At 47.3% G+C, this 483,798-nt stretch overlaps 17 protein-coding genes, 1 long non-coding RNA gene and 4 other non-coding genes across 79 annotated transcripts; 11 read left to right on the forward strand and 11 right to left on the reverse strand.

Annotated features, from left to right (window-relative positions):
• The first annotated feature begins 1,485 nt into the window (after positions 1–1,485).
• SFMBT1 (Scm like with four mbt domains 1) lies at positions 1,486–32,832 on the forward strand. Its single transcript, XM_064275184.1, has 21 exons — positions 1,486–1,759; positions 1,902–2,015; positions 2,190–2,303; positions 2,480–2,593; positions 2,770–2,883; positions 3,170–3,319; positions 3,447–3,538; positions 4,057–4,158; positions 5,553–5,703; positions 7,940–8,022; positions 11,345–11,471; positions 12,506–12,619; positions 14,244–14,286; positions 15,669–15,733; positions 18,025–18,164; positions 18,957–19,066; positions 19,929–20,104; positions 23,387–23,565; positions 23,734–23,985; positions 24,778–24,906; positions 25,769–32,832. Exons 1-21 carry the CDS (start codon positions 1,486–1,488, stop codon positions 25,907–25,909), a joined length of 2,784 nt encoding a protein of 927 aa, XP_064131254.1. The 3' UTR covers positions 25,910–32,832.
• A 1,564-nt stretch (positions 32,833–34,396) lies between these two features.
• STIMATE (STIM activating enhancer) lies at positions 34,397–104,155 on the forward strand. Of its 2 annotated transcripts, XM_064274392.1 has the most exons (8): positions 34,397–34,571; positions 82,890–82,938; positions 85,749–85,844; positions 89,547–89,668; positions 96,082–96,194; positions 97,285–97,362; positions 98,275–98,424; positions 100,416–104,155. In XM_064274392.1, the coding sequence occupies exons 1-8, from the start codon at positions 34,412–34,414 to the stop codon at positions 100,530–100,532; spliced, it is 885 nt and encodes a 294-aa protein (XP_064130462.1). In that variant the 5' UTR covers positions 34,397–34,411; the 3' UTR covers positions 100,533–104,155. The 2 variants fall into 2 exon arrangements, with proteins under 2 accessions (XP_064130462.1, XP_064130463.1); XM_064274393.1 differs by lacking the exons at positions 34,397–34,571; positions 82,890–82,938 and adding an exon at positions 86,796–87,351 and having other exon boundaries at positions 100,416–104,154.
• A 920-nt stretch (positions 104,156–105,075) lies between these two features.
• Positions 105,076–108,929, forward strand: MUSTN1 (musculoskeletal, embryonic nuclear protein 1). Its single transcript, XM_064274394.1, has 3 exons — positions 105,076–106,183; positions 107,302–107,434; positions 107,591–108,929. The coding sequence occupies exons 1-3, from the start codon at positions 106,175–106,177 to the stop codon at positions 107,695–107,697; spliced, it is 249 nt and encodes an 82-aa protein (XP_064130464.1). The 5' UTR covers positions 105,076–106,174; the 3' UTR covers positions 107,698–108,929.
• A 1,668-nt stretch (positions 108,930–110,597) lies between these two features.
• On the forward strand, positions 110,598–120,105 carry ITIH4 (inter-alpha-trypsin inhibitor heavy chain 4). The gene is made up of 14 exons (XM_064275185.1): positions 110,598–110,687; positions 112,045–112,205; positions 113,795–113,899; positions 114,058–114,220; positions 114,337–114,447; positions 114,957–115,085; positions 115,896–116,012; positions 116,268–116,436; positions 116,510–116,635; positions 116,774–116,955; positions 117,041–117,226; positions 119,457–119,596; positions 119,833–119,987; positions 120,098–120,105. The coding sequence occupies exons 1-14, from the start codon at positions 110,598–110,600 to the stop codon at positions 120,103–120,105; spliced, it is 1,842 nt and encodes a 613-aa protein (XP_064131255.1).
• Positions 120,106–120,649: 544 nt separating this feature from the next.
• On the forward strand, positions 120,650–121,621 carry LOC135228468 (uncharacterized). The gene is made up of 3 exons (XR_010318971.1): positions 120,650–120,667; positions 120,795–120,848; positions 121,058–121,621. It is a non-coding gene; the product is annotated as an uncharacterized LOC135228468 (long non-coding RNA).
• A 16,735-nt stretch (positions 121,622–138,356) lies between these two features.
• Positions 138,357–151,794, reverse strand: ITIH3 (inter-alpha-trypsin inhibitor heavy chain 3). 10 transcript variants are annotated; one of them, XM_064274225.1, is made up of 22 exons: positions 151,702–151,794; positions 150,531–150,551; positions 149,392–149,558; positions 149,204–149,308; positions 148,804–148,966; positions 148,180–148,293; positions 146,988–147,113; positions 146,591–146,707; positions 146,154–146,322; positions 145,683–145,808; positions 145,281–145,462; positions 144,330–144,515; positions 144,030–144,169; positions 143,132–143,286; positions 142,372–142,380; positions 141,205–141,237; positions 140,930–140,965; positions 140,658–140,771; positions 140,021–140,225; positions 139,136–139,308; positions 138,897–139,008; positions 138,357–138,569 (listed from the first exon to the last, which is right to left on the reverse strand). In XM_064274225.1, the coding sequence occupies exons 1-22, from the start codon at positions 151,792–151,794 to the stop codon at positions 138,440–138,442; spliced, it is 2,676 nt and encodes an 891-aa protein (XP_064130295.1). In that variant the 3' UTR covers positions 138,357–138,439. The 10 variants fall into 10 exon arrangements, with proteins under 10 accessions (XP_064130295.1, XP_064130293.1, XP_064130297.1 ...); XM_064274223.1 differs by having other exon boundaries at positions 139,136–139,353; XM_064274227.1 differs by lacking the exon at positions 150,531–150,551.
• Positions 151,413–151,517, reverse strand: LOC111750635 (U6 spliceosomal RNA). The gene has a single exon (XR_002785738.1). It is a non-coding gene; the product is annotated as a U6 spliceosomal RNA (small nuclear RNA).
• Positions 151,795–155,204: 3,410 nt separating the features above from the next.
• On the reverse strand, positions 155,205–169,195 carry ITIH1 (inter-alpha-trypsin inhibitor heavy chain 1). The gene is made up of 18 exons (XM_023547630.2): positions 169,091–169,195; positions 168,589–168,751; positions 167,920–168,030; positions 165,983–166,108; positions 165,780–165,896; positions 164,929–165,097; positions 164,717–164,842; positions 163,617–163,798; positions 162,897–163,082; positions 161,297–161,436; positions 160,532–160,701; positions 159,999–160,019; positions 159,474–159,554; positions 159,241–159,354; positions 157,830–158,019; positions 156,757–156,929; positions 155,572–155,683; positions 155,205–155,444 (listed from the first exon to the last, which is right to left on the reverse strand). The coding sequence occupies exons 2-18, from the start codon at positions 168,733–168,735 to the stop codon at positions 155,315–155,317; spliced, it is 2,295 nt and encodes a 764-aa protein (XP_023403398.1). The 5' UTR covers positions 168,736–168,751; positions 169,091–169,195; the 3' UTR covers positions 155,205–155,314.
• A 7,382-nt stretch (positions 169,196–176,577) lies between these two features.
• Positions 176,578–221,390, forward strand: NEK4 (NIMA related kinase 4). 4 transcript variants are annotated; one of them, XM_064274396.1, is made up of 16 exons: positions 176,580–176,745; positions 178,379–178,645; positions 179,741–179,938; positions 180,074–180,181; positions 181,403–181,557; positions 183,377–183,518; positions 186,950–187,357; positions 192,957–193,106; positions 193,657–193,806; positions 194,250–194,316; positions 195,430–195,536; positions 196,601–196,689; positions 205,632–205,825; positions 206,298–206,431; positions 212,452–212,492; positions 217,950–221,390. In XM_064274396.1, exons 1-15 carry the CDS (start codon positions 176,629–176,631, stop codon positions 212,482–212,484), a joined length of 2,319 nt encoding a protein of 772 aa, XP_064130466.1. In that variant the 5' UTR covers positions 176,580–176,628; the 3' UTR covers positions 212,485–212,492; positions 217,950–221,390. The 4 variants fall into 4 exon arrangements, with proteins under 4 accessions (XP_003409893.2, XP_064130467.1, XP_064130466.1 ...); XM_003409845.4 differs by lacking the exon at positions 212,452–212,492 and having other exon boundaries at positions 176,578–176,749; XM_064274395.1 differs by lacking the exon at positions 212,452–212,492 and having other exon boundaries at positions 176,581–176,745.
• SPCS1 (signal peptidase complex subunit 1) lies at positions 221,160–222,605 on the reverse strand. Its single transcript, XM_010590111.2, has 4 exons — positions 222,459–222,605; positions 222,064–222,123; positions 221,899–221,985; positions 221,160–221,389 (listed from the first exon to the last, which is right to left on the reverse strand). The coding sequence occupies exons 1-4, from the start codon at positions 222,492–222,494 to the stop codon at positions 221,264–221,266; spliced, it is 309 nt and encodes a 102-aa protein (XP_010588413.2). The 5' UTR covers positions 222,495–222,605; the 3' UTR covers positions 221,160–221,263.
• A 529-nt stretch (positions 222,606–223,134) lies between these two features.
• On the forward strand, positions 223,135–236,493 carry GLT8D1 (glycosyltransferase 8 domain containing 1). Of its 3 annotated transcripts, none has more exons than XM_010589749.2 (10): positions 223,135–223,197; positions 230,294–230,347; positions 230,468–230,566; positions 232,421–232,634; positions 234,405–234,522; positions 234,760–234,844; positions 234,996–235,108; positions 235,468–235,634; positions 235,726–235,838; positions 235,978–236,493. In XM_010589749.2, exons 2-10 carry the CDS (start codon positions 230,332–230,334, stop codon positions 236,166–236,168), a joined length of 1,116 nt encoding a protein of 371 aa, XP_010588051.1. In that variant the 5' UTR covers positions 223,135–223,197; positions 230,294–230,331; the 3' UTR covers positions 236,169–236,493. The 3 variants fall into 3 exon arrangements, with proteins under 3 accessions (XP_010588051.1, XP_003409895.1, XP_023403400.1); XM_003409847.4 differs by lacking the exon at positions 223,135–223,197 and adding an exon at positions 223,204–223,312; XM_023547632.2 differs by lacking the exon at positions 223,135–223,197 and having other exon boundaries at positions 229,464–230,347.
• A 62-nt stretch (positions 236,494–236,555) lies between these two features.
• GNL3 (G protein nucleolar 3) lies at positions 236,556–246,680 on the reverse strand. Its single transcript, XM_064274398.1, has 15 exons — positions 246,559–246,680; positions 245,898–245,956; positions 245,143–245,280; positions 244,913–245,026; positions 244,596–244,679; positions 243,708–243,840; positions 242,827–242,939; positions 242,484–242,601; positions 241,985–242,072; positions 240,559–240,733; positions 237,746–237,888; positions 237,527–237,663; positions 237,271–237,440; positions 236,935–237,001; positions 236,556–236,843 (listed from the first exon to the last, which is right to left on the reverse strand). The coding sequence occupies exons 1-15, from the start codon at positions 246,569–246,571 to the stop codon at positions 236,746–236,748; spliced, it is 1,650 nt and encodes a 549-aa protein (XP_064130468.1). The 5' UTR covers positions 246,572–246,680; the 3' UTR covers positions 236,556–236,745.
• On the reverse strand, positions 240,794–240,870 carry LOC111750644 (small nucleolar RNA SNORD69). Its single transcript, XR_002785746.1, has one exon. It is a non-coding gene; the product is annotated as a small nucleolar RNA SNORD69 (small nucleolar RNA).
• LOC111750645 (small nucleolar RNA SNORD19B) lies at positions 242,700–242,780 on the reverse strand. The gene has a single exon (XR_002785747.1). It is a non-coding gene; the product is annotated as a small nucleolar RNA SNORD19B (small nucleolar RNA).
• On the reverse strand, positions 243,593–243,666 carry LOC111750643 (small nucleolar RNA SNORD19). Its single transcript, XR_002785745.1, has one exon. It is a non-coding gene; the product is annotated as a small nucleolar RNA SNORD19 (small nucleolar RNA).
• A 155-nt stretch (positions 246,681–246,835) lies between the features above and the next one.
• PBRM1 (polybromo 1) lies at positions 246,836–372,572 on the forward strand. Of its 31 annotated transcripts, XM_064274410.1 has the most exons (33): positions 247,138–248,981; positions 249,737–249,862; positions 252,156–252,308; positions 253,306–253,403; positions 264,094–264,241; positions 269,144–269,287; positions 269,888–270,004; positions 272,199–272,267; positions 277,545–277,643; positions 279,901–279,986; positions 281,077–281,172; positions 281,801–281,892; positions 290,168–290,381; positions 293,940–294,081; positions 297,683–297,780; positions 299,851–299,895; positions 307,382–307,658; positions 312,732–312,837; positions 317,687–318,329; positions 325,416–325,627; positions 337,181–337,366; positions 338,749–338,906; positions 339,729–339,992; positions 343,534–343,679; positions 346,240–346,397; positions 356,857–357,040; positions 357,480–357,690; positions 358,333–358,534; positions 361,849–362,013; positions 365,353–365,508; positions 368,394–368,464; positions 368,576–368,792; positions 369,738–372,572. In XM_064274410.1, exons 2-33 carry the CDS (start codon positions 249,815–249,817, stop codon positions 369,908–369,910), a joined length of 5,178 nt encoding a protein of 1,725 aa, XP_064130480.1. In that variant the 5' UTR covers positions 247,138–248,981; positions 249,737–249,814; the 3' UTR covers positions 369,911–372,572. The 31 variants fall into 31 exon arrangements, 28 of the variants coding, with proteins under 28 accessions (XP_064130484.1, XP_064130486.1, XP_064130480.1 ...); XM_064274414.1 differs by lacking the exons at positions 247,138–248,981; positions 249,737–249,862 and adding an exon at positions 246,836–246,915; XM_064274416.1 differs by lacking the exons at positions 247,138–248,981; positions 249,737–249,862 and adding an exon at positions 246,881–246,915 and having other exon boundaries at positions 252,159–252,308.
• A 924-nt stretch (positions 372,573–373,496) lies between these two features.
• LOC100663127 (ubiquinol-cytochrome c reductase complex assembly factor 5) lies at positions 373,497–378,990 on the reverse strand. Its single transcript, XM_003409849.4, has 2 exons — positions 378,720–378,990; positions 373,497–375,782 (listed from the first exon to the last, which is right to left on the reverse strand). Exons 1-2 carry the CDS (start codon positions 378,868–378,870, stop codon positions 375,688–375,690), a joined length of 246 nt encoding a protein of 81 aa, XP_003409897.1. The 5' UTR covers positions 378,871–378,990; the 3' UTR covers positions 373,497–375,687.
• Positions 378,991–382,203: 3,213 nt separating this feature from the next.
• NT5DC2 (5'-nucleotidase domain containing 2) lies at positions 382,204–391,740 on the forward strand. Of its 2 annotated transcripts, none has more exons than XM_064274428.1 (14): positions 382,204–382,450; positions 386,637–386,821; positions 387,065–387,139; positions 387,408–387,463; positions 387,599–387,692; positions 387,845–387,973; positions 388,080–388,140; positions 388,227–388,329; positions 388,431–388,532; positions 388,775–388,856; positions 390,828–390,914; positions 391,005–391,145; positions 391,227–391,291; positions 391,378–391,740. In XM_064274428.1, exons 1-14 carry the CDS (start codon positions 382,219–382,221, stop codon positions 391,637–391,639), a joined length of 1,674 nt encoding a protein of 557 aa, XP_064130498.1. In that variant the 5' UTR covers positions 382,204–382,218; the 3' UTR covers positions 391,640–391,740. The 2 variants fall into 2 exon arrangements, with proteins under 2 accessions (XP_064130498.1, XP_064130499.1); XM_064274429.1 differs by having other exon boundaries at positions 391,409–391,740.
• Positions 391,708–420,671, reverse strand: STAB1 (stabilin 1). Of its 9 annotated transcripts, XM_023547642.2 has the most exons (70): positions 420,502–420,671; positions 417,241–417,351; positions 416,024–416,160; positions 415,358–415,473; positions 415,050–415,135; positions 414,905–414,974; positions 414,442–414,537; positions 414,051–414,161; positions 413,610–413,809; positions 413,175–413,305; positions 412,943–413,070; positions 412,619–412,704; positions 412,283–412,417; positions 412,020–412,163; positions 411,763–411,825; positions 411,373–411,486; positions 411,214–411,267; positions 410,905–410,985; positions 410,293–410,451; positions 409,700–409,762; positions 409,356–409,451; positions 409,124–409,210; positions 407,004–407,115; positions 406,358–406,544; positions 406,151–406,244; positions 405,842–406,000; positions 404,665–404,760; positions 403,843–403,938; positions 403,638–403,685; positions 403,319–403,449; positions 403,026–403,137; positions 402,807–402,884; positions 402,626–402,724; positions 402,398–402,496; positions 402,116–402,247; positions 401,752–401,880; positions 401,511–401,567; positions 401,058–401,141; positions 400,308–400,503; positions 400,127–400,222; positions 399,993–400,038; positions 399,824–399,900; positions 399,481–399,606; positions 399,199–399,272; positions 398,970–399,044; positions 398,589–398,711; positions 398,287–398,334; positions 397,779–397,856; positions 397,522–397,668; positions 396,886–397,026; positions 396,722–396,781; positions 396,069–396,245; positions 395,899–395,985; positions 395,637–395,786; positions 395,490–395,543; positions 395,183–395,402; positions 394,624–394,773; positions 394,433–394,537; positions 394,168–394,275; positions 393,888–394,081; positions 393,639–393,783; positions 393,424–393,557; positions 393,170–393,335; positions 392,980–393,089; positions 392,764–392,883; positions 392,532–392,681; positions 392,349–392,453; positions 392,115–392,261; positions 391,906–392,022; positions 391,708–391,821 (listed from the first exon to the last, which is right to left on the reverse strand). In XM_023547642.2, exons 1-70 carry the CDS (start codon positions 420,580–420,582, stop codon positions 391,765–391,767), a joined length of 7,845 nt encoding a protein of 2,614 aa, XP_023403410.2. In that variant the 5' UTR covers positions 420,583–420,671; the 3' UTR covers positions 391,708–391,764. The 9 variants fall into 9 exon arrangements, with proteins under 9 accessions (XP_023403410.2, XP_064130476.1, XP_064130469.1 ...); XM_064274406.1 differs by lacking the exon at positions 417,241–417,351; XM_064274399.1 differs by having other exon boundaries at positions 393,424–393,783.
• Positions 420,672–422,337: 1,666 nt separating this feature from the next.
• On the reverse strand, positions 422,338–455,868 carry NISCH (nischarin). 4 transcript variants are annotated; one of them, XM_010589755.3, is made up of 21 exons: positions 455,727–455,866; positions 453,099–453,182; positions 452,231–452,413; positions 444,949–444,997; positions 443,848–444,011; positions 443,406–443,501; positions 441,932–442,027; positions 440,120–440,272; positions 439,405–439,473; positions 438,700–438,885; positions 438,397–438,525; positions 437,064–437,177; positions 436,603–436,714; positions 432,219–432,343; positions 431,009–431,058; positions 428,819–430,219; positions 425,861–426,413; positions 425,252–425,408; positions 424,647–424,775; positions 423,961–424,122; positions 422,338–423,555 (listed from the first exon to the last, which is right to left on the reverse strand). In XM_010589755.3, the coding sequence occupies exons 1-21, from the start codon at positions 455,820–455,822 to the stop codon at positions 422,945–422,947; spliced, it is 4,719 nt and encodes a 1,572-aa protein (XP_010588057.2). In that variant the 5' UTR covers positions 455,823–455,866; the 3' UTR covers positions 422,338–422,944. The 4 variants fall into 4 exon arrangements, with proteins under 4 accessions (XP_010588057.2, XP_023403411.2, XP_010588059.2 ...); XM_023547643.2 differs by lacking the exons at positions 443,406–443,501; positions 443,848–444,011; positions 444,949–444,997 and having other exon boundaries at positions 455,727–455,868; XM_010589757.3 differs by lacking the exons at positions 422,338–423,555; positions 423,961–424,122; positions 424,647–424,775; ... (3 more) ...; positions 431,009–431,058; positions 432,219–432,343 and adding an exon at positions 434,882–436,027 and having other exon boundaries at positions 455,727–455,857.
• A 1,481-nt stretch (positions 455,869–457,349) lies between these two features.
• TNNC1 (troponin C1, slow skeletal and cardiac type) lies at positions 457,350–460,238 on the forward strand. Its single transcript, XM_023548085.2, has 6 exons — positions 457,350–457,409; positions 458,834–458,864; positions 459,094–459,240; positions 459,518–459,632; positions 459,820–459,956; positions 460,041–460,238. Exons 1-6 carry the CDS (start codon positions 457,386–457,388, stop codon positions 460,070–460,072), a joined length of 486 nt encoding a protein of 161 aa, XP_023403853.2. The 5' UTR covers positions 457,350–457,385; the 3' UTR covers positions 460,073–460,238.
• Positions 460,239–467,113: 6,875 nt separating this feature from the next.
• SEMA3G (semaphorin 3G) lies at positions 467,114–479,850 on the forward strand. Its single transcript, XM_003410063.4, has 16 exons — positions 467,114–467,261; positions 469,107–469,267; positions 469,427–469,489; positions 469,745–469,864; positions 470,155–470,245; positions 470,333–470,449; positions 470,595–470,740; positions 470,938–471,052; positions 471,140–471,209; positions 471,477–471,621; positions 471,862–472,093; positions 472,184–472,275; positions 472,884–472,925; positions 473,719–473,947; positions 474,287–474,426; positions 475,765–479,850. Exons 1-16 carry the CDS (start codon positions 467,159–467,161, stop codon positions 476,227–476,229), a joined length of 2,331 nt encoding a protein of 776 aa, XP_003410111.1. The 5' UTR covers positions 467,114–467,158; the 3' UTR covers positions 476,230–479,850.
• Positions 479,851–483,798: the final 3,948 nt, after the last annotated feature.

Genomic DNA, 483,798 nt, shown 5'->3' on the forward strand with positions numbered 1-483,798 from the left:
AATGAAACTAACATAGCCCTAGAGTTAGAGATCTAGTAGCATAGTTTTATTGCATTATAGGTAAATTTTCTTTAAGATAAACATTTTCATATCACCTAGAAGTGATATAGTAAGAGTCCTGTATGATATTTGGCATTTCAAAATCACGGGTTTTTGTTTTTTTTTTTAAAACAGATCTGACATAGAGTCTGCTTTTTGATCATTTAAAATTTGACATTTTAAAAATACTATGTTGTTACATGCCATTGAGTCGATTTTTCACTCATAGTGACCCAGTGTGACAGAGTAGTAGAGCTGCCTCATAGGGTTTTTGAGGCCATAAACTTCACGGAAACAGATTGCCAGGTATTTCTCCCCCAGAGCGAGCAGGTGGGTGGGTTTGAACTGCCAAGTTTAACCATTGTACTACCAGGGCTCCTTTATATTATGTCGACTTCTCTTTTTTAAGCATTTCCCTTTCTTACCTACAGCTTCGTAATGGGAGGAATCCTTTAGATCTCATTGCTCCTGGTTCGAGGCTAGAATGTCAAGCTTTCCAGGACTCTTTAAGCACTTGGATTGTTACTGTAGTTGAAAACATCGGGGGAAGGCTGAAGCTGCGGTACGAAGGACTTGAAAGCTCTGACGATTTTGAACACTGGTTGTATTACTTGGATCCATTTCTGCATCACGTCGGTTGGGCCACTCAACAGGGATATGAACTTCAGCCCCCATTAGGTGAAGAATAATATACCATTTTTTGTTTTCATTATTAACATTTTGTTATATTATTATTAATATCAGACTGGAAAATGCATCATTCTGCATATCCTGAAAGCCTTTGTTAGTTCACATAATAGATTATAAAAAAAAAAAATTATGTGGAGTTGTTAAATACCTGTTTCTCCTTTGGTGTTTTATTACTTTTATAATTTGCCACACATACCACAGACTTCTGCCCCTACCCATGTTGACCACTTGATAAAATTAAAGAAAAACTCTCTTCTAGCATTCAGATAGGCATAGTAGTAGAACAGATTTTGGGTTCACAGCAAATTATTGATTAAAAGAAGTTCCAAAAATATTATAACTCTAGTTTTTTAAAAATCATTTTGCATTTATCATCGTGTGCCCCAGTTGGGATTGTGTGTTCTGTTATTTTTACTGACTGCAGCAATCCTTATGATCTTGCGGTCAGGCGTTTTCACAAAACTTACTCTCCAGGCCCTGACCAGAGCAGACAGTACTGAGGTTACATGCAGGTCCTGAGCGAAGACCGGTATAAATGGACTTGAGCCTTTCCTTTTCCCAGTGGAGAGTGACTGTGTGTACGTGGGTGCTTTCAGAGTGGAGAGTGAGTGTGTGTATGTGGGTTTTCTTAGAGTGGAGAGTGACTGTACGTGGGTGCTTTCAGAGTAGAGAGTGACTGTGTGTATGTGGGCGCCCTCAAGGTGGAGAGTGACTGTGCGTACGTGGGCGCCCTCGGGGTGGAGAGTAACTGTGCGTATGTGGGTGCTCTCAGTGGAGAGTGACTGTGCGTACGTGGGCGCTCTCAGAGTGGAGAGTGAGTGCGCGTATGTGGGTGCTCACAGGGTGGAGAGTGACTGCGCGTACGTGGGTCCTCTCAGGGTGGAGAGCGAGTGCGCGTACGTGGGTGCTCTCAGGGTGGAGAGCGAGTGCGCGTACGTGGGTGCTCTCAGGGTGGAGAGCGAGTGCGCGTACGTGGGTGCTCTCAGAGGGGAGAGTGACTGTGCGTACGTGGGTGCTCTCAGAGTGGAGAGTGAGTGACTGCGTACGTGGGTGCTCTCAGAGTGGAGAGTGAGTGACTGCGTACGTGGGTGCTCTCAGAGTGGAGAGTGAGTGACTGCGTACGTGGGTGCTCTCAGAGTGGAGAGTGACTGTGTGTACGTGGGTCCTCTCAGGGTGGAGAGGGAGTGCGCGTATGTGGGTGCTCTCGGTGGAGAGTGACTGTGCGTACGTGGGTGCTCTCAGGGTGGAGAGTGACTGCGCGTACGTGGGTGCTCTCAGGGTGGAGAGTGAGTGACTGCGTACGTGGGTGCTCTCAGAGTGGAGAGTGAGTGACTGCGTACGTGGGTGCTCTCAGAGTGGAGAGTGAGTGTGCGTACGTGGGTGCTCTCAGAGTGGAGAGTGAGTGCGTACGTGGGTGCTGTCAGAGTGGAGAGTGACTGTGTGTACGTGGGTCCTCTCAGGGTGGAGAGGGAGTGCGCGTATGTGGGTGCTCTCGGTGGAGAGTGACTGCACGTACGTGGGTGCTCTCAGGGTGGAGAGTGAGTGCGCGTACGTGGGTGCTCTCAGGGTGGAGAGTGAGTGACTGCGTACGTGGGTGCTCTCAGAGTGGAGAGCGAGTGACTGCGTACGTGGGTGCTCTCAGAGTGGAGAGTGAGTGACTGCGTACGTGGGTGCTCTCAGAGTGGAGAGTGAGTGCGTACGTGGGTGCTCTCAGAGTGGAGAGTGACTGTGTGTACGTGGGTCCTCTCAGGGTGGAGAGGGAGTGCGCGTATGTGGGTGCTCTCGGTGGAGAGTGACTGCACGTACGTGGGTGCTCTCAGGGTGGAGAGTGAGTGCGCGTACGTGGGTGCTCTCAGGGTGGAGAGTGAGTGACTGCGTATGTGGGTGCTCTCAGAGTGGAGAGCGAGTGACTGCGTACGTGGGTGCTCTCAGAGTGGAGAGTGAGTGACTGCGTACGTGGGTGCTCTCAGAGTGGAGAGTGAGTGCGTACGTGGGTGCTCTCAGAGTGGAGAGTGACTGTGTGTACGTGGGTCCTCTCAGGGTGGAGAGGGAGTGCGCGTATGTGGGTGCTCTCGGTGGAGAGTGACTGCACGTACGTGGGTGCTCTCAGGGTGGAGAGTGAGTGCGCGTACGTGGGTGCTCTCAGGGTGGAGAGTGAGTGACTGCGTACGTGGGTGCTCTCAGAGTGGAGAGCGAGTGACTGCGTACGTGGGTGCTCTCAGAGTGGAGAGTGAGTGCGTACGTGGGTGCTCTCAGAGTGGAGAGTGAGTGCGTACGTGGGTGCTCTCAGGGTGGAGAGTGAGTGCGCGTACGTGGGTGCTCTCAGGGTGGAGAGTGAGTGACTGCGTACGTGGGTGCTCTCAGAGTGGAGAGCGAGTGACTGCGTACGTGGGTGCTCTCAGAGTGGAGAGTGAGTGACTGCGTACGTGGGTGCTCTCAGAGTGGAGAGTGAGTGCGTACGTGGGTGCTGTCAGAGTGGAGAGTGACTGTGCGTACGTGGGTCCTCTCAGGGTGGAGAGTGAGTGCGCGTACGTGGGTGCTCTCAGGGTGGAGAGTGACTGCGCGTACATGGGTGCTCTCAGAGTGGAGAGTGAGTGACTGCGTACGTGGGTGCTCTCAGAGTGAAGAGTGAGTGTGCGTACGTGGGTGCTTTAGAATGGCTAAGAAGTGTGTAGGTTTTCCCATCATCTAAAGCACTATGCCTTGTTTTGCTAAAGCCATCAGACATCTGAAAAATGAAGCTGAGTGGCAGGAGATCTTGGCCAAAGTGAGAGAGGAGGAGGAGCCACTACCATCTTACTTATTTAAGGTAAGAACAAAAGCATGGGACAGGTGGGTGTTTAGCTCCTCAGAGAAGAGTGGAGCAATGAGGGGAGAGGAGGGGTATAAGGGAACCCCTGCAGTCAGTCAGAGTGCTGTCGCCCTTGGAGCGGGGAGGAGGCTTTAAGGCTGAAGTGACGGTCATCTTTCTGTTCCTCTAACAGTAGTTGAGGTTTCCTCCAAGGTTCCCTTAAAGCATTTTTTGAAACTTTTCTTTCCTACTCTTAATGACGTAGCCCTAACTTGCTATAAAATAGATTTATTTTTTCCTCCTCATCTCCCTTGTGTTCAAAATGTGGGAGTACTTTCACAGACTTTTTCTATGGTTCTTCCCCCCTCCCACCCCCCCCCCCCGCCCAGGGAAGAAAATTACAGGATTAGATTTATTTACCAGAAGTGGCACAGTTCAGCCGTTCTCATTAATTAGAGCAGTATTCAGCTACAACTGAGTATAAAATTACTGTGAACATACTATGTTTTTATTCCATGTTGGTGTTTGCATTTCAGGACAAACAAGTGATTGGCACTCATGCTTTCTCTGTAAACATGAAATTAGAAGCTGTGGACCCCTGGTCTCCTTTTGGGATCTCTCCTGCTACTGTTATTAAGGTAAAATGGGGTCGAGGACCTGGGGACCAGGGGAGCGGGGGTGCATTCTTTAGAGCAGGCCTAGAAGTACCTAACCCAAGGAGGTTTAACCAGCAGGTAGACCACAGTATCTGAAAAATAGGGAGGCAGGCAGTGTCAGCAATGTCCAGCCAGGCACAGGGCTGAGCTGAGGCAGGAGCTGTGTGGGAGCCTGGAGGAGCAAGCTGCAGGTGTCAGAAGATCTGGTAGCAGGACAGCTCCAGCCATATAGTCCGGATTCAGACTTCAGTCTTTTAGAAGACTGACAAAAGTAAGGCAGTGCGTCCAGTCAGTAGTAACCGTAAGAATGGGGCAGGCTGTCAAGGTCCAGATACTCAGCTGCTAGAACTGAGGCATAAAGAGGAGTTCAGTTTAGGGTGGAAGCCCCTTTACTGACAGTAGACCTGAAAGTCAAGTGCACTTAGAGGAATCGTCTGAGTGCTGTATTGTCTGGTCTGGTGAGTTTTAAATTTTCTTTACATTGGAAGAAGATTGTTCTCAAGAGCAAGGAGGGGTGCCGAACTTGCAGGTGAGGTCAGAAGGCCCTGTGTGGAGTCTGAAGGGACGTGGGGTGGTACGGAGCCTAGGGAGGTTCAGTATCACCCTTTCTGTGGCGTTTGAAGCTGGGCTTGGATCTGAAACTCTAACAGACTGGCATAGCCAACCACTTACCAAGCTTAAATCAACTTTTGGGTTTGCGTCCAGGTTCTGTTTCTTCCTGACTGTGTAACCTTGGGCAAGTTATTTAACGTCTCTTTAAACTCAACTTCCTTACCTGCAAAATGGGATTGATAATCGTACCTACATCATTAGATTGTTAAAAAGATTAAAATTAAATTAATAACATAAAAAGCATTTAATTAAAACAGTACCTGACACAGAGCTAACATTTATTGAGTGCTTAGTAGCATTAATACCCAGTGTAGCTATGAACTTTGGTAACCTGCCTGGCTATGCCAAGGAAGAGACATGTATTTACATATACATACATAAAACCCTTTGTCTGTTCTATCTGTTAAAATTCTGTGCACGGGTTTTTTTTTTTTTTATTAACTTTTATTAAGCTTCAAGTGAACGTTTACAAATCCAATCAGTCTGTCACATATAAGTTTACATACATCTCACTCCCTACTCCCACTTGCTTTCCCCCTCTTGAGTCAGCCCTTTCAGTCTCTCCTTTCGTGACAATTTTGCCAGCTTCCCTCTCTCTCTATCCTCCCATCCCCCCTTCCAGACAAGAGTTGCCAACACAATTTCAAGTGTCCACCTGATATAATTAGCTCACTCTTCATCAGCGTCTCTCTCCCACCCGCTGACCAGTCCCTTTCATGTCTGATGAGTTGTCTTCGGGGATGGTTCCCGTCCTGTGTGCACAGGTTTTTGATGAGAAGTACTTTCTGGTGGAAATGGATGATTTGCGACCAGAGAGTCACGCCCGGCGATCTTTTGTGTGCCACGTCGACAGCCCTGGTATTTTCCCTGTGCAGTGGAGTCTGAAGAATGGTTTACACATCAGTCCCCCTCCAGGTGTGTTTCTGCTTTTTGTCTGAACTGTCCATTGGGAGCTCTTCCTTGAAGTGAGATTTACCAGATGGGATTACCCGGATCTGTAGTCCTCTCTCTTCTCATGCCCCAGCCTACCACTAACATTTTTGGAGCCTGAGAAGTGTAAATGAAGACTCGGGTTCCATATACTTACATATTTCAGACTTACATATCAAGCTAAAACACTTACATAAAGCGTGTTCAATTCTCATATCTTGTTAAACACATCTTCATAAAACCTGGAAGGCCAGGTTCAAGCCTGGAGTTCTCTGCTGGTTCTTTAGTTCATTCCATCTGGTGCCTCTTGGGAGGTCACAGGTGGGTGGGATAGGACACAGTATGTGTTGGGAGCTGGTTCATGAGAAGAGGCATTAGGGCCAGAGTTAGAGGCAGATTTTTAATACTTTTTAGGTTTTTGGACCTCATCATAGAAGGAGACCCTTCAGACTTCAGACCCTTCAGACAAGAGTAGGGCTCAGAGAGGCTGTAAGTAGGGAAGTAATGGTTCCTTTTCCTGGTGTTAGCAATTTTGCAAAATGTAATATTGGACCCTGTAATCAAGGCTGTTCAATATAACTTAGTTGAGCTTCACTGAAATTTTTTTTTATCTTTTTTAACTTTAAAGTATGTGGCAAATTTAAAGTGTCAGATGTTTATCTGATTTTTGTATCAGCAAATCAGATTATTTGATTGATGAGCTATGTATACTGTATTATGGGGCTTTCTAAATGGTGCCTGCTGGACCACTGGGCTGGAAGGTGCTCTTTTGTGTTAACGGGGCTCATAAACCACTGGACCTTCTGCCTTCTATTTAGCCTTTCCTTCATTCGACAAACATTTATTGAGTGTTTACTGTGAGCCAGGCATTGGGCTTGTCACTGGGGAAACAGAAATGAGTAGGACCCAGTCTGTTCCTTCAAGGAGAAAGGAGGGGGAAACAGAACTTCCCAGCCTCCTCCATCAGTGAACACACAGTGAGGGCGGGTGGGGATGGGGTGGGGCAACACCTACAGGAGGAAACTCGAGCTCTGGGGGAAGGCTCTAGACATCCATCCCAAGGTCTCCATCCTGCCTGCCGCCTTTATATGAAAAGGAAAAACAATTATTAAAGATATTGAAGGTTTTAGCATTGTTATAGACAACTCTACTGTCTTTGTAGATGGAGGGAAGGTGGTGGATTATGGAACTGAAAAATCAGATAGCTTACCGTCAGGAATTGAGGTGGGGGCAGAGGGAGAACATGGTACCAGTTTGAGTTGGGCAAGGAAGGTGATTGCAGGGACCCTTTGGTTGCAGGATGCCATCTGACCCACTCTGTGTCTGTGAGCTAGTAAGCTCTGCAGGGCCAGAGAGCAGCTCAGACAGTAGATTTGGCCCAGCTCCTCACACACAGTAGTACTGAGTGAGGGCATCAGATTAGAGATCTATCAGGAACCTTGTAGACTTAATGACTTCATGATTCAGGTTTTAAGAACATTGAGCTTCTACAGAACATGAATCTGAAAACAAAATGAACAGTCTTTCAGCAAAGAGAATTGTATCAGCCAGGACCTTGAAGGAAATAGCTTGATCGGAGAAAAATAGTTTTTGTTGATTAAACAGTACTGTAGAATATTTACTGCCTCTTTTCCTTCAAAGCCTAAGACATAATAGAATTGATTATAAGACTGAATTTATATATCTGAGTCAAATCCAGTTGTACTATCTAAAATTGTTTTGGTAAATTGTCAGAAATTAACCATATAAAATATTGCTCATAATAGGTGCTTTGTTTGAAACTTGAAAGTTTAAAAATTTATCCAGAGAATTTTATTGCATTATTATAATTTGACCAGAATTGCTCTATTTTATAAAATTAACAAAGCTTTGGCTTTATAGGGTGCCTTTCTTTTTTTTTCCCCCCTTCTAAGGAGCCCTGTAGTGTGGTGGTTAAGCGCTGAGCTGCTAAACCAAAGATTGGCAATTTGAACCTACCCAGCGGCTTAGAGGGAGAAAAGACCTGGCAATCTGCTTCCATAAAGATTACAGCCTTAGAAACCCCATAGGGCAGTTCTGCTCTGTCGTATAGGGTCGCTGAGTAGGTATCAGTTTGATAGCAGTGGGTTTTACTCCATGTAGAATGATCAAAGTCTCCAAATGAGGAAAACTGGAAGTTGTAGGTGTGTGTCTAGCAGGTAGGCATGTGTGGTGTGAATTGCTGTTCTTTTGTCCCATCTAGGCTACCCCAGCCAGGACTTTGATTGGGCTGACTACCTCAAACAGTGTGGTGCTGAAGCTGCTCCCCAGAGGTGCTTCCCTTCGGTGAGAGCCCCTGTCCCCTCACAGGCACTGCCTGGGGCTGCCGGTGACTCTGTGCTTCTCTGCTTTTTATGATCACTGCAATGAAGTCAGTCACTACACTCAACCCAGATTAGCACCTTATCGGGTGTAATAAAATGGTTCAAAGAAAAATGCATGTACTGTAAAAGTTAATCCGTTAGTTTTAAAAGTTTCGTATTAGCTGAAATCACATGAATTTGAAATTTTAGTTCAAAATTATTCTTGACGGTTCAGTAATATGGAAAAATGTTGAAATAATAAGTGGAGATAAATTTTTAAACCTATTTAAAAATACATATATCAAAATAATACATGCATGTGGTTTAAAAAGCCAACTAGCACTGAAAGGCTTAGAACACAAAAAAACAGTCCTGTCCCTCTCGACTGTTCCGTGCCCCACCCCTTTTCCTTCCCATAGGTAACTACTTTCTCTCCTTCTCGCTGTAATTCTGGTATTTATACTTCTTCACTTTCTAAATAATATGCTGCTGTGTTTTGAGTCATTAATTTTAGACGTATCTGCTGGTTCTGTACTATGGTGAGAATTTAGCTATTTTACATTATCTTTCCCCTTTGGCTTACCTGCCTCTCCTTCCTGTTAGAGTTAAGTTACAATTTTTGGTTAAACCTAGATTTTTGACTGTTTACATTATTATATGTATTCAAATATTATTCATAGCTGAGCACTATTTTATGGTTATGTCTCCTTTTTATTTGTCCTCAAGCTGATAGTTGCCTTGCTTTCCATTTGCATAATTTTCTTTGTATTGATTGTTAGTTCTTTCCACACTTCCCAGTAGCCTCTCGTTACTATTTTCTACAAAGGCAAACACGTCAGGAATTTATCATTTCTAATATTTTTCTTGGAGACATCCTTTCCAGCAACCTCCATTCTCTCTCTCTCTCTGGTCCGGTTGTTCTCTAGGCTTGCTGTGTAGGTGTAATTCTGTGACTGCCCTTCACTATCACCCAGCAAATTACTCCTCCTCTTTCTTATGACTTGGGGCCCCTGTTTCATATATCATGGCTTCCTGTTTGTTGGTTTCTCCTTTGTTTTGGTGGATCCCATCTTTCGGTAGCTTCCTGTGACAGGATGCAAGGGAGGTAAAGGGCTTTATTCTAGTAACTTGACTGATAGTTTGGTTCAGTATGGAATTTTAGGCTATTTTATTTCAGAATTTTGAAAGCATTGATTTGTTGTCTGCTTTTGCCAGTGTTGCTGTCAAGAAATTCAAAGCCATTTTTACCCTTTATCTTTTGTAGATCTGCTTATTCCCCTTCCCTGGAAGGTTACAGAACTTCTTTGTCACCACGTTTGTAGTGATGGGTTTTGATGTGGGCCTGTTTTTGTCCAGTGTGCTGGCTTCTCAGTGGGCACTTAGTGTCCCAGGCCTTCAGTGCTGGGACATTTTCATGAATCACTTCTTTGATTTCCTTCCTTCCATTTTCTCTCCACTCTTTCTGGTATTCTTACTGGATGTTGGTCCCCTGGATCAAGCCTTCTTTTGTCTTTTTCCTCCTGTTTTCTCTTTCTTAGTCCTTTTGCTTTGCTTTCTGAAAGATTTCCTAAAGTATCTTTCAATCCTTCTTTTGAGTTTTTGGTATCAGGTTTTTTATTTTCCAGAACTATTTTTTTCTGAATATTTATTTTTAATAGCGTACTAGTCTTAAGAATTCAGTTGCTTTTCTTATCTCTCTGAGGATATTAATTAAACATCTCCTCCCCTTTTAGGGGAGCCCTGGTGACGCAGTGGTTAAGAATTTGGCTGCTAACCAAGAGGCTGGCTGTTTGAATCCACCAGCCGCTTCTTGGAAACTCTATGGGGCAGTCCTGCTCTGTCCTATAGGGTCCTGAAGAATCGGCATTGACTCGACAGCAATGGGTTTGGGGTTTTTTGTTTGTTTGTTTGTTTCCCCTTTTAAGAAGCTTTTCTTCTTGTGTAATCTTTGCTTTCTCCAAGTTGCTTGTTTTGATTTTTAGCTTCCATATTTTTTTTATCCTTAGATGCCTGGTAATCCTTTGTTGTTTCTTACATTTAAGAATGGAGCACTTAAAAACAACAACACAAAGCTGACTGGAAACTCTGAGCATGTGGGCAGGGCTTGTCAACTTTGAACTTCCCTATAGGGTAGGATTTGGCTGCCATTTGTTGGGGAAATATAAATCCATACCTTTATGCGTTTCTCTTGGGCTGATCAGATTATCACAAGTAATCTCTTCTAGTCCCCTGCCTGGATGGTAGAGGCCTGGCTGCTGGAGTTCTAGTGGATAAGCAGGAGCCAAGGGCTGGGCAGCCCAGCATTCCTCTGTTTTTGGTACTTCATGTATGCCCTTAACAGTTCCTTGTGTCTCCTTGCCTGGGGGTCTTGTATTTTACTGTCACTAGCAGATAGATTTTACCTACTGTGGGGGTGGGGGGGGCGGGAGGGAGGCACAGTTGCCCTGGGGTGTGGAGTGGAGAAGTGATGGCATGATCTAAATGCTTCTCAAATGTTTCAGTAGATCCTTATTTTGTCTATTTCTCCTCCACCTCCAGTTGCCTAGTACCTGGTGGTCTTAGCTCTTAGCTTTCCTCACTGCCAGCTTAGATTCACCTTTCTTTGATCTGCTACGTTACCAGTAGACTCTGTGATAAATGTTAGCTTATAAAATATTGTTGTTATCTGCTGTTATATCCACCTGGTGGGTTTGTGTCTTTAAAAAGGAAGAAAGAAAAAAGGTCATCAGAAGAAAGAGAATAATCAGATGTGGATGTTTAGTTCTCCATCTTGACCCAGAAGCTGCAAAATTTTTAAACATGTTTTAAAGGCGCTTTTCCCCCTGTTTATAAGGATTATTTATCCTGACTGCCTTTCACGATTCACATGCAGGTAGACACCAGCCAGTTTATGGTACGATAGGGCCCTTTTTAGGGAAGGAGAAGTGACCTGACAGTGATTGAAGGCCACTTAGTTCAGGGCACAGAGCCTTAGGTACCTTATTCCATTTAAATCTCATAACAGCCCAGTGAGGTGGTGTTTTCCACTTTGTGTGATAGACAACTGAGGCGAAAAGAGGTTACACAGTTTGTCCAGGGTCACACAGCTAACAATAATGCAGGAATATCTGACCTCAAAGATTGTACTGCCTCTAACACTGAGGGAGACAGACATTTTTCCTTTGTTTCAGTAAGAAACAAAACAAAATAAAATTACAGCTTTTAAATGTGAATATAGGGATTAAATACTGCTTGAAAAAGGTCTCCCAGCTGAGCACATGAGTTAATACTTAGTGTGTATATGATCTGATTCATTTATTTTCTAGTCAATTTCTGAGCACGAATTTAAAGAGAACATGAAGCTTGAGGCAGTGAACCCTCTTCTCCCCGAAGAAGTGTGCATTGCCACCATTACTACAGTGAGAGGCGCCTACCTGTGGCTCCAGCTGGAAGGTAAGCATCCACACCTCAAGAAGGCTTCCTGTGGCCCCTCTCCTGGGCTTTTCCTGTTCGCTCCTATTATGTGGCATGTTAAACTTACTCAGTTAGCTAAACAGGGGTCTTGTGCAGGGTCTTCTAATTTGTAATGCAAGATTCTAAGCTAAAAATTTATTTCCCTGTCCTTGATTTTCAAATTCTAGGAAATGAATGTGAATAAAAAGCCTTCACTACAGATTGCCCTGTTTTCTTGAAGGGGAAAGTACAAGTCAGATAGCATACATTTTGATGTGACCAGAATATATGCACATGAGCAGTAATACCTAGTTTATTCAAAAGATAATATTTCTATTACCCCAAACCAGTAGAACCAAAAACATGTAAAGTAGAAACAGTATATTATACTAAAAGTGGCAGTCAGCGATTGGACAGGTTTGTGGACGGAAGCCCCGGTGTGAGCACTCCATGCTGCAGTGACTGTGGGTGGCCTGGCTCCCTTTTTGATCCTGCTGCCAGGAAAGGGCATCTACTGTTTCTGATTTGGAGAAGTGGCATTTAGTGCAGAAGTCAAGGACAATATTGAATGTATACTTCTATGCAACCCCTATTGAGCAGCTTTTATGCATCACGTTCCGATTAGAATTCACTGGTCTACTTTCTGGCTTCTTCCCGGAGTACCAGAACTAATGCTGTCATCGAGAACAGTCACTCGTGACTTTTGGTTTCCAGTTATTTCAAGGAATTGACTGTGACATTGTTGACTGACTGAATGATACCAGTTCGAGTAGTTTATTTGTTATTCCCTGGCTAAGGGTTACCCCATGCATTTACTACCCATTTAGGTCCTTGTATCAATACCCTCAGGGGACAGTTGACTATTGTTTTCATGTTTATCACACAGGAAAAAGTGAGACTTCTGTGCAAAAGGAAAATGCTCAAGAGACTGTATTATTGCAACAGTAGAATGTTGTCTGTGAAGCAGGTTATAAAGAAGTTTATTTGATGCCTTAAAAAATATATATATGTTTCTTTCTTAAAAATCGAAACAGGTTCTAAGAAGCCCATACCTGAATGTATTGTGAGTGTGGAGTCCATGAATATATTTCCTTTGGGTTGGTGTGAAACCAACGGCCACCCCCTCAGCGCTCCTCGCCGAGCACGAGGTATCCACCTATTTTTTGGTCAGATGATTGGTTGTTAAATAATTCGTTGTGTTGCTGCCACCAGTGAGGATGAATCCAGACAGTTCAGAGAAGAACAAAGTGACGTTCTGGTTTTCTTTTCCTGCGTAGGAAGTCATTCATTGCATCAAGCATTTATTATCTTATCGTTCCTGTGAGTCAGAAATCTGGGTTCAGCTTAGCTGGGTCCTTTGGATCTGGGATGCTCACAAAGTGCAGTCAAGGAGTCAGGCAAGGCTGTAGTTATCCCCAGGTCCCGCCGGGGGAGGCTGTGCTCCCAGACTTACTCAGATGGCTGTTGGCAAGAGTCATTTCATCCTGACTGTAGGACTGAGGGCCTCAGTTCCTTGCTAACTGTTGGCAGGGGCGTCCTACAGTTGCTTGCCATGTGGGCCTCTCCGTAGGGCCCCTGACAGCATGGCAGCTGGCTTCCCTTAGGGAGAGCAAGTGAGAGAGCAGGAAATGTTGAACAAGATACAAGCCCAAGTCTATTTAGAATCTAATCATGGAAGTGACATGCCATCACATAACTCCATCCCCCTCTCTTAAAACAACTTTATCGAGATATAACTTACTATAAAATCTGCTCTTTTAAAGTATATAATTCAGAAGTTTTTTAGTGTAGCCAAAGAGTTTGCAACCATCACCAATATCTAATTTTAAAACATTTTTACAACCCCCAAAAGAAACGGTGCATCCATTAGTAATCACCACCCTTCTCCCCCACTACCTCCTCCTAAACCCCTAGGCAACCACTAATCTGCATTCTGTCTCTTTAGACTTGGCTATTCTGGACATTCCCATAAATGGAATCGTACAGTGTATAGTCTTTTGTGACTGGCTTCTTTCACTTAGCATAATGTTTCAGGGTTCATCCATGTTGTAGCATGTATCAGCACTTCCTTCCAACTGTGTTGATTAGGAATTTGGATAGGGCTCAGTCTGGCAGTTCACAGTTGGTATTTCTCAGGCAGTTGCATTCAGATGCCAGCTGGGACTGCTGTAAGCATCATCTACCACTGGGCACCAAGTTCAGCGTGCGGCCATCCTCTGCTTCCTTTAAAGAATAACAGAAGGAGACCTTCCAGGCCCTATGAACGTTGTATTGGCTTCCCTTTTGAATATTTATTCCTGCTTAAAAGTATTCATAGCAGTTGACTGACTCACAGAGCCTTGGAAGTGTTAGTCTTGCTCTTTGTATAAACTTCTACCCAGAAAATGTGCTTAGTCTAGATACTCAGACACATACCACTAATTTATAGAACTTGCTAGTTAAATATGGAATCCTGGGTGGCGCAGATAGTTAAGCCCTAGACTATTAGCTGAAAGTTTAGCGGTGTGAACCTACCCAGAGGTACCTTGGAAGACAGGCGTGGCGATCTGCTTCCCAAAGGTCACAGCCTTGAAAACCCTGTGGAGTGGTTCTGCTTTGCACACATGGAGTCACCATGAGTTGGAATCAGCTTGGTGGCAGCTAACAACAACAATAGTTAACAATACACAGAACTAGGTTTTAAATATGCTAACGTAAGCTTAATACATATATAACTTCTCCTTTGTTATTTTTATTTTTATTGGCATTTATATTTTTGTTTTCTTCTTACAGTATATAAACAGAGGAAAATTGCAGTGGTTCAGCCAGAAAAACAGTAAGTAATGTGATAGTGTGTCTGACATTTGAAAGTTTAGGGTATCGAGAAAGAGAAAGAACTATTTCAGAGAGTGTATTTCCGTGCCCATTGTTTTCTCAGATGGAAGCCTAGTTCTTTAATTCTGCACTTTCTAAAATGGCCTTATATACAAAAGGGTAAAATGCGTTCTTAAGATGTTCCCCCGATTGAGCTTCCCTTTTTCTTTTAGCGCCTGAAGGCAGAGAATAAGAGCCCCCTGCTGGTGTTTCTTAAGGGAGAGCCAAAGTTGTAAATCACGATGTGATTTGTCACAGTGAAAAAAAACTTGAGTAGAAGACAACAACCTAAAAGAAAAGACACACTCACAGGAGTGGCTTTGTGTCTCAGCAAGAAGCCTGTGCAGCATACCTTCACACACAGCTTTGAGAAGCAGTTAATAAGTGGTGTCTTCAGACCTTAAAAATACAAAGGTTTCTGTATATACGTGTGTATGTTTAAACATTTGGGGTTTGATTTCAATGTACTTTATAGCTGCCTTTGTAGACTTGTGAGTAATGAAACTGAAAACAGCGATGGAGAGAAAGGTCATGGAGTTCTGTCAGCCTAAAGATGATAGAGAAGTTAGACGTGCTGCTGTGGAATCGGTTACGACTCATGGCGACCCTATTGGACAGAGTAGAACTGCCCTGTAGGGCTTCCAAGGTGTAATCTTTACAGAAGTAGACTGCGACATCTTTTTACTGTGGGGTGGCTGGTGGGTTTGGACTGCCAACCTTTTGGTTAGCAACTGAGCGCTTTAACCACTGTGCTACCAGGGCTCCAAGAAGTTAGACAGCAATGACAATAAAACTGAGCTTGGATTTTTTCTTGACTTATTTGTCAAGACTGATTAAAAGTATAGCCAGGAGGCATTCTGAAAAAAAAAAAAGGCTTTTTTAATGCTTGCTGTGTACAGAGTAATTTTCTGGTTTTCATAATATAATTTGTCTGTAATTTTAAAACTGATGGAAGAAGAAAACAAACCCTTTATAAGAAATGTTTCTGTTTTATTGAAAAAATGAATAGTTGACTTTTGGTTTAAGAATCCCACAAGAAAGTGTATAAACTTATTGCTCACATGAATGAAAAGAAAGTTCATTTGAACATGCAGTATCACAATACTGTCTACAGACTGCCTCTTGGCTCATCAGACCCTACACGGAGTTTTAAAAACAATTGCTGGTAAAAACAAACAAGCAGGCAAATAAACTAAAACCAAATATGATCAAGGGAGTACCTTCCATTACAGATTTTTCAATCTGCCATATTTGTTTTCTTCTTAGATTTGGAAAAAACTAACCATCACGCTTTATTGACTTTAAGTATCATCTCACTACTTTGCTGTGTTTTCTTTGGCCCAGAATACCATCCTCGAGGGCTGTCCGTGAGGGCCTGAAGAATCAGGAGCTGGACTCCACAGACTCAGGTAGAAGCACGTATAATCTTACGGTAGAGAGCACCGTGTTGTTGCTAGGTGCTGTAGAGTTGATTTTCAACTCACAGTGACCCAGCGTGACCCACTGTGACAGAGGAGAATGCCCCATAGGGTTTTCCAGGCAGTAATCGTTACGGGAGCAGATTGCCAGGTCTTTCTCCTGCAAAGCAGGTTGGGTGGGTTTGGACCGTCCTTTCAGTTAGCAGCCAAGTGCTTAACTGTTGTGCCACCAGGGCTCCTTAAAAAGGTACAACTGTCTAAGGTGTGTTTAGTTTAACAGTCATCTTTAGGCTGATGTTTCTGTCCATTTGTAATAATCATAGCTGTTCTTTACCAATCACCTATTTATTGTGTGCCAAAGCTCCGGAAGTCGATGTTATCATTCCCTGAGTTTAGATAAAGAACTTGAGGCTTTTTAGGCAGTCCTCTTTCTTAAGCTGATGGCTGAGAGGAGGGTGTTTATTTTCTTTAAACCCTTTTCATGATATATACACTTTATATGTATGTTTCACAATTAAAAAAAAAAAAAAAAGATGTTGGAAAAACAGGTTGTCCCAGGCAGTGCCTGGTAAAATGAAACAGGAAGCTTTGCTGGAGGCCCAAGGCCTGGCCCAGTGGTCTCTCCCTGGGCCGTCTCTTGACTTCCCCTTTGCTGGCTGTGTGATGCCTAGCATCTAGGCCCAGGCAGTGAAATGACCACAGCAATAAGAATGAACTAACTACAGCATTATATGTCCACATGGGTGAATCTCACAAATATCATATTGAGCGAGAGAAGCCAGACATCACAGAGTACATACTATATTGAGGCAAAGCTAATCTATGCTTTTACCTTTTAGGGGAAAGGGCGCTCCTGATAATGTTCGATTTCTTGACATGGGTGATACTGACATCGCTGTATTCAGTTTGAGGATTTACCTAGCTGTGTACTGATGATTTGTAAACTTTCATAGATACATCTGTATATGTATATGATATATTGTGCTTCAATAAAAATTCCCCCAAGTTGTAATGAATCTTTTTACAAAAATTTCTGCAAAATGATGGTCCACATCTGCCACGCATTTGAGACGGTTGAGCACAGTCTAGAACTTCATTGCAGATTTTGTTACTTTAAAATGTCCCCTAGAGCACTGCCTGCAATGGAACTCTGTGTAGTGACAGGAATGTTCTAATCTGTGCCATCCAGTACGGCAGTCACCAGCTACATGTAGTTCTGGAGCACTTGAAATCTGACTAGTGCAACTAAGAAGCTAAATTTTTAACTTAATTTAAATTTAAATAGGCTTATGTGACTAGTAGGTCCCTGAGTGGTACAAGCAGTTTGCACTCAACTGCTAACCTAAAGATTGGTGATTCAAACCCACCCAGCAGTGCTGTGGAAGTCGGGCCTGGCAATCTGCATCTGTAAAGATTACAGCCAAGACCCTCTAGAGATGTTCTACTCTCTGGTACCTGATATCACCGTGAGCTGAAATTAACTCGGTGGCAGCGGGTTTTTGTATGTGACGGGTAGCTACCTCGTTGGACACTGTAGCTCTAGAGAAGGGAAAGGAGGTAGTACTTGAAGTAAGTGTAGCAAGGAGTTCTCTGATGAGCTGAATGTTCAAAAGTACATCAGTATAAGGTCTGCATAGCCAAATGACAGAAGCATGTAAGAAAGACAAAAGTCTGGCCTAAGCAGAAGTTTATGAAAAATGCTACAGATAGTAAAGGCAAGGACATTTTAAAGCTATGTTTGGAGGGGAAAAAAAGGTATTGGGTAAAAATTGTAATGTTCCAAAGTGGTAGGTGGGAAGCAGTCTTTCTCAATTATTATTTGCAAGCCTCTTCTCTAACAAGTAGAGTGATCTAACTGGAAACAAGTTGAACAAGCAGAATTAATTACCTTGGTGGTTTGAAGGAGACAAACTGTAGTTCTGAATAATATTTGCTATCAGTCCCTAGAAATTTTCCACAGTTATTGAGTAGTTGGTTTTTAAAGACTTAGAAATCATTGATTGTCAGGAGCCATCATCGGTTCTTGAAGTAAATCCTCCAATTCCTTTATTGATAGAGGAACAATATAACATTAACCCTGGAGTTAATTGGGATGAAATTCAGGACATTGCTTGATTTCAGCATAGTGATAAAGTCTATAATGGAGTTATTGTAAGTATGAGGTCTTTCAAGGGCACTCTTGAAAGGGTGGATATGATTGGTTTTTTCCCAGTAATCAACCTTTGGAAACATGGAGTAGAAAATGACTCTGTTCTGAATATTTGTTTCTCTTCATTACCCAGTTATGATTAATGGGAAATATTGCTGTCCAAAGATATACTTCAACCACCGTTGCTTCTCAGGGCCGTATCTTAACAAAGGAAGAATCGCTGAGCTGCCTCAATGTGTGGGACCTGGGAACTGTGTTCTGGTCCTCAGAGAGGTAAGGTTCTGGCCTAGAACAAAACAGCTTGAGAATTTCACAGCAGTCTTGTTGATACAGGGACCCGCATGTTGTGTGACAACTCTAGGTTTTATCAGAAGTTACTGACTTTTCTCATGTTTTGGACAGTGCACGTGATTATCTTTACTGCCTAGGGGACATTCACCTAAGCAGTTCTTCACGTAGCAGGGTCACGTCTGTCGGTGTAGAAAGGTCTTCCGTCAGAGATCACATGAGAACTATTCAAGAGTGAATGTGAGAAGTCTAAGACTGAGAGGCAGTTTGGCATGAACCTAGGGCCATGGTGAAGCTACACAGCTACTGGACTCACAAAGCTTCTCAGCCAGTGTGCTGTGCTGAGGGGAACAGACATGAGGAAGACATCAGGGAAATGAGGCAGGGTCTGGGGCAGCCAGAGCTTCTGGGCCAGACTCCAGCCACAAGAAGGCTCGGCTGTCTACACAGTGTCCCAAGCAAATATAATTTACTGTGTGTACCATGACTGGAAAAGGACTTGGAAGCATGTGCTAGAGTAACTTGAAATTCACGATGCCTGTTTCTTCCTGCAGTAATGTTTTCAATGCTTATTTAAGAGGGGCTTAAGTTATCTTATTTGCATCTTTAGGCAGCTGTTGTATCTTTGTTATTATTATTTTGTTAATATTCGTTAATTAAAATGACTAGAATGACTCTCCTAACTGGCCCTAACATTCTAATAGTTGGCAAGAGTGCTGTGGTTCTAATGGTCTTTTTCTCTCCTTCCTGTATATCTGCTTTAAAAACGGAGCTCAGGTCCTCACTTTACTTATCAATGCAGCCTATAAACCCAGTCGTGTCCTTCGGGAGCTCCAGCTGGACAAAGACTCTGTGTGGCATGGATGTGGGGAAGTCCTAAAAGCCAAGTAAGTGAGCTACTCTGTTCTTTATTCTTACTCGTCTTTAACAGGTTACAGAATCCGTTCTCCTGCAGCTCATACTAGAATTCTTACATTCCCTTGGGCAGGGCTTCATTTATTTGTGATGAAGGACCAGGTTTCTTTTCTTTTTTAAATTTTCATCCTGTCATGGACCAATACTTTTATAAAATATGCTAAAAATGAATTACTAAACATATGAAATGTGAAAAACATAGTGACCCTATAGGACAGAGTAGAACTGTCCCATACAGTTTCCAAGGAGCTCCTGGTGGATTCAAACTGCCGACCTTTGGGTTAGCAGCCATAGCTCTTAACCACTATGCCACCAAAGACGTATAAAATACAAGTACAGTTTTTTTAATATTAGATTCAAGAGCCATAAAACTACTTTTCTGTATCACCTTGAAAGTTTGTAACCATTTCCTCTTGCTTTCTGACCTCATCGTTTCATGGACAGCTGCTGGTTGGTAGGTTACAGGGGTCTGTGAGCCGCTCTGAGGCAGGCTGCCCTAGGGTAAGGAAAAACGCAATGAAGAGTCACATTTCAGTACTAGTTAGTGTAGATGTTACTATTTGAAAACCTTAAGCTTAGGAACAGAAAGCAGGAATCCTATTTTGCTGATTTCTGTTCTTGAAATAATTTAGCCTTTAGTTCTCACAGTTTACCAGATTATAAATTTGACTTAAGTACAACATGCATAGATTCTTTATTGTTTTCCAGGTCCTCAGACTGTAAAGGACACAGAATATTCTGAGAAACAAAGAGCTTTTCAGGTCTATTAATATGCATGATTTTTCTTTAATCACTAGCCCAATAAACTTGGCATTCGATTTCTTCTAATGACAGATATAAAGGAAAGAGTTACCGGGCTACGGTTGAGATAGTGAAAACAGCTGATCGGGTGACTGAATTCTGCCGGCAAACCTGTATCAAACTGGAATGCTGTCCTAACCTCTTTGGTCCACGGATGGTTCTAGATAAGTGTTCTGAGAACTGCTCTGTACTTACAAAGACCAAATACAGTAAGTCATGTTTTTTAAATTTGTTAACTGTAGCAGCTGACCATAACTTACATCCTGGAAAATTTTTTATTTTGCAGACATTCATATATGGAAGAGGTTGCAGGCACTTTTTCCTAAACGGCTAGAGAGTAAATATTTTAGGCTGTGTGCCATATGGTGTCTGTTATAGATTCCTCTTTGTTTTATTTTTTTTTTTAACAACTCTTTACAATTAAAAAAAAAATTTTTTTTTAGCTTGAGAGCCATACAAAAACAGGCCATAGACCCTAGTTTGTCAGCTTTTCTATATAACGTGTATATATTATCTGTAACATCTAACAGGATATTCGTAGATGTTCATAGAGCTGGCAGGTATTTATTAAATGCCCACCCTGTGGCACCATTGTCCTAGCACTGGGACATACATTCTAATGTAGGAGACAGATAATAAACCAGTGAACAAATACAGAGAGAGAAGTACTGTGGAGAAAAATGAAGCAAGGAGAGCGAGGGAGGGGGGCCAGGAGGTGGGGTGCTGCTTATATGGGTAGCCAGAGAAGTCTTCCTGCCAGGTAAGAACCTGAAGGAAGTAACAGGGCCACCATGCAGCCATCTGGGTATGAGTGTTGTAGGTAGGGGCAGCAAGGGCACAGCCTGAGGCAGGAGTGTGCTTGGTGACTGTGGAGAGCAGCAAAGAAGCCAGCATGGTTGGGGAAGCTTAAATAGCAGGAGACGAGGGTACCTGCTTAACCCCTCTGGGAACTGTCGTAACAACACCTGTTTCATCTTACTGTTAATCTCTCCTTTGTGAAACTTCAAAAGAAAAACAAATTTAGGCATATAGAATAACATTTCTGATATGGAGCCTTGTCAAGGCCTTGTCACCCAGAGACTAAATTCTGATCCTGTCTTTCCTTGAATCCTACAAATCCTACAAATCCTGATGTCACCTGGGAGAATTAATCAAGATGAGGATTTTACCGTGTTAAATTTGAAATATTTCATTTAGAGCTCTCTGATTCTGTGCCTCCTAAACTTTATCGTGCATGCAGTCACCTGAAGGTCTTGTTGAAATGGAGGTTCTGATTCATCAGGTTTGTAGGTGCCTGGGGCCTGAGGGTCTACATTTCCAGTAAGCTCCCAGGTGCTGCTGATGCTGCTGGTCCAAGATCCAAACTTTGAGTAGCAAGGTTCTCTTTCACATGATGAGATTTCTAATCCGTATTTGAATTAGAAAATCATGTAAGAGTTAACCTTCAAGTTTCTATTTCTGTTTATTGGATTGTAAACTCCTAAGGACAGTGATTGTCTTAGCAAATTATTTTATCACATTCAGCACTTAGTTTAGCAAATTGCAGCTATGAAGAGCTAAAGTACAAATTTACTATTCATATAAGTACATAAATAAGTACACCGCTTTGAGCCTCTGAAAGATGTATGGGTTTTATTCTGCTTTTTGTCTGAATTTATTTTTCACAATGATATAGTTCAGATTAGCCTAGATTTTAGGAGAGAAAGTCTTGATAATTTTTCTCAACTATTTGAGTTATTTGAGTGATGTCAAACAGATTTACATCCTTAGAATTTTTCTTTTGCAAAAAATTGCATTGTATTTTGATATTTTAATACATAACTCAGAGCTAGACTATATGGGTTTCATTTTTGCAATTCTCTCCATGCCCTAAAATTTATATGAAAATGCAAATGATCTAGACTAGCCAGAACAATCTTGAAAAAGAATAAAGTTGGAGGACTTACTGTGTCTGATTTCTAGATTTGCCGTGAATCTACAGTAATCAAAATAGGGTGGTATTTATGAGAGGATAGTTAAAGCAATTGAACAGAACAGAGGGTCCAGAAATAGAGCCACACTTACATGGTGAAGTAATTTTCAACAAGGGGTCAAAGAAATTCAGTGGGAAAAGGGAATCTTCTCAACAGGTGGCACTGGTACAGCTGGATATCCAAATCAAAAAAACAAAACCAAAAAACCTTGGCTTTGCCTTACGCTGAATAAAAAAATTAATTCTAGATGGATCATAGGCCTAATGTAAAAGTGAAAACTGTAAGGCTTCTAGAAGAAAACAAAGAGAATAGCCTCAAGATTTTGGGATAGCAAATATTCCTTAAATGTTGTTGTTGCAGATACTGTTTAAAAAAGAGAGAAAGACCAGCCGCACAGACTTGGAGAAAATATTCTCAACACACATATCTGACAAAGAACTCTCACAACTCAATCATAAAAGGAAAAACAAAATGTTGAGGAATTAGATAGTGGTGATAATTACACAGCATAGTGAGTGTACTCAAAACCAGTCATTGTACATGAAATGTAGCCATAAAATGGTTAATTTACGTCTACATAAAATTTTATATGAATTACATCTAAATTAAAAAAAATAACAAAAAGAAATGAAACCATTTTGAAAAATTAAGACTTGAATAAAATATACAGATATACAAATGGCCAGCGAACACATGAAAAAGTAGTATCATTAGTGATCAAGGAGATGCAAATTAAAATCATAATGAAAAATACTATACCCAGTGGAATGACTAAAATTAAAAAGACAGTCCCATGTGTTGGCAAAGATATAGAGCAACTAGATCTCTCATATTGCTGGAGTGTAAAGTTATATAACCATTTTGGAAGAGTGGTAGTTTCTTTAAAAGTTAACCATACATCTATGATCTAGTAATTCCATTTCTAGGTATTTATCCAAGGCAAATGAAAACATGTCGACAAAAAAGCCTTGTACCAGAATGTTTATTATCCCTTAATTAATAGTCAACACCTGGAAGCAGCCCAGGTGCTCATCAGCAGGAAAATGGGTAAACTGGCACATTCATACGATGAAATACTACTCCTTAATAAAAGGGAATGAACTCCCGATAAGCACAGCAGCGTAGACGAAGCTCAGAAACATCATGCCGAGTGAAAGAAGCCATACCCAAGAGTGAGTACCTCCTGTATGGTTCCACAGACAAGGCAAGACAGACCTATGGTGATAGAAACGAGAATAGCAGTTGCTTCCGGTGAGGGCGATTGACTGGGAGAGAATGGGCATTTTAGGGAGCTTTCTAAGTTGATGGAAATATTCTGTATCTCCACAGGGGAGGATTACTTGGATTTATGCATTTGTCGGCACTAATCAGACTCTCCACTTAAGATCTGTTCATTCCCCTGTAGAGAGTTCAGGCCTCAATAAAACACAGTACGCCTGTTTGCTGCTACGGCGCTTGTGGTTTGAGATGCACAAAAATAACGAAGCGACTTCATTTTTCTTTGTCATCCATGTTTAGCACACTATTATGGAAAGAAGAAAAATAAAAGAATTGGGAGGCCACCTGGTGGGCATAGTAACTTAGCATGTGTCCTGAAAAAAGCCAGTAAGAGGAGAAAGAGACGGAAAAATGTTTTTGTTCACAAGAAGAAACACTCGTCAACATCTGTCGATAATACCCCAGCGGGCTCTCCCCAGGTATGATCTGTGTAGACGTGTAATGTCTAGAAACCAGGTGACCACTGTTTTACAATGTGGACACAGAATACCTGCAGGTCTTTCTAATTGAGATCTCTAGCCTGTGGGAAACGAAGCTTTATGGCTCAGGAACAGCATGTCAATGAGACTTCTCTCCTTTTCCTCCAGGGAAGTGGGGGTGAAGGTGAAGATGAAGATGACCCGGAGGAAGGGGATGAGGATTCCCTCAGTGAGGGCAGTATATCTGAGCAGCAGGATGAGCTACAGGAAGAGTCAGAAATGTCGGAGAAGAAGTCATGCTCCTCCTCGCCCACTCAGAGTGAGATATCCACGTCGCTGCCTCCAGACAGGGACAGGAGGAAAAGGGAGCTGCGCACTTTCTCCTTCTCTGATGAGGAGAATAAACCTCCATCGCCAAAGGTACCCATTCTAAAGATAGGCTCTTGTTTTCCCCTCTAGAATCTACTTAATGATGCTGGCATTCCACTGCTTTCAGTACAGGCTGATGCTGAATTTCCTGGGTCTGTTTTGCAATTATTCCCAATGCAGTGACTTACTTGTGTTTGAAGGGTTGCGTGAATGCAGATCATGGTCCTGAGGAAGGACTCTCAGGGTGGCCTGTCGAGTTTAGGGAAAATTGCTTTTTTTAAAAAATATTTTTCATAATACGTGTAGTTTTTTAGAAATACACTACTTATTCTTGTAATTCTAGTTAAGCCATTTTTTAGTACATTTCATATGTACATGTATGTATATACACAGACTAGAATAATGGCAATTAATTTAGGGTTTTATAAATGGTTTACTTTTTAAAGAGAGTCCGTGAACACAAGCAACAAATGACTTCTCCCGACAACCTATAGTTAGGCCATCTCTCCTGGAAGTGCCAGCCTGTTCACTTCAGCACCCTACCAGAGAGTTGAAATAGACCAAGGAACAAATGGGAGATTTAGAAACTACTTTTCTCTTTTAAATTGTCTAAATTATTTGTGCTGAAACTTTGAGATAAATTCTTTCCCGTTGGTATTTTTCATTATAAAAGACCAACACTTCCTGAGTACTTAATGTGTGTAGGCCTCTTCCATCCTTGCTGGGAGAAATCATGGTCTAAAACCACTTTTACACCAACTTGAAGGATTACAAATTTATATAGAGAGATGTTTTTAGAATAAAATAGCTTTTATGCCGTTTGATTTTGTTGTGGGAACGAAGGAAATAAGAATTGAAGTTGCTGAAAGGCTTCACCTGGACAGTAACCCCCTGAAGTGGAGTGTGGCGGATGTGGTACGGTTCATCAGATCCACCGACTGTGCTCCGCTAGCGAGGATATTCCTAGACCAGGTAATGGCGGACACCTTTAATCCTTAATAATGTGTCTCTTCACCAAAGGACTGTGGGTATAGTAGTGGGCTATTACTTCTTTACAAGTCTTAGGAAAAACATTTCAAGCCAAAAGAAAAAAATGGGTTCCCATTTCAGGAGTGGAAAGATGAGAAGCAGTTATCTGACTTATTCCATAGTTGAAGCAGATTATCATTGCATCCCATTTTTATAAAAATTTGACTCCATCCCCCAAATATTTAAATGGCTTAAAATCAAACACACAATGCTTATTGTCTGCATTCTATTCCAAAATAATGATTTGCTTTTTTTTTTTTTTTAATTAACATCTCCAATGGGTTAGGCTCTGGTGATCAATTTTAAGGCAAGTTTTCTGAAACAAATGGCCTTGTGCGCTTAAATATTGAAACAAATTTTGTTTTGATAATTTGATAATCAGGTTCGAAACTGAACATCTTTGAAGAACTTATCGTTATAAGTTATAGAATAGGAAAACGTTGAGGCTTATAGTTAGTATTTTCTCTTGGACTTAGAAAGAATCCTCTAAAAAGATGTTTCTTTTGGCACAGTTAATTGCCAGTTACAGGGCTAATTAGTTTACTAAATTTCTGCAGAGAAAAAACTGTAGATGAATTTGTATCCTTGGTAAAACTTTATTATTAATTCTAAAGATTCTCTAGTATGGAGGACTAGGAGAAGCCTTTAAACGGAAATGTGTAGTACTTGTTTAAAAAGGAAAAAAGTGATGAAAGCAAAGCATAGGGACTCAGATTTTGACAAAGCCAAAGTGAATGGGGATTGTCAGGATTGAGCTGCCGTTCACGTGCACATCATAGATAATTTGTATTTTATGCCTTCGCAGGAAATTGATGGTCAGGCCCTGTTGCTCCTTACCCTTCCCACTGTTCAAGAGTGCATGGACTTAAAATTGGGCCCCGCCATCAAACTTTGCCATCACATAGAGAGGATCAAGTTTGCTTTTTATGAGCAGTTTGCCAACTGAGAAGGACAACCAAAGTGAACTGGATCTTTGAAGCACAAATGCAGCGAATCCTTCACCCCACTCTAGAAGTGGAGCTGAAATAGTCCTGGGCTCTGGGCCCTGCAGGTGTCGCTTGCTCTCTTTGCACTTTCAGGGAAGGAGGACCCACACTGAGGAAGCAAAAACTGTGCATGGAAGTGGCTCTCCTGCCAGTGGAGACGTGGGCGTCTCTCATTCAGCAGATCGCAGCTTTGGAAAAATAAAGGCTATAAGGAAAAGACTCATACAAGAAGAATAATCATTTCCAGTGGTGTGGGCTGAAAACGAAGAAGACGCTAGGCTGCTGGAAAGCACCCATTTGGTTGTTTTCTTTTCACCCTGTTCCTTCCCGTTGTAGATTGAACTTTGTTCTCTGCTTTCTCTTTCTTGGAAAGAGAGGACATAGCTTTAAGACAGCACTGATTTGGGACTGTGCCTGAGGCGCATCAGTGCTTCGTTGTCATTGTGTTTTTAAGCTTTTTAAATTAAAACAGTTCATTTTGGGGATGATTATGTGGCTCGAGGGTTTTGAATGTACAGTCACACCTTGATCCATCTTAAAATCGATTCCTGGGAGCTCCTTCGTTGACTACCTCTGTTGACATTTGAGCTTACAGCCATGTATGAGGCTTGCTGTATGATGCCATTTTTAAGCTCCATGAACGCTAAAATTATGACAGAAGTTGGAGGAAAAAAACAGTTTGCTTGCTTTATGTGGGCACTTAGACCAGTTCCTGAACTGACTTAATCTAAGAACTCTACTGTTGTTTTTCTTCCATCTTCACTCAGCTTGGCCTGCTCGTTCGAAGTAGCATCTCAAAGATTGTTGCTGTTTCAGTGGAATTGCTCTCTCCCCGTTCGTTCTCAGAGGGGCTTCAGTGGGTTTGATTTTGTCTTCACTGTCCTCTATAGTTGTTTGTCTAACTTTCTGTCATTTCTAGAGTCCTTACTTTGAGTGACACTTGGTAGGTGTTTCCTGGACCCGCAGTCAAGCCTGTGGCCTCTTTCTCTCTCGGAGTCTCCAGGTAGATGGCCTGGGGACACGGTGGAGGGTCTGTGCTTTGGCAGGTGATGGAGAGCTTGGGGTTTCCGTACCAGTGTCCTCAGTGGCTGGTCAAGGTGGAGAAGTGGTTAAGCATTCCAGGAACTTCTTTGCCGATCCATGTTCATGCTTTCTTTCAGTTAAGCCTTTACATTGACTGTAAACTACAGTCTGAGGATTCCCACTCAACAACTCAGTATTCTTGTAGGTGTTTTTCATGACCAACTCAAGTTGACATGAAACTCCAGGCAAATGGTCACTAGCGATTTGCACTGCCAGCTGTTACAGAATAAGCGTTTGCTGTACTGTGCCAGCCACAAGGACTGAGGAAAGACACATACATAGACTGCCTTCTTTAAAAGGTTTGCTTTGCTGAGTGCTTTTTCAGATTATCCTCCCACTCTGTCAAGTTGATTCCGACTCACAGCGACCCCATAGGGTTTCCAAGGCGGTAAATTTTTACAGAAGCAGACTGCCACATCTTTCATGGAGCCACTGGTGGTTTTGAACCTCCGACCTTTCAGTTAGCAGTTGATCACTTTAACCACTGCACCACTAGTCACCAGCATATTATAATCAAATTATTCCTCTTCAAGATTTGAAAATGCTTAAAGCTGTAAACTGGGTAAATTCTAAACAGCTATACACATGTAAGGTAATACAGTGAAACATGCAAAAGCCAGAACCAGGCAGTCCTAATGGAGTTCTAGCTCACACAGGTTTTACTGTGTTATTACATATTTATACTGATTGTGGTTTTTCCCTTTTCCCTTTCACCTCTCTCTCTCCACCTGCCTCTTTTCACATAAAGTCTGTAATCTGGATTCTCTTTTTACTGGATAATTAATGAACCACCTTAACTCAAGCCCCCCAACCAAATCATTATTATTAAAGTATTAACTCTTTGCTTAGGTTACTACCAGATATATCTGGAAAGAATCTTCATTTAAGTAAAAGTTAATATGTTTGAATTTACTCAGAGAACTGATTTTTAAAAATTTGATGAATTCCGTGCCCATGGAAGGGAAGTATATAAGACACCTGGGAACAATTAGCACTAAGCCAGTAGACATTTTGGGGGTGGAGTGGTGATTATCTTAGTAAAATTTCCTGAGAGCTCAGCAGTCAAGACATTATGACAAAGAGGGTCCTTGGAAAATCAGTGGAACAAAAAATTCTGGAATTAATGTTTAGGGCTTTACATTGTTGTCTTATTTAGGAAGATAAGAGAGAATTCCTAGTAGAGAGAATTTACCCAACTCAATGACAGTGAATGTGTTATTTTGCTCCTCTTTTGACTTCTATAGAAACCACAGAATGTAGGACTACCTCCCCTCACAGGTTTGAGGACTAAGCCCCTGAAAGTGGAAACATACAGCCCTAAGTAGTCTCTGGTCAGGGTAGAGCCCAGGACCAACGCTTTCAATATTCATTCACACCCTTATTTATACCGTGATTACTCAAGTTCAGCTTTCTCCTAGAGAGGCTGATTCTAGATTGGATGGGTAAGTGGGGTGGATTTCTCTTAATATTTCTTGAATTCTCCTAATGATAGTTCAGTAGGCAATTGCATTAAAGAAAACTTACATACCCCCAAACCCCTATCCCCAAATAATACATAAAAACCAAAAAAAAAAAAAATGTTGCCACCGAGTCAATTCTGACTCATAGTGACCCTATAGGGCAAGGTAGAACTGCTCCATAGGGTTTCCAAGGAGTGGCTGGTGGATTTGAACTGCCAACTTTTTGGTTAGCAGCTGTAGCTCACTGTAGTTCTTAACCACTACACCACCAGGGCTCCCGCATATTACCTAAGGGAGAATAACTGCTTGGAAATTTGGCAGAGGGCATTTTTTAAGTGTAAAATTTAGACTCCATTTGCCTCAGAGTTGCCGGGGCTGGGCTGGACAGCAATGACAATCCGATTCTTAGGATTGTGGAACAGATTTTCTTAGCCCACCACACTGGGGTAAAACATCTGCCTGTCACACATCGGAGCGTCCACTTTGTTTTTTTCAGAGGCCAATATCTTAAATTTATGAGAGGTCCATTGTAAGGGGCCTGCATTTACCTAGATTTCCCCTGCAGTTGCCCCCCTTCCTCAGTTTGTGTGAGGTCAGAAAGGAAAGTTTCCCATGATCCATTTTTGATCCTGAATTGACGAATTGGAAACAGGCTAACAGACTATTATCCTCTTGGCCCTTGAAAAGCTGGCTGTTATGTCAGTGTGTTAGGCAAACCTTTCACTGCACATGCAGATTTTCTGTGACTTTTTGACTGTATTATGTGGGCTTCTGGGGATTATGGTATTTTTCATTGTAAACCACTTCCATCCCTCTCAGTGGAGGCAGAGTTGAAGTGGCTGATGCAGGAATGCACTGGTGGGGGCCTGTAGCTTTCACCTTATCTGCCTTTCCGTTGCAATGTAGGTGGCTCCCAGCATCTACCTTGTAGATACACGAGGTCATGGAAAGGTACTTACAAATCTCTGGAAGAGATGAGCTTCTTGGCAAATGCTTATTGAGTTATGGTAGAGGCAGACTTAGAAAACCAGTTCAGAACTTGGCTTTTATATGCCTCTTTTTTCTCCCGGAAGTCAGATAAATCTCACTGTGAGAGAGAGAGCATTGCACCACAGCTTTCTGAGGACTTGCTTACATCTTACTTCCTCTCCAGCACCAATTCAGTAGCAAACATGATACCTGAATAGAGTTTAAAAGCTATAGGAAGGCCTTAGGTGGGAGAGGACTTAGAAGCATACCTCTCTCTCAAGCCAAAAAATATTTCCAGAGGACACACAGAACATCAGGAGTTGTTAACAGTGGGTAAGATTTATCTAGGTGGGGACGTTCACTAGCAAAACTCACAAGCACTTAACCCTTACTTAGCACCTGTCGCCAAAGACTGTTGAATTTAGGATGCCATTTACTGTTGCAGTTGATTTCCATAGAAACTCAGAGAGTGTTGTTCAGAACTAAGCCTTGGCAGTGGAAACACACCTTAGGTTTGAACCGTGTGTATCGGGATGTTGCTTGTGAGTGAGCGTATGTGTGTTTGTGCAAGTGCAAGTTCAGAAGTGTTCTCTGCTACGGTAGGAAGTTTGTTGGCCTTATGAAGCTGATGGAGAAGACATCACTAACTGAAATGAACCCTAAATCTTTGTGGGGACCAGGCACCCCCTTTTTAAGTTTGAATTTCTCTGGTCCTGGGTTCACTGTAAGTAACCATGTATCATGGTCATGGTGCTGGCTCAGAAATTCTGTAGGATGGGGCCTCCAGCAAAACCAAAAAGAAATCAGCCACTTCCATGCAGTTACATCCACTCCTCACTTAGCGACTATCTCGTTGTCCGACATTTCGCATTTACAACAATAGTAAAAAGTCCACTATCCAATTATTTTGTGCATTAATGATGGATGTCTGGCAATAATGACTGCCGAGGTGAGAGTAATGCTGGCTGTGATGGTGAAGGTAATGTGCCTACTTGGCTGGGCCATGATTCTCAGTGGTTTGGCAGTCATGTAATGATACAATTCGGCAGTTATGTAAAGTTGTAGTCATCCTCCATTTTCTGATCTGATATCCTCCATTTTTACATAATGCCAGTTTTTGCATAATGACCTGGTCTTTGGTACCTAACCATGTCGATAAATGAGGAGTGGGTATATAATACTTCCTTTATTCACCTTAAAATGTTTTATTAATGACTTTTGATGACTCCCACCCCTTATGTGAGAATGTATGTATTTCCGAAATTTGAATTTATTGAAATAAACCAAGTATGGACTTGTAGTTTTGGCAGAAGAGTTCTAAACTAGAAGCCAGTCCAAACGGAGCTGGTTCTGAGTCCACTCACTTGGGCTTTTCCCGTCAGTACTTGTCCCACACCACACAGATAGCCTTGTTTTTGAGGGCAGCCTTGGGGGTAAATGCACTGGAGATTGATTTTCTTGATTGCACTGTCTCAAAAGTCTTATATTTTCACAAGAACCAGCAAAACCTGGAATGAGGGTTGAAGGGGGTGGAGAAATGGGCCTAAAACTCCCACTCCCTTTATGCATTTTCTAACTTAACACACAGGTTGGGCCTGTACTGGTGCTATGGCCTATCACAAATGATTGTTTTAAAAGGGAAATAAGCTACAGCCTTATTGCTGACCCTGGGAGGTAAAGTGCTGACCCTGGGAGGTAAGGATCTCCAGTTAATTCTGGAGGCAAAGGATAATGGTGCCACCATTGCTGACACGGTACCAGTTCTCAGGATGTGTGGAAACCTCAGGCTTCTACAGAGTTTATTCAATCTAACTGCAGGCCTAGCTTAGGGAATCGAATCAAACCAAACCAAACCAAACCAAACCAAACCCACTGCCGCTGAGTCGACTCTGACTCAGAGCAACCCTTTAGGACGGAGTAGAACTACCCCATAGAGTTTCCAAGGAGCGCCTGGTGGATTTGAACTGCTGACCTCTTGGTTAGCAGCCATAGCTCTTAACCACTATGCCACCAGAGTTTCCAGCTTAGTGAATAGAGGTGGATAAACAGTGTTGAAAGGATGAGGGTAGGCTTTTGGGGACAAATGGAGTCAAGAAGTAGATGATTGAGAGAGGTTTTGAAGCTGAGGCAAAGTTAAAACTAGGCAGTTCCTTAGCTCCTTTGTAAGAAGTTTCCAGGGAAGGTAGTTTGAATGTTTTGCTTGAGCTTTTAAGTGTTCATTTTCCCTTCTCTCTCTCTTTTTTTTTTTCTTTTTTTTTGGTTGAATATTCTCTAAAGACAATCAGAGAGGCCTGCCAAAGAAGGATGACTCCTGGCTAGTTCCAGCACCATCCTCAGGCCTCTTCCTAATACTGAGTCATTGGGACTGACACACTGTTTAATGTATTTTGCCTTCATCTTTTTTTTTTTTTTTTTAAGTGCTTGTTTGGAATACAACGAAATGCATATTGCATTGTATCCTTCCTGCTTGCTGTTTTTTCCTGATTTCAGAAGTTATGCATTGGCGATAAAATACACTTAAGGTGAAATACACCTAAGAATATCTAGTAAAATGACTCCCATCAGGTTTGATGGTATAACTTCAAAGGATTAAGAAAAGAAACTCTTTTGGATGAATATTTTGCGTGATTTTTTGTTTTGTTTTTGGTAAGAGTGTATATAACCTTGTGGTATATTATGACCGTTCGTAAGTGGTGGCGAGCAAATTAAAACACATCTTAAGCTATGTTTAACTTCATTTGTGCAAATTTGACAGCAAGGAAGGTATCTTGGTCAGAATACATTCTTCAAAAATCTTCCCACTGGGGCTAGTAAATCATCTCTGCATAAAGGAAAAAGTTCCTTTTTATTTTTAATAAAATGAACCTTTCTAGAATTCTCCCCCCTTCTGCAGTCTGATACTTTCCCTGCTGGGTTTAGGTACTTTTTTATTTTAATTTAGGAAAGGTAGGAAGAAGCGAATTTCCCAGCAGTGACCTTGCTCCTAGCATTGGGGATTCTGCCCCTGATCTCTGAAGACTGCTGCTGGTTCCTCTACATTTGCGATGGTACAGCAGCAATGGCCTTAAGGATCCCTCCACATCTGGCTGTGCAGAGCAGTGCTTTGTTAAAAATCTCATTTTTTCAGCTCTATGTGCAATTTCTCCTGAGTTTTCTGTGTCATTGAGCGATTTATGGTCTCCTTTTTTTATATCCCGACACAATCTCTTCTGCTTTAACTACACATCCTCTTGTTTGGTTCCCTCTGAACATGGAGCTGAGCATCCTCCTAAGAGTCCTTCTTAGACTTAAAGACCGTAATGCAATTTTTCCTTATGTTCTTAATTTGATTATTGTATTTGCCCATGGTCATTCCTTGTGGAGAGTTTTAAAATTTATAAATTAAAATTCATTTAAAAAGCATTTTGTTGCATATTCTCAGTGCTAGGCACTATGTTGGATTCAGAGGTGCGTAAAAACCAGTGTCTGCCCTCAGGAGGCTCACGCTCGGTGGGCGAGAGCCATGGGTACAGTCGCCTCATTTAGCAGTCGGAGAATTCTAGCCGGGCAGCCATACAAGGTAATGTGGGAGCAGAGAGGGGGAGAGGGAGATCAGGCAGGCCTGGGAGCAGGAGGAACACTTCGTGGAGCAGAGAAAACGGAAGACCATTGCATGCAGCCAGAATGCAACGTCAAGGCACAGAGAGGGAAAGTGCATTCTAAGAGAGTGGCCGGAAAACCGGCTACTTTAGGGAGCCGACAGCATTTCTGTGTTGTGTGCAATCAGGTTAATATTCCTGTTAAACCAAGAACGTTTGTGGTTAGTGTTTAACCCTCTTTCATGTAATTGGAATTTCTTAGGGAAAATTTTCCCTAGAGATGGTATTTATCTTATAGCAAATGCAGCCCAGTCTGTCTAGTGGAATAATAATACCATGTGTACACCGACGCTAGGTGGACCCAACAGGAAGGTCAAGGGCTCTGGAGCGCCAACAAGGTGTCTGCAGAGAAGATGGAGAGTAGGAACTAGGGGCTCTAGTAGAAGCCAGTTCCGAGGAGTTGGAGAAGGGGTTAGATGGGAATAAACGTGTATGCAGAGAATGTTGGAGACGCTGGTAAATATCGACCATTTGTCTTTTCTTTTACGGATCACATTCAAAATGCCTGCAATTGTACTCCCTCAGTGAACACGGTGGGGATATGTGAATATCATGTTTTCAGTATAAAACGTGTATTTCTTTTTCTTTTTTTAAAAAAACGTGTATATTTTTAGTGAGTTATTGGAGTGACCGTTTAAGTTTATAGGGGAAAATTCTACTTCGGGCCTTGATTAACGAATCTTGGCTCAAGATGTTGGGACTAAGAGGGAACAAAATGTTAGGACGTTAAAGGTCCGCGTTAGGAGGAAGACCCCTGTGTGCAGTCTTGGATTATTTTCCTCAACTGCCTGCTTCAGACTGACCCAGGCTGCTTATTAAAAACGCAGATCATCAGGGCTCACGCCACAATTACCGAGTAGGACTCTCTGAGGGTAGGGTCCACGAGTGTTTTTAAAAAACTCTCCAAAGAATGAGGAATTTACCTGGGATGGAAGAATTTAGCCACACGCCGTCCCTGCTCCTGCTCTCCCGACCGGCAGATCTGCGTTGTCCAGCCCGCACGGCCTGCCACCTGCGCAGTCCCGCTCACCTAGTCTGTTCTACCTGTGGGCCGGCACCCACGACCCCGCCCCCTCGTGCGGACCGGAGCCCCACCCCTTGGGGCGCAGAGGCCCGCCCCGCGCTGGGCTGAGCCAATCAGGCACCGCGATCTCAGACGTCGGGTTACGCGCGGCGCCGAGTCGGCGGCCGGGCGGAGGTACCGGCTCGGGCTCCGGGCTCCGGGCTCCGCGGCGCGGCCCGGGCAAGCGGCGAGGGCGGGCGGCCGGGCGGCCGGGCTGCGGCGCCCCGCGCCCCTCCGGCCGGGCCCGCCATGCAGGGCCTCGCCGGGAACGCGAGCCGCGGGCTGCCGGGCGGGCCGCCTTCCACGGTCGCGTCCGGGGCGGGCCGCTGCGAGAGCGGCGCGCTCATGCACAGTTTCGGCATCTTCCTGCAGGGGCTGCTCGGCGTCGTGGCCTTCAGCACGTTGATGCGTGAGTCCGGGACCCCCGCCCCTCCTGAGGGCCCAGCGCGACCAGCCACGGGCCCAGCCCGGCCTCGGGCACCCTCCAGCCTGGAGACTTCAGGCCTGGGGACCCGGGTCTTTCGGCGGAGGTGCCTTCTTGCCCCGTAACCCCAGGCTGGGCATTCCCAGACTAGCCCCGGAGCCCTGAGCTCCTGGCCTTATGGCAGCGGCCGCTAGCCACGGGTGACCCCGGCCCCCACACACCCTCACACACCTCTCTTCTGAGGTGCCCGCCTAAAACTCGCCCTCCTCCCACCTTGTCACCGTGAATTCCCAGCCTGGGGCCACTGTCCCCGTGGGTAGCGTCCCCCTCTCTGCGCCCTCTCGGGCGTCTTCTTAGCTTGCTCCTCCTTCGTTGAGCCCGCGTCCCTAAATCCCCAGTCCGATGCTGAGCTCTTTTCAGCTCTTTGACTCCTGAAGAATTTACCGCTTCCCGTTACCATTTAAATCCGGCCACCTTGCATCCATCCCTCCGGTACCAGGATTGGTAGGTCCGTGCGTTGCCTTTCCCAGCTCCGCTTTGTCGGGGTGGACCTTCTCCCTTAGCCTTATTTTCTCTTTTGGTCGGGACCGGAGCCGCCCAAACTGCATTCTTCTCCATACCGCCTCCCCCTCCCCGCACAGGCCCACCTGTCCCATCTCTGTCCCACGATTTCCTAATTCGGTTTCCTGAGAGCCTCCCCAGGCTGTTTGCTTTCCCAGCCCAGTTTTTTAAAATTTATATTTCAAGTTTATTTTCCACGAGACTCAGGCGAACTGGTGGCTCAATGGAAAGGGAGGCTCAGAAGGCCTGGGGAAGTCTCAGGCACCAGGGCCCTTCCTTGGGAGTTTGGTGGTGGAGAAGGAAGCCCTAGGTAGCCCTTCTGAAAAACTAGAAGTTCCACCTTGTCATGTGTGCCATCGGGTAGAGGGCTGTGTTTTCTTAGTGCAGATCCTTCCCATTATTAGTAACAAGAAGCTTTGGTTTCTTGTAGGCCCGCAAGTACCCTTGTGATTGTATTTTGGGGGAAGGAAGGGTTAGAACTATCTGTCCAAAGGTATCAGTTGTGCTCACTTGGGCAAAGTGGAGAGACCCTGCAGAGAGTATACTGCTCGGTACCGGGGAGGGATCCTGCAGCTCCTGCAGCTGTGTGCATACGTCTTGTAGGGTCCGGTTGCTGGAGTTGGCAGCTTTGCATGCTTATAACATGGGGTTTCTGTAGACTGATTCTCCAAGGTGTTAGATAGTCTTGAAGAGCCTCTGATCTTGGACAATACTTTCTTGTAGTTGCCTGGCCTTGATAAGTCTTACAACAAGTGCCCCGACTATGCATATTTGTCACTTTTTTTTTTCCTTTTTAGTCCCTACTTTGCTGTTTTTTCCTGCTGAACAAACACTCGTTTGTTCCCACAGTAAAAATTTGTGATGACTTAGCCAAAATCAGCTGCAGGCTTGGGTGCATGGACTGTGTGTGTGTACGTCCAAGACATCGTGAGTGGGTCATTGCTGCCCTCCCACCTCTCTCGCCTCCAGCTGGCCTTCCTTTCTCTCTAAAGGGACTGCAGGTTTCATTTTTATTTTGTTCCCTATCCTGACATTTCTTAGCCCGGCTCTGGCTGTTTTCATGGATTTGCCTGATGCCGATTGCCTGACTTATTCCCTAGAGTTTGACACTTGGGATACAGAAAGGGAAACGTGATTACAACAGGGCAGAGCTGCTTGCAGCTGAGAAGTGTGCCGGGTTGAATGTGTTCGTGGTTCTGCAAGTCTTCGGGGATGTACTTATCTCTTTATTTAATGCCGTCGTGTGTGCACTTACATAGTCATTTCACTTATGGTTAGAACTTTCTGTAGGCTAAGACTGGACTGGAAGGTGAACTCTCGCTCATTGTAAGAGTTGGCCTCACATGGGAGGAGCTTGTGGAAATGGGCAGTAGGTCCTGGAAATGATGTGGGGTAGGAGTTATGGGAAGACTAGAGCTGGTCTGCCCTGGACACAGAAATGGAGATGAGAATAGAGCCTCATTCCCCCACTTAGAAGCTGACAGCAGGCCAGAGGACAGGACTCAGGGGAGGTGGGCAAGAAGACTCATTCTGACTGGAACCTGATTTCGGTGAGGGAAGTACCTTTCTTACCTTTTAAAACTGCTTGTGTTTGTTGAAAGAGAACTGCAGGGCTTCTCTCTTTTGAACTGCTGGGAGAAAGAGAAAGTCTTTAGGGAGCTGCTTTACATTTTGGGATCGACTTTGCTTGGGAAAGGGTCTCTGGGTGGTGTGAACAGTTTGCACTCATCTGCTAACCTAAAGGTTGGCAATTCAAACTCACCTGGCAGCTTGTGGAAGAAAGGCCTGGGGATCAGTTTCCATAAAGACTTAAGGCAACAAAACCCTATGGAACAGTTCTATGCTGTAACACATGAGTCGTTCCCCTCCCTCCCCCCGAGGATAAGAAAAAGAGGTGGAGGTGAAGGTGGTCTCAAGGAAGTACATCTGTGAACTGTTTGGCTTTGTCCCAGATGTTAGCCATCACAGCCATAGACTCTGCTCCCTCGCTCTGAGAAGCTGCCGGGAGGGGAATCTTACAGTTGAGCATACCAGGGTACCTTGACAAGAGTGTCCACCTTGCAGCCCTGGAGGGAGGTTTTGGTTTGTTAAGAAGGGACCACTCTGATCTTCAACAATTCCATCATTTTCTTCAAGCGTATTTTAAATGTCAGCCAGTCTCTCCTGAGCAGTTTACGCCAACAGTCCCTATCCTCTCTGAGGTCACCATCTTTCCCTGTCAGTGCTTCTGTCCCCCTGGGTGGTAGGCTCAGTGCCTTTCTCCTCTGACACTTCCCCAGTTCTGATGTCAGGTACCGTTCGTTTTTCCTTTTGGACCAGTTCTGTTCTATAGGATGGACCCATTTCTGGGCCAGACAGACTAAGGTCATTCTCCTCACCTTATATCCCTAATATGGGTGAATTCTCCCAGAAAATCACCTTTTCTCCACTTACCGAGTTGCTGTGTTTTTTACCTGGGGTTTGTGCCCAGGAGGACGACTTCTCATATAGGTTCATTACCTGGGCAGGAGTTTGATTCTCAAAATCATTTCTCAATTTCTCATCCTAGCGCTGTGATAGACTTCTTGCCTCAGCGTGTGGGGTTTACAGGCCGGCTTTTTGTGGGCGTGTCCCAACGTCAGTCCGCTTTGTTGAGTCCACAGGTTTCCAAGGGCCCTAGCTAAGGACCCTCTGTATATGGGGAAAGCTGAACAAACTCAGAAGCACGTCTCTAAAGGTGCTTCCCATGCTGGGTTTTCTGGAATGTCACTAGAAGCCATTGGGTGTCTGAGTAGAAAGAAACTCTTTAGATAGGTGGGCTTTGTCATGATCTGTCTGCCAAGTGGTTTCGCCTGTTTTGGTGGCTTTTTCCATAGCCTGTGACTCCGTGGAGTCAGTCAGACTAGAATTGCGGCAGGATGGAGCCGAGCAGCCCTGGAGCTCAGCAGGCTGTTCCAGTGCAGGGCAGTCCCCCAGCTGTGAGCCGGTGCCCAGCTGTCAGCTAGAGGCCACTTACGGCCAGTGTGTATGTTGGCATTTGCAGGTGTTTACTCTCTGGATGTGTGCACGCAAAGGAAACTCAAGCCTCCTTCACTGTGCGCAGTCAGGGTTCTGAGCTGAAATGCTGGGACAATTAGTCCTTAACACACAAGCATTTTGAGAGCTTGGACAAGCCTGCCTGCCAGTTTTCATGTTACGGATATGAGGACCAGCCAGCTGGGAGAAGGTGTCTGTGTTTTAGGAAAACACTGCTGGCATTGAGAAGTGATAGCTTTTTTCCTGAGGCCCAAAGTAAAACCACAGACCAGTCCACTCAGCTTTGAAATCTTGATTTCAAATAAGAGTTGCTGGTGTTCTGTCCCCTAGTAAACTGGCTCCCTGTGTGTGTGCACAGATGCTTATGTTGGGTCACCCTTTCTTAGGATCCGCTCTCCCTGTCTTATCCCAGGTTTTGTCTTGAAAAATGTCAAAGTATAAAAAAGATTAAAAATAATATAATGAACACCTGTCTACCCTCCATCTAGATTCAGTAATTATTCATATTTTGTGACATTTCCTTTATCGAGTTACACTTTTAAAATTTTTGCCGAGCCATTTAAAGGAAAGTTGCAGCCATCATCCCACTTTACCCCCAAACACTTCAGGTGCTTCTGAGAATAAAGACAGTCTCCTGCCTAACCACAGCTCCGTTATCACACCTAAGAAAAGTAATAGTAATTCCATATGATTCCATCTCCTTTCCAATCCATATTCCCATTTCCCCAAATGTCACAAGTCTTTTACAGCTGGATATTTAAAAAACTGAGATCCTTTCAAAGTGCACAGATTGCATTTAAAAAAAAAAAAAAATTTTTTTTTTTTTTTTTTGATCTTCAAGAATCTCCCCCTAACTGGAATATGGGATGGAAAATGATACTGGTGAAGAACGAGACTCTTGGATCAAGTAGACACGAGACTATGTTGGCATCTCCTGTCTGGAGGGGGGGGTGAGAGGACAGAGGCGGCCAGAAGATGCCCGAATAGACACAAGGAAAGAGAGTAGAGGGGAGGACTGTGCTATCTCATTAGAGGGAGAGCAATTAGGAGTGTATTGCAAGGTGTATGTAAATTTTTGTATGAGAGACTGACCTGATTTGTAAACTTTCATTTAAAGCATAGTAAAAATTAATTTAAATAAATAAATAAAATAAGGAAACTCTTCACAACAACAACAAAAAGAATCTTTCCCTACACATACAGACATACTTTTTTTTTTTAATGACATTGAGGTTTTTGTTTGTCTGTTTAATAATATATTATTGTGTTTTCAGTGAAGGTTTACACAGCGGTTTAGGTTGGCATTCAACAATTCCTACACAAATTGTTCAGTGACGTTGGGTACATTTTTCATAATTTGTGAACGTTCTCAGTATTTCCATTCTGGCCGTTCTGTTTCCATTCATCCAGTTTCCCTGCCCTCTTACATTCTTATCTTTGTTTGGAAGTAATCGTTGACCGTTTGGCCTCATATCGGTGATTTTTTAAAGGAGCACAGGGCTCACGGTGATATGCTTTATTTTGTGAGCCAATCTGTTATTTAGCCAAAAGGTGGCGTTGGGCTCGTTTCTGTTCAAGGTTTAAAGAGTAGACATTGAGGATTTTTTTTGTTTTGTTTTATGGTGAAAACATACAGCTTTTTGTTTTTATTACGTCTAAGGTAACAAGGTTGAACTTTTTTTATTGCTTTATTGTGGCAAATATATATCTATATTTCACCAATTGAGCATTTTTTACTTGTACAATTCAGTGAGATTGAATCTGTTCGTCCTGTTTTGCAGCTCTCCCCGTTACCCATTTCCACATTATTCCACCACCGTTAACAGACGCTCAGAGCCCCCTGAGCACAGACTGCCTGTTACCCCCTCTCTCCCACCCCTGGTAACCACTAATAAAATTTGGTCCCTATACATTTGCCTACTTCATATAAGTCAGGTCACACGGTATTTGCCTTTTAGTGACTGACTGATTTCACTCGGTATAAACAACATTGAGTTTTGAATCATTTTGGCCAGTTGTTTTGTAGAATGTCACACACTCTAGAGTCGCCTGGAACTTCCCTTGCTGTGGTGTTTAAGTTGTTTCTCTGAACCTGTTTCCTGTAAGATGGCATTTTGGATGAGAAATTAGATTCAGATTAACCTTTTGTGGCTGGAGCACTCCGTAGGCGCTGCTTGGTGCTTCATACTACATTGCACCCAGAGGCACGTGACCCCAGGCTGTCCCACTGGTGATGATAATAAGGTCAATTACTTGTTGGGGGGCCTCTAGATCTCACCCTTGTAGAGGTCCATTTTCCCCTTTGTGATTAATAAATGGTCTCTGTGGCAGTGATACCTCGAGATGGTGTGACTGTCCTGTTCCCCAGTAACCTTTTGCCCAGTGATCGCTTCCTCCTGTTAGCTAACAAAACATAGTGAGGGCTGATGGGAGCTGGAGCTCATGAGTGACAGCCCCCGTCTCTGGGCCTGGCACCCAGCACATGCTCAGTAAATGTCAGCTTCCCTTCCTCCCTCTGGTGTGCCAGCCAGGGCGAAGGAAGAAGTTACCCTTCTCTGTCCCAGGCTGGTGTCGTGCCCAAGGGGGAAACAGTGTGGTCAGTGTCAGCATGCTGGCTGTTCGGGGTCTTTATTTTTAGAAAGTTTTCAGGTGTCCTAAATGCTGATTTGTCCAGTAGCATTTATCTAGAATGGTGATCTACTGCCTTATTTACTATAAAATTTCATTAATTTGGAATAAAATCAGGGCAAGAGTTTGTGGTCTGAGCTAGGGGTCCATCTGAGTTCCAGAATAATTTAATGAAATGCAGTTTTTAGACTTGTAAATGTCTCGTTTGCCGGATGTTGCCCTATAGGGCCTGTCAAGCCTCTGTTGCTTTAATGAACTGTTTAAAATCCTTTGCAGTTAGTATACTATTTGCATGAAGATGAAGTCGTGTTGGAGGAGTTTTGCAAGTGGTTAAAAATAGCAGGATCCCTGGCCCTGGACCTGGCTTCCATTTCTGCTTCTGCCACATGGTGGCCTTGAACAGCCTGCACATTTCTTGAAGCCTTCTCAGTTTCCTCCCCAGTAAAATGGGAATAGTAATTTCTCTTTTTGGAGGCTGTGGAGATTAGATAGAATATCTGTAAGGAAGCTGGACAGTGCCAGGCACATACTATTTTTGTTAGCTGCAATCAGGTCACCCCCAACTCATGGCAGCCCCAAGCACAGTGAAACGAAAGGCTGCCTGGTCCTGAGCCGTCCCCATGGCTGGTTGAGGATTAGACCATTGTGATCTGTAGAGTTTCATTGGCTGATTTTCGGAAAAAAGATTGCCAGGCATTTCTTCCTAGCCTGTCAGTCCGGAAGCTCTGCTGAAACCTGTTCAGCATCATAGCAACACTCAAGCCGGCTGCATGTGAGGTGCGTTGGCCGTGAGTCAAACCTGGCTTTCCCGCGTGGAAAGCGAGAGTTCTCCCACAAAACCGCCGCTGCACTTGTAGGCACGTGGTAAACCATCTGCCATCAGGTTGACCCTGACTCACTGCAGCCTCGTGTGTGTCCGAGCAGACTGTGCTTCATAGGGTTTTCTCTGTCTGATCTTTTGGTAGGAGATCACCAGGACTTTCTTCCGATATGCCTCTGGGTGGACTCAAACCTCCAACCTTTCAGTTAGCTGGTACGCGCCTTAACTGTCTGCACCACCGTGGGACTCCAGGCACACGTTAACCAAAAACCAAACCAAACTCAGTGCCGTCAAGTCGATTCCGACTCATAGTGACCCTATAAGACAGAGTAGAACTGCCCCATAGATTTTCCAAGGAGCACCTGGTGGATTTGAACTACTCACCCTTTGGTTAGCAGCCGTAGCGTTTAACCACTATGCCACCAGGGTTTCCAGGCACACGTTAGGCCCCCTTAAATATGTGTGTGTGTGTGTGTGTGTGTGTGTGTGTGTGTAGTAGGGTGATGTTGTCATTGTCATTATAGTATTTGCATTCATGAGTTTCTTTGCAGAATATCTCACAAGTGCTTCAGTCATTTGCTTACTGAATTAGGTTAAACATCTCCCTTTCTGTCTTGTTTACTCAACCTCTACCTTTAACCCTCTTCATAGACTGCACAATAGTTTAAAAAAAAAAAAACTTTAACCCAAGCGGCATGTTGTTGTTAGGTGCTGTCGAGTCGGTTCTGACTCACAGCAACTCTATATGACAGAGTGTAGTTGTTACATAGGGTTTCCAAGGGGCAGCTGATGGATTTGAACTGCCGACCTTTTTGATTAACAGCCGAGCCCTTGGATTAGGAATTCCAAATTAGCACATACCAAAACCCTGGCTGTGGTAGGTATATATAATCATCCCCATCCTTTACATAACGCTTCTGGAGTCTTCACCTGCAGAACCTCAGGTGGGCCTTGAGAGGGCAGTGGGTGGATTGGTGCTGCCCACCTACAGCTGAAGACCCCGCATCCCAGTCCTTGGGGGTTACCTTACCCCAGGCCCAGCCATGGTGGTAGGTGGTGGCGCTGGCCACTCGAGCCTGCTTCTTCCCTGTGGCTGACTCCTCACTGAGTCCCTGGTGTGCCAGCTCTGCCAAGCACGGGTGTGTTTCACAGGCAACCCGTGAGGAAGGGGTTGTTTTTGTTTTATAAAAAAGGATAGCGAGCAGTTGAAGTGTCTAGAACAGGTCTCCTGGTTAGTAGGTGGCAGAGCTGAAATGCAAGCCAGATCCCTCGAACTCCAGAGACCACCAAGCTCTTATCCACTGCCTCTATCCACCGCCCCCCCCCGCCCCCACTGTACACAGGTGCACCTTCTGATTACTTCCGTATCCATGGCTATTCTACCCCATTTTTTTCTACCTGAATAAGTCTGATTTTTTTTTTCTTGATACTTGTTTTTATGTCCGGAGTATTATCTGACACTTCAGATTGTTTTGTGGATATTGTTAGCATTAAAAACATAAATTTGGAACCATCCCCGAAGACAAATCATCAGGCATGAAAAGGACTGGTCAGTGCGGGGGAGAGAGATGCTGATGAAGAATGAGCTAATTAAATCAGGTGGACACTGGAGAGTGTGTTGGCAACTCTTGACTAGAGGGGGCATGGGAAGATAGAGAGAGAGGGAAGATGGCAAAATTGGCATGAAACGAGAGACTGAAAGGGCTGACTCAATAGGGGGAGAGCAAGTGGGAGAAGGGAGTAAGATGTATGTAAACCTACATGTGACAGACTGATTGGAATGGTAAATGTTCACTTGAAGCTTAATAAAAATTAATTAAAAAAATATATATATATATAAATTTGTAGTGACTTGCTAATAAAACATAGCATATGTCTGCTAATAAAAAAAAAGCATAGTGACTCATGCATGTATGAGTTACATCTCAGGTTTGCTTTTCTGGCCTGGGCCTTTGGAAGCTTTTCCCCAGCTGTGCCAAGGATGGCAATCCTACCTTAGGGCCTGAGGCCTGGGACAAGAGGGAGACCCTCCCTGAGCAACAGGGGAAGGGAGTTCAAGAGTCCTTTGACTAATTGGTGAGGAAGGGATTTCCAGGGCCCTGGGTGGTTTCAGGAGCTCTGGTGTGCAGTAGTTAAGAGCTTGGCTGCTAACTGAAAGGCCAGCAGCTCGAATCCACCAGCTGCTCCTTGGAAACCTTATAGGGCAGTTCTACTCTGTACTATAGGGTCGCTATAAGTCAGAAACGACTCAACAGCAACGGATTTGGTGGGTTGGTTGGTTTGGTTTTTAGGTGGTTTCAGGTTGCTTGATGATTTTTGCAGAATTTCTTTCCTTGGTGTTACATCATTGTAAGGGGACCAGTCACTAACTCTTAGGAGTGATCCTTTTCCTCATGAATGCGTAGAAGTAATTGGTGAGTCTCTTTCAAATCACTCCACTGCTAGAAAATTTTCCGTCTAACCCAAGGTTTCTTCACCTTGGCACTATTTTGGACCAGGTAAATCTTTGTCGTGGGAACTGCCCTGGGTATTGTAGGATGTTTAGCAGGCTCTCTGGCCTTGGCTCACTAGATGCCAGTAGCATCTCCTCCCCAGTTGTGATAACCAGAAATGTCTCCAGACATTGCCACATGTCCCTTGGAGGGGGAAGTGAAATTACACCTGTTTGAGAACCACTTCATCTGTTCAGTTTGTGGATTACTCAGCACATTCTCATATTAACACTAACAGAACGGATGAAAAGGTCAGTATGTTGGCCCCAGAGTATGACAACAGTGAACTATGTGAATTTGCCACCTGTGGCACTAGGCGCTGCCTTCACAAAGCACTGAGGCTCTGTCCCTGTCCTTGAGGAGCCCTCACAGGAGCTGTACAGTGAAGAGGGCTGTGAAGAGACTTGTGAAGAGCCATGAGAGGAGGGAGGGAGCAGTTCTGCCCGGAGGCTAGGGGAAGCCTCCTGGAGGGAATTCCGTGTGAGCCCATGCTGAAGGTGAAGGAGGTGTGAGGGGCTCTCAGATGGGGGGGGGGGTTGCTGAGGGCACAAGTCCCCTGTAGTCAGTCACGGGTGGGGTGGTCAGTTCTGGGAGGCTGGGTCATGAGACACATGGGAGAGTTTGGGGCCAGGAGATTCCAGAAAAAGAGGCAGTGTGCTTGGAGGTGTTCCAGAGAGCCTCGCATGCCCACTCTTGGCCTCCTTTCTACAGCTTGCATGTACAGAGGATGGTGAATTACTGGGTGGCAGGTTACGGCCTGTATTTACCCCATGCTCTGTTTGCATTATCTCTTCGGGACTCTTTCTTTTAAAGGAGCTTTATCATGTTGTCCCTTTTAGATCTCATGGGCCTACCCCTGAGGGGGAGATAGTGTCTCTCTTTTGGCTGCAGGAGGAGAAAGGGGGACCCAGTGACCTTCTCTTAGTGCCTTTTGAGAGAGATGGTGGTGGTGATAATGTGGCAGACAGACGGAGGCATGGGGTTAGGGGGGCTTGGAGGGAGGGGATGGTAGAGGAAGTGAGAAAAGACTGGGGCCAGTGTTACACTGGCTTTCACATTTCTCTTAAAGACTTGGTATTGAGGATTTGTGGCTCTTCCCTTAACCAGCGCTCTCATGCTTGTTCTTTATTTTCTCGTTCACAGTTGTATGCACAGTAGGCCAGAACACGTTCAGGGCCAACCCTGTAACTTCCATACATTCACCTTTCTCCAAAATGCTTATAATTTCCAGCTTTTGTCGTAGCCTGTGGGCTCTTCTAGGCTTCTTAAGCTCATCTACTTTCTTCAGGCTTTCCCATTTTCTTAGACAACATTTTCACTTAATGATATGAAATGATGTAGAGAGATGAGGTAGTAATGCAACACATTTAAGTGACGCAAGCACAGGACAGCCTCCTACTAGGACAGTTGACATACAGCTACAGTGCACACTGCCTCCTTCTGCCAGGCTCCTGTGCAACGTGACCATCCTGGCGGTTCACCCTGACAAATGCATCAGCCTTAGAGCGGGTTTTCTATTTGGGTAGTGAGTTGTAAATGAGTTGTGGGTTAAAATAATTGCAGGTCGCCACAGCGAGCAATAGAGTGAGAGTGTAGAGAGGGAGGCTCCCTGCACCACCCAGTATGTGTCAAACCCACGCATGGAGAGCTGATTGGAGTGTGGAGGAGACACTTGGACAACTTTCTGAGGTGCATATGTTACAAATGGTGCTGTTCCTCCCTTGCTGGAGTTTTGACGTTGGGGTTTCAGAGGCAGCAGACTTGAGATTGCAAGTCTGAGATTTGCACTGCTGCCTCCGCCCTCAGTCTGCACTCTTCAGTGAACTGGGACCCGGCAGCCCGGGAGAGGCTCACGATGAGAGTGTGTGTTGGGGTCCCGCAGACACAGTGTGAGCAGACTTAAATGAGGGTGTTTTTTTCTGTCAGAAGCCCTGGTTTTATAATTTATCCCCGGATTCCTCTGTGAAAGTGTCATCAGTTACTGGGGAGAAAAAAATTTGCTTCTGTTACTTGAAAGCAGAGTAAACAGGAATGTGAAGCAGCCTGTCAGTCCCCTGGGCAGGTTACGTACTGGTTTTCTTCAGTGTGTACTTAAGTAAATGATTTACTAGCATCCTAAATAGGAAAAATCTTCTGGGAAACAGCCAACGAGCACACTGCAGTCTTGCTGTGGAGCTGGGTTTGAGGGTCACTGCTGGGGATGGGACAGGATTCTGGGTGCATCCGCACTTTGTGGTGAGATCTTGTTCTCCCAGTAGTGGAGTCCTCAGGCAGGCCAATGTCGCCATTGCTCAGGCTGAATTTTGGTCTGTGGTGATGTGAGGCATGAGGGCATGGGGAGGGAGGTACGAGGAGGGGGATATAAAAGCCTCTTACGCTGTCTGAGGTCGTTCACTGGCTCAGGCTCCATTGCATTTGAGCCACTGAACCACCCCAGGGGCTCTTTGGTCCTCACTCCCACTGGCTGTAGCTGCCTGTAGTGTTATGGGTGGGCCCTTCTTAGCCTAGGGCTGAGGCACTTGTAGGACACCCAGGCTCCTGGGCCTGCTGCACCCATCCACCTGTACCAAGTTCTTTCTGTTCTGCAGACATTGCAACCACCAAGATCCCCTTGCAGCCTAGGCCAAGGAGAGCAGCCAGGCTATCAGATGCTGGGATGCAGGGAAATGCCACAGGCTGTTGTCTCCCAGCCCCCCACACCTGCCAAACCTGCTCCTGTCTCTTCCCTCACCCCAAAATGCTTTCCTCCTTCCTCCCCACCTAGCTACTCCCTACCCGTCTTCCAAGAAACTTCCCCTCATGACCTTAGCCCTATTGTTCTTTTCCTTTGAAGTCGATGGAACATAGAGCCTGTACTGTATAGGTTAGGTCTTTTTTTGTCCTGCCTCTTACCGTGCTTGGATCTGGCCTGGCTGTCACATGGTGGTATGAGTGGTGGTACCTGGCCAAGTGCTCAAATTCACAGACAGCAATCCGTTCCCTAATGGGAGCTGGCCATAAAGAGAACACTGAGGTCTTGGGAGGTTGGGGAAAGACTGGGATCTTTTTCCTTTTCTTTAACTACTGAATACTTCACCGTGCGTTTCTGTTTTATATAACCACAGTGCAGTTATCAAAACTCAGAAAATATAACAATATGATATTATTAATCCACAGTCCATATTCAAATTTCGTCAGTTACCCAAATACATAGCTATTTTTTCCTTGTCCAGGGCTACACGTTGCATCTAGTTGCCATATCTTTTTTTTTTTTTTTTGCCATATCTTTTTATTCTTTAGTCTGAAACAGTTCCTCAGCCTTTTTTTTTCTTTCTTAGCCTTGACATTTTTGAAGTATACTGGCCATTGATTTTGTGGAATGTCCACATTGGGTTTGCCTGGTGGTGAATATAATCTTGTGATTATATTCAGGTTACATGTTTTTGGCAGAAATGCTGCTTAAGTAGTGTGGTGGCCTCCTTGATGTGTCACATCCTGAGGCATCTGGTGTTGGTTTGCCTCAGTGTTGGTGAAGTTCTCTTTAATGACTTGCGTCCCTCCACTGTGAAGTAACAATTTTCCCTTTTTAATTAATAAGTAGCTTGTGGGGAGATATTTTGAGACTGTGTAAATATAGGACCTATTTTCAGTCTTCCTTAAAAAGCCTTCTCTGGTTGGAAGATGGGAGCCATAAATAGAGACAGATGGTTCTTTGGCCGGATTTTGATCTGGTAACAATCTGGCGACGATACTGAGTCACATTTGTAGAGCGCTTATTGTGTGCCAAGCCCTGTGAGTGCTTTACGTGTGTGAACTGATTTACACCTCGCATTAGCCCACTGAAGTCGCTACTAATATCCTGTTTTATACCTGGGGAAACTGAGGCACAGAGAGGTTAAGTGACTTCTGAGGTTGTGGCCGCCACTAAGTGACAAAACTGGAATTTAAACCGGCGGGTGTCATTCCAGTGCTGGGGCTTCCCTCCACCGCACCCCACTGCCTGTCTGCCGTGTTCTGTTCATGTGCAGCATGTGACAGGGTGACACTGCTTCTCTAACGTCTGTGGTCCTCCTCTGTCCTCTGTGTATGGAGCTCTTCAACACCACTGGGTCCCCGCTGTCCCTGATCTGCTTGGTTTTGCACTGAGAACATCTCAGCAATCTTCTTTCTCAGCATGATAGGAGGAGCAGGAAAAAGCCAAAGGCTTTTCATTTTGAGATTGGAATCTAGTAGGGCTCGTCATTGAAGCCAGAGTGCTCTTTCCTGCATGGATAGATTTAACATTTGAGCCTGTGCCAAAGTGGATGAAGAGGCTTTTGCCCATCAAGGAGTAACTGGCGTGGAACTTTCTCTTTTGTTATAAACAACCAGAAAACAAGCCAAAATATATAAACAGCTGTTTTCACACATTGGATAGCAGGCAACTCAGGACAGTGACCCCTGAGAGAGAGGAGGTGTACCCACTCCTCACTTATTGACATGGTTGGTTCCAAAGACCAGATTGTTTTGGGAAAATTGATATTATGCAAAACGTCAGCCCCCAAATGCTCCTCAGGCTCCCGAAGTCATTTTGGAGGTGGCCCCCTTGGGGCTGCTCCCTCCCTGCAGCTGTCCTCAGCAGCCTCTTAGCTTCTTGGCTTTTCGGTGGGCAGGTTGGCTTGTGCCATTTCAAACCACAGGCGGTGCTGATTGGGTCAGGATTTGCAGCCAGGAGGGGACCTGTCCTACCTCGACTCACAGGGAGTTCTTGCTCTCCACGGATATGCCCATCCACCCGGGGCTGCCACCTGCTGCCCCCAGGCATGCAAGTGGTGGATTTTGGGGTCTGTGGTGAAGTGACCAGAGTGCAAACTGTCTGCACCCCTCTGCCGCCTTCTGGAAGACTCGCAACCCAAAGCCACAGCTCCGCCACCAGCCCGTGGCCTGCGCAAATTTAGCGAGGCATGGAGCACTCGTGCAGGTTAATGGCTCGAGGCACTAACATCCTGACTTTTTCTCTTTTAACTTTATTTGAATCCAGGACTAAGGAGAGGGGTGGGATGAGAGGCGTGATGGTTAAAGTTGTGTGTCAACTTTGCTGGACCGTGATTCTCAGTGGTTTGGCAGTTATGATGTAGTGTGGCAGTCGTATAAGGATGCAGTCACCTCCACGATGAGATCTGGTATAATGTGATGACCCCCAATGCTGTGAGTAGCCAACCAGTTGAAAAGGAGTTTCCTTGGGAGTATGGCCTGCATCCAGTATAGGTGGACTTTGTGGCAAGGCTCACTATCTTTTGGGCTCATTCTGGTTCCTGCAGCTGGCTTCTGTTTGTCTAACCTCCAGGTCCTGGGACTTGAGCTAGCAGTTTACCTGCAGATCTTGGGATTCTTCAGCCTCTGTGGTCTAGATCTTGGGTTTGCCAGCCCCTGCAGCTATGTGAGTGAGGAGGAGCCCCCAGCCTGACCCACAGGTTTGGGACTTTCCAGCCTCCACAGCTGCACAAGCCATTTCCTTGATATGTATCTTTCTCTTTCTCTCTCTATCTCTATATTGTTGTTGTTGTTGTTGTTAGGTGCCATCGAATCTGTTCTGACTCATAGCGATCTCATAGGACAGAATGGAACTGCCCCATAGGGTTTCCAAGAAGTGGCTGGTGGATTCAAACTGCTGACTTTTTGATTAGCAGCCCAGGTCTTAACCATTGCGCCACCAGGGCTATCTCTCTCTCTATATGTATATGTAGATGCTTCACTGGTTTTGCTTCTCTAGAGAACCCAGCCTAAAATAGGAGGGATCGAGGACTTGGGGCTTAGGAGGGAGGCATTTTCTAACTCAAAACACATGGGTCCTTACCTGGCTTTAAGGTGATTTAAGTAGATTTTTTTACTATTTACTGTAAATGCGAAATAGTCGATAAGTGAGGAGTAGGTGTAATGAGCTGAGCCCTATGATCTTCCCTACATTTCTGCCTGGGGGCAAAGTCCAGATCCCAGAATAGTGAGGAAGAATCCAAACAGAGCCCAGTGCTCTTGCTGGATTGTGAAGACAAAAAGCAAAGTTAGGAGGAGGCAAAAGCAGTTGGAATTTGCACAGCACGATATGGAGAAGAGAGACCTATGCAGACGAAAAGCTCTAGACTTCTGCTTAGGGGTCTTCCCCAGCCTTTGGCTGGACACTAACCTGTGCATGCTTAGGGTGAAACTCGTGAGACAAAATGAAGATCAGCTGATGGGAAGCTATAAGATAAACTGTTTCCAGGTCTGGAATATGTTTGTGTTCTTTCCAGTCCAAGTGGAGAGATCTTGTTGAACACCTGGGGTGTTCAGTAGACATGTCAAAAGAGTCATGCCTTAACAGTTGGGCTTATCTAGCCCAAGAGGAAAGGTACATAGCTTAAAAAGAAGACTTGATATCAAACACACAAAACTAGAAATGGATTACAGATCTAAACATGGAAAGAAGTGAAAACTGTACTTCTGGAAGAAAACATAGAAGAAAAATCTTTGTAACCTTGAAATAGACAAAGATTTCTTAGAATACAAAAAGCTTGAGCCATAAAAGAAAAAAAAATTTTTTTTGATAAATTGGACTTCATCTAAATAAGAATTCTGTTCTTTAAAACATAGTGTTAAGAAAATGAAAAGGGCAAGGCACAGACTGAGAGAAAATATTTACAATATAAATCTTTGACAAACTGGCTGTATCCAGAATATGTAAAGAACTCTTACAACTCAGTAAAAACACTTAGCAACCCAGTTTAAAAATTGATGAAGGATCTGAATAGACATTACTCCAAAGAAGATACACAGATGGTCAATAAGCTCATGAAAAGGTGTTCGGTCAGTGAAATGCAAGTTAAAGGATGATGAAATACTACTGTATAACCACAAGAATGACTAAAGTTAAAAAAACTGACAATACCAAGAGTCAACAATGATACGGAGCACCTGGAACTCTGATTCATTATGGGTGGGAATGTAAAATGATACACCCACTTTGGAAAACTGTTAGAAAGTTTCTCATAAAATAACACGCGTACCCCATAGGTGTTTACCCAAGAGAAAGGAAAACATAGGGTCGCAAAAGACTTCTGTATGAATATTCATAGCAACTTTATAATTGCCACAAACAGGAAACAACCCAAATGTCCATCAACACGTAAATAGGTAAACCAATTGTGTTATACCCATACCATTGAATATATGTCAGGAAAAAAAAGAAATTAACAACTGATACATGCAACAACATGGTTGAATCTCAAAAACCATTCTGAGGAAAAGAAGCCATATATGAAAGAGTACGTACTGTGTGACTCCATTAAATGAAATTCTAGAAAAGGGATATCTAATCTGTAGTGACAGAGAGCAGATTAATGGTTGCCTTGGGCTGAGACTGGAGTGGTGTGGTGGGAAGAAGTGTAAAGGGGCACAAGAGAACTTTTCAGGGTAATGGAAATTTCTATATATTGATTGTAGTGAGGTTACATCGGTGTACACATTTCCCAGAACTCATTAACTGTATGCTTAATATGTTAGCATTTTTGGTATGTAAGTTATACTTTAAAATTGGCTTAAAAGAAAAAGGGCAGCAGTGGGAGGAAGTCTTGAATTGATCGAGCTACTCTATAAAGGTAACTGTCCAAACGGACTTCAATACTCTTTAAAGGAAGACAACAAAATCTGATCACTTAACAGTGTAACAGTCATAATGTTTAGCATCCAAGAAAAAATCAGATATGTGAAAAAGCAATAAATTGTGACCCATAATCAGGAGAAAGTTCAGTCAATATAAATAGACCCAGAAATTACAGAGACACTAGAATCCACAGAAAATGGCTTTAAAACAGGGATGGGAAAATACACTGAAGGTTTTAAAGAAAACCATGATCATAATGACCAATAAAACGCATAATATAAAAATGAACCAGATGGAACTTCAAGAGCTGAAAATGCAATTTTTTTTTTTAATTCACTAGATATACTTAACAGAATTGACTCTATAGAATGGACCAGAAAGTGACAAAAGCTATGCAAAGTGAAGCAGAGAGAAAAAAAACTGAAAAAAATAACAGAGCCTCAATAACTTATAGAATAGTATCAAGAGGTTAACATGTAATTGGATTTCCAAGAGGAAAGTAGGGAGATGAAAGGACAGAAGATATTTGAAGAAATAATGGCGGAATATTTTCCAAATTTAATGAAAAGTATAAAAACCTACAGATCCAAGAAGCTTAAAGATCCCCAAACAGGGTACACACAAAGGAAATCACGCTAAGCTACATCAGAATCAAATTGTTGAAAGACAATAATAAAAAGAAAATTGTAAATGCAACCAGAGATAAAAAGACGTTATGTAAGTGTAAGAAATAAGCATAAGAACTAACACTTTTCATCAGAAAGTATTCAAGCCAGAAGACAATGGAATATCTTCAAAGTGCTGAAAGGAAAAAACCTGTCAACCTAGGATTCTATAACCAGTGAAAAATAGGTTTCATAAATGAAGGCACACACACAAAAATGAGCAGATGAAGGCACTTCACAAAGGTGAGTTGTTCTAGTCTTTATACACTGTCATTCAGACTCCACTCCTGGACCCCTGTATAAGTTCTGACACCTTTAGTTACATTCTCAAGGGTTAAGTTTGATGAAAGTTAAACTACTTAAGTTGGGGAGAAATTGAGTTACATTTCTAACTTTAAAAACTACTGTCATCACGCCAACAAAAGTGTAGTGACTATGGTTTTGGGCTCCAAGAGGCCATACGGAGAAATCATGATCTACAAACCAAACCTATTGCCATCAAGCCAGTTCCACCTGGGTGGCACAAACGGTTTGCACTTGACTTCTAACTTAAAGGTTGGCAGTTTGAACCCATCCAGAGACACCGTGGGAGAAAGATGTGGCAATCTGCTTCTGTAAAGATTACAGCCAAGAAAGCCCTACGGAACAGTTCTACTCTGTCTCACAGAAGCCCAAACCAAACCCACTGCTGCCCAGTTGATCGCGACTCATAGGGACCCTGTAGGACAGAGTAGAACTGCCCATAGGGTTTCCAAGGCTGTAAATCTTACAGAAGCAGACTGCCACATCTTTCTTCTGAGGAGCAGCTGGTGGGTTTGAACTGCTAACCTTTTGGTTAGCAGCTGAGTGCTTAACCACTAGGCTACCAGGGCTCCGCTGTAGCAGATGGGGCCTCTTCTTTGTTAGCATTTTCTCCATTCTTCCCTACTCTGCTGTGGCACGGTATTTAAGTGCCAGGTTCTAAGCCCTTCTCCTTGATACCCCTCTGTCTTAGGCTGGGTTTTCTAGAGAAGCAAAACCACTGAAGCTTGTAAATATACATAGAGATTTAGATCAAGGAAATGGTTTACACAGTTGTAGAGGCTGGAACATTCCAAGTCCCTGGGTCAGGATAGAGGCTTCCCCTGGTTCGTGTAGGTGAACCCAAGATCGGAAGATCAGAGAGCAGGGCTCTTGCTCACAGGCTTTGAAGATCAACAAATCCCAAGATTGGCAGGTGAGACCACACGTAAACAGCTAGCTCAGATCTCAGGAACCGGAGGTCAGATGAACAGGAGCCAGCTGCAGGATCCAGAGTCAGCAAAAGCCGGCAAGCCTTGCCAGAATGTCTGTTTTTATTCAAGGCAGGCCACACACCCAAGGAAACTCCCTTTGAACTGATTGGCTACTCACAGCAGATCCCATCATGGAGATGATCACATTATAATAAGTCTCATCATGGAAGTGATCACAACATCATACAACTGCCCAATTATAACTGCAAACCACTGAGAACCATGGCCCAGCTTTATAAGTTGTCACACAGTCTCCACCTTCACACCCTCTATGGCATCATCTGGGCCCAAGCCTCCCCTGTTAGCAGCCTTGTCATTGCGTTGATAGTATGCCTCCTCGTCTGGGTGAGTGAGAAACAGAACTTAGCTTAAAACACCTTTTTGGTTTTTGCAGTAGCATAGGGGAAGGGAACGCTCCTTTAGAGACGGCTGGCAACACTGTCATGTCTACTCCTAGTGCTTTGTTCTTTTTTTTCTGCCTTGGAGGGCTGTTAACCCAGTAGGTCAGCAAAAAGCATGAGAATGTCCACGAAGAATGAATTGAAAGCAAACCAACAGCTTCATTTTCCCCCTTGAAAGATCTATCCATTTCCTGTTTGGTAAAGATTTTCTGAGAACTTAGAATGGCAAATGTAGCAGCCAGTCTCCACAATAGACCCCAATGCTCGCCACTCCTGATACAACTTTGTGGGGTCCCCTCCCACATTGTACTAGGGTTAGTCGATGTCACCAACAGAATGTGGCAGAAGTGATGGTGTATCACTTCCAAGATTAGGTAATAAAAAAAAAACACATCTTCCATCTTAGGTGCACTGTCTCACTTGCTCCCTCTTGGATCACTGGCTCTGAGGGAAGCCAGCTACCCCCAGTGTCTTGAGGACACTCAGAAGGCCCTCTGCAGAGGCTCACTTGGGGAGGAACTGAGGACTCCAGCCAGCATCCACGTGAATGAGTCTTCTGAGAAGTGAGTCTTTCAGCCCCAGTCAGTGCTTGAGATGATGGAGCCCTGGCCTCACTGCAACCTCACAAGAGACCCTGAGCTAGAGCCACCCAGCTACACAGATAATAAATGTTTCTTGTTTTAAGCTATGAAGTTTTGGAGTTACAAAGCAATAGATAACTAACATAGCAAAGCTGAGTACAGGATAAGTAGAAGCCTTGGCCCCCGTTTTCCAAGAATCTACAGTCCGCTTAGGAAGACAAATCACTTGAACCAGTAACTATTCCAGGCTTGTATGCCAAATGGCCAAAGAACATTGATTCAGGTATATCTAATCTGCCTGTTAGGTAGAGAAGTGAGAGCTTGTCCACTGGATTTTGTCTTGGTAAGCAGAGTTTCCAGGATCCCACAGATCGTGCATCACCATTCTTCCTGAGCTCTTGGAAGTGGTTGAAACAGGTTCTGAGACACCAGAGAACATCTCGTCCAAGACAGGAGTCAGCTACTTCTGCCTCAAGGGCGTTGGAGGGGCAGTTTGGCATATTCTCATATTTGCCTTGCCCTTAGTAAGCCAACCTGATTGCTTCACTGCTTGTATTTCTAACCAGTAGGAAACCTGAGCTTCTGCAATCTACACTGGATTATTGAGCAAAGATGAATTTTAGATTATTTTGTTGTATAATGAGCCTTTGAGTTACATGTGGGAGTCAAACTGGGGCTTATAATTGAAATGGAGCCTGCACATTCTGCGCATGATCACTCTTTACACATTTACCAGGCTCCTCAGCTGCGTGGCTTTGTTTCAGTGCCTTCTTTGTACGGAGGCAGTTGATGGATCTTCCCTTTTACCTCTCTTTCAGGGAAAGAAACTCTAATCTCAAATGGTAGGAGAGAGGAAGTGTTAAAGTTCTGGCTGTGTACAGTGTAGAGCTTCACTGAGTCTGTCTTCTCTGCCCTGAGCACTCCAATAGGTCTTTCCCAGCCACCTGCTTCTTCCCCTCCCCTAGAATGATCTTAGGAAGTCACTGCTATCCTGCTTATTTTATCAGATTGGTCATTTCTTGGCAGAGTACTTTAATTCTGCTTTCTTTGGGTTCTGTGCTCGCCCACCCACATTGGTGGTACAACCAGACTGTAAGCCACCCCGGCTCCTCGTGCATAGCATGAGGCGTGGTAAGAGGCTTAGCTAAGTCTCCTGCAGATAACTTGGTTGAAGAGCAAGTCCCAAGATTGCATGTTGATTGGACTTCTCAGGTGAGCTGTTGCCTGGCTGATATACCCTCACTGGGACTGTTGCCTGGTTGGGGGTCTGAGGACAGGTAGGAGCTAGCTGGGCCCTGAGCCTCCTTTTCTTCCAGAATCTGATGGCCTGGGCCTAGCCTTTCTTAGCAGAGCTGGCATAGGCAGGCCTGTTTTAAATGAGAAGTAGCAGGGCCAGGGTATGCGTTTATGTTCATACTAAACTTCTAGGGAGGCTGGAACCAAGGATGACACAGCTGTGAGATCACCCCGGAAACATCAAGTCGCACATCCCTTTTCAGAAACCAGATGATCATGTGGTGTCCCCTCATAACATGTAGCTGTGGTTCGTAGCCCAAAAGGAAAGAGGCTGAGGCAGATCTTTTTGACTTGCTCCTCAACCAAGCAACTTGCCCAGCCTTAGTGCCTTGGGGCCACTCACTATAAAAAGGAAAAAAAAAATTCTGCTTAATAGGACAAAACCCAAACCAAGTCAAACCCATTGCCCTCACGTCAATTCTGACTCATAGTGATTCTATAGTACAGGGTAGAATTTCCCCACAGGGTTTCCAAGGCTGTGGTCTTTATGGAAGTAGACTGCCACATCTTTCTGCCATGGAGCCGCTGGTGGGTTCGAACTGCCGACTTTTTGGTTAGCAGCTGAGTGCTTGCTTGATAGGACAAGGGTTGCAGAAAAACTCAATTTGATAGTGCCTCACATGACTGTGTGCCACATCATGGTGGTTTTCCCAGCGCCTCGTGAGGGAACGTTTGAGGGATCCAAGCCAGTAGACTAACAAGTGAGCAAGAGTTCCTGGGACGTCAGGAATCCTGATTTGTGACTTGTCTCAGACCCTCACCATTCCTAGGGCCGCCAGGTGCTCCCGGTTCAAAGAGTCTTGGTTTATTTACGTTGTATTTCCCCATATACTGGTGTACGTGCTCCTTTAGCACTTACCTCCTCCCACCCAGTCCTCCTGGTCTTCCTAAGCACAGAAGATGTGGAAGTTGCTGTGATAGGAGCCCCAGTGTGCCAGAAGCTGTCAGTGAGACCAGTCTGGGTGGGATTCCCACTGCCAGCCAAGGAGGGCTACAGATATCTTAACCCGTGGTGGCCGATGACTTCTTCAATTAAGCCTCCTTTGGAATTATCATCATAAGGTTAAGGCTTCCTTGGCTGTTCTCTGCTGCCCTGCCTCTTGCCACCCTAATTCTTGCCAGGCCTTGGGACTAGGGAAGTGAATTCTGTCACTTCTGCTCAGATGCTGGTTGGTTACACAGCTTATATTTCTTGAAAAGAGAAGATGCTGGGTGCCTACATCACTGGGCTCAGGAGCTGGGGAAAAGACCTTAAAAGTAGTTTTATAATGGGCAAAAGATATGAATAGACACTTCACTAAAGAAAACATTCGGGTAGCTAACAGATACATGAGGAAATGCTCACGATCATTAGCCATTCGAGAAATGCAGATCAAAACTACAATGAGATTTCATCTCACTCCAACAAGGCTGGCATAAATAAAAAAAACACAAAATAATAAATGTTGGAGAGGCTGTGGAGAGATTGGAACACTTCTACACTGCTGGTGGGAATGTCAAATGGTACAACCACTTTGGAAATCGATTTGGTGCTTCCTTAAAAAGCTAGAAATAGAACTACCATACGATCCAGCAATCCCATTCCTCGGAATATATCCTAGAGAAATAAGAGCCTTTACACGAACAGATATATGCACACCCATGTTTATTGCAGCACTATTTACAATAGCAAAAAAAATGGAAGCAACCATCAACGGATGAATGGATAAATAAATTATGGTATATTCACACAATGGAATACTATGCATTGATAAAGACCAGTGAGGAATCCGTGAAACATTTCATAGTATGGAGGAACCTGGAAGGCATTATGCTGAGTGAAATTAGTCAGTTGCAAAAGAACAAATATTGTATGAGACCACTGTTATAAGAACTTGAGAAATAGTTTAAACTGAGAAGAAAACATTATTTTGTGGTTATGAGGGGGAGGGGGGAGGGAGGGAGGGTGGGAGAGGGGTATTCACTAATTAGATAGTAGATAAGAACTACTTTAGGTGAAGGGAAAGACAACACACAATACAGGGGAGGTGAGCACAACTGGACTAAACCGAAAGCAAAGAAGTTTCCTGAATAAACTGAATGCTTCGAAGGCCGGTGTAGCAGGGACAGGGGTTTGGGGACCATGGTTTCAGGGGATATCTAAGTCAATTGGCATAATAAAATCTATTAAGAAAACATTCTGCATCCCACTTTGAAGAGAGGTGTCTGGGGTCTTAAATGCTAGCAAGCAGCCATCTAAGATGCACCAATTGGTCTCAACGCACCTGGAGCAAAGGAGAATGAAGAACACCAAAGACACAAGCTAATTACGAGCCCAAGAGACAGAAAGGGCCACGTGAACCAGAGACTACATCATCCTGAGACCAGAAGAACTAGATGGTGCCCGGCCACAACCGATGACTGCCCTGACAGGGAGCACAACAGAGAACCCCAGAGGGAGCAGGAGAGTAGTGAGATGCAGACCCCAAATTCTCATAAAAAGACCAGACTTAATGGTCTGACTGAGACTGGAAAGACCCCAGTGGTCATGGCCCCCAGACCTTCTGTTGGCCCAGGACAGGAACCATTCCCGAAGCCAACTCTTCAGACATGGATTGGACTGGACAATGGGTTGGAGAGGGATGCTGGTGAGGAGTACGCTTCTTGGATGAGGCGGACACTTGAGACTATGTTGGCTTCTCCTGCCTGGAAGGGAGATGAGAGTGTAGAGGAGGTTGGAAGCTGGCGAAATGGACACAAAAAGAGAGAGTGGAGGGAGAGAGCGGGCTGTCTCATTAGGTGGAGAGTAATTGGGAGTATGTAGCAAGTGTATATAAATTTTTGTGTGAGAGACTTGATTAGTAAACTTTCACTTAAAGCACAATAAAAATTATTAAAAAAGAAAGTAGTTTTATAATTGTGGTGCCAAGAAAAGAACTAGCCTTCCATGAATTGTTAGGCTAAGGATGCTTATTAATTGGCTTTCACAGTAACATGAAACTGAAGCCTGATGCACCCCAGAGGAGGGTTCCAAGCTTGGGTAAATATGTAGCACCCTCACAAAGCCAGAGGGTGCTACCGTGACATCCTCTCACTTGCACAGCAGCAGAGTCCCTCTGAAGGCTGGTGTCAGCTGTGCAGTGGGCTGTCCCACCACCTCTTCCAAAGGCACAGAGGCACGTTGACTCTTGTCTGCTGAGAATGGTAGAACACGTTGGCCTTCTGAAACACTAGGAGCTGGCCCTCTGAACTCAGACTTTTACATGCCCTCTTTGTGTAGGTTTGTAACAAGCCGGTTTCTCTTGGTTTTAGATGAACGCCCTTGGGGAAACGGTGGAGGTGTTTCTCTCCCGTGCCATCAGTACACAAGTGCGTTTAGGAAGGCTCTTAGGAGAACTAGGCAGACTAGGCTTCTGGGTCAGGGAACAGAAGTGGTACAGCTGGTTGTCAAGTGCATGGGCACCAGCATCAAACGGCCTGAATTTGAGCCCTGGATATACTATTGATTAGCTGCGTGACCTCGTTCCATAGGGCTTTTTCCCTCTGAGATAATTTCTTGTCCTCAAAATGAGGTAGATGATGTTACCTGTATTGTTGGGTTGTTGTGAGAAGTAAACGAGGTAATGTGCTTAGCCAGTCCCTGGGTGGTATAAACAGTTGACTCACTTGGCTGTTAACTGAAAGGTTAGAGGTTCAAGTCTACCCAGAGGCAACTTGGAAGAAAGGCCTGGAGACCTACTTCTGAAAAATCAGCCATTGAAAATCCTGTGGAGGACAGTTCTACTCTTGACATATATGAGGTCACTGTGAGTCGGAATTGACTCAGTAGCAGCTGGTTTAAGGTGCTTAGCACAGGGCCTGGCACTGCGTGCTGGCTGCTGAGTAAACGTTAGTTTGCTAGGCCCACCTTGGCTGACCAGCCTCTGCAGCAGACGATCCTGGGGAGGTAGAACTGCTCACATCGTATCACTGGTTATTAGAAACAGAAAAAATACAAATCACTTAATTCAAGACTCCATGTTCATGTGGAGGAACTGGAGTGACTGAATGGCTTGCCTGAGACTTCCCAGCAGGTTGAAGGCTGCAAACCCATGATGAGAACCCCTGTTCCTTCCTGCCTCTCAGGCCTCTGCTCTCTCCCCTTTTCCCGCTGGACTTGCTGCTTCAGTCACCTGTGCTCATGTGTTTGTCCAGGGAGTTTGTTTTCAACTATGGCATGAGAAAGGGCAGTTTTCCCACCTAACTTTGTGCCTACTTGGCTTTGGTGGCCCAAGGACGGCCTAGAACAGGAGCTAGTAAGGCGGAGCTGGAGCATGTGGAGATGGGGGGCAGGGGGATGTTGCACGCACTTAGCAAGAGCAAACCCAGGGCTTGCTTCCTTCCTGCTCCTGTCTGTGGTGTTGGGTTTGGCAGAGGCAGGCACAGGGTCGCCAGAACCGGGGCTGTACTGGGAGGCCGAGTGGTGGCAGGAGCAGCCACAGCCAGTGTGGCCTCTTCCCTGCACCGTGGACCTCTGTGGCCAACTTTAGGGCTTGTATGTGTTACAGATGTAGACACCAGCCACCTTCGGCATAGAATAGCATTCTTCGTTTTTCTATCTATACTTAAATTTTCTAAGCAAATTCTCTTTTAGAGGCTTCTTTTGACTTTTGATAATGCCGTTCAGATTGCATATAGATGTTTGAGTTTCACGGTTTTACATTTTGTGCCAAGAGGCCAGGCTCAGTCAGCCGTGAGGCAGTACCAAGCCACTGGGAGTCTGCAGTCCTGGGTTCTGGTCCTGGCTCCACCTCTGGCCACCTGCGGGACTTTGGCAAGTTCCTTCACTACTCTGAGCATCAATTTCTGCATCTGAAAATTGGGATGATATTATCCACCTCTTAGTTTTGCTGTGAGGAGTGATTGAGTTAATTTATCTTGCGTTCACGGAGCTGTCAGTATTACTGATGTTGGTGATGACACCTTATCCGATTAGGCTTTCAAAATCCACAGAGGAACTCGGTTGACTGGGCAATGCGCATTGAGTTTAGGTGGAAGGGACATGGCGGTTTGTCTTTGAAGGTGAAGCAGAGTGCTGTTGGTGGCCGTGTCACATGAGAACTTAGCCTGGCCAGTCATGCTCACACTGCTGACCAGAGTGCGTCAGCTGCTCAGGGACGTGGCCGTGTTCCCAAGGCTGCTGGATGAGGGAGGTGGGAGCTGGGGGCACCTTCACCACTGTATGGGATGGTACATAACCTACAGATTTACCATCTGTGGAGTGATCTTTGTGATTGAAACACAGCACACTTGGGTTTTTCCCCTAGTGAAGTTCTTGGAGTTGAATGACCCAGTTAGGTAAGTTGGAAACTTTGTGCCCAGTCCTTTGGCTTCTGTGTTTAACTCTTGGGTAGAAATACAGCCAGATCTCCACCCTTTCCTTCCAGATTCAAAGAGTGAAAACGTCACAAGGACCCCTCCCTGTATCCATCATACATTCTGTTCTCCGAGTTCAAAGGACCCTAAGCAGCTAGAATCCTGTTGGGAGCCTGGGGTGCAGGGATGAAAACCCCACCTCTGATTTGCAGTTCATCACTGTGTGACAGGGTTAGGGCTGTCTTTTCTGGCCACAGGAGGTGGGGAGCCAAGGTTCCACGCTGTATGAGTTGAGGAGCAGCTTCTGTGGTGGAGTTGGCCGGGGGCTGCTAATGTTACCTCTGAGGAATGCAGACTGTCTGGCAGGCCTTTTTCTGTCCAACTAGCCATGAGGTTGCAGTGAAGTTCAGTCCTTTCGATAAAGAAGCTTTTTTTTTTTTTCTATTTTAAGTGAAAGTTTACAAATCATGTCAGTCTCTCATACAAAAATTTATATACACCTTGCTATATACTCCTAGTTGCTCTCCTCCTAATGAGACATCACACTTCTTCTCTCCACCCTTTATTTTTGTGACCATTCAGCCAGTTTCTGTCCTCCTCTGCCTTCTCATCTCCCCTTCAGACAGGAACTGCCCACGTAGTATCATGTGTCTACTTGATCCAAGAAGCTCACTCCTCACCAGTATCATATTCTGTCCTATGACCCAGTCCAATCCCTGTCTGAAGAGTTGGCTTTGGGAATGCTTCCTGTCTTGGGCTAACAGAAGGTCTGGGGACCATGATCACAGGGGTCCTTCTAGTCTCAGTAAGACCATTAAGCCTGGTCTTTTTACGAGAATTTGGGGTCTGCATCCCACTGCTCTCCAGCTCCCTCAGGGGTTCTCTGTTGTGCTCCCTGTCAGGGCAGTCATCGGTTGTGGCCGGGCACCATCTAGTTCTTCTGGTCTCAGGATGATGTAGTCTCTGGTTTATGTGGCCCTTTCTGTCTCTTGGGCTCGTAATTACCTTGTGTCCTTGGTGTTCTTCATTCTCCTTTGCTCCAGGTGGGTTGAGACCAATTGATGCATCTTAGATGGCTGCTTGCTAGCACTTAAGACCCCAGACACCACTCTCCAAAGTGGGGTGCAGAATGAATAAAGAAGCCTTTTTTAGTCGAAGCCTTCTTATCTAACACAATCGGGATTGATTGATGGTTGATTAATTTTTTTTTAATTTTTATTGCTGTAAATATTTACTATGAAAGATTTGCCACTTCACTCATTTTTAAGTGTGTAATTAAAAAAAAAAATTTTTTTTTTAATTCAGTGGCATTAATTGCATTCACTATGTTGTACAACCATCCCCACTGTTTCCAAAAGCCTTTCATTGCCCCAAAGAGAAACTCAGGACCCTTCAGCAATGACTTCCCGTCCCCAGCCCCTTGCCAGCCCCTGGTAACCACCACACACTTTTGTCTTTATGCATTTGTCTGTTCTAGGTGTTAAATGTAAGTGGGATCATACAATATTTGTCCTTCTGTGTCTGACTTACTTCACTCAGCGTAAGATTTTCAAGGTTCGCCCATGTCATAGCATGTGACAGAATGTTGCTTCTCTGTATGGCTATCCTGCATTTTGTTGACCCATTCATCTGTGGATGGACCCTGGGTTGTTTCTGCCTTTTGGCTGTTGTGAACATTGGTGTACAAGTAAAGTTGGTTGAATTTTAAAGCATCGAAACTAGGGCATCCCAAAAAATTAAATATATATACAATAAAGATCTCATTGTAACTTATGTGTGCTGGCTTCAGGTGTGAGGGGAGCCCCTGGCCTGGCTAACAGGATCCCAGTGGGACATTTGTCCACCAGGTATGGTAGCGCAATAGTGGCTCTGTCCTCCTTCATTCGGACTAAGAACGGAGTAGTGTGATGGGTTCCCACCTCTAGTGAGTTCTGCCTTCTGGAACCTTTTCTCCTGGAAGGAAATTTTCTAAATGAGTTGGGTTTAATTACCTAATGTCCAAAATTGTAATTTGTTGTTGTTGTTAGGTGCCATCGAGTGGTTTCCGACTCATAGCAACACTACGTATAACCAAACAAAATGCTGCCCGGTACTGTGCCATCCTCACAGTCGTTGCTGTGTTTGAGCCCATTGTTGCAGCCACTGTGTCAGCCTATCTCGTTGAGCGTCTTCCTCTTTTTCACTGACCCTGTAGTTTAGTTATTTTTTAATGTTTTTAGTAGCAGAACTTTTTTTCCCAGATAAGCTCTTTTAGACCTTTATTTTTTTTTTTACTACAAAAGTAATACGTGCTCATTGTAAACGACTAAAACATTATAGAAATACGTAATATATAAAGTAAAAGTTCCCCATAATCCCATACTCTAGAGAGCTAGCCAAAAGGAGCCCTGGTGGTGCCGTGGTTAAGCACTCAGCTGCTAACCACAAGGTCAGCAGTTTGAACCCACCAGCTGCTCCACAGGAGAAAAGACCTACAACCTAGGAAACCCTATGGGGCACTTCTACTCTGTCCTATATTGTTGCTATGAGTCGGAATCAGCTCGACAGCAAACAACAACAGAGAGCTAACCATAGTTGACACACATGCTCAAAAGTCTGTGAAAAAGCCAGGTGCCTCTGGATGTCTGCAGTATATATCATTTAAAAATAAAAATTGGTTCATACTACACATTACTGTTTTGGTGACTTGCTGCCCCTCCCCACCCCAGTTTAACGTGGGCATTTTTCCATTTCAGTATAGATCTCCCATGTGTTTTGTAGACAGCTTTACTGAGGTGTGTCTACATGCCATGAAATTCCCCCGCTGCAGGGTGCAGTTCCACCTCGCTTTTTAACATCTGCTGATGGACATTTGGCCGATTTCTACAGTCTCCACTATTACAGACACTGCTACAGTGAATACTCTCTTTTACAGACTTCCGAGCATTCATGTGAATATAACAGAAAATAAAATCCTAGAAGCGGAGTTTCTGGGTCACAGTGTATAAACATTGGACATAGTAATAGATATTGCCAGAATACCTGCTGCACCTTTTCAGGTGCTGTGTGAATTGATGGGAAGCAATGGAACACATTGCTGCCCGCCGTGTGCTTAGGGGTATAGATTAGCAGTGCAGTGGCAGCGGGGCAGGAGCAGCGTATCTCTGAGTTCCCAGAACCTAGAGGGTCCCCAGCTGCCCAGGGACACTGGCTCACAGGATAGGGTCCTTCCAGGACAGCCTGTTTGTACTCAGAGCTCCCATCAGTATTCAGGGAGAACTTACACAAGCAACCAAGACCACACAGGAAGTGTTTACAGACCTCTAGCTCCTCTTGGTTCTTAAACTCTGCCTTCTGGACCTCCCCGCCCCCACCCCACCCCCTCAAGCCCTTTTCCTTGTCCTCTTCCCCTTGAAAGCAGAGTTGGTGTCTAGGCCTCTTGGAGCAGCATCTAACCTCTCTGCTTCCAGCATCCCTGGGTCCCAAAAGGCTCTGTTCACCACAGCCACTGTGACACCAATTTAATGTTCTTTTACCTTGATGGTTCTAGAAACCAGGGTTACGAATCCACATCCACACATTTACCAAGCACTTGTACAGTGTATATTTCTACCAGCAGTTTACAAGTGTTGTTGTGTACCATTGAGTCGATTCCAACTCGTAGCAACCCTATAGGACAGAGTAGAACTGCCCCATAGGGTTTCCGAGGTTGAAATCTTTACAGGAGTAAATTACCAGGTTTTTTTTTCCCCACAAAGCAGCTGGTGGGTTTGAACTGCTGACCTTTTAACCAACTTTTAGCCAAGCGTTTAACCATTGTGCCATAGGGCTCCATAGTTTCAGAGTACCTGCTTCCTAATACCGTCTCCAGATGTTTTCATCATTGCTAATCTAGACAAAAAAATTATCAATTTGCATTGTTTAAATCAGTGTTGTGGAGATTCAGCGTCTTCTCATGTATTTATCAGCCATTCACATTTCTTACCATTACCAGAATCCTCCGTGGAACACGTGCAGTGTAATGCCTTCCTCATTCCCTTGAGGTCATCGTTAGCAGATGGCACCACAGCCCTGCTCCCAGGAGGAGCTGGTTCTAAGGAGGCCCTGTGTTTAGAGTTAAGCATATTTGTCTGCTAAACAGTTCAGCGTTTTTTGACTTTGCTTCTGTCTTAGCCTTTGGCTGAACCTCCATATAGGAGGCTTAAAAGCTGGCTAACTTAGAACCCAGGCTTGCATCTGGTCCAGAAAAAGCCAAGTCCTTCCCAACAAACTTTCATGTGCATTTCAGTTGGTCACAAACCCAGATTATTTGGTTTTTGCTTCTAAGGCCATATACGGTGAGGAAGACCTTGATGTGCCTGCTCATCCTGCCTCATGGTTAGTTAGGAGGAAGAAAAGTTTTGGGTAGTTGTCCTCTGGCAGTCTTGCTGGTAACTTAACTTCATCCAAAACCAAGAGAGCTAAGCCATTGTAGTCCTGTTGTGGGAAGCAAAGTGCCTTGTCCCCTGAACTAGGCCCTGATGAGTGGCTTCCAAACTAAACTTATGGGAGAACCCATTGGGAAAATTCATGGAACTTAATATATACATACTACTCATCTTCTTACAGTGACACTGAGTTCTTTCCTGCCCTTCTCTGGGTGTCAGTCTCCCATCTATGAGACTGGGAGGCTTGACCTGGGTCCCTTCCCTGTCTCACATTCTTTGTATGTTTTCAGCTTCTCGGCTTTGAACACATGGCCCAGTCATGTCACAAATAAACGAGACCAAGTCAGCTTGGAGCCATGCACGGTAGTGGAATCCCATCTTGCTGCACACACTCCCCTCAGGTATTCACAAACCCCAATCCTGGACAGGACCCAATACACAAATACATCTTGAATGACAGACTGAATGGATTCCTTTGTCCAACAAATATTGTTTAGCTACCTGTTACAAGCTAGGTACCCTCTAGGTGCTAGGAGGCCAGGGGTAAGCAAAACAGAAGACGGTCCTGATCCTACAGAGCTTACTTTCTAGTGGGAAGGAGACTATAATCAGGAAAACGCATATGACTTTCTAAGAAGGGTTAGTGAAGAAAATAAAACAGGGAACCGAGATAGAGGGATGGGGCAAGGTGGGGTGTGCACACCTATAGGTGAGGGGCCAGGAGAGGCCTCCGAGGAGGAGACCTGGGTGCTGAGACAGTTGAGAAAAGGAGAAGCCAGCACTTGATAACTGGGAGAAGTGTTCTAGTCAGGAGGTGCAGCCCACACAGAAAGTGCTGAGGCAGGACGGGGCTTGGTATTTGTGAAGCTGGAGCAAAGGTCACTGTGGCTACAGAGAATGAGGGGTGGCCGGGGGAGGTCAGAGAAGTGGGCGGGGCCCTCAGCCCCACAGACTTCAGCCATGAGAAGAAACCTTATTTTACTACTGTGGGAAGACATGCCAGGGTTTTCTTTTATTGCTTTTTTTTTATTTTACGGAGGTATCACTTACATATAATAAAATATACAGATCTTAAGTGTAAAGTTGGAGTTTGGACAAATTTATGGGCCATGGAAACTTTAGCTAGAGAGGGGGTGAAGGGTGACACAATATATATGTATTTTAAAATTTTTTTATTGTGGTAAAAGTATATATAACAAAAAGTTTGCCAATTTAACCATTTTTAAGGGTACAGTTCAGTGACAATGTACAACCATCATCACTGTCTATTTCCAATAGTCTTAGCTCTCCCCAAACAGTAACTCAGCACCCCTCAAGCAATAACTCCTTGTTCCCCTCCACCCCCAGCCCCTGGTAACCACTAGTGAACTTCAGCCTATATGCAGTTGCCTATTGTAGATATTTCATGTAAGTAGGATTACACAACATTTGTCATTTTGTGTCTTACTCATTTCACTCAACATGATGTTTGTAAGGTCCTTCCATATTGTAGCATGTATTGATTTATATTTTGAGAAGACCCACTGACAGCTGTGTGGAGGACTGACGTACATATGGACAAACAAACAATAGTCCCGTTACATGAACACAGTGTAACTGTGAGTTGGATGTTGAAAGCGGCCTTTGGAGCTGCTCCTCCGCTGTCTTTGCCCTAGGAGAAGGCTAGGCGGTAGGCAGGAGAGTGAGCTTGAAATCTAGAGTCCTTGGTGGTTTCCTTTGGCTTAAGCCTGCAGGTTCTCCAGTGCCCCTCTGGGTGTTTGTTGATAGCATTTGCCATCATTCCTGATCAGAACCAGATGTTTCTGGATTGTAGTGAGCGCAGGCTGCCTGGGGTCTGTGCTCTGCCTGGACTCTGCTGACTCGGTGTTCTCTTCACAGAGGATAAGTGAGTCATCTGATCAGAGGGTCACGGCCTCACAACTGGGCCAGCATGTGGATATTCACCTACCTGGTATAGTTTTTCAGGGTTGTTAAGAAGGTCCCTCTTCAAAGATAGCTTCTCTGTTAACCATTTTTGGTGCCTGAAATCTCACCATTAAAATGCCTTGTTTTTGAATATGTGAAACTGTTATGAGTCACTATCGCATTGGACAAGAGGCTGCAGTAGTTGTTGATTGAGCTGCTTCCCAACATAACCACGGAGGGAGCAGGATGTAGAGTGGGTGGGTTTGGAAGTTTGCCCGGCATTGGAAAAGGTCCAGAGCCTGGGCACTCAGCCTTTAGTGAATGGGTCCAAGAAAGGGGCTGGCACAAAGGCCCAGGGTGGGAGGAGGGGAGTGGCACCCTTGGGAGTGTTGAAAGATGCTGAAGTCTCCATATTTACCTCCCCAGTCTCCTACCAGTTGTCCTGGGCAAGAGGAGACACAGTCGATCAGAGCTCATCAGTGCCCCATTGGAGAGCACCCCTGAGTCCTGACTGCAGTGCTCTGCTGTGGACGTCCAGCCAGCCAGCTCTCAGGGCAGCAGTGCCACCCTGCTTTTCCTGTTGAGTTGGAGTATGATGACCAAACCAGGTGCCATCAAGTTGACTCTGACTCATGGCAACCCCGTGTGTGTCAGAGTAGAACTGTGCCACATGGAGTTTTCAACAGCTGAGTTTCCAGAAGTAGATCGCCAGGCCTTTCTTCCAAGGCACCTCTGGGTGGACTCTGTCCTCCAGCCTTTCATTTAGCAGCCGACAGGTTAACTTTCACAGTGTTTTTTGAATAGGATGATGTGTCGTTTCTGGATTAGCTAATATAATAACAAAAGCACAGATAGCAAAAGACTAAATAAATGGAACCTCATAAAACTTAAAAACTTTTTTTCATCAGAGGAATTTACCATAAAGGGAAATGATAAGCTACTGACTGGGAGAATATCTTCAGTAACCAAAATATATGTAAAACGTAGACAGTTTAACAACAGAAAGACAAATAACCCAATCGTAAAATGAGCAAAGGACTTGAATAGACATTCATCAAAGAGGACATTCAAATGGCCACCAAACACATGAAGAGACACTAAATGTCATTAGTCGTCAAAGAGCTGCAAATCAAAACCACAATGAGATACCATTTCACTCCCACTAGGATGGTACAGTACAGTGAATTACTTAATATGGTGCTTCCAGCCATAGTAGGACTATGCAAAGAAGGCACTCGTGGCCCACCAAGAGGATTGGATAGCTTTCTGCTAGTGCAAATAAGATATATAGAACCTGTGATGGTTAAGGTTATGTGTCAACTTGGCTGGTCTGTTTTCAGTGGTTTGGCAGTTATATAATGATGTAGTCATCCTCCATTTATGTGGTCTGATGTAATTGTCCTTTGTTTTTTTATCTGATACAATTATCCTTCATTTTATGATGTGTTGTAAATCCTAGCTTCTGTGCCTGTGGACATGGCCTCATTTGGGAGTGAGTTGTCTGTTATGTTAATAAGGCAGGATTAGGATGGGATGCATCTTGAGTTGCTGCCTTACTAGAGGGTGTGACTGAAGTCACCATCCTTACCCTAGTCACCACCCTTACCCCCTTTATTCAGGTCACACCCTTGTACCGCCCTGCTCAAGTAAGGGAAGTTTCTTGGAGGGTGTGGTCTGCATCTAGCATATATGAGTGCTCTGGCAGGGTTCCCTCTCTTGCTCTGGATCGTCTGTTTGGCTCGTCATCATCTGACTTCCGGTTCTTGGAACTTGAGACAGCAGCCTGTTGTCTGACCTGATTCGCCAGCTTCCGCAGCCTTGTGAGCCAGCAGCCTGTTGTCTGACTTGCCAACTTGGGTTTGTCAGCCCCCACAACCACGTGAGTCAGGAGAAGCCTCTGCCTGATGCCTGACCCATGGATTTGGGACTTGCCAGCCTCCAGAACCACGTGAGCCATTTCCTTGATGGTTCGTGAGTCCTGTGAGGAGTTGCAGTGAATTACAGAACCCAAAGACAGAGTACTGAGGAGAAGAGCGGTAGTTGATGTTAGAGATACTGCAGTGGGACAGCAGTTTGGAATAGTTGGCCATTTGGGACATGTTTAACCTTCGCCTCATAGAAACCAGCTTTGTGCTGACCCTTATAAAAGAAATTATTCATTCAGATGGCTAAGATGGTTAAAAAAAGAAAATAACAAATGTTGGCGAGGATGTAGGGAAATTGGAACCCTTATCCGTTGCTGGTGGGCATGCAAAATGGTACAGCCATTGTGGACAACAGTGTGGCATTTCCCAAAAAACTAAAAATAGAACTACCATATGACCCAGCAATGCCACTCCTAGGCATACAGTCGGCCCTCCGTATCTGTAGGTTCCACATCTGCAGATACGACCAACCAGATCAAAAATATTCTTAACAATAACAAAAAATTTACATTTTTTTCTGGTGTGTACTAGGCAGTTAGACCTACGATAGTTGATACATGGTTGCATCTGTACTGAACATGTATAGACTTTTTTTCTTGTCACTACTCCCTAAACAATTCAGTATAACTATTTCCATAGCATTTACACTGTAGTAGGTGTTATAAGTAGTCCAGAGATGACTTAAAATATAAGGGAGGATATGCATAGGTCATACGCAAATACTGTGCTGTTTTATATAAGGTACTTGGGCATCTGTGGATTTTGGTATCCGCGGGGGATCCTGGAACCAATCCCCCATGGATATCAAGGGACAAATATGTACCCAGAAGACTTGAAAGCAGAAACTGAAATAATACTTGTACACCAGTGCTCATTGCAGCACTACTCATAATAGCCAAAAGGTGAAAACAACCTAAATGCACATCAGCAGGTAAATGGATAAACAAAATGTGGTGCATACATACAATGGAATACTACTCAGCTAGTAAGAGAAATGAAGTCTTGATACAAGCTACAGTATGGATGGAGCTTGAAGATAATAAGCCAATCATTTATATCAAAAGACAAGAACAGGCAAACATATAGAGACCAAAGTTTATTGGTGGTTACCAGGGGCGGAAGAGAGAGTACTTAGCTTTGGTTTATGGTGATGGAAAAATTGCCTTGATGAAGGGTGGGGTTGCCCATTTGATTAATGTAATTGCTATCAGTAAGTTGTACACCTATGAAAAGATGAATGGGCAAAAGTTGTATGATAGATATATTTACAACAACAGCAACAAAAAGAAGAGCTGCCAAGGCTGCTCATGTATAGCTCATGGGATTTGGTTTCTTGGCTTGGAGGTTCAGGGTCATGGTTTCATGGGACATCCCAGTTCATTGGCCTAATAAGGTGTTTAGTGCTTCTGTTTTACCTCCTGGCTCGTAGTGCCTGGGGTCTTAAGAGCTTGTAAGCAGCCATTCTAGGTAACAGTTGGTCTCTATTCACCTAGAGCAACAGAGAAAGAAGAGGAATCAGGAATAGAAGGAGGAAATGGAATGTGTGGCTAATTGTCTCCATGAACAACTGCCTTCTCTGCCATGAGACCAGAAGAACTGGATAGTACCTGGCTATCATTACCGAACATTTTAATCAAAGAGGCTATAGAAGAATCCTGATCAAAAAAGGGGAAAATTAAGAACAGAATGAACCCCTGAAACTATTACCCTGAGATCATCTTTAAACCTTAAACCAAAAATATCCCCTGGAGTCTTCTTAAAACCAAACAATGGTTTAGCTTAACTAGTAATGAATGTCAGCCTTATGCATTTTGTTCTTTTAAGCTCTATCTGTGTGGTATCAAATTGAGAGAGCAACTCGAAAGATTAAATAGGAACCTTGGGTAGTGAGTTTATGTTTATGGGGGAAGAACAACTCAGAAAAGGAGGGTGAGAATGGTTGCACACTTCGAAGAATGTCATCAGTGTCATTGAATTGTATACATAGAAATGGTTGATGTATGTTTTCCTGCATATATTCTCAAGAACAACAAAAGTAACAAATTTTTTAATTAAAAAAAAAAGTAACCAGCCCTCTGCACCTGGTGATCTTTGGAGCCCTTCAGCAGTTCATCTTGAGCCCTCTTTCCTGGCAGTCCTTCGGTGTCTCCTGAGCTCCTCCATCACCCGGCCCTGCTGTGGGCGAGGCAGGAGGAGATCTGCCTACCCCTGCGCTGCTGCTGCCCTGCGCTACCTCTCTGGCTTCCCGCAGGGCCACCACCACGTGCTGAGCGGCTGCTGTATCTGCATCACACAGGAGCTAGAGCCCTTATTTGGGGGCAGGGAGTTGGGGGCCTAGAACTTGAGGCTTCTTAATGACTTTCCATATAGCTGTGGCCAGGTCATTCCTGTCACCACTCTAATGGGCACACCTTTCAGGGCTCCATTCTTTGAGGAGCTCCTGCAGGGGCCAGTGGAGGAGGCTGATAGACCAGGGAACAGAGACCATGGCTTGATATAACTTTGGTCTGTTCTCAGATGCAAAGTGCAGGCCAGAAGGTGTCTAACCAGGACTACAGTGATACAAAACCAAGTAAGCATTTGGGAAAAGTGTCAAAGGAAGTCAGCCAAATGATCTTGATTATATTAAGATGGTGACATTTTAAGTAACTTTTTTCCTCTTGTTTCCAAACTTATTACAATGATTTACAATTTGAAAGAATAAAGAAAGATGTTAAGGGAGGCTCTGTCTGGATGCACAGATTATAATCTAAGGTGTACTTTTTTGCTCTCTGCAGCCAGCCTTTGTGCTCAAAGTTTTACTTTTCCTCTTTAGTGGTAATAGTACTGCTACTTCTTGCTGAAGTGTTTGCGGTCTTGGCTAAGTGTAAAGCATAGTTTTAAGTACTCTGTGTATTGTTTTATTAATACTCCTATGAGGAATATTGTTACTTCTTCTATTTTGTAGAGGGGCAGATCAAGGCCCAGAGAGGTTAAGCAACTTTCCCTGGTCCCACAGTAAGTGCTGAAGCAGGTTTTGAACCCAGAGCTTGTACTCTTAAGCACTGAACTACCTGTCTCTTTTGACTTGTGATAGAATCTGTGTGTTCTGCTGTACTTGGCTCAGTTTAGTAGTTCAGTGCCTGCGTCATCCAGGTGGTAAGCTGTGTGCCGAGGACGTTAACATGAGTAAGATAAGGCTCCCCTGCCTTCAGAACTAATCGTCTAGCGGGAGAGACAAATAATGGTATTGCTTACTAATTGTCTAGTGGGAGAGATAAATAATGGTATTGCTTATGAAGTATTAATTCAGAGGTATGCATAGGATGCTTTGGGAGCCTTTCTTTGGAAGGACACCTAGCTCAGTTGCAAGGGGGGCAAGGAAGTCTGAACTAAATCTGGAAGGATACCTAAGAGTTATCCAAAAGAAGCAATGTGGGGGGCCCTCCCAAGGCAAGGGGAGAATGTGAGCGACAGTGCTGGAAGATGGGTGAGCTGGGAGCTGAGATCCGGCAGGGAGGGAGGGGCGGGCTGCAAGGCCTTGTTTGCCAATGTAAGTCTGAATTGTGTTCCTTGGGAAATGGGGGACATGGAGTGGTTTTAAGCCAACAGTGGCATGCTCAGTTCACTTGCTCCGCTGGGGGGTGGGTTTAAGGGAGGAAGACTAGAGTCAGGAAGACCATTGAGACGAAGGAAGGAGATGGGCCTGATCTCAGGGAGTCCCCCAAGCCCCAGACCAGTGTTCTTTCTGCTTCCTTGTGGTAGGTCTTACACCAGAACCATTGTTGGCTTCCCAGTTTCTTCTCACTGTATGACCGAATGCAGTTTTGTATTGCAGCCCCCAAGCCAAAGGAAAAATGTAGGCTTTGGAGTCAGAAAGACTTCGATGCAGATCTTGGCTGTGCCATTTATGGTCTTAGACAAATGCTGTGACCTTACTGTAAAAGGAAGGTGATACCTACTTTTCAGTTTTGTCATGAAGATTAAAGGTAGCTACTCTTCTCCTCAAATTGACCCTATTAAGTAGACAACTGAGAAAACTTAGACCCAGAAAAGTTAAGTGACTTGCACAAAACAATAAATGTATGCGAAACCGGGACTAGATCTCAAGTTTTCCCCCCCTTGACTGCCCTAAGAATCACTCGGGTCTTCAGTTCTCCAAGAAGCGTGGCCTGACCTCAGTGTAAAACTCTGATAGGCTAGAGCTTAGCCACGTGGCCATGGCCAGCTCCAAGGGAGGCTGGGTAATGGAGTCTCTTAAGCTGAATGCCTTGCTGGCACCAGTATATAAGGGGCCGGCTAAGGGAACTTCCTTATAAGGAAGAAGGGGAGAATGGATATTGCAGAGGCAACCAGCCGGCTACCACACGGACTTCCTGGGGCTTTTGCCCTGCCCTAAAGAACTGAGGAGTCCCTGGGTGGTGCGAATGGTTAACATGCTTGGCTGCTAACCAAAGGTTGGTGATTTGAGTCCCACCCAGAGGTGCCTCAGAAGAAAGGTCTGTTGATCTACTTCTAAAAAATCAGCCATTGAAAACCCTTTGGAGCACAATTCTATTCCCACACATACGGGATCACCGTGAGTCGGAACTGACTCGGCTGCAACTGCTAAAAGATACAGTACCTCTGTTTTTTTTTAGCACCACCAGAGGGCGTTAAGGAGGCTTGGAATGGGGCTTGGCTGTTGGGATGATCATTTATTTATACTTTTGGGAAAGTGCAGGAGCACGTCTGGATTCTTCCTTGATGGCTGGCTCCCTCAGTGAGGGTGGATTCCCACCACCCCCACCTGCACAGTCTTTGCCATTTAGGAGCATTGCAGACCTGGTCAGGAAGTGGGAGAAGGCTCCCTGGACTTATAGCAGCAGCCAGTGTGGGTTACAGAAAGAGGCCTGACTCAGGTGCCTTGGGTTCAGTCCCACCTCCACTGCTAACTCCCTGGGTGTTCTTGGACAGATCACCTTCCCCGCAAGTGTCCCCATCCTTACACCGAGGGAGCTGCTGGGGCTGTCCAGGGCCCTTCTGGCTCTTAGTTCACGAAGCTCCCCAGCCGGCCCTGATGGCAGCTTCGTTGCTGCTGGGGTGGAGCTGTTCCCCATTTGTCCTGGTGAGTAGTCTGTACCCTTGATGTGGTGCATGAGGTACGGCTTGAGAAATGAGACTATCAGTGGGTAGTCCAGGTCAGCAGCGCGTCATTGGGCAGAGGGCTTTAAAGCTATGGGGTTTTATTTTTTACTCTTCTGGCACCAGGTAATGGGAAGGGAATATTTTTCCCCAGAAATGAACAAAAAAGCATACAGACTCCCGGCTGAGATCGTGGCCGCTGAAGCTGCCTGATCCTGAGATTGGAAAGCCTGCTTGGAGTCCGAGGTCTGCAATCTCACAAGGAGATTGCTGATTTCATGGTCCCAGAAAAGAGCGTGTGAGATGGGCAACCCAGAGTGTCTTCTGTTGTGTCTCTTTTTGAACTGTCAGGAGCTAAAGTGACCGCTCTGTGGTCTGTGATAGCCTTCCTGCGTCAAGCTTGTGCTTTCAGTGTGAGAATGCAAACATTCCACATGTTTTGTATCACAGCTGATTTCCTCTGTGGATTTTGATGGTAAAGAGATGCTCTCTACCAAGAGTCCCACTGGCAAGTGACAACTTCCCGATCCCATCTTGTTGATTTGGGTGATGCCATCAGGCAAGGGACCACAAGGGACTGCCACCCCCCAGTAACCACAGCTGTGCCCAGCTCACCCTGTCCCAGCCGTGAGCCTTTCCCTTCACCTGTGGTCAGGAGTCCACATTCTTTGTTCCTATTCCTCTCAGGCATTGCCTGGTGTTGACTGGACGGCTCTCTTAGGTTGTATGGATTAATCTCAGAACACTTGTGCATTATCAAAAGCAAAAAAAGCCTGGAAAGAGAAAGTGTTCGCTTTCTAAACAGGACTGCAGCTGTAATGGAAGTTATTTCCCTTCCAACTTCTGTGTTTTTTGACTTAATGTCACCTCTTACATTCCCTCTTTGTGACATAAAATGAAACACCCATATGTAAAATCCCAGCTTCCTTCTGTCACTCAGCAAGTCCATGTGGAGCACCCTTCTGGGCTAGGCTCTGAAGAGGTCGCTGCCCCCTAAATGCTGACTCAAACAGCATAGTCAGCATCGTGGAGTATTGTGTGTAGAAAACTGAATGACAGCGTTATATGAGCAATCGGTGACGCACCTGCTGGAGTGATACAGTTAGAATTGGATAATCCATAGTTGCCCTCCTGTTGTGTGACATAAACAGCACAAAACTTCTAGAAGAGTGAGCACGGTGCCCTGGAGTCCTCGGGAGGGTGTGAGCCAAGGCCCAGAGGCAGGTGGAAGCTTGGGGAGTGGGAGGAGCTGCGGGCTTGTGTCAGTGAGGAGGGGCCGGTAGGGTTGGGCAGGGCTGGGAGCCTGCAAGCCCCACTTGAGGTGCTGGGTGCTGGCAAGCCCAAGCGCCCAGTGACCAGATTCACGCACGCTACAGCCGTGCCAAGACAGTCAAGTTGCGACTTTCAGCTCTCAAAGTGGCAAGACAAGGTTTACTAATAGACCGTGCTGGCGAGGATGTGGGAAGGTGAGCACTCATTCAGTATTGGTGGAGTGTGAATTGGAATGACAGCAGTGTGACAGATAAGCCACATAGAACCTTTAGCACAGCAGGTCTATCTCTAGGAGCCTGTCCTACAGATACAGGCACACACAGGCAGGGACAGCACATGGTAAGGACGGGCACTGAGCACTGCTTGTGGAGTGAGTCAGAGATGGCACGGCCATCTAACGGGAGAGAGCCATGCAAACAACCGGTGAGATGTACTCCAGGGAAGTTTTCAACGAGAGCAGCAAGGATGGAGCAGTGTGGCAAGTATGTGACCATTACTCCCTCTCTCTCTCTCTCTGCCTCCTCTCTTAAAAAGACACCTGTGCATGTTTGTACTTTCCTAGAATGTGTCTTAGAAAGATACATAAGATCCAGGTTACAGTGGGTGGCGCTGAGAAGGGAACTGGAGGGACAGGAGGTTTCAGGTGAGAGGGAGCTTTTTCACTGAGTATATTTTGTACTCTTTGAGTTTTATACACTCCCTTCCAAAAGATGTGTTTTAATTCAAATACGACTAAGATGGGGGAGGGTGGGAGCTGTGTTTTAGGCAAGTTAGAGGTGTGCAGTGTAATTAGACTGAAAGCTCTCGAGGGTAGGGACTGTGTCTGCATTGTTCACTGTTGTATCCCCAGCACAGAGTAAGTGCTCAATGTAGGTGTGGGGGAGGGAGGGAGGGAGGGACTGATGGAGGGACGGACAGACGGACCTGCGGGCGGGTGGATGGATGGATGGGAAAGCCAAGTGGAGAGACAAGGGGCAGGAGTCTTGTTCAGAGGCAGTTTAATTAGCCGAGGAAAGCATTCACAAGGGCCTGGACTAGTTTGGTGATAGAAAGAGGGAGTTGGCAAGGAAATTGATGGCTGAGTGGGAGGGAGGAGGAGAAGTCACCCCAGAGGCAAGGACACCGCCATTCTGTGAACAGAAATGGCAAAGCAAGGCAGGACTGGCAGGCTAGGCAGGGAGACAGTGTGACTGAGGGGCTAGCAGACAGGGCCACAGTGCAGTGGAGCACCACTGGGAGGCCAGGGTGGGGGTGGACACTGGTGAGCCCTTGGCATAGAAGCCTTTGGAAGAAGACTTCTCCCCAAGGGTCAGAAGGAAGGACGGAGGCCTGTGGAGGGAGGGCATAGCCATGGGGAGGTAGAGGAAGCCCACGAGGAGCATTCCAGAGCCCTGGGAGGATGACCAGGGGAGGAGAGCAGGATTGAGGAGTCCTAGGAAGAGGGAGTGATTTTTTTGAGAAGCTACACAAGGCCCTGGAGCCACCTAGAGGAGTGGGGAGAGAGGGTGGCTGCTGTAGGGGGTCACAGACCAGGACAGGGGCTGGCTCAGCCCCAGGCCTGGGGACAGTAGATGCAGAAAGGAGGTCAGGGAGGAGGACAGGGCCTACGGCGGGGATGGCAGAACAAGGTTCACTTTCCTGAGCCCCTGTTTTGTGCTGGCCCCTTTCATCTGCCTTCTCTCATTTAATCCTGATGACAACCTGCTCTACCTCTCCACCTCCCCCCCTTTTTTTTTACACTTAAGGAAATGAGCTTAGAGAGGTGAAGTACCTTATTCAAAATCACAGCTAGAAAGCAAGAGACGGATTCAAAGCCACATCTGTCCGGCTCTGAAGCCCAGGCTCTTGACCACTACTCCCCCGCAGGGTGGTAGGAACCCACACATGACCTCAGGACACGTGAACATAAAGGCTGCTCAGGAGGTGGTTGGCTCCCATCGTCATCAAAAGAATGGAATGGACTGCATCCCACTTTGAAGAGTGGCGTCTGGGGTCTTAAACGCTAGCAAGCAGCCATTTAAGATGCACCAATTGGTCTCAACCCACCTGGAGCAAAGGAGAATGAAGAACACCAAGGACACAAGGCAATTATGAGCCCAAGAGACAGAAAGGGCCACATGAACCAGAGACTACATTATCCTGAGACCAGAAGAACTAGATGGTGCCCGGCTAAAACTGATGACTGCCCTGACAGGGAACACAACAGAGAACCCCTGAGGGAGCAGGAGAGCAGTGGGATGCAGACCCCAAATTCTCATAAGACCAGACTTAATGGTCTGACCAAGACTGGAAGGACCCTGGTGGTCATGGCCCCCAGACCTTCTGTTGGCCCAGGACAGGAACCATTCCCGAAGCCAGCTCTTCAGACATGGATTGGACTGGACAATGGGTTGGAGAGGGATGCTGGTGAGGAGTGAGCTTCTTGGATCAGGTGGACACTTGAGACTATGTTGGCATCTCCTGCCTAGAGGGGAGATGAGAGGGTGGAGGGGGTTAGAAGCTGGCGAAATGGACATGAAAAGAGAGAGTGGAGGGAGAGAGTGGGCTCTCTCATTAGGGGGAGAGTAATTGGGAGTGTATAGTAAGGTGTATATTGGTTTTTGTGTGAGAGACTTACTTGATTTGTAAACTTTCTCTTAAAGCACAATAAAAATCATTAAAAAAAAAAAGAATGAAATGGAATCTAAGTGCAGCACATCTCTGACAGGCCCCCATTTTTTGTCTGTCAGTCTCCATCTTCCACTTTTCTCCTTCCTTTGCCCACTAGGGGCTGTTTCAGGCACTAGTTGACGCAGCTCTAGTGTGGCTTGTCTAGAGGAGCCTGACCTACACCCAGGGTGTGTGCCTACTTCCCTCCTGGCCGTTCCTCCACCTCAAGGGATGTTTGGTGAATGTATTTGAAAGGATGCATTGCTTCGCTTTGGCGTCTTGCCCTGTCTGAGTTCTCTCCATCTTGAAGAAACACCATCAACTCAGAAAGATTAGCTCTGCCTGGTGCACTGTGTGTGGCTTCTGAGGGATTCACTGTCACGCCCCTACAGGTACCTGGCTCTCTGTCCATGAGGGACTCAAAGGCAACTCTATTTCTTACCCTCAAAAAAGTCTTATGTGTTCCTAATTTACCACACAACCACCACTAAAACAAAAACAGGTGGCATAGTATAATTTCCCACCTCTGGCGTCATCTTCAACCATTTCTCTCGCACCTTTCATCCACTCTGTCAGCAAATCCTGTCAGCTTAACTTTGAAAGTACAACCAGAGCCCGACCCCTGCTGCCACTCGCCAGTCAAGCTACCAGGTTTTCTCCCCTGGGTTATCATGGTGCTGATTGGTCTCCTCCCACTGCTGCCCCTTCAGGCTAGTCTCAGCACAGCAGCCGGAGTGAGCCTGTTAAATTTTTAGGATTGCCTGTGTCCTGCTTCCACTTGAAGCCCTGCAGCTACCCCCAGTTTCCACAGGAAAAGAAAAGCGGAGTGCTCACCCTGATTAGAAAGCCTGAGAGGTCCGACCACCTCCCACACTCTACGCCTCTCACTGTCCACAGCCCTCATCTCAGACAGTTCTTCCCCAGAGATCCCCCACCTTCTTCACGTCCCCTTTTGTTGAAGGCGTTACAGCTGCAAACCCCACTTCCCTGCACTCCTCTCTCCTCTGCTGCTTTAGTGTCACCACAGGGGGCATTTGTCACCATCTGATACACTGCATCATCACCTCTCCCCCCACTAGAATCTAAGGAAGACAGAGGCTTTGTCTACTAAGTCCGCTGCCAAGTCTCCAGCACCTAAAGTGGTGCTTGTCACACAGTAGGCCCGCAGTGACACATGACTAGATGGTTGGGCACATTTTTCTAGTGTTTTTTTTTTCTCCCTACCAGATTAAATCTGCAGCAGCTCTCAATATTTCTAATTTAATTAAAAAAAAAAAAAATTTTTTTTTTTTTTTTTTTTGACTCAAATATTTTAGGGAAGGGGAACGGGAGGCAGAGGAAGAAGGCAGAATCCACACTGAGCTTCATCCTAAATTCTGTCTATGGTGCTTCTGGTGTGATTGCTCCCGGCACGCCACCCCACACCTCCGCTTCCTGTCCCGAGCCCAGTGCGCCTCACACGGTGCTTCTGGTGTGATTGCTCCCATGGCACAGACCGGCAGGCACACCGCACACATCCACTTCCTGTCCCGAGCCCAGCACGGCTCACATGGTACTGCCATGTCCCACTTGGCTTCAGTAGCTCAAGTCTCTGAGATGGGTTTGCTTTTTTTTTTTTAAATGAAAGCTGTATGGAAGAATGTTCAAACCATTCAGAATGATGCTAAAAGTCTATCCCCCAATCCCTGATCCATAATTCCTTTCATCAGAGGTAACCTCTGTTAATAGTTACTTATGTGTCCTTCTGGGAAAAAATATCTGTGTATACCAGCATAAATATATGTCCTTTGAAAATGGATGTGAACAGAATCGTGGTAGGCATTTTATTCTGCAACTTATTAACAGTGTTATTTGGAGATCTTTCCATATCAATCAATATAAATCTACCTTATTCTTTTTAGCAACTACTTAGCATTGGATTGTATGTATGTACTGTCACGTAGATACACCCAAGCTCACATTGATGGGCATTGATTTCTTTCTGGGCTTTTGTTATAATGATGTTGCAGTTACATCTTGGCACATGCCTGCGATAATACCTGCAGCATACATACCTGGCAGTGGCGTTACAGGTTAAAGGGGCACAAGTATTTAACATTTTGATAGATATTGCCAGATTGGTCTCTGAATGGTTTACACTAGTTCATTTCTTTTGGAGTATATTTTTCCACCAACTTTTTATTTTGACAGTTTTTAAGCCTACAAAAAAGTGTAAATAATAGTTTAATGATTGCCCAAATATCCTTCACCTAGGTTCACCAGTTTTGTGTTATCACATTGGCTTCTCTTCCTCTTAATTTATATATTCTATAACATATTAGGAAACCCAGGTGGTGTAGTGGTTAAGTGCTATGGCTGCTAACCAAAAGGTCAGCAGTTTGAATCCACCAGGCGCTCCTTGGAAACTCTACGGGGCAGTTCTACTCTGTCCTGTAGGGTCGCTATGAGTCAGAATTGACTCGACGGCAGTGGGTTTGGTTTTATAACACATTAATATATTATGATTATATTCATTTTAGAATTGTTACATATATGATTATATAATTTATGGTATATTTATCATTATCATGTATTATGATTATTACATATAATTATATAACACATAATATTTAATGTTTTTTTCCCTGTAAACCATTTGAAAGTAAATTGCAGCCATTCTGACACTCCAGCATGTATGTCCTAAGAACAAGGACATTCTCCTTGGCTATGCTCTGATGTCTTTATTTTATGCTGATGGGGACAGAAGAACAAATGAGCATGAAGGTGGCTCTGGCCCTGAGTGGAAGCATTACCGGAATCCAGATGATTTTGTCCTGGTCCAGTGTCCTCCCCATTTCCTTCCTGAGCCCCTAGTCCCTCACTGAGACTCGGCTTGCTTGTGGGAAGGCGTGCTCCTACTTTTGAGGGCCATTCGGACGAGCAGAACCTCTTGGCCTCAACTTCAGGTTCTTGGCCATTGTTGATGTTTTAGGTCTGTGATGTGCTTTGGAGAAGCAGGGTTTATTGATTTGGGTGCCATTTTCTCCATCCTCCTCTCCCTCCCACACCTTCACTGGCAGCTTGGGACTCTGCTGGAAGTTGGATCTTGACGAGGCGTCTTCCGCGAGCTTGCGTCGGTGTGTTTTTTCCTCAGCACTTTTGTGTGGGAGAACCTCACACATGCGGTATTTTCAGTGTTTGTTTCAGTAAATAGAATCCTTGTGGAAATACTCTGCCTGGGGTTTCAAGGAAGCTTTGAAACGTTTTGTTTCCTTTTGTCCAAACGGCTGTGCCTGCAGACCTGAGTTGAAAGTGTGAACCTGACGCGTCTTTTGCCATCTGAAGTTGATCAGGTTGCTGAATGAGCACCCTACTCCTGCTGACTGTCCCTTGGCTGGAAGTACCCCTCTCTTGTGCTGTGACCACAGCCAGTGTCCTTCCTCAGACCTCTCAACTCCAGGAATCCCTCATCTACACAAGTAGCTGAGCCACTTTCTTAACACACAAGTCCAGCCATGTCTCTGACTCTGTGTAGAACTCGTCCCTGGCTTTTCCTTTCCTACATGATGCATTCCAGACCTCTTAGCCCACGACACTTCCTCATTTGTCCTCTGCTCAATTTGCCTTCCTTGTCACCTGCTGTCCCTCCATCTCAAATCCTGCTTTAAAGCCCATCAAACTATGCCGGACACACTCTGCTGTGTGATGTCCCTGCCCTGTGCGCATCATGTTTGCTCTGCCCAGAATGTATCTCCTCTCCCCTCTATGGTCTACTTGCCAAACTCTCACTCAGACTTCAGGACCTGGCTTGGCCATCTCCCATCAGTGCAGCCTCTCCTGACCGTTGCCTTTCGGCCAGGCAGGCAGAGTTGGTCATCCTGCCCCGGAGCCTTTGTTCCACCTCAGGCTCACCACTTCTCTGGTACTCATCACACCATCGTTATGTGTCTGCCCCTGCTAGACAGCTGGCATTATCACATAGCCTCAGTGCCTGGCTTGGACTAGGCACTCAGTAGATGCTTTAGTGGGTGGGGTAGACAGATGGGTAACATTACACTTGGATAGAGCATACCTTGAAGTTAGAAGTAGCTACATTCCCCTTTGTTTCCAGTACTTGTGTGAGAGAGCCTTGTAATGAGGAAGAAAATACAATTTTCCACACACTATGAGGAGTCATCCTTCACAGATATCCACTTCTAGAAGCATCTGTACTGGTTGTCAGTAATACCGGGTCTCTGTGGCCTTTCCTGGGCTTGTTGTACAATGTCTTATGTTAAAAGAGAAGAGACCATAACTTCTTAGTATAAACACTCTGAGTGAACAGATAAACCGGCTTGTGTGTGCATTTGGCTTCATGTTATTGCTTTGGAAAGCTGTTGAACGTCTTTCTTCTCTTTCAGTCAAACGCTTCAGAGAACCAAAGCATGAAAGACGTCCGTGGAGGATATGGTATGTATTTAAGTGTTAACTCATTCCCAGTATGCTTTTGACTGTTTGGGGTTTTGAGAGGGGTGAGTATAATGTACTCAGTTACATAAAACATGAAGTGTCTGGAATCCCTTAGTTGAGCTGATCATCAGGACCTATGTGTGATATGAAAGCACTTCTGTTTCTCCAGAGCCCTACCTTCACCTTATCATCACTCTGCTGTCCTGTTCTGGAAGACGGAAGATAATACAAACATATTAGGCTCCTTCGACTGTGTCTTCCTATTGTGAGATTATGTTTAAACTCCTGTATTCTCTGGTCTGTATGCTTAAGCAGAAAATAATCCAAATTTGGAGATAGATATACCATATAAATGCTTCTCTCCCTAAAACTAGCCTTTCCTAGTCCTAGGATTAGCCTGTGGCACAGCTCTTCCTTTCAGAAAAAATGGTGGTAAAGCTTCAGGATCAGCTTCCAAAGACAAAATAAAAAAAAAAAAAATTTTTTTTGCTGGTAAGGAGACAGCCACCTCTTGAGGACAGCAGTGTGTCTGCAGGAAGCCTCCTTTTGGGGGACTGTCTTACACTTGCACCTGCCCTGATAGCCGTTCTCCCCTCCAAGGAAAACGTTCAGTAATCACTGTGTTAAAGGCCCCTTGTAAAATGTCAGGCATATACTTGATTGATCCTAAGTGCACTACCACTAAAAAAAAAAAAATTTATTTTTATTTTTTTGTTTTTTAGATGTTCATAATTCTTTTTATTTTCCCCCTAGTTGGTTTCTTTCTTAGATCTGGGTATTTAGCTTTAGAATGTGTGACTCCTACCTCAGGGTCATGGAGGGACCTGGTGAAAACTGAGATTTGGGGCACTCTGTTTTATATACATCGTCCTTTTATGGGGAGCCCCTGGGTGGTACAAATGATTCACACTCTAGGCTGCTAACCAAAAGGTTGGAGGTATGAGTCCACACAGACATGCCTTGGAAGAAAGGCCTGGCAATCTACTTCCAGAAAATCAGCCGTTGAAAACCCTATGGAGCACAGTTCTACTCTGACACATGTGGGGTTGCTATGCGTATTGGAGTCGACTCCACAGCAACCAGTCATTGATCCTTTAGTGACTTCTATTTTCCAGTGATTTTAGGAAATGCTTTTCAAACCTTGGTCTCAGGGTTGATCTGGATAATCTTTCCGATCTGAGACTTCATGCTTGACATCCCGTGTGCTCCCCTTAAGTGGCCTGCCCCCACTCTGATGCCCAGCCTGGGAGGCAGAGAGAGGCAGCCAAAGCTGGAGTTAACGGCAGAGGAGAAACTGAAGGCATGTGTCCTTATTCCCACCACACCCTCACCGCATGAACACAGGGTGACAGGGTGTCTTAAAGATTAGCAAGCTTGTTGGTTTCTTCTTTGAAATGCCTGTTATCCAAACCAGGGATTGGCAAAATACAGCCTGTAGGCCGAGTCTGATCTGCCATCTGTTTTTATAAATAAAGTGTTGTTGGAATTGTACCGTCTACAGCTGCTATTGCATTACAGGCTGCAGTGGCCAAGCTGAGTAGTTGCGACAGAGACCACGTGAATCACTGTAAAAACTGCACGGGGGCAGTGTCTGACCTCTAATTTCACAAAAAGGAAGGAGAATCAAGATCAACAGCCCGAGGCTGATTCCCATCAGGCGGACATCAGACATGCCTCCTCTCTCAGCCATCTTTACCAATTCTGACACCATCCATCCTTCCCACGGCACTCTACTTCTCTGCTGGGTTCGATAATTCATTGTAATGGCCACACAGAACTCAGACCATACTCACAGTAAGGGGGGTTGCTAGGAAGTAACTGGTTACAGTTCAGGTTCAGGGACACTCAGAATACAGTTCTTCCATCAAGACAGCCACTTCCCAGCCATGCTCACAGACACGCTTTTCCTTGGCCATCAGCCTCTGCCCAAAGGCACTTAGCTTTCTCCCTGGGCTAGGAAGCCCAACACACTGTCTCCTGCTACAGGGTCTCTGCTGCCACTTCTTCCTGCCTAGTGTTGCAGCTCTCTCTCTCTCTCTGTCTCTTTCTCTCCGTCTCCTAGTTCCAGAAGCTTCTCAGCTCAGGGGTCCAAAGGACATGCTAGCTCCTGGCTGTTCTTCCTTGGTGGTAGTGGGATCTTCCCTCTGCTCTGGAATTGGCTCTCTTTTAAAAGCAGAACTGACCAGTCCCCTTGATGGGCCACAGTTATCTTATTTGCACAGCCCCAGCTAATCACTTGGGTGGGAGTTACAAGACCATGGTGAGAAAGGCCACACAAAAGTGATCCTTCGCACTACACCCACAAAACCTAAAATATTTACTCCCTGACCCTTTACAGAAAAAGTTTGCCTACCCCTAATCTAGCCCGGTGTTTAGATGGCAGCAGCAGTTTAGATTTCAAACGCAGTACTGGGTTTGTGCAAGTCTTGTTACCTTTGTACATGATCTGCCCATTGTGAGTGAAGCTGAGTGGGAGCTCGTTAAAATAGAGGCATCTGGGACTTGATCATGAAGCAGTGACCGAGTGCTTTGAAGTAAAGAAACAAAAATTAAATACACATTTTAAATATCATTAATCAGGGCCTTTTAGGGATTTCAGATGCAGTGTTATTGACAGGTTTTGAGATGTCGCTGAAATGCCAAGCCTCAGTCCTGACTGCCCCAGGGAGAGGGGACTGGTAATTGATAGGTTGGGGTCTCCCTAGTGGCTTTTTTCCTGCTTCAGACTTGTCATGCCACCTCCCCCCCGGCCCCGACTGAGTATTGCCGCCCATCAGAGTGATAACAAGTAATCGGTCTATTTTTTCCAGGTTTTTAGATACTTCCAAACAAGCCATAGGAATGCTCTTCATCCACTTCGCAAATGTGTACTTAGCGGATCTAACCGAAGAGGACCCTTGTTCACTGTAAGTACCCCTTTACAAGTGCAGGCAAGGCACCACCACTCGCCTCCTCCCCACTGAGACTGGGGGTTGGCCCTGCTTTCTGCTGGTGGTCCTGCTCCCTCTAGCTCCCCTGTGCTTCTCTGAGAGGTCACCCTGTGTGTGCTGCCCATGAGCGCCCCTACATGGCTGTTGGTTGGCTCTTAGAGCTTTGCACAGTGACAGTTGCCCTGTGCATTGGCTTCCTGCTAGCCAACCTGAGTACTTTCCTTTGGCTCTCTAGTACCAGTGTCCATGCAGCCCCTGGCATGACAGGGTAACGCCCTGAAGGAATGTGGCTGTGCTGCAACAGGACATGTGGCGGCTCCTCTGTGGTGTCAGCCGCTGAGGGTCAGAACTGCTGTTGACCTCTGTCATCTGAAGTCCATGGGTGGTTCTGCCTTGTCCATGCAGTCTGCCTCCCTCACAGCCCCCAGAACAATCTGTCTGAAACCCAAACGGGGCCGTGATATGCTGTCCGCCTTGCTGATAGCACGCGAATGGTCCCTCTCATGCAGATTGAGTGGCAAAGGGGGCTCGCCTACCTTGTTCTGGCTCTGTCTCCTCGCCTTCCTGCCTCACACGTGCTGCTCCAGCCACACTGGACAGTTCCTGGGTGCCCCCAGCCCCCAGCTGTCTCCTGTCTCTGTGCTTTGCTCACTCTGCCCTCTGCCTGGAATGTCCCCAGCCCTGCCCTGCCCTGCCTCTGAAGGAGAGCAAGGTGAGGGCTGTGAATCCCTTGTCAGGAGCCTAGTGTGTTTGCAAGATCACTTGCACTGGAAGATACCTTCAAGCTTCTATTTTTGAGTGACAGTTTGCTGTTTTGAGGTTTAGTCCAGCCCCAGATCTCAGGGGGAGTTGTGAAGTCTTCCTCCCCAATCGTGATTCTAACAACACATTTGTATAGTGCTTACTAAGTGCCAGTCTTTCTTTCAGATCTGGACGGGTCATGATGTGGTTAGCTGGTTCGGGGACATCACCAAGCCAGAGGACTGGAAGGGTGATCTCCCATAGGGGAGTTGGCTAGGAAAGGGTCCCGTCCCTTGGACCCCTGAGCCCTGCGACAGGCTTGTGTCATCTTCTGGTGAATCATCTCGATGCCAATGGCTGAGGCAGGCTAGGAGCCAGCTCTCACCCAGCATGCTCTGGGGCAAAGAGACCTAACTCCTGGTGCAGCCAGGGCCACGTCGCTTCCCATCACAGCACCTCCATCACCCAGCTGCAAAAAGAGGACAACAAAGCTTTATGAAGGCATTGGCAACCTGGATTTAAAAGGCATCGGCAAGGATGGAGAACAGGATGGAAAATGCATCACTAGGGCTGTTGACAGCTGTTGGGAGAAAAGGCCCGAGATGGAGCATGGCGCAGTGAAAGAACACTCGACTGAGAGGCCAGACTGTGGGAGCATAGCTTTACTCCCCTGGGCCTCAGTTTCCCCATCTGTCCTGAGTGCCCTGCCAGCATCACGCGATTACCCAGAAAGTTTCATGAGGTGATGAGTGTAAATGCTTGTTGGGAACCCTAGGGGAACTGGTCAGTGAAGACATTAAAAGTCAGTGCAGGCACGAGAGCTCCAGCAGTTGCCTGAGGAGCTGCCAGGTGGGAGACTGGGAGGGAGGTAGGCACTGCTGCGGAGTATGGAGTGTGGAGTCCGGAGAAGCTGTCAGGGCTGGGCTGGGCTGGGCTTGCCCTGGGCCTTTTCCCGTATAGGGTGAAGGGGTTGGGCAGACCTAGGGGGGAAAGCAGGCTTCAGCTCAAGGAGAAGGGACACTTGCAAACAGAGGGGAGTGAGCCGCTTCCTTTGGCTGGAGGGACTCTGTGCTAGGGATGCTGCTCTGGGTTGTAATCAACCTTTTGTGACATTCAGGGTTCTGTGACTTTGAGGAGTGTGACAACACATCTGTATAGTGTTTACTAAGTACCAGGCACAGTTCTAAAAAGTTGGCATATATTGATTCATTAACCCTCACAATAGCCCTGTGATATGGATACTTTCATTACCCCCATTTTTCAATTGGGGTAACTGAGGCACAGAGAAGCTATGTAAATAGCTAGAGTTCACACAGTCAGGGAGCAGTGGAGCTGGAATTTGAACCAGACAGTCTGGCTCCAGGGCCCACATGATGCTCCACTGCCTGCCCAGCTCACTGCTATGTTGAGACACTGGACACAGCATTGGAACTTTCTGTCTTTATTCCTAGGGCCTGGTGCAGAGCAGGCTCAGTAAATACCTGGTGAGTAAAGGAGTGGACCAGCGCATGTATGTCCATCAAGTGTCCTCGTTATTTTCAGGCTGGGTCTCAGAGGTGAGAACTGTGGCAAACCAATGAATGTGTTTGAGAGCAGCATAGCCCAGGACCAAAGCTCAGCTGTAAACTTGAAGAGAAATTGCCTTAGAGGCCGGTGTTCTTCCTTCCATCTCTGGTCTGTGGAGGAGAAAGTGCCTTGGAGGCCTGTGTTCTTCCTTCAGTCTCTGGTCTGAGAGTGACCCCTTGTGATTTCAGAGAGGAAAGGCAGGCAGGAGAAAACTGCCTTTCTCCCTCCCTCTCTGACCGCCAGCCACCAGGGCCCTGAGCAGAGCCAAGTTCGTTCCCTTGGGACCAGAGCGTGCTGTGCACATCACCAAAGCCCAGGGGCTGGGGGAGGCTGTGAGTCTGCATAAAATGCCTCAAACTTCAGCCCCTCAAAATCTCACCACTGGTCTTGTGGTGACCCTGGAGCTCATCCAGAGGGATTTCCGGGCTGTGTGGTATCATAGAGGGCTTGTGGTCGGCAGTTCTCCATAGATCTGGTGCCCTCACACACATGGGCCCCCGAGTCATCCCTCAGTAGCAGGGCCAGGCAGGGTGTCGGGATGCTGGTCTGGGGTCAAAAATGCTCCCCCTTCTCACACTTCCCAGATAAGCTTGCAGCAACTTCTGCTGTCTGGCAGGTTTCTGGGTTCAGGCTTATCGAGGGAGGGTGGGTAAAATGCTGCTCCTTGGTAAGGAAAAGAAGATTTTGTCAGACAAATGGAAAATAAAAACACGTGGTCCTTGTGGGCATCCTATCCTGACCCTTCTCCTTTTTTTCCACCAGTTTTCTCGCCTTTTCCAGTGGAGAGCAAAGCTCTCTCTTTAAACTGTGAAAGTATTTGTGTGCGCTTGACCCTGTGGCAGGCTCTGAGCTCCTGGGTGCATGAGGCCCCCGTGGCCCTGCCCTCTTTGGTCTGAGAAACCCCAGCAGCAGTGCTGTTGGGGCCGTACACGGTACACCGCCAAGGAGCGAGCAGAATGATCGATCAGATTTTTTTGTAATCAATGGCTGTTCTGTTTCTGTTGATTTCCTCGGCTGTTCGAGGTACTGTGTCTTCTTTCGAATCTTCACTTGGCAGGAAGAGTTCTTTAAGTTTTGTCCCTCCTCCGCCCCTCCAAGTTGTTAACCCCCTGATGAGCACTAGCACCTTGTCATGAGGAGGCTTTAGAGAGAGCTGCAGCCTCTCACAGAGGCATGCTGAAGGCTGCCTGCCCCCCAGAACAAGCAAGGCACACAAACCGCTCGCTGTGCCGGTCAGCTTCTCCTCAGCCCTGCAGCCCGGACCTACAGCCGCCTAGATCTCTGGCCTGGCAAGCCCAACCCTGAGGGCTTAGCGGCTCTTGCTCCCTGGGTGGCCCTTCCTGACCACACTGACGTGCCCTGTCTTCCCAGGTACCTCATCAACTTTCTCCTGGATGCCACGGTCGGCATGCTGCTTATCTACGTGGGCGTGCGAGCCGTCAGCGTCCTGGTGGAGTGGCAGCAGTGGGAGTCCCTGCGTTTTGGCGAATATGGTAATAACCACACCGTGGACCCTGGGTGGTGGGGGCTGCCTGGAGGGAGCCCTACTCCTGCTCTAGCAGCGACGCTCCGGGGAAGGTTTAGCTCTCTCTCCTCCATGTGGCAGAGGGGGTTGGTTTCTGGGCCTGATCACCATCCTCTCAATGGTGTCAGGAGGCCACTTGTCTGAGGTATGTGGGTGCCCACCTCACTGCCGGGGCCATCTCTTTAGTGACAGGGAAGGTGGCAGGAGTCACCCTAGATGCAGGGAGAAGCCAGATGTCAGCATCACTCCAGAGGGCAGTGGTGGTCCCACCCACAGGGGCACAAGGCAACCTCACTCTGCCACGCTTCCCACAGAGCTCTCCCCGCCTGCCCAGCATGTTTGAGAGACCAAGAGTCTCCTCACCTGCCCAGCGTGTTTGGAGGACTCGGCTGCTCTTTCCTGGGAGGTGCTTAGGAGGGAGGTACCAAATCCGGCCCTCTTTGTGCTGATGTCTGCACCTGTCCTGTCGCTGGGCCATTCCACCAGCAGCACAGAGCTAGCAAGGCCAGCACTGGAAGGCTCATCCTCCCCAGCCCCAGACAGGTAGCCTAGCTCTGTCTCCCGGCTGCAGGCCAGTTCCCGTCCACCAAGTGCGTGTACCTGCCACCAGGGACACCAGCTCCATGTGCACTCAGGGACACACTCTAAAGCAGGGGATCCCTCCCATTGGGCACAGGCCTGGGTGGGAAGCTTCTTCATGGCTGGCTCCGAGCGTGGTTGCGGTGCCTTTTACTTTATAGTCCCAACAGACTGCTGGATGTGGCCTTGACAGGGACCACCTGGCAAGGTGCCTTCTTGGGGCCCTCTGGGGCCCATCTCACCCAGGACACAAGGTTAGGGGGTAATGTCAGCTCTTTCCCCACCTTCAGACCTTCAGAGCAGGCCGCGGCCGTCTGCTGATGTGAGGTACGAGCTCCTCCTCTCGGTTGGTGCCACATCACTCGAGCATTTGCCATGAAAGGGGCACAAGGGACAAGGGTGGAATGTGGGTGGGATCCTGGACGCCCACTCTCCTTTCCTGGTCATGCCTCCCAGAGTGCTCCTGCCTCTGCACCCCAAGGGCCACTCACTGGAAGGGTGAGTGAAGACTCTCAAGGGGCTGACATTTTACAAGAGGAACCCATTTGTGGAGCTAGCTGTGAGAGGTCTGGGTATTTCTAGAAGTCATCAGTAATCATCTCCAGTGAGGGGAGATGAGCTCAGGGAAGGGCTTTTCTTAGCCCAGTTACCTGATGCCTGATGAGTCACTAACTTAAGATAGCACCACCTGTGGCTCCAGAGAAGGCTTCTGAGAAGCTCTAGTTCATTGATTCCTGACCTTGGAGAACTGGAATGGACACAGCTCAAGTGGCCCAGTGGACACTCTAAATGTCCACATTTATAAAAGAGGCACCCAGAGGCATTAAGTGGCACAGGAAGCTCACCTAGCCAGTGTGTGGTGGGACCCTCATGCCTTCTACACTGGGACACTTCCCACCACCCTCAAGAACAGTGCTTATAGCTGGTGCTTTGCTGTTAAGAACCTTCTGAAACTAGATGGTGCCCAGCCACCACTGCCAAATGCTCTGATCAGGGCAGGATAGATAGATCCTGACAGAAAAGAAGAAAAACATGCAACAGAACTGCAAATTCTTAAAGAATCCAGACTTTACTGGACCTATTGAGGCTGAACGGAAACCCTGGTGGTATAGTGGTTAAGTGCTACAGCTGCTAACCTAAAGGTCGGCAGTTCAAATCCGTCAGGCGCTTCTTGGAAATTCTATGGGGCAGTTCTACTTTGTCCTATAGGGTCGCTATGAGTCGGACTTGACTCGACGGCAACAGGTTTTTGTTTTTCTTTTTTTTTTTATTGAGGCTGAGGAGCCCCCGAGACTATAGCTCTGAGTTACTCTTTAAACCTTGAATTGAAGCGATCCCCTGAAGTCGCCTTTAAGCTAAGTAACAGTCCAGCTCAGAAAGTAAAGATTGTCACTCTTGAGTATTGTATCCTTTTTTGGCAAGTGATCTCTGTAAGACCAAGTGGTCAGCAGCTATTTTAAAGCACAGATGAGAAGGTCGGAGGTCAGGGAGTTTAAGTTAATGGGAGTGAAACAACTAGAACAGAAATAGCAAGAATGTTGACACATGTGACGAATACAACCAGTGTCACTGGCCATTATGTATAGAAACTGGAAGGGGAGCAGGTTTTGCTGTGTATATTTTCACCAAAAATAAAATATTTTTAAAAAAGAATCTTCTAAAAGGCAGGACTCTGGACTGGACTGTAGCTGAATGGTGCTAAGGTGGATCCATCTCCAGCCAGTTAGGTGCCGCTCAGTGACTGGGAATGGAGAACAGGTGTGATCCTGACATACCAGGCATTATGACACCACCTGTTCCCAGTATGTTTGTCTGCAACCCCAGGATTAGATTGGAAGGAAGAAGGCAGTGGTCATTTGAGCTTCCTGCATCCGTTCCGCCCTCCTTTCCCCACGTGGCCTGCCTCAGCCCCTGCCCTTGAGTCATCTTACCACTGCCTTTGGGAGTCAGCATCTTCAAGCCAGGGTGTCTTCAGATAAAGCTGCCCTCACCAGCAATGGAAGGATGGCCTGTGTCCCCAGTCACCTGATAGTTCTCTATTGGTGCTGTAACAAATTACCACAAACTTAGAGGTTGAAAGCAACACAGACGTCTTACCTTGCAGCTCTCGAGCTCAGAATTCCGACATGGGTCTTACTGAGCCAAAATCCAGGTGTTGACAGGGCTGGTTCATTTCTGGAGGCTCTAGGAAAGAATAATTTCCTTGCCCTTTCCAGCTGCTAAAGGCCATGGCTGCCTTCCATAGCTCCTGGCTCTCTTCCTCCATCTTCAAAGCCAGAAACGGGTAGAGCTCGTATCACTCTGACCTCCTGCCTCCCTCTTCCACTTTTAATTGCTCCTGTGATAGTATTGGATCCACCTGGATATTCTAGGACTGTCACCTTTTCTTAAGGCCAGGTGATTAGCAACCTTAATTCCATCTGCAACCGTAAGGTAATTCCCTTTGCCGTGTAACCTAGCATATTCACAGGTTCCAGGGATTAGGATGTGACCATCTCTGGGGACTGTTGTTCTGTCTGCCACACCTGTTATCCAGCCCATCCAGTTGGGGGAGGTGATTGCATATAGGCCCGTGTCTTAGTTATCTAGAGCCGCTATAATGGAAATACCACAAGTGGGTGGCTTTAACGAACAAATTTATTTTCTCACAGTTTAGGGGGCTAGAAGTCCAAATTCAGGGCACCAACTCAAGGGGAAGGTCCTTGTTTCTTCAGCGCTTGTTTCCTGGTTCCTTGGAGATCTCCATGTGGCTTGGCATCAGTCTTCCCCATCTCTGCTTCTCTTGCTTGCTCATTTAATCTCGTTCATGTCTCAAAAGACGTTGACTCAAGACACACCCTACACTAATCTTGCCTCAGTCACCTAAGACAGCCCATTCCCAAATGGGATTATAACCATAGGCATAGACTAGGCTAGGATTTACAACACATAGATTTAGGGGAACACAGTTCAACCCCTAGCAGCTCCTCAGGTCAATGAAAAAGGAGACCTTGTTTTCTAGGTAGCTTCCTTTGTTCATAGAGGTGAACATCATGAGCTTGCTAATAAGGGCATGGGACTGGGGGAAATGAGCCACACAGCCTTGCGGGGAGACAGGATCTAGGTTATATGTGGGGTCTGCAGTCTCTTGACCAGGCCGCTTTTTCCCTATGCAGAAGCCCTGAAACCAAGGTCTATGTCACACCCAAGGAGCCCTGGTGAAGCAATGGTTAAGTGCTCAGCTGCTAACCAAAAGGTTGGCAGATCGAACCCACCCAGTGGCTCCATGGGAGAAAGACCTGGAGATCTGCTTCTGTGATGATCACAGCCTTGGAAACCCTATGGAGCAGTTCTGCTCTGTCCTGTAGAGTCACTATGAGTCAGAAATTGACTCGACAGCACCCAACAAAAACATGCCCCACAGGGTGGTTTTTGGGATTAGCTACTCATGTCCATCCAAACGCTCCTTCCAGAAGCCTCTCTAGACACAAACGTGTCTTTTTGGCTTCCTTTTGGCCCCTGGAAACCCTGGTAACGTAGTGGTTAAGACCTACGGCTGTTAACCAAAAGGTCAGCAGTTCGAATTCACCAGGTGCTACTTGGAAACTATGGGGCAGTTCCATTCTGTCCTATAGGGTCGTTATGAGTCAGAATCAACAGCAATGGGTTTGATTTTGGGGGGGGGGCGGGGGGAGGCCCCTATTCCTTCAATTTACCCTGAGAGAGAAATTCAACAACAACCGAACACCCCCATACCTGAGCCTATCCATCCAGTACAGTAAAAAGCAGGACGTGAGAACACCCAGGATGTCTCCTTAAGAGCTGAGGCGACAGGAACGTTTTAAAGACTCAAATGAGGCAGGACTCAGGAAACAAGCCGCACATGTGCACTCATTCCAGCCGTGGCCTTGAGCGCCTGGCTGCAGAAAAGGAAGTGGTATGCCAGTGTAGGATCACAGATGAGTCGTCTTTTTTTGCCATGTTTTTGAACTTTCTTATAGCATCTAAATAAAAAAAAAAAAAGGCAACTGCAGCTAAGTCGTGAAGCAGGAACACAAAACAGTGTGAGGAGGCCACATAAGGCAGACAGGAGGGAAAACGTTTTCCTCATTATCAGTCACTTAAAACAAGAAATGGAGTGAGTACACTCTGAGCAAATACATTTTATTTTGATATTAAATAAATATTGCCACTTGTTCTGTTGACTTTGAAATGTGCCAGTCCTGCTTCAGGGATATTTCCTACTAGTAATATCTGTCTGCCTGTCCCCAGTCTCACTTACCGGTTTTTAACAAATATTTTGCTTGTTGTTGAGAACGTTCCTCAGTAAGGTCACGTGGTTTACTGAAAGGCTTGTGAAACGCCAATAAAATCCAGCTGAGAGGACTTGTACTTCTGAAATGTGTGCGTGTGTGTGTTTTCTGCTCAGACGTCCCTTAAAGTAAAATTAGACAAGAAGACCTCAGAAGAGGCAAGTGATGCCTTTCCACGTGCTTTCTGCCATACGTCGCCTGTGGTTTTCCAGAAAAGGGAATGGCCCGGGCTTCTGTTCATTACTGCTGCATAAAGGCATTTACTTGCTCTTCCACTGGGTGCAGCTGGCAGGCTGGGGCAGGGCCGGGGCCTCCGGCTCAGATGCCTGCCGAAGGGTTGTTACATAAACGGTAGGATCAAATGAGAAACAGGAGATTTCTGTTGGGGCCACATTCTCTTCTCACAGCCTTGATTGGGGCTTTCACCTGCCCTGAAATGTTGCCCCCATCACCTCTTCTGGCCGTGGTCAGACAGCTCCAGGACAAGTCCCTGGGGGCCTCCCCCATCTCCACTGTCCACTCCAGCTGTGCAGGGTCTCCCACTTTGGAGAGGCGTGTGTGGCTCCCTGAGGGCCCGTTCCTTGGTTCTGCGTCACTGAGAATGAAGATCCTTCCTTGGAAGGGCTCGTCCTCCTCCTTCACCCAGTCCCTTCAGGAGGGACGTTTTGGAAGCGCTCTGGGGCCTGAGTGTTCCCCAGCTTGGACTGTTGGATCCCTTCTTTTCTCAAACATGATGGCTGGTAGAATCAGACTGGCCTTTGTCACACCCTTGGGCATGGCCCGTCACTCCCGCCCCCTGTTCTGAAGTCTTGTCTCCTGCCAGGGCATTTTGGGTGACCTCTACTAGGCACTTGGGATCTGAATTCCTCCAGAGTCAGGTTTCTGCTAGGGAGTGGGGGCAGGGAGCATGTCTTTGTCATCTAGTGCTGCTATAACAAATATCACAAGTGGATGGCTTTAACAAGGACAGGGTAGAACTGCCCTGTGGGGTTTCCAAGGCTGTAATTTTTACAGAAGCAGACTGCCATATCTTTCTCCCTTGGAGCAGCTGGTGGGTTCGAACTGCCAGCCTTTTGGTTAATAGCCGAGTGCTTTAACCACGGCATCACCAGGGCTCCTTGATAGTACCACAGTCCTGGGTAAATCAACAACAGATAACAATAGCAGTCTTGCCTAACAGCTTCTGCTGCCAGGGAAGCAGGAGAGCCAGCTTTTCTGAGCTCCAGCAGTGAACACTTTGTCCTTTAAAATTAGATCTTCGCATCTCTTCAGCGAAAATGAAGAAAGGAGGGCCACTTTGGTACTCTCCAGTTTAGGAATTCTCTTACCAGTGTTATTTAAAACACCCTCATTTCTCTGTTAAGGATTAAGTGAATCTTAGCACTTTGGGGGGCTCGTTAAGTACTTTTAGAGCCAGGGTTCTGGGGTACGGACGCGGTGTGTGGGAGTAGGGAGGGGCCTTCCCAAGCCCAGAGCCCCCATGTGACCAAGCGCCTGCCTGTCTCTGCAGGAGACCCCGTGCAGTGTGGAGCCTGGGTCGGGCAGTGTGCCCTCTACATCGTCATCATGGTTTTTGAAAAATCTGTGGTCTTCATCGTCCTCCTGATACTTCAATGGAAAAAGGTTTGCCTCTCTTCCCTGACCCTAGCAGCTCCTTGAGCAGCTAAGAAGGACACTTCCTCCCTGCCCTCCACCCCTACCCCCACCCTATCAAAAAACCAAATGTGTTTTCTTCTTTGCTTTTAATTCTTGAATGCACCCTGGGTTTGGTCTGGTATGGCAGCTACTGGCTGGCTCTCAGGAGTGTTAGCTTGTCATTCTTTTACTTAGCGTCCATCTGCTTCATTTATACAAACGTCTGCTCTAGATTGTTCTTGTTAGCTGCCTTTGAAAGCCTTAGGATATAGAAAGTTAATAAAAATGCAGGCCCTGCTGTCAGGTTGCTTCCTGTCTGATATTAGTCTCCAGGCCTCGCAGCTGCATCAGGAGGGTATCCTCTACACGTTCACAAACACTCCTCTCCCGCCCTCTCTTGGCCAGTGGTTTAATGGAACTGTGGTGCCCAGGCACCATCCTTGGTCTGACCACAACCGTGTTGATGCCCTGAGAGCCCACAGGTTCCCCTGCCTCTGCCTTCTGCCCCCAGCGCTATGCAGATACGCCTTCACTGCTCATTTCCAGGGGACGCCACGTGAAACCAGCCTGAGAGCCTTCGGGAGCAAGCAGCTCAGACTTTGGCCTCCCATTGGTTTTATTTGTGGCTGAGTTTTGTTTCATTGTTTTAAGAAAATAAGTGAGGACTTTTCAGAGCCGTTGTGCTTCAGGAGGTGGTTGGGGTACAGATTTCTGTTGGGAATGGTCTGGCCTCACTGCTAGTGTGTGTAGCGAGTGCCTCCTGACCTCACTCCCTCCAGCTCCCTGAAGCGAGCACTCCTAACTGTGAGCTGCAGGCCACACCCACCCTCCAGGAGCCAGGTGTAAGTCCACACTGAGGGAAAAGCTGCTAAGACCAGTCAAAGTGGTCTCCAAGGTGGGGGTGGGAGAGCTCCTCATTAACCTTCGTATCTATATAGCTGTTCCCATCAGGGTTCTGGGGGGAGGCTGTCTTAAGCTGAACCCCTCTCTCAGGACCTCGTAAGCTATTGCACCGCAGTGCCTCAGGCATTCTCTCCAGGGTCTCCTTCCACCTCACTGAGTCTGCTTCTCTTTACAGGTGGCCCTACTGAATCCCATTGAAAACCCAGACCTGAAACTGGCCATCGTCATGCTGATCGTCCCCTTCTTTGTCAATGTCAGTGTCATGTTGCATTTTGTACCCCGGTTTGCTCCCTGCTTTCCAGGACTCCTGTTCAGAGTTCTGAGTCTGACAGAGAAAACTCACCTTGTAGCCCTCAGGTCCTTCTTACAGCTGTCTATGTGAGCATTTGCCACCCCTTCCCCTCCTTACCTCCCCCCAGCCAGGAAAGACAGTATTGCCTCCTTGGAAGGTAGACCCCGCTCCAGGAACCCAGTGCAAGGTGAAGGGTCCTGGGCATGTCGTCTTGTCCCCCAGCCGTTTATTCCTAACCTCAGATCGCAAAGGAGCAAGGGCTAGAGTTAGGAAATGGTGGAAGAGCCTGGGGCAAACATGATGACAGAGTGTGGCAGTCACCTTGAGGAGCCCATGAGGCACCCTGACCAGGTGTCCTGAGAGCTTGGTCCCAGGCCTGCTCTGCTACCTGCTGGGGCAAGACCAAGATAGGCTGCCCTTGTCATTGACCCTCAACAGAAACCCCTTGGGTGTATTGTTGTTGGGTGCCGTCACGTTGATTCCAACTCCTAGTGACTCTACAAAACAGAGTAGAGCTGCTCCATAGGGTTTCCTAGGCTGTAAGCTTCATGGAAGCAGATCGGCTATTGGGTCGAGTCGCCGACATTTTGGTCAGCAGCCAAGCATTTAACCGTTGAGCAACCAGGACTTTTTTTCTTGGCTGAATAGGGCAGGGATTGTCTTGCTTGTTCTGTGATAAGGCTGAAGGAGAGGAAATAGAGATAGGGAGTCACTTTCTGAGCTTCAGAGAGTTTGAAGAGGACTGGATGAAGTTTTTCTTTCCACAGTTCTGGATTTTACAGTCTGGAGTGGGAGCAGCAAAAGGGGGGCTGGGGCTGCTCTGCTTTGCTGAATGGCTTCTCCCAGAGTCACCTATGCTGCTTCTTTCCACAGGCTTTGATGTTTTGGGTAGTAGACAATTTCCTCATGAGAAAGGGGAAGACGAAAGCTAAACTAGAAGAAAGGGGAGCCAACCAGGACTCGAGGAATGGGAGCAAGGTCCGCTATCGAAGGGCTGCGTCCCACGAGGAGTCCGAGTCTGAGGTAGGGGCCTTTGACTCTGTCCAAGGGCTGAGCCATCAGACTGGCTGGCCTAGGGGGGTCTCTTCTCTTATGTTTACATATAATCTTTTCTGTTGAGTACTGAGGCATAGTGCCAGCCAGGGGAGGGAGAAGAGGCTGAGCCCGAGAGTGGCCCAGGTCACAGACAGCTCCTGGTTGGGCCAGGGCCCTCAGGAACTCATTCCCACTGTCCACAGGCCTCCCAAGGCTGGAAGGTGGAGAACCTGGTAGGGGTTGCTTCCCTTTGGTAGTCCTTCGGCCAGTGGAGAAAGACAGGAAAGGGAGGCGCTGCCTTGATCCAGGGAACCTGGCAGGGATCCTAATTAATAGTTAACCTTAAAGCAGTAAGGTGTTTGAATCCTTGCCCACCACAGAAGAGCAAGGGAAGTGATGGCGAAGCCAGCTGGAAACTGCTAAAATGTAAGCGTAGCAGGACCTCAAAGGAGGAACCTCACCTCCACTTGTCTTCTAGTCTTCTAAGTTCAAAGGTTTGGACTTCAGGGAGACTGGGGCCCCGAGTAGGAGCACAGAGGCAAGGAGCTGGGCTGTGGCAGGCCCACAGCATGCTCCTGCCACCTCAGTGTGCTGGGGCGAAGCCGGGCTGCCTCCTGCAGAAACCTGGAGAGTGCTGAGCACTGTCTGTGCTGGGCGCAGGAACCCAGAAATGGCTGAGACTGACTTCCTACCCCTAGAGGCCATCAGGCTGGCCCGTGAGGTGAATGCGTAAACAGTTCATTGTGACACCTGGCAGTAAGTGCTGAGGGTGAGACAAACAAAACAGCGCAAGGACCCTGGACAAGTTGTTTAACTCCTGGGCCTTCCTGGAGGAAGCTTTGAAAGACGAGTAGATGATTGGAGAGGGTGGGTGGCTCAGGGCCTGTCACCAAGTTTGGTGAACATTAGGTGAATGACCAACAGTGTCCCAGGCAGACCCCATGGCTGTAAGCAGTCATGATCGTATGGATTGGTGTCTAGTTGGTAGCGTGACGCCCACTGTGGCCAGAGCAGCATGTGTTCCAGAGTGTAGGACGGAAGAACAAGAAATGAACTGGATGGGCAAGGTACTTTGTGACCCAGGCTGAGGACTGGGGCCTGTTGTACAGGCCGTCAGGGAGGCAGGAGTAGACTGAGGGCCACAAGCGAGTGGTCCAGGGGAGAGGTAGCTTGGCCTGTCCTGGGGTAGAAGGAGTTGGTGTCCTCCTGCACAGCTGGGCCTTGGTCTCTCGAACCTGACCTAGGCTGTCCCCGTCTTTCCCGCGTGCCGGGGGCCTTTGGAACCTGACCTAGGCTGTCCCCGTCTTTCCCGCGTGCCGGGGGCCTTTGGAACCTGACCTAGGCTGTCCCCGTCTTTCCCTGGTACCTGGAGCCTCTGGAACCTGACCTAGGCTGTCCCCATCTTTCCCTGGTGCCGAGAGCTCTGAGGACAGGCAGGAGGCGTGTTGGCCGGCAGTGAGGGAGAGGTTGCTCTGGGTATTCTGACTGGCTGCACAGCTTAGTTGTTCTGGGGGCTCAGAAGGGTGAGAGGTTCCTATTTGTCTTCAGAAGTTTCCAAGCTGGTTCACAGCAGCCACTCGGGGTCCGCTGCCTGCCTGTCCCTCACGATATTGTCTTTTCCCTTTGGAAGGGCCTTTCTGGTTTGCTTTTGGTGTGAGGACCCGGGACCCCACGCATCCAGACTGGGCCTTTTTGCCAGCACACCCTCAGGCTGCAGGTCCCCACTGAGTTCGCTCTGATGGGGTTTCGGTTCCAGCTGGAGGTTGGGCAGAGAATTGGGGAGCACTAGCAGAGGAGGGAGGTGTCTGTTGACTCAGTGCTGGTTTTCAGTCGACAGCGAATGCACTGGGAGTCATTGAGTCTGGGGTTGGGTGGCGTGCCTTGTTCTAGAAGGGGAGCCTCCTCAGGGGCTGGGACACAGGGAACCGAGGAAGGCTCTGCTGGCAGTGACCCAGGGCCATGCCTCTCCGCTGCTTCAGATCCTGATCTCGGCTGATGATGAGATGGAGGAGTCTGACGTGGACGAGGACCTCCGCAGACTGACACCCCTAAAACCTGTGAAGAAAAAGAAGCACCGCTTCGGGCTGCCTGTATGACACATTCCCTGCCAGGGGTGACAGGGTTGGGGCCCAGCCGGCCGCCGGGCCAGCAGATGATCATTCCGCAGCGCCCTCCTCCTTCCTCTCTCTGCCCCCTCCTCTTCTACCTCCACCCCTCTTGCTGTCCCTGCCCACTCCCCGCTCCCAGACTACTGTGACTTAACCAGAGGGACAACGAACCAGCGCCCAACGGGCCGTGGGCAGGCAGAGGTCCCCCATTCAGTTGCACTACAAACATTGACCAAATATGCAAGCAAGGAGTTTGTTTGTTGTCCCGAAGTGTGTTGTGAGGGACCCAAAGCCCTGTCTGCATCTAACCGGGTGGCGTTGTGGAAGAACACGCATGTGCACACACAGGCGGTGGGCGCGTCCTTCACCAGGGCCGCGGGGGTATGAGCACGGACACGTTTTGGGATAAGAGTCACTCATTGACCAAGTTGGAGCTGGTGTGCTTTCCTACTCGAAATGGCTTTTGTAACTATTGATTTCTAAAGTGGTTTTATGGGCTGTCACAGTGTTAATGTTTTCTGAGTATGTGTTTTTTTCCTACAAAGTACCTATGGGACTAACAGGCAAAACATAGATTTTTAAGTCTTCCGTATGCTCTTTGACTTTTATATTTTTAAGTTATATTTTCATACTATTGTATTTAAAAAGCTCTTTTTAATCCCCAGAGAAATGGGTTTGTCTGCCTTCCGTTGGGTGTGAACTGGTGGGAGGAAAAAGTTAGGAGTGTTTTTACTTGGAATATTGTTGGGTGAGGTGAGGCGAATGGTCCCGGTAGGAAGGGAGAAGGGCTCTGACCTGAGATCTGCAAGCCCCGTAGTTCTGTGAGGGTCCAGACGTGAGCAGGGTCTGCTGGTCTGAAGGGAGGTCTGGGGGCCCAGTGCATGGGAAACCGAAAGGCTCTTCCTGGGCCCACGAGCTCATTGGCATTTCTGCTGTCAAGTTAGAGGTGTTGGTCCCTGTAAGTTAAATGTGACCAAGAAAGGAGCCGAAGAGGTCTTTTTGTCCAGAAAAATGGAGACTGCCAGGCCACTGCCATGTGTCCCCGCCTCTCTTCAGAGCCTCCCAGCCCAATGTTTAAGATGCAGACTCAGCCGCCCACCTCCCGCTTCTGCAGCCTCTGGACTCAGCTCCAGGACCCTCATCTCATGCTGCCCTGGGGTCTGTCACCTCAGTGTCATGGACTCGCTGTGCTCAACAGTCTGGAGAACTCCTACCTGACCAAGTGACCCTGCTTCTCACATCTTCCACAGCTGTGGGTGCTGGGACAGGCGGAGGTGAGAGCTCTCTCAGTCCACGGGCAGGACAAGATGCATCTAAGCCCATGTCCCCTCCTGGTGATTGGCCCCCCTCCTCAGCGTGGGCACAGGCCCCTGTGCCATTGGGAATTTGCTGCATGGCGGTGGGATGTGCAGAGGCTGACCGAAGCACCTTCTGCCACTGTGGAGCCTCGTGCAAGGTAAAGCAGCCCAGGTTTGTCACAGCCAAGCAGCAGCCACCGAAGTTGAGGAAGAAAACCACCGTGCCAGCTGGGAGTGAGGCAAGCACAGGGGAAGACACGCGAGCCTTCTCAGACGTACACAGAAACATGCTTTAGTGCAGAAGGGTCTAGACTGTGGTGTGTGGCAAGCCGTTAAACTGGGCACCCAGGGACTGTCTGCTGATGGTTTCACCAGTTCCTCTGGACACGGGTCAGGCCTTGGCCAGGGCTTCTCAGCACGTCTTCTCCCAGAGTCCAGGAGCCAGAGGGCCGAGAGGAGCCATGACCTCCAACTGTGCAGTGAGAGGTGGCTCTGCTCGTGTGAACATCTGTGCAGCTGGAAAGGGGAGGCCAGATGCCAGTGGTGCATGGAATTGGAATCCATCTTGGGCCTTGCATTGGGTCCTCTTTCCATTCACTCTTATCACCCCCTTTCCTGCCTCCCCCGCAGATCTCACGGCTATGTAGTGGGCCTTTCCCTGCCAGTTCTCTAGTGAGGAAGCATGGCTGGAGCTGGGCCATGCTGAGTTGCATTTGGGAAGACCAGGGCTGCCTTGGGTCCTGGTGAGACAGTCAGTCGCTGGTAGCATCACTGCCCTTCCCATCTTCTCCCTCCTGTTTGGTTTTATTTGAACCACATGCGTCCACAACTCTTTCTTCTTCTACCTTCCTGGAGCTCAGAATTGGAGCTTCATTTTCAGTCTTGTTTCCAGACCAGAGAGTGAGGGCTGGAGGGAAAGACCCATAATCTGTGAAAGACGGACACTCAAGGCTCATCCTAGCCCCACCAAGCAGTGGGCTTTGGGGGCAGAGAGGTAGCAAGTGAGAAGTCCACCACCCTGCATCCTGATGTTCAGTACGGGTTCTGCGCTGCAGGTGTGGAGCTGGCTGCCGAGGGGATAGAGCCCTCACAGGTGATTGTGGAGGGCCTCAGCGTGTGAGATTGCACGGCGTGGCCTTGCATTTTGGCCTTATCCTCCTCCCAAGTAGACACGTACACACACATGCACACTACATGCGTGGAGTAGCGAGGGGCTTTTCTGTGGTGCACTGCCCGAGAGAGGACAGTGCCGGGCCGTGGCCAGGACTTCCTCCCAGCTGCCCTCCCTCACCGCAGTGAGTTCTCTCACCGCTTGCTCCGAGGTGCCTTATAAGGTGCAGCTCTTCACCCGGCCAAATGGCCTGGCTAGGTAGCCAGAGGCTGGGATCTCCATGTTTGAGGAACGGTGGGACACCAGCTGGATATAGTGGGCTGTCAAGCTGATTTGTCCAAGTTAGGGCCTTGGCCAAGCCCCCGTGATGAAAACTGCAAGCCAAGGTCATGAACAAGTTGCTCGTACCTAATGGAACGAGCACATAGAACTGTTACATCGAACGGAGGACATCATCGTTGCTGCTGTCAGTGGGACATGGACAATAGCAAGGAGGGACATCAGTGAAAGCCATGGTGACAGTGGCTTCTTGGTCCCTCGGCCTGAAGATGTACAAGCTGAAGGCCTGTGGCTAGTCAGCCTTCTGGGCACGCTGGTGGCCGCCTGCCTCAAGTTTTAACTTGTGCTGCTGCCTGACGTTCTGCCACAGGGAGTCATGGTTAATGTCCACCTGTCATATATTCAAAGAGAATATATATATAAAGGGTCAGATCCAAGCTATAACTTCCCTTAGGCGGGGGAATCATGCTGGCTCAGCCCAGAGTGCCCTTCTGCCCCGGCCTTGGCCCCCTGGCTTCAGTGTGCTGGCCTTTGGCAGCCAGGCCGACACGGGTGGCCAGAGCAGCCCACCTGGAGGGTGCCAGCAGGCTTCTAGAAGTCCCACATGCTTCCAGCTAGGAATGGGGAGCGCTCTGTTTTACCCTGTAAAACAACGGCCACTATAATTAAAGGGTTTGCTTTCGGTGAGGGACTTCTGGACTTTCTTGCAGTCAGCACCTTGAGTCTGTGTTGGTTGGTTTGGTTGGTTGGTTTTAACTTGATTTTTCTTTTCATGAGGTTCATTACAAGTCAGACCTATGTGAGCAAAACCATGGCCCACTTCTGGCTGCCCTCCCAGTGCTGGTATGTCATCAGTGGTGGAAAGATTCTTGAAAACAAATTTTTGAAATGAAAGGGAAGATGGTGTACTTACATTGTAAAATGGTTTACAATAAAGTTTGACATCTTTTTTTAAAAAAAAGAAACCATCATTTTTGTGGTCGTGTGTTCTGTGGAGCTGAGACCGCTGAATGGGGCCAAAAAAGCCCCACAGTGAGCTAGAAGGTTCTTCCCAGGACATAGTGAGGCTGGGCCTTAATTAGCCTCATGGCTGAAGTGGGACCCAGACCCTGCTGAGGGGAAAAAAGTGAACATGTTGTTGCCGTTTCTGCTTCTTGCTCGCGAGAGTAGAGGCTCCTCTGCCACCTGAGGCGTGGTTGTGTTGGGGAGTTAGGGTGTAAGGAATAAGCACCCCCGTCCCTGTCCATGGAGCTGCAGGGCAGGAAGGCAGATGTCTCCCAGTGCACACCTGCTGTGGCGACAGCGCTGAACCCTCAGGTACCCCCCATGATGGCACCCCTGACTCAGTGGTCACTAGGCACTGCCCTTTCCTGTCCTTGGCCCGGAGCGGCATAAGGGCTTCTCCAAGCCTGCGTGCCCTCAGCCTCACTCTCGGCCCCTGGTTGAAGTCCCAGGGTTTGTGCCAGGCTGTCCATGGGCATTCCTCATGTCAGCACTTGTCTCGGGTTGAGCCTGGCAGTCCTCCCATTAGCCTCCTGGAGGCTGGACCCAGAAGGGGCACTGGGTGGGATTTGCAGTATGACAGCACTAGAGTGGCATTTAGGATAAACAGATGTCAGTGCCTGCTTGGGTTCCATCTGCCTGGAGCCTTCAAGGATTAAAATAATCTCCTTCACAAGTGGAAAAGGAACCTGGGCGTGTCTGAGCTGTCAGGGAGGGCCTTGACCTACCCACATCCACTCCCCACACCCTTTCTGGTCTTGGGGTCCTGCTGTGTGTGCCCTGGTTGCGGGGGGGTTTCCCTTTGTGATGGTGGGGGCATTGTGGGCCTCTGTCCAAGGAGAGCTGAGTGACCTCCCAGAGCAGCCCTGGGCCTGCCCTTCCTCCACACCTCAGTACCTGGGGTGGGCTCTCAGCTTCCGCTGCCTTCACTCTCCTCATCCTCTCTCGGCAACTTCACCTGTCCTGCAGGCCAGCCCCTTGCCCTGACCTCGGTTCAGCCAGGCCCAGCACTGCTTCCGCCTTCAGTCTAGTACCTTCCACAATAAAGCAGTTTTCTCCCCACCTTCCTTGGCCCTCTCCCCCTGTCCTTCCTGAGCCCTCTCCCCCACTTCCTCAGCCCTCTTTCCCCTCCCCAGGGCCCTCTCCCCACCTTCCTGAACCCTCTTTGTCCTCCTTCCTGGGCCCTCTCCCTTGCCCTTCTTGGGCCCCCCTCCCCCTGCCTTGCTTCCTCCCTTTGCTAAGCTTGCTCAAGGAGATGGACAGAAGCCAAGGGCATGAGCAGACACACAGGTGGAGCAGCTCCCAAGTGTCCCTTGGCCTCAGTTTCTCCACCTAAAGACCTGCAGTGGCCCAGGGAGCTCTCCATGAACAGAGTCTTCAGCACCAGACACAGGAAGCTTCTGCCCGGCTGCTGTGCAGGGATGGAAAGTCTGTTTCCCCTGGTTTTGAGGGGAAGGGGCAGAGGAGAAAGGAAAGGCAGCTCAAAGTTGTCCACCCTGGCCCAGGGCCCTTCCTTTCCCTGATACCCACACACTGCCGATGGACGACGGGTCAGCCTGTTGTAGGCGTTCCAGGGCTCACTTCATAAACACGCACCGCAGCGCTGCCAACCCCAGCCTCCCCCACCTACAAATAGAGCAGCTGTTCCCAAGGGCACAGGGTCTCCCCAGCTGTCTGCTGTCATCAGCCACAGCCCCCCGGGCAGCAGTGCTCAGCAAGCCCCCATCATCTCCAAGAATAAACTCTGAAGCTGTGGCTGTTGTGGACCTGAATCATCGGGAGCGCAGCAGCAGAGGCCTGTCGGAGGAGGGGGGTGACTTCCTGGGACAGGCAAGCCAGCTATATAAGCCCAGAAGGCTGGGCTCTGCTTAGATCGCTCCCACCGGCCACCGCCTGCCCAAGAGGCGCCTTCGGAGACCAGCTCTTGCACAGCACCCACCATGTCCCAGGTAGGAGGGCCCAACACAGGCCATGTCAGGGCCAAGGTGGGTCAGGGTGGGCAGCTGGCCACTGTCACCTCTGGCAGCTGTGTCTTGAGTTGAGCTCCAGACATAAACATAGGAGCCTCTCTGGCCCCGTTTACCCTGAGGAATTCTCGTGGTGTTTGGTGGTGTTCCATGGTTTGCCGGGAGGGTGGGGGAAATGTGTCTAGTCCTTACAGATCTCTGTGCATGTCTCTGTGTGATGGAGCTGTGTGTATGATGATGTCTGGCATTGTACACATTTGTAGCCGTGGCCTCTGAGCCATGCACCGCGTGTGTACACATGAGGCTATGTTTGTAAATGTGTGCGCCATGCCTGGGTCACTCCCCAGAAGTATGTGTCTCTGCATGTGGTATCTGGTACAGCCCCAGCTGAGGGACTGGGGAATCCCTGCACCTGCCCCATGGCTTAGGAAGGAGTAAAGCCTCAGACTCACAGGCGCCTGGAGTTGGGGCACAGGGTAAGCACTGAGTCAGGATGGGTAGACAGCACTAGATAGACACACAGACCAGCCCACAAGGGAAGGATTGTCCTTGCTGTCTGCTTTACGGGTGGATGCTGACTTTGGACTGCGACTTTGTGGATCTCTGGTTCTCCTACCCCATTCCCATCCAAAAACACACAAGGTAAATGCTGGCACTTTTTGGGGGGAGTAGGGGGGTGAAGGACACAAATCCCTAAAGGATCCCTTGCAATCTCGTGAGCAGTTCTTAGAACACACCAAATTCCTGGCCTCAGAAAGCGCCAGGGCTGCTCAGCCTCAAAGCCAGTCCTTCCCCTTCCCCCACTGTGCCTAACCCTGAGCTTGCCAGGTAGCTGGACCAGTGTGAGGGCAGTGGCCACTGCCTGCAGGGGCTCCCATCTGTAGGGTGAGGGCAGGTGTACAAGTCAGACAAGAGGGCTGGGAGACTTGACAAGGAGGAGAAGGGTAGTAGAGAAGGCTTCCTGGAAGAGGAGTAGGGCCTTGAGCTGCCTCGAGTTCAGTGAGGAGGGAAGAGATTTCCCAGGGCTGAGGCCCCGAGGCGGGAAAGGGGTCTCAGCCTGGAGGCCTCAGGTTGTAAGATGAGGCTCCGGGCTCTCCAAGGCTGGTGCTCCAGAAGCCCCCATCAAGAAGAAGCGCCCCCCCGTGAAGGAGGAGGACCTGAAGGGGGCCCGAAGGAACCTGACCAAGAACCAGGAGATCAAGTCCAAGACCTACCAGGTCATGCGGGATTGTGGTGAGTATCTTTCATATGGGAGCAGGAGTACAGGGGTGTGTCGATGGTGGGGGGCAGGGGTCCTGTCTGCGAGTCCAGAGCTCCTGGGCTCAAGAGAGAGGCTTTCCCTCCATGGGAAGTCAGGCCCGTCCCCTGACTGTCTCTCACCTCCAACAGAGCAAGCTGGCTCTGCTGCTCCGTCGGTGTTCAGCCGTACCCGGACAGGCACTGAGACCGTCTTTGAGAAGCCCAAAGCCGGACCCGCCAAGAGCGTCTTTGGCTGAGAAGTGCATGCCATTCCCCTTTGCCACCCTGAACCCCTAGACACAGAAGCCCAGTCCAAGAGCTTTTTTAATGCCAGAACACGCCCTTCTTGCCTGCTGTCTCTGGAACTGCCACCCACCCCCACCGCCTGACCCTTCAACTGTGGGACTCTGCACAGCACCATAGAAACACCAGTAAAGAGGATGGATGCCCAAACCTTCTATATGGGATCAGACAACAGCAACTCAAAAGGTTAGGTAGGAAGCTTAGGGGGCAGTGAGCGTACGTTAATGGGGATGACTCAGAAAAGGAGGGCGAGAATCATTGCCCAACTTGAAGAAGGTAATCAGTGTCACTGAATTGTATTGTGTAGAAATTGGTATATATTCTCAATGACAACAATAAATAAAATAAATTAAAAAAAAAAAGATGATGCCCTAGTGGAGGGCATTGGTTGTCCATCTGTTGCCACTGCACTGGGGAGTGGGGGGAGAACGGAGTGGATACGTGGGAACACGTCTGTACCCTTCCCACGCTTTGGGGAGGGTCCAGAGGATAACGAAAGTGCCATTATGGCCACACGCTAAAAAGAGCCCTGGCCGTGAGACCTGGCATGACCTGTGTGACCTCAGACCAGTCTTTCTCCCTTTCTGAGCCTCATTTCCCTTCTTTGTACCAGAGGAGATGAGCCAGAGCCCATTTCATAAAACAGGCATGGTAACACTGCTCAGAGTGAAGCAGATGGGGCCCGGGTCTCACCCTGTCCCCTACCATCCACAGAAGCCATTGAGATGCTTCCAGGAACCCCAGGACTCTGTGAGAGGTCCCCCGCGCCCTGGCCCTTGCTCAGTCTTGCGACCTGCTAAGATCCAGAGCAGGTCAAGGCCCCTGTCGGGCCAGTAGTGGGCAGTTCCCTGAGCTCTTCTCTCCTCTCCCAAAAGGCTCCCCCTTTCCACTCCCACAAAGCCACCAGGGGCCCGGCAACGCCAAGGTCTTGCCTCGTGTGTGACTCTTCCCCTCTGTAGGCCTCAGTGTCCCCCTGTGTACACAGAACTCTACAGTGACACTGCTGAGAGTGAAGCAGGTAGGGCCCCATCTCACTTCGCCCCTGCCATCCACAGAAGCCACGACAGCAAGGCCATGGGCAGGTCGACAGCTCACTTCGCCCCTGCCATCCACAGAAGCCACGACAGCAAGGCCATGGGCAGGTCGACAGCTCACTTCGCCCCTGCCATCCACAGAAGCCACGACAGCAAGGCCATGGGCAGGTCGACAGCTCCTTTCAGGGCTGATCCTGCAGGGATGCCCCTCCTGACCCCCAAGATGGAGTTGGAGTGGGGAGGCTGAGTGCTCAGAGCCTTTCCCACAGTCCCGGCCAGCCAGGTCTCCTTATATAGCCCTGGTTCCAGGCTGGGCCCATGCTCCTTGCCCCAAGGGAGCAGAGCTGTTGTGGAGGCGGGGCCTGTCCTGCTAACTGGGCCCCTTGGGGCAGCCCTTCCCCCAGGTTACTGAAAGGGGTGTCTCCTCACCCCAGTCGTGTCCAGAGCCTAATGGGTGAGCAGTGTTAGATGTGCACGGAAGTGAGGTTTCTGGCCAAACTCATGCCAGGAAAGGGGAACCTTTTAGCCATAGAAATCACTCCCAAAGTCCACAGTGCCCTTCCCCAGGGCTCGATGCTGCTTGTTGAGGCGAAGGCAGGACTGATAGAAGAGATGCTTTCACTGCCCTGGGGCCCTGCCTAAGTGATGGCTGCCCCCCTCAGTGGGCTAATGCCACCAAGCTGTCCTCCTCCCCAGACCAGAACTTGGCACCTAGCCGCACCTCTGTGAAGTGCCTGTACCCCATTGTAGCCACAGACGCAGGCTTTCCCAGAGCCACCGGGGAACGCTAGCACTAGCTGTGTCCAGACCTTCTGATATTTACTCATTTTATTGCTATTTGTTATGAAAGTGGCATTTCAACTTTATTAAAGGAAAATAGAAAAGGTCACCTGTAACCCTACCCCATGGCACCTGGGCAAAACTCCCCTTGGTCTGGCTGCGGCTCCCTCACACCTGCCCAGGACAGCAGCACTGCCTTGTGCCCTGACTTACTCAGAGCCCTGCTTCCTAGCTCCCCATGTGGGCATCTGAGCACACACACACCACCACCCTGATCCCCTTGCAGGAGTGCCCTCTTCCATTTCTTTGTTGGAGGCCTTCCCCTCTGTAAATCCTCAGAAGCAAGACCCCTGGGCCGCAGGCTGTGGGTGTTTTTATGACTCTTGGTTTGGGCTGCCAAATTGCTGGTCTTAGTTTTGGGGTCCTTGCCGGAGCTGAACTGAGAGCACTGGCTAGCCTAATGGGGCCCAAACAGCAGTCTGGGACCCCAGGAGAGAGAAAGCTGCTGGGCCCAGCAGCTCTCACCCCAGAAAGAAGGCAGATCCATCCTGCACCAGTAGATCTTTCTCCAGTCAGACACCTCCCAGGACTTCTGGGTGCCTTCAGGACCCGACACTGCCCAGCCACACTGACCTGGCTTCCAAGGCCCCCTCCTCCGGGAAGTCTGCCCTCTAGCCCAAGTCTTCTTAGCCACCCCTTCTGTTTTGTCCCATACTGGACTGATAAAGAGCAGACTGTGCCTTTTGTTCACTGGTGTGAGGAGTCATGGGCACCTGGGAAGGTTCCGGGCCTTTCAGAATGGTGCCAATACCCAACTCCAGTCTGAGCCTGCCTTGCCTCAGGACATGTCCCTGTCCCCAGCCAAGGTCCAAGGGGGCACCCACCATTTGCCCGCTTATCTGTGGCCACTGTGTTTTTGGCTTGTGGATCCCAGTTTCCCAGAACCTGCCCCCGCAAGGGGCGGGGCAGCGAGCAAGTTACTAATTCATTCCCCACTTCCTCTCAAGTTCAGAAACTGCCTGGCAGGCACTGGGGCCAAGATGAAGACCCCAGCCCCTACCTACACTTGCAGCACCGTGCTCATCCTGCTCATGCTACTGGCTGCCCTCCAGGCCACCACTGCCCGAGAGGTAACAGGCGTTGTGTGTCTGTGTGTGCCCGAGTATAGTGGTGTGAGCTGGTGAGCAAGCAAATGTATTTGAGAAGTGGGGTGGGGGGAGCCTCTGTGTATGCAAGCGTTTAAGTAGGAGTGAGCAAGAATCTGTGTGCATGCAAAGAAGTGCTGCTGACCACACGCCAGGCGCTACCCAGCGGCTTTATGTGTATCCTATCATTTCATACAAGGGGAGATCCTATCATTTCCATTTTACAGACAAGGAACTTAGCAAGTTGGCTTCTGAGGCTGGCAGTGGGGCAGGAGGTGGAAATGTGGCTCATGAGACCACTGCTGGGGCCCCTCACCCAGCCTCCCTCCAGCTGAGTGACCTTGGGAGAGTCACTTACGTTTTTATGTCCCAGTATCCCCATCTGGGCAAGACTAAAACCTATTCAGAGGATTGTTGTGAAGATGACACCTATGGTATCTATAAAGTGCTTAGAACAGCACCCAACACCCTCAGATGTTTGCACATATGTGAACAAGTTACATGGCTAGTCCCACACCCCTGGGTTGTGCATGTAAGCAGCCATGTGCACCTGAACTGAGTTGCTATGTACACATGGGGAAACAAACATATGCACAGGTCTGCATGTGTGTGCGTGTGTGTGTGTGTGCGTGCTCACCATTCCTGGGGGTCCAGACCTCAGGGAAGGTGTGTGCTTTCAGGCAGAGAGCATAGACCTAGGTGAGTACCCTGCAGACCTGGGGAGGCACAGCTGGGGAGGCGTCACAGGGTTCCAAGACCCCGAACCCCTGGCTGCAGGGAAGAGAAAGGCAAAGGGAAAGAGCCCTGTTTGTCATCCTAGGGACTGGACCCTCATCTACCCTGAAATTCTCCCAGCTCCCGTGGCCCCCTGGTAGGAGACTGGCTGGAGCTGGCCTCCCCAGTCTATGGAGGCCAACGTCTCCAGAGATCAAAGACTTGTCCACTGTCCTGTCACTGTGTAGGAAGCTTCCTGACCCCACTGGTGCCCTCTGTGGCTCACCTCTGCCCAAACAATGGGTGACCTCCCAGACACCCTAGACCCAAGGTCCACCACACCCAGCATGCTTCTTGTTCTCCAGGGCACTGTGGCACCCACAGAACAAGACAGATGTGGCCCCTGCCCTGTGGCACTATAGGGCAGAGAATGAAGTACAGAGCTGCCTCTTACTTGAGATGAATGTTCACTTAGGAAGTGCCCCACTGGGTTTATCCTGAGGCCTGATCAGAGGCTTGGTTGGGGTTGGGGGCCAGGACTTAGTCTGGGACCAGGGTTAGGGCCCACTTATTGCTCCAAGCTGGGTGGCATTGAAACAACTTGACACCTCTTCCTTTCCTGGTCCAGAATGACATTGACATCTACAGCCTCACTGTGGACTCCAAGGTCTCATCCCGTTTTGCCCACACGGTTGTCACCAGCCGGGTGGTCAATAGGGCCGATACAGTCAAGGAGGCCATCTTCCAGATGGAGCTGCCCAAGAAAGCCTTCATCACCAACTTTTCCATGTAGGTGCCTTCCTACCCTGTTCCTCTCCCCTGCAACCCAGCACCATTGACACCATCTCCCACCATGGCCCCACCAGACCCTCTTCTTAATGGGAGGTGTGTCAGGGTGTCTGCTTTTGGGAGTCTTTTTTCCACCTGTGGGTGACACGGGACTGGAGCCTCTACCAAGGGAGTTGATACAGTCCCAAGGTATTTTCATCCCTCTTTCCCTCCCTCCCTCCATTTATCCATCCCTCCATCCATTCACCCACCCACCTACCCATCCCTCCACTCATCCATCGTCCATGCCTCCACCCATTCTTCTCCCTTCACCCATTTCCTTCCTCCATCTGCCCATCCCTCCATCCATCCATCTGTCCACACACCTACCCATCCACCCACCCATCCTTCCATCCATCTATTCATCCATCCCTCCATCCACCCATCCATCCACCCATCCATCCATCATCCCTGAGTGCTGCCAGGTGACAGGCATGAGGACCTCAGTATCTTTGTGTCTTTGACTTTGAGGAATACAGACTTGGGGACCTTGAGGCCAGGCCCAGGCAGGAGGAAGTTACTAAAAGGCAGATTCCAGCTCAAAATATAAAAAAATCTTGCCTCGAGGAGGGGGACCTCCTTGTTACTGGAAGTTCTAAGCCAGGCTAGCCCCTGCCCCCAACTGGGATACTGTAGAGGACATTTTTGCTCTGGGTCAGAGGCCACATCGGGAGGCCCCTGGGGACTCTGAACTGCTGTTGATCCTCACCTTGTCCTCTGCCTTCCTCCCCCCTGCTTCCTGACTCAGTTTTGCAATGTTTGCTAAAAGCAAGAGAGCTCCCTATCTGTCCCTGGCCCCATGGACAGAGAATGATTGAGGGCAGGCCAGAGACAGGCTCATGCTAGAAACTCGGGGAGGGCGGTGGGTGAGACAGAGAGTGAGCACTCTCAGGTGGGGTCCCCAGATGAACCCTGGCACCTCTGGAAAACTCTACAGTGAGGGCAAGGATCTTTGTAGTTTGCTTCCCTGCTTCCCCTCTCTCCCATCTATCCCCCCAACCCACACACCTTCAACAGCCCCGACCTGGCTGAATCCTGAGATGCCAGCTGCCCTGCAGAGTGCCTGCCCTGTGTGTGTGTGTTGGCTGCAGGTGGTCACAGCCTTCTCCTCCGCCTCAGACTCTGCCCTGCAGAGCTGGACCCAGGGCTGGGCACACGCAGGCCTCAGAAGGCTCTTGCTGGGGTTTAGCCATTTCTTTTGGGAACAGTCTGTGAGGGAAGGGGGCAGGTTGGAATGTGAAGCCAGATTGGAAGGGCAAAGAGAGGCCAGGATTTGCCCAACCCTGCCTCCTCGGCAACCTCCCCTCCTGAACACACGCTTGCCACTATTGTGCACAGCCTCAGTGCTGGGTGAGTGTGGAGTCTCCCCAAAGTACCCGGCACGGAGTCTTGAACGAAGTAGGTGCGTAATAAATATGGTGGGCTCATGTAAAGATCCAAGTTACTTGTCAAGAGGCCCACCAAGTCCCAGAGAGGCTCCTGGTGGGAGTGGGATTGGGGTGGACCCCTCCCACCAGGCTCTCAGCAGCTCCTGCTGGCCCCCACCCTAGGATCATCGATGACGTGACCTACCCAGGGAACATCAAGGAGAAGGCTGCAGCCCAGGAGCAGTACAGCAGGGCCGTGGCCAGGGGCCAGAGCGCGGGCCTGGTCAAGTGAGCCCAAGGGGGCTGTGTGGTGGGAGCCCTGAGGAGGGGGTGGCGAGGAGAGGGCAGAAGCTGCCCCTGCCTGCCAGCTCTTCTACCCTGCCCCACCTCCCGCGGCCTTGCCCCACCTGGCTTGGAGGAGCGTGCTTCATGTCCTACTCCCTCAGGGCCACTGGCAGAAAGATGGAGCAGTTCCACGTGTCGGTCAGCGTGGCCCCGGCTGCCAAGATCACCTTCGAGCTGGTGTATGAGGAGCTGCTCAAGCGGCAACTGGGGGTGTACGAGCTGCTGCTCAAAGTCCAGCCCCAGCAGCTGGTCAAGCACCTGCAGGTACCTTGCACTGCCCCTTCCAGGAGCCCCCACTGATGGCCCTCTCCCCTGCCCCTCCTTCCCTCTCTGCTTCCCCTAGGCTCCTGGCTGATCCAGTGGCCCGTGCCTTCCTCCAGATGGACATTCACATCTTTGAGCCGCAGGGCATCAGCCTCCTGGAGACGGAGAGTACCTTCATGACCAAAGAGCTGGCAAATGCCCTCACCATCTCACAGAACAAGACCAAGGTGGGCCTGCCGTGGTCAGCAGGGTGGGGCTCCCAGGAGTCAGTTTGTAGTCCAGGTGGTGAGCCTGAATTTCCAGGGAGCAGGTAGTTGGGCCACTTCTTTAAGCTGGAGGGACCTCTGAAGTCTCCAGCCATGCTGCTACTTGGCAGATAAATGGGCAGGACAAGGAGGAGGAGGCTGGTGGGTGCTCGTGTAAGGTCTGTGAGGGGAGACCTTGGAGAGTAGGCTAGTGAGAGGGTCCTGGGCCAGGTGGAGAGGGCGAGGTTGGTGGATCATACATGTCCTGAGTCCAGCCTCTGCTTGCACAGCCCCAGCAATGGGGGTTCACTCTCACACCCCTTCCCCACACAGAGGCCATCTATGTGACAGCTTGGCCTGAGAGGAAGTTCCTTGGCATGATGGCTAAAGGCCACATCCTGGAATTCTCACTTCCTGACATACTGATGGCCTGGGTATCACTGCAATGGCCTCAGCGCTTCCCCCAACCTCAGCCTTGGTTTTCCCTCCAGGCTCACATCCGATTCAAGCCATCACTCACCCAGCAGCAAAAGTCTCCAGAGCAGCAGGACACGGTCCTGGATGGCAACTTCATCGTCCGCTATGATGTGAACCGGCCTGTCTCGGGGGGCTCCATTCAGGTGGGTGGGCTCCAGGTGAGAGCAGGCCAACCTGGAAATCCATCCACCCTCAAGAGTCTGAGCCTGGGTGTTTTAAAAGAGGCACACTGCCCCTACTTGGCAGCGTGCACAAGGGGCCAAAAAAAAAAACCAAACCCAGTGCCGTCAAGTCGATTCTGACTCGTAGTGACCCTATAGGACAGAGTAGAACTGCCCCATAGAGTTTCCAAAGAGCACTTGGCGGATTTGAACTGCCCACCCTTTGGTTAGCAGCTGTAGCACTTAACCACTATGCCACCAGGGTTTCCCACAAGGAGCCAGCACAGACCAAAAACAAGCTGCTTGGTTGAGTTGCTCATGAAAGGTTTTGTCTCTGTTGAAGAGCTACTCTGCAGGGTTTCACTCTTTGCCTTTGCTGCCAAGAGGCTCACAGCTCAGTTTTATGTTCAGCTGCAGTAGCTTTTCTTACCCAAGTTTCTGCCATCATTATGCTCTCCTTTACTCCTTGTTTTTGGAGTCTTTCCTCCGTTTTGGTGGATTTTAGTATAAGCCCTCTCAAATACTACAAATAGGAGATAACACAGAGAATTCCAGTGGGCCATGCATGACCAGGCAGGGCTTCCTACCAGAGGGGCTGGGCTGAGCGTGGAAAGAGGGCTTAGGATTTGAGGAGTTAGCCATGGGATGGGGGATGGCTGGGGCTGGGAGGAGAGCACAGAACGAGCCCAAGGACTTGGTGTCCCCAAGATGGACGAAGGTGAGGAGGCTGGAGGTGCAGGGCAGGCAAGGCCACGGCTCTGACCGCCTGCTGCCACCTCAATCTGGCCACAGATCGAGAATGGCTACTTTGTGCACTACTTTGCCCCTGAGGGTCTGCCCACCATGCCCAAGAATGTGGTCTTCGTCATTGACAAGAGCGGCTCCATGAGTGGCAGAAAAATCCAGCAGGTGGGTCCCCCCGGGCCAGGCCGGGGCCCTGAAAAGTCCTGGGCCCCTCACACCATCAGCCCCAGTGCAACAGGCAGAACCTCTGTCCTCCATCTCCCTGGGTGGGAGCTTCAGGGGCTGAGGCAGGCCAAAGTATGGAGCATCCCTGTCCCAGGGCATACACCCTTGTCTCCATGCCAGCCCAAGGGCACATGAGCCCTCAGGGAGGCCCCACTGAGCCACCCACCCCATCTCATCTCCCCTCTCGATGACCAGACCCGGGAGGCCCTGATCAAGATCCTGGACGACCTCCGCCCCAATGACCAGTTCAACCTCGTCGTCTTCAGCAAGGAGGCAACTCAGTGGAAGCCATCACTGGTGCCAGCCTCGGCCCAGAATGTGAAAGAGGCCAAGAGCTATGCTGCCAGCATCCAGGCCTTGGGAGGTGAGTGCCTCTGCGGCCCTGCAGGTGGGGGTTTCTGGGGCTGGGGGCTGCCTTGAGAGTGTGTGCCCCTCAGGGACCAACATCAATGATGCGATGATGATGGCCGTGAAGCTGCTGGACAGCAGCAACAAGGAGGAGCTGCTGCCTGCTGGGAGCGTCTCCCTTATCATCCTGCTCACTGACGGCGACCCCACCGAGGGTGAGTGCCCAGCCCAGGGGGAGCTACCTTGATGTGTTGTGGGTAGGCACTCTGAGGTGCCTCTGGCTCTGAAATTCCTGAAATACCCATTGAGTAGCTCACTGTTTCCACATCCCCTTTACAAACCCGTGGGTCCAGGGGAGACCAACCCTGCGAAGATCCAGAAGAACGTGCGGGAAGCCATATATGGCCAGTACAGCCTCTTTTGCCTGGGCTTCGGCTTTGATGTCAGCTACGCCTTCCTGGAGAAGATGGCACTGGACAACGGTGGCCTGGCTCGGCGCATCTATGAGGACTCGGACTCCGCCCTGCAGCTCCAGGTGCTGGACTGCCCCCTGAATAGGGGAGGGCACAGAGAGCCTGGGCAGACCCCAGCCCAGCCTTCATGACACCCCCACCCTGCAGGACTTCTACCAGGAGGTGGCCAACCCATTGCTGACTGGGGTGGCCTTCGAGTACCCTAGCAACGCTGTGGAGAAGGTCACACAGGAAAACTTCCGGCTCTTCTTCAAAGGCTCAGAGATGGTGGTGGCCGGGAAGCTCCGGGACCAGAGCTCCGATGTACTTTCGGCAAAAGTCAGCGGGCGGGTGGTGAGTGCGACCAGTCAGTCTCGAGTGGAAGGGCAACTGGGGCCAGGGACAGGCTCCACCTTTGCAGCCAGAGGAACTGGGTTCAGATCCCAGCCCCACTGAGCTCCAGCCGATCGACCTTGGGCAAGTTGCAGAACACCCTGAGCCTCGGGTTTCCCCTTCACAGCCCTCCCCACCTTGTTCATAGTCGAGGTTCAGTGAGATAATACAGTGAGGCTCATGAAAATACCTGCACTGTGCCCAGCACGTGGTAGGCACTCAGCAGGTGATGCATGTGTTGCTGCCATAGTTACTGTGAGCACAGGTGACAGCAAGGACTCCTCTCGTCCTTCCTGTTCTCACACCAGCCCTCTGAGGTTTTATTCAGGCAGGACAGCCGCTCCCATTTCACAGATAAGCAGACCAAGCTCCAGACAGGGCAGCCAACTGGCCCCAGGCCCCACTACATTTGAGTTGAGAGCCCAGCTCCCCTACGTGGTGCCCTCTCCTTGCCCATGCTATTCTGTCTGTACGCCACAGGGGCCCTGCCTGCGTCACCTCCTTCCAGGGAGTCCCTCTCATTCCACAAAGAGAAGCTGAGCACCTATGTGCAGTCCTTCTCTGAGCCCTGGGGCTACAGCAGTGAACAAGGCAGGCCCTGTCTCTGCAGACGCCCCATCACAGAAACGAGGAGCTGCAGGCCAGAGGGCACCTGACAGAGGATTAACCCAGAGTCTTGAGAAGGCAGCAACCAGGGGCCCCAGCCTGGTCTAGGGGTCAGGAAGGGATTCCTGGAGGAGGCCTAGCTGGGGCAGAGGGATGAGCTGGAGGTGGGCAGAGCCGGTGGTGGCATGAGGTAGGGATGTTTTGGGCCAGTGTGGCAGGAGGCAGCATGTGCGGGAACAATGGCAGTGGGCCTGGGAGGCCGAGGACCTGGTCCTGGGAGAAGTAGCCACATTTTACAATTGTCAGTCTAGGCCTTGTGGCCACCTCACCTGCTTCAAACACAGCTCTGCCACTTCCCAGAGGTAAGACCTCGGGCAAGTCACTTAACCTCCCCGTGCCTCAATTTCCTCTTTTGTAAAAATGGGACTGAGTCACCTCGTAAGGCTGCTGTGGGGATTACTGCCAGCCCAGTGTAAGCACTCCATAAATGTTAGCTGTTGGCACTGTCCTGGAGGCCAGGGGTCCCCCAAAGTGTGGAACCCAAGGTGATTCGGGGTAGTCCACAAACAAACATGTCTTTGTTTTAGTAGCTATATATTCATTTTAATGTGTCTTCTGAAAAACGTTACTCAAACTTCAGACGTAAGATTTCACAGCTATTATTGCTTGGGACAAGACCAAGTAAAAAGTCTTAGTCTATTTGAAGTTCATTTAAGAAAAATAATCAACTAAATAGCTGTTGGGGGCGGGGGGTAGGACAGAATTCATGCAGGCAGCCTGAGTGTGACAGAGCTTTGGGAAACCCGGCTCTGGGTGAGAGTCAGAGCAGGGCCATTCAGGCAGGGGATTTGGTCCACATTGTAAAAGGTCTTTTGGCTGCTATGGGGAGCTCTGGTGGGAGAGAGCTGAGTTCTTTCGCTCATGCTGGACTCCATTTCCCAGGCTGTGAGCCACGTCAGCCTGAGACCACAGCCCATCGCCAGAGAAGGCAGTCCACACAGAGCGTGGGCACCTTCCTCCCTGTCACTGTCCCACAGTACAGAGCCCAGCAGAGGGGCTGGCTTGCTGGGGGTGGACAGGTCCCTGAACCTGGAGCCAGGATGCCTGAGTTCTGTTCTCAGCTCTGCCACTGACCCTTCCCTTCTCTGTCCCCAGTTTCTCCATCTTTGGGGTGAGGGTGGGCTGTATCTGGAGACCCTTTCTGCTCCACACTGTGCTTACCAGTCCTTCCTGCTGTTTCTACACTGGCCTGGGGGTTCAGATCCTTTCCTCACTTCCTTGTCTCCCTAAGGATCTGCCTGGCCTGGGCTCCTGGTTCCACACCTGCCTTGCTGCACCCGGGATAGTGTGCTACCTCTTATCTGCTCCTCCTCATCCTTGGAGGCCCCGTGACTGAGCCCCTTGCACCCCCAAACTACCTCCCAACCCCCACTCTACTCAGAGGAAAGGTGGTCCTCGCAGCCAACACCTAGGACCTGCCCCAGCTCCAGCCACGTTTCTCATGGAGGTGCTTGGAAGTGCCAGGCAGGTGCAGGTAGATGCCAGGCCCTCACTGCTCCTGCCCTGCCTGGGTCTCTCTCTCCAGCACAAGCAGAACTTCACCTTCCAAACGGAGTCCAATGTGGCTGAGCAGGAGGAGGAGTTCCGGAGCCCCAAGTACATCTTCCACAACTTCATGGAGAGACTCTGGGCGTACCTGACCATCCAGCAACTGCTGGAACAAATGTGAGTGCCCTGGATGCTCAGCTGGCCATACTCGACATTAGCACCTCCCCAGCTTTTTGCTAGTAGGGTGGGCACTGGTGGCCTGGGGCATTTTCCAGACATGGAGAGGAAGGTCTCGTTGTCATGTCTGACCCCCATATTCTCCCGGTAGCACCCTCCCAGAAGGGGCCAGGAAGGGTGGGGGACCTGTTCAGGCATCCGGGGACCTGCTAAGCTCTAGTATCCTCAACCCGCAGTATTTCTGCATCAGACGCTGAGCGGCCAGCCCTCGAGAACAAAGCTCTGAGCCTGTCACTCAACTACAGCTTTGTCACACCTCTCACATCTATGGTGGTCACCAAACCTGAAGGCCAAGAACAGTCTCAAGTTGCTGAGAAGCCCAAGGAAGACGGTAGGTCTGGGACTGGGGCCGCCACCCTCCTAGGCAGCAGAGTGCCTCCCAACACCTTCCCCAGCCATTCCCCTGCATCCCGACAGAGACCCCAATCCTGCCACCCACAGACTCCTAGGAGTCCTATTTCATTGATGAGGAAACTGAAGCCAGGTCTCCTGGCTCCCCTAATTCACTGCACCTATGTTGTTCTGGGGTTGGGAATTAAGATTAAACATACGCACTTCAAATTGATCAAAACCACCCCAAGTGTTTCTCTCTCTCTCTCGCTCATTTTACCCAGAAAGCAGACGCACGAAGGTCCACTCAGGATATGGTAAGGGCCTGACATCCTCAATGGCTGGCCTGGGTGATGGTCCACTTGCACAAGGCCTAGTGCTCCAGCCCCATGAGGCTGCTGGCGAGAGCCTGGATTCTTAAAGGGCCTACCTCTGTGGTTCCCTCTGCCAGGAGGGGCATCAACTGCCCAGGCACACTGGTGTCTTCAATCACTTCTTTGTTCAAATTTTGGCTGGCACTCCTCTGTCACAGGCCCAGCCCCAGGCACTAGGGATACAATCCACACCCAGCTGAGGGTCCCAGAAAGGTAGATCCAAGAAGCAAACCCAGGTCTCTCTGATTTCCAGCTCATACTACCTTCAGAGGTCAGGCCAGAGGAAACGGATGGTTCCGATCAGCAGGTAGCTACCAAGGAGAGGGGAGGGGAGGGAACATGGCCCCTGGCCACAGGCTGAGGAAGGGGTGTGACTTGCCTGGCTCACCTGGCTGGTGCAGGGCCGGGACTCAAGTCCTGGTGTGTCTGATTAGGAGGCAGTCTTGCAGATGCTCACCTTGCTGGAAGAAGAGGAATGGCAGGACCAGGTAGTTTGAGGGGCACTGCCAGTAGGGAGGCATGGTATCCCAGGGAGGAGGAGTTCAGGAGGGGCCCACTGTTGCAGCCTTCATGTTCTCCCAGCTACCAGGGGGCCCACCAGGGTGCCAGGGTGTGGGGAGGGGAGCCAGAGGCCTGGCTGTGGGGACTCATGGCATTGCCTGAGAGAAGACTCTGCTGGTGTCAATTTTTCCAAAAGTTGGAGCTCCCAGGAGACCCATGAAAATCAAGACGGCCCAATTCCACGATCTTCCTCCTATTTCTTCTCCTATATTCCACCTTCAGACCTTCGACAATCCAACCTGGACTTCACCACCAGACTTGTCATTGCGTAAGCCGTTTTGTGACCTTCTAGGGATCTCAGTTTCCTCATGATGATAATGGAGCCTGCTCCATAGAGTTGGATTTGATAAAGCACCAAGTCCTTCAAGCTTGGTGCTTTATCAAGGGCTTGGCACAGACCAGGGGAACTACTGGGAGGGGGGGGTGATATTAGGTAATTGAGGCTTAGTTTAGTACAAAATCTTCTCCTGAAGGAGGGTCAGGTGGAGAGAGGAGAGCAGGAGGCAGGGCTTGGTGGGAAGAGTAGCATTTCCTGAGGAGGCTGCTCTCACATTCATGGCTTTCCACTTGTCACTGTTTGCCTTGACCTCAGCACTTTATTTCCTTAGGTGTGAGCTCTTCCAGCTACTTCAGTTGTCCCTGGAGCCCTAGGCTGTCAGACAACAAGCCCTGACAGAGTAGCTGCTCCCCGATCTCGTCATTCAGAGGGGGCGGAAACCAGCCAAGATTGCTCACCATGGAGCTCTTTGGACCATTGTTAGCTCCCTCCCTCCCTTCTCTCCTATAGCACCTCTGTCTCACTGGGATTAAGAACACTGGCTCAGAGAGGTCCTGTCTTCCTCAGCCCCATCAGGCATCTGGTCCCCAAGGCAGGACTTTTAATTTTCACTGAATTGGGTTCATTACATTCATGATGAAAGGGAAGACTTCCTCCCTTCACAAAGCCAAAACCGGTCCCTTGAGCTGTTTCTGATCCCCTAATTTGGACTCAGACACAGCTGGCAGAGCCAGACTGGACCCTGTCTCCTCAGCGTTTTCCCTAGTAGCATGTTCTCCTTTTGAAAATCTCCATCTGCAAGAGTGCTTTGAAGTTGGGTGTTGTGGGGCGGGGGCTTGGTGGATGGCAGTGATTGCTCCGGGAGTGCTGATGGCTCCGATCGACCTTCTCTCCTTCTGTTTCTGGTTATTCCTACACTAACGCCTGTTTACCCTGGTGGCTAGTGGTTAAGTGCTGCGGCTGTGAACCAGAAGGTCAGCAGTTCGAATCTACCAGGTGCTCCTTGAAAACTCTATGGGGCAGTTCTGCCCTGTCCTGTAGGGTCAGTATGGGTCGAAATTGACTCAATGGCAAAGGGTTGGTTTTTTAATGCCTGTTTTGTTGCTATTAACCTCTTCAGTTTCCAATCGACAAGCGTTTCATGATGTGGCCATACGAATCAAACCAGACATAAGCCCCTGGAGTAGCTTCTTGCCCTATAACAGGGAGACCCTGGGAGAGGAGAGCCCTGGGGATCTATATGAATCTATCACACAGCTTTCTGGATGTTGAAGTGAAGCGGGAGCCCCGGCAACACCCACCCTGTACTCCGTTTTCCTCCCTCACACCCCAGGAAAGGGCTTCCTAACCCAGACTTTTTTTTTTTCCAGAAACAGTCACAACAGCCCCAATCCCAGGTAAGTTGCCAGCCCCCCTCAGCACCCCACCCTGTCCTTGCCCCCAGCCCACTCTGCCTGCCCCAGGACCTTTGCACCTGCTTTCCCAGCCCTCATCCAGGCTCCTCATGTCATCCTGCCACTGCCTGGGCAGAGCATGGACCGGCTCTGTGTGGACATCAGGCACTCTCAGGGGCTAATGAATCTGCTCTTGGACCCTCACCAAGGTGAGAGATGCATACACAGCCATCCACCCACACCATGCCTACCACCTTGACTGCCTAAAGAGACACAGCAGCAGACCTTGCCCACAAGCCGGTCATGAACCACAGAGCATCTTCTCCTGTTCACACCCTGGCACTCTAACACATCCACCCCACACACCTTTCCCCGGGTGCCACATGTGCAGGTCTGGGCGGCCTGGGCACTCTGGGATCACCGGTCACCCAGGTGTGGGCTTGCCCCTAGCTGCTCTGCACTCTGGAGGGGGCAGACCTGGGTGCAGATAAGCACAGTGACCAGTGGTCAGTGCCCAGAGCGAGCACAGAGGAGCTGCCTGAGGGTCAGGGGAGTGGGACGAGGTCACACAGGAATGGCTGGGCCTTGTCAGGCAAGCCGGAGTCCACTAGGCAGAGGAAAGGTCAGGATATTACAGGTGGTGGAATTAGCACCCGCAAAAGCACAGAGTCCCAAAAGATGCTAGTGGGACTGTAGAAGGTGGAGGAGGGGTATGGTGGTAGGAGGTAGGCATGTTATCTGGGAAGAGCCTCACTGGTCTAGCTGGGGTGGCTGAAACAGTCTGGGGGATGCAAACACACTCAGGAATGCTCCCACACACACCTGCAAAGGCACTCAGAGCCATCGAAACTTAGGCCCCCTCGTGCCTCTCAGACACGTGGTCTCCCACCTAATGATGCCAGGCCCCAGAGTCTGTTCACTCCTTGAGGGCAGAGACCACCCATTTTCCATATCATTCTTGGCCATTGAGAGAAGACCTCCCTTCTCAGAGGTCTTGTTCTGAGGCGGAGACCCAAGAGTATCCCCCACAGAGGATGTGGGGGCCCTTCCAAAGCCATATGAAACCAAGAAATAAGTGAGATGATCGTGGGAACCAGACCTCTGTGTGAGGGAATGCCGAGGGGTCAGTGCTCCAGCTGGTGGGATTCCCTTCCTGAGGAAGTAGGTTGGTGAAGAATGGTTCTGGGGAACAAAATCAGGGAGAGCTTCCTGTTCGGGCCAGCGCCCAGCCCTGGTGGGGACTACAGCTTTGCCTCTCTGATCCTGGGCCTTTCAGGGGTTGAAGTGACCGGCCAGTTTGAGAAGACTCAGTTTTCATGGATTGAGGTGACCTTCAAGAACCCCCAGGTGCAGGTCCGTGTGTCCCCTGAACATGTGGTGGTGACTCGGAACCAAAGAAGCTCTGCTTACAAGTGGAAGGAAACGCTGTTCTCAGTGATGCCTGGGTAAGCCCCAGGCTGGGGTACTGGGTGGGTGATCTCTCAGCCTGCACTGACTGACCACACTGCTGACAGGTGGTCTGAGGCCGCAGACCTAGGGGTGGTGTGGCTAAACGTGAATTCTCTGCAATGGGATGCACCGCAGGAGGTGTAGAGAAGCAGGGAGCCCTGCTTGTACCGCTCCAGGCCTGGACGGCACCAAGAAAGACCTGGCTCCCCTCACACCTAACCCAGATCACAGTCCCATGCAGGTGACAGTATGGCTTGGATCTAGCTCTGCTGCTAATCCTGGGTGAGCCTGCACAGGCCACTTAGCCTCTCTGAGCTTCAGTTTCCTCACTAAGAACTAGGGATGACCGTCCAGCCCTGACTCAGGGGCAAAGAGGAAGACTCAGTGAGAGAATGGCCTGGGGGGTGCTTTGTCCACTAGATGGTGCAGTGCCTGCCGGGCACACCTTTGGGGACGCTCTATACACAGTGAGGTAATAGGGACAATAATGAGAAGCTGGAAAGCACTGCTCATAGGCAAGTTTATTATTATTTTCCTTAGCCTGTTTTTGAACCTTAAAGCAGAGAATACCAGAAGGATGTTTACCTGTGTTTTATTGACTGTGCAAAGGCATTCAACTGTGTGGATCGTAACAAATTATGGATAACATTGCGAAGAATGGGAATTCCAGAACACTTAATTGTGCTCATGAGGAACCTTTACATAGATCAGGAGGCAGTTGTTCGGACAGAACAAGGGGATACTGATTGGTTTAAAGTCAGGAAAGGTGTGCGTCAGGGTTGTATTCCTTTCACCATACCTATTTGATCTGTATGCTGGACTATATGAAGAGGAACGGGGCATCAGGATTGGAGGAAGACTCATTAACAACCTGCGTTATGCGGATGACACAACCTTGCTTGCTGAAAGTGAAGAGAACTTGAAGCACTTACTGATGAAGATCAAAGACCACAGCTTTCAGTATGGATTGCACCTCAACATAAAGAAAACAAAAATCCTCACACCTGGACCAACGAGCAACATCATGATAAACGGAGAAAAGATTGAAGTTGTCAAGGATTTCATTTTACTTGGATCCACAATCAACAGCCATGGAAGCAGTAGTCAAGAAATCAAATGACGCATTGTGTTGGGTAAATCTGGTGCAAAGGACCTCTTTAAAGTGTTGAAAAGCAAAGATGTCACCTTGAAGACTAAGGTGCGCCTGACCCAAGCCATGGTATTTTCATTCGCATCATATGCATGTAAAAGCTGGATAATGAATAAGGAAGACCGAAGAATTGACGCCTCTGAATTGTGGTGTTGGCGAAGAATATTGAATATACCATGGACTGCCAAAAGAATGAGCAAATCTGTCTTGGAATAAGTACAACCAGAATGCTCCTTAGAAGCAAGGATGGCGAGACTGCATCTTACATACTCTGGGCATGTTGTCAGGAGGGATCAGTCCTTGTGTGGATTGACACAGAGGCTGCAACAATGAGCTCAAGCATACCAATGATTGTAAGAATGGCGCAGGACTGGGCAGTGTTTCGTTCTGTTGTGCATAGGGTCGCTATGAGTCAGAGCAGACTCAACGGCACCTAACAACATTTTTGAAGCTCAGATGACAAGTCCATCTGGGTCAAATACTGGACAGTTGGAGAGTAATAGAAGTGGATGGCGGCCTTTTCTGAGTGTGTGGCTGCCCCACTGTAGAGCCTTCCAGAGGCAGCTCTCTAGCTGTAGAAGTCACGAGGGTTTCTGGGAGAGGGACTGAGGATCTGGACCCTCTGTGGGCAGTGCCCTCTTAGCCCCTAGACTGTGCCACAGCCCATCTTTTCCAAGGATGGAGGGCCTAGTCCAAAGCTGTCTCACCAAGCCTTTTGACAGGGACTCATTTCCACTTGACCAAGGAGCACCCACCCAGCAAATCCAAGGGACCTGCCTGAAACACTTCCCGATTTCATAAAAAGTCTTCCTAAAGTCTCCTGTTATCTGAGGAATATATAAAGATCAATAGCATTTCTACATACTGGACATACAAACTGAAAAATGAAATAAAGAATTTCTATTAATTGTCCACATACTTTTTTGGCCTATCATGAGCTACAGAAGATATATATAAAGAAAATAAACCACATCTTTCAGATTGAATCAAAGCAACAGGACAGTGTACATTTAGGACAATTCCATTTAAAATAACCTCATAGTAACAGCAAGGTATTTTATTTGGCATGCTTAAAGGAGTCTAAAATTCATAAGAAAATGAAAAAGGCAAGAAATTCAAAGATTATTTTAAGAAAAAAGGAGAACATAGGCTAAAGAAGGATTTGCCCTTCTAGACGTTAAAGGACATTATAAAATGCTAATCATCAAGAACATGGCACCAGCCATCAAAACAAAAGGGACAGAGTAGATGTATCAGAGAAATTTCAAAAATCATATAAAACTAATAATATAATATGTTTTTATATTTCATATATTTTATATAATAATATATGTGATGGTTAAGGTTGTGTGTCAACTTGGCTGGATCATGATTCCCAGCAGTTTGGTAGTTATGTAATGATGTAGCTTGGCAGTTATGCTATGATGTAATTTGGCAGTTATGTAATGATGTAGTCATCCTCCATGATGTAACCTGGTGTGAGTAGCCAATCAGTTGTAAGGAGAGTTTCCTCAGAGGTGTGGCCTGCATCCAATATATATGAGATGTTCTGGCAAAGCTCACTGGCTTGCTGCGAATCCTGCATCTGACTTGTCATCATCTGACCTCTGGTTCCTGGGACTTGAGCACGAGGCCTGCTATATTGCCTGCTGATCTTGGGATTTGTCAGCCTGTGCAGCCTGTGAGCCAGCAGCCTGCTGTCTTACCTGCCAGTCTTGGATTCTTCAGCCTCCGCAGCCCATGAGCCAGCAGCCTGCCATCTGACCTGTCAATCTTGGGTTTGTTAGCCCCTGCAGCTACATGAATCAGGAGAAGCCTCCAGCCTGACACCTGACCACAGACTTGGGACTTGCCAGCCTCTGCAACCACGTGAGCCATTTCCTTGAGATAAATCTCTCTGTATCTATATATACACTTCACTGGTTTTGCTTCTCTACAGAACCCAGCCTAGGACATTTGGTACTGAGAGTGGTTCCAGAGAAACAAAATTGTAAGGGTGAGTTTTCTGAATTGGTTCTCAAGTCTGACTACTCTTAAAAGCACTGATGGCTCTGCCTCCAGTAGTAAAGAGGGTGCTGCTAATCCGTGACATGGGTAGCAATATTAATATGCAAAATATCACCATTAATTGATCAGGTAGTGGTGAGAAGCAAGACTCTGGGTGATTGCATGTTCGATACTTTTCTACAATTTTGTCAGAATAAGAAGTATAAGGAAGCTGGTTGGTTGGTCCTTCTTTCACTAGACAAAGTGGTGAAAGAAAGAGATGAGCTCAGGGCTTCAGAGTCAGAGCTCAAGCACCACATAAAAGACCTCAAATTTGTCATTTTGCCCTGAAAGAAAGCCTTATTTCTTGTAGGAACAGAGTTGATACTGTTGAAAACCAAACCCAGAGTCTTATCGTAAGAGTGGCTGAATTACAGCACCAATTGAATTCCCAACCTTGAATGGTATCTGAAGTAAAGTAAGGGCGTTGATTGGGAAGAAAAGGAATCCTGAAACTTGGGATGGGGACATATGAGTAGATAATAAGGAAACTGGGGAAACTGAGCTCCTAAATTCTGTGGAATCACTCCTGCCAACAGAGCCAGCCCTCTTACTCCCATCTGAAGATATCACTCCATTTTTGTCTGCTAAGCCACCCTCCCCAATAAAGCCGTTATCCCATCTGCCCCATCTGATGAGTTTAACCCAGCTATGCCTGAAGAGGCTTTGTCTGAGATATCGCTTGAGGAGGTGCTTGGGGTGTTGCCTCGGGCATTGTCTGAGGTAGATGCCTTACAAGACATTGCTGAACGTTCCCAGGACCCACTCTTACCATACATTCTTGCTTCTAGACCTACAGCTAAAGTCCCAAAAGCTGAAGTACAAAGTGTGACCCAGGAGGAGGTATGCTACACTCCAAAAGAACTGCTTGACTTTTCTAATATGTACAAACAGAAACCTGGGGAATATGTGTGGGAATGGCTATTAAGGGATAATGGTGCAAGGAACATAAAGTTGGATCAATCTGAGCCTATTGATATGGGCCCACTAAGCACAGATTCTTCACTCAGTGTTTCATCTCGAGAGGTTAGGAAAGGATCTAATAGTTTATTTGGTTGGTTCACTGATGCATGGGTTACACAGTGGCATACACTAAATCAAGCTGAAGTACCAGACCTGCCTTGGTATACTGCAGAAGAAAGTATCCAAAGCCTTAGGGAACTTGGCATGTTAGAGTGGATTTATCAAGTTAGACCCACGGACCTATACATGGAGTGCCCAAAGGACACACCTTTTACCACAACACTGAGGAACAAATTTGTGAAGGGAGCTCCAGCATCCCTGAAAACTGCTGTGATTGCTATTTTATGTAAGTCAAATTTGACAGTGGAACTGTCCTAACTGAATTAAGACACCTAGCTACAGTGGGGTTTATTGAACCCCATGGTGGTAGGGGCCAGGTGGTGGCATTGAGTTGACAAACCCAAGGTGGGCATGGTTACTGTAATGGATAGCGGAGTGAAAGCAGTAATCAGAATAGTCTGAGTTGTATGGACTTAGGGCATTGGCTTCGTAGTCATGGTGTCCCTAGGAGTGAAAGAGATCAGAAATCTACTAAATATTTACTTGACCTGTACAGCGGAAGAATTCGAGGTCAAGTGAAAGACAATCTAATTTGAATTGCTAGAATAGAGAGTCAGGGCCCCTCAATCCCAGACTGGAGACAGTTTACAGACCCACAACTGCTTGAAGGAAGGGGAGACCGGATCCCTTGAGGAAGGGCCCCAGTACACTGCCAAAATTTGTACTGTTAATCTTTCTCCCAGTCTTCCCCAAAGGGATCTATAGCCTTTTACAAGAGTGAAGGTTCATTGGGGAAAAGGAAATAATCAGACTTTTAGGGGGATTACTGGGTATTGGCTCTGAACTGACACTAATTCCAGGAGACCCAAAACGTCACTGTGGCCCACCATTCAGAGTGAGGGCATATGGAGGTCAGGTTATTAATGGAGTCTTAGATAGATTTGTCTCACAGTGAGTCCAGTGGTTCTCCTAACCCATCCTGTAGTGATTTCTCCAGTTCCAGAATGCATCACTGGAATAGATATACTCAGCAACTGACAAGACCACCACATTGGATCCTGACAAGTGGAGTAAGGGCTATTATGGTAAGAAAAGCCAAGTGGAAGCCATTAGAACTGCCCCTACCTAGGAAAATAGTAAACCAAAAGCAATACTACATCCCTGGAGGAATCGCAGAGATTACTGCCACCATCAAGGAATTGAAGAATGCAAGGGTGGTGGTTTGCACCACATCCCCATTCAACTCCCCTATTTGGCCTGGGCAAAAAACAGATGGATTTTGGAGGACAGTGGATTATCATAAACTTAACCAGGTGGTGACTCCTATTGCAGCTGCTGCTTCAGAATTGGTTTCATTGCTTGAGCGAATTAATACATCTCTTGGTACCTGGTATCCCAGCTATTGATCTGGCTAATGCCTTTTTCTCCATACCTATTTAGAAAGATCACCAGAGGCAGTTTGCCTTCACCTGGCAAGGCCAGCAATATACCTTCACTGTCCAACCGCAAGGGTATATCAACCCTCCAGTCCTGTGTCATAATTTAGTCTGCAGGGACCTTGATTGCCTTTCCCTTCCACAAGACATCACACTGGTCTATTACATTGATGACATTATGCAGATTGGATGTAGTAAGGAAGAACTGTCAGTGACTCTGAGCTTATTGGTAAAACATTTGCATGCTAGAGGGTGGAAAATTAATCTGACAAAAATTCAGGCACCTTCCAACTCAGCGAAATTTCTAGGAGTCCAGTGGTGTGTGGCACGTCAAGGTATTACTAAAGTGAAGGGTAAGTTATTGCACCTGGCCCCTCGCACAGCTAAATGGAGGCACAGTGCCTGGTGGGCATCTTTGGTTTTTGGAGGAAACATATCCCTCAAGTAATATGTAAATGGGACTAGTGTGTTTTCAGTTGTATGCATGTTAGTTGTATCACGTAAGCTGCAAGTATGACTTTGTAATTGTGTCTGGGGACTGCGTATGGTTTAAGGAGCTGTGTACAGGTACGGCATTGACAAGGTGTGGACTGTGATGATTAAGGTTGTGTATCAACTTGGCTGAGCCATGATGATCAGTGGTTTTGTAATTATGTAATGATGTAGTTTGGCAGTTATGTCATGATGTAGTCATCCTCTATGATGTGATCCAATGTGATCAGCCAATCAGTTGTAAGGGGAGTTCCCTCAGAGGTGTGGCCTGCATACAATATATATATGGATGTTCTGGCAAAACTCGCTGGCTTGCTCTGGATCCTGCATCTGGCTCATCATCATCTGACCTCCAGCTCTTGGACTTGAGCCAGGGGTCTGCCATATTGCCTGCTGGTCTTGGGATTTGTCAGCCTCCACAGCCTATGAGCCAGTGGCCTGCCGTGTGACCTGCCAATCTTGAATTCATCAGCCCCTGCAGCTACATAAGTCAGGAGAAGCCTCCCATCTATTCCCTGACCCATGTCTTGGGACTTGCGAGCCTCTCCAACTGCCTAAATTTCACTGAGATAAATCTATCTGTATATACACTTCACTGGTTTTGCTTCTCTATAGAACCTAAAAAGACAATATATAATGTTATTGTGTAATATAAAACCAATCATATATAAGCATATAAACCCACTGCCATCAAGTCGATTCCAACCCATAGTGATGCTATAGGACAGAGTAGAATTGCCCCATAGAGTTTCCAAGGAGGGCCTGGTGGATTCAAACAGCTGACCTTTTAGTTAGCAGCCATAGCTCTTAACCACTACACCACCAGGATTTCTATATAACCATATAACATGATATAATATAACCACATAAAACTAGTTAATGAGAAATCAAATTTAAGAAAACAGTAGGGATAGGAACTCTTATTTTATAAATAATACTGGGATAAACAGATGTCATTAACTTAACTTTGGCCCTATTTTACCAGTGAGGAAAGGGAAGTCCAGAGATTTAGGGGACTTCTCACGCAAGGCCACACTATGAATTCCTGAAAACAAGAGGATCCCCAGGCCTCTGCCCACCCCAATGCCGAAGTTCTTGCCCGGATTCCATGCAGGCCTCTGATGCCCCACCTTCCTGCTCAGGACACTGGTTTTTTTCCACAGCCTAGAGATGACCATGGACAAGACTGGTCTTCTGCTGCTCAGTGGTCCAGAGAAAGTGACCATCGGCCTGTTGTCCTGGGAAGGCTCTGGAGTGGGCCTCAGGCTCCTTCTGCGGGACACTGACCGCTTTTCTAGCCACGTCAGCGGAACTCTTGGTATGCTATCCATGGCTGGGTCTCAGGACCTCCACCAGAACCACCTCTGCCTGGGAACAGGCAGTGCCCATTCATCTCTGTGTGCCTCCCAGTCTCTTTCTGGTTTTTGCCCTTGCTGACCACTTTGTTTCTCAGGCCAGTTCTACCAGGACGTGCTCTGGAAGCCCCCAGAAGCAGAAGACAACAAGCGAACGCTGAGAGTTCAGGGGACTGACCACCCTGCCACCAGGTGATCCAGCAAAATCCAGCCCACTGAGCCTGGCCAGGGATAAGGGCTGGGAGGGCAGAGCTGGGCTCAGCAGGCCCTCACCCCCCACCATCCGTACGCAGGAACTAGAAACAGGTGAAAGGGTGACTCCTCAGACATGTCTATCCCAGCTCTTAGTGACCCCACAAAGGATGGTCAAGTCAGACCCACAGAAAACACACCTACTCAGAGATCACAGGATAGGTTGAAGGCCGTAGGAATCTCCCTGAACTCTCAGAGCCCTGAACCCTGCTGACCGTACACAATGAGTTTCCCCTTAGTAGTCCCCTGGGTGACAGGGTCTCGTCAGCATGTCTCAAGGGAATTCTAGAGGGGCCCCAGTGCTCCCTACCCACCATGTCCCCATCCCCAGCCATCCCCCTTTCTTCCCACCATACCTGAGATCTATTAACCACCTGCCTGTCTGCCTCCCTGTCTGCCTGCCTGTCTATCCCAGGGAGCTCAAGCTGGATTACCAAGAGGGGCCTCCGGGAACAGAAATTTCCTGCTGGTCTGTGGAGCTGTAGTTCAGAGGGGAGAAGCTGTGGCCCCCCCACCCCACCCCATTCTGCTCCACTGTGTGCAGATGGCCACCACCCTGCCACCTGCCAGGAAGCAACATAGATATGCTGCTGTGACCACAGAGCCGCCCTTGGGGCCTGGGCTGCAATGGGGAAGGGGATTCCCATTTGTTATAAATAAAAAAAGGTGGCGTGAGCCCAGAGAGTGGAGCATCTCTGGTTCCATCCATCTGGATCCCACGGCCTCAGAATCCCATCCTGACACTTCGCATGGTGGATTCCCCTCAAGGACCTCTGGCGAGCTTTCAGCTCAGTCTCTTCACTTTACAAACGGGGAAATTAAGATTTAGAGAGACTAAACCACCCATTTTAAATATCCTATCAGTCCCCAGCTAGGGAACTAGGGCATTATACAGGAGCAAAGTGTCAGTGTGCTGTATGATCACTCAGTCTGTAAAAACCAGCTTGACTCAAAAAAAAGAGGGAATTGGGTTAAGCTTCTTTATAGTTCAACTCCCAGACTTTCTCAACAAGCTTTTGGACCCCTTTGAAATGTGATTTGCGTCGCATGATCTGATTTTTCACACCTGTGCTCAGATGGAGGCCTGTCTGCTCACAAAGAGGTTACCCACTCCCTGGGTCTGCTTATAAAGAAGCTACCACTGAGAAGGCAAAGGAGAGACAGAAAAAAGTTCCCTCAGTCTCCAGAGGGAAGCAAAGGCCTTTCCCAGGAGCCTCTAGTTTGATGGCAGTGATCCAGGTCCCACACCTCTAAATCTTGTGCTGTTAGGTCTCCTACCCATGCCCCAGGGTTAGGCACTGGGCAGATTCTACCCAATTCCTACACAAAGCATACTTAAAAAAAAATTATTAACCCACCTACTTCTAAAAATAGGAAATGAATCTATGGCTTACAAATGAAAAGCACAGAGAGAATAAAACCAAAAACCAGGAATATGAGAATAAAAGAATGGAGCCGACAAGGAGGACAATTAAATCAGAGACATCAGGGTGGGGGAATCTGCAGCAGTGATTGAGCACAAAGCTTCGCTCTGAGCTTCCTGGCAGCCAGGGCAAAGCAGAAAATGAGTGTATTTGCCTGCTAAGCAAACCAGACTATTGGGGATGTCTTAGGTTGAGTTCTCTAGAGAAGCAAAACCAATAAAGCATATAAACATATATATAGAGAGAGAGAGATTTATATCAAGGAAATGGCTCATGCGGTTATAGAGGCTGGAAAACCCCCAGTCCATGCAGCAGACTGGAGACTTGCCCGGCTCACCGGTTGAGGAGACCAATGAATCCCAAGATAAGCAGGCAAGATGGCAGGTAAGCTGCTAGCTCAAGTCCCAAGAACTGGAGGTCAGACAAACAGGAACCACCTGCCAGATCCAGAGCAAGCAAAAGCCCACAAGCTTTGCCAGAAAGTCCACCTATATTGGATGCAGGCCACACCCCTAAGGAAACTCCCTTTCAACTGATTGGGTACTCACAGCAGATCTCATCATGGAGGTGAGCACATTATATCAGATTTCATCATGGAGGTGACGACATCATTATACCACTGCCAAACTACATCATAACTGCCAAACCACTGAGAATCATGGCCCAGCCGAGTTGACACACAGCTTTAATGATCCAAATGAAAAATGTTCTTTTCCCAGCTTTTGAACTGGGGAAGGTGTTTACTGAGTGAGTCTTCCTAGAAAGGTCAAAAGACAGGCTGGTGGGAGGGATCTCCAGCAGCAGGTTTGCCAAACACACAGAAACACCCTTCCCTGCACTGCTGCCTTTCCGTCAAGCCTCGCTGGCAGGAGGGGACCTCAGGCTGAGTCATTTTGTGAAGGACATTCAGAGGGCCTCAGGCCAGAGCTCTCTAAGACACAGGAGCAGCCGGGAGGCTCTGTTAGGCTTACTGTGGGGCTAGCCCTGACACACCAGATGGAGGGAGGAGTGCCCATCCTAAACTCACCCCTCTGGGACACGGGCCACCAGAACGGGGCTGTGGAATTTGTGCAATGGCAGAGGAGTCCAGCCAGCACCTTCAGGGGAGGCGTCATCTGTGAACCAATGAAAGGAGAGCCATGCCCTTCACTGTTTCCTTCATCAAGCTCTTTCCAGCACCTCCTTGGGTCTAAGCCAGGTGCTGTGAGTACACTGGGCACCATGACAGACACTGCCACAGAGAAAAGCACCAGGTGCTGCAGGATCCCGGGGGAGACATCTCCCCCATCCCAGGGGATATCAGGGAAGGCTTTCTGGAACTGGTGTTTCTGGGGCTGAGTTTTTTTTTTTTTTTTAATTGTTAATGAACATTTTTATAGCAAGTTTTTTTTTTTTTTTTAATATTTTATTATGCTTTTAGGTGAAAGTATACACAGCAAATTAGTTTCTCATCCGTCATGGTCTCGGGGACATCTAGGTCAATTGGCATAACATAGTTCATTAAAAAAACTGTCCTACATCCTACTTTGGTGAGTAACATCTGGGGTCTGAAAAGCTTGCAAGTGGCCCTCTCAGATACATCTATTGGTCCCATCCCATCCAGAGCAAAGAAGAATGAAGAAAACCAAAGACACAAGGAAAATATTAGTCCAAAGGACTAATTGTCCACATGAACCACGGCCTCCAAGAGCCTGAGTCCAGAAGAACTAGATGGTGTCTGGCTGCCACTACCGATGGCTCTGACAGGGATCACAATAGAGGGTTCCAGATAGAGCAGGAGAAAAATGAACAAAATTCAAATTCGCAAAAAAAAAAAAAAAAAAAGACCAGACTTCTGGTCTAACAGAGACTGGAGGAACCGCCGAGACTGTGGCCCTCGAATACCCTGCTAACTCAGAACTGAAGCCACTCCTGAAGTCCATCTTTCAGCCAAAGATTAGACAGGCCTATAAAACAAACAAAAAACACGTGAGGAACATGCTTCTTAGGTCAATCAAGTATACGAGACCAAATGGGCAACACCTGCCCAAAAGCAAAGACAAGAAGGCAGGAAGGGACAGGAAAACTGGAGGAATAGACACAGGGAACCCAAGTGTAAAGGTAAAAGGTTGGGCGGGGAGTGCTGACACATTGTGGGGGTTGCAACCAATGGCACAAAACAATTTGTATATAAATTTTTGAGTGAGAAACTAGTTTGCGCTGTAAACTTTCAACTAAAGTGCAATAAAATTAAAAAGAAAAAACCTCCTGGTCTACTCTGATACACCTGGCATTGCCATGAATTGGAACCTACTCGAGGGCAACTGGTTCTTATATAAAGTGTTTTCAGAATTGCTAATTATACTACTGTAAAAAATCAAACCTACTTAATTAGGGTTCTACTTAACTAGAGTTCTTTTTGCTTTTAACCCGAATTTATATAAAGTACTGTGTTCAAAAGTTATTGGGTTAGCACAAGAAAAAAATAAGAAGATGAAAATCAGTTTTCCATTCAACAATGCATACACCAATAGTTCCGTGACATGGGTTGCTCTCCCTGCAATGTGTCAGTACTCTCCCCATTTCCACCCTGCCTTCCTCATCTCAGAAACCATGGTGGTGTAGTGGTTAAGAGCTACCGCTACTAACCGAAAGGTTGGCAGTTTGAATCCACCAGGGGCTCCTTGGAAACTCTGTGGGGCAGTTCTACTCTGTCCTATATGGTCGTTATGAGTCAGAATCGACTCGCTTGGCAATGGGTTTGGTTTTTGGTTTTTTTCCCTGTTTCCATCCCTACCATTTCCCTGCCCCTCCTTGCCTTTACATTTTTGCTTTTGGGAAAATGTTGCCCACTTGGTCTCATAATAGTTGATTGTTCTAAGGAGCACATTCCTCACAGATGTTATTGTTTATTTTATAGGCCACTCTATTATTTGGGTGAAAGGTGACTGCCAAGAGTGGCTTCAGTTGCACTGGGTTTGAGTTTTGAAGAACAAAGAGAAGTTAGCCCAATGGAAAAGAAGAACAAGGACACCAGGCAGAGGGAACAGCATATGTCCAGGCCTAGAACCAGGACATGCTTTGCTGAGTTCAGGGAGGTGAAGGAAAGCGGTCCTGTGGGATGAGGTGAAGGGGATGATGGAGGGAGCAGTGGGGAGGGCGAGCCAGGCCAACATGAACTGTGTCTACCTTGCCATGAAGCATAGTCTCTACCCTGAAAGCCCAGGAACCACCAAAGGCTATAGGCAGGAAGAGGTGCAGCCAGGATGGCATGGGTCAGGGAAAGGACAGTTCTGCCTAGTTTTTGCCTGTGCGAAGGGCCTCCCCATCTGCGTGTTGTCTGTGTAAAGGGCCTCCCCATCTGTGTGTTGGGGAGAGGAGGCAGAATTTTGGCTGGAGCCCCTCTTCCTCTTTTTCTCCCTGACTTACCAGGCTTGGTTTCTCTCTGGAGCACCAGGGCAGAGATAGGTACCCTCAGGAGGACCAGAAACTAACAACGCTGCCTTCGCACACTCTCCAGTTGGCAGGACCTTCCTTCCCATTTTGCAGATGTGAAAATTGACACTCAAGATGTCATGTGGCTCCTCAGCAGACCCAGTGCTCCTGAATGGGATGGCAGGCCCACCCCCTCTAGTAGTTCCCTTTCCTGCCCCGTTCACAGGCCAGTCCAGTCAGGGCTTCTGCTGCATTCACCCTGGGGCCATGGGGAGGCCATCAGGGTGGGAGCAGTGTCTCATATGCCTCCTCCCTAGGGCAATAACAGCTGCCAGTTCCTCAGTAGCCCCACTAGCCACCTGGGATCTCTCTGAGGGTAATCATTCCTCCTGGACTGCCCTCCCACCCTCTAGCAGCCTCTCCAGCTCCCAGGCCAGTGTGGGCCCTGGAAAGCCCTATTCTGGCTCTGGGGGTCGGGGGGGCTGTCAGTGGGCCCCCAGAGTGGGAGGTAGGACAACTTCCTAGTGAATCATGGCCCGAGCCCACCCCCACTGGCATCCATAGCCCTTCCCAGTCTGATTTCAAACTCCTTCAGCCTTATTGTGTTCCTCTGCCACCAACCACTAACTGCTTCTTTCAGTGGGCACCCTCTGCCCCATATGGCCTTAGAACCTCAGGCAGAGGCAACAGCAGAGGCAAAGAAGCTAGGGCAGGAGGGGGTGTGTTTGCAGAACTGGAAGCAACCTGTGTGTCTAGAACCTAGAAAGTGATGCAGCAGGGGAGGGACAGGGAGACCCAGGAAGGGGCGGTTGCAGTTGTCCAGACAGGAGAGGGTTGTCCAGGCTGGAGAGCTCTCAGAGCCCCTCCTCCAAAAACCTCTCTCTGTCCCCACCCTGAACTCCTTGATGGTGGAGCAGGTGGTTACCAAGATATACGATTAGAGGATCCCAGCATTGCCCAATCCAGCTGAAGGCAAACTTGGGACACCTGTGGGTTACTAAGCTGTGTGCCCCAGATCCTGGCCCAGAGCGGATGTTGTGATTATCTGCTGGATCAATGGGTGGGTGGATGGATAGATGGATGGATGGATGGATGGATGGATGGATGGATGGATGGATGGATGGATGGATGGATGGATGGATGGATGGGTGGGTGTTTGGATGGGTGTTTGGATGGGTGTTTGGATGGGTGTTTGGATGGGCGTTTGGATGGATAGGTTGGTGGATGGATGTATTGTTGGATAGGTAGGTGGATGGATAGATAGATAATTGGAAGGAGGAAGGGATGAATGACATCCCCATCCAGCTGTGAGCTGTATCTTCCCTGGAACACTCCTTGCTTCTGAGTCATAGAAGGACTTTTAGGCCTGAAGGTCCTGATAAGAGCCCCTGAATCATGACTGCTGACTTGTCTTATGACCCTCCTGGACTCTGATATGCATTCAACCCTTCCCGACTACTGGGAGCTCCTTTTCTCTAGAGCCAATTCTTGATTTTTCCTTCCCAAACCATCATACATTTGACACCCTGATGTGCCGCCTCAACCAACCCCGTCTTTCAGTTGCATAGATGGAGAGGACCAGGAAGTTGTCTTTCTACCAGCCATCCCCTCATCTGAGCTGCCTCAGGTCCTAGGTATCCATTCCCTGGAGCAGGGGCCCATATATGGATGCAGAGGCTGGCAGCTGTCTGGTTTTCACCTCAAGCTTTATTGTTCCAGCTCCTCCTGCCACCCCTGCTCTGTGCCCCTATTCTTGACGCTAGTCAACCTGGACTAGCTGTTCTCAGCAGGAGCTGGCATTTTTATTTAGAACAGGCTGGGGATGATGTAGTCGGTGTGGACACCATCAATCAACCCTTCCCCGTTGTTGTGGACAAACCAGCAGACGACCTTTGTGCCGATGCTGGCATCCTTCCTGTAGTCTTTCTGGGAGCCTCTGGGAGAAAGGAGACAGATACTGTTACACAGGGTGGGCAAGATGGCTGCTAATATCATGGATCTAAGGTTAAAAAGAACGTGAAGTTGGCAATTCTGAGAACCCAGAAGTCTTTGGTCAAGAATGAGAGTCACATGATTATTCTTTCTAGGTGGCCAAGTTTGGCCTTTTCCTTAAATAGGAGGGGCTTAAAGGGGACCGAGACCCCAGAGAAAAACAAGGGCACCCTACAGAAGATAAGAGCCCACCAGACAAATATGCCTGCTCAGAGAGGGCTCTTTCCTTTTTCTGTCTTGTTACTGGGCAGGGTCAGAGGAGCCCCCTCACCTGGTGACTGTCAGCTGATGGTTCTTTACCGCCATTGTGGCAATTGGCTTTGTGGGGTCAGGGCCTGGGTGGACGTCAGACACTTTAAAGTCAAAGGGGTGGAAGAATTGTCCTGGGAATAAAAACATTCACGCTGTCAGCCTCTAGCTGGCCTTTCAGGGTTGGTGCAAAGACTGGGTTGTGTATTGGGTACAAGGTACCACATAGCCTGAACAGCCTGCAGCCTGAACAGTCCATACCAAGCAGCCCATGTGTCTGCACTGACATCCGGTGACTGTCCACCACGTAGAAGCCCAGAAAGTCATGGTGGTCAGGATGTTTCTTCCACACCTGGTGCAGGATGACCACAAAGGTAACCCCATCTCCAAAGGATACTGCCATGTTCTTCTTCCTGTTGATTGTCACAGACAGCCTGGGAGAGAAGAGGAGATCAGCAGGTGGCCATGGGGCCCAAGGCCTACAACACTGAACATGTAATTGAAGCATGTCTCACCAGAACCTTCCCTGTACATGGCTCTTAGGAGTGCACAGACTCCAGAAACAACTTTAGGGGTGTGAGAGAGAATATGCCTACACATGTTGTCCAAGCCTTCCACTGAGTGGATCCTTATTCCTCTCTGTAAGCAGAGGAGGAGGCTGTCCTGGGAGTCCAGAGGCCTAGGGTTCAGCCCTAGCTCAGCCAGTAACTTCCTATGTGACCTTGGGCAAGTTCCACTCCCTTTCTGAGCCTCACTGAAGGTAACATTCCTGTGTTGCCCATCAGATTCTGGGGATCTGGAGACAGGGTAGGCTGAGGAGCTTGAGAACTAACTAGTTCAGCCAGAGAAGATGGGAATGGGAATTATCCTTATTATCCAATTGCCAGGTTATTACCTTTCATCTAAGCACCCTTCCCTCAAGGTCAGTCCTACAATCTGTCAAGTTCCAGTTCTGGCTCTGACAGGCCCTGCATTGGAGGCCACCAAGGTCACCCTTCCCAGGTCAGGGGACTGAACTCCAAGACCACCAGTCTCTTCCTGTGATCTCTGTAGGTCTTCTGTCCTGGAATTTATCCAAGTCCCTCAAGAGCCTTTTTAGCCCCTTCTGCTGTAGCACCCCTCAGAGACCTAGTCAAGGGACCTTACCCATCCTGTGTGATTGTGACTGTGTCCAACCAGCTGAAAGTGCTCTGCACAGCCCCATTCCACAGGGTGATCTTCTCTGTTGTCACCTCAATCCGGAGATCCATCAGAGCATTGGCAATCCCCAGTTTTCCAAAGTAAGTCTTCCTGGTCTGGGAGTCAGGGCTGGCTATCTTGTCCCCAGTGATCTGCCCATTAACTGTGAGGCCTGCCAGGGGGACAGGGCAGGGGCAAACCAAGGAGATCATCTGAGTCCAAGCTGCCATTTAGGAACATGGCTTTCCCTTCAGACAGGCCTGCTGAGGGGTAGCAGAGTGAGGGCCCAAGGAGAGAGCAGGACTTTATAGGCCAGCACTGTCTGTCCCTGGACACGCCTGGGCCATGCTGGCTGCTGAGGGCCCACATTGTGGACCTGACCCTTGGCTGGGTCAGGGAGAAAAACTTTTAGAGAAAAGACCCCAGGCCCAGGCTGCCCTTAACTCTAACCATCTCTCCAACACCACTGGCACCTGGGGGACTTCAGGAGACTGTGGCTCTGGGCAGCCCTCCCCCCGCCACCCTCCGCCAGGGAAGGGGTGCGCTGTGCTCATGAAGATGGGTGCATCACTGAGCAGACTGAGGACTAGTCCATGTGGCCCACCTGTGACTGGGTCCTGGATGAGACGCAGCACCGTGCCTGGGTCTTCATCGATGTTGAAGCAAATAGCATCATCTTTCTCTGAAACTTGGATGATGAAGTGGGGGTCCCCGTCCACTGAGGGCACATCAGAGAAGGGGCTGGCTCCAGGTGCCTCTCACTGTACCTGAGGCCTCCCCTTGCCTCTGGGGCCCTGCGGGGTAGACTCCCAGACAAGCAGGAGGTGCTGTGCTCAGGATCCTGTGCTTAGCCCCAGGGTCAGCCAGGGCACTCACCATAGTAGTAGGGTGTTTGCGGAGGCTGGTAGTTGGCTGTGGACACAAATGAGGAGAGGGGCTGAGTTGAACAAGCAGCCCTGAGAAGCACCAGAACCCCCACCCAGTTCCCCCTTCCTGCTCCCAAATGCTCCTGCCCTCCGACCTCTCCTCGAGATACCCAGTTGTCTGTCTGTCCCGGAGAGCTGATTCAGGCAAGACCCTAAAGGTGAACGGGGCAGGGCCAAGCTGCAGGCAGGGGGCAGTGGGAGCTGCGGCAGGCAGCAGATACTCACTCAGATAGGCCAGGGAGGGGGCCACAGACCTGGCTGAAAAGAAGCCAAAGGGCAACCTGAGTGGGGTCCAGGGTTTCCTTCTCCCCAACTCCATGCCTCCTGCCTGTCTGGGAGCCACCAGTCTCCAGGGGGCCCAATGCTGGCAGATTAAGATTTTAGAAATGGGGGGCATGCCCAGGGAACACCTTTACAGGAACGGTGACAATAAGAGTGTACTTTTAATGTTAGGGACAGGGCCTTTTGATGTGGCTAAAATGCAAGCCATGAAAAAAAGCCATCAGCTTTTTCTCATGATTGATGCTCATTGCAGATATCTTCCTCACCCGAAATCCCTGCCTCCCTCCACTAGAGTGTGGTGTGGGTCATTGCTATCTATTGCTCCTTGGAAGTAAAACACCCACCCACCCACACACATGTATACACACACGCATGCACACACGCATACACATGTGCGCACATGCACACACATGCAGCCACACACACACACACCACTGGCTGTACATTTGACAGGACTGCTGTGAGGGGAAAACAGTGACCCAGTCCAAGTGTGCTGCTTGGACGGGACACTCCCTTAGAGACAGAGGCGGAGAAGACACGTAGGGCTGGGAAGGCTCTGCCTGGTGGTGGTTGACTTCGGAGGGTTAAAAAAAAAAAAAAAATTTTATGATGAGAAGGTACAGAGCGCTGTGATTACCACCATGGGCACTGGAGCCAGGCTGCCTAGTCCCTAGTCCCAGCTCTGCCATCTACTGACTGCAGCCTTGAGCAAACTGACTTTACTCCATGCCTCAGTTTCTTCCCTATAAAATGGGGCTCGTAAGAGGACCCCCTTGGAGGGTTCCTGTGGGATTAATTGGGTATAAGTGTCTAGCATCTAGTAAGTTGCTAATTTTTACAAGTCACAGAGCGTTCTTATACTGTCTCCCCTCAGGTAGAGGGAGCCACACTTATTCAACTGATGGGGCCCCCTGACGTGCACAGAGAGGTGGCACCTGCCCCAAGGTCGCTGGTGAGTTGGCAGTAGAACTGGGGCTAGAGCCCAAGTGTCCTGGATGCCTCTCCCTGCATGGGGCATTCCCAGCTTACTTGGAAAGCGCCCCCCCCCCCCCCGCCCTTCTCTCTTGTCTACCTCCCATGATGCCCAGCCAGCCCCAGGCTGAAGCTTACCTTCTGCATCTTTAGGCACAATAGGGAAGGAAAAAGAGAAAAGTGTTAGAAGTTGAAATCCACTAGTGTCCGAGTCAATGAAAGTGATGGGAGCAGCCTGAACAGCGGCTGGAGCTCACTGCAACCCAGCCCCAGGCCACAGACCTCCCCAGCAGCCAGCTGGGCCCCCACCATGTCTACCCTGGAATCGGGAGCTCCTGGCGGCCAGAGGCCTGGCCTGGCCCAGCTCTTGTGCCTCCCATGCCTCCTAACACCACTCCTATGGCCCACCCGTGTCAAGTCATAGTAGGCACTCAGGACTCCCCTGTCAAGTAGGAAGGTCTGGTTGAGCAGGCCTGGTCCCAGGCTCCAGCTCCCAGGGCCTCTTTCTCTCACAATCCCCAGGTACCTGGTAGCCTGCTCTAGGACTGACTTTCAGGCTAGAAATGCTTCTTCTAGTCTAACTAAGCCCTTCCATACTGCAGTCTAACTACCTTTCCTTGAAATGGCTCCTGGGCAGCATGCCCCCCTACAGTCCTGTAGAGACCCAGAGGTTCTTACTCCACACTCCACTGTCCATGCTGACCACCTCACTCTCTCTGCACCACCCTCCCAAGCCCTTGGCCAGTTTTCCTTTGGATGCCACCTGGACCTGGCCCTCTTCAGCATGTCTGGGTCTCTCCAGCCTGGCCCACACCTGGCCACACTTCTCTTCTGGCACCCAGGGTCCGGTGTCCTAGAGGGAGGCCTCCCTGCTCTGGCCTCTACTCTTCCTGCCTACCTTCCCCAGGCTTGTCGGCGATGGCCGTCTGGTCCTCACTGTCCTCGGGCTTGGTCACTACCATGGAGGTCAATGGAGTCACGAAATGGTACTTGAGAGACAGGTCCAGGGCCTGGGCCGTGAGGTTCTCCTTCTCCTCGCCATAGGCATTCTTGCTGTAAGGAGGGGCCAGTGGGGAGGGTCAGCCTGGAGAACAGCTCCCTGCCTGCCTTCCCCTGTCCTGGCTTCCAGACCAGGCTAGGAACCCCATCTCCACCTCCCTACAGTGGCGTCCCCCAGGGCAGAGCCCACAGAAAACACTGGTTCACCAGCTCAGTGGAGCCACGCCCCAGTCCCTCTCCGGGTCTCATTTTTGCCCCCTATCAAACATAAGGGCCTTTTAATGACCACTAACAGCAATCCCTCATGATGGCATCCATGTGCCAGGGGTTTAAAGTCTTATCCCACCTAAACTAAAGGTGTCTTCTCCCCTCTTGAATGGGCTGCAAGCTCTGCCCTCTTGGGGAGCTGGGTCTGAATGCCAGCCTTCAGTTCTGTTTAGGCTCCTGTCACTGCAGGCCCATGCTGATGTGGGAACAGAGTGCTGAGGCCCGCCCTGCTCTTGAGGGGCTCCCAGCTGCTGGCCTTGGCAGCGTTTGCCCACTTGAGCCCTGGGATGACGGACCAGTAGTGGAGCCTTACAGACTGCTCTGCTTCTAAAATATACTTGCTGGGGCTGGGCCAGGAAGAGGGCACAACGGGTGGGACTGGGGGTGGGGTACATTTCCCAGAGTGCAGGGAGTCCTGGTGCTCTTGGCTCCCCCAGAGCATAGGCAGCAGAGGGGCAGGCACAGGCAGGCGCTGGGGCACTACTGGGGCCCCAGGCATGGGCCTGGCAGTGTGAGAGGGAAATGGTCACCGTTTATCCAGCAGCTGCTCAATGGTGAGGTAGGCCCAGAGCCGCTCGATGTAGTTCCCAAAAATGTACTCCTGCTCCTTCAGGGCCTTCTCCATCTCCTTCACATCCACTTCTTCTGTGAAGGTCAGGTCATTGGTGGCCTAGAGCCAGAGGGAGGGAGCAGGGCAGCGGGGAGGGGGTCATGGGCTTGAGTCCTGAAGCCAAGTGGCTCAGGTTCCAGGACTGTCAGCCAGGGGGCAGGAGCCCAGCCATGCACAGCCTTCCCACCCCCAGTACACATCTGGGCCTGGCCCAGCTCACCCCATGGCCCTTCACATCTGCCTTAAAGCTATTCAGGTCCTCATCCAGCAGGCGTCCAGCCACCACGATCTCAGAGCCGTCATAGAAGTGCTGGTAGCTGTTCTGGGTGAGGTCCAGGATGGCGTTCTCAGGGTAGTCCACCTCCACGTTGGTAAGCAGTGGGTTGGCCACTTCCTCGTAAAAGCCCTGGGGTCCAGAAATGGGACTTGGTCACCTCAGGCCACCAGGGCAGGTATGGAGAAGACAGGGACAGGCAGGCTCCCACTGATGCTGCTGTGGGCCGGGGAGTCTGCCAATCTCTACCTGGGGTGGGGGCTCCCACAAACCAAAAGACCACGTAGAAGTGAAAATCAGGAGCCCTGGAGGACTCATTGCTCATCAGAGATTCAAATGTAGTTAGATGGCCTGTATTCGATCCGGCAGTTCTATGGAGGAAACGGTTCTGTTCTGTGTAGTCTGAGAACAAAATCAGGTCATGATAGATGAAGAAGAGGTCGCCAGAGTCACTTTTCGTCCGAATAATGGATTGACTTACAAAACAGCATCACCCTCGAGTACTGTGCGCCCTTAAATAATTGACTATATGAGACCAAATGGTCAACATTTACCCTAAAACAAAGATGAGAAGCTAAGGAGGGGCAGGGAAACTGAATTAATGGAAACAGAGCAAACAGAATGAAAACAATGAGTGTTGACACTTTATGAAAAATGTTACCAATTTCATGGAACAATTTGTATAAAAATTGTTAAATGGAAACCTAGTTTGCTGTGTAAACTTTCACCTAAAACATAGTAAAATATTTAAAAAAAAAAAAAAAAGAAGAGGTAGCCAGAGGCAGATTTCAACCCAAGAGGAAGCTCTTTCTAATAACTGAAATTGTCACACCAGAAACAGCTGCCGGGGGTGGTGGTGAGCTCTTCGTTCCTGGAGGTGTGCAAGACAAGTTGTACCTGCAACTGCAAGTCGGCATCGGAATCCTCATAAATGCGCCGGGCAAGCCCATGGTTCTCCAGGGCCATACTCTCCAGGAAGTTGTAATTCAGATTATTGCCAAAGCCCAAGTTATACAAGGGGAACTTGCCGCTGATGGCATTCCGCACGTTTTCTTGGATCTTTTCAGGTCTGCTTTCACCTGCGGGAGAAGGCGTGTTCGCGCTCCAGCCACAGCCCTGATAGGCGCAGAGTTGCTGGAGCCCTAACCAGGAGCCCTTGTCAGGGCAGACGATGGGGAGCCCCAGCAGGGGCTGGGAGGCCATGGGAGACCCAGGAAGGGCCACCCAAGGTCTCGCAGTGAGCAGGCCACAGAGCCAGGAGTAGCATACACTCTCACCTGCCACACCTGCCACTCTCACCTACATTGGCGTCCCCATCGGTCAGCATTATGACGATGGAAGTGCTTCTCTCTGGGATCTTATGCTCTTCCCGGGCCTTGTTCAGCATACTGATGGCCCTCAGCAGCCCGTCATTTATGTTGGTCACTAGGACACAGACAGACAGACGGCACCATGGGAGAGTCCTCAGGGTGCCAGGGTGCAAGGATGCTGGAGTGGGGGCAGTCGGGAAATCAGTCCTTTGGGGGCCTTATCTTTGTGGGACTAGTGGAGCACCAGGACGATGGGTTAGGAACAGAGGGAATATTTCCCTAGACCCACAGGAGACACCCGGAAGTCCTCCTTCAAGCCTGAGGACCCTCACCCCTGCCTCTACCCCCAGCCAGTGTCTGCAGACCAAGAGTCTCTGCCCCCAGGCAAGAGGGAGACAGGCTGCTCAGGGCAGAGAGAGAAGCCAGCAGGACACTTGTCTGCTCCCCTTCCTGCTCTTACTTCCACCACTGTGAATGTTTCTCACAAACGCTCTGGCCTCCTGGAGGTTCTCGGGAGTGGCTTGGACTAAGCTGTCTTTCCAGGTGGTCACATCACTACTGAACAGGATGAAATTCAGGTAGTCATTCTCCTTCACATCCCCCAGGATTCTGAGGAGGGCCTCCCTTGTCTGGGAAAGAGAGAGATAGCAGACAAGAAGCTGGGAGAGCTCAACTGAGTGACATCTCCTCCCAGCCCGAGGTGGGGAGCCCGGCGGTGCCATCTGTACCACTGACCCAGGCCTCAGCCTCTCACAAAAGAGGGCAGATGCTTTGTGAGTTAAAGATCTTGTCTCCCTTCCTACTCTTTCAGCAGAAATATCAGCTTTTTTCCACTTTAAAGAAAAAAAAAACAACTTTTCCTCTGTTCCCTTCTGCCACTTGCACCCAGAAGAGCACCTGCTGTATTTTCCGGCCGGTCATGGAGCCGCTGATATCAATCACAAAGACCACATTCTTAGGCACGGCTGGAAGGCCTTGAGGTGCAAAGAAGTGCACAAAATAGCCATTGACTATCTGGAAAGATGAGAGGGAGATTGGAGGCCATGGCGACATCACCTTGACTACTCTTGCAAATAGAAGCCAGACATTTACCAGCCCAAGAAAAAGATGTTCCTTGTCCACCCTCCATGGGGTGCCACACAGAGGCTCTGGACTGTCTGCTGTCCCACGTCTTACAGGATAGCTCAGCTAGAGCTGAGGGTCAAGGGCGATGGGACTAGGTGAAGCTGCACCCCTCCCCACACCAGCCCTCACCTCGCCATGATGGTAAATTTACCAGCCCTACACCAGGTACCTGTACATTGGCTGGAGACTCTCGGTTCACGTCGTAGGTGATGGTGAAATCCCCGTTGAGAAGGGAATCTGTACAGGTTGGGCATGAACGCTGTTGCTCTAAGCTGGGCTTGAAGGACACACGGCCCTGAGGGAGGGAGCGAGGCAGATGGCTTTGTTTAGCTTGGCCAGAGCCCTGTCCACTGGCAGACCCATCCCGGGGCATATGAGGACTATGCCTCATAGAGGGGCGCTCTCAGGTGGGCAGCAACTGGCAAGAGCTGGAGGCATGGGTAGTCCTGCCCAACATTTGGCTTGGTCTCTGGCTCCCTGGACCCAGTGGACACTGCTGTTCACCACTCTCCAGCCTTCCTGAACACCTCTCTTGGAAATCAGGGGCTCCTTGAAGGGCAGGAGCCTCGTCTGGTTCACCCTTTTATCTCCTCCTTTTCACTGGCCCCACAAGTCCTGTAGTTCATCCTATGTCAGAGCTCAGCACTGAGAAGCCACCTAGGGAAGGGAGCTTTGCATCCTAACAAAGGAACCCCATGTTGGGTGGTATTGCATGTTTGATGTTGGAGTGCCGGTACCAAGAGGAGGGGGAGGGGGTGGCGGAGGATGGCAGAGGCAGAGAGGAGTGCCTGGGGCAAGGGCACTGCCCTGCAGAAACCAAGCAACTCTCTGAGTGTGTGCTCCTTGGGCCTTGCTCTGCAAGCCCAGAATGACCAAGGTTTGTTGTTTGTGTAATGCTTCTATAAACATTTATTCATCTGGCACTCACTGCCAGCAAAGATCCTGGAATAGCTGGGGGCTTTGGGGATTGGAGTCAAAACTGCCCAGCATCAAGAATGAAGTCCTCTTCAACCCTTCACCTCTCAGTGTCAATCAGAAGAGCTAAGCGACTGTTTCTGGCCTCAGTTCCCACCTCCCTAGATGAAATGAGACCAAGCTTTAGAGATGGTTCCCCCTGTCCCCACCAGTGCAGGTGAGACCCCAATTCCTCAGGCAGGTCATTGTCAGCAGCCCCCTGCCTTTAGCGTCTCCTCTTCAATCCAGGAGAGAGGTGATGGTTGCAGGTTTATTTCTATCACTCCCCACCCCACAAACACACACATACACACTTGCAACAGTTAAGCTCTGGGGTGCAGGCTTGTCTTACTGGGGTCAACGTTTCTGTCCCCTGGCCCCCTAGACCCGAAAGGGATCTATGTCACCTTTTTCCCTGAGAAGGACTTGGTGAGGGCACTGCCCAGAAGGTCATTGGTGATGAAGGAGGCCTCAGCGTCCAGCATGCTGATGCCCTGGGGCTCAAAGATGTCTGCCTCAATCTGAAACAGCCAAAAGGAGTTGGGTTCAGTGACAGTGCAGGGTCCAGCCTCTAGGACAAAGCTGTGAGGACCAAGCCTGGTGTCTCCTACCAGAGAAATGACCATAGGGGCTTGTGGAAGGTATTCTGACCCCAAAATGTGTTCATCACCTGCCATCTAGTGCGCAAAATTCCACCACTAAAGTGTTTCCTTTGGCTTTCAGCTTTTATGTAAGTAAAACGCCCACATACTCAGGAGTATTACAGAGACACTTCGTGATGTTGTGACGTTGCCCCAAGGGCCCAGCACCAAACCTGGGTCTACCAGATCCAGCCCAGCCTCTCTCCTTGGCTCCCAGCTGCTGTGGCTGGAACCACTGTGAGTCCCCCAAGCTGCCTCAGCCAAGTGGTGGGGCCCTGACTTTTGCATTCTTGACCCTGTTCTGAGTTTATCCCAATGGACTCTTCTCCATACCTCCCTGCCGTTTCAGCCCCCCTGAGTCCTACAGGGAATGCAGAAGTGATTGATTACCTCAAAGTGCTTGACCAGTTGCTTGGGCTGGACCTTGAGGTACATCTCGTACTTGCCCTTGTGTCTCTTCAGCAGCTCCTCGTAGGTTAACTCAAAGGTAACCTTACTGCCCGCAGCCAGGTTGACTGAAACTGTGAATTTCTCCAGCTTCCTGCCAGAGGCCCTGAATCGGGGTGTAAGACAGTGACTGCCCTACAGCCTGCAGAAGCCCACCCTTCCTGGACCCTAGATTCAGGTCCCGCCTAACCTCTCTGAGCCTCAGTTGCCTCAACTTCAAAATGGGATAATGTAAGAAATACTGGCACATTTTGCTACAATGATAATGGTAATAATAGCTGTTGTTGCTTACATCTTTGAGGACCTGTGCAACCCAGCTGTTCTCTCCAAGGCCTAGACTTACTTGACCAAACCAGCTGTCTTGCCCTGGGACACGGCCTTTTCATACTGCTTCTTGGCGACTTCCTTCTCTTTGACATTCCCAGGGTAGGTAACACCATCAATGGTCCTGTAAGGAAAGAGCATTGTGGGATCACACAGGGCCAGACCTCCCTCCCCAAGCCCAGAACCAGCAGCCATGGTGACCCTCACAAGGTGAAGTTGGTGATGAAGGCTGTCTTGGGCAGCTCCACGTCAAAGGAAACCTCCTTGGCCTTTTCTGCGCGGTTAACGGCCCTTGTGGTGACGACATTGTGAGCAAAGCGAGACGTCACCGTGCAGCTGATCTTGGTGCTGTAGACTTCGATGCCATCGACCACCTTCGGGAGAGGTGGATGGTGGTCACCACGGAACTAGGTCTTTAGCCTGGCCACACCCCTCACACACTGCCCTGTGCAGGTTCTAAAGCCCCTCCATTCTCCCAGTCGCCCAAGTCAGAAGCCTGGGTGGTTTCCTCAGCCTTACAGACAACGGATGATTTTTCTGCTCCTTTACTTTGTAACTTGCTTTCACGCAGCTTTAGCCAGTGAGAGGGCGCCTAAAAACCCCAACTGGACCCTGTCCCCCTCCTGCTTACAGCCCTCCTGGGGCTCCCCATCACCCTCAGGACAGAGTTCCCACTCTTTGCCACGCTCCAAGATTCTTGGGTGAGTCCTGTCTCCCTAGCTCATCCCCCGCTCCAGCCCCACCCACCCCTTGTAAACTGCTTTCAGCCTTTTACACCTGGAGCACCTCCTGGCTCCTCTGCTCATCTTTCATGCCTCAGCTTCAAATCACATTCCTAGAGTCTACCCTCCCTCTGCCCCCTGTATCCTGTGTCACTTGATAATTGCCAGATCCTGTCACCCAAACAGGCCCTTATCTCCTGTAGGAAATGAGTGCTTTGGGGAGGGCCTTAGTGGCCCCAGAGACCCTCCTTCCAATAGGGCAGTGGATCAAGGGAGGCTCTGGGGAGACATCTGGGTTAAACATGGATATAAAGAGGGTGTGATGGGACCACTTCACTGTATGTCCCCAGCCCCAAGTACAGGCCTAGGTGCCAGCAAGTGCCCGGTAAATGGAAGGAAGAGATGACGGTGGAAGGGCTGCCCCGCGAGGTCCCAGCAGGCATAGTTCTATGGCTCTTTTTCATGGGGGTCTTGCATCTTGTGAGGTCTGCCAGGGCAGGGTGCTGTGAGCTGTCAGCCAGCTTCAAGGGACCTACTGGTGTGTGTCCCTCACCTTCAGCTGTTGGGCAACCAGCTCCGTTTTGCCCCGCCCCACCCTGTTCTTTCCCTGGTGAAAGTTCTCACCCCTTCCGGGAGGCTCCGTTTCTGCAAAAACAGACAAACACAAGGCTCAGGCTGAGGCCAAGGCCACCATAGCCTGGGAGCTGCTCTGGGCCAGGGCCAGTGCTCATCTGTGCCCAGTCCACACACACACGTTGGTGGGTCTTCAGACACAGGATCTCCCAGAGCCACAAGTCTGAGCAGGGAGGGCTCTGGGTAGATGGGGAAACTGAGGCTTAGATGGGGGTATGGCCCCTGGTTACCCGGGGAGAAGGGCAAAAAGAACTGGATCCCAGATTTCCTCCCCGCCCCCCCGCCCCCACAGCCCCACAGACCCCAGCTCATCCTGCCTTCCCCTGGACATCAGGAACCTGAGGCCTCCTCCCAGAACCCATCCCTACCCCCCACTGCACCCCACGGGGCTCAACTCAGCCTTCTGTAGAGGCTTCTGTAGTTGTCTAAGCCTTGGACCTTCAGAACCCCTCTGTGAGGTAAACAGTTCATGGTGCATTGCCCCATTTGGCAGGTGGGGAAACTGAGGCTAGGGAGTTAGGGATTTTTTTTTCCCCTAGGTTCATGCTATTTTTATTCTTCAGAGTCAGTCCTTTTTTTTTTTTTAATTGTGGTAAATGTATAGGCAACAAAGCGTTGGCCCTTTCAACAATCTTTATAGGTACGATTCGGTGACATTATGTTCATCAAGTTGTTCAGCCATCACCCCTAACCAACCCATTGCCGTCGAGTCGATTCCAACTTATAGCGACCCTACAGGACAGAGTAGAACTGCCCCATAGAGTTCCCAAGGAGCGCCTGGTGGATTCAAACTGCTGACCTTTTGGTTAGCAGCCATAGCACTTAACCACTACGCCACCAGGGTTTCCCCACCCCTAACCATTCCCAAATTAAAGACCATGGGAACGCTTAACGAATTTGAGTATCATCCTTCCGCAGAGACCATGCTAACGTTCTCTATATCATTGCAGTTTTAGTACATGTGCTGTCAAAACGCACTCCCAGGGAGTTTGAAGAGCTGTGCCCAGGCTTAAACTGCAGTTATCACCTGTCCTCCCAAATGCCCAATACTGTCCCCTGTTGTTTAACACCCAGCCATCTGCCCTCTCCTGGCCCCACTTAGTGGACTTCCCTGCATAGTGTCCTCTGCCAGACCCAGATGCTGAAGAGTGGGCAGACTCACCCCGACTGGCCGGAAGGGGCTCCTCGGGAAGCCAGAGGCCACCAGGCCAGAGAACAGGACCAGGATGAGGCAGGACCACAGAGCAGGTGCCATTGCTGAGCTTGCTGGCCTGGCTCGAGCTCCTTATATGAGAGAGACTGGAGTTTCCCACGTGGGGTCAGTGACCCACAGTCTGGATGGGCGGCCCCTCTGGGAAGCTGGGGCGTGGGCGGAATAATGGCCAGTGCCCTATGACCTGGATCTGCCTGTACAAAGGGGACCCCGAGAGTATCATCAACAGTGTTGAGACTTCACTCCTGATGGGCTGGAGGACATGGAGTACCCTGGGAAAACAGAAGCTGTGCTTGGGCAAACGGGCCCAGGGTCTCCCTTGGTGGGGGAGATAGTGACAGGACAGAGTCGCATTTGGAGCCAACAGCTCTCAGTATCACTGCCTTCTACTGCACCACCGACTCGGCCTCTGGTCTGGCCACCTGGGTCAGCCCCTCCTGTCTCAAGTCAGCCCAGCAGAAAACTAGACCCATTACCTAAGCACGACTCTTCCCGCTGAGCCCCTGGCTCACTACCCTTCTACGGCTCCCTAACCGCAGGAAAAGGACACAGTGCAAGTCCTGTGGTCCAGCTCACTCTGACATCTGGCTCCAACTTGCTTTTCTGAACCCACTTCCCTTCCACCAGCATGCCCTCCCCTTCTCTGCACAGCCAGCTCAGCGCCCCTCCTCTCGAAGCCTTACTCCCTCGTCCCCTAGCCAACATAGGGCAGCCACGTTCCTCTCCAGTGCCCTGAGGATCTGCTCTGTCCTTACTTATGTTGAAGTTTGCGCATTTGGGTGTGATTGTCCCCTCCAGGCCCTAAGCTCCTGGAGGGCCGAGCCATGTCACACTCACCTTGTGCTCCCAGAGCTCAGCCAGGGGCTTGGCTGTTCTTATCGCTCAGGGATCTTCCCCCTAAAACCCTCCGGTGAGGCTGGGGCTCCAGACACCAGTATAATGGGTGCTTCAGGGGCAACGCCTGATCCCCTCCAATGAGTTAGGGACCTCCTGGGTCACACCAGGGCCCTGCCAGCCCCTTGCCCCTTCAAGGAGGTCTACCACATGGCTGCCATACCCAAGGCTTCTCTGTGCAAAGCTGACCTAGTGACCATCCCTTTCTGCCCACTACTGAACAGAGTAAATGAGGACGCCTGGGCCCAGGACAGTTATTTGTGGGCTGTGCCACAGCCTTGGCTGAAAGCTCTGGGCCTCTGACTGTGAGATGCACAGAGAGAGCTGGTTTCTGGGAGTGTAGAAACAGCGCGAGAGAAGACAGAAAGCAGGCGTCATGAGGCAGTAGAAGCAGCATGGCAGAGCAAGGAAAGTGTGGACTAGTTACTGAAAGTGGCAGGAGAAGCAATGACAGAAAGGTGCCAAGTCAACCAAATGATGGTGAACTGACAAGATGCAGCTGGTGAGGAGCGCAGGACTTTGTGCTTGAGGCCTGGCTGGGTGGTGCCTGTTTTCCTAAGGCTTCCCGAATCCTTACCAAACCCACTGCCAGTGGGCACCAAACTCAGGGCTGACTGAGACCAAACCCAGCACGTGCCAACACTGGGTTCGGGGAGAAGACCCTCCTCGGAGCTGTGCTGCCCTGGCCCTGCAGTCTGGGCCTCGTGCATCCTGGCTCCTGAGATGTCTCATTCATCATGTGTAATTGCCAGAGCCTGTGGTCCCTGATCCAGGTCATTGCCCACTGGCTCTTCCCCATGGCCCTGTAGCTGCCTGCGGAACTTCCCCGGCTGCTTTCCCCTAGGCCACCCCTTCATCCCCAATGCTTGGGGCTGTAGGGGAGGAACAACTTAAAATAAGCATCCTGAGGCTGCTGAAGAGGCCTCTGAGAGATGGCTGGGACATGGAGGGGGCCAAAGACGTCTTGTGGAATGTAGAATTTGGTGGAATCTAAAGAGATCTTCAGGTTCACCCCTATTTCCCCAATTGGACAGTGCCTCACCCAGGGTGACCCAGCCTGCCTGCAGCACACGCTGTTCCTTGAGAAGCCCAGGATTCCCCAGAAGCCAGTGTGCCTCTGGAACTCCACTGGCTGCCCCACCGACTGCCCCGAGGGGCTCTGCATTACCCCCAGCCTCGGGCGTTAAAGCTCAGCACTTGTGTTACTGATCTGGGTGCTCAGAGCCAGTCCTTGTATCTGAGCCCTTGAAGACCTCATTTGCAGTGGTAGCTGGACAGAAGGCAGCACAGAAAAAGCAGAAGCCCTTTGGAAAGGAATGGTGGAGGCCCTGTCACCCTCATCTGAAGGGCCAATGGCTCTCCAAATTGCATGTTCATCCCTGCACTTGTGACACTGCATTTTAACTGTGACACCAGGAAAGGAGTCCTGATGGTATAACGTCAGGCATTTGTGTGAGGAGAGAGGGGTGCTGCTTCTGGCCCCCTGAAATCACAGCTTCTGGGCTGCAGCTTTTTCTGCCTTTGGGAAATACCAGCCCTGTTGCCAGAGGTTGCAAAGCCCTAGCAGGGAAATCAGGCTGAGGGTAGAGGCTGGGAACCACTTCCTGAGGCCTTGAGCCAAGTGGGTGCACCCTCCAGTCCTGCAACTCCAAGTCCATGTATAAATATTTCTTTCTTATATTCATTTTAAGTGATGTTTTGGAATATCCGGTACCAAGTCCAGGCTTTGCATATCAGCCTCCCAGCCTGACTGGAGTGTTCATATGAGGTTGGTTAAGCATAAAGACACTGATACCAGGAAGCGTGGGTTCAAATCCCAGTTCTGCCACTTACAGGCTGAGTGATTCTGAACAAATTACCTAACATTTCTGTGCCTCAATTTCCTGTAAACGGGCATGATAAAAGTATTTTTTAGGGACACTTTTTTATGAGCATAAATTTAGTTAATTCAAATAAGGTACTTAGAACCCTGCCTGGCTACAGGCAGCCCAGGGTTAGCTGTGACTGTTTGTTGCTGGCCATTCCTACATACTGCCAGAAGTGTCCGTTGGTCCCTGGAGGGGGTTTGTGTGCAGGGGCATTCAGGGCACTCAGGGGGCATGGGGCCAGGCAGCTGCAGAGAACATGCTGAGTGTAGGATGGGCAGAGTTGGCATGGGCTCCCTCTGGACCTCCAACCCGCTCTCCCAAGTCTTGGGCCTGCTGCAATCAGGGCTCTAGACCCAGTGCTCTGAGCCCTTTTGAGGGAAAGCCTCTTGGGCTGCCTCCCTGCTATCCTCCTCCCAAAAAAGCAGTCAGCTCTGCTGAATATACCAATTGCTGTCAAGTTGATTCTGACCTGTGGCGACCCTATGTGTGTCACAGTAGAACTGTACTCCATAGGGTTTTCATTGGCTGATTTTTGGGAGGTAGATCACCAGACCTTTCTTCCAAGGTACCTCTGGGTGGACTCAAACCTCCAACCTTCTAGTTAGGAGCCGAGCACATTAACCATCTTCACTACTCAGGGACTGTGAGGCTGAACATAGCCTCTCTTTAATGGAAGTCATGGGGTGCTTTGGCAAGGGGCACCAGCTCAGAAAGGGAGGTATGGCCTGGGCAGTAGGTCAGGATGCTATCCTCCTCCTCTGTCAAGGCCCCAGGGAGGACAGGTGTGCTGGGTGCAGAGCTCAGAAGATGTCAGGGACGATATAGTCTGTGTGGATGCCGTCAATCAGCCCAGCGCCATTGTTGTGGACAAACCAGCAGGTTACCTCAGCCCCATGCCGAGGGTCTTTGCTGTAGTCTCTTTGCAAGCCCCTGGCGAGAGACAAGTCAGCTGTACCCACTTGGGCCTGGCAGGGCTGCACCTCCTCCAGGAAGCCTCCCCTCCACCCATGTGACACTCAGAAGGTCCAGACCATAGATGCGGGAGAGGCTAACCCACCTGGTCACTGTCAGCCGGCGGTTCTTCACCACCATCGTGGCATCTGGCCTCTTTGGGTCAGAGCCTGGGTGGATATCGGACACTTCAACATCAAAGGGGTGGAAGAATTGCCCTGGAAAAGCACATTGGAGGCAGCAGTTACCACCTGGGGGCCTTGCTTCTGTTTTGCACACCATAGGTGCTCACTGAAGGTTTAGAGAGTTGTTTGAACAGTTTTTCAGGAGCTTGACTGTTTCCAATAAACTTTGGTGTCAAAAGCCACTTTTAGTCCATCAGCAGATGAATGGATGAACATGATGTGGTCTACACACACAATGGAATACTACTCAGCCATAAAGAGAAATGAAGCCTGATGCAGGCCACTACCTGGGTGAACCTTGAAAACATCACACTGAGTGAAATAAGTCAGTTGCAAAAGGACAAATATGGTATGATCTCCCTTATGTGAAATAAGCCAATATATAGAAAGCAAAGATTATCAGTGGTTACCAGGGGTGGGAGGGAGGAGGAAAAGGAGTTTTTGCTCTGAGGGCAGTGAGTTTATGTTACTGCTGGTGGAATGACTGGGAAAAGGAGAGCGAGGAAGGTTACACAACTTGGAGCATGTAATCGATGCCACTGAATTGTACACAAAGAAACTGCTGAGATGGCACATGTTCTGTTGTGTATATTTCTACCACAATAAAATTTAAAAAAAAAAGAAAGAAAGAAAGAAAAGGGGAAAAAAAGCCACCTTAGTTCACCCACCACAGAAAAGAAGTTATATCTTCAGTGGCCCTACTCCTGTCGTTTTTACCCGATTCCAAAGGAATCCAGGTGAGGTGGGTGGTTTGTGGAGGAGGAGCCTGCAGAGAGCAGGGTCAGCAGCAAGGGCACACAGGCGACATGGCTGATGACCCACCCACTCGCGAGGGCCTGGGACCTTTCTGTTTGTTAATCGGACTTGTCTTCACTTGCTCCCATGCTCACATAAGTGTCTATCTCATTGTATGTTCCACTGCAGCTTTTTGAGGGACACCACCCTGAGGAAAACCTGTCTCTGGCAGCTCTGAGCCCTGGAGGCCAGGTTGGAGGTGGGCCTGTCTTTGTGCCCAACAGTAAAGATGTCCCATGGTCCCAAGAGGCCAGAGGAGGACACTGGCTTCAACACCCCACCCCATGGCTCTGCCCCCCAGTTGGCCGTACCCAGCAGCCCGTGCGTCCGGGCCGACATCTGGGGACTGTCCAGCACGTAGAAGCCCAGGAAGTCCTGGTGGATGGCACTCCCCTTCCATACCCGGTGCAGGACCACCTCGAAGGTGCCCCTGTCGCCCATGGACACCACCAGGCTCCTCTTCTTGTTGATGGTCACTACCACCCTGTGGGGCCAGGCCGGCTGTGAGGGCAGGTGCAACCGGGCTGCACCCCTCTCCATTCAGCCACCCTGTCCTCCAGGACCCAGTTTTCATGACCCTTCGCAGCCCCTGGCCCCAGATGGTTGGTTGTTGCCTGTTCCACCCTTCCTGTCACATGTTGCTGTTGTATATAGGGCTCTTACAACTTACCAGGCCCTCCACAAATACTGTGGCATTCAATTCTCACCCTGACTCAGAGAGGTTAAGTAACTTGCCCAAGGTCACACAGCTGGTAAGCCATGGAGCCAGGACTTGGACTCCAGCCTGTCTAATACTAGAATCTGTGTTCTCTGACTTCACCTCACCACCTGTCTCTCACATCAGACTCTGCCCTCCTCTTGCTATAGCTCTGCTGCCCAGCATTGGGCTCTGGTGCTCACCAGTTTGTTGAGTGAATACATGAATGAGCGAATGAAGGAACAAACATGAGACAGACAAACTAAGACAGATGCCAAAAGGGAAGTTCAGAGAACTCGGGAGTTCAGCAAAGGAAGAAACTAGGTGGGCTTCAGGGAAGAGGCAGCCTCTGCACTGAGCCTGGGAGGATAAGCTGGCTTTGTTTGGTAGGAATAGCGGTGGACTGCAGGGCGAGGGCGTGGGGGGAGCAGCGGCATCCAAGCAGCTGAGCCCCAGGCTCATGTCCAGGAACTGAGAGAATGGGACGTGGGTGGTCAGAGGATCTGACATGTCTCCCCAGGCCAACATGGGCACCACCCACTGACATGACTTAGGGGACGAGGGCCTTGCAGACTCGGCCACAGAGGTGGCTCTGGGAGCTTCATACCTTGGCCAAACTGGCTCACACACACCCCACAGCACACTACCCCTGCTTCCCCTCCCAGGCCCCAGCCCCAGCCTGGTCACTCATCCTGCCACAGGACAGCCTGGTCCTTCCAGGAGAACACGGGCCCGCCTGAGCCAGGGTTCAGGGTAATGTTCTGAGGAGTCACTTCCAGCTGAAAGCCCGTTGCAGGGCTCGAGATCCCCAGTCGCCCGAAGTATGTGCCCTCATGGTGAGCCTCATCACCGATGAGCTGCCCGTTCACTGAGAAGCCTGCAATGGGGCGAGGGGCCACCAGGTCAGGGGGGCTCTCACTGGACCTCTGCCCAGCCTGCCTTTGCTCCTTCCTGAGAGACCCCCCACGCTCCACTGTGCTACTTCGTGTGTGTCTCTGAGGACCTCCGCTCTCTCTAGTGCCCCACAATGCCCCTCCCTTTCCTCTCTGCCTCCCCCACCCCCACCCCTCAGCCACACAAAATGTCTGCTGCTACTTGGCCCTGGTTCTAGGCTCTGAGGAAATCTTGCCTCCCCAGGACAGGACTTGTGCTTGCTCCTTCTCTGTGACTTCAGCCCCTGATCTGAAAATGTGTTTGTGGGGGCCCTTCAGAGAGGTCTCCCCTGACCTGAGCAGCCCAAAAAGCCCTCTCTCCACCCTCACTGTCCTAACACAGCAGGTCTCACTCCGAAATGAGAAATATCGTCTATGAATTTGCTCACCTACTTGTCTGTCTGCCCTCCCTAAATGCCATGACAGCAGGTGTGTCTTAGTCCCCTCTGCATCCCTAGCCATTTGCAGATGGACTCACTGGACAGGAGGGAGGGAGGGAGAAGGGAAAGGGGCCAAGGGATGGAGAGGCACTGGAAGAGACAGACTATGGGGCTTCCTGCAGCCATGCTGTGGGGAAAGGTGGGGCAGGGCCAACTATATCATTTGTGGGACCCAGTGCAAAGTGAAAGTGAGGAGCCCCTTGTTCAAAAATTGTTAAGAACTTTAAGACAGCAACCACCAATACCAGTCACGATGGAGTCAGTTCTGATTCGTGGGCAACCCTACATGTGTCAGAGTAGAACTGTGCTCCATAGGGTTTTCAGTGGCTGATTTTTCAGAAGTAGATTGCCAGTCATTTCTTCCGAGGCACCTTGGGGTGAACTTAAACCTCCAACCTTTCGGTTAGCAGCCAAGTATGTTAACCCTTTGTACCACCCAGGGACAAGATGGCAACAGCAGAGCATTAAACCAAGCACAGGGCCTTTCTGAGCATGGGGACCTTGGTTCCTGTGCAGGTAATACACCTACGGGACCAGCCCCGTGTAGGGCTTAGCCAAGTAGGTGGGAGAGAAGAAGGCAATTCGAGTCCGGAAAGGTGGAGTGTACACAGGATGGTGGGGAGTGGAGTAATGGCCACTGTCCCGTCCACGGTGGAATGTCAAGGGTGGAGGAACCCTGGTCACACAGAACCCGTGTCTGGCAGAGGAAATGATGTCTACCCGTACCTGTGTCAGGGTCCTGTACCAGACTCAGGATCACGCCAGGCTCCTCATTGATGTTGAAGCACAATGTGTCCTCTTTCTGGGGCACGTGGATGATGAAGTGGGGGTCAGTGTCCACTGGGGGCATAGCATGGACTCCATTAGACTGGGCATCAGGGCAAAGTTTCAACTAGGCAGGCCCTAGCCAGGTGGGTGCCAGGCAGGTAGGCATCCCTCAGACCCTCCCAAGGACTCACCACCAGTCACTTGGTCTGGCAACTGCTGGCCAGTGGTGCTGGAGTGAGTAGGAGAAGGCTGCAAGGCAGACAGCTTGTACACTGACAGGCGAGAGTGAGCAGCATTTAGAAGGAAGGTGGCTGGGCCTCCCCCAGAACTGCTGCTGGTCCCCTGCTGATGCTTCCTCCCACCCAGGCGGGCTGGCCTGAGGCCCACAGAGCAGGGGGTAGACATGGATTGCCTCTCAGGATGTGGGAAGAGAGGCTGGCTGGCCCGCTCTCTGTCCCCTACCCTGGGGCTGTGGGAGGGCTGGTACATAGAGTGGGGAGGCCAGATCCACGTCAGAGGACTTTTCTGAGGACTCGCATGAGAGGCAGTGAGGAGAGCTGGAGCAGAGGAAAGGGGCCGTGGGCCGTAGTTTCCTTGTCAGGTGATGGGGCATGACCCAGGGGTTGTGGTCAGGACTGAATGCTCAGCCTGAGGGACAGCAGCTTATGGAGTGGGGAGAGGTAGAGAGGTGAGTCATTAAGACGATCAGCACTTACTCCTTCTGGGTCCCAGCAACTCTGTAGAAGACAGTGACATAGAGGACCATGTTCCCCACTGTGCCCACACAGAAGGCATATGTCTCATTCTGCGACCACATCCTGGGTCCAGAGGTGAGTCAGGCCTCCTCCTGGGGGCCTCAGCCCTCCCCCAAGGACGCCTGGCTCTCCTCATGGACATGTGCGGGCACGGAGAGGCCTGGTGGATGCCGGCGGGGGTTTCAGGATATGCAAAGGCTCACAAAGCATAAAGGATGCAGCAAAGAGGGAAAGGAAAGGCATCTCGGGAGAAAAAACGGGCTGGAGGAAGGAGCGGAGGCAGGAAAGATGTGGAACAGGCAAGTCTCATGCTGTGGGGCTGAGTGAAGGCCTCCTGCCCAGCCACCAAAAGCCCTTCAAAGAAACTCATGAGATTTAAAACTCACCTGAGGGCGAGTCATCTGGAAGGGAGAAAAAGGAAAGAGAATTAAAGCCCAGGAAGTTGTTGGGACTCAGATGTCTCCCTACAGCCCACAGCCCCCTGCTTTGCGGACCCACACTGCCCATACCCTCCTGGGGCTTGTCAATGGTGGGTCCCAGACCGTCCTGGTCGGCCATGCCGCTGATGGTCATGGAGGTCATCGGAGTCACAAACTGATAGGCCAGCGACATCTTCAGGGCCTGAGCCGACAAGTTAGCCTTCTCCTCCCCCTCCACCTTCATCCTGTGGACAGATATCACCTCTACGCCCTGCAGCTTGGACGATGATGGACTTGCGCTGCCTGGTCCTTTCACCCATTCGTTCACTCATTCATTCATTCAACGAACATGAATTAAGCATCTGCAGTGCCTTTAGGGTCTTCATGGTTTAAAGACCTCTCACAGAGAAAACAGAAGACCAGGATTTGGGGAGGATGCCTCAGAGATTCAAAGAGATTTTAACAGCTTTGAGACCTGGGGCAAATGGTCTGCCTCTGGAGCCTCAGTTCGCTCATCTGTTTAGTGGGGATAATGAGAGTTTTCCCTTCAATGCTATGAGGATTAAAGGAGTGTGTGGCAAGTATGTCTGGACACAGTGGCCACTCAGTGTGGGTGAACAGCGGGCTGCCCTGTGCCCCCAGTGGGTCCCGCCCACTCACACTATTGACTGGCTGGTTGATATTAACTCAGCAAGCAAAGCTGAAGGAGGAAAGCAAGCCTGACCTACAGCAACCTCAAAGGCCCAGAACCACTGCTTTTCCATTCACCAAAAGCCCAGGCCAGGGAGGTGGGAGCTCTGGGAGGACAGTGCCCACTCCGGCCAGCCACAAGGGTCATACCGCTTGGCCAGCAGCTCCTGGATGGTGAGGTAGGCCCAGAGGCGCTCGATGTGGTTCTCCAGCATGTGGCCCCGCTCACGGAGCAGTTTCTTCATCTCTTCCTCATCCACCAGGCAGGTTGTCTGAAATTCTTGGCCCTCCTGAGGGTGGAGATGGGGAAAGAGGCCATGGCCCCTGATGGGCACAACCCTTGGCTGGCACTCAAGGTTCTAAGTTATCATTCAGTCTCTGCAGCTTCATTCTCAGTTCCTCCCCACTTCCTGAGCCTGCTGTCCTCATCTTCACTCATTCATTCATTCTACAAATACTTGCTAACCACCCTCTGTGAGCCGGGCTTGACCGAGGCTCTGAGTATACAGCAGGATGGACAGACACGGTCCTGCCTTCATGGAATTACCCTCTCCAGGGGAGGACAACAAGCACCCAATTGCCAGGTTGTTTCCATCACAACTGCCTCCAAATGCCCACTGCACCCTCAGTGGGCTGTGCTGTTCATCTTGTCATGATACACAAATGTGTCTTCTCTCCCTAGCTACAGCAGTGGTGGCTACCCCCTCCCCAGGGCTTCCTATGCCCCAGCACAGGAGAAGTGTGTGGAGTGGGTTATTTCATTTACTCCACTGTAGGGTAATGCTATTCAGCTATGTGCATCCCCTTCTGGTGGAGTCAGTTTTGCTCTTCTCCAAAGCTTTCTGGGGATGAATTTGGGATGGACTTGGGCTAGGGTACAAGGCCAGGCGTGGCATGACTGGGCTGGTGGCGAAGGCCAAGGAATGCCTTAGCAACAAGAAGAAAAACACCTGTGCCTGGACGTGAAGTCCCTGGGAACGCTGACTGCCCAAGGGCTTGGGAGAAAAACAATGAGCCTTGGTCCCAGCTGGAACGGTATATAAGCTTGTGTCCCCTGCTAGGTGGTTACAGAGTGCTAAACTGGTCCAGCTGCCACCCTGGACTACGGCCCCTTAAGTAAGCTTCCCAATAAACCATATGTCATGATCACTGGTTCCCGAGTCTTTCTTCTGTCTCTTGGAAATGCAGCTGACCTTGAGTTCAGGTGCCGCTGGGTTGTTATATAACACCACACAACATACCCCCAAGATACAGAAAAGGAAACTGAGGCCTGGGGAATTAGATTCACTTGCTCAAGGTCACACAGCTGATTAGGGCAGAGCCAGGCCCAGCTCAGCTGTCCTCACTCAAAGCCCCTGTTCTGAACCCACAACCGCACTGCTGTGCTCCAGTCTATGTCTTAAGGGGGCAGGGTCCAGCCTCACAAACCTGTGACACGTACATGCACTCTACACCCTGGCACAGAGCCCCATGCACAGTAGGAGTCTGGGAAATGTCTCCTTGGGGAGATTGAAGTGAGGAGTAATGGGCAGTTCATTTTGGGCCAAGGAACTTCAACTAATCAAGGCCATGTTGGCATCGTTCCATCCATCCAGCCCCCAGGATACCTGCATAGAGAGAAGCTTGGGCCTGGGGGATTGTGATGTGTGGGTGGGGCACTGTTTTGGGGAATCAATGGCCCCTGGGGGTGGGCAGACAAAGGAATAGTGTGGAGCTGGGGCCTCTTCACCCTCCACAACTGCCCACTTACCCCATGGGCCCGAATGTTAGCCTTAAAGTCACCCAGCTTGTGCTCTGCAATGCGCCCGGCCACCACGATCTCTGAGCCTTCGTAGTAATGTTTATGGTGGTGCTGGGTCAGGGCCACCACGGTGTCCTGGGGGTACTGCATCTCCACATCCACCAGCAGGGGGTTGGCTACCTGGTTGTAGAAGCCCTGCAAAGGTGGGGCAGAGGTGGGGGTGCGAAGCCTCAGAACCTGCAGGTCACGCTGGGCACCCAGCCCATGTTCCTGCTGCCGACGAGAAGCCCGCCCCATCTCTGCACAGGGCTTTGATCTACCTTAACACCTCTGACTACAGGTCTGGTGTCGAACCCTGCTCCTCTGTCCCCGACAGCCACATTCACTCACACCCCAGACTGTCAGATCCTCTGGGGCAAAAGCCACCCCCTCACACAAAGTAGTGTGCTGGACACTGCAATCAACACTTTGCAAGGACCGTCTTATTCCTGCTCACAAAGTGGGGGTGTCAGGATCCCCAACATAGAGAAGGAATCAGGCTCAGAGAGGTTAAGAAACTGGCTCAAGGTCGCGCAGCTGATTCAAACCCCTTGTCAGAGGCCAAACGGCCATCAAGGCTGGGCTGGCCATGAGGCACTGTTGGCAGTGTGTGCTCGCATGTGCTTGTGTGTATGTGCGTATGAGTGTGCGTGTGCGTGCGCGCGCGTGCGTGTGTCAGGGAGACATGACCTCCAGCTGCTGGGCAGCATCATGGTCCTCGTAGATTCTCTGGGCTCGCCCGTTGTTCTCCATGGACATGGCATCCAGGAAGTTGAAGTCCACGCTGTTGCCAAAGCCCAGGTTGTAGAGTGGGAACCTGCCCCGGATGGCCTTTCGAACGTTCTCACGGATTTTGAAACGATCCGTCTCTCCTGCAGCCACACACCCAGGCAGTGATGGGAGCCTGGCCCACAGGGGCTTTGGGGCACACTCCCTGGGGTGTCCCATCTCAGACCCAGACCATCTCCAGTCCCCTTGGGTGTCTCAAGGCAACGCCTCCTGCTGGCTTACCTGGGCAACTGCAACAGCTTCTACCAGCGTCCCTCGCAGACAGATTACACCCTCCATATGGATCAGCCACAAGCTTATCCGACTCAGCCACCCCACTTTAAGCCCTCCCAAGGCTCCTTGCTATGGCCTGCGAGGCCTTGCTGACCTTTCCACCCTCATCCATCCCAGTCTGCAGGCCTCCTGGCTTTTGTTCACGCTGCCTTCTCTGCCAGAGAGCCCTTCCTGCCTCTTCTCTCCTAATCCAGACTGAGCTCAGGGTCACTGCCTCCAGGTGGTCTTCCAGGACCCTGCCCATGCCAGGCTACCCCTGTCTGTGGTCCCGCTGCCTCCTAGCATCCTGTTCTTTCACGGCTCTTGACAGCACATCTGCTCTGGGTCTGCCTCTGCTAGTGGACCCCTGGGCTGCCTGAGAACAGATGCATCTCATTCTCTTGGTAGCTCTTCTTGGTTCCTAGCCCTGTTCTTGGCACACAGTAAGTGATCAATAAGCAGTTCATTAAACTCAACCTAGGAATCCTGCCTGTCCTCCAGGGCCCCATGCAGCCCTGTGTCATACAGAAGCCACCTGGTTCCCAACTCGAAGGGCAGAAGTGTGCCTTGGCTCTCCCATAGACTTTGTGGCCTGAACTGGGTTTCTAGACCAGTGCTTGACTTTACCCTAAGCCTTTCTTGCCCCCCTCCCTCCCTGTATCACCAACGACTGGTTTTGCAACCTCAGCTTGAATGCCTCCAACAACAAAGAGATCACCACCTCCCAAGGCAGCCCTGGAGGTGCTTACCCTCAGTGGGCTCGCCATCCGTCAACATGATGAGAATGGAGGCACTATTGCTGAGCTCTGAGAGGCTTTCCTGTGCTCTGTCCAAGATCTCAATTCCCCGGAGCAAACCTCCATTCATGTTTGTGGCTACAAAAGAAAGAAATCAGACCAGCATATACCCATTCCGAGGGGATAGAGGCTACACTGTGGTGGCCTGAGACCTCCGCTCTTACCCCCAGCCACGGAGAATTGCTGCACAAAGTTTCGAGCAGCTTGCAGATTGGCGGCGGATGCCTGCACCAGTGAGCCCCTCCATGACTGTACTTGAGCCCCAAAGAGAACCAAGTCAAAGTGGTCTCCTGGCCGCATGTCTCCCAGGATTTTAAGGAGTGCCTCCTTGGTCTGCAAGGACAGGACAGTCAGTGGAGGGACATGTCCCCAGGGTGGCCCTATGTCAAGAATCCACAGGACAATGGGACATGACAGGTAAGAAGAAGGAAATGGATAGGACAGACATGCAGCCCCAGGAGAAGGGCATCCTGCGGGGTCTGGGGTAGACGAGGGGAACAGAGAAGGTGAAGGACCCAGCATGGGAAGAAGAAATGATCAAGAGTCCAGGTGGCGCAGGATTGAAAAAGAGGTCCCAGGAGTCCATGTTTCTAAAACTGTGCTTGCCCAGCTGTGGTTCACTGTACCATGGACAGACCACTTAGACCCCCACAGACAGTGGGTCGCACCCTGCTGAAAGAATTCTTCCCACGGCCCCCATGCTTGAACCCTGCGTTTGTAGTGTACACGTCACCTTCCAAGGACTTGCCAATCCATAAACCCCTTGGCCCTGTGGACATTGTTATCCTTCCCATTTGTGCTGTTGAGGAGAAGTGAATGCACTTGCCCAGGGTTGCACAGTCAGGAATGGTGGCTGATTCCACAGCCCCTAACCACTGGGATTTCCTAGTAAATCACCCTGCCTCCAACCAGGAGCAGAAATTCCAATCCCAGACTATGGTGGCAAAACCAGCATGAGGTGGGTGATGGGGCCCAGGAAGCTTCCACTGGGTAAAATGTTGAAGCCACGGTCTACCTGCTTCACTTTCTGGCCTTGCATGGAGCCACTGATGTCAATCACAAAAACCAGGTTCTTGTTCAGGTTCGTCAGGTTTTGGGGCGCCAAGAAGTGGGCAAAGTGATTATTGGCGACCTGAAGCACAGGGGGAGGAGTGAGGCCCCTCTCTCGAGCACCCCCTGCTTCCTGTCTGGGTCTTGGGCTACAAGCTTCAGGCTCACCAGAAGGTCACAGATCTTGTCTCGATTGACGTCGTAGGTCACCTTGAAGTCCCCATTCAGCAAGGATGTGGAGCACGTGGGGCAGGACTGCTGCTGGCTCACGGTGGGGCGGAAAAGCACATGACCCTGGGACCATGGGGGACTCGAGGTTACTGGTTCATGCAGCCAAAAACAGGATGTTTGCAAAGGCAACATAGAAGATGTGTGTGTGTGTGTGTGTGTGTCTGCATGGCCATAGAAATGAGTACCCCCAGCCAGCTGTTGAGAGCGAACACCTGTAGATGGTAGGAGAGAAGGCCCATTTCTTTGCTTATATGCATCTAAATCACTGGGATTTTCTACAGTAAGCATCACTACTTTAGGTATATAAATAAGAACAAAATAGTAACAGTATTATATCATGAGAGACGTTATCCATTGCCGTCAAGTCGATTCCAACTCATAGCGACTTTATAAGACAGACTAGAACTGCCCTGTATGGTTTCCAAGGAGCAACTGGTGGATTCCAACTGCTGACCTTTTGATTAGCGGCTGAGCTCTTAACCACTGCACCACCAGGGTCCCATGAGAGACATTACAAACCTGTTGTCGTCGAGTCAATTCTGACTCACAGTGATCCTACAGGACAGAGTAGAACTGCCCCATAGTGTCCAAGGAGCGGCTGGTGGATTTGAACTGCTGACCTTTTGGTTAGCAGCCAAACACTTAACCACTGTGCCACCAGGGCTCCATGACGGATATTAGTCAACCCCAATCTGTCAAGGGAAAAAGCAGGGCTACAAAACTGTGCTAGAAAATAAAACCCACCTAGATTCTGAGCACCCCCTGTACACAGACATAGAGAAAGAGCAAAGAGCAGAAAGAAAGGCCCAGAGAAGGAACTGAGACCTGGTGCTGCTGCTCAGGGAACCTAAGGATGGTTTTTACTCTCTATATTTCTATACTTCTGTACTGTGCACGTTTTCTTTAAACAAGTTTTTATTTTTACTTTTTGTTTGTGTTATAAAAGTAAGATATACTCATCAAAGAAAACTTGAGAAGAATTGTTAGGCAAAGACCATGAAAGCAAGAATGTTTGCTAACCCTCCGAGGTGTCATATTTTGTTTAAAGTGGAGGAACCCCCTCGCTCCAAACAAACTATAAGAAACTTAAAAAAAAATTAATTGCTACCTAAGGTAGGTGGGAACTAAAGAATTTATTTGCTCATGGCTTGGGTGGAGGGTGAGCTAGGAAGGGGTGGCACTAGCTGGAAACATACTCCACACTCCTGTGGGGCCTGGGGAGGAGGCCAGCAGGGGCTTCTGGGGTCCCTGAAAATGGGTTGCCAGGCTCTGGGTGAGACCAAAGGCCTTTCCAAGTTTCCTTACATTTCCAAGGAAACAGAAACTTGGAGTTTTCACCACAATGGGGTCTGAGGTTTGCCTGAGCTGAAAGTAGCTGCTGTCAAGTTGATTCTGACTCATAATGATCCCATGTGCGTAAGAGTAGGACGGGCTGTGCTCCTTAGGGTTTTCAATGGCTGACTTTTTCGAAGGTAGATTGCCAGGCCTTCCTTCCAGAGTGCCTCTGGGTGGACTCAAACCCCCAGTCTTTCGGATAACAGCCAGGTGCCTTAACCGTTTGCACCCCCTGGGGACTCCAAGGTTTGCTTATGTGTATATGTTTCCCTGCGTGCTTCTCAGTGGGTGTAGCTGAGGCCCAAGCAGGGCGGCAACTCTCTCCCAAACCATGCAGCCAGCACATGGTGGAGCTAGAGCTGGTAAAGCCTTCCCCAAACTCAGTATGCAGGCTTTTCCTAATTGCTTTGAGCACCAGGTGTGCTGAGTTCCCCTGGGATACCTGCCTCCCTTGCCCAAGAGCAGCCTGCAGCCCTGCCTGGTTGGGCCAAGCTCAGAAAGCCCAAAGGCCCGCCACCATCCCCAGCCACCACACATACCTTTTTCCCTGAAAAGGACTTCTTGATGGTTTGGGCCAGGTCCTTGGGCAGGAAGGAGGCCTGGGCATCCAGCTTTCTGATCCCCTGGGGCTCAAAGATGTCCACTTCGATCTGTAACATTGAAGGAAGTCCTGCCCCAAGGCTCTTGTTCAGGTCATCATCAAGTCTCAGTCAATAGCCAACATGTGTCCTGACCACCTACTGTGTGCAGCGCCCACCCTGCCCTAAGTACAGGGCCTGGCGCACTGTAGGCACTCCGAAAACATTCGCTGTATGAAGGCATTGGTGCCTGCACCCCTCGACTCAGTCACCTCTTAGGTGCCAGTGGCAATCCCAGGTGCCCCGGAACTTCCTGGTTTACAAACTATCTGGACATTCAGTATCACTTGTGATCTTTGTGGCAGTTCTGGGATGTGCAGGAAGCTCCCATTTAACAGATGAGAAAACTGAGGGTCAGAGAGGAGGAGATGGCTGGAGGGTTCAGGGAGCTCTCTGCCCAAGAACAGCCCATTGGAGCCCACCCTGAATAGTCCGTCCCCACCCCTGTGTGCTCATGCTGGGGCTGGCCCATGGTGGGTGCTAACCATAGTTCAGAGCAGTGGTGAGAGAGAGAGGAAGGAGCCTTGCTCCCAGGATCACTCCCCTGTGTGCAGGCCACCTGTGACCTACCTCAAAATGCTCCACCAGCTGCTTGGGCTTGACTTTGATGACAATGTCATACTGCCCAAGTTTTCGCTTCAGCACCTCCTCATAGGTCAGCCGGAACGTGGCCTTGCTCCGGGGGCTGGTGGTGATGTGGATGGTGAATTGCTCCATAGTCCTTCCTGAGGCCCTGGACACACCACAGAGGCAGTGATAGACAGATGAGTGGTAAGTGATACCTGAGTCCTTGTCACCCAAAGCATGGCCCTCAGACTATATCTCTTGTTTTAGGTGATGCTACCAAGTTTCCTCGGCCCTCTCCCTTGCTTCAGCCGGCTCCGCCTCTCCCTGAGGTTGATCTGGGAGGAAGCCTTGTCTGTGCACAAGTGCTGGCATTCGAGCCTGGTGGTTTTCTCACTCTACCATCAGCCTGGGGCTGTTCTGTACCCCAGGCCACCTTGTAGCCCTCAGCTGGGGCAGGCTGGGAAGGCCAGTCCTGGAGACTGGGCCAGCAGGGCCCAGAACTCACCTGACAAGGCCAGCATTCTCTCCTAAGATGGCGGCTTTCCGGTACTGCTTCCATGCAGTCGTCTTGTCCTTGATGCTCCCAACAAATGCATTTCTGCCCTCTGTGCTGCAGGGAAGGAAGAAGGTCCTCAGGGGAGATGACCCTTCCTTGACCACATAGGTCCTTCCTGTGGGAGGTACTCAGAGGCTAGCCCCAGAACGCCTCCTGTCCTTGCCAGCTCTTATGGGAAGGTGTCTCCTGGCCTGCCTTCCACTGCCCACAGTGATGCTTAGGGGGCCTTGGGCAGTGAGGGGGCAGCCACAGTAACCCTACCCTTTAGCTGCCGAGAATTTAGTAAGAAGTCTCAGATCCTGGCATTTGCCCCTTTGGCGCTAGGTGGACAGCACGCTGTCCAAGGCCACAGTTTGCCTTCCAAGCTGGGAGCCAAGACCAGACCTAAAGGACTTCTTCCTCCCCTAAAAGCTGGGCTGACCTGTGACCCTTTTAGAAATCAGGAGATAGTCTGCACTCTCTGGCCACTTTGAACCAGGGTCTCAGGCTGGGATATAGCGAGTAGACACCTCTAGGGAGTGTGTGCTGGGACGAGTCTGGGAGTTGGGCAAGGCACGCACATGGCAAAGTCACTGATGAAGGCTGTCTTGGGGATTTCCACATCAAAGGCCACTTCCTTGGGCTTGTCGGCATTGTTGACCACTTGGCTGGTGATGACATAGTGGGCGAAGCGAGAGGTGACTTTGCAGTTGACTTTCATACTCCGAATGACTACGCCATCGACCTAAAATGAGACGTGACAGAGACGTAGCTTGAGATGGGGGCCTCTGAGCCAGTGAGAGCCTCCCTTGACATTTTAGGGCTCAGAACCTGGCTCACATACAAGGTGCTGAGATGCCAGAAGAATAAACCGGGTCTCCCTGCAGGGGGGCAAGATGGGTGGGAACACGTCCCCATTCCTAGGAGACAAGAGAGCCCTTTGCCTGTGGCACTGAGGGGGACACTTATAGAGGGCCAGAGGGAAATGAGGATACAATAATGGCCCCCTCACAGACCCCTTTGGCAAGACTCTCACTCATGCTGTCCACAGCCTGTTTCTTCTGCAAAAACAAAATTAGGTGTGAGTCTGAAGTCCTGTTAAGGGGCAAGCATTGACCCCAGCCTGTGGTCTCTGCCCCTCTAGTCTTGCCCCCCCAGTGCTGCTAGGAGGTTAGCTATCCCGTCAGGGGTGAGGGAGGTGGGTGGGGGTGACCCCAGGACCTGGAGCGGTGGTCCTCTGTCCTTTCCAGGCCCAGTCTAGTCCCAGCTACCTGTTTCTGCCCTGGGGGGTTAGCCACATACCTCACTGCCCCTGGGCCTGCCTGCGGCCGAACCCCCAGCGGGCAAGGCCTGCAGGGCAGGGAGGGACGCCAGGTACACGCACAGCAGCACCCGCAGCCCCATGGTGCTGGCCTTGGTCTTGAGGCACCCACTGCACCGTCACTTCACTCAGACCAGTAATCAATAACGTTCTGGATAAACATGGATTAAACATTAGACAAGGCAAGGGCAAATATCACAACGTTGGAAATGAAAAATTGACAGTGAAAACTTTCCCCTTGGAGGGATTCCCCAGCTCTGGGCTTTGTAAACTCTTGTCCAGATTCCTGACTGTGCCCCCTTATGTAGAATCAACTTGAATGGTGAAGACCTGCGAGTTTATCTAATTCTGGGGGACCCCTCAGGGCTGCTCTGAGGCTTCTCCGGGCTTCTCTAGCCCCAGCATTCCTGAGTTCCTTGGCAATCTCCACTTGGCATCCATCTTTCCCCCATTTGTGCTTGCCAGTCTCTGTGTCTCTGCTACTCTTTATATCAGGCAGGAGTGATTAAGTTTGGGGCACGCTCTACACTGCTATGGGCCATTAACATAACAAAGAAAATCCTGTTTCCAAATAGGATTACGTCCAGAGGTATAGAGGTCAGGACTCCAACACGTATTTTGGGGGGATACAATGCAATTCATAACATTCTACCCTTTGGCCCCCCAAAATTCAGAATATGGATTTAAACCCAGGTCTCTCAGATTCCAAAGCCCAGGCCCCAACAATCACGGAATGACAGGAACATCCTCTGCATTAAGAGGAAGAAAGGAGAAGTGGAGTCAAAGGCCCCAGAGAGAAGGTCCTTAGAGACCCCTCTCGTACCTGCACTTTCTTAATTTTTATGTTCAAACCCTTTTAGTCCCACACAGCACACTGGGGCAGACATTGCCCCTGGTCGCACTCCATGGTCCCAGGTAGGATGTCCAGGCTACTGTGACCCAGGGGCCTCATTGATCTCTATTTGCTTGTCCTGGACTTTGTCTCCCGGGACAGCTTCTGGGAAAGGCTTTATTGTCCCCAGGCCAGGATGACGTTCTGGCCTGTTTCCAGCCCTTTTTGGAAGATGGAGTAGAATGACATGAAACTGTACATTTAAGGCTCTGTGCATTCCCTGTACCGGCAGCAACCGAGTCCTGTAGTGCATTGGGCACAATGCCAGGCACTGGGACGCCAGTGAGGAAACACGGGTGGTTCGTTCTGCTCAGCGAGCTGATGCCTTGGGAAAAGGGAGGCCATCAAGTCAAAGGAAGTCCGACGAATGCCCGGGAGTGGTCAGAACCTGAAGGGAAGCATAAACAGAGAACTGTGGGAGTTCAGAGTGATGGAACTCATCTGCAAAGGGGTTAGGAGAAGGTTCCTGAAAGGTAGGGGTGGAAAGGGGAGGGAGAGAAAAGCAGATGGGTAAGTGAGAATTGTGCTTCTGGAAGGTAGAGAGGCCAGTAAGATGGGAACAGGAGTCGATGAAGGAGGCTGGGAAATGGCTTGAGATCTGCTGGTGCAAGGGTCTGAAAGTGATCAGCCTTTTGAGTGGGGTGGGGAATATTAAAGATCTCTTGAGCAGGGGTGAGACAATATCAGGACTGTGCTCTTGGGAGATGGTTAACACTGAGACAGGCCCATTGAAGGTACTGGAAACACACTTGCATGGCCTTCAAGGAGGGCCGTTGGATTCAATTCTGACTCATGGTCACTCTGGGTGGCACAATTTGTGCCCTTCTACTAAACTAAAGGTTAATGGTTGGAACCTACCCAGTAGCACTGTGGAAGAAAGTCCTGGGAATCTGCTTCTGGAAGGATTACAGCCAAGAAAATCCTATGGAGCAGTTCTACTCTGTAACACATGGGGCTGCCATGAGTTGAAACCGACTAATTGGACACAGTTTTTTTGTTTTTTTTTTTTAACTGGAGGGGCTGGGAGGCTTGGGAACAGAGAGAGCTGACTAGTGCCAGGTGGCTGCTGAACATCTTTTGTGTACTAATTCATTTATGACTCACCACTACCCCGTGAGATAGATAGTATTATTGTCCCCATGTTACAGAAGACGAGGATAAGTTCGCCCACCCTGTGGATGTGGGAGGTAGAGGGGGGGTAGACAGAAAGCAGCTGGGGCTGCTGAGGATTGAGCCTGGGGACCTGGGAGGGTGGCTGTGTTGCTGGTGTTCATGGGAAAGCACCTGGGGCCAGCCTGCACTGAGCTTGGACCCCATAGACAAGTGCCTTCTGACCTCCCATCCTGACAGCACAGAGCCTTCAATCTCACATGGCCAGGCTAAGCTCATGACCTTTCTATCCCCCTCCCCTTGGCCCACCCCAGGCCTAGTCTCCCCCTGTCGTTGTTCACTGCATTGAAGACCACTGTCATCCAGTCAGGCATCCAAGTTGGAAAGCTAAGTGACGTTCTGGATGCTTCCCTTTCCTAAACCACCTGTTGCTACCTCCGACACTCTAAATATCTCTCTGATCCATTCATTTCTCTCTGAATCCCCAGTTACCACTGAGTCCAAGCCACCATCATCCCTCACCTGGGTGGCTACTTCCCCTACTTCTGGTCAGCTCCCTCAGTTCTCTCTCCAGGCAGCAGCCAGAGCCATCATTGAAAGAGTTCCATCCTCCAGGCCCTTCTCTGCCTAACACACTTCCAGGTCGTGAGTGGTCTGGCCTCTGTTGACCCCTCTTCTCATCTGGCCCATGGCCCTCTGGGTCTCTCAGTTTCAACCTTAGAGACTTCTAGATCTGTGTAGGCAGGTGCTTTTTTACTCATTTGTTTATCAACCCTCAATTCATTCATTCACACCTATCGCACCAGCCCTATGACAAGTGCTGGGTTTAGGGTGTTGACACAGGTGGCTCAGCTCAGCCTTCAGGGGGTTCACACCATAGTTTGGAATAGTCATGAAACAAGTCCATTGGGCCTCACTTAGCACATGTTGCTCCCTCGGCATGAAAACGTTTTCCTTCAAAGCTCAGCTCAAGCAATGCTCGTTTGGGCAACATGCCCTGCATGCCCAGGCTGGGCCCAGTGACTTTGCAGACCATTGATCTCAGTTGGAAAGGATAACTTAGTGTGCTTCATTGACTAATGACCTTCTCGCCCCTCGACTGTAAGCTCACGGGGCAGGAACTTGTCCGTCTCCTTCACTGTTGTGCCTACAGGGCACCTCACAGGGCCTGGTGCCATGCAGGCCCTCACTAAATGTCTCTAGAAAGAATGACAGATCTGAAGAAAATCAAGTTCAAGGGTGGTGGTAAAAAGGAGAGGGCAGAACCTGGGGTGAGCATAAGAAGTCAAAGGAGAACAGGTGTTGTCAGGGGATCAGGGGAACCAGTAAAGTCCTAGAAACCAAGAAAGGAAAGGATTCGTCAGAGGGGCAAAAGCTGCTGAGGAGAGGAGGGGGAGATGAAGACGGAGAAAAGCCTCTATGGAATCTGAGTCATTTTCTAGGAAGCTTTCTTGTAGATAGGAAGAGCCAACTGAATGGGGGGAGTTTTAGGAATAAGCCTTGAGTATTGCTTTGAGTTTCTAAACTCCTCAGAGACTCAGTTTCCTCAACTGTAAAATGGGGATGATAATAGTACCAGCCTCACAGGGCGCTGGTGGTGTAGTGGTTAAGAGCTACAACTGCTAACCAAAAGTTGGCAGTTCAAATCCACCAGCCACTCCTTGGAAACCCTATAGGGCAGTTCTACTCTGTCCTATTGGATTGCTATGAATCAGAATTGACTCCATGGCAATGGGTTGGGGTGAGGTCATAGAGTTGGTGTAAGAATTAAATGAGCTAATACACTTTATTTAAAATTGTTTTTGTTGGGTGTTGTCGAGTTGATTCCAGCTCATAGCAACCCTGTGTGACAGAGTAGAGCTGCCCCATAGGGTTTTCTAAGCTGTAATCTTTCTGGACATGTTGTCAGGAAGATTGGTAAAGGGTCAGTGAAAAAGAGGAAGACCCTCAATGAGATGGATTGACACAGTAGCTGCAACAATGGGCTTAAGCATAACAACGATTGTGAGGATGGTGCAGGACCGGGCAGTGTTTCATCCTGTTGAATGCAGGGTCAATATGAGCGGGACTGACTCTATGGTCCCCAGCAACAACAACAATCTTTATGGACGCAAATCACCAGGTCTTTCTCCTGTGGAGCCACTGTGTGGGTTTGAACCACCAAACTTTTGGTTTTACAGAACGAAACATATGCCCACCCTATGACCCAGCAATTCCATTCCTACATATTTACCCAAGAAATGAAAGCATATATGCATATAAAGATTTGATCAGGCTTCCAGGGTGGCAAAATTTGCTACTAACCTAAAGGTTGGTGGTTCAACACCCCCATCAGAACCAAGGATAAAAGGCCTGGTGATCTGCTTCCATAAAAATTACAGCCAAGAAAACCCCATGGAGCAGTTCTACTGTATAACACACAGGGTTGCCAGGAGTAGGAAGTGACTCCATGACAGTGAATTTGAGGTTTTTTTTTTTTTTTTAATTATGTAACACAAACCCTTTATCAAGATACAGAGAAGCATTTTCAACCTTTTTTTTTTTTTTCAAATCAACCCCCTAAGGAAACTCTCTAGATACTTTTTTCTAACTACTTCTTCCCCACAAAATTTTAATACCACAGACATGCTGTACCAACTTTATTCATAATAGCCCCAAACTGGAAACAACCTAAATATCCATCAACAAGTGAAAGAATAAACAAATTGTGGCATCTTATGTAATTAGAACACTATTCAGCAATAAAAAGGAATTACTGAAACCTGCAAAACACAGATGAATCTTACAGATATTACGCTGTAGGAAGCAAAAGAGTATCTAATATAATTCCATTTTGCCACTAGGCAAGAGTAATCTATGGTGAAGAAAATCAGAAAAGGGTGGCCTCTGGAGGGAGTTGAGTATTGACTGGGAAGCGGCATGAATGAACATTCTGGGGTGATGGTAATGCTCCGTATTATGCATTTTCAAGGGGGTAATATTGCCCCAATGGGGCAAAAATTGTGTGTGGGGGGGGAATTTACAATGGTTTCTGGCCCTCAAAAGTGCCACAATACATAAACAGATGCACAGTATATTTGTGGTATTAACATTTCACAGGGAGGTGATTTAAAAAAAACTGTCTTAAAAGGTTCCTTAGTGGTTGATAATGAAAACAAACAAAAAAAGGTTGAAAATATTTCTCTGTATCTGGATAAAGACTTCGGGTTGTGTAGGTATATGCATTTGTCAAGATTATCTATTGGTACACTTAAGATTTGTGAATTCCACTTGATATAAGTTTAATCTCCACAAGAAGACATCATGAACTGTTAATAAGTTAATATATGCAGGCAGAGGTGTTAAAGATGACGTGTACTAACGTCTTCAATTTCTTTGAAATGTGTAAAAAAATAAGATGAATTGATGAACGTACAGAGGGATGGGTAGGTCGTTAAACCAAACAAGCCCATCGCCCCCCAGTCGATTTGGACTCGCAGCGACCCTACAGGACAGAGTAGAACCACTCCATAGGGTTTTCTTGGCTGTAACCTTTATGGAAGCTGACTGGCACATCGCTCTCCCGGGGAGCGGCTGGTGGGTTCGAACCAACAACTTTTCGGTTAACAGTCAAGCACTTAACCACTGTGCCACCAGGCCTCCTTGGATAGGTCATTAGATAACGTGATAAAGCAAATATAACAAATGTTACTTGTAAAGCCTAGAATTTGTCACTTCCATTAGAAAATGTGCCCCAGGAGAGCGGGGACTTTGTCAGGCTGGCACATAGCAAGGAGTCAACACGTGCAGAATGAATGAACAATCCTTGTAAAGCGCTTAAAACAAATGAGTGCTCAATAAGCGGAAGCTTGCGAGACTTATTGTCTCCGCATTCTGACGGTGATGCCGAGGCTCAGGCTGCGTGCGTAGAGGCTGGCGGAGCCGCTCTGGCCGCGTCGAGCGCCTCTGCTCTATGGCGAGTCTTCCGGGCGCGACGGAACCGCTCTGGCCCGCGCCTCCACTTTATGGCGAATCCTCCGGGGCAGACGGAGCATGCGCGGGACTGCGCCGGCTGGGATCGCTATGGCAGCGGCGTCGGGGTGGGCCGGGTCTCGGTTCACCCGCCCCGGCCGGGCCGCCAGAGCGGCGGACACTGCCGCCGCCTCCCGGGCATGAGCGGGGCCTCCTGCTCGCTGCCGCCGCTGCATGCCGACTGTGGGCCCGCGTCGGGAACATGCCCCTGGCTGCCTACTGCTACCTGCGGGCCGTGGGCAGGGGCAGCTACGGGGAGGTGACGCTCGTGAGGCACCGGCGAGACGGCAGGCAGGTGGGCTGGGTGGGGGCCCGGCGAGGGGCGTGCAGGAGTGCGCCGAGGGCGCCTTCCCAAGGGCCAGGCCTGGGGCCGTCTGAAGGTTGCTCATCTAGGATGGCACTTCTTCAGGGAAATTGTCCCAGACCCTCAAGACTAGGCCCGGCCCTAATATGCGCCCCAAACTCCGTGTATGTCCCCTTCGTAGTATTGATTTGTGTGCTTGATCTACGGGGTTTGCGGGGGGAGGGAGAAGAGTGGGGGGACGGGGCATGACAATTCTTGAGGGACCATGCATTATCAGGACCTAATGCAGCGCCTAGCAAGCTTGAATGGACGGCCCCAAACATGTAACCTCTAAGCTGCTGGACTCACTTAAAACTCCTCATCTTCCCACCAGACCTCCTCTCACATTCCCAATTTCAGTGATTGGCACTTCCAGCCAGCCACTTGCCCAAGCTGGATAACTGGGAGTCATACTTAACACCCTCCTCTTCACTGATTATATTAATTTGTCGCTAAACCAACAGATCTTCTCCCTAACTCCACTGGTACCACTCCAATCCGGGACACCATTATCTCTAGTTAAGCCATGGCCACGGCCTTCCAACTGGTCTCGTTGCCTACTGACTTGCTCTTCTCCAGTCTGTCATTATCCCTGCATCCATAGTGATCTTTAAAAACTCAAATCTGATTTTGTCACTCCTTCGTTGCTTAAAACACTTTATACCATCACCCTCAGCTTAATGAACCAGTTCCTTAATGTGATGTATTAATAGGGTGATCATATATTGTACAAACTCGGACTCTTTTGAAAGTGAAAAGAGGCACTATTAATAATTACACCAGGACAATAGGTATGAACAGGCTGCTCCGGACAAGCTGAGAGTAGGTGTCCCCATAAGTATAAGGCCCTCCTGCCCCTTCTGCCTTGTCTCAGGTGCCAGTCGCTCTGCCTGGAACACAAGGAGAGGCATAACGGATTTGTTAGCAGGCATTGGGCCGTTGGATTTTTTGAGCTGAGGGTGGGGGAATGGCTGAAATAATAGCCCCTTGCATTTGAGTAGTAGTTTACATTTTACAGAGCACATGTACATGTTTGTTGAATGAATGAGTTGTACGGTTTTTCAGTTGATTGAGGGCAGTTATTAGGTGTTAGGGGATACTGAATTTTTTTAGGTGGGGATAATTTTGTATGTTGAAGATCTGTGATTTTAACTTTACTGGCTTGAAAGATCCCTTTGAGCATCTAATACAAACTGTGGACCCATTCTCTTGGCCGTTGTACATTCAAGGCATATTTTGTGGCTTCCTTTTTGGGGGGAATGTTAGAGGTTAAACACTCTACCACAGATTTTATGATTGATCTAGTGGTATGCTAACTCAAACTCATTTTTTAGCCATTAATGAAATCGTAAAATGCAGATGGAAAAGATAATTTTTTGTGACCCCCCATGTGCTATAAGTCTAACCTTCAAAAAGTGTCTTTAGCAGTAGCAAACACTTCCCAATTTTGTGCTTTGTGAGTAATAAAGTAAACATGTTATTTGACAGGCTCCAGAGGGTTTGTTTCGAGCCCTGAAATATCTGTGAACTTATAAAACTATGTTTATTTGCACATTGTGAAAACATGTGTTTTCTTTGTAGTATGTCATCAAAAAACTGAACCTTCGAAATGCCTCCAGCCGAGAGCGGCGGGCTGCTGAGCAGGAAGCGCAGCTCTTGTCTCAGCTGAAGCACCCCAACATTGTCACCTACAAAGAGTCGTGGGAGGGAGGGGACGGTCTGCTCTACATTGTCATGGGCTTCTGTGAAGGAGGTGATCTGTACCGAAAACTCAAGGAGCAGAAGGGCCGGCTTCTGCCCGAGAGTCAGGTGGTGGAGTGGTTTGTTCAGATCGCCATGGCTCTGCAGGTACTGTCCAGACTCACAGCAGCCCACTTGCTCCAAGGGGGCAGGGAGATGGCAGGTGGATTTAGAACATCTTTTCCCCAAATGCTTACATGAAGAAATGTCTTTTGGCAAATCTAGTTATGAAGTGACCTTAGCCCCTCTTGCTATAGTGTTGGAAAGTTTCTGAATGAGTGCTACCTGTATTGAACTAGACATGGATTTCATGTCTTAATGCAATGGAATCCAATTCACTGTTCTTTTAATATTTATAGCAAAGTTGATTTATTGCAGAGTTGACAAAGATCGAAGAATGACTATCATTGTAAATGGCTGGTCAGCTGTGTCATGCTGCAAGGAGGCTGGGCTAATTAATATGCCTAACCTGTGGGGGTTTGGGCTTTAACCTGCTGTGGCAGAGTGGGTAGAAATGCAGAACAAGTTTGTGTCTTAATATACATGTATTCAAAAGTGGGAACCCTGGTTGCTCAGTGGTTAAGAGCTTGGCTGCCAACTAAAAGATTGGCGGTTTGAATCCACCAGCCGCTCCTTGGAAACCCTATGGAGTAGTTCTGCTCTGTCCTCTAGGGCTGCTATGAGTTGGAATCGACTCAGCGGCAACGGGTTTGGCTTGTTTTTTTATCCAAAAGTGAGACTGTTCATGAGATACCGCTCTGGAACCGAGTAGGCTTATCCAGAATTAATTGACCTTGGTAGAATTCTAAGATATTTCTCTCTAAATAGAAATGGTCTGGCTATATTTGAAAATATCATTAAGCTGAGGATTTCATGGGTCTGCAAGGAGTGTGTATCTGGCATTGGGTAAAATGTCCTTCTACCTTCAGTAGGAATTTGTAAGCATATTTTTAACAGGATCCATGTAATGCTAAACTGGTATTAACTGTCAGGGCACCAGGGAAGAGTACTGGGCAGATAAATGCACAATACTTAATTTTACTACTTTGGAAAGTTATAAATTAGACCGTTTATTTGGAGATTATAAAGCAAGAATGTGTTGAAATGTAAGTAACTAAGGCTTTTTAACTCATGCAGGTGTGGTTGGTACGTAAGAAGCCAGGAATATATTTGTATTTAATGAAATTTTATTTCTCTCCTTAGTATTTACATGAGAGACACATCCTTCACCGAGATCTGAAAACTCAAAATGTCTTCCTAACAAAAGCAAATATTATCAAAGTGGGTGACCTAGGAATTGCCCGAGTGTTAGAGAACCACTGTGACATGGCTAGCACCCTCATTGGCACGCCCTACTACATGAGTCCTGAACTGTTCTCAAACAAACCCTACAACTATAAGGTAGGCCTGGGCTGTGCATGCTGACTTCCCCTGACTCTGGGACGGTATTCGTAATTTTAGAACCCACCAGGGTGGGGTGAGGGTAGGTAAGTAAAGCATTCTGACATTTAACTCTCTACTGTTTTTCTTTCCTAGTCTGATGTTTGGGCTCTAGGATGCTGTGTATATGAAATGGCTACCCTGAAGCATGCTTTCAATGCAAAAGACATGAATTCTTTAGTTTATCGGATTATTGAAGGAAAGGTAAAGAATATTCTAGAATGAATTGTTTTTAATGTTTGAAGCAAGATTTATTTAATACAGTTTTGTAAATAGCTACTGGCAAAAGTGAGTAAAAATTGGCTTTGGGTGGCTAGTTAAGGATGCTGGATCCCTTCTGTGGGGAGGAGAACAAGATTGCTAATTTTTTTAATATTAATTTTTAAAGGTGGCTTAGTAACTCAGAGGAATCAGACTTTTGAAACCTCTACCTTGTACCTTGCAGGTACCCTGAGAGGCTATTGGTATCGTCTCCTGAGCGGTTTATGGTTAAATGGACACCATTTAAAATGAGCCCACTTTGTTTGAACTTGTTCCAATCTCTGACAGCTAGTTGAGAATTGCAGAAAGCGTTGTGTATGATATGGATGCTGAGAGACTACCTTTATACCTTAGTTCTTATGAGGCTAGTTGCCCTATGCAATGCCAGGCATTCAAGCATCAGTAAGTTTTAAGACCAGAAATGATCTAATGATTTTAATATTATACCGAGACCCATTAAATTTGTTAATTTGGAAATACTGAAAAACACAAAAAAGTAAAAATTGCCCATAATTGCACTACTTAAAGAATCCAACAAGAAAGGGATGAAATTTCTCTCTCCTCCTGTCCACGTCCATCCCCACTGCTGGCGGTTTGGTTCTTGGCCTTCCTGACTTTTCCCATCTTTATACTGACATAACTCTGAGTGCATATATACACCTATACACAGAGATACTTAAAAAAAGAAATGGAATCAGGTTGTTCACATTGGTCCACAACTTGCTTTTTTACTTAATATGTGAGAGATATCCTTTCAGGTTGATACCTGTCAGTCTTTTTCATTTTTTAAGTGGCTGCCTAGTGTTCTATAAGAAAATGTTCCATAATCTATTACCCAGGTTCCCTCTGGATGGACATTTAAGTTGCTTCCAGTCATTTACAATGGCAGGAACAATACTGCTGCATATACCGTTAGAAACTCATGCTTTTGTTTCTGAAGGAGAGCATCCCCAAATGGGACTGCCAGGCTGTTGGATATAGTCTAGAATCTTACAACTTGTTGTTATAACTGGGGCACCAGTATGTGTCCTGTGATCTGATGTGCTAGCTGTTTTCTGCTTACACGTATACATGATTTTATATAAGTATCCGGAAACCTCTACCTTCTTCTACTTTGCTGCACAAGACTATTAAGTCGTAATTGTGGTATCACTCTCTTTGCAGCTGCCACCAATGCCAAAAGATTACAGCCCAGAGTTGGCAGAACTGATAAGAACAATGCTAAGTAAAAGGCCTGAAGAAAGACCATCTGTGAGGAGCATCCTGAGGCAACCTTACATAAAGCACCAAATCTCCTTGTTTTTGGAGGCCACAAAGGCGTAAGAGACTTCCCTTGCAAATAAAAAAAAAACCCAGTGCCGTCGAGTCGATTCCGACTCATAACCACCCTATAGGACAGAGTAGAACTGCCCCATAGAGTTTCCAAGGAGCGCCTGGCGGATTCAAACTGCCGACCTTTTGATGAGCAGCTGTAGCGCTTAACCACTACGCCACCAGGGTTTCCAATGGCAGCAGATTGTCAGGCCTATCTTCTTTGGTACCGCTGAGAGGGTTTGAACCACCAATCTTTAGGTTAGTAGTCAAGTGCAGACTGCACTACCTGGGTAGCATCTATAATTTTCATATACAAGAATTTATGTTGAGTCTTTTTTTTTAAACATGAATTAAAAGATAACGTTGCATGACTAGACTACACGTTCTTATTTGCTAAAAGCAGAAATCTAGAGAACTCTCTATAACATTCCTCAGGGGGCTCCAAGACATATAGAGGATGTTTCTTTTAAAAAAAAAGGCTGTCCTAGAAACCGTATTGAAGTCCGAGATTATCTAAGAAATCTATTGCATTATTTTCAACGTCAGATAATAGTTCTAAAAAATAGTGCTCAAATTTCCGAGAGCATAAGGTTCCCTCTTTATTCATATAACTTCTCAAAAGGAAAAGAATTCCTTTCTTTAACTTGCAGGTTCTGTCTTCATCAAACAGCTCTTCTTGCATCATACCCATTGCCATCAAGTCGAGTCCAACTCATAGTGGCCCTATAGGACAGAGTAGAGCTGCCCCATAGGATTTCCAAGGCTGTGATCTTTATGGAAGCAGACTGCCACATCTTTCTCCTGTGGAGCAGCTAGTGGATTCGAACCACTGATCTTTCAGTTAGCCAAGTGCTTAGCCACTGTGCCACCAGGGCTCTTTTTTGTGTCATAGGTGCCAGGATTTAAGACTTGGGACTGGATGAGACCTTCACTGTCTCTTTGGCTTCTCCTTCTGCCTTGTGCCATGTTAGATTTGGGAGGAGAGGGGGCAGTTCTACAGAGGCTCCAGGAGATAAAGAAGGATCATCTTCTTGTTCACAGTGTCTGTAATTTCTCAGCAGACCTTTGAACTCCCGCAGCACTGGGTTTCAGGTTCCACTGGAATTCTCTGGAGGTTTAGCCTAGTTTTTGAAACTATATAGTAAAACAGGCAGTGATGTTATTCGTTTATATGTTTACACTGCAAGTCAACTGAATATACCAATATTTCTATTCTCAAACTTGGCAAAGCAGTTATGGTATCACAAATAAGACAGTTGGCGATGAAACTTATTCTGGTGCTTCTGTTACATGAGACAATTTCCCAAAGACTTTTTAAAATAAAATTTTAATTTTGAAGTAATTTTATATTTATAGAAAAGTTACAAAGATAGTACAGAGAGTTCTGTGTACCCCTTGCCTAGCTTCCCCTGTCATTAACATCTTACGTCACCACGGTACATTTGTCGAAACTAAGAAACCAACATCAGTATGTTACAAAACTCCATACTTTATTTGGCTTTCACTTGTTTTTCTGCTAACGTCCTTTTTCTGTGCCAGGATCCAGTCCAGGGCACCACATCACATTTAGTCATCACATCACTTTAGTCTCTTTCAGGTCTGTGACATTTTCTCAGACCTTTCTTGTTTTTCACGTCCTTGATATTTTTGGGGAGTTCTGGTTATGTATTTTGTAGAATGTCCCCTAGCTTTTTGGAAGATGATTTTTCTGTAAATGGAGCAGTTCTGTAAAGGAGGGTAATACAGATAGGTTGCACATTACTTAAAAACCTTTAATCTTCAATATATTGATAATAACTTTTTCTTCTTTTCCTTCTCATGAAGAAAAACCTGTAAGAATAATGTTAAAAATGGTGACTCTAAATCCAAGCCTGTTGCTACAGTGGTTTCTGGAAAAGCCGAATCAAATAATGAAGTAATCTCACCCCAACCACACTCCTCTGAGGGCTCCAAGACATACATAGTGGTATGTTTCTTTTTAAAAGCTACCATTAAAATGATGGGTAACCTAAGAAAGTTATTTTATGTGAAATGATTATGCTTTGTTGTACAGTTAAGTCTGTATTGTAAAGAAAGAATGCTAGTGAAGATGGTTTATTTAGCCCACTTTATCCAAAGTGAGCTGTCAAACTGCTCATGAAATCAGTGTTGTACTAATTTTTTTTCACTTAAGAATATATTTTTTTAATTGGACTGAAATTCACATAACATAAAATTAATCATTTTAAAGTGAACAATTCAGTGGCATTTAGTACATTCACAGTGGTGTGCAATCACCACCTCAATCTAGTTCCAAAACATTTTTATCACCTCCAGATACAACCCTGTGACCATTTAGCAGTTACTCCCCATTTCCTCATCCCTCCACTCCCTGGCAACCACCCATCTGCTTTCTGCCTATTGTAGGTAAACAGGTAAATCTGGATTTACCTATTCTGAATATTTCCTATAAATGGAATCATGCAATATTTGTCCTTTCGTGCCTGACTTATTTAATACAGCATAATGTTTTTTGAGGTTCATCCACTTGGTAGCATTTATCAGTACTTATTTAATTCTTGGAAACCCTAGTGGCATAGTGGTTAAGTGCAATGGCTGCTAACCAAAGGGTTGGCAGTTTGAATCCACTAGGTGCTCACTGGAAACTCTGTGGGGCAGTTCTACTCTGTCGTATAGGGTCGCTATGAGTTGGAACCGACTCGACGGCACTGGCTTTGGTTTTTTGGGTTTATTTCCTTCTTATGGATATGTATATTCCACAGTGTGTTATCCACAGTTTGTTTATCCATTCATCCATTGATGGACTTGGGAGTTGTTTTCGCCTTTTGACTATTGGCTATTGAATAGTGCTGCTGTGAACATTTGGGTACGAGTGCCTGTTTTCAGTTCCTTTGGATGTATTCCTAGGACTGAAATTGCTGGATCATATGGTAATTCCGTTTAATTTTCTGAAGAACTGTCAAACTTTTCTGCAGTGACTGAACCATTTTACATCCCCACCAGCAATGTATGAGGGTTCCGGTTTCTCCATATCCTTTCTAACACTTGTTATCCATCATTTTTATCATAGCCCAGTGGGTATGAAGTGGTATCTCATAGTGGTTTTGATTTACATTTCTGTAATGACTAATGATGTTGAGCATTTTTTCATGTACTTCTTGGCCATTTGTATATCTTCTTTGGTGAAATGGCTGTTGAAGTCCTTTGCCCATTTTCAAATTGAGTTGTCTTTTTATTGTTGAATTATAGGAATTCTTTATTTATTCTGGATACATAACATAACAAATATATAACCTGCAAATATTTTCTCCCATTTTGTGGGTTATCTTTTTACTCTCTTCATAGTGTTCTTTGAAGCATAAAATTTTTGTTTTTGATAAATTTTTTCTTTGTTTTTTGTTGAGAATATACACAGCAGAACATAAGCCAATCCAACAGTTTCCCCATGTGCATGCAGTGACATTGATCACATTCTTCGAGTTGTGCGACCATTCTTACCCTCCTTTTCTGAGCTGTTCCTCTGCTATTAATATAAACTCACTGCCCCCTAAGTTTCCTATCTAATCTTTCAAGTTCCTGTTGTCAATTTGATCTCATGTAGATAAGTTCTTAAAAGAGCACAATGCTCAAGGCAGACATTCATTGCCGATTAAGTTAAACTATTGTTTGGAATACAATTGAGATGTTTCAACAAATGGATGCAGCACTGGAAGGGCTATGCCAAGAAATGTGGAAGGCAGCTGCCTGGCCAGCCAGCTGGAAGAGGGTCATATTTACGCCCATTCCCAAGAAAGGTAATCCCACCAAACGCGGAAATTATTGAACAATATTGTTCATATCACACGAAAGTAAAATTTTGTTGAAGATCATTCAAAAGCAGCTGCAGCAGTATATCTACAGGAGCTGCCAGAAATTCAAGCCAGATTCAGAAGAGAACGTGGAACGAGGGATGTCATTGCTGATACCAGGTGGAACCTGGCTGAAAGCAGAGAGTACCAGAAAGATGTTTACCTGAGTTTTACTGACTACACAAAGGCATTCGACTGTGTAGATCATACCAAATTATGGATAACATTGCAAAGAATGGGAATTCCAGAATACTTAATTGTGCTTATGAGGAACCTGTACATAAATCAAGCGTCAGTGACTGGAACAGAAGAAGGGGAGACTGTGTGGTTTGAAGTCAGGAAAAGTGTGTGTCATGGTTGTATTCTTTCACCATACTTATTCAATCTGTATGCTGAGCAAATAACCCGAGAAGCTGGACTATATGAAGAAGAACAGGCATCAGGATTGGAGGAAGACTCATTAACAACCTGCGTTATGCAGATGACACAACCTTGCTTGTTGAAGGTGAAGAGGACTTGAAGCATTTACTGGTGAAGACCAAGGACTGCAGCCTTCAGTATGGATTACAGTCCAGTGTAAAGAAAACAAAAATGCTCACAACTGGACCAGTAAGCAACATCATGATAAACGGAGAAAAGATTGAATCGTCAAGGATTTCATTTTACTTGGATCCACAATCAAAACCCATGGAAGCAGCAGTAAAGAAATCAAACAACACACTGCACTGGGCAAATCTACTGCAAAAGACCTCTTTAAAGTGTTAAAAAGCGAAGATGTCACCTTGAAGACTAAGGTGCACCTGAACCAAGCCATGGTGTTTTCAATCAACTCATGCATGCGAAAGCTGGGCAATGAATAAGGAAGACCATAGAAAAATTGATGCCTTTAAATTATGGTGTTGGCGAAGAATATTGAATACACCATGAACTGCCAAAGAAACGAACAAATCTGTCTTGGAAGAAGTACAGTCAGAGTGCTCCTTGGAAGCAAGGATCGTGAGACATCATCTCACATACTTTGGACTTGTTATCAGGAGGGATCAGTTCTTGGAGAAGGACATCATGCTTGGTAGAGGGTCATCAAAAAAAAGGAAGACACTCAGTGAGATGGATTGACATAGTGGCTGCAACAATGGACTCAAGATAACGATTATCAGGATGGTGCAGGACCGGGCACGCAGTGTTTTGTTCTGTTGTACATAGGGTCACTATGAGTTGGAACCAACTCCATGGCACCTAACAACAACAACAATTGTTTGGTTTAAAGAAGACTTCAGGGAATATTTTTGGTTTAAGATTTGAAGATTATCTCGGTGATAGGTTTTTAATTTTGATGAAGCCCAATTTACTTATTTTTTTCTTGCTTGTGCTTTTGGTGTCATTCCTAAGAATCCATTCCCACATCCAAGGTCATGAAGATTTACACCTATGTTTTTTTCAGAGTTTTATAATTTTAGCTCTTAGATTTAAGCCATTGATCCATTTTAAGTTAATTTTTGTCTACAGCATGAGGAGTACTGTAATAACTTGGAAGCATGTTTTTACTTAGGGAGAAGACATGTGTTCGTCCCAGGAGACACCTGTGGTCATTGGCCCACTGAAGACATCTACCAGTCTGAAAGGCCACTCCTACAAACCAGACATGAGCAATACTGCAGAGTCACTGGCCACAATCAGCAGAGTAAATATCAACATCTTACCTGCAGAAAGGAAGGACTCAATGGGTGGCGACTTAGTTCAGGAGACTCAGCCAGGACACTTAGATCTCTCTAATGAGTTAGAAGGTAAATGCAATATTTCTCAAGTGAAGGAGGAGAGACTGCAGGATAACACTAAGTCCATAGCTCAGCTGGAAAACCTAGTTCCCACATGGTCCTCAGGTGATGTCACTGAGGCAGGGAATGACCCAGTGAAGCCTCTGCTGCTTCTAAGCAAAGACCAAAAGCCAAAGGACCAGGTGAGTAATGCATGTGAGGTGTTGGGTTCAGAGAGAGGGTGGGAAAGGGCGGTTACAGTGGTGTGGGTTGTGTTATTTGGTTATGCTCTAGTTGCTGTTTTAGGAAAATGTTATTCTGTATATCAGTTTAAACATAGGAGAAACCAAAGAACAGACCTGAGGGGTTCTTAGATCTCCCGTATACCCTGGTGTTATGTACCTGGTGGAAACATACTCATTGTGTATTTTTTTTTCTTGATTTCTGCATTGTTCTTCCTTAGTGCTTCAGGTGGATGCAAAGTCCCAACAATTAGGTAATATCACATCCCCTCTTGCTTTTGATAAATTAGTAGATTGATCTGATTTCTTAACTTGAGGAATAAAAAAGTGTATGTTGGAATCAAGGGGGAAGGAGAGAGAAGAAAATGAAAGAAACAGAAGGATTTTGATAATAAGAGGCTCTTCTGAGTAAATTTACAGACTGTTTTCTACTTGAATGTGGTAAGAAGCCTGTTAGATGAAGCATGGTTATAGCTGAGGATTAGGGAGAAAGCCAGAACATTAGAATAAATTTAAATTTTTACATGTAAAAGAATATAATCTTTTAAATGTATTTAATATCACATCGGATGTATTTTACATTTAATATGTTAAATACATGTTTATATTTAATGTATTAAATATATTTTTATATTTAACATATCATCTTTTATAGGAATAATGTGTTGTGTGCTGTTGAGTTGATTCTGACTCATAGGAACACTATATGACAGAATAGAACTGCCCTATAGGTTTTCCTACACTGTAATATTTATAGGAGGAGATTACCAGGTCTTTTCCTCTGCAGAGCTACTGGTAGGTTCAAACCGCCAATCTTTCGGTTAGCAGCTGAACATTTTAACCACTGTGCCACCAGGGCTCCATTAAATATGTATATAAAACTATTTTATAAGTTTATATTAAAATGTTTTTAATGAAGTTTTGTTTTTATGGAAAAGTACAAGTGTAATGTTCTTGTCATTTAAAGGCATTAGATTCAAACCAAAATATAGTCTTAAGCTTTCCCTGGACACAGGAACTCTTAGCACTTTATGAAGTTATAAATGTCCAGCTTGTTTTGCACGGCTGTCAAATTATATTCAAGTTCACATGTCTTTTTTAAAAAGTTTACTCTTTATTTTTGAAGTGTAAAATTCAGTGATTTTTATTATATTCACAAATTTGTATTCTAGAATATTTTTATCACTCCGACAAGAGACCCCACATCCAGTTTCAGTTATTCCCTACTTCTCCGTCCCCCAGCCCTGGCAACCAGACCTCTGTGGATTTGTCTGTTCTGGGCATTACATATAAACGGAGTCATATGTGTTCTTTGCAACTGGCTTTTTTCACTTAGTATGATCTTTGCAAGATTCTTCCATTTTGTAGCGTGCATCAGTGTTTCATTCCTTTTTATTGCTAAAGGAGTTCCATTGTATCTTTACAAATATTTTATTCATTTATCAGTGGTTTGGCTTTTGGGTTCTTTGCACATTATGCATAATGTTGCCGTGAACATTCATGTACAAGTTTTTGTGTGGACATAAGTTTTCAGTTCTCTTGGGTGCATACCTAAGAATGGAAGTAATGGGTCGTAGTACCTGAATAGTGCAGGTAGTTAATATACTCGGCTGCTAACTGAAAAGTTGAAGGTTCAAGCCCACCCAGAGATACCTTGGATGAAAGGTCTTGTGATCTGTTTCTGAAAAACCAGCCATTGAAAACCCTATGGAGCACAGTTCTACTCTGACGCGCGTGGGGCTGCCATGGGTTGGAATCGACTCGAGAGCAACTGGTTATGGTAACTCAGTGGTCTACCAAACTGTTTTCTACAGGAACTGCACCATCTTACATGCCCACCAGCGATGTAGGCAAGTTGCCATTTTTCTACATCCTCACCGACACTTGCTTGTTATTGTCTGTCATTTTGATCATAGCCATCCTAGTGGATGTGCAATGGTATCTCATTGTGGCTTTAATTGGCCTTTCTTTAATAACTAATGATGCTGATCATCTTTTCATGTGCTTGTTGGCCATTTGTCTGTCTCCTAAAAAATAGCAATTCAGATCCTTTGCCCATTTTTATTTACTCTTGGTTTATTTATCTATTTTTCGTTGCGTTGGAGGAGTTCTTTATGTATTCTAGATCCAAGCCCCTTATCAGATACATGATTTGCAGATATTTTCTCCCATTCTGTGGGTTGTCTTTTTCCTTTCTTGATGATACCCTTTGGAGCACAAAAGCTTTTAATTTTTTTTTTTTTGTGGTAAATGTAACAAAACATTTTCCACTTCAGCAATCTTCACATGTACAGCTCCAAGCCAAAAAAAAAAAACCCCAAACCCAGTGCCAACAAGTTGATTCCGACTCGTAGGACTGTGTACAGTTCAGTGACATTAAAAATGTTCATCATGTTGTTCAACCATCACCATTCCTGGTTTTTTCCATTACCCTTAACAGAAGCTCGGTGTTCCCTAAGCATTATCTTCCATTCTTTTTTAAAGTTTTAAATTTTGATTAAGTCCAATTTGTTTGTTTTTCCTTTTGTCTTTTTTGTTTTTGGTGTCATATCTGAGAAACCATGGTCAAATCCAAGGTCATGAAGACTTATACCCATGTTTTCTTCTAAGAGTTTATAGTTTTAGTGCCTACCTATAGGTCTATAATCCATTTGAATTATTCTTAGGTATGGCATGAGGGAGGGGTTCCAACTTCATTCTTTTGCATGTGAATATCCAGTTGTCCCAACACTATTCATTGAAAAGAGCGTTGTTTCCCCACTGAACTGTCATTGTACCCTTGTCAAAAATCAGTTGACCGTAAATGTCAGGGTTTATCTTAGACTCCCAGTTCTGTTCCACTGAGCTGTACGTCTCTCCTTATACCAGTGCCAAGGTGCCCCAGTGAGGCAGTGGTTAAATGCTTGGCTGCTAACCCAGTGTTGAGGGTTCGAACCCATCTGCTGCCCCATGGGAGAAAGATGAGGCAGTCTGCTTTGATAAAGATTACAGCCTTGAAAACCCTATGGGGCAGTTCTGCGGTGTCCTGTGGGGTCGCTGTGAGTTGGAACCAACTCGATGCCAATGGGTTTAGTTTTTTTGGTTTTATGCCAGTACCACACAGTTGTGATTCCTGTAGCTTGGTAGTAGGTTTTGAAATTTGTAAGTGTGAGTCCTCTAACTTTATTCTTATTTTTCAAAATTATTTTGGCTATTTTGGGTCTTCTGCATTTCCACATGAATTTTAAGACTAGTTTTGTCGGGTTTTGCAAAAAAAAAAAAAAAAAAATCTGGGATTTTGATAGGGATTGTGTTGAATTTGTAGATTATTTGGAGTGTATTGCTGGTGCCAACATGTAAGTCCTTCTTTCCATGAACATGAGATGTTTTCTAATTATTTAGATCTTGAGTTTTTTACAATGTTTTATAGTTTTCAGTGAACAAGCTTTATACCTTTTTTTTTTTGGTTAAATTTATTCCATAGTATTTTATTCTTTTTGTGACGTTGTAAAAAGAATTATTTTCTTAGTTTTGTTTTTAAGTTGTTCATTACTAGTGTATAGAAATACAATTGATTTTTGTATATTTATCTTCGCAGCCTTGCTGAACTTGTTTATTGATTCTAATAGTTGTTTTTTTTTTATTCTTTTGGTGGACTTCTTAGAATTTTCTATATACAAGATCATGTCATCTGCAAATAGAGTTAGCTTTACTTCTTCCTTTCCAATCTGGATGCCTTTTATTCTTTTTCTTGCCAGAACCTCCAGTACAATGTTGAATAAAAGTGGTGAAAGTGGACATTCTAGTCTTGTTCCTGATCAAGTTCATTTCTTATAACTGGCTTTTAGAACAGATATTTTGTTCATTTGATATAATTTCATGTCCAGCATTTTTCTCAGTTTATTGTTCTTGCTTATAAAAGTGGAAGAAGTTTTATTCAGGACCAGTTGGATTTCATGGAGAAGCTTCTCAAGCTATTGGTTTCTGTCATTCTCTTACGTGTGTAAGCCTTATTTTGGACACTCCATATTTATTGCCAGCAGAGAAATAAAGGTTTATTTCCCTCTTCAGAATTGAATCAATTAGTTGTTTACTGTTTTAATCTCCTTGTTAATTAATTTATTATATAATATTGTAAAATTTAATCCTTTAATATATTTTATAGTTAAAACTAAGGAGCACTGGTTGCTCAGTGGTTAAGTGCCCAGCTGTCAACCAAAAGATGAGCAGTTTGAACCTACCCGACAGCTCTGCAGGAGAGAAGACCTGGCGATCTGTTCTCGTAAAGATTATGGCCTGGAAAACCGTATTAGGCAGTTCTGCTCAGTCACATGGAGTTGCTATGAGTCGAAAATGACTCAATGGCACCTAACAACATAGTTATTCATGTCCAATATTTATTGTAATGTTTAAGTAATAAACATTAAAACTATTTTACCTATAGGAGTCATAATTTTGTGTTTTCCAGAGGATCTAAAAATGTTATATTAATGCTATTGGCTCTTAAAAAGCAGCCTTACCTTGTATTAATATTGCAACGTTTGTTTTCCTTTCTAAATGTACCACATAATAGGCTTTTGATAAAAATGTGTTGATTGATAATCAATTCCCAGTGTCCGTCTACTTGAAAACCCAGATATTCTGATAGGTAAACATTGTTAAATATAATTGCAAGAATCTATTTTATTTTAATATTTGAAACGCAGTACTTCTGAAGCCAGCTATCGAAATAAGTCCCTGGTGATCTCTATAACTTAAAAAGTAATTTATTTTATCAGTACTACTGCTAGCAATACCCAAACCAAAACCAAACCCTTTGCTGTTGAGTTGATTCCAACTCATAGCGACCCTATAGGACAGAGTAGAACTGCTACATGGGGTTTCCAAAGAGCGGCTGGTGGATTTGAACTGCTTACCTTTTGGTTAGCCGCTGAGTTCGTAACCATTGCGCCACCGGGGCTCCCTGCTGGCAGTAGCTCTCGTTTTCTGAGCATCTAATATGTGCCAGAAATTGTCCTCAATAATTTTAATACACCATCTCATTTAATCCTTAATCGATAATACAAAATGTGGGTGGCTTTATCTTCATTTTATAGATAAGGAAACCGAGGCTCCAGGAGATTAAGTTTCTCACATATTTTGATTCATCTGATTTCAAACTCAATGCTCTTTTCAGTACTTTTTAGGGAAATAAGTTTATATTAAGTTGTATATCATTTGAAGCATTTGTTTCTTTTCTGAATGGAAAACCTTTAAAAGTTATGAAGAGATTTTCTTTATTTTTTTTAATTAATTAATTTATTTAAACATCTGTAGTTTCAGGTTAATGACAATATGAGTAATTTAATTAAAATAATTATTCATTTTTAATTAAGGGACGAGAGAAAAAAGCCAGAACATTTGGATAACTAATGTCAGCATTTTGTCTTTGCCTTTCAACACTATATTCATTTTGAGAAAGACAAACTCTTCTTCATTTTATTTTACTATTTTAAAAGTGAGTGTGTGGGGTTTGGCCATTGGAAGTTCAAAAAATTAATTCATCATTCTGTATTTTTGTTTTTTCATTTTATTTTTTAAGGATCCAGTTGCTACTGAATGTATCATAGAAGAACAGGCCAGAATCCGCCCAGGCTTACAGCCACACATCTCTGGGTCGGAGCCCTCCCAGTCTCGGCAGCGACGGCAGAAGAGGAGAGAGCAGACTGAGCGCAGCGGGGGAAAGAGGCAGGTCGGTGGAGATCTCTTTGGAACAAGTCATTGTGCAGCTGCTTGGGAAGTAGACTTTGGGCAGCTCGATTTCTGTGTAGAGTGATCAACAGCTGCCAAAACAGCACATAAGAAATGCAAGGGAAACATGGAGAGAAGGGCATTGATGGCAAGATGAAAAATATTAGTTTTCAAATATCAGTGAGTTGGAAGCCGAGTAAGGATTTTATCTTCCCCAGCAAAGATGGACAGATCATTTTGAAAGTTAAAGGAATAGGCTAGCGAGGGTAAATCCGACCCCTCCCGTGTTATGCTGAAGAACCCTTCGCCTTCACCCTCTGCACAGAACCGTGTTAACACCTCATTTCTTCAAGTGCTTTCACCAGCGCCCTCTCCATAAGCTTCTTAGTTGGTCATTCACCTTTGACAGAGTTTCTTTTAATAATACGAGGTTTTATTAAAGTTTTGAGATCAAAATACTAATTCATAGGGGACCTGTTGATGGGAGAACTCCAGAGGTGGCTGTGTATGAAACTGATAATGTAATCTCCCTCTCTTTAAATTGTTTGAAGTTCCAAGAGGTTTCTCCTAGACAGTTGCCTTCTGTTCCCGCTGTTGGAAATGTAGATGTCAGGTCAACACGAGAGGATGCTGAAAACCAAAGTAGAGCGGTCAGTGGGTCTGTGAGCAGTTCGAGGAGCAATGAGGTCTCGTCATCAAAGGTTTGTGGGAGTATATGTGGGACTCTTAAACCTTCTACAGCTTTTTGGTTGCAAAATTCTTTGCTTGTTGTGAAGTTTTATATTTAAAAACACCTTAACCCTGCTTTTTGCCAAACACTGGAGGGACAACTTCGTGATTCTCAGCAAAAGCTTTGATTAAAATGGACAGATTTTGTTCCAGGGCTGGTCATTTCCACTAGAATTGCAGTTAATTAAGGAGAGGTAGATTTTGAATACAGGAAATGCAGAATTCCCCGTTTGTCCTCCCAGAAATGACTGCTTCCCAGAAATGAGGGCTGTGATTGTGGACTGGTTTAAAATGGACATCCTTTTAAAGGCCAGTGCAAGACATTTTCTGTAGTGCTAGCTGAGACTTCACATGTTGTAGATGTTCTGAGAATAGTGAGTAGGAATGTACGTGACTCTGTGACTTTCTTTGAAAGGATCGACCATTATCAGCAAGAGAGAGGAGGCGACTAAAGCAGTCCCAGGAAGAGATGTGCCCCTCAGGTAAAGTTATCCTCTTTCCATCACCTATGGGGGGTTGATGGTGTGGCTTATGGATATGTGTACTGGTTCTGATAACCAAAAACAAACAAACAAAAAAACCGTTGCCATCGAGTTGATTCTGACTCAAAGCAACTCTATAGGACAGAGCAGAACTGCCCCATAAGGTTTCCAAGGTTGTAATTTTTATGGGAGCAGACTGCCACATCTTTTTCCTGTGGAGCCAATGGTGGGTTCAAACTAATGATCTTTCGGTTAGCAGCCAAACACTTAACCACTGTGCCACCAGGGCTCCTTTTAGTGAGGTGTTAAGAATTTTCAGGCATCAGAATCCATTTGGGAACCTATCTGGAAGAATTTTTGAAATTTCTTAGTGAAGCCTTTTAAAAAAATCAACATAGGCTGTTGGGCCTGGAACATGTATTACCAGAGGAGATTATCTAGGAGGTTCCATACTGGGAAAACAAGGGACAGTTTAACTTGTTACTGTGTCCAGAGTTGGCTGGTTAGGGAAGTGCCGTCTTCTTAGGAGCAGAGAGAGTAAGGGGGGGATGGTGCTGCCCTGGGTAGAGGGGTATGATCATTCCTATTTCTATTATCTAAAGATAATAGTAGTTCCTGTTGCCATTGAGTTGATTCTGACTCACAGCAAGCATAGAGGACAAAGTAGAACTACCCTATAATGTTTCCAGGGAGCAGCTAGTGGATTCAAACTTTTTGGTTAGCAGCCAGAGCTCTTAACCACTGCGCCATCAGGGCTCCATACCAGCTCTTTCTATTCATTAAATGCTGACCATGTCTCAGGCATTATGGCAAACATCTTAAAGGCATTATCTCATTTTATCTTCATATAACTGTCACAGGTAGTCAGTATTATCCCCATTTTGGACCTGAGGAAACTGAGGCTCAGAGGGGTTAAGTAACTTGCCTAAGGTCACAGAACTGGTAGAATCAGAGCTGAGATTTTAGCTGAGGTGTTGGACACCAGAGTGATGATGAGTATGCTGTCTGTGTTGCTTCTGGGCTAGATCTTCTGGTGTCTTCCATACCCAGTACAAAGCCTTCAGTTGAGGCCAGCCCACCACAGCCAACCACTGGGTGTGATCACTTTTACAGGCCCTTCAGTGAGGAGAGCTCTGAGTGCAGTGGGGCCAGGGAAACCTCAGGAGGAAGGCCAGCCCATCCCTGCCAGACGATTCTCTGCTGACAGCAGCGTTGCTCAGGTACATCACGTACTCCCAAGGGGAAAGGCGGACATGTCTGCATCTGGCATGGCAAGCTTAATACAGTCAACCTTTAAATGCCAGCTCCATTTATTTCTGGGACAGGGCTGACTTAAGTTTCACCTTTCGCTCTTGGTGAGGAGAGGAACTGGTAAATAATATTAAAGGGATTATGTTTGACCCAGCATGAATTTTTCAGACACTTATAAACAATTGGTAGCCTAGTTAAAAATATTTTTTAGGTAATCTTTAAAACAAGACTTCTTAAGGGCCTCCACTAAGGAGCACTTTCATTATTCTGCCATGTTACCTGGAAATCTTCTGCCTGACCAGATTTTAGTCCCACATGGTGCTCCTTCCACAGTTTCATGTTTGTGTCATTGTAACTCACCTTCTCTCCTGTGGATGATGTGGGGTCATCATCTGGTGGCTAAATGGGTAATTGCAAGGTTTCTGACCCTCGTTCACCTTTCTGTGTAGTAATAGCCTGGGCGTAATCATCCATTTTTCTGGTTTCTGGCATTATGTATAGAAGTATATTGTTATTTTAAAAATAGGGACTTTCTGCTCTTGAAGATAACGAAGATTCATTTCTTTAAAAATGTTTCATTATTTAGTTGTTTCACTAACTGAGATTACCCTTTCCATCTTCCAAATTTATACGGTTTGTGTAATAATCATATCAGGTCATCCTTTAAAGCAGTTTAACCTTGGTTTAGGTACCATTGGATCTAGTTTAAAATGCCAGTGTTCTTAATGATCGTGCCTCTGACTGGGAGATGGAAGACCAGAACTTTCTCTTCCAGAAAGGAAATTCCCTCACAGTTGAGGCTTTCCAGGACCTTATAAGATTTTACCTTGTTGTTCCTCAGGCTTCACTTGTGAACATTATGGGTGAGCTGGGTATCATTTGGGTAAAGTAGCTTCAATTTTTATATCCATTAGTTTCTACTGTTAAATTGCACCTAGATGCACGTTGTGTCTAGACATTGCATCTAAGGCTTGTACATACAACATCTTGATTGTGTTCTCATGTGGGATTTTGCTTCTGTAAACACTGATAGGAAAAGAAATTGCCTCGTTGTCTGTCTGAGGAGGAGTTAAGTTCTTCCACAAGTTCAACTGATAAGTCAGATGGGGATTCTAGGGAAGGGTAAGTTCTTGTTTTTCTGTCTTCTTTCATAACCAGTTTGTTTGAATTAATCCCAGATGTACATTTACAGTATATTCAGACCTGCAGTACTCATTGAGAGCTTCATAAATGGTTTGTGGTATATGCTAGAGCCAGAAAGAGCTCTTCGAATGAACACATCTGATTTTCAATCAGAATTCTAACAAAATGTCTTTTTAGAACTGTGGGTTTATCATTTTCATCAGATTCAGTAAAAATTTTGGCCATTATTTCTTCAAATAAATACATTTTTTGCCCCTTCCTACTACTTTAGGGATTCCAATTACATGTATATTAGGCTGTTTAAGGTTGTCCCACAGCTCACTGATATTGTGTGCCTTTTTTTAGACTTTTTCCTCTGTTTCATTTTTCATAGATCTTATTGCTGTATCTTCAAGTTTGCTGATGTTTTCTTCTGCATTGTCTAATCTGTTAATCCCATCCCATGTATTTAACACATTGTACTTTGCATCTCTAGGAGTTTGATGGGTCTTTTTTATATCTTCCATGCTTCTCTTTAACATGTACATGCTTTTCCCTACATTGAACCTCAGAATATATTTACAATAACTGTTTTAATGTCCTCATCTACTAATCCTATCACTTTTGTCACTTTTAGGTCTTTTTTATTAATTGATTTTTTTCTCTTTTCAATAATGTATGATATTTTCCTGCTTCTTTGTATGTCTGATAATTTTTGACTAGACACCAGACATTGTGAATTTTATCTTATTGGATTCTGGCATTTGTGTTCCTTTAAGTATTTTTGAGCTTTGTACTGGGGTGCAGTTAAGTTATTTGGAAATGGTTTGATCCTTTCAAGGCTTGTTTTTAAGCTTTATGGTGGGACCAGAACAGACTTCAGGGATAATTTTGTCCTGCTGAGCAATACCTTTTTTTTTTATTAACTTTTATTAAGCTTCAAGTGAACGTTTACAAATCCAATCAGTCTGTCACATATAAGTTTACATACATCTTACTCCGTACTCCAACCTGCTCTTCCCCTATTGAGTCAGCCCTTTCAGTCTCTCCTTTCGTGACAATTTTGCCAGCTTCCCTCTCTCTCTATCCTCCCATCCCCCCTCCAGACAAGAGCTGCCAACACACTCTCAAGTGTCCACCTGACATAATTAGCTCACTCTTCATCAGCATCTCTCTCCCACCCGCTGACCAGTCCCTTTCATGTCTGATGAGTTGTCTTCGGGGATGGTTCCTGTCCTGTGCCGATAGAAGGTCTGGGGAGCATGGCCGCCGGGATTCCTCCAGTCTCAGTCAAACCATTAAGTATGGTCTTTTTATGAGAATTTGGGGTCTGCATCCCACTGATCTCCTGTTCCCTCAGGAGTTCTCTGTTGTGCTCCCTGTCAGGGCAGTCATCGATTGTGGCCGGGCACCAACTAGTTCTTCTGGTCTCAGGATGATGTAGGTCTCTGGTTCATGTGGCCCTTTCTGTCTCTTGGGCTCCTAGTTGTCGTGTGACCTTGGTGTTCTTCATTTTCCTTTGCTCCAGGTGGGTTGAGACCCATTGATGCATCTTAGATGGCCGCTTGTTAGCATTTAAGACCCCAGATGCCACATTTCAAAGTGGGATGCAGAATGTTTTCATAATAGAATTATTTTGCCAATTGACTTAGAAGTCCCCTCAAACCATGTTCCCCAGACCCCCGCCCCTGCTCCGCTGACCTTTGAAGCATTCATTTTATCCTGGAAACTTCTTTGCTTTTGGTCCAGTCCAATTGAGCTGACCTTCCATGTATTGAGTGTTGTCTTTCCCTTCACCCAAAGCAGTTCTTATCTACTGATTAATCAATAAAAAACCCTCTCCCTCCCTCCCTCCCTCCCCTCTTCGTAACCACAAAAGTATGTGTTCTTCCCAGTTTTTACTATTTCTCAAGATCTTATAATAGTGGTCTTGTACAATATTTGTCCTTTTGCCTCTGACTAATTTCGCTCAGCATAATGCCTTCCAGGTTTCTCCATGTTATGAAATGTTTGACAGATTCGTCACTGTTCTTTATCGATGCGTAGTATTCCATTGTGTGAATATACCACAATTTATTTACCCATTCATCCATTGATGGACACCTTGGTTGCTTCCAGCTTTTTGCTATTGTAAACAGAGCTGCAATAAACATGGGTGTGCATATATCTGTTTGCGTGAAGTCTCTTGTATCTCTAGGGTATATTCCGAGGAGTGGGATTTCTGGGTTGTATGGTTTTTTTTATGGTAGTTCTATTTCTAACTGTTTAAGATAACGCCAGATAGATTTCCAAAGTGGTTGTACCATTTTACATTCCCACCAGCAGTGTATGAGAGTTCCAATCTCTCCGCAGCCTCTCCAACATTTATTATTTTGTGTTTTTTGGATTAATGCCAGCCTTGTTGGTGTGAGATGGAATCTCATCGTAGTTTTAATTTGCATTTCTCTAATGGCTAATGATCGAGAGCATTTTCTCATGTATCTGTTGGCTGCCTGAATATCTTCTTTAGTGAAATGTGTGTTCATATCCTTTGCCCACTTCTTGATTGGGTTGTTTGTCTTTTTGTGGTTGAGTTTTGACAGAATCATGTAGATTTTAGAGATCAGGCGCTGGTCTGAGATGTCATAGCTGAATATTCTTTCCCAGTCTGTAGGTGGTCTTTTTACTCTTTTGGTGAAGTCTTTAGATGAGCATAGATGTTTGATTTTTAGGAGCTCCCAGTTATCTGGTTTCTCTTCATCATTTTTGGTAATGTTTTGTATTCTGTTTATGCCTTGTATTAGGGCTCCTAGGGTTGTCCCTATTTTTTCTTCCATGATCTTTATCGTTTTAGTCTTTATGTTTAGGTCTTTGATCCACTTGGAGTTAGTTTTTGTGCATGGTGTGAGGTATGGGTCCTGTTTCATTCTTTTGCAAATGGATATCCAGTTATGCCAGCACCATTTGTTAAAAAGACTATCTTTTCCCCAATTAACTGACACTGGTCCTTTGTCAAATATCAGCTGATCATACGTGGATGGATTTATATCTGGGTTCTCAATTCTGTTCCATTGGTCTATGTGCCTGTTGTTGTACCAGTCACCAGGCTGTTTTGACTACTGTGGCTGTATAATAGGTTCTGAAATCAGGTAGAGTGAGGCCTCCCACTTTCTTCTTCTTTTTCAGTAATGCTTTGCTTATCCAGGGCTTCTTTCCCTTCCGTATGAAATTGGTGATTTTTTTCTCTATCCCCTTAAAATATGACATTGGAATTTGGATCGGAAGTATGTTATATGTATAGATGGCTTTTGGTAGAATAGACATTTTTACTATGTTAAGTCTTCCTATCCATGAGCAATGTATGTTTTTCCACTTAAGTACGTCCTTTTGAATTTCTTGTAGTAGAGCTTTGTAGTTTTCTTTGTATAGGTCTTTTACATCCTTGGTAAGATTTATTCCTAAGTATTTTATCTTCTTGGGGGCTACTGTAAATGGTATTGATTTGGTTATTTCCTCTTCGGTGTTCTTTTTGTTGATGTAGAGGAATCCAAGTGATTTTTGTGTGTTTATTTTATAACCTGAGACTCTGCCAAACTCTTCTATTAGTTTCAGTAGTTTTCTGGAGGATTCCTTAGGGTTTTCTGTGTATAAGATCATGTCGTCTGCAAATAGTGATAACTTTACTTCCTCCTTGCCAATCCGGATACCCTTTATTTCTTTGTCTAGCCTAATTGCCCTGGCTAGGACTTCAAGTACGATGTTGAATAAGAGTGGTGATAAAGGGCATCCTTGTCTGGTTCCCGTTCTTAAGGGAAATGCTTTCAGGTTCTCTCCATTTAGAGTGATATTGGCTGTTGGCTTTGCATAGATGCCCTTTATTATGTTGAGGAATTTTCCTTCAGTTCCTATTTTGGTAAGAGTTTTTATCATAAATGGGTGTTGGACTTTGTCAAATGCCTTTTCTGCATCAATTGATAAGATCATGTGGTTTTTATCTTTTGTTTTATTTATGTGATGGATTACATTAATGGTTTTTCTGATATTAAACCAGCCTTGCATACCTGGTATAAATCCCACTTGATCATGGTGAATTATTTTTTTGATGTGTTGTTGGATTCTGTTGGCTAGAATTTTGTTGAGGATTTTTGCATCTCTGTTCATGAGGGATATAGGTCTATAATTTTCTTTTTTTGTAATGTCTTTACCTGGTTTTGGTATCAGGGAGATGGTGGCTTCCTAGAATGAGTTGAGTAGTATTCCGTCATTTTCTATGCTTTGAAATACCTTCAGTAGTAGTGGTGTTAACTCTTCTCTGAAAGTTTGGTAGAACTCTGCAGTGAAGCCGCCCGGGCCAGGGCTTTTTTTTGTTGGAAGTTTTTTGATTACCGTTTCAATCTCTTTTTTTGTTATGGGTCTATTTAGTTGTTCTACTTCGGAATGTGTTAGTTTAGGTAGGTAGTGTTTTTCCAAGAATTCATCCATTTCTTCTAGGTTTTCAAATTTGTTAGAGTACAATTGTTCGTAGTAATCTGAAATGATTCTTTTAATTTCATTTGGTTCTGTTGTGATGTGGCCCTTCTCGTTTCTTATTCGGGTTATTTGTTTCCTTTCCTGTATTTCTTTAGTCAGTCTAGCCAATGGTTTATCAATTTTGTTAATTTTTTCGAAGAACCAGCTTTTGCCTTTGTTAATTCTTTCAATTGTTTTTCTGTTCTCTAATTCATTTAGTTCAGCTCTAATTTTTATTATTTGTTTTCTTCTGGTGCCTGATGGGTTCTTTTGTTGCTCACTTTCTATTTGTTCAAGTTGTAGGGACAGTTCTCTGCTTTTGGCTCTTTCTTCTTTTTGTATGTGTGCATTTATCGATATAAATTGGCCTCTGAGCACTGCTTTTGCTGTGTCCTAGAGGTTTTGATAGGAAGTATTTTCATTCTCATTGCATTCTATGAATTTCCTTATTCCCTCCTTGATGTCTTCTATAACCCAGTCTTTTTTCAGGAGGGTATTGTTCATTTTCCAAGTATTTGATTTCTTTTCCCTAGTTTTTCTGTTATTGATTTCTAGTTTTATTGCCTTCTGGTCTTAGAAGATGGTTTGTAATATTTCGATGTTTTGGACTCTGCAAAGGTTTGTTTTATGACCTAATATGTGGTCTATTCTAGAGAATGTTCCATGTGTGCTAGAAAAAAAAGTATACTTTGTAGCAGTTGGATGGAGAGCTCTGTATAAGTCAATGAGGTCAAGTTGGTTGATTGTTGTAAGTAGGTCTTCCGTGTCTCTATTGAGCTTCTTACTGGATGTCCTGTCCTTCTCCGAAAATGGTGTGTTGAAGTCTCCTACTATAATTGTGGAGGTGTCTATCTCGCTTTTCAATTCTGTTAAAATTTGATTTATGTATCTTGCAGCCCTGTCATTGGATGCATAAATATTTAATATGGTTATGTCTTCCTGATCAGTTGTCCCTTTTATCATTATATAGTGTCCTTCTTTATCCTTTGTGGTGGATTTAAGTCTAAAGTCTATTTTGTCAGAAATTAATATTGCTACTCCTCTTCTTTTTTGCTTCTTGTTTGTTTGATATATTTTTTTCCATCCTTTGAGTTTTAGTTTGTGTCTCTAAGTCTAAGGTGTGTCTCTTGTAGGCAGCATATAGATGGATCGTGTTTCTTTATCCAGTCCGTGACTCTCTGTCTCTTTATTGGTGCATTTAGTCCATTCATATTCAGCGTAATTATAGATAAGTAAGTTTTTAGTGTTGTCATTTTGATGCCTTTTCATGTGTGTTGTTGGCAATTTCGTTTTTCCACATACTTTTTTGTGCTGAGACGTTTTTCTTAGTAAATTGTGAGTTCCTCATTTTCATAGTGTTTGACTTTATGTTAGTTGAGTCGTTACGTTTTTCTTGGCTTTTATCTTGAGTTATGGAGTTGTTATACCTTTTTGTGGTTACCTTATTATTTACCCCTGTTTTTCTAAGTAAAAACCTAACTTGTATCGTTCTATATCGCCTTGTATCACTCTCCATCTGGCAGTTCAATGCCTCCGGTATTTAGTCCCTCTTTTTGATTATTGTGATCTTTTACCTATTGACTTCCATGATTCCCTGTTATGTGTATTCTTCTTCTTATTATTTTTTTAATTAATCTTAATTTGTTTGTTTTTGTGATTTCCCTATTTGAGTTGATATCAGGGCATTCTGTTTTGTGCCCTTATATTGTGCTGGTATCTGATATTATTGGTTTTCTGACCAAACAATATCCTTTAGTATTTCTTGTAGCTTTGGTTTGGTTTTTGCGAATTCTCTAAACTTGTGTTTATCTGTAAATATCTTAATTTCGTCTTCATATTTCAGAGAGAGTTTTGCTGGATATATGATCCTTGGCTGGCAGTTTTTCTCCTTCAGTGCTCTGTATACGTCGTCCCATTCCCTTCTTGCCTGCATGGTTTCTGCTGAGTAGTCTGAACTTATTCTTATTGATTCTCCCTTGAAGGAAACCTTTCTTTTCTCCCTGGCTGCTTTTAAAATTTTCTCTTTATCTTTGGATTTGGCGAGTTTGATGATAATATGTCTTGGAGTTTTTCTTTTTGGATCAATCTTAAATGGGGTTCGATGAGCATCTTGGATAGATATCCTTTCGTCTTTCATGATGTCAGGGAAGTTTTCTGTCAGGAGTTCTTCAACTATTTTCTCTGTGTTTTCTGTCCCCCCTCCCTGTTCTGGGACTCCAGTCACCCGCAAGTTATCCTTCTTGATAGAGTCCCACATGATTCTTAGGGTTTCTTCATTTTTTTTAATTCTTTTATCTGATTTTTTTTTCAGCTATGTTGGTGTTGATTCCCTGGTCCTCCAGATGTCCCAGTCTGCATTCTAATTGCTCGAGTCTGCTCCTCTGACTTCCTATTGCGTTGTCTAATTCTGTAATTTTATTGTTAATCTTTTGGATTTCTACATGTTGTCTCTCTATGGATTCTTGCAACTTATTAATTTTTCCACTATGTTCTTGAATAATCTTTTTGAGTTCTTCAACAGTTTTATCAGTGTTTTCCTTGGCTTTTTCTGCAGTTTGCCTTATTTCGTTTGTGATGTCTTGAAGCATTCTGTAAATTAGTTTTTTATATTCTGTATCTGATAATTCCAGGATTGTATCTTCGTTTGGGAAAGATTTTGATTCTTTTGTTTGGGGGGTTGGAGAAGCTGTCATGGTCTGCTTCTTTATGTGGTTTGATATGGACTGCTGTCTCCGAGCCATCACTGGGAAACTAGTTTTTCCAGAAAATCCGCTGACTGGTACGCTGGCTCCAGGCTCTGAAAACAATCGCTGCCTCCCTGTATTTGTTCGTTCTCCGTCTCTAAATCTTTTTTTGTTGTTCAGGGTTCGTAGATTGTTATGTATGTGATCGATTCACTTGTTTTTCCGAGTCTTTGTTGCAAGAGGGATCCGTGGTAGCGTCCACCTAGTCCGCCATCTTGGCCCCGCCTCCTGAGCAATACCTTTTTAAGTTCTCTTCATTTTGTCCTATTTATTACGAGGTTTTTCCACCATGACTGATGGAAACTCAAACTATCCCTGGCCCTATGTGAGCACCAGAGGTTTTTCTGCCTGCTTCTTTTTGGTGGTACTTTTCCTCAACTCAGGTAGTTTCTTTATTTGCAGGCTCTCGTCAGTACTTAGCTAAAGACTGAAGGGGTACTTCTGCAGATCTCTGGAGCTCTCTCACTGTGTAACTTTCTCCTCTCTGCAGCTATCTCCTCTGGTACTCTCTGCTGTGAATTTTTGCTGTCTCAGCTTCCCTAAATTCTCAGTGCTGTCTCCTCAACTCAGGGAGACTGCCAGGCCCAGTTTGGTTTCCTCCTCCTTGCTCTGTGTCTTGAACACTCCCTTCATGCAGAAACCTAGGACAATCGTAGGGTTTACTTCATTTGTTTCCCGTTACTTGGATCACTATGCTGCATTGACTGTAATTTCATGTTTGAAAATCATTGTTGCTTGTAGTTTGTTTCGTCATCGTTGTTTCAGATGGGAGGGCACACCCAGTTTCTGTTACTCCGTCATGACCAGAAGCAGAATCTGTCCAATGGATCTTTTACTGGAGATGGTGTATTTTTTCATTTCTGGAATTTCCTTTTTTTTTTTTTTTGTAGTTTCTATTTATCTGCTATGATTTGCTTTCATTTCATTGATTATGAAAATATTTTCCTTTCTCACTGAGCATAGCTATATGTATAATAACTACTTTAAACCCCTTGTCTGTTAGTTTCAATATTTGGGTGATCTTATGATTATCTTTTGAGGTAGGATCATATTTTCTTGTTTCTTCATACATCAGGTAATTTTGGGTTGTATCCTGGATCTTGTGACTTATTGTATAGAAATTCTGGATTCTGTTATATTCTTCTGAAGAGCTGATTTTTGTTGTTGGTTTGTTTTAAGGCTCGAATTGCACTCATACTGCAAACCCTGGCTCTTCAGTGGCAGCTCACATCTTAGTTCAGTTCTTTTATTTATATTTAGGCTGCTTGGATTCTGGCCCACAAATGTGTGGTGCAGGGGTTAGCCAGCAGTTTGGGCAGAATTTATACACCACTTTCTGCCTCTCACCTTTCCAAGATTCCTCTCTCACTTTCAAGTGTCAGTGGCTGTCCTGAACTCTTGTCCTTTGGTTCTTCAGGCCAGATAGACTGTGGGATTTCTATTGTACTTTTAGGTTTCTGTGGCCTGCCCTCAGGGTGAAAAGTGTTGACTACCAGCAGAATTTGTTCATTCTCCAGTGCCTTCAGGAAGTTGATTTTTTAATTTTGTCCAGCGTTTATAGTTGTCACTTGTGGGAGGGTCAGTCTGTAAGAGCTCGCTTGGCCATTTGGAAGCAGAGCTCCCTCAAAGTCACTTTACATCTGTGTTTGTAATGAAAAATTCTCATGAAACCAATTAAATAAAAAGGGGATTTTATTTATTTATTTTCAGTAAAAATCATACCAATGAAATGAGTGACTTGGTACAATTGATGACTCAAACCTTGAAACTGGACTCTAAAGAGAGCTGTGAAGATCTCCCAGTATCAGAGTTCAAACTTCATCGGAAATATCGAGACACGCTGATACTTCATGGGAAGATTGCAGAAGAGACAGAGGAACTCCGTTTTAAAGAGCTGCCTTCAGGTCAGCAGTTTTTTCTTTTGTAGCAAACTGGAAAGCATATGTTTGCTAGAGATACATGTTAAACCAAGGAGATAATGCTTGTAAATATTTTTTTATTTTGTCTAGATATTTACATAACAGCTGTATGTTATTTTGTGAAGTATTCCTGAAAAATTGCCTAAAAACTTATTTTTAAAAATAAAGGTAATATAGATAAATGTTTAGAATTTTTCATGTAAATTTTCTTCAAGTTAAACAATTGTGTGTGTGTGTTTAGACTTGAGACATGAAGACATGCAGCTTAAAGTTCATCACATACATATATATGTATGTATATATATAAATTTTTAGTGATGAAAATGTAAATAAAGTCATTAAACCAAACTCTTGTCAAAGTGAAAAGAATCATAATGTGGCAAGATTTTTAAAAAGCATTGTGTTTTTCACACTGCAGTGGTGTGAATGTTCATTTTTCTCTCTTACTGCTTTGTAGCTATTGTGCCAGGTTCTGAAAAGATCAGGAGAATAGTTGAAGTCTTGAGAGCTGATGTAATCCAGGGCCTGGGGATTCAGCTTTTAGAGGAGGTGTATGATCTTTTGGAAGAGGAAGATGAATTGGAGAGAGAGGTGAGTGTCCCGTTAGCTGTGTCAAGCTACTTATGCCTTAGAATTTTTTAAATAGTTTTTTTGAAGTGTAACTCACGTACATACAGTTTACCCATTTAATGTGTAAAATTTGATGGTTTTTAGTATGTGTACAGAATTGTAAAACCATTACCACAATCAGTGTGAGAACATTTTATCACCCCCAAAAGAAACCTGTACCCATTAGCAGTCGTTGTCTGTTCCTTCCCACAAGTCCCCCAGCCCTAAACAACCACTAATCTTCTATCTCTGTAGATTTGCCTGTTCTGTACAGTTCATGTCAATGGAGTTATACAATATGTGGCTTCGTGATTGATTTCTTACACTTAGCATCATGTTTTGAGGTTCATCCGTGTTGTAGCATGTACTAGTGCTATATTCCATTGTATGAATGAATATACACCTAATCCTCACTTGTTACCTGTCTTGTTATCTGACATTTCTCATTTATGACAATAGTAAAAAAATCTACTATCCAACTATTTTGTGCATTCACGAGGCAGTGGGCATGGTGGCAACGGCTCCAGAGCGTCCCCTCCCTCGAGGAAGGTCTCGTGGCAGCCTCTGGGAAGCTGGGCTGTGCAGCCCTGCACCCTCCACTCCCTGTCCTGGTGGGGACACCATGTCCAACTGCTGTGCGGTGCTGGCCTCCTCTGTGGCCCCGGCCTCCGGGTGGACACACAGGCAGCACCAAACCAGTAGGTGTCTGTTCTGGATTCCCAGCTCCTATGTGGCCTGAGGCCCTGTAGCTCAAACTTGTTGTGAGATGGGAAGGAAGAAAAGAAAGAGGCATCGAAGAGGGTGTTTGGAGGAAATGCATGTGAGTTTAATGATGTCCCAAAGTTAGCTGAACTGGGCCTGAAGCCTCCGCCTCAGTGGGGCCAGGTTTGCATCCAGGTTCCCAGGACCTTCGCAGGAGGCCCCATGTCTTGGTGACTCACCATGCCCAGAGAGCAGAGCAGGCTCTGGGAGGTGAACATAGGGCTTGTGTGGGTTGGGGTGGAGCCCTCAAGGTGGCTTCTCAAGGGAAGCTCTGAATCAGCACAGGAGGAAGGTGAAGTGGTTAAGCTGTAGGCCTTCCAGTCACACAGCCTGGCTTTATCCAGCTTTGTCTTTTCCAAGGCTCCTTTTCCACAGAGAAATAACCCACAACTGGACTCGTCACAGTGATGAGCACATCAGTAAATCTTTGGTGTTATTATTTCTATGATCATATTTTCTAAATTAAAAAAATCAGACAAACATGAACAAGAAAAAAAGAACCCTCCATTTTCATGTAATGACCTGGCCTTCGGAACCTAACAACGTAGATGAAGGAGGAGTGGGTGTACCACATTTTGTTTATCCATTCGTGTGTTGGTGGGCGTTTGGAATATTGGCTATCGTGAGTAATGCTGCTTGTGTAAAATTTTGTGTGGATGTATGCTTTCAGGTCTCTTGGGTATATTCTTAGGAGTGGAATTGCTAGGTTATATGGTAACTTTGTGTTCAACTGCTTGAGGAACTACCAGACTCTTTTCCAAAGCAGCTGTACCATTTTACATTCCCACCTGTAGCATAAATGGTTCCAATTTCTTCACATCTTCCCCAACACTTGTTATTATATGACTTTTTTATTATAGTTATATTAGTGGGTGCGAAGTGGTATTCATTGCGGTTTAGATTTGCATTTCCCTAGTGACTAATGATGTTGAGCATCTTTTCATGTGCTTGTTGGCCATTTGTCTATCTTTGTAGAAATGTGTTTTCAGATCCTTTGCTCATTCGCTATTTGGGTTATTTTTTTTAATTGATGGATTGTAATAATTCTTAAAGCCCCTTATCAGCTTTATAATTTCTAAATATTTTCCCCCATTTTGTGAGTTGCCTTTTTACTTTCTTCATAGTGTCCTTTTTTTAATTTTTATTGTGCTTTAAGTGAAAGTTTACAAACCAAGTCAGTCTCTTATACAAAAACTTATATACACCTTGCTATATACTCCTAGTTGCTCTCCCTCTAATCAGACAGCACACACCTTCCCTCCACTCTCTATTTTTGTGTCCATTTGGCCAGCTTCTGACTCCCTCTGCCCTCTCATCTCTTCTCCAGACAGGAGCCGCTCACATAGTCTCGTGTGTCTACTTGATCCAATAAGCTCACTCTTCACCAGTATCATTTTCTATCCCATAGTCCAGTCCAATCCCCGTCTGAAGAGTTGACTTTGGGAATGGTTCCTGTCTTGGGCTAAAAGAAGGTCTGGGGACCATGACCTGCGGGGTCTTTTTAGTCTCAGTCAGACCATTAAGTCTGGTCTTCTTACGAGAATTTGAGGTTTGCATCCCACTGCTCTCCTGCTCCCTCAGGGGTTCTCTGTTGCGTTCCCTGTCAAGGCAGTCATCGCTTGTAGCCAGGCACCATCTAGTTCTTCTGGTCTCAGGATGATGTAGTCTCTGGTTTATGTGGCCCTTTCTGTCTCTTGGGCTCATAATTACCTTGTGTCTTTGGTCTTCTTCATTCTCCTTTGCTCTAGGTGGGTTGAGACCCATTGATACATCTTAGATGGCCACTTGCTAGCGTTTAAGACCCCAGACGCCACTCTCCAAAGTGGGATGCAGAATGTTTTCTTAATAGATTTTATTATGCCAATTGACTTAGGTGTCCCTTGAATCCATGGTCCCCAAACCCCTGCCCCTGCTATGCTGGCCTTCGAAGCATTCAGTTTATTCAGGAAACTTCTTTGCTTTTGGTTTAGTCCAGTTGTGCTGACCTCTCCTGTATTGTGTGTTGTCTTTCCCTTCACCTAAAATAGTTCTTATCTACTATCTAATTAGTGAAAACCCCTCTCCTCCCTCCATCCTCGCTCTCGTAACCATCAAAGAATATTTTCTTCTCTGTTTAGACTATTTTTCGAGTTCTTACAATAGTCGTCTCATACAATATTTGTCCTTTTTCAGATAACTAATTTCACTCAGCATAATGCCTTCCAGATTCCTCCATGTTATGAAATGTTTCAGGGATTGATCATTGTTCTTTAACTATGCATAGTATTCCATTGTGTGAATATACCTTAATTTATCCATTAATCTGTTGATGGGCACCTTGGTTGCTTCCATCTTTTTGCTATTGTAAACAATACGGCAGTGAACATGGGTGTACATATATCTGTTTGTGTAAAGGCTTTTATTTCTCTAGGATATATTCCAAGGAGTGGGATTGCTGGGTCATATGGTAGTTCTATTTCTAGCTTTTTAAGGAAGGGCCAAATCGATTTCCAAAGTGGTTGTACCGTTTTACATTCCCATGAGCAGTGTAGAAGTGTTCCAATCTCTCCACAACCTCTCCAACATTTATTATTTTGTGTTTTTTGGATTAATGCCAGCCTCGTTGGAGTGAGATGAAATCTCATTGTAGTTTTGATTTGCATTTCTCTAATGGCTAATGATCATGAGCATTTCCTCATGTATCTGTTAGCTACCTGAATGTCTTCTTTAGTGAAGTGCCTGTTCATATCCTTTGCCCATTTTTTAATTGGGTTATTTGTCTTTTGTAGTTGAGTTTTTGCAGTATCACGTAGATTTTAGGGATCAAACTCTGATCGGAAATGTCATAGCTAAAAACTTTTTCCCAGTCTATAGGTAATCTTTTTACTCTTTTGGTGAAGTCTTCAGATGAGCATAGGTGTTTGATCTTTAGGAGCTCCCAGTTACCTAGTTTCTCTTCTGCATTGTTAGTAATGTTTTATATACTGTTCATGCCATGTATTAGGGCTCCTAGCATTGTCCCTATTTTTTTTTCCACGATCTTTTTCATTTTAGATTTTATATTTAGGTCTTTGATCCATTTTGAGATCGTTCGTTTTTGTGCATGGTGTGAGGTATGGGCCTTGTTTCATTTCTTTGCAGATGGATATCCAGTTATGCCAGCACCATTTGTTAAAGAGGCTGTCTTTTCCCCATATAACAGGTTTTGGGCCTTTGTCAAATATCAGCTGCTCATATGTGGATGGATTTATGTCTGGATTCTCAATTCTGTTCCACTGGTCTGCGTATCTGTTGTTGTAGCAGTACCAGGCTGTTTTGACTACTGTGGCGGTATAATATGTTCTAAAATCAGGTAGAGTGAGGCCTCCCACTTTGTTCTTCTTTTTCAGTAATGCTTTACTTATCTGAGGCCTCTTTCCCTTCCATATGAAGTTGATGATTCATTTCTCCATCTCATTAAAAAATGCCGTTGGAATTTGGATTGGAATTGCATTGTATCTATAGATGGCTTTTGGTAGAATAGACAGTTTATAATGTTAAGTCTTCCTATCTATGAGCAAAGTATGTTTTTCTACTTGTGTAGGTCTCTTTTGGTTTCTTACAGCAGTGTCTTGTAGTTTTCTTTGTATAGGTCTTTTACATCTATGGTAAGATTTTTTCCTAAGTGTTTTATCTTCTTGGGGGCTATGGTAAATGGTATTGATTTGGTGATTTCCTCTTCAATGCTGTTTTTGTTGGTGTAGAGGAATCCAACTAATTTTTGTATGTTTATCTTGTATCTTGATACTCTGCTGAACTCTATTAGTTTCAGTAGTTTTCTTTAGGGTTTTCTGTGTATAAGATCATGTCATCTACAAATAGAGATATTTTGGCTTCTTCCTTACCAGCCTGGTTGCCTTTTATTTCTTTATCTAGCCTAATTGCTCTGGCTAGGATCTCCAGCACAATGTTGAATAAGAGTGGTGATAAAGGGCATCCTTGTCTGGTTCCCGACCTCAAGGGGAATGCTTTCAGGCTTTCTCCATTTAGGATGATGTTGGTTGTTGGCTTTGTATAAATGCCATTTATTATGTTGAGGAATTTTCCCTCTATTCCTATTTTGCTGAAAGTTTTTATCATAAATGGTTGTTGAACTTTGTCAAATGCCTTTTTGTATCAGTTGATAAGATCATGGAAACACAGAAGTTTTTAAATTTTTAAAAAATTATTAGTTTTTAATTTTGTTGAGAATATACAGCAAAACATATACCAATTCAACCATTTCTATGTGTGCAATTCCATTACATTGATTACATTCATCGAGTTGTGCAACCATTCTCGTCCTCCTTTTCTGAGTTGTTTCTCCCGTTAGCATAAAACTCACAGCCCCCGAAGGTTCCTATCTAACCTTTCGAGTTGCTCTTGTCACAAAAGTTTATTTTGTTGAAGTCCAGTTTCTCTTATTTATTCTTTTGCTGTTTGTGCTTTGGTGTCATCCGAGAGTCCATTACCAAGTCTGAGGTCATGAAGATTTATGTTTATGTTTTCTTCTAAGAGTTTCATATTTTTAGCTCTTACATTTAGGTCGTTGGTCCGTTTTTAGTTCATTTTTTATATGGTGTGAGGTAAGGGTTCAATTTCATTTTTTTTGCGATTGGCTATCCAGTTGTCTCAGCAGTGTTTGCTGAGATGGCTATTCTTTCTCCTTGTTGAAAATCAGTTGATCCTAGACACGTATTATTTCTGGACATTTGATTGTGTTCTATTGGTCTGTATATCTACCCTTATGCTAGTACCACACTGTCTTGATTGCCATTGCTTTGTAGTAAATTTTGAAATCTAGAAGAACGTAAGCCCTCCAATTTTGTTCTTTTTCAAGATTATTTTGGCTGTTCTGGGTTTCAATTCCATATGTATTTTACAATTAGCTTATCAATTTCTAAAAAGAAGCTAACTGGGATTCTGATAGGGATTTAATCTGTAGATCAATTTGGGAAGTATTGCTATTTTAATAGTACTAAGTCTTCCAGTTCATGAACGTGAGACTTTTCCCCCGTTATTCTAGGTCTTTAATTTTTTCAACAATGTTTTTATAGTATTCAGAGTGTAAGTTTTACACTTCTGTTCAATTTATTCCTAAGTAATTGGAATTTTATTTGTTTCATTTTTGGATTGTGCAAGTTTATAAAAATACAGTTGACTTTTATATATTGATCTTGTATCCTGCAATTTTGCTGAACCCATTTATTGGCTTTAATAGTTTTTTTGTTTGTTTGTTTTAGTGCACATCTCAGGATTTTCTATATACAAGATGATGTCATCTGTGAGTAGAATTAGCTTTATTTCTTCCTTTCTAATCTGGATAACTTTTTTTTCTTTTCTTGCCTGATTTTCCTGGCTGGAACTTCTAGGACAATGTTGAATAGACGTGGTGAGAGCAGACATCCTTATCTTGTTCCTGTTTTTAGGGGGAAAGCATCCAGTCTTCTACCATTAAGTATGATTTTAGCTGCAGGTTATTCATAGATTTCCTTTATCAGGTTGAGGACGTTGCCTTCTATTCCTAAGTTTGCTGAGTATTTTTATCATGAAAGGGTGTTGGATTTGTCAAATGCTCTGTGTCTATTGAGATGATCATGTGGTTTTTGTTTGTTTGGTTTGCTGATATGGTATGTTACATTAATTCATTTTAAGATGTTAAAACTGAGATAAATTTCACTTGGTCATGGTGTATAATTATTTTTATATGTTGATGGATTTGGTTTGCTAGTATGTCATTGAGGATTTTTATGTCCAAATTCATATGAGGTATTGGTCTGTAGCATTCTTTTCTTGTGTGATTACTTTGTCCAGTTTTGTTATCCAGGTAATATTGGCCTCATAGAATGAGTCGGGAACTTCTCTTTTCATGTACATAATGGCTATTTTTGCATCTTCTTTGGAGAAATATCTCTTTAAATCTTTTGTCCATTTTTAAATTGTGTTGTCTTTTTATTGCTGAGTTGTAAGGGTTCGTTTTACATTTTGAATATTGGAGGCACAGACAGTTAAGCACTCAACTACTAGCCTAAAAGTTGGCTCTTAGAACCCACTCAGAGGCCCCTCAGAAGATAGGCCTGGTGATCTGCTTCCAAAAGGTCACAGCCTTGAAAACCCTATAGAGCAGTTCTACTCTGCCACACACAGGGTCACTATGAGTCAGAATCAACTTGACAGCAACTAACAAGAAGATATATGATTTGCAAAGATTTTTACTGTAGCATTTTAATTTTCGTAATAAGTTTTTTCATTATATGTATTTTTAGTTATTTCCTAGTTGCTGTAAGACTTACCATATACATCTTAACTTACGAGACTCCACTTCAGATTTATACTAACTTAATCCCAGTAAGATATAGAAACGTTACTTCTGTTCTGCTCTATTCTCTTTTCCCCTTATTATGATATTATTGTTATACATATTAACCTATAAATGTTATGGACCCAACATTACATTATTATACTTTTTGCTTTATATATCTTTTTTAAAAAGTTGAGAGTTTTTTTACATTCTGAATATTGAGGGCCCAAACAGTTAAACATTCAACTACTAGCCAAAATGGTGGCACGGGGCATCTGATCACAAACTTCACGAGGGGAAGAATCATTATCAGCAGCAACAGCCCAATGAGGTGGATTCCTATGAGGTGGAGGTCAAACATACATCCACCCTTTTTACAAAATCTGACACCAGCTTTCCCTCCCATGGCCCTCTCTACTTCTCTACTGGGTTCAATCATCTGTTGCCGTAGCCACACAGAACTCACAGACAATCCTCATGATTATTAGGGAATAAAAAATAACAGGTTACAATTCAGGATCAGGAACAACTCAGGATATAGTTCTTCAATCAGGACAGCCTCTTTTCAGCCATGCCCATGGGCACGCCTCTCTCTGGCCCTCAGCCCCTCAGCCTTGCCTCTGCCCTGCTCAGGCAAGTGTTACAAAGGTCTTTGTTGTTGTTAGGTGCCATCAAGTAGGTTCAGATTCATAGCGACCCTGTATACAACAGAATGAAACACTGCCCAGTCCTGTGCCATCCTCTCAGTCATTGTTGTGCTTGAACCCATTGCTGCAGCCACTGTCTCACTCCATCTTGTTGAAGGTCTTCCTCTTTTTCACTGACCCTCTACTTTACCAAGCATGATATCCTTCTCCAGGGGGTGATCCCTCCTGATAACACTTCCAAAGTGCATGAGACGTAGCCTCACCATCCTTGATTCTAAAGGAAAAGAGCATTCTGGCTGTACTTCTTCCAAGACAGATTCGCTTATTCTTTTGGCAGCTCATGGTGTATTCAGTATTCTTTGCCAGTACCATAATTCAAAGGCATCAGTTCTTCTTCGGTCTTCCTTATTTATTGACCAGCTTTCGCATGCATATGAAGTGATTGAAAACACCATGGCTTGGGTCAGGCATACCTTAGTCTTCAAGGTGACATCTTTGCTCTTTAACACTTTACAAGAGGTCTTCTGCAGCAGATTTACCCAGTAAAATGTGTCATTTGATTTCTTGACTGCTGCTTCCATGGGCGTTGATTGTGGATCCAAGTAAAATTAAATCCTTGACAACTTCGATCTTTTCTGTTCATCATGATGTTGCTTATTGATCCACTTGTGAGGTGTTCTCTGTATGTTGAGGTGTAATCCACACTGAAGGCTATAGTCTTTGATCTTCATCAGTAAGTGCTTCAAGTCCTCTTCACTTTCAGCAAGCAAGGTTGTAATCTACATAACACAGGTTGTTAATGAGTCTTCCTCCAATCTTGATGCCTTGTTCTTCATACAGTCCAGCTTCTTGGATTATAACAAAGCTCTTTAGCTCCACTGGTAAGTGCCCAGAAGCACCCTGCTCTGCCAAGAAGCCTTGGCTCAAAGGTTCTCAGCTCCCTAGCTCCATGGGTCGGCAAACATGACTCTGTCAAATAGTGCCCCACTCTGCCAGCAAGCCACCTGCCCGAAGGTGCTCAGCTCTCCCTCTCTGTGGGTCAGCAAACCTAGCTCCACCAAGCACCCAGAGCACCCTACTCTGCTAGCAAGCCTTCTGCCCAAAGGCACTCAGCTTTCTTGCTCTGTGAGCTGGGAGGCCTACCATGCTGTCCCTGCCTGTTCTTGGTTCTGCCACCATTTTTTTGCCACTGCTTCTTGCCAGCTCCCACCGTCTCCCATGCTACAGCTCTCTGTCTCCTGAGTCTAGGAGGTTCTCAGGACAGGGATCCCAGTCCAAAGGACGTGCTCCACTCTTAGCTCCTCTTTCTCAGTGGAAATGAGATATCCCCCTTTCTGCCTCTGGGATAGCTCATTTTAAGCATAGTGGGATGGGAAAACTGACCAATCCCCTCATTAGGGTTCCATACACCTTATTTGCATGTTCCCACCCCCAAAATGGTGCCATGCACCTTATTTGTATTATTAGCAAGCTGTCCAATCCCCTTGGTGGGCCACAAGCACCTTATGTGCATAGTTCCATCCAGTCTTTTGGTGGAAGTTAGAAGATCATGGTGAGAAAGGCCATGTAGAAGCAATCCATCACACCACAGGCCACACTCTTGGAGTATAACTTCCCCCTCCCAATCATTTTACCAGTCCAAAATAGACATTAACAATTAGTGCTTCAATAGGGCTAAGAGTCCTCAGGGCGAGGTTCCTCAAGAACCAGCCACTCAGGTCTGCTGCACGTGTCCATCTGATCTGGTCAAGTTCTCCAAAAGTTGTCTTGGCTTTACCTTTTCTGGCCTTTAATAAAATTCAACCAAGAGAAGATTATTGCCTTGCTCTGAGCCTCATGAGGTATCAGCATAGCAAAACCTCTAAGAGACTTACAGTTATGCCACTGTACTCCAGTTCAGCAGTACCTCCCCCTTAGTCTACAAGGAGGAACAGAGGGAAAAGTAGAGTCAGGAATAAAAATTTTTTTTACGGAATGTGTGGCTAATTGCTTCCATGCATAACTGCCTCCTTTGCCATGAGACCAGAACTGGATGGGGCCCAGCTACCTTTACTGAACATTTTGATCAAAGATTCCATAGAAGAATCCTGATCAAAAGGGGAAAATGTAAAACAGAATTTCAAATTCTCATGAACTCTAGGCTTTCTAGAGCCATGGAGGGTGGATAAACCCCTGAAACTATTGCCCTGAGATAATCTTTAAACCTTAAACCAAAAATATCCCCAGATTCATCTTAAAAGTGAACAATAGTTTAACTGGTAAAAAAAGGTCTGCCTTGAGTAGTGCTATTTTAATAACTATATGGGATCAGATTGACAACAGCAACTCAAAAGATTAGAAAGACAGGAACCTTAGGGGGCTGTGTTTTTGTTAATGAGGGAGAAGTAGCTCAGAAAAGGAGGGTGAGAATGGTTGTACAAGTTGTGGAATGTAATCGATGTCCCTAAACTGTACATGCAGAAACTTTTGAATTTGGTGTATGTTTTGCTGTGTGTATTCTCGATAACAAAGTAAACAAAATTTAAAAGGAAAAACAAAAGTTTAGAGGAGAAGTATATATTTATAGCTTTTGTTATATTAGCCTTATTTAACATTTCTGGATCTCTTTATTTGTTCCTGTGAATTTTACCACCTGCAGTCATTTCCTTAGCCCAGTACAGCTTTGCTCCCACCTGTTTCCTTATGCTGTTTTTGGCAAATATATTACATTTGTATATGTTATAGACCCAGAAATACATTATATATGTATTGTTTTATACAGTTGCTTTTTTAATCAATTAAGAAGAAATATGCATTTATACTGTTTTCCTGTAATTACATAATTACCTCTACGAGTACTCTTTGTAGTTTCATGTGGATTTGAATTGCTGTCCAGGGTCCCTTCCATTCAGCCTGAAGATCTTCCTTTAGCATTTTTTGTAAGGTGGGTCTGCTAGCCACAAATTTTGTCCATTTTTATCTAGAAATATCTTTATTTTGCCTTCATTATTGAGAGGCAGCTTTCCTGGATACAGGATTCTTGATACTTCTTTAATCGTGGTTTCCTAACATACTTACAATGGATACTTTTATAACTATCCATTGTCTGTTAAATCTGAAGAGACCATATAAGGAAACCACTTTGATTCCAGAGAAAACAAATGGTTCAAAGAAAGTAGGTACAATGAGGCTTATGAAGAGAAGAAAAACCTAAACCAAACTCATTGACTTTGAGTCAATTCCAACTCAGCAACCTTATAGGTCAGGGGTAGAACTGCCCCAAAGGATTTCCAGGGAACAGCTAGTGGATCTGAACTGCTGACCTTTTGGTTAGCAGCCTGAGCTCTTAACCACTGTACCACTAGGACTCCATAGAGAAAAGGAGGAAGAAATATGTAAGATAAACCGTTGGCTATCTTAATATGATTGAATCTTACCCTCCCAATGGATATCAGTTCACAATACAGTCTCTGCCCCTCCACTCAGCCATCTCTTTTGAAATTCAAATTTAGTAAACCTGACTTGTAGAAGGAAAGAAAAAATTTGCAACAGAAAAGTTGCTGGCAGATTAATTTTGGTCAGGGATTTCTTCAAAGTGAATATTTGGTTTAGTGGGTGAGGAAAAACTCAAAAAGCAAGATATCTGCTGTTTCTCTCTTTGACACATGGAAGTTCTAAAATTTATGTAAACAGAACTGTTAGTATTTTCTCATACTATTTCTACGTTTAACATCGTGCTTACAAAAGCCCTTCTAAGCTTTTTTTTTTTTTAATATTACATATTGATTTTCTTTTTTATCTGTTTCCCAAATAGGTACATTTGCGGGAGCACTTGGGTGAAAAGTATACGGCTTACGGTGTGAAAGTTCGCCAGTTGAAATTTTTTGAAGAAAATGTGAATTTTTGAGAATTTGTTCTAATCTCCTGCCAGAGCTAAAGACTTATTTTCAAAGATTTTTCACTTAAAAATAAAAGCAAACAAACCCGTTAACAATGGCTTAGAGGTCGTTCAGTGTCCTTTTTGGGGTTTTCTTACTGCAAAACAGTTGGGACACAACAGAGTAATATGAAGCAAGCTCAAAAGAAAGAAAAATCCCATGGGTATCATATTCTTTTTTATAAGGAAAAATCTATAAGACATTTGTTTGCTTATTGTTTACTGAGCCTTAAACTACCAATTTTATATCTAGAACTTTATTTTTTTAAGGTACTAATTAGCTTGAAAACAGGGCCATAAATAGAAGTTTCATATTGAACTGTAGTGATAAAAGCAGTAGGAGAAACAAATGACATATATCCAGTGATATTTGTTTTTGTTAATATTAGATGGTAGCTGATAAATTTTTTTTTTAAATGTCAATTCACTGTTCTGAGAATAAATTTGAATAAGTTGTATACAGTTCTTGAGCAATAAAATTCCTTTTTTAACACACTGATGTTTAATATTTTTATGTAATATGAACCTCATTTAGGACATATAAGAAGTGAAACTAAGACATATTTTGGTTTTGTAAATCAATGTTATTACATACTGGTTTTATTAGATTTGTTTCCATTGGATAAAACATTTCTTAAATACTAATTCTTTTCGGAAGTAATCAGTTTGTAAGTAAAGTCCAGATCGTTTTAGTTACATTGGATATATTTAATGTTTGTCTCCTGAAGTTTGTCTTCATTTACATCAGGGTATTGTCTTCTCAAGTTTTAAATATAAAGCTTGTATATATTTTATTAGTTGTTTAATAAGGGGTAATGCTCATCTAAGGAATAGTTTTTGTCTTGTTTAGTAAATTTTCACTTCAGTATCCAAGGAACTGTAAAAAGGAATACTGCTCAGAAACATTTTGTTTTAATAATTTGAAAATTCATATTTCTTTGAAAATTACATATACACACAATACTCTAATGAAAATGTTCCTTTTCCAGGCATTTAACAGATTTTTATTGAGTGTTTACTATGTGCCAGGCACATACCAGGTGCTGGGGATTCAGTAGTAAATACAGTCATGAATAAAACAGAGTACCTCTTACCCTTACAGTGCTGACAGCCTGGTTTCTGAGGCCTCTTATTTTTACCTTGAAGGGTTTGTTAGAACTCAACTTATAAAACCCTAGTCCCAATGCCCAGTTGGAGCAAATCTTTGGCAGACTGTTGGTTTTCTTGAACTATTCACCTCCTACATGTTTTGGAAATCCACATTTTTCTGAAAAGTTACTCCTTTTACTTAAACTTTCTAACTTATTAGTATCAGTACATATTTTCTCAGAATTAAGAAAAAATGTCCCCCACACTTTATTTCTATAGTGTGTGTTCTTACTTTGCTTATTCATCAGGTTTTCATCCCACTCTCTTCTGGCTATTTTGTGGTTTTTTCTTCAGTTGAATGCTTATTTTTCATCTTTGTTTATTTCCACAAACTTAGAAAGCTAAGAAGTTCTGTTCTTTTTGCTTTGAACTCCAGCTACAATGCAGTATTGTTACTGAATACAATCTGCACAATCTTTACTTCTCAGAATTGTTTTCCCTGTGGCTTCAGTGTATGATCCATTATTGGAAGGGTGCTATGGGCATTCGATAAATGTGAATGTGAATGTGAATTCTCTATTGTGCACAAAACTGCTTATCTGTTCAATACTATCGTAACCTCCTGTATCAGACCTGATTAATTTTTTTGTGGTGATGGAACTGTTCTGTATCTGTGCTTTTCAATAAATTAATCACTAGCAATATGTGGCTACTAAACCCTTGAAATGTGCCTAGTTGGACTGAGGAACTTAATTTTTAATTTAATCCTAACTAAATTTAAACAGACACGTGACTAGTGGCCCTATATTGCACAGCACAGCTCTGTATCATTCATTCAATAAATATGTACCGAGCACCTATCATGTCATGTACTGTTGTAGGTGCTAGGCCAGCAGCAGCAAGCAGAACAGTCCCTGTTCCCATGGAGCTTACCTTCTAGTGGGAGAATCGGCAGATAAATATATACCGTGATGTATGCTGAGTGCCATAAAAAGTAAAGTAGGTTAAGTGGATTGGGAGTGATGGGCATACCACTTTAATTGGATAGTCAGGAAGGGCTCTCTGGTGACATCTGGGTAGACACCTGAATGAGAGGAGGGAGAAAGTCATGTATTTCTGAGGGAAGCTGTTCCAAGGCACAGGAACAGTAAGTGCAAAACTCTTTATCTCCTGTCCACTTCATCTGTCAATTTCTGAAAGGAAGAGTATTGGTCTGTTATGGGTTGATTTCTGTCCCCCCGCCCCCCAAAAAATGTTCAAGTCCTAACTCCTGGTACCTGTGAAATGTCATTTGGAAATAATGTCTTGCAGGTGTAGTTGGTTAACATGAGGTCATATTGGAGTATGGTAGGCCCTACTCCACTATGACTCGTACCATAAGAGACAGATGCAGATTTAAGACAGCCATATTTTTCTCTTCGGCCTCCTGGAAATTTTAAGAAGAAATTTACAGCTTTCTGGATTTTCTCTTTGGTCTACCCCAAGCAAAGCATGGATTAAATGTTTTCTGCTTAACAACAGCCTTATTTCATTGGTACAAAGTTTTATTTTACCACAAATTTACATTAGGGAGTTTTTTTCATAGGCACTTGCTGTTGTTAAGAAACATACATTTGGAACTTGCAGGTACAGAAAAGAATAGAAATGGTACTAACTGATACTTTCAGGACAGCAGACTTCTAAGTCTGGTTTTTACTAATAGTCTTGCTTGCAGAACAAAAACGAAAAAAAGACCCTTTAGACTCAGACCTGCACTGTGAGTTTTAATTGAAAACATTAAACGGTTTACTCAATTATAGAACTTTGAGAGTTAAATTGTACTATCATTTCTGAGCATTTATTCTTCATATTTATGTAGACCTGAAAGAAATTTGCATACTTGCGTTTTCTGTTCTCCATTTCAGAGAAGGATTATGAAGAGGGGCTAAAATGTTTATAAATCAAAACCCAACTGGGTTAGAAATGAAATATAAAGAAAACTCAACCTACACACAGCTGTGCCATAAGAATGTAGGTGGTTTTTAATGCATGTTTCAAGTAGGAAAGCAATTTAGCTCACTCAAAGCAGGTGCTATAGTAAAGATGAACCACAAAAACTCCCATCAGTTATTTTTAGCATGTCTCTTAATTTTTCTATCCCCTGGTTTCTTGTCTTCTGTTCCAGAATCTTGAACAGGTAACCACTTGAGGGGGTGCCGGCGATAGATGGGCCATGGGGGAAGTGTCAGCTGGGCCAAAACAGAGAGAAAATGCATCAGTTATAGCCATTAAAGCTTAAAGGAGCATAACATATAATGCCTGATTCCCAGATGACTCCTATGCTAAAAGTATAAAAATAAACATATTGCTATCCCTATGAAAGCTGTCACCACTCAGACAAGATACTGTTAAGAGGATGGAAACAAGCCTCACTGTTTAAATGAACAGCTTTAACAGCTCAAAGAAAAGTGAGGGGGCAATGTGAGAGCCTTGAAACATTCCTGCTAGCTTCGACCTTAAGACTGCTGCTTGGAGAAGCTGCCAAAGAAAATGCTTATCCTTTTATGCAGCTCACACCATCTGACACTATCTGGCATCCGACTTTCCCAATGACAGTAAGAGGAAACTGATGGGAAAGGAGGAAGGAAACGATGGCTAGTTGAGAACTTGCTGGTTCTCAACTACACTAGTTCCAACAAAATCAACCCAATTTTCAGACAGGTGCCACTAACACCCAAACACCCAACAAATTTCTTACCAAACACGAAAAAGCAAATCCGGCCATAACTATATAGACAGTCCATCCGAACTGTTCAGCCACGTACCCATAGACAAATCCAACTATCTAAAAACAAACAAACAGTATATTAAATACAGCCACGCTGGGAAGGAAAAAAAAGGTGGCTACAAAATCAATACTTACTGCAGAAGAAAGAATAATTCCCTGAAACATCTGTTCGGCTAGTTTCTGGCCCTTGTAATCCTAGAGACGAAAGAGAGCAAAGGCATTGGCTCCACCACCGAGGAGGCACCTTCCTGCCCTGGCCTCACAGCTTCGGCGCGGGACAATCTCAACATTAAGGACGCCCTCGAAGACACAGGCAAGGAGCCCAGTTCTGGGTTTCCCGGGGCAAACGAGCATCCTAACGGAGCATGGGTAGGGGGATCCTGGCCGGGGAAGAGGAAAGGACGGAGGCACAGCTCAGGAGAGAGGCTGGAAGGTAACCGCGCTGCACGGGGCCGGCGCTCAGGAAGGGGCTGGGAGCTGCCGGGTTCAGGAGCGGCGTGCAGGGGTCCCGTGCCCCGCCCCGCCCTCACCATCTGCGTGGGCAGCGAGCCCAGAGCCTCCAACATGACTGCCTGAGAAGACCGGCGGGGCAGCGCAGACGGCGAGCAGCGGGGCGAGAGCAGCAGCGACTCAGAAACGCTCGGGGCAGGAGTCCGGGCCTGCGTACAGCCTGGCGGTCCTGCCGAGCCGGGGAGTGTGATGGCCGCGGTCCCGGAAGCGGATGTCTCCGAAGGCCGGAGCCTGCCCGTGGCCCCGCCCCGCGCCGTCGCTAGGCGACGTGTGCTGGCAGAACTGGCTGTAGCTCGGCGCGCCGCCCGCGAGGGGTGAGGCGGGAACGGCGGCGGCCGGGCTGAGACATTGCGCGCCCGAGGCGGGTTCCCCGTCAGTGCCGTTGGGTGGCGGGACCCGCGGCCCCGGTCTCTCAAACCGTCTTCGGCCGCACCTCCTAGACCTCTCGGCCGCTGGCGCGTGCCGCGTCTCCATGACGACGGGCTTTCTCTGTGAGGACCCCTGTGGAGGGGCTGCCCCGCGGCGCCTGCTCCGCGCGACGTTCTCGCAGTTGGAGCAGCCGGCGGGCCGGGGGTTGTGGGACTGCGCGGCGTCCTCGGAGCGAGTGGACGGGCGTGTGCGTCGCGGAGTGCGGAGGACTTGGGCGGCCCGGCGGCGGGCCGGGCTCCGGGGCCTGCGGCGAGGCCGCTGAGCTGGCGGGGCGGGCCGGGGCGCGGGCGGCGGCGGCGGCGGCGTCGGCGGCTCCTCCTCTGACTGCAGGTAAGGGCGGCCCGCGGCGAGCCTCTGGGGAGAACGGCTTGCAGGAGACCTAACCCGGGGTCTCTCCGAGCCCGAGGCGTCGTCACAAGACATCCGGATCACTCCTAAGCAGAAGGTACCATTGTACCCCTAGAATTTAGTGGTGACCACCCCAGGCCACATCCTCAAGAGGGGATCCCGTGCCTTGGCCGCCCCTCGCACCAGCACAGAATTGAGTTCCCACCTGAGGCTCCCCAGTTCCGCCCACCGGCACGATCCTCTTCTTTACCTGCCCGTCACAGACCCAGACCGGACTTTCCCGATAGAGGCCAGCCAGGGGTTCGCTTTGCACCTCTCTCGAGACTGCTGTAGATCTCAAAAGCTTAGAACGTTGCTGTCTGCTAGGTGAAGTGCCCACATTTCAGGGAGAATCTTTCTGGGGAACCCAGACCTGTGGATACCAGCTGGCTTTCTGGATTCTGCTGGTATTGCATGTAAGGGTTGGGCACAGACCGTGGGATTCTAGGCGTTTCCAGGGCAGGGTGGTTTGTGGCCGTCGCTCTCATTCATGCAAAAACCAAACCCATGCTGTCGAGTGGATTCCGACTCAGAGAGACCCTGTAGGACAGAGCATGCACTCAGTAAATATTCACAGGCACCTTCTGTGTGCCAGGCAGTGGGCCCAGGCTTTGACCAAGACCAGGCCTTGCCTTTGTAGATCCCAAAGTGTGTCAAGAGAGCGAGCCACACAACCCCAGAAATACACAACAGCAGGATTAGCCCTAGAGCAGGGAGTGCCCAAACGGTGTAGCAGCTTGACTGCTAGCAGAAAGGTTGGTGGTTTAGAGGAAGACAGAACTGGCCATCTGCTTCCAAAAGGTCACAGCCTTAAAGACCCTATGAAGCAGTTCTGCTCTGCACACATGGGGTCCCCGTGAGTCAGAATTGACTCCACAGCAACTAACAACAGCAAGGGAAACCGAGAGATGTGGGAGCTCCGGGAAGGTGCAGCCCGTTGTGGAGGCTGGGGGAGGCTCCCTTGACTCCTGAGAGCCATGTAGGAATTAACCAGATGAAGAGGTAGGAGAAGGTGAATGTGTATCTTCAGTGCCTTCCAGCTTTTAAGCATGACAGTAAAATGCTTGACCCTTTTCCTACCTCAGGAGCAGCCAGTGCATGGGGAAGGCAGAAACAGAGAGGGGTGGCAGGAGTTTCTGCTGGACTCCTTTTGATGCTGTGTATTTATATCTTGGTGTGTTTTAACAGATCCTCTAACCGTTGTATGTAAATAGACTTGTCCCTCTGTGTTGTCTCCCTTCAAATGCACTTTGGAGGGTGACAGCTGCTGTGGAGACTTTATGGTACTTGAGCTATAAAGACTGGAAAAGGGCATTGCCTGTCAGGTGCTGTTAGAGCTCCGTTGGAATCCACATTTATACCTATGCTGGAATTTGTTTTCATGATTATTACCAAGGATTACATTCTCTTTTTGAGCTGAAAACTAGCCTTTCTCTTAGAGTAACAAGATCATTCAACAAATATCACGTGCCTACTTCTGTTTGCCAGACATAGTTTTAGGTGGTGGGAATATATCAGCAAACACTTTCACTGGGGTCCCTCTTCTCATGGAGTTTACATTCTAGTAGGAAAAAAACCAAACCCATAGCCATCGAATCAATTCTGACTCGTGGTAACTCATGTGTTACAGAGTAGAACTGCTTTATAAGGTTTTCTTGGATGTAATCTTTATGGAAACATCACCAGGCCTTTCTTCCATGGTATAGCTGGGTGGGTTTGAACCACCAACCTTTAGATTAGACAAGTGCAAACTGTTTGCACTACCCGGGGACCTTACATTCTCATAGGGGAAGACAGAAATAAACAAAGACACAAATAAATGAGATCATTTCATAATGGTCAACTTCTGCTGATTGCTACTGAGGAGATGAGTAAAAGGAGGATAGGAAGATGATCTTGGTCTTTGGTGTGAATGGAGCAGTAAGGACAGAAGTCTGGTTGAAGGAGGCTAGAGAGCATGGGAGGAGAGGAAGTGGAGCTAGAGACTTTAAATCGTTCAGGCTTTTAGAGGGAGGGAGAGCAGAGAAATAGATCTGTGAGTCTTTTTTATTTTTTTATTTTTTAAATTAAGTGGAAAATACCAGAGCATGATGGTGTAATGATAGTTATAATGACAGAGGGAAAGAGGTTGATGATGTTGCGGCATGGAAACAGTTACAGGATTTCATGGGAGCACTTGATCCCCAGTAAAGTAGGGGAGAAAGCAGAAAAGACACAGCTGTTAAGAGTGTGGGTGCAAATACAGGTAACCGACAAGTTAAAGAAAATAAAATGTTCTCTTCTCCTAAGGTTTCTTCACCCACATTTCTGGGTATCCCACCCTGGGCCTGTTTGTGTTTTGTTTTTGTGAATGATTTGGGAATGTGGAGGTTTTATAATTCTTAAGCAAAAGAATTACCAATTTTCATAGAGAACTAACAGTTGAATGTTGCTGATCACCTTGTATACAACTGGGCACTCCTACAAAAAATTTAGCTACTTTTACACATCCAGGGTCTACCTGCAGTTTTGTCTTGAGAATTCCTTGTAACCAGATCAGTCAAGCTCTGTTACCAGGAAGAGTAAAGGGAAAAGATCAGACATAATCCATGATAATTGGCGTTTTGTACGTAGGTAACTGTGGAAGAGTTTTAGAAGTAGGTGGCATCTTCCAAAGACACCAAATACTTGCTAGGAGTGTGTTTGTCTTGTGTCCAGCTCACTGTAATAGTACAAATTCATATGCCTTTCAGTCCACATACTACCTGTAACCATTTGTTACTGGAAGTTGATGAGCTAAAACACCATCCCTTGTTTCATTAACTTAGGTAGGATTTAAGTTTATCTTGAATGAGATCATTTTCTCCAGCTTCCATAGGTAAAGTTCAGCCCACAGTGTGATAGAGACACTTGGCTCAGGGTGTTTTCATTAGAGAAGAAATTCACTGGTATGATGTACTTCACATATACTGTGAAATGAGTGTGTGTTTGCTCTTTGAGAATTTGAATTATTTTCTGCCAAATTTGTAATCTGGCCTGTGATTGCCAGTTTTTTAAACAGCTCTTCACCATTTCTCCTCTTTTCAAAAGCCTTGAGAAGTTAAGTGCCTGATACACACAGTTTACCTAAGATGAAATCAAGCTTACTTTGATTCTTAGAATATACTGTTTTTGTAAGTGCTTAGTAAAAATTAATAGTGCTTAGTAAAAAAGTAAAAATTAATAGTGTTATGTAAATGTTAGATATACCGTGGGAGAAGAAAAAGTAAAAAAGGGTTAAAGGTCTCAAATGTAGGGTTGCAATGTCCTGGTTGCATAAAATCTGTCTTTTAAGAAGGTAAGACAGCATTACCTGCAGATTGTTATGAAACCTAAGTGTGTAATAAATTTAGCTCCACCTACAGTCTTGTTTCCATTGAATTATTTATTTTGAGAAAGTGCAGAGGCATCAGATCAACTGGGGAGGACAAGCCAGGGGGCAGAGTGACAATATTAAACACCATTTTCTTAAGAGATGGGCTGTTAACCAAAAGAGATGAAGTCCCAGGGAGACATTCAATTTTTCTTTTAGCAGATTTTTAATTTTTGAGAATAGCACTTTAAACTTTTGATATCAAGATTGGGTTTTGTGAATTTTTGTAATTACATTTCTGTGCTCTAGCTTTGTCATTTTATCAAGTGAATTTGGAAAATGTTCTTTTCCCTGAGGACACTTACATCAAAGGTTGATAGGGTACAACTTGGAACAGCAGTGTTTTGTACTGAAGTTAAGACCTCAGGTTAGTTGGTCATAGAGCACTGAGTCCATGTCTAATTTAACTAGGAATTCTAAGTAAAAAAGAAATTCATTGGGAAAACATTTCTATAGTGGTGGTGGTGGTTAGCTGCTTTTGAGTCAGCTCTGATGCATGGCGACCTTATGTGTAACAGAGTGAAACCTTTCCAGGTCCTGTGCCATCTTCATGATCTTTGGTATGTTTGAGTCCATTCTTGCAGCTGTCGTGTCAGTCCATTTCCCTTGTTTTTGCTGACCCTCTACTTTACCAACTATGGTGTCTTTTTCTAGCAATTGATCTTTCCTGATACATGTCCAAAGTAAGTGAGCCTAAGTTTCACCATCCTTGCTTCTAAGGAGCATTCTGGTTGTATTACTTCTAAGACTGATTTGTTCATTTTCCTGGCAGTCCATGGTATATTTATTATTCTTCACCAACGCCACAATTTGAATGCATTAATTCTTCTGTCTTCCTTTTTCATTATCTAGCTTTCACGTGCATATGAGGCAACTGAAAACACCATGGCTTGGGTCAGGCACACCTTAGTCATCAAAGTGACGTCTTTGCTTTTTAGAACTTTAAAAAGGTCATTGGTAGCAGATTTACCCAATATGTCATTTGATTGTTTGACATGAATGTTGATTGTTGATCCAGGTAAATCATTGACAACTGTAAATTCATCTTCATTTATCATGATGCTTATTGGTCCAGTTGTGAGGGTTTTCATTTTTTCATGTTCAGGTGTAATTCATACTAAAAGCTGTAGTCTTTGACCTTCATCAGTAAGTGCTTTAGGTTGTCTTTATTTTCAGCAAGCAAGGTTATGTCATCTGCATATAACAGGTTGTTAGTGAGTCTTTCTCCAATCCTGATGCCCCATTCTTCATTATGCAGTCCAGCTTCTTGGATTATTTGCTCAGCATACAGATTGAATAAGTAAGGTGAAAAGATACAGCCTTGCTGCATATCTTTTCTAATATGGAACTATGCAGTATCCCCAGGTTCTGTTTAAACCACTGCCTCTTGTCCTGTATGCAGGTTTGCTGAGCACAATTAAATGTTCTGGAATTGCTATTCTTTGTTATGACCCACACAGTTGAATGTCTTCACAGAGTCAAAAAAACACAGAAGTTACAAAATAACTTGTAAATGTGCAGGATTTCACACAACATTTCTTGAAAAACAAATAATGAGTGATCAGCCCTAAAGTCTAGCATCTCGTCTAACTTTGAGTTGCTATTGCCAGTTTAATCGCTTAGAGATAATTCTTTTGAAAAGAGCACAATACTCAAAACAAACATTCCTTTGCAGAGTAAGCTAAAGTGCTTATGGTTTCGAGGACTACCTAGGCCCATTGTCTCTGGGAATTATCCAACTTCAACTTCTCCACTAAGTATGGATTCTGTGAGAATTTTAAACCTGTTCCACATGGTGAATAAGTCATTGCTCTTAGCAGAATTCCATCACGCTATCTCCAGTGTTATTTCTGTCACCAAGTCCATAGTTTCCAACTACTCATCCTTCTTTGTTTCCAATTTTGCATTCCAATCACCAGTAATTATCAGTGCATTTAGGTTACACATTTTTGATCAATTTCAGACTATAGCAGGTCATAAAAATCTTCAGTTTCTTCATCTTTGGCGTTTGTGGTTGGTGAGTAAATTTGTTTAATAATTGCATTAATTGGTCTTCCTCATAGGCATGTGGATATCACTGATAGTGTTGTGCTTTAGGATCGATCTCAGACTGTTCTTTGTAACAGTGAATTTAGCACTGTTCCTCTTCAGTTTGTTGTTCCCAGTAGATCGTATGATTGTGGCATTCAAAATGGCAGTACCGCTGTTTGAGTTCACTAATGTCTAGAATATCTTCAAGTGTTCCATTTCATTTTTTATGATTTCCATGTTTCCTTGATTCATACTTAGTATATTCTACGTTTTTATTAGTAAGGGATGTTTGCAGCTGTTTTTTCTCATTTTGAGTCAAGCCAGATCAGCAAATGAAGGTCTTAAAGGCTTTACTTCACCGGTATCACTAAGGCCGACTCTACTTTGAGGAGGCAGCTCTTACCCCGTCGTGCTCTGAGTGCCTTCCGACCCGACGGGCCCCGTCGTGCTCTGAGTGCCTTCCGACCCGACGGGCCCCGTCGTGCTCTGAGTGCCTTCCGACCCGACGGGCCCCGTCGTGCTCTGAGTGCCTTCCGACCCGACGGGCCCCGTCGTGCTCTGAGTGCCTTCCGACCCGACGGGCCCCGTCGTGCTCTGAGTGCCTTCCGACCCGACGGGCCCCGTCGTGCTCTGAGTGCCTTCCGACCCGACGGGCCCCGTCGTGCTCTGAGTGCCTTCCGACCCGACGGGCCCCGTCGTGCTCTGAGTGCCTTCCGACCCGACGGGCCCCGTCGTGTTCTGAGTGCCTTCCGACCAGACGGGCCCCGTCGTGCTTTGAGTGCCTTCCGACCCGACGGGCCCCGTCGTGTTCTGAGTGCCTCCGACCCGACGGGCCCCGTCGTGTTCTGAGTGCCTTCCGACCCGACGGGCTCGTCTTTCAGCCCTGTATCGGACAATGTTCTGTCGTTACCCGTGAGGTTTTCTCGGCCAGTTTTTCGAAGTAGATCACCAGGCCTTTCTTCTTAGTCTGGAGGCTCTGCTGAAACCTGTCCACCACGGGTGACCCTGATGGTATTCAAAATACTAATTGTGTAGTTTCTTGCATCATAGCAACACAGTGTGACAAACTGACAGATAGGACAGATAGGCGGTGGCTATAGTGGTTAAAACCAAAAAATCTGTTGCCGTCCATTGTGACTCCGGTGAGCCCACGTGTTTCAGAGTAGAACTGTACTCCATAGGGTGTTCAGTGCTGTAGTCTTACAGAAGTAAATAGCCAGACCTTTCCTCCATGGCACCACTGGGTGGATTCAAACCGCCAACCTTGCAGTTAGTAATCTAGCTAACCTCTCTAGTGGTTCGACCCCAGATTTTCCTTTTGTAGAATTCCTTTTGCATTTCCTCTCATACCACATAATGAATGATAATGCTGGTTCTTGTATAGAGCTAAGGCTATGTATATCTCCAAGTACTTTGGAAATATTTTGTTATCATGAATACTCTAAAAAAAAAATTGTGAATTCAGATCCCAAATTTGGTCTTGGAAACTTAATTCAAAATGAATTTCTGGTGGAAAATATATTATGAACTTCTTTCTACCTGAATAAAAACGTTCAGGCATTTCGATGGCCATTCTCATGTGCTTAATAACTTTAGGGGCTTGTTTTTGTTTTGTAGGGTTGATAACTAATGCTTACATAAGACAGAAAAGAAGGATGTCATTCCGTAAAGGTAAGCTGTTTTTACAAGTTACATTGTTTTTATATCCAGTCAAAGCTAGAGAGATGATTTTTATAACAATTTAAAAAAAAAAAGCTAAAGAGATATAATGCAGGCTTTCCCCTCCTTCAGTGAACATCATCATCTTGGTCCTGGCTGTTGCTCTCTTCTTACTGGTTTTGCACCGTAACTTCCTTGGACTGAGCAGTTTGCTAAGGAACGAGGCTTCAGGTATGGGAACCCTTACTAATGCTGTCCATCTGTTGAGGACTTAGAGCTCTGTGTCCCACACCCTAAATTACATCACTGTGAAAGAAAAAGAAGGTTCTCCTGTTGCCCTTACAAAAGCTGTTAAAGACTCTGGGAAAGGCATAGTGGGGACTCACTGTGCTCTTGAGGTGCCCCCCACTTTTCTTCTCCCTGTCGTGCCATTGTTTGCCAGGGGTTTGATCTGACTGGAGATTCCCAATTCAGAGGCCACAGAGGAGTCCCTGTGGGCTACTGTCTCCTCACAGAGCTGCCCTCCGCACAGGGCTTTCTGTACGTAGGTGGGGGCAGGCACGTGCAGGTGCCGTTTGATGCCTGTTCTTTTCACTAGAGTGGTAGTCTGGTTACTTTCCTTTACCTGTGGAACCACATTAGTGGGACTCCAGTAATAAAACAGAACTATAAATGCTTGTCGGCTGATCCAAAAACTCATATAATCCCATAGCCAGTTATTTTAAATTAGTCATGCATACTGCTCTGCCTTGGTATTGGTACGTTTGAGGCTGCAGGGAGTTTATCAGAAATCATTTTCAGATTGCCACCCACCATAGTTGGCCAGAGAAAGAAAAGCCTTCCCTGGCTTGTCACTGAGTGCTCTGGTAGCATGTTTTATAATAATATGTGTGTATATACATGCTGATATAAAATAATGCATGTTCACTGTGGAAAATTTATAGTTTTTATTAAAAAAATTTATGCTCCATAAGGAGTGTTTTGTTCATTTTGCTTTATCTTGTGCCTAAGACTGGTGGCTGGTACATAGAAGGTACTCAAAAAATACTAGTTCAATGAATGATCTCCTCACCTAGAGATAATGGTTATTACAATTTTGGTTTAGTCTTTTCTAGTCTTTTTTCCCCCATTTTTTCTATGCAGTTGAGATTATACTACATATAAACTATAAACATGTTTTTCTGTAAGATCATGTCATCAGCACATCATCATGATAGAAATTCTTTATGTATAATTTCAGTGCCAGTTTACTTAATGGTTTCCACAGGAAAAAGGCTTTTTTAGTGCAGTGACTTTCAAAATGTTTTGATGGCAATGCCACTATAAGAAATGCATAATATATAGCACACATATGTGTATTTACTTACTGTCTGTCTACCCTCCATGATGGTAAGAATTTGTGTCTTTTTTTATGGCTCTAATCCCAGTGTTTATAATAGTGCCTGGCACATAATGGGCAGTGTTGAACGAATGAGTGAAAGGACAAATGAATATATTATAAAAGGCAAAAAGAAAGACTCACAGAACAATACTTGCCCTTGCATTGTGCAGCGCACTCTGATATTTTCTTGTCTGTTCTAATTTTTCCAGTCCAGAAACTTTTTCTATTCAAATTCTGATTGTGACCCACTGAATTGATTTTATGCCTACTTATGGGACATGACTCATGGTTTAAAAAACACTAATTTTGTCTGTTTCCAGGTTTTCACAATTATAAATAAAAATGTGGCTTTTGACTACATTTCAGATTTTGTCCTTAAGAGAGGTGACAAGAGGAATTATTGCATCAAGGTCATGTACTTGTTTAAGGCACTTAATGCAAATGGCCAAAATACATTCTGTTCTACACCCACCAGTAGTGTATCAGAGTGCTGTTGCCATATTTTGTAAAATGCTTTTTTCATTTTTCCAAAAGATTACATATAGAAAAACAATTTCTGGGCTATACATTTAATGTTCTAACAGGAAAGAATGAATAAATCCGTACCATAATCCTCACTTTACCCCTTTTCATATCTTGGACTCTGTGTCAAAAGCTCATCAGATTGTCTTTGTTTCATTGCCTTCTTTGTGTGTGTTCTTCAGATTCAGGAATTGTGGGGCTTCAGCCCATAGACTTTATCCCAAATGCTCCCCGACATGCAGTAGGTGGGAGTCATGAGGAGATTCCTGTGGTCATTGCTGCATCTGAAGACAGGCTCGGGGGGGCCATTGCGGCCATAAACAGCATTCAGCATAACACTCGCTCCAATGTGATTTTCTACATTGTTACACTCAACGATACAGTGGACCATCTCCGGTGAGCTCAGCTTGCCTGGTGCTACTTCTAGAAGATACTCTAGAGCAGTCCAGGTGCCAATCCAGGAACTCTTTTTTCTATACAATTGAGATTATACCACATATAAACTATACGTATGACATGGTTTTCCCATGTGCTTGTATCCTAAGCATGTCCCACGATAGTAGAAACAATATAAGGAGCTTGTTTCAGAGTATCAGCCAACTATGCACACCGTTAACTCCCGCGGATATTTTTTTTGGTAGTAAGATTTCTCGATGAGGAAGCAGTATATTGACGTACATCCTGTACAGGCTCCTTATCTCACAGATATGTTTTTTGAGTGTTTTTTTATTCCTGTTCTATTTCATGGCCTAGAGTGGGAAGGGACTCGAGAGGAACAGTGTGGTAAAGTTGTGAATACAGACCCTGATGCAAATCCTAGCCCACAAACTGAGTGATTTGGGAAGCATTACGTAACCCCTTGGAGCCCATTTATAGATCTATAAATATGGGGTGAAAATATCCAACTTAGAGAATTTTGTATCAAACAAATGAGATACTAGCAGATAGTAATCACTCAGTAAAGTCTTTGCTATTGTTACTACAGTTAATAATAGAAACCCAATTTGATGGGCAGTCTTATCCATGTTTTGGAAATGCTTTGGATTAAGGGTTGTCAACGTTCTAAAACATTTCTGGCCTTGTGGCTTTCTCCGTGGTAAAGAGGGCAGTACTTTCAGTTTGCGAAAGTTATTATGAATTATTTTTCCTAATTTAAAAACTCAGAACCAATCTAAAATAATATAGAAACAAATACTGCATTAAAGTAAGACTGCAGAAATAACATTGTGTTCACAAAATGCTGATTCGAAATGGACCTAGGAAAAATGTGTAGTAATTCTTTAGGGAACACTGGCTTGCTTATGGGCAGTTCCAGAAGTTAATTTATAGCAGGGTTTCAAACTGGTTTAGTCATGGCTGACAAAGCAAAACCAGAACTGACCTGAATTTTTACAATCTGGGTGATCCAGAGTGATAACCAGAATGGAAGAAGTTACAGGTCGAAGCCCTGGAATGGGAGACTCGGAAGAGGCATAGTGAGCCCTTCCACAAGCCTCATATGTGAGACTGGGTTATTGTCAGGACCGGGAGAGCAGACACACATTCAAAGTAACATGGTCTGCTGCCATCTTTGAGTAGGGCACAGCTGTTTCCAACTCAGTGCAAAACCCAACGGACAAGAGATCTGGTTGCTATCTAACGAATATGCTGCCCTTGTTTTCTAAGAGGGAGATTAGGTTTCTAGTGGGGCTTCAACTTGCAATTTTTCCCATTCCGTTTTACTCAGATTTTGAAGTTCACGTCCGTTCTACTTTCATTTTCCTCAGCCGGCAGATCCAGTTCAAAGCCCTGATTTAGTTAACAGCTTTTTAATAACTGGAGACTCGTTTTCTACCCAAGTGTATTTGGAGGGACAAGAGGTGAATGGTCTAGCACAGTGAATTTTCCTACATCAGTTCACATTGGAAGAGTGATCCTAAGTGTGAAGCTGATGTGAGCAGCATGCAATACCAGAAAATCTTAGTTCAGGGAGGGACTTGAGTGGGAACACTTCACTTCTAATGAGGAGACCAAGGCTGAGAGGAGAGGGATTTAAAGACACTGACTCTTGAGTTCTCTTTGGTCCCTAGGGTTTCTCTTACATGGTGCCCTCATTACAAGGCACGTAGATAAGGCTCTGGTTTGGGGACATTATTTAAAACTGAAATTTTGTGCTTTCTTCATCAGGTCCTGGCTCAACAGTGGTTCACTGAAAAACATCAATTACAAAATAGTGAATTTTGACGCTAAACTTTTGGAAGGGAAAGTGAAGGAGGATCCTGACCAGGGGGAATCTGTAAAACCAGTGAGTTCCATGCGTCCTTGTTTGCACTTGGGAGAATTATTAGGAAATAATTGGAAGACCTGGGCAACTATGGGTACAGTGCAAGTAGTTCCCTGGCAACCAAGCCTGGGCAATTCTAATTAGGAGTCCTTTGGCCATCTTCTCCTGCATGGGTTCTGAGAGCATCCTTGAAGTTTCTGTGTAAATAAAACATAGCCACTGACATGTCCTATTCAATGCCTGTTTCCTTGTTTACAGTTAACCTTCGCAAGGTTCTACTTGCCAATTCTGGTCCCCAGTGCGAAGAAGGCCATATATATGGATGATGATGTAATTGTGCAAGGTACCAAAGAATGCCACCATCAGTGCTGTTCTCAATCCAAAGCATGAGCTTTAGTGGTTGTCTTAGTTATGCTGTTCTATGAAAGGTCTCTGTAGGGAGAAGTGGGAGGAACAGGTAGTCTTTAGGCAACTGGAATCACACCTTATTTCAGGTGATATCCTTGCCCTGTACAATACACCACTAAAGCCAGGACATGCAGCCGCATTTTCAGAAGATTGTGATTCAGCCTCTACTAAAGTTGTCATCCGTGGAGCAGGAAACCAGGTAAATTACTTATTAAATCCCTCGCACAGACACCCCACTCCCCGTAACACAGGTTAGGAGGAAGAGGCGAAAGATTCAAGAAGATTAGTGCATTTTTCTGCCTTTTACATCCTCTAGTTGGTTTTTTTTAGTTACTTCATCCCAAAACACAAGCCTGCTTTCCCTGGTTCATGAACTTGACATAGTTCTTGGCTTAAGATATTGAAATCTAGGTTTCTTTTCTCCTGACTTGAATGTCATTTTCATTTGCTTTCTGTATAGGCCTTTTGTTAATAATCTGAGATGCACAGGGAGTATTAACAAGCAGCTGTTTTTCTTCACTGGCTAAAGAATTCTGTGCATTCTGTTTATGCTCTTAGTACAATTACATTGGATATCTTGACTATAAAAAGGAAAGGATTCGTAAACTTTCCATGAAAGCCAGTACCTGCTCATTTAATCCTGGAGTTTTTGTTGCCAATCTGACAGAATGGAAACGACAGAATATAACGAACCAGCTGGAAAAATGGATGAAACTCAATGTAGAGTAAGTATATAATTGGCCTCAGTGTGAAGTCTTTCAGCCCTCACTTTGTCAGGAGTCTTGACTAACAGCGTATTTGTTCTGTCCCACCAAGAGAGGGGCTGTATAGCAGAACCCTGGCTGGCAGCATCACAACACCTCCCCTGCTGATAGTATTTTATCAACAGCATTCCACTATTGACCCTATGTGGAACGTCCGCCACCTTGGTAAGTAGAAATAAAGGTTTTATAACTGTCTAGAGAACTAGTTCAGGGATGGGATATAGCCATTATTTCTGCAGTCTGGTTTGGCATTGCCTTGTGTATGACTGGTACAATCACTGAAGTCTCTCTCTCTCAATGTAAGGCTCCAGTGCTGGAAAACGATATTCACCTCAGTTTGTAAAGGCTGCCAAGTTACTCCATTGGAACGGGCACTTTAAGCCATGGGGAAGAACTGCCTCATATATTGATGTTTGGGAAAAATGGTATATTCCAGACCCAACAGGCAAATTCAGCTTAATCCGAAGACATGTGGAGATCTCAAATATGAATTAAAATAGAATTTTAAACTGTAAGCATTTCTCAGGATATCCTGGAAGACGGTATGTGTCAGAAGTAACACAGCTGCTAGGCTTCAATGCCCATCTGTAGTAACCCATGGAGAAAAAGGGACATCTCAACTGGATAAAGACAAACTAGCTTACATAAGTCTGGCGTATTTATATATAGTCTGTCTCCATCTGCCTTACCAAGTGTTTTCTTACTATGATGCTGAATGAACAAAGGTTCATCTGGTACAGCTAGTTTAAAACTGTTCCTTAGGTTTAATTTTGTAAGTTGTGGCCTGATTTGTAAATAAAGTGAAACCTACTTTTTTCAAGACGTTTCTTGGTTTGGTAACTGTACTTCTACCCACTTACTAAACTGTATTGTAAGAAATGAGTTGTTGTCTTAGAGAATTTAGACACTTTCTAAATTGCCTCATTCTTTTTAATGAATATATCATATGCTACATATTCACAAAATTTACACAGCTTAGGACATAATTAACAAACCGGTATGTTACACACAACGGAAGAGTTGAGCAGTCTGCTCAAAAAACAGAAGCCCCTCCAATAGGACAGGCTTTTTGCTATACGTAGTCTGTACTGAAGTCATAGGCATCTTCCTCCTCTTTGATTGTTTTATCCATAGCAAAAGATCTTGCTTCTTGACTGCAGAACTGTTTGCCTGCATTGGAGAAAAATTAACCGTTTTTGTTTTGAAAGTAAAAGTGACTCTGTGATGCTGTTTGGTTAGAACTCATCTACCCCAGACTAACCTGCTTGAGACTCCTCAGGAAATGCCTCCCATGTGTCTTCTGCAGGAGACATGTCTGAGTTCTTTTCCTTTAAGACAAAGAGAAATGTCACTGGGTTAATAGCCCTTGTCTGCTCATTAAACCAAGTAATTATGTACCTGGGAAAAGTTCAGTCTTTGACAGTACATGTAATGGAATGTGTAAAATTAAGACTAAGGATTGCATTCCCACACTGTATAGGCTTACCGTCTACTGCAAAGTATTTAATTGCCACGTTTAGGCCCTTCCCATTTGTTGTACATTATAATTTTGGAAAATACACTTCAGCTTTAAACAACTCATGGAGAACACACTTACACCAGCTTCTTCACTACCAACACTTTCCTGGTCACTGTCAATGTCCTCCTCCTGCTTCCTCTCCTTCTGTTTTGGCAATTCCTCAGGTATGTCCTCTTCCTCTATGATTCCATTTGTCAGACCCGAAGATCGGAAAAGGATGCTACTGGCTGAACGAGAGCCCCTGATGGCTAGGAAAGGGACAAAGCCAGGTAAACAGATGAGACCTTCATTGCTGTCAGCCAATGGAGACAGCAGTGAAATAAGTCTCACTCACCTTGTATGCTGTGTACATTGTTCTTTTTCAGTTCTTCCATATTAAAGCCCAATTTCATTTCTGCCACTATGCGCTCATTAAGATGTGGACAACAAGTCCAGGATGTCGGGGGCTGGGAATAGTAACCTAAGGTGGCACTAGTATTCAAGACAAGATTCGTCAAAAAGCACTTCCTTTATTCTTTGTGAGCATCAAAACGCCAAAAGAGAGAAGCCTTACCCTGTCCACTCAGACCATAGCAGTTTGGCAGCACCTTCCACATTTGGGCTTCCACCTTTTTGGTGCAATCCTCTTCTTTGAGCAAGCAAAGTAAAAAATTCCAGAGGATCCTTGTATTCTGGGACAGTAAATTTCAATACTACCTTGAAAAAAGAAAACCAGGAACTGTCAGTCGTCTGCTGTAGCGCACATGTAAACAAAAGACTGAGAACTTTCTACTTAAAAGAGAAACAGACTACAATAATCAAGACAGAGAGGTGCTGGCACAATGACATATAGATCGATGGAATAGATTTGAGAGTCCAGAAATAAACCTTTAGGTTTATTATCAACTGATTGTTGACAAGGGGAAAGAACAGCCTTCGAGAAATGCTTCTCAGACAACTGATCTCCACATGCAAAAGAATGAAGCTGGAGCCCCGTCCTCATACCATACACAAAATGTATCACAGACCTAACGGTTAAGAGGTAAAACTTATACACACTTAGAAAAAAATGCAGGCGTAAATCTTCATGGCCTTGGATTAATCAATGATTCCTTAGACAATGACACCAAAAGCATAGGTGACAAAAGGAAAAAGCTAAATTGAACTTTATCAAAACGAAAATCTTTTGTGCATAAGAGGACACCATCAATGTGAAAAGATAACCCACAGAATATCTGAAAATCACGTCTGATAATAGACTTACATAAAGAACTCTTACAACTCCACCAAAATTGTCAAATGACTTGGATAGACATTTCTCCAAAGGCACATAAATGGCCAATAAGCACAAGATGCTCAACATCACTTGTTAGGTGCCGTCAAGTTGGTTCCGACTCATAGAGACCCTGTGTACAACAGAACGTAACACTGCCCAGTCCTGCGCCATCCTTACAACTGTTACACTTGAGCTCATTGTTGCAACCTCTTTTGAGGATCTTCCTCTCTTGCTGACCCTATACTTTGCCAAGCATGATGTCCTTCTTCAGGGACTGATTCCTCCTGACATGTCCCAAGTATGTAAGACGCAATCTTGCCATCCGTGCTTCTAAGGAGCATTCTGGTTATACTTCTTCCAAGACAGATTTGTTAGTTCTTTTGGCGGCCCACGGTATATTCAATTTTCTTTGCCAACACAATTCAAAGGTGTCGGTTCTTCTTCGGTTTTCCTTATTCACTGTCCAGTTTTCACATGCATACGACGCGACTGAAAATACCATGACTTGGGTCAGGCGCATCTTAGTGTTCAAGGTGACATCCCTGCTTTTTGACACTTTAAAGAGGTCCTTTGCAGCAGATTTGCCCAATGCAATGCGTTTGATTTCTTGACTGCTGCTTCCGTGGCTGTTGATTTTGGATCCAAGTAAAATGAAATCCTCAACAACTTCAATCTTTTCTCTGTTTATCATGATGTTGCTCACTGGTCCAGTTGTGAGGATTTTTGTTTTCTTTATGTTGAGGTGCAAGCCAGACTGAAGGCTGCGGTCTTTGATCTTCATTAGTAAGTGCTTCAAGTCTTTTTCACTTTCAGCAAGCAAGGTTGTATCATCTGTATAACGCAGGTTGTAAATGAGTTTTCCTCCGATCCTGATGCCCCGTTCTTCACGTAGTCCAGCTTCTCGGGTTATTTGCTCAGCATACAGATTGAATAGGTATGGTGAAAGGATACAACCCTGACACACACCTTTCCTGACTTTAAACCAATCAGTATCCCCTTGTTCTGTGTGAACAACTGCCTCGATCCATGTAAAGGTTCCTCGTGAACACAATTAGGTGTCATGACATCACTAGTCATTACAAAAAAAACAAACCCACTGCAGTTGAGTTGAATCACTCATAGTGACCCTACGGAACAGGGTAGACCTGCCCCATAGGGTTTCCAAAACTGTAAATCTTTATGGAAGCAGACTGCCACATCTTTCTTCCACAAACCAGGCTGATAGGTTCAAACCTCTGACCATTCAGTTAGCAACTGAGTGCTTTAACTACTGTGCCACCAGGACTCCTCATTAGCCATTAGGGAAATGAAAATCAAAAGCACAGTGAGACACCACTTCACATATGGCTATAATAAAAGTTAACTAGTGTTGGCAAAGATGTAGGTAGGTAGTTGGAACCCCGACAGGTTGCTGGTGGAAATGTACAATGGTACAGCCTCTGGAAAAGCCTGGCAGTTTCTCAAAATGTTAAACATAAAATTAACACGTGACCTGGCAATTACGATCCTAGGTATATGTATCTATGAGAAATCAAATACGTTCACACAAAAACTTGTGTATCAATGTTCACAGCAGCCGTTTTTCATAATACCTAAGAAAGTGGAGACAACCCAAAAGTCGCATCAACTGAGGGATAAGCGGATGCAGTACCATATATACAATAGACTATTTGGCCATAAAACAATGACGTGTACCGATACATACTACAACTTGGACGAACCTTGAAAACATGTTCAGTGAAAGCAGTCAGTCACAGGGACTACGTATATGAGTCCATTCATATGATCTACTTAAGATAAATCCATAGAAACAGGATTTATCCATGGTTGCCAAGGACTGAGAGGCAGAGGAATTCTTTCTGGAGTGGTGAAAAAAAAACTGAAATAAATTGTGGTAATGGTTGCACAAAAAAATATATGCTGATTGTGGTGAAATTCAAGAAGGACCAAACATCTCAAACTTTTAAGAGTCAGGCACCAAATCCCAAAACTATATTCTGGAATTTAAGAAGCATCCTGCCATCCCCCTTTTGGTCAAGAAGTCTTTTTAAAAATGCTTATGATCAAAGAGAAAATGGCGACGAGGTGCCTGAGGAAAAGGGTTCCTTTACCTGTCGAGCGTCGGCCTGGGACAGGATGGCATGGGCAGCCTCCACTGGTTTTACTACTTCAATACTTGCTGGACTTCTCATAGCAAGTGCAGTGGCGGAGTTAAGTGGAGACACGATGATGCTGGGACTGTCTATGATTGTGATCTGTTTGTCCAGGGGGACAACCTGCATGCTCCTAGAAGAAGAAAGATGGTATTCAAAGGGGGCACCGGTTTAATTTAGACGGCAAAGGCAGAACACGAAGCTCAGGGTTGGATTGAACAAACTCAGCACAGTCAGTCAGATCCAGTTTCTCATCATCTGCTTCATGTCTGTCTGAACCCCAGACAGTGCACCCTCCCTTTCTAAAGGGAAACAATCCATCTTACTGTTTATATATCATCTTAACACGTGCTGTCCCTCTGCCATAAATATTTTTCCCTCTCCCACCTGGCGAACTTCTTTTCACTTCACAAGACCAGATTCAAACATCACTTCCACTGAGACAGCATTCCTCCCTCTGCATCTGTTTGCTTATCTGTCTTTCCAACTAGATTGTGGGCAGCTGTCCCACTCCAACTAGTTCTTCCCCAAGCCTAGCTTGGGCCTAACCCTTTCTTTCGCTGGCAGATTTAAAAAGATAATTTAAAAATAAATTTGTCTTCAAGCTAGCTAAAATAAAGTCGTATATATTCAGACCACAGCCTTCAGTATGGCTTGCACCTCAACATAAAGCAAACAAAAATCCTAACAACTGGATCAATAAGCAACATGATAAATGGAGAAAAGATTGAAGTTATAAAAGATTTCATTTTACTTGGATCCACTATCAACACCCATAGAAGCAGCAGTCAAGAAATGAAACAGTGCACTGCACTGGGCAAATGTGCTGCGAAAGATTTCTTTAAAGTGTTAAAAAGCAAAGATGTTACTTTAAGGACTAAGGTACACCTGACCCAAGCCATGGTTTTTTCAATCACCTCATATGCATGTAGAAGATGGACAGTGAATAAGGAAGACAGAAGGAGAATTGGTGCCTTTGAGTTACGGTGTTGGTGAAGAATATTGAATATACCGTGGAGTGCCAGAAGAATAAACAAATCTGTCTTGGAAGAAGTATAGCCAGAACGCTCAGTAGCAGTGAGGATAGTCAGACTTTGCCTCACATACTTTGGACGTGTTATCAGGAGGGATCAGTCCCTGGAGAACATCATGCTTGGTAGAGTGAAGGGTCAGTAAAAAAGAGGAAGACCCTCAATGAGATGAACTGACACAGTGACTACAACAATGGGCTCCAGCCTAACAACTGTGAGGATGGCGCAAGACCAGGCAGTGTTTCGTTCTGTTGTATGTAGGGCCACTATGAGTTGGAACCAACTCGACAGCACCTAACAACAACATACTGACCTATAATAAAATACTGCAATTATGAAACAACTCAACCCACCTTGTAAGCCCCATGGATAAACCAACATTGCATGTCCGTTCCTGTTTTAAGCTATTAACGATGCTGCTTTTACCCACGTTTGGGAAACCTAAAAATGGGGAATTGAGACACAAAAAGTATTATGGGCTGATAATTATACAACTTCTACCACCTTATTTTATATTTCATGTTTAGAGCAAGATCAGAGTTGGATCTGAGTTTCTTCACTTCCACACTAAGACCAATCTTAACTTCTTCATTTCTTGCTCAAGTAACAAAAGGGCAGGACTAGACACTAATTCGAATAAGCCAAGAGGTTTGAGAAGCCAACTTCCTGCAATGCCCAGTCACAACAAAGAACTGATCAGGCAGCAATTACTTTAGTTTTAACTGTTGTGCATTCTTGATGAAGCGGGAAAGTAGCTAATGTTCGAGCACTTTATTTGCCAATAAACTCGCAAGCTTTTAAAGTGAAAAAATTCTTGGCACTTAAGCAAAACGTGAACTGAAATAAACTTACCAATTACTCCAACGCAAATGGCTTTGCCACAAGTGTCCTGAAATCCTCGAAGAAGCTTCATAAGGCCATCTTTCCCAAAGCAGACTTTACTTTTGAATGGAGCAGCTTTCTTCTTTACCTTAACACGTCTGAGTTATTAGTTTTACTACTTCTGACAACAGACAAGAGTCAAGCAATCTGGCTCTTAATCACCACACTCTATTACCTTTCAGTTATCTCTGCACGAAATCAGAGTTGGACCTTATAATTTCTTTTTTTTAATCAACGTTTTGTTCACTCATCTTATCTCAACCTCTGAAAATCTGAAAGACCCACACTTTCCACCCCTAACAGTAAGAGATACCTTGATTAGCTTTCCTTTGTCCCTCCAGTTTGTTGAAGCTCTGAACACCACTGTTGGCAATTCTTTCTCCAGATAACTTAGCCAGGACTCCAAATTCTCCCTTGGCACCAGATCTGACAGGAATTAGGAAAAAGACATCGTCTAATTTGGCCATTTTGTTGAGGTGAGTTTGCAAAATTTGATGTAGATTTTACTCTATTTTGCCTTTTCTGATTAAGGATATAACCGGAAGATGGGGGAAGGGTAAGTTCCTTACCTTGCTGCCCTGAACAAGCCAGTATTAACCCTTCTTTATTTCCTCAATTCCCCTCTGCACTACTTATCCTTTCAGGTCTGAGCCAACCTCTACATTCTCGCCCTACTAACCCTACGGCTAATAATTTTAGAAATTACCCTCAGTTAGCAGCCGTTTCCCAACCACAATATTTCTGGATCCCATCTTTTCTGCTGTACAGCTGTCTGTTCTGGGTTTTCCTGTTCCTGCTACTCAACCCTAGATACATAATTATGCATTTTAATCTAAATATTTTGTCATAAAGGTTCCAATTTATCCAACTCCTGAACTAAGATGTGACATTGTGTAGGTGTGGGGAATTTGGCACACTGTCATCATTTGCTCTGTGAAATACACTGCACAGTGGGCTGGGTAGAGGAGCTTACACTCTTAAAAAAGACAAGGTGGTAACCACTGAATCACAAAAGAACAGTAGAAACCAGCCCAATCAGTTGTTGTAAACTGCTTTGGCAACCAGTTACCACGTGCACTGGCTCTGAGGTCAGAGTTGGATCTTATCAGTCTTCACTGACAATCAGACTGTTCACATATTTTCCTCATACCTCGCCAGTGCACACGCAAGACAAAGGGCATTCGTTTCACTCACCTGATTTATTTAACACAAGTACTAGTCTTTTCTGTCCACCTTGGACAATGGCCTCTTCTACCTGGGGACACCTGCAACCAAGCGGGTCTCTGGCATCCAACACCTCTAGCACAACATCTGAGGCCTCAATCACCTGTCAAGGCAGAAACACATCACTTCTCCTGCTCCAGGAACACCCTTAACAGAAACGTGTTGGCATTATCCACTTTGCAGCATGGTGAGCTCAGAGTTGGATCTCATGTCTTCACTTGGGTATGAAGAATGTTTATATGTCATCATTTCTCACACAAGAAAATACATAGGCTTGCTCAGGGTCCTCATCGAAATGAATTTCAAAAGTGGAAAATACTCCTAACTGAATGTACAATCTTCCCATAGTGAATGATGTCGTCTGATAAGCCCTAGAAGTGTTGAGGAGCATAGTCACCAGGGTCTGTCCACCTATGGGGGGCGGGGGGCTGTGGTTAGGGATGGGAGTGCTGAGGAGCTACTACACCTAAAAGACACTTCTGACTTCAGTTGACTTCCTTTACTTGGGTTTCAGCAAAGCACTTTCAAGAGTCTTATTTTCACACTATTTTTGTGTACTTTCTTCAATCTTTAAACTGCTGTGTCAACACATTAACGCGAAACACTATTTTTATAAACTATATTTATGGTGAACTGCTCCCCATGCACCTGTGCAAAAATTTATAACCAAGGAAGAATATTTCCTTTAACTAAACCTAACAGGAAAGGCCCTAAATGGGATAAGCCAGCCTGAAGGATTCTTCAGCTCAAGGGAGCTCTACTTCCACTTTTACAAGGTTGATGCCAGGGTTAGGAAAGAGGAGCGACTAGTCTCTTAAACTCATTACTGTTTTTAGACACAGACCTAAACTAAAATACCTTTTTAAGTTCCTGACAATATGATTTCTTTGGACTCTGTTTGCCCAACTTGGCTTTGTTCTTTGCTTTGCCTTGCCCAAGTTCCTAAAAAATAAAGACAAGGGGGAAAAGACATCAAATTAGAAGTACAGCAGTTGTAACCTATGTTTGCATTTCCCATGGCTGATAATAGGCCCTGCATTTGATAGTATAGGTAGGTATGCCAGAATCTGAACTCACCCCCCCTCCCCGCCATGAGGCATAGCACCCCCACCCCATGTACGTGCTTTTGCTTCTCCATCAGAACGCTACCTCTCGCTCACAAAACCTGGTCATACCTCCTTCACAGGTTCCCCACTAGATGGCTCAACAGCAGGCTGAGTTTCAAGTTTTCTTTTCTTTTCCTGTTCCTTCTGTCTGTCAAGTTTCTGCTGCTGTTTTAGTTCTTCAAGCTGTGTCCAATTCATAAGAGAAATGGGTGAGGCAAAGTGACTTGGTGTTGTTACCTTACTTTGAAAAAAGTACATATACCCACACTATTTCTTCAAAGCTTCAATAAACACCTTACCCGCTGTTTTCTTAGCTCAGCTTCCCGAAGAAGAGCCTCCTTAAAGGGAGCACTGTTTGGAACTCCTGGATCTTTCCTAGGCTTCTTGCGACCCCGTTTTTTGGCTTCCTTCCTCAATTTTCGATGGTGCTCCCGTACCTATTATAATGAATATATGGAGTTTACAAAAATACTTTCCCACTCAAACAAAATTCATGTGAGAAACCCATCTAGCTACAGTTTAGTGACCCCTATAAAATGACATAGAAAAAGGGAGCTTTAATTAGAATCATACAAAATGCATATATAAACCCATTTTGTCAAGTCGAAAGCGACTCTACAGGACAGAACGCAACTGCCCACAGGGCTTCCGAGGCTGTTGACAGAAGCAGACGGCCACATCTCTCTGCCGAAAAGGTGCTGGTGCCTTTGAGCTGTGGATCTTTTGCGTTTGACCACTGCACCACCAGGGATCGTTAGAACATGCATATCAAAGTATAAAGGGGCAGCAAGAGGAGTGGGGGGGGGGGCACTGACAAAAAGCCACCACCAGGCTCTATTTCTCCACCTCTTTACAAAGATTATTGAAAGGTGAAGTTTACAGACTTGATTACCCAATAAATGCATCTTTCTACAGCCCTGCTCCTGCTGCCTAAGAGCTTATTCTCCAACTCCCATCTCCTAAGTCTCAATCATGTTAACCCAGACTTCCCGCCGAGATGAGAGATCCGCAGAAAGCAGTTCAATGATATAGCTCCCCCAAGCACAATACCCACCTTTTTTTGGATTTTATACCGCTTATGGCAGGTCATGCGTTTACTTGCTTTCTTCAACTCTATAAAGAAACATCGCAAAAGGGTTGAAAACCAATGATTTGTCTGCATAGTTTTTTTGGTAACTGCGCTATAGGGCTAACTCTTCTTGTGCTAAGACCCACGTGGGGTCCTTAAGAAAAGCATATATCATTCAAATAATTTGATGCAATAGGTATGGACTGGGGCCCAAGTTCCCCGTTAATGTCTTCCCAAGTTAGACTGGGATCTCACACCAGAGCAGGAGACTCAAAATAGCCATTTCGCATCAAACACCACCTATCACAAGGCAGGAGGGCAGCGATACGTTTGGAGGGTGGCTCTCAGCTCTCCCACAGGGCCGCTCTGCACGTGGCCGCGGATGCGGAAAAGCTGGACCTAAAATTTGGCTCAGACAGTATTGCCTCACGAGACTTTCGCCCTCGGAGCCAGCCTGCCTTCTGCACCAGGAGCCCGCGGATCCGCAGTATCGACGTGAGGCCTTCCAACCCTCGGTTCTACGCAGGACCCGGCCTACCCGTACGCCACCGCAGACCAAGCCGCTGCAGAAGAGCGCCCAGGCAGCTTCAGAGACCACCAGAGACAGGAATTACTCCAAACCCGCCCGCCCTCCGCCTCCACTCACTCGGCCGCTTCATACTGGCGGCGGGGACGACAATGGCAGCAGCGACAACAACCTCTCTCCGCCGCCGCCACGTGCGAACTGAGGCCTGGGCCAAACGTCACGTATTCACGCTGCCGCCGTAAAGCGCGCCGCCGCCGCCCCGCGTGCGCGCGCATGCACTGTCGCGCAGAGCCGGGCTCGCTTGGCGACCGCGGGGCTGGCTTTGCGGCGGCACCGGGAGGGGTGAGGGCGGCGAGGGCGGCGGGTGCTGGAGCGACGGCAGCGGCCGCGGCCGGAGGAGCAATAGCAGCAGCCGTGGCGGCCACGGGGCGGGGCGCGGCGGTCGGCGGCCGGGGCTGCAGGCGGCGGAGCGGCGGGGTAAGGCCGGGCTCGGGTCGGGCGGGGCCGCTTCCCCTCGGCCGGCTGCCGGGCCTTTGTGTGGGCCCGGGCGGGCGGGAGCAGCGGCGGAGGCCCCGCCCCGGCCGTGGGGACGCGCCGGTCGGGCCGGGCGCGCGGGGCGGGGCGCGGCGGGGCTTGGGGACCGGCCCCGCGGCTTGGCCGCACCTGCCGGCCGGGACAAAGGCGCGCCGCGGCCCGGGTACTGCCCGCGCCCTTCTTTCCCGCCCCGGGGCTGGCCAAGTGCTGGCCGCGGGATAGCTCCAAGCTGTCAACGTTTCCCTAGTCCCTCGTACCAGTGACAGGTCGGCAAAGTCCCCATTTCCTCCGCCGGCCAGGCCCGCTTTTTTTTTTTTTTTTGGATGATTCGGACACTAACGCTCAGTGATTTTGTTTGTTTGTTTTCACACGCTTTCCAGATGACCGTGTTCAGACCGAGTGTTTTTGTCAATGGGATTTGTATTTATAGTAGAGGCCAGATAATTGTCTCGTCTGCAATATCACAAAAAATCGGGCTTTTGGAACTGTGTACATTCCAGGCTTTTAATATTTTTCCATATCTTAAAATGTTCTACTGAAAGAGAAGGGTAATTTTGTTACTATGTGGAATATGTTTGTGATTTAAAAGGAGAGAAAGGGTGGCAGAAATACAGAAGGAATCCTGAAAAGCAAATCACAGATACACAGTATTGTATTTACAAGTTCTTATTGTAGTTATAGAAACAGGCGTTGGCGTAAAACTTTAACTTATTTTCCGACAAACTAGGGCTTCTCAAAAATTATTTTAGGTAATTTTTTCCACTTAACTGGTGCACTTTTCCACAAATATAATTCAGAAGCAAATACGATTCACTACAAATTTAAGAGTAGTGTTATTTTTGCCTTATTACTTGTTAACAGATTGCAGGTATTTTAAGATCCAAAACCGAAGATTGGAAAGTTTTTTTTCAAGAAGGTATTTCGGATTAAAACAGTAACAAATACGTGTTGTGGATGGATGGAAGGGGCTTAGCCACTTTGGCTTTGGGAGTTACAAAATACTTCAAATGTTCATAATTTACCAAAATCCCCAAGGTTAGTAAATTGTGGTATATCTGTTTGATAGATTGTTGTCAAACCATCAAACATTGTGGAGAAGAATGTTGACTTGGAAGAATTTTCTCTAAGTTAAAGCACAGGCAGCAAAATAATATGTACAGTTTATCACTTTTGTTTAAAAAAATTACATAACGGCCAACAAAGGCATAGAATAAAACGAAAAGCTCTGAACACCAACGTTAAGGATGATTTACTCTGGGAAGTAGGATTATGGGTGGTTTTTTGTTTCCTTTGAGCTTTTTGTTTTAAGTTTGTATCTACGTGCTGAGTAGCACTAGAAATACAGGAGAGTACCAAAAAGTTTATAGATTGTCAAAATACACCGTTTGCCTGTACTGAGTAAGTAGTCTCCCAGTTTGCACTTTGTAAAGTTATTCCTGTTTACTGTCCACTGTAAATTAATCGTTGGTTGTCAGGTTTGTGGAATTAAAGCCATCTTAAAACTTGTAATTGAGCTCCAGAATCTCTTTCTTTCCTCTTCATGGAAAAAGAATTGGTTATGGAATGCTCACAGGCCTTTTAAACTGCCAAAGTAAACTTTTTTTTTCCAAGGTCCCTCTTAAGGGCACTTGTAATAAAAAAGATAAATTGAGCACCAAATACTATTCTGTAGGCCGGGGCCACAAAAAAGAATATGACAGTTTCTGTGCCAAGGCACCATGCAATCTTAGAGTTGAAACTTAACATTTTTGTTGTGCTTTGAACATACATAGTATCATTTCCCTGTCACAGTAATCCAAGGAAGAACTGCATGCCTTACTGTTCTCATTTTAGAGGTGAGGAAACAGACCTGAGAGGTTGTGACCCAGCCAACGTCAAACATAATTTGAGGCGGAAGACCTTCAGCTCCAATCCAGGTCTTCTGAGTGCAGGTCCTGTTGCTCCTCCCGCCTCACCCCACTGCCTTTCTTGTCAAACTCTCAAAATACATTTTAAAATGTGATCTTTGGGTAAGAAAATATTTGGAACTTATTCTTAGGTTGCGTCTTTTTCTTGTTTTATTAAATAAATTAATGATTGGAGGATTTTTGATTCTTGCATGATATGTATTCACACACTCCAGTCATTTATGTTTTTTGGTTTTCACTGGACTATTTATAGAATTTTGAACTTCTGCCAAAATGGTTGAAGGCGTTTTTTGTTTAACCTTGGTAAAACCGTAGATGGTGTCTCTCAAATGCTGATAGGACTTGTAGAAAGAAATGTTGCCGTATTTTGAATTTTTGAGGGGGAAGGAGTTTTCCAGACCCTTTGCTCACATGGAGCATTCTCAGTTTGTTCCAGCTTGCCAAAACTCTGTGTCACATGCAAGTCTCTGATACGTGTTCACAGTCCATTGCGGCTCTGTGATTGAACTCTGCTCTTCTTGACTAGGGAGCAGTTAGGAAGGCACACTTCAGTCGGGACTTGACAGTTGTTCCGTGTGAGCGAAGGGGCATGCGACCGACCGCTTGTTCCGTGGGAGGCACCTTTAGTAGATGAAAAGCATTTGGCTTAAAATAGAAGAGAGGGCAGGTACTGTTAGAGCCTAAGCCTTTGCAGCAGTTTAGTAGGTGCGAGAGAACCGATACACCTGTTTTCTCCAGCTCAGTTCTCTTTCTCTAGCAGTTCTATTTGAATGTTTTCTATCTACTCGTACTCATTTTTACTCCTTCTGACCCTTCCTTTGTATTTCCCCTTTCTCTGCCTTGTTCTTCTCTTTCAGTTTTGAATATACTAACATTGAATCAGCACTTCTAAAGCCCTGCCTTCTCCCACTGGCTGCACTTGGCCTTCAGACATAATGAGGAGACTGGCTTTTCGAGGCGCTGGTTGTGCTCTGGTAAAGCTGGTAAATCACTGATCATCTACACTCTCTCCCTTTTCTGTTCTCCTTGCCTTTCAACTTCCACCTTTAATTTTTGTTATCCTTTCCATAAAAATTCCCTTCTCGTGTTCATCACATTCCACCTGTGCCCTTGTTAACAACGGGCTGGTTTTTAGTTTCGTTGTCTTAATGAGTTGAAAAGCCAGTTCGCCAGCCTTTATAAAACAAACACAAATCAATAAAACTTGGCTGCCCTTGGTCTAAGTCCTCTGAAGATTTTAGTCAGTTTTAGCAAACTGAAAACTACTATGCTGTGTAACAAACCAAAGCCGAGAAGATGGCAGCATCATCAGGGTAGATTATTTTTAAACACCCTGTGAACTTGAATTCCGAGGAGGAGATAGGAGTCTCCTCTTGTTTCTTAGTTGCTTAGCAAAATTTTTGCATGTTTTGCACCTGCTTTCAGCTCCCAGGAGATCCCCACCTCAAAGTTAGATCCCCCACCTCTTCTGCCCATACTGCTGGCAACCAGTGCTCTACTGTTCCCATTCTTTTGGCTGCTGGTGTCTTAGGGAAGTTGAATGTCAATTGGATCTGAGTTTTTTCTCTTTGCTTTAGAAAAAGATCCTTGAAATCACAATATACTGTTAGGTCCTGTTGTTAAATTATAAACACTGTGGGACTTTTCTTGGGTATATAAGCATACCCTTCCCCTCTGTCTGTAGCAGATGATTTGACTTGTGGTTGCATTTCTTGTGTCATAGCCAAGTGCATACACTTGTAAAGTTGCCTTAAGGCTAGTTACTCAGCAGCCAGCCCCAAACTGAGAGCACAGAGAAATTGTAATAAAAACTAAAAAGTACCCATAGTTAGAATGAAAAAAAAAAAAAAAAAACCCAGTGCAGCTTAGTAAGTTACATGTGTGAGGAATCAGTGCCTTTGTAGCAAGGTTCATTACTTCAGCCACAGGAAAACTCAACCCCAAGTTCTAAGCATAGAATATAGACACAAATACATATCCCATTTTTGTTGTCTTATTCTGCCCTACTTGATAAAAGTAATCTGTCTTAAATTTGTTTTGCTTGTATGGTTTCTAGTTCTGATTTTGAAGGTTGCTATAGATAAGGACCTTTAATAAAAAATGTTCAGTCTATTAATTTTGTCTTTTTATTTTGGTGGTCTTAGAAGATATGTTATTGTTTTAAATTTTTATTGGGGTAAAAGTAAGATGTTTTATTTCAATAGTTAGTAGTTATTTAAGTCACTATGTAGAAAGCTGATAATGTTAAAGCTAAATTGCCCTATATGTGCTGAACTCCCACATTTTATTTTCACCAACCAAGCCGGCATAGTTACCATGATATATTCTTGCATTCCTGAAGTGCCTTTTATGCTTGAGAATTTAAGGTGCACTTTACAGATACCAGCATTGTGGTTGGCACTTTTTCACACACTTTTCCTGTAGCTATTTCTAGAATTAGGAAGAGGACAGTCAGAAGGAAGACGGTGCACAAATATTTAAATGCTTCTGAAAGGCCAGGCAAGGCCTAAAAGCTTACCTCTGGGGTGCTCTTCCAGATCACCTACTAGGACTGGAAGCTCTGATTTCAAAATTCATGGGGATAGAGTACCTCACAAAACTGAAAAAGAGGTCCATTGTCTAACAGAAGAATTCCAAAGCACAGCTTCACTATTTCTGTATGTGGCATATGGCAAGTCACATTAAGTGTTTTTCAGGGGTGTGTCTTGTGAATCTTGCTTTAATGAATGGAAAAAATTAATTTTCACTGTATTAATTTTACGGTGCATCTAAAATGCTAGAAGGTTAAATATTCTCTGTCCCTTTTTTTATACTATTCATTTGCCCCAGGCACTGCTTCCTACCGTTTTCTACACCATAGCCCATCTGGAAAATGATAAGTGTAAGGTACACTGGGGAAACCAGATGAGGCTGCCAGCTCCATAATGAGTGACTGCCTTGGGGCCTCTGTCCCCCAAGCCTGCCTGGCTGTCTCAGGGACTGAGAGACCAACACCTTGTATCGCTGCACATGGGTTGGGAAACTAGTCCAAGGTGAATTTAGGGTCAGAAGTGGTTCAGTCATTCAAAGTTGGAGGTATACACATGAGTATACTTTTGCTGAATTTGTCCCATGAAAAGGGAAGAGGCTAGAGGAGTGAGGTCCAGGACTTACCATTGGAGAAACTTACAGCTAGTTAAACTTCTTTCAGCCAGAAGCGTGGTGGTAGGTGATCAGCTGAATTTGGTGGCAGAGTCTAAATTTAAAAATAAGAACATGACTAATTATTTCTTACAGAAGAAGTTGGATTCCATGGGTTCCAAGAGAAGAAGAGCTACCTCCCCTTCCAGTAGCGTCAGCGGGGACTTTGATGACGGGCACCATTCTGTGTCCACACCAGGCCCAAGCAGGAAAAGAAGGAGACTCTCCAATCTTCCAACTGTAGATCCTGTGAGTAACGTGGACCACACAGTGCCTGCTTTTCCCGTGATTCTCGTGCCCTTCCTTTTATGGTAGTGGTTAAAATGCAAGGCCTCTCTGCTTCCTTTTCCTCTTGCTTGATATCCTTAACGTTTCTTTTATGACAAGTTTACAATTAACCGAAACTGCAGTAACAGTACAATTTAGTATTATAAAATCATGAAGAGTATCAGTATGTCACATCACACATTCATTCAACAGATAATTGTGTGCCTGTCATGTGCCAAGCACTGTTCTAGTAGTTACAATAAACCCACCAGTAGTTAGAATATACCCATGTGTTAGACAAGTTAATTCTTCACGTGGAGCTTAGGTTCTAGTGTAGGGGAAGCAGAATGTAAACAAGAGAACAAATGCATTAACCGTATTTCTAGCTAGTGATAAATGCTAAGAAGACAGGTTTGGGTGTTTAGAGCTATTTTGGTAGTGTCTTCAGGAAAGGCTTCTCTGTGGTGACAAGGCACCAACCCTGCAGAGCCCTGGAGAAGAGGTCCAGGCAGAGGGGACCAGTGCTGAGGGGGTGGATCAGAAACAGGTTTGGGATCTCATGATTATAGGAAGAAACTGCATGGTCCACCCAGCCAGAGTATGTAGGGCCTTTGTAGGCACTGTTAGGGGCTTCAGTTTTATTTTCATTGTAGTCCTTCTATCAAATGATTTTAAGCAAGAGAGTAATAGAAGCTGATTAGTTTAAAAGATTTAAAAAGAAAAAAAAATCACCAATCACAAAAATTTGATGAAAGGTACCCCCAAATTTAATCAATTAGATTATTTTAAATAAAAGAGATGTCAGTGTATTTCAGACGTGGGTTCCTATGTATTATAAAGTTTCTTTTGAAATTCATCTTTTGTTTTTTCTACTTGCCTTTTACGGGTATGTTTTTACTGAAAAGTAGTAGATAATCCTTATGCCTGTCCCGGCTTTCTGTTCACTTTTGTGGTGGTTTTCTCCTATTCCTGTGTATAGATTGCTGTGTGCCATGAACTCTACAACACCATCCGCGACTATAAGGATGAGCAGGGCCGGCTCCTCTGTGAGCTCTTCATTAGGGCACCAAAACGAAGGTGAGTTGGAAGCATCCGTGCCCTGGAGGGATTTGGGCCAGGGTCCATGCTTCAAGTGTTTGGTAATTGAGTTTTCCTTTGGAAGGAGTGGCTTAAATAATTATGGGGTCCAGATTTTAGCCTTTGTTGCCAAGATGTAGTGAAGCATATTTTGAAAAATTATTTATGGCCTTTAAGATAGCAATAAAGTTGTAATAGTCATAGTTAAGAGGGATCAATTTTTCAAACTCTGCCACAGTGACTGTTATCACCTTGCTTTCTAACTTTTTTCCTCTTACTGTCGGGCTTAGCTTTGCATTCCAACCAAGTAAAGCAAATTGCTGACCCCATATGTACCTTGCACACCTGCTTATGGAGGCTGCATTCCCCCTGACTACAGCATCCTTCCTTTCTCACTGTCAAAATAATATCACTATTCCCTTCAAAACCCTGGCATATGAGGTCATTTGTTCTAAAAACATGCATGAGTGTGGCAGGCAGAATACCGATCCCAAATATGTCCATGTTCCCTGATCCATAGAACCTGTGACTGTGTTAGATTGCATGGCAAGAGGGAATTAAAGTTGCTAATCAGATGACCTGTAGCTGGGTAGATTATCCTGGATGACCTAGGTGGGCCCAGTATAATCGCAGGGGTCCTTAAGTGGGGAAGAGGGAGGTAAAAGAAAGTCAGATCTCAGGATGCTATGCTGCTGGCTTTGAAGATGGAGGAAGCCAAGGAATGCAGGGAACCTCCAGAAACTGGAAAAGGCAGGGAAACGGATTCTCCCTTAGAGCGTCGAGAGGGAATGCAGCCCTGCCAACACCTTGGTTGTAGCCCAGTGAGACTCATTTCACAAACTAAGCTAAGTTGTGTTGTCTTAAGCCAGTAAGTTTGTCATAATTTGTTACAGCAGCAGTGGGAAACCAGTACAACGAGTGAATTAAAGATTTAGGTCCTTTCATGATTAGTGATGCCAGAGTAGGTAGCTCACAAGCTCCAGGTTGAGCTAAACACAAACTTCTCACCTCAAGAGAGCACAGCCACCAAAGATGTGATGTCACCATCCTGAATTAGGAGAGCCCTGCAAATTAGTCATGGACAAAAAAGAGGGGATCTTTTTAAAATGAAATAACTGTCTCCAGATACGAATTGACTTATCAATAGCAGCCTTCTAAAAGATACTTCATTTAGTTAGCATGTGACGATAAAAGCCCATATTTATCTTTTACCACGTGCTAGACAGCATGCCAAGCAATTTCCAGACATATCTTGTTTAAATCTAAGAAATATTATTTTCACAGTTTACAGGTGAGAACTTGTATAGGTTCTCAGAACTGCTAAAAGAGAACCAGAATTTAGACTCAGGTCTTTCTGACACCAAAGCCTCTACTCTTCCCCCAGTGTGTTGTATAGAGGAGCAGCAACAGCAGCAGCATTCAGGAGTACACAGACCTCCTACTGTACCTATGCTGTACTGTACAACAGGTCACTGACCCTCTGCTGCCTGTTCTCCACCAGCAGGCCGGTGCTGAGGGGCAGAGGGGACAGGCCTTGGGTGCTGGAGCACTACGGTACCTTCTGAGCACTGCCGCCTTCCCCAGGTTCCTGAGTTTACCTCTACCCTTCCTGAGTGGAATACATATGTTTTCTCAACTGTTTATAGGAAATAGTATTGTTTAAGCCACACACTTTATGAGTCTTTTTTTGAGATTTTGTTCTCGTTAGTGTATTAGGTTGCTTGTACTAAGACACCTGTCAGACTGAATTCTCTAGAGAAGCAAAACCAGAGAGGTGTATTTATAGATACAGAGAAATTTATCTCAAGGAAATGGCTCACACAGTTGTAGAGGCCGGCAAGTCCCAAGCCTGTGGGTCAGGCATCAGGCTAGAGGCTTTTCTTAACTCATGTAGCTGCAGGGGCTGACATACGCAAGATGGGCATATCAGATGGCAGGCTGCTGGCTCACAGGTGGGCAAGGCCAACAAATCCCCAGATTGCCAGGCAGTATGGCAGACTGTTAGCTGAAGTCTCAAGAACCACAGGTCAGACGATGAGAAATTGGATGCACAATCCAGAGCGAGTAAAAGCCAGCAAGCTATGCCAGAACATCCACGTATATTGGATGCAGGCCACAAGCTCAAGGAAACTCCCCAGTCAACTGATTGGTTGATCTCATCAGATTACATCATGGGGGTGATTACATTATATGGCAAAATGGAGGATAACTACATCATTACATAACTGCCAAACCACTGAGAATCTTGGCCCAGCCAAGTTGACAAACTACCTTAACCATAGCAGACATATTTTACTTATATCCACAATCAACGCCCATGGAAGCAGCAATCAGCAAATCAAATGATATGTTACATTGGGCATATATATTGCAAAAAACTTCTTTAAAGCATTCAAAAGCAACGATGTCACTTTAAAGACTTAGGTGTACCAGACCCAAGCTGTGGTGATTTCAATTGCCTTATATGCATGCAAAAGCTGAGCAATGAATAAGGAAGACCGAAGAAGAATTGATACCTCTGAAGTACAGTGTTGGCAAAGAATATTAAGTATACCATGGACTTCCAGAAGAACGAACAAATCTGTCTTGGAAGAAATACAGCCAGAATCCTCCTTTGAAGTGGATAGTGAGACTTCGTTTTGCTTACTTCGGACATGTCATGAGGAGCGACCAGTCCCTGGAGAAGGATATCATACTTTGTAAAATAGAGGGTCAGTGAAAAAGAGGAAGACAGTCAAAGAGAAGGCTTGACACAGCAGCTGCAACAGTGGGCTCAAACATAGCAACAATTATGAGAGTGGTGCATGGTGGGGCAGTGTTTCGTTCTGTTGTACATGGAGTAACTGTGAGTTGAACCGACTTGAGGGCCCGTAACAACAACAGAGGCATCTAAATTTACAGTGACTGCAACTAGAGGAAATCTCTTTTATGTAAAAGTCCTGTGAAGAGGCCAGGTACTGTCTCTTTATTGTAGTGCCCTTGGGGTATCACCCTTGACTGCGTGGTCTGAGATGGCCCACCACACCCGCCTTCCATCAAGTAGGCAACAGAAGTTAACGGGCATGACCTGGACATGGCACACTTCAGCTCTTGGGTTAGCCATACCTAGCTGCAGCAGAACTGGAGAATATGGTCCTTATTAGCCACGCAGCAGCTGAGAATGCCGTCATCCTGGAAAGAAGGAAGACTGGGTTTGGTAGGAGCCAGCAGGCTCTACACGGGAGACCTGATGTTTTCTCATCCTAACACTTCCCTGGTTAAAACTCTTAGTTTTGCTTTGGCTATTTTGTAGCCATTATGATGTCAGGGTGCCCTCACCTATTGTTCAAAAAGCAAAACTATTATGAAAGAACATGGACTGCACAATTTTGTATATGTTAAATTTTTATTTATATGTGTACTTGTGTTCATGGAGAGAAGTCTGAAAAAATGCTGATAAAATACTAATAGTGCTGTTAATCTTGAAGATGGGGTGATTTTTACTTTTTCATGCTTTTCTGTATGTTTAAGTACTCTCTGCTTTCAGCCAGGGTCCATCTGACATCAGCAGTGGTGTCTGTCATGGATTGAATTGTGTCCCCCAAAAATATGTGTATGAATTTGACTAAGCCATGGTTCCCAGTATTGTGTGATTGTCTACCATTTTTTCACCTGATGTGATTCTCCTATGTGTTGTAAATCCTACGTCTGTGATGTTAATGGGGTGGGATAGGTAGCAGTTACATTAACGAGGCAGGACTCAATTTACAAGATTGGATTGTGTCTTGAGCCAATCTCTTTTGAGATACAAAGGAGAGAAGGGAACAGAGAGACGGGGGACCTCATACCACCAAGAAAATAGCATCAGGAACAGAGCATATCCTTTGGACCCAGAGTTCCTGTGCAGAGAAGCTGCTAGTCTAGGGGAAGATGGATGAGAAGGACCTTACTCCAGAGCTGACAGCTCCCCTGGAGCTGATACCCTGAATTTGGACTTACAGCTTACTAGACTGTGAGAAAATAAACTTTTTGTTAAAGCTATCCACTTACGGTATTTCTATTATAGCAGCACAAAATGACTTAGCAGAATTGGGCACCAAGAAAATAGGGTGCTGCTTTACCCAAAAACACCAAACCCATTACTGTCAAGTCGATTCCGATTCGTAGTGATCCTGTAGGACAGAGCATTGTCAGCATTCTGTGGCCTGGATCATCCGGACTGACACAAATTTAGATCCTGGTGGCACAAATCGTTAAACGCCTAGCCGCTAACAGAAATGTGTTGACGGTTCAAACCCACCCAGGGGCTTCTCGGAAGACAGGTCTGGTTCCATGAAGATTGCAGCCTGGAAAACCTTATGGAGCAGTTCTGCTCTATCAAATGGGATCGCTATCAGTCAAAATCGACTCAATAGCACCTGACACAAAAAAGGCTTGGATCCCTGCTGTCCTTTCTGAGGAAATACCTTACTAAAGTTTTTCCCTCTGTTCCCACAATCAGATGCCTATTTGTATGCAAACCAAGAAACATCCCCCTTCCTCACAAGAGAATTTAGTCAAGACATTCGAGAGGAAACAGCTCGCCATTTATTGTTTTACCACCCAGCTCACCACATTGTTTCTTTCTGTCTTCTGTCCTACTTTGTATGTCTGCCAAATAGACAATACTCCCATCATTATTATTGAGATGGCGTTTTCCTTTGAATTTACTGCTATTCTTCCACAAGTATCTCTAGTAAGCAAGATGTTTGAGACTTTAAACTAAATAATAGAATGATATACTGCCAAAAAAAAAAAACGACTCTCAGACAGGATTGGCTGGTGGATTCGAACTGCCAGACCTTTTGGTTAGCAGCCAAACTCTTAACCACTATGCCACCAGGGTTTCCTAAAATGTGGAAGCAGTTTTGAAACTGCAAATGGATAGAGGGCTCAGAAGGAAGTGAGGAGAACTATTAACATTGGAGATGGCACAGATGGTGAGAAGCAGCAGCAGTAGAACCAGGAGACCAGTGCCAGATACCACTGGAGCTGACCTGTGGAGCAAGAGAGCTGAGTGCCTTTGCACAGGCTTCCTGGTGGAGTGGGGTGCCTCTGGACACTTACTGGAATTGCTACAGAGTTTTGGAACACTTGCCCCAGCAGGGCAGATGAGGGTGGAGGGGCCCGAGGGGCCAAGAGGAAAAGGAACCAGGAAGCAGAAGCTGAAGGGACAAGGAGTACAGGAAGCCGAGCTACCTCAGTCTCAAAAGGTATGGCCACGACCTCTGGGGTTTCAAAGGGTAGAGACATGGGCTCTGGTGTTTCTAAGGGGGAGTCACCACTCAGATGAACTAGAACAATGGTGTGCCTAAAGCCCACAGAACGGAGTTGCTGTTCCAGTGGGCCTGGAAGGCGGAGCTGAAGCTGAAAGCCCAGGGGCCTCCACTCAGAATCCAGAAAGTGTGGCCAATAGCTAGAGTCTGGAGGGCAGGGCCATTGTATAAATGGTCTCAGAGAACAGAGGATTATTTTCAAGCCTTGAGGGCTAATGTAATAGTTTCTGTGGACTTGCTTAGTGCCTGTTACCCCTTCTTTCCATCTAGTTTTTCCCATTTGTAATGGAAATGTCTAGCTTGTGCTTGTTCCACCATTGTACTTTGGAAGCAGATAACTTGTATTTTGAATTTCACAGTTGAAGAGGAATTTTTGGAGTTTGGGCTTGGAGTTGATTTAGGACTCTTGCTATGATATGATAGGGTGAATAAGTTTTACATGTGGCAAAGACGTGAATTTTGTGGGGCCAAAGGGTAGAATGTCATGGATTGAATTGTGTTCTCAAAAAATATGTATATCAATTTGACTAGGCCATGATTCCCAGTATTGTGTGATGGTCCACTATTTTTGTCATCTGATGTGATTTTCCTAATGTGTTATAAATCCTACCTCTATGATGTTCATGGAGTGGGATAGGTGGCAGTTATGTTAAGGAGGCAAGACTCAATCTACAAGATTGGATTGTTTTCAGCGAGTCTGTTTTGAGATACAAAAGAAGCGAGCAGAGTGACAGTGGACCTTATACCACCAAGAAAATGGGGCTGGGAGCAGAGTGCGTTCTTTGGACCTGGGGTTCCCGTTCGGAGAATCTCCCAGTCCGGGGAAAGGTTGATGAGAAGGACCTTCTTCCAGAGCCAACAGAGAGACAAGGCCATCCCCTGGAGCTCACGCCCTGAATTTGGACTTATAGCCTACTCGACTGTGAGAGAAAACCCTGGTGATGTAGTGGTTAAGAGCTGCTAACCAAAATGTTGACAGTTTGAATCTACCAGGTGCTCTTTGGAAACCTTATGGGGCAGTTCTGCTTTGTCCCATAGAGTCACTATGAGTTGGAATTAACTCGATGGCAATGGTTTAACAAGTTTTAGACTGTGAGAAAATAAATTTCTCTTTGTTAAAGCCATCCACTTGTATTCCTGTTACAGCAGCACTAGATAACTAATATTCTTTGTTCCACGTCCACTTCTGAATCTGGCTAGACTTCCTGGCAGTTCCCTTTCAGTGTACTGCTGCAACTGTTTTTGAATTGTCTTCAGAAAAATTTTACCAGGATGTGGTATTAATGACGTTGTTCAGTCACTTCCACATTCTGTTGAATTACCTTTCTTTGGAATGGGGACAAATAAGGATCTTTTCCAGTCAGTTGACCAGGTAGCTGTCTTCCAAATTTCTTGGCATAGAAAAGTGAGTGCTTCAAACGTTGTGTCCATTTGTTGAAACGTCTCAGCCAGTGTTCCATAATTCCTGGATCATTGTTTTTCACCAGTACCTTCAGTGCAGCTTGAATTTCTTCCTTCAGTACTGTCAGACGTTGACCAGTTCTTTTTGGTACAGTGACTCTGTGGATTCTTTCTATCTTACTTTGATGTTTTCTGTGTCGTTTAATATTTTCTTTCTAGAATCCTTCAGTATTGCAATTTGAGGCTTGAATTTTTTCTTCAGCTCTTTCAGCCAGAGAAATGCCGAGTACGTTCTTTCCTTTTGGTTTTCTAACTCCAGGTCTTTGCACTTTTCGTTACGATGCTTTACTTTGTCTTCTCGAGCCGCCCCTTGAAGTCTGTTCAGCTCTTTTAATTCATCTTTTCATCCATCTGCTTTAGCTCTCCATGTTCAAGAGCAAGTTTTAGAGTTTGTTCCGATGTCCATTTTGGTCTTTTCTTTCTTTGCTGTCTTTTTAATGACCTTTTGCTTTTTTCATGTATGATGTCCTTCCTGTCATCCCACAACTCATCTTCTGTCATGAGTTTAGTGCATCAAATATATTTTTGAGGTGGTCTCTAAATTCAGGTGGGATATATTCAAGGTCATACTTAGGCTCTTGTGGATTTAATTTTCTTCTAGTCGAACTTGCATATGAGCTGTTGGTGGTCTGTTCCGCGTTTGACCCCTGGCGTTATTCTGACTGGTGATATTGAGCTTCTCCATCATCTGTTTCCACAGATACAGTCGATTTGATTCCTGTGCATTTCATCTAACCAGGTCCGCACGTGTAGTCACCATTTATGTTGTTGAAAAAAGGTATTTGCGGTGAATAAGTTGTTGGTCTTGCAGAATCCCATCATGTGATCTCTGGCATCGTTTCTGTCTCCAAGGCCATGTCCTCCAACTACTGATCCTTCTTTGTTTCCAGCTTTTGCATTCCTATCACTAGTAATTATCAGTGCATCTTGAATGTATGTTTGATCAATTTCAGACTGCAGAAGTTGGTAAAAATCTTCAATTTCTTCATCTTTGGCCTTAGTGTTTGGTACATAAATATGAATAATAGTTGTATTAACTGGTCTTCCTAGTAGGCTGTCTTAGTCATCTAGTGCTTCTATTAACAGAAATACTAAATACTACAAGTGGATGGCTTTAACAAAGAGAAGTTTATTTCCTCACAGTAAAGTAGGCTAGAAGTCCAAATTCAGGGCATCAGCTCCAGGGGAAGGCTTTCTCTCTTTGTCGGCCTTCTCATCAGCCTTCCCCTGGACTAGCAGCTTCTCTGTGCAGGAACCCTGGGTCCAAAAGACGCGCTCTGCTCCCAGCACTGTTTTCTTGGTGGTATGAGGTCCCTCTGTCTCTCTGCTCACCTCTCTCTTTATATCTCAAGAGGTGGTGGCTTGGTACAGGGGGCAGCAGCTCAGTGGGCTGAGAAGGGCATCACATGGTAGAAGTAGGACAGCATCAAGAGATTGGTTATGTGAGAGCCAGGCTTCTAACTATCTGAGGGAAAAAAAAGGTTGCTGTCAAGTTGATTCTGACTCATGGCAACCCCATCAGAGTTGAACTGTCCTCCGTAGGGTTTTCGATGGCTAGTTTTTTGGAAGTAGATCACCCAGCCTTTCTTCTGAGGCGCTTCTGGGTAGACTCAAACCTCCAGCATTTTGGGTAGCAGCCAAATGCGTTAACCATCTGCACCACCCAGGAACACCAAACAAGTTGCCATCAGGTTGATTACAATTCATGGCAACCCTATATGTGTCACGGTAAAACTTTGCTCCACAGGGTTTTCAATGGCTGATTTTTTGGAAGTAGATTGCCAGGCCTCCTGATGTGCCTCTAGGCAGACTCGAACCTCCAGTTTTTTGGTTAGCAACTGTCTTAGTCACCTAGTGCTGCTGTAACAGAAATACGATAAGTGGATTGCTTTAACGAAGAGAAATTTATTTTCTCACAGGCTAGAAGTCCCAATTCATGGTGTCAGCTCCAGGGGAAGACTTTCTCTCTCTGTCGGTCTTTACATCAATCTTCCCCTGGACTAGGAGTTTCTCTGCACAGGGACCCCGGGTCCAAAGGGCACGCTCTGCTCCCAGTGCTGCTTTCTTGGTGGTATGAGGTCCCCCACTCTCTGCTTACTTCCCTTTTCTTTTATCTCTTGTAAGATAAAAGGTGGTGCAGGCCACACCCCAGGGAAACTCCCTGTACATTGGATCAGGGAGGTGACCCAAGTAAAGGTAACCCCACCCTGACCCTCTTTAACAAAAAATTACAGTCACAAAATGGAGGACAACCACAAAATACTAGGAATCATGGCCCAGCCAAGTTGATACACTTATTTTGGGGGGAGCATAATTCAATCCATGACAGCAGCCGAGCACATTAACCATTTGCTCCACTGAGAGACTCGCTATCTGAGAAGGGAGCTTCAAATAGGGAGAGAGAGGAAACTAGAATGAATGCTGTGTTGTTGGATTGGAATTAGAGATATTTGTGTGAATTCATGGTTTCCAATATGTAGATAGATAGAAATAAATGCAGATGTAATATGTATGTTTTCTAGCTCTGTGAGTCGGAATTGACTCGATTGCACTGGGTTTGTTTTTTTTGTTGTTGTTGTTTGTCCACTGAGACAGCCTGGGAGCGGCAACACCCCAGTAGCAATGAACACATCTAACACCCAAATCTTATTTTTGAATACCATTCACCACTAAAAGGAACTGGAGTTCCTTGGGAAATAGCTGGTTTCAAGGCTATATCAGGCAAAGTATGAAATGGTGCCAGAAAATAAGAGCTCAAAGTATGATGGGAATATGTTAAGGACATAGAAGCCGGCTTGAAAGGACTCCTACTGGCCAAATATGGGGGGGGGGGGGCCCATTTTGAGCATCAAAGTAAGTATAGTAATGATTTTTTTGAATCAAATAGAAATCCATGAGTTGATGCTGGTAAAATTAAAAATTGAGTAAGTTGGAAGTTTGTTGAGGAATGGGCTTTTGCGTAATTTAAAGATACTGTTCTTATAGCTTTTATATCAAAATAAAAAGTAAAAATAATCTAAATATAGCATACATGCCAAAAGAAATACCATGTATGTTGTAGCTCTTCTCCACTAAGGTTCTAGGAAAGAATAAAGCCTTGATGGCCAAGGCTTTATTTGTATGTGATAACTTGTTTCTTACGCATCTGGAGTGGCGCTAACTACCAACCCCAATGAAAGAATTGAGAAAATAGTCGCTCAGATAATTTTTCAGAGGGTTTACTTGTCTCATGGAAGCCCAGTTAAAAAAGCTGGAAAGAATAATAATAAACATCCATGAACTCAAAACCTGGCTTGAGAAACCGTTGTTAACTACCTTTGAATTTTCCTGTGTGCCCTTCACTATCCCCCTGCCCGCTGTCCAAGAAATAACCACTGTCCTGATTTTTGTGGTTGATTGGTTTAACAGTTTGGTCCGGTTTGAGTGTGTCGTACGTCTTTTATCTTTGGTAAGCTCTTTGAAGCCAGGGATCTCCTCTTTCTCCTGTGTAACTTTAATAATTGATATTAAAGCTGTATAGATAATAGGCACTTGATAGTTCTCAGCAGAAAAAAGTTCTGACTGTCATTCTGTAAGTTTATTCAGAGGTTTGAAACATGAATCTGTTTTCAGCCACTCTTGAATACCATCTTCATTTGCATCATATCAGTGACATGGTTTTAGAGGTGATGCTCTTAGCTTTAAATATTTATCATATGAAAGACCATCACAGATAGTAATTTAGGTTTTTATATCATTAATACGTATTTTGAAAAGGAAACAGATCCATTTGCTTTTGTTACTCCATATTGTTCCTAATAACGGGAGTGAGTCTGGTGGCAGATTGTAATCTGCTCAGTAACTTGGAATATTGGACACTATCCCAGATAGTTTTGAAATACTGTATAGCTTTAGATTAATGCCGTCTACAAATATGTATATTTAAATTATAACAGAAATCAACCAGATTATTATGAAGTGGTTTCTCAACCCATTGACTTGATGAAAATCCAGCAGAAACTAAAAATGGAAGAGTATGATGATGTTAACCTGCTGACTGCTGACTTCCAGCTGCTTTTTAACAATGCAAAGGCCTATTATAAGGTAAGAAAGCATCCAATCTGGAAGGTCTCCACATCCTCACCGAAATTCGATACTGTCTGGCTTTTTAATGTTTACCAGTCTTGTGGGTGAGTAGTGGTACCTAACTGTAATTTGAGTTTGCATTTCTTTTGTTAGTAAAGAGGCGGAACACTCATGTGATCATGAGCCATTCTTACGTACTCCTTCTATGAGGTGTCTGCTTACGTCTTTTCTCTATTTTTTCTCTTGGGTTGTTCGTCATTTTATGTATTTCTAGAAATTTTTATGTATTCTAGATACTAAGGAGCCCTGGTGGCTCAGTGGTTAAGAGCTCAGCTGTTAATCAAAAAAATGGGCGGGTCGAATCTACCAGCCGCTCCTTGGAAACCCTCTTGAGGCAGTTCTCCTGTGTCCTGTAAGGTCGCTGTTGAGTCCAAATCGACTCGACTGTAACGAGTTTTGGTCTAGATACTGACCCTTTTTGGTTATGTATGTCGCCAATGTCTTCTCCCACTGTGTGATTGTCTTTTCACACTTTTTTTTTTTTGGTGTCTTTTGAACAACAGCCATTTTTTAAATTTTAATATATAATCAAATTTATCATTCTTTTTACTTTGTGGGTTATCATATTTTCTGTGTTGTTTCAGAAATCCCTCTTGCCCAAAGTTCATAAAGATTTTCTTCTCTTGTAATTTCTTCCAGTAGTTTTGTTTTTTACATGTAAGTCTTCAGTGCAGCTGGCATTGATTTTGGCTCTTCTGTGAGGTATAGGTCTGTTTTTTTCCTGTAGATGTAACGCACACCTTGACATGGCCATCCTTTCCTTATCTGTCACACTGTCAGTGCTGTCATTGTCTCCAGGTATGCATGAGTCTGTTTCTGGGCCTTTTACTCTGTTCCACTGGCTAGTTTTATCTGTTATTGGGCCAATATATTTCTAAGTGCTATGGCTTTATCATTTTTTTCTCTGGTGAGGAAAGCATGTTGACTATTCTTGGCCCTTTGCCTTCCCTTACACATTTTAGAATTATTGTCTTAAGTTCAGCAAGCACACACACACACATTAAAAGAAACTGTTGGAATTGACTTTATAGATCATATTGGGGAGAATTGATGTAATTATGATAATTGCTTTTGATCTATGAATTTGGTAAGACTTCATCTATTTAAATCTTCTCTAATGTATTTTATAGTAAAGCTTTAAATTTTTCTTCATAAAGATTCTTCAGATACATTGTATACCATATGTGTAATTGACATACCATTTTAAAGTATACAACTCAGTGGTTTTTAAAGTATATTCAAAAAGTTGTACAACCATCACCGCTATCTAATTCCAGAATATTTTTATCACCCTAGAAAGAAACCCCATACCCGTTACGTGGCACTCCCCATTGTCCCCTTCTTAGCCTCTGGCAACCACAGGCTACTTTCTGTCTATGGATTTGTTTATTCTGAACATTCTGTATAAATGAAATCGTGCAATATGTGACCTTTTAGGTCTGGCTTCTTTCTCTGAGCATAGTATTTTCAAGGTTTATTCCTGTTGTAGCAAAATCAGTACTTTGTTCATTTTTACGGCTAAGTAATATTCCATTTTATGGTTATACTGCATTTTGTTTATGCATTCACTGGTTGATGGACATCTAGGTTGTTTCCACTTTTTGCCTGTTGTGAATAATGCTACTATGAATTTTGTCAATGTAACAAGAGTGTCATTAGTTGAGTACATTGCTCTACATGTGTCTGTTAGATCAAGCTTGTTAATTGTGGTACTGATACCTTTCATATCCTTACTGATTTACCTGTATGAACTACCCACTTACTGGATGAGGTATTTTAAAATCTCTGATGATAAGTTTGTTTCTCCTTATAAATCTGTTGTATGTATTTTGAGACTATGTAAATAGGAGCATACTAATTTGAATTGTTATATCGTCCTAGTAAATTGAAGTTTTTAGCATTATGTATCCTCCCTCTTTATCACTAGTAATGTCTTCTGTCTTAAAGTCTACTATTTTGTCTGATGTTGCAACAGCCATACGAGCTTTATTTTGGTGTTTACCTTAGCTTTCTTCCCTGTTTTTTTCCTTTCAACCTTTTCATATCTTTTTTTTTATAATTTTTATTGTGCTTTAAGTGAAAGTTTACAAATCAAGTCAGTCTCTCACACAAAAACTCATATACACCTTGCTACACACTCCCAATTACTCTCCACCTAATGAGACAGCCCGCTCTCTCCCTCCACTCTGTTTTCGTGTCCTTTTCGCCAGGCTCTAACCCCCTCCACCCTCTCATCTTCCCTCCAGGCAGGAGATGCCAACATAGTCTCAAGTGTCCACCTGATCCAAGAAGCTCACTCCTCACCAGCATCCCTCTCCAACCCATTGTCCAGTCCAATCCATGTCTGAAGAGTTGGCTTCAGGAATGGTTCCTGTCCTGGGCCAACAGAAGGTCTGGGGGCCATGACCACCAGGGTCCTTCTAGTCTCAGTCAGACCATTAAGTCTGGTCTTATGAGAATTTGGGGTCTGCATCCCACTGCTCTCCTGCTCCCTCAGGGGTTCTCTGTTGTGTTCCCTGTCAGGGCAGTCATCGGTTGTAGCCGGGTACCATCTAGTTCTTCTATTCTCAGGATGCTGTAGTCTCTAGTTCATGTGGCCCTTTCTGTCTCTTGGGCTCATAATTGCCTTGTGTCCTTGGTGTTCTTCATTCTCCTTTGAGCTAGGTGGGTTGAGACCGATTGATGCACCTTAGATGGCTGCTTGCTAGCGTTTAAGACCCCAGGTACCGCTCTTCAAAGTGGGATGCAGAATGTTTTCTTAATAGGTTTTATTATGCCAATTGACTTGGATATCCCCTGAAACCATGGTCCCCAGGCCCCTGCCCCTGCTACACTGACCTTTGAAGCATTCAGTTTATTCAGGAAACTTCTTTGCTTTTGGTTTAGTCCAATTGTGCTGACCTTCCCTGTATTGTGTGCTGTCTTTCCCTCCACCTAAAGTAGTTCTTACTTACTATCTAATTGGTGAATGCCCCTTTTCCGCCCTCCCTTCTTCCCCACTCTCGTAACCACAAAAGAATGTTTGCTTCCTAGTTTAAACTTTCTCTAGTTCTTCTAATAGTGGTCTTATACAATATTTGTCCTTTTGCAACTGACTAATTTCACTCAGCATAATGCCTTCCAGGTTCCTCCATGTTCTTTTCGTATCTTTTTAATGCTGGTGTATCTCTTGTAAACAGCGTATACATGAATTTCTATTAATCTGATTGGTAATTTTTACCTTTTAACTGGGGCATGTCGTCTCCTTACAGTTTGAGTAATTACCATTATCTTTGGATATATTCCTACCATCTGAATTTTTATTTTCTACTGGTCTCACTTTTTTATGTTGTTTTTCTCTTTGTCTCCTTTTGGAATTTTTTTTTTTTTAATCCCTCTTATTCTCTCTACTAATTTGGAAGTTGTAAGAGCTATTAATATCCTTTAAAGCTTCTCTAAGAAGTTTTAATGTGCATAATTAACTTATCAAAGTTGAAAGTTAATCAGTGTCTTCTAAACAATACAAAGTCATTAGAAAAATTCCACCCTGATCAGCCTTTATTTGTGCTGCTAGTGTTGTGTATTTTAGTTCTATTGTGGCAACTTTTTAATTCATAAAACAATACTATTGTTTTATGCAGTCAGTGTTTAATCTTGTTCACAAATTGACTACATTTTTCTTCATTTTTTTAATTGCTGTTGAGAAGTCATCTGTCAGTCTAATTGGCTGCCATTAGTATCTTGTCTTTTGTATTTTACAGTTATACTGTAATATGTCTAGATATGGATGTCTTTTTATTTATATAATTTGGGAATTGTGTTCCCTAACAATTAAAGCCTCCAGGAGACTTGAAACTGAAGCATAGGTTTATCTTGTCTTGCAAATGCGCTCAAGGTGAACGTTGGCTGCAGGGTTTTGTTTGGTCATCAGGGCTTCTACTTTCACTCCATTTTTGCATTATGAACATTCCTTCCTCCTCAGTGGCAACAAATGGATGCATTTTAAAAAGTTTTTTTTTTTTTAACGTTACATCAAACATTGCTTTCAATGGAAAGATTTAGTCAGAGTTCATACCCACTGTATTTCAGAAACAGAAATCTTCACATAAACATTAAATAGTTAAAAAATGGAAATAATATCAGAACAATCATTATTAGCTTCTATAAACTTTTAGTCTTTAAGTTGTCTTTATAATTAGCTTAAACTTAGCCAACCATTTGGAAACCCCGGTGGTGTAGTAGTTAAGAACTATAGCTGCTAACCAAAAGTTCAGCAGTTCAAATACACCAGGCAGTCCTTGGAAACCCTATGGGGCAGTTTTGCTATGTCCTGTAGGGTCGCTATGAGTGGGCATCAACTCAGTGGCAGTGGGTGTGTGTTAAGCAAACCATTTACCTTCTGCCTCAAGTCTTTTTGTATGAGATAAGGCATAAATAAGTAAAATAATTTAATTTCAGAATGCTTTTAAAACAGGCTTAGTTTCTACAGAAGGGGGATTGAGGCCCATGAATCCTTTAATTGTTGTTGTTGTATGCCATTGAGTCAATTCCAACTCAAAGCAATCCTGTAGGACAGAGTAGAAGTGTCCCATAGGGTTTCCTAAAAGGCTGTTATCTTTATAGGTGCAGGTTGCCAGGTCTTTCCTCCCACAGAGCAGCTGGTAGGTTCAAAGTGCCGACCTCTCAGTTAGCAGCCAGTTGCTTAACCACTGTAGCACCAGGGCTTCTTTCCTTCAACCATAAGGATAGTTAAATTTATAAATGAATTTTCTTAGTTTTAGAATACACACCTCTGCTGGAATAGGATGCTTTGAAAGTAGTGACAGTTGATAACAATAAAACTACTGAACTAACATGTTTTTCCTATTTGCCTATGTATAGCCAGATTCTCCTGAATATAAAGCTGCTTGCAAGCTCTGGGATTTGTACCTTCGAACAAGAAATGAATTTGTTCAGAAAGGAGAAGCAGACGATGAAGATGATGATGAAGATGGGCAAGACAATCAAGGGGCAGTGACTGATGGAGTAAGCATGCAGCCGAAACCTGTGGTGGGTGGGCTGTCTGGGATGTGGTGGTTTTCTCAGGGCTGCTGTGAGCAGCTGGGCTTCCTGTATAGTTGTATTGGGAACTAGAAGAGTAAGTAGGCATGCAGCTAGAGTCTCACTCCACTTCCCAGGGATCCTGGGACAACCTGGACAGTGAGTGCCATTGTTGGAGGTTTTCATGAATTCCTTTAACACTGATGCACATTTGTGGCTCACTTTTAAAGATAATCTTCATATTGTCAAGGGCTGGTCCAGTATTACTAGATTGAGACATCACATAAGGAAGGGTAGGCAGTATTGTAATTAAAATACAGTGTAATCACTTTAGTTAGGAATATTTTTGTAGATTGAACTGGTCACTATTCCTAAAACATGCCAAGTGTGTTTCTGCCTCTGGAACTTTGCAGTTGTTGTCCTCTGCTTGGAACATGCTTTCTCCGGCTCTTCTTGTGACTGATGCTTTTTCATTATTTTGAATTAGCTTTACAATTTTAGTAACTATTTAATATTCAGCTTTTATTTTTGGATTTCTCTCACCAAGTACTTTTTTCTCTTCCCTTCTCTCTCCCTCCCCCCAAGTCATCTCCAAGTTACTTGAAGGAGATCCTGGAGCAGCTTCTTGAAGCCATAGTTGTAGCCACAAATCCATCAGGACATCTTATTAGTGAACTTTTTCAGAAACTGCCTTCTAAAGTGGTAAGTGGTATGATTAAAGACAGGTGAGGAAAAGTGTTTGACTTTTTTTTAGCACTTCACAGTTTGCATTAGCTCTTTGAAGGTAACCAAGAGATCTTCCTTGTGACCTCAGCAGCAAGCACAAAGGATGTGTTCTTTCCTTTACTTGGCCAAGAGGGTGTGGGCTTTTTTTTTTAATTTGTGTTTTTGTTTTTTTGATTGGTAACTCTTAAATGATAAAATAAGCATCTATACTAAATCTTTTATTTATAAAAGATTAGGTACTCTTCTGCTCCAATAAGGAAGGGGTTTTTAAGATAAGTGAGACCTTTTAAAACTGTCAGGATCCCTTACGGCTTCACACGCAAGAGGCAGGTAACATGGCTATAGGTTTGAGTCACTTTAGCTAATAGAACTACAAAAACTTCAGTGACCTCAGCATTCTTACGTTTCTAGACAATGTTATACTTTCTGAAGTACTCTACTATAGCACTTAACCCCATTGTGATCATTTATTTTTCTGTCTGCCTCCTTCCCTAGCCCCTGAATTTTTGGAGGACAGGAACCTTGCCATGTTTACCTTTGTGTCCCTGCCATGTAATTGGGCCCCAGCATGGACCTTATCGGAGCAGAAGAGTACCTAATTTGTAATAAATGTACAAGAAGTGCTTGTTAATGATGAGTGGCATGCAGCTTTCCCCATCAGTCATTGACCAGACTGGTTATTTTAAGGTGTGTCTTGACTAGTTGTAGGACAGGTATGACATTAGACATAAAGCATACAACTGCAGTTCTCCTGAGTGTGTGTCTGATTAGAGATACATAATGATTATGTTGGTCATATGATGCAAAATTACAAGAGAACAATCTTTACTCAGGACTTTTATTCTTGCTCTACAGGAGATAATCAGTAGTAATGAAGCCACCAAGGGTGATTTGGCACAAGAAAACCTTGTTTCTGGTTCCCCCATGCCAGGAGGGCCTTCTGGGACACCATGTAGCAGGAGGCGGTTGGGGAAGGCAGGTTCTCCTCGTTGGTCCCTCCGACGACAAAGACTGAGACCTGGAGGGAGAGGGCAGTTTTTATCTTTCCTTTTTAAGTTGTTCCCAGGTAGTAGCTGGCTGAGCAGGACCCACAGCTCCACTTACTGTGTACCCCAAGCTGGGTGGCCCTACCACAATTTGTCTTCTAAACTGTTTCTCAGAGGTGGAATTGGTCCAGTGCAGAAGGGGCAGGAAAGGCGTTTGATCCCACTAAAGGATTGGGGTGAGGAAAATAGAGAAGGGAAAGCTGAGGCATCAGATGAGGTGCTGCATCATTGAGGTCATCCCCTCAGCCCAGTAACCGAGGCAAAGCTGCGGCCTTCTGCCTTTTATTGTTGCTCAGGCTCCAGTAGGGTTTGAACAAACAAGTTGGAAGAGACTGGCGGACACAGTCTGACTCCCGCTGACACCTCTCTCACCCGAGCAGATCAACTTTTGATTTTTGGTTGACTTCAGTTATTTCCTCTAAAGAGTAAAACCTGTGGGAAAACCTCAAGGCACGGAATGCGCTTTAGCATTGTGAGGTCTTACAAGGACATTCCTTTGACTTGCTTGGCTTTCTTTCTTGTGACAGGCCAATATTTGATAAGAAATCTGAAATTTGGTATAATTTTGCTTTGTTTCTGTAATGTAATTTCATTTAAAACGCATTTTGTTTTTTTAAAAAAGTTACTTTGCCTGAAGTAAGTAGAAGCATTAAGTTAAGCATGTAGCTTACAAATCTTACAACCTGACTTCTAGATTCTGAAGAATTATTTTAAGGAAAGGATATAATTATGTTATTTAGACTGGAGAATTTAAAGAAGCTTATAACACGCCCGTGAAGAGCATTTCTCTGCTTCACTTCCAGGCATAGATGTCTTGACCTTAAACTGAAAATTGTACACTTCTGTGAATTTACGATTTTTAAAAACATTCAATTGTAGTGTGTTGGTTGTATAATAATAAATACAAAAGGTAAACTCCTACGACATGCTGTTGAGTATTTTAGGAAAGTTGTTAAAATCAAATTGTTTTTGCTTCATATGTAACAATATGCTGTACTGTGTCTTTAGCCTTGAATCTCACAAAGCTGCCCAACTGATTGTATGAGTAACAGATAGTCAGTGTGCTTGGTTGTCTTCTCATTATACTTTCACTTACTGCACATGCCTGGGTTTTTGTCTTCCAGCAATATCCAGACTATTATGCAATAATTAAGGAGCCTATAGATCTGAAGACCATTGCCCAGAGGATACAGGTATGATGGTGACCATATATGGTTTAGGGCAGATTGGCCTATGCTATTTTTAGAGACTTTTAGAAAACAGAGAAGCAGATGTCTTTATAAGGGGTTATTAGCAATGTTAAAAAAAAAAAAAAAACCCATTGCCATCGAGTCAGTTCTGACTCACAGCCCCATATTGTTTCCAGGGAGCACCTGATGGATTCGAACTGCTGACCTTTTGGTTAGCAGCCTTAGCTCTTAACCACTTCATCACCAGGGTTTCCATTAGCAATATAATATCCACAAATTAGCAGAGTGTTAATGCTTGTCGCTTTGCAGAAGGCAGCTTAGTGTCCCTTTTCCATTTTTTCTGTAGAGAGCAAAACAAAATTCTCTGTGACATAGTTAATCTTGCTCTTAGACAAAAATTAAAAAAGCACTGGTCATGGACATTTCTAAGTGTGAAAGCTACATTTGGTAATAAAAGCTTTGCAGTTTAATGCTTTCAAAATAGTTTTAGGGTATCTTGAAATAAAAGTCACCTACAGCAGATGTTAGAGTATAAGCTCAGTGAGAATAGAGACTCCTTCTGTTTCCCCTTCTATATTCCCCATGGTGGTAGCAGCAGCTGACACTCACAGAGGCTTGCTACGTGCCCAGCACTGTTCTGAGAGCTTTCTGTTTATCGGCTAATTCCCACAGCTCCATAAGTAGATAGCACTGTTACTCCATTTTATAGGTAGGAAAACTGAAGAAGTTAAGTAACTTGCGCAAGTCACAGACTATTAAGGAGAAGAGTTAGGATTTGAATCTAGGTATTCTTGACTCCAGATCTGTGCTCTTAATCCCACGCTTACTGCTTCTCCGCAGACTAGGTGCTCAATAAATATTGAGTGAGTGAATGATTGGATTTTTTTTTTTTTTTTTAAGTTATTTGTACTGAAATAAGTGGAAGCATTAAGTTAAACATGAGGTTCACAAAGGTTAAGAAAGGTACGGGAGAAAGAGCCAAATTATACCAAACCAATTGCCGTTGAGTCAGCTCTGGCTCACAGCAACCCCGTGTGTCTAAGAGTAGAACTGTATTCCATAGGGTTTTCAGTGGCTGATTTTCAGATACAGATCACCAGGCCTTTCTTCCCAGGGTCCTCATGGTGGACTCACAACCTCCAACCTTTCACTTAGCAGTCAAGTACATTAACTGTTCGCACCACCCAGAGGCTCCTGGAAACTTAGTTTTTGGAGTTGGGCTGACGTGAGTTCTTTTCCTGGCTCTGCTACTTGCTAGCTATGTCAATTTGGTCAAGTGAGTTGCCTGCTTTCTCTGCTGCATGTTGGGTATCATATCACCTCTTTGCAGAGCCATAGGGGTCACTGATTGTGTATGTAAAGCATCTGGTCTATCTCCTGTGGATTGAGGCCTTGGTAAATACGAATTACTGCTCCTTTTGGGATAAGGAGGGCTTGGGGCTCCCAGTAGAGGATGCAAAAAGGAAAATGTAACGTGTTATATAAAAGGAGACCGAATCTAAAATACATTAATTGGTCTCAACCCACCGGGAGCAAAGGCAAAGGAAGAACACCAAGGTCACACGACAACTAAGAACCCAAGAGACAGAAAGGGCCACTTGAACCAGAGACCTACAATATCCTGAGACCAGAAGAACAAGTTGGTGCCCGGCCACAATCGATGTCTGCCCTGTCAGGGAGCACAAGAGACAACTCCTGAGGGAGCAGGAGACCAATGGGATACAGACCCCAAATTCTCATTAAAAGACCACACCTAATGGTATGATTGCGACTAGAGGAATCCCAGAGACAATGCTCCCCAGAACTTCTGATGGCACAGGACAGGAACCAACCCCGAAGACAAATCATCAGGCATGAAAAGGACTGGTCAGTGGGGGGGAGAGAGATACTGATGAAGAGTGAGCTAATTAAATCAGGTGGACACGGGAGAGTGTGTTGGCAACTCTTGACTGGAGGGGGGATGGGAAGATAGAGAGAGAGGGAAGAAGGTAAAATTGGCACGAAACGAGAGACTGTAAGGGCTGACTCAATAGGGGGAGAGCAAGTGGGAGAAGGGAGTAAGATGTATGTAAACCTACATGTGACAGACTGATTGGAATGGTAAATGTTCACTTGAAGCTTAATAAAAATTAAAAAAAAAAAAAAAAACTTATATACACCTTGCTACATACTCCCAATTACTCTCCCCATAATGAGAAGGCTGTAATCTTTATGGAAGCAGACTGCTACATCTTTCTTCCAAGGAGTGGCTGGTGGGTTCAAATGGCTGACCTTTTGGTTAATCGCCTAACTCTTAACCACTGTACCACCAGGGCTCCTTAAAACCAAAACCAGTTGCTGTGGAGTTGATTCCAACTCACAGTGACTGTCATGGATTGAATTGTGTCCCCCAAAAATATGTGTCAACTTGGTTAGACCATGATTCCCAGTATTGTGTGGTTGTCCTCCATTTTGTGATTGTAATTTTATGTTAAAGAGGATTAGGGTGGTATTACAATACCACCCTTACCCAGGTCACACTGTAAAGGGAGTTTCCCTGGGGTATGGCCTGCACCACCTTTTATCTCTCAGGAGATAAAAAGAAAAGGGAAGGGAGCAGACAAGGGGTCATCATACCACCAAGAAAGCCAGGAGCACAGCATGTCCTTTGGACCTAGGGTTCCTGCACCTGAGAAGCTCCTCTACCAGGGGAAGATTGAGGGCAAGGACCGTCCTCCAGAGCCAACAGAGAAAGAAAGCCTTCTTCTGGAGCTGACACCCTGAACTTGGACTTTTAGCCTACTTTACTGTGAAGAAATAAATTTCTCTTTGTTAAAGCCAAAAAAAAAAAAAAAAAAAGGAGACCGAAAGCATAGTGGTTTGCCAGGAGAGACAAAGTTTCCTTGAATTTAAATTCTAAAAGTATAGCATAGAGTCACAGTGTAGTGATTAGTGGTACCACAGATAAATTTTCTAGAATGTTAAAATACAAGTTCCCTAATGTATCATCTAGGAGCCCTGGTGGTACAGTGGTTAAGTGCCCGACTGCCAACCGAAAGGTCTTAGAAGGTCAGTGATTCAGACCCACCAGCCGCTTCACGGGAGAAAGCTGTGACAGCTTGCTTCCGCGAAGATTACAGCCTTGAAAACCCTATGGGGCAGTTCCCCTCTGTCCTATAGGGTCGCTATGAGTCAAAATAGACTCAACAGCAATGGGTTTGGTTTTTTGTTTTAATGCATCATCTGCTTTTTAAGGTAGCCCACCACCTGATACTGAGAATGACCCAGTCGCCTGGAACCTAAAGCTCTGGGATTTCTAACATCTATCTGGGAGAAGGTGTTTTCATAATACCGAAAATCCCGTCAGATCCTTAAGCACCTCTACCTTAGCCCCAGTCTTCTCTTTGTGACCCCTCACCATATCTTCTTCTTTCTTCCTTCCAAAGGTCCCAAAGAGTCACCTTTTTTTTCTTTTTTGTTGTTACTGTAATTAGGATCCTTATCTCTTATGTTCGAATTCCTTCCTACCCCCTGATACAAGGCACTGCAGTCCTCTCTGCACATTGTTTGCTGACTTTGGCTTTCTTCCTGTCTGTTGTTCTGCTGCCTACAGACTTAAGCCGCTTGTTTTCTAATGCCTGTTGAAACTAGTTGCAGCTCCTTATGTCAGTTCAGCAATAACCAACTGTGGCTAACTTAAGCAGAAAAGGAATTTATGAAAAGGGTATTGTGTTAGGGAAGGAAGGCTGGAGAACTAGCTGAGAAAATCGGGAGAACTCCAAGTCATGGCACAGCCAGGATCATGCACAGCCTCTGTGACGCCATTGCTGTTACTGCTGTCATTTGCCACTGGGAGCCCTGGACGCTCCCTGCTGCACTGCTGGACTCTGCTCCCCTGCAGGACTCAGGAATTAACTTCCGCCGCTCCCTTGCCATTGCTTTAGTCCGTCAAGCCCCAGGCATGCAGTGAGCTGACCCATGATTATTTCCCATCAGCCTGAGTGCCACCCTGTACACAAAGCAGCTGTCTGCCCACTTTAACCCTCTGTAGTGGGAGGTGGGGCCTGCCTTCCATCTGTGCCGGGAGTCCCTCAAAATAAGGTTACTCAGTTCTCAGGCAGTCCCACATGGCGAATAAGGTTACTCAGTTCTCAGGCAGTCTCACATGGCGAATAAGGTTACTCAGTTCTCAGGCAGTCCCACATGGCAAATAAGCAGATCCTCTCCTGTGCCAGGCTCTCTGGATTCTGACTTATTTGTCCTTACGTTTGTGCACCCTGTGCTTATGGTTCCACCCTTTCCTACCCTCCTCTCAGCTGAGTCCCCTCAGTTTCTAGAACACGTCCTATTCAGTTCGATTTCCTTCTCATTAGTCGTGTGTACCTTTTACCTAGAGTGCCTCCTTCCTTCCTTCCTTTTGTAAGGTGAGGCCATTATAGTGAAGCCTGTGAGAGCTGGAACTCCTTGTTTTTCAAGGCCTTGGAAACCCTGGTGGCGTAATGGTTAAGAGCTACGGCTGCTAACCAAAAGGTTGGCCGTACAAATCCACCAGGCACTCCCATGGAAACTCTATGGGGCAGTTCTACTCTGTCCTGTAGGGTTGCTATGAGTCGGAATCGACTCGACGGCAGTGGGTTTGGTTTTGGTTTTGGTAAGTTTTCCACCTTTGATAGGGTGCAGCTTACCACTTTTCTTTGGCTATTAGTGGAAAATTTTTTGTGTTTTCCTTCTCTGACAGGTTTCACCTTACACAGGTTCCAGCTTTCACGGGTCTTACTGTCGGTCAGTCTCCCTGGGTTATTTTGGGTTGAGTGAGCTGTAACATGTAAAAGCTCTTATATGGAGCCTGATGCATAGTAGATATTCACAAAATGTTGGCCTCTGTACTGGTATGATGGTTTCTTATTTTGCCTTAAGCAGTTCATGTAACTGAAAGGGCTTTACTTCATACTATTGAGCCCACCTTAATGATGAATGAAACACTTAGAACAGTGCCTGGTACATAGTAAATGCTATGTGTTTGTTAAATCAAACAACTTTTACCTATCTGATTTTTTGTTAATTTTGTTATTTTTAGGAAAATAATGTACCTGTAGTTTTATTACTTATCTCAAAACTTATTTGTAAATGGGCAGTAGTAATAACCCATAAAAGAAAAAATGACTTTATATATTGTTCATATGTATATCTTCCAATAAAGTTATGGAATATGATGGCAATTCAAATAATGTGGAGTTTTTTTAAGGCTGTACTGATTAACTCTCATTAAGAGGAACTGCTATATTTTGTTGTTTACTGTAGAACGGAAGCTACAAAAGTATTCATGCAATGGCCAAAGACATAGATCTCCTAGCAAAAAATGCCAAAACCTATAATGAGCCTGGTTCCCAAGTGTTCAAGGTGAGTTTTCTTGTCGTTGTTGTATTTTCATTTATAATAGTAGATACTTTAATTTAGGGTTAGTATTTTTTTATATAACACCTTTATTAAGATATAATTCATGTATCTTAAAATTCACTGATTTAAAGTGTATAATTTAATGGTTTTTAGTATATTCACAGAGTTGTACAACCAACACCACAATCAATTTTAGAACGTTTTCATCACCCCAGAAAGAAACCTCATGTCCATTAATAGTCATTCTCTGTTTTTCCCCCAACTTCCCAGCCCTAGGCAACCACCAGTCCACTTTCTGTCTATAAATTTGTCTTTCTGGGCATTTCTTGGAAATAGGATCATTTAATATGTAGTCTTTGTGGTTGGCCTCTTTTCCCTAGCATAATGTGTTCAAGGTTCATCCATGTTGTAGCAGATACCAGTACTTCATTTATTTTTATTACTGAATAATATTCCATTGTATGGATATACTACATTTTGTTTATCCATTCATAAGTTGATAGGCATTTGGGTTGTTTCCACTTTTTGACTACTATGAATAAATGCTGCTATGAACATTTGTGTGTAGGTTTTAGTGTGGATATCTGTTTTCAGTTCTCTTTGAGTCTGTACCTAAGAGTAGAATTGCTGGGTCACATGGTAACTTTATGTTTACCTTCTTAAAGCACTACAAGACTTTTTTCTGTGGTGGCTGCACAATTTTACATTTCACGTCCTCACCAACACTTGTTTTTTGTTTGTTTTAAATCATAGCCATCCTAGTGGTTGCGAAATGGTATCTTGTTATGATTTTGATTCGCATTTTTCTGCTGACAGTGATATTGAGCATCTTTTCATGTGCATGTTGGTCAGTTGTGTATCTTTGGAGAAATGAATATTTAAACCCTTTGCCCATTTTTAAATTGGGTTTTTTGTCTTTTTATTGTTGACTTATAAGAGTTGTTTACATACTCTGGATTTAGACCCTTACCAGATATATGATTTGCAACTATTTTCTCTCATTCTGAGGGTTGTCTTTTCACTTTATTGACAGTGTCATTTGAAGCACAGAAGCTTTTAATTTTGATGAAGTCCAGTTTATCTATTTTTTCCCTCGTGTTTTAAGTGTCAAATCTAAGAAACTATTGCCTAATCCAAGATCATGAAGATTTACATCTATGCTTTTTTCTAAGAGTTTTATAACTTTAACCTTTACATTTAGGTCTTTGATCCATTTTGAGTTAATTTTTTATGTAGTGTGAGGTAGGGGTCCAATTTCATTCTACATGGAATATTCATTTGTCCCAGTGCCATATGTTAAATGTTCTTTCCGCACTGAATTATCTTGGTACCCTTGTTGAAAATCAGTTGACCTTAGATATATGGGTTTATTTCTGCATTATCAGTTCTACTCCATTCATCTGTATGTCTATCCTCATGTCAGAAAAGATAAATTTTTGAGCCTTTTTTAATTTAAATACTGATTTATTTCTTGAATTTAAACTTTATAAATATAAGAAGCAATGTGTATAGTGTAATACCCAGTGTAAATTGATTGTCTCATTGCTTTGTAATTCTCCCGTAGAGCTTTTATACCCCTGTCATGAACAGATGCTTGGAGAAATGTTCTGAGTTAATGATATATTAGTGGAGATTTAGCAAGGGATGCTCAGAAAAATCTTTTTGGGGCAAAATCACGTAGACCCTCAGAAAGCTCACTCAGATACCTGCAGTTACTATAGATAGTTAATGTTAACTTTTATCTTTCCTCTTTTAAGAAACAGTGAAAATCAGGAATGAACTACGAAGTCCTTTGCATTCTTAGTCTTGATAGAATTTAACAATACAATGTTAATTTGTTGATACAGTTAAAAATTCTACTTTTTTATTTTCCCTAAACTAAATCGTAAGTGAAAGTGACGTTTGGGATTTGATATATTAGTATGCTATTAGTCTAAGGAAGTCCATTAATCCTAGATTCGTTTGCATAATCTTTAGAGTTACATCTTTGCTTCAATCTTTAGTTCAGTATGCACAGGCAGAGTTCATTTTATTTTGACCCCCTTTTTCCCTTGTTCACCGTTAGATCTTTGTCTGTTACTTAATAATTGTGAAAGCGCTAGGAGGCTCTTTAACTTACATTTAATTAGTGACAACTTTTTGAAGATGTTTTAGAAGTAGAAGGAGTACCATAGATGGTGCCCAGTGCAAGAGTGAGGGCATTTTAAACTTCCCAGCCTTTCTCTTCCTTTTTTAAGCCAAGTAATCTTTATCTTGACAGGATGCAAATTCAATTAAAAAAATATTTTATATGAAAAAGGCAGAAATTGAACATCATGAAATGGCTAAGTCAAGCCTTAGAATAAGGTAGGTTCAAAAATATTTAAGATCCTTGTGCCTTTACTATTTGCCAGATTTTCCAGCTAGTGGAATCAATACAATGGAAAGCAAGATTTGTGTTGCATTTTAAGATTTTATTTACAGTTGATAATGTGATTCTGAATAAAGTAGGGTAACCCTTACCCAGTCCATTCATGGCAACTAAAGGCCATTATGTAAAAGGAAACATTTTTTTAAGGCTTAATACCACTATATGTTTTTATTGCTTTATACGATTATGGAGTCTTAACGGCACAGCAGTTCAGAGTTGGACTGCTAACCGAAAGGTCGGCAGTTCGAATCCACCAGCCGCTCCTTGGAAACCCTATGGGGCAGTTCTACTCTTGTCCTATAGGGTTGCTATGAGTAGGAATCGATTCCATGGTGACGGGTTTTTTTGTTTTTGTTTTTTTAATCAAAACTTGAAGGAGTCCTGGTGGCGTGGCAGTTAAGAGCTCAGCTGCTGACCAGAAGGTCAGAGTTTGAATCCACCAGATGCTCCTTAGAAACCCTATGGGGCAGTTCTACCCTGTCCTACAGAGTCGCTATGAGTCAGGAATTGACTCAATGACACTGAGCTTGGTTTGGTTTTTAATACAATTTTATGTTTGTATGTGTAATTATATATTTCGTAAAGGTCTTTAGCCAGGTGTCAGGAGATCTAAAGTCTCATCCTGGCCTTTCCTTGAGCTAGGACCGTGACTTTGAACAAATAAATCTTAGTTCTGGGATTCTGTTTTCTCCTACATGAAATGGGAGAATTGGTTGGCTACTTTCGAAGCTTTGTCCTGGCCCTGACCTTTGTTTCCTTAGCAGACCCTCTGAGCACTGCAGTGAACATAAGCTCTGTAGAGGACAGGTCCTGTCTGCACTCTTCTGCAGAGTTCTTAGGTCCTGGAGCAGAGCCTGCTGCACAGTAGGGACTTGGAAATATTTGAGCATTTAATTTAGAAAAGTGTTGTTCCCTTGCCTTTGGCCTTTTTGTTCATCCAGCGTTCATGACTTTAGATGTATGGGCGTATTTGTGATTTCATCTGTCAGGTTTTCTAAGCTGCTTTTTTATCTCATCTCTGGATAGAACTGCATCAAATTTGGCTGCAGCCAGGCTGACCGGTTCTTCACATGGTAAAGGCAGCCTTAGTGAAGAGAGAAATTCCACTAGCAAGTATTACCGGTGAGAGTGAGTGTGTGTGTATTTGGTCTGAGAGCTGACCTATTCCTATGTGGTTAGGCATCCTAGTGTTTGCCTCATGCCTGTCTTGAAGTAAAGTTTTTGAGTTCATTTGAATTACTTTAAGATATCACACCTTTTATTTTAAAAGTTGAGGTGCTATAGTTGCCCTGACCTCACCTCTCAGAAAATGCTTGCACAGAAGTTATTTGTCAGGCAGTATTTAATGTTGGTTAACCAATAAAATGTGTAGTCAAATATAAATTTTGCATTAGTGATAGAATTCATGTTCAGTGTAAAATATGAGCATCTTAGGAAAGAATTACTAATAACTGTGATTGAATATTTTTCATAAAACAAGGAATAGTGTTACATTTAAGTTAAAAAGCAAATTGCAGTTTGCTTACTTGAGGCTCTCTACCAGCACTCCCTTTTTTCTAAGAGAAAAAAAAATCAATCTTCTTGGCTAAGACTGATTATGGAGAATATTAAGAAGGATAAAGATAAATTGGTTAAGTAGAAGTATTTTTCTTTGATGTGAATGCATTCTTAATAATTCCTATTTCCTGTAAAGTAACCAAATTATTATAAAATCTCTCCCTGTCTTCTAATTGCTTGTTTTTCTTTGTAGTAATAAAAGAGCAGTCCAAGGGGGTCGTTTATCAGCAATTACCATGGCACTTCAGTATGGCTCAGAAAGTGAAGAGGATGCTGCTTTAGCTGGTAGGAGTTAGGTTGTGACTAGTTAATACCTTCTCAACTTATCCCTCTGGCTGAGGAAAATTTCAGTGACTTTGGTTTAGCTGGAAGTTCCTCAGTTTTTGGAGTATGTGCCATTTTTTGCATTTTGATTACATTCTTTGGTTGATGAACTTACCTTAAACTTATTTTGTGTTAAAGCTCATAGCTGGGTAAATAAGTACTGAGAAACAAGAGGCGTGATGACTTAGCAGATCCTGGTTTAAAACCTGTGATGATAAATAGTGAGTACTAGTGAAACTATGATGAAATCCCAGGAAGAAATTCACGTTAGATTTCCTGATCAGTGGCTTATATTTCATTAGGATGTGATTTTTTAACTAGAGTTTATGATTTAAAGATCGATCTAAATTACAATCAGAATTAAACAAGCCCAGCAAAGGACATTGGGCACTAAAAATCAGTGTAGAAGTATATAATTTTTTAATAAACACCAACCCAAAGGACAGCTGTAGTAGTGTATTGGAGTTCATCATCTGCCTTTCTCTTGTTTGATATAATATTTTTCATTTTACAGTAGGTGTTTTTATATGTAGAGATAAAATTTGTTTTATCAGATTATTCTGGCATATCTTCTGATTTTATAATCAAATGACAACAGATTTTTCCAGTTGTATCTTATTTTCTATGCATGACCAAATATTCTATGGAAATTTTATAATAACTCTAGACCACTTACTAGAGTATGAATTTATTTTTTTGACACAGTCATCTACAGAATTACATTTTATACTTAAATCGTCATGGTCCTAGCAAGAATTGAAAGAATTATCTTTTTCAATAGCTTTGTTTTTCACTGATGAAAAGAGTGACTGACACATATGTTATGCATTTCCTTCTAACGTTTGGTTATATCATTAACCTGTTAGTAGCACAACAAGTTGAAGGAAAATCACACCATTTACAACATTTCTAAAAGCTGTTTATTGCTCTTCCTCTCATAAGAAATCCATTTATCACAGAGGGATTCTTATTTACAGACCTCAGCTATAAGAAAACAAAGTAGGTACCGTGAACTATGTACATAGTAGATCTTTTAGGACATTACTCAGAACCTGTTTACCCTTAATTTAGTCAAAATTCTGACGAGTTTGGAGCCTTGGTGGTGCAGTGGTTAAGACCTTGGCTGCTAACCAAAAGGTCGGCAGTTCAAAGCTACCAGCTACTCTTTGGAAACCCTATGGGGCAGTTCTGCCTTGCCCTGTAGGATCATTATGAGTCAAAATCAACTTGACCCCAACGGGTTCTAACATGTTTGGTTTTCTGTTGCCCACCCTTGGAAAAATCTTAGGGGCAGGTACAGTGAAAACAGCAAAGAAAGGATAACTGATGATGTTGGAGCAACAGGAAAGAGCCCATGGAAACGGGAATAAGAATCCAAAAAGTATGTCCTGACTTCCTGAGGTGGATTATTAGGCAAACCACGCTGTGCACCTGAGGCCTTGGGGAGGGGAGGGAGATAAAAGAAGAGCATGCAGTACACAGTTACTGTCACTTCAAGAACAGTAATTGGGTCTAAGAAAAACAGATCAGACAAAACATTCAGCTTTCCCTCCCTCACCCCTCACCCTCCCCACCCCCCAGATAAGACAAGAAGGCAAAAAGAAACAGAAAAAGTGGGGAAAATAGAAAGCATGAGGATGAGAAAAACAAACTTAGATTTTATCTCAGCAATGACTTCACTGTAAATGGTCTAAATTTAGCCAATTAAGACATTTTCCAGTTGGATTTTTTTAAAAATCTGATTATGTGCTGGTTATAAGAGACATGTCTTGAAAAAAAAGCATGCAAACACAGGAAGGTTGAAAAGGATAGAAAAAGATACATCAGGTAAATAACCAAAGAAACCTAGGGTAGCAACACTGAAATTCCAGTAAGATATGTGACTTTCAAACAGAGAAAGCATTGTGTAACATAAGACAGATTGACCTCATGATGATAAAAGGCTTATTTCTTCAGGAAGATAAATCATAAAACAGCTAAAAATATGTAAAGCAAGCGGTGAAACTTCAGAGAGAAATTGAAAACATTCCTTTCAGAGTGGAAGCCCTCCTTTCTCAATCATTGCTAGATGAACAGACAGAAAACCAATGAGGATGGGTTTGAACATACTTCTTCACAAGCGTATTAGTTTCTTATTGCTGCTGTAACAACTTACCCCAAACTTAGTGGCTTGTAACACAAATTTGTTCTCTTACAGTTTTGGAGGTCAGCAGTCTAAAATGAAGGCATCAGCAAACGAGCTCTTTCTGGAGGCTGTAGGGGAGATCCATTTTCTTGCCTTTTCTGGCTTCTAGAAGCTGCCTGTATTCCTTGCCTTGTGGCCCTTTCTGCCATCTTCAAAGCACAGCACTGCCTCCGCAGCATCTGTCATCCCATCTCCTTCCTCCTTTGACCTTCTTGCCTCCCTTCTATAAGGACCCGTGTGATTACATTTTGTGCTCACCGGGATAATCCAGGATAATTTCCCATCTTAATATCCTTAATTTAATCACATCTGCAAAGTCCCTTTTGTCATATGAGATAGCACAGGTTCCATGAATTAGAGACTGGATATCTTTGGGGACCATTATTCAGCTTAATGCAACAGGCGTGTATTGTACATTTAGAGAATACATGTTCTTCTTAGGTTCATATGGAACATCTACAAAAGTTGATCTTTTACTTAGCCATAAAAGAAATCTCAGCAAATTTGAAAGATTGGGTATTATACAGACCATGCTTCTGAACGCAGTGCAACAAAGATACCAACTAATAGTAAGATAAAGTTTTAAAACCCAAACATACGGAAATCTAAACTCATGGGTTAAAAAAGAAGTTATGATAGAAATTTTAAAATACTTAAAATTGAACCATAATAACATGATACATGTCACAATTAGTGGGGTGTGGCTAAGGTATCAATTTGGGAGAAAATTTGTAGATCTGAATGCTTCTGTTTAGAAAAGAAAAGCAGCCGAAAGTAAATGAATTAAACATTCAACTTAAGTCAATAATAAGAATAAAAGCAAAGAAATTAGGAAAAAAGATAAAGAGCAGAAATTTATTCAATAGAAAGGAAATCTATACTAGAAAGGATCAATGAAGTCAAGTCGTCTATGAAAAATGCTAATATTTAAATAGAAAATCAGTGGTGAGATCATCAAGAAAAAAACAGAAGGTACAGGTAATATTGGGGGGAAGAGGGACCATACAGAGACTAAAAGAGAACGTATGAACAGTTTTATGCAAATGAGTTTGAAAATTTAGATGAAATGGACAAATTCCTAGAAAATTATAAATTTTAAAATTAATTACAGAATAAAAAAGTCAATTAGTCTTATAACCTTAAAGAAAATTAAATCATTAGGTAAAAACCTTTCCACATAGAAACAAACACCAAGCTAAACATTCAACAAACAGAAGTTTATATAAATTCCTCTGCAGAACAGAGCATATGCTCCCTGATTCATTCTGTATTTCAGGTATAACCTGGATACCAAAACCAAACAAAATATAAGCAAACTGTATCCAGCAGTATATATGAAAGATAATACATAATGACATAAACCCAACCAAACCTGTTGCCATTGAGTCGATTCCAACTCATAGTGACCCTGTAGGACGGAGTAGAACTGCCCTATAGGGTTTCTAGGGCTGTAGATCTTTACAGAAACAAACTGCCACCCCTTTCTCCCTCGAGTGGTTGGTGGATTTGAACCACCAACCTTTTGGTTAGCAGCTGAGCACTTTAGCCACTGCATTACCAGGGCTTCTTGTGATGACATAGCTAGATTTATTCCGGGAATACTAGATTGGTTCAACATTAGAAAAGATAAAAGTATCATTCATTACAGTAATAGATGAAAGAAGTAAACCATATGATTGGCTCAGTAGATAAACTTAATAAATTCTTCGATTCCCATTCAGTGAAACACTTAGCAAACTAGGATTAGAGGGGGATCTTGCCTGACTTGATAATGGGCATCTCCATTTTTTAATGGTTAAGTGTTAGGAGCATTCTCTTTACCATCAAAAACAAAAATAAGAATGTATTACCTTTTTTGGTCAAAGTATTAGCCGACCTACGAAGGTATATGGTTCAGAAGAGGAGAAATAGGTGTAAGAATTGCATATGATGTATTGTCTTTTGTGTTGTCTGCTCAAGACTCTACAGATAAGGTACTCAAAAGACTTGAAAGCAGAGATTCTTATTCACCATTGTTCATTGCAGGACTATTCACAATAGCCAAAAAGTGGAAACAAATGCACATCAGTGGGTGAATGGGCGAGCAAGTTGTGGTATAGACATACAATGGAGTGCAACTCAGCCAGTAAGAGAAATGCAGTCCTGATACTGCTACAGTATGGATGGTGCTTGAAGACATTACGTTCAGTCAATCACGAAAGGACAAATATTTTATGATCTCACTTATGTAAAAAGGCAAGAATGGACAAATATATAGAGACCAAAGTTTCTTAGTGGTTATGAGGGATGAGAAGGGGGAAAAGGAAGGTTATTGCTTATGGAGCACTGAGTTTAGGTTTATAAGATAAAAAAAAATCACACTGATTAAGGGTAGGATTATACAGCCAATTCATGTAATTGCTGTCGAGAAATTGTACAGCTGTAAAAAGTTGAACTGGCAAAAGTTGTGTGATAGATATGTTTAGAACAGCAATGAAAAAAAGAAAAGTAGTTGCTGAGGCTGCTTATGTACAACCAAATACCTCATGGGATTTGGTTCCTTGGTTTGGAGGTTTAGGGTCATGGTTTCATGAGGCATCCCAGTTAATTGGCTGGACAATGTGTTTAGTGCTTCAGTTCTACCTCCTAGTTGTGTAGTGCCTGAGCTCATTACCTGAGCTCTTTAAAGCTTACAAGCGGCCATTCAAGGCACCACAATTGTTCTCTATTCACTTGGAGCAACAGAGGAAGGAGGAGAGTCAGGAATAGGAGGAGGATATGGAATGTGTGCCTAACTGCCTCCATGAACAACTGCCTCCTTTGCCACGAGACCAGAAGAACTGGGTGGTGCCTGGCTACCATTACTGAACATTTTGATCAAAGATTCTGTAGAAGAATCTTGATCAAAATGAGGGAAATTGAGAACAGAATTTTGAATTTTCATGAACTCTAGATTTTCTGGAGCCGTAGAGGGTAGTCGGAACCCCTGAAACTATTTCACTGAGATAATCATCAAACCTTAAACCAGAAACATTCCCTGAAGTCTTATTAAAACCAAACAGTAGTTTAGCTTAACTGATAAAGGCCTGCCTTGAGCATTATGCTTTTTTAAGAACTGTGTATATGGAATCAAATTGACAACAGCAACTCGAAAGATTAGACGGGAAGCTTAGGGGCAGTGAGTTTCTGTTAATTGGAGAGGAACAATTCAGAAAAGGAGGGTGAGAATGGTTGCACAACTTGAAGAATGTAATCAGTGTCACTGAATTGTACATGTAGAAATGGTTGAATTTGTGTATGTTCTGCTGTGTATATTCTCAACAACAGCAAAAATAAAATTATATTAAAAAATAATTACCAAGGATTAAAAGGAAAAAAAAGACTATAGATAAATTATCAGGATTAATAATAGTAATAAGGTGCTGAATGTAAAATCACTACAGTTCACAAAATACATTTCATTCCTGAAATCAGCCACAAAAAGAAAATGTCATTTTTAAAAAGATACAGCTTACAGCAGTATCAATATACAGTAGCGACGATACACATAATAAATCTAAATATAAATCTAACGAAAGACGTTCAAGTTCTTTATGAAAAAGATCAGAGGTAATGAGGTCTCTAGTTTCAAATCCTGTTTTTGCTTCTAGTTTCTTGACCCTGCAGCCAGATCCCCTCTCCACCATGTACGAGCTGGCTGACCTCGAGCTAGTCGTTAACCTCTCTGTGCCCTAGTTTTCTCATTTGCAACAAGATAGTGTTGCTGCTTTCATGGGGGAGGTATTAGAATTACCAGTGGTTGTGTTTGTCAAGCTCTTAATGGAGAATTAAGTACTTAATAAATGATTGTTGTTCTTTCCCAGTATATAGTGATTATGATTGTCCTGATCTATCAAGAAAAATTTAAATTATGGTCCTTAAATAGTTTAAGAGCAGGAAAATGAGCAATATATTTTATATTTCTATAATTAGAACAGCAATGTTTGGGTGCTTTTATGGTTATCTTCTACCTAAAACTTCCCTCAGGGGTGCTATAGATCAGTACGGCAGAGCCGCGGAGACGTAAGGTGAAACCAAGTTTGACGGTATCTGCTTGACCTAAATTTATAGTATCCTAAACTGCATGCCAGTGCTTTAGTTCTGAGTTCTGTGAATAGCTGTTTGTTCCTTTCTTGGCCAAGAACACATAGCAAGGAGTCTCTGAAAGATGCTCGTTTAAAAAGAGAAACTGTTTCGTAACTTTTTAAAAACTGTAATTTTTTTTCTATTTCTATTTAACATTCTATTCTATTTCTGTATAATATTTCTCTAAACAGGCAATTATATTAAACATTACTAATATAATTTACAATATAAGAGACTTTTTTATTGTGGTAAAAATATATACTACAAAACATTTGCCATTTCAGCACTCTTTACATGTACAATTTAGTGACATTAATTATGTTTGTCATGTTGTATAACCATCACCGCTGTCCTTTTCCAAAATATTCCTCATCCTTAATAGAAACTCAGTGTCCCTCAGCAAGGATCCCTCCTTTTCCCTCCCTCCCACTCTCCCCTGGTAGCCACTCATAAACTCTGGTCTCTATACTTGTTGTAGATATTTCTTATAAATGGGTTCATACAATATTTGTCCTTTTGTAATTGACGTATTTCATTCAGCATAATGTGTTCAGGGTTCATCCACGCTGTAGTCTGTATCAAGCCTTCATTTCTCTTTATGGCTGAGAGATACTCCTTTGTGTGTATATACCACATTTTGTTTATCCATGCACCTGATGAAGGGCATTTAGGTTGTTTCAACATATTGGCTGTTGTGAATAGTGCTACAGTGACAGCTGGTGGACAAGTATCTGTGTTCCTACTTTCAGTTCTTTCAGGTATACATAGGAGTGGTATTGCTCAGTCATAGGGTGATTCCGTGTTTAACTTTTTGAGGAATTGCCAAACCATTTTACAATCCCACCAGCAATGCATGAGAGTTCATTTCTCCATATCCTTGTTAACAGTTGTTATTTTCCATTTTCCTAATCATAGCCATCCTAGTGGGGATGAATTGGTATCTATCGCATTGTAGTTTTGATTGGAATGTCCATAATGACTAATGATGTTGAGCATCATTTCATGTACTTGTTAGCCGTTTGCATATCTTATTTGGAGAAATGTCTGCTCAAGTTATTTGCCTTTTATTTAATTGGGTTGTTTGTCTTTTTCTTGTTGAACTGTAGAAGTCTTTTATTAACCCCTTGCCCAGCATATGGTTCCCCAAAATTTTCTCCCTTTCTGTGGCTTGTCTCTTAGTTTTGTTGATAAAGTCCTTTGATGAACAAAAGTTTTTAATTTCGATGAAGTCCAGTTTATATTATCTTTTGTTCTTGTGCTTTTAATGTCATATCTTAGAACTTATTGTAAAAAACTAGCAGTACCCCTATGTTTTCTTCTAAGAGTTTTATGGTTTTAGTTCTTACATTTAGGTTGTTGGTACATTTTGAGTTAATTTTTATATATGGTGTGAGATTGTGTCCAGCTTCATTCTTTTGCATGTGAAAATGCAGTGTCCCAATACCATTTATGGAAGGGACTCTTCTTTCTCCATTGGATGGACTTAGCACCCTCATCAAAAATCAGTTGACTGTAAGTGTGTTGGAAACCCTGGTGGCATAGTGGTTAAGAGTTCGGCTGCTAACCAGAAGGTCGGCAGTTTGACTCCATCAGGCACTCCTTGGAAACTCTACAGAGCAGCTCTACTCTGTCCTGTAGGGTCACTATGAGTGGGAATCGACTCAACGGCGATGGGTTCAGTTTGGTTTTTTGGTTTATAGATGTGTAGGTTTATTTTTGGGCTGATTATTCTTTTCCATTCATCTGTATGTCTGTCATTATACCAATACCAGATTGTTTTAACTACGTAGCTTTGTAGTATATTTTGAAATCGGTGGCTGGTTCTTTAAGATAATAATTCTCAAATATATATAGTTTAATCTGAAGGTCGTTAAAAGGGCTTTAAAGTATGGATCTTTCGTTCTTTCTGCCTTTCCCCTTGTAAAAAATATTTTTTTGTCTTTCTAGCTGCACGTTATGAAGAAGGAGAATCAGAAGCAGAGAGCATTACTTCCTTTATGGATGTTTCAAATCCTTTTTATCAGCTTTATGACACAGTTAGGAGCTGTCGGAATAACCAGGGGCAGCTAATAGCTGAACCTTTTTTCCATTTGCCTTCAAAGAAAAAATATCCTGATTATTATCAGCAAATTAAATTGCCCATATCACTACAACAGATCAGGTAAGATGTCTCCTACACTGCTAAGTATAAGTCTGTTTCCTTGTGGCTGAGCCAGCACATACATACCCTTTCCTAAGATGGATAAGGGTGTTCAAGGTAAAAAGCTTTTCACAGAGGTAGGGTGTACCTGAATATCACTCCTATGTGAAAAGTGCAAAATAAATTTGGTTAAATATAGATAATGCTCTTTGAACTGCAGTAGAGTCAAGAGGCAAGTAAACAAAATGCAGTTTCAGCTAGAAATTTGTGTGTCAGATTATGGATTGTAAAAAGCAATGCAGCTCTATTCATTGATATTTTAATTATGACAGTTTATCTGTATTTAAACTGTGTGTGTAGTTGAACCCCCGGAATAAGCATAGTCGGCTCTTGGAAAATTCATTAGCTGAAACCATACCTGAAAGACAGTTCATCTTGGCTTCCTTTTTCAACTTAGAAAATGACAGAGTGATTATTGAGTATTCAGCCAGAAAGAATACGTAAATCACTATTAAAAAAAAGAACCCAGAAGCCACACTTGTTGCCGTTGAGTTGATTCCAACTCATAGCTACCCTGTAGGACAGAGTGGAACTACCCCATGGGGTTTCCAAGGAGCAGCTGGTGAATTTGAACTGCCAGCCTTCTGGTTAGTAGCCAGAGCTCTTAACCACTGTGGCACCAAAAAAAAATTTTTTTCCAGGGCTCCAAAAAATAGTATCATCACAAATAGTAGGAAATAAGTAATACTAAAATACGGTGTTTTGTAACTCCCACAATGTGGGTTAGATTTTGCAGTATACCCAGATAGAGTCAAGACACAGGTAAAAATATCTTAACTAGGTGTGGTCAGAGTAGGCTGGTATTTACATGACATCTTCATGGCAAATAATTAACTTTCTGTACAACAGGAATTAAAACCTTTGTACTTACTGGATTCTGGAAATAAAGGTTGGCTACCAACATATGTTTTATAGTTTTACATTTGTAATCTCTGCTTTTATCATTTCATCAGTAAGATGTATTGTGCTTTTCTTTAGTCCAGACTTTGGACATCTTGTAGACAAGTAGCATATGGAATACCAGCTTAATTGGGCCTCTTAAAATAACCCATAAATTTAGAGGTTCCCTTTTAAATAAACAATTTTTGTTTTTGTTTCTTTTCTCCCTCCTTTTTTTTTTTTTTTTTCCTTCAGATACTCTAATTAATTCAGCTCAAAGAAGACAGATTATTCAGCCAATTCAATCCCATGCCTAAACCTTCTAATTTGGAATTTTCTAATACAAGCCTTGCTTTATTAAAAGTCAGTAGTTCTGCACCTTTTTAAATTTGTTATGTCACTTGTGTGGTACACAGAGGAGTGTGAAGAGTAGGGAAGTGGTTGAGCCTTAGCTGGTAGCTCTTCAGAGGTCTAATCTTACCTTCCTTCTAGGGACATACGTTGAGCTTGGGCTCCAGCACAAGAGTAGTGCTTGGCAGGAGCTTGTTGAGCCTGGACCGCCTTCCATTGTGCTCTATATCCAAGCAGCAGGGAAATCTGGGGGCATTGCTGCCCAGCAGAACTCTCTGCAGTGATAGAAATGTTCTGTACCTGCACCTTCCAATATGGTAGCCATTAGTCACATATGACTGTTTTGTACTTGAAATTCGGCTACTGTGACTGTGGAACTAGATTTTAAATCTTATTTAATTCAAATTTAAACAGCTACTGTGTATTAATTAGTGCAGGCCTAGGAGGATTCCTCGACAGAAGAAAGACAGTTGAGTGTTCCTAAAAGCAACAGAAATTGAAGAGTGGGCAAGAGCTAGATAGTGTGGCTGCATATGCCACTTTCTGTTCTAGGGCTTGTCATCCCTGTTTCATTTCCCATTCTGTCCTTCCTTCTCCCCACTACCCTTTTTTTTTTTTTAATGTATTTTTGTTGTTGTTGAAAACGTACACCAATTCAACAACTTCTACATGTACAATTCAGTGACATTATTACATTTCTCAAGTTGTACAACCATTCTCACCCTCCTTTCCCTGTAGTTTCTCCCCCATTAACATAAGCTCACTGTCCTCTAAGCTTTCTGCCTAACCTTTTGAGCTGCTATTGTCAATTTGATCCCATTCGATAGTTCTGTAGAGGAGCATTGTGCTCAAGGCAGACCCCACTACCCTTCGTTAACAATCTGGTAAATATCTGCAGATTTATGAGTAGTGTAGGTTGTCATACAAGTTTGAGTTCTCTGTGAGTATCTCTATCGTTTACAAGTTTGGGAATACCCAACACTTTACCCGTTGACTCCGAGGCTGTGATTTAAACTCTGGGTCCTTGCTGTATACGCCGGTACTAAGAGCTGGATTTGTGCTTTGTTGTTTTTGCTTCATTCCAGAGATAATCTCTAACATTCATATTGCATTAAGAACTACATGGAACCTGCATATCATTTTGATAAATTTTACATAAAACTTCAGTGACACGCTAAATGAATGATGCCATTCTAAGAGAAAAGTTGGGAATCTGTACATTCATCCTGTGAGGCTTTTTAGGCATATTGTTACTCTTAATACTATTTCTTGTGTCTTTGATGGTTAGCAAGTTATGTCCTGTATAATTTCACGTAGTGTTAGGGCAAGCAGCGACTTCACTTCGTACAGAGTACAAAGGGCCTTTATGACAGTGGCTGTAAGTAGTAGCAGTGGTTTCCGAAAGAGACATCCAAATTCTTAAGAATTTCAAGTAAGATAAGTAAGAAAAAAAAAAAACCTCAGTTTAAAACCATAATTAGTTACAAATGTTTATATTGGAGAAATAGTCGTGAATGGGCTCCGACTTGTCTGCCTCTCATTACTAATCTTAAGACCACTGTTCGTTGTCTGTATGTATTTACCCCAGAAGTATGTTATTCTAAGTGCTTCCTCCTGATGTGCCAGTACTTCCCCTTTCTTTAACCCTCATGAACTAGAATGGCACTTATTTTCATAAATGGGTAGGTCATCATGATTCTTCATTGAGGTAGCTTAAAATCTCTCTGATTTTTGTTTCTTCCTAGGGTTCAAAGGGACTGCATTACGGTTTTTCCTAGTGTATTTGCTTTGTAACTAGCTACCTTACTAGACCCTCTTATTACTTCTTTTAGTGTTTTAGTTTGTTCTTGGATTGTCAGGTAAACTGTTTTATTACCTATATATTACTTATATGCTGCTTTTGCCTCTTCACTTTTATCTTTAAAGTATCACTTCCAGTCCTCTAATCAGTATCACTAGTAAAGATACCAAGGAGCCCTGGCAATGGAGTGTTAAGTGTTCAGCTTCTAACCGGAAGGTTGGTGGTTTGAACCCACCATCTGCTCCATGGGAGAAAGATGTAGCAATCTGCTTCCGTAAAGATTAAGCCTAGGAAACCCTATGGGACAGTTCTGCTCCGTCCTGTAGGGTTGCTATGAGTTGGAATTGACTCAACAGCAATGATTTTGTTTTGTTTTGTTTTTTAGTAAAGATTCCATCTAGTGCTTGTGAGGATTTTACTCTAGACTTCTAGGACGGATGCTTCATAATGGCTGAGGAAAATTCTAGCTATGTGTTTATCTTTCACAGAACCAAGTTAAAGAACCAAGAATATGAAACGTTAGATCATTTGGAGTGTGATCTGAATTTAATGTTTGAAAATGCCAAACGCTATAACGTTCCCAATTCAGCCATCTACAAGCGAGTTCTAAAGTTGCAGCAAGTCATGCAGGTATGATTTCTTGGTTTGCTAAGTTTCATGTATGTATACTGGCAATAATTCTACATGCTTTGACTGTAGAACGTGTAAAGATGTATGATTTCCCCCCAGCAATATGATGTCATTTCTTTCAAACACAAGAACAGTTGAATATTTTTTTAGAGTTGTCAGGACCATGTAGAGCAGAAATAATACAGTAAAGCCTGCAAAAGCTGGAACCTCTGTAAGGCAGAAAATGGAAATATTTTCCATTAATAGAGCAATAAAAAAGTGGTAAGTGGTTTTCAAAGGGGGAAAACTTGTGAGAGCCAGAAAAACAAGGCAGTTCCGGTGAGTTCCAGCTCTCACAGGTGTTACTGTAGCTTAGATAGGTTTGGCTTTGTGAGTGGAGGAAGCAGGGATTTGTCCCCAGTGGATAATTTCAGGGTACTCAGGAAATTTCTCTCCAGTCACATATGATATTCCATCATTAGGTTTTACCCGTTTGGTTGTAGACTTTGTCTCTATTAAGGTAGGGTTGATCCTAGGCTAAAGGACATTTTAAGGCTAATTAATCATTGTATAATATCCATGAGTTTATCATACGCTTTCTGAGAGCACACCTTGTAGGGCATCTGAGGTCACAGGTCACCTAGGGGTTTTAGTACAAGAAGGCATAGGTATGAAATACAAATTGGGTCTACCTGGCATATTTTGGTAAAATCTTACTGGAAAGAGATCTCAGAGAGAGGAGGCAACCAAGGTAATGTAGATCACTCATAGAATCTTCATTTTGTATGGTCGACAATGTGATTTTAAAACACTGCTGTGCATTTCAGGTGTTTCCTATTCAGTACTCTGTGTGTGTGTTCCCTAAGCCTGCTGTGGTTGGGCTTTCAGCTGTTCCGCAGGAGGTCTTTAGAAATGCATGTATTAAAAAGTAGAGCTTCTGGTTACCAGGGGCAGAAAGAGGGGGAAGAGGGGGTTAAAGGTGATGGAAAAATCACATTGATTGAGGATAAGGGTATACAACCAATTATTGTAGTTGCTGTCAATAAGTACACCCGTAAAAAGTTGAATTGGCAAAAGTTGTGTGATAGATATATTTACAACAATGACAAAAAAAAGAGTAGCTGCTCATGCTGCTTTTGTACAACCAAACACCTCATGGAATTTGGTTCTTTGGAGTTTAGGCTCATGGTTTCATGGGGCATCCCAGTTAATTGGCCTACCGATGTGTTCACTGCTTTGGTTCTACATCCTAGTTCTTTGCGTAGTGCCTGGAGTCTTAAAAAAAACTTCCAAGTGGCCATCCAGGCACAACACTTGGTCTCTGTTCACCTGGAGCAACAGAGGAAGAAGGAGAGTCAGGAATAGGAGGAGGATATGGGATGTGTGGCTCATTCCTCCATGAACAAGTGCCTCCTTTGCCATGAGACCAGAAGAAGTGGTTGGTGCCCAGCTACCATTACTGAACATTTTGATCAAAGATTCTGTAGAAGAATCCTAATCAAAAAGGGGAAAACATAGAACAGGATTTGAAATTCTTGGGGACTCCAGACTTTCTGGAGCCTTGGAGGCTGGATGAACCTCTGAAACTGTTGCCCTGAGATCATCTTTAAACCTTAAACCAAAAATATCTCCTGAAGCTCCATGGACACATCCAAACTCCCTGAGGGACCGAATTACTGGGCTGAGGGCTGTGGGGACCGTGGTCTTGGGGAACACCTAGCTTAATTGGCATAACATAGTTTATAAAAAAAAATGTTCTACATTCTACTTTGGTGAGTAGCGTCTGGGGTCTTAAATGCCTGTGAGCAGGCATCTAAGATACTCCACTGGTCTCACCCCTTTGGGAGCAAGGAATAATGAGGAAAACCAAAGATACAAGGGAAAGATTAGTCCAAAAGACTAATGGACCACATCTACCACAGCCTCCACCAGACTCCTCCATCCAGTACAGCTAGATGGTATACGGCTACCACCACCGACTGTGGTGACAGGGATCACGATAGAGGGTGTCAGACAGAGCTGGAGAAAAATGTAGAACAAAATTCAAACTCACAGAAAAAGACTAGACTTACTGGCCTGACAGAGACTGGAGAAATCCTGAGAGTATGGCCCCTGGACACCATTTTAGCTCAGTTAATAAAGTCACTCCTGAAGTTTACCCTTCAGCCAAAGATTAGACAGGCCCACAAAACAAAATGAGACTAAAGGGGTACAACAGGACTAAGAGGCAGGAAGAGACAGGAAAGCTGGTAATAGAGAACACAAGGCCAAGAGAAGAGAGTACTGACATGTTGTGGAATTGTTAACCAGTGTCATAAAACAATATGTGTACTGTTAAATGAGAAATTAGTTTGTTCTGTAAACCTTCATCTAAAGTAAAAAAAAAAAAAAAAACCTGAAGTTGTCTTAAAACCACATAACATTTTAGCTTAACTAGTTTAAAAAAAAAAAAAAGACCACATACTAGGTCATAAAGCAAGCCTTAGCAGAATCCAAAACTTCGAAATATTACAAAGCATCTTCTCTGACCATAAGGCCATAAAAGTAGACATCGATAACAGAAAAACCAGGGAAAAGAAATCAAACACTTGGAAACTGAAAAATACCCTGCTCAAAAATGACTGGGTTATAGAAGACATCAAGGATAGACTAAAGAAATGCATAGAATCCGATGAGAATGAAAACACTCAGAACCTTTGGGACACAGCGAAAGCAGTGGTCAGAGGTCATTTTATATCAATAAATGCACACGTACAAAAAAAAAGCCTGCCTTGGGCATTATGCTCTTTTAAGAACTATCTATATGGGATCAAATTGACAACAGCAACTCCAGAGATTATTTAGGAACCTTAGGGGACAGTGAGTTTATGTTAATGCGGGAGGAACAACTCAGAAAAGGAGGGCGAGAATGGTTGCACAACTCAAAGAATGTAATCAGTGTCACTGAATTGTACATGTAGAAACTGTTGGTGTGATGTTTTGCTGTATATATTCCCAACAACAAAATAAATAAAATTCAGGAGAAAAAAAAAGTAGATCTTCTTTCACGTAATTTTTTTTTTTCTTAGCCACACTGCCCCTTAGAAGTCAAGAATACCAAAGACCCTCTTTGAGTTGGCTTTACTTAAATGTGGCCACCAGAGCTGGATCCCCCTACAACTTCCCTCAATACTTTTAACATACCTGTGCCCTTTGTAGTCTTAAATGCTGTTTAAAAAAAAGAAACCAAACCCACTGCCGTCGAGTCAATTCTGACTCATAGCGACCCTACAGGACAGAGTAGAACTGCCCCATACGGTTTCCAAGGAGCGCCTGGCGTATTCAAACTGCTGACCTCTTGGTTAACAGCCGTAGCACTTAACCACTACACCATCAGGATTTCCAAAATGCTGTTTAGCTACTCTTAATTCTGCAACTCTAGATCCAGTTTTTAACCTCCTGCCACACAGGCTTTTGTTAAATCAGGTTATTGAAAATTTTTAATGATTCTTTAATTTTGTGCATCCTACTTTTGAGTATATCTGAGTGAATCTGATGTGTAGCTGTTTAAAATTCATATATTCTAAGAGTTTAAGAGTGTTCAGCAAAGTGAACTTGACTTCCAGGATCTGCTCTTTTTTAGGCAAAAAAGAAAGAGCTTGCCAGGAGAGATGACATCGAGGATGGAGACAGCATGATCTCTTCAGCCACCTCTGATACCGGTAGTGCCAAAAGGAAAAGGTATATACTTTCCTCATAGCTGGAGGCTTCTCACTTCCTGTTTATTTTGTTTTAGATGAATGAAGAAAAGTTTTTTTAAGCTATCAAGTATAAATTCTCTTGTAAGCTTTAAATACTTGATAGCATGTCTTCTTTTAGCATTCATTTGTAAATTAGATGATTAGCTTTTTTTTTAATGCAAGTGCCACATCGTTTTTTAGATCACATAGAGAAAAATGGCAGCTACATGTGTAGCTTGGCAAAACATTATTTTGCCTAAGTTATTTTCTGAAATGTGGCATTTTAAGAGTACTGCTGCAGTCTAATTTAGGTAATTTCTACGTAGCAAATAGCAGAAATAGAATACAAATTAGGAAAGGTAAGGAGGCGTTGAGTACTCCCACTGCAGTGAAGGAAGTGTCGCTCTTACGCCTTTGTTTTCCTTGTTAATACGATCTCTGTTTGCCATTGTAAGCATGTCAGATGGTAAAATACCAAATGATAACGTCTTATCATTCATAAAATATTAAGCTAGGTATTTGGATTTCTTTTCTTTCTAACCTTTCTCTTAACTTCCCCTAACTCTTCCTTGATCTCATGGGTTTCATGGAAAGGGATCTTACTGTGAGACTCTGAAGCTGGACTCCTATAAGGAATCATGCAAGACCATCTCTCTTTTGTCTACGCCTCAGCCATGGAGTTTCTCTGGCCTAATCATTGTGGGACACTGTATTCTCCCTCCAGCTTAACTCTCTTACCATCTTTGCCGCAACAGTCAATCCAGGGAGGATATCTTAAATAAGGAATAAGCTAATCACTAATAGCAAGGCTTGAGAGATTTAAAGTTGAATGAAGAAACCATTGGTAACTGTTGACACAGTTCTGAACATGTACTATATGCACCCACTAACATCACAGGATTTAAAAAAGTGGTTTAGAAAGAGAAGCTGTCCTGTTCTCTCCCTCTTACAAGTAGCATTGGAGAAAAAATTTTAGCTTTGACAATAACTTTGCTATGCTGTGCTGTGCCATCATAACTAAGTCGATTGGTGTACCCCGAGATGTCTCCTCCATTACTGGCCTATGAATTTCATCCTTCCAAGTTCTTAATTCCTTGTTATACCAGGAACAACGGAGGAAAAATGTGAAACCAGATCAGAGACATCAAATCAAGAACATCTTTGAGTATAATTGTAAAACTCTACTACAGCATCACCTGTGTTTTCCAGATCAGTCACCAGTCAAAGATAAAAACTTCTCAGACAAAAGAAGGTAATGGAGGCAAAAGTGATGGTACAGTCAGTGCCGGCACTGAATGCAAAGAGAAATCTTAAACTAGTTGAGTGACAAGAAAACAGTTCCAACAGATCCCTCGAAGTTTCGTCTTTGTGGCTTGTAGTTTGTGGGACATCCCAAGTAGATTAAATGAAAGTTATGGCCCTAAAACCTCCTGTAAAAACAGAAGTCTCTTTATGAATAGGTCTCTGGAAGTATTTTTTGTAATAAGGTGAAAAAAGGAAAACGAGAAGAATAAGTGTAAATCATCTGCTAAAGCAGTAAAAGAACAAACCTGGGTTTATTAAAAGGTCGAGAGAAGCAAGTCCTACACTTTGGACTGTGACAAAAGAAATAATATGATGAGCCTTTTAGAAGATAGTTATGTTGGGAAGATTTGGTGATAAGAAATGAACTCTCTAGAATTCAGGCAAACGGCAGCCTAGTGGGTTAAGTTAAGCTTGGCCAGAGAAGTCAGGGCCAAGTTTTGTGAGTACCTCTGAATCTGAGTCCTAAGTATTATGTTAGATTCTATCTTCACTTTGTTTTTTTAGTACCAGAGAGTGTGAGAAAAATTGGATGTGGGTGTGTTGTGCTTCATTCTGGAAGTATGTTCTTCTCCCTCATCGCCCAACCCCTTTAGCCAGAAATCCACCCACTGTCTCCCATGTCGAAATGTTCCAAGTATTCTTAATATCTTTTACCCTCTGGATTGAATAATCCTCCTTTTTCCCAGCCGTGTTTGGTTACACATGATCTTCCAACGTTGCTGTTCTTGTTTCTCTTCACATGTAATGTTTGTCTCTGCTTTCCCAGGAACATTCATGACAGTGAGACGTTGGGTCTCAGGAGGCTATCCAGGTGTGCAGCCCTTTTTTTAATGCATAAACATATTTTAAAAGTATAAATTTTCTGTGGCATGGTCAGTACTGATTAGGTAAAAAGCGAAGTCTTAAGCATGTGAAATAAAACATTATTTGGGTGCCAGTTTATTTTGTGAATAAATAGGTAAATACAGCAGTATAATTGAGAAGTATAGTTAGTAAAATAAATTCAAAATCAGTTAGCCTGGATATGTTCAGGGGTAGCCTTAATTTGTTGTTAGCTTTGCCAGGAGCAAAACGCCCCCTCACCAGTCATCGTGGCTTTACTTCTGCCAGCCGAAGGTAGAGGCTGCTGCTGTGGCGGCATTGCTAGTGTCCAGGGACTGGCAGGGGCTGGACTCCCTTTCAGGGCTGTCTTCGAAAGATTGAGGATGGCGGATGGATGAGACTCAACGTAGACAACCGAAAAGATGTCACTGCGTGTGGACACTGTGCACTGGGCCGTGGTTCTAGAGCATGAGTACATTTCCTTAGTCTCTGGTCGCGACCATGTCTTGTTTCTTTAAAAGCATCTGTTCTTTTGCATGTTACTTATGATTTTAAAAACAGCTATGAGTTGCCTTGTCGTGGCCCAAATAGTAATCATGTGGTGCTTTTGTTTTCCCATTTGCCATCTGGCATTTACAGAGTGTCAGTTGCTTGTACAGCACCAAACTCTGCCCTTACAGGTCATAAAGATGGAAATTCAGTCCTCGTACTCTGCCTGCCAGAAACTGACTGTCCAAGGAAAGAGGCAGATTGAAAACAACTGAAGTTTTTATGTGGGAACAATGTAGTAAAATAATAGCATTTGGTATGCAACTATGTATTTATATAGAAATGTTACATGATTGCCCAAATAGCTTTAGGAAAGATTATTTCCCCACCCTGCTTTTCCTTGAAACTTCAGTGTTTTTTTTCCTGTGTTGCTACCATATGTAGTCCACTGTAGAAATGTACTGTTATCATTGTCTTCTTCCTAATATTTTCCTTAAGAAAAAAATTTCTTCCTCAGTTAGATGGTAAGTTTAAGAAAAAAGATCGTGGCATCTGTTTCTTTCATATCATTCATACTGTATGACACTGATTCTGGGTGTTAGTAGGAATAGAAATTGGTTAATGTGTGTAAAGCATTTAGAACAGGGCCTGGATGCAGTGCGTACTCCATCAGTGTAGCTCTCATTATTTCCTGGGAGTAGTGCCTGTTGACATCAACAACGACTGAGTAGATTTCATTATGTTTTTAGTCATATTATACTAGTCTGAGAAATCTCATTGGAAAAGATAAATAAAAAGGTTTTATTCTTTGAAGCCTTGAAAATGAAATACAGCAAGCCTTTGGGCTTACTTAGCTTAACAGCATGCACTACTAAAGCTCTAGGGCCGCAAGAGAGAGATAGTGCCACATAAATCAGAGACTGCATCACCCTGAGACCGGAAGAACTAGATGGTGCCCAGCTACAACTGATGACTGCCCTGACAGGGAACACAACAGAGAACCCCTGAGGGAGCAGGAGAGCAGTGGAACGCAGACCTCAGATTCTCATAAAAAGACCAGCCTTAATGGTCTGACTGAGACTAGAAGGACTCCGGAGGTCACGGTCCCCAGACCTTCTGCTAGCCCAAAACTGAAACCATTCCCAGAGCCAACTCTTCAGACAGGGATTGGATTGGACTATAAGATAGAAAATGATACTGGTAAGGAGTGAGCTTCTTGGCTCAAGTAGACACAATGAGACTACGTGGGCACCTCCTGTCTGGAGGGAAGATGAGAAGGCAGAGGGAGACAGAAGCTGACTGAATGAACACAGGAGTACAGAGTGGAGAGAAGGAGCGTCCTGTCTCATTACGGGGAGAGCAACTAGGAGTATATAGCAAGGTGTTTATAAAGTTTTGTATGAGAGACTGACTTGTAAACTTCCACGTAAAGCACAATAAAAATATTTTTTTAAAGCTTTAGGGCCAGGGAGCTAAAAACACTGGAAGACTTTGAAGCCCATGAGCAGGGCTGACTTTGATTAGAAAGGCCCTTGGTAAAAGCTTTCTTATGGGAAAGGGAGGGACATGATAAAAGCAGCAAAGTGATTATCAGCTGACCCGATTCTCACTTCTACTGCTTACTCACTTTATGGCCTTAGGTATTCACTTAATCTCTCTAAGCCTCATCTTTGTGTCTGCAAAGTTGGGATAGTGATTGTACCTGGTTCTCAGAGTTTGAAGATTAAATGAGAGTACATAGATAGTGTTTAACACAGTACCTGACACGTGGTAGAAGTGTTAGCTATTACCACACTTAAATAGGAATTCTGTGTGTGTGTGTGTATATGGAAGCATGAGTACGTATAATAAATAATAGGTTCAGAGGAAGAATAATAATAAGGACATTTGAGAAAGTGGTCAGCCACAAGGTAAGAGGGTCAGGACTAACACTGTGATGTTCGAAATTGAAAGGAGAGATCAGATCTAGAAGAGCTATGGAAGAACCCCTAGAACCTGGTAATGAGCTAGTAGGAGCAAATAGTGATGGTGATTCCAGTGTTTCAGACAGGGTTGGGGGTCAGAAGGATGGTGTTGGTGGTGGTCCTGGAGAATCAGGAATACGTGTTGAACAGAGCTTCTACTAACCTATAACCTTAGTGTAAATTAGTAAAAGCACCCATTTCTCAAGACGTGACTTTCATATGTCAGGAAATTGCTATAATATCCTGATTTTTTTTTAGCACAGGGTGCTTTATGGTTCATCATCTGTAAAATTCTAGAATTGTGTTTTATTACAACAATGTCTGATTTGAACAGGGTGAGGGTCTTGTCTGAACTGTTACACTGCTTGAAATTCCTGGAATGAGGGGTGATTTCATTTGAGTTGATTATTGGAGAGATCTTTTAAGCTTAGAGGTTCGAAATTGAATTCCCGATTGTTCCTTGTAAAGCTCAAGCCTCACAAGTGAGATCTTAAGGAAACCGTTTCTGCAGTTTTAAGTACAGATTTCTGTGATACCAAATCCAAGTTCTGAAATTTTCCTTTAGAGTCCTCCTAAAAGTTAAAGTCACCCGTGTACTAATCTGCCTAGTTGTAGAGCTCTGTGGAACTGGAGCTCTGTCCCAAGTTCTGCTTCCTTTGTCCACTTGCTAAAGACCTGGGGTGAGAGACTGCTCTTTCACATCATCGCCCTAGGATGCTTCTTTGGAGAAAGACTTTCCGCTAGCTGAAACTTCCCCTAGATTGCCGTCATCTAATAAGCACTTCTTTACACAGAGACACGTAGGTATTGAGGGGAGAAAATGATAGGAATAATTCCAGGGCCACAAAGGGAAGTGAACAGTCAGAGTGAAGACGAAGACGATGAGGGATGATCCCAACACAGGGAAACAGGGAGAATCCCTTTGTTTATTTTCCCTCCTAATTAGACCATTTTCAGTTTGCCATGAGCTTTATGATGTTGGGAAGACAGGCATTTCTAAAACATTTTTAAATCTTAAAGAGTAGATATTTTTCCCAGCTGTTAATTATTTTTTATTTTGGTTTTGTTTCTGCTTTTAATACAATACTTTGAACCCTGGTGGGAAAATATCAGGCCTTTGGCTTCTTCATGACCCAGCAGTTGAGTGAGTGGCCAGGGGTACTGGTGTCAGAGACTCATATGGCCACGTAGTTTTTTGTCATCGTTTTTAATTTTATTTCTTTATCGTTGAGAATATACACTGCAAGACATACACCAGTTCAGCAGTTTCTACATATATAATTCAGTGACGTAGATTACATTATTTTTTTTTAACATTGTTTATTAGCATAGTAAGAAATGCAGACTTTAGTCCACAACATATAACCAATTCACTGAGTGACTTCTATCCCACGCCTTACAGTTAACAGCTTGAGGTATTCCACTACAGGTTTTCACAAGTCCTGATTCAAACCTTTGATCCTTTTACAATAAAATAGATTGGCATATAAGATAAAATAACGTTAATTACTCATTTCCTATATGGTGTCTTATAGCCATGTGTCTATATATATGAGGTGACTGTCTCTAAAAACTGTATTAAATGTCAGTGTTCCCTCCCAAAAAGGAAAAATTCCAATTTTCTTATTTTTTTAATAAACAAAAAAGCGTGCTGTCTTGCCTATAGAGAAGTGGTTAACTTTGGTGAAGGCTAAGACAGCACACTGTAGTGGGGAACCCAGTACAACTTGTACAAGGCAAGATCACGGAAGCTCCATGGACACATCCAGACTCCCTGAGGGACCGAGTTACTGGGCTGAGGGCTGTGGGGACCACGGTTTCAGGGAACATCCAGCTCAATTGGTATAGCATAGTATATAAAGAAAATATTCTACATTCTACTTTGGTGAGTGCCGTCCAGGGTCTTAAAAGCTTGTGTGCGGCCATCTAAGATACTCCAGTGGTCTCCCCACTTCAGGAGCAAGGGAGAATAAAGAAAACTGCAGACACGAGGGAAAGATTAGTCCGAAGGAGTAGTGGACCACAACTACCATGGCCTCCACCCAACTGAGTCCAGTACAGCTAGATGGTACCTGGCCACCACCACCAACTGCACTGACAGGGATCACAGTAGGGGGTTCCGGACAGAGCTGGAGAAAAATGTAGAACAAAATTCAAACTCACAAGAAAAGACCACACTTACTGGCCTGACAGAGACTGGAGAAACCCTGAGAGTATGGCCCCCAGACAGCCTTTTAGCTCAGTAATGAAGTCACTCCTGAGGTTCACCCTTTAGCCAAAGATTAGACAGGCCCATAAAACAAAACAAGTCTAAAGGGGCACACCAGCCCGGGGGTAAGGACTAGAAGGCAGGAAGGGACATGAAAGCTGATAATAGGGAACCCGAGGTAGAGAAGGGAGAGTGTTGACATGTCCTGGGGTTTTTAACCAGTGTCATAAAACAAAATGTATACTGACTGTTTAATGACAAACTAGTTTGTTCTGTAAACCTTCATCTAAAGTACAACAACAAAAAAAAAAAGGCATGTTGTCTTGGAAGGACTTTACATAAATGGCCATGTGTATAACCTGTACAAAATTAAGCTGTTTTAAATTTACATACTACTAGTGACTGAACCCAAATGTCTAAATGTACATTTTTTTTCCGTACTACATTTCAACTAATATTGCAGGACTAATGACAGTTTTAAAAGTTGCTATTACCAATTCTGTCTACTGTAGCAAGGTACCCTAAGTTACAACAAAATCTTGGGAAATAAGACTGAAAATACCTGTTACAGAAATACCCTACTGTTTACCAACTTCTGCCCTCCCCCACTCCTTCGAAATCATAGCAGCTCTCTTCTGTGCAGACAAATAATGTAATAATTGTGAAAACTCAATTTACGTAGCATATCTCTTGGTCCACTGGCCATTCTGTCATGTTCTGCTCTGTTGCTCATATACTGAGTGGCAATGCTTCCCACCAAAGGGTCGGCAAGGTAACAGTCTGTGAGAAGTCTGTAACCATTTGGAAATGGTTAATGCTGGACTCCAGTTATCTTTCAGTGTGTCCCAGCAGTAACTCCTTGACTGTTAATATTACAGTGGTAGGTTCTTGTCTAAATGTAATCTTTGGAGGCTTGAAGGGGATATTCTGGTGTAAAAGTGATATTGAGGAAGAATACACCACCCTCATATACGGATCCTGGAGGCCCTAGAATGGTTGATCTTCATTCACAGATCTTATCACCTTTGGGATCAGCACTGCAGTTAGGTGAAGAGTCTAAAGTGATGTCTGCCAGTTCCTCCTGAATCCTGCCAACTGTCATGGGTGGCCGGGGTGGCCTAGGACGCAGGGTGAACCCTCCCCAGCGGTCACCCAGACGGCCTCCACTGCTGCCTCCAGCCGGAACCGAGATCAGTTACATTCTTTGAGTTATACAACCACTCTCAACGTCCTTTTTCAAGTTGTTCCTCTTCCATTAACATAAACTTCACTACCCCCTAAGGTTCCTGTCTAATCTTTCAAGTTGGCTGTTGTCAGTTTGATCTCATATAGATAGTTCGGAAAAGAGCATAATGCTCAAGGCAGACGTTTTTAACTAGTTGAGCTAAACTATTGTTTGGTTTTAAGACTTCAGGGAATTTTTTTGGTTTAAGGTTTGAAGATTATCTCAGGGCAATAGTTTCAGGAGTTCACCCAGCCTCCATGGCTCCAGAATGTCTGGAATCCATGAGAATTTTAAATTCTGTTCTGCATTTTCCACCTTTTAATCAGGATTCATCTATAAAATCTTTGATCAAAATGTTCAGTAATAGTAGCCAGGCACCATCCAGTTCTTCTGGTCTTATCAGTCACATAGCTTGCTTCAGGAATGAACTTTCTTCCCCTTATAGGATAGGAAACAGATAATAAATATTTATCTCTAAGTAAAGTACTACATTTAGGATCTTAGGGTCTTAGTAAATGCTTGTTGAATAGAAATTAAGCCATAGCCATTTCTTCTTAATACCTACCTGACTGTTCACTTGAAGACTGCTGTTCAAGTCTGGCTAAAGTTTCTTTCTCAGTTCTGAAGACCTAAGACCAGGGGATCAGACACCAGATCAGATCATCTCTTCTAATAATTGACTGGCGGCTCTCCTGGGCAAGTTACTCAGTGTCTCTGAGCCAGTTTCTTCATCTAGTAGGAGACTAGACTGACCATCTGCTCTCTTGGGCTCCTTTTGGCTTTGGTTCTAATCTGTGGTCCCTTATACTTTGTTCCATATCACTCGCATCTGTTTCTCAGCATCACATCTCACTGAAGGAATTTAGAGGACAAGACAGGGATTCACACTCAAGAATGAAAATTTTGGGAGCTTAGGTGAACCTCAGACAATTTATTCTTTAAGATAGGTTGATGTACAGGGATGGTGGAATAATACTGATGAAGGAAGGAAAAGGGGAACTGACCCTGACAAAATAAATCCAAGAGAGACTTGTAGCCACTGTAGAGACACTAGTCTGGCAGATCCCCTCTCTTGTTTTCTGAAAACCAGAATATATATGCAGGTGTTCAGTAGAGGTTTTCTTAAGAGATGGAACACTTCTCTGTGTTAGGTTGTTTGTTTGTTTGTTAGGCTTGAAAGCAAAGGTTGTTAGAAATGATAGGGAATCTACTAGTTTTGCTGCGCTTTCGTTCTGTTCATCTTAAAAACAAAAAATGGGTTCAAGTGATAATAGAATTTCATTTTCTTTGGGTGTCAGACAGGTCTTTTTTTAAACATTTGATTTCATGAGCTGTTATAAACAAGTTTGTCTGCTGTTCATTGGCTGCTCCTGCCAGGTTCACTATGTTTTAACCATTTTGGAAATTTTCCTAACATTTGCTGATAGCTTCCAGCATGTTTAGTGTGTATGTGGTATATGTAATCAGTGAATCATAATCATTATGAAGCACCTGCCCACCAGATTAATGATTGTTTCATGCTTGTCCTTGTATAAAGAAAACTGAACACGATCTCATTTTTCTCTTTCTATACCTCCTCCCTCAACAGTAAAAAGAACATAAGAAAGCAGCGAATGAAAATCTTATTCAATGTTGTTCTTGAAGCTCGAGAACCTGGTTCAGGCAGAAGACTTTGTGATTTATTTATGGTTAAACCATCCAAAAAGGATTATCCTGATTATTATAAAATCATCTTGGAGCCAATGGACTTGAAAATAATTGAGCATAACATTCGCAATGACAAATATGCAGGGGAAGAGGGAATGATAGAAGACATGAAGTTGATGTTCCGGAATGCCAGGCACTACAACGAGGAGGGCTCCCAGGTAAGACAAGGGGGCCTCCAGATGTGGGGTAGGCATATCTTCTTTTGGATGCTGGTGGAAGAATGCATGGTAAGAGACCAGCTCTGGAGGCCTAACTTAGGTTATTCTTCTCAGTGACTAGGTTAATAGTTCGTCATTTCTTAGTTGTTTAAAATGGTAAGCAGTACATTATAGAGTTAAAAGCTTATACTCAGTAGTCTGACATCCTAGATTTGAATCTGCTCTACCAACTGCTCTGTCAGTAACTTATCCTTTCTGAGCCTTAGTTTCTTCATTTATAAATTAAAGGTAATAGTAGTACTTGTGTCAAGGTTGTAGAATTTAAACGAGGTAATAAAGAGTAATTAGCACGGTACTCTCAAATACTCTCTTTATATTACCTTATTTAAATTCTTTAACCTTGAGTGTTTAGCACAGTCTCCCACACATCTATCAGTTTGTCATACTGTGGGGGCTTGTGTGTTGCTGTGATGCTGGAAGCTGTGCCACCGGTATTCAAATACCAGCAGGGTCACCCATGGCGGATAGGTTTCAGCTGAGCTTCCAGACTAAGACATTCGAGGAAGAAGGACCTAGCAGTCTACTTCTGAAAAGAATTAGCCGCTGAAAACCTTATGAAGAGCACGGGAACATTGCTGATACAGTGCCAGAAGATGAGCCCCTCAGGTTGGAAGGCACTTAAAATATAACTGGGGAAGAGCTGCCTCCTCAATGTAGAGTCAACTTTAATGACATGGATGGAGTCAAGCTTTCAGGACCTTCATTTGCTGATGTGACACGACTCAAAATGTGAAGAGACAGCTGCAAACATTCATTAATAATCGGAATCTGGAATATATGAAGTATGAGTCTAGGAAAATTGGAAACCATCAAAAAGGAAATGCAACACATAAACATCGATATCCTAGGCATTAGTGAGCTGAAATGGACTGGTATTGGTCATTTTGACTCAGGCAATTGTATAGTCCACTGTGCCAGGAAGGACAGCTTGAAGAGGAACAGCGTTGCATTCATCATCAAAAAGAACACTGCAAGATCTATCTTGAGTACAACCCTGTCAGTGATAATATCCATACATGTGCAAGGAAGACCAGTTAATATAAGTACTATTCAGATTTACCCATCAACCACTAAAGCCAAAGATGATGAAATTGAAGATTTTTACCAATTTTTGCAGTCTGAAATTGATCTAACATGCAATCAGGATGCGCTGATAACTACTGGCGATTGGAATGCAAAAGCTGGAAACAAAAAAGGATCTGCATTTGGAAAATATGGCCTTGGTGATAGAAACGACATCAGAGATCACATGATTGAATTTTGTAAGACCAACAACGTCTTCATTTCAGTACCTTTTTTCACCAACATAAATAGCGACTGTGCACATGGCCCTCGCCAAATGGAATACACAGGAATCAGATCTACTGCTATGGAAAGAGACGATGGAAAAGCTCAATGTCATCAGTCAGAACAAGGCCAGGGGCCAACTACAGATCAGACCATCAATTACTCATATCCAAGATCAAGTTGAAACTGAAGAAAATTAGAACAAGTCCATGAGAGCCAAAGTACGACCTTGAGTATACCGCACCTGAATTTAGAGACCATCTGAGGAATAGATTTGACACGTTGAACACTAATGACTGAAGACCAGATGAGTTGTGGAATGACATCAAGGGCATAATACATGAAGAAAGCAAGAGGTCATTGAAAAGACAGGAGAGAAAGAAAAGACCTAAGTGGATGTCAGAAGAGACTCTGAAACTTGCTCTTGAACACTGAGTAGCTAAAGTTAAAGGAAAAAATTATGTAAAAGATCTGAACAGACGATTTCAAAGGGTGGCTGAAGAAGACAAAGTAAAGTATTATAATGACATATGCAAAGAGCTGGAGATAGAAAACCAAAAGGGAAGAACATGCTCAGCACTTCTCAATCTGAGAGAACTGAAGAAAAAATTCAAGCCTTGAGTTGCTATACTAAAGGATTCTACAGGGAAAATACTAAACACCACAGGAAGCATCAAAAGAAAGCGGAAGGAACACACAGAGTCACTATACCAAAAAGAATTGATCAACATTCAGCCATTTCAGGGGGTAACATATGATCAGGAACTGATCGTACAGAAGGAAGAAGTCCAAGCTGCACTGAAGGCATTGATGAAAAACAAGGCTCCAGAATTGAAGGAATGCCAATTGAGATGTTTCAGCAAACGGATGCAGTGCTGGAAGTGCTCACTTGTCTATGCCAAAAAATTTGGAAGAGAGCTTTCTGGCCAACTGACTGGAAGAGATCCGTATTTATGCCTATTCCCAAGAAGGGTGATCCTGCCGAATTTGGAAACTATCGAACAATACCATTAATATCACATGCAAGCAAATTTTGCTGAATGTCATTCAAAAGTACCTGCAGCAGTATATCAACAGGGAACTGCCAGAAATACAAGCAAAATTTAAAAGAGGACATGGAAACAGGAATATCATTACTGATGTCAGATGGATCCTGGCTGAAAGCAGAGAATACCAGAAAGATGTTTACCTGCGTTTTTTTTGGCTATGCTAAGGTATTTGACTGTGTGGATCATAATAAATTACGGATAATGTTGCAGAGAATGGGAATTCCGGAATACTTAATTGTGCTTATGAGGAATCTGTACATGGATCAAGAGGCAGTTTGAACAAAACAAGAGGATACTGCATGGTTTAAAGTCAGGAAGGGTTGTGTCAGGTTTGCATTCTTTCACCATACCTATTCAATCTGTATGCTGAGCAAATAATCTGAGAAACTGGACTACATGAAGAAGAGCGAGGCATCAGGATTAATGGAAGACGCATTAACAACTTGCATTATGCAAATAACACAACCTTGCTTGTTGAAAGTGAAGAGAACTTCAAGCATTTACTGATGAAGATCAAAGACCACAGCCCTCGGTGTAGATTACACCTCAACGTAGAGAAAACAGAAATCCTCACAACTGGACCAATAGGCAACATCATGATTAATGGAGAAAAGATTGAAGTTGTCAAGGATTTCATTTTACTTAGATTGACAATCAACACCCATGGAAGCAGCAGTCAAGAAATCAAAAGACAAGCTGCATTGGGCAAGTCGGCTGTAAAAGACCTCTTTAAAGTGTTGAAAAGCAAAGATACCACCTTGAGAACTAAGGTGCACCTGACCCAAGCCATGGTGTTTTCAGTTACCTCATATGCATGCAAAAGCTGGGCAATGAATAAGGACGACCAAAGAAGAATTGATGCCTTTGAATTATGGTGTTGGCGAAGAGTATTAACTATACCATGGACCGTCAAAAGAACGAACAAATCTGTCTTGGAAGAAGTACGACCAGAATGCTCCTTAGAAGCAAGAATGGCAAGACTACGTCTCACTTACTTTGGACATGTTTACCAGGAGGGGTCAGTCCCTGGAGAAGGACATCATGCTTGGTAAAGTAGAGGGTCAGCGAAGAAGAGGAAGACCCTCAGTGAGATGGCTGCAACAGTGGGCTCGAGCATAGCAACAATCGTGAGGATGGCACATGACTGGGCAGTGTTTTGTTAGTTGTGCATAGGGTCTCTATGATTCGGAACCAACTTGATGGCACCTAACAAGAATAGCAACGTTTAGCACGGTACCAAATAAGCACTCAAATGAAAGCTGATAGCGTTAAAATCATTCATCATCATTATGGTTACTGTCCTCCATGGCCGTACTTCAAGGACAATACATGAAATTGTATGATTAATAAGAGCTGATACCGACTCGATGGCACTGGCATATGGTATTCCCATAAATGCACTTCTAAATAGTTGATTTGGGTATGAAGCATCTTGCTTTCCAGTTCTTTATTGGCATAATAAGACATACCTCCTTCTTTGATATTTTTTCTATCTGATATCCTTTATATACTTTAAATCTCTGCAAATAACACTTTCCGATCAATTCCTTTTTTCTGCTATTACAATTAAATATAAGTAAAGTAGGCACTGAGGGTGCTTCTGGATCCCATGAATGGTTTTCTCTATCCTAGGAATTTTACACTGGCTACTGTGCCACTTGTCTATGATTGCTAGAGAAAAAAGCCACTCTTAAGAGAAGTGGCTAAAGAAGAGAGGCCACTTATTCTCTCAGCCCCTCTGATCTGGTAGGCAATCAGGGGAGGACATAGCGTCTGCTGGGAGGGGAAGGGAGGCAGCTATGGAGGCAAGGCCATCAGGTGAGTAACCTTGTTCTTGGCTACGTGTTATCTCCGTTGCCTCAGCCTTCAGAGGGAAATCATTAAGCAGAGATTGTTGCCAATTCTACAGATTAGATTCCAGACTGTGAGCTCACTCTTTCTAAACATAGATTTGGAATTTAACAATATTTGAGATACTGCTCTCCAACTATCAGATGTTTTTTTTCATGCCTAATTTCCATTGAGCTTAGCCTGCTACCTTGAGTTTCCAGTGGAAGAGAGAAGTTTTTGAAGAAAACAGCACATGTAAATGTGTTGTAAAACTTCCACTGAAACCTTCAATGATCTGCTGCCATCCAAAGCCAACCCCACTGCCAACGAGTCCATTCCAACTCATAGCAACCCTATAGGGCAGAGTAGAACTGCCTCATAGAGTTTCCAAGGCTGAAAATCATTACCGAAGCAGACTGCCACAACTTTCTCCCACAGAGCGTCTGGTGGGTTAGAACTGCCACAACTTTCTCCCACAGAGCGTCTGGTGGGTTAGAACTGCCACAACTTTCTCCCACAGAGCGTCTGGTGGGTTAGAACCGCCGACCTTTCAGTTAGCAGCCCAGCACTTTATCCACTGCACCAACAAGGCTCCTTGATATACTACAGACTTTAGAGTGCATGTCTGCACATTGGAACCACCTGGGAAGCTTAAGAAAACAGATTGAGACCGAAGCCCACCCCACAGAGATTGTGATTTTATTACTCTGTAGTGAGCCCAACCTTGTTTTGTTTTTTAGCTCCAGTTGTCCTAAACGGTGTTTTAAAGCTTCTTTATGAATGTGTACTATACTTCAATTAAAAATTTCTTTTAGAAAATAACTTTAAATCTATTTATGGAACATAGGTATACAACGATGCACACATCCTGGAGAAGTTGCTCAAGGATAAAAGGAAAGAGCTAGGCCCGCTGCCTGATGAGGATGACGTGGCTTCTCCCAAACTCAAGCTGAGTAAGGCATCCTCGCCCTTTGTTACTCCATTTAGTCTGGCCAAGGATAGCTTACTGAAGTGCTGAAATAATATTTAATTAATCGGTGAATATATTTGCACTCACTAGCACTCCAGCACGGAGTTTCTTCCCTCTTCGCAAGCACTCCTTTTTATTGCCTTTTAAATAGTTAAACTGTGGGAAAGGCCTGTGACTATCAAAGGTTGTGTTTACTTTCTTGAATGCTGTGGACATTTTGTAAACATTAAATAGTAAGAATAAGTATTTTTTACCTTTAGGTGATGCCTAGAAGAGTACAGTGGAAGATTTCTTTCTTACTCCTTTTTTTTTTCTTTTGGCATGTTCGTTTGGTAATTACCAGATTTAAAAATGAATCCCAGAAGCTCCTACTAGACTTGAGAATTTGAGAGGTTAGGGATGCCCAGCTACTGTGCTATGAGTTAACTCAGCTGTCCTGCAAGCATGGTCTGTAGGAAGTTGCTTTATTAAAAGCTATAAGGGAAGAGGATACAGTAAAAGTAATGAATACCACTGGGCTAAACAAGAGGTTTCTACCTTACTTAAAATATGTAAATAAAATAAATACCAAGCAAATGATAGTGATGTTCTCAGATAGTCTTTAGAGCCATATTTACTAAAGGGAGGGAAAAAAACAGACCCTGTTTTTTATGTGAAATAACTGTAAACTGAATTTCACAGTAGCTTTGGTGTGATTCACTGCCAAGTGGTAGTTCCTTCTTATTGAGGCACTTACCTTTCTTGAAATTTTAAAAGCATGCTGGTTGAAACTGATAATTTCACAAAGATCAAATAGCAAAAGTACAGAGCTTTTCTTATTTTACTTTATAGGGACATAATATCTTTCAAAACTAAAACTGAATTTCATAAGTTGAATTAGGAGACTAATGATAGCTAAAGAACAGTTAAACAGTAATAAAAAAATAAAAATAAAATAATTTTTTTTTTAATTTATACACATGTATATATGTTGTTAAGTGCTGTTGAATTGGTTCCAACTCACAGCCACCCTGTGCACAACAGAACAAAACACTGCCCGATCCTTCGCCATCCTCACAGTTGTTGCTATGCTTGAGCCCATTGTTGCAGCCACTGTGTCAATCCATCTCGTTGAGGGTCTTCCTCTTCTTCGCTGACCCTTTACTTTACCAAGCGTGATGTCCTTCTTTAGGGACTGATCCCTCCTGATAACATGTCCGAAGTATGTGAGACATAGTCTCACCATCCTTGCTTCTAAGGTGCATTCTGGTCGTACTTCTTCCATGACAGATTAAGTGCATACATATATATTTGAAAGTTCAGAGAATAAATAGGTTCAGCATTTACCAAGATTGTGCCATGCTTATATCCTATATACCTTTTTTCCCCAAATTATTGTAAAGCAAATCCAATCGTGTCATTTCGTTTCTACCTAATTCAGTATGCATCTGTAAAAAATGGAGACATTTTCTAAGATAACCATGAAGTCATTATCACATCTACTACCTGACAAATTTTCAAATTTTTCTAATTGTCTCATAAATATTTTTACATTTGGTTTCTTCCAGTCAGGATCTAAATAAGTTCTATATTTTACATTTGATTGTTATGCCCGTGAGCTCTTGTACTCTAGAGCAGTTCTCCTCCTCTTATTTCCTCATGCCATTAACTCATGGAGAAAACTGGGCCACTGCCTTGTGTGGTGTCCCAAGTTGTAGATTAGTCAGTTTGTTTCCTTGTGATGTCAATTAATTTTTTCCTTCATCCCCCTTATTTCTTGTACATGGGAGTTAACTCTGAAGACTTGATTAGATTCCATTTCTGCTTGGCAAGGATATTTCATAAGAGGTTTTCTCCACTTATATCACATCTTGAAGAACAGTGTCTAGATGAGGTTGGATTCAAATAATGGTCCATCCATTGCATTTGAGTGATAGTAAGCCTCTTTTTATCTCTAAGTTCCTCTTTCATTTTCCCCTCCCCACTCCTTATAGTTTTTTTTTTTTTGTTGAAGGGCTTGCAACGCAGTTATTTAATGTATTCTTCTGTCCTTTGTTTTCTCCTGTAAATTGGTAGTTGAAGCCAAAGGCTCGATCACATTCAGTTTGGATCCCCTGTTCCCTCACTTTGGTACAAAAGACAACTTCATAGGTGCTTTGTGTTTCTCAGGTGGCACATGATAGCTGGTTGTTTCTCTTAACTGCTGCTCATGTTCACTTCATTAATTCATCAAAGGGATGTAAAATTGCGATAGTTTAATTTCATCATTCCTTGCTCATTTATAAGGAGCCCTGGTAGTGCAGTGGTTAAAGCAATCGACTACTAACTAGAAGTTCAGCGGTTTGAAACCACCAGCAGCTCCACGGAAGAAAGATGTGACAATCTGCTTCCATAGAGATTTATAGCCTCAGAAATCCTATCACGTTGCTGTGAGTCGGAATTGACTTGACTGAAGTGGGCTTGGGCTTTTTTTGGTGCTCGTTTATTAACTGTAAGACTTCCATATAGAGAAACTTTACCTCTGCCAAAATTTGGGTATCCAGTGGTACACGGTGTTTTGTTGTTGTTGTTTTGTTTTGTTTTTTTGAAAGGAGGATAAAAGCTTGGATTTTTTCTTTTTTGGCTTGTTTTCCCCTTCGTTTACTGGTTTTTAAAATAGTGCATTGCTTACAATAGTTCTCCAACATTTACCCAGTTTTTTGTTTATTGTTTACATGTCATTAAGAGCTCCCAGATTTAAGCGTGTTGCTGAACTCAGTCCACTGTGGTTGTTGTCTTCACTGATGCTCATGCTGTCCCAGGCTGGTTCCTCTGTTTTTATTTTTATTTATTTATTTATATTGTACTTTAGATGACGGTTTACAGAGCAAACTAATTTCTCATTAAACAATTAATATACATATTGTTTTGTGGCATTGGTTGGCAACTCCATGACCTGTCATCACTCTCCTCTTCTCAACCTCGGGTTTGCCATCACCAGCTTTTCTGTCCCCTCCTGCCTTCTCATCCTTGTCTGGGCTGCTGTGCCCATTTAGTCTCATTTTGTTTTATGGGCCTGTCTCGTCTTTGGCTGAAGGGTGAACCTCAGTAGTGACTTCATTACTGAGCTATAAGGGTGTCTGGGGACCATACTCTGGGGGTGTTTCTCTAGTCTCTGTCAGACCAGTAAGTTTTTTGTTTGTTTTTTGCGGTTTTTTTTTGTGAGTTAGAGTTTTGTTCTACATTTTTCTCCAGCTCTGTCCAGAACCCTGTATTGTGATCCCTGTCAGAGCAGTTGGTGGTGGTAACTGGGCACCATCTAGTTATGCTGAGGTCAGTCTGGTGGAGGCTGTGGTAGTTGTGGTCCATTAGCCATTTGGACTAATCTTTCCTTTGTGTCTTTGGTTTTTCTTCATTCTCCCTTGCTTCAGAACGGGTGAGACCAGTGGAGTATCTTAGATGGCCGTTCATAAGCTTTTAAGACCCTAGACGCTGCTCACCAAAGTACAATGTAGAACATTTTCTTTACAAACTATGTTACGCCAATTGAGCTAGATGTTTCCCAAAACCATGGTCCCCACGCCCTGAGCCTAGTAATTTTCTCAGGGAGTTTGGATGTGCCTGTGGAGCTTCCATGACCTTGCCTTGGACAAGTTGTGCTGGCTTCTCCAGCATTGTGTACTGTCTTACCCTTCACCAGAGTTACCACTTATCTATGGTCAATTTAGTGTTTTTCCTCCCCCCGCCCCCACCCTTCCTCATAACCATCCAAGATTGTTTCTTCTTGTGTATAAACCTTTTCATGAATTTTTGTCATAGGGGACCTCATACAATATTTGTCCTTTTGTGATTGACTTATTTCACTCAGCATAATGCCCTCCAGATTCATCCATGTTGTGAAATGCTTCACAGGTTCATCATTGTTGTTTATCGTTGGGTAGTAGTCCATCGTGTGTATATACCATAGTTTGTTTATCCATTCATCTGTGGATGGGCATCTAGATTGTTTTCATCTTTTTGCAATTGTGAACAATGCTGCAGTGAACATGGGGTATGCATATGTCTATTCGTGTATCGGCTCTTATTTCTCTAGGATGTATTCCTAGGAGTGGGATTGCTGGATCATATGGTATTTCTATTTCTAGCTTTTTAAGGAAGCACCGTATCATTTTCCAAAACGGTCCTGTGTTCTTTTGACATGACCGTGGTAAAACGTTATTAATAGTCTTTACTCTCTGGTGTTTCAAAATATGCCCTGCTCATCTTGTGCAAACTGGGAATAAACCATTTGCCAAAAAGCACTAATCTTTTAGTGGAAATTAATGTTTCAAAACTGTAATCTGGAATACCCTGGTACTGAGTTGGTCACTGTTTCTAGGCATTTTTAGTGGCTAGAGCTAGGAAATATGTTTGTGTATATATTTACATTTAAAGATAAAAGACACCATGAAGTCATACTGGTATTTTCAATAAAGATTCAAAGCTACAGGTTTTTTTACTCCATCTTTTCTGTCTTATAGCTGTGTCTCTTTTTCGTTTTTTCCCATGAAGAAATCTCAGTTCTCAAGGATACTAGAGGTGATGGAATTAGAATGTCACACAGCTACTCATGTGCTTTATTCCATCTTAATCATAACTGTCTAAGCATAACAGTACTTATTCTCCCACCAAAAATATGATTATTTAAAATAAATTAAATTTTTTCTAGTTCTTTTTTGTCTTTAGTCTGTATTTCAGTAATCGTGTGCTAATTAATTACTGTGTTTTACAAATCACATGGAGTAGTCCCTTTCTTATGGTTATGCCATAAACTCTATACAGATTTAGGTTCATTTATTTAATTTTGTCCGTTAACATTAAATCTGTTTCTTTAGGTAGGAAGAGTGGCATTTCTCCTAAGAAGTCAAAATACATGACTCCAATGCAGCAGAAATTAAATGAAGTCTATGAGGCTGTAAAGAACTATACTGATAAAAGGGGTCGCCGCCTCAGTGCCATATTTCTGAGGCTTCCCTCCAGATCCGAGCTGCCTGACTACTATCTGACCATCAAAAAGCCCATGGACATGGAAAAAATTCGAAGCCACATGATGGCCAACAAGTACCAAGATATAGACTCTATGGTTGAGGACTTTGTCATGATGTTTAACAATGCCTGTACATACAATGAGCCTGAGTCCCTGATCTACAAAGATGCACTTGTCCTACACAAAGTCCTGCTTGAAACTCGCAGAGACCTTGAGGGAGATGAGGACTCTCATGTCCCGAATGTGACCTTGCTGATTCAGGAACTTATCCACAATCTTTTTGTGTCAGTCATGAGTCATCAGGATGATGAGGGGAGATGCTACAGTGATTCCTTAGCAGAAATTCCTGCTGTGGATCCCAGCTTTCCAAACAAACCTCCCCTTATTTTTGACATAATTAGGAAGAATGTTGAAAATAATCGTTACCGGCGGCTTGACTTATTTCAAGAGCATATGTTTGAAGTATTGGAAAGGGCAAGAAGGATGAACCGGTATGTTTTCACAGTCATTTCTTTTTGAGAAAGTGATATTTAATGCAAAACCAAAAGGAATACTGGTTTGATGTACGGTTTTGGCTTGGGTACCTTATTATAGCTAATAAGGTGCCATTCTGAATTCTAACTGGCCAAAATTTCTAGAGAGATCGTACTCTTGGAGGGAGAGGGCACACTTCTAAATCATCTAGATTAGGCCCAGTGAGAAGGAGTAAACCAAAATTGAAGATCTGTGAAAAAGTATCAGCTCTTAAAATACAACATTTGCAGAACATGATTTTTAAAGAATAAAATGCTAGTAAATTAGAAATAGTTTTTTCTTTTAAAGTTTAAATTCAATCCAAGAATGTCTTAAATAAATTAAAATAGTTTTTGCAGTATTGATCTGAGGTTAGCATTATTTAAATTTGACAACCATTTCAAGAAGTTGAAAAGGCTTCTTTTTTCTTTAATAATCTCAGATTTTTCACCTTAAGAGCAGACGTTAAATGCTCTAAAAGAATCAGCCAAGAGATAACCATGCTTAAATTTCCATCAGATTTCAATTTTCTTTCATTTGACTGGTGATATATCTTTGCCACACATCAATAACACACTGAACTGTTAAAACAGATTCAATTCACCAATTACAGCATGTCTTCTGAGTGCTCTTGGAGGCACCTGGGTAATGTAGATAGTTAAGGGTACTAACCCTCCCTTCCTGGAGCTCAGTCAGTCTTGCCGAAAGCTAGGCCTCTAGCCAGTGTCCCTGGACGTGTGGGGGATTTCCAGCTAGGGAATCTGTGAAGCCCATTAAAGAAAGTGCATTTTCTCTGGACCTTGAAAGAAAAATTTACAGTCACATTTGCTATTCCAATTAAGCACTAGGTATTTGTAAAGCACCATGCTAGGTACTTTATGTAAATTATCTCTAACCCTTATAATAGCCATTCTGTGAAGTTGATAATCTTCCCAGTCTATATGTGAAGAACCCAAGGCACAGGCAGAGAGAAGTGTGTTCCGAAAGTCTCTTAACTAGTAAGTGGTGTGTCTCATCTTGTTCCCCACTGCAGAGTGCCGCTGCTGAGACAGGCACTCACACCAGCCATGGAGCACAGCCAGGCACGGCAAGTCTTGAGCCCTGTGCTCTAAGAGCTTGAAGTCTGACAGATAATACAAGACCCACGCTTAGGAGAAAATAATTCCAGACATAAGACAATATGTAACAACCTGATACTTAGTAAAGATGGTGTTATATGAAATAAGGAACTCTGTGGCCTAGAGTTCTCCTAAAAAGACAGAAGTTATCAGGGAAGAAGAAGAAAATGGGTAGGATTCCGATGAGCAGTGGGGAAGATATTTCAGGTAAGCTGAGGGGTATGAGCAAAAGCATAGGGTTAGGGAACGAATATGGTCTGTTAAGAGACAGGTAGAGTTGGGGCCAAATTGGAGAGGTCCTCAAGTGACACATGAGAGTAAGGACCACAATAAGTGGTCCTTATTCTTAGACAGTGGGAGTAGAAATAGAAAGATGGAGGGACATCTTGTAGTCAAAATCTGCAAGAGCTGTTCCCTTTTTCAACAAATGTTCGTTGAGTAGCTTCCAGTTAGTATTCTGGGTGCTGAGGATACACCAGTGAACAGAACAGACAGAAGCTGTGCTGTCCCTGAGCTTAAACGTCTGTGTGTGTTCTCAGTTTACTCAAGTAGTCCTTAAGTCTAAAGCCACTCTGCCAACCCCGGTTACATCTTGGAGTTAGTTCTGTAATTCTTCCAAAGGTCATTTGTCTCTTAGATTATTAGCAGCTTTGTCTTGTATAGATGACATATTTATTCCAAGAATTAAGCAGATTTGTATCGCTAGGAAATGAGCTCTTTCCATATTCCTGTCGTTGACATGATTTATTTTTGCTTTTGAGAACTGGGCGATAGGATCCAAGATGCATTTATTGAAATAGTGGTACACACAGTTTCATTCTTGTGCTCAAAGCATTGTTGCAAAACATAAGGGAAGCCATTCTTATCTTTGTAAACAAAGGTAGTGTTGTGACTACTTACAGTATTTAATAAGAACTAACGTCATGCTGCTGAGATGAGAGGTGCATCAGTTTAGTGCCTGATAAACCATGACTGTATCTACTATAGTGTCAATAAAGAAGTTAGGCGTCCCAGAAATATTGTTTATGAGTTTAATGACGCCTACCTGCAGTAAATTTCCGCGTTGATCTCTAACAGAGTTCATGCTTCATCACCACTCAACCTCCACCCCCAGTGTTACGTAATATTGCCTAAGACTTCACATCCTGAAATAGAAGAAATCTAAACAGTAAGACAAAGCGCAGGAAAAAGTTCACTCAGGCGACAGTGGTTTTATCGATCAGCAGTATTCAGTAATAGAACGTGCTTACTCATGCCAGCTGGCTGCTGGTTGTCCTAACCTTTTGGCAGTATTCCCGAATGAAGCACTCTGACTCCCTTGCAGATTAAGGGGACCCATGGAAACACAGGGACAGGGAAATACCAGGAGCCTCTTACCAACTCAGTTATTTCCTTCTACTGAATGTCTGCCTTATCGGAAAAGATTATCCGCCAGTTTAGGGGAATGAGAGTTCTTTTCCCATCCTGAGTTTTTGTTGTTATGTAGAGAACCCCTACCCTCTTAAATTAACAAATTCTTAGTATTACTTTGTTTAAATCAACAAAACAAAAAAGAATATGAGCCCTAGTGATGCACTGGTTAAGAGCTCAGCTACTAACCAAAAGGTCAGCAGTTCACATCCGCCAGCCTGTCCTTGGAAACCCTGTGAGGCAGTTCTGCTCTGTCCTGTAGGGTCACTATGAATCGGAATCAACTCAACAGCAACAAGGTTTTTTTTTTTCTATAATGACACTTGCACAAAGCTTCCTTTACTAAACACATGACATGGTGAAATTTATGAATCTGCCCTTTCACTTTAACATGGATTTACCAAAAGCAGGATTTCATTTTTAATTTTATATTTAAAACTTGCAGGTATTAGAAAACAAGTTCACCATTTGGTATTTCAAGTAGATAGGCTTTTTTTTTAATTTTTATTGTGCTTTAAGTGAAAGTTTACAAATCGAGTCAGTCTCTCATACAAAAACTTATATATACCTTGCTGTATACTTCTGATTGCTCTCCCCCTAATGAGACAGCACACTCCCTCCCTCCACTCTCTATTTTTGTGTCCATTTGGCCAGCTTGTGACCCCCTCTGCCCTCTCATCTCCCCTCCAGACAGGAGCGGCCAACATAGCCTCATGTGTCTCCTTGATCCAAGAAGCTCACTCTTCACCAGTATCATGTTCTATCCCATAGTCCAGTCCAATCCCTGTCTGAAGACTTGGCTTTGGGCATGGTTCCTGTCTTGGGCCAACAGAAGGCCTGGGGACCGTGACCTCTGGGATCCTTCTAGTCTCAGTCAGACCATTAAGTCTGGTCTTTTTATGAGAATTTGAGGTCTGCATCCCACTGCTCCCCTGCTCCCTCAGGGGTTCTCTGTTGTGTTCCCTGTCAGGGCAGTCATTGATTGTAGCCAGGCACCATCTAGTTCTTCTGGTCTCAGGATGATGTAGTCTATGGTTTATGTGGTCCTTTCTGTCTCTTGGGCTCATAATTACCTTGTGTCTTTGGTGTTCTTCATTCTCCTTTGCTCCAGGTGGGTTGAGACCCACTGATCCATCTTAGCTGGCCGCTTGCTAATGTTTAAGACCCCAGAAGCCACTCTCCAAAGCAGGATACAGAATATTTTCTTAATAGATTTTTTTATGCCAGTTGACTTAGGGGTCCCCTGAAGCCATGATCCTCAAACCACTGCCCCTGCTACGCTGGCCTTCGAAGCGTTCAATTTATTCAGGAAACTTTGCTTTTGGTTTAGTCCAGTTGTGCTGACTTCGCCTGTATTGTGTTGTCTTTCCCTTCACCTAAAATAATTCTTATCTACTAGCTAATTACTGAAAACCCCTCTCCCTGCATCCCTCTCTCCCTCCCCGCTCTCCTAACCATCAAAGAATATTTTCTTCTCTGTTTAAACTATTTCTCCAGTTATTATAATAGTGGTCTTATACAATATTTGTCCTTTTGCAGCTGACAGTTTCACTCAGCATAATGCCTTCCAGATTCCTCCACATTATGAAATGTTTCACGGATTCATCATTGTTCTTTATCAATGCATAGTATTCCATTGTGTGAATATACCATAATTTATCCATTCATCCGTTGGTGGGCACCTTGGTTGCTTCAGTCTTTTTGCTGTTGTAAACAGTGCTGCAGTGAACATGGGTGTGCGTATATCTGTTTGTGTAAAAGCTCTTAATTATCTAGGATATGTTCCAAGGAGTGGGATTGCTGGATCGTATGGTGATTCTATTTCTAGCTTTTTAAGGAAGCGCCAAATCGATTTCCATAGTGGTTGTATCATTTTACATTCCCACCAGCAGTGTATAAGTGTTCCAGTCTCTCCACAACCTCTCCAACATTTATTATTTTGTGTTTTTTGGATTAATGCCAGCCTTGTTGGAGTGAGATGGAATCTCATTGTAGTTTTGATTTGCATTTCTCTAATGGCTATTGGGAAATCCTGGTGGTGTAGTGGTTACGTGCTACAGCTGCTAACCAAGGGTCGGCAGTTAGAATCCGCCAGGTGCTCCTTGGAAACTCTTTGGGGCAGTTCTGCTGTGTCCTATAGGGTCACTATGAGCCAGAATCAACTCGATGGCACTGGGTTTGGTTTTTTGGTTTTAATGGCTAATGAAAGTGAGCGTTTCCTCATGTATCTGTTAGCTGCCTGAGTGTCTTCTTTAGTGAAGTGCCTGGTCATATCCTTTGCCCATTTTTTAATTGGGTTATTTGTCTTTTTGTAGTTTTTTTTTTAATATAATTTTTATCGTGCTTTAAGTGAAAGTTTACAAATCAAGTCAGTCTCTCACACAAAAACCCATATACACCTTGCTACACACCCCTAATTACTCTCCCCCTAATGAGACAGCCCGCTCTCTCCGTCTACTCTCTCTTTTCCTGTCCATTTCGCCAGCTTCTAACTCCCTCCACCCTCTCATCTCCCCTCAAGGCAGGAGATACCACTGTAGTTGAGTTTTTGCAGTATCATGTAGATTTTAGAGATCAGACGCTGATTGGAAATGTCATAACTAAAAACTTTTTCCCAGTCTGTGGGTAATCTTTTTACTTTTCTGATGAAGTCTTTGGATGAGCGTAGGTGTTTGATAGGCTTTCATTTTTAATTTTATGTTTAAAACTGTAAGGTATTATAAAATGAGTTCAGCATGTGGTATTTCAAGTAGATAGGTTTCAGACATCTCTCTTCAGAAAGCAGGCATCAAAATAGTGTCTTAGGTGTTTCTTCCCTTAGTAAGTTTTATTTTTATTGTTTTCCTACAAGTATTAGCATTTCTGTAACCTGAAAAGATTTTTTAAATTTTTCCAAAAACACCCATTTAGATTATTGGCAGTGTTTTTTCATTGTTTTCCAGTTTACCGTTGCTGATGGGAAAGGGGATTTTGTAGACCTCATAGAGGTTTGATACCATAGTGGTGTGGCCAGCTGACTGGGCTTGTTATACCTGTCCCAGACTTGCCCAACCAGAGTGTCTGCATAACTGCTGATAAAACATTCGTCTGTGGATAGCTTTGTGAATAAGTTTTCAGGCCCTGGTGTTTTTAGTTAGTAGAATTATGTTTAAGCTTTCCTCGGACCCCAGTGAATTAGAGGTAGTAATAAAATTTCTTTCAGTCTAAATTCTAAAGTTTCTTTTTGCCTACTTCCCTCATTTTATAAATGAGGAAAGAGGCTCAGAAAAGGTCTGAATATGACACAAATAATTTTATTTCCATCTTTCATTGTGTTGCCTGTGTTGGTTCCCAGACTTACATAGTTATTTCTGGGAAACTAAAGCGATCACTGATTCTGAGTCCTGTAACCATTATAGGATGCCCTCATGGCTTTGCAGTTTAGGTTCAGATATTCACTGAGTCCTACCAACCTAGACAACTATGACCCAAAAGCAGGTCCAAAAGAGAAGAAAATGGACATTGCCTAAATCTTTTGTTAACACTTTATACATTATATTGGTCCCCATTAAAGGAAAGTAGAAATTAATCCAAGGATTAGATGCAAGTAAGTGTTGGACATGATATAGAACCTTGTATACAGTTCTCGACGCTGGTAGCCATGTTCTTTTGCTAGAATCTACTGATGCATGTGCCGTGTACTTTGAGTTATCTAGTGCTGCTGTAACAGAAATATCACAAGTAGATGGCAGTAACAAATAGAAATTTGTTCACTCACAGTCAAGGAAGATAGAAGTCCAAATTCAGGTTGCCAGCTTAGAGTCAAGGAGGGTAGAAGTCCGAATTCATGTTATCAGCTCTAGTGGAAGGCTTTTTCTCTCTCTCTTTTGGCTCTGGGGGAAGCTCCTTGTTACCAATCTTCCTCTGGGTCTAGGAGTTTCTCAGCGCAGGGACCCTGAGTCCAAAGACATGCTCCGCTCCTGGCTCTTATTTCTTGGTGGTAGTAGGCCCCTCTCCTCCCTGCTCACTTCTCTCTTTTATATCTCAAAAGAGATTGACTCAAAATACAACCTAATCCTATAGATTGTGTCTTGCCTCATTAACATAACTGCCTCTAATCCTGCCTCATTAACATCATAGAGGTTAGGATTTAGAACACATAGGATAATTACATCAGATCAAAGAATGGAGGACAATCACACAATACTGGGAATCATGGCCCTAGCCCTTTTAAAAAAAAAAAAAAAAAGCCCTTTTAGGGGAGTACAATTCAATCTATTACATACCTCCACAGGGAACTATGTTAGGCCTTTTCTGTTTCATGATCTGTATACAAGGAGTGAGCCTTAAAGAAAAGGAAACGGGGCATGAGGCTCCCATGGTCAAATGACACTTCAGATTTTGTTCTAACAGACATCAAGGAGATACCTTTCTTAGAACTAAACAAAAGTATATTAATTAACATATTAAAGAAGTAGTTAATAGAATTTAACGTATAATTGAGGTGTATGAAATAAGTAGTTTGTGTGTCAATGGATGCTCTTGATGCCGTTATAGGACAGATTCTGAAATATATGAGGATGCAGTAGAGCTTCAGCAGTTTTTTATTAAAATCCGTGATGAACTCTGCAAAAATGGAGAGATCCTCCTTTCACCAGCACTCAGCTATACCACAAAACATTTGCATAATGATGTGGAGAAAGAGAAAAAGGAAAAATTACCAAAAGAAATAGAGGAAGATAAACTAAAACGAGAAGAAGAGAAAAGAGGTTAGTTTCTTTTCATTTTATAAAATATGAAGAAATATTATACTCTGTGCTAACTGATGTCATTATTAGCTGTGGAGAAGGTTCTGTTTATGTAAATTACTGCTCATGGTGTTGACTCTCACAGTAGATGTGGTGAAATGAGATGTTTTTATCATTAATTTGGTCATCAGGCTGGAAAAGATTAGAAGTTGTATGTGACACAACCATTACCCTAGTACCCAGGAAAAGAGTCAATTAATTCACGAGAATGGGAGCTTAATACTTCTTAACATTATTAGTAGATGAAAACCTAAGAAGCCATATGGGGCTAAAAGTAGTGAGTACATCAAGTTTCTGCCACATCACTCAGTAGCATGGTTTTTCCTCATACGGACTCTCGGCCAAACAAGTAGATGATATTTTGGTTGAACCACGTTCTTAGAATGAAAATTTTATTTTAATCATAAAAAATATATATATATATATCAACCTAAAATTATTATTTTTTGAGTGATTTGCCAGAATATAGAAATATTTTGATAGTGGGAACTTTTATCACAAACTTGCTCATTTCTGATAAAGCTTGAGTTCACATGGATACCTTGAATACTTGGTTTCCCAAAGAGTTACGTTAGCCTTTAGCATCAAACTTCCACTTTAGTTTTTTTACCCCCTTAGGCAAGAAAACAAAATAAATTGATTTGAAGTAAGTATTATAAGTGATGGCATCTCCAAAAAAGATGAGAAAGAAACCTGGTTGGTGAAAATGGTAATTTTACCTGTGTAGGGCTAGCTGCAAAAACCAATAGCTTTGCCACCAGAGGTAATGCACTGGTTTGGGATGAGTGTATGTGTGCATGGGTGCATCCGTGCCATTGCCAGCTCAAAGTAAAACCTGCAGCTTTACTAGCCCAAGGTGATGGTTGGAGTTGAGAAAGATCTGGGAAATGAGAGAGCCATACCACTCCCGTTGCTGTTGAGTCAATTCTAATTCATAACAACCTTATAGGACAAAGTAGAGCTGTCCCGTAGAGTTTCCAAAGCTGTAAATATTTATAGAAGCAGACTGCCACATCTTTCTCCTGTGGAGTGGCTGGTGGGTTTGAACCACTGACCTTTCAGTTAGCAGCCAGATGCTTAACCACTGCCTCACCAGGGCTCCTTGAGAGAGCCATAGAAGGGCTGAAATAAGCTCTCCACACATTCTTGGCTGATTAGAAAACTATGCAGGTGCAGGTGCAGGGAAGATGTGAGAACCTGACAAAAAGCAAAATTCAGAGGATACTTGAAAACCAATTGCACCTTTCCATGCATTTCCTAACCCTTGCACAGATCAATCAGCAGAGGATGAAACCTTATAGGTTTGAGGTGTTTGAACACAACCTTTGCCTGAAGCATTGGCTAACCCTAGCTATGCAGACCTAGGAACAGCCCCTGGTGTCAGTTGTCTTAGTTTATCTGTATTAGGAGTCCCAGAAGGAGAGGAGAGAAAGAAAGGAGGAGAAAAAATATATATGAAGCTACAGTGGCTGAAAATGTCTCAAATTTGATGAAAAAACATGAACCTACAACTCTAAGAACCCCAAGTAAGATAAACACAAAGAGAACCACTTCTAGGTACATCATAATCAAACTGCTGAAAGAAAAAGAGAAAATCTTGAAAGCAGCAAAATAACTCAACTCATAAAGGAAACAATAATATGAATAATGCCTGACTTCTCATAAAACATAATGGAGGCCAGAAGACAGTGGAATGACATTCAGAGTGTTAAAAGAGAAAAAAACTGAACCAAGACTTATATATCCAGGAAAACTGTTCTTCAAAAATGAAGTTGAAATAAAGACATTCCCACATAAACAAAAACTGAGAATTCACTGCTGGCAGACATGCCCTAAAAGAAATACTTAAAGGAGAGCTTCAGGCTAAAAGAAATTGACACCAGATGGTAACTCGAGTCAACGGGAAGGACTGAAGAGCATTGGAAATGGTAAATATAAAAGAACATGTGTGTATTTTTTTTTTTTCACTTTTTTTCCTCTCTAAAAAACCATTATTATGTTTTTTTAAAATCACTATTATGTGTAAAGCAATAATTGCAACAGTGTATTGTTAGGTTTTTTAACATTTATAGATGTAATATTGTTGTAGTTATTTGTTAGGTGCTGTCAAGTCAGTTCCGACTCATAGCGACCCTACAGGACAGAGTAGAACTGCCCTATAGGGTTTCCAAGGAGCAGCTGGTGGATTTGAACTGCTGATCTTTTGGTTAGCAACGGAGCTCTTAACCATCACTCCACCAGGGCTCCAGATGTGATATATGTAATAGTAATAGCACAGAAGAAGGGGGTATGGAGCTATATTGGAGCAAAGTTGCTATATTTAATTAAATTAAATCAGGACTAACCTGAAGTAGATTATAATAAGTTAAAGATGCACATTGAAATGCCTAGAGCAACCACTGAAAAACAAATAGCAAAACATCAGGGCAGGAATTAAAATTATACACCAGAAAATATTTGTTTAACATAAAAGAAAGTAGTAAAGGAAGAAAAGTAGAACGTAAGAAATACAACATAGGAAACAAATAGTAAAATGACAGATATAAATCCAGTTACATCAAATAAGTACATTAAGACTGGAGGAACCCCCCCCCAATCTATTGCCTAGAAGCTATTATGAAGTTATCTTTAAACAATAGTTTAGCTCAGTAAATAATGTTTGCCTTGAGCATTGCACCTTTTAAAAAATTACTTCTGTGAGATCAGTAATTTAATTAGTAACTTCTGTGAGAACAGTAACTCTAAAACAAGGAGCCCTGGTGGCACTAGAGTTAAGTGCTTGGCTGCTAACTGAGCGGTTGGCAGCTTAAACTCACCCAGTGGCTCCACAGGAGAAAGCCTAGAAAAACCTATGGGGCAGTTCTGCTCTGTCACATGGGGTTGCTATGTGTTGAAATAGACTCAATGGCACATAACAACAGCATCTCTAAATCGCAGATGAGAACTTTAAGGGGCAGAGAGTCTAAGTTGAACGGTAGTGAAACAGTATGGGCAGAGGTAGTGAAAATGGTGCCAACATGAAGTATGTAACCATTGTCAGTGAACTATACATGTAAAAAATTATTGAATGGGTACATATTTTGTGTATATTTTCACAAAAAAAACTAAAACAAAAGATAAATCTGGTTAAAATTATAAAATAATAATTACATTTAACATAGATAAACACTTCAATGAAAGCAGATTATCAGATTGAATTTTAAAAGTAACATTCAGCTATATGCTGTCTACAAAAGACATATTTAGATTCAAAGACACAAATAGATTGAAAGGAAAAGATAAACCACATGTCATGGATTGAATTGTGTCCTCCAGAAATATCTGTCAACTTGGCTAGGTCGTGATTCCCAGTATTGTATGATTATCTACCATTTTGTCTTCTGATGTGATTTCCCTATTTGTTGTAAATCCTATTCCTATGCTATAATGAGATGGATTAGTGGCAGTTATATTGATTAGATAGTGTCTTAAACTGACCTCTTTTGAGATCTGTAAGAGAGAAGCAAGCAGAGAGACATGGGGACCACATACCACCAAGAAAGCAGCACTAGGAGCAGAGCGCATCCTTTGGACTTGAGGTTCCTACACCAAGATGCTCCCAGACCAAGGGAGGATTGGTGAAAAGGACCTTCTTCCAGAGCCAACAGAAAGAAAAAGCCTTCCCCTGGAGCTGATGCCCTGAATTTGGACTCATAGCCTGCTAGACTGTGAGAGAATAAATTTTTCCTTGTTAAAGCCATGCCCTTACGGTATTTCTGTTATAGTAGCACTAGATGACTAAGAATTTGGTACCGAGAGAGTGAGGTACTGCTTTAACAGGTACCTAAAATGTGGAAGTGGTTTTGAAATTGTGCATGGATAGAAGACTCAGAAGGAAGTGAGGAGAACTGTTAACACCTGGGAAGGCGCAGATGGTGAGAAACAGCGGCAAATAACTGGCAGCAACAGAACCGGGAGACCAGTGTGATACAGTGCTGGAGCCGACCCATGGAGCAAGAAAGCTGAGTGTCTTTGTGCAGGAGACTTCCCAGTGGAGAAGGATGCCTCTGGGCATTGAACAGTGGAGATAGGCTTGGTGACCCACAGAGCAAGAGAACTGAGTGCTTTCTGGCTGAAGTTTACTGGTGGAGTGGGGTGCCTCCAGGCACTTATCAGTGAAGCTACAGAGCTTTGGGACACTTGTCCCAGCAGGGCAGATGAGGGCGTGAGGCCCAAGGACTGAGAGGCTAAGGAACCAGGAAGCAGAAGCTGAAGAGACAAGGAACACAGGAAGCCCAGCTGTCTCAGTCTCGAAGGGTATGGCCAGGACCTCTGGGGTCTCAAAGGGTGGAGCCATGGCCTCTGGTGTTTCTAAGGGTAGAGTTGCCACTGAGATGGACTAGGAGAATGGTGCAGCTAAAGCTGAGAGAGCAGAGTTGCCATCCCAGTGGGCCTGGAAGGCAGAGCTGAAGCCCAGGGCTGGGGGGCCTCCACTCAGAACCTGAAGAGTGCGGCCAATACCTAGAGTCTAGAGGGCAGGGCCATTGTGTAAATTCTCTCAGAGAACAGAGGATTATTTGCAAAGCCTTGAGGGCTAATGTAATATGTTCCGCCTACTTGCTTGGTGCCTGTTATGCCTTCTTTTCTCTTGGATTTCTCCCGTTTGTAATGGAAATATCTACCTTGTGGCTGTTGCACCATTGTACTTTGGAAGCAGATAAATTGAATTCTAGGTTTTGCAGTTGGAGAGGACTTTTTGGATTTTGGACTTGGAGTTGATTTAAGACTTTTGCTATGATATACGATGGGGTGAAAGTTTTACATGTGGCAAGGACATGAACTTTTGGGGGCCAAAGGGTAGAATGTCATGGATTCAATTGTGTCACCTTGGCTAGGTCATGATTCCCAGATTTGTATGATTGTCTACCATTTTGTCTTATCTGATTTCTCTGTGTGTTGTAAATCCTATCAGTATGATATAATGAGATGGATTAGTGGCAGTTATATTGACTAGATAGTGTCTTAAGCCACTCTCTTGAGATGTAAAAGAGAAGTGAGCAGAGAAACATGGGGACCTCATATAACCAAGAAAACAGCGTCGGGAGCAGAGCACATCCTTTGGACCTGAGATTCTTGTGCTGAGATGCTCCCAGACCAAGGGCAGATTGATGACAAGGCCCTTCCTCCAGAGCTGACAGAGAGAGAAAGCCTTGCCCTGGAGCTGATGCATTGAATTTGGACTTGTAGCCTATCAGACTGTGAAGGAATAAATCTCTCTTTGTTAAAGCCATCCACTTGTGGTATTTCTGTTAAACAGCACTAGATGACTAAGACACCATGCAAACAGTAACCATAGTGCGATAGAGTGCTTCCATTAGTATCAGATAAAATAAACTTTCAGAGAAGAGATAGTACTAGAGACAAAGAGGGCCATTTCATAATGAAAAAAGGGCCAAGATATAAGAAAGATATGATATTTATAAATGTGTATGCACCTAGAAACAGTCCCAAAATATATGAAACTGAGAGGAGAAATAGACAATTCAACAATTGTAATCTCAATACTTCTTTCTCAGAAATTGATAGAACAACTAGATGAAATATAGGTAAAGATATAGAAGTCTTAAATAGCATTATCAACCAGCTTGACCTAACTGACCTGTGTAGACCACTACACCCAATGACTGCAGAATACAAGTGCACCTGGAACATATTAGAATAGACTATATTGCTAGGTCATAAAACAAGTTTGAAAACATTTTAAAAGGATCAAAATAATACCAAGTTTGTTCTCTGACTGCAGTAAGATTAGGTTAGAAATTAGCAACAAAGAAATTTGGAAAATTTTCAGATATTTGGAAATTAAACAACACTTGCAAATAACCCACAGATCAAGGAAGATATCACAAGGGCAATTAGAAAAATCTTGAACTGAATGAAAGTGAAAATACATCATATCAAAATTTATGGGGTGCAGCTAAAGCAATTCTTAGAGGGAAATTCATAGCTTTAAACACATATATTAAAAATAACTAGTAAAACCCCCAACCTTCTGGTCAGCAGCCAAGCATGCTAACTATTTGTACCACCCAGGGACTGGCATTAAGAAACAAAGAATGATCTAAAATCAGTAATCTAAACTTCCACCTCAAGAAGTTGGAAAAATAGGCAAATCAAACCTAGAGTAAATGGAAGGGAGGAAATAATAAAAATCAGAAAAATCAGTGAAAGAGAAACAAAATGCCAGTGCTATGCTGGATATGATGTTTGGGACATCTAAGAGTTTCCTGCCATTATTACTTAGAATTTATTTATTAAGTTTAGTTGACATGGTTCCTGGCAATGCACAGTGACAGCTGCTCCTTGAGTTACTCTAAGGTAGTTCTCAAACTGTAGTCTGTAAGCAAGCAACATTAATATCACTTGAAAATTTGTTAGAAATCCAGATTCTCTGATTTCACTCCATACCTGCCAATTCAGAAACTGAGGATGAGATCACCTCTGGGTGGTTATGATGCACAGTTAAGTATGAGAAAAACTATTCTAAGGTCTTGAATTTAATGCATGGAGGGGTAGGAAGCACCTGCCTTTTTTCATGGTGGTTTAGCATTGATATGTAAACCCATTATCTGTCCCAGTAGTACATTCTGAAGAAAAGATGGCAGTGACATTTTATAGACTATTAGTCACTTTTTTTCCTTGATTGATCCTTACTACCAGAAAATATTTCCACTGACTTAATCTCAGAAGAAATTCTATGACAGAAAAGCAGGGTCACATAAAGAAAAAAAAGGCAGTAGGAAATTTCTGTTCTCTCCCCTCACTGTGTCCCTATCTCATGAGCGTGGGTCCTTTGCTGACTAGAGGAAAGGAAGCCTTGCTGCATAGAGCTGCTTTTTTAGGCTGCCAGAACTTTATGATACCTCTTTTCTTGTACTAACTCAAAACCTACATTTGCCAGCTATGCGTTGTGACTGGGTGATAGAATTAATTCAGAAGTGGTTTTTTGCCGTAAGATACGAAGCCTGCAACAGGATGGACTCAGTAGAAAGGGCTGTAAAAACAGTGTGGTTTTAACTGGTATTTTCTAGCCATGAAAGAACTGCATTCTGCACCAAACCATCCTGTGTCAGTGTACCTTATGAATTAAAGGACGGCAAATTATCAGAAAGTTGGGTAGCAGTTGCATATGTCAGTCAGACAAATTGTGTATGTCAGTCTGTCTTTAAGCCCTAAGAGGTGATTTCTAACAACAACCAAACGGAGGTTGAGGGAAACTAGAACATCTCACACACCCTGTTTTTTTAGTTAAATAATAGAACTCCTTATTCAAAGTTACACAGGAAGTATAAAACAACATAGGAGACTTTTAACTAAACGTGGCAGATTGTGCACAAATGTTTTCTGTTACTCGTTCCCAAAACACTTCTAAAATAATGAAAGAGGATTTAGAAACAAAAGGCATAAACACAAGCACCCCTCTGCCTCAAAGTAAAGGAAAAAAAAAAATGGAAGAGGAGATGATGGCAGTTAGAATTGGAAGCTAGAAAGTGAATAAGATGCTAACACTGGCTTCAATGCCAACAGTTGATGAAGACCTTACAGGCCAATTCCTGCCTCAGAATGGTGCAGGGGGTAGGACATCAGGTACTTCTGAAAATAGGGATGCAGGTAGAGCTAAAAATAGGATTAGTTGAAAGTCTAAATTAAAAGAAGTTGAATCTCAAGTCACCTTCCCAACCCTACCTGTGACAATTACTCCTAAAGAGTCTAGACTTGGGTATTCCACACAGACCTAAGGATGAAGGTACAGTGATGAAAGGGGTATTAAGCAGAAAGATTCATAGTAAACAACACCCCTGGTCCTCTACCGAACTAGCTCCTAGAATCCTTGGCAGCCAGGCTAATAGCGCCCAGGCAAATTGTCTCTTGAAAAATGGGCCAGCCAATGAGACAGAAAGTAAAGTTAAACATCTGGAAGTCCCCAGTGAAACCCATCAGTCATCCAGCTCTGTCTACACACATAGAACTTCTAATCAGCTTTTTAGCACCTCTTAAATAGGAGCAGATAACTGAGAATGAACAAATATTTAAGGAAAGCCTCTAAAATGGAAGATAGAGAACAAAACAAAAAGAACTTTGGAGGAAACAGTGAAGGCAGCACGAGAAAACTTAAAAAAAATTTAGATCTTCAGAGAGAGAGCGAGACACTGTATCCATAAAACAAGAACAGGAGTCTGTTTTTTAAAAATGAACATTCACAAAACAAAAAGCTTCTTGGAAATTAAAAATATGATGGCAGAAAGGAAACATTCAGGGAAGGGACTAGAAAATAAAGCAATCAGTCTAGGTGGCCCAGAATCCAAGTAACTGGCATTCTAGATAAAGCAGGATAGGACATTACTTTTAAAAAAAAAAAAATTTTTGCAGAATTAAAGGACATAATTTTTCAGATTGAGGGAGCCCATCAAATGCTTAACTCATCGGTTTAAAAAGACTCATTCCTAGACAGATCATCCCTAAAGTGTTAAAATAATGGGGACCAAGAGAATATCCTCAAAGCTTTTGAGGTGTTAGGAGCTGGTAACTATCTCAAAAGTAGAAGGGTAGAATAAAGACATTTTCAGATATGCAGGGCCTCAAAAAGTTAATCTTTCATACAACTTTCTTAGCTGCTAAAGGGTATGCTCCACCAAATGACAGAGTAAGCAAAGAAAAAAACAAGGAAAATGAAGGAAGCAGAGGTTCCATTACAGGAGAAAGACGAAAGGAATCAACAAAATGATAGTAAATGGAAATCCTAGAGCTACAGCTAAATTACCAGGCATAGAAGACATTGAGTTGGTATTACAGCAGGAAGTCAGCTAATGAAAGTATGTCTCTGATAGAAAAACAAAATTGATGGATTACTTGACATATTTGGACATAACTAAAGGAGAGTTGTACTTCTGCAGAGCTTAGCATTGAACTAATAACCTGAACTCACTTAGTCAGGAGCCCTGGTGGTGTGGTGGTTAAGAGCTTGGCTGCTAACCAAAAGGTCGACAGTTTGAATCCACCAGCTACTCCTTGGAAACCCTACGGGGCAGTTCTGCTCTGTCCTATGGGGTCACTATGAGTCGGAATCGACTCAGTGGCAGGAGGTTGGTTTGTTTGTTTGTTTGTTTACACACTTAGTCAAGGAGCCCTGGCAATGCAGCCATTAATTGCTCAGCTGCTAACCAAAAGGTTAGCACTTCAGTGGGCCTCCATGATAAAGACCTGGCGGTCTGCTCCTATAAAGATGACAGTCTAGAAAACCCATGAGGTAGTTCTGCTCTGAGTCTAAATCGACTGGACAGCACCTACCACAACAATTCACTTAGTCTGTTGTAACAATCTCTTAAATGGTCTTGATTTTACTTTACAAGAAGAAACCAAGCCACGCCTTCAACACTTTGCTTAGAAATCTTCCCAACTAAATGTCCAGTTTCATTGTTTACAAGTTTTGGTTTCCACATAACTGCAGCTTTCTGCCATTATATAACAAGGATCTCCTTTTCTCTACTTTTTAGTAACATATTCTTCAGTTCCTTCTGAGCCCTCAACTACTGAACATCCATTTTTCTACTAACAATCTACTCAAGGCAATCTAGGCTTTTTCTGTCAGGTTCCTCAAAATTCTAAGTCTTCATCCACTCCACTTCCACATTTTTACGTATTTGTTTCAGCATCACCCCTCCACCAAACCAGAACCCGTTGCCACTACGCCACCAGGGTTACCACCCCTCTACCAGGTACCAAAATTTCATCTAAATACCATCAGCTCAAAAGTCCCAAATTTCATTATCTAAATTAGATATGGATGAGCCCCAGTTCTTCTCCATCTATGGACCTATAAAATTAAAGAAGTTCTCTGTTCCTAAAATACAGGGATCTTGATTAAGATAGCAGTTACAGGTATTCCTGTTTAAAAAGGGAGAAATGGAAGGAAAATAGGAGCCACCGATTCCGAGCAGTTTTGAAATCCAGCAGGGCAAACTCCATTACGTTTCAAGGCCTGAGAATAACCCTCTGGAGCTGAGCACTTGGCCTCTGGATCACCCTTTCCCATGAAAGGCAGCTCATGTTTGTAGCTGATAGTTTTACCAGTCTGTTTCCTGCCTGTAGGATTTTGGGGGTCTGACATCCTTCTTTCACTTTGTACTCTCTTTGTCCCTTTCATCCAGCTGGCAGTGTTTCTTCTGTTATAAAATTCTCAAGAACCTTTGTGAGTCTGTCATATATGTCATAGGGACTCACTCGATTAGCCGTCTGTTAGATAACATTTTTCACTAGAATTGGCAAAACTTTAAGACAATCATAATGCCAGTGTTAGAGAGGGAGTGGAGAAACAGACCCTTTGTCACCAAACAATGAGGGACTGAAATTGATACAGCCTTTTGGAAGGCACGTTAGAACATGCATTTAAAAAACATTTAAAATGCTCAATCCCAGCAGTTTCACTTATGGGAAGTTATTCTAAGGAAGTAATCAAAGATGAGGGCAAACATTTATCACCAACAAAACCTATGGTATTTACAAATGATGGACTGTACTGGAACCATTGAAAAGTTTAATCCCAGGGGAGATGTTCATGAGATATTAAGTACTTATATAGTTTACAGCATGTGGTGTGATACACATATTTCATATTTCCTCAATTCTGAGATTCCGTTCATCATGATGTATCCGTGTAAAAAATGTTAGAAAAAGCAATTTCAGAAGCATCAAGGTGGAGGGGGAAGTGTATCAGAGGTTATCTCTAGAATTACAAGTGACTTATTTTTTCTTTATGTCTTTCTGTATTATCCAAAATTATTACATTGAGCATATATTCCTAAAGTGATGATTTTTATTCTATAGATCCTTTGTTTATATATTTCTTTACATATTCATTTATTTTAGATCAATGGTTGTTATTTGCCGTTGAGTTGATTACGACCCATGGCAGCCTCGTGGGTTACAGGGTGGAACTGCCCCATAGGGTTTTCTTGGCTGTAATGTTAATGGAAGCAGATGCTAGGCCTTTTCCATTTTACCGCTGGGTGGGTTCATACCACCCAGTTTAACAGTCAAGTACAAACCATTTGCCCACCTAGGGAACTTAGATCAATGATAAAAAAAAAAAAAAAAATTGCTGTGGAATTGATTCCAATTCATAGGAAACCTGTAGGACAGAGTAGAAGTGCCCCAACGGGCTTCCAAGGCTGTATATCTTTACAGAAGCAGACTGCCACATCTTTCTCCCTCAGAGCAGCTGGTGAGTTTGTACTGCTGACCTTTTGATTTGCAGCCAAGCGCTTTAACCGGTGTGTCACCAGGGCTCCTCAGATCAATGGTAGTCCCTTGTAATTCAGAAATTGTAAGGGTTATTAAGAATGTAAAGATCATACCATTTTTTCTGAATTCTTCCTTTGAATGTCAGAAAAATAGATATATATGCATGTGTCGTTTGAACCCTACATCTGATTCTGACATCCTTTTATTGAGCACCTTTTTCTTTTTTTACCCAAGAAGCTGAAAAGAGTGAAGATTCCTCAGGTGCTGCAGGCCTCTCAGGCTTACATCGCACATATAGTCAGGACTGCAGCTTTAAGAACAGCATGTACCATGTCGGAGATTACGTCTATGTGGAACCTGCAGAGGCCAACCTACAGCCACATATCGTCTGTATTGAGAGACTGTGGGAAGATTCCACTGGTAAGTTCACTCTAAATCAAAGGGCAGAGTGGTGAGATGTGACAATTTTACTCCTCCTTGGTCCTCATTTTAACTCAAGACATTTTATCCCTTCCAACAGTAGTAGTTCTGCAGTATATCAATAAATGTGATGAAGCATCCACCATATGAAAACCATAGGATTTAGAACTGTTTGGTAGTGAAACAGTTAAGTCAAAAAAATACACTCAGCCGATATTAAGCACACAGTATGAACCACGCTGTATGTAGGATGGCAGAGATTCAGAAAAACAAAAGACACATGTTTTGTCCCTGGCCCACCAGTCTGGTAAAGAAGGTCACAAATGAAAAAGAAATTGTTAGAGAGGAACATATGTCTTGGCTTAGAATTTGATCGTGGAAAGACTTCTAGAACAATTGGCTTTTGAGACACAGAGAATGACTAGGAGTTAATGAAGCCAGAGCAGGAGGAAATATGATCCAGCAATTTAGTTCTTTTAGGTGGCTGTCTTTGTCATCTAGTGCTGCTGTAACAGAAATACCACAAGTGGATGGCTTTAACAAAGAGAAATTTATTCTCTCACAGTCTAGGAGGCTAGAAGTCCAAATTCAGGGTGCCAGCTCCAAGAGAATGCTTTCTGTCTCTGTCGGCTCTGGGGGCAGGTCCTTGTCATCAGTCTTCCCCTGATGTAGGAACTTCTCATTGCAGGGACCCTGAGTTCAAAGGACACATTCTGCTCCTGGAGTACTTTCTTGGTGGTATGAGGTCCCCATGTCTCTCTGCTCACTTCTCTTTTGTATCTCAAAAGAGATTGACTTAAAACACAACCTAATCCTGTAGACTGAGTCCTGCCTCATTAACGTAACTCCACCAGTCCCCCCTCATCAACATCACAGAAATCATGGGATTTATGATACATGGGAAAATCACATCAGATGACAAAATGTTGGACAGTCACACAATACTGGGAATCGTGGCCTAGCCAAGTTGATAGACATTTTTGGGGACACAGTTCAATCCCTGACAGTGACCATCATGTGAATTAGTTTTGTACTTTACCAGACAGTTAAATACGTCCTTTAGTGTGTCTGTACTCTTTGTCTAAAGCACGTGCTTTTAGGTGTGTCCTTACTAGAGTGGAGCAGAGCAAGTCTTATCACCCTCCTCATACTTTTACTATGAAGGGAAAGTAGTGTTTTTAGCCCTTTTTGCACTTTATTATTTTAAAGTATTATTTCTTCTAAAATAATTAAACCAAGGAGCTATGGCCAAAAAGCACATTGTTAGGTTCAGGCCATAGCATGATGGCTTGATGAAGTGTGTTCACATCTTGAAAAGGATGTATGCCTTCTGTTAATGGTGATGTTGTTCATTCTCTTCTCCTCACCTCCCTCTCTTTAAGGTGAAAAATGGTTGTATGGCTGTTGGTTTTATCGGCCAAATGAAACTTTCCACCTGGCTACACGAAAATTTCTAGAAAAAGAAGTTTTTAAGAGTGACTATTACAATAAAATTCCCGTTAGTAAAATTCTAGGCAAATGCGTGGTCATGTTTGTCAAGGTAAGAAACACATTACTCCCAAAAGTATCACTTATTCCCTAGGAATAAAATTTAGGAAGACAAATACTGATATTTACATCATCAGGAACTCTGTTTTAAATTCTATTTGATTTTTTTAAGCCATGTCTATATAAACCAAACCAAACCCATTGCCGTTGAGTCGATTCCAACTCATCGCAACCATATAGGGCAGAGTAGAACTGCCCCACAGGGTTTCCAGGGAGCACCTGGTGGATTCAAACTGCTGACCTTTTGGTTAGCAGCCATAGCTCTTAACCACTACGCCACCAGGGCTTCCTGTGTCTGTATATGTATATGTAAAGACGTGGGAAGAAATGAACTGGAACTTGATGGTGAAAGACTGTTTGCCACCTACCCTGTTCCCCTCTATGCAGTTAATTTACACTTTCCTATATTGCTAAGCTAGTTTTTGAGAATGCCATTTTCTGAAAGATAAATTGTCAGGTTGTTTTTGAGGCAATAAGGTATATTTTCTGAATATCTGATAAGGTACATAATCCTGCCCAGAGCGTTCAGGAGCATTATAGCTGTATGAAATGTTGTATTTTCAAAGGGGCAATTGATAAGCTGAATGGAACTATTCATGTTTATAAGCTAATATGTGTTTAATAAGGCCATTCTCTAGCCAGGAATAACCCTAGATGACCAGCTGTTTACCGTTTGTTGTTAGCCGCCAGACAGTCTTAATAATTAAGTTTTTGTTTGGGTGGTTGGTTGGTGTTTACTTTTGGTTTTTTGTTGGTTGGCTTACAGAAGATCCGTGTAACTAAATAATACTAGTTTTGTTCTTATGCCCCCCAGGAATACTTTAAATTATGCCCAGAAAACTTTCGAGATGAGGATGTTTTTGTCTGTGAATCACGATATTCTGCCAAAACCAAGTCTTTTAAGAAAATTAAGCTATGGACCATGCCCATCAGCTCGGTTAGGTTTGTCCCTCGGGATGTGCCCCTGCCTGTAGTCCGAGTGGCCTCTGTATTTGCAAATACAGACAAAGGGGATGATGAGAAGAACACAGACAACTCAGAGGACAGCCGAGCCGAAGACAGTTTTAACTTGGAAAAGGTATGTAGATAAGAGCCACACAGAAAAGGATGTTAACGTTTCAAAATATCTATTTCAGAAAGTAAATGAATAAATTATTCAAATTCAAAATTAGAAAAAGGGCAACACTATAAAACCGTAGCCAAACAGAAAGTAGGAAGCTATAAAGACAAATTACAGAATTGAAACATAGAACTTGAAAGTAAACCCAAGAACTTATTCTTTGACAAGTCTAGTGAGATAGCTAAACTACTGACTGTCTTAATAAGCAGAAGTAAAGGGGATTCAACTCAAACACACAAAATATGGAGGATATTTAAAAACTTGTACATTTCTGTTAATAAATTTGAAAACCTGAATAAAATGAATAGTTTTCTAGGACAATACAAATTACCAAAATGGAATCCAAAAGAGATACAACACATAAATAGACAGCAACCATGAAGAAATTGAAAAAGATATCAAAGAACTAAGTCCAGAGAGTACTGAGGTCAGATCGTGTTGTAGATGAATTCTTTAACCCTTTAACGGACCTATGATTATGATGTTTCAACTGTTTTGGAGGATGGAGAACAAAGAAAACTCCCCAGTTCATTTTACAAAGCCAGAATAATCTTGGTCCCAAAACCTGACAAATTAAAAATAAAAAACTTCAGTTCACTCTCACTTACATATGCTGATGTAAAAATTACTTGGAAAAAAATATTTTCGTAAGTGAAATCAAATTAGTTCTTTAAGAACAACATGACCAAGGAGAGGGGAATTTATTCTGGGAATGCAGGGATTGTTGGAAATTATAATAATCTACTAATACGTTTCACTATATTAATAGGTCAAAGGAAAAATTACTTGGTAAGCTATAGTACCTGTCTGGATTATTTTTAAGTCTTTAGATGGAAATTTTCTCAGTGTTATTTGTTAAAATTATATTTGTATCTCAGGCTTAAAGCCTATAAGACACGCAGAACCAAGGTGCTTGCTCTACCACCGTTACCTAATATTTTTCTGAAAGCAATAGCCAGTGCAGTTGGACGAACTAAAATAATCAGATGTTGGGAGGAGGAGGGAACTGACTGAGAAGCTTTTGGAGACCGAGTTCAGAAAGTCAAAATTTCGAAATTCATATACAAGTCAAAAGCTTTCTTATATAAACACAATTTATAAGACTTGAAATTAAAATGGAAGTGTGACTACACTTTAGCAACTACTAGAAAAATCTTACGGAAGAAAATAGCCAATTCACAATAGCAACAAAATAAGTTAATAAGTAACTTTAACAAGGAGTATCTAGAACCTGTAGGAAGAAAACAGACCAGTCTACTGAAAGACATAAAAGACTTGAATAAATTATTTTTAGGACTTGACAAAATTATTCTAGCATTCTTATGAAAGAATAAAGACGTGACAGTCACAAAAAGAATTTAAAAAGTAATGAAGAGCGCTTTGTCCTGCTGGATATTATTACATTTTATAATTCTACATTTTAAAAAATCAAACAAGAAACACTGAGATACTAGCTCAGGAAGCAATAGGCTTTTCATGATTAAGTCCAGAAATAAATGGCTAATGAATATGTAATAAAGGTAGTATTTTAAATCATCAGAGTGATAAAGAAATCTAATGATATTGGAAAACTAGCTAGTTATTTGAAAAACAAAAAAAAAAAACAGACTCTCTCTCACTCCATATTCCAAAATAAATAAGATATAAACATAAATAAGTGAAGCAGTAAGAATACTAGGTTCTAGCCTAAGTACATTTGGTACCTACAATCGTTCTATACATATATTATATACATTATCTTTTCATTTATAAGCTTGACATGAAAGAGCTTTTTCTGTTATATTGCTCTTATATAATCCAGGAAGATAGATTTTTTAAATTGTTAATGTAAAAATTGGAAAATTTTGAATTGTTAATATCTGAGAAAAAATATCCATTTTAGTGTTCTTAACAGTGTTGTAAGAGAAGGGGAACTTGAGAAGAATATGATATTTTTGTACATTTTACCAGTATGTCCAGGAATCATAGAAGTACTAGTTTGGACAGAAGAAGAAATATCCTGGCAGCTAACATGGGAATTAACTTGGAGTTGTCATCTAGTGTTCATAAGCCCCCAGGGCCCTCTTTATATTTGCTTGTTGTTTATCTCACATCTCTATTTAAATATTACTTGACCAAGACAACTCATTCCAGGAATCTTTTAAAGAATAACTTTAGAACAGAACCCGTTCCTAAAAAAAAAAAAAAAAGAAGTATTATTGATCTCAGGGGTTCTTTATTTAATTTCTGTTCCTTCAAGTGCCCCTCACCCAGCATATATGTAGGACAACTGTCATTCTTAAAAGATTTTCCACGAAGACCATTTCAAGAGGATGTTTGAAATCATAAAGATCAGAATATTAAAGAAATCATTTGGACGTTCTAAAACAGATTTTTTTTTTTTTTTTAAAGTTTGAAGTATTCTCAGAGAGACAGGAAGATGCAGTAGGAAATTTAGGGCTCTGGAGTTTCTTCAGCTCTTATATGTTTTGGAGTTAGTATATGTAAAACACCTAGCCCTCTGCCCACTGCCTGCTAAACCCGTTGCCTTTCAGTTGATTCCGACTCATAGCAGCCCTATAAGACAGAGCAGAACTGCCTCATAGGGCTTCCAGGGAGCGGCTGTTGGGTTCAAACCCCCGACCTTTTGGTTAGCAGCCATAGCTCTTAGCTACCGCACCACTAAGGCTCCATTGTCTGCCAGGTACCCAGTAAATGATGGTTCTTATTTTCGTTAATCAGAATTTTCTTCTGTCTCTCTGTCCGTTTTTTTTGCTAAGACTGTAAAGCAACAACAATAATAAATGTTAAGTGATTTTTATGAGTCAGGCATTGTTCTATGTACTTAACATAGATTGTGCCATTTAAGCTTCATAACAGCAGCATCTGGGCATGCTGTCATTATCTTCATTTAACAGATGAGGAAACTAAGGCACTCGAGGTCAGTTAATTTGCCCAGTGTCACAGCAAGCAGTAGGTGACAGGGCCCGTAATTTATTCAGAAACAAAGCGTGTGTGTTTATGTCACAGAGGCTATGCTACTGCTGTCCTTATTGGAATAAATCAAGATAATAAAAATTTTAAATCTATCAGTTGTTAAGAAATTAGGGAGCTCAGTGTATGTGTTAAAGAGGGAGCTTGTGCAGAATTCCCTCGTTGTACTCTTTAAGAATGCATGAATCAATCTGTATCTGAATGCCATGTCCTCTCCAGTTTTTATTTTTCGTTATTGTTATTTTTTGCTAAAGATTATGGCAATGAGGGAGAGGGGAATAAAAGCATCTTGTAGTAGTATTATGAAAACTGACTAGAAACTTAAAATAAATACAGTATTTCATAAGACTTAATTTGATTTCAAGAGTCTAATCTATTGGTCTCCTACCTTAATCACAGCTTATGTTATGGTTTTGTGTTTTTTTTTTTTCTTCAAGTTAATATGAAGGAAAGTCTGCTTTCCTTTCTTACCTTCTCTGTTACTGCTTGTCAGCTGCCCTTCTTCAACCAGTTTCCATTACTACAGGAGAAAGAAGATGTCCCTGTGGAAATGTCTAATGGTGAACCAGGTTGCCACTACTTTGAGCAGCTCCGTTACAATGACATGTGGCTGAAGGTTGGTGACTGTGTGTTTATTAAGTCCCATGGCCTGGTGCGCCCTCGCGTGGGCAGGTGAGTGTCATCGAAGTAGGGAGGATGAGATTGGGCCCCAGAGCTTTGGAGCCAGTAGGAATTTATCACTCTTAGATGAAGAACAAAAGTTCTTCCCATGGCAACTCTTCCTGTGTCTTCTCACACCACACCTGCCCTGCTTTCACCTTCAGCCGCACTTCCTTTTTTTAATTCCTCTCATGAGCTTTTTTTTTTTTTTTTCCTCCTTTCTTGCAATTTACTGAGCTCAGAAGGCTCCCTGCCCACTTGGTGAACTCCTTTAGCTTATATCTGCAATGACACTTCCTTAAGGAAGTCATCTTCCCTGTCCCCTCCAGACTGGGTCAGGTCTCCCTGTTACACACTCTCAGAGCATCATGAGTCTTCTTCTCCTCAGAGCACATGTCACATATTGGTGTTTATTAGGTTATTTTCAGGGTTCCATACCAGACTGCAGGTGCCCTGAGAATAGAGACCCTCTCTTTTTGCTCACCTTTGTGTCCTCTGCTCCTCACATAGTGCATGAAACATAGTAAGGGGCTCAGATATTTGATTAACAAATGAATGGATGAATGAATGGAAGTGTGGTTGAGTGGTATAAAACAGCAGAAAAAAGAGTCAGGTGCTGGTTTGGGCAGTAGAGTGGTGGTTTAGAACATGTAGTGGTTCAAAGAGATCTTGATCTAAGTCCCAGCTCTGCTAGTTTTCATGTCATTAGGTAAGTGATAACCTCTCTGAGCTTCAGTTTCCTGATTTTTCATCATTTCAGTAAGCATTTATTACATACCTACTGTCTACTAAGCCCTGGGGATACATCAGTAAATAAAGCAGGCATACATCCCTACCCCCATGGAGCCTTGATCTAGTGGGAAGACAAACAATAAACATTGTAAGTCAACTATGTAGTGTGTTAGATCATGATAGGCCTGTGAACAAAATAAGAGCAGGATAAAGGGAATCAAGAGTGCCATGGCTGGAGAGCAGAGAGGTGCAGAACATTAATAGGGTGGTGTGTGTAGGCCTCACTGAGAAGCTGACAGTTGAGAGAACACTTGAAGAAACTGAGGGAGTAAGTTACATGAATATCCTGGGACAGAGCATCCCAGGCAGAGGGAAGAGCCAGTGTAAAGGCCTGAGGCAGGAGCCTGCCTGACCTGTTCAAACTAGCAGAAGCAACTAGCATTATTAGTTGTAAAAATGGCCTGGCGGAGGCATCTGACCTCTAGTTTCACAAGGGAGAAGGAGATTCAAGGTCAACAGCCCAAGGCTGATTCCCATGAGGCAGTTAGACATCCTCCTCTTGCCAGCCCTTTACCAGTTCTAACACCATCTGTCCCTCTCACAGCACTCTACTTCTCCACTGAGTTTGAGAATTTATTGCAGTGGCCACACAGGTCTCATAGAAAGTACTCATGATTATGGGGTTTATTAGGGAAGTAACAGGTGACAATTCAGGAATGTTCAACATACAGATCTTCAATCAGGACACCTCTTCTCAGCCATGCCCCTAGGCAGGTCTCTCCCTGGCCCTTGGCCCCTCTGCTTGCCCTCTACTCTGCTTGGGCAAGTGTTGCAAAGCCCTTTTAGCTCTGCCAATAAGTGCGAAGAGGCTCCCCACTCTGCTAGTAAGGTTCAGGCCAAAAGTGCTCAGCTCTGGCTCTGTAGGTCAGCAAACCTAGCTCCACCAAGTGCCCAGAGGCACCCTACTTCACCAACAAGCCTCCTGCCTGAAGGTGTTCAGCTTTCTTGCTCTGTGGGCCAGGAAGCCCACCACACCATCTTCTACCAGCCTCCTGGTTCTGCCACCACCATTTCTCTGCCATTGCTTCTCACCATCTCTGGTGTTACACCTCTCTCCCTCTCTCTCTTCTGTGTTATAGCTCCTATTCACTCTCTCTCTCAGTGTCTCCCTTCAAGCCTAGTGGGATGGCAAAACTGACGAATCCCCTTGTTAAAGTTCCATACACCTTATTTGTATAGTCCCACCCAGTCATTTGTGGGAGTTACAAAGATTATGGCTAGAAGGGCCATATTAAGTAATTCACTTCACTTCACTAGGGGAATGAAAAATGCATGAGTCAGGCAGAAGGTAAGGTCAGAAAGACAGCTGGGCCAGGGGCTATGGTACAGATCACATAGGGCCTCAGAGGCCATTGTAGGAGGAACTTGGGCTTTTGCCGAGTTAAATGGATTGCCATTGGATTGTTTTGAGCTCATAAGTCACATCTGACTTACATCTTAGTAGAATCGCTCAGCCTGGTGGTGGTTGAGAATAGACGTAAAGAGTCAATGGTAGAAGCACGAAGATGTACTAGGAAGCTATTGTAACGATCCAGGCAAGAATGATGGTGGCAAAGGGAGTGGTGAGAAGTAGTCAGATTTTCTTTTTCCACATATCTTCTCATACACTTAGATGGGGAAGAAAAGTCAAGAAAGTTGTCTTATTATCAAAACAGCCAGTCAAACTCCTCTAAATGCTATATATCATTAAGTTCGTAGTTAAGGTAATTTTTCTTGACTAGTCCTTAAACAATGAAGCCTATCAGAATTCTGTTTTAATGGAATTTATTTTTCCCCCAAGAATTGAAAAGGTATGGGTCCGAGATGGAGCTGCATATTTTTATGGCCCAATCTTCATTCACCCTGAAGAAACAGAGCATGAGCCCACAAAAATGTTCTACAAAAAAGAAGTGTTTCTGAGTAATCTGGAAGAAACCTGCCCCATGACATGTATTCTGGGTAGGTATTTATGTCTTTTCTTTTGATCACTGTGATGGTTAAAGTTGTATGTCAACCTAGCTGGGCCATGATTCTCAGTGGTTTGGCAGTTATGTAATGATGTTATCACCTCCATGATGAGATCTGCTATGAGCAGCCAAATAATAGAAGTTTCCTATGGGGTGTGGCCTGCATCCAGTATGTATGGATGTTCTGGCAAGGCTCACTGGCTTTTGCTCACTCTGGATCCTGCATCTGGCTCATCAGCATCTGACCTGTAGTTCTTGGAACTTGAGCCAGGGGCCTACCATATTGCCTGCTGATCTTGGGATTCATCGGCCTCCACAGCCTGTGAGCCAGTAGCCTACTATCTTACCTGCTGATCTTGGATTCATCAGCCTCTGCAGCCCGTGAGCCAGCAGCCTGCTGTCTGACCTGCCAATCTTGGGTTCATCCGCTCATACAGCTGTGTGAGTCAGGGGAAGCCTCTGACCTGACGCCTTATCCACAGACTTGGGATTTTCCAGCCTCTACAGTCGTGTGAGCCTTTTCCTTGATATAAGTCTCTCTCTCTCTCTCTCTGTGCATGTATGTGTGTGTGTATATATATATTTAAGGCAGGTGACAATAGAAATACTCAAAATATCACCACCAATAATCAAGTATTGGTGAGAATCGAGGCTCTGGGTGATCGAATGTTTGATACTTTTCTACAATTTTGTCAGAATGAGATGTTTAAGGAAGTTGGTTGGTTGGTCCTACTTTCACTGGACAAAGTGGTGTAAGAAAGAGATGGGCTCAGGGCTTCAGAGTCAAAGCTCAAGCACCACATAAATGATCTCAAAGTTGCCACTTATGCCCTGAATGAAAGCCTTATTTCTTGTAGTAACAGCTGATATTGCCAAAAACCAAACCCAGAATCTTCTTGTAAGAGTGGCAGAGTTACAACGCCAGGTGAATTCCCAACCTCGAATGGTATCTGAAGTTATAGTGAGAGCATTGATGGGGAAGAAGTGGGACGCTCAAACTTGGGATGGGGACATATGGGCAGATGATCAGGAAGCTGGGGGCACAGAACCCCAAAATTGTGTTGAATTGCTCCTACCAACAAAACCATTAGCCCCTCCACCTTCATCTGATGAGATTAACCCAGCTGTGTCCAAGGAACTATTCTCTGAGATATCGCCAGCAGCAGCATCTGAGTCATTGCCTGGGGCATCACCTGAGTCAGATGCCTTACAAGATGCTGAATGTTCTCAGAACACATAACCATCACCAATTTTTGTTTCTACACCTATAATTAGACTTAAGTCCCAGCAAGCCACAAAAGGTGAAGTACAAAGCGTGACCCAGGATGCGGTACGCTACACTCCAAAAGAACTGCTTGACTTTTCTAATATGTACAAGCAGAAACCTGGGAAATATGTGCAGGAATGACTGTTAAGGATGGGAGATAATGGTCCAAGGAACATAAAGTTGGATCAGTCTGAATTTATTGATATGAGCCAACTAAGCACAGATTCTTCATTCATTGTTTCAACTCGAGAAGTTAGGAAAGGATCTAAGTTTATGTGGTTGGTTCACTGAAGCATGGATTACATGATGGCATACGCTAAATCAAGTTGAATTACCAGACTGCCTTGATATACTATAGAAGAAGGTATCCAAAGCCTTAGGGATATTGGCATCTTAGGGTGGATTTATCAGTTTAGACCCACAGACCCATACATGGAGTGCCCAGAGGACACACTTTTACCTCAACAGTGAGGAAAAAATTTGTGAAAGGAGCCCCAGTCCTTGAAGACTGGCATGATGGCTATTTTATGTAAGTTAGATTTGACAGTGGGAACTGCCCTGACTGAATTGAGACACCTAATGACAATGGGAAACCCTGGTGGTATAGTGGTTAAGAGCTCAGCTGCTACCCAGAAGGTCAGAAGTTCAAATCCATCAGCCGCTCCTTAAAAACCGTATGGGGCAATTCTGCTCTGTCCTATAGGGTCGCTTTGAGTCGGAACCAACTCAACAGTACCTAACAACAACGACAACACTGGGGCAGATTGGACCTTGTGGTGGTAGGGGCCAAGTGATGGCACTCGATGGACAGACATAAAGTGGACGTGGTTACTGTAATGGACAGTGGAGTCAGAGCAGTCATCAGAATAGCTGACTGATACGGACTTATGGCATTGGCTACTTAGTCATGATATCCCTAGGAGTGAAATAGATGGGAAATATACTCAGTATTTATTTGATCTGTACAAGTGGAAGAATTCTAGGGCAAGTGAACGGAAGTCTAACTTGAATTGCCAGAGTAGTCTTGGCCCCTCAGTCAATTCCCAGACTTGAGCCAGTCCAAACCCCTTGAACGAAGGAGAGGCCAGGTCCACTTGAGGAAGGACACCACTTCACTGCCAAAAATTTATACTATTAATCATTCTCCTTGCCTCCCCCAAAGGGATCTACAGCCTTACAGAGAGTGGCTGTTCGTTGGGGAAAAGGAAATAATCAGCCATTGGGGGGATTACTGGATACTGGCTCTGAACTGACGCTAATTCAGGGAGACCCAAAACATCACTGTGGCCCACCAGTCAGAGTGGGGGCATGGGAAGGTCAGGTTATTAATGGAGTCTTATCTCAAGTTCATCTCAGTGTGGGTCTAGTGGGTCCCTAACCCATCCTGTAGTGATTTCCCCAGTTCCAGAGTTCATCGCTGGAATAGATATACTCAGCAACTGGCAGAACCCCTACATTGGATCCTGACAAGTGGAGTAAGGGCAATTATGGTAGGAAAAGCCAAGTGGAAGCCATTAGAATTATCATTATTACCTAGGAAAATACCAAAAACCTAGGAAAAAACCAAAAACAATACCACATTCCTGGAGGGATTACAGAGATTACTGCCACCATCAAGGACTTGAAGAATGCGGGGGTGGTAATTCCCACATCCTCATCCAACTCACCTATCTGGCCTGTGCAGAAAACAGATGGATCTTGGAGAATGACAGTGGATTATGGTAAACTTAACCACATGCTGACTCCATTTGCAGCTGCTGTTGCAGATGTGGTTTCATTGCTTGAAGAAACTAATACATCTCCTGGTATCTACTGTGCAGCTGTTGACCTGGCCAATGCCTTTTTCTCAATTCTGATTTTGAAGGAACACAAGAAGCAGTTTACCTTCAGCTGGCAAGGCCAGCAATACACTTTCAGTGTTCTACCTTAGGAGTGTATCAACTCTCCAGACCCATGTCATAATTTAGTCTGCAGGGACCTTGATCACCTTTCCCTTCCACAGGACGTCACGCTGGTACATTGATGACAGTATGCTGATTGGACCTAGTAAGGAAGATGTTTCAGTGATTCTGGACTTACTGGTAAAACATTTATGTGGTAAAACCAAAACCAAACCCATTGCCTTCGAGTCGATTCTGACTCATAGCGACCCTATTTGTGTGCTAGAGGATAGGAAATTAATCTCTCAAAAAATTCAGGTGCCTTCCAACAAATATTGTATAAGACCACTATTACAAGAACTTGAGAAATAGTTTAACTGAGAAGAAAATGTTCTTTCGTGGTTACGAGAGGGGGGAGGGGCATTCACTAATTAGATAGTAGATAAGAACTACTTTAGGTGAAGGGAAAGACAGCACACAATACAGGGGAGGTCAGCACAATTGGACTAAACCAAAAGCAAAGAAGTTTCCTGAATAAACTGAATGCTTCAAAGGCCAGCGTAGCAGGGGCATGGGTCTGGGGACCATGGTTTCAGGGGACATCTGAGTCAATTGGCATAATAAAATCTATTAAGAAAACATTCTGCATCCCATTTTGAAGAGTGGCATCTGGGGTCTTAAATACTAGCAAGCACCCATCTAAGATGCATCACTTGGTCTCAACCCACCTGGATCAAAGGAGAGTGAAGAACACCAAGGACACAAGGCGATTACGAGCCCAAGAGACAGAAAGGGACACATGAACCAGAGACTACATCATCCTGAGACCAGAAGAACTATGTGGTGCCAAGCTACAAGCGATGACTGCCCTGACAAGGAACACAACAGAGAACCCCTGAGGGAGCAGGAGAGCAGTGGGATGCAGACCCCAAATTCTCATAAGGCCAGACTTAATGGTCTGACTGAGACTAGAAGGACCCTGGTGGTCATGGCCCCCAGACCTTCTATTGGCCCAGGACAGGAACCATTCCTGAAGCCAACTCTTCAGACATGGATTGGACTGGACAATGGGTTGGAGAGGGATGCTGGTGAGGAGTGAGCTTCTTGGATCAGGTGGACACTTGAGACTATGTTGGCATCTCCTGCCTGGAGGGGAGATGAGAGGGTGGAGGGGCTTAGAAGCTGGCGAAATGGACAGGAAAAGAGAGTGGAGGGAGAAAAGCGAGCTGTCTCATTAGGGGGAGAGTAATTGGGAGTATGTAACAAGGTGTATATGGGTTTTTGTGTGAGAGACTGACTTGATTTGTAAACTTAAAGCACAATAAAAATTATTTAAAAAAAAAATTGGGGTGCCTTCCAACTTGGTGAAATTTCTAGAGGTCCGGTGGTGTGGAGCATATCAAGATATTCTTTCTAAAGTGAAGCATAGTTATTGTATCTGGCCCCTCCCACAACTAAAAAGGAGGCACAATGCCTGGTGGGCCTCTTTGAATTTTGGAGGCAACAATCCCTCATTTGGGTGTGCTACTCTAGCCTATTAAGTGACTCCAGAAACTACTAGTTTTGAGTGGGTACCTGGACAGGAGAAGGCTCTGCGACAGATTCAGGCTCCCATGCAACCTGCTATGCTGCTTGGGCCATATGGTCCAATGGTGCTTGAGGTGTCAATGGCAGAAAGAGATGCCATTTGGAGTCTTTGGTAGGCTCCTGTTGGTTAATCACAATGCAGGCCCTTAGGATTTTGGAGCAAAGCCCTACCATCCTCTGCAGCTAACTACTCTCCTTTTGAGAAAAAGCTTTTAACTTGTTATTGGGCCTTAGTAGAGACTGAATGCTTAACCGTGGGCTACCAAGTCATCATGCATCCTGACCTGCCTATCATGAACTGGGTGTTGTCTGACCCACAGAGCCATCGTTAAATGGAAGTGGTGTATGTGAGATCAGGCCCACACAGGACCGGAAGACACAAGTAAGTAGCCCAAATGCCCATAGTCTCCAATGCTGTTATATTACCTTCAGCCTCACAGTCCACACTTACGGCCTCATGGAGAGTTCCTTATGATCAGTTGACTGAGGAAGAAAAAACTCTTGCCTTGTTTATAGATGGTTCTGCACAATATGTAGGCACCACTGAAAAGTGGACAAGGGCAACACTAAAACCCCTTTCTGGGACCTCCTTGAAGGACAGTGGTGAAAGGAAATCCTCCTAGTGGGCAAAACTTCAAGCCATGTACCTGGTTGTTCACTTTGTTTGGAGGGAGAAATGGCCAGCTCTACGATTGTATACTGATTCATGGGCTGTGGCTAGTGATTTGGCTGTATGATCAGGGACTTGGAAGGAACATGATTGGAAAATTGGAAACAAGAGGGTATGGGGAAGAGGTTGTGGATAGACCTCTCCGAGCGGGCCAAAGAAATGAAGATATTTGTGTCTCACATGAATGCTCACCAAAGGGTGACCTCAGCAATGGAGGATTTTAACGATCAGGTAGATAGGATGACGTGTTCTGTGGAAACCAGTCATTCTCTTTGACCAGCCACTCCCATCATTACCCAGTGGACTTATGAACAAAGTGGCCATGGTGGCAGGGGTGGAGATTATGCATTGACTCAGCAGCAAGAACTTCCACTTACCAAGGCCAGTTTGGCTACAGCAACTGTTGAGTGCCCACTATGCCAGCAGCAGAGACCAACACTGAGTCCCCTATATGACACCATTCCTCGAAGTGATCGGACAGCACCTGGTGGTAGGTTGATTACGTTGGACCGCTTCCAGCATGGAAAGGACATTTTGTTTTTACTGGAATAGATACTTACTCTAGATAAAGATTTGCCTTCCCTGCATGCAGTGCTTCTGTCAAAACTACCATCCACAGGCTTGCAGAATCATTGTATACTACATAGCATTGCCTCAGATCAAGGGACTCACTTCACAGTAAATGAAGTCAGCAGTGGGCTCATGCTCACAAAATTCACTGGTCTTACCACTTTCCCCATCATCCTGAAGCAGCTGACAATAGAACGATGGAATGGCCTTCTGAAGACACAATTATGGAGCCAGCTAGGTGGTAATACTTTGTAGGGTTGAGGCAGTGTTGTCCAGGAGACTGTATATACTCTAAACCAGCATCCAGCATGGTGCTGTTTCACCCATAGCCAGGATTCATTGGTCCAGGAATCAAGTGTGGGAAATGCGAGTGGCATCACTCATTTATTACCCTAATGACTCACTCACAAGATTTTTGCTTCCAGTCCTAGTGAACCTATGCTCTGTGGGTCTAGAAGTCTTAGTTCCAAAGGGAGGAATGCTTCCACCAGGATATCTAACACTGATTCCATTAAACTAGAAGTTAAGAATTAATGCCACCCAGCCACTTTGAGCTCCTCATGCCTCTGGATCAACAGGCAAAGAAGGGAATTAGCGTCTTGGCTGGTGTGATCCTGATTACCAAGAGGAAATCAGATTGGTACTACATAATGGAGGTAAAGAAGAGTATTCTGAAATTCCAACATGACTACTGTCATGGACTGAATTAGGTCCCCCAAAAAATGTGTGTATCAATTGGGCTGGGCAGTGATTCCCGGTATTGTGTGATTTTCCTATATGTTGTAAACCCTGCCTCTGTGATGTTAATGAGGGAGGATGGGCGGCAGCTGATAGTGAGCCAGGACTCAGTCTACAAGATTGGGTTGTGTCTTGAGGCAATCTCTTGAGATATAAAAGATAGAAGCAAGCAGAGAGACGGGGACTTCATACCACCAAGAAAGCAGCACAAGGAGCAGAGTATGTCCTTTGGACCCGGGGTCCCTGAGCCTGAGAAGCTCCTTGACCAGAGGAAGATTGAGCCCAGGGACCTTGCTCCAGAGCCGACAAAGAGAGAAAGCCTTCCGCTGGAGCCGCCACCCTGAATTTGGACATATAACCTCCTAAAAAAAAAAAAAAAAAAAAGACTGTGGAAAATAGATTTCTCTTATTTAAAGCCATCCACTTGTGGTATTTCTGTTAAAGCAGCACTAGATAACTAAGACAAGTACTAATGGCTCAGATCCTTCAGAAATGAAGGTTTGGGTCACCCCACCAGGCAAAGAACCGTTACCAGCTGAGGTGCTTGCTGAGGGTAAGGGGAATAAAGAATGGGTGGTAGAAAACAGTAGTTCTAAATACCAGCCACCACCACATGACCATTTGTAGAAACGAGGACTATAATTGTTATGAGTATTTCCCTGTATGTGTGCATTATTATGTTTTTGTTTTCTTCATTTAGAAAATATAAGATATAAACAAGTGCATTTTTGGTAGTTTGCGTTTTAGTTGTATCATGTTAGGCACAAGTATAATTTTTATAATTGTCTTTATTTAGAGATTATGTGTGGTTTAAGATGTGTACAGGTGCCAGGTTGACAAGTGGTAGACTATGACAGTTAAGATTTTGTGTCAACTTGACTAGGGCATGATTCTCAGTGATTTGGCAGTTACGATGTAGGTTGGCAGTTGTGTAATGATATAATCACATCCATGATGAGATCTGATATAATGTTATTACCTCCATGATGAGATCTGCTATGAGTAGCCAGTTAGTTGAAAGAAAGTTTCCTTAGGGGTGTGGCCTACATCCAATACCTGTGGATGTTTTGGCAAATTTTGCTGGCTTTTGCTCATTCTGGATCCTACATCCAACTCGTCATCATCTGGCCTCCGGTTTGTGGGACTTGAGCCAGCATCCTGCCGTCTGACCTGCCGATCTTGGGTTTGTCAGCCCCTGCAGCTACGTGAATCAGGAGAAGCCTCCAGCTGTGCGAGCCATTTTCTTGAGATAAATTCTCTCTCTCTCTCTCTCTCTCTCTATATATATATATTTACGTACATATACATACACATATATTAAATATATATGTGTGTATATAGAGTGTATATATATATATACACACACACATTTGTTTTGCTTCTCTAGAAAACCCAATCTAAGGCAATCACATTCATTTTACATAAATTGATTGACTACTACTTCTGTGCCAGGCACTGTTCTTGGTGCTAGGTAAGGTATATAGCAGTGAACAAAGCAAAGTCTCTGCTCTCTTAGAGCTTATGTTGGTGTGGAGGTTTGGGGGAGTCAGTATACAAATTTAAAAATATATAGAAAATCAGGTGATAATAAGGACTATGAATGAGAATCCAGTCTAGCTGGTTTTTATGAAAGTTTTATGCTTCATTTATTAAGATAATTTGATGACTTTATTAATTAAAGCTTCCTAACTTTCATCTTTTCCCTGCGTTTTAGAGGCCTGCTAGGAGACCCAGCACAGAGCATAGAGGCACTGCATTCATTCCAGAGCCACCAGTCACTCTTTAGCCCTGAACAGAGTTTTACCCTGTTCAAATCTCAGTTTTTCCTTCTGTAAAATATGGAAAATAGTAACTATCCCTTTTCTGTATTGGACAACCTTTGAATTATGTAGATAATGTGCTATGTTAAATCCAAGGCAGTGATACCAATTGTAGCTTAGTAAGTTTCTAAAATGTTTCTGACCTATTTTGCATACAAGTGTTTAATAAATTGTTAACTATAGACATTTTGTTAAGGCCAAGAACAAAAGAAACAAGGAGGTACTTACCACTCCTAGTTAACATTGTTCTGTAGGTACTAGCCAATGCAATTAGAAGTAAGAAACAACTGCTCTGACTGGGATCACAGCAAAGGGTTATGGCCAGAGAGGAAGAAAAATGTAGAATAAAAAAATCAAATTCACACACACAAAAAAAAACAGACTTACTGGTCCAACAGAGACTGACCTGGAACTGAAGCCATCCCTGGAGACCATCTTCTAGCCAAACAGTAGACAAGCCCATAAAATAAACAGTAACACTCAAGAGGAATGTGCTCATTAGGACAAAGAATTAAATGAGATCAAGAGGGCAATATTTGTTTAAAAGCAAAGATGAGAAGACAGGAAGAGATAGAAAATCAGGACAAAAGGAAACAGGGAACCCAGGGCAGAAATGAGGAGAATGCTTGACATATTGTGGGGCATGAAACCAAACCATGAAAAACACTTTATGTACAAACTATGGAATGGGAATCTAATATGCTTTGTAAACTTTCACCTCATTCACAATAAAAATAAATAATATGAAGAATTCCTGTGTACACCTCATTCAAATTTCCCAAATGTTAACACTTTGCTTTTGTTTTATCACATTTTGTTTATCCATTTATTAGCTGATAGACATTGGATTATCTACACTGTTGGGCTGTCATGAATCGTGCTGCTATAACACTCGTGTATAAGTTTTTGTTATGTGTTTTCAGTTCTCTTGGATATATACCTAGCAGTGGAGTTACTGGGTCATACGGTAACTCCGGAGCCCTGGTGGTTCAGTGGTTAAGAGCTCAACTGCTAACCAAAAAGCAGTTCAAATCCACCAGCTGCTCCTTGGAAACCCTATGGGGCAGTTCTACTCTGTCCTATAGGATCACTAGGAGTCCTAATCAACTTTGACAGCAGCGGGTTTTTGGTTTGGTTTAACTTTTTGAGGAACTGCCAGACTTTTACAAAGTGCTATATACCATTATAGATTCCTGTCAGCAGTGTATGAGGGTTCCAATGTCTCCAAGTCCCTGTCAACACTTGTTATTGTCCTTTTTTTTTTTTTTATCATAGCCATCCTAGTGAGTATAAAGTGATATCTCATTGTGGTTTTGATGTGCATTTCCCTAATGACTAATGATGTTGAGCATCTTCATGTGCATAGTGACCATTTGTACATCTTTGGAGAAATGCCTGTTCAAACCCTTTGCCCATTTTTAATTGGATTATTTGTTTTTTTTATTGTTCAGTTGTAAGAGTTCTTTATACTGATTACTAGACACTTATAAGATATACATGATTTGCAAATATTTTTCCCATTCTGTGGGTTGTCTTTTCACTTTCTTGATAGTGTCCTTTGAAGAACAAAAGCTTTTTCACTTTGAGTAAATTTTTATATATGGTCTGAGATAGGAATCCAACTTCATTTTTTTGCATTTGGATATCCAGTTGTACTAGCACCACTTGTTGAAAAGATACCCATTGAAATTGTCTTGACGCCCTGTCAAAAATCAGTTGCCCATAAATGTATAGGTTTATTTCTAGACTTTCACTTCTGTTCCATTGGTCTGTATGTCTGTCCTTATGCTGGTGTTTACCCTTTTGTAGCCTTTGACTTTTGAATCACATGAATATATTAAAAAATAGTACAAATTTAAAAACAATTGTTAAGTTTAACATAATTTACTCATTTACTTTTCTCCAATTTGCCCTTTCAGGAAAGTGTGCTGTGTTGTCATTCAAGGACTTCCTCTCCTGCAGGCCAACTGAAATACCAGAAAATGACATTCTGCTTTGTGAAAGCCGCTACAACGAGAGTGACAAGCAGATGAAGAAATTCAAGGGGCTGAAGAGGTTTTCACTGTCTGCTAAAGTGGTAGATGATGAAATTTATTACTTCAGGTAAAGCTTGAGAAACAAAGAAAGAGAACTTCAGCTCTTGATAGTAAAACTGATATCAAAATAGTATAGTCCAGGTTATTTTTTTTTGCTGTTTTTGATCTTAAACTACAGCAGTGTATATTTCAAATAAATATTAAATAGAAAATATTAATTCAGTTGAAGATTAAGGGAAAATCCTCATAATCTGCGGGGATGTGGTAACTGCCTTAATAGTGCTCTTGGCTTAGACTCCAGTAATTGTAGAATGGAGGGAGAATACTCAGTCCTGGTCCTTATCCTGTCTGTTAAGAGATTGCGCAGTTCCACAGACTGTGAAAATTCTTCTTGTTGTGTGTACATTGTAGATTGCACGAAGTCATTACTAGGCATTGCTTTCCGACCCATCCTGGAGCAATGTTAGATGGTTTTTTTTTTTTTTTTTTTGGATCTCTTCTTTTAGGAAACCAATTGTTCCTCAGAAGGAGCCCTCACCTTTGTTGGAAAAGAAGATCCAGTTGCTAGAAGCTAAATTTGCTGAGTTAGAAGGTGGAGATGATGATATTGAAGAGATGGGAGAAGAGGATAGTGAGGTTATCGAACCTCCTTCTTTACCTCAACTTCAGACCCCTCTGGCCAGTGAACTAGACCTCATGCCCTACACACCTCCACAGGTGAAGGCGACAAGTTCCAGTTACCTGTCTTACTTCCAGTTTTGGTTTCTAGCAGACTCAAACCAAAGTAATGAGACATCCAGTCCTGTCGTATGTAAGGCTTAATCTAGAATTCTGCTGGAAGGGATGGATTTTTTTTTTTCCTTAGTGCCATTAATAATTTAAAATGGACCTCGTTTTGTACGTTTCATAGATAGCTGTTTTTAATGACAAGTTTAGTTAGAAGGCTCTCCCTGCCTTGTGTTGAAGAAAAGCAATAAGGAGTAATATCACCTATTACTCTTTAGCTTTTATCGCCCCTGTCCTGTTATGTTTTTAATCTCTCCTTTAGAATCTCATCTTTTGTTTGAGGTGATCCCGGTTAGTTTTTTTTTTTTTTTCTCTCGTTTGGAATTTTTCCAAGACTTAATTGTGAGGTCACCATTATAGATTGCAGTCATGGAATTCAGTGAAGCTTTGATTTATTTCTTACATGGTAAGAAGCAAGGAAGAGGTGTCTTTTGACCAAGAAAATGGTCATCCAGAGACTGAATGTGTCTAGAAAACAGTAACTATTGATCACATGTTCCTGGCTTCCAGAAACTTTGAGCAGTTAATCAAATGCAGTGTTCTGATGTGCTATAAGAGCTTTCTTTCTTACAGTCTACCCCAAAGTCTGCCAAGGGCAGTGCAAAGAAGGAAGGCTCCAAAAGGAAAATCAACATGAGTGGTTACATCCTGTTCAGCAGTGAGATGCGAGCTGTGATCAAAGCTCAGCACCCAGACTACTCTTTTGGGGAGCTCAGCAGACTCGTGGGGACAGAATGGAGAAACCTTGAGACAGCCAAGAAGGCAGAATATGAAGGTAAATAGAGACTAGTCATAACTGGCTCAGCTTTCTAAGCAAAGGGGGTGTTTTCAGGAATGCATGTGCGTAGACAGGTTTTACTCTCTTGTTCTTTCCACTTGCACATCAACTTTGTGCTGGGGACTGTCCCAAATGGCACCCATCCAGCAGTTTAGATACCGGCTTTGTCCTGACTGAGCGGAGTGCTGCCCCTGACTTGGCCGCTGATCCTGGTGTGGTGCCCCCCCCCCGAAAAAATAGCTCAAACAAAAATATCTTGCTATTAAAAATTGCATGATTTCCTTTTTCACTGAATCCTATAAGCACACGTGTGTTGAGCTGGGGAATGACTATACAATGATGTGAAGTATGATTTTGATTAAACTTTAATCTGAAAGGGGGTCTTAAAATCAGTGACCTTCTGTTATGGCTCTTGATAAGCCATTTGTTTAAACTCCAGGCTGAGGCTTGGCTGAAGCACTTGGTTTCCTAGGCCAGCCCTGGCCTGTGCCTTGTTTGCATTCATAGCAACTTTTAAGTCTCTTTGGTAAAGCTCAGCTGCCTTCACTTTCCTATTACTCTACAATAAAATCACTTGGGGCTGTGAACTATCTTTCAGGGATTTGGTGGTTCTTAGCCATTAGGGACAAATACTTGAGATTTTTTCTGTTTCCTTTTTAAAAATATGAATCATGGCTTTAATTAAGAAATGAGTAGTAAACAGATTAGGAAGGACTGTTGCCCTTGGAATTGTTTTTTTTTTTTCCATTTAGAATTTTATATATTGGTTCATTTTGTAAATTTAAAGCCATCCTCCCTACAGTGGTCAAGTGTTACTCTGCTTGACTGGGTCCAAATCCATTATTTTCCAGCAAACATGAAGAAATTAATTGCTAAGGCTCCCCTTTTATTTAAAAGTTTATGAAACCTCCAAAGAACCCTTTAAAAGAAGATTTCACGTTTTTCAATTATAAGTGATTGATTATATAAAATTATCTGACAGGTTTCCCTAAGGATCTTCTGCAGAACCCTAATCCTGCGAGATGCTCAGTCAAAAATCATTTTGTGGCAAAACTAGTTTGAAAAGTACTCCCGACTTTCTCTCTTGGAAACTTAAAGTGCATGTTCATATGTTAAAGTCTCTAAGACCTACAGTAAAGAAACCTGTTTTTTATTACCTGACATTTTCTGAAACTTGGCCAGGTATTTATGCAATACCTGTTAATATCCTGAAGAACTAGTATTTTACAGAATATTCTTTGAGAAGCCCAAGTCAGTTCCATAAGAACCTAGAACTTTGAGGAGCCCTACTGTTTTTGACCTTAGTGGAAGTTCAGACCAAATACACCACCTAGCTGGAGGAGTGTTGGAAGTTAAGCAAACATGAGTGTAAAGCCTATCCCAAGGCAAATGAAGTCTGTACTGGGTAGCCGATTACTCAGAGTATGAACAGGAGGGAGAAATGTATCTGAAGATAATGTAAAAGTAAAAACACTGGGACAGGGCTGAAGAGAGACAGAAATGATGGCTTCTGGGAAATTCTCTCAAATTCAAAGGGGAATCTGTGAAATTTCAGTGAGAATCCAGTGAGGGAGATTTATATACCTCAGCCAGTGTCTGTCTAAGACACAAAATCTATAAACTTGTGGGGTTCTGACCCATTGAATTCAGCACCCAAAGTTTGGAGTTTGGATAGCTTAGTTTAATAATTCTGTTTTCCGAGACAGTTCCCCAAGTTCCCCAGTGGGGCTTCTCCCAGAAAAAGCCAACAAGTAGTCCGACACTCAGTCCACAGGCCTGAATTTTTCTGCTTTTTCAGCTTTTTTCAGCTTCATTTTTTTGCTCTCCCATTTTACTGTGTCGTTTGTGTAATGAAATTACTAGAATTTAACGTGGGGGTCTAGGTCATCAATTTTTTTTTTGACTGCTAGCTCAGGGAAACAGGTTGTCCCTCATACTCACTGTACAGGGGATCTGTAATCTGGGACAGTGTTAGTTCTGATGATGAGTCTGTGCAGCAAATCTGTGGCACCCAAGGAAGTTTTGACTTGCTTGACTTTCATATTCTTACATCAAAGGAGAATGAGCTGTTCCTTCTTGATTTTAAGGCCATATGACCTCGAGCGATTTCCCCCACCTTAGATCAGCAGTAGCCTTTTGAATTCCATGTTGGAGGGTTAATGTGTGGCAGTTGGAATATGATACCAGGAGTCAGGGCCACAGGATGCCGATTCTTTCTGTAACCTTGGACAAGTCATTACCTATCTCCCAACCTCCGTTTGCCCATGTGAAAAGTAGGTTTTCCTATGTATGAATTGTGAAGCAGAATAAACCCTGTATTGTAGAAGCTTTGGGAATACTAGACCTCTCTAGTAAGGGACAAGCCTACTGGCTCCCAAAAAGACTGGGAACCTAATCGTTTGGGTGCTGGCTCTGGAGGGACAGAGGGAGTGAGGGGTGCAGCAGGTCGTACTCATCAGCCACAGAACTTGCACAAGCAAATGCTCCTCTTTCATTTTGGATGAAATGAGTGGATTCTGGAATTTTGCTGATTTAGGAGGATTTATGGTCATTATTGAATGGCTCAGCTTCAGGTAACCTGGTTCTCTCAGTACACTGTCCACTGCTACATGTGTGTCTATATAATTCCCTGCTTCCCTTGATTGTAGCCTGGAATATTGTGCATTTTTCCCCTTGGGGTTTATTAAACATGCCCTCTTTGCTTCATTAGAATGTAGAGATTAGCTGTTGACTCTCCCTCCAACATTGTGGAGGAGGCAGTGAGCTACTTTTCCCTTACAGAGTTAATTTTCTTCAGCTGCTAAAACCCCATGACACTAATGACAAGAGTCCTCAAATCTTAGTAAAATTGGGGGCAAGGAATCAGGAAAATGTAGTAGTAAGTAACAATTGTGCCAAAAATTATAATGGGCCATGGAATTGCTTCATGTCAAAATTATAAATAATCTATAATGCTATTAATGCTAGAATAATGGAAGCGCTTCTCATCTTTAGGGTGCCTCATGAGATTAACCACGTTGGTTCCACTGGTGACGTGTTTAAATAAAACCTGTGCTTTCTGAATGTGTGTTGCAGTCTTAACATTCTTGAAATCTTTACAGACCAGTTCTCAAGATGGGATAGGAAAGCTGGACTCTAGGTTACCAAGTGAAATCGGCCCGACTCCTCCTGTATTGAGACTAGTCATCTACTGTTCCTTCCATTGAGACAGAACTGTTGCCTGTGTTTTTACTAGTCCTGTTGAATGCAATGGATGGTATTTTGAATTCCTGGGTTAAAAACAGAATTGAAAATCTGAAATGCCTTTACAGAGCGGGCAGCTAAAGTTGCTGAGCAGCAGGAGAGAGAGCGAGCAGCACAGCAACAGCAGCCGAGTGCTTCTCCCCGAGCAGGCACCCCTGTGGGGGCTCTCATGGGGGTGGTGCCACCACCAACACCAATGGGGATGCTCAATCAGCAGTTGACACCTGTTGCAGGTAAAAAACAGGAGCTAAGACCATTTTTTTCCACTTTAAGAAATTCCTTCATTTTTTTTTTCTCCAATGAGGAGTAGGCCACAGTCTCTAGCCTTTTCTCATGACAGATTCCAAGATTGAAGTCATCCATGTCGTCCTCTGTCGCCTCTCCCATACGGATAGTGCCTCCCCTCTGCCCCAGAAATGGGCCCTGGGCCCAACCCTGGGGAGTTGGTAGGGAGCAGCTAGCTCTTCCCTGGCTGTGGGCATGGTCTGGCGATGTTCTTCACCCCAGACTGCTCTTGAGAGAACACTGTGGCAGAAAATACAAGTAGACCCTGAATTCTGTTCTAGGGGGACTCCCAGGAGAAAACACAAAACCAGCCTTCAGGTGGTGATTTTCCTGTCTCATTCCAGTATTCAGTTTGCCTTGTTCTGCTGCAGCCATCCTTAAAAGACTGACCATTTAAAAGGATTTTTGGCAATGAATTCTAAATCCTTTCTGGTCACCAATGTGCATGACTGCTAAATGGAATACGAAGTCCTTTTCAATTCATTGTGCCCACTCTGTAATGCTTTTCTACTTGATTACATTAAACTGCATTTTTCTGTTAGTATCCCAGTCACATATTTAAAAAAAAGAAAATGATGAATGTGGTTGGCTTGTGTGTGTTGTCTCTGGTTTGGTGGCCACAGCAAATTTGGCTATTCTTGAATTTAATATCCTTGTCTGACATGTGTCTGATGAGAACCCTGCAGACCACCTCCTTCCTTTGGGTCCCTCCTTGGTGATCTCTCCAAGCCAGGTGAGATCCTTAAGAGCCACCTGCGTTTCTTCCTAAACAAGCTGTCTAACCTCTTTCACAGTGAGTCCAAGGCAGTGTGGTCCAAGGCAGGCTTGTTGGAATGCTGTTTTTGTTTTGCTTTTTTCATTTTTGTTTTGAGGAAGAGTAGCTTTAGGATAACTTTTCCATTGTCGCTCCTAACTTTCGTGATGGCAAGTTCTCCAACGCACTGTCGCTGAACTCGCAGTTGCACTCGCCAAAGCACATCTGAATCATGGCTTTCAGTACTTCCGGTGTGACTGATGTGGATCTAACAAGTCTCATAATCGCCTGCTCTATTCCATGGCCCATTTTGGTTAATGGGGTTCCAGAGGTTTTAAGAAATTAGGCCTTGAACATGGGGACTTTGAAAGTTAGAATTCCCTTGTTGACATCCTGTTTTGTTCTATTTAATATGTGATATTGTAGCACTGTGCCCTTGACTAAAAAACCCAGGGACACAGTAACAAAATGAGTACAAACAGATAAAAACATTAAAAAACAGCAGCTGCAGCATTTTAGCTCCCTGTTGGGGAATAACAACATAGTGCTCTGATGGGTGAGGAGGGTGGGCCCCTCTAGGAAGCCCCTGTTCCAGGGTTTGCGGCCTGGGGAGTAAAGGGCAAGCAGCCTCTCCAGTAACCAGTCTTTGGTCCACAGTGGGAACTTTGCAGCTAAGAGGAAGATTTTTCATGAACTTACAGGTTGCTTACTGCCCAAGTCTTAGCTTTGTTGTTGTCTGAGACCAGCTTTGCTTACAAGCATTGAAGCTCATTTGAACATGTGACTGGGATATAAATGCCAAAGTACAGTTTAATGAAGACAAAGTGTCATGTCTTTCAGTTCTTCATAACCTCTTCAACCACAGCCCATGAAGGCTGCGTTCAGATGGGCTTTTGTTATTGAAAGCAAAGCCTCCTAACATTCTTAAATTCCCACCTACGTATCCTTAAAAGTGATATCTGGTGGTGTGGTTAAAAGGCAGTTAAGTGGCATTGGATCTCCTCATGTTTCAGTGATGGTGTCTGTTCAAAAGTAATGTTTACTCTCTGAGCTGTCATTTTTAAAAATGAAACAATCCTATTTTATGTGTAGAGAGATTGCCATTTAGAATTTTGTTTTATTGGTTTGTGTAACTTAAGTTTTTCCAGTCAGCTTAGATGTGAGTAATGAAGCAGACTGGAATCCATTTCAGAATTCCCATTAATTTCATAGCTTTAAAAGACTAAACTTTTATAAATAAATATCTTTCAAATATTTCTTCAGGGAGGTCAAAGAGTAAAATTCTCAGAAAATGGAGATTTCCGCTGTTCCCCAGGGTCCCTTTACAAAGAGTGTTTTATAAAAATGAGGTTTGGCACTAGTGCTTTGGCCAGGTCTCCCTCAGCCCTTTTGTGCAAGGCACTGTACCAAAGCAGATTACGTTTCGGGGGGAGCCTTGTGTTCATGATTGCAATCATCGCAAACCCCAGAAAAGTCAAGTTGTTTTTCTTGTTTAAAAAAAATGTCGTGTGACTTTAAAAGTCTTTGATAGGTGAGTCCTTGACATTTTGAAACTATTTTCTCACTTCAACTTCTTTTTGCTAGAAACACTTATTTTCCTGAACCTCTTCCCTAGCCAGCAGAAAATATTTTGTTATGTTGAAAATAAAGGAATAAAAGTCTCTGCTCACAGAAATTCTGTACCTCAATTAAAATGCTCCCATTAACTGAAGGTTCACGTGGGGGTATTTGTAAGCTTGGAAACAGTGATGACAAGTGGCCGTTCCCGTGTCAGCAGAGCCTGGTTCTCCAGCTGTCTCTCCATAAGGTCCCCGTGCAGGCAGCTGAGTGACCTGGGCTTTGGTTGGCTTGGGAGGGTTTACATTTTGTCTTTATTTTGTCACATTGTGAGATCTGAAGACAAAACATCATTCATTACAATGGCTCTTAGAAGCTCTTCCCCAGCTCAAGGCCGAGCATGATCCATTCTTGCCAACAGAGGTGGGCTAGAAGGAAAAGAGGAGTGGATGTGGAAGGCTTGAAACACTCTCGCCCCCGAGCTGGAGAAGCATGCTTTGTGATCAGGACTGTGTGCCTCATCTCCCTCCATTCCAGTTTCCCCTCATGTGTACCCATGATAGGCATATGAGTGTGGCAGAGTGGAATGATGGGGTTTCTACTCTCCAATTAGAATCGCAGTCGGCAGAACTGGTCACTCTGTTTGAACAGCTTGCAATAATCATGACCTTGGGAAGGCTGTTACTGGAACTCCTCTTTATTATTATTTAACCAAAAACATGAAGCATATTTATCCCAGGAAAAATAACTACAAGTAATAATATACTAAGTACTAATTGATCCAGGAATGTTGTATTTCATATTTGTAACTTTTTACTTTGTTCATTATTGCAACAAAATAATTGCACTAATTTCTGTTATATCATGCAGTACTAAGGGTGCTTTATTCATTGATAGTGCATGTGGGGGTTTTGTTATTACTTAGCTCATGTTGCATGTTAATGATGCATGTCTGAAATTTGTTGTGTCCTTCAAGGCATGATGGGTGGCTATCCGCCAGGCCTTCCACCTTTGCAGGGCCCAGTTGATGGCCTTGTTAGCATGGGCAGCATGCAGCCACTTCACCCTGGGGGGCCTCCACCCCACCACCTTCCGCCAGGTGTACCTGGCCTCCCGGGCATCCCACCACCGGGTAAGAGCTTCATCTTCATTCACTCATTAATCTCATCTTCATATTCTCTTCTTCCTCCCTGAGCCAGTTGCTCCAGAGGGCACCTGCTGCCCATTGTGGCCAGGACTTCCCTCACTGAAAAATCCTAGGGATGTCAGCAGCAGGGTCTGTCCTATGTGCGAGCAGGTAGTCCAGCACCTGTCCCCTTGGACACCTGGCTGCCAAACGGCAACATAGGACACGTGGCAGAGGCCAGACTCAGCAGACCAAGAGGCAGGAGGCATATTCTATAATTACCCATGCAATCTGACGTGCTTGAAAAGCCAAACAGTCTAGAAGGCCATGCCCTTTGGTATCAGTGAGTGAAATTTCCCAAACTCCCTGTCAAGAGTCATATATAAAAGCACATAGTGCTCCTGGGTGCGTTTCTTGCTCTGGTGCAATTCTTATCTCACAGGGTCTTCTGTGTAGGGTTGCTGCTCCATCTCTTTCCCCTCAAGCAGCCTTCAAAGGGGAGGTCGCTCACTCAGAACTCTCCAGAAATCCTTTGGTCAGTCAGTCTTGGAGACAAAAACGAAGGAGGGAACGAATTTGCACTGAACTAGTTTTTAGTATCCGAGTCCCTTGAGAAGCACGACATGGCATTTTAAAGAACAGCGTAGCCCTCCTGGTGGTGGACGTGGGTTTGTTTGTTAGCAGAAGCTCAAAATGCTTATTTTATATAGAAGCATGTAAGTGGAATCCAGAAATGGCTACAGTCATTTTTAGTTTATAATGAATTAGCAAGTTGAAAGATTATTTTTTAAATATTTAACTGAAAGGAAAATCACACGTTCCCCTGTTGTCATCATATGCACAAGACCTGACTCTTAGCCATAATCTGATTGAAGGGTATGTGACGTTTAGGTGACTTGGAATCGCATTTGGTCTATGACTTTAAATGTCAGCTAAGATTTGCTTATACCAGTGTTAGACATACCAGCCATCGGGCTGTGCAGGTCCCACATGATGCTTCAGAGGGTGGGCCCAGCAGTGGCCTAGCCTGGAGCTCTGGCTCACCTCTTTGGAAGTGTTGCTTAGAGAATGGCTGTAATTCCACAGAAGTGTTTGTTCCAGGTGTCCCCAGAGGAGGAGATGTGTAGGTGAGTGCTTCCTTATAAAAATGGAGGAGATGGTGTGCCAGGAGCTGCTGCAGCAGGAGTCAGTCAGGAGACGGGTACTCTCACATGGCAGGCAGAATCGGCCTGAATTCTTTGCCCCCTCACCCTGGCACAGGTTGTCTCACTGCATCAGTAAGACCAGGTCCGAGTGGACACCTTTGGGGTACACATGGTACTCAGTGGGAGCTCCAGCTAAGGCCAGTAGCCTCTAGGTAGCAGATGTCTTTTGGTGACTATTGAGACACAGCTGCCCTCCTTCCCTCCTCCAGTTTCTAAATTGCCTTTAAAGGAAGCACAGCACACCTGGCCAGTGTCAGGGAGCCAGGAGAGAACCCCCCCCGAGTGCCCATGCACACACATATCTAATCAGGCTGTGAGAGGATGCAGGGAGCTGCCTGGAGACTGCACTCACGTCCTCGCTGGCTGTCCCTTGGCATGGCTTTGGCAAACAGAGGAAGCAGAAGGAGCTGCTGCTATGTTTGTGGTGCTCTGCAAAGCATTGATTGATACAGGCAGCTTAGGAAGCCCACTGTGTTACGAGGTGTAAGGCAGGTGAGTGTCCTGGGGGGCAAAGGCTAGTGTGTTACTGGAGCAGCAGCTTACTCACCACACTGTCTTCATTTGGTCACAGAGAGTCGTGCCAGCTATGGTGGTCCAGGTAACCTTCTGGGTACTTGAAATATTAAAACCTCTGCTTTGTAAACACAAAGCTTGTTTTGCTTGATATTTTCTCTCTAACAAATAAGAGGACATCTAATACTTCCCAGAAGTGGCATCTGGCAATTCTGAACCTTAGACTTGTGGGCTACCTCTTTGTTTGGGATTTGAAGAGCAACTTGCCAGGGTTTTGGTTGTGGTTTGTTAGTTTTTAATGTTTTACCAGGTTAGCAAATGGATGGTCCTGAGATTAGAATAGCCTCAAACACTTAGTTAAGTCATCTTACTGCTATCAGGTAGTTCCTGTGAGACAACAATTGCTTGTGAGGAGTCACCAAGGGAAGTTTACAAAATTATTACCAAAGGCAGAATTAAGTATAAATGTCCTGGGGCCATGAAGTCCTTTCCTTCTTCGTTCTTCTGTCATTTTGCTTTTGAAGGGATAGCAATGAAGCTGCTCTGCTCCCAAATGCCTCCTTTTCAAAGTGCTGCCCTAGCAGACAGAAGTGGCCTCTCTCTGCCAGCACTAGTGAGTTCAGTTAGAACCAGAGATGCTGGAGGCCTGCAAGGGGACAGCAAGCCTGTGCCTCCAGCATGAGCAGAGCTCCTTTCACTGAGCATCCTCACAGCCTCTTCCCTCAGGCACCTGCTGACCAAGCACACCGTGCACTGCTGAGCCTGATGGCAATGCCATTACTGGTGAGAGTGAACACAGGCTTCAGATGCAGCACAATCTGTTGTCAGAAGAAAGGTACCTTGAAAACAGCCTTGTATTCTGACCATATCTTACCTGGGAACTATTTCTAGGATTCAATGCAGGGTTTAAATCATTTTCTAAGCCATGAGTAATTGATGTACATCTGACAAGTTGTACCAGCTCTGTACTTAAAGTATCTAGAAACAAAAGAATGTAGATTTTCTATTTAAATGCTGCATCCTCTTTTGGGTGGTTAGGGTTCCTGTCCTCAAAGACTCAAGGACAGAGGTCCATTGGGTTGCATTATCAGTGACATCATTCCTTATCAGACAGTAGTTTTCAGTCACCTAAGTCCCAGAGACTCTAATTGTGCGCTGCATTCTGAATTATAGGTGTGATGCACCAAGGAGTGGCCCCTATGGTAGGGACTCCAGCACCAGGTGGAAGTCCATATGGACAGCAGGTGAGCTTCCCATTTGACTTTCTGGGACTCTACATAATTCCAGCCCTCTTCTCTCTCAGAGCATATGTAGAGTGTCTTTTTGCCTCACCATGTGGTCCCATGCTCTTCCAGGTGGGAGTTTTGGGGCCTCCAGGGCAGCAGGCACCACCTCCATATCCCGGCCCCCATCCAGCCGGCCCACCTGTTATACAGCAGCCAACAACGCCCATGTTTGTGGCTCCCCCACCGAAGACCCAGCGGCTTCTCCACTCAGAGGCCTATCTGAAATACATTGAAGGGCTCAGTGCTGAGTCCAGCAGCATTAGCAAATGGGACCAGACCCTGGCAGGTAAGTAGAGGCCTTTCTAAAATAAGCCTTGGCAAGATACACACTTCCTCACCATCCTCGTGTTGCTCTTGGTGTATGATATCATAGGATAAACACTATCCATGGTTGTTATGCAAGTAAATAAATCATATATTTAATAGAAGGGTTTGGAGCTTCTTTGCATATTAATATTATACACTGAAAAAAATTTTTTTGCCGAATTTCAAAGTTTTGCCACAGATATCACTGCCATCTTTTTAAGAATATTCTGAATTTTTCTGATTATTTTTCAAGCATATAGATGCATTTGGGCAAATTAAAAATTATTATTTTGCCTCAATGGGAAAAAAAAAAAAGATTGGAAAATGTGTTCCCATTAAGCTAAAAAGCTATTCATTTAGTTCAGCAGACTTAATATCATTTCAGTACATATGAAGTACTTGCCTAGTTTCTGGAGAGAAATTTGCAAGTTTCTACTGTTCTCCATTTCTAAACCAAATTTGATTTCTTTCAGGAGTGCTAGGTATGTTTGCCCTCCCTTCACATATTTACCTTTGAAGTAATTATTAAATACCAGGGGTGACTACAAGAAAATATTCATGATCTGATCTTTCAGGTCTTTGCAACTCTTATGTTCCCACTCTAGTGGAAAAAAGAGTTAGATTAAATCACGCAGCTCTGTAGTGAAGTCGTTATAAATTAGATAATTTCTGAAATGCAGAGCACAAAGAAACCGTGAGACAGTCTTGCCAAGGATGTTGCCAACGGGTAGTCTCAAACCAGAGTGAAATATTTTTCTAAAAACCAAGGTGCCTAATAAAAATGATACAAGAAATTTGCTTGGAAATAGTCTGCAGAGGTGAAGTTCATAATATTTAATTCTGTGTTTGATAAATCAGACTTCAGGCCTGAAGAAAAATTGGTCACCTTAAAATTTCAATTTATATTTATCTGTACTTTTTTCAGCTAGAAGACGTGATGTCCACTTGTCAAAAGAACAGGAGAGCCGCCTACCCTCTCACTGGCTGAAAAGTAAAGGGGCCCACACCACCATGGCAGACGCCCTCTGGCGCCTTCGGGATTTGATGCTCCGAGACACCCTTAACATTCGCCAAGCATACAACCTAGAAAACGTTTAATCTCATCAATTAACGTTTCTTTTATAGAAGCATAAAGAGTTTTGTGGAACAGTAGCCATTTTAGTTACTGGGGGTGGGGGGGAGGATCAAAGGATGATAATTTTTATTGCATTTTATTGTACATCACAAGGCCATTTTTATATAAGGACACTTTTAATAAGCTATTTCAATTTGTTTTTGTTATATTAAGTTGACTTTACCAAATACACAGAGATTTTTTTTGCATATGTTTCCTTCGTTTAAAACCAGTTTCATAATTGGTTATATATGTAGACTTGAAGTTTTATCTTTTTACTTGTTGCCATGGAACTGAAACCATCAAAGGTTTTTTCTTGGCTGGGGGTTTTTGTTTCTTTTTTTTATAAAAGAACAAACAAAATGAAAAAAACACACACGACAGTTTACAGATTAGTTTAAATTGACGGTGAAATGTGAAGTTGGTCCTAGTTTACATCTGAGAGAGGGGAGTGTACTTGTGTCTGTTCCTGTGCCCGAATATCTTAAGCCGCTTTCCACAAAAGCTTTTCCTAACAGGTGAAGTGGAAGGTTGTTCCTTAGGTTGTAGCTGTTTGGCAGACACGGGACAGCTTGCCCTGTGGACCCTGAGGCACGCTGCAGGGGCCCGAAGTCAGTGCTGTGCACCCTTCTGCAGCCGCACCTTTCGGTCACCGGAGGGAAAGGCACGTCTTCCTGTGCTCCGTAAAACGTTTGTGGCGTCAGGGTTGCAGAAGATGTGCACAGCCCTGAATTGTGTTTAGTTTTGGCAGGTAAGTTTAAGGGTACTTTTGATTTGTTTATAATGAGTTCACAGTTTATGCCTATTCATGTTAAATAATTTAAAACTTTTAAATTCGGTACGTTGGAAAACATTGAAGTTCATCTCGAAGAAAGCATGGAGGTGTGCGTGCATTTGATTTCCTTCTGAGCATAACAGCTGACCTAACAGAGGGAAGGGAGTGTGTCACCGGGTGTGAGCTGCATCAGAAGCATAGCTGTGAACGGCTAGATCACTTGCGTAGGCAGATGTTCTGTTATTCTTTATTTCCTCATTATCAGATGTGGTAGTTTTTTTCTCCCAGTTTCAGGGTTGTAATTCTCAACGGGAAATTTAAGGCTTTCTAAAATATTTCAGATGGAGCTTATACTTTTGAATTTCAGGAGAAAAGAATCAAAATTTAAGAAAATGCTCACTAAAAAGACCATTACAGATCCCAAACCCTTGGGCTTGAGGACCCTCTTCTATGACCCTAGAATAAACATTTGGAGGCAGTGTATGACGCTCAGACAGGTAGAAAGCCTTCACCAGAGAACATGACTTCACTTGGGGACTATAGTTTTGAAACCTGCTTCATCACAGCAGGGTGGTTGCCTTTGTGGTGGAGTTTCCAGTGCTGTTTGCAGGTTGAGAGTGACTCTGAGAGGCTATCTTTTTTCTTTTAGTCTGGTATGGATCAGTACCTGGATGTTTAATTACCATTCTTTAAATCATGAGGACAAGAGTATGGAAAGGAGAAGAGTCTCTTGTGTCTAGATACTTTAAGTACAGGAGGCCCTTGTAACTTAATTGCCTGTAGTCAACCACTGGATCTCAATTTGCATCAAGTATTTTAAATAATTTTTTTTTAATGTATTGCAGTTGTATGTCAGTACCTTATTGTTAAATTGAATCAGATCAAGAAAGCCTCAGTCCTTGTTCTTTGGGTCATTGATTCATATGGACTTTATATCACAATCAGATTCTTTTATCTCTAGCCATCCTTGAATTACACCAAAGAACCTGAAATTTAATTTTGGTTAAGTTATTTATTTATTTCATGCATTCATTTTATTTCCCTTTTTAAGGTCTGGGTGAGACTTCTTTCGGAAGCCTCTAAAAACTCTTCACTTTGGGCTACATAGGGCATTGGAAGCCAGAGCACTCCTCCTCCAGGCTCCCTGCTGGCACCAAGAGGTGCTGGAGGAATCCTAGATCCAGCCAGGGTGTCCCTGAGGCAGTGCAGAGCTGGGCCAGGGGCCACCAGGCAGGCCTTAATCAAGTTTAAAAAAGAAAACAAAAATATATATATATATGTATTTATTTTAGAATCATGTCTTTCTGTATATTAACTTGGAGTATATCAGTTAATATTTAGGATACACAATTGAAAATCTGCCATCTAGAATTCCATCCTTAACTCCAAAAAAGAAAAGGAGAAAAAAAAAAATCCTAGCTTAAGAAAGTAAAAGTGAACTATACATCTTTTTTTCATGAGTTTTTGGACCTGTAGTGATGTGGCTTAGAAAGTATAACTGCCTAAATGTCTTCAAAAATATAAGTTCATGTGGAGATGTCTTTTGTTCATGTGGGGGACAAACCTTTAGGTTTAAAATGGTATGTCTGTCAACCAACTAATTTAAAAGGCCTTTTTTTTTTTTTTTTAAACCCACCCTTCCCTTCCTCTGAGGAAGAATGGGGGGGGGGGACATTTATTTGTGTAAAATCTCCAAGTTGGTATTGATGACTTTTCAGCTTGAACATTTTCAGACCTGATTAAAACTTGGTTTGTTCAAATTTCTGTATCAAAAAAGGTTTGAGTGGTAACCAGTCTTATAACATGTATGTATCATATGTTTGTTCATCTAAAGCTTTTTAACCCAAATAAAAATGGAGTTTGCAAAGTGATTGGGATTAACCAGGTTTGGTTGTTCTGTTAAAGCTTGTGTCCAGTGTTAGTTTCAAGCAGATTTCATTCCTGCAAATGCTGATAGCATTTGGACAGAGACACAGCTGCCATTTTAAGGGAAAAAAGAAAGCTCCTTGGGTAGAGATGAAGGTCAGTGTCCAGAACCCGGGTTCAGGACTCAGGCTGTGTTAACACAGAGGCTGAATGTAGTCAGACTACAGCCTGCAGTGCCCCATGGCAGCCTCTCAGGCTGATGGTCAAGGAGTTCCTAACATGGCTTCAGCAGGGCCAGAGATGCAGGTCGAAGTTAAAATTGAAGAGAGAGTGTTGCAGAGGGCGGGAGGTGAGAGCAGTATAATCCACTCCAAATCGCTTGTATGTGTATAGAAGAGGCAGGTGGCCCAGGTGTGTCTTTAACATGTTTATAAGCCCTTAAAACACAACCACACTTTTAACAGAAGGTGTTGATAAAATCAACCAACTGTTTTCCTCTAACATCACTTTGCAAATCCCTCTGGTTCTGTTCTCTGAGAGTTTAGGGCTATACTGTTATCCGTGCTCCCGAGCATATTTTGAATGATCGTCAATACAGGAACATTCCAGCTGAACACTGTGCGAAGAGATAGTGCTGAGCGTTACCCTGTGCCTTTTTAGTTTGGAAATGTGCTAGGCCAGCTAAATGAAAGTTCAGAACTGACCGGCTTAACAGATTTTATCTTTCCTCAGAATAGATGTGGTATTCATGTGTTGTGGATCACAAATAAATGTGGCAAGAAATTACAAATTTAATACACATTTGAAGACTAAGCCCTAGTATTGCTTTACCAGGAGAGAAATCGCTTTGGAAAACACCATTGTACAGAGAGAGATATTGTGATTAAGTTATAACATCACTGATTTAGATAAAACTTCCAAAATAGGACTGCTAGAAAAACAAAAATAGCCATTTATTGTTTACTATGTGCCAGACTTTCCATATTACTTCAGATAATAGAGTGAGGCTCCAAAGCCCATATTCTTTCCCAACACCACAGTGGAGGTAGATTTTTAACAATAAGTGCTAATTAAATATTGGTCATTACAAAATAATTGCTGTAATTTCTGAAATTTGGGTTATCGTTTATTAAAATTTTTGCCTTGTTATCGGTAGGGGGCACTACGGTCCTCCAGTCAGCACAGAAGAGCGCTGTTCTTTTCACTTTAAATCATTAAGTTCCAGTGTCTGACGAGTAGATTACATTGCTAGTACCAAAAACTCACTACCATCGAGTAGATTCCGACTCATAGTGACCCTATAGAGACCCCATAGAGTTTTCCAGGCTGTAAATCTTTACAGACTGCCACATCTTTTATCTCCTGTGGAGCGGCTGGTAGGTTCACACTGCCAGCCTTTCAGTTAGCAGCCAAGTGCTTAACCACTGTGCCATCACCAGGGAGGGCTCCTTACATTCCTAGTAGGGGAGTTAAAAAGCCATTTGAGGTAAAGTTAAAAAGGATTGCACCTGGTTAACACAGATCTGTCTTACTCTATAGCATCCAAACTAACATGCTCTGAAAGTTTCTTCAGTTTAATAGTCAGGCATTGGCCTGCCAGCTGAACGGTCTTCTGTCCTTCAGTAAATCAATTCGCAAATGGAAAGCAAATGGAGAGGAAAACCCTAGGGCAGGTTAACACAGAACTCAGGCTAGTGGTTCCCTCTGGGGCAGAAGCAGGGGGGTGAGCCAGGGAATGAACCCACAGCCAATGATGCATGTTGGCAATGTTCTTGTGGAGAAGCTGGGTAATGGTCTTACTAGTTTACTATCAGTTGTTGTAAAAGGTGCGTATGTTACATGTTCTGTACAGCTGGGGCAGGGCAAGGGAACATGAAATAAGACCACCCAACTGACAGAAAGGCCTTCACACCACAATTTTAATTTCTCATGCAGCAGTCAGCTAACACGTCAGGTTAGGTTCACCACGAACTCTTCAGGTGACACAACTGCACATGAGACAATGACAAACCACATTCCTCCCCCGTTGCTGCCAGTCTCCCCTGACTTTCACCCATAAGCTATTAGCTGCTAGTGACTGAGCTTGCCACAGGTAGTGCCTTGAGTCTGAATAGTCATCTTTTATGTTCACTGAATTGGTTCTAACACAAATGAACTAACTTAAACGAGAAAAAAAATCCTTTGAGAAACTTTTTAGAGAGATGTTTGTAGCAGAGATCATTAGCTTGAGGATACCCTGTGGCTTTAAGCATCTGCTCGCTTATTCATGAGCAACAGTTAGAAACTACCTTGAAACTTAGTCCTCTCTGACAGGTGTTTTCCTGTTGGAAGGGCTGTTGGATGTGGTTCTCCAAGCCTGGAAAGATGCCTGTGCTTTTTCACCAGCTGACCCAAACTTATTCCGGGTCAAAGTGCTACGTCTTTCCCCATAGACCGACCTTCTGGTTTAGTTCCAGGTTGTGAATGCTTCACACTGGGTACGTTCACTTTATTACAGAAGGAGCAACTGTGTTTCTCTAGGCAGCTGGATGACAGCAGCAGCCGCACACAGACAGCGTGCACCCTGCCGCCTGCAGTCCTCACGGAGGCCCAGCCCTCCTAGGTCAGGAGCCAAGCCAGGGGCGAGGCTATTTCTGTTCACAGAGCACTTGCCATGAGTCAGGTGTGCACAGTCAGGAACTTCGAGCACTCTAGCGAAATGTTTACAATTTGGGAGCCAGCAGAAATGTCAGAATTATTGATCCTGGTAAATGATCTCACAACGGGCAAGGTCTTTTATGTCATGATTAAATTTGAATCCTGCAAAAAAGTAAAGAAGGTTATCGTTTGTTGTCTAAAAACAAAGGACTTCACAGATAATTCAGACTGCACTGGAAAGCATCCTGGTTGATCCTTGAATTATTTAAAAATATTTCAAGGACTAGGTTCAGTGGGTGGGTATATTTTAGGAGGACACAATTTTTCCTCAAGTGCTGTGCAACAGTAAGTTGGGGAGCATTGAGCAGAAACTAAAACCATGAACATTCTTGTAGAGCCAATTCTTGGCACAAGCTGTCTAAGAACAAGAGCTCTGGAAGGGACGTTTTTAAAGGCGCTGAAACCAGTGGTGAAGTCCCCTGTTCACTGTATCGACTGCTGAACTTCAGTCTCCGATGCTTCATTGTCCAGCCTTCTCTCGTACTGTCTTTCTGAGGCTTTTCTACGGTAGACATCATCTGTATCAAACAAAAACTTTGCTTAGATTTTTAAGAAACCAAGGAATTAAAAATACTCAGATCTGAGAAAAGCAGTTCAAGCAACAGTCCAGGTCTCTCACCTGTTTCTGAATCTCAGCGTTATTGTCTAAATGTCAAACTTAATTTCAAACAAAACGAGTTAAATAAGGACTGTGTTCAGGGAGCCCTGGACGTTAACAGGGTAAGAGTCATGGCTTCAAAGACAGGGTCCCTGTAACCATCAAGCAAGTTCCTTTCTAAGTTCGTAGCACACCTCTTAGCAATGTTTTAAGACCTCCTCTTTTTTGTTTCTATTCTGCTCTCTGAAATCCTCCTCCTTAACGCAAACCTGGGTCCCTAAAGGCACCTCTTGCCCTGCTGCTCTGCATGGTAACTGCTCCCTCTCCCACACCTGGGAACCTCAGGGTCAGGAGGGAAGGTCAGTTGTCCTTGCTCTCAGCTGCTGCTTTTCCAGGCTTGATTCTCTACCCTCATGTAAAAAATCCTTTGGGACTGATGCTAGCTCTGGAAGGCAATCCGCTCTCCATCCCGCCCCTCGGTCCCTGAGAACTCTGGCATCTAGCTCAGGCTCCTTGACCCTGTCTGCTCCCATCTCCCCAGGCACCACCCCACCAATGGGGATGCGGCCTTCACCTCTCTGGCCTCATGGCCAGGTCCAAAGCTTCTGCCATCCGCTTGTAGTGCCCCTTTGAAGTAAATAAATTCAAGCATTCTGCTCCATGACCACAACTGCTGCCACCCTTCTAGCCCTTCTGTCCTTAGACCCCACCAACTTCCTCCTTAAGCCCTTGGCCCCTGTCTTCCCTCTCAGCCCCTTGTTCTCTTCCTGCCCAAGACAGCAGAAATTCCTCCACTCTCTCGTCAGTGTCTTAACCTCTTGACAGACCCACAAAACCCCAACCACAATGAATCCAACTTGCTCTCTTCTCCCAACCTCACCCAGCTTGCTGCACACCGCAGAGCCAACTGGCACGTCTAACTGGGTGCATGGTGACACCAACAATCCTGTTCCTCTAGCCGTGACCCTGACCCCCCAGTGCCCAGAAAGTCTGACTTCACAGAAGTCATCTGTGAAAAACTCTTCGAGCTAACTTCCAAGGGCTACACCTACTGCCCTGCTTTGATCTCAAGGCCCAAGGTATTTCCAGCCTCTCCATCCCCTCCGGATCAGTATTCGCATATCAAGTCTTTCCCTTCCTGATACGTTTTACCTCCAGAATCTTCTTCCTTCAAGACTCACACTTGTTCATGGCTCTCCTCCTCACCTCTCTGGCCACTCTTGGTCATCCTTAAAATGTCAGGGTTTGACTCTCGTCTTTCATCACCATCTGCTTGTGAATGACCCACAAATCCCGATCTCTGGCCCAGATCTGCATCCTGAGCTTCTGATCTGTATAACCATCTCCAGCTCAGCATGTCCAAAATGGAGCCCAGGATGGGCCTGCCTGTGTTCCCCACCTGGAGATAAGGTACCACCCCTGCTCCAACTCTGCCACCAGAAGCCCCGCCTCCTCCCTCACCTTCAGAGTACACTCAATCACCAAGCCCTGTCAGCTGTACCTCCGGGGTGCTCTCAACCCCACCCCAGAACAGGCCATCTCAAGCCTGGACACCACACAGCCAAAGTGTTCCTGCCAATCTCTTCACTAGGAGCTATTCCCCAGACATGTAATCTTCTGCTTAAAACCCTTCAGCGCTTTGGATTCCTAGTTCTCCAGTTCCTCTGTGGCCTTACCCAGGCACATTTCTAACCACTTCAACCTCCACCCTGCTCGCCAGCCTGTCCCGCAAACACAAAACACTCCATCTCGCTGACTCCAGCTCCTGGCTAACACGGTAACTCCTCCAGGAACCCTTCCCTGTACCATCACAGGCTAGTTGTGGGCCCCACCCAAGATGCCTAAGCCCTGCCCCTCTTTCTGTGTCACAGCACTGATCATACTTTTTGGTGACTGTCCTTACGATGTCTTTCCCATTAAAGTTCTTCAGGAGTGGGGGACCCTCTGCCTTGTTCATTGTATCATCTCAGCAAGCTAACTCATAGGAACCTTGTGTGTGGCAGAGTAGAAATGTGCTCCATAGGGTTTTGAATGGCTGATTTTTCAGAGGTCACCAGGCCTTTCTTCCAAGGCACCTCTGGGTGGACTCAAACCACCAACCTTCCGATTAGCAACTGAGCATATTAACCGTTTGCACTGCCCCGGGGCTCACATATCCTCTTACAGATGCTCATTAAATATTAATAGATGAACAGAAGGCATAAAAATAGCATTAGAAAGTGCTAATGTAATAAAATGAGGGCTGCTAATTCCAACGTGATACAGTGTTTCAGAAGAGGGGCAATGCAGAAAGGGCCTAGGAGTTGGAACAGCCTTCCCCCAAAGAAGTGCTCAGCAAAGCAACGCCAGGCGTTCTTTAACAATGCTGGGCATCTGACCACGGGCCAGGGACCTGGTGGCAATTAGCTAAGCCAGGCAGACCAGCTTCCTCCAGAGTCTGGACTGAAGAGTTCAGAGGGGGCTGATCAGTAGTGAGCAGTTTTCCTGAGTTCTCTGGATCCACTCCTTGGAAGTCTGTTCCTCGGAACCCAAACAGTGTCACCAGCATGGGCAGGTAGGACAGGCTTATGACAGGGCGGCCTGACTGGAGGCACGTGCTCCCCTTCCAAGTGCAGGAAAGATCTCAAGGTTGAACGTCAATGTGCCTTTGTCGCCCGCTTATAGGAGAACCGGGGCCGGTCTCCAAGACCGAGCGAATAGAACTGCACTTGCCCTTGGAACAAGGGTAAAAGCAGCTCGGCTCAGAAGCGCTGAGTGCAATGAGCTGTCTGCAATCTCATGGTACTCCCAGGGAAACGGGGCCCCCGCTGCCGCATGCCTTCCTGAAATGGGACCGAGGCTGCCTCACCCCACTTACAGAAGGTCTCCTGTCCGACGCGCACTCTGATCATGATCCACTCCATCGCTGCTCCGAGGACAAAAAAGAAGGGCAGGAACCTGTAGGTGCCGAGTCTCTCGCTCCTGGGAACCCATTGCAGAACTCGCCTCACCTGGGCCCTGGAGAACATGCTAGACCGAGGTCGTGGAGATGGGTACGGCGGAACCAGGCGCGATTGGAGCTGCTCCTGACCCTGCGTTGGTGCGCCTGGGTTGGTGCCTACCGACAGGATAGAGGCCGCCCCGCCAGCCCTTGCCGAGCTCGGAAACCTCGGCGCTGCGCAAGCAGCTGTGCTGCACTGCCCGGCGACGGCGGAGGCCTGCGGAAGGGTGGCTCCGCCAATCAAAGTGCTACGCAGTTCGCGGATTCGCCAATCAGAGTACGGCGGCGTGCGCGTGCTCCGTGAGGCCAAACTCAGCCCAAAAGGAGCGGCGCAGGCGTCTTGGCTCTGGAGGCGGGGAGGCCCGAGGGGGCGGGGCCGCCCACGTGGCACCGGCCCGGCCCGCCCTCCGGCTTCTTGGCGGGGGGGGCCCACTCCTCCGGCCGCGCCCCCTCCGCTGCAACCGCCATGTTCTTTCCTAATACCCGGCTGGAAATCACAGTCCTGTGTGATGGCCTAAGTGTATATTGCACCATACTCTAAGATGCAGTTACACAACTCATTGCGTTTGATTCGGGGACGTGACTGGTAACTACCAAAAATAACCACATTTGATACGCATTGTTGTTGAAGGCTTAATTCTAGCATTATCACAGCAAAAGTCTAAATAAATATACAAACAACCCTAAAATAAATAAATGATGCTATTCTGTATTGGAGAGCCCTGGTGGCACAGTGATTAAGAGCTCGACTGCTAACCAAAAGGTCGGCAGTTCAAATCCACCAGCCGCTCCTTGGAAACCCCATGGGGCAGCTCTACCCTGTCCTCCAGGGACGCTATGAGGTGGCATCGACTGGATGGCAGTGGGTTAAAGGGTTATTCTGTACTGGCACCCAGCAGCACCGCCCAGTAGCACAGTGGTTAAGAGCTCTGCTGCTTACCAAAAGGTCGGTAGCTCAAGTCCGCCAGCTGCTCTTTGGAAACCCAATGGTTAAGTTCTGCTCTGTCCTACAGGAGCACTATGAGCCAGAATCTACTCCACTGCCACGGGTTTTTTGGGAGGGGTGGTTTCTGTGTAGGACGCTTACTGATAAACGGGCATTGTAGGTGCTTTTTATGCATCAACTCTTCATTCACAGTAATGGCAGAAGGGATGATGGTTACAGAGCATGGACTCTCCTGTCAGACCACAACGTTCTCCACCGTACTGCCTTAGCCAGTCTGTGCCTCAGTTCCCTAATCCATAAAATGGGGCTGTGAGCATTTAATGAATGTAAAGCACTAAATCATTTTTTTACGATGTGAAGCACTTAGCAAGGCAGTGTTTAAGTGCTCAGCTGCTAACCAAAACATCAGTGGTTCCAACTCACCAGCTGCTCCATGGGAAAAAGATGGGGCAGTCTGCTTCCCCATAAAGATTTCAGCCTTGGAAACCCTATGGGGCAGTTCTACCCCTACCCTGTCCTATAGGGCCACTGTGAGTCGGCAGTGACTCGATAGGAAAGGGTTCAGTTTGGTTTTATAAAAATAATTATGATGATAATAATGACTTATTGAGCCTGAGCACTTTACATGGATTCTGCACATTTGCTGTTTTCCTCGTGAGAGATTAAGCCATGTGGAAGCCCAGAGCCTTCACTCTTCACCTTCTGGCTGTGTTTGCTGAAGATATCTCCTAAGGGGCTGTCACCCCATTAAAACCAAACCCGTTGCCGTCCAGTTGATTCTGACTCATAGTGACCATACAGGACAGAACAGAACTGCCCCATAGGGTTTCCAAGGAGCACCTCGTGGATTTGAGCTGCCGACCTTTTGGTTAGCAGCTGTAGCTCTTAACCATTACACCGCCAGGGTTTCCCTCACCCCAAAAAAACAACTGGGAAGCAGCTGTAAGAAGGGAGACAGAAATACTAGTCAATCTAAGAAAAATCAAATAGAAGCTTAGAACCAATAAAAGGGTTTAATGATGTGACATAAAAGATACAGAGGAGAAAAGGAGGGCAAGCAGGGCCTCTCCAAAGGGTCATGCGGCTGGGCACCGAACGCCTGAGTCGCCGCCTGGATAATGGGCCCTCTCTTCCTGTACACACACACCTGCTTGGTGCTCCCCTTTCTCTCGGTGCCTCTGAGAACCAAACGCTGCAGTGTGCCCACGTCCGGCCCTGAGGAGGCTCACATGCCCTCAGGTCTAGCACCCGCCTAGCCCATCGGGGTTCTCCACATTGGCTGGTGGCCATCCTCTGGCCCACCCTTGGGCCTCGATGCTATGCCAGCGCCTGGCCCAGAGTGTGGCACACTATAGGTCTACAAAGTAATGTAATGTGCAGCGGAGCTTCGAACGTAACACACACTGTTAAAACCGAGAAGGCCAGCGCGTGGAACACCCCAAGGAAACGCAGTGTGCCGGGCTGGCCAGCTCCCCAGCGACCGGGAGCCCAACCACTGCCTGAAATGCGTGTGGGCTCAAAAATACCATCCCGAGTAGAAGAAAGGCGGATGGAGAGTGCCTCTGAGGGGGAAAGAGGAATGTCGGAGGGAAGTCTGGCGACGGTGAGACGAGACCGTGCGCCGGGAAGCAGGAGTAGGGCAGGTCACAGCTGGGCAGGTCCGCGTGGCCTTTTGTTGTGATCAGAACTATGCGGAGCAGTGGCTCCCAGCCAAGGCGCCGGGGTTGAATTAGATGGGGTCACCTGAATGGGTACAGGGAGACAGAGGGGAGGGGATGCCTCAGCCGACTTCGCCCACCCTGTACTTTCCAGGCTCTCCCCGAGCCCGGGGCTGGCACCGGGGCGCGCACGGGAAGGGCTCTTCATTTGCTGGGGGAATAAATGTGTGAAGCGTCCCGGGCTGGGATCTGCGGCAGTCAACGGGGGGTGGGAGGCTGGGAGAGGACTCGGCGGAAGGACCAGGAACTTGGCGGGGGGGGGGGCGTGGACAGAGGAGCTGGGGCAGGAGGTCTCGGAGCGGGAGGAGAGCCGATGGACCCTCAGCGCTCCGGCCTGCTCCTCTCCGCGCCCCGGCCATCCCGGGCCTCGCGAGGGCGGCCGCTCTCAGGCCCTCCGACCTCCCGGCCAGGCGACAGGAGAAGGGCCCGCCATCGCCGCCGCGGCAGCAGAAGGGGACGCAGAGCCTTTCTCCGCGGCGCTGGAGCCTGGGGGAGGGGGCTGGGAGCCCGCCCCGCCTCGCCCCGCCCCGCCCGGTCCCGGGACCTCCCGCCCCCCGGGCTGAGTAGCGCGCCCATTGGTGAGCTGGGCTCCGTGCGCCGCGCCCATTGGCCGGTCGCCGCGAGGAGCACGCGGCCACGGTGGCGGGCGCTCAGTCGGAGGGCGGCGGGGTGGCTGAGAGGCCCAGGGCAGCGCTGGCGGCTCGCAGCGGGCATGGCGGGCGCGGGGCTGCGGACGGCCGCCCGGCGCTGGCTGCTGTGCGGAGGCCATGGCGAACCGCGAGCCGCCTCGTCCTCATCTTTCTGCCCTGGCTGCGGACCCCCGAGTCCCGGCGTCCCCTGCCCGGGCAGCCCGCGCCCCGCTCTCGCCTCCGCGTCCGCCGGCGGCCCCGACCCCAGCGCGAACCTGTGGGCTCGTTACCAGGACATGCGGAGACTGGTGCACGGTGGGTGAGCGGAGTGAGACGAGCGCGGGGGGGGTCCCGCGCGGCGGAGAATGCACGCGGGCCACAGACGGAGCGCCGGGTGCTGTGCCCCGAGGGCTGTGCCCCGAGGCGTCCCGGGCGCTGCTCTTATAGTGAAGCACCCCGGTGGAGCTCTTGCCGGGGCTCTGGAGCTCCAGGGCCCGGCGGCTTTTCCGGAGAATCTCCGCGGTGCGTCCTGTGGCCTCTGGGGCGACCCAGGTCTCCGCGAAACGCCCGACGTTCAAGGCGGGTGGAATCTCAGGATTCCTGGAGCGGCCGCCGGAGTGCGGGGCCCTCGCCCTAGTCCCCCGGGGTCCCCCCAGTCTGGAGGCCGCGGCGAAAACGGCTCCAATCCCTTGTTCTCCGCCGGCCCTTAGTTGGGGCGGGAGTACCGTGGGCAGAGCCAGCGGTGGGCGCTGCCTGGAGCGGCCTGGGGACAGCTCGACCTGATCAGACTTCTGGCTGGATAGTTAGCACCATGTAGGTCCGGAACACTCAGCTCGGAGAGCTGTGTGGAGGCGTTGGGAGATCAAGACCAAGTTGCCCCTGGAATCCAGAATTGTTGCTGCAGCCTTGGCCCGAGCACTTAACCGCCTCTGTTCTCTTCTGTGGAACCCTGGTGGTGCAGTCGTTAAGAGCTCAGCTGCTAACCAAAAGGGCAGCAGTTCAAATCCACCAGCCGCTCCTTGGACACCCAATGGGGCAGTTCTACTCTGTCCTATAGGGTCGCTATGAGTGGGAACCGACTTGACAGCAACTAACAACAATTCTCTTATGCAAAGTGAGTTGATGGGGTCTGAGGCTGCCTCTCAGAAGAGAGGGCAGGCTGGAGGTGCCCTGGTGGGGCCTGAGAGTATGCTGTATTTGTCCACTGTCTGGGTGGGGTCTTGGGGCCCAGCTTCTGCAAAAGACAGATGCTGTTTGACTGGTGACCCTATCACTGACCAGCTGGCTGGCCCTCAGCAAGTCTTGCCCTCTCAGACCTTCAGTGTCCTCAGGCATAAAACACAGTGCTGATCCAAAGAGTTTCCGGAGCAGCCCCCAGGGGCGAAGTGGTTTTCATTGTCTAACAAGACAAAGTGGCCCTGTCTGGAAGGACACCCCTTCTCCAGCCCCTGACCCCAGAGGTGTCAGCCCCAGATCGCCACTGACTGGGAAGGGCCTCCTCTCCAGCTGTTGGAGACTTGAGGAGTAGCTGTTTTGAAGCCCTTGAGCCTTTATAAGGACCTCTTGCCCCAGCTCCCTGGTTGAATTTGTCTCCGGTGGAGGGAGCAGGGCTGGGTGCTCTGGGCCTGGAGAAGCCTGTCTTACAGGTGTGGGGGAGGGGGTCATGAGGAGTCTACTGGGCATTGTCCTTCAGGGCCAACCAGAGTGTGGATCTTCAAGAGACCCCTAAGGTCTTTTTGGTGTGCGAGGGCCAAGGTAGTTTCCAACAAGATGCCACTGTAAGGACCAGAATGAGCCAACCTCATGCCCCTGGACCCTAGCCCCTCCCTGTTGGGCTGGGTTTTCTGGGGGAAGATCCTAGGCATTGAGGTGTGCCTTGAACTAATGCCTGTGGGGAAAACTTTGCCAGGGAACCATGTCCCAGGACAGCCCCTGGGCCCTGAGAGCAGTGCAGCAGCCGCCTCCAGATACTGCCCCTCTTTGTCCACCCACCCCCACCCCAGCCTCAGTGTGGGGATGTTAAAAGGCAAGGCAGAGGGACAGAGTGATTCAGAGCAGGCAAGTTAAAATCACAACTCCTTGTGCACTGCTGGGTGGTTGGGAGCGAGCGACTCCACCTCCCTGACTCCACCTCCCATCTCCTCCTCTGGACAATGAAGGAATGGTATAACTGCCTCACAGGAGCATAGCAGGAATGAACAAGAGGAGCCCCTAAGGCCCATGCAAGTGCCAGTAAGCGGCAGCTGGGAGGTCAGCACCCGTGATTGAGTCTCATGGCTACCACGGGGAGGAGTTGGACATGGAACCTGGTGCCGTGGGACAAGCCAAGTGCTCGGGGCTGAGTAGAAGACCAGTGCGGGATGGAGGCCACATCGTCACCCAGCCCTTTTTCCTGCGTGGGCTGCACCACCACAGCCCTGGAGAAGGGAGTGGGGTTTCCTAGTTCAGAAATGGGTCAGGAGGCCAGATACCTGTGGGCTGCTTCCCCATCCTGCCTCATTCTGGGGGACTGTCTGTCTATGGGAACATCCACAAGGGCAGAGGCAAAGGCCAGGACCCTATGGCCTCAAGGGACTGCACTGCCAAGCAGACCCCTCCCACCTTGGAGGGCTGCTGGACAGGGCACTGAGAGTACCCAGGAACTCAGGACTGCCAAAAGGCAGGGTCCAGGGTCCTAGTGACACCATTGAGGAGTGTCTCGGGTCCAGTTCCCTAGATAGCTGAAGTCAGCTGTGTCTCATGCATGTCCATCTGGGGGTGTTCCATCCACACCCGCAGATCTGCCAGACCTGTGCCGGCCTAGGGCCACCAGAGGAACCAGCCAGACTTTTTTCACCCACACCCTGCACTTGGCTAGAAAAGAAAGTGTGGTGGGGGGAACACAGGGCCTCCGAGGCGACTCCCCCAACATGGGAGCCCACCAGCAAGGTGTCTGCCCCTGAGCGCAGGCACACTGAGTCCAGGAGCTCCCCCTCCATGCCCACTGGCTGAGACAAGAATCCCCTGGTGGCTCAGGCTGTTTATTTGGGCGTCAGCCTGCCTAGCTTGCTCTCCACAGGCTGGAGGTCTCAGGAACAGGACCCCTGTGCACCTAGTCTTGCCTGCTCCCCTCTCCCTCCCAACAACCCACTTCTCCTTGAGTGAAATCAGGGACAGGGCGTGGGAAGTGCATCACCCATTCATCCCACACTCCCGTGGGTGCAGGGCAGGAGTGCTGCACAGTGCGCCTTCCACAGGGCCTCTCGCTAATTCTGTGGGTTGGTACAGTTTGTATTCCCCTTTTAGGTACAAGGAAACTGAGACCCAAGAGGTAAGGTGATTTTCCTGAGGTCAGAGCTGTGGGGAGGCAAGCTTGATCTGATCTGTCTGACTTCAGAGCCCATGCTCATTCCATTGCGCCCTCCCTTTCCGCATCCGTCTCACCCATTGTACAGATGGGGAAACCAGTGCAGGTGAGCCTGGGGCCCCTTAGCCTCATTGGCCTCACTGGGATCCCAGAACCCACTCTGCACAGTGGTCTGCTCGGCCCCCCTACTGTGGGCTCAGAGCCAACTGCAGCCTCTCAGGCACAGCCAAGGGCTTCAGGTGGCCATGACCACATTTTCAGAAAGGAGCAGCTTGGGTAATGGCCCAGAACTCGACATCACACATCCTGCCTGTCGTAATTAGTAATGTTCTCTGGCCAGACCCAGCAAATGGCATTAGGAGGGTTGGCGGGCAGCTGAAATCCGATTAGAGGGCCCTCACTCCCCAGACTATGGCAGCTGCCTTAGCCAAGACAGAGGGGCTAGCCGGGAACCCCACCCGACTAATGTTCTTGAGCTCTGGGCAAGGTGGAAAGACAGCATCCATGGCCCTAGCCCCCCAGTCTGGCCAAACAAAGCCAGCATCCTCTGGGCTGGGATCCTCAATCCCCAGGTGCCACCCCTCACACAGACACCCAAGGAGATTGAGATGAGTCCTGCGGGCAGGGCTGAGCAGGCTGGGAGAAGGGCAGGGGAGTCTCTACCAGGTAGGAAAGGGGCAAACAGTGATGCTAAGGGAAGGGCTTTGAGCTGAGGGGCAGGATACACATTGTAGACAGTTTTGAGCAGCTGTTCTGGGGCTGGACAATGAGGAGCTGGGATGACTGCCTGCCTAAAGGTTCTGAGCATAGCCATGGGTGGGCCAGTTCTGTCTTCTGGAGCTTAGTGATGAGAGCCTGAAGGGGGCATGGGCTCAGTGCATCTGGTGGGCAGCAGACAGTGGTCTAACCCAAGTGGGTAGTGGGGAACCCATGGGTAGGAGCTCTGGCCGTGGAGCTCTGACTCACCCCAAACATGTAACCCTGGGCAAGTGACCTCTCTCTGAGCCTCTGTTTGACCGTTTGCAACATGGGCTAAGAGTACCCATCTGTAGGGTATTTTATGAGGCCCATAGAGCTGGGCATGTGGAAAGTACTCAGTAACTGCTTGCCGCTGCGTCATTGTCGTCACTGCCTCCTCGCATCCCCTTCCTCTAGACCTCCTGCCCCCTGAGGTCTGCAGTCTCCTGAACCCGGCAGCCATCTATGCCAACAATGAGATCAGCCTGAGTGATGTTGAAGTCTATGGCTTTGACTACGACTACACGCTGGCCCAGTATGCAGACGCGCTGCACCCTGAGATTTTCAATGCCGCCCGGGACATCCTGATCGAGCACTACAAGGTGAGGCTAGCCAGGCAGGGGTCCCATGCCACGGCCATGCCCAGGCCCTGGAGCGGGACGGGGCCCTGTACCTGCACACCCAAGGCCCGGTTGGCTTATCCCAGGCTGGGTCATGGGGCTCCCCTGGCCACCTGGCCTGGCCGCTGCTCTGGGTGGGTGGCTGGATCCATCCCTTGAGGTGGCCACCCAGCCAGCAGGTCTGGCAGATGACTGTCTCATGTCCGGCCTGCCTTCCTCCAACAGTACCCAGAGGGGATTCGGAAGTATGACTACAACCCCAGCTTTGCCATCCGTGGCCTCCACTATGACATCCAGAAGGTGAGTGGCTGAACCCGCTCACTCCCTGACCCCTCCTGAATGGATGTGTAGAGGGGCTATGTCCTCAGCACCCCACCTACCCCCCATAAGGGGGTCTCCGCATCTGTCCACCTCCTTGGCCTTAAAGCCATAGGTAGCTTCCTTTTGGTGTGCACGTGATCCCCTTGGTACTGTCCTGTTGGGCTCCAGCGTGGGGGCTGCTGGAGGCTGGCTCAGATCCAGGGGCACAGCTACTTCCTCACCACCTGTCCTGCTCCCCTGGTGCTAGAGCCTTCTGATGAAGATTGACGCCTTCCATTACGTGCAGCTGGGGACGGCCTACCGGTCAGTGCTGACCTCGTCACCCCTGCCCTGCCCACAGCTCCCGCCACACACTGTCCTGCCTCACTCTCTCCCCTTCCCTGTGCTGCGGCCTGGGCTCAAGACCACTTTGGGCTGATGGTGTCTGAACATGCCTAGGGGCCTCCAGCCTGTGCCAGATGAGGAAGTGATCGACCTGTATGGGGGCACCCAGCACATTCCACTGTACCAGATGAGTGGCTTCTATGGCAAGGTACTCACTCCACCTGCTGTGGACACAGGGACCACCCTGACCCACAGGCCGTGCCCTCTGCCAGTGTCCCAGGGCAGATTCAGGGCCTCTGTCTCCAGGGCTGGGAGTGAGTGACGGGACTGAGGGGCGCTGAGATGATGGCCCCTCCCCAGGGTCCCTCCATCAAGCAGTTCATGGACATCTTCTCACTGCCGGAGATGGCACTGCTCTCCTGCGTGGTGGACCACTTCCTGGGCCACGGCCTGGAGTTTGACCAGGCACACCTCTACAAGGATGTGACGGTGAGGCTGCCCGGCCTGCCCCTCCGAATGGCAGGGAGGTGAAATCAGCCACAGCAGGGCAGGTCCTGGGCCCCGCTGCACCCTCACCGTCCCCTGCTGCCCCCAGGATGCTATCCGAGATGTGCACGTGAAGGGCCTCATGTACCAGTGGATCGAGCGGGACATGGGTAAGGGTGGATGGTAGCCCTCCCCCGAGGCCTGCCTGGGCTGGGGTGGTAGGCTTGGCCCTCACCGACCCATCTTCTCCCACTAGAGAAATACATCCTGAGAGGGGATGAAACGTTCGCGGTCCTCAGCCGCCTGGTGGCCCACAGGAAGCAGTTGTTCCTCATCACCAACAGCCCTTTCAGCTTCGTGTGAGTCCCCCCTGTGGGAGGGGCACAGGGCCGGGGCCGGGCGGGGGTGGGCAGGCACAGACCACCCTCAGACCACCAGCCGCCTGCCCCCCTCTGCACAGGGACAAGGGGATGAGGCACATGGTGGGCCCCGATTGGCGCCAACTCTTCGATGTGGTCATCGTCCAGGCGGACAAGCCCAGCTTTTTCACCGACCGGCGCAAGTATGGCTCTGGACCTGGCCGAGGCATTGGGGTCAGGGAGGGGGAACAGAAGCCCTACTTCCGATGAGGAGACTCAGGAACAAGGCCAGCCTGGCCTTTGTGCTGGGGGTGAGGATGCCCGCTTGCTGGCTGGTGGTCCTCTTGATCTCTTGAGCAGATGGGCTTTTATGGGGTGAGAGGTGCCGGCCCTGCAACTGTGCCACATGCTAGAAACCAAGCCCTTCACCTCCATTCCCAACCAGACCTTTCAGAAAACTCGATGAAAAGGGCTCACTCCAGTGGGACCGGATCACCCGCCTGGAAAAGGGCAAAATCTATCGGCAGGTGAGAGCCATCTGGGGCTGGGGATGGTACACAGGGCCCCCCAAGGCCCCAGGCTCTGGTGGGGGCAGCCTCTGAGGAACCAACACAGCCTCCTTGGCCCTGGCCAGCATCCCACATCTGCCTCCCATCCCAAGTCCACTGCGGTCCTGGATCCGGGAGTCCCCAGGGAATGGCTGTCAGGGCAGAGGTCTAGGCTGTGGTCAAGAGCTCCGCCTCTGGGTCAGGCTGCCGGTTATGAATCCCAGCTCCACTACGCACAAGCAATGGGAGCCTGGCCTAGTCTCCTGGTCTTCCTGCGCCTTGCTTTCCTCGTCTGCAGAAGCAGTGTAACACCCTCTACTTGAGTTGTAGTGTGCAACCCTTGGAATGGCCTGACAATCACTGCACGCCCATTCAGTGACGCTGTTAGCCAGGGCTGAGCACTGTGTAGTCAGAAGAAGCCTGACCGGGGTTGCTGAGCTGGGCTGCTGGGGCAGGTCACAGGAGTGCTCTGGAAGACTCCCTTCACGAGGGTATTGGGTAACTGAGCGAGGGTATTGGGTAACTGAGCGGTGGTGATTAAGGCATTTCGCCTTGGATGGAATGCAGAAATCCTGGCTAAGCTGGTCTTCTTGGGGGTGGGGGTTCCAGAGGCCTCCGGGCAGGGAGATGGGGAAACCAGCAGCTGGATCAGGGGGCACAAGCACAGGGAGCAGCCTCGGGTACCCAGTGAGGAGGCTGGGCTGCAGGGGCACTCGTATTCCACCTACCTCTGACCACTGCCCAGCTCCCTCCCTGCTGCTCCCCGCTGAGTGCAGGTCTCCTCTCAGCTCTGAGGGTGACACTCTTCTTTGTCTTGTCATTCTTGGCTGTGGCTGAGAAGGGTCACGCTCCTTTGTGGGAAAAGACTTTTTTCTCCCTTGGCAGCTTTTAGGCTTTTCTTTATACCTGATGTTCTGAAATTTCATTGTATGTGTATGTGTGTGTTTCTCAGAGCCTCAGTCTGCTGGGGTGGGGGGGAGGTGTGGGGGGGGGTGTGCGCGTGTGTGTGTGCGTGCGTGCGTGTGTGTGTGTGTGTGTGTGTTTCTCAAGAGCTTCACTGAGCTGCTGTCTTTCCCTGCCCTGTCTTTTGAGTTCTTGTTGCCGGAACCTCAGGCTTCATCCTGCCTCACACCCTGCCCCTCAAGATTCTTTCTCTTGGTTTGGGGAGACATCTCCACATTTTTTCCACCTTATCAGTCCCTCTTCAGCAGGCCCACCTGCTCCTCAGCCTTTCCACTTGAGCTTATTTCAACAATTAAGTTCTTTTATAACCATCTGTTTCCCCCATGTTTTTCCTCTGAGGCTCTTGGATACAGACCGCTCTCTTAACTCTGTTTTGCCAGGTATGAATTCTCCTCATTTCTGGGGTGTGGGCTTCTGCACTTCCTGCTTTGGACCTTCTTCAGTTTCTGTTCCTCTGCCAGCTGCCCTGGTTGTGTTGAACCTGGCTTGGGTGTTTGCATCTTTCTGTGGCTTTGGGGCAGAAGGGGCTGATGGCCTCACAGTGAGGTCTGCCATTTATCGGCTGGGTCCCTCTGGGCTGGGGCAAGGGAGCCAGGAAGGACTCAGGTCTAAAGACCTCTGCCCTTAGGACCTCCATTGCAGTGTGTTTCCCACAAAGGGTGGGCTCAACCTCTAGCCTGGTGGGTGAGACCACAGGGAGGAGAGGGGAGGCTCTTGAGGCACAGGGCATTGTGCCAGCCCTACAGGAACTTTCTGGGGCAGGCAGGCCCCCCTCCCTGAGTGTGAAGGGGAAGTGTCGAGGCCCAGAGCACAGAAAGGGGACAGTGGGGCCACGGGAAAGGGCAGCCCAGCATCCGGCTGGAGGGGCCTCGCTGGCTCTGGGGATTTAGGTGGCCTGGTAGAGGACAAAACCGGGTTCCAGCAGCCCCATGGGAGCCCCCTCGGCATCCTTGGCTCAGAGGTGTCCCCCCGCTCACCTCTCCCCAGGGAAACCTGTTTGACTTCCTGCGCCTGACAGAGTGGCGGGGCCCCCGTGTGCTCTACTTCGGAGACCACCTCTACAGTGACCTGGCGGTGAGGGAGAGCAGGCCTGGGCTGCAAATGGGAGGATGGGGAGTCCTTCTGGCTGGCGCTGAGCCCATCCCCGCCCTTCCCACCCACCAGGACCTCATGCTGCGGCATGGCTGGCGCACAGGCGCCATCATCCCCGAGCTGGAGCGGGAGATCCGCATCATCAACACAGAGCAGTACATGCACTCGCTGACCTGGCAGCAGGCGCTCACCGGGCTCCTGGAGCGCATGCAGGTGCAGGGCAGGGCCGGGTGGGGGGGCGCCCCCTCCATGGGGACACACACACTGAGCGAGCGCACACACTGTCTCCCCCAGACCTACCAGGACGCAGAGTCGCGGCAGGTGCTGGCTGCCTGGGTGAAGGAGCGGCAGGAGCTGAGGTGAGCAGGGTGGGACCAGGGCGGGAGTCTCGGCCCAGCCCCTTCCTGCACCCAGCCCCGGCAGCACCCTGTATCTCCCTCCCCAGGTGCATCACCAAGGCACTGTTCAATCCTCAGTTTGGGAGCATCTTCCGCACCTTCCACAACCCCACCTACTTCTCGCGGCGCCTTGTGCGCTTCTCCGACCTCTACATGGCGTCCCTCAGCTGCCTGCTGAACTACCGCGTGGACTTCACCTTCTACCCACGCCGCACGCCCCTGCAGCACGAGGCACCCCTCTGGATGGATCAGCTCTGCACTGGCTGCATGAAGACACCCTTTCTTGGCGACATGGCCCACATCCGCTGAGGGCACCTTTATTGTCCAGGTCAGGCCCCCTGGCCTCCTGCCCTGCCCGCTCCGGGCATTTGTCCAGACAAGCAATAAATGCCATCCGTCTCCTTCTTGCACATGCCTCTGCTTCATCCCCAGCATCACTTGACTGCCAGGATCCTCTGGGTGTCAGGGAAGTCCTCCTCTAGGAGTGAGTCCTGGGAAGGGAAGGCCAATTGTGGCTGGGCAGACACTCGGCCCTGGGCCCACTTCCACACCCCAATAATCCCCCATACTCTCACATCAAAGGGCTCAGAAAAAGCATCATGGCTGCCAAAGACAGGGTTGGGGATGGAGACCAGGGTTGGGCTGGTCCCCTCCTGCCATGGGGAAAAGTCATCATCAGCGTCATCTTCCGCCTAGGAGCAGAGGAGTTGGGGTAAGTAGGGAGGGGCCTTGTATAAGGTCAAAGGACGCAGCCTCTTCCCACCAGTCCTCAACCCAGCCTTACCTGGAAGGTGGAGAAGCCAAAGCCTGCGGTCTTGCCTCGGGCACGGAGGTAGATGGCTCCGGCCACTAGGCTGAGCAGTGCTCCAATGGCCACCACAGCCCCCACAGTTGCTGCCACGGGTGGGATTTCATGTGCCAGCACCGCCCGCTGCAAATGCCAGGAGTGTTAGGAACTTGGCCAGACTTGTCCCCGCACCCCCCGACAGCTTAGCCCTCCCCACCAGCCCCGACTCACGGGCTGTGGAGGTGTCAGGAGGGGGCTGGCCAAAGCATGGATGATGCCATTGAAGGCTATGATGTCCCACTGGATGACACTGCCAACCACAACTGCCCCTGGGACCTGTGGGAAGAGCAGAGTCAGACCCAGTGGGTGAGGGAGGGCCAGGGCCAGCAGGGAAGGGGCAGCAACCAGACTCACCACAGGGGCCCGAGAACTGTTGCCAGGACCCAAGTCACTGATGACGAGGCTGAGGCCCGAGTGGGCGGGGAGCAAAGTACCCTGGCTGGCGTTGGTGCTCAGGAAGGTGGTGTTGGAGGCGTGCAGCTCCAGGTCTGGGCCACTCAGTGTCTGTGGGCAAAGCAAGGCCTGTTGGCCTGGGCCAGCCAGAGGGAGCAGACCCCAGCCCTGCTCTGCCCATGCCCCCTGGTACTATGTTGTCCACAAAGCCTTCGTTGACAGGGACAAAGAGTGTCTTGTAGGTGAGCTCGTCATCCAGGAAGTCCAGGAAGTCAAGACCTCTCTGGGTGGCATTGGCATAGTCCAACAGCATCTGGGAGGGTGGGAAGGCAGGAATGAGGGTAGGCTCCCTCCCCAGGAATCCAGCTACCCCATCAGCCCCGTGGCCCAAGGCTGGGCCCCTGCACACCTCATAGAAAGTAGAGAAGTTGGCAGTGGCAGCCAGTACATCGAGCAGCTTCCCGTTGCACATGCTGGTCCCATCGCCCACAAAGCCGTCGCGGCACTGGCATTCCACATCTGCGGAAAATGCAGGTCAGTGAGTCAATGGATTGGTGAGAGGGGCAGAGCTGGAGAGGGGCACAGTGGGGTGGATGCACCTTGTATGCGGTAGCAATAGGCATCCCAGCGCTCCGAAAAGTTCTGACGGGTGCCCAGGCTGACTATGCCCACCTGGCCATCCCCGCAGTCTGCCGCACGGAAAACGACGGGGTAGGCAGCCGACCCATTGGCCAGCCAGCCCACAAGACACATGTGGAAGCCCAGCTGCAAGGGCAGGAGGGGATGCTGAGATGCAGGACCCAATTCCAAGGGCCCCCACAGGTTCAGCTCCAAACTCCCAGGCCCCACGCACCTGCTGGGCAGCAGAGAGCTGAAGGAGAGAAGCCAGAACAGCTCCCTGGGCCTCACACGCTGCCTTGGCCTCTGAGAAAGTCAGGCCATAAGGGCCGCTGGTGGCCTGGAGGTGGAAGACCCCAGCCCGTTTCTCTGCGTAGGAGAGGAGTGCATGATCAGCTAGGAGACACAGAGGGGAACGCAGAGGCACAGGGAACGGACAGGGGTGCACACCCTGGAAGTGCAGGTCAGTACACACGGCATCTGCATGACAAGGCCGAGGCTGGCCCAGGCAGCGGTCCACAGGTGGCTCGGGCTCCTCCAGACACTGCAGCCCATCACCCATGAAGCCAGCGTGGCACTCACAGCGCCGTGTGTTCTGTGGGAGGGGAGAGTGGATGAGTGCCCTTCAGGGCCTGGGGAGTGGGGCTGCACGCACTCCCCACACCGCACCCTGGCCGCTGGGCTTCCCTGCCTGCTCACCGGACCAGTGCTGAGGCAGTCAGCATGCTCGCTGCAGCCCCCACGGTGGCCGTCTTCGCAGGGGTTTCGGGCCTGGCAGATCCAGCCATCACCCTCATAGTCGGGCAGGCAGGTGCAGATGACCACTGTGCCCACCTGGCTGCAGTTGGCATGCTCACTGCAGCCGCCACGCCCAACCTGGCACAGGTCTACCACTGGGGGCAGGGAGGGAGTAGTTGGACCAGGTGACCCAGGGAGAATGGGGGCACTCTCACCCCCATGTCCCCATCCACCTGCTTACCTGTGCACACGTGGCCGTCCCCTTCATAGCCCAGGCTGCACTCACAGCTGTTGCCCACACGGCACATGGCCTGGGGAGCGCAGGGTGGGGTGCACACAGGCTGCAACTCTGTCCCCCGACGCCCAGCCCCAGACAGCCAGGTCAGGAGCTGCCCTCCTGGCCTCCCCCTCTCTCCCACCCTCGGTGCCTCCATCTGAGCCTACGGTCAGGGCATGCACTGGGGTGTGCAGGTGTGCAGGGTGGGCACATGCCGAGGGCCACTCACCCAGCTGCACCTCACAGTGGGGCCCAGTCCAGCCCTCATCACAGAAGCAGGTGCCAGAGCCCCCAAGGCCCTCATCACAATGGCCATGGGAGGTGCAGCGGCAGGCTGGGGAGAGAAGCAGGGGAAGATTGAGGCTGGTAGACGATGAGGCCGAGGGAATCAGAGGGCAGGGTGGGGCAGGGACAGCTCACCTTGGCAGTGGGGCCCAAAGGCACCTGGGGCACAGAGTTCACACGCTGTCCCAGCGAAGCCCGAGTGGCACCTGCACTGCCCGCTGCCGCTCATGCCATCCAAGCACACGCCATGGTTACTACAGGGGTTGCTAGGGCCCCCGGGGCATGCTGGGGCATGGGATGGGGGTGTCAGGGTGGGGCCAGGAGCTGGCTGTCATCAGGGCTCCCACACACTCCCAGCCATGCCATCCATCCTCCACCCAGTGGTGCCCAAGGCAGTCCAGAAACACCAATCCACCCAAGTCCCCACCCTGCTGAGAGAACCCTCTAAGCTCCCTCACTCTGAAAAGCATTCAGGACCCCCCACTCCAGCGCGCCCCATCAAGTCCTGCACCGTGTATGCACCTACCACCTCTTAAAGCACCCCTCCCGGTAAAATCCGCTGGCCCCCTAGACCTGCCCCAGCCCTTGACCACCCCAAGAGCCTTTCTCAGGGACAGTGGCCAGAGCTGTGGCTTTGGCTACCTTAGCAGCCAGAGGAGTCTGTCAGTAGTGTCCGCGACCTCGTGACACTTACCTCGGCACTCACTGCCATAGTGACCGGAGCAACAACTGGGCTTCCAGGTGGTAGTGATACAGTTTCGGCGGCAGCCTCTGCCCAGGCCCTGGGAATGGCCCCAGAGGCTGGGCCGCCCCCAGAGGCTGGACCGCCCCCAGAGGCTGCTCTGCGCCCAGGGGCGCAGTGAAGAGTGTGGCCGGAACTTTGTGTAGAAGTGCCAGCAGGCCTCGGGGCTGCCCTGGGCCGAGAAGAGTCAGGCTGCAGATAGTCAGAGCTTGGGGATCCTAGGTCCTGCCCAGCCCCCTCCAGCCCCCCATCCCCTCACCTGCTCTTTCCAGCCCTGAGGACAAGGTGGCTCCAGCCCACAGATGCTGCAGGCCTGGATGGGATAAAGGCCCACACAGTGAGGTTGGATGGATAGGACAAGTGGGCTGAATTCTCTAATCTACCTGCAGCCTAGGGCCTCCCTCACCTTTTGCATTAGCCGGGTCTCAAAGCTGTCACAGCGGGCACCAAGGCCTGGTGGCTCCAGCAGCTGGTCAATGCCATAGGCCAGGCCACCCTCAAAGGGCAGGTGCCGCTGCACAATGCGGGCATCATCCTCACCCACCATGAGTTCACCCTGCAGGGGGAGGATGTGGGGCGCATGGGGGGGTCACAAATGCACACCTGACCCTCACAGCCAGGGCCCCTGCCTCCCACTGCCCTCATCGTAGCCCTCTCCCTAGACTCACGGGTCGGGTGCGGCTGCAGGAGAAGGAGATGGGGGTCCCATGCATGGTGCGGAGTGGGCCCAGATTGGGCAGGTCAGATGCCAAAGCCTGAGCAGATGGAGCCACAGTTGGAACTGGGCAGGCAGGCTGGGCTCCAGGCGGTGGGGACCAAGGTCTGCAAGTGCACTTACCTCGACATTGTGGATCACATGGCCCCGCAGAATGGCTGCCAGCTTGTCACGATGAGCCTCATGGTACAGCCAATCCTGGCGCTCAGGGGGCAGGGCTCGCAGGGCGGAGTCTGTGGGCCACAGCATTGTGAAGGGTCTATGGGACACATCTCGAAGCAAAGGCAGGAGGCCAGCCACCTAGTGGGATGGGGCAGAGGTGTAGCAGTCACAACCTAGCCAGAGACTGGCGGGCGGAGGCAGGCGGGTGGGCAGCACAGACCAGGAAGGGGCTAATAGGTGCTCCAGGGACTTGGGAGTTCCCACCGAACACACTCAGCTCAGCTGTGGCCATCCCCGGCAGACACACAGGTGCAGACATGGGCTTGCACACATAGACTTGCACTCCCCTTGACAGTGCACGCTATTGTCAGGTATGTGGGCATACATAAACACACAAGGTGCTCACACTGGGAGGCTCGTGCACATAGATGTGGCCTGTGCACACGGAAGTGCACAGGGACGTGGTCATGCAGGGGATGAGTTTGCACACAGACACAGAATGGTGTGCACCAACAGGTGAGCATACACGCTCGTACAACACGGACAGACACCTCATACACACACTTACACGTGTTCATATGCACACACTGACAGACACACACACGGGGCAGTACCGTCACGAGGCCACTGAAGATCTTGTAACCGAAGCTCTCGGCAGCGGCGGTGACGTTTCTCTGAGGAAAGGTACCCATGACCAACGAGGTCCAGTGGGGAGAGAGGGGGATCCAGGCCTCGGGCCGCCCGCCTCCCAGCCTCTAGTCCATACCCAAGTCTTTACCTGTGGGGTTGGGGCAGGGTCAGGCTCCCAGTGTAGCGCATCGGGCGGCAGCAGGACACGGTCAATGAAGTGCAGGACGCCGTTCACCGCCTGGTGGTCGCTGCTCACGATGCGCGCGAAGTCATTGATGTACATGATGCCCTGGGGGCGGGGCCCAGGGCTAAATGAAGCCGATTGGTGGGGTGCCCGGGAGCTGTGGGCGGGGTCTGAGGCCGGGCGGAGCCCGCGTTGCGGGAAGTCTTGGGGCGGTGGGCGGGTCTCGGAGCACAGCCAGTCAGGGCTCGGAGGGATGGCCCGGCCCAGAGCGAAGGGCGTGGCCAAGTGGACTGCCCGGGCGCCCCGGGCAGACTCAAGGCAGAGGGTGGCGCTCCCACTCTCTCCGAGCTGCTTAGCAGTGGCGGGTACTCAGCCCAGGGCAAAGCAAGGAGCGCGGCCCAGACTGTGGGAGTGGACCGGGTAGGACTCATCTCCCTCTTGGTGAAGGACTCCCGGCCCGGCCCGGGGGAGGTGAAGGGGCTCAAGTGCGGGGCTGGGGACGGTGCGGGGCACACACACGCAGGGGCGGGACTTGAAGGGGCTGAGTCCTGGGCCCAGGGGTGGGTCCCAGTCGGAATCGCGGGGAGGGGCCGGGCTCACCTCCCTCTCGCTGAAGCGCAGCGAGTGCCCGGACAGCGCCGTGACGTACTCGGTGTCCAGCAGCTCCTGGCTTCCTAGCTGCCGGCAGCCGACCACGTGGTAGCGGAAGACGAGCTGGCGGTGTGCGCGAATCCGGGCCAGGTCATCCTGGAGTGGGAGTCGTGAGGGGAGTGGGCAGCTCCTGACTGCCGCCTCTGCCCACGCAGTGCCCACCCCCGGAGTGCCCGTCCCGCCCAGCCTCGCTCCGGGGGTGTTACCAGCGTCAGGTTGGTCATTAGGTCCGAGTGCGGCACGAAGATTGTGAATGGCCCGTCGCCCTTGAGCTCCTTGTGCTCCTGGATGAACCGAACCCAGACCAAACCCAACCCGTTGCCGTCGAGTCGGTTCCGACTCATATAGGACCCAGTAGAACTGCCCCCATAGGATTATCCAAGGCTATAATCTTTACAGAAGCAGACTGCCACGGCTTTCTCCCTTGGAGCAGCCGATGGGTTTAAACTGCCAACCTTTCAGTTAGCAGTGGGGTGCTTTAACCACTGTGCCACCAGGCAGCCTCAATCCTGGATGAGGGGAGGACACAGCTCGAGTGGAAGGGAAGCAACCTGGGACCAACTTGAGGCTTCCACGGATCTTCCAAGAAAGACCTGGTCTCTGAGAGGCCAACCCAGCCAACCTCCTGACCCAGAAAGGCCCAGAGAGGGGCAGGCCTGCAAGTCACACAGGCCTGGGCTGGACAGAGGGAGTTGACGTGGGCCAAGCACTCACCAGGAGGTGGAGGGTGAAGAATGAAGCATGCTTGTCCCGGAGGAGCTCCTGGGGAGAGGGAGGCGGCAAGGATCAGCTCAGATTTTGGGTGGCCCCCATTCAGGGCCTGGTGCCTATTCCAGACCTTCAGCCCAAGGTCTGCTGGCCAAGGCAGAGATAAAGAAAGGAAAGCCAGGAGATGGAGGGGGTCTGAGCTGGGGTCAGGATTAGTTTCATGGGTCATAGCTAAGGTCAGGCCCAGGTGGAGTCAGGGGTCAGGCATAGTGAAGGTTGGGTAAGAGGTCAGACTTGGTCATCATTACCAGGCCAACTCGGGCACGGCAGGTGAACCCATCACCCACGGTGTGGGCCGCATCACAGGTACATGTCCTCTGACCATCCCCCGTGCTTTTGCACACTGCGTAGGGGCTACAGCCTCCATTGTGCTGAGGCAGGGACAGGAGAGGGAGGCATCAGTGGTTCCCAGGACTCTATCCACCCCGCACCCCCAGCCCTGGGAAAGGGGGTATGCAGGTGCCTGCCCAACCCCCCAGGGCCCCATTTCCTACAGATCAGCCAGACTGGAGCTTTTGGGGAGGTTGGCCCACTCTTCAGAGGCCCTTAGGACCTGCAGTGGGTGAGGAGGGCTATTTTCTGCCTCAGTCCTTTTCCCTCATGGAATGAGATGGGGCTGGGGGCCTGACCTGGGAGCAGGGGTCCAGGGGCTCACAGGTCCGGACGCCATCTCCGCTGTAACCCTCGCGGCAGCTGCAGGAGACCTGTCCCCAAAACCTGATAAGTAGGGCTGCTGGGGGCAAGGGCTGGCCAGTGCCCAAGACAGAAAGGGCACTCCCTCCCCCAGGCCTGGTCTGAGGGGAGGCCCTACCCTATGGTGGATGGCACAACACCAGTGGCCAGCCCTGCCCCACTGACCTGCTGGGAGCCGGTGGGGATGCACTCGGCATGAATGTGGCAGCCCCCATGGCGGATGAGACAGCTGTTAGCCTCTGAGGGAAAAGACCCTGGGATGAGGGGTGACCCTCGGTGCCTCCTCCATTCATCTGCCCATCTGAACATCCAAGTGCTCATTCCCCACTCTCTCAGTGCCCTCAGTCCCCACACCCCTGTGTGCACTGAGCCCTTCCTAGTCAGACTCGGATCACTGAAGCCAGACCTCCAGCCCCCCACACATCAGGTTGGGGGTCTCAGCCTCACCCTCACACAGCTCTCCATCGCCCGTATAGCCTTCCTGGCAGGTGCATGTCCGCTGTCCAGGTGCCACCTTGGTGCAGTTGGCATGGAGGGAGCAGCCCCCGTGGTCATGGGCACAGGGGTCCACTTCTGGGGGTAGATGGACCCCGGAGAACCATGAGGAGCAGGCACAGGGGTGGGGTGGGAGCAGAGGAGGAAGAAGTGGGAGAAAGGAAAAGGCCAGAGAGGGGCAGAACCAGAGCTGGGACAGCGATAGAGACTGGGACCTCAAGGGATCAGCGACAGTCTGTGGGGACAGCTACCCCAGGGCTTTAGGGAGGGGCCTAGGGCATCCATGTGACTGGACCTGAACAGTGGGTGCCATTGCCCGAGTATCCTGCAGCGCAGACACAGGCAGGGGCTCCAGCCAAGTTCTGAATGCAGCTGGGAGGGATGGCAGCAGCTCAGCCTATGCCTGCCCAGGCCTGCCATGATCCCGTCACTCCCCCTCCATTCACCCACCTGGGCTAACTCACTTGGCATTGGGGTCGCATTTCTTTGGACACTGAGGGCTGGTGATTTCTAGGGGTAGGAAGATGGTTCTGGTCATTAGGACCCAGGAGCTGCCTCCCCAGGAGTCACTGCCCCCTCCCCCGTGAGGCCCACTCACTCTGGTCACAGCGGAGGCCCTGCCAGCCTACATTACAGACACAGCTTCCGTCTCCATTCAGCCCCTCCTGGCACAGCCCATGGGCGCAGTCACACACTGGGAGTGGAACAAGAAGGGACAGGAATTACCCCAGTGCCCCTTTCCTGCCCCTCTCCCAGTCAGACCTCGTCCCAGGCCTCACCTCCAGCACAGTTGGACCCGTAGCGGCCCAGCTCACACATCTCACAGGCTGTTCCATGGAAGCCCTCCTGGCAGCGACACTCCCCGCTGCCTAGGAGCCTGTCCTGGCACTGCCCATGGCCCGAGCACACACCGCCCAGGCCCCCCGGGCACGGCTCACACAGTGTGCCAAAGAAGCCAGGGCAACAGTCAGGCACCTGCAGGGGACGGGGCAGGCTCCAGCACAGGCCAGGATTGAACATCAGGGGGTAGAGAGAACAGGGAGGAGGGGTGGCCACCTCAGGACCACAAAGCTATAGATCTAAGCAAGCTGGAACCCCAGACCCAGGGGCTTGTAGATATTCAGAGAGGGAAGGGCCATGGAGATTGCTTTCTATGACCCTTCCCATGGCAGGGGTGAGGAAACTGAGGCTCAGACAGCGACGGGCAGAGCCCAGATCCCACAGTGAGGGGCAGAGCTGAGTCTGGGACCCAGCTGCTGCCTCTCGGGCTGGGTTAATGGTGCCGGCTTTAGGCTGAGCCCCTTTCTCCCTCTCCTCAGCCCCTAGGTGTGGACACAGGGACAGGCACTAGCCCCTCTGGCCTCAAACCTCTGTACCTGCTCCTCTACCTCTGGCACTTGCCTCACTGGCCTCACTCTAACCCCAACCCTGCCTCTGCCCTTGAAATGAGGCTTCTCCCCTGGGCCCCTACTCCCACCTCCTTCTGTTTGGCCAAACACTTGGAAGGGTTGTGGGGCTTCAGGGCAAACCTCAATCTTCTTGGCGCACGTGTAAGAACAGCCCTGGGAGAAGGATAAGCCAGAGCGGTAGAGACAGCTCTTCCTGGGGGTGTCCTGGGAAGGGGATGAGCAGGAGGGTCAGCCAATGGTTGGGGCAGGGGCAAGGCAGGGCATGGGGAAACAGACGGACTACAAGCATCAGAGTGGATGGGACCAACTAGAAGGATGGCAGAGTCTCGAGGAGGGTCCAAGACAAACCAGTTGAGGGGGAGACAGGCAGGGTCCCAGCTTGGTCCAAGGGGTCAGTGTTGGGTCACAAGTCTGAGCAGACCTGGGCCCAGGCCTCCTGGCCTCTACCAGGGATGTCCTCAGCCCACACCGTTCCTCAGTTCCCCAGGCATGGGCTGAGCAGAGTAGGCCTGGGGGATTGGACACCTGGGAAACAGGAGAAGGAGGCAGGCGCTGAGCTAAGCCCAGCCTCACCTGCAGCTGGTAGCCGTGGGTGCAGCGGAATTTCCGGGTGCAGTTGATGCATTTCTCCTGGGGGCAGGGAGAGCAGAGTGTCAGGTGGCCCAGGAATGAGGGCCCCAAACCCACCCTCTTTCCCCTCAGAGTGCTTCTACCCCTGACCAAGCACCCTGTACCCTCCAGCCAGGCCAGCAAGCAGCTTCTAGCTCTTAACTCCCCACACTGCCCTCCTCCAGCCCCAGCCCCAGCTCCTCACCCGCAGAGCCTCGGCATGACTGTGCAGGCAGCGGCTTGAGCCCACCTTCAGGACGCCAGACAGGCCGAACAGTGAGCGGCCTGGGGCTTCCAGGATGGGGCCTTCCAGCGGCACGTGGTTCACCTCAGGCTGGGGTGGGGTGGGGGAGAGGAGGTTGAGTGTCCCCCACGTCCCACCCCACCACCACCACCATCACCCAGAGGCTACAAGGCTAGAAAGGCACTCTAGGGCTAGAGGGTATCTCCAGGGATGGGGGCTCCCAAGATTGGCAGGTCCCCTGGAGCAGATGTCGGAGGCTCCTGGGTGGGGGAAGAGGTCTCTAGAAGCAAGGTCTCTGGGTTGGGGTCTCCTTGTCCCTCCAAACCTGGCCACTGTGGTTGTAGAAGACCAGCCAGTGGGCAGGACCCAGAAGGGAGTTGCGGTGTCCCCCTCTCCTCAGGTCTTCCATGGACAGTGCCTCACCCAGGACCACGTGGTGTCTCACTATGTCCACGTCCTGGGGGGAGGGGGGAAGGAGACAGCTCAGGGGGCCCTGGGACTACTGAGCACCCTGGACAACACCTTCCATCATTGAGCTGCTTTGGCCTGGGATGGGAGGCTCACACTCCCCACCATCACCCTTCCCCCTGGCTGCCCGAGGCCTCACCAGGCTGCTGCTGTTGCCCTGGGCCTCCAGCGATCGATTTGTGGGCACGAAGATGGTATAGGCAGGGGCGGCCTCAATCTGGGGCACCAGGCTGTGGCGCTAGTTGTCGGAGGCAAGGGTCAGGGATGGGCATAGCTGCACTCAGTCCTGACCCTGGGAGCCAGCCAGCTCCTTCCAGACCTGGGGGAGAGTACCCTTGACCAGATGCCCCCACCTGGCCTCTCGTACCTGCAGCAGCTCCTGGAAGAGGCTGAAGGCTGGCTCGGAGCCCAGCTGTTGCAGCAACCCCTGGCGCTGCAGCACGTCCCCACGTGGAGGCAGTAAGACCTGGGGGGGAAGCGTGGGGGCTGGTGAGTGAGCCGCCGCCTCTCGGCTACAGAAGGCTCCCTGTGCGCACTCCTCTCCATACCTGGCTGAGGGTGTGCAGGACGCCGTTGGTAGCAAGGAGGTCAGCCACATCCACACTGGCATTCTGTACCCAGACCCTCTAGAAAGCAGCAGGTGGAGCTTAGCCACAGGTGGTCTATTTACATGTGGGTGTAGCACCAACGGAGAGGCTGCTGGCATGCGGGCACCCACTGGTGCCACCCTGCCTGGCCCTGCTCTTCGCCCAGAGCTCCCCACATACCCCACTAATGTTGTGAATCTCCCAGCGTGTGGTGGGGCTCAGGGTAGCCACATCCTGCCCATCCAGCCTGGCCAGCTCCTCCTCAGAGTAGGCACCCTGGAGAAAATGGACCCTGCAGGGGCATTTTAGGGGGTTATAGAACCAGGTTAGTGCAATCTACAGAGACCCCAGGGCTGGGCCCACCCCAAGCAGGTAGTCACAAGCCAGGCTGAGGACCCAAGTCTCCTGCCCCTCTGGGGAGAGGCTGGTCCTGCTAGGAAGCCCCCTCTGCCCCGTTTCCCTGGCTGTTTTACCTGACCAGCTGCGGCAGCATCCTTGGGTGCAGCCAGAAGGCCCGGTCCTCGGCGCTCAAGCCTCGGATGGCAGACTTAGAAGGCACCAAGGCTGTGATGCGGCTGTCGGCAGGAAGGGTGATGCTGGCGTTCTGGGAGCCACAGTGTGCAGGGGACAGACAGGAGATGTGATGAATGCAGCCACCATCTTGAGATCACCTGCTCCCAGTCTCCAGGCCTGCCTCCCACCTCCAACTCTGGGAGATGTTATGTGGCTCCCTGCATCCAGGGATGCCTCCTGAATTTGAGTCCCCAACCCCAGCATTCTGCCCTGTTCTACCTTGATCCACTGGGAGAAGACGGAGAAGTGAGCATTTGCTTCCAGCTCCTAAGGGGAGGGAAATAGCTGAGGTCACGGGTCTAGGGGCGACTCCAAGCTCTCCTCCCCACCCAGGGTCCTGAGCACTGCCCCTTTCCTAACTGAGGTACAGGAGAGGATGCCTCCCCAAGCATAGAGAATGGAATTGAGCCTGGGCACCACTTACCCTCAAGATGTCTCCATAGCAGCTGAAGCCGTCACCCCCATAGCCAAGGGGGCAAGTGCAGACCCGCTGACCTCCCCCTACTGCCCGGCAGGTGGCCTGGGGGGGGTGGGGCAAAGAGACACGGCCCTCCATTCAGCACCCATAAGGCCAGCCCCACCCATCCTCCATCTTACTGTTCACCCTTGTCTTCCACCCCCCCCCATCTGCCTGCCCAGGCACCTATCCCCCACCACTCATCCCCAACCCACCCGGTCTGAATTTCTGGGGCTCCTTTGGTGTGCCTGACCCTGCTCTCCAAGGTCATTGAGCATCTGATGCGGGAGTTACCCTACGGCATCAGGACAGATGGGGCAGGAGGACTGTGGGATACCCAGCAGGCGCTGGCCCACCTGGGGGGCTGATGCTCCGGGGAGACTGGGCTGAGAACAAGGAGCTAGCCAGGACAAAGCTGTAAGATGGGAGGGCTTCTCGAGAATGTGAGAATTAAGGAGAGGTGTGGGGGGGTGTTAGGGCAGAGCAAGGTCGAGGGTCAGCAAGGAGCTCCAACGGGCCTGGCGGGGGGTGGGAAATGTTGGGTGGGGCAAAGGGTGGGGTGGGCAGTGGAGAGAGGAGGCTGGGCTGGGTGTTGGTGGGGCTTGCAGGCCCTGTGGCCAAAGTAAGGGAGAGTGAAGGTTTTATCTTATGGACAAGGGAGTGGCATGGATGGATTTGGGTTTAGAAAGATCCCCATCTTGACAGAAGACAGAGACACCCAGAGAGATCTGCAGCCTAGGCCCACCCCAGATACATTCCCCAGGGCTCCCAGCTCCTTCAGCTCCTCACCAGGTCATGGCAGCCACCATTGCCTACCCGGCAGGGGTCAATGGGGCTGCACAGGTAGCCATCCCCGGCGAAGCCCAGCTTGCAGGTGCACCGGCTCTGGACAAATGGAGCAGCAGAGGGCTCATCTCACCTGCTCTGCCCCTCGGCTCTCCTGGGCACTGCCCCCAGGAGGCCTGCCCAGGCCCCAGAGGAGTTCCTCCCAGTCCCACCCTTGAGAGCCACTTCCAGGTGGGGAGACTGAGGCCCTGAGAGGAGACTGGCTCTTGGGATCAGTAGGGGAAGTGGTGACACCAGCAGGGAAGCATCCATGGGGATTCGGTGCCTCTCTGCTCAGGCTAGGCATGGCATGGGCGGCTTCCCTGCCTGGGCTGCCCAGGTCAGCAGCTTGTGGTGAGCGGGCAGGCGTCTGCCAACGCCAGCCCCAGGAATGGCAGCTCTGATCTCACCTCCACCCCTGCCACCTTGGTAGCTTTCTCTGATCCCCCCTGCTAAATGCCAGAGTACCCTCGGGCTTGTCTACACTGCTGGGCGAGGGACCTGTGAGCCCCACAACCCCACCGCAGCTCTCACTTGCCCCTGATGGCAGGTTGGGGACCGTCTAAACCTACCCATTCAAGTCCTCGGGTTCGGGATTTTAAGCTCCTAATGGGGTTCAGAGGCTCCAGCTGCCATGCCTGAGCTCTCACTGCTAATGCCCCAAGAGGGGTTGGAAGGACAGGAAGCCCCCTGGGACCCTGCACAGCCCTGGGCCAGCCAGGCTGGCCTCCCAATCAGGATATTAGATATTTTTAATGCCTGCCAGCCCGCGGGTTCACCACATGGAAGGCCCCAGGGTCTAAGATTCGGTGACTAGATTCTGAGATTCCAGAGTTCCAGAGCTGGATTTCCACGAGGTTAGAGATTAGGGGGTGTCACTCCCTCCAGGCAGGGCCTCTCCCTGCTCTGCTCAGTACTGCATTCCCTAAGTCTAGAGCAGCACCAGCATGTAACCTGTGCGTGGTAACACATGGGGAACAGAGGAGCGGGTGAATAGACAAATCCAAGATTGTGTCTGAGGCTCAAGATCCTGAACTGAAGTCCTTGGAGTGTATGTTCCTGAAGTCCAGTGGGGTGGAAACACAGCCTCCAGAATTCAGATCCGCAGCCCTCTCTGCCATCCTGGGCCTTCCCACCTTACCTGCCCGGGACCCACATAGCTGCAGAGGGCATCAGCATGGCAGCCACCTCGAGCATCCAGCTCACACTCATCGATGGCCACACAGACCCGGCCGTCCCCGCTCCAGCCTTTGTGACACTTGCAGCTGTGGGCACCTGGGGCTCCGGGGACACACTCGGCCTGGGGGAGACACAGACAAATGACTCAGGAGCTCAGGGCCACTGGCAGAGAGAAGGGAGTTCCATCTCCCAGACCTCCCACCCTCCCCCAAACTCTGGGTCCAGGAGAGCCCCTGGGGCAGGGCTTCAAGGAGTGGGCAACAAGACTGACATTCTCTGAGCAGCCACCACGGTTTGTGTGGGAACAGGGGTTGCTGGATGTACAGGAGAAGCCATCACCCTCAAAGCCATCAAGGCAGAGACACCTAGGGTGGGGTAGGGCAGGGACTCCAGTGAGCCTCTAGGAGAGGCTAGAGGCTGGGCAAGGTCATGGATGGGGACAAAGAGAAAGAGGAAGGGCCCAAGCGTGGGTCCTCACCTGGCAACACCCTCTTGGCTGACGCAGCGGGCATGCTGGTGGCAGTGCTGGGCCAGGCCCGTGGGCCCACAGTCCCCTAAGGACTCGTTGCAGAAGCGGCCACTGAAGCCAGGGGCACACGTGCCACGCTGGCATACACCCCCACTGCCTGGACGGTTGTCACACAGTCCATGGACACAGCCACAGTCTGTAGAAAGGAGACAGAGCAGAGAAATTGAGGCAGGGGGCAGGGCTGGCTGGGAGCCAGGATGGGTTTGAGGGAGGCTGGGAATGGAGTAGCCAATATAGAAATGAGTTTAGGGTCACAAAATCAAAGGTTATCCCAGACCTGGTGGGCAGGCTGAGGAAATGTGAGGGGTTATATCCTGTGCTTTCATTCACTTTACTCTAGCTGCCTTGCCCTTGCAGCATCATCAGGAAGTTCTTCTGTGTGTCTGACCTAAATCTTGCATGCTTTAGATTAAGTCATGGTCCTTTTCCTGGCATGGGTGAAGGAAACAGCTATTTCTGTTTCCAAATCTTCCTCCATTCCCTCTGGCCTTCGCCCTTCCTCCTGGGGCCCTGTTCCTCTTCTTGGGAGCCCCAGCCCCCTCTCCAAGTAGACTCTGTTTCTCTCCAGGAGGCAGCCTGGGCTGGGAACACCCACCTTCCTGGCACTGGTCTCCATGTTTCTTTGGGTCGGAGCAGATGTGGCAGGCAATGCCCTTGTAGTCTGGGAAGCAGAGGCAGGCCCCGTTGCCCCGGACCCCATCGCTACACTGTGGGGTGGGCAGGAGAGAGGGTCAGTCATGGAGAAGGCACTCTCCACATCCCTCCCCCAAAAGGATATCTCTGAGCTGCTGTACTCCCCAAGACCTCAACCTGGAAGGGACTTTCAAAATTACTGACGCTGCCAAAGAACCAGATCCTAAAAGGCACCTGGCCCTGGAGGCCTCATGGGTGATTTCTGCTCAACCTAAAAACACATAACTCCTGTGTCCTTCCTTCCATAGCCAGGTGCTAAAGTATCCTGATATCACAAAGTGGCAAAAACAGAATGCAAAAGAAAATTACAAACAAATAGCCTTTGTGAAAATAGATGCAAAAATCTAATTCTTTCTTTTTTATCATACTTTAGATGAAGGTTTACAGAACAAACTAGTTTCTCGCCAGTTAGTACACACACTGTTCCATGGCATTGGTTACTAACCCCACAACATGTCAACATTCTTTCTTCTCAAACCTGGCTTCCCTATTACCAGCCTTCCTGCTCCCTCCTGCCATCCAGTCTCTGCTGCAGGGCTGGTGCACCCCTTTAGCCTTGTTTTGTTCCATGGGTCTGTTCAATCTTTGGCTGAAGTGTGAACCTCAGGCGTTATCTCATTACTGAGCTGAAAGTGTGTCGGGGGCCATACTCTCAGTGTTTCCACAGTCTCTGACAGGTCAGCAAGTCTGGTCTTTCTTTTTCAGTTAGAATTTTGTTCTACATTTTTCTCCAGCTCTGTCCGGGACCCCCTATTGTAATCCCTGTCAGAGCAGTCAGTGGTGGTAGCCAAGCACCATCTTGTTGTACTGGACTCAGTCTGGTGGAGGTTTTGGTAGTTGTGGTCCATTGGTCCTTTGGACCAATCTTTCCCTTGTATCTTTAGTTTTCTTCATTCTTCCTTGCTCCCAAAGGGGTGAGACCAGTGAAGTATCCTAGATGGCCGCTCACAGGCTTTTAAGACCCCAGACGCTACTCACCAAAGTAGAATGTAGAACATATTCTTTATAAACTATGTTATGCCAATTGAGCTAGATGTTCCCTGAGACCATGGTCCCCACAGCCCCCAGCCCAGCAACTCCATCCCACGGGAGTTTGGATGTGTCTATGGAGCTACCGTGACCTTGCCTTGTACAGGCTGTACTAGCTTTGCCAGTATTGTGTACTGTCTTACCCTTCACCAAAGTTTACACTTATCTATCGTCTAATAAGTGTTTTTCCATCCCCTCCCTCGTAACCATCAAAGACTGTTTCTTTTTGTATGTAAACACTTTCATGAGTATTTTCAGTAGTGGTCTCATACAATATTTGTCCTTTTGTGATTGACTTATTTCACTCAGCAAAATGCCCTCCAGATTCACCCATGTTGTGAGATACTTCACAGATTCACGTTGTTCTTTGTCATTGTGTAATACTCCATTGTGTGTATGTATGACAGTGTTTTTATCCATTCTTCTGTTGATGGACATCTAGATTGTTTCCATCTTTTTGCTATGGTGAACAATGGTGCAGTGAATACGGGTGTGCATATGTCCGTCTGTGTGATGACTCTTATTTCTCTAGGATATATTCCTAGGAGTGAGATTGCTGGATCATATGGTATTTCTATTTCTAGCGCCATATAGTTTTCCAAAATGGTTGTATCATTTTGCATTCCCACCACCAGTGCATAAGACTTCCAATCTCCCCACAGCCTCTCCAACATTTGTTATTTCCTGTTTTATTGATTCGTGCCAGCAATGGTTTTGATTTGCATTTCTCTAATGGCTAGAGATCGTGAGCCTTTCCTCATGTGTCTGTTAGCCTCTTGAATGTCTTCTTTGGTGAAGTGTCTATTCATTTCTATCTAATTATTTCTGACTAAAATATTGGAAGTAACTTGGTCCAGCTTCCATTGCCTAGATATGAGGAACCCAAGACCAGAGAGAGGCAGGCTTGGCTCAAACACACAGCCACTGGCCAGCCAACTCAGCAAGGAGCCCCTGTCTCCCTCACACATCACCCCAAGGAAGGACAGCACTCACGTTGCCTTTGCCATAGCAGGGGTTGGAGAAACCCCCAGGACACTGTGCACAGTCAGGACCAAAAAACCCTTTGCAGCAGCCAGGCTTCTGTAAGAGACACACCATGTCAGAGGATGGGCCACACCACCCCCACTGCCTGGGCTGCTTCTGCTCCCATCTCAGAGCAAGGGGTGGGTGAGGCTCCTCCAAGCCCCTATCACCCTGTGATTGGTGCCCCATGCCCAGAGCTCACTATGATGGTCTGGTTGCAGTGGCGGGCACAGCCTCTCTTCAGGACGTTGAGCCCAGTAGGATCATGAATGTAGATACACTCCTTGGGGAAGATGTCCTGGGGGTGGGTCGTGCCAGGCTGTCAGCAGGAGTAGGCACTGGGCCCACCCTCTTCACCAGGCAGCCCTGGCCAAGGGGCCTCAGCCCTCTGGGTCCAGCACTCCCACCCGCAGTGGATCTGAGAAGTCCTGAGCCTTCAGGCTTCTCCTAGCCTCTTGGCCCCTTCTCCCGCTCAGACTGAGGGCGGAAACCTTGCTGGGCAGTTGAGAGTCAGGGAGCCCTGAGGGCTGGGCCAAGGGTGCTCACCAGCTCCATGCTGTTGGGGGGGCATGCACTGGTGTTCAGGGCTTGGCAGTCCACACAGGAGCCCTGGGTGGGGAGGAGAAAGAGGGGTTAGTCGTTTATTCAACCAGCAAACCCTAAGAAACTGACATTGATTAGAGACCTGAGGGATGAAACAGCCAACCCTGGGAAGGCCAATGATGGCATTCCAGCAGAGGGAGCAGTTGGGGCAGGGACCCTGAGGTTGGAAAGAGCACAGTGTCTGAGGCCATGGCAGGAAAGGGGGAGCATTAGAAAACCAGGTCCAGGGGTGAGTGGGTAAATCATAGGTGATTCATAGGCCTTGGCAGGGAGTCTAGGGACAGAGGGGTGGAAGCTGCAAGAGTAATTTCGAGGTAGAATCAATTGGACTGGTCAGGGCTGGATGTGGGGGGCCCAGGAGATGCCTGTGGGTTTTCGGGCGGGCCCAGAGCCCCTGTTAGCCCAGTCGCTGAGTTAAGGAGACTTAGAAAAAGGTGCCCCTCCCTCGGCTTCTGGGAAGATGGTCACCTCCGGAAGCCCATGTGGTTCTGGGAGTGAAAGGCCCTGGCTGTGCCGTGCGGCCAAGCCCCACTCACCAACACTATCTTGTACTGCTCCTCATGGCAGTGCTTGGGCAGGATGGGCAGTATGGTTGGGGGGAGCAGGATGCCCTCCAGCACATGGATCACACCATTGGCAGCCAGCACATCCACTTGCCGCAGCGGGACCCCCTGAGGTCCCAGCAGGATGCGTCCCTGCAGCAGAGACCCACTGTACCACCCACCCAGCCCCAGGCCTGCCAGACCCAGCCCACCCTCACTGCCCTGTGCTCCACCTCACAACTCAGGTCAGAGCGGCTCCACCCACTGCATCTGTCCCCTCCCCCTGCTGTGCCTGCCCCCTCCCCGCTCCCCAAGTAGGTGACCCCTGCTCTGGCCAACAATTCCACCCCAGCTCCATTCCCTTCCCATGCAGTTCCCACCATGTGACGCACCCTCCTCCTCCTGGGAGCCCTCCCACCCCACTGGGCCCCGCCATAAGGATTTGACTATGCCTGCCCCCCACATGACCCCCACCAGGGCCTAGCATAGTGTTCTGCCCACACAGGGCATGGGACACACAGGCAGAACAAAAGAGGCTGAACAACTGGCCAGTTGTCCCTAGCCCCTCCACCTGCCCATTCATTACCAATCCTCATGGAACCTCACCTCCTCAGAGATGTTCACGGCCAGGACCTGGTTTGCCATGGTGAGTACCCTACCCTTGGAGATGAGCTTCTCAGTGGTCATCTGGGGTGGGCGAGAGGGTGGCCTTGAGCTGGGCATTGGCCACACCTTGAAGCCCTGCCCAGTCCTGCCTGAGTGATTGACAACTACCCCTTTGGTCCTGGGGCTGTTCTCCTCTGGGGAGGGTAGAGGTGACAGGGAGAAGAAGAGGCCCCTGGGAAGACAGATTCACAAGCTCCCAAACAGCCTGGCAGCAGGTGCCAGCCGGCTACCTCCGGAGCAGGAGCTCACCTGGCCGTGGTTATAGATGTGGTACCTCACCAACTCCTGCAGTTTGGAGAGACCCTGGCAGGAGAGAGAGGGCTTGGCTCCTGGAGGCCTGGTGAGGGAGGGTGGAGACCCTGGTGACCCCACCAGTCCACCCCAGCTCCTCCGCCCCACTGAGCTTACATCTGTGAAGAGGTAGATGAGGCGGCCGTCACGCAAGTTGTCCACAGCCTCGTTGCTTGGGACAAAGACTGTGAAGGGCCCAGGCCCATCCAGGATGGAGGGCAGCCCACAGTTCTGTGGTGGTGGAGGGCAGCTCAGGGGGTGCTGAGGCCAGCCTCCACCTCTGAGCCCCGCCTAGGCCCTGCTGCCCTCGGCCCGCAGGGAACTCCCACCCAAAGGAAGTGGGAGACACCAGCAATGGGTCCCTGCTATTGCAGAACCTCAGCATTGTGCTAAGCAGGTTCTAGGCTGGGGCACGGACAAAGGCCCGGTGTACTCCAGAGCCTAGATCACCATGGGGCAGATTCTGATGAATGAGGTACTCTGGCTCAGCAGCCTCCTTTAACTCACCTCCAGGATGGTCTCAAAGCGGCTGAAAGCCTCGGTGGAGGCGAGGATCCTGCCGATAGTTCTCTGCAGGAAGGGATGAGCATAAGGGCCCCAGGGAAGGGGGAGGCTATGTCAGCCCTGGGGGGAGTAGCCCAGCTCCAGCCTTGCACAGTACTGCCCCCGCCTCCTCCCCTGAACTCTACAGGGGTCAAAAGTCACCCAGGGGCCCAGGGTGAGACGTGGGGAGAGGATGGGATGAGGGGAGAGTGCCAATTCACCTTGGGGTCCCCAGGGACCCCTGAGGGGGGCTCCAACCGCAGGGTGGTGACCACGTGGAAGACACCGTTGGCAGCTGGGTAGTTGGGCCTCTGGATGCTGAGTGTCTTCTGGGGCTGGTCTTCGTATGTGTAGGTGTATTTGCGCTGAGGCAGAAGATGACTGCCTCAGACCCCACACACCTCCTTCCACCTCCACACCTTTGCCAGGGCTGCATCGCCTGTCTGTGACTCCTTGGTCCCCAGGCTGAGGTCCTCTCCCTTACCACGAAGCTGTTGAAGGTGACAGTGATGAGCTGCCCGGCTAGCGTCCACCACCTGCGTGTCTGTGGGCCCCCCTCCTCCAGCACGTGCTGGCCTGCGATGACATGCTGTCTGCAGAGCTGCTGGGCAACGGACTCCTGCAGGGCCAGGGTGCTGAGTGAGCCAGGGTGGGCCTCTCCATGCCTGCCGCCCCTACCAAGGCAATGGAGGGGACAGGGCGCCCCCCAGGCCTCGATCCCCAGAGTGTGGCCTGGGGCTCCCTCAGAGCATGGAAGCCAGGTCCAGGGTCCCGGGGAAGAGGCAAGGGCAGGGACAGCTCCAGGATGGGGTGGGCTCACGTTCACACTCTTGGAGAAGGAGACAACAGATGGCACAAGCACGGTGAATGGGCCTGACGTGGTGAGGAGCTCCCGGCAGCCCTGGTCTGGGGACAGGGAAAGGGTACGTCAGACAGGAGCTGGGGGAGAGCCTGGGAAGACCCTCAGTCCTAGATGTGGGGGAGGTGGGGTCTAGGTCTAGGGGAGACAGGGCCTCAGGCCTGGATCTAGGGGTGGCCAGCCCCCACCCGATCATGCGCCCCCTACAGCCTGCTCTCTGCTGCCACAGCCCTTGGGCAGAACAGAAGCCTCAGCAGGGTGCCCCCCTCCGTCGGTGACACACACCCAGCATGTCGACGGCTGCTCTCAGACGCAGGAACACCAGGCCCACTTGGCTGGACTTCCGCACCTCGTGGAGCAGGTGCCCGTAGCAGGCGCGCCCATCCCCCACCTCGCCCTCCTTGCACACACAGCTGAGGGCACATCGAGAGCTGTCAAGGCAGGGGTCCTGCCCTACCCCTGTCCCCTGCCCGCCCTCCCTTATTACCCCCAGTGCCCCCAAAGCCCCTGTGTGCACCTGATCTTCCCATCGGGGGTCACCTGGCAGGTGGCTGACCGGTCACAGGAGTGGGGGAAGCAGAGGGCGACACAGCCGGCAGAGGCATTGTGGCTGATGCTGACCAGGCCGGGCTTACACGAGCAGGAGACCTGGACCGCCAGGCACAGGAGGGTAACATCATGTACATGAGAACACGTGGCGTCGCCCTACTGGCAGAGCCCTACTCGACCCCCACAACTGCCCTCCAAGAACAGGGTTCTCATCCTCTCCCCATTTCACAAATGGAGCAGGTGAGTTTCGAGGGGACCTGTGATTTGCCGGGGTCCTGCAGCCAGCGTGGGAGGGTAACTGGTCGGGTGGACCTTGGGGAGGGTGACAGTGGATAGGTGAGCTGTGGGCGGGTAGGCCGTGCACAGGTGGGCCGTGGGTGGGCCTAGCCAGGCCCTGGCTCACCTTGCCTGGCCACTGGTACATGCACAAAGTGGAGTTGCTGGGGCAGCCACCGTTATTGGCAGTACACAGGTCCTGGGGCAGACACACCATCCCGTCACCGTGGTAGCCCTCTCTGCAGCGACATTGTGCCTTCCCTGTGGGGCTCACCGAACACTGTGCTGATGGGGCGCAGGGTGATGGTGGCCGGCAGGGGTCAGGGGCTGCCAGGACAGAGAGCAAGAGTCCAAGTGTGCCAGACACCAGGGGTCCTGTTTCCTGCACCGCTTCCACCAGGGTGGCCCAAAAGGAGAGTAAGCAAGCGGTGGGCCTTGAGGGTGAGCTATGGGGACAGTTCTCCATCCCTGTGAATGGCCAGATTGCACTTGCTGGATTAAAAACACACGTCCTCCCAATGCCGGTCCACCCCGAGCTGGGTCCCTGACCTCCAGGTCACAGTCTCACCTCGGCACTCACTGCCCTGCTGGGTGTGGCCAGGCAGGCAGTGGCAAGTGGGATCCTCTGCAGAGCACTGGGAGTTCTTGGGGCAACTCAGGGCCTGGCAGACTGGCAGCTCTGGGCAGAGAGGAGAGAGCCCCAAAATGGCCAGAGCCCCAGGCTGGGAAGGAGCGTGAGGGCAAAGGTGTGGCCTGATTTGCTGGGTGACTTTGGCCAGGGCCTTGCCCTCTCTGGGCCTCTGATTTGTGGAGGTCCTGGATGATTCCCCTCCCTCATGACCAGCTGCGTGCCTCTCCTTAGAAAGAGATCAGGCTGCAGGCAGAGGTTCTGCTGGAGCTCAGGCCTCGTCCTTCACCAGCCTGCCTCCCTGCTCTGGCCACCAAGGACCACCGCTCACCTTGGTCACAGCGGGGGCCGGTGTATCCAGCAAAGCACAGGCAGCTCCCATCCCCACGCGGTCCACGGCTACACACACCATGCACGCAGCTGCACACTGGGAGGTACACACAGTGATGGGGGGACCCCAGCCTCACTCTGGAACACTCAGGGACACCAGGTCCCTGCCCTAGGCACTCCCAGAACTCAACCTTGACAGGACAACCCCCAGGGTAGAGGGGCTGTAGGAGCCCAGGGGGAGCACATGGCCTAGCTCATGGTTCAGGGAGGGCTTCCCGGAGAAACGCCCCAAGGAGAATAGCATGTGTAAGAGCCTGGAGGTGGGATGAAGCAGTGTGTGTCCCTGGAGGGAAAAGGGTGGGGCGAAGGGTCTGAGAGGGAGGCTGAAGAGGACAAACAGGGGCTGGGTCTCCAGAGGCCTCTGGTGAATGCTGGCCCTGCTCTCCTGCCCCGCAAACCCTCACCGGACTGGCAGTCAGGCCCAAACCGGCTGGGATCTCGGCATTCCTGACAGGCTGAGCCGCTGAAGTTTTCCTGGCAGGGGGACACGCCAAGTCAGCGTGGCCCCTCCACCTCCCCCACTCCATCCCACACCCGCCCAGATCTTACCTGGCACACACAGGTCCCATTCCTGGTCATGCCATCCAGGCAGGTCCCACGGCCATTGCATGGGGTCTCAGCACCCCCAGGGCACTCTGTGGACTTCCAGAACTCAGCTCCACCCCCAGAACGCTGGACTCACCCCTGACCCCCCCAACTCTGACCAGCCCCAGACTCAGTCCCTCCCCAGGGGAGCCAGAGCCAGGCGGCCAAGACTTGGAGCTCTCAGTAAATGTTCATTAAATGAACACGTGGAAGAGCACACAGGCAGCGCCTGCAGCCGGGGACTGGGGCACCCCACCCTCTCTCCCCTGTACCGTAGCACTCAGATCCCCAGTAGCCGGGGCAGCAGGCCTTCTGTACCACTTCCTTCCAGCAATCCAGGCTGCAGCCGCTCATGGGCAGCAAGGTGTCCCCCAGCTGCACCTCGTAGCTGGGGACAGAGGGTGGGCAGGGTGATGTCAGGAGCTCCTACCCTGCAGTCCCCACCCCGGCCACCCCACACTGGAGTCCAGTGCTTACCCCATCTCCCCTCTCTCTGCCTCCTCTCTCTCTCCCAGAGCCAAGCACAGGGACTGGCACGTATTAACAAATAAAAAACAAACAACCCATTGCTATCGAGTCGATTCCAACTCATAGCAGCCCTAAAGGACGGAGTAAAACTGCCCCAAAGGGTTTCCAAGGAGCGCCTAGTGGATTCTAAATGCCGACCTTTTGGTTAGCAGCCGAGCTCTTAACCACTGTGCCACCGGGGTTACCTGGCTCATATTAGGTGCTCAGTAAACACCACCTTGCCCTCTGCCCTCCAACCCTTTCCCTTTTGCCTATCCTGCCCCACTGTAGGGCACCTAGGCAGGACCCTCAGACATGGGGATAAGCGAGTCCTTGCCCTCACCCCCAGACCTGTCGGGGCTCTCCCTGCCCCCTGCCACCTTCCAGGATGCTCCTGGATGCGAGTAAGGATGGGGGCTGGGGGTCTGTACCTGCAGTCCTGTGATATCTTTTCAGGGAACTGCCGGAACCAGCCTGGGGGACACACTCGCCTCTTGACAACGACACATGGGGTGCAGGGGGTATGCGTGACAAACTTGGTCTTTGTGTCGCAGCGTTTGGACCGCACCTGGACCGGAGTTGGGGCACGGAGAGCCTGAGTGAATGGCTGGACTCTGTGCTCTGGCCTGACTCTGTCCTGGTCTTGGCAAGTCCTTGCACCCCTCCCCGGGCCTCAGTTTCCCATCTGTTCAATGGGGATGCAGTGAGGACAGGGACAGCCCTGAGAGGCTGGGGGGAACGCTCCCTGTTGTGAGTTTTTGCAGCTCTGTCCCTATGCCCAGGGCCACGTGCCTTTCTTTGCCCACGGACACCTTCCCTGCCCACATCCCTCTGCCCACGGCCCTTAAGCCTGCCCAGCAGCCTGAGTCTGTATCTTCTGAAATGAAGGGAATTCAGCCATTTTCTCCATCTCTGCCCATTTCAGGTGAGGAACTGAAGCCCAGCATGGTGGCCCTGCCTCAGCCACCCAGTGATGGGAATCAGGGGCCAGAACCATGGCTCCAGACTCCCAGCCTAGTGCTCTGCCCTGCTTTCATTTACAAATAAATAAGCAATAAATGACATGGCTGACAGTTTGGAGGGAGCACACGGCGATTCCATCCTGGATTTTTGGGCATGCAGGGAACGCGGGCTCCCAGCCAACAGGCTGCCTCCCCCATCTGCTCCTGGCACGTGGAGCTTACATGCACAGGACTATCTTTAGGGGTTGGGGACAGGCAGGCCTGGTCCCCTGAGCCCTGACTCCGAGTCTGGCCCGCCTCCCTCACACACAGGCTGGGACCCAGGGGTCTGGGGGATGCTGGCAGCCTAGGGAACTGAGAGGCCCCTGGGGAAGGTGACCAGAGGTGGATTCTCTAACAGGCAAGGTAAGCATAGTGGTTACCTTGCTTACCAGATCATCTGCAGTGAACAATTTCACTTTTTTTTTTTTTACCTCATCAAAGGTTCTGCTTCTAGGTATGGCCGATATCTGTCTCTCTCTCAACCCCACAGCACCTTTCTACAGAATCAAAGCCTTTTTCAAGTTTACAATCTCTGACAGGGGCAAATGACCCAGTAAGCAAGGTAAGCACAGGCTTCGCCACATCAAAAACATGAAATTGTTCAGTACAGATTAGTAAGTAAGCACAAGTAAGCCTGTGCTTACCTTGCTTATCAGATAGTCCACCCTGGAGGTGAGGATTGAGTTGGGGCCTGACAGCTGCATGGGAGTGGACGTGGGCAATGCTCCGGCAGAGTGAGCAGCCACAGCAAAGGCCTGGAATGGGAAGGAGCAACTGACCCCATGTGAGGAGACAAAGCAGCCTGAGGAGAGGCTGGGAGGGGGCTGGCAGCCAGGATGGCAGGCCTCGTCAGCCTGGGCAAGGCAGAGCTAGGGGCAGCTCCGACTTGGTTTGGGTTTTAAGTGGGCCACCTGGCTGCTGCGTGGAGAATAGGATGGAGATGGGGGCAGGGAAAGAGCTGTTAGAGGTGAGACCCAAGTGCAGCCTGGGCTGAGGCTTGGGCAGCAGGCATGGATGGAGAGACATTCAAGAGGTAGCACCTATAGGACTTGGGGACAATGGGATGAGTTGGTGGAGGCATTAGCCTCTGGTGGGTGAGGGTCCCATGAGCATCAATGCGAGACGTAAGAGTGTTAGGCCTGCCACCATGATGTGGCCCTACAATTTCACTCACTGGGCTGCATAGGGCCAGAAGTCCACCACCGGGACCACTTGTACAGCAACGAAGTCCCAGTAAATTATAGCATTGTACCCTGGAGAGGCAGGATCTAAAGTCATGGTGACAGCAAGAGAACAGGGCAGAGGAAACGGACATTTTGATGGAGGCGAGGTTTTGGGGGGCCTGGGGCACAGCCTAGCATAGCTAAGATGTTCCCATCTTGAAAAATGCTGAACACTTGAAAAAAGGCAGTGACCCAGAACATCTCTTTCTTAGAAAACAATTACAGATGTCTGGCTTCTCAAATGAAGGAAAAGGAGAAATAGTGTCCAGGCCCTTTCTTCAGGAAGCATGCGGGACCCAGGGCCTCTCTGGCACTGTGATTTGGGATTTCCGCTCATGCTTCTGCGGTCAGCAAACAGGGAAGTTGCCCAGAGTGGCTCCGGTGCCAAACATGGGGCTAGGATGTTGCGGTCTTACTCCCCACCCTGCGACTCCGTCTTTGCTGAGCCAGGGAGCAACTAGGAAGTTGGGTAACTTGAGGGCTGAGCAGCTGCTGGCTCAGGGCAAAAGCTGGCCGCCAGGCAGAGCTACGGTGAAGTCACTACTGGATAAGGCTCAGGTTTGATGAAACAGCGGGTGAGTTACAGCTCGGGACAAAGCTGGATGCCCATTTACAGGATGTTGATGTTTGTCAGGGAGTGTGAAATGGAGATGGCTGGGTAAGCCTGCAGCCCAAACCCTGCCACACCCGTGGCAGTTACACCCAGGTCCCGCCTCACCTATTAGCCAAGGAGCATTTGTTAGCAGCCTGAGCCCACAGTTCACTGTTGGTCCTGCTGGGTAAAGGGAGGCAGTACCACAGCCCGGGTGCTGAACCAGATCCCCTTCTCCCTGTGGGATCTGCTTGAGCCAGAGTGGGTGCTGGCCTATCCCTACACCCCATTCCCAAAACTGATTTTGTATTGATTGCTTCCCACAGAGACGCTACTTGGGGACACTGAGAGGGCCGAAGTGTGGAGCCTGGTGGTAGAGGAAATCCTTCCAAGCTGAGCTTGAGGGCTTTCAAAGCAACCCCCCTGGGAGAGAAAGGGATCCCCAAGCTGCTTCCGCCAGCCCAGAGCAGAGCGGGAGGGGCTGGGTGGGTCTGAGAGCACAGGCCCCACCACCATAAGCACAGCACTGAACAGGTGCTCCGTACAAGGCTGTTGAGTGGACGAGTCTAAGATGCCCTCTTCCAGGAAGCCTTCTCTGCCTCTACTGCCTGAGTCCGATTGTCTTCCAGTTCTGCTATAGCCCCTTTGTAGCTGTGTGGCCCAGGGGACATCTCTTCCCCTTCAGTCTCAGTTTCCTCATAGTTGCAGTGGGTCTCATGCTCTACTGGGTGCGAGCAGGGCTGAGTGACTGTGAGGGTGGGAGGGATGAGGCCAGAACTGCTGCATCCCCGTCCACAAGAACCCCTAGGCCTTCCCTGGCCCTGGCTGGCTGAGCCACAGCTCCAGAATGCAGGCTAGAGAGTGGTCAGAGCCTCAGGTCACCAACAAGTGAAAAACCCCAGCCCGAGACCCCTCATGGACCCCCATCCCCATCGTCCCAGAACATGAGGAAGTGGCCAGGCCTTTGAAATTCCCTCACATTGTCCATATGGGGAAACTGAGGCATGGGGGGGCAGGAACCCACCCACAGGGCTCAACACAGCACAGCCTTGGAACATTTGGCTCTTCCACCATCACCGATGTCTTCTCAGCCCCAGGTCTGCCCGTCCCCCACTCTGACTTGGTGAGGTCCTTCTCTCTGCTCCTTCTCACCACATGGAACACAAGGAGAGAGTCCAATGGTGGCAGGAGGCCTGGGTGCCCGTCCTGGTACTGCCTGACAGTGGAACCCTGAGCAAATCCTTCCCCTCTCTTGCTCTCAGTCTGCCCATTAACGCCTTGGGGAACTTGGCTCCAAGGGGAGGGCATGACCCTTCCAGGAGATGCTATCTGCCCACTCAGGTGGGAGGCTCTTCCAGAGGTCCCAAAGGGACCACATCCCTCCCATGGGCCTGGGTGGACCGGCAGGATCTGAGGGGACATATACAGGTCCCTGCCCACTCATCTAGCAGCCTGCATGGGGAGGGGCGGGCAGTGGTTTGGAGTGGGGTGACCTGTCTCCACCATTTCTTGGGCTTGGCTTCCTCACGGATAACACATGCCGTGTGGTTGTGAAGGTTCAGGGGGATAGTGCCCCAGCTGTGCACTCACCATTGTTCTTTATGTAGCTTTTAGGATTGAGGGTGTAATCTGCTTTCCCAGAGGACGCAGGAGTGAGTAGCTCTCATCCCGCCTCCAGGGCACTCTTGGGGCACACTCTCACATGTGCACACACTCCCAGCAGGCACACACATGGTCCACGTGAGTCTCTCAGTTTGTGACCCCGTGTGGGGTATGAGTTGGGGGTGATCACATCGCCAATCCCCAGGTGAGGCTGGCCCTCTCACCTTCAGGCTGAGGAGCCCTGGGATAGGGTGCAACATCACACAGCTGGCTGGCTGGGCACGGAGGGAGCAGGCCGATGTCCCCTTGTCATCCCAGGCAGCCAGACACAGACTCTTAGCCTGGGCCTGGTCGGGAAGGTCACACAGGCACCAGTTGCCCTGTGTGTCCCCAGACTTGTGCGTGGTAAGTGAACGCGCCCTCCCTGCTCCCACCACTGGCCGGCAGGGCCTGGATACCACGTCCCCCTGCAACTTGCTCACACTCACCTTCTGCCCCCTGATGAAGTTGGAGCCTGCCAGACAGAAGGCTAGGAGGCAGAGCAGGAGGAGGCCCCGGGGCCCTGCCATGGCTGGCGGTGGCTGGCGGGTACACTGTCCGGGACAGAGTTGGGGTGGCTGGTGATGGGACTGAGCTCTAGGAGGCAGGCACGGGGCGGGCAGGCGCCTTAAATACAGCCCGGAAGCCCCGCCAGCTCACCCCCACAGGAACCCGCCAGGATTTCCTCCTGCATATCAGCAACCTACAGGCGGAAGGGAAGGCGCTGCCCCTGACCCCTGTATGGATGGCCCAGACCCTCCTCCTGGCCTTCACAGCCCCCAGCCCGCCAGCCCGCCATTAGTCTCTGAGAGGTTCCAAAGGAAATTCAGATGCAAACAGCTCCTCACCGCACCTGTCAGCCAAGCTCCCGCATTTCATTCAGAGGCTCTGTGGGGGTCTGGTAATTGACTGGGAGGTAGGGCAGCCCCCGAAGTTGGTCTGTCTGCTCTCAACTCCACCTTTCTAACCACTACGGGCATTTCAGGGCTCCTCCGACCTCATGCCAGGAGCCATGCTAAGCCCATTGGATGCTGATCCTCTCACCTGCCCCAGGTGCACCAAGAGGTGGTCCTGCCCACACGGCCTCCCCTACTCTGGACCTACCCGGAGTCTGTGCACAGCCATCCTCTCCCCTGCATGGGCCTCCTCAGTGGTCTTCCTGCTGTCAACCCCTCCTCCCTATCTGTCTGGCTGAAACCTGGAAGCTCCCCACTGTACTCCCGACCCCCTCCCTGCTGAGCTGCAGTCCCTGCTGCACCAGACTCTGGCTTTGCTTCCTCCTGTTTTCCCCATTTCTCTGCTCCGACTACACGAGACTTTCCGCTCCTAAACATGAGCGAGCCCCCTTGACATGTGGGTGCTGTTACCTCAGCAACGGCTTCTCATAGATCATCTCAAGTAGAGACCACCAGCTGACACTGGTTTATTTGTCAGTCTGGCTGGCTCACATAGTAGATGCTTAATACCAGTTGCTGCAATGAATGAATATAGGTGGCTACTTTTATTATCCCTTGTTACTGGTGAGAAACTGAGGTTCAAAGGGGCCAGGTAACTTGTCCAAGGTCACTCAGCTGACCAGTGTTGAAGACCCAAGCCAGGTCTGCTGCCTGTAGCCCCTTCACCAGAGTCCCATCCTCACGCACCAGGGAACCAGGGCAGCTGTTAGCAGTCTCACTTAGCCCGTGTCAGGCAGTGAGGACTGTATGGTTGTCATTATCTCATTTACAGATGGGCTTCCTGAGGCAGACCATACCTCTGAGGACATGGACAGACATGTGGGGTAAGGCACCCTCCTCTCCACCCTCCACTGCCTGGCTCCCACCTCCCACATGCCCTCCCCTGCTGCCATCAGAGCTATCTTGGTAAGAAACCCAGACCCCACATCCTCCCTAGCAATCCCAGATTCCAGCCCCCTTCACCCCACCACAGGTGACAGCTTCGGGTGGCTTTGGGCTAAGGTGAGATCAAGGCCTGCAGGCTGAACCTGAGCCTGCGCCCAGATCGAGGCAGCCAGTAGAGTGCCCTGAGGACTTTACAAACCTCTGCTTGGCCCCAGCTGTGGTTTTAGGTGCTCCAGCATGGCCCTGTGTGGGGTGCCCCACACACCTCCTCCATCCTGGGCTCCAGTGTCATCCAACAGGCTTCCCTGGCCCAGGGGGGCCACTTCCTTTGTCTTCTGCCCCTTTACCTCCCTACCCTCCTTCCTTTGCCCACAATGACCTCGCCTTCCTGCATGTTCAGGGCATTCTTTCCCCCCATGCCAACCATGAACTCAGAGACTCAGACTGTGTCAAACTCTGCTTTATTGGAATAGAGAAAATAGGCAACAGGAATCACGCTGGGTGCTGGCAGCTCTAGGTCCCCTGCCCCCATTCCTCTCAGCCCCAAGGCCTGGAGGACCCCTGCCCCCCAAGGGGCTCGCCCACCTGTCTGGACCAGGGAGGCTTCCACTTTGAAAAATGGCACGGGTGGGGGCTTCTAACGTGCACTTTGCTACCAGCGTCATGATTAGCAGCAAAATGCCAACAACGACAACAGCGACAAAGGACTGCATTTGACACTTCAGAAAAGATGTGTAAAAGAGTAAAACAGATCCACAGCGCCACTTGTTAACATGGTCCCATGACAAAAGACACGACACTGGTGGGCCCAGCCAAGCCACACTGCAGACGGGCAACAAGCCTACAGGAGGCTGACGGGCAGGGACAGCCCCTCATGGGCCTGGTGTTTGACCCCCAGGACTGTAAAGAACTAACTGAACCCATGTGTTTACATTCTCCACATTGACAGTCAAATTAAGGTACCAAAAAGGGAGGAGAAAACATTTTTAAAAAGAACAAAAAAAGCCTGCTTCCCTGCCTAAGTGGGCAGCAAGGGCTGGCTGTGCCTGAGCTAGCCGGTGAGCTCAACGGGCAGCTCACGGCCGCACAGGGCCTCCCACTGGCGGGCCAACAGCGAGATGAGCTTCTCGCGGCTCTCAGCACTGGGGACAAATACCTGCCACTGGACCTCGCGGCCCTGGCCAGCCGTGGCCAGACCCCCTGGCACCTCCCCAAAGTGGTCCAGGGTGACGTTGCCCATGAGGTCGTGGCCCTGCACGTCATCAAAGACGAGGGTGAGGGCCTGTGGGTAGGTCTGGTAGCCCATGAGTACACGGTCCAGGTCTCGGACACGGCGGCCGTCGTCCAGCCGGTACCTGTCCCTCTGTGGTGGCTCTTTGGCGAACTCAGGCAGCGGGTAGTGGACGTAGTCCTCATCCAAGAGAAAGATCTCGGCACTGGTGAGCAAGAGGGTCTTGGGGCGCAGCATGCCCCTGCAGCGCCCAGGTGGTGGGGTGCCCACCTGGAAGGCCTGCACGTACAGCAGGATGCTGAGGGCCGGAGCCTGCTCCGCGGCAGCCATCTTCTGGGCCACAATGAATGTCAGGTCTCCGATCTCCTCCTCGCTGGGGTAGGTGAATTTGACGCGGCTCGAGTGGATCAGCTCGTAGTTCTCCATCTTTCCTGCAGAGAGAGGCCGCCAGGGCTGTAATCTGTGACTGGTCTGAGGTGGACTTGGGAGCGACAGGGACCCCAAGCCACCGAGAGACCCTACCATGAGCTGCTGTCTGCCAAAGGCGGGGGCCAGCCCTCTGAGCCCCCACCCTCAGACAGAGATCCACAGGCCAGCAGCCCAGATCAGAGCAGACCCTTGAGATGTATCTGTTAAATGGGGGAGGATTTGCGGGGGTGGAGAGTCGACTGTGGAAAAGCCTTGTGTAAACCCCTGGCCAGTCGAGCGATAAAAGTGACAGAAAAGGCGAGAGGGAGACAGAGGCAGAGCAGTTCTGGACAACAGAGATGCTCTGGGGCCTGCAGTGGTCCAGGAGTCAGTGCAGAGGCTGCGACGTTGGCCCAGGGTGGGGGTACCTCTGCTCTTGTCCCCAAACTCGGAGTAGAAGTCCTTGTCGACAGGCTCAGGTGAGGGCGTGCGCTCCAGTGAGGAGAGCACCGCCATGAGGTGCTGGAGAAAGCAGTGCGTCAGGTAGCTGTCCCGCGTCAAGCACGTAACCACCTGCACCGGGGAGGAACCTGCACGAGAGGGGGGCTGGTCACAGCCACAGGCCACCGCTCTTCCATCATCATCCCTGCCCCTCCCCAGAGCCATTCCTAGTCTCCAGCAAGTCTCAGCACAGACTAAAAACCCACAAACCCAGGGCCAGTGGGCCCGCGTGGGCAGCATGGCTGGGGCCTGGGGAGACGGCCACTTCTCAGGCCGGAAGGGCTGTGACATTTTTGTGGAAGGGGATATGGAGGCATTAGGGGAAGAGCTTAGCTTTCTCTCTTCAGGAAGTGTGAGTCAGAAACATCCTGCCCTGGGAGCCCAGGCTTGCTCGCTGGCCTGCCAGCACTTCACTGCCCATCTGGGCCTGACGTCACTGCATGCCTGCCTCCTGCTCCCCACACTGGGGCACGTTCTGCACTCTCAGCAGTTCCTGAAGCTGCTTCCTCCAGCCCTGGCTAACCGGCCCTGATAGCACACTCCTGAGTGGAAAGCGGAGCCACTGGTAACACTGGCTTCACCCAAAACAGGCCAGGCACAGGGCATCACTCACCTGTCAGCCGGAAATACTGGTCAAAAAGCCCAACGTTGACTGACTGCAAATCACTGAGTTTTAGGACAAAGCACTGGGAGATGTGGAAGGGACTGTTGTTGTAGTCGGTGTTTTTCTGATGCCAGAAATCTGTGACGGAGAGAAGGGGACTGAGTGTGGCAGGGGCTGGGGCAGGCAAGCGTGTGGCTCCCAGGCACACAGCAGCAGACCTCAGGAACGGCGGCCCCGGCCTGTTGCTGCCTGGCGAGGAGCCACCACTGCCTCTCTGCATGCAAGGCCTCCAGGCAACGCCTTCTAGGGTCTGAGCCTCACCCTGCTCAGTGGGTCACCATGAGCCCTACAAGAAGCCAATAGTGAAAGCCCCAACTGAGGCGTCAGGGACAGGGGCTGCCCAGTCCCTCCTCACCCAGCTGGTCCCCAAGCACTCACTGGGCCCCACTGGGCATTCTCACACCTGGCCTTAGGTCCCTCAGGACAGCTTCTGGCTGCACGGGTTATCACCACCCCCCTCTCAGACAAAGATCCTCAGTCCAGTGAAGCCAAGCGGACTTGCGGGGCAGCCCCAGCCTCCAGGCTGAGGGTCCTGTGTGTACCCCTGTGCGTACCCTGGAGCGGCTCTGAGAAGTAACGGCGGAGACCATCGTGTAGCACCAAGTACACTGCCTTGGTGGAGAGCAGCACGCAGGCGGTGACCTCCAGCCCTGGCGTCTGGTAGAACACCACGGAGGACCACATGAGGTGCCTCAGCTCCTCGTTTTCCACCTGCAGACACAGGGGCGGGTTGAGGCCTGCAGGAGAGCAGAGCCAGCACAGGGAGCGCACCCTCCTTACTTCTAGACCATGCCTGAAAACAGAGCTCCAGCGAGGCCAACCCCATCCAACACCACCCATCTGCCCACAGAGCGGGGGGGTATGTGTGGGGGTGGGGCTGGCTTGGGCCAGAGGTCAGGACTGGCAACAGAGGGATGTGGGAAGAACGAGCAGGGTGGGCGGCTCAGCATCTCCCCACCCAGGTCCTTGTAAGTTTGGACGCTGAAGCTGGAGTGAAAACACCTAAGTCCTCAAGGGACTCTACTCCACATCAGGAAAGCTGAGCACCCAAGGCTGACCCAAGGGCAAGCCCTGCCTGGGCCCAACTGATGCCGGAACCATAACCCACAGCTTTCTCCACACAAGTGCCAGCCAGCAAGACCACATGCCCCGGGCCCGGCTACCTCAGCAATGCTGCTGTGGAAGAACTCGATGATGGTGCTGCCCCGCAGGCTGGCGATGTGCCGGAGTGATGGGCAAGCGGGCAGGTGCGAGGGGATCTGATTCTCCTCGGAGGTGGACTGGATCAGGTGGTCACTTGGGTACTGGGCTGGGGCCTCTGCTTGTGCTGGGGTCTCTGCTGGGGCTGAGGCCTCCACTGGATCCTGCACTGGGGCCAAGGCTTCCACCGGGGCCTCCACTGAGACCAGAGCTGGGGCCTCGGCTTTGGCTGGAGCCGGTGCTAGGGTCTTCCCCGGGCCTGGGGCCTCTGCTGGAGCCGGTGCTGGGGTCTTTACTGGGCTTGGGGCCTCTGCTGGAGCCGGCACTGGTGTCTTCACCAGGCCTGGGGCCTCTGCTGGAGCCAATGCTGGGGCCTCCACTGGAGCTGGCGCTGGGGTCTTCATCAGGACTGGGGCCTCAGTCTCTGCTGACGCCGGAGCTGGGACCTTCACAGTGGCCAGGGCTGGGGCCTCCACTGGGATCTCAGTGGGGGCTTCCTGGGGACGTTGGTCATTGCTGTATCACCCAATCCCCCAAGAAACACCATGTTAACACGTGGACCCCAGATAGACATTCACAAGGTGTGTGCGGCCTCAGGGCCAGAGAAGCCTGTGTATCACATACCACTCAGGGCTCGCCCTGGGCATCTGATCACCAGGATTCCTACAACCATACCCATTGCCGTCAAGTCGATTCCGACTCATAGCAACCCTCTAGGACAGAATAGAACTGCCTCATACGGTTTCCAAGGAGCAGCTGGTGGATTCAAACTGCCAACCTTTTGGTTAGTAGGAGAGCCCTTAACCACTGTGCCACCAGGGCTCTAAGATCCCTCTGGGAGAACAAAAAACCAAGGGGAAGTGCTCCCTTCCTCTCAGCAAGGAAATGGGCAGCTGGGTCAGGGGGGCTCCAGTCTGGCACCCCAAGGCTGATTTGGCCAGACACATGTGGTGGTGGCTTTGGCCAATGGACTGAGAACCCATTCTGAGAAGGAGGCAGAGGTATTAGAAGTGCCCCTCCAGAGTCCAGAGCGAGGCCCAGGTGCCCAGGGCTGGAATCTGGGTGTCTAGTTGGTGTTGAGGAAGCAAAAACCAAAAAATCAAAACTGCCCTGTTTGCCCTTTAGGGCCTTCTCAGGAGGTCCAGGCCCTCAGCCCACCCAGCCTCCACTGCACATGGCCACCCTAGGTTTCCACTGCTCTGTTCTGTGCACAAGACCAATTTAGCACTCATAACTCTTGAAGCTCATCCAGATTGGGAGAGCCCCCGAGTCTCCTGCGACCAGCCTATATGGCCATGGGGGGTCTTTTGGATATCATCTTCTCAACTGGATCCAGCCCATCTTTTGAAAGAAATCCCTAGGCCTGACCTTGCACTTAGCCAAATGCCCCCAAGAAACCTCTGGGCTGTCCTTCCGCGGTCCTGGGGCAGAGGTGCTTCTGCTGGTGTGAAGCAGGCCCCGGTTTCTGCAGGCAAGCTCTGCTAGGGGCAGGTGCCAGCCAGGTTGGGGGATGATGGTAAAATGAAGACAAGGTGCCTACCACCTGAAGCTTGGCACAGGGGAAACAGCCACATGGGGTCACCTCCAGCACAAGTTGCTCTGCAGCATCTGGGGTCACCGGGGGTCTCCATAGAGGGAATGGGGCTTGAGCTGGGCAGAAGAGGCCGGGAGGTGCACCAGCTGGGGGTCTGGGTCAGAGGGAAGGCAGATGTTGCAGCGGGGGTGGGAGGAGTGAGACCATGTCTCAGGCCAGGATGGGCAGGGTGGGCAGAGCGGGCAGGGCTTTCTTCCCCAGATGGGGGCAAAACAAAGTTGCTGTTGAGTCGACTCCAACTCATGCCAACCTGTATGTGCCACAGTAGAACTGTCCTTGTGGGTATCTAACGGCTCATTTTTTTAGAAGCAGATCACCAAGCCTTTCTTCTAAGGTGCCTCAGGGTGGACTTGAACTTCCAACATTTGTTAGCAGCCAAGCTCTTTAACTGTTTGCATCACCCAGGGACTCCCAGGTGGGGGAAGTCCTTGCATATTTGAAGCCCAGGAGCCAGTGAGAGGAGGGGATGGGGGTATCCTTGAGGGTATAAGGTCCCTCTTTTGAGCCCCAGGTGGGGGTGGGGTATGGGTATGCCCCTCCAAGCCCTATCCCCAGATAAGCCTGACAGAAACTGGGTGAGAAAGGCTCTGTGAGGCCAGGGGAAGCTGGGCTCATTGGGGCAGGGGCAGCAGGTGGTGGATGGAGGAAAGGGGGAGGGATAGCAGGCCGCTGGCTGCAGTGTACGCCAGGGCCACCAACACCCATGTCCTTCCTTCTCTGCACCCCAGAAGAAAATGGGCTTTTGCACAAAATGACCCCCCAAGCTCAGACACTCAGACCTTGCCACTTCTAGCCAATAGGGTTCCTTTAGAAGGGACCCCCAAAATTACACTCAAAGACAGGACCCCTCAGCAGCCTACTTCTCAGCAGGAATTTGTGATTTGCAAACAAGGCCAGGCTTGGGAGCTGGGTCTAAGGCATGGGTGGTGGCCAGAGCAGCCCGCCAGCCCACAGCCATGGGGCTGAGACCCAGAGCAGACAAGGCGGGCTGATGGCCTCAACAGTGGCAGGAGCCTGAAGGCCCAGCCATGCAGGACCCTACGTGGCAGGAGACTGGGTCTCTTCTGAAGCCTTGAGAGAGAAGTAGCCCGTTGCCCACCCCAACGGAGCCAAAGACAATGCCAAGGGCGGTCAAGAGCTGAGAAGCTGAGGGGCAGAATGGCCTTTAGAGAGCTGGGCCAACCATAGGCTCCTCACCAACTGCAGACATCCAGAGACCTGGTGCCAGATTAGTCTCACACACAGTGACACAGACTCCCTGGGCGCTTGCTTGCACACATGCCAGCCTCATGCCTCTTTGCCCCTGAGAGCTTGTGCTTGGTCTCACCTGGCTCTGCTCTCAGCAGGCTGGCCCTCCCCCAGAGGGCCCCGGGACCCGCCCACAGTCGTCGGGGCCTTGGCGATGACCACCGTCTTCAGGTCCTGCAGCGAGGCCCGCAGCTGGTTGTAGATACGCAAGAAGTGGAACTTCTCGTGGGGCAGCACGAAGATGGCGGTGACAAAGCGGTAGCCCACGAGCAGCTCGAGCACGTGGCCGTCGGCAAAGGCACCACGCGGCTGGGTGCAGCTGCGTGTGGGGTCCAGCAGCACGGTGGAGAGAGGCACGCGGCTGAGCTTGAAGCTATTGCGGTTGCGGCAGTTGTGGGTGCCCCGGTTGGGCATGGGGTTGAAGTCAGCCTTGATGACGTTGAGGTGCTGGGGCGTGAGCAGCAGCCAGTAGGGGATGGCGGCAGACTTGACGGCCTCGGAGGGCGCGCAGCAGGAGCGCCGCACGGCCGAGCAGAGCGTGCAGCTGGCCCACTCGATGTTGCCCGAGTAGTCCCCGGCGGCCGTCTGCACCATGCGCTTGTCGCTGTAGACCAGGTAGACGGGGAAGCAGCCCTGGCTGCGCTCCTGGCAGCCGCCGGCCACCTTGTAGAAGGTGAGCAGCTGGCGCAGGAACTCCTGCAGGCTGACGTGACTGCCGTAGAGCACGGGGCTGCAGAGCATGGCCATGTGCTGCGGGGCGAAGCAGGCGCGCAGGGCGGCGTGGAACTCGTGCAGGTTGGCGGCGTCGGAGATGATGAACAGTGTGTTCTCGCTGTGCCGCACCTTCAGCACCAGACACAGCTCGGGCATGAGGAAGCCGAACTCGGTGAGGTCGCCGTGCGGGAAGCAGAAGACGAAGCGGAGGGCCGAGAGGATGTGCTGGCTGCTGCCACGTGACTCCTGGTGCGGGATCTCGAAGACCGCGATGCCGAAGTCAGTCAGCACCAGGCAGGCCGCAAACTGGCGGATGCTGCCCTGCACGTGGATCAAGAAGCACCACAGCACCTTGAGGATGCGGATGTGTTCCAGCAGGAAGTCCTCGTCGGCACCCAGGGCCCACTCCAGGGCCAGCCGCTCCTCCTCGCCCTCCTCTTCCTCCTCCTCCTCGTCTTCCTCCCCTCGGCCACCCTCCTCCTCTTCCTCCACGTCCGGGGGCCCCATTTCAAAGTAGCGGTTCTCGGCAGCATCCTCGTCGTCCTCCTCCTCCTCCTCCTCACCCTGCTCGCCCTGGCCCTCCTCCCGCTGGTTGGCAGCCTCGATCCAGGCAGGCAGCTGCCGCTCGATGGCCTGGCGGATCAGTGTGCTCAGGCGCTGGATGAAGTCCTGGTTGGTGGCCGTGTAGCCAATGCAGGTGAAGGGCAGGAAGATGATCTGGCCGGACCCAGGCACCACCTGGACCTCCGGCTCCGCATGCTCTGGGCTGGGTGGGGAGAGGCCGGGTCAGTGACATCAGCTGGGACACCCCGGCCTCCCATGGCTAGAGGCTGCTGCTGTAACATAGCCCCAAGGAACCACCTCCACAGGTCTCCCAAGCCTCCTAAACAGCTGAACCTGTCCCCAAACAGGTGCCCTGGTGAGAAGCCAAGCTGCAGACAACCACAAGGCAAGGACCACCAGGGTAGTTAGAGTCCATGCCTCCTGGGCTCCAACCCCAGCCATCTAGACTAGTCCTTCCCAGACCACACTGGTCCCACAAAAGCTCCACAAAGACCACTCATCCACTCAGATGGCAGGTCACAAGCCCCAAACGCAACGAGCACACAAGGGCATGACCCACTTGGCGCTCTTTCCAGTGGCCTCTGAGAGCCTATGTAGATTGGTTGGTGCGCTTCTGCTAGAGAGCCAGAGAGAGTAACTTTCAGGCTTCATGGCCACAACCGTCCACATAATCTTATTATTACTGTTTTTTATGGCCCTTCAAAAACGTAAACATCATTCTAAGCTCATGGCCTGTACCAAACAGGCTGTGGACCAAACAGGCCTTGACCTGCTGACCCCCAAGGTACAATATCATGTGTCAGACGGAGTTTAGGTATTAGAAGTTGGAGACAGACCACAGCCCATTCCGTATGTGTTTATTTAAAGGACAAATAATTCTCTAGGACTCGTCAACAGATTTTAATCCACTCACCCACAGCTGCCTGTGGGCAGAGGGCAGCGGACAGGGCAGCCAGCCAGACCCAGAATGCATCCCCGACTTCTTTCTTACCTTGCACCACCAACAGCTCCAGGCACATCCCTTAAATCGTCAGAAGCTGCCTGAAAGAGAGAAGCAAATGGGTCGGCCCTCCACCTGTTGTGGCCATTCCCTGGGGGCCTGACCCCAGGCACCTTGCCCTCTGTCATTGCCCCGGCCCTAGCAGTGGCCCCACAAGAGGCTCCACACCATCCCCACAGTTTAGGGTGTCCCCTGAGGCTCAGAGAGGCAGGGAGATGGCCCAGTTACCCCAAGAGTACACAGAAGGGCTGGGATTCACATTCATGTCTGTCTGACCCCAGTCTAGGCTCCCAACTCCTGGACCAGAGCCCTTACCACCTGAGGGCTCCTTGTGCCACCCGAAAGGTCCACGTGGACAGCCTACCCTCTAGGCCTGGCCCTTAGTGGCCAGTAGAGGACATGATGTGCCGAGGTAAGGGCTAGTAGGGCCTCCCAACGGTCTCTGGGCGGCAGGGAGAGCCAGGGCACTCCTGGTTGTGGGCCCCCTCTGCCTCTCACTAGCTAAGTGAGCCTGGAGGGTAAAGGGATGGGTGCCCGTGGGTGAGGGCTCTGCACGCCACAGGACTGTACGGCTGGGACCGTGCTAGGTTCAGCAGAGGAGAGGCGGCTGGAGGAGGCCCAGGCACCAAGCACATGTCCCTCGCACATGCCTGGTCAAGTGAGCCGCCCACATCCCACTTCCTCCTCTCTCTTCCCAGGACACAGGAAGGGGCTCGGAAGCCTTATTGGCAGCCACATTGGCAGCCACAAAGGAGGTGCTGGAGTCATGCTGTCCCGACTACCTGGGTGACACATAGGAATGGGCAGAATTGCTCAGGGGGCCAGGGAGCGGGAGGAAATGCTTCCTGATGGGTTTGCACCCCCCTCCCCAGGGCCTTCTGGGATGCCTTCCCCAGGGAAGTCCACTCACACGGGCTCCAGGTACACTTGGCTTTCCCCACCAGGGTCCAGGGAGAGGGAACTGCTGTTCCCATGGAGCCCTGGAGACAGTGATGCTGAACAAGATCCTTCACCACTGGGCTTGTCATTAGAACTAAGTTAGAGACACGTCCAAGAGGTACACCGTGGGGGAGCAAGTGCACCCGAAGCTGGGAACGCCTGCCACGTTCCAGCCAGGCTGCCTGTGCTTCCAAGCCTCCTCGGACAGAAGGGGTGGCCCGGCAGAGGACACGAAGCCCCAGAAGCAGGAGGAGGGCGTTACCTGTCCCGCGGGGATGGATTCCAGGGAGTCTGAGCAGCCCCCAGCAATGGGCCGGTCATCAGGAGGCAAGCTGTCCGTGGACGAAAGGCTGCTGGCCAGGGCCTCCTCCTGCACGAACATGATTCCTGGGGAGACCAGGGTGGGCAAGGTGGGGCAGGTAGGGCAGGGAGAGCAGCCGTTCAACCACTGGGGCTGGGCCGTGGGCTACCGCACGGCCGGGGTCAGTCAGACCCAGACCCCGCCACGTGGATTAAAGAAGGAAACGTTAACACTGAAATCTGTAAAGAACTCTAAAGAACAAATGACTGCTTATCTACTCTCAGGGTAGGAGAGACTCTGAGCACAAACACCCAGTGGTGTGACTACATCAAACTTCAAACTGGTAGAAATTAAAGAACAGAACAGAAAACAAACCAAAATCAAATGAAATGAGGAGGAAAATCATCTGTAATATTTGACAGAAGGTTTTCATCTTTAATCTCTAAGATGCTCGCATAGATTACAAAGAAGTGGGGAGAGGGTGGGAACCGTCACTTAGAGGCTGTGCAGAAGACAGACATTCCACAATATGCACAAAGGCCAAGAGGTAGAACATAGGAATAAAACATTCACCCTCATGAGTCATCAAAGAAATGCAAATTAGAACAAGAAACCTGGTTGTGTTACCACTCTGACAAAGGTTAGACTGACTGGGCCCCAGATGTGAGCTGGCCTGCCCGCCGGGAGAGCAGTTTGGTGATATGCCCATCAAAAACCTTCAACGTGTCTACTCCTAATGAGATGCCACCCCTGATAGACATCTCTACAGAGTTTCACAGACACACAAGGGCTAGGATCCCTCACTTGGGGAGGCTGGACCTTCCCGTGAGCCTCAGTCTCCTCCTGGGCTAGCAGGCACAAGCTGTGCCCAGCACTCCTGGGGCGTGGGACATGCCCCACTGAGTCTCCCCAGATCGCCGCTCTCTGACTTATGCACCCCACAGACACGCGGTGCTTTTAAACCCCTGTTGAGATTCTGATGACTATAACACCTCTGGGACTGTTAATTCACTCCAGATATTTTCTAGACTTGTCGAAGGTAAAGCCTTTTTTAACAGGCTCCTAAATTCAGCAAGTTGGGCAAACACTGGGCACTGGCCCCCAGCTGGCACAGGGCTTGTCTCCAGAGCTCAGCTTTACCCCTACTCACCACAGCCCAATACCACAGCCCCAGAGGTCTGAGTCCCTTGTCCCAGCTCGGCTGCTGCCTGAAGTCAGGACAGCTCACCTGGCCCAGGTCCTCTGCCCATAGGCCACACCCAGACACCCATAGAGCCAAGTGGCAGGGCTGTGCAAAGGCAGGATGGCAGCAAGCACACAGTCATGCATGGAGCAGGCCATGTTGCCCACCAGGCCTTCCTCGAGCTCTGACCTATGCTGCTGATCTCTCCTGGGGTCCGACCCCTCCTCCCAACCATCTTCAGATCCTACCCATCCTTCAAGTCCCCTCAAGCACCACCTCCACCATGAGGCCTTCTCTGCTCTAGATATGGCATCTGTCCTCTACGAATGTCCCACATCACTCAGCCCTGTTCTCCTTTAGGGAAACTGCTCATCTCCCCACAGGCTCCAAGTTCCTCAGGGTACTGTCTTGGTCATCTTGAAACCCCCCAGTGAGGATGTGAAAAAGGAAAGCCCCTACTGACCACTTCCGGTGAGATGGGAGCCATGCTAAGTGGTTCCCAAGTGTTCACTCATGCACAGCTCTCATTTACCACATTTCATCAAATCTAAGATGCGGGGATGTGGCACCATCTTGGTCTTAGCAGAGGTGTCCAGAAGGTTTTCATATGACTCCGTCACGAATACCAGCTGGCTGAAGGTGACTATGAGGTGCCACTGACTGAACGACGTATCTCAGAGAAGTCACGAGGTAGAAACGTGCATCTTAGAGTCGATGAAGTAGGGTGTATCCCCTTCACAGATGAGAAAATGGAGCTTCAAAGAGGCTACAAGTTGCCTGAGGTTACATGACCAGAAAGTTGGATGCTAGAGCTCGAACTCAGCTGCATGAAGCCCAGGTGCCTATTCCTAACCACCTCCCTACACGGCCTCCTCTCTGCTCCGGATCCAGATGGAGAAACAACTCTGGCATTTCACACATCAGTTGCTACCAGTCACAACCCTCCAGGGCTCTGACAAGCTGGGCTAACAGCTCCTGGGATGACCAGAGGCCTGGTGTTCGCTGGAGAGCGCCCCCTTCAGGCAGGCCCCTGAGCGCCCAGTTTATCTGTAAGTATGTTCACTTCCTAACATACTTAAAATCAGGCTGGGAGCAACAACAGGCATTGTCAGCAAAGCTGCTCCTACCCGGGAGAAATCCCTGCTCACCCAGGCAAGATCCACGAGCACACAGCTAGATGAAAAATATGTGGATTCCTCCACATTAGTAAGAAAAAAACGGCGTCTTCTGGATATTAGTCTTGCCCCCACCTCTAAGCCATTTGGAGATGAGGAAACGTGGATAGGGACAGTCTATCAGCTTCCTTCCTGGACTGTGGCCTGTACAAACAAGCGGTCAGAAAGGACCGCTCTGAGGATGGGACAGGGGACATCAGGGGAATCCTTAGACAGGGGCCCAACCTTTTTTGTTCTCACAAAAAGGAAAGCGATGTGCACACAGAGACGTCCACTGCAGTTTTATTTATAAGAAGTGCAAACCTGGAGACAATGTCTCAATGTCCGGTAACTGGGAAAGGAGCAGACCACAGTGACCCACTCTGTGGAGTGTCCCAGGGCATGAGGGTGGGGCAGGGGGGCACTGAGGCCTGGGCTGGTGCAGAGGGCTGGCTCGGGGGGGGGGGGGGGTCGTGCCTACAGCTGCGGCCTTGGGGGTGGACACCTCACCCACCCCGCCCGCTGGAGATCCACTCTCAACCAACTTGTTTTCCACGTGCTCGTTCAGTCATTGGTTCGTTCACTCACTCACTCATTCATTCACTCAATTACTTGTTCACTCACTCACTCATTCTCTCACTGACTCACTCACCAAATGCTGACTGAGAACCGCTGTGCCCCTGGCCCTGAGAACCAGACACAAGCCTACAGTCAGGTGGGAGGCCGGGGCACAGACAAGCTGTCCCTCTGCAGCCTCTAGTGCTGTGACAGGAAAGCACAGGGATTTGGGGACCCCGAGGAGGGTGGGCCCCGCTGCAGAAGGCCAGAGAAGCACCTTCTCCACAGTGATACAAAACCCCCCTTTATGTAAACAAACAAAAAAAACCCAAAGTCCCCAAGCAAGAGTATGACGAAATCAAATGTGCAATTGCGCGGCACCCACCACCGCCATCCCATCCTCGCGGGTTCTCCTTGGTGTCTGATGATCGGGACCCGGGCTCTGGTATACTTTTTGGCTTAGGGTCGGCGCCTCTCCTATTCCTACCCCATCGTTCTCTGTGACAGGGACAGCAGCAGAGCGCTTTGCACCATGGCTTAACCTCCCTCTCATCCTCCGCATGTGTCACGTGCCATGCTTTGCTAGCACAAATAATGCTGCCGTGAGCGTTTCGCCCCCTCCCCATATCCCTCTAAGATAAAATCCCCACCAGTGGGGTTACCAGGTCAAGGGGTGGGAATGTTTTTCTGGCTCTTGGAACACAGGGTCAAACTGTTTTCCCAAGACCTCACACCAAGTTCCGCGTCTCCAGGAGCCTGGGCGGGCGGCGTTCTTTCCTGCGCGCCCCCAGCCTCGGCTCCACTCCTCTTCCGTGGGGGCCAGGCCAGCAGACACTCCCATGGGAGCTGCTTCACTCACTCATCTCCGAGGGTGCCTGGTTCAGAGGTGAAAGCCCTTTGAAAACGCTAAGACAGTGGGCAGATGAAAGGGACTAGTCTTCCATGGGTCCACAGGGACACAGACATCCCATCTTGGCCCCAGTGTCCGGGGGCTGGGTCAATCCAAAAGAGCCCCCGTAGAGGCACGGCAGTGATAAAAGAAAGCTCTCCACAGAGAAACCAGGGCTCCAGATTTGGCAGAGTCACAAGAAAGGAGCCAACTTGCCCACATTGCCATGAGGGATGGGCGTCCTTATGAACCAGCAGCCCAAGCCTGTTCAAAGGGCAGCCTGAGGACCCCATCGACACCCCATGGTATCCTAGAGGAACTGGGTGTGGGCATCAGAGCAATCAGGGGTCCTCACTAAGCCAACAGCAGAGCTGAAATCAGGCCAGGCACCCCTACCATGTGCCACCCCTGAAAGGGGCTGGTCTGCAGAGGGCACTGTGCCCTCCCTGTGTCTGAATCCCGCAGGCAGTAGATGCCAACATCTCTCCCCCAACCCCAGCCCAGCAACGGGGTCCAGGCAGGGCCTGGGTGGCTCTGCTAGGCAGTAAGATACACGATTACCTTGGTTGGAAAGGATGGGCTGAGGCAGGGAGGCAGAGGTGGGAGCCATGGTGGGAGGAGAGCTGCTGGGTCTGACGCAGGAGGCAGCCGAGAGCCGGGAGTCCTCACCAACCTGAGGGAAAGTGCTCGAGTCAGCCCAGGAGAGAAGAGAAAATTCAGGACGAACAGAATGCAACGTGGCCTGGGATGTGAGATGGGACGAGCTGATAGTTCTCATAAGCATAGGTGGTGATGAAGATAACCCCACTTAATCCTCACTGCAGCCGCATGTGGCAGCTACTAGAATCATCCCCACTTACAGGTGAGAACACAGAGGGCACCGAACTTGCCCAAGGGCGTGTAGCCAGGGGATGATGCAGCCAGGATTCGGCGGCTCCAGTAAGCACACGTCCCAGTTCCACTAAAAGCCAGCTCCCTGGCCAGCTCTCACTGCCACTCCCCCACCTCCCACATAAACCAACCTTCTTGTCTGAGTTGCTCAGTTTGGACTTGACCTCCTTAGCTTTCTGAATCGCTTTCAGCACTTCCACAGTGTCTAGCTCCTTCTCTGTGGTCACTGTGTTGTCCAGGCAGACCTACAGACAGACCAGAAAATGGCTGTCAATGTGGGGGCTGACACTATAGGATGGCAGGGGCTTTGGCAAGGCGTGGGTATTTGCACCGTGAGGACCCAGAAGGCTGAGGGTGGACTCAGCCTACTGGGAAGTGAGCGCCTCACTGCCCACAGAAGGTGACCTGGGAGCTCCTGGAGCAGTCTAGGGCGGCGCCACACTGCCCAGTCTTGTCTTCAGGAAGGGCAGGCAGAGGGGACAGGGTCCTCTGGGTGGCCGGGACTGGGGGAAGGTGGTGCCTTGAACTAAGCCCCCAATTACAAGCAGACGCAGATTATCAAAGAGCACGGGCGGGGGAACCATGAGGGCAGAGGCCCAGGAGGCCATAGGAGTCAAGAGCATAGTCGGGAGAAGGCAGGACAGTGAGCTCTGGGCAGTGGGGGCGGGAGAGAACAAGGGCCTAAGAGCCTCCCAAGGTCTGAAGCCTGGGAGGAAAGGAGGAGGTGACATCAGATGTCTGGGTGACTGTGTGGAGGAAGGGACACTCGGGGTTGAAAAAAGATGGGGTGGAGGGAAGGATCCAAATGTCTTCTGTCCTGGGATGTGGGGAGAACAGAAACTCCAAAGACTGGGTCAGAGAATGGGAGAGGGGCCCACTTCAGGCTGAGAAGATGGACGGGGTGAACCTATTCAGTTGGGCCAGCAGCAGGTGGCCAGACACACTCAGCAGGCTGGTTTACACTGACAAAGGTGGACCAACCTTTTGGTTAGATTTTATCACCAAAATTTACCCAGGAAACAGGGTTATTTTAAACATTTTATGTCTGGTCCTGGCCTATAATAAACAATGTTTCTTTTTGAAAAAGTTGAAGAATATTCGTCCACAATCTGAGTCTGTGCACATCTGCTCAGGCCTGAAGCTCTGGCAGCTGACAGGAGGGAAGCCTGCTAGGGAGGGAAGCCTTGACAGGAGGGCATGTGAGGGCAAGGGGGCCTTTTCCTGGGGAGGCAGTGGATTTCCCAGAACTGAAGGGAAGGGACACCCTTCTGAAACAAGAAAGAGTAGAACACTGGACATCACTCCAGCTCTGATACCAGGAGCCAGATAGACACACAACCCAGGGCAAACGCTGCATAATCCCAGGTAAATGAAATCTCTAGAATGCAGACATGGACTCGGTCCAGACACCCCAGGAGCTGTATTCTCTCTTGACTCCTCGGAGTACTCTGACTGGCAGCTTACCTCGGAGGCCCGCTCCCCGAACTGGGCGAGCACTTTGGTCCGGTAGTCAGGGATGATGCTCAGGGGGTTGTTCAGCAGAGCCACGTGCTCCAGACATGGGAGGCTGCCTATGCTCCTGACCTCCTCCATCTGCAAGGGACGAGTGCCATTCCCCTTGGTCCCTTCTTTTAACACTTCAGCAACACGATAACACATATGATGGCCTCTTTTAAATGAGAGTAAGCTTAACATTCTTCTTTAAAATGATCACACCAAGACACAGGAAGCCCAGAAACCCTGAGGTGCTCCTGGGATGTGGCTCACCTGCTGGATTCTGTTGTCACTGAGATCCAGGTTGACCAGTGAGTAGAGCTTGTGGAGGCCACTCAGGCTCTCCAGGAGGTTGCCCGCCAGGTTCAGGGTCTTGATGTTGCCCAGTTTGGTGTGAACCCCTTGCAAGGAGGACAGTCTGTTGTAGGACAGGTCCAGGTGAATGAGGTTCGACAGGTGCTGCAGCAGCATTGAGAACAGAGTAAAAGGACTCAGTCCAAGTCTTGAAAGAAAGAGGAGAACGCTCATGGTGGGATGGGCCTTCTAGCCTACAATAGCCAATTCGCACTTCGGCTCCGTTAACGGAGGGGCATTTGGATGGGAAGTCCTCTTCCTCTCTTGCATAGCCATAGCCAGGGGCCCCTCCTACTGCAGAGGCAGCAAAGCCCAGAGCTGGCCCGAGCTGTGACAACCAAGCTGCCTACTTCATAACGGAGATGCGTTATCTTCCCCGTGCCTGTTTTTCCTCATCTTCTTGAATCCTTTGCCACTAGAGCAACAGTCACAGGGACCCTGAGGGAAGGCGAACCCCTCTGCACTCACAAACTCCTAGTCACCCAAACACTTTCTAGGTGTCTATGAGATCAAAACCCTGGGGTATGACCACCCCGCAAGGCTGCGAGAGCACCCTGAACTCTCAGGTGAAGCGGGGGGCCTCGTGAGAAGCCCGCAAGCAGCACTGGTCTCCGAGAACATTACCTGCAGATTGTCCACGACCAGCACTCCATTGTGACTAAGGTCCAGGAACTCAATCTTTGGAATCAGTTTCTTATGGAAGAGAAAACCACACAGGATGTTACTCTAGAGGGCTGAGCCCTAGGTGGTCCTCACATGGTGGACAGGCCCCCCGTCACTCTCCCCTCCTGACCACAGACTCCTGGGCTGGCCGGCTCTGCCGGTGGCTGATGAGGTCCCTCCTGTTGGACCATCCAACAGCACACCTAAAGGACACACAGGGACTCCAGCACGAGAATACTAGGCTTGTAAAAATGACAAACAGCAAAGTCCCAGACAGAGAAGTGATTCTATCCTTCTTCTTCAACCTTACCACACCATGGAGAAGCACAGATACAGGAGTCACACGCCTATGCCCCAAACGTCACCTGGATGTCACTCTTACACGGGCATATCTGTCACCTATGGAGTGATTTTCCCACTTCTACTATTTGGAAATAAATTTTATCACCTACATTTCTGTATCAAATGTACATGCAACCGACATGCTCCCTTCGGTTCTAGGTACTGGCTCACCAATTTTAAATAATCCCATTTTGAAATTAACTTAGAAAATTGTAGGCACAGAGCACAGGACCTAAGTTTTCTGTGGTCGTTCCAGAAAAAGCCAAGTTAACCCTCAAACCTCAGGGCCTGGTCAGACCAGAGAGGCCCCTGGTGCCTGCTGCTGAAAGCGTACCACAGACTCGTCGATCTCGGAGATGCTGTTGTGGCTCAGGTCAAGAGTGGTCAGCACTTGCCACGTGGGGATGATGGCAGTCACAGGTCCCTCCAGGTTTGCGCCTTCTGGCTCCCACTCATCAAATTCTGAGGCTTCGGGAACAAGGACTTCCTGTGTAAGAACATCTGTTGAGCGCCACACTGGGGCCCTCAGGCAACACTCCCAGGGAACACAACCATTGCAAAATTTAAGGAAGGGCTTCAGCACATTTAGCATGTGGAAGTAAATTTGCATGTAAAAGGAGCTTTGTTTCTTAAGCCTTTAAGCGGTTGTGAAATAACTGAAAAAGTCAGCAACATAAGAGCCACTTGGAATATGTCCTGGCCCTGCTTCAGGAACAAATGTTTTTCAAGCCCACAAGAGCCTTTAGCTACACAGTGATGCCTTTTCTGACTTAAATCTCAGAGGCTAAAGGTCAGAATTCACAGTCTTTCCAGGCAGCTGTACTTTCTAAGCTGGCAATGCCAGACCCCACTGTGGTCAGCAGGCACTTTGAACTGTTACTTCACAGGGTAAACGCCCTTGGCTGCTAACTGCAAGTTTGGTGGTTCAGGTCCACCCAGAGGTGTCTCAGAAGAAAGGTCTGGTGATCTACTTCCGAAAAACTAGTCACCGAAAACCCTGTGGGTAACAGCCGCAACTCGAAAGCTTAGATGAGAACCTCAGGGGGCAGTGGGTTTACGGTAATGGGGAGGAACAACTCAGAAAAGGATGAGAATGGCTGCACAACTCAAAGAACGTAACTGACGTCACTGAACTGTACACGCAGAAACTGTCAAATTGGTATATGTTTTGCTGTGTATATTCTCAACAACATAAATAAAACTAAAAAAGAAAAAGAAAACCCTAGGGAGCACAGTTCTACTCTGACACACCTGGGGTCGCCATGAACCGGGGTCGACTCAATGGCAACTGCTTCTGGTTTCATAGGATTAAAATCAAACAGGTGCTAAGACAAGGGTCACAACAAGGAGCACAGGGACACCATGGAGGGGGAGGATGAGGCATGCCTCCTTGTTTTGACTCTTCCTGCCCACAAGACCTCTCCTCTCTCAGGGGATCATCTTGAGCCCCTGAGCCAGGCAGCAGGAAGTACCTCAGAGAGGGACAGGTAGCCTGACCCCCTCTTTCTACTTACAAGATACAAGCCCCCTTCGTTCAGCCAGGAGCCTCAGGAGAAAATTTTTGTACAAACCCAAATCTTGATCAGATATCGTAAGTCATAAAAATAGTCGCTATGCTTTCTTTCACACATGGACAAGGATTTTAACGTTACCAAGATGCAATCCAGAAAAAGGTAAAAAAAAAAAAAAAACTTCTTACATTTTCAATTCAAGTATTTCTGTTGCTCACATACAATGTCATGCAACCTGGTCTGTTCTACCTCAAGTTCAGGGAGAGCAAGATACAAATGAGTGCTGTGCCAGCCAGGGTTTTTAAGCTCAGAGAAACATTTATGTCAACCTGGACAATAAACGTCCCACCATTTACTGCTGCTTAACAGTTGGTTCATAAAAAGCTAAGGGGAAAAAAACCCCAATCCCTAAAAGTGTCTTGTTTAACCGAGCTGATTTTGGATGAAGAGGCAAGCTATAGAGTCCCAGGGGTTATCAAGTGCGAGATGTCCTCGATGAGCCCATGCTGCTCAGGGGAAGCCTCTGGCTAGCGACAGACAGCAGCAGTGTCCACACCCATCCTCGGTGGAGAGAACGATGACCCCAGACCCTGACCCTCAGACAGTGCCCCAGGCAGGAAACAGCTGGCACTCACCTTCATCGAGGTTGCTGAGAAGCGGACGCTCATCGTGGCTAAGGTAGGCTTCGACACAACCAGTCCTCGGATGTGCTTAGCATCACAGTGGCTTATCTGGAAAAAGGAACAGCTGTGTCTCAGCGATGGCATCCTTGCTGCATCAGGAATCCCGGCAGGCAGGTGTTCATTAATCCATACAACGATCGACCGGTGGCCCAAGTCCTCACAAGTGGGAGGTACCTCAAAACCTAAGTCTCTTCTTTTCCCCAATTTTACCGAAGGCTAAATATTCTCTGAAGTGTTTTGTAAGGAAAGTATTTGGTTTTCTCAGACTTACAATGAACCATAAACTCCATTTTCTCTGTAGGAGCTGCTTGTGGCTTGGCAAGTGGACAGAAAGCTAGGGCCATGAAAACCAGAGCTGGAGAGCAAAGGGCCGCTGCAGAGCAGGGAGAGCGGTGGGCCCTCCTGATCACTCAGCCCCGGCTTCACTGACCCCAGCACCTCCTGTGAGACCTGCCTGAGCACATCCCACTCAAAGACTCAGACCCACGGAGCCTCCGTCCGCCACACCAGGCTGGGTCGGCCTTTCCTCTAACTCCCCAGCCCTCCCTCAGCCAGCATTGACCATGGCACACACAAGTGTCCATCAAGGGAAGTGGGCCTCAAGGTCTCCGAGATAAGCCTAGAATGTTGTAGCCAGAACAGTCCAGGGCTCTGGAGTCAAACTCATCTGAATTCACACCCCAGCCTCCTCCTCGTTAACTGTATGATCTTGGCCAAACTTCCTTACCTCTCTAAGCCTCAGTTTCCTCAACAGTAAAATGGGAATAAAAGTGCCCACTTCACAGGGCTGTTGGGAAGTGTCAGCCAAGCAAAACACATCAGACATGGGGCACAGGATTTTGTGCAAAAGTCATGCACAAAAAACCGACACTTTCCAACGTTTTTTATTATTCACTACTGAGCCTCCTTCCATTTTTAAAGTGATAAAAAAGTTGGCATCACGAACCAAGGAGCTCAGTAGTGAGTAATGCAAAGTAGTTCTTCTTAAGTGTGGGCAACCCCAGAGGGCAGAGAACCCCCAAAAGCCCCTTGTGTTCTGCCTCGGGAAATACAGACATGGAATTAGCTCTGCCTGACCCTTAGGATGATTTCCTCTGACTTCAACTCCAACAACAGCTCCTTGCCACCACGAGGAGGCCCAGAAGGAGCTGAGCGCTGGTGTTCTGTCCCATCCCAACGCTTCCAGCTGCCCAGGCCAGGGCACAGGCATGCAGACCCAGCCAAGAGCAGCACATGGCCCTTTCCTCTGCCTCCAGATGGGCCTGGCTTACCTGGATGGAATATGCCATACGCTAGCAACGCACCAATGCCTTATGATTAAGGCTGGACCCCAACATCCAACACATGCCCAGGCCAGGTCGTCACAAGCAGGACAGTGCCTATGCAGGACTTAGCCCTGCCTGCTGTCCAAGGGCCCAGGCCTTACCTCCACCTGATGAAGAGACTTGAATATTGATAGATCGAAAGGCAGGAACTGCTCCTGAATATTGCTGGTCCCAAAAGGCCCTTCTGTGCCAGAAACCTGTGGCCACAGATATGGCTTGAATTAGGGCTGCTGCTGCAACCACCCCCCACCCATGCTCCCAGAGCAATGCAGCAGCAGCTGCCAAACTGACTCGCTACAGTGACCCACTCACCACACCTATGGTCAAGAAGGCCGACTACAGCTGAGATTTAAGGCAAAGACTGCCCCCTGGTGCTCAGAGCCAGAAGCACAATTCCAGGAACACCAAGGGAAGACTTCCTTTCGCAGGGAGGCTCACCCTGTCCCCTGAACCCTATCTCCTTCACATACACTGCCAGGCCCCCAGCAGGCTGCACGCCCACCCACTCGGCGGCTCTCCACGACTAACTTGCTGCGGCTTTACCTTAAGGTACTTAAGGCGACAAGTGAAGTCCAGGATGTGCCCAAGGTCGGTCTTGGCATCCCCACTGGTGCATGTGGGCTTTCCCTGCTGCAACTGCTCGGTGACCGCATAGAGCTGCAGTGGCCCGATGGCAAAGACCTCGCCGGCCCCCAGAAGCTGTTCTCCTGCAAAGCCATGCCCCCTGGGGTGAGCGTTGGCCCCATCGCCACTAGGCAGCCAGGGAGTCTGCCGCCCGGCCAACAGACAACCAGCACTTAGCAAGTACCCACTGTGTGCACTACAGCACGTTAGCAAACCCCAGCCCTGAGTACACAGGACCAGCTGCCCTCAAGTTCACGCAGGGCAAGGGGCAGACACTGCATATGTGCTTAGAGAGGAGGAAAGGGCTGTGGGAAAGTGGGGTTGTGGGGCTTCCCTGAGGAGGTGAGGGTGAGTCAGGATCTGAAATACCAAGCTGGAATAAGGTCTACAAGGAGCAGCATCCTGGGTGACACAGACCTACGGGGCAACCTCCAAAACACAGACGTGTGGGGCTCAGGTGCAGGCCTAATATGCCCACACAGTGCAGGTGGCTGAGAGGAGGCATGGCTTCCGGCATTCAGTCCTAGCTCTGCTCCTTCCAGCCACGTGTCCTCAAGCAGGTTACTGAGCCTCTGATACTCAGTGCCCACGTGTGCCTATGGCTCCTGGCGGAAGGCAGCAAAATGCTGAGCACAAGGCTGGACCATGGAAGGGACCAACACACGTGAGCTACTGTTACTATGATCTCTGGTGGGGCCATGACCCAAGGTCAGCTTCTGTTTGCTACCTAAACCCTTAAAAAAAAAAAACCCTTTTAGGTAGGGACAAAAGAGGCGTAGCATGCCACCCAGCTTCCAGCACTCCACCATGAGGCTCTGGAATGGATCCTTGAGCCAGGGGCCAGTCTGAGGTGAAGGACCGGTTCCCTGACCTGGCTTCCTGCAGGGCAGGCAGGTGGGCCCTGGTTAGGACTCACTTGGCACACCTTGACAAAAGGAGTTGTGTGCCACCTGGGCCCCTGGCTGCCTAGTAGGGCTGGGCAGGTTGAACGCAGCATTTCAGGGACTTCTGGCCACGTACCTTTCTCAAAGAGCTCCTCGGCCAGTGCTGCAGTGATGCCATTAATCTCCTGCAGAGGAGACAAAGTCGCAGTCAGCAAGTCCACCTGCCCCCGGCCCTGGGCTCTGCACATTGCCTGCTCTTTACCCTCTGCTGTTGCCATGCCAGTGAAACAAAGTAAAGGAGAGAGTAAACCTGTAACAAGGCAAGGAGCTTAGAAAGGGAAACTAAATATTTCTATTTATATGGACACCTGAAATGGCTCCTCAAAAACAAGAGAGTCCATCTAGGCCAATGCTGCAGTTCCACGTCCATGTGGGCACTGGCTAAGGGCATGTGTACCCAGGAGGCTGGCAGAGCCTGGGAAGCCAGCAGGCCCCACAACTGGCCCTGGGAGTGGGAGAGAGGAAGTCCTGTTTCTTCTGGAAAGAGGTTCCTATCACCCTGGCTAGAGGAAGGACCTCCCAGAGCCAACTCTCCCCTCGAGTGGCCACTTTCACCTTCTCTAAAGTTCCAAATGTGTCTCAGGAAAGAACGAACACTTGTTCCCTTCCTGAGCTCCTCCCTTCCAGCCTTGCAACAGGAAGGCTCAGCCCCAGGGTCACAATGACATGATGGAGGGGGCATGACAAGGACACGCTTTCAGTCGTCTTAACCGCTGGTGTGCTGGGCTCTAAGTCTGTGCTGGGTGGGCCTGGGCACTGGCAGGCACTGTCTCAGTCGAGCCTTCCTCCACTCCATGCGAGGAAGATGCTATCTTCAACCTTGTTTCACAGATGGGCAAACTGAGAAGAGATGCTGTCACTCTCCAATTTCAGCAAGGAGTCCCTAGGTGGTGTAAGCATTTAACATGCTCGGCTGCTAACTGAAAGGCTGGAGGTTCGCAGCTACCCAGAGGCACCTTGGAAGGAAGGCCTGGTGATCTACTTCCAAAAAACACAGCCACTGAAAACCCTGTGGAGCACAAAGGGTTCTACTTTGACACACATGGGTTCGCCACCAGCTAGCTGACTCAAAGGCGGTTGGTTTAGAAAATAGTAAAGCCAGACCCTCAACCACTCGGCCCCGAGCAAGGCCTTTCTCCACAACCAAATGCCTCAGCGCTTCAGCCTCACACCCCGCAGGTAAGAACTTTAACTAACTGGCAGATGGCAGCTAATAGGATTTTTTTTGTAAACAGGTCCAGACGGAATCCCTGAAAACTCACAGGAACATCAGTGCACGCAATTCACGTGTTTCTGAGGGCTCAAAAGGTACCAGCTGCAGGAGACACGGTGTACTTTCCCTGTTTTTCTCCTTGGCTATTTGTCTCTTTTTTACTACCTTTTATACATAATGGATATTTTAATGGCTGTTTATATCCTGCAAAGGCATACAGTCTGTGAAAGCTCCTGGTGATCTTCTGGACATTGACAGGCTGTTAACGCACATGGTCTTGCCCCTGTGATTCTTTTCCTCTGTGTCTTCTGGGGCCTCTTCCCCCGCTCCAAGGTTATAAAAATATTCTCCTAATTCTCCTGTGGTACTTCATGGTAACTTTAAAAAATGTGTTTATTTCTTGAATCTGCTTGAGATTCAGTTTACATACAGTGTGAGGAGAGCTCCGCCTTCCTCTCACAAATGAACAGAAAGCCAACGGAGCGAAATGAACAAAGCCAGCCTCCGCTTTAAGGGGCTAGAGTCTGGGAGGGATGCAGGGCCAGATGTTAAAAGGTGGTCAGGGGGACAAAGCAGGCTCTGAGCAGGAGAGGTTCCAGCTAGAGGTGACAGGAGGCTATCGTTCACTCTGAAGTTCAAATTCCGTCTCCTACAACAACCTATGTTCAATGACATTTTCCTTGGCAGCTGTAACGAACTGAAGCTTCAGAAGAACTTGGAATGATCCAAAGCTCTGCTTCTCTGGGGTCAGTATTGAGATCAAGCCTCGTTTACAAGCCAACACTTCCCAGTCCACCCTGCATGTAGTCAGGACCGCCTGGAAGGCCTTTAAGATACAGAGTTACGTGCTCTCTGGGGCTGCCAACCCCAGCTCACCTCAGTTCCCTGAGGAGCTGCTCCCAGGCCGCTCAGGACAGTATGGACACTGGGGCTCCCTGCCTGGTGATCAGCGTGATCAGTACCTAACAATCCTCGCCTTCAATGTCTCATGCCTTCAGGCAGCTGGCGTCAGCTCAGAAAGACCAATGAGAAAACCCACCCTAGACACCAGCCCTGCTAAGCGGAGGGCAGAATTCCCAGAAAAAACACAGAAAGTTGGGAGATAGGAGGACCAGGGGCTCAGGCTAAGCAGAGAGCAAGTTTTCACTTCTGAGGAATCCACGGCAAACTGTGACAATTTCTCTTCCACAGCTCCTCAGAGCACAGGAAACCCCGACTGCTGCAACACTTTCTGCTTGGTTTCCCAGACGGAATCTTCATCTTAATAGACTCTCAGCCAGTGAGAAACAAAGAAACCCTTCAGTCTAAAAATCTAGAGTGCTGGTCTCCTCAGAGAGGTGTTTCGTTTGCTCCCCCAGTGAGGGCTCTGGTTAAACTGTGGGCTTGGGAGCAAAGGTGTGCAGAGCCAGGCACCCCGACCCTGCCCTGCAGGGTCACCTGTGGAGAGGTGGTTTCCCACATGCCCCATCCACCCCATCTGTGCTGAAGGGACTGGAATCCCTACAGAAACCAAGGCTGGGGTCTCTAGACGTGCTCTGGGGTGTCACAAGTGTCTGAAGAGAAACGCATTTTTAAAAAAATACACTTTACACCTCAATAAAAATTTTCACCAAAAAAAAAAAAAAGGTATAATTAGTTATGTTACAAACCAGAACATAACACTCTCCTCAAATGTGTTACAGACCAACTAGCCAGCCCCCTCTGCCAGGATCACGTGCTTGTGTTCAGCCGTGGGCAGTGGGCACCAGTTTAAGAGTCACACAGACGCGTTATGGATTGGTTAAGCTATAGTTGGCAACTTCCATTCTGACTGAGCTCATCTGCGTGCACAGAGCCCCACAACTGAGTGTGCGCTGTAACACAGCCGCCTGTGTCCAATTACAAAACCCCAGGCCAGTCCCTGAGGCTTCTGCTTGGCACAGGCTTGGGTACAGTGTGCTTTTCAGTAAGACATGAACAAGGGACTCAATTACCTGTCACCGAGGACATTACCAAGTGGGGCTCAGACACACCCGCTAAGTGCCGGGGACCCCTGTCTGACTTTTATTGCACATCTGTGATGAAGCATTCTAGCAGGACTCTGGTATATTATACGTGATTCAACTTTAAGCAAAAATTTCCCACTGAGGGGATTCAAATCTAAACTTTAAGTGGAGAGACTTCCAAGACTGTAACTTGGAAAAAGAAATCTGTTATCATTTGTAGCCTCAATACTTTGAAACCAAAGCAAATTAAGGATGCTAAGTCTGACGTAAGACGGCAACTGTTCAATCATAGTTTCCGATGTCAAATTTCAAAAAGTTTTTTTTAAAAAAAAAAAATTAGAAAATGATACAAATACCAACTTCCAAGAGAGCTAAGTGGCTTTCTTTACCAGGACAGCACAGTGCTGGCTGGCACCTGGTGAGCCTGTCACCCGTCCATCACTCTTCTGAGCCATGGTTTCCTGCAACTGTCACAAGGGCTCTTGATCATCACTCTCTAGCTCACGGGAGAGGAAACTGGGGCGCAGACTAATCCAGAATAAACTGTCAGGAAGTGGCAGGGCTGGGAGATAAACTCAGCTCAACCTGTCTCCCAAGCCCAGTGTTATATATATGTCCTGCCCCAAAAAGGTACCCTGGGCTGGGGTTCTCCATGGGATTCCACTTCACTGAGTTTGAAAACCTCTGTTCTAAAGGTTCTGGGATGGGGCCTGTCATTGCGGGCCCAGGAGGATCGGGGCACAGCTATCCAGAGAGAGACAACACAGCAATAGGCCCAGTGTACCCTTTCACTGCAGCACAGGGCTGCAGTCCCCAGGTCCCCCACCTTGGAGGTGGCTGGGGCAAGAAGCAGTGCTTTCTTCCTTGTCATTAGAAACTATACCATGAAAGAATGAAGTTGGACCCCTACCTCACACCATACACAAAAACTAACTCAAAATGGATCCGAGGCTTAAATGTAACAGACTAAAACTATAAAACTCTCAGGAGAATATAGGTGTAAATCTTTATGACCTTGGATTAGGCAATGGTTTCTCAGATATGACACCAAATGCACAAGTGACCAAAAAAAATAAATTGAGCTTGATCAAAATTAAAAACTTTTGTGCTTCAAAGGACACTATCAAAGTGTGAAAAGACAACCCACAGGATGGGAGGGTATGTTTGCAAATCGTATATCTGATAAAAGATTAAAATCCAGAATACATAAAGAACTCCTATAACTCAACAATGAAAAACAAACAACCCAAATAAAAAATGGGTGAAAGACATTTCTCCAAAGATATACAAATGACCAACAAGCACATGAAAAGATGTTCAACATCATTAGTCTGTAAGGAAATGGAAATCACAACCACAATGAGATATCAATCATTTCACTCCTACTAGGATGGCTATGATCAAACAGACAATAACAAGTGTTGGTAAAGATGTACAGAAAGAGGAATTCTCACACATTGCTGGTGGAAATGTAAAATGATGCAGCTGCTTTGGAAAACAGCTTGATGGTTCCTTAAAAGGTTAAAAGGTACCCAGCAATTCCACTGCTAGGTACAGACCCAATGGAAATGAAAATATATGTCCACATAAAAAACCTGCACATGAATGTTCATAGCAGCATATTTATAACAGTCAGAAGTGGAAACAATCCAAACGTCCATCAGCTAATGACTGCAGAAACTGTGGTAGATACATTCAACTGAAGACGATTCAGCCATAAAAAGTACTGAAGTACTGACTTGTGGACAGATCTTGAGAACATTACGCTAAGTGAAAGAAGCCAGTCACAAGATCACATATCGTATGATTCCGTTTATATGAAATGTCCAGAACAGGCAAAACTTATTAGCCAAAAAAAAAAAAAACAAGTAGATTAGTGGCTGCCAGGGGTGGATGGGAAGTGATTGCTAACCGGAATGAGTTTCTTTTGGGGGTAATGAAAATGTGAAATCCTCTGAATTGTACACTTTAAGCTTGCAAATTTTATGCCATGTGAATTAAATTTCAATAAAAATTAAGTTTAAAAAAAAACACACCGCAGCCAAGCAGGGCTCCCTGGGTCCACCCTGTCCAAGGTCAGCTCGACAATAGGTGGAACACATCTGGAACAATTTCAGAGAGAACACTGACAGGTCAAAGGTTAAGAGAAACACTTCCTGGAGAGTTCCCAGCCCACAGAAAAGGCCGACAAATCTTTCAGGCCCTGTTTATTCAAACCCATTTGAAGATCTAGCCCAGTGGTTCTCAGTGGGGACAATTTTGTCCCCCGGGGGGACATCTGATAACGTCTGGAGACATTTTTGGTTGTCACAACTGGGTGGGGGTGCTACTGGCACTAGTGGGTAGAGGCCAGAGATGTCACTAACCATCCTACAACACACAGCATAAGCCCCCACGACAAAGAACGACCCAGCCCAAAACATCAATAGTGCCGAGGCTAAGAAACTCTTATTTAATCTAATGATGGATCAGTTACTTTTTTAAATCCTTGCATTTATCATAACCCAGAGGCCTACTTGATAACAGGAGCCTTAAATATGTCCAAACCGCTCCAAGCAGTAGAGCATGCCCCAAGCCAGTGTCCCTGACGTAGGCCAGCCTCAGGCCCACTGCAGGCCAATCTGTCTCACAAGAGTAGTCCGGGCCTTCCCATGCTCAGAGCTGGGCAAACCTGAGCCAGCTAAGGAGCCCACCTCTGCTCAAAGGCCAGGTCTTAGGTAATGAATTATACTTTCAAAGGAACACTTACCAAGTTTCACTCTTAAATTGTTAATCAAAGTTTTCTAAAAAGGCAGTATTTCTCAAAATACTAACCAGTAAAGGATATCTGAAGGATTTGCATAAGAAATGGAAATCTTTTTTCATATAAGGAAAAAAACTTAAAAAAATATATTTAAAACAGGAAACCATCGTTGACCATGTACATTGCTAACACACACTAAAATCCAAAGCATATATATATATATTCCATCTATATATACCACCTTTTTCCCACATGGCCCCCCCAAAGTTCAGTGGTCCAAGGCTATTGCTATTACCAAATTTCCAGGCTCTGTTTAGCACTCCAAGAAAGATCCAGGTTTCTTATCCTGAAAATACTTCAAGAAGGTTGTATTTTAAACATAGTTGAGACTTGGAGACCATAACTGATAGGTCCTTTCCTAAAAGGTGAGGCAGGGAAGGGAGTGGGATACCTACCTTCGTTACACAAAAGGGACAACTAAATGTAAATTACCTGAAAATCCATCACCCAGAGATAGCTACTCCCACCACTCTGGTGTAGAACTTTCTAGAAATTTCCTAGGCAAATATATCCATGTAACTATTTTTTAGAAAAATGGAACTATACATACATCTTATGACCTGCTTTTTCCATACAGTAACATATTTTCCCACAGCTACACTATCATTCACCCAGCAGCATGATATTCACATAAATGGCTATACCCATCAATAATTTTTAACCTCCTCCTGTCGGACATCTGGATTCTCGTCAGTAAGTACACTGCTACCGCAAACTATTCTGGAATGACCACCTTTGTGCCTGTCTCCTTCTCGCAGCTGCCTGACTTGATTGTTTCACGCTCCCAAACTGTCTTCCTTCAAGTTTCTTGACAACTCACCCTGCCACCAGCTGCCCATGAAAGTTCTCTCCACCCAGAAAGGAGAGCAGAGCTGCTCTCCAAAACTCACTCCCCTCGGAGGGAGGGGTCTAGCCTCAGCACCCAGGCAGTGTAGAGCCTGACCACATGCCCCAAGATGGCAATACGCCCCCATCACAGACTGGTCTAACCCTTGGTGTCCAGTTGTAAACCAACAACATTCTGTACCAGATGTCAGCTCCGTTTGTAATCCACCTCTAATCCCGCTCCATCCGTTTGAATAGAAACCTAGTTTAAATACCTATAGGCCATTTTTGCTAAAGAAAATGCCTTTCGGTGAAGGAAAACCTCTGTGTGGCCACGGTTGTTCTAATTTAAGGCAAATCTGTTGATGAATGTGCCTGTCCCCAACCAGGGTGCTGTTCCTCCATCTTCCAACCTTAGGGACAAACTCCAGCCCACTTCTCCTCAAAGGTGAGGTCTATGGTGATTTGCTGCCTCTTGCTTTGGCAGTTGTGGGTTTGCAGACAAAGGAGAAAACCCCAGAGAGGAACTTACATAGAAGTGAAAATGCAAGAAGTGGGCCAGCACTCTTGGGGCCACAATGGGAAAGGTGGCCAGGAGGGTCTGGAGGTAGACCTCCAGATCCTTCTCCCTCTTCTCCACCAAGCTTCTCGAGTTTTTCCCAATTATCTTTTTGGGTGGTAGCAGATTTTTATCAATCTTCCTCTCTGCAACAAGCTGAAAGAAAACATAAGCATGTCAACCACAGGCCGAGAGGCACTGGGCCTGTGCGGGACTCAGGCAAACAGCCTGAGGGCGGGTGCCGGTCACAGCTTTCACAGCCCCTCTCAGCAGCATTACCAGGCTCAGTAAGTGAGCTGTGCACCTGGGATTTGGCCTCCATTAGTATTAGTTCCAGATGACGAACTCCATCCAGAAACTCTGGAGACTTTCATAAAAGTAACACCTCTGGGCCCCCCAAATCACCATCTCCTCCAAACCACAAGTGAAAACCCACCAAAATGATGGCTTGTTTTTAAGACACTCACACTGCAAAGGACCAGAGAAAGGCCAAGCAAAAAGAAAGAAATGAAACCATGGCCAGATATTAAAGGATGAGCTCTGGACAAGTTCAAACATGTCCCCTCCCTGGGAAACTGCCCCGGTATCTCACATCCAAGGTAGGACTGGCAGTCTCAAAAATGAAGTTCACATATGCTCCTCACAGGCTGTGTCGGGCTGGAGTTGACCTCCTCGGATCTACCAGCTCTTCTGCCACTTACATTAATAAACTGGTTTATTAAAGAAGTGAACTACAGGCATGGAGCCTATCTTGCCTTAAAATTAACATGTGGCACAATGGAAACTTGACCTAAATGCCTCCAAGCCCAAGAGATACAGGCCCCCAGCTCCTAAGAGTTACCTTTTCATGCAGGTCATGGAAGTCGCTGTAGCGATGCTTGACTGTCCACTCATGGTTGCCATCGGTGACCTGGATGATATAAACCTAAAAGGGAAGACGGACAGCCCTTGCGGCAAGGAGAATCAGCCAGCTCCAAGGACCTTCCCCTCCCCTGCAGTAAGAGCTACAGACACCCAGACCCTGCAGCCAAAGTCAGGCTGCCCTTGCCCACCAGCCTCTGAACCTGAGTTTTGCTGAGCAGCAGGGTCCCCTCTCAGCCTTCCCCACAGCCCTAGCGCTGGAGCTGGCAGGCACACGGAGCAAGCCTGCGGCTCCGCCCACCAGTGAGGAATAGAAAAAGTGACTCTACCTTGTCCAGCCACCTCTTTGCAGTTTTTATCTCCTACCTCCAGGTAATTCAGAGCCCAACCCCACTGAGCTTCAGGCAAAGGCACCCTTTCCTAAGGAGGCAGAACAGGGCCAAGTCTGGCAGGACCAGCTTCTCTGCTGTACTTCTTTCCAGGTGCCCTAACTACATCCTGGAAGCAAGTCCTTTCTCAACCTTTTTAACTGGTTCATGGCTGTGGTTTCTGCTGCTGAGCCTGGAGTCAAGGCGATAAGAAGGTGATTGGCGGGGGCGGGGGGGGGTGCGGGGAGTGGCAGTGATGGGACATCAAACCCTAACAGGAGGCAATATGGCTTAGCAATTAAGGATACGGGCCTTGGAGTCAAGGAAGACCTGGGTTCAAAACCTAATTCTGCCACTTCCTGGTTGTGGGACCATATGCAAGTGTCTTAACATCTCCCAGCCTCAGGGACATCTTAAAATTTGGTACATTTAAGGATCAAATGGAGCCCTGCAGTGTTGCAAACAGTTAACGTGCTCGGCTGCTAACCGAAAGGTTGGAGGTATGAGTCTACCCAGAGGTGCCTTGGAAGAAAGGACTGATGATCTACTTCTAAAAATCAGTCACTGAAAACCCTACAGAGCACAGTTCTACTCTGACACATGTTGGATTCCCAGGAGTCACGGCTTCCAAACTGTCAGGTTTAAACCCCTTGCTGAGAATTTGCATTTCTAACAAGTTCCCAGGAAATTATACATAAGAATCACCGGAGGATCTTGTTAAACTGTAGATTCTGATTCCGTATATTTGGGGTGGAAATGCAAATTCTCAGCAGGGAACTTGTTAGAATGGAAAATGCTCACCAGGGGGCCAAACCGGAATGAACCGGTTTGAAGCCCTGCCAGGAGTCATAGTCAACTCCACAGCAACTAGTTAAAGGGTCAAATAAGCTAATGCACGTAAAGGGCATCATGCAGGGCCTGACACGCGGACAGACGACAGTAAGGTCACCCAGAGGTGGGGCTCAACCCTGCAAGAACAAGGGCTCACGGGCCTGAGAGCTTTCTGGAGCTGCCCCTCCAGGTGAGCCAAGCCCACGGGGGATAGCTGCCCAGCCATCAGCTGCGAGGCCTCACCCCTCACCTGGAGCAGGCCTCCTGGTCCTAGCTTCCCGCCCCTCTAGGCGGCCTGCAGGGAAGGGGGAGGAGCAAATAATCAACTCAGCTGCAGCCCTCAGCCCAGAGGAGGAGCCATTTCTCCAGGGCCAGAGCCTGTTGCTCAAGGATCTGCCCCCAGCTCCTCTTCTCAGCCTGGCATTTTCCCTTCCCCTGCCCCTAGGAAAGACGAAAGAGCCAGAAGAATGGCCCCCAGGAGGGGGTTAGGATGGGGGCCGAGGGGGTGGAGCAATGAGGCACAGGCAAGGCCAGGGCCCCTCACTCACTCCCCACCCGCTGGGAACAAAGGACAGGAGACAGAGGTGCTCAGTGCACCCCACCCCAGGACCAGTCCCTGCCAGGCAACCGACAGCCCTACATACCCAGGACGGAATCCCAACCATCCGGAACCCCCCATTTTCTGTCCTCCACCGCCCCCCCCCACAGCCATGAAGAGTGTGTGTGTGCGTGTGTGTGCCGTTCACCACCTCCCTCTCACCGCAGTCCAAAGGGATGAAGCCCCCTAAGTCCTGTGCTCCAGCCCTAAGCCCCGAATCCCCTATTTCTGGGCCTCACCGTCCCCCATTCTCATCTCCGCCCGACCCCCAGGGCCTTCAGCCCCAGATGCCTCCCTTACTTCTCAGCACTGATCTCAAACCCCGACTCCAGGCCCTCAGCTCAAGGCCCTGCCTCCTCTTTTTCTCCACGGTCTGCGGTGCCCTGACCCCCTCTTCCTCAGATTCCACCCATCAGAGACACCCCTCTCCAGTCCCTCTCCTCCTGGATCCCCCATCACAGCCACCGAGGCCGGCGCTGCCCTACAGGCCTGAAGGCTCTAGAAGAGCCTCCGCCCCATCCCGGGGCCCCTCCCCGCACCCCCGTTATCCCCAGATTCCCCCCAACCCAAGCGTCTTTTTCCGATCGCGTACCCCTTTCCCTAACCGCCCCCCCCCCGGGCCCGCCCCAAGACCCTCCTCCTGGACCTGCAGGGTCCAGACCCCACTCCCCAGGTTCCTCCATTCCCGGACCCCTCCTCGCAATCGCAGATCCCTCTACCCCCTCCTCCCCGCCCCCTCCCCAGTCAACCCGACTCCGACTCCGGGTTCCAAACACCACCCCCGGTTCGGGGGCCCCCGCCCCCAGCACACCGTGTACGTGTCCACGAGCTCCGAGCCCAGAACGCGCGCCTCCTTAGCCGGTTCGGCCTCCCGCTCGGGCCCGAAGCTGCGCGCCGACGACGCCATGTCTCGGGTTCCACCGCCGCCGCCGCCCGGCGCAGACTGGCAGCAGCGGGGGCGGGGTCAGCGTCCCACCGCCCCACGGTCCCCACCGCCCCCCGCCCCTGCTGAGCGCCGCGCGGCCATCTTGGCCCCGCAGCCTTCCTGCGCCCTCGCCCCGCCCAGGCCCCGCCCCTCCCTGCCCCTCCCCCGTGATTGACAGCAGCCTCAAACTATGCGCGTGCGCTCGTTGTTCGGGTTCCCCGATTGCGTAATCGGTACCCGCGTGGCACCGCCCACCTTGCTCGGAGAGAAACTGAGGCCCGGGGCTGGCATAGCTATGAGCACGTCCCTCGGTTTCGAGGGAAGGACCGAAAGGCCCGCGCCTTCCGTGCTAGCCGAAGCAAGTTACTGTTCCGCCTGGCCTCAGTTTCCACCTCTGGAAAAGGGAGGCAGTAATCGCGTCTCATCCGGATCTTGGGCTCATTCCTCACAGGACGAGAGCGGGACCGGGTTAAGGGGAAGATGCGAGCTATGCTTAGAGCCTGGGCAGGGGCAGGGTGACTCTAGGCCAGTTGTTAAACTCTCCGAGATTCAGCGATCTGCCCTGTCTCTGGGGAGAATCCAACCAGTTTCTGGCATGCGGTAGTGTGGGTGGCAGGGAGGGAAGATCCATGCAAAAGGGGGAGACAGGCTGGCCCGGGAGTCAGGAGCTACGGTGCTGGAATGGGAGAACACAGGCACAGAGGAGCAGCCCTAATCCAGAGGAAAACTGAGACCTAGAAGAGGGAGGCAGCAACCTAGCTGAAGGATAAGGAGGAAGCAAGCCTGGCACAGGCATCTGCAGATCTGTTTATTGATTGACTTTTCCAACAGACCCAAGCCCAAAGCTATCACTGCTTTCACTGGAGAGAGGGGAAGTCTGAGGCGGGTCTCCTCTGGTACCCCTGGATGAAGGACTCCAGAACACCACATTCTAGGGAGCCGGTTAGCACTTTCTGCCTCCACCAGCTCCATAGAACTATACTCTGAGCTTGACATTCAAGGCTTCTCCTGGCAGGTCCCTGCTGCTCCCAGCCTGACACTCTCTGCCTCTCCTTGTATACTGCCTCCACTCCAAAGAGGTTGGGCTTAAGGCAGGCACTACCTCATCAACCAGACCTTGGGCAAGTCCCCCACCTCTCCAGGAGCTTCAGTTTCCTTATCTGGAAAGTGGGGGGATAACAGGGCCCACTTCCCTAATTGGATAGGAGGATAAGCTGTGCGTAGCCTCCTAGCCTGGGGCCCACTCCTTAGCAGCTCCTAGCCTGGCTCATGTTTTCATTCATTCAAGAAACCTTTCCAGAGAGTCCCTGGGGACTGAGGGGGACAGAGAACAAGAGGCCTGGTCCTTGAAGCCCTTCATCTGCTCCCTGCACTGAGCAGAGGACACAGGGACTCAGCCAGTCTGAGATCACCGGGCCAGGGGGAGGGGATGCTGCAGGCAGGGGTGGGCTGGGCTGGGCTGGGCTGGCGGGAATGCGGTGAGGCAGGGCTATTTAAGCCCAGGCTGGCTGGCAACCCCAGCAGCCTGCCCTGTGAGGCGCCAGCATGGACGACATCTACAAGGCCGCGGTGAGGGATGGGCCTGGGCAGGGCTGGGGAGGTGGGCCCGCTGGGAGCTCACTCAACTCTGGATGGGGGCAAGGTCACCCCAGGGAGGTGGTGGGGACCCAGGAGAAGGCCCAGGTACCTTCATGCCTCCTCCCTCAAGGGGACGGTAAGTCTGGTGTCTGGAGGTATAGAAGGGATGGGGTGGGGGATGTTCAGGGTCTGGGGAGAAGCTGTCAGGTGAGGAGGCTGCCACTTTAGCGTCGTACCTTCCCATCTGTCTCCAAGTGTCTGAAGTCTGTGCCACTATCTCTTGGCCGCATCTCTCTGCATGTGTGTCTCTGGATCTTTGCTTTCTCAGCCTGACTTTATTCCCCCCAAGCTGTCTCTCTCTGAGTCACTGTCACTTCTGTCTCTGTCTCCCTGCCCCACTGTTTCTGTTCCCCACATTCTGCCTCTCCAGCTCCTGGCAGGCTGAAGATGCATTGTGAGGAGGGGGCTGCAGAACCTAAAGCCTGGCTTGAAGAGGGGCTTTAAGTTGAAGTAGGGAAGGACTGGGCCTGGGGGAGAGCCAGGGAAGAATGAACAGAATGCTGGCAGGCTCAGCCCTAAGTGGCTTGGCCGGTGGTGAGGATGAGGGAGTGAGGGCTAGGAAGTGGTCACCCCAATCCCCTGCACCTTCCTGGGGGTGACCATGGGGCTTCAGATGCTGTTCCACCTGGGGGGTAGTAACCTCCCCCCACCTTGGAGATAAGAACATCCCGGCATAGACAGCTGTCCCTAAGGGGATCCCTCCCTCAGTCCCCAGAGTGAGGCCTACTCCTGGGCAGAGAGGGGCCGCAGCTGGCTCTGGGGCACCCCTGCCTATCCATGGAGCTGGGGGGGCAGCCCTCCACCCTGTGCCCATACAAGGCCTGACGGGCTGGGGACTAATTTTGGCTCCCGAGGCGGCACCCGCTGGCCAGGGGGCCAGATAACGCTGCCCCACCCCCCGCATGCCAGAGTCCCCAGAACAATCACCAGGTTTAACTTTGTCCCCAGTTAAAAATAGCCCAGTGGCCACCCTGGTCAGGTTACAGTGGGTGGGCAAAGCCACACTGGTTTTATTGTCCCAACCTGAGGGACAGCTGTCCCTCAGGCCACCCAGCTTGAGTTTCAACAGGGAGCCAGGAGAGCACCGAGTGGTCACTAGCTATTGTTACTCAGGGTCACCTTGGCCCTGGAGAGGGTGCCCACCTGTCACCCTGGTCCTGAGCCCAGCCTCAGTGAGATCAGCAGGGTTACCTCGGGGCTTTGGGTGGCAGGGAGGGAATACTGGGGCCTGCGCCCTGTGACCCGGGATAAGCCTGCCTCTCCTGGCTTTAGTCTTCCCGCCTGTGGAATGGTTTAGCTTCCTCCACAGTGGCCCAGGCCTGAGCCTGAGTGCTGAGACCTTCTTTCTTTTTTAGGTAGAGCAGCTGACAGAAGAACAGAAAAATGGTGAGTGCCCCCAATACACATGGGGGGACAGCAGGGCTGGGCTGGGGGAATGTGGGGACCCCTTTCCAGGAGAGGACCCAGGCTGGAGGCCAGAGGCTGGGGCCACTCTCACTGTGACCTCCGAGGCCTTGGAGGGAGGTTGGTAGGTGGCCCCAGGGATCTTTCTTCCAGGTCCTGGCTGCTAGGCTCTGAGCTGCTCTGTCCCCTTCACTCCCTCCATTGGACACAGAGTTCAAAGCAGCCTTTGACATCTTTGTGCTGGGCGCCGAGGATGGCTGCATCAGCACCAAGGAGCTAGGCAAGGTGATGAGGATGCTGGGCCAGAACCCCACACCTGAGGAGCTTCAGGAGATGATTGATGAGGTGGACGAAGACGGTGAGCCCTCTTCCCAGCAGGTCCTCAACTTATACACATACCCCCAGCTCACTGGGGGCTCGAACCCTGGCTCTGCTCCTTTTCCTCTATGCCATTGAAGGAGGTGTTTAGCCTCTCCAAGCCTCAGTCATCCCATCCGCAAACTGGGCATAACGAGCGCACTCACCTCCCAAGGTTGGTGGGAGGCTGCACTGAGCACACCAGGGTCTAGTGTCAAGGGCGGTGTCTGCAGTTGTGACTGTCCCTCTCTGACGGCTGCCCTGCCCCCTATCCCCAGGCAGTGGCACAGTGGACTTCGATGAATTCTTGGTCATGATGGTTCGGTGCATGAAGGACGACAGCAAAGGAAAGTCCGAGGAGGAGCTGTCTGACCTCTTCCGCATGTTTGACAAGTGAGCACACAAACCTCGACCTCTGGCAAAGCTGGGGAAAGGGAGCAGCCCCAGTGACCTTGGGGCCTCGGTCTCCCAGTCTGTGTGTTGAGTCTCCTGCTCTGCCCCCTGGGGTCCTGGGTGGGGCCACCTGCCCCTCCCTCTGGCCCCAGATGCAGGCTCTGAGGCCCCCTGGCCCTCCCTGCAGGAATGCAGATGGCTACATTGACCTGGAGGAGCTGAAGATAATGCTGCAGGCCACAGGCGAGATCATCACAGAGGATGACATTGAGGAGCTCATGAAGGATGGTGATAAGAACAATGATGGCCGCATCGACTATGACGGTGAGCACATGGGTAGACTGGACCCTGTCTGCTCACCCCTTCCAGGCCCCCACTTCTGACCCATGCCTGCACCTCTCTCCACAGAGTTCCTGGAGTTCATGAAGGGGGTGGAGTAGAAACTGACCCTCATCCAGAGCTGCCTGTGCCCAGGCCGACTCCAGCTGGGCCCTGGGATAAAGCAAGGGCCAGGGTCTCAGTGCCTGAATCTGGCTGTGTTCTTGACCCCTCGCCCCACCTCCCCACCCCATCCTGGGCAATGCAAATAAAATCTTGCTCCCAGAGGCCTGGTGTCTGGCTCTGGACATTTGGGGGCTATGGACTCCCCACCAGGGTCCACTCCTGCCTGGTGACCATCCCAGGCATGCTTGCTGCAGAGCTCGGAACGAACACTGCACATACCTTCTGCAGGGGGGCACTTAGATTAGGTGGAGACACCCACTCCCCATGGCCCGCTGGCTGGTGCCCAGGCCCCGTCTCCTGCGGTTCAGCATCAGGAGTCTGCAGTGGCCCAGGAATCTCCATTTTAACAAGCTCTTGGGGGGCCATTGCATTGGTCAGCCAGTTTGGGAGCCTCAGGCTTCTATACCTGGAGAGCACTGATAGCTGCAGTACCTGGCTAGGCCCTGGGTGCCGTTTGGCACAGCAACCCCAGCTACATCTCAGCTCTGGCTGGGGTAAATCTGGGCACTGCGGAGGCCCCGCTGGCCCAAGGCTCCAGTCCACTCACCCCTCCCTCAGACTTCCCGCCAGCATTGTTGACTCCCAGGGACGGAGGAGCTCTACCTCCTCTGGCCCACCTGACAGGTAAGGACCCTGGGGTCCAGAGAGGCACTGGGACCTGTCAAGATGTGTCTGGGGAGAGCCGAGCCACCTGCTCCCAGTCAAGGGCTCTGTCTAATGTGCCAGGTCCAAATGGGTGTGATTTCCAGTCCCTGTGAGCCCAGAGGCTGGTCCCCTCCAAGGTATCCAATTTCCCTCCCTCACATGGAGTTGAGGCCTGAGGCCTGGTGGCTGTCAGTCAGTGAGGGTGCCAGGCCGGAGCTGCAGCCAGCACAGTGACGCTGGCCTGGGAGAGGGCAGGGCTGCAAGGAGGTAGAGGTATCATCAAGCACTTGCAGGAGGGACAGCTGCCACCGGCACCCAGGCTCCAGCAGAATGCCAGCAGCTGTTCTTGCCCCACCTAGCCACCCTTGGCCTCCCCAGCTGTGCTCCAGCCTTGGCATTCCCCAGACAGGCCTGGCATTCAGAGATAGTCTTGGAATTCTGGAGATGCCTCTGGCGGAGGCCAAAGTTAGCAGGAGCTGCCTGGTCTCTGGGGAGGCCTGGGGGAGTGAGGAGAGGGGTCATCTCAGGCCTGTCCTTGGAGTACTCACCGATCTACACTGACACCCAGAGCCATCCAGGAACAAAGACATCTGACGGAGAAGGAAGGGCCGCCGTGGACAGCACCACCACAGTGCACCGTTCAGTGGTGTATTCACATACCTACTGTGTGCCCAAGGTCCCTGCATAGTGCAAAAGGTTTGCACTTGACTACTAACCTAGAGGTTGGTGGTTAGAACTACTTAGCGGCACTGCAGGAGAAAGGCCTGGCAATCTGCTTCCGTGATCATCACAGCCAAGAAGGCCCTATGGAACAGTTCTGGTCTTATACATATGGGGTTGCCATGTGTCAAAATTGACTCGAGGGCAACGAGTATGGTTTTTGGTATAGGTTGTGAGGCCCAGGCCCTAATCTCGTGGAATTTATAGTAACTGGTGTGGGGAGGCAGAGAGGAAGGTGAAGGCCAGAGAAGAAACCAGTGTGGTGCTGCAATGGGGGCTGCAGAGGATGGTGGCCCACGAGAGGGAGTGGTCCAGGAAAGCCTCCTGGAGGAGATGACACAGAGCTGAGGTCTGAAGAGTCACAGGGAACCAGCCATGAGAGGAGAAGGGGCAAGAGTGTCCTTGGCAGAGGGAAAGGTTTGGAGCGTCTCAGGAGCAGAAGGGCAGCCATGGGGAGAGGTGGGTAGACCCAGGCTGGCGAGGAGCTCAGTCAGTACCAGGAGCAAGGGGCTCTCAGGGCCACAGAGGGGAGGAGGGATTGGGGGTGGGGAGCTGAGGCTGGGGCAGGTTCCAGGTGAGGGCCTGGAGAGCAAGGCTCTCGCGCAGTGGAGAGAGGTGCGTGGGTTCGGGGCATGTTTGGAACTAGCATCCACAGAACTTGCTGGAGGACTGGACGTGAGGTGTGAGAAAGCAGGGAGCCCATGATAACCCTTAAGTTTTTGGCCAGACAACTGCCATTTCCTGATGTACAGAAGCCTGGGGGAGGCCCGGGCTCTGTGGCTGGCCGCCAGGTGTTAAGGAATGGACGTCCTTTTTTTGTTATTTATTTTTACAATTTTTAACTTTTCGTTTAAGATAATTCCAGACTTGCAAAAATGTTGCAAAAATAGCACAAAGAGCTCCCATTTATGCTTCACCCCTCTTCCGTGTTAATGTTTTAAATAATCACAGTACAAGGATCAAACCAGGGAGCTAACACTGACACAACACCGCTAACTCACCTGTGGAACTTACTCAAATGCTGTCGCTAGTCCCTGGATCAGGATCCAGCCCAGGAGCACACATCACACCAGTCAACCTGTCTCTTTAGTCCCCTGCAATCTGGGACAGTTTCTCAGTCTTTACTGGCCTTTCATGACCTTGACAGTTTTGACCAGTTACGTTGTAGAATCTCACTCTATTTGGGCTCATCTGATGTTTGCTCAGGATTAGATTCAAGTGATACTTTTTTGGCATGGCTATCACAGAACAGCATGGAGCCCGGGTGGTACAGTGGTTAAGAGCTCAGCCGCTAACCAAAACGTCAGCAGTTCAAATCCACCAGCTGCTCCTTGGAAACCCAATGGGGCAGTTCTACTCTCCTTCAGGGTTGTAATCAACTTGATGGCAATGTTTTGTTTTGTTTTTAAATCACAGAAGGGAGGCAATGGTGGCTCAGTGATAGAATCCCTGCCATCCAAGAAGGAGACCCAGGTTCAATTCCCAGCCAGTGCGCCTCATGCACAGCTACCACCTGTCGGTCAGAGGTGGCTTGTGTGTTGCTATGATGCTGAATAAGTCTCAGTAGAGCTTCCAGACTAAGACTAGGAAGAAAGGCCTGTGGATCCACTTCTGAAAATCAGACAAGGGAAACCCTATGACTCACAACTGTCCGATCCACAACTGATCATGAGGATGGCACAGGACCGGAAAGCATTTCGTTCTATTGTGCATGGGGTCATCATGAATTGGGGACAAACTCAAGGGCAGTTAACAATGGCAGCATCACGGAAGATGCCTCTGAGATGGGTGTGGACATGTCAAATGGACGCCTGGATGTGAGGCTGGAGCTAAGGGAGAGGGCAGAGCAAGCGCTGGGAACTTAGGTATCTTCAAAGGAAGAAGCCCTTTTTCAGCTTCCCTGGGCATGGATGAGGACCCCAGGGAGCAAGTCTGCAGGGAGACACGGTCAAGTGCTAGGCACCGGGCATCCCACACAGACAGTCAGTGGGTGGGAGGAACCCTGGTGAATGAGGGGCTTCTGGGGGAAGGAAGGAGGCACTGACAACAACCGATGGCCTTGGGGTTTGAACACTTGGAGGCCCTGAGGCCTTGGGCACCTGGACGAGGGGTTCTGGTAGAGCAGGAAGGCAGAAGCCCGATGGGAAAAGGCCAAAGGAGGGTGCTGAGGTAAAGGGGAGATGGGCGTGAGTGATGCTAGTGACATCCTGCAACACACAGGGAGCAAAGAAATGGGCTGAAGTTGAGGGGTGGTGTGGGGTCCAGGAAAGCTTATCTATGGGGTGGGTAAGGGAATGGCTTGTATGCTGATGGGTGCAACCCTGTGAGACAGGACCACGGATGATGCAGGGGCAGAACTGCAGGGGAAGGCGAGCTGCCCTGGGTCTCTGGGGAAGGGGTTTCAAGACCTGGCTGTAGTGCCGGGCCTGGGATCCACGCTGGGTCAGGAGAAAAGGGGGGACTTGAGGCAATGAGGCAGGCCAGTGGGTTTCAGTGAGTGAAGAATCGTGGCAGTGAGTATGGGGGTGCAGGAGGTGGTGTCCAGAAGAGGGGGTGTTCCGAACAGAGATGCAGAAGGCTATGACTTTATTGGTGGTGACCTAGAGGATGGGTGAGTGGTGGAGGAAAACGTCATTGGCAGTGAGGAAGACAACGACCTGAGAGGCCAGGGGGCACCCAGGGCATGTGGGATGCTGGTGGGAGTGGGAAGGGGAAGAAAGGAACCCCAGAGCTAAGCCCTCTGTGAATGAACAGGAGGACAGTCCCATAGGACATACGTGGCAGGTGATGGCTGGTGTTTCCTCAAAGAAGAGACCGTGCCATCCATATGCCTTGGTTGGGGAGAAGCGAGAACTGTTAGGAAGGGGCACACCCTAGTCTTCCCTTCACTGGCTGGGGGGTACAAGGAGATGGATGTCCCTGCTAGCAGGAGGAAGTTCTTGAGGGCACCATGGAAGAGTTGGGCAGGAGTAGGAGCTGTGAGGGAAGGGCTTATTCTCTGGAAGTAGCTGAGGATTCACAAGATGGAGCCCCAAGGGATTGTCTCAGTGTCTCTGTCCCAGCAATGAGGGGCTGGAGGCATCCATTCCTTCCTTCCAGACAGGCCAACCCCAAAATTCCAGCTGGGAGAGGTTGGGGGTGACCTTCCACATACCCACCTGGTGGCGCCTGATGCACAAACACACATGACACATATGTATATGGCCAAGTGCTTACAAGGGCATTTCACTCCCGTTCACACACTATCCATTTCTGCCTGTTTTGTTGGACTCAGTTCCTCTTCATTTCTGGGCTGTGTCATCCTTTGCGTGGATAGTGCCTCCACCCTGAAGCCTCCTTTGACTTCCTCCATCAGAGACAATCATCAGAGCATCTTCAACTGCCCTTACCTCTTTGCATTATGGTTGCCTGGTCACTGCCATCCCGAGAGGCTGCAGTTTCTGCTGGGTAGCTCTGCTGCCCAGCACTGGGCCTGACAAACGCCTTCATTGTTGGGACCTTCTGAAGTTCTCACTTTGTCCACTAAAAAAAAAAAAAATTTTTTTTTTGTCCACTAGATGGCATAAAATGTCCTTGGCTGGGCCCCTGGTCCTGGGAATCAGGGCACACTTGGGGTTTGTTTCCACCTGCAGCCAGCAAGCAGGGTACTTTAGAGGATCCTCACCCCCTTCCCAGACTGGGAAACTGAGGTCCAGAGAGGCATAGGATCTGCTTGAGGACATACAAGGCAGTGGGAGAATACAGGCCCCCAGCCCCTGCTACAGGCTGTTTCTACACAGTGGAGAATGGGCTGCCCTCTACACCCTGCCCCAAAGGACCCAGGCCTCCCCTGCAGCCCCAGCTGGGAGTCTAGCTGAGCCGAGACCTCCAGGGTGGGTTGGCATGCTTGGAAGTGGTTGGGCCCTGCCCACAGCTGGAGGCCACATGATGGCTGATTGACTGTCTAGCTCAATCTCCACCCAGAAATTGGCCCCCAGCCCAGGCTACATGTCAAAACATCTCCCCAGGGAAACTGAGGCAGAGGGACCTCACCCCACCGTGGGCTCAGGATATAATCACCATCACAGCACAAGTACTGATCACCAGGTGTGTATGTCAGGTAGAGATGCGGACATGGAGGCAGGGCTCCAGGACCCTGAGCCCTTCTTGTGCTATCCCCAGGATTGACCTGTTTCCCTTCCAGAGATGAAGCGGGGAAGGGAGATGGGGCTGCAGTGCTCCCCAGAAGCCCCAGAAGCCAAGGAGGGCCCCAGGAAGGGGCAGGCCTGAGCTGGGCCTGTACTCAGCCTGCTGTGTGGCCTAGCCAGATCCTTCCTCTCTGAGTACCCCTCCCCCCCACAATTTCCTGACTGATGAGGGCTCAGGCTGGTCCATCTGGGTGGCCCAACCTGCAGGGATTTCTAGAGTTCTGGGAGCTCCAACTCCAGCTGAAGCTGAAATTTGCTTAGCACCCAGGGCCTCAGATTCTGAGTGTGGGGGCCTGGGCGGGGGCGGGGGGGTAGGGGTGGTAGCCGTTGCAAGAGACTGGGGTGCGGGCTGCAGGGGCTGCTGCTGGGAGTTGTAGTTTGGAGGAAAGGGAGAAGTTCCCTTCACTTGCCCTGGTGACAGCCACTCAGCCTTGTCTCCCCCTTGGCCCTCTTCTGTGGCCTTCCTTGCCCCCGGTCTGAGCTCAGGGCACAGGGAGTGTGGGGAGCTGCCCCTGCACTGAAGGGATCACAGGTTTAGGGCCTACGGGCTGGGGGGGGTGGTGGCATGGGGGGTGGGGATAAGCTCTAGGGAGAACCCACCACTCCCATGGTGACACTCTGGGCCCTGAATTTCTAGGAGGACTGGAGGGCTGAGCGGGGTGGGGCAATGATGAGGCAGGGAGAGGGAGGAGTCCCTCTTGGCATGGGTGGATCCTGTCACCTGGGACAGGGCTTCTTAGATGTTGGGGGAGGGCTGAGGGGCCTGGAGGGTTGGGGACAGGCCTGGGTGGGGAGGCCTGGGCATCCATCACTTGCCAACTCCAGATCTGTGAAGTGTGTACAGACCTCCAGACCCCGCCCAAAACATCAGCGCCTTGGGCAGGAAGTGCCCTCCTCCAGGCAGCTTGGGCCCTGCCAGGATGGCTGGGGGGCCTGGCCAAGGTCTCAGGGGGCTGGACCACCCTGGTATGGGGGGCTTGGGCCCTGGGTCTGTTTGTGAGGGTCTCTGACATAGGCACTGGCAGGGTAGGGCTACACAGGGAGCAAAACAGAGCCCAGCCAGACCCCCACCCAGCCCATCAGCCTCTGACCTCTAACCCCTGACCCCCAACCAGGCTATCTCCCCCTTGTCACCCTGCTGTAGGTGGAACCTGAGTCTGTGGACATCCCTCTGTGCAAACCTCCCACCCAGTCTGGGAAATCTCCTCCAATGAGGAACCAGCCAATCCAGCACAAAGGTGTCAGCAGGACCAACGAGGTGGAGGGAGCGGCTGCAGGTGGATGGCGGCCCCTCGCCTCCTTCCCGCCTCCTCCTGCCTTCCCTTCCCGGGGGGGCGGGGGTGGGGTGGGGGGTGGAGCCGCCGCCTTATAAATGGCAGGCCTGGTGGCGACAGAGCAAATTGCAACCAGCGGCAGGACCGGAGCGTGGCTCCACGGGCAGGCGGGCGACAGTGCCCTTGGTCCCCCAGGATGGCCCCCTCCGCCTGGGCTGTCTGCTGCCTCCTGGGGCGCCTCCTGCTCTGCGGGGGCAGCCCCGGCCCCAGCACGCCCCGCCTGCGGCTCTCCTACCGAGGTACCGTCCAGTGCGCCCCATTCTGTGCTTGCCCGCGGGTCCTGGGACACCCCCCCCGCTGTGAGGCCCCAGCCAGTCCCAGGCCCCATCTGTTATGCCAGTAGAGTGGCTGGAGTCGCCCCCTGGACAACCCTCAGGAAGGAGTTCACGGTCAGAGCTGGGGGTGCTCCCATGGCAAGAGGCAGACCTGACCAGGAGGTGGGGGGAACAGAGACAGGTAGGGGGAAAATCCCAAGAGGGACTGCTGAGAAAGGGGGGGGGAGACAGATGGAGACGCTGAAGAGACCCCAGTAGAGATGGGGGGCAGAGAGATGGAGAGGAGGATGGAGAGGGCATGTCTGCAGGTCTCTCTAGACTGAGCTGGGGCTCTTCACCCTGGGCAGACAGTGAAAAGCCGTATCAGAATCCTGTCCCTCAAGTCCCAAGCCACTGGGTCGGGGAGGAGCCTCCAACTCCAGAAGCTGCCCTGCAAGGAGTCACTAGCCCTGTCCCCCAGGCCTGCTGGGCAGACGTCATTGTCTTGTCATTGTACCCCTCGTGCCCACAGCACACCACACACCTCCCAATTTGTCATTTCCACCCCCATCTACACCCCGGAGGCTCTTTACAGCCCAGGGAGGATTCATCTCCCCTTTTGCCCATCCTGGCCTGGGAGGTTCCTCTGTAGATCTAACCTTGATGTGTTGTGCTGCAGCCAGCACAGACCTTCTTTCAATCTGTGGAGATAGTTCATGGGAAAAGATTCTCGAGATATGGTTCCCGGAAGATTCTTCTTCTTGAGGAAACTAGGGGGGAGGGGGGGTGATTTTCTTCCCCTGGAAACCGCAGTCAGAGGAGGGGACAAAGGCTTGCCCTGGGGAGTCTGACAGGGAAGACATGGCTCCACCTTGAAGAGTCTGAGGAGTTGTCTGCGGAAACCGTGGTCCTGCTCTGGGAGCTGGGGTTTTTTTTTTTGGCGGGGTGGGGGTGGGGGTGGGCGGTTCAGTCAGGCTACAAGAACAAAAAGTCTAACTAAGGGAAGTTCCCCCCAAAATGCTGTCAGCCACTGAAGGCTTCCTGGAAGAGGCTGCTGATGAGTTTTGGGAACAGAGTGCGCCGAGGATGCTCCCGTGGAGCAGGCATAGGATACACCATGGCCTTCCCAGGGGTGGCCAATACCCCCTTCCTACCAGATGGTGCTGCCTGCCCCCTTGCCTGCCCCTCAGGCCCATCTCCCCAGCCAAACTCCAAAGACCCATATTGGCATTCTGGACTCCCCACAGCGGTGTCCCCAGACATCCTAGCCTCCATCCTGGGGCCTGAGAGGGCAGCATCTATGGGGGAGAAAACCCTTTTTGGCCACAACCCTGGACCCCAGCCTGGAGCTCCACCTGGTCATACCTGCTCTCTCCCACACCAGGCCTTTGCCAGAAACACGCTCCCCAGGCCAGTCACCCTCCCCAGGAGAGTCAGCCTTGCACACTGCTGGGACTCAGCGCCCCTTTCTCCCAGTTCTCCTGCACTTTGCACAGCTTGCTGCTGTAATTTCTGCAAGTGGGGCCGTCTCCCCCAGGACTGGGGAGGGCACAGGTGGGACCGTGGGAAGGAGATGTTGACTGAGGAATGGAGGGGTTGGGACAGGCCCTGAGTGGGGGGCTCAGAGCCTCCTGCTCCACTGCCCCCAGGAGCTGTTTCCTCAAAGCCCTCCAGCTGTCCTGTGGATGGCAGCATTTTCCAGATGTTTGTGTGGTGGGGGTAAATGCACAGCTGGAGACCTCCACCTTCACCTTTATCTCCACCTCCACCCCTTGGCTGAGGAAGTGGGCTGAGCAGTGGCCCTGACCTCCTCCCTCTGCTCCCACCCAGATCTCCTGTCTGCCAATCGCTCTGCCATCTTTCTGGGCCCCCGGGGCTCCCTGGACCTTCGGGCCATGTACCTGGATGAGTACCGGGACCGCCTCTTTCTGGGGGGCCGCGACGCCCTCTACTCTCTGCGGCTGGACCAGACATGGCCAGACCCCCGGGAGGTGAGCTGGGATGACCAGGAGGGTGCAAGAGAGAGGGTCCAAATGAAAGCCTCCAAGTGACTGGCTCCCATTTGGGCACCTCCCAACAGGAGGCCGAATGGGGAAACTGAGGCTTTGAGGTCAGGGGAGCTCCCTGAGGTCAGCCAGGCTGTGTTTCAGGTTCTGTGGCCTCCGCAGCCAGGACAGAGAGAGGAGTGTGTCGGAAAAGGAAGGGATCCCTTGGTGAGTGCTGATGGTGTGACTGCCACCCCACATCCCTGACCAACACCCAAGTCCTGACCCCCGGGAGGCCCTCTGGCCGCTCCCTCAAGTATCTCTGCTGGGGGCATTCGGGGCAGATCTGAGGGCTTTGGAGGGTCTGTGAAAAATGACCATGCCCCACCCTCCCCAAGACCATCAGCCAGGCAGGACCGAGCCTGGGGGCTGGGGACATGGTGGGCACCCCCACTCCTCAGCCTCATTCTCCCTCCCTGCTAGACGGAGTGTGCCAACTTTGTGCGGGTGCTGAAGCCCCACAACCGGACTCACCTGCTGGCATGTGGCACAGGGGCCTTCCACCCGATCTGCGCCCTCATCACAGTCGGGCACCGTGGGGAGGTGAGCATGGGGTGCCCACCAGGGACTGGGAAGCAGCGACATTTCCTCCCTAAGCCTGAAAGCTTCCCATTGAGCCGTGGGGTCAAAGGCCTGTGGTAGGGCCAGAGAAGGGTAGGGGCCTGAAAGGCGCCTTTATGTGGGAACTGACCCGTCAGTGGGGCCTGGAATGAGGGCACCATCTGCCCCCCCAATCTCCAGCTGCATGCAATGGCTGAGGCCCTGGGGCATATGTGGGGGGTGGTGTTTCTTTCCCAGGTGACACCCTGCCCTCTCTCCCCTCTCCTCCCCAGCACATGCTCCACCTGGACCCCAGCACCGTGCAAGGTGGGCGGGGCCGGTGCCCACACGAGCCCAGCTGGCCCTTTGCCAGCACCTTTGTAGGTGGGTGATGTCCAGGCCAGGTGGGCACAGGGAGGGTGGTCCCTGGCTGGTGTCCTCCCCTGACTCTGCCTCCCACCCCCACTTCAGGCGGAGAGCTGTATACCGGCCTCACCGCCGACTTCTTGGGGCGTGAGGCCATGATCTTCCGAAGTGGGGGTTCCCGGCCAGCCCTGCGTTCTGACTCTGACCAGAGCCTCCTGCATGGTGAGCCCCGGGGCCCGCACCCACCCTACACCAGGATTCCAGCCCCAGTGGGGGTCCCCACACTGCTTCTTTCCTCCATTGGGTTTAGCCCCTTGCCCTCCCTTATGAGGCCCCTCCTCCCAGCTTCACCCTGTCACCCTGCCAGACCCCAGGTTTGTGGCAGCTGCGCCGATCCCCGACAACTCTGACCAGGACAATGATAAGGTGTACTTCTTCTTCTCGGAGACTGTCCCCTCACCCGATGGTGGCCCAGGACATGTCATCGTCAGCTGCGTGGGCCGAGTCTGCGTGGTGAGAGCTGTGAAAGGCCTGTGAGGTTAAAGCCCTCACTGCACGGGCCTTCCCCGGCCTGTCCACCTCCCCAGCAGTAGAGAAGCTGAGGCTGGGTGTGAAACCCATGTCCACACTTCTCCCTCCAAGGGCGAGGGTGAGGGGCGGGAGGCCCCCAACTCGTGGTGCCCACAGCCAAGTCCCCCCTCCCCAACTAGAACGACGCCGGCGGGCAGCGGGTGCTGGTGAACAAGTGGAGCACTTTCCTCAAGGCCCGGCTGGTCTGCTCTGTGCCCGGCCCCGGGGGTGCTGAGACCCACTTCCACCAGCTGGGTAAGGGCGTGGCTGGGGCAGGGCTGGGCACTGGAGGGGAGGGCGAAGTGGCGGTGGCCGTGACCCCTGTGCTCCTGTGTCTCCCAGAGGACGTGTTCCTACTCTGGCCCAAGGCAGGGAAGAGCCCAGAGGTATACGCGCTGTTCAGCACGGTCAGGTGGGCCGCCCTGCCTCCCCTCCACTCCACCCCTCCTGGCCCCTCTGTTGGCCTCTATCTTTATGTCCTGGCCTTGAGATGGCCCCTGCCTTTGTCCCTGATTCGGTGACTCCGTGACTGCATTCTTCATGCCCCGCTCTTTGTCCTTATTTTACGGAGTCCCTGCTGACTGCAGGCATTTCACCCCTGTCCTGCTAATGGAGGCAGGCAGCCTCTTCCTGCCCATGACCACCACCCTGGCCTGACAGTCCCATCTGCCCCCTGCAGCGCTGTGTTCCAGGGCTTCGCCATCTGCGTGTACCACATGGCTGACATCTGGGAGGTCTTCAACGGGCCCTTTGCCCACCAGGATGGTCCCCAGCACCAGTGGGGGCCCTACCAGGGCAAGGTGCCCTTTCCCCGCCCAGGCGCAGTGAGTATCTGCCAGGAGCCTGGCCAGGGAATAGGGAACTGAACAGATGCCAGGAGGGACACCCCCTTGGAATAGCTCTGTGTCCACGTGCTCTGGGACTCCGAGGCCAGATGTGGAGGGGGAGAGAGCCCTGTGCCCCGTTAAGGAGCCTCCCCTACAGTGAGGGCAATCCTCTGGAGGTTGGCAGGGGTGGAAACTGGGGACCCAGGATGCTCAGGCGTACCCTCGTTGTGCCCACAGTGCCCCAGCAAGATGACGGCGCAACCAGGACGGCCCTTTGGCAGCACCAAGGACTACCCTGACGAGGTGCTGCAGTTTGCCCGAGCCCACCCCCTCATGTTCCAGCCCGTGAGGCCTCGGCAGGGCCGCCCTGTCCTTGTTAAGACCCACCTGGCCCAGCAGCTGCACCAGATTGCAGTGGACCGAGTGGAGGCGGAGGACGGGACCTACGACGTCATCTTCCTGGGCACCGGTGGGTGGGCTGAGTGGGGGTAGCCAGGCTGGTGAGGTGTGTGGCACGGGCTGCCCCTTCCTCTCCTTCTGACCCCACTCCCCTGCCTAGACTCAGGCTCAGTGCTCAAGGTCATTGCCCTCCAGGCGGGGGGCTCAAGCGAGCCCGAGGAAGTGGTGCTGGAGGAGCTCCAGGTGTTTAAGGTGAGTAGGGGGGCTAGTGAGAGGGGTCCCCAAAGCTCCATCCCTGGGTCTAGGCCTGGCTATAGGGAAGCAGGGGTGAGCTTAGGATGAGCCCTATCTCTAGGCCAGCTGCGGGGGGGACTCATTTCTGAATGACTGTAGGCGTGGGCAACAAGCCTGGGAGCTTAAAGTTGGGGTGTCCAGGGAGGAATGGCTGAGGTGAGCACCCCTCAAGTCTCAGTGAGGTAGTGGCTGAGTCCCCAAGTCCACAGCGGTCCTGTTGGTCCTGCTGCCGACATCAGGGGAAGAGGAATCTGTGTTTGGGGGATGGTTGGTACCCTCTGATGCAGGGGATGGGCAATTTGGGACAGCTGCTTCATTGCTGGGGAGCAAGGCTGTACGTGGAGACACCAGAGATTGGTGCTTTTTGCCAAGACGCCTGCTTGGGGGCCAGCCAGGACGAAGAACCTTTCTTGTATACCTGACATCTGGAATGACTGGTTTTTGTTGCCAGGGTGACTGACCCAGGCTGGGAGATGGGTGGCTCCCACCAAAAGGGGTGGTAGAGGCTGAGAGCAGGTGTGCAGGGGAGGGTCCCACCCCATGATGAGACTCTGCTCCTCCCCCAGGTGCCAACACCCATCACTGAGATGGAGATCTCTGTCAAAAGGGTAAGAGGGGCAGCTCCCCTCCCCACCCCTGCTCCCTCCCCACCCCTGTGCCCCCCCATCCCTGTTCCCTCTCCACCCCTGCCTCCCCACCCCTATCCCCTCAGCCTTCTTGAACACCTGCTGTCTGCTTGAAGGCTGCAAAGGGTGCGCAGGCCTTGGGACGCTGCTCTGGGGCCCTGCAGTGAGGGTTCAGAGCCCATGTGTGAGGCCAGCTGCCACAGGAGGCGAGGATAGGTGAGGCAGAGGTGACACTGTGCTCAGATGATGAGAGAGCTACATAGGCCACTCCTTCATATGAAGTAACAACGTGCTTGAAAACCAAATCTGATTTCAAATCTAAACCATGGAGCTGGCTCTTTAGAGGCCTAACTTTTATAAGGGGCAGGTACTGTCTTCCCAGGTTTATCTGCCCCAGTTTATCTTTGAGCAAATCCCAGCTTCTGCACTAGGGTCACTTAGAGCAGGGTGCAACTGCAAGGCCAGAGGCACCTCAGGGAAAAGGCCATAGGGCAGGGGGCAAAGGTCACCTCTGCGCTCAGACAAGGGGTGACACAGGGAGGGCCTGGAGAAGCCCCGCAGAGGACAGATTCCACGGCAGCCTCATCCCCTCTGGGGGGGTCCCCTCAGGATATGGCACCTGGCAGGGGGTAATAAACATGTGTTGGTTCTGTGAATGAATCCAGGAGGTTCTGCAAGTGGCAGGGATCTCTGGAAACCCGAGGGTGCCGAGACCCTGGCTGCCTCTGGGTGAGGCGCAGGTTCACCATGGCCTCTGCCTCTGTCCCCCCACCAGCAAATGCTGTATGTGGGATCGAGGCTGGGCGTGGCTCGGCTGAGGCTGCACCAGTGTGAGACCTATGGCAGTGCCTGCGCCGAATGCTGCCTGGCCCGGGACCCCTACTGTGCTTGGGACGGCGCCTCCTGCACCCGCTACCAGCCCGGCACAGGCAAGCGCCGGTCCCGCCGGCAGGACATCCGGCATGGCAACCCTGCCCTGCAGTGCCTGGGCCAGGGACCGGAAGGTGAGTGGTGGCAGGCGTGGGGAGACTCCTACTCATACCAGGTAGGGGGTAGGCAGGGGAGAGGAAACTAGGCCCTGGTGTCTCAGGCTCACTGACCTCTGTGAAATAGGGCCTCATACAGGTCCTGTTGTAATAACAGTCCTCAGTTTCCCTATCTGTGCAGCTGCTGTCAGTGCACAGGTGAAGGGTCTTCAGACAGAGTAACTGGTTTGGGAATCAGATAGACGCCAAGGTCCCTGTCACAATGGTGGTGGCTTCTGAGCTGTGGGAGTCAGTTTATGGCCCCCAAGGCCTGGGTCCCATAGTTCTCCAGCTGAGCCAACCCCTGCCTCTCTCCAGAAGAAGCTGCAGGGCAAGTGGCGGCCACTCCGGTCTACGGCACAGAGCACAACAGCACCTTCCTGGAGTGTCAGCCCAAGTCTCCCCAGGCTGCTGTGCGCTGGTTCTTGCAGAGACCGGGGGACCAGGGGCCTGATCAGGTGAGCAAGGACCCCGCCTCTAGCCTCTACATCTCCTGAGGTCATACTCCCTGAGACTCCAAGCCCTAAGTCCTAGCAAAGGGCTCTTGGGTGGCCCTGCCAAGCTCAACCAAAGAAAAGTGTGTATTAAGTCCTTAGGGTGCCTAGAAAGAGGTGTCCCTGTTCCTGATGTCTGGGAATGCCCAGGCCACATGTGGCTGGAATCCCTCCAGTGACATGGAGCTCACTACTTCCTAAGGCACAGAGCTGAGCTCTGAGAGGTGTGTAGAGTTAGCAGAGATGGAGGAGACAAAAGCGGGTCTGGGCTGCCCAGGGAGCACCCCCCGCCCCCGCATGCTTATATACTCGGGTCATCTTTGAAGGGGCCTTTGTCCTTCTCTACCCCAGGACTGGGCCCCTGGCGACTGGCCCTTGTCCCCCTGCCTCCCCCAACACACACACACTGCCTGGGCCTACACTTCCTCCCTCGAGTCCAGCTGTCTCCTTAGGCCCTCTCCTCCCCCATCCGGAAAGATCTGTCAACTCTGGAGATGGCTTCAGTCTGGGGCCCCTGAAGATGGGTGGGTGGGGCGGTAGAGGAGCCCTTCTAGAGCTGCTCCCACAGGCAGGGGAGGGGAGGGAGTAGGTTGATTACAGGAGGGGCTCTCCCTCGGCTTGGGGAACTGGGAGAGGCCAGCCTTGGGCCAGCTGTTGGGCTGGGCACCAAAAATCCCCTGGGGAAGGTGTAGTGAGACGGAGTTACACAACCCTCACCACCCAGGCAGTGCAGCTTGCAGTGCACAGATGACCAGACCAAAGCCCACAGCAGGTCCCTGCCAGAGACGGCCAGATGGGAGCCCCACTCCTGCCTCCCACGCTGCGGTCCTGACCCATGAGGACAAAGACAGGGCAGGGTGTGTGTGTGTGTGTGTGTGTGTGTGTGTGTGTGTGTGTGTTGTTGGGGGCAAGTTCTAAGGCCTAGTCCTGGGGGTAGGACACAGCCCCTCTCCTGGGTGAAAGCCCGCAGACACCCCCTTTGCCCCCAGGGATGTGTGCCAGGGCCTCCAGGCCGCAGAGCTGTGACTAGGGGAGAAACCAGTCAGTCAAACGTTTGCAACGCTTCCGTTTGCAGCCCCTGACCTGGGCTATGGAAGAAGGCGAGGCCCTGCCTGCAATTAGCTCACAGTCTACAGGAGCCACTGGGAATGGGCTGTTGGTCCCCTCTTGGAATGGGGAGAGTGGGTGAGGGAACATGTCCAAGTACCGGGCCCTGAGGATGGTAAACTTGGGAAAGCAGGGAGCAGACCGGTGGTGGGGCGCACCCCGCCCTGCACTTCCTCATGCCTTCCCACCCTGCAGGTGAAGACAGACGAGCGAATCCTGCAGACAGAGCAGGGGCTGCTGTTCCGTAGGCTCAGCCGCCTGGATGCAGGCACCTACTCCTGCACCACGCTGGAGCACGGCTTCTCCCAGACAGTGGTCCGCCTGGCTCTGGAGGTGATTACGGCCGCACAGCTGCCCAGCCTGTTCCCTCGGGAGCCGCGGCCAGAGGAGCCCCCAGTGTGGGGTGGCCTGGCCCCCGCTCTACCCAAGGCCTGGTACAAGGACATCCTGCAGCTCATTGGCTTTGCCAACCTACCCCTCGTGGATGAGTACTGTGAGCGCGTGTGGTGCCGGGGAAGCGGGGAGCGCTTGGGTGCCTCTCGGAGCCGGGGCAAGCCAGCCAAGGGCAAGAGCTGGGCAGGGCTGGAGCTGGGCAAGAAGGTGAAGAGCTGGGCACAGGCCGAGCGCAACCGGACACCCCGGGAGGTGGAGGCCACGTAGAGGAGGGAAGGGAGGGGTGGCCGAGGTAGGGGTGGCAGCAGCCCCCAGCATCTCCCACCCACCCAGCTGGGGCAGAGGGGCCCGGCCCCCTGACTGCCTCTTAGAGATTGGAGTCTTTCCCCCTAGCCCCCATCAGCAGCGCACAGAAAAGACTGGGGGCCTGAGGGAGGGGCCCTGTGTTTGAAGCCTGTTCCCTGCCCCCTCTGCACTTTCTGTCCCAGGCCGACTGAGCCAGCACCCTCTGGCTGCTGGCAGTCCCAAGGGACCTGCCATTTGTTCTCAGAGATGGCCTGGCTTCCGGAGCACATTTCCGGTCGTGCCCAGAGGTGAGAGGGCTGGGTGGTTCTTTCCCAGCCTGGAGAACAATGGCCATTCTGAGTGACCCTCAGAGTGGGCAAGTGGGTGCATCTGAGGAGGAGTACGGGAGGAACCCACAGGCAGCCAGAAGAGGGTAAAAGTGGCCTCCAAGCCAGCACCTGTGAAGAAGGGCCTGACTGAGGTGGGGTCCCATCTGGGAGAAGGGCCACTAGGAAGAGAAAATGGAGGTGCTGAGAAGGTGGAGCAGCGAGACCCTTCCTTTTGTGCCGCGATATCTTGGTGGTCCCCTGCCACTGCCCATTGCCTCTTCCCCATCTCAGAATCACAAAAGTATAGGCTCCTGGGACCTGGGGAGGGGATCTTACAGCCTGACTTCCTCCCCAGGCCCTGAGCTACCGGGCCAGGTTTGCAGAGGCCCCACACCTCCTGACAGGACTCCCCCAACCTACCAGAGACTCCCTAGGGTTACCATGTACGATGATGAGCAGGGGAGGGTGGGTGCTGGGACAATGTCCTCCCCCACCTAGACAAGAGGGGAGCTGGGAAAATGTCTTTCCCAAGGCAATGCAGGTACCTGGAGAAGGTGGGACATGGAGCCACTGCAAGATGTGGCTAGTGTCAACACCAGGGGTGAGGGCCTTGTCCAAGGCCACAGAGGACTGAGAGGTCCTTGAAATGGAGAGAGGGTGAGAGACCCTTAGGATGGGCTAGGAGACCCAAGAGGAGGTATCCTCAGGACTCAAGATGGCACCAGATAACTCAGGAGCCCCCAGGGAGATGTTTGCTGCCCTGGAATCTCAGGTTTCTGCTAAGGATTGGGCATGGATGGTTCATTTACGAAGACTTTTACTGGGAAAAAATGCAGAAAAAAAGCTGCTAAGAACTGTAAGTCCTGCTGGTTGTCGGGGAGAGGCTTGGCTCTGGGTCATATTCTGCCTGGGGTGGAGGGGAGGTGTTTTTGCCATCAGGAGTCCTGCATCTGCAGGGCAGGGAGTACGGGAGGAGGAAGACTAATGAAAAGTCGTTCCCAGCCTGCATATGAACAAGTTAATGACGCACAAAACCAACGGGAGGGAGACAAGGGCATCGTGTTTGAGATTCCCTCCATGAAAAAAAGCCAAGATCAAGAAAGGTGGTGGGTTGGGGGGGGGGTGGGGGGGGAGATTAAAAAAGCAAGACAGGGCTTCCTGCCCAAGTGAAACTCAAACCCAGGCTGCCTCTGTCTTGGGTTTTATCTCCCCCTCCCCCCAGAATCTGAAATAGCCCCTTCTCCCCTTTGATTGTGGTGTTGTCGTTATTGGGTGCACCTCGCAGTGACAGAGTAGAAGTGCCCTATAGGGTTTTCTAGGCTATAATCTTTGTGGAAGCAGATGGCCAGGTCTTTCTCCGGTGGAGCGTCTGGGTGAGTTCAAACTACCAACCTCCCCTTTGATTGTACAACAGTGAACCAGAAGCACTGAGGTTAACCTGGCAACACTCTAGAATCCTTCCTGCCTGAGCTGATGTCAACAGGTGAAAGTATGCAGGAGAAGTGTGTGTGTGGGGCGGGAGGAGGGTAGAAGGAAGGAGGGAGGGGGAGATAGGGCCAGGGAAGAGGGGGAGGAGAGAGAGCTTGAAGAGCCCAGGAAAGACTGTCAAAGTTCAGCCAGCTCCATCCTTGAACCCAGAGAAGCCAGAAGAAATAGCCAGGCCTTCAGCGACCTCTAGGCCCAGGCTTGGCAGGCAGGCTCCCTTCAAGCAGGGTCATCTGGGAAAACTGTCCTGGAAGATGGAGGGAGAGAAGGGGCACAAGACTCTCAAGGATGACTACCTGCACTTAGAAAAATATGGACACCTTCTACCCTCCTGCTTCCGTGGTACTGTGTGTGATTCACTCCTGGAGATGCGTTCGGTGTGCGAATATATGTGAATTCTATTTTTGTATTCATATGTGCAGCTGGGCCTTGTGGTTTCTCTGTCTTCATCGAACTCTTTTTGTAATAGCGATGGTTATTTTTATTGTCATGACCACCCCTGCCTCCCCTCTGCTGAGGGAAACACAGAGGTCTCCCGTGCAGGAGGTACACAGAAAGGGAGGAAGTGAATGAACGTTTACACCAACATAATTATATCTTTATCGTATCTGTACTAAATTGACTGATGCCATCTTCATGGGTTGGCAATGAAGACCCCTCCCATTCATCCCAGGAGGGAGAAGGCCACCCGGGGTGGTATTTTCTAGAAGGGAGGGAGGTGAGTTCAGGAAGGCAGGAGTCAGAGGGCTTTGTCTACGAAGCTGAGATTGCTCATTAAATTAGGAAAACCTGGCCCTGCGGGCTTGTGAGATTGACCTTGGAACTTGAGGAGGATCTTGAGCCGGAAAAAAAGAAAGTGCTGGCAGAGGCCGGCTAAGCACATAGGCAGCTCTGCTCCTTTTTTGCAATAACAACACTCAAGATTTGTAATTGCAACACTTAGCCTGGTGTGCGCTTCATCTCAAGCCACATACCAACGTATATTAAAGCCATTGTGCTTGTTTGGGGGCTGGCCCTGCTGTGGGGGCTGCAGCTTCTGGGGAGGAGGGGAGGCCTGAGTCTGGCTTAGTGGGCACTCTGAGGAAGGCCCCCTGACCAGGCTCCCATCCCCAGTGCCATTATGGGGCTGCCCAAAGAGCAGCCCCAGGGGTGCTCAAGGGAGGTGGGAGGAAGGCAGAGATGGGAGGGGCAGCACTCTCAGCTCCCCAGGGAGATGCCCTGGACTTCTTGCTTAGATGAGTTCCTCAACCCATGCTATAGACTAGGAGGCTTACAGTCCTGTCCTGCAGCCTTGGCTGTGGGGCAGGGCCCCTCCTTTTGCCTTCTGCCCCCTCCACAAACACCCTGGTCTGAGGGAACCTGAAACCCGTTACCCTGTGCCAAGCCCCCATCACCACTGACTGACTGAGCCACTTTCTGGGAGCACCCATTTGGTGCAGAGTGCTGGGCTGCGAGGGACGTGTGCACGTGGCCTTCTCCCCAACCCCAGTGCTGCCCTGCTGCTCCCCCTGGGTCTGCACGGCCTCCCCTCCCAGTGCCCAGGTCACCCACATCCTGAAGACCTCCCCTGGCCTAGACTTCTCTCTGGGCCCCGCCTCCCATCTTGAGCTCTATTTCCTGCCTCAGGGATTTCACCCTCTCTCCACCACTCACCTCCTCTTGCAGCCCTTTTTCCTTTAAGTCTTATATTTCTCTGCTTTTCTGGCCTCTGTCTTGTGATTTCCCAAACCGTTATAGAGTTGAAAATGGGCTTAGGGAAAGGGGCCAGTAGAGTGTTTCCCAAAATGGCGCCCTGTGGAACAATAATCCCTTGAGATCATTCAGGACAAAGGTCAAGTAAGTTTGGAGCTTTCTGCCCCTTGGCCCCCATGGAGCTGTGTCCTGCCCATTGGCCTATGGAAGGCTGGAGAAGTCCTGCTATGACTGAACTCACCCACCTTTTATTTGCATGACTGTTACATGCTCCGCATTTCCCCAAAACATTTGGTCCCCTGTCCCTTTTTTCCCAGGGAGTAGCTAACATCACATGTTTTGAAGAGCACAATTCAGAAAAATGCTGATCTGAATAATTTCCTCCCTTAGCACATGAGATCAATTTAATTTCTGAATCTCTGCCTTCTAAGCCTGCAAACTTGGAGGTCCTGACTTCCCCGACAAAATGTCCCGCCTTGGTTTCCTATTGCCGTGCTAGGGCAGGACCTGCTGCCCAGGGCTGCCATGATGCCAGTCTGCTGGGTGACCCATGCTTCTGGACTCTGGCTCTATCCCTGGGTCCCGTGCTCCCACACTCAGCCTGCCTCCCCAAGCCACTTCCGGCCCCTTCTGTGTCTGACATTGCCCTTCCTGAAGGGCTGGGACTTGCCCCAAACTTGTGGCTGCCCTGCAGTCCTGCCGACCCGGTGACTAGTAGAAGTGGGAACAGGGAGAGGGCAGGGTAAGGGAGGAAAACAGTCCTTTTCACTGTCTCAAATGACATGTGTTTCCTTTCACTCAGACAAGCCCAGGTCAGGTCCCACACGCCCCTAAAATCCCCTTATTCAAGGAGTGGGCAGTGGCAGCCAGCAGAAGCCTGGTCTACTCCCAGCCAGGCTGTCCCTTCCATGGGCCAGCAGGGGTTCCAGCTGCAGCTTCAGCCCGGGAGGCCCCAGAAGGCTCATTCACAGGCATCTGCCAGTCCCCTGACTAGTCACCTTAGGCCTCTCCCCCAGCCACGTCTTCTTAGAAAAACCAAACCAAACCCACTACCATCGAGTAGATTCCAACTCATAGCGACCCTATAGGACAGAGTAGAACTGCCCGTAGAGTTTTCAAGGAGTGCCTGGCGGATTCGAACTGCCGACCTTTTGGTTAGCAGCCGTAGCACTTAACCACTACGCCACCAGGTTTCCCATCTTCTTAGAACTAGGAGCAATTGCTCAGAAACAGCCCAATTCCCACTCAAGTTGAGAATCTGCCCCAGCTCCATCCAAGTCCTGGGCTGCAGGGGCTTCCCCAGGAGAAAGTTCTACACACCAGTAATGAGTCCCAGGGCTTCCACTGCTGTGAACTTGGTCCTGTTGCGGAGGGAGAGAGGGTAGGTGGGGCTCGGTTTGCATCCAGTACCTGATAAGGAGCCCTGGGATTGTGGGGCCCCCACCCTGGCTTCTCTTCCGGACTCACCCAACCCCTCCGGTGCACAGGAGATGGGGCAAGGGCAGCCGTGGCCCAGTGCCCACTTCCCCTAGTCTGGCCCCTGCCTGCCATCACTGGCTTTTGGGCCTCCCTCCCTTAGAAGCTATGTGTGTCCTAATGAGGCCTTTCACTTTCCCTGCTGGATTTTCATTAAGGAAACTCCTGGTTTCTCGATGCAGCCTTTTTACAAATCATTTTCCACTGAGGACGGGAAGTACAACATAGTCTCCAGGGAGGCTTCTAAGTATAAGGGATGCCCGGCCCCATTCTCAGGCCACGCTGGGCTCCAGCAGTCAGCCAAGAGCCTACACCCAGGGGCCTTGCTGGTGAGGGGCACTCAGCTGACCACTCAGGACCTCTTTCTGCAGGGGAAGAAGATAGTTTACCCCAAGAGGCATGTTTCATTGCCATGAGAATCCCACTGGGCAGAGAGAGAAGTTCAGGGTAAGAGGACAGTTGTGGGCTGGCAAGAACTCCACAGTACATCAACAGAGGCCTGGAGGACAGGCTAGATATCTGCCATCACATGGAGAGGACCAGACTAGCTACACTGGAACCCCAGATTGGTCTGCTGGGAGGACAAAGCAGGCTGTACACTCACAGAAAAAGGTATTGAACATGAATGACGTGGCTGACCAGCAGCTTGCTTTATGTACATGATCTCATCCATTCACCCGACCCGCCACTCCCAACTGATAAGAATCTGGCGCTGTTTCCTGTAGGCCAAGGGTCTCAGACAATGGTGTGAACCGCTGGCCCTACTGGAAAAGACATTGTTTGGGGAAGAAAAAACAACAGGGCAGCACAAAGCCAGGACAGGGCCTGTCTAAATGTAAGGGTCTATTTACAAATCCATGATTTCCAAGAGAGGAACACAATAGGGAATTGTTTTTGGCCAGGCTGATGTCCCTTCCAGTCTGCTCCTGGGAGTTGGGGATGACTTTGATGGCCCAGACCGGTCTCAGATGCTCTGAGTGGGGTGGACACTGATGGCGGGGATGACTTCCTGTTTCTCAGGGGTGCGTGAAGAGCAGGGTGGAAACACCAGTTTATATCAAAGACAAAGGGGCTCCTGGGACTCACTCCTTCCACCTGTGCCTCACACTGTCACACATCTTTGGGACCCCGGGGCTAGAGGAGTTTTGCCAAGGAGAAAAAAGGGCAAGGTTTTGGGTTTTGTTTTGGCTTATTTTCTGAAAAGCACAACTCTTCAATTGTGAGCTCCAGTTCTGGAGTTGCTTTTTGGGAAAAACATACAAGGCCCTTGCAAAGAGCCAGCCCCTCTAGAATAGGGCTCCTTGGCTTAATCACCAAGGAGCCGTCTCACACCTGGGGGCCCCCATGAAGTTGCTATTCCCTTCCAGCCAGCCTGGGAGCGCACTGGAGCTGTCATGGTGCCTCCTGGGGTCAGGGCCAGTGGAGGCGCTACTTCTTATAGTGACCTCTGCCCTGCCCACAGGTGGTTAGAGCTTCTGGACTACCACCAAGAGGCCCTGACATCAGCACATGCACAATGTGTGTGCATGTACTTGAGTACGCGCGTGTGTGCATCTGTGTATGTGTGTGTGTGTGTGTGTGTGTGTGTGTGTGTGTGTGTGTGGCGGGAGGGCGGGGCAAAAGAGGAACAGAGTTGTATTACTCATCACTTTTGGGCCTGGCAATCCCTATTATCGGGTGGGTTCAGCTGGTTTAGGCTGCTTTGGGCCTGGAGAGACTGAAGGCAGCCCTACTTGAGAATCTGACCCACGGTCAAAGTGTCATTAGCAGCTTTCATACTGATATCTAAACCCAATAAGAGCACACCTCATGAATAAACCTGGACAAATGTGTTTAGAACGATTATAGAGCAGTGAATGAGTCCCGTGCAATCCCAAAGAAGCAAGCTTTGCATAAACCATTCTCAACAGTCTAGGTCTAAAGGTGAATAATCTCTCTGTCAACATGCTAACAGCGCCCTCTGGTGTTTGGCAACTAAACAACAGGCTCAGGAATACAGCATGTGAGCACATCAATCAATTCAGTAGCTACCAAACTGCCTCTGAACAAGTTGTCCCAGGCCAGGTACCATGAGGGTGAGAGAATGCCTAGGGATGAAGAGGCAGCTCTTGTGTTGGGTCCAACAGGCTGAGGATGGAGGTTAGGGCTCTTCAGGCTAGACCTCATGCCCAGGGGTCCAGTGTTCCAGAGGGCCAGTGAGTGATGTCTTAGCTGGATTCTCTAGAAAAGCAAAGGCAATGAAGTGTGTGTGTATATATATATATGTATATGCACATGTACATATACATGTACATGTATGTATATACGTATAATATATGTATACTTATGTATAGAGAGAGAGAGATTTATTTCAAGGAAATGGCTCATGCAGTTGTAGAGGCTGGCAAGTTTCAAGTCTGTGGGTCAAGCATCAGGCTGGAGGCTTCTCCTGACTCATGTAGCTGCAGGGATTGATGAACCCAAGATCAGCAGGTCAGGCAGCAGGCTGCTGGCTCACAGGGTGCAGGGGCTGACGAATTCCAAGATCTGCAGGCAATATGTAGGCCACTGGCTCAAGTCCCAAGAATCA

The sequence above is a fragment of the Loxodonta africana genome, chromosome 22, assembly GCF_030014295.1.
Source record: "Loxodonta africana isolate mLoxAfr1 chromosome 22, mLoxAfr1.hap2, whole genome shotgun sequence".
In the NCBI taxonomy this organism is placed as follows: domain Eukaryota; kingdom Metazoa; phylum Chordata; class Mammalia; order Proboscidea; family Elephantidae; genus Loxodonta; species Loxodonta africana.

Excerpts from the sequence above, each read along its gene's own strand:
- SFMBT1 (XM_064275184.1), top strand. The coding sequence starts at position 1,486 with ATGTGGGTGCTCTCAGTGGAGAGTGACTGTGCGTACGTGGGCGCTCTC. Across the intron at positions 8,023-11,344 it reads CCCAGAGGTGCTTCCCTTCG|TCAATTTCTGAGCACGAATT; the intron begins GTGAGAGCCCCT and ends TTTATTTTCTAG. Across the intron at positions 15,734-18,024 it reads GCTGGACTCCACAGACTCAG|TTATGATTAATGGGAAATAT; the intron begins GTAGAAGCACGT and ends TTCATTACCCAG.
- STIMATE (XM_064274392.1), top strand. The coding sequence starts at position 34,412 with ATGCAGGGCCTCGCCGGGAACGCGAGCCGCGGGCTGCCGGGCGGGCCG. Across the intron at positions 96,195-97,284 it reads TGATACTTCAATGGAAAAAG|GTGGCCCTACTGAATCCCAT; the intron begins GTTTGCCTCTCT and ends TTCTCTTTACAG. Across the intron at positions 98,425-100,415 it reads ACGAGGAGTCCGAGTCTGAG|ATCCTGATCTCGGCTGATGA; the intron begins GTAGGGGCCTTT and ends CCGCTGCTTCAG.
- MUSTN1 (XM_064274394.1), top strand. Across the intron at positions 107,435-107,590 it reads CCAGGTCATGCGGGATTGTG|AGCAAGCTGGCTCTGCTGCT; the intron begins GTGAGTATCTTT and ends CACCTCCAACAG.
- ITIH4 (XM_064275185.1), top strand. The coding sequence starts at position 110,598 with ATGAAGACCCCAGCCCCTACCTACACTTGCAGCACCGTGCTCATCCTG. Across the intron at positions 113,900-114,057 it reads CAGAGCGCGGGCCTGGTCAA|GGCCACTGGCAGAAAGATGG; the intron begins GTGAGCCCAAGG and ends CTACTCCCTCAG. Across the intron at positions 116,013-116,267 it reads GTGGCAGAAAAATCCAGCAG|ACCCGGGAGGCCCTGATCAA; the intron begins GTGGGTCCCCCC and ends CTCGATGACCAG.
- ITIH3 (XM_064274223.1), bottom strand. The coding sequence starts at position 151,794 with ATGGCACCTGCTCTGTGGTCCTGCCTCATCCTGGTCCTGTTCTCTGGC. Across the intron at positions 150,552-151,701 it reads GCCCCTTCCGGCCAGTCGGG|AAACGGAGCCTCCCGGAAGG; the intron begins GTGAGTCTGCCC and ends CTGTTTTTGCAG. Across the intron at positions 145,809-146,153 it reads AAACATTCACAGTGGTGGAA|TGACCAACATAAATGACGGG; the intron begins GTAAGAGCAGGA and ends TCTGTGTCCTAG.
- ITIH1 (XM_023547630.2), bottom strand. The coding sequence starts at position 168,735 with ATGGAGCAATTCACCATCCACATCACCACCAGCCCCCGGAGCAAGGCC. Across the intron at positions 163,799-164,716 it reads GGATGGCGAGCCCACTGAGG|GAGAGACGGATCGTTTCAAA; the intron begins GTAAGCACCTCC and ends GTGTGGCTGCAG. Across the intron at positions 159,555-159,998 it reads GTTGCTGGGACCCAGAAGGA|TGTACAAGCTGTCTGCCTTG; the intron begins GTAAGTGCTGAT and ends CTCGCCTGTCAG.
- NEK4 (XM_064274395.1), top strand. The coding sequence starts at position 176,629 with ATGCCGACTGTGGGCCCGCGTCGGGAACATGCCCCTGGCTGCCTACTG. Across the intron at positions 181,558-183,376 it reads TTTTTGGAGGCCACAAAGGC|AAAAACCTGTAAGAATAATG; the intron begins GTAAGAGACTTC and ends CTTCTCATGAAG. Across the intron at positions 187,358-192,956 it reads ACCAAAAGCCAAAGGACCAG|GATCCAGTTGCTACTGAATG; the intron begins GTGAGTAATGCA and ends TTATTTTTTAAG.
- SPCS1 (XM_010590111.2), bottom strand. The coding sequence starts at position 222,494 with ATGTTGGAGGCTCTGGGCTCGCTGCCCACGCAGATG. Across the intron at positions 222,124-222,458 it reads GCTCGCTGCCCACGCAGATG|GATTACAAGGGCCAGAAACT; the intron begins GTGAGGGCGGGG and ends TTTCGTCTCTAG. Across the intron at positions 221,986-222,063 it reads GAATTATTCTTTCTTCTGCA|ATAGTTGGATTTGTCTATGG; the intron begins GTAAGTATTGAT and ends GTTTGTTTTTAG.
- GLT8D1 (XM_023547632.2), top strand. The coding sequence starts at position 230,242 with ATGGCCATTCTCATGTGCTTAATAACTTTAGGGGCTTGTTTTTGTTTT. Across the intron at positions 232,635-234,404 it reads GATACAGTGGACCATCTCCG|GTCCTGGCTCAACAGTGGTT; the intron begins GTGAGCTCAGCT and ends TTTCTTCATCAG. Across the intron at positions 234,845-234,995 it reads TGATGATGTAATTGTGCAAG|GTGATATCCTTGCCCTGTAC; the intron begins GTACCAAAGAAT and ends ACCTTATTTCAG.
- GNL3 (XM_064274398.1), bottom strand. Across the intron at positions 245,027-245,142 it reads CTGAGCTAAGAAAACAGCGG|CTTGAAGAACTAAAACAGCA; the intron begins GTAAGGTGTTTA and ends AATTGGACACAG. Across the intron at positions 243,841-244,595 it reads ATTGTCAGGAACTTAAAAAG|GTGATTGAGGCCTCAGATGT; the intron begins GTATTTTAGTTT and ends CTGCCTTGACAG.
- PBRM1 (XM_064274407.1), top strand. The coding sequence starts at position 251,991 with ATGAAAAGGGAAGAGGCTAGAGGAGTGAGGTCCAGGACTTACCATTGG. Across the intron at positions 264,242-269,143 it reads ATGCAAAGGCCTATTATAAG|CCAGATTCTCCTGAATATAA; the intron begins GTAAGAAAGCAT and ends GCCTATGTATAG. Across the intron at positions 297,781-299,850 it reads GGTAGTGCCAAAAGGAAAAG|GAACATTCATGACAGTGAGA; the intron begins GTATATACTTTC and ends CTGCTTTCCCAG.
- LOC100663127 (XM_003409849.4), bottom strand. The coding sequence starts at position 378,870 with ATGTTCTCCAGGGCCCAGGTGAGGCGAGTTCTGCAATGGGTTCCCAGG. Across the intron at positions 375,783-378,719 it reads CGTCGGACAGGAGACCTTCT|ATGATGTCTACCGTAGAAAA; the intron begins GTAAGTGGGGTG and ends TGTTTGATACAG.
- NT5DC2 (XM_064274428.1), top strand. The coding sequence starts at position 382,219 with ATGGCGGGCGCGGGGCTGCGGACGGCCGCCCGGCGCTGGCTGCTGTGC. Across the intron at positions 382,451-386,636 it reads CATGCGGAGACTGGTGCACG|ACCTCCTGCCCCCTGAGGTC; the intron begins GTGGGTGAGCGG and ends CCCTTCCTCTAG. Across the intron at positions 390,915-391,004 it reads ACCTCTACAGTGACCTGGCG|GACCTCATGCTGCGGCATGG; the intron begins GTGAGGGAGAGC and ends CCCACCCACCAG.
- STAB1 (XM_064274399.1), bottom strand. The coding sequence starts at position 420,582 with ATGGCAGGGCCCCGGGGCCTCCTCCTGCTCTGCCTCCTAGCCTTCTGT. Across the intron at positions 395,403-395,489 it reads CTCAGGGCTGGAAAGAGCAG|GGCAGCCCCGAGGCCTGCTG; the intron begins GTGAGGGGATGG and ends TTCTCGGCCCAG. Across the intron at positions 394,276-394,432 it reads CCACTGTGAGGTGCAGCTGG|AGTTGCAGCCTGTGTGCACC; the intron begins GTGAGTGGCCCT and ends GTCGGGGGACAG.
- NISCH (XM_010589755.3), bottom strand. The coding sequence starts at position 455,822 with ATGGCGTCGTCGGCGCGCAGCTTCGGGCCCGAGCGGGAGGCCGAACCG. Across the intron at positions 436,715-437,063 it reads TGAGCAACTCAGACAAGAAG|GTTGGTGAGGACTCCCGGCT; the intron begins GTTGGTTTATGT and ends ACTTTCCCTCAG. Across the intron at positions 426,414-428,818 it reads CCTGCTGAGAGCAGAGCCAG|CAATGACCAACGTCCCCAGG; the intron begins GTGAGACCAAGC and ends TGGGTGATACAG.
- TNNC1 (XM_023548085.2), top strand. The coding sequence starts at position 457,386 with ATGGACGACATCTACAAGGCCGCG. Across the intron at positions 459,633-459,819 it reads CTCTTCCGCATGTTTGACAA|GAATGCAGATGGCTACATTG; the intron begins GTGAGCACACAA and ends CCCTCCCTGCAG. Across the intron at positions 459,957-460,040 it reads TGGCCGCATCGACTATGACG|AGTTCCTGGAGTTCATGAAG; the intron begins GTGAGCACATGG and ends CTCTCTCCACAG.
- SEMA3G (XM_003410063.4), top strand. The coding sequence starts at position 467,159 with ATGGCCCCCTCCGCCTGGGCTGTCTGCTGCCTCCTGGGGCGCCTCCTG. Across the intron at positions 469,268-469,426 it reads CATGGCCAGACCCCCGGGAG|GTTCTGTGGCCTCCGCAGCC; the intron begins GTGAGCTGGGAT and ends GCTGTGTTTCAG. Across the intron at positions 472,094-472,183 it reads CGTCATCTTCCTGGGCACCG|ACTCAGGCTCAGTGCTCAAG; the intron begins GTGGGTGGGCTG and ends TCCCCTGCCTAG.